The sequence below is a fragment of the Tursiops truncatus genome, chromosome 20, assembly GCF_011762595.2.
Source record: "Tursiops truncatus isolate mTurTru1 chromosome 20, mTurTru1.mat.Y, whole genome shotgun sequence".
NCBI lineage: Eukaryota > Metazoa > Chordata > Mammalia > Artiodactyla > Delphinidae > Tursiops > Tursiops truncatus.
In genome coordinates, this window is record NC_047053.1 from 13,748,511 (window position 1) to 14,178,301 (window position 429,791).

Sequence of the window (429,791 nt, forward strand, 5' to 3'; positions counted from 1 at the left end):
AGTTGTTTGCCTAGTGATGGAAATTAGCCATCTGGAAATTCTTCTCAGTTTTGAGGCCAATATTTATGTCACCATTTCCCCAGGAGACAGGATGAAAACTGAGCAGTATATGACAAGTAAAACACATTGCTTGGCTGAAAGAGAAGCCTTCAGAAGGTTGGCCAAGCTGCCCTTTGCTTTTGTGTTGCATGTGGCTGTAATGGTGATTTCTGCCACAAGGGGGCAGTCACGCCTCAACCACTCCCAACCCTGAAGGGAAGGGTGGGGATTTTTCCTGGATATAACTTGTGAAAGAGGATGGAATCAAAAGTCTCCCTCCACCACAGTGGGCCTTTTGCAAGCTGTTTGTGCTCAGAGGTGCTAAAGTTGAAGACCCAGCCACGTTGTCATTCATTCTCGGCAGCATCTGAAGTATAGAACATTGGACCAAAAACTAGGGAGGAAATGGACAGAAGTGGGAAGTAGCTGCCTCAGAAAAAACTAGCACATCTTTTCCCCTTGAATGGAGCCTCTGGGAAAGCAGCTCTGGACTAATGCTGATGTCCCCAGGCGCCTGGGACTCACACTGAGAACCACTGCCTCGCCCCGTTTAGAGTTTCAGGGCAGGGGAGTTCAGAAAGGTCCTCTTCCCTCCCCCAGCCGTGGCTACTAGCTCATGTTAGAATCTCAGTCATTAAGGCCCAGAGGATAAACAGACCTCGGGGGACTGGTTTCCACTGGGGCCTTCTACCACCTGCCCCAGGGCTATTAGCAACACCCGATGTCACCAAAAGCTGAACTGCTCCACTTCTGTTCCACCACACGAAGACTCCAGGATCAGCACCTCGCCCAGGGTTCCCCGACTGGTGCTGAAAACCACGGCTGTGCTGTGGGCCCCTCTTGGCCAAGCCGCCTCCACCCACTGTGGGAACAGAACTGACTGGCCCACCTGAAAAACGTGTTTTAAAGGACACACTCACGTAGACACCTTTAAACTCCAAGATCTCACGTCCTCTGCATCAGTGAACACGCAAAAGAAAGAAGCTAGAAGCCAGATGTGCTGCTGTGGGTGACTGACAGTCCCTGAACCAGGGTCCCGCGTTACCTTGCAGCAGCTGCAGGCGCTCATAGCCTCAGGAAGCCAGGCCGCTGCTCGAAGGCCAGGTACTGAAAATGTGTATACATCATGCATGGTAGCAGCTCTGTTCTTCACATGTTTTGTAGGGAGGAGCAAGTTTTTTCAACTAAGGTCTCATAGCTGGAGAAGACCATCACCAAAGCTGATCCTTCCTCAAAATGCAAGAAGAGAACTAAGGTTGGGGAGAGACGTGGCTGTAGCAGGGTCTGGCCTCCCAGCCGCCCTTGCACCTCTGTGACCCCAGGCCGGCAGAGTGGCTTGACTGGCTGGGGACTTCGTATCCTCTGATATCAAAGGAGATCTGTTTGGGGGGACTGGGTCCTAATCATGCCTCCTCCCATATCCCACCTGTAGCCCGCGTGGGTGACTTACTTGTGTGAGGCAAGAGCGCCCAGGAGTCAGACCTGAGACTGGCTGCCTTCCTGGGGCTGCACACTGGCCTACAGGCCTGGGGACAGAGGCTCTCATGAGGCGGCACATTATTGCATGGAAACCTTACAGCCCCTCAGAACAAGTCCTACCCAAATCTAATCACACATTTCCTGACTCGGGAAGTGTTCCAGAAGGCCAAGAGGGTGAGGCATACTTAGGCTGAAAAATGCAGCAGAGTTACTTCTCTTCGTGCTTTCACACTTCGGCATACCTAGAATGTCCTGATGTCAGATCTACCCTCGTAGAAGAAGTCCCAGCCATAGAGTAGAGCCAATATAAGATTTCCTATATCCGAGCTTTTTGTTTCCTGGAAAATATTCTACCCTTCACACATGCACCACTTGCTAATAATGAACAATCAATAATGAGGCGAGGGGCTTCCCTGGTGGCGCAGTGGTTGAGAGTCCGCCTGCCGATGCAGGGGACACGGGTTCGTGCCCCGGTCTGGGAGGATCCCACACGCCGCGGAGCGGCTGGGCCCGTGAGCCATGGCCGCTAAGCCTGCGCGTCCGGAGCCTGTGCTCTGCAACGGGAGAGGCCACAACAGTGAGAGGCCCACGTGCCGCAAAAAATAATAATAATAATAATGAGGCGAATAGACAACAGCCGTTTGTCCCCAAAGCATTTTCCCTTGAGCAGCCTGCTTGGAGGAAAGCAGTGGGCGCTCTCGTCCCTGTTGGTGTCAGCAAAGAGGGACTTAGGTTTGAGTGCTCACTGAACACAGCTGCTTCAGGGCAAATGGAAGATCCTGAGCTCTGGGCTGTCCTCAGTTCATGCCGCAGCACCGGAGAGAAGCTGCAGGGGCACTGCTGGACCTCCCACGATCCACACCGCTCGCCGATCCACACCACCACCGCCGCCGCCGCCGCCGCCGCCGCCGCCGTGCTCAGCTCCTGCTCCCAGCGGGCAAGGGGCCTGGCCAAGGGGGAGGCGACAGTGAACAGAATGCTTGCGTGACTGGAGGCGCTGGACCAGCTACTCGCTTGGGCCCCTCCCAGGGCTGCCACTCCAAGCCCGCGGGCCTCTCCACGTGTACACGCACACGCGTGTGTAGTTCTCCTCCTCCGATGACCTCATTGGGTCCAGCTGCTCCGTTCCTGGACCACATTCTACTATGTCTATCACTGCAGAATTCCGTTTGCTGCCCTGGAACAAGGCCGCAGGAGGAGAGAACAGCTTTTCAGTGGCTTTAATTAGGCAACAGGAAAAAACACAGTCTGGCTGAAAATTACCACTTGAAGCTTGGCTGATGCCAGAAAAGCAGAACAGGCTCCCTGCGCTTGGATGAGCGAGTCATTGATTGCGAGGACACACTTGGAGCGGGGGTAGCAGGCAGCCCCCTCACTTCTGGAAAAGCAGCTGATTCTCGGTCGCCCTCTGGCCTTTACACCTGCCCGCTGTACATGCCAACCCCACACACATACTTTTTTCCTTAAGCAGATCTTTATTGTTGGGGACAGGTAAAAAAAAAAAAAACTCGTCTCTGTTGTGAAAATGGGTAGAATCGGATCTGGAAGTCATTGTGGTGAACACAGATCTGGAACCCCAGGGTGGCATTTTTACAGCCACCATCCTGCCTCATCAACCTGCAGGGCACCGTCTCCCTTGCTGCTGGCGGAAGACCTTGAGTGTGTCACAGCTGGCGTTTTAACCTGCTTCCGATCAGCGACAAGAATTTTAAGATATTTTGGAGCTGCTTAGTGGGAATTAAGATGCCACCCACTTCGTCTGCATCAATAACCTTTAAGATCTCTCGCACTATAGAGACCGGGATTTTTCACTGGTGAGGTGATCCTCCCCCAGCATTTTTCCCCCAAAGTTGCCACCATATAAACCAAAAGCACCTTTTTGGCAAACCTTCCCATTGATCTTAACCTCCACACCCCCCTCCAGAAGGGGAATTCTGGTGTCAAGGGTCCAGTTGACATTAGTGGCAAGTAGTTTAGTCGGCCCTGTATGGACCGTAGAAGGATCAAAAATGACCTAATTTTTCTGCTGCAGTGACTTGCGAGGAGGACGTCTCAACTGGACTTTGTTTCTTTTGCCCCAGAAGGTTAAGTAGTTGCTAAGAGAGACCACCTTTGTTCCAAGGCCATCATGGTACAGGGCACAGACAGAAATCCCGACCATCCTCCAAGTGAGGGTGACCTCCCCTCGTCCCACACGCCCCACCCCCCAGGGAGACACCGGCAGGGCTCCCAGAGCAGCCCCCAGCCCTAGGACAGAGCTGGGTTTGAGTCTCCAACTACTGCCCCATTCTTTACAGGAGGACCCGTGCTGGACTCCTTGTGTTTCTCCAACTGGCCTTCTCAGGCTTCTGAGCACGTGTTCCCGTGAAGGGGGGGAATGAACACGTGTCCACAAGGATGTCTGTAATCTGAGACTCCACCCCCCGCAACAGCAAGTCAAACCCGGAGAGGTGGCGGCCAGAGCTCCAGCGGGGGATCTGCCTCTGACGCTCTAATCCAAACGAGAATCCCGGCTTCCAGAGGATTCGACAGATGACCACGTTAGGGCTTGGTTCTCAAAAATTCTGAAACATAGCTGCCAAACATCCGGTGAAAGTCAAGAGGATCTTGTGTGTCCCCCCCGCCCCGCCACTGCCCACCCCACGGAGCACAAGCCAAAAGAGTTTCGTTATGAAGGACAGGAATGGCCAAGTGGTTGATAACGTCCAGAGATGCCTGTTTTATTTCTTACTAGGTGACTGCATTTCAGGCTGGTAACAGTGACAGTCTAATTACCAACTAAATTTGTACCTCTGAACTACAAATCCACAATCCCACTCACCAAGGAGCAACATGTCAACAGCTAATTGGAGGGGGCTGGGTTTTCCAAATAAATGGTCTTGATTGGCTGTGAGTGGAGCCAGGGGTGAGGCCTGAGATTCTTTTAAAGGCCCTGACTTCTGACTGAGATAGGCTGAAACCCTGTGAGGCCCTAGGCAAAGCCTTCCATCCCAAATCCTAAGAGCACAGCTGTTAGCTTCCTTTCTGTGGTCAGTTCAGCCCAAACAAGGAGCTGAGCTGGGCCCGGCAGAGCGGACCCAGGGCCTACTCTTAGCTGACCTGTTTTTGGCCTGCACTCCCACCTCAGGGCACAGCCCTTTCTGTAGGTTCTTAGGAAAAAGCTAGGCTTCTGGTAATTTTTTTGTCTCTTTTAAGTTCTGCTTTGAGAAGAAAAGGGAATGCAGGGGTGACCAAGGGTGGGCAAGGGCACCTCAGCAGAGCTCCAGCGGCCCCAGGCCCAGAGCCGGGCTGAGTCAGGTCTGAGCTGGTGAGCGGTGCTCCTCCGGGAACACAGGACCACCGCGTCTTCTTGGGAAGATGTCCAAGGGGGAGAACTTAGTAACAACATTCCAAGATTGTAGGGGCTGTTCATCTGAGAAGGTAGAAACTGGGAGAAGGTCAAGATCAAGGAAGAAAGAGCTAGAAGGAAGGAATGAGCAGCTCCTTCTTATCACATGGGAGGCGCTCCATCAAAGTAAGCAATTAGTACGGGAATCATTACCGTAGCTACTCTCTTCCTCACCAGAAAAGAACACAAACTTCCTTTGAGGGCTGGAGAGCCCCTGCCCGAGAACCGGCTGACAAGCTGGTGTTTGTCCCTCAGACCAAGGCAGACCAAGTCAATTAGGAAAGGACGTCCTCGCCCGCAGCTCTGCACGGGGCCTCCGCGGCTGCCGCCCTCTCCCTGCTCCACCCGCCGCGCGTGCGCCTCTGAACCCTCGGGCTCTGCACGTACGTGCCGGCACCTAAGGCAGAGCCAGAGCACCGATGCTCTGTCCGTTGGTGCCCACTTGACAGAAGAACACCCTGGCAAATACCTCACCAAGAGCTAGGGGCCAAGAGAAGGCTGCAGTCCCAGTTCGGGCTGGGTTATGCCAGCCCCGCGAATCCCAAGCAGAGTCTCCAAACACGGAGGTTCTTCTGCTGCTGGAGAGGATGCGCACCCTAGGGTGCTAGCTGAGGAGTTAATGCAGAAAACAAGGCACCACAGAGAGGTTGGACACTTGGGTTGTGTGATTCGGGACACCCTGGGAAAGTCCAAGGGTGGAGGGAAGGGCGGGGGAGGGGGAGGAGAAGAATGCGTTTTAAATAACATCCCGGGAAGCGGGAGCCCGACTAGATGGGCTCTGGTTTGAGCTTTTCTGCTAGGAAGTCATTCACAAAGGCCTCCACAATGGCAGGGGTGATCTCCTCCACGTCCATCACGTACTTGGCCCGGGCTGACATGTCCAGAATGGTGAGCAAAGGGGCAGCCTCGGGCAGGTTGGTGTAATCTCGCAGGGAGTCGGTCATGTCATCCTGGAAGTCACCGGAGGGAAAGAAAACCAGTAAGTTTCCAAGAAAGAGGGTAGAGAGTCCCCTGGGCCCGGACTCCCCAGACGGCCTAGGGACGGAGCCACCACATCATCCTGGAGCGAGGCCGGCCTCCAGGAAAGATGGGCTCTCAGAACGGGGAGCAGGGCACCCCGCCCTGCCAGGGGGAGGGGCAGCCTGGTTCATAAAATTCTCTCTCTGCATCACCCCAAACCCCAGGCAAGCCATCTTTTCTTATTAGCATGAAAGCAGCTTTAACTTGTGAAAATGGGATGTCCTTTGATTACTTACTTTTGCAACCAACTCTCAATTATCTGCAGCCCCACTGTGGGCCCAGGCCAATCTGGACTTCAACTTCAGAATGTTTTTAAGAAAACAGCCCACTGCCCCCAGCCCCACAGCTGCAGCAGGGGCAGGAGTTACACCGCCAGTTCAGAAGCCGGGGCCCCTGAAGTGCTACTGAAGTTTACACGGGTCGCTGTATTTACCATACGTTCCCAGTGACTGCCCTGAGGAATTTCCCTAGTATCAGATGTAGCTTTAAAGTATAAAGGCAAAGAGAAATCCAAAGACAAGGAGAAAGATTTGTAAGGGAGCAACCACCTGAGATTACCTTTCACGCTGCTGATACAGGAAATGGGCTGTTTATACCCATCCCCAGGTTGTCTTACCATAAAATGTGCAAAATTCTCCACTGAATGAAAAGCCCTGAGTCGCCCTGCCGAAAAAGGACTCGGGGTATTCCTGGCCTTAAATGCGGGTGAGCAGGAGGCTCACCGGGCTCTGAGACAAGAAACATTTCTTTCTGAAAGGGCAGTTCTTTAGGAAAGATGATTAGTTACTGTCTTTCTTTCCCCCACCCTATAAAGAGCACGCACTTCCCAGCAATGCCGGGGATTCAGCATCTCTGGCAGCATTCACCCAACTCAGGGCCTCCATCTGGGTTAATAAACAATCTTCACGATAAACAGAGGGGAGACACCTGGACAAATACCATACATCCAATTCCCGTTAGGAGGCCAAGCCAGAGCCCGCTGCCTCCCCTTCACTTTCCCTGGAGCAAACGCGGGGAGATGAATTTTAACGTCTGTTAAGGCTTCAGAAGGGGCAACTTCTGCCTGCGGGAGAGGACAGGATCAAGACAAAGCTGCAGCCCGCTCAGCCCTGGGGGATCGTGAAGGGCCTAAGTCCAGGGCTCAGAGGCCCCCAGTTGGTGCCTGATGCTCCTGCGCCCTGTGCTCCTTCCTGGCTGCCTTGCTTCCGAGGTCAGACCAAGAGAGCTGCCAAGGCCAGGAGCCCAGGTGCAGAGTAGGGGAAGGCCTGGCGGTGGGTGGGAGAGCTGGAGCAGCGGATGCCCCCGGGCCTCTGCCCAACCTCCTGGTCCAGGCTGGGCGGCCCGTCTGCCAGACCCGCACGGACAGAGGGAGGGAGAGCACTGCTTCCAGAGTCACTCCTCATCTCACGTTCACTCCTCTCTCTGCCACCCACTTAATGCAGGACTTTGGCAGAAACTTCTCGGAGCCCAGCTCTCCTAAAACATGTGAAACGGATTCAATAATGGCTCACGTGGGGCTCCGCGAGCGTGAGAGCCAGCCCGCACTCACAGCCCGCCCGGGCGGGGCTCGGAGCCGGCTCACCCTCTCTGAGCCTCACCCTCCTCATCTGTGGGACGGTAAGGACGATGCTCCCTGCCCACGAGGTGAGGAGCACGTGGGTGGTCCAGGTGAGGCACCTCGCTCGGGCCTGGCCTATAGGAAACCTGCCATTGCTCCTTTTCAGCCACGTTTGTAACGCGGCCACCGGAGCCCTCCAGCCCTGCCCAGCGCTGGCTCCGCCCTTTCTCCTCTGCGCCCATCTTTTCTCTCCGAGCCGTTGGAAAGGGGTTAGAGTTTAATACATTCAGAGCGGCTTCCATTTGTGCTTTGTGTGGAGCGGGCTGGGGACCCCCAAGGCAGCGCCCTGTGAACCTGCTTTGTTCCCTCCACCCCACGGCTGGGCAGGGTGACTTCAGCTGCCTTCCAGGGGCCCGCGGAACAGGGGCGGCTACTGAGGTGATGAATGGGTGGTTCCGGGTGTCGCGCCGCCGCGGCATCCCCTGGGATCCAAACACAGCGTGAAATGAGCAGGGGCTCGGACCAACTGGAGGTACAGATGGGAGCAAGGAGGGCAGGGGGGCTTCAAAACGTGTATCCGTCAGTAACTGGCTTAGGCCGGTTCCCCGGGTGGGGGAAGGCAGCGGCACGTGTGCGGAGGGTGGCTCGGGGTGGGGACCGGGGAGACGTGGCTGCGACCATCTTGCAGATTCCACGTGTGCGGGACCCAGGCTCCCAGACCCCCGGGGAGGCGGCCCAGCTTAAGGGCCTGCCCCTCGTCCCTCCCCCTCCCCCTCTCCCGGTGGCGAGCCTTCTGCTCGGTCCAGCCCAGACGAAGGCCCTCCAGGGACAGGCCTGGGGTGGGAGAGACAGGGATGCCAGGAACGTCAGCACTCTCCCTGGGCTGGAGGGGTAATTGCAGGTCGGAGTGGTGGTCGGATCCCCGCCGGCATCCCATGATGGGAAAAGGCCCCCTTGCGGGCCGGGGGAGGGGACTAACCAAGAAGACACTCTGTAAAGCACCAAGAGCTTGGTTTGGACCCAGCCCAGAGGGAGTAAGTGTTGATCGCGATCTTTGTGGCTCCCCAGCAGCCGGGGTGGGCGTAGCCTGGGTGCAAGGGGCGGGGGGTGGGGGGCCTCTGTCGTGGGAGGGCCTCCTGCGGCCCTGAGGCTGCTGTGTGTGAGAGATGGCAAGAAGGAGGCGGCAGGGGCCAGAATTGGTTTTCCTTGACATCTTTTTATGCTACATTTGTTTGTGGAGTCTTCCGGAAGCACGGTCACCCCAGACCCCCTTCAGACATCCCCAAGGGCTGTTATCACCGGTGTTTTAAAGCGGGCCAGCTGAGCCAGCCCCGGGGCCAGGCCACAGCAGCACTCACCTCCCCCGCCACAAAGAACAGAAGCGGCGCCTCCTCCTCTTTGGCTTTGTACTTGGCGATGATCTTCTCAGCTATGGGCTGGATCAGCTGCTTGGCCGCCTCGGACTCCCCGTCATCCTCAGAATCTGTGACAGGAGAGAGAAAGACACAAAGACGCACTGGCTTGTCAATCAAGATGGAGTGGCGCCTGGGTCCAGGGCCTGACTTGCCCATCTGAGCAGCGCCTGAAGGGAAGAGAAGCCTCCCCTGGGACACCAGCCTCGCCTCCTGGGTGCAGGAGCGTGTGTCCCCAGGCATAGGCCAGCGTGCTCGCTGCTCTCACACACAGGCTGTCCTGAACCACGCCCCCAGGAAGAACCAAGTAGCGCTAATGCCCAGGCAAGTGCAGTCCTGTTCACTGAGCTCTTCACAAACCCACCTTGGAAGCTAAGCCTCCCCTAGGCCAGGACCTGAGGTCCCGGCAGTTTTTCCTCACAATCACAGAATGAGATGCCGTGACCGCGGATCTCTGACTTCCTAATGGAAATGGCAGAACTGGTGGTGGTGGGTCAGGACTGTGGTCTGATCAGCAGCTTTGGTGGCGGTTGGGAGGCACCAGGGCACTGGCAACTTCACAGCTGGCAGTGGGACTTGGCTGGGAAGGGGCAGGCTGACTGCAGGGGAGAACCTCCAGCCGGGCTCCCAGAGCCCCCTCTGGGCATCTCTTGCCTCCAGTGAAACAGCAGCATGGGAGCAGCTCACTCCTGCTGAACCCTGAAACCCAGAGCAAGCGCAGACCGGGGGTGGGTGGAAACAGGTGCCCCGGAAGTGCCACACCACCCGGGAGGCCCAGTGCGCAGGCTCGGCCCCACACACTCTAGATCCACAGTTAATTAGCTCCGTGATGCTGGGAACTCGCCTTGCCTCCCTGGGACCCTATTTCCACATCTGCAAATGGCCAGTGAGGTTCCCTACGGTCCCTCAGTTCAGAATTGCTTCCCAGGCCCCAGGATGTGGGCATGTGAGCCTGCCCAGGAAAGCCCCAAGGTGAATGGTCCCCCAAGGCCAGCCCCTCCCAGGGCCTCTGCCCTCCAAGCGCAGGGCCAGCCTGCAAGTCAGTTTGCTTCAGGATTCCCTCAAGTCCGCATGTTGGCTCCCGCCTGGGGGCCCCCAAACCAGACTCGCAGAGAATGGGGGTCGGATGCTGCCTGCATTCTCCAGCCCCCTCACCGTGGTGCGTACGGCAGCAGCTCAGCCGTGATTCCGGTACCCAGATTTACTTTAAGTTGGAACCAAGCAACGAGTCCCAAGGCAGAGGGCAAGGTGGACCTTGGCCAGCAGTTGCTCCGTTTGCAGAAGGAACCAGGGTCACCCTATGGGCCTGCAGGGAGCCCGGAGTGGGTGTTCTGTGTCCTCCTGCTGTCACCCACTGAAAGTCAGAGTGGGAGAGGCGGGGAGACTGAGGGGCTCTCAGCCCCGGAGATGCCCCCCGAGGCCGGGCCCTGCTCCAGCCACCCTGGGGCAGCTCCTCAGAGCACAGGTGAGCGGCAGCAGCAGCTGGGGACGAGCCTTGGCCTAAGGGGCCCGGCCCCCCACAGCTGCTGTGCTGCAGCCCGGCCCCCAACAATGGGTCTGTTCATCACGGGGCGGAGGGCTTCCTCCCGGGCTGACCTCTTCCTCCCAGCTGGCAGCCGGGAGCAGCTAGGAAGGAAAGCACAGCAGCAGCTCCCAGAACACCACCCCCCACAGGGGAGAACCACTGAGTAAATCACCGGGGTCAGGAGCACGGCAGCCACGGAGACAAAGGCCCAGGCCCTGCGTTGCTGGCGACAGAAAGAAGATGCGGGGACAGACTTCCCAGACCCCCACCCAGTGAGCTCTGCCCATCCCGTCCCACCCTGGGGCTCCCGCTGAGCTTCATACCTACAAAAAGGACGAGGCAGGGGCCCTCGTTGAGCTGCACGGCGTTGGAGTCGGAGAGCTCCAGCACGGGCTTGGGGTGCCACGGGAAGCCCCTGCAGTCCTCGTCGTTCAGCACCTCCACCCGCCCCTGCCGCGTGATCACCTCCCCCTGTGGGTCCAGCACAATGAGGGTGGGGATGCCTGCAAGAGAGGGCGCGAGATTGGCCACAGACCCACAGTCCATGGGACGGCCCCCTAGGACACAATTCAGCCGGAGAGCTCTGGGATGGAAGCTGGGCTCAGCCTCTGAAGAGCCAGGGAGCCCCCCTGGGTTGGCAGGTAACATCTCCACGGGAGCCTAATAAGCAAGTCACTCCCCCGCCCCCCGCCTCCTGGTGAATGCACTGAAGCTCCCACCTTATCCTACCGCCACGTAAAGATCAACAAGGCTGTGCGTTTCAGAACTCAGCACGGGGGCCTGGCACATAGAAGCAGGGAAGTCCTAGAGAGATCCCCAAGAAGCAGGAGCGGCTCCCACACCTGCAGGGAGTCTAAACCTCATGAGGTGGTGTGAACACCCACTCCCCTGCAATGCAGACCAGCACAGGTCAAGGGCAGGAGGGCCCCACCCGTGCAAGCACTGGGGGCCTGTTGCGGGGAGGAGCCTGGGACAGGGGCTGCCAGGGGCAGAAGGACAGGAGGAGGACAGCTGGCCACCATCTCCAGCCCTGCTGCTTGGGGAGGTTCCAGCATTCGCTCTGAGGGAGGCAGTCCCTGGAGGGAACATGCTGACGGCAGTGCTGTCGCCCTCATGTTAGAATCCTGGGCTGGGGTAAGAAATGCAACACAAAGCGCCCCACAAACCACAGCCCGCCTCTAACCATAAAGCCTCCAGTGGAAAATCAGAGAAGATCCCTCCCGGGTTACAGTCGCATGTGGGTTTTCCACTTCCCTGTTCTTTGTACCCCATTCCCCGCTGCTTCTCCTCCAGCCACCACCCACAGAGGCAGACTCGGCCCTGCCCTTTGGGGACACTTGTCTCTCCACTGGCAGCTGGTCCCCTCCCCCCTTGCACCAACCAGCTGCCTCCCCTCTGGAGCTGACCGGAGCTTTAATTTTATATGGGCCAGGGAAAGCCAGAGCAATTTAATATTTATAGATTCCACAGCATTCAGTCGGTAATTTGCTCCACTGACATTTTACTTCGCCACGGGGGGCGATGCTGAGGTACCAGAAATACAGCCCTGGTGTTATGACCTGCATGGTGGCTGGGGCAGCGGGCATGCAGTGGTGAGCCTGTCTGAAAAAGAAAAAACGAGTCTATTATGTTCACACCTATTAGAAGGAGTGGCTTGGCATGTTAGGGAACAGGTCCAGAGAGAAACAGACTCTGGGGACTGCCTTTCCCACAACGCACAGCACATACAAACGCACGTGGCTGCAGCCGGCACACTCGGGCTTTCAGGATGCGCCCAGAGCTGTCCGGGCCTCCTGAGTTGTCCGGGTCTCCTGAGTTGTGTGTAAGAGTACAAGAGACTTGGGGCATTTCCAGCCTCATCCTCACAATGGCATGTCATCTCCCAGAGGCCTGGGGCTCACATCAGGTGTGTCCCCAACCCGGATCGGGCTGGGCTTGAGTCAGAAACCTGAAGGGAGCCTGGGGCTGGGGCCCACAACATGACAGTCTGGCCATCTGCAGACAAATACCTCCCCAGCACCATACCTCATCTCAAAAATGCCTTGGCCAAGGTCTTTAATCGGTTTCTGAAATTGGGCAATTTCAAGTGTTGGGCTAAACCAGGGCCTGCCCACTGCTATGATTAGACACTGCAGCAGGCCTGTTTGTAGCTCAGACGTGGGATGCTGAGTTGGTCTGTGGAGGGCAAGCAGGCACAGAGGACGGACAGAGAAGGCAGGAGAAGTAAAATCCAAAGGCAAAGAAGCTCACTTCCTGGTTTGGTGCCTCGGTTTCTCCCAGTGACTACTCTAAGAGGCTTCTTTGTTACCACGGCTGCAGCCTCTCTCCAGTCATGGCTGGTGGGGACCAGGGCGGCAGGGCAGGGACACAGGCCCCCAGCTGGCTGCCATGGCGTCCTCGCCAAGTCAACAGAGGAACAGCTCCGCTGGGCCCCCGGGTCTCCCCACTCCTCCCCCACGGCTACGTGAAAGCGAAGTCCCCCTTGTATTTGGTGCTTTGAGCCCAAGATGATGAGGTGCATGTGCCTGTGGAGTGTAAACAGAAAGCGACTCGGTACAATGACCACAGACTTCAACCAAGAGAAGCCCATTTCCGGCACATGGACAGAGAAAAAGAATCAACAAGCATCGGGCCAGGCCGCCTTCCCATCACCGGATCTTGGGTTAGCTTGGCCCTGGAGCCCTAAGCGTCTATGTTCCTCCAGAGACAACCAGCAGGTGAGAAAAGGAAGCTTGCTCTCAGGGCATCTGCTCTGTGCTCCGCACAGGGCGTGGGACCTCACTCACTCCTGAAGTATGATTATCCTCCTCCTGCAGATGTTCAAGTTGCCTGCCCAAGGTCGTCTGGCCAGTAAGTGGCCACGGTGGGACAGGAAGCCTGGTCTGCCTGCTGGAAAAGCTGCTGCTCTTTCTACCAGGCCGGCCACTGGCGGGAGCGCTCACAGCCCCGGGTTGGGGACTCTCATCCCCATGGAGGAGCTGGGCAGGGCGGGCCCTGCATCCACACTCTCTGCACCACCCACCTCCCTCTTCTCTGAGGCTTTGGGGAAGGAAGCTGAGATACGATCACCTCTCCCCTTTCTCCCCCGCCCCCCGCCCCATCAGGCCTTTCCTGCTCCCCCCTCCCTTGAAGCAGGTTCCCCGAAGCAGAGACTTCTAAGGAGAAAATAGGGCAGAGCCTCTTATGGGAAACTTAAAGGGAATGGAAAATTTCTAATCAATGCCTTTGTGCAGAATAACTACCACCCCAGCAAGGGGCTCGCTTCCCTGACGGGAATGAAAAGGGAGCAGTTCGCCTCTGCTTCTCTTGAACTTGTCGTTTCCCAGCTGGGATGGCTGGAACGGTTGGAGGCAGAGTACAGTAAGAATTCTAAGGAAGACCCCGGAAAGTCACTTAACTGCTCAGAGCCTCATTTCCACACCGTCAAATGGGGGCAGTGACAGTTTCCTGTCTTACTTGGGGGCTGGAAGTAGAATGACACGTAGAAAATGCTTTCGAGCAGACCATCTGGCACCCAGTAAGTACTCCGTAAATATTAGCTCTTATTATAAATAAGTTCATCATTATTTTTTTTAATCATCCCTAAGTTGATCATTTGGCTCGCGAGAAGGGACAGAAGACTGGTGCCTTGCTCTCGTGAGATAAACAGAAACCTCCACGCTGGCTGGAGGGAGTTCGCTAAAGTAATAGAACACCGAGGCGACGTCAACACCACAGGGAGGGCTCCGGGGATGGTATAATGCTGCCACGTGTGCGGCTGGTGTTCTGTCGGTTGCACCACCCCAAGCTTAACCTCTGCGAGTAGAACACACACTCTGCGCTCCTAGAGAGGGCTTCAGCCCCAGGCCCCCACCCAGGGGAGCTTGGGTGGACCACAGCAGTGCCTCAGAATCCCCTTCAGCATCTCCCCGAAAACCTAGAGAAGAAGGAACAAGGCCTAAGAAGCCGGCTCCATACTGTTTCCTCCTGGGAGGAGCCGATTCGTGAGTATTTAAAACCATCTCAAAGCCACGTGCGGGACTTCCCTGGTGGCGCAGTGGTTAAGTATCCACCTGCCAATGAAGGGGACACGGGTTCGAGCCCTGGTCCGGGAAGATCCCACATGCCGCAGAGCAACTAAGCCCGTGCGTCACAACTACTGAGCCTGCGCTCTAGAGCCCGCGAGCCACAACTACTGAGCCCATGTGCCACAACTACTGAAGCCCGCACGCCTAGAGCCCGTGCTCTGCAACAAGAGAAGCCACTGCAATGAGAAGCCTGTCCACAGAGTAGCCCCCGCTCGCCACAACTAGAGAAAGCCCATGCACCGCAACGAAGACCCAACGCGGCCGGAAAAAAAAAAAAGCCACGTGCATGGAGACTGTCCCACAGTTGCGTTTGGTTGCTTTCCTATCACCAAGGAAAGAGGGAGTTTCAAAGGAGGTGGTGGGTCTGGGGCAGCACCTGGGGGTGGGAGAGGACCTGGTCAGGGCCGTAACCCAACTTTGTTTCTCTGCTTCTAGATGGCAGTGTGATCGCAAAGATTGCTGGCAGTGGGGAAGAGAAAGGGGAGGAAAAGCAGACCCCAAGACAGGAAGAGTGGGTTAGGGCACGTGGCAGGGCAAGTGGTTACGTGATCACGGAAATAAATGGTCATCGTGAACACTGTGGCAGTATGGAAATGTTTGTAATGCATGGATGAGTTGAAAATGCAGAATACACAGTGCTATGTGTACAATTACAACTATGTAGAAATATGCTTGAAGACAGAGACCAAAAGGACTCAGAAAAGTGAAAACAGTTGTGCTAGGAAGGCAGGAATGTGGGTGAAATAGATACATATTTGAGTTTTGTTAAATGATATTATGATGAATGCACTAACATTAAGTAAAAATCAAACAGGAACCGTAGGGCAGCAGGGGTGGGATGACAAATACAGACCACGCCTTGGCAACATCAACCCCAGTTCATCACATCCCTCTTTTCCTCCCCCTCCTTCTCCCCCAAACCTTCCCCTACTGGGAGAGTTAAGGAAAGGAAGAAGGCAGCTGGTTTGAGTGGTGAAGCTCAGAGAAACCCAAAGGAAGTCAAAGGGATGAGTCTGGGCCCACTTGAACTCGGCCAGAAGGCCCGCGTCAGGAGGCACAAAGACTTTTCTTTTTTGACCATGCCACGTGGCATGCGGGAATCTTAGTTCCTGGACCAGGGATTGAACCCGAGCCCCCTGCAGTGGAAGCTCAGAGTCTTAACCACTGGACCGCCAGGAAGTCCCAAAGAAGACATTTAAAACGGCAGCGTTCTTGTAATACAGAAAAGCCAGAAATGACCAAGTATCCACTGACAGTGGAACTGATAAACAGGCTGTGGTACAACAAAGCACTTCAAGGCACTGAAATAAACCAGATGTAAATATCAACAGGGATAAATCTCAAAAACATAATGTTTAGTGAGAAAAGCAAGCTGCATTATGATATTACAGCATGTCAGCACTTAAGTACACTTCTAGAAACACACCCAGCACGACTATACATTACTCACGGATTCAGAGACGCAGTGAACATCTGAAAACAGATGAGGAATATTCACAGTGAAGGGATGATAGTGTCACCGCTCTCCCCCACTGGGGAGAAAGAAGGGGCAAGGCTCCACGGAGGAGTAAAGGGAGCCCCACTTGGTCTGTGTTTAATGCTCCCATTCGTTGATAAATACCTCAGGCAGAGATGTCAGTTCTAGGTGGTGGCCACATGGGTGTTTGTTACATTATTCTTTGTCCTTTCCTGTTTTTCCTTTTTTTATGTTTTCAGAATGAAACAAGACAAGCAGAGAAGAGCACTGAGGCTGCTCTGTAGGCCCTAAGACAGCCCCCAGCCGCCCTCCCCAGGCCCAGGGGGCCCGCTCCACAGAGCCTGCGCCAGCCCTTTCAATACTGAGATTTGCCTACAAAAAACACCAGCGTGGGCCCCTCGCCCTCTACTCATTGAAAAACACAATGGCTGAATGTTTCGTTTCTATAGAAAATAAAGAGACTCTGCCTCAAGTCCATTTTGTGAAAGGAGCAGGGAAGAGGGCAAAGGAAGGGAAAGAGAGAGGAGAAGGGCGGGAAATGGATGAGAAAGGCAGGGAAAGGGGAAAAGGAGAAGAAAAAGCCAGAGGATAAGGCTAAGGAATAAGAGGGCAACAGAGAAACAGAAGATAAATGGATCCCGAGAGAGCGACGGGCCTCACGCAACTGCCTCCCGGTCTTCCCTGCTGCTCTCCTGGTGGCAGGGCCTCCGTCCACCCTGGGCCCTGTCGCTGGCCCCAGAGGCGGGGGCGGGGGTGGGGAGGAGAGGAACAAAGCCAGCGAGGGCCTCTAACCCAGGAGAGAAGGGGCTCGGAGCCTCCCTGCGCAGAACATGGTATTCTCCAACAGCCTGCATTAGAGAATTGCTAATGGGATCTGCCTTTTGCCAAGTGCGTCTAAACCCTTTCCTTAGAAAGGCATTTGTCAGCAGCTTATAGGGCTACAAATTCCCCAGTCTGCACAAAGCGCTGGGAGGAGGGAGGCCAACCCAGCTACTCCCCAAGGCAAAGGAAGTGGATGGAGGCCACATGCCAGGCTTTGGTGAACTCAAGCGGCCCCATGAAGACTGCTAGCTAACACGGCCCGGGCTCAGGCCAGAGCACCCGAGGGACCAGCAACCAGCCTGGGAGCAGATGCCTCCTCAAGGCCTGCAGCAGGTCCTGCCATCTCTGAAAGGGGTGACTGGAGGACACAGCCTCAAGACCCAGACTCTCCCACCACCATCTGGATGGACACCTGAACGAAGGGGCAGCATCTTATGCAAGGCCTCCTCGGGATGCTGGAAGATACTCAGAATCCGGGGGCGCTCTGAGCCCAGCTCCCAGGATGCTCAGAGGATTCCAGGTTCTTCTGCATTGCCCATTTTCACCCAAGCCTGTCCAGGTGACACAGAGCGGCTCTGCCCTCATGGGCCTCAAGATGGTCTGATGAAGTCATTTGTGCGCTATAAGGCCCAAAGACAGGCCAGGTGGAGGTGGCTCAGCTTGGGTGCGGGCAGGGGAAGGTACCTCATACTGCTCTCTGAAAGCACCCTCATCGAAACGTTCAGGAAGAGACAGAAAGTGGGGTGAGAGACCAGGACACAGAGTCAAGCAGGGAGCATGAGCTCTCCCAGATAGAGCCCTGCGGGATTTGCGGAAGACCAGAGAGCTGGTGGAACCCTCCACTGACTCTGCATATGCATGGAGTGTATGTACGTGCACATCGTGATACTGTAACATGGTGAGGCGTATGTATTTGGCCTTCATCCCCAGCTCCTGGCACAGAGCTCCTAAAACCCCTATAATTTCCTGAATGATTGGGGTGATAGGAACATCTTTTGTTATAATATTTGGTCTTAGTCCCAGATCCTGACGCAAGAGCTTCCAAGACTGTTGGAATGGAAGTGGTAAGAGTGAGTGTCTTTTTGGATGCTCGCGAGATGACGGGTCTAGGTCGCCAGAGAGACGTGGTTAGAAGGTTGGAACATTCAGCTCCACACCCTTGACCTCAAGAGCTGGGGAAGGGAGAAGGGCTGGAGGTTGAGTTAATCACCAATGGCCAATGATTTAACCACTCATGCCTACATAGTGAGACCTCCATAAAGGCCCCAAAATGATGGGGTTCAGAGAGCTTCCAGGTTGGTGAACATGTGGAGGTGCTGGGAGGGCGGTACCTGGAGAGGACATGGGAGCCCTATTTGAGCAAGAAAGAAGAAAGGGGATGGAGAGACACACAGACATTCTGAGTTACGGACCTGATGCTGTAAAAGATGCTTCGTGGTGGAGAGGAGGGAGACTGAGGGAATTCAGGAGAGCCGGCCATACGCCCACCAAAGCAGGTCTGCTGAGGAGAGAGACACTCACCCAGGGGAGGAGTCTGGGCCATGGGAGATGCCGACAGGGAGGAACGTGATGGCCCCGGGACCTCGAACCCCGCCCCTTGAACAGGCAGTGGATCTTCTCTACCTTATATTTTGGTAGTCAAACGCACTGGGATGCTGACTGGTAAGATCAATGGAAATGCTGCCAAAGAACTTACTAACGACTAATGCGCCGGGGAACCCCAAACACGCCATGAAGCTGAAGCAGCCTGTGAGGCTGGAAGGAGGCAGAGGCCGCCTGGGCCACCTGCCCTAGAGCCCAAGGGAGCAGCCTCCCTCTCTCTCCCCACAGGTAGGCCTGTCGTGAGCCACAGCCTGAGGTCTGGCTACAGTGGGAGCTCAGTGAGGCCATCAGAAATATCAGAGGATAGATAACATGCCTCTGGGATTTCTCTTCTAGTCTAGCTTACACGTCACTACTGTACTGATCTCCCCTTAATCAAATTTTTCAAAAAGCTCCAAAGCCCAAAGTTCAAGGACCACAGCCTGGTGCTCAAGGCCTTCCGTGATGTGGCATCACCAGCCTTATTACCCAGTCTGCCCTACAGTACACCACGGACATCCTACTCTGGCCTTTGCCCTGGAATAAACCCTCTACCTAAATCCCATCCATTCTGTAAGGCCCTGCTCTAGAGTCACCTCCTCCAGGAAGCCTTCTGGGCTCAAGAGCTCCAAGCCAGAGTCTCGTGTGAATTCAGACTATTCCACCGTCTGCCCTTCATTAAACGCTGCCTTGAAAAGGATCCTGTGTGGCTCTTCCACACTCTCGATTCACCGTGCTTTAGTGCATCTCTGGCTTCACAGGGCCAGAGGCAGACAGACAGATCAGGGTCAGCCGGCAATGTCTGACAGGCTGCTTGCAGGAATGACTCCTAAGGCTTAGCCAAAGGGGTCAGTGATCAAGTGAGCAGCTGGCAGAAAACACTGTGCCAGGGGGAGAACCCAAGAGTGACGCAGCAGGAGGTAGAGAGCTGGGAACGCAGGCTGGTCCAAGCTGAGGAGGGACTAGTACAGATGGCAGGGAGTGTACACCGTGGAGCCAGCAGACAAGGAGCAGCGGGACGGGCCAGGTGCAGGGCTGGGCTGCAGAGGACACTCGCCGGCCAGAGCTGGGTTCTTTTGTGTGGCTGCCCGGCCGCTGCTTGCCTGGGCACAGGGCCTCTCCAGATCAGCTTTCTGACTCTCAGCTGAGGGCTCCTTGAAGTCTGGGAACCACATATGTACTCATCCTCACACTGCCAGGCCTTAAGAGACTGAGCCAAATGAATGCATCTCTGAAAACTCTCCATTCTCTTCCTGCTCATTTGTGGTCACCCGCATCCTGGCTGTCTGGGCCACACCTAGCAACCAGGGCTCCTACTGCTGTAATATTTACATGTCGATAGCTGGAGAATCCACAAGGAGAGTTCCCTTCTCTGCTCTCTGAAGGCAGACAGAAAACAATCAGTTTAATTTTTTTTCCTTTTTTGTTTTTTTGGCCACACCATGCAGCATGCGGGATCTTAAGTTCCCCAACCAGGGATCGAACCCACACCGCCTAAAGTGCAAGTGCGGAGTCTGAACCACTGGACCGCCAGGGAAGTCCCGCGATCAATTTAATTTTTTCGTGCCCTGCCAATGTCTGACAGAAGGGTACCTTCTAGCCTCAGCCGTGTGCCCAGAACTTGTGCGGAATCTTGCAGGGTTTGTGATTTCTCCTTAGGAGATTGCTATTCTGTGCCTACCCCACCAACAAGGGCCCCAAGAAGCATCTCACAGAGCACAGGGAGGGTAGAAACCCCCACCCTCAAACTGGCTCTGCATGATATAGACTGTCCTTTGGTAATTTATTACTTTCAGGTGACCTCAGGGCCTTAGCATCGACCACTAGAATATGACCTGCACCTCACTGGCCTCCACCCCCAAGAAAGGGCAACTCCCTTCCTCAGAGAGGAAAAGGCTGTGCTTCACTGAGGACGTGTGTTTGGAAAGAAGATGCCCCCATATGGAGAGGCTGCCTGACTGAGCAGAGTGGCCAAGTGAAGCCCAGCACCCGCTCTGCTCTCGGGGACAAGTTCAGTCTTCTGAGCCCTTGTACAAAGTGACACCTATTTGACCAACGCTTTTTAGTTCTTCAGAAGATATCATCCTACTGTAGTTATTTCCCAATGTAAATCCCATCTTGCCCACTCAAGGGCAGCCCTGGGACACCCTTCTGGTTTCTTATTCCCCACCAAGCTCAGTGTACAGTATTGGTGGTTAGCTGGAGCTCAAGAAATAGAATCCTATGCATTTAAATCTACTCCAGCTTTTTTCCAAAAAGGATTTGAGGCTGCTTAAAAAGTGCATGATATAATCCAATAAAAAACTGATGAAAACATCCCACTGAAAGGAAAACAAGGAAGGAAGAGAAAACCAAGCTAGGGTCAAGGGCACGCAGAGAAATGGTCAGCTTTGTAAAACTGCTAAAGGTGGCTCCAAATTCAGCTCTGAGTTTTCTAGGGGCTAAAGCAAGGAAAGAACTGTGGTCTGTGATGAAATCCAAAGTATACGAAAGATGAAAGAAAAAACCAAAAATGCACCTCCAACTGCAAAAGAAGTTCAGTTTTTGCTGGGTGCTAGAGGGTAATTTCCTGAACATGAATTCCTACAAGTGGGATTCTGAAATTAAAGGTTTTATAGATTTTTAAGGCCTCTGGTGTACATTGCCAATTTCTCTCCTTGAAACGTTGTCCTGATTTAGATTCCCACTAGCAGTCTGCTCTCTTTCCTATACTGGGGATTATCTTTTTTTGGCAAGTAGAGTTCTTTGCAAATGTGATAGACACAAATTCAGTGTTTTAATCTGTAAATCATGAATGAAAATTATTCTGAATATTTTTCTTATCCATTCTGACAATATGCGTCAGGTGAATTGCCCACCTCGTATCTTGTACATATTTTCAACTAAATTGTTTGTCTCTCTCTCTTCTTGGACTGGTATCTGGAAAGAGCTCTTTTTCTATGAAGGATATAGATTCTTTGCCACATGTGTTATTAATACTGTTAGTTGCCTTTCTGTTAGTAAGCTTTTTGACATCGAAAAGTTTATCTTTTTTAGGTTGTAAAATCAAATATTTCCCTTTTTTCCCCTAAGTCAGTCAGTTAAATATTAAGTGCCTACTCTGTATCCAACAGTGAAACTGCCCAGTTTTACTGAAAAAAGTTAGGTTAAGTAACTTGCTCAAGGTCAGTCAGCAGTAGGGGGGTAAACCCTCAGCAAATACTTGTTGAATGAATGAATAAGTGAATTGAGAGACATGAAGTTTTACTTATCCCCACCAAGTGGCAATTCAACCCTCTGTTTAGTACGACTGGCCTAGGATCATCACTTTTCTCAAGCAATACTGCTCCTACCCCAAGGCACACATGCTTTAAGGCTCTCTGCAAGCAGAGTGCTGGAAGGAAATACTCCTGGGCCATCTCCTTTAAATTAACCAACTTGGTACCCGTCCTTCTGGACCAGTAAACCATGTCATGTCTCTCCACTTCTGCTTGGAAAGAAAACTGCTTTCATCTTTTTTATTAGTAGGAGGCGTAAGGCTCCCAAATTCTCAAAGGATGAACAGACCTAGACTTAATGCCCAAAGTGTGGTCCCTGGACCAGCGGCAGTGGCATCGCCTGGGGGCTTTTGCTAGAAATGCAGGATCTCAGCCACACCCCAGAACCACTGAATCCGAATCTGCATTTTCGCAAGATCCCCAGGGAATTCTTATGCACATTTGAAACTGAGAATCACCAATTTTAAATGAAATATTAATTTTTTGAAACTAGCTCCTAACAAAGCCAAATGCTTACTCTAAATGGTGAAGAAAAAAGGTTAAAGAACCTGATGAGTTCCCCCACAAGCTGTGGAGTTGGTGGGTAGATCTTGATTTGTCTTTTTTTTTTCCACTTCCTATAAACCAAGACACTGAGAACTCAAATATTAGCTGTTATCTGTCTAGGGTTGACCAGGATCTGGTACCACTGGTACAAAGACAATGAATTTAACTCTAAATAGGCCACCAAGAAAAAACCTGGCTGGGTGAAGGCTGGGAAGGAGGTATTCACATAATAAAGAATAAAAACACAGATTGTCTCACTAGTAATCATTATTTCTGAAAAACACCATGATTAGTACTTCAAGTCCAAGTTTTCAACACTCTCAGGAAATCAATTTTCTTGCCTAAAAGGCAATAAATACCCCCTCAGCCGTCACTGTGACACTTCAGGAATGTGCGAAGTATGGGATTTGCATTATCCTATTAACGCTCCCAGCGACTCTTTGTGGCAGATATATCATCCACAGTTTACAGATGAGGAAACCGAGGCTCAAGGAGCTTGACTAACAGAACCAAAGGTCACCCTCAGGTCTGTTTGACAGAAAGAACCTTGGGATAGGGTTTTGGCCAGCTGTTCTCCATAGCCCAACCACATTAGAACCCACTAGGCCGGGTGGTGAGAAGTAGCTGTCTCACTGGGACAAGCATTTTCAAAAAAAAAAAAAAAAATGGCTTTAATGAGGGATAATCTACATACCTTAAAATCCACCGCATCTTTTTAAGATGCTAAAGAATGTGAACATTCATGGAAATAAAGATGTTCTTTTCCCTCTAGAAGGAAAGCCAAAGAGGTGGTGAGCCCAGACAAGCGAGCAGGATTCCAAGGAACCCACGAGTCGGGCACACCTACCTTGGATTCCATACAGCCGGTTGAGGCGCGACCGCCGGGCCTCGTCGGTGTAGGGAACTGCGAGCCACGGCATCTCACTGAAGTACTGTTTGAATGAGTCCTCTGACCTACAGAGACACACACAGGGAGACAAAGCCCTATTACCCCACAAGGCACCACCACTGGGTCCTCCCCACCTTCCACCAAGTCGTGCCCAGGGCCCTACAGATGCCGGGGCTTCTAATCATCGTGCTCCTCGGACACCAGGCCGGAGGACACTGTCCTACCCATTCCAGCGCACACCCCAAAGCAAAGCTCCACACAACAGGTGGACGCCAAACTGAAATGCCAGGCCACTCCAACATCCCGCTTCTCTGCACCCTACACATTCAGCTCACGCTTAACTTCTCCTTTTTCAACATTGACAGGTCTTACCTTTATAAGGAGTCTAGATGTTCAGACACCACATTCCCCGCCATGTTTGTAATCTGTGCACATAACAGTGATGCGTACAGGACACTTAACCAAGCGTATACCTACGACTCCATGTCTAAGAAACCCTAGGAGTGATGAATCTAATCAAGTGACAGAAAGCAGATCCGGGGATCTGTGGGGCTGGGATTTGGGGGTGAGGATTAACTGAGAAGAGGCACGAGGGATTCTTTTAATTGATGGGAATGTTCTACACCTTCACTGTGATGGCGACACAGGTACATACATTAGTGAAAATACATTGAACTGGACACCCAGAATGTATGAATTTCATTGTATGAAAATTGTACTTCAATAAAGTTGACTTTTTTATTATTTACTTATTTATTTTGGCTGCGCCACGGGGCTTGCAGGATCTTGGTTCCCTGACCAGGGATCAAACCCGCACCCTCAGTAGTGAAAGCGCGGAGTCCTAACCACTGGACTGCCAGGGAATCCCCAAGTTGATGTTGTTTAAGGCTTTAACAAAGTGACTCCTCCCTGTGGCATGCCTTCAGGCTTGCCGCACTCCATGCGGGGTGGGGGGGGGCCCCCGCGGTGTAGTGGGGTGGGGCCCACGGGCCAATAAACTGAGGACAGCATCATGCAGACATCAAGGGTGCGACAGTGGACACAAGGCCCTCCGTGTGTTGCCATCTCAGAGACCCTTCTGTGAACAGAACACCTGGCGGCTCAGTCTGAACTGGGGCTGGAGTTTTGAGATGAAGGAAGGTCACTGATGAGTAAAGCCGGCAAGAGGGCAAGAAACAGAGGAGACTGAGGCTAAAAGGCCCTGACGTACTCCAGGAAGAATGTCTGTTCTTGTTTTGAGGAGATCCCCTAGAAAAACCACGTGGCCAGAGCTCAGAGAAATGACTGCAGAGCCCACTAGGATAGGTGCCACATTCCATTAGTCTCCGGCTCTTTTCTTTCCATCCTCCCCCCTCCACATCCTTTCACCACCATCCACAAAGCTGAACTAATCAGAAAAAAATGCGTGCTAATCTCAAATGCCCCAGGCCAGAATTGGGATGTCCCTTAATAATGACAGCAAGGACGGGTTTTTCTTGGCTCCCCTTCAGACAATTACGTGAGTAAATATGAAATGTATCTGTCCCTCCGATAATCATCCCAGATATGTCTTCCCTGATGCCTATCCCCCAAGCTCTAAGCTTAAAGAGGCGAGATGTGTATGGCAAGAGACATCCACCTAGAGAAAAGGGGAGATGCACCGCCACTCTCCCCAGCACGCGTTACCTGTCTGCACTAACAAAGATGATCTCGAATTTCTGGCCTGCCTCCTTGATCTTCCGGTAGGATTCCACCAGGACCCGGGTGAGGCTTCGGCAGGGTGGACACTGGAAGACATGAGTGGGATCCTGCAGCCTCACGTCGCGCCTTCGCCTTCCCAATTCCCAGCCACCTGCCCGTAGAGGCCAGGTCAGCAACACCCAAGCAGGATTCGGATCGCGTTTCCAGTTTATGGAAGAGGCAGAAACAAACGTGCCTCTCGTGATGGCGCGTATCCAGCACAGGCCCTGCCCCATCCACGTGGGTGCCAGCAGGCAGCAGTTAAAACGAGCTCCCGCGGGGCCCATGAGGAGCCTCGTCAGAATGGGTTAGGAGGACTCCTCTTTTTATTTATTTGTTTTTTAGGGGGAAGGACTACCCTTTTAGGCCAGTCCAAAGAAGTCGTTTTCTTGCTGCTAATATCGTTCATCACAATAAGCACTTGCAGCATGCCAGCAATGCATTGGGCACAGGAGAAGGCAAGAATGCCGGGAAATGACACCTGAGCAGTCACACCTCCAGAAGCCAACCCCAGCTGGGGTTGGTGGTGACATCACTGCTCCCTTCTGTCTGGACTAAAGAGGGACCAAACACTCACCCAGTGTGCAGAGAAATAGACTCCCACGTGAGACCCCTCCAGGCTGCTGCTCTCCAGGGACTGCCCATTATTTCTAAGCAAGGGCCCTGCAATGACTTCCCTGAAGGGTTTAGGCCCCCAAGGGAATTCCAAACCTGAAACAGGCAACAGATAGCGAGAATGTTAAGACTCTTCCTCCTGGCCTCTGACCCAAAAGGCCTCAGGGCTGCAGAGCATGACAACTTTATCACCAAACAGTATTTTTTAACATATCCGTAGAACCCGCAGCTAAAGCAGGAATAAAAGCAGGACTCATCCGCGGCAGAGCCCTACCTGCCTTCAAGGCAATGGTTCCTGAACCTGGATGACCACAGGACCCATCTCCTGGGGGGCTTTTGAAAAGTACAGAAGCCCAGGTCACCCCCCACCCCCAGTCTCAGGATTCAGGGGCAAGGCTGAAGATGCATGTCCAAAACAAAGCAAAACGACTCCCCGAGTAATTGTGATGATGGGACAGTTGGGAAATCACTGCCTTGGGTATTAACTGTGAGTTTCTTCGATTCCAACCCTGGACTCTCAGTGGCTCTCAACTCTGCATTTTAGAATCAGCTGGGGAACTGTAAAATTCCCCACCCCCAAAGATTCTGATTCAGCCGGTCTGGGTTGGGGCCCAGGGAACCAAGTGAGATGAGAATTTCAGTCTACTGAAAGGAAAGCGTAAAACCACTCAACCCAGATGGTCGACATTCTGGTGACACGTAAGCCCCAGGCAGGAAGAGCAAATGATATGCTCCCCCCCTCAACAGAACAGTGTTTTCTCACAGGGTGGTCCAGGGACCACTGCCTCAAAATCGCCTGGGGCGGGTGGAGGATGGGAGGGAGAAAGAAGCACAGCCTGGCTGAAAAAGCAGGTGGCCAAGCCCACCCTGAAACAAATGGATCCAAAATTCTCTGGGGGTGGAGGCGGGGAAGCTGGGTTTTTAACAAGTTTCAGAGTGGAGTGTGTGTGTGTGTGTGTGTGTGTTTACATTTCAGAAAGTAAAGACTTGGTTCTACCTGCCCTGGTTTTTACTGAGGACAATTCTTTGAAGCAGGTGAAATTTTTACTGGGAAAATTTGTGACCCGGGTTGAATCCTCCAATTGGATCAGTAAGTGAGGAACAGAAGAACTTGTAACACTTCTATGACTTTTATGACTCCAGTGCACAGGGTTGGGGGGCGGGGGTTGAGAGAAGGAGAGAAACAGGCCCTGGACAGCCTCTGAGCAGGGTGATGAGAGCCACCCAGGCACAGCCAGCCACCCGGCCAGTCAGCAAGACCAAGGCTTAGGACTTGAGCAGCCCCAAGAACTGAGGGGCCCCCACCGCCAGGCCACCAGAGCAATGCAGAGATTGCGACTTTGCTACGGTAAAATTTTAATGAGAAAAAACCCCGAAACCACACAGCCTGCCTCTGATTGTGAAGGTGAGAGCTGCCGTTGAAACAGCACTAGGAGTCGGAATCTGGGCTCAAGCCGCTTCTCAATGGCCTCCTCAGCCCTCAAAGCGAAACTTCCTTTTTCAGATTCCATCTCCGCTGGCCCATGAACTAAAGCCCCCACGAGGGACATTCTGATCTCCGTAAAAATCTTAACCACGACCTGGAGAATACTGTAATTTCATCAAGACAATATTCTCTAGCCAAATAAACCCACACTCATCTATTTCCTTTATACAGTCTCTACCAACAGGGAGGAGGGCAGGGCAGGGGGTAGAGCAGGGAGTACCGGTGGACAAAGCAAGGTCTTACCCTCTGGGTCATCGCGGATCACCAGCAGCCCATTCCTGCACACGACCTTCCCGGTGGTGGCGTCTAAGAATATTAGTGATGGAATGTTGGAAATTCGATATTTGTTCCAAAGTTTAAGCTATAAGAAGAAAAGTAAAAGAAGGTGGTTAAATCCAAACCAGATTAATTGCAGAGTTCTTCGGAGCCTCCTGGGCCTCAGGGGTAGACAGGCTGGAAAACACGAAAGTACAGATTAAATGAATTACTGATTGAAAGCAGGGTTGGCTGGGCAAAAGGGGCAAGAGAAGCTACAATCCCACTTGTCCCTGCGGCCTGAGACAGTGGAGCGGACCCCAAGTCAGAGCCACACCCAGGCTCAAGTCGCAGCAGAGGCCGACGGAGAACCACACTCGCCCTGGGTGAGCTTTTCTCTCCTACCTCCCCCATGGGCACTGTCTCTAAGAAGCATGAACATGAAGATGGATCAGGCATCTTTCAGATACAGTCAGACCTCCACCAGGTGGTTAAGGCAGGAAGGGAGGCTTTTTATTGGTGCCTCTCCACCCTATCAGCAGGCAGGTGTTCGGCCGTGTCCCCTTGGCCCCAAGGGAGAAGGGACAAGGGCATTCCACAGATGACCAAGGGTTAAAATCGGCCCCTCTCCCCACTTCACCGGGTCCATGCACCGAAATATCAGTAGTCGCTCTAAGTGTGTGCCACTCAGCCTGCAGACACTGGGGAAGCACGGTCCTCAGCCAGCCCCAGCCCTCATTTCCCTGTGCCACTTAAAACAATCCCCAGTCCTTGGCAGGTGCCTGCAGTCAGCTGTGCCAGCTGTCAGAGGGCCAGGGTCTGAGAGCCGAGGCTGAGAAAGAGTGAAGGCGACAGCCCAGCGCTAGGAGCCGAGTGTGTGCCGGCTCCTCTGTAAGCTCCTGGCCGTCTGGGTGGTGCTGGTCAGGTGGGCTGCTGAGAGCTCTGGAACTCAACTGCCACGGCCAGAAAGTGACGTAAAGAAATGAAATGTTGAACTACCAATGCACCTCCAGAAAAGAAAGAAACGAGGGGAGATTGCAGGATGGCCCACTGGTGATTCAGCTGTGAGCCTCCCTTCCGGGGGCCTGGGGCCCAGACAGGAGGGGCTGGCCCTGTGGGCACTGGCACAATAGGGTATGGAGGTGTCGAGGGAAACAGGCATCAGAAATCCAGCTGCATAAAGCAGAGGAAAAGGCATGGGTGGCTGTGACCATTGTTTTTAACTCAGTCCCAAGCAGCCAGGGAGTTGGGCAGTGTATGTGCCAAGAAATGTGAGGCCTACCCAGCCTATGGAGACCTGGGTCTTGGCAGGAAGGGTTGCGGGACCCCATCTCTAACTGGGTGGGCCCCCCTTAGTGCTGCATGTTTTTCCCAGTCTCACGTTTCCATTGGGCTCCCCAAACCGGCCAGGACCTCAGATCAAGGGTGACTCTGCCCATCAAGTTTCCGGTGACCGATTTTGCACTATTCCCAAGAAACCCGATACAGGATTCAGATTAAACATTCTTAAGAGATTCAACAACAAAACAAGACCATCCCACCACTGGGATTAGCTTTACAAGTTTGCTGGTACCAGGATCCAGCCAGGTTAAAAAAATTAAAAAAAAGTTGGGGTGGTGGGGGATTAAGTTATCAGATTTTCCTGATTTCAAAAGTAACTACTGGGGGGGAAAAGTAACTATTGGGAAAAATGGGAAACATAGCAAACCACAAAAACTGAGATAAAAATAACCCATGACTCATCACTTATGAAAGCTTAGACAATTTTATATTCCACCAATGGCAAATGAGAGCACCCGTTTCCTGGTACTCTCACCAACATTATCACTACCATTAGTTTTCCCAATTTGATAGGACAAAATGATGCTCATCTTTGTTGCTTATCATTCTTTTACTTACTGATGTTTAGGAGATACACATCTATCTCACTGTTATAAATACACTGTTTTTCCCAAGATATTTTTTTACAAGTGGTAAGTGCTGCAATTCATTGAACAGATATTAACTGAGCACCTACTATGTGCCAGCCCAAGGGACAAGAAAGAACAAGGCAGATGACGTGGCTGCCTTTGCAGAGCTTCTATTCTAGTGGGAGAGACAGACAATATAAGCAAGAATATATAGAGAAAAATAATTTCAGGCACTTGTAAGCAATAAAAAGAAGCCAGAGCAGGGTAAGAGCGAAGGCACACCGGGGGGAGTGGTACACGTTTTAGTGAGTGCTCTGGAAGGCATCTTTGAAGAAATGGCATCTGAGCACAGATAATGACATGAAACAAGTCACGTGCCCCTGGGGGGAGGCTGAATGGGAAAGGTGATAGTGGACGCAGCCAGACAGTCAGGGAGGGGAGCCACGATGAGGTCAGAAGGGCAGCCGTGGACCAGATCTTCAAGGCCCTGTAGACGTGTAAAAATAACAGAATTTTATTCTAAGCGTACAGTCAGACCTCCATATCCACAGGTCCCGCATCTGCAGATTCAACCAAGCGCAGATCAAAAATATTCGGGGGAGGGCTTCGCTAGTGGCACAGTGGTTGAGAGTCCGCCTGCCGATGCAGGGGACATGGGTTCGTGCCCCGGTCCGGGAAGATCCCACATGCCGCGGAGCGGCTGGGCCCGTGAGCCATGGCTGCTGAGCCTGCGCGTCTGGAGCCTGTGCTCCGCAACGGGAGAGGCCACAACAGTGAGAGGCCCGTGTACCACAAAAAAAATAAAAATAAAAATATTCAGGGGAAAAAAAATCAAGGAAGTTCTAAAATGCAAGGCTTGAATTTGCCAAGCGCAGGCAACTATTTACATAGCGTTTACATTGTAGGTATAACTATTTATGTTATATGTACACTGTATTAGGTATTGTAAGCACTCTAGAAAAGATCTGAAGTGTACAGGAGGATGTGTATAGGTTAGATGCAAATATCGTGCGATTTTATATAAGGGACTTGAGCATCCGCGGATTTTGGTATCTGTGAGGATCCTAGAGTCTTGGATGACCAGGTGAGGTCATCCAAGGAGAAGACACGGCTACAGAGGAAAAGGGACCCCAGGGGAGAGCCGGGTACCACCCACAGCAGGCTGAGGAGTGATGAGTGACACAGGAAAACAGGGAGACTCCAGTGTCCCAATAGGCAGGTGAGCAAAGTGTTTTGGAGAGGACAGTGTAGGCCACTGTGTCAAATGCCCTGAGATGTTGAATAAGATGAGGACAGAGAACTGACCAGTGGATGTGGCACCAATGGTCACATATGACCTTGATGGGGTCGGGGAGGAGTCAGCGCAGGGGTGAAGCTGACAGACACACTGGAATGAAGAGGGAAGGAGGGGGCACAGCTCTGTCCAGCACACATGCCTACAATGGGCCTGGGACCCAGACAAGTCCAAGTCGTCCCGACAACACGTGAAACATCAAGAGGAGAATAACACAAAGAAGAAACGTTATAAAAAGAGGAGAAAATAGCAGATAAGGGGCTGAGGTAGTGACTATAGGCAACTCTCTTTAAGAGTTTTGCTGTAAAGGAAGCAAAGAAATGGGATTGTAGCTGGAAAAATGAGGTCAGATGATGAGGTCAGAGGGAGGATATTTTAAAGATGGGAGACACTGTAATATATGCAACTGGGAATAATACAGAAGAGAAAGAAGAAAACTGATGAAAAGGAAAAGTGTAGAAGCAAAGTCCTTGAATAGGCAAAAAGGTGGGATCCAGGTCACAAATGGAAAGATGGAATTGTAAAAACAGCTAATTTTTAAATACACAGTCATTCCTCAGTATCCACAGGGGACTGGTTCCAAGACCTGCCGCAGGTACCAAAATCTTGGAATGCTCAAGGTGGCCCGCCATATTCTTGGTTCCACATCTGCAGATTCAACCAGCCACAGACAGTGCAGTACTATAGTATTTACTATGGAAAAAACACACCAAAACTGTGTATAAGTGACCCACACAGTTAAAACCCATGTTGTTCAAGGGTCAACTATACACATTTCAAAGTAGTTTTTTAGTCTGAATAAAAAATCATGCCATTTGTAAATAAAAACAACTTCATCTTATTTTTTCAATATTTATAGTACTTATTTCCTTTTCTTGTAGAACTATTCTGGCTGGAATTTCCAGAACAATATTAAGTAGCGAGCATCCTTATCTTCTACCTGACTGTAGTGGATATCTGTAATATTTTACTATCATATGTAATATTAGCCATTGCGTTGAGACAGATATCCTTTAACATGTTCAACAAAACAGTCTTGAATATTATCCAGCCTGAAAAAGGAAGGGTATGCTACAATAAGGATGAACACTGTGGACATATGCTAAGTGAAATAAGCCTGTCACTGAAAGACAAATACTGTATGATTCCACTTAAATGAGGTACTTAGAGTAGTCAAAATCATAAAGACAGAAATTGTAATGGTAGTTGTCAGGGGGTGGGGGGATGGGAGAAAGAGTTACTATTCAATGGGTGTAGAGTTTCAGTTTTACAAAGATGAAAAGAGTTATGGGGATAGATGGTGGTCATGGTTGCACAACAACATGCAGGAATGTATTTAATACCACTGCAATGTACACTTAAAAACAGTTAAGATGGTAAATTTTATGTATGTCTATCTTACCACAATTTTTAAAATATAGCCTTCCTTAACACTTTGAACAAAAGTTTTATCAGGAAAATGGCTCCCCTGGTGGCACGGTGGTTGGGAGTCCGCCTGCCCATGCAGGGGTCCCGGGTTCGAGTCCTGGTCCGGGAGGATCCTGCATGCCACAGAGCAACCAGGCACGTGCACCACGGCTTCTGAGCCTGCACTCTAGAGCCCAAGAGCCACAACTACTGAGCCCGCGTGCCACAGCTACTGAGGCCTGCACGCCTGGAGCCCGTGCTCTGCAACAAGAGTGGCCCCTGCTCACCGCGACTGGAGAGGGCCCGCGCACAGCAGCGAAGACCCAGCGCAGCCAATGGTAAATACATAAATAAAACAATGGATCTATTAAAAACAAAAAAAAAAGTTTTATCAGGAATGGATGGTTACTTTAAGGTTATTCTTTTGACTTGTTGTGGTATATTTCATTAGTAACCACTCTACGGTTAAACCATCCTTGCCTTCATAGAAGAAAACTTCCCTGGTCACGTGTATTGTTAAGGGATCACTATAATCCTATCTCCCCAGGGACTTGGGACTCCCACAAGCAAATGGCATCTTGTAACAACAAGCTTTTTGGTAGCTAGTCTTTTTCCTAAAGGAAACTGCAGCCTGTGAGCTTTAAATATAAAGATGGCAGATGTAATGTGATTGTAATAGAGGGGTTTGAATGTAGGCACCCATATTATACTTGAAACATAAGCATGTGATTGGCTCTTGGCTAGATATTTTTCGAGGAATGGTGGCTTATGGTACCTGGGCAACATAGCCCCTAAATGCTGGGCCACTTATGGTATCTGGGCAACATAGCCCCTAAATGCTGGGCCACTCAGTGTGAGTCAGGACCATCCCCCAGCTGATGTCATAAAAGGAGGACCTGAGGATGAGGCCTGCTTAGTGTAGTACCTTTTAAGATTCTAAAAATAAAGGTGCTGTCCCCTCCCCCATAACAGATAAGGAAGAATTCAATTTTTTCTGGGTCCCTCATGTAAGCAGAAGGACTATAACACCCTCCCCTTGTCCTACCTCAGATCATCACAGATATTTCTTTTTTCCCAATATCCTCCTTAGAGAGGGAAGAAACTGTAGCCCCTATGACCCTTATCTTCCTCCCTCCCTAGAGAGCCTCCCCTTTCTTTCCCCCTGGATCTCAAGGAAGACAGGAGGTCATGGCTGTGTTTTGTCCATTGTTGTTAGACCTTGTTTCCAAGTAAAGGCCCACTGGGTTAGTGGGAAAAAATTATGTTTCTAGACTCACATCTGACGCTGAAAAGTTGATCCTTCTGTAGACGAACATATCATGGCCTAATTTTATATGATAGTGATTTATTTAGGAAGTTATATCATTCATCAGTGATTTATAGATTTGCTTGGGACTATCCATCTCAGGTTTTAGCATCCCGATTACTCTGCTCTGAAACTGCAGAAGGCATAAGAATGATCATTCCAGCCATGTCAATTTATGTTAGAAAAGTCACACAAGTCCGCTTTGACGATTCTTTTATGCCAACTGGAGATGAGCTTAAAGAAATGATCACCAAGATTCACCTCTGTGCCTTTAAGTGTGGCTGACACAACCATGTCAATTTATGTTAGAAAAGTCACACAGGTCCACTTTGACGATTCTTTTATGCCAACTGGAGATGAGCTTAAAGAAATGATCACCAAGATTCACCTCTGTGCCTTTAAGTGTGGCTGACATCTCAAGTCCACTAAAGGTTTTCAAAAAGGCGTCTTAAAACATTGGTTTCATAACCATTTTGGGGTCACAGACACTTTTGATGATAAAAGCTACATATAGATCCTTTCCCCAGAGGAAAATACACATGCACAAAAAGTCTGTGTGTAATTTCATAGAGTTCGTGATTTCTTTGAAGCCAGATTATTGAACCTGTCTGACTCCAAGAGGTCTATGGACCCCAGAAAAAGATCCCCTTCTTTTAAGAGTGCACTTTAGTACATGGCTTAACCTTGATTCAACTGGGAGAACTATGATATGGCCCCATCTTTACTCTTGTCATGAAAAATCTAATAAAAATCAGCATTTACCTAAACTCGAAGATGATGCAATGGTGAAGAGTGGGAGGTTAAAATCTCACTAATGCAGCCTCCACCTTCCCAAACTTATTCAAAGCTGGGTACCGCCGGTGGTCTCCAATTCATCCCTTTGCCTTCAGGATGGTGAAGATCAGAACCACCTGGGACAGAGCACTAATGCTGCTTATTTTTTAAGGATCCCTAGGAAATGAGCTCATAGTCTTTCCTGGTATGATATTAGAGCATTTAACCAGAGTCAGGAGCATAAGTGCTTCTACATTATCTCAAAGCTTTTCTTGGGAGGAAATAATGGTGGTGGAGGAAGCAAATGGGCTTCGGAGGGCCTGGGTTTCCATCCTGGCCCTGACATCTCAGTAGATGTCAGTAGGTGACACGGTACCAGACCTTGGGCAGGTCACGCGGGCTGGCCTAGCACGGTCATACCCACATCGCAGGATGCATACGGAACTTAAACGACGTAACGTTGTGTGGAGACACTCTGAAAACTAAAGCATTACACACATGAGACACATTATTAATATCTGAATCAAATTTATGCTTACTTCCCCCTTGTCTTGTCAGCATCCTTTTCAAAAAATGTTTTCCTGTCAACTCTATTTTAAAGTTAATCAATCAACGGCCTGGGCTGCATATGAAGCTCCTCAGAAAACAGGGATTTCCTTCTGTAGCAAGTGGTCTTTTTGCCATAAGCACCTTCTACAAAACACGTACATATTCGGGGCCCAGTTTAATGTGGTCCGTTTGCCTCCCCCCCCCCCCACTTTCTTCCTCCCACCTCCCATTTTGGATTTCCAGATTTTAAAGAGGCATCTGGATTTTTTTTCTTAAACTGACCCTGGATTTTGCTTTTCTCTCTTTTTAAGAGAACTCTGACCTCACGTCTGATTCTGGCTTGGAAGTGTGAAATACCATACAGTCCGCTACCAAGGAGCGTAGGAGGGAGAGGGGCCATGCCAGGCGGTTCCCATTCCAGCACCTGAAACTGGGAGGTGGATTGAAGGCAGGAGCTCCTTCCAGGTCACCAGGACAAAAAAGGCTAACGGCTACTGAACAGGTTCATTAGAAGGGCCATGCTGACAGGCACTGCTGCAGGTGGGAGAGACCCAGTAACTTTTATTTACATCCAATGCCTGCTCTCGCTCAAGTGACCATCCTGGCACAACGTCCACCCAGAGTTTATTTTGATGCCACGTCCCACCTCCTTTCATAGCTACCCAGAGGCCAGGCAACTCCGAGAGAATGCGTCCCAGCAAACGCCCAAAGCCTAGAATACAGAAGGCAAGGCAGCAAAGATGAACTAGACAAAAAGAAAGAGGAGACAATATTAGCTAGACTCGGCCAAAAGCAAAAAGGATGACAAACCGGGCTACCGGGCTACTCAAAAGTTCCCATTCCTCAGCCTGGTGGCAGGTTCTCGTTAGCGATCCCAAGGCTGCTGTAGGAGCCGTCATCCCAGGAGTGCCGACCAGAAATGCTTTTCCAGTGACCCACCGAACAATGAAGCAAACATCCAAAGGGATGGGATTGGGGACTGGTAAACTGTAAAAACGCAGACTCTAAAGCTGAGCTAAGCGGAAACCCTGGTGGGATTAGTCAGCACCCACACATGCCACAGGGAAATTCAACCCGGCAATTTCTGAGAAGCCCCAGCTCCTGAGGGTGACACAGAATCTGCCTCTCATTCTGAGGACCGGGTCTTGCACTTGACTGGGGGTCTAAGTTTTTTAATTTCTCAACAGCTGCTGAAAATCTGTGGGATCAAGCCAAAGCTGACATAGATGTAGGATTAATCAGCCAGCTCCCTGGCAAGGTCAGCTGGAACCTTCTCAGGCAGACCTTACTCCAGCCCTTCCACCGAAGGCTGACCACGGTCAACACCATCCTTTCTGGAAGCAGCATGTGAAAACAGATCTTCAAAAGTGTCCCTACCCTTTCTAACCAAACATGACCAAAGCCCATGATATATGCAGTGTGAGAGGGAAATCCCCCCTGTCCCACTGTCCAATGTCAAGGTGGTATATACATACACTAGAGGTTACTCAGCACAGGTTCTGGAGCCCAGGTCTAACTCTGCTCAGGCCACTTGTTAGTGGTGACCTCTGGCAAGCTACCTAACTCCTCTCTTAGTTTTCTCACTTGCAAAATGGAGATAAGAGTACCTACACCTCACTGGGCTGTTGTCAAGATTAGATGTGTCATATAATGTGCTTAGAATAGGGCCTGACCCAGGTTAGGTACTATATAAGTGTTAGCTGCTATTATTATTATTGTTGTTGTTATCCCAGAACCATTCTAAATGCTCCAGCAGGCCCTTGTCCTCATATCCCCAGAGTTAAGACCAAGTCTTGCTTCTGAGGCAGGATTCCCAGTGTGTGATTTGGCCTGAGACTCCAATTTTCCAGCCTGGTACAGCGGTTGGCCAAGTACAGTGCTTGTGGCACATGTTATGTGTTCAGTAAATGATGGTGAGCAAATGGAGGAATGACAATGGAAGGAAGGAAGGGAGAGAGGAAACACGGTCGACGGGTCAGCCAGACTAGATGCCCAGCTACACAGTCAAGTTCAGCCGTTTAAAGGGCTTCTTGATGACCGAGACTCTTCCTTGTTCCTTGGCAGACTTGGGGGCCCAGAAAGCTTTTTAAACTGCAGAATAAATTACCCAAAACAAGTGCTGGTGGAATTAAAGCTCTTATCCCTTTATCTAACAGTGTCTCTGATCCCTTCCCTTCCCCAGCTCTCCTCTGTCTGGAGGCAACACAGAGAATGGGCCAGTGAGATCAAGGAAGAGGAACGAGTGGACTGGGCCGGGCTGATCGGAACCTGCACCAGCTTATGAGAAATCAAAGCCCTCCCAGGGGAGCAGCTCTGAAACTAGATTAACAATCAATTTCCCCTTCACTACAGCTGTTTTAGAAAGAGGACCTGTGCCCTAAGGGTCGTGGAGCGTGAGGTTTACAAAATAACATGTCCTAGCTGCTTCCTGCAGACAAAGGCACCAGGCCTGAAATACACCACACGCTCTCCTTCTGGGTCCCTCTCTGCTACTCCAGGCTGCGGTAAAAGAAAAAGACAAGACTAGGTAGGAGGGATGTTATAAATTTACTCTTCATTTCCCCAAATCTCAGAATAGTAAGTTTTCTAGCTGATTTACAGCTGACCTAGCCGGGCTGCGCAATCCAGCAGAGATGCAGCAGGTGTGATTCACTGACAGCAATAATCGAAGTGCCACAGGGGACATGAAGGGTGTGAGACACCAGGCCTGCCTTCAGGAGCCTTACGGTTTAGAAGTGCAAAATGGTAAACATGGTCAATGTTATATCTATTTTACCACACGCACAGAAGTGGAGCTATAACTACTTCTGTGCAGGCATAACACGCGGTAACTGCCAGGAAAACTGAGCAGAAAGGGCCAGAAGGAAGCCTGGCTCCATCTTAGTTCAATGAACGTGCCAGGAACGGCTCTGTGTGTTCAATCAAACACGCTTACTGTTTCAAACATCCTCCATAAAACCACTGTGATTCCATGCAGGGGCAGCCCCAAGAAGCAACAGCAGCTCAGGGCTGAGTGTGGTCCTTGTCGGTCACTCAAATCTTTAGTCAGTACTTCTATCAGAAGGCAGTATAGGTAAAATGGTTAAGAACATGGTTCTGGAGCAGACTGCCTGGGTTCAAATCGCAACTCTGCTACATCCCTGCTGGGTGACGTGGGGCAAGTTACTTCACTTCTCTGAGCCTCTATTTCCTCATGAGTAAAGTGAGGATAATAACAATACCTGCTCCACGTTGTTGTTGCTAGAATGAACTGGATTACTATACGTATAAGGCTTAGAACACTGCCCGGTACACAGTAAGTGTTCGATAAATGTCAGAAATGATGATGAGGCCTGAAGAGGACACTGCCATTTCTCCTTGACCCTAAGTGGAGAAATGCGCTGACCCCTCTAACCCCCATCAAGCATCCATGTCAGCTGCAGGTTACATTCTGGCGGAGGCGGGGATGTGGGAAATGACTTCTTAGGCCTTGTGCAACGTGGGACACCTGCAGACACAGGAACCAGGCCAGGAGACAAGCCTACGGAGTAAGTGCTGGGTACTCCCCGCCTGGTGCTGTGGGGACTTGTTAAGCTCTTAAGAGACTCACTTTGCTCTGCAAGGTATTCTTTTACAACAGGAGCCACTCTGCCGCTAGTATGAGGTGGAGGATCTGATACGCTGCTTCTTCCTTTTATCTCTTTATCCGAGAGACGTCTGTCCTTGTCAGCAGCCAGCCTTCCAGCACACACCTCACTGGCTGACAGCAAGCTCTGCTTCTGTCTTCACTTGTGGCTCCGAAGTACTGTCAAAGCCCTGCCGGTTCCCAGCATGAGGGGCGCGTACTATGCTTCTATTAGGTCCAACACAGAACCACCACTGCCCCTTCATCCTTCCTCCGAGCAGACTGCTGTGTTCTGGGGGCCTCCAGATCCTCACTGCATGAACGCGGGAGGGAAGCACACGTAGCCGCTGAGAGCACAGGCTCTGGGGGCAGATGGCCTGGAATCCTGGCTCCGCCCCTCAGGCAAATTAACACAGCAGCCCCCCAGCCTCACTTTCTTCAATGACAAAATGGTCCCATGGTACCTACTGGGTTGGCCAAGAAGTTCGGGTTTTTCCATAAGATGTGACGGAAAAAAGCCGAATGAACTTTTTGGCCAGCCCAATACTTCCTAAGGTTACCATGAGGATAAATAAGACATATGACGTGCTTAGTAAACACTCACATGAGAACGCTTCTAATGTGTGTCCTTCCAGAGTCTATGGGTAGAGAATACGATGAAGTCTCTCGATGAAAGGCCATCTAGGGCAATGGGCCCTGCACATAATCAAACTGCAAGGGCACTTACTAAGCAGTGTTTGAAAAATGGTGACCAGGACATCACAGGGCCACTGGCCCCTGCCAGGGCTGGGACCCAGAATAATCCACACAAATAAATACAGAAGAGATTACAAGAGGCCTCCTGCCAGAAGGTAAGCAGATGGGCTCTGATGAAGGAAGGGAGAGCAGAGGAGGATCTGCTTCCCCAGCAGTGGCTCTGGGAGGGGCAAAAGCTCCCCTTCTTCGTGGAAATGCAGATACTTTCCAGACCAGCATCCAGTCCACGGATGCTCCTTCCTGCTAACAGGGGTGCGGCAGAACAACTAAGAAATGGCCACTAATTCTAACCACGACCACCTGAGACGAAAGGGACGGATGGTGTCCATGCTAGTGGACACGAGAAGCTTGAACATTAAAAAGTGGTGTTTCATGTGGCTAGGAGGCCTGGGCCTGGCTGCCAGCACTGGCAGTGGGCTGCAGCTTTGCGACTCTGGTGACAAAGCCACAGTGGGTTCCTATGAACGCAGCTGCATCCCGTCTGCAACCAGCAGTCCAGAAGGAGCCGACATGTTCTAAGACACGGAGGCCACGGCCTCCGTCCGCTTTCCCTCCTTCCTTCCTGGGAGTCACTCACCAGGCAACTTTGCTACTAAAGGTCCTTTCAGAAAACTGCACCTTCGGACTGGCTTCAATCAACAACAAGAAAAAATTAATGAGATAAGAAATAATGCCCACAAATATAAAGACAAAAAACGTAAATGTTTTCTTCTTACCCTTTCAAAAGTGCTAAAATGCAAAATATTTCTTAATCCCTCACCTCGGGCTTGGAGAGTCCTGTTCTCCGAATATTTGGAACCTGGTCCCATTTGCAACTCCAATTAAAGAGGTTCGTTGACTGTGCCACACAACTTCCTGTCCTAATGAGTCAACAGGCCAGGAGATGAGCAGTTGCTGGGATCACAAAGGGACATATGGCTGCCAAGTTCTTTCTGGCCGTCACCAAAGACAGAGGAGAGGCTGCTCTGTTTCCCTGCGCTGCAGTTTTCACAAGCTGACAGAGGGATTTCCTAGAGGCCCATCTGGTATAAAAGCCTCTACTGGGCAGAGTGGCTTGGAACAGTAAGCGGGTGGCTAGTAATAACATATGCCATCAAGGGGGCATATGGGGGATGGCCGATTCAGGGGACGCGGGTTCGTGCCCCGGTCCGGGAAGATCCCACATGCCGCTGAGCGGCTGGGCCCGTGAGCCATGGCCGCTGAGCCTGCGCGTCCGGAGCCTGTGCTCCGCAGCGGAAGAGGCCGCAACAGTGAGAGGCCCGCGTACCGCAAAAAAAAAAAAAAAAAAAAAAAAAGAAAGAAGAACTAAAGAAAGGGTTGGGAGTTTTCAGAGGAGAGAGGACAAGGAGCCAGAACCACTCTGGAATTGGAGAGACCACGTCGCAGGTCCCAAGGCACTCACTTCTGGGGGGGATAGGGTTTCTGTGGCTTGTGCCATTGTGGATCCCTCTGCTGATATTATCGGGAAAGTTTGCCCACATTCACCCTGAGCAGTGTGTTTTCACTGGAACACTGGGATCTTGGGTCTGCCACCTCCTTTGAGAGACGTGTCACCATACAAGTTCAACCCAGAATGTTTAAGTTCATACCAAAGAGAAATAAATTCTGAGGGTCTGCACACCCGGTTTTTATAGGGCCCATAAGGTTAAAACAAAACAAAAAGGTAAGACAGGAACCCAAGGAATAAGGACTGTGGGGAAGGAAGACTGCTGTTCCTTGCAGAGTTGGGGATTCTGCTGGAGGGAGTTGCTTGTCAGAGTAGTGGTATCTCCCACGTTCCCCCCTCCCGAGCCAGAAAATGGTAGATGCCATCAATTCATACCCACTCCCCCCTGCCCGCCCCCACCCCGGCCCCAACCAATCCATCCCTCACAGTTCAATATAAAATGTAAGGCCATCAAATTTGGGAACTGGCTATAGCTGATAAAGGGACTTCTGCAAAAAAAAAAAAAAAAAAAAAAAAATGCCAGCAAGGTTTTGTTTTCATTTAAATTTAAAAAAATAAAAACCCAGGGACTTCCCTGGCGGTCCAGTGGTTAGGACTCTGCGCTTCCACTGCAGGGGGCATGGGTTTGATCCCTGGTCGGGGAACTAAGATACTGCAAACCGCGCATGGTGTGGCTAAATAAATACAATTAAAATCCATACTAAGAAAACTTCTTCATCTGAAAACAGACCTTCCCCCAGGAGACGGTGTTAGTGCAGGTTCCTGAGGGAGGAGAACAGAGCTCCCCCAGCCTCCTCAGTTCTCCATGACCTTGGAGCTCCAAGCTCTGATTTTCCACTAACTCTCAGACTCAGCACTTGAATGACATGTCCAGCATGGACTTACTGCACACGATAGAACCCCTAGGGCCAAGGAACCACAGTGAAAAGATCCAATGAGAAAGAGAGGGAGATTTCACAAACTATGGGAACAAGGGAATTTAAGGATGTGACGTGATCCAGCAAGTCAATAGCAAAAGAGAATTCCACCCTTCTAGAATCCTCCTGTGTTCATCCTTCCAGGGCTCAAAACCACCTTGTGTCTCCTCCATCTGATGAGTCCCTCCAGGAGACTAAATCTTACGCTGCTTTTGCATCTTCAGTGCTGTGCACCTGGTAGGTATTCAATACATCATGATGACGATGATGATGACAACGACGACGACGATGGTGATGTTCAGGCCAAGAAAGTATGTTTACTAGCTTCTCACATTTGACTCTACAGATGCGGCATGAAAAATAAGCAAGCTGGTATTTCGCTCTCACACATTCATCATGGTTCCTAAACAGCTACTAAATAAGTTCTTATCCAAAAAACAAATCAGGCAAATAGGCTCAAAACTTTCTGCAGCTTCCAGTAGATTAGGAATGCGATTGCGTAACACCTCCTAACCCAAATGCTGTAAATTACAAGTCAGCGGGGTGAGCATTTCCATGTCCTCTCTCCAAATGAAATTAGGGACCGGAAGTATGGTTTGTGAGAATTTCAGCGATGTTTATCATTTCAGCACCACCCATACCTGCTCCACCGTGAGGCCATCAGCAGAGTACTTCTTTCAATTTCCTACCTGACTGTTATTTCATCAAGTTTTTTTTTTTTTTTTTGCCCTGGCTTCACAGAAAGCTCTGTTTCTTGGCAGAACTTTCTGAGTGCCCAGTTAAACCCCTTGTTATCACTTTCCTGCTTCAGGAAGTCCCCACGGAGCCCCAGCCAAATGACAAGGGGAGGAAAGGAAACATTTACAATGATGTGAGAAATTCTCAGTCTGGAAAAAAAGATCAAAGAGGATAGTCATAAGGGCCCTTTCTGCACGGAGCCGGGCACATGAAGGTCAGCCATAAATTGGACTGGATTGGTCCATGATGGGAACAACATTACCTCGCTGGGAACCCAGCAAGCCAGGCTCCTCCAGAGCTCTGAAACCAGGGTCAGCCATGCTGCTACGTGCTCTGGACCAGCAGTGTCCCCAGCAAAAGGAATCACATCCTATACGAAGAAGCTATGCTCGCCATGCGCCAAGATGCCTTTATGTAGAAATGGATTGTGTGGCCTGCATTGTTCCCCTCCGCCAGCTCTTGAAATGAAAGGGTTCCACGGCACAATGAAATAAATAACAGCAGGGAGAGAGAAAGAGGGAGGTAAATTGTTTGGAAAGCAGAAGACGGGGTGGAAAAGATGAAATTCAAGACAGATGTGTGAGAGCTGCAAACATATGTCCTTGAATTTATGCATCCAAGTGATTCATGTAGAATAAGTAAGAAAGAGCTACATACCCAATATAGAAATAAATATGGGAGTCAGTGCAGAACAAAGTATTACAGCCCCCCATTCTTACAAAGAAAGATCCGTTTCCATCTCTCTTTCTGCTAAATAAAGCTGTTATAAAACAGGGCAAGTGAAGGAACTGAGATGAAATTATTAATTAAGCCCAGGGTCTCTGTCACTCTCAGCAGGATGTCAACCACTACCAATTTATTTCCAGTGACTGAATGTTGATTTCTTACCACCGAAAGGTACTGCTGCTGCTTGCTTTAACTGCAGCCGCATTTTAGAAAACAGGAGTATTTGCCAAGTTAATGTCTGACCATTAAGGAAAAAAATCAAGCAGGAAATTTAGATGGGTGTTTCCACAGAAACACAGAAGTCCAAGACATTGGCCGGAAAGACATTTTTACAATGCAGTATTAGTGTGTGTTGTTTAACTTCTAAACAGCTAACTCTAAGAGGCCACCACACAATTGGTTCCAAATGCCTCATTCTGAGAAAAAATACAGGCGGCCTGCCCCGTTGGTTAAAGGCTCTCGGTTTGAGACTTCAGAGGGTAACAAGAAAGAGGAAAACGGCATGAAGGCCCCGGCTGGTTGCGAGATGTCCTGGAGAAATGGGGTCGAAGCAGCGTCACACAATGTGACACAGGGGGTGGGGAAGTGGCTGAGTTTACAGAGATGTCAAGTGTCATGCTCGGCAGAACATTAGGCCTCCACCCCGCACGGGCCTCGGCGCTCATTCACCGATAGACATTAAGTGAGTGTCCAAAACCTACCAAGTATTTGTGCCAGATGTCGTGGGACCATAGAGATTGAGGACAAAGGTCCCCACCTTCAAGGGAGGAGAGGAGCCTGCTCGCTATTTGGATGCTCCACCTGGGATGCCAGTCCCTGCCCCCCACACACCCCCATCGTCCCCATCGTGAGGACCCTGGGGACATGTCTGCTCCCCGGGTGCCGGCCTCAGGCCACAGGTGACTGCAGCAAGCGTGGACACTTGATCTGAGACCAACCTGTGGACACTTGATCTGAGACCAATTCTACTCTCTCCTGGGAACTTAGAAATTGAATACAAAGTTCAGTTCAGTAAGGGCAGGGCAGGGCTCCCCAACCAGTGATCTATAAAGAGGTTAAAGGAGGGCGCCATACTGATCCTCTCAGCCCTTGGGGCAGCTGGGTCTCCACCCCACCCCCCAAGTCCTAGGCCTCTGGTGACAACCTGCCCTGTCCCTTTATCCCAGAAGACACACAACGATCATTTTCTAAGTGTGGCAGGGATGTGACAAAGGTGAAGTACTGATTAGGCGACAGTGGAGGTGGGGACGAAATCTCATGTAAAATGGAGACAGGAGTAGCCTTGCTGGACCAGGGACAAGAAGGAAATGACACAGTCCTACAGCCCCCTATCCTCCCAAAGAAACAGATGGGACAGCGAGGAAGACAGACACTAGAGAGTCAGGGACCGAGAAGCAAATGAGAGAAACTACACGGCAGGGAGAGACACCCGTTTCTGAAATCCCATCCTGGTCCCGCCGCATCCCAGCTGAACCCTACTTCCTGAATCTGGATGCCCGTGTGATTAACAACTGTATTCTGAGAGCCTCCCCCAACCTACTGATGCCAGCTTGAGCAAATTTCTGTTCTTTGTAAACAACTCCTAACTAAGACAGATGTGGGGATATGCGTGCTCGGAGGGCCCCTGTATACCACGGAGTCCTCACCGCTCCAAAGCCCGGAGAAAGAAAAGCAAAATTACATTATGCTCTTAACCCTTTCCAAGCTCTTTCTCATCTAAACTTCTTCTGTTGCCCCCACAGGATCCTGGGACCCTGGGGAGGAAACTCCTCCCTGTGCCAGGGATGCAGAGATGGGAGCAAGATGACTCACCTACGATGACACAGCAAATCAGTACCAGGGCCTCTGCTCTCTGCCAGCCACCAACTTAAAATACAGTACTCCTTACACACGAGCCTAAAATACTACATGCAGATGGGAGAAAAACTGGCCTGCCTCTCTGACTTGTGGGTCTAAGGGAAGGTGGCCATGGTGGTCAAACTGTCACAAACTTGCAGAGAAGAGGCCTTTTTTTGGTGGGTTTTTTTTTTTTTGTATCTTTCCAGATCTCTTTATTTTTAAAAATTTTATTTTATTATTTTTAATTGAAGTATATAAATTTATTTTTCCTTTGGGAAAAGCAACAAGTTACATACAATGAAGTATGTTTTTAATTGAAAATATTTATTTATATTTTTTTAGTTCCCAAGGAGAGGGTGGCTCTCCCGCCAGGAAGGTTCTTCATTCTCTTTGGCTCCAGGAGACACTGCCCTGAGATAAGTCAGGAGGTTGAAGGAAGTCTGAGGGTTTCCTCTACAGATAAGATGAGTGGCTACTTTTAACCCGCCCCCCCCCCCCCACACCGTGTAGTCTACATTCCGCAGGTGTAACAGCACGTGTGGCATTCAGGAGCAGACACAGCAAGTCTTTACCAACTTTCATTCTCCAAATCCAGCTCAGTGAGGGGCGGCCCTCTGTGGACACTCCCAGGCCAAGTACCTTCTTGTGGGCCAATTCCAGAAGCCACCGGTGCCGCAGAACCAAAATGGACAGAGTGTGTAAAGTTTCTGAGGTTGTGACTGGGCTGACTTTCTCCTCCAGGACGTAAATGTCCCAGTGAACCAGACCTTGAATATGCCACTAATCACTTGCTTAGGAAACGTAAACTGCTGAGGCCTTCTGAATAGAAACCACACACAAATTGATTCCCCAGGAGTGCGGACTTTCTGGGACATGCAGACCACTTTCAAGAGCACAATAATCCTGTCGACCTTTAGCAGAACCGAACTGTTAAATGTCAACAAGTTTCAGACGGGGCTCCAGACCACCCAGAGAATCATCTGCGTCCAAGAACAGGCAAATTCAGTCAAGAGACCTGGTTCCCGTGCCCTCGAGCTCTGTTCTTTGCTCGCAACAAAGAAGACCCCGTGCTCCCCGGGCTGAAGCGAAGGAGGCCAGGACAAAGGGTGAGGCCCAGCTCCTCTGAGAGCAGCTCTGGCTACAGACAGCAGGAAAAGGCCCAGAGAGCAGGGGACAGCGCAAGCAGGGGAGCTGAGGGTCACAGAAGAGTGTGTAGTTCCCCGTGTCCCCCAGTCACCACGAAGGGCAGGCTGAGAGAGCAGAGGGAAGTCGGCCAGGCCGGCCAGGTTAGCTCACTTCTCTGCCTCACAGGGTTGCTGTGAGGATTAAACGAGATGGAAAATCCAGATGGCTCCTTCCAGGCCCATACTTCCCAAATTCAGTTGTTCACATATATCATTTACAGTTTGTATCCCTAACTCTCTTATTTACTTAGTTTGCTTTAAATAAGCCTTTTATGTAAGGAAAAAAATATTTTTATTTTGAAAGGAAATTTGATATTGCTGCTGTAAACAGAAAACCAGTACCGCTTACCATAAATACAGGGTAAGAGTCAAAATAAAAAGAACGAAGGCCAAACGATTATTAAATTGGACCTGGACCCTGTTGCCTGCAAAAGGCTCTGAGGTCTGCTTTCTCTGTTGAAAAGGAGACGAGCAAGTGTTCCAGAGCTTTAAAGAAGGGGTGCACATCAAGACTTCCTCCTGATATAACCAGAGACTTGAAATAGAGAATGGAAAAAAACATGATATAGTTTAACCAACGGCTCCGATCCCAGTAAGAGCCCTGCCACCTCAAATTCCTCAGGGCCAGTGCCAGCGGAGGTAGCAGCGAGAAGGGGGATGAGAATCCGGTGGGCTCGGCTTACCCCTGCATGCCAGCCGAGGCCCCAGAGTCTCCAGAAAGCTCTTCGTCAGGAGGAAACCCTGCTGGCTCGGTCTGAGCTTTCCTGCCGTCTGGGAGCATCACGATGACTTCTTCCCACAGGCCCTAGCAGGGAGAACCCGCCTCGGCCATGGCCAGTGACGTCTCCGTCAAGGAACCTCATAAAACTCACCCTGACCAGGAAGCTGGCAAGGTTCCCCTGAACACTTGGGGTTACACTCATGCCAAACCTAGGTGCATCCACCCTTATGAAGGAGGCCTGGAGTTTAGCAAACATTGCACATTGGAGGGAAAGAGCATCCCCCAACGTTTAATACAGTATTTCCCCAGATGACCTGCATCAGAATCCCCTGGGGTGATATAGGTTTGGGGGCCCCACCTCTGAACCACTGAGTCTGACTCTCTGGGGATGAGATGCAAACATGTAACTTTTAAGGACGCTCCCAGGTAACACTTATGCCCACTGAAGTTTGAGTCCCTCTGCCTGTACTGCCCTCCAACTTCCCCGGTTATTTCTTATTCATCCTGGGGATCTTGGATCAAACATCACTTCCTCAGGGGAGCCCAGTGGCCCCTCTCACCCCCGCAACAAGTCTAGACCAGGTTCCCCATGATACGTCCAAGCCCTGGTGCACTTCCTTCATAGCCCCGATTTTCATTATCTATTTTGTGTGGCTTGTCGAATCATGTCTATCTTCCCAGCTGGCCTGCAGAGCTCCGTGAGGGCAGGGCTGACCATGGAGCCCCCAGCGTCCAGCATTGTTCCTGGCACAGAGTAGGCACACACTAAAAATATTTGTTGATTAAATGAACGAATCTGGAATCCCTGTTTCCAATTCTCATTTCCCACCCTACCTCACTCTTCTCACTAAGGTTTTTCAGATCCTTGAAAGTCATAGCAGGTCCTGGGAAGGGGGGGGCCTGTTGCTGAGATCTTTTAAATGATTCCATCTGCTCGCCCGAGTAGAGTTTTAAAAGTTAAAAATTTTTCATACACTGACATATAGTAATAGGAGCGGCTGAAAGCCTTCACACAGTGGCCCCTGCTCTTCTCAGCCCTTGCGTCTCCTGGGTCCCACCATGTCCTAATAAGACAGCTATGCCCAAGGTTACAGGCAGAGGAAGGGCATCACTTTCTATGCAATCCAAAATACCTTCCCTAAGGCTAACAAAAAATGGACTGCTCCCCTAGAATCAATTTATCCCGTAAGTTCTATTCATGAATAAGTTTGCTGAAAAGTTTTGTTTGAATTAGCACAACTCTCTCTGAAAATATGCCCCAGAAGGAAGCAACCATCTCATTCTTCAACAAGTATAGACACGGCCCCATCAGATCCACCTCCAGTTCTGGCAGCCAAATACCCACAAGTGTTTAGTTCTGCCATGGGATATATAGAATAAATTAAGTTTAGGGGGGAGAAATCATAAAACAAGCCTCTAAGTCTAAAGACGCTGTGTACCTTGGCAAGGGGAATGAATGTGCTACAACAAATCCTATCCCCTGTGCCAGAGAACTCAATCAAAACCAGCAGAAAACGATTCCTGTCATATGAGACAAGCTACTCGACAGCAGTCCCCGAGGGGAGATGGAGATAAGGGGGTCCAATCTAGCCTTGCATCTGCCAAAATTCTTTTCCATGATGGCTGAAGAAAGAAAAGGCCTAAAACCCTACATAAGAGGAGGCAGACATTTGAAAGTCAAGGCATTTGTAGGCACAAAACAAACACTAAACCCCTCAGGAAAGCTTTCTCACTGTGGTCTTTACCTCAGGGATTCTAACTGGATGTGATCCAGCAAGAGAAGAATCTTAAGTCGTTGTGGAGCATGTGCTCTAGGCTGGGATCCTACCGGGTCTTCAAGCTTGGCTCCACTGGTAGTGCGAAGCACTTGTCTTTCACTAGAAACTCCAATTTCCATGGTTGAGCCTGCCCTGCCATCTGGATGGCCAAGTTCACCTGGACCAAGGTAAACCTAAGCTAATTATTCTAGAAGGCCCAGCCATATCACCCGCAGTAAAGTGAGACTGACTCATCCCCGGCAAACGAGACAACACAGAGTACCGATTAGCTACTTTGCTTAATAAGTCAGGGTTTCTCAGGCCGATATTTTATACGAGGGGCAGGCTACCTCACACCCCTGTTATACCTTTTACCATTCTGTGGAGAAATCTACCAGAAACATCAGATTATCTGTGGCTTTGAGGGGTCTCTGCTTCTTCAGACAGGAAAAAGGTCATAGGCCAAGGGCGTGAACTCAACTCTGGGCTATGGAGGCTCACTGAGAACCTGTACTGTAATAGTTCAAGAGTCACTATCAGAAATGTTTCCTGGGGGAGCAGTTTCACCAGATTAGAACAGGTTTCCATTCATTCTGGCTTCCTTCTCTTCTTTGCAACTTGTTCTTTTTTGGCCGCACCACAGCTTGCGGGATCTTAGTTCCCTGACCAGGGATGGAACCCACGCTGTAGGCAGTGTAAGCTCAGAGTCGTAACCACTGGACCATCAGAGAATTCCCTGCAACTTGTTCTTAGTGATCTAATAAGTGATAGCACTTTCGGATGAGCCGGGTACATGCCATCTCCAGAACAAAAACCGCAGAAGCCTTCTTCTACCATCTGTAATGCCAGTTTCTCATCTCCGATGGACACATGACTTTGCTAATTCACTGTTGTCAGAACTATTCAAAAGCTAAAGTTGTTATTTTTGGAAGACACTTGCCAGCTTTTAGTTGATTTGTAAATTAAGTAACAGTCCCATGTGGCACGCAGCTTCCTTTGGGTACCATCACCAAGACTTCCCCAGGAACCAGGATCAAAGCCAGGTCGTCTGTGAGGTATCTGTGGAGAGCTGTCCTTGGCCAAGGTGATTGAACGGTTTTACACACTTTAAACTTCGTTCAGTCTCAAAACACCATATTGGGTGGAACGTGGGAATTCAATCACTCCCCCGTCTATCTGGGTCCTAGAGCAGATGCACATGAATTTCCAAGAGGAGTTCTTTCCCTACCCCACCCTCTCCAGTCATCTTCCCTCGGTGAAGCCCAGTGTGGGATGGCCTTCCAGCCTGTTCTTACTGGGCTCCTTGGCTTTCTCAGGAGGGCACCAACCTAACCTCAGCTCACCCATGGTCCAGGCTTGTCCTGGAAGTACAATATTAAACTCATCGCCATTTTCCTGAGTTCACTCTCTCCACATTCCGGGAAGAATGCTTGCAGAATACACTTGCAGATGACCTGAAGTACGTGTCTACTTCACAGCAGAGTGGCGGGGAGCTGAACTTCATACTGACTGCTCTCAGAAGCAGTTTTACTGAACTTCTCTCTGGTAGAAGACACTATCTTTTTCATTTCTTTGGCCATCAGAGTCTATCTATCAACAGTTATCTTATGAAAACTATACACTTACAATAAGGTATTGTTGAAGGCAACAGACCACACAAATTCCTCTCTATGAGGTTCCTAGAAGAAATGCTCATGTTTTTCTTAAGCAGTTGGTTTTATTTTTATCTTACAGATATTGGGGATTGTGGAATAGACACAATTTCCCTTTCCTCACTGGCCATTAGGAAGTTCATGCAAAATTTTATGTTTCTATGTGGCAGGTGTACAGGTCACCATGATACGAATTTTTAGTCTTACTGCTAATTCTATTTTGTCCTCTCCTTCCTTATTTTTCCTATTTTATTTCTACCTTATTTCCATGTTTATCTTATTTTGCTCCACCTTTATTTTATCCTGCCAAAGTTTATGTTTCCTTATAAGTCAACTTTTTTGAAACATGGATTAGAATATGCATGCATGTATTCTGTTTCTAGAGGAAACCTCAGTGCCTTGATCTGAAATAAGGGTTTTTTGTTTGTCTGTCTTTTTAAGACATATGCCAAACTACTGTGAGACGCTTAGTTTTAAAGGACATTTTTAAACGTTGAGCATACAAGCTATCTGTATCAATGGTTGCCACCTTCCCAAATACAACCAGAGCAGTCAAAATATGGCATTGGGCAATGTTTCTCTAAGTGAAATTCCTTACCTATACCTAATGGAGGTCTTTCCTTAGGTGACACAAGTATTCCCCAATAAATAATACTGAATCAAAATGTTATTCCTTTTTTCAATTTTCTTTCAGTACTGGAAATTACTTTAGGGGAAAGTCTTAGTTTGATGTCAATAAGTGATTAACATTTTTCCAGCACTGGCTCATCTCCCTTTTTAATAATGATATAAATCTAAAATTTTAAAGTGAGTATATTTAAAGAAAAATATGAAGCAAATGGTAATACAACTGGTATCCTGACATGACAAAACCACAACGGTGGTATTGGAATGACTGAGATTTGGAAAACACCAGTGAAAACCTCATTCTCCCCTTTCTATCCCATTCTAGCCAAGAACAGGCAGTGGTCACTTTTCAGAGTTTATTTACCGTACTCTGAGCACCCTGACATGATCAAAATGGGCTTCATCATCCAAGGGAGAACTGACAAAACGATTTAATGTTGGAAGGGTCTGGTTCAAAGGCCATCCCACCTCTACCGTCTCAGAGAGTTTCTTGACCAAGAACATTCACCGTTTGAGAAAAGGACCGAATCGTTCCAGGAAATGCTTTCAGATCCAGTTTCCTGTCCAGCTCTAGTTTTCAGATTAACTCTTCTAAGTCTCCCCCCAAAACCATGTTTAACGGAATCTATTAGAGTGTTTATCCACATTTACCCATAGTTCACAGTTGTCATTTGGAAGTGGGACAAAGAATCACTCCCTAAACTTACTGAGGAGCTAAGACCAGATATACTGGAAGAGATTCCTACTGAGGTCATTTGGAGTTTAGGGGAATTTTTGGTTTGGGTTTTCTCCTAGTTTTAATTGCTTATAAAAGCTCCTTAATGTCAAGTAAGGAACAACAACAACAAATGTGAAAAGTTAACTTCCCCAAAATGTTTATTCTAAAGAAAAAATGTGTTCCCAGCAACTATGATGCAGGAGGGGATTAAAACTAGATAATATTATATGAAAAGGAAAGGGAAGCCCAAATTACTCAAGTGAAAAAACAACAGCTGCACTAAAAGGCCCACCAGAGAAGCAACTTATCTGCTTAGTCAGAATCTGTTTCACGGATCCCAGATCTGCTCTGGGGATACCGAGTCAGTTCCACCCCTGTCAAAGGCGATTAAACGGACCATCAAAACCGAACTCAGACATCTTCATTCTACTTGAAAGGCCTGCACCACAGGGCCTCCCAGTCACCCGTTAATTATCCTCCCACGGAGAGCTTTGCCTTTTGCACAGATTACCAAGCAATAGACAAAACTAAGCAAATTAACAGAGCGAGGTAAGATAGGGAATGCCACACCTCACTGTTTCTAACTTGTTGTCTCTGGTTATGGCTGGCCCTGAAAACCAGCACCTCAGACCATTCCTGTGTGTGCATAAAGAACAGGTCCTAATACAGACAGGTGTTGGTTGCTTTCACAATAAGGAAGACAGAAACTAATGAAAATGGTTACTTCTGGAGGTAGAAGTGAGACTTTTCTTAGTATATTGTTTTATACAGTTTTGGCTTTTGCACCATAAAATATTTTATGTACTAAAACAATAAAATTTTAAAAATGTATGAGGGAAAAAGCAAATCCTAAAGTTGAATATGAACAGAAATACATGAGCCTAACTGTTATGATAATTATATTATCTGCACAAAAAAGTGAAGTCATGCAAGTTTTCTGCCTGTTCACCCTTATTTGGATGTAGCCAAAGGACAAAAAGAACTGAAAAGATCTACATCAGCAGCTGAACTCATTTAATAAATGGTGCTAAACTTAAAAAGAAAAAGAGGGACTTCCCTGGCAGTCCAGTGGTTAAGACTCCACGATTCCAATGCAGGGGGCGCAGGTTCGATCCGTGGTCGGGGAACTAACCCACACGCCATGCGGTGCGGGCAAAAAAAAAGAAAAAGAAATCCTGAACTTTACTTAATAGGTTTATTGTTGGCCACGATATCAGTGTTGTCAACCTGTAAACAAGGATCTCACTGTGTGACATGAGGGATGTAAATATGCAATGGGGACAGCAAGGAAGTACCCTGTGATACTGGTTCTAAATTGAACATATCACTATGAGCTCAAGATGAAAAAACAAAAAATTAAATTTCTTAGTTCTTTCTACTGAAAGTATCTGGAAGCAATGACAACCCTAGCAATAAGCACAATTTATGCCCAGAGTCTGGTTTCTAAATACCATTTCTGCACTAAATGGAAACAGGGCTTCTTAGAGAAACAGCTGATTCCAAGACTGGGCCAAGGAAAGGGCAATTTGAGCTTGAGCACTTTGCTGTGTCAGAAAAGCAAGGAGATACTCAGAGAACGTTGGGGGCATGTTAAAAGGACCCAAGAGCCATCTTGAAAAGGATCTCATTTACCGAGTTCGGCATAATTAGAGTACTAAAAACAATTATGCAGTTAATGAACTACAGCATTTTTGAAAAATCCATGAGTCTAAAGTGATACTAAAAGCGGGGGCGGGGCACAAAGGTGTCTTCTTTATAAAAGAATGAGGGGTAGGACTTCCCTGGTGGTGCAGTGGTTGAGAATCTGCTTGCCAATGCAGGGGACATGGGTTCGATCCCTGGTCCGGGAAGATCCCACATGCCGTGGAGCAACTAAGCCCGTACACCACAACTACTGAGCCTGTGCTCTAGAGCCCATGAGCCACAACTACTGAGCCCATGTGCCACAACTACTGAAGCCCACGTGCCTAGAGCCCGTGCTCTGCAACAAGAGAAGCCACGATAATGACAAGCCAGCACACCGCAACGAAGAGTAGCCCCTGCTCGCGGCAACTAGAGAAAGCCCGCGTGCAGCAACAAAGACCCAGTGCAGCCAAAAATACAATAAAGAAAGAAAGAAAGAAATTTATAAAAAAAAGAAAGAATGAGGGGTAGATGATGGGCATTCGTTGTACTATTGGGAATGGAGAGAATAAGTCTTAACCCATTTCCTTGTCAAGGAATCTAAACTACGGTTCTTCAAATTGTTGGTTCTTGAACGTGCAAAAGCGTTGGGGAGTGCTAAATTAGATAGATCCGTGTTATTGCTCCAAGTTGACAACGTACACATCCTTTGGTCTAGCAATCCCAATTCTACAAGTTTATCCTACAGATACACACGCATGAGTGTGCAAAAATGTATGTGCAAGAATGTTTATCATAGTGTTATTTGAAATATCAAAAGACTAGGGGAGAGGAGAAACATTCTTTATAGAGGCCTGGGCAAGTAAATCATGCTATAGTCATTCAATGGAATACAATGCTAGGATTTCAAAGATTGAAGCAAGTCAGCATGTGCTGAAAGGAAAAGATTGTCAAGATGCAGAATTAAGTTTTTTTTTTTTTGGTGGTACGCGGGCCTCTCACTGCTGTGGCCTCTCCCGTTGCGGAGCACAGGCTCCGGACGCACAGGCTCAGCGGCCATGGCTCACAGGCCCAGCTGCTCCGTGGCATGCAGGATCTTCATGGATCAGGGCACGAACCCGTGTCCCCTGCATCGGCAGGCAGACTCCCAACCACTGCGCCACCAGGGAAGCCTCCAGAATTAAGTTTTTTACAAATCAAGGGTTTTTTGTAAATAAGATAGACATTATGCATACATATATGTGTGTTTAGAAAAGCATTGAGAAGGATGTATTATACATATTCATATTTTAGGGGGATGTGTGGTTATCAAATTATACCTCTGTTTTATCCTTCAGTACAGCTTAGAAGGTTTAACCATGTGCATGCAGTTCTACTTCTATAATTTAAGAAAAAGGGAGGGGCTTCCCTGGTGGCGCAGTGGTTAAGAATCTGCCTGCCAACGCTGGGGACACGGGTTCGAGCCCTGGTCCGGGAAGATCCCACATGCCACAGAGCAACTAACCCCATGCGCCACTACTGAGCCTGCGCTCTACAGCCCGCGAGCCACAACTACTGAGCCCGCATGCCACAACTACTGAAGCCCACGTGCCGAGAGCCTGTGCTCTCAAGAGAAGCCACCGCAATGAGAAGCCTGCACACCGCAATGAAGAGTAGCCCCCGCTCGCCGCAACTAGAGAAAGCCCGTGCACAGCAACAAAGACCCAACGCAGCCAAAAATAAATAAATTAATTAATTAAAAAAAAAAAAAAAGAAAGAAAAAGGGAGAAGGCCTCTTCTTTTAGAAAAGTCCTGGCAGCCTCAGAGGTTACTACATCTCAGGCCAGGCCCCATCAAGTAAAGACTTTTTAACTGAATCAGCAATTAAACTGCTGGATATGAGCTAATCTAGTTTACTATCTCAAAATACATACTCTTGGTGAGACAAATGATTTGAACATGGGTCAGGGTAAGGCCAACATTCAAATACTTCTTTGCTGCAAACGCTCAGCTGGTGCCAGCCTCAGGCTGGAGTCAGAACACTTGAGTGGAAACATTTTACAGGAAAGAAAAATGATGCCAGCTTGGTCAGCAAGTTCCCTGGCTTCTCCAGGGAATTCTTTCCAGTCCCTTAAACTGTGTTCAGGGTAAGGCATGCACACCTTCAAAAATATACCCTCCCTTTGTTGAAAGAAAAATTCAGTAAAACTATGTAGCTAAAAGACACTAATGGCTTTTTCTCAAAGCCTGGGAGAACAGCAGTTTGGTTCTCTTGATACACCCAAATTTGTGATTAAGAGAAAAATAGCTGGGACTTCCCTGGTGGTCCAGTGGTAAAGAATCTGCCTTCCAATGCAGGGGACGCAGGTTCGATCCCTAGTCGGGGAAGTAAGATCCCACATGCCACAGGGCAACTAAGCCCATGCGCCACAACTACTGAGCTCACACGCCTCAACTAGAGAGCCGGCGTACCCTGGAGCCTGCGCACCACAACTACAGAGCCCACATGCCCTGGAGCCTGCGTGCCACAACTAGAGAAGAGAAAACCTGCACGCCACAACTAGAGAGAAGCCCGCGCACCGCAGCCAAAGATCCTGCATGCCTCAATGAAGATCTCGTGTGCCAGCAACTTAGCCCGACGCAGCCAAAAATAAATAAAATAAATAAATAAATCTTAAAAAAAAGAGAGAGAAAAATAGCTTAATGTGGGAGACTCAAGTTTAAACAGATGTATTAGCAGTCAATTAACTTGCAAAGGATACGCAGAATATGCCAAAATGTTAGGTGAACATCCTGGATGAGGATTCTGCCTAGCCTTGAAAGACCCTCAGAGTTCCAGGAGCCGGAGCTATTTTGAGGGGCGCCGCGGGAGACGTGCGTTTTGTCCTGGGCCAGACTGTGGGGCTTGCTGTGTACCGTCTCCTGGCTGGGCCTCTGCAGTAGCCCCAAGTCTCTGCCTCCATTTTGAGAACCCTTACCTCCATCTCCTACACTGCGGCCACCTGCAGCCCGTGTCACCTTACTAAAACACCTGTTTAAAACCATTTTCTATTTAAAACCCTTCTGACACCTTCAGGATGAAGTCTGCACTCTTTGCCATGTAAGACTTTTGCTCCCATCGCTCTTTCCAGCCGTCTACTTGGATCTTATTTTTGCAACTGTACCTTGGATATTGCAATATTTGCAACTGTACCGCGGACTTCCCTGAACTCACCCCACCCTCTGTCCTCTGCATATGCCGTTCCCTCTGTCTGAATTGCCCTTCCCTGTCCCATTTATCTGACTGCTATTCGTTCATCAGACTTGCTAAGAATCTCTGAAATCTCCCTGACCTCATCTCTCTCACACTCTCGTCCAGCCAGCAGAGCGAGGACTGAGCGCACCCTTGCTCTCACCCTCGTACTCCGTGCCACCGCATCACACACCCACTTCTCTCCTGTCCCCACTAACACCGAGACTCCCCCCGGAGCAGACACCGTGGTAGCCCCAGTGCCACACAGGCCCTGCGCCGGGTTCACCATCCAGCACGTGTTTGTGGAAGGAGTAAATGAGCAGAGAGGAATATCCAGGAAGGACGAAGAGGACAGATACTTCCCTTTCATCTCAGAAATCACTGCACGAGTGAAAGGTGCAGAGCACACAGCAGCCAGGCCGTTCGGCTCCTCATGGGGTCAGTCGGTCTTTGCAAGGCTGTCTGATCCTTCCAGAAGTGAGCAGGCAGCCAGACGGCACGCCACCCGCACGCGGGGGCCTTTATCAGGTCTGGCCCTTCTCACAGATGAACCTCAAGACTTGGATGAACGCTGTCCACCAGGCAGTCCCGTTTCTCACGTCTCTTTTTCCGTTTCATTATTTGTTAATTTCCCATCTCCAATCTGTTCCTCTTTAAAGTGCAAGCAGTCACAACACACACGGGGCTACATCAAAGGCCAGAGTGCCTTGAGGAGGCATCCAGAACAGACAGTGGTCCTGCAGCCCCTGACACTGACTCAGGAGCGTCCCAGCTTCTGACTCACCAGGCACCTGCTCAGCCTCTCTGATCAGGAAGCTCTGGGCAGGCGATTTTAGGTTCCAAGGTGCAGCCTGTCACGTCTCTATTATGATCCAACAAGGGTTTCAGATCTACACAGGTTACAAAGTGGAGGAAGGTTTCTAAAGCGCCAGAAATGGCCCTGAGCTGCAAACGGGATCATTTCCTCAAAGCATTCTGGCAAAAGTTCCTATCCCTGTTCACTTACGTGTATTTTATACTCTGAGTAATATTTCTGCAGCATGTAAACTTAATACGTTAGAAAGAGCCTATAAGAATAATTGTTGTACGTAAGTTTCAATTGAAACACAGCTCTCCAGCTCTACCCACTAGGAAAAGACTTCTCATTTCAAATACTTGGGTCTGTAAATTACCTGGAGAAGTAAGTGAAAAGGAAAGTGTAAAATCTTGATGTTTTTTATTTCCTCTACTCTTTTGTATTCTGTGGACAAAGTTAAGTGCTAAGTTCTGCCGATTCTCCCACCAAGTGTCTCGGGGAACTAGTGACCTCGGTGAAGCATTGCCCCAGTGTCAAAGGTGGCGTGCCTCTGGGAAGGCCAGCTGTCCAGGAAGAGGGGGATGGTACCAGGCAGAGTGCTTGCTTTAAGCCAGTCGTTCTCAACCAAGGGTGATTTCATTTTGGTTGTCACAGCTGGGGAGAGAGGTTGCTACTAGCATGTAGTGGGCAGAAGGCAGGGATACTGTTAAATATTCTACAATGCACAGGACACACACACACACACACACACACACACACACACACACACACAATTATCTGGCTCAAAACGTCAATAGTGCCAGGGTTGAGAAGCCCTGCTCTAAGCCTCTGCTGGAATTCTTCTGGTTTCCATCTGCTCCTGAATCACTTCCTAACTCCAATTCTCCAACACGGGTATACAGGTAACAGATTAGAGAAAGGAAGGGCAAGTTAACTCAGCAAGTGTCTGGCTCTGCCATGTGTTAGCAATAGGGAAAGCACCTTGAATTTATTGTGTAATTTGGAAGACTCACGGGCAAGCCTTAACGGTCTCATTTTTATAATCTGGTAAGAGATAGGTGGCATAAAGGAACATCATGGAATAGGAAGGGCCAGGTTGAATGGGGAATCCTAGCCCCATAGTGTTTCCTTCTGAGCAAATAGTTTGGAATCACCCACACTTTCGGAGCTTTGATATAGGCTTTGATTTTAAACACAGTGATCTTCACGGCTCTAGTTCTGGAGCCAGGTTTGCAACCAGCATTAATCAAAAGAATATACACCTCTCAGGCCCCTTCCATCAGCAACAGTGCTGAAGACTAGTCTGGCATCATCGCCTCAGTGATGAGATAAACAACAAAATCTATTACTGCTACCAGTCCAAGGCAAGTTTCTAAATCATAACTTTTGCAAATGTAAATCACAGCACATGCATTTTTTTTTTTTTAAGTTTTGTTTTGGCCACACAGTGTGGCATGTGGGATCTTAGTTCCCGGACCAGGGATCGAAACCGCGTCCCCTGCATTGGAAGCGTGAAGCCTTAACCACTGGACCACCAGGGAAGTCCCATGCATGTTTTTGATAAGCTTCCTCAAGCGGAAAAACTTCAAGTACCCTAGCTAACTGGGAATTACATGTTTTAGCCATGCCCAATCTAGCCATGCTACATTACTGATGAATTCTTAAGAGTTACTCCCAAGCTTGTAAAATGCTTTTGTGAACAACATGTCACAAGGCATCTGTGGTGATATTTACTTTATTTCTTGGGAAACCTGAGGGTGGGAGTATAGGGGAGGAATTGTCAAAATTCGGACATGCCCATGGAAGTATGTTATGCATGGAATTTCATACACCATGTGTGCTGCGGCCAAACAGTAAAAAAAAGTTGAGGGGCTGTGGTTCTAATGCAGAACAAAGAAGGCCTGAAATAATACCAGCTGTAAATGGAAGAGCCTGGGACGGCACGGAGAGCTCCAGTATCAAGTCCTGATCGTTCAGCTAAGCTGCCAAAAACTCAAGGCCAGGACACGGAACCACATCATTAAAACACAGAAAGACAGACAGAGGGGCGAGCCAGCACGTGTGAGCACTGCACCTATGATGGTAGATTTTCTGTATCAACTTGACCAGGCTACAGGGTAGCCAGATATTTGGTGAAACATTATTCTGGCTGTGTCTGTGTTTCTGGATAAGATGAACATTTGAATCAGTAGACTGAGTAAGCAGATTGCCCTCCCCAATGTGGGTGGGCCTCATCCAACCCACTGAAGGCCTGAATTGAACAAAAGGCTGCGCAAGGGAGAGTTCACTCTCTGTCTGTCTTCCAGCTGGGATATAGGTCTTGTCCTGCTTTTGCACTTGGACTCAGACTAGAACTTACATCACTGGCTGGCTCTCCTCGGTCTCCAGCTCGCCAGGTGCAGATCTTGAGACCTCTCAGCCTCCAGAACTCCATGAGCCAACTCCTCATAATAAATCTCTTCATTTAGAAACATATATATATTTTTTATATATACTAAATATTTTAAATATATTAAATATAGAGAGATAGATCCTATTGGTTCTGTTTCTCTGGAGAACCCAGAGTAATAGAAAGCCCAAATCAATGACTTTTGCAGACCACAGAGAGAGTCTGTCACCTTCAAAATTATACACCGGACAACAGCATACTCTTATTGGAAACTTCTTCCAGCTTCTGCTTATCTGAGGCCTCCTGAGCCCTTGTGCTCGACAGTTTGGGGGAAGTGAAGTTCTACAAGCTTTGTTCACGTTAATAATGATGATGATAATATCCAAATGAGTTTGTAGGAAATTGCCTCCCTCCATCAAAGAAAAAGCAAATCCTCCCACAGTTGATTAAGGAAAAATGTTTAAACCTGCACTTAAACCATTTCCCTGGGGAAAAACAGGAGGCGGTCATTTATTACATAAGACAATGAAAGGGCAGGGGTGGGGTGAGACAACGGGGGTCTCATAAGAATTAACACTTCTCAGTTTCTTTCAATTCTCCAACACTCACTCCTAACACAGAATCATATTCTTCTGCATAAGTTCTCTCCTCTCAAGCACAAGCCCTTTTTCACAGACAAAGGCAACCTGTCATCACTGCAGAGACAGTCCTGCATGAGAACCAGAATCTGCTCTAGATGAATAAATAAATAAATTAGCTGGGACAAACGACAAAAATGACAAGAGGAAAGCATAATTCTGAAGAAACACATTAACAATGCAATTAACATAATGCAATGCATTGTTAAAAAGCAAAATAACATTAGTTACCATTGGTTGAGCACTTTGTCAAGAACCATGTGCTTATTTAGAACAGTGTCTGGGGCTCTGAGTTAGTACAATGTAAGTATTAGCTATTTTTATTATTCAATCTCTTGTTACAAGTTAGAGCAAGTGAAGGGGAAAGAAGAAGAGACATCTGAGCTGCTTTTTGAAGAATGAACTGGATTTTATTAGGCAGGTTGTGAGAAGGATGGGGTAAAGCATCCAAGACAGAGAGAGAGGCAGGGTAAAGCCTAGCACGTTTTGGGGGAACTGCAAGTTTTTAGGACCGTGGAATACAAACTTTCGGAGGCTAGTAAGGAGGGTGGGGAGCAGTGGGAGACTGAGTCATACGGGCTGACAAGTGTGACTCTAATTGACGTCATCATTGAAACAAACTATTGGAAACGAGGCCAGACCTAGAAAACCTGGGCTGCACTCTGGGGACATAGTCTGAAGGGGGAGATAGACAAGAACTAACCAGAACATGGGTGACGGATGCCATAACAGAGATCTGTAGAGCAAAGTGATACACACAGCAGAGGGAAGGTTTCTTAGAGTCAGTGACGGCTGAAGGGACAATGGATACAGCTTACTTGGAGCACAACTTCACCAGACAGAGAAGAAGGGAAGGGCACCCCTGGTGGAGGAATCAGCACGCACAAAGGTGCAAAGGTGTAACAGTAGGTGGTGGTTTGAGGATCTTTGGTGCAGATCAGTGTGGTAGAGGGTAGTGGCAAGGTGAGAGGGCAAGGAAGCAAGGTGGGGCTCGGTGGTAGGAGGCATTGGAGTCCATGCCAAGTTCTGGACTTAATCCGTCAACAATGAAGGTTTGTATGTAGGGCAGTGACGTGAACAACTGATGTTGTAGAAAGGTCATCCTGGGAGTTGTGTAGAGGGGGTGAGACTGGAGGTGAGTGGACTAGTTAAGGGATTACTAAAACAATGGCACTGGGATCTAACTAGATTCAGAGAATGGGGGGAGTTGAGAAAGGTTTGTAGCTTGGGTAAATGGTCAGTATAATCTTGTTATCAGAGTTAACTAGAGCTTGAAAAAGCAGGTAGTCAGTTAAAAGCTCAACTATTTGTTGAATGAATGAATGAAAGAATGGGTGTGTAGAGAGAGAAGGAGAGAACAAAGTGTAGGAAAAACTGGTGGAGGCTGGGGAATGAGCTTGGTTTTGGACCAGGGAACCGGAGGCCTCTCCAGCAACCAGGTAAGGACGCCACTGGCTGAGTGATGAGTGGGAGATGTTGCCTTTCCCCATCCTGGGAGGCTACATCTTACATGCAGGAGAGCTAGAGGGGAAGAGCCTCTTGCAACTGCCTCTTTTTGGCCTCCAATGAGGGTGGTCAGCAAAAAGGATGATTCAGAAGAAAGAACTTGGCTAGGTATGTGTCTTTCAAGCCAAAGGGCTCTAGAAGCTTATCTCACAGGTATGGAATTCAACCACAATGCCCACTGTGGGGAAGCACTGTTTTGGTCCAAGAAGAAAATGACGAACAAAATGACATTAAGACCAATCAATTCATCTTTCAAATAGAATCTCTGAGCTGTACTTTGTTTGGTTAAGAATGGAAATTCCACTTTTATTCCAAGCAAATCTTCTGACGCACCAAACTCAAGGATGAGGTTTCATTCAAGAAAAAAAAAATTTTTTTAATTTATTTTAGGGCTTCCCTGGTGACGCAATGGTTGAGAGTCCGCCTGCCGATGCAGGGGACACGGGTTCGTGCCCCGGTCCGGGAAGATCCCACATGCCGCAGAGCGACTGGGCCCATGAGCCATGGCCGCTGAGCCTGAGCGTCCGGAGTCTGTGCTCCGCAACGGGAGAGGCCACAACAGCGAGAGGCCCGTGTACTGGAAAAAATATATATATATATTTTATTTATTTATTTTTGGCTGCATTGGGTCTTTGTTGCTGCGCGCGGGCTTTCTCTAGTTGTGGCGAGTGAGGGCTACTCTTTGTTGTGGTACGCGGGCTCTCACTGCGGTGGCTTCTCTTGTTGAGGAGCACGGGTTCTAGGCGCACGGACTTCAGTAGTTGTGGCTCATGGGCTCTAGAGCACAGGCTCAGTAGTTGTGGCACACGGGCTTAGCTGCTCCGCAGCATGTGGGATCTTCCCGACCAGGACTTGAACCCGTGTCCCCTACATTGGCAGGCAGATTCTTAACCATTGCGCCACCAGGGAAGCACTAAGAAATTTTTTAAACAATGAGCTCACAGTGATTTTTAAAAAATCATCATGGGGGGGGTGGTCTTATCATTCAGGGCATAATTCCTAATACTGGTCTCTGAAGACAACACACAGCCTTGAGCGAATCATTCTCTTTTTTTTTTGCGGGGGGGGGGGGGGCGCGGGGGGTGTTTATTTTCTCATATGTAAAATTAAAGAATTTAATTAAATAACTTTGGATTAACTACCAGGGCTGAGGTTTATGATAAGATTGTGATTAGGGGCACATAAAAGGAGAAAAATATCTTAATAACTGCTTTTTTATTGCCTGTTGGAGCCTTTCTCAGTAAACTAATAAATTGCACTTTTCCTGGAGAGAAAAATCTTGGAAATGACCCATTTCCCCAATAGGAGATCATTTCCTGTAATTCACATGTGGTAGAGTTAAAAAAGATCATTTGAACTTAGCTCAGATAGGTCAGGGAGAAAATTCAAAATAAGTATTTATTTTTCTGATTAAAACCAAACAATCAGACTCAAAATAGGGAGGCCATAGAAAAGCCACAGAATCTTCCAAGTGGCTGCGAGCTGCACACACAAAGACCTCTACTAATGGCAAGAAGAAGCAGGGAAAAGAGGGAAAGGTGCTTCCCCTGCTCCCCCAAGGGGGCAGAGCTGGGGTCTGTTGGTCAAATTCCTCACACATATTAAGAAGCAGAGCATCCTTTTGGCGAAAAGAGTAAGTTGACTGTGAGAGATAGATACTTCCAACTGGAAACTAACTAAGGCATTTGGTCTGAAACTAGGATAAGGCCATCTGAAATGTGGCCCTTCTCCAATGAGGCTGATCAGACCGGGGTCCACTGGCTCAAACACGTGGAAATTTCTCCCTCCCTTTCTGCTCCCTCTATGCCAGGTGGCATGAGCCCCACCTCTGCTCACACTCTAAAGAATCAGAAAGTGTTAGGTATTAGAGTGAGGTACAGAACAAAGGACAGAACATCAGCTGGAGTCTGAATGGTCGTGGAATGTCTTCCTGGGAAAAGTGAGACTGAAAATAGGTCTGAGAGTGAAAAAGAGTCCTAAACGTGAAAGGCAGAACAATGAAGCTTGTCCAAAACAACAGAAGGTGAAAGAAAACACTTAGGATGAAAGCCTCAGGGTGCTGAAAGATTTCTTACGACACAAAAGCACCCATCCTTAATGAAAGGTCTGACAAATGTGACTTCATTTTAAGATTAATACCTAATTCTATTTACATAAAACTCCCAAACAGCCAAAACTAAACCACAGTGCTTAGGAAAGCACGCTTAGGTCGAGAATTCTGGACAGAGGCAAGGAAATGACTGCCATTCAGGGGGGTGGCTCCCTTTGAAAGCGAGGAAGGCCTTGTGCCAGGAGAGGGGCACATGGGAGGCTTTGACAGTACGACAAAGGTCTATTTCTTGATTTAGATGCAGTCATATGGGAGTTCACCTCATAATAACGCATTAACTCGCTCATTTATGTCTTTTGCACTTTTCTGTATGCATGTTATACTGGACATAAAGGTTTTAAGAAAAAAAAAAAAGTGAAGGGGAATCAGACAGCTGAACTACAGAACATATGACCCCAAAGAGCCTCTACACAAGTTCAAGAAGAGCCAGTAAGCACAAATGAACCTACCTACAAAACAGAAACAGACTCACAGACATAGAGAACAGACTTGTGGTTGCCAAGGGGGAGGGGAGAGGGGGAAGGATGGACTGGGAGTTTGGGGTTAGTAGATGCAAACTTATTACATATAGGATGGATAAACAACAAGGTCTTACTGTATAGCACAGGGAACTATATCCAGTCTCCTGGGATAAACCATAATGGAAAAGAATACCAAAAATCAATGTATATATATGTATAACTGAGTCACTTTGCTGTATAGCAGAAATTAGCACAACATTGTAAATCAACTATACTTCAATTAAAAAAATTTTTTTTGAAAAAAAAAAAAGAAAAAGAGCCAGTAAGGATAAAAAGGAGCTAGCTTGTCTTCTGTCAGTGATGATCAAAATTCAGACAAAGGTCATTCAAACAAACCATAGAAAAAGTATTACTACGGAATTATTAATTTTTAAGGTGTGATAATGATATTTTGGTTGTGTGTGTGTGTGTGTGTGTGTGTGTATTTTGAAGAAGTCCTTATCTTTTAGAAATAGCAAAACATTCATGATGGAAATGATAGGACATCTGGGATTTGCTTTAAAATAAGCTGGGGAGGAGGTGTTAGTGCAGGTGAATGTGGAACAAGCAGTACTGGCTGTGAACAGCTGAGGCGGGGTGATGAGGGTTCCTTATAATATCCTCTCCACTGTGAAAACGTGAAGTTTGGAATTTAACATCATTTTTTAAAAAAGAAGGCAAGGGAATACTATCTTGGAAAGATTCTAATACTGGTTGTTCAATAACTGGGAAGAACTCTCCTTGGCACCACAAATAAACATATTTCTTAACATACAGAGGGGGTCATGTGCCTACGTGGGTACTGCTCAGCTCCAATCCCTGCCTAGAACAAGAGTCAGCAACAGTGCCTCTCACACACATCGTCGTATTTAATCCCCAAAATAGCCCGGAAAGGTGGGCATCATCATCATCCCCACGTTCATATATAAGAAAACTGAGGTTAAGAGAGGCTAAGTGACATTTTTTACGGAGCCAGAGCCACTGATAAAGCTAGAACAGAAAGCAAAACCTCCATTCTGTTGTTATTTCGACAACAGAAATAAGTGATTATAATAACTAAAGCCTGTTACATCTTATAACTTCCTGACGAGAATCTGAAAATGCCTCTAACGCTTAGTGCCTCCAGATGGGTAGAACCAAGTGATGTGAAAACCAAAAACTTATGCAAATGTGTATTTGACAAAGGATTCCTACCCGGACTACATAAAGAACTCTTACAAATCAACAACAGAAAGATGAACAGCCCAATGAAAAATGGGCGACAGATCTGAACAGACACTTCAAAAAAGAAATACGTGGCTGGCCAAAATAAGCATATGGAAAGGTGCTCCACATCATAGCCACCAGGGAAATGCAAATGAAACCCACTTCACACACACAAGAAGAGCGTAAGACTGGCAACACCAAAGGCTGCCGAGGAGTGGGAACAAAGGGAACTCTCACACGCTGCTGGTGGGAGTAAAGATGGTACAACCAGGGCTTCCCTGGTGGCGCAGTGGTTGGGGGTCCGCCTGCCGATGTGGGGGAGGCGGGTTCGTGCCCCGGTCCGGGAAGATCCCACATGCCGCGGGGGTGGCTGGGCCCACGGCCGCTGAGCCTGTGTGTCCAGAGCCTGTGCTCCGCGGCGGGGGAGGCCGCAGCGGTGGGAGGCCCGCGTACCGCAAAAAAAAAAAAAAAAAAAAGATGGTACAACCACTTCGGAGAATTGTTATAAACGTAAATATACATTTACTCTATAACCCTACAATACTACTCATAGGTATTCACCCAGAGAAAATGAAAAATATATCCATAAAGAGAATTATACAAGAATGTTTATAGCAGCCCTCCCCCACCCCAAACTGGAAACAATTCACACCTCCATCCACAGAAGAATGGTGAAATTGTGACATGAGTGTTCATTCAATGGAATACTTCTCAGCAATAACAAACAGCACACTATTGATACATGCAACAACATGGACTATCCTTATGAACATTAAATGCATATGAATGATTCCATTTATGACATTCTAGAACAGGAAGAACTAAATTATAGTGACAAAAGACCAAAAGTGATGGGGGGTGGGGAGGACCAGTTGACTGGAAAGGAGCATAAGAGAACTTTCTAGAGAGACAGAAATGTTCTATATCTTGTTTTGAATGATATTTACATAACAGTTGTCCAAACACATTGAACTAAATACTTAAGATCTGTGCATTTTATTGTATTAAATTACACCAAAACAAAACAAAGCAAAAAAACACATGCCAAAAAGAAAAAGAAAAACCAAACCTTTGTTCCTCCATCGAGGGGTAAATAATTGAGAATTCCAGAGTAAACACGTGGGGCCTGCCAGCTGGGCGTGTTCGCTTTGCCCTGTGCGAACACCTCCCCTCCCTATCTTTCTCTGTGATTATTCCCTATCTCGGTGAATGGCACCAGCTACCTTCCACCCAGTTTCCCAAGCCAGAAGACTGGGAGTCCAGCCATACTCATCCCTCTTCTTCACTTCTACTTGATCACATCCACTCCTGAATCTAACCGCCCCTACCCACTGCCTGCCCTCCATCCCAGCTGCCTCCTGACCATTTCCAGGCTGGCTTTCCAATCTGTCCTCATCCCAAAACAAAATCCTCTACCTAACATCCTTTTGTTGTTCCTGGTCACCCTGAGGATAAGGACCAAACTCCTCAGCAAGATAAGCAAAGGCAGTCAGTACCCTTCGTGCATCAAACAACTCTTTGCTTCAGATGTTACAGCTGCCTGGGGCACCCTCCTCCCCCTTATTGCTCCCCTATCTTCACACCTGTCCACCTGGTGAGTCCCTGTTCTTCCTTAAGACTTAGATCAAGCAACACCTATTCCCACAAGCCTCTCTCCTAAGCATCCCTCCTTGGCCCTCTGCCTCAGACATCCCCTTACACTGGCACATGGCTTATATGCTTACAAAACGGCTTACATGATGGGGCCAGGCACCGGGTGTGAGCACATTACATATGTTAGCTCATTTAACAGCAATTATCACTCTGCACAGTGATGACTGGTTTTCTTTTGTCTAAACGGACTCAACTGTAAATAGAGGTTATTCTGTTCAACTAGGACCTTTTCAAGCACTAGGAAAATATAGGTACTAGCTTAACTCTTTCCTGAATAAATGAGGGTCACACAGTGAAGGCCTGAAACGGTTTGCATGTCATTTTACTTCGACAAGCAAAGTGAACATAGAGGACATCCAGGCAAGACGCCAAGGCTGCTACCTGGCTTGCTGGGGCAAAACCCAACTGCACCCGAACGATTTTTTAGGCATAAGTCACTCGCCACACCCAACCATCTGGTGTCTCTAGGGCTCTAACAACCAAACTCCTACAACCACCTGTACAAAGTACCTACTGTATACCTTGCACTGTCCTGGTCTCTCACGTAATCTAACCCCTGCCACAGCTGCAAAGATAGGCATCACCATCATCCCCATGTTTATGTACAAGAAAACTGAGGTTCAGAGAGGTTAAGTAACTTTGTTTAAAGGATCAGAGCCACGGAATGGTAAAGTCTAGAACAAAAAGCAGTTCTAAGGCCAAAAACCTACCTTGTTCCCACTCACCACTCTGCTTCCCGGGAAGACAAAAATGGGAAACCTTGAGAAATGGTTTCTCAAGGTTTCTCAATGGCTGCCTTGAGACAATGTTTTTTTGAGTCACTGTTATATGGAAGTATATCCACTTTTTGTAGAATGGGAAACCCAAACTCACTGTGACTCTGTGACCTTGCTGAGGCCACTCGAAGAGCAGTGACAGGAGCGAGGCAGGAGTGGAGTGAGGTCTGTTCTGCACCGCCAGGCGGCTGCCAAATGGCTGAACAGCAGGTCCCTAACTCCATGCTCACCCCACGCATCACATTTCTTACCTGCTCAAACCCACCCTATAGCTGCAAGTTACAGTGACCAACTGGGCTTGTTGGGCTTAAGGTATAGAATTTCTAGAGAACTAGGGATATGATGACAATATGTTTATAGTCTCTAGTGGCTCTGGATTAGAATAGCAAAAATCTTTAAAGCCAAAAGCCTAGTAGGTAAAGACCACAGAACTAAGCAGAAAATGTTTTGCATGAGTATTGCCTTAAGGGACAGGGGATGTGCTGGAGGTCATTCTGGGAGGAGAAGCTCCTCTAGAAGGAGGATCTAGAAGACACTTGTGGGAAGCTGTTTGTTTAAGGCGAGGCTGACTCTATTGACCACAGAGGATGCGAGGAGGCCATCAGTTCGCACCCTCCCAAGAGGTGATAGGAAGCGGAGAGCTGGGCTGATGGAACTGTGATCCCATGCAGCATGGAGCCTGCAGAACCCAGAGCATGTGGGGAAAGTGAGCTGGACTCTGCTTTGCCATGAGTAACCATGAGATGCAAGCCAACGCGGGCCCCCAGAGCCAGGCCCTGGAGCACCAGGAGGAAGCTGGCAGGTGGGTGGTCCCATCTCTCCTGAGGAAGGGCGGGTGGGTGAGAGAAAGATCTCTAAGAAATCGATCCAGCCTCTTCCTCCTCCATTGTGTCTTGGACATCAATTCATAGAATATGAAATTCCCGTTTTTAAATGAAAAAAAAAAAAAAGGACTATTTGCTAACCTCTCCTTCGTCCTTCATACCAACATGTGCAGGAACTGGGCCAATGAGGACAGGAAGGTAAAGACTGAGAGTGAGAAGAGAGCTGATCTGGATAAAGAAGCCTGACCCTCTGTTACTATCCTAGTTTCTCAGACGTGGAAACACCCTGTTCACAGCTGAGGCCTCTCCTTCTCTCTCTTTTTCTCCACTTTTTTCCCTGAGCCCCCTGGGCAGAAGCTGCTCCCTGGCTGTTGTAAAAGTAGTCTTTGTTTTTGGAGTTCAACCAGCATGGGCCTTGAACTTCCATTACATCCACAGCTCCAAACTCCTCCTACAGCACCTTCCCGACCTCAGGCTAAAGAAAGAAAACAGCCGGCCAAAAGCAACCTGGGCTAAGACACTAAAACCTCCTCTCCAAAGAGATCACCTATGAGGAGACCCTCCGGAATCCTCTCCCAAAAGCAGGCACCACCGTGGGAGAACCAGAAATTCCCATACAGACAAGCATGGAAGAAAGCTCCCTTAGTAAAGAGTTCGGGGGTGACTGAACCCCAGAGGTCAAGGTACAAAAATGGGGTCAGCAAGGCCACAGGACCTCGGCCTGGTGAGTGGGATGAGTACATCTAAAGACAGACTCGGGTCTCTGTGGGTGGTGGTGTAGGGGCGTGGTCAGCAAAGAGCGGAGAAAATCAGGGTTCACAGAAGCAAGTTCTGGAAGTATGCCTGGCACTGCCTGGGGGACAGAAATTCAGTGGTCACAGGAGCTGGGGACAGGTCAGGGGAAATGCCCTCCACCTCTCCATCCACCTGCCTAAAAATCCCTCTGGTTCCTAGTTTGGTTTCTAGTCCCCTAGATAACGGGGAAATGCATGGTCCTGGGTGGGGATACAGATGTTCAGATACCAGAAAAGGGACGGATGGCCGCTTGTGAATCAATAAACTAGCCTGAGCTGATGTCTCATCACCTCTGTTTCTCATCACCTCTGGAGGTCCTGCTAAAACATGTTTCTAGAATGTGCACAAATAGTTCTCAAGCAGCTGTATCCCAAACACCAATCTAGAACCTAGGGAACCAGAAATCAAAAACATGGTTTCCATACTCTCATATCTGATTAATCCACCCCAATAAAGTCACCCAGTGAATTAAAGATCCCAGTAGAGAGGTGGCTGACCTCAGCTGGCTAACAGCCATACACTGCTTGCCCGGGCTGCCCACTGTCCTGTACACAATGAAAATGAAGTATTAAAACCTATTATTTTTTATTATTATTAACTTGTGGGGTTTCCCCCTCAGATGTATAGCTGAGGACAAGGAAGAAAGACTGAGGTATGGATGAAAGGAGTCTGGCAAGTGCCGTCTCAGTTAGGGGTGAGAGAGGCAGCTAAGATGAAGCAGTCTGCGTGAGATGAGCTGGTATAAGGGAGAATCCCAAGGAAAGGGTCTTGTCACAATGACGGGTCCCATACAGATCAGGTGAGGCTTGGATGGTGACTGTATGTGCAGGTCTGAGCAGGAGGCAGACACTAAGAAGGGTTAAGGGTTCCATAGTCTTCCATTTCTCAACCATGAATAGTCTATGGAATTAAATGGCTTTTTCCTTTTCTTTTTGCAGCTGCTCCATTCTGAAGACAGGCTCTATGCCCACCTGGGGACTACGATACATGCTTTTCATGCCCCTTAGGAAATCCTAAACAAAAGCTCAAACACAGCTCAAAACCCTGGCTGGGAACCACACAAAAGACAGAAAGAGGCTGACATGAGGTGGGGTCCACCAGAAGTTGAAGGCTCCGCATTCGACCCTTCACATTCTGATCTCAGTGCAGGATTTCTCAACCAGAGCTTTCGGGTCCCAAGCGTAAGGCAGACTGGACTGCTGCCAGGAAACTATGCAAGGCTATGTTCTTGTACAGAATCTTTCCAGCATTATTCTTGGCTCTGCTAACATTGCTTTGGCTTTAAAAAATCAATAAATAAAGCAAGCAGAAGGTCCCCTCACAACCAGGGCTGGACCAAAGATACTCCTTTCCAAGCCAAAGGAGTATCTAGTCCAAGGAGGTATGTTCTGCTGGATACCTGATACCTTCACATGATTTTTCCTTGGGAGGGCCAACAGTACCCAGGTGACTTTGCTACATGAGATCAGTGTTGCTAGGCTACCAGAAATCACTGTGGTAAGGGGACAGCCAAGGATTCCAGGGCCGGGGCGGTGGGGGCGGTGGGGGGGGATCAGCAGGAGAAAGGGATGCGAGGACAGGAAATAAAGTCCCAATGACACAATGACTTTTAAGGCTCTGAAGGGAAATTGCTGGACCCTGAAAGTTTCAGTTCTAGAAAGTGGATCAAAATCCTTTCCAGTGATCTTGAAAGATACTACATAAAGAAAGTGTACAAATAACAGCTCTTACTCCTCTGGGTGCTTTGAATCCGGACCTAAATCAAAAGGAAGAATGCCTTGATCTCATTCTAGTATTTATTCTAACATTTTTGCTTGACAGTCTGGGTACAACAAACAAACTTTTATCTAGTAGGAGCTCAGTAAATACTGGTTAGTGGACTGGCCAGGACCCTCCCAGGGAAGAGACCACAGCAGTAAAGGATCAACAGGAGAAAGAGAGGATGTGTGCAAGTTCTGCAGCAACAGGGCAGCGTGTGATTCGTGGGTGTGATGCAGGAAGCTCTTGTCACCAAGTCAACAAGGATACCTCCTCCTGCACCACGTACTTGGAGATTTTCCAACTCCCAGGCATTTTCAGTCCTTTACTCCTTCCACTAACAACCCACAGCTTACTTCTGAGTGACGAGGCCAAGAAAAGAATCTACTTTGTCAGAACCAGCCATAGGTAAACAAATACAAAGCAAGTGTGCGCTAGCCAATTATATAATAAAACAGAAATGCAGGCTCGTGGCAGCTACGTGACCCAGTGTTTCCATCCACTTGATGTAGGTGAACCTCCATTACTGCGATGGCTTCTGGCGAGGGTGAAAAGAAGAAGGTTTTCCATGTGTTTCTATGAGCCTTCTCTACCTCCTTTTTCGTAAGGAAAAGCAAAATGCCATTAAACCCAATTCACATTCAGTGGGAAGAAGTACAGTCAAGTAGAAAGACTTAGGCTGATGTCACAGAGGCCTGAGTCTGAACCCTTGTTCTGTTATACCCCACTGGCCATGAGGTCCAGAGCTAGTATACTGAACCCCTCCAAGCTTCAGTCCCCTTGTTCATAAGACAGAGATGTCTACAGCTATCACACAGGTTGCTGAGACAACTAGGGCAGATAATCCACGTTCAGAAAGCACCTAGGACATAGCATGTGCTCGGTAAGTGTTCCTTTCCCTTCAACTTGGGTTTATACCACACCTAAGGGATGTGGTGCAGGTATCATCGTAGGTGTAGAAAAGGACAGAATGGCTTCCCTGGTGGTGCAGTGGTTGAGAGTCCGTCCGCCTGCCGATGCAGAGGACACGGGTTCGTGCCCCGGTCCGGGAAGATCCCACATGCCGCGGAGCGGCTGGGCCCGTGAGCCATGGCCGCTGAGCCTGCGCGCCCGTAGCCTGTGCTCCGCAACGGGAGAGGCCACAACAGTGAGAGCCCCGCGCGTACCGCAAAAAAAAAAAAAGAAAGAAAAGGACAGAAGACTAGGCTTAAGGAGCTTGTAATGCAAAAGAAAGAGAGTGAGGGAGAGAGAATTCACATCTTAGAACAAGGCTGGAGAAAGTTCAGCAGAGAAAAAAAAAAAATAGAGTGCTCCAAGGTCTTCAGACAATTGCTATTATCAATCAAAATGAAAAACTACAGATGGGATATCAGAGGACTTTCTGATACATTGGAACATACACAAACTTTGACTGATCTACTCAAAATTCCAGACTCAAAAAAACAAAAGGGGGCTCCCCTGGTGGCACAGTGGTTAAGAATCTGCCTGCCAATGCAGGGGACATGGGTTTGAGCCCTGGTCCGGGAAGATCCCCCATGCCACGGACCAACTAAGCCCGTGCACCACAACTACTGAGCCTGTGCTCTAGAGCCCACAAGCCACAACTACTGAGCCCGTGTGCCACAACTACTGAAGCCCGCACGCCTAGAGCCCGTGCTCTGCAACGAGAAGACACTGCAATGAGGAGCCCACACACTGCAATGAACAGTAGCCCCCGCTCGCTGCAACTAGAGAAAGCCCGCGTGCAGCAATGAACACCCAGTGCAGCCAAAAATGAAAAATATTAATTAATTTAAAAAAAAAGAACAAACCAAGAACCAGAAAGTGGGGAGTTTTTCTAAGTCTTAGAGCAGCGGTCCTCAACCTTTTTTGGCACCGGGGTCGGGTTTTGTGGAAGGCAATTTTTCCAATGACGGGGAGGGGGTGGGGGTGGGGGAGAGAAGTGGTTCAGGCAGTAATGCGAGCGATGGGAGCGGCAGATGAAGCTTCGCTCCTGCTCTGCAGCCCGGTTCCTAACAGGCCTTGGACCGTCACCAGTCCACGGCCCGAGGGCTGGGGACCCCTGTCTTAGAGCACAAAGAGAAAGCATGACAGCCTAATGGCTAAAGGCTTGATTCTGGTCAGGAAACAGGTTCAAATGTCAGCTCCTCCACCCATCAGCTGTATGACCCTTAGCTTCTTGGAGAATCCAGTAATAAGGCAGAGCATTAAGCCCTGTCCCTGCATATGTTAAATGCTTAATAGGTGGTGAAGATACTGTTCTTGCAACACACTGAAAAGCTCTGAGCCCTGATACCTGGAGTGATTCAAAGAGCAGACTGTGGGAAGGTAGGGATAAATGAGAAATGCAGACAGGTTAATCCTTCAGGGCTGCAGGATGCAAAATAAGGGTGGAGCTTGGGGTTTCAAGTTTAGGGCCAGGGATACTTCTTGTACTTCAGAGTGAGGGACAAAGCACCGGAATGTTTTGTCCTTGCTCCCCCGGACTTGCCACACAAAATGTACCCTCACCCCCTCCCCACAAAGAGGGTGCACAAGCACGGCCAGTTCATGAGCCCTTGTCATTAGTCTAAAGAAAAATGTCCCAAACCCAAGGTCCAAACTTGCCAAGACATTACATTTCAAACAGCCGAAGTTGACACCTCACGTGCAAAGGATCTTAATTAAACCATATTAAAACTGCAAACACGAACTCAGTGTCTGGACCTACTTATTATGAAATAAACTTGATTAAGAACAAATCCCTTTTAAGAAGAGGAAAGAGCCCAGCAACTCTCATGCACATCAAATGCTGTTCTCAGTTAGCCCTTTTCCTCTGAACTTCACAAGGTACCAGCAGGTGGGAGATAATTAACGTTTTAATAAAACTTGTTTTACATGCCTTAGTTGAACCTTTTAGTTCTGCAAAGTTTTTCCCTCTCCAGCCCAAAGACGCACCACAAAGGAGGACTTTTTTTTCAAAAGATCATTTTTCTGGTTACATTTGGGGTTTTATGACTTCAGGAAGATGAGGGTGGAGGAGGTCATGTATGAAAAGGACTATTTCTCTTTATCCATATTTACCTTCTCTAAGGGAGTGAGTTTGGTTTTTGGATTCTCCTCCCAGCCCTATCAGGGGAATAAAGTCCTTGCTCCCACTTGACAAGACTTATGGAGCAATGAGAGGTCTGCGGGACCAATGCAAGCCACACCACCCAATTCTTGAGCACAAGCCCTCCATTTGCAAGAATAGCTGACGTTTACAAAGCCTGCGTTTTTCCCTTATAAATCTCGTCTTGAAAAGCAGTCATCTTACAGCCTACCACCCTTGCCCACAAACCTCAGCACCCACGTAAACTCTTTCCAGTATATATTTTATTTTGTTTATTTAATTTTATTTTTTGCGGTATGCGGGCCTCTCACTGTCGTGGCCTCTCGCGTTGCGGAGCACAGGCTCCGGACGCGCAGGCTCGGCGGCCATGGCTCACGGGTCCAGCCGCTCCGCGGCATGTGGGATCTTCCCGGACCGGGGCACGAACCCGCGTCCCCTGCATCGGCAGGCGGACTCTCAACCACTGCGCCACCAGGGAAACCCATCCCTTTCCAGTATAAAAATGCTATTTCGTGGGCAGTTTCTAATTAATTAGGTCTTCAACAGCATTTATTCCCTGCTGCCCATAACACAACGTTGGCATCACAAAAGCTAACGGTAGCGCGTGGCAGAGAGTTAACTCATGAAGTCGAGACAAGGAAGACAACTGTTTTCCTTAGAAAAGGAAACCGAGGCAGCGAGAAAACAATGACGTTGCTTAAATACAGGGGATCTGAACCCGAGACTTAGGATTTTAGTTCTGGATGGATCCGACTGCATTTAATTTGAGAGTGACCTAAGCTAACCCCACCATGCAAAACCCAGTAATTATAATTTTGGGCATTTTAATCGGACTCAGACCTCAGGGTTTGAATTTAAGAGGGTGAGAGTTAAAGCAATATGTGTAGGGATTACGGCTGAAATGCTGCCTGCAAGTTACAGTTCATTTTCTCCTCAGGACTTTACAAATCTTCCCGGGTGCCTCTTTGCTGCCAATGCACAGCCAGGCCTCCCACCATCTAAATGCCAGGTTCCTCTGCAGCCCTGGAGCCTCACGACCACCCCCCATACCCCCCATGCACACAACCACACCTGCGCGAGAGTGTACAGCGGGGTTTCACAATCTTGGCACTACTGACTTTTCATTAGGGCATTGGCTTCCGCACTGCAGAATATCTGGCAGCATCCCTGGCCTCTACCCATTGGATGCCAGCAACACCTGCCCAGTTGCGACGATCAAAAATGTCTCCAGAAGGCACAGGAGACTTGAGAACAGTGAAACTATTCTGTGTGACACTGTGATGATGGATACATGTCATCACGCATCGGTCAAAACCCACAGAATGTACAACACAAAGAGTGAACTTTAGTAAGCCATGGACTTTAGTTAAATAAGGTATCAGTATCGGCTCATCAGTTGTAACAAATATACCACATCAATGCAAGATGTTAGTAATAGGAGACACCGGGGTAAAAGGTGTATATGGGAACTCTCTGTACTTCTGCTCAACTTTTCTATAAACCTAAAACTGCTCTAAATAAATAAAGTTTACTCTTTTAAAAAGTCTCCAGACATTGCTGTATGTCCCTAAAGGGCAAAAATGTCCGGTTGAGAACCGTGCTGCAGAGGGCAGACCAAGTCCCTCTCACTGCTTTACTGAGTGCATCAGTCCAGTTGTATCAGGTCACACTTCCAGAGGGAGGGTGGAAAAGGTGAGTTTTCAGAGTGTACCTGGATTGTGGAGACTCCTCTAGAGGATAATCTTATTAGGGGAGAAAGCGAGGACATCTCTTAGGAAAATCCAGGCAGAGGCTGGACGGAGGGCCTCAATCCTCCGTCAGGTCAGGGAACTAGATCCCACATGCATGTCACAACTAAAAGTTCGCATGCCACAACTAAGGAGCCCACAAGCCGCAACTAAGGAGCCCTCCTGCCACAACTAAGACCCGGCACAATCAAATAAAAAAAATAAATATTTTTTAAAAAAGAAAGAAAAAGGAAGAAAAGAGACTCCCCAAAGAAGTGGAAGAGTGAAAGAAGATAACACACAAACCAGGAGAAGGGCTCTGGGGTGCGCTGCCGTGACAAAGCTTGGTGTGGGGACAAAATGGAATTAAATACCACTCGAAAGCCGATACAACAATACTTCCCAGCTCAATGAGACCTCATCTTTCCCAACATCATTCATTTTTCTCTACGTGGTTGATATCTTCCAAGGTTAAATCTTTTGGTAAAATGGGCCTCATGAATTGTTCCTACACCTTCCAGGGTTGGGAGGGGAGGATTAAGTGTGTCTCTACTACTGAACACAGTGCCTGGCATGGTAGCCATGCTCACTAGATGGTTTCACCTATTCTCTTTATATTTACTTCAACTTCATTTTTAACTGAATCTAAACATTTATTAATGAGACTTCCCTCGTGGTACAGTGGTTAAGAATCTGCCTGCCAATGCAGGGGACACGGGTTCGAGCCCTGGTCCAGGAAGATCCCACATGCCACGGAGCAACTAAGCCCGTGCGCCACAAGTACTGAGCCTGCACTCTAGAGCCTGCGAGCCACAACTACTGAGCCCGTGTGCCACAACTACTGAAGCCCACGTGCCTAGAGCCCATGCTCCGCAACAAGAGAAGCCATCGCAATGAGAAGCCTGCACACCACAACCACAATGAAGAGCAGCCCTTGCTCACCACAACTAGAGAGAGCCCGTGCGCAGCAACGATGACCCAAAGCAGCCAAAAATAAATAAATAAATAAAATAAATTTAAAAAAACAAAAAATAAACATTTATTAAACCCAGTCCCCCCACATCTCATCTCATCCACCGTAGCCCAGGGGAGTTTCTCTGGAACTGACATTTGTTTTTATAGGGAGAGCTGTTCCTGGTAGCAGGACTTTGTCATCTAGTTCAAAACTCCTAAAGGACCAAGTAGCCTCAGCCACTGAAACTGACCCAGGCTCAACCACTTGCACGTGGCCACTCGATTACAACTCACCCACTTCTCAGTTGCCAGATATCAGAGACTATTCTCTCTTTTTTCAAATCGCTCCCTTCTTATGCCTTACTGTTTAAATTATGCCTCTCAGAGAAAAATCCCTGCAGCAGATAAACACAGGATCTGGAATGGAAACTCCAGCATGCCCAACAATAGTGCCACTGTCACACACACGTGAGCTTTCGTGAAACCAAGGGATTGGCAACCCAGGGCTGCCGTGCCCAGGAAAATTACTTCCTGTGGGAGAAAGAAAACAACCTTCAGCTCCTTGCAGGTCCCGGGCAAGCCCAAGCCAGGCTCACTGTAGAACCTGAATGTTCTGTCTTTGGGAAGGGGGGGCTGGAGGTAAGGGCCGTTCCCACCCTCACTTGCCCTGGTCGAGAAAGGCAGTAGTTGGGTGAGCATCAAGGCTGCAGCATAGACACCTGGCTTTTTCCTAGGAAAGTGGAAACGAAGCCACCATGGGCGGCTCAACACTGCTAAGGGGACGATCAATTAGCAAGATGGGTCATGTGGTCCAGAGAGAAAAAAGAAACTCCATTCCTGTTTGAAAGCACCTTCCAGGGTCGGATGCATTTTTCTCCCATCAGTCAGATGCAGAAAGGCAATCACTTCAATTTAATAAGAGAAGGAAAATGCTGAGCTGCCTTATTGACATCCTGCATATTCCGTATTATTGAAAGGAAATAAAGAAATTACAGGCCGCATAAGCTATTAGCTTCATAATGCCCTGTCCCAGGGTAATCAGCAAAGACTTCTTCAATACAGGGTGCTCTGCAACTCGGTGGTAAATGAATCCTTGCTTCAGGATTATTTAAGGATGACTGGACATTGTGCATCTAGAAGTTCTCCATGTCCTGAGCAGCCGAACAAAATTCAATTCTCAAATAACTACCCGCCCACGGCTGCCCCTTTCTTTCCTCCTGCTGTTCATCTTTGTTCCCACCTCAGCACCTGTCCCTCCTCCCTGGGCCATTCTTCCTCTAACTCAGGGTTTCTCAACCTGGGCTCTAGGGGGCCAGATAGTTTCTCTGTGGTGGGGCCCGTCCAGTGCACTGCAGGATGCTCCCCCAGTCATGCCAAATTTCCCTGAGGGCAATACTCTCCGCACCCCGCCCCCTCCGGCCGCCCCTGCCCCGTTGAGAACCACTGTCCTAATCGCTTACTTTGCACTCTTTGGGGGTAAAACTTACCACTGCCTGGAATACTTTTGGTTCCATTTTGCTGTCAGGAACCAGTTTGGACATCACCTCCTCTGGAAAACTACTCTAACGCCCCTCCCCCCAAAAAGGAGCAGGGCTGGGATTCTTCCCCCGTGTGCCCTCCCCGCCCTGTACATGCTTTTCTGATAGCACCTATGTGACAGGATAATTGTCTCCTTACTTCATTTAATAATTCATCCATTCATTCATTAATTCAACCAATACTGAAGTGCTGGGTATAGGAAACAGGACCACAAATAAGACACTGGGTTCCTGCTCTCATGGGCTTATATTCTAGTGATGGAGGACAGGTAATAAACAAGGACAAGAAAATGGCAGATATTAATAAGCTACAAAAAAATATATAGCGGGTGTCTCCCCCCAAGGGAGACTTAGCTCCTTAAGAGCAAAGACCGCATTATTCGTTATTTTATCTACAGGAATTAGCAGTGAGCCTTAAAAAAAAAAAAAACAAAAAAAAAACCCTAGCCTTTTCCTCATTTCTCTCCAGGCATATGTCATTTTCTGCTCTCTGTTATAGAGATCTGGGAGGGGTTCTCTCCTGGGGGACAGTAAACTTCTTGAAGGGAGGAACTGCCCAACCTATAAATTTTACAGAGAGAAAATCACAGGGTTTTTGTTCAATTAAATGATTTTCCTCAAGCTATAGTTTTGAACACTAAAATTTTACTAAAGATATAGCTAAAAAGCTTAAGAGGAGAGACAAGCATTTAATAGATGGGGAAACAGAAGCAGCAACTTGCCCAAGGTCACACAGCCAGTAAACTGGACGAGGCATCTGCCTCAAAAAACACGCTTTCTTCGCCACCACGTATCACTGCATCTTGTAGAAACAGACAGGCACAGATTAGGTAAAAATGTCCGGAGAAAATCTCTTTCCTGACAGAAGGCTGTTGGCAAACCGTGGCTAGCATTGGGGATCCTCCCTGGGTGGGAACGGGGAGGTGGTGAGTTTATTTACAGGCAAAAGGGAGCTGCCAGTTCAAGGAGAAGAAAAATGAATGACATTAATTTTTCAGATTCTTACCACTGGGACTGAGCCTCTACTTCAGCACTTTACTAGCAGGGCCAAAAATCACTCCAAAACTAACGCCTACAAAGAAGAGGGCCAAAAATGTCTGCCTTTTTTCTTTTCAAGGAAAGAAAGGTTTGTAATATATAAAAGCTGGGATCGTTCTGCACAGATGTTAAAAATGACCCAATCTGTTGGGCTGGAAGCATCTTCTGAGAGGCAGGATGGCTCTGAGGGACAAGCATGGACTTTAGGAAGACAGGTCTGTATTCCAATCTGCATCTACTTTAGCCTCTCCAAACTCAGGGGTTTGGAGGGAGGGGGTATGATATCTAAGTTAAGGGGGATAACAGTACCTGGCACAGGAAGTGGACACTGCCTCTCCTGCCATTTACACCAGGTAAGAACTTTGGCCTGGGAAACAAGAGACCTGGTTTCACCTCGCAGCTCTGTCCTGACTCAGTGTGACTCAAATACTTCAAATGCCCTGACCTCAGTTTCCTTTCTGGTCCCTACTTCAGATCATGGTCACAGGATCAAATGACACTGCATCAGTTAAAACCAGAACAATGCCTGGCAAATTGTAGGCACCCAATAAATGTTAGCTAAATCTGACATCAACTGGATTTTGTCCTATAAATGCTCACCATGCAAGTTTCCCTCGACTTGCTGTTTACACATGGCTCCATCTGTCTGACAGCAATACCAGTCAGTCCTCCGTGGTCATCTCCCAAAAATACCCCTGCAGTGTTTGCTCCAGCTGATGAGTCAAGAATGAACCTGAAACCAAGGGCAAGTATTATTGCTATCCACCTACCTCTCACCAATGTTATCTATTATTCACTGCTCCCATACATTCAAAGAACAAATATCTATAATCCATCCCAGACATAAGTCAACATTAGCTCTATCATGCTTAGAAACTATAAAGGGAATATAAAATTTTTTTTTTTAATTTTGAGGATCGACATCTGATATCCACGACCTTCAGGCAGAAGGTATCAGAAAGTCTTTCTGAACCCTGAAAATCATGGTGAAGGTCTTAAGCATTCCTCCACAGAGACTGGTACAGACTGATTAGGGGACAACAGTGATGACAAAAGACACACAAAAACATGCTGCCTCACTGGACTCTTACCCTGCCCTGCCCCCCCAAAAGGGTGAGCAGAGAAGTCTATTTAAAGTCAACAGTCATTGGGTGGCAAGGCCACAGGCTTTCCAGGACTTCTTTTCTTTCCCTCAAAACCTGTTTACAAAGAAGTGAAGAAAGGAGAGCATAGCCTACAGTGGTGCCTGTCTCCACTTAGCATTTTAATTCTTTTGGGGGGGGGGGCCGCGCTGCACGGCTTGCAGGATCTTAGTTCCCCGACCAGGGATCGAACCCACGCCCCCTACAGTGGAAGCACAGAGTTTTAACCACTGGACCGCCAGGGAAGTCCCACCACTTAGCATTTTAACGCTGCCCCCCAGAACAGCTCACCACAATGAATGATGAGGAACAACAGTAACCAAAGAGCTAACAGCTACCAAGTTCTTACCTCCTCCATTCCGCCACGAGCTTTATGTGCATTAGCTCACTTAGTATCTAGACAAATTTCTAGGTGTTATCATCCCCATTTTCCAGACGGAACACTAAGGTTCAGAGAGGCTAAGGAACCGGCCCGAAACCACACTACCCATAAGTAGCTTGGCCGGATGTGAATCCAGGCTGTCTAACTCCACAGCCTGAGGACTGAACACCTGCCTTAATTCGAAGATCAGAATAACTCCCTTCTGGAGTGATCCCCTCAGAGCCCTCCCCCACCCTTCCAGGTTCTTACGAAAATTCACGTGGCCTTGTTGGTGGGGAAAAAAGTCACTAGGCCTGTGGACAAGGAGGAGTTAAGGCCACACTTGTGGACTTAGAACTCAGAGTAGTTTTCTCAGTTCTGTGGGCTGGAGCCAGACTTGTAGCATTAATTTTAATGTAAATTTTTTTGGAGGTGATTCATGTAGAATTCCTGCCAAGAATTTTAATAATTAGACTGAGTTAGACCAAACTCTGTCTGTACATGCCTAACAATATCTGCTGATTTAACAGTTATCCTGGAAGCCCCACAGAGCCCGGGGAAGGCCTGGCCATGCAGGCTGCAAACGGGGATGGTCAGTGGAGAAAGACACCTGTGAGCCCCCCAACTTTGGCCCCCCATCCTACAAACAACTGGCTCTACTTTCCTAATATCCCATTACCACCAGGGAGCAGAGGAAGGGATGAAACCAATCAGAAAATGCTCATAAAAGAAAACCTTTCCCAACAGTCCTTTCTACCACGAGCTGAGGGCTATAAAGTGTTCCCCTCTAATGTGTGGATTTTCAGCCTTTTCCCCTGCTGTGGCTCAGTGCATTCCCATTGGCAACGGGGACTCATCCGCAGGGAGGGATTTCTTTAAGGAGAGGAGGAGCTGGGGGAGAATCCAAATCTTTACTCCCCACCCGTCAAGAATCAGACTCTTTAAGGGTGGGGACCTGCAGAATTTGGTAGAGCCCCTGGAGAATCTGTTTCCCATCCTCCTCTCCCCCTCTCTCGTGGTCACACACATGCACATACATACACACACGTGTGTCCTCACACACAAACTCACACTCTCACACTAACAGCACCACGGATCTAACAGCTCCCAAACGAGGACGGTGCCAATGAATCAAGCCTCTCCTGGAAGGCGGTGCCGTTAAAACCACAGAAATTATATTAAAATTATAAAATAATTTACAGGCTTCTTAAAGCAGTCTTCAAAACAGAAAGGGAAATTTAGATCAACCTCTCCCCAAATAATGGGGAGAGGGGTTATATGCCAGAAGAGTAAAATATAAAGGCATATTATTTGCATAAGACACAATTTATGCTATGGAAAACCATGGAAAATGGTTCTAGCCATTGCTGTCCCATAGAAATATAATGTGAGCCACTTATATCATTTCGAATTTCCTGATAGTCACCTTTAAAAAGGTAAAAAAAAGGGCTTCCCTGGTGGCACAGCGGTTGAGAGTCCGCCTGCCGATGCAGGGGACATGGGTTCGTGTCCCGGTCCGGGAAGATCCCACATGCTGCAGAGCGGCTGGGCCTGTGAGCCATGGCCGCTAAGCCTGCGCATCCGGAGCCTGTGCTCCGCAACGGGAGAGGCCACAACAGTGAGAGGCCCTCGTATCGCAAAAAAAAAAAAAAAAAAAAGGTGAAATTAATCCTAATATATGATAACTCAGTATATCCAAAACAGTATCATTTCAACATATAATCAATGCAAACAAGTACTGATAGGGTATTTTACATTCTTTTTTTCATACTTAGTCATTGAAATCCAGTATGCATTTTAAACACTTACAGCACACTGCGATTCGGACAAGTCATGTTTCAGGTGCTTAAGATCCATGGCGGGGGTGGGGCGGGGCGGCTACCATATGGATTACTCTGCTCTAGAAATTGGTATGGTGCAACTTTTAAAAGGTCCAGAGTTCCAGCTTACTTCTAAATTGTGTATTTCTGAATGACTGGCCTGTAAGTAATGAATACATACTATGTTCTTTAAAGGTTTTTTAAAAAGAAAAAGTGTTAAGTTCATGCTTGTCCATTTACTACTAAATGGCTCTGGACAAGTAATTTCAACCTTCTTGAGCTCCAGCTTCGTCAACTGTAAATGGAGATGAAAAATATGTCAATATGATTTCCCTCACAAGGGCTGTTATAAGGATCATATGCTATATGCGTATGAAAGTGTTGTGTACTATGTGTGCTATGCAAATGCTAATGATCGTTATTATAGGTCCTGTAAGAGAACAGCTCATCCTTGCAAATCAATAGCATTCTTCTCTTCAGACTATAAACGTTTTGCCCACAGCTGTCCTTCCTTCCCAGAGGCTTCAGAACAGTAAGAAATGCATATTTCTGTTACCCTATCAGAAGCTATAAACCTACTTTACAAGAAAAATCCCATCAGAATTTCCAAGTGATATTTAAACTATTTTGTTGAATAGATATTTTGTTAAAATTGAAGACCCTGCTTTAAAAACAGGAAGGCATCCCTGGTTGGCAAATTCTAGAGGGAACCAACTAGCCTTGCCTCCAAGAGAATTAGCCAATTCAAACACACTCTAAACTAGCGAGCAAAGATGGAGAACACCCATCCCCCACCCCATCCACCCACCCACCTCACCTTGTTCCTTTTCCTCCAGCCTTCTGACTCTTTTAAGAGTTTTCCCAAATTATGTGTGAATTTGAGTGGTTAGAAACAATCAATATTTTAAGATTGAGAAGAGAGCTGCTGTCTAAATATTTCTTGATGGGTGAACAAAAGACCTTCTAGACGCCCCTCCCCACCCCAATCTGTTATGATAATGGAGGCAGTAAGGCAAGCCCTGAGGAGAGACGAAATGAATAAGTGAGTAGTACGTAATTATTTTATGAAGAGTGACTTATACAAAGAGAAACCAGAGAAAGCTTTCGTCTTTGAGAATTCGCTAAAGGCAGAGAACAAATCCTTGTTCCCAAAGGCCATCTGAGGTACCCCGCATTAGCACACTTCCCTGCAGACACAGACCCCCAACCCGGGAGACAGACGTGAAGACCATGAGTGACAGCATCCTCACTGTACAGCTCAGCCATACTTAGAGCTTCTGAGGTTTGTAAAGTCCAGATTATAACTAAGATCAGCCTTTCCCAACGTGTGCTCTGCATGATGTTTCCAGGCATTTCACATTTGGGGTTGGGTGGGTAATCCAGCAGGAGTTCCATGGCCAAATGAGTTCTGGGAAATCCTGGACCACACGAAGTGCAGCAGGTTCTTCTACTGCTCAGAGCCTCTAACATGACAGTGTCCTGCGGGAGAGAGGGATCTGACCGTGCACTGGACCTTCCTTCAGATATCAGATCTGGAGTATCCTCAGGTTGACATGATCACGTCTTCAGACACTTCCACTTTCATAAATGGTTACAGAATATACTGGGTGGCAGAAAAAAAAGAAACGTTCTCTCCTGAAACCAGCTGAATCTCTGTTTTGTTGTTTTCACACTTGTAGAACTAACTGCACGTCAAAGCTGACCCTCAGAAGCGCCAAACTCAGCACCCACTGATATAACAGCAGTAGCTTCACCCACCTACCTGTGATTTCTCTGTTCTACCTCCCGGGCTACCCCCAGGCCTCCCTCCCTATAGACACCTGTGGCCCCTAATCAAAGGCATTCCTGCTTTTGCACCTATAGGTATTGATAAAAAAGGTGTAAACATCCTGAAACAAAATATAATCATAATAACTTTTACTGTCTTAACCTCGTGTTCCACAGAGCTTGCTCAGAGTAGGAACAACAAAGAAAGAAACATTTCAGTTCTGACCTCTGATTTTTCTCCTCTAGACTCAATTGGGCTGTTTCAAAAACCATGTTCTACTTCTTTGGACTGAAGCCATCATGGTTAAATCTGAACAGTGCATGGCACTGGTTCCCAAACATGGGCCAAGGGCCCCTAGAAGAGGGTCTCAGGGTCATTTCAAAGGTCTTCCAACCACATGAGCACCAAAAATTGTCTGCAGACCAAAAAGTCGAAGTGTAACTTCTATTATATGAAGGAATCCACGAAACCTTTTGATGTTAAAAAGAGATCCTCACGGGGCTTCCCTAGTGGTGCAGTGGTTGAGAGTCCGCCTGCCGATGCAGGGGACACGGGTTCGTGCCCCGGTCCGAGAAGATCCCACATGCCGCGGAGCGGCTGGGCCCGTGAGCCATGGCCGCTGAGCCTGCGTGTCCGGAGCCTGTGCTCCACAACGGGAGAGGCCACAACAGACAGAGGCCCGCATACCGCAAAAACAAAACAAAACAAAGTAAAAACAACTGGAAACCAAAACTAGCGCTTTTAATAAATACACCCCTTGCCAGTAATCTATCCTATTAGCAAGAGAATAACACAACTCAATATCTTCTAAGTTACAGATTAATTAAATGATTTAAAAAACTCTTTGATTTTGTTTCTCAGTCTTAATCTCATAAGACATGGCAAAATTTGAAATGACAAACACTCATAAACCCAAACATCACTCAACGGTCCTCCTTGAAATTCTACAATTTTCTGTTCTTCGGCAAGGAACAGATTCGATTTTGTGTTTATTTTTCAGTGACACCAAATAGAGGGAGCTACTGGTGTGTCTTTAGAATAAAGCCTCAATATAACATTTTGACAAGACCTGCACTAATTAGAAAAACAATATAGCCACCAAAACCATGATGACCTCTGACGATTCACAAAAGACAGCATTTCTTTATTTCTGGGGAGTTTCTCAAGCAATGAAAAATGGAGGTATATAAACTTGTGTTCCAAAGGAAGCGAAAGTTAAAGAACTACTGTGAGTGATGCTTATAAACTAGACTAATGGGAAATGGTACACAATAGATAACATATCTTAAGAAATGTTAGCAAGTAAGATCTCCTTTAATATCTATTTCTATCCCCTATGGACATTATAGAATCATCATGAAATACTCTCAACATAAAGGCAATTTATTTGCCAGGAGAAAAATCTTAAAAGTCATTTCACCTATTCACAGTGAAGATTTCATGAAGACCTACAAAAGCAATCATTTTTCTACTAGAAGTTCTATCCAGTTCTCAGTTGGAGCAACATGTCACATCTTCTATATCAATCTGTGGCTTAAATTCTAATCCTTATAACTGGCATAGAGAGATAATAAAATGTTTTCCAAATGCTGTGGGAATTTTTTAAAGCTCCCAATGCATAATAGTGTGGGGTTTTTTTTTTTAAGAATTTATCATCAGTTCCAAGTTAAGAGTTCAGTTGCAACAAATACTCAGAACTGAGGACTTAAAAAAAAAACCCCATATTTTCTCTATATAGCATTATTGCTTCGATGAATTAATGCCAACAAATGTGGTCAGTATTGTTTCCAGATTCTTCAAGCAATTGTACTCCTTGTATGGTCGACCCAATCCCGGCTGTACTTGATTACTTAATTTTCAGTCATTTGCAAACTCAAAAGTGAAAATGTAGAGGCATTTGGGCCACTTTACTCAGCAGTAGAACGCGAAATGTGGGCACAGTTCATAGACTTTCTCACATAGGTCTTCTCAACACAAAATATCCTGTAGGAAGAACTCCCTCCCTACATTGAAAAGCCTTTGGGAGGGCAGTTTCCATTTTTTGAGAGAATATGGACTTTAAGAAAGATTCCTTCTTGTTATATAGTTTATCATTTGTTAGCTTTTTTTTTTTAAGTATCCTTTGCTGATTAACTCCATTCTGTCTATTCTCTCAAAGGACTCCAAGTTCCCACAATACATATGTATTCAATTTTATTGCTTTTCACTTGATATATTGCATTGTAACTGTTCAAGGCATTTTTTTGTGAACATTATGTTTCTGTCTCCCAAACTATACTCTAAGCTTCTTAACAATAAAAACCATGCCCTGCCTCCACCTTGGGAATTTTTTTCTTTACCGTGACTGCATTTAACCTATAAATTTATTCTGATTAAACGACATCTTTACAATATTTTGTATTTCCAGCTAGTCTGTTTCTCCATTAATGCGAGTTTCTTTTCCTTTAACATCTAACCAAAGTTTTTTCATTTTCTCTACAAAAACAAAACATGCACATGGTAAAAACAAACAAACAAACAAAAAAAACTTCCAGTGAGTCTCTCTCTCTCCTCCCAGATTCCACTGTCACCCTGAGAGGTAACCCCCTCATGCAGCTTCCAGAACATGTTCACGCATATGCATATTTATATAAGCATAAATATCTTTTCCCCACCCCTTGTTTTTAAAAAGCTGGGCCAGTTATCAATATACTACCTCTTAGCTGCCAAAAAAAATTATTTAAAAGGATCAGAACCATTTTCATAGATTAGGCAAGAAGAGTGAATTTGGAGCCAAGAGACAATAAACTGATATTGGGCACAGAAACTAAATATAAGCACACTCCATGTGACACCAAGTACAAATCTTTTATTTTTTTAAATAAATTTATTTATTTATATATTTATTTTTGGCTGCATTGGGTCTTCGTTGCTGCACCTGGGCTTTCTCTAGTTATGGCGAGCGGGGGCTACTCTTTGTTGCGGTGCGCAGGCTTCTCACTGCAGTAGTTTCTCTTGTTGTGGACCACGGGCTCTAGGCACGTGGGCTTCAGTAGTTGCAGCACATGGACTCAGCAGTTGTGGCTTGCAGGCTCTAGAGCACAGGCTCAGTAGTTGCGGCACATGGGCTTGGTTGCTCCACGGCATGTGGGATCTTCCCGGACCAGGGATCGAACCTGTGTCCCCTGCATTGGCAGGCAGATTCTTAACCACTGCACCACCAGGGAAGTCCCTACAAATCTTTTCAATGGCTGAACAGTATTATGTTGTAGAGATACATCATGATTCACTTAACCAGTCTTTTATTCACAGGCACTTACACTGTTTCACATTTTAGCTAATATTGCTACAATGAAGATATCTTTGTTTATATTTGTAAATTCTATTGGATAAATTCCTAGAAATTGAATCCGGAGGTCAAAGGTTACATACATTTTGAGTGACCAGTGCCAAAGAAACAGCATCAGTTTACACGTGTGCCTGCTTCTCCATAACTTTCCAACACCCTGTCATCAAATGTTCTTTTTGCCAATCTAATAGTGACGTATCGCATTCTATCAGTTGCACTTCTTGCATTATAAGTGGAACCGGGCATCTTTTCATATTTACAAACATGTTTATATTTCTTTCTCTGTTTAAACTCTTAACTCAAATTGATTTTAAGAGCTCATTATGCATTAAGGAAAAAAATGGCCCTTTTCTCAGTTGTATGTGTTGGAAATACTCTTTCCCAATCTATGGTTTGTCATTTGATCTCGTTTCTGGTATTTTGAATCAAACAGAAGTTTTACATGAGATTCATCTCTTTTATACTCACCAACAAAATCTAGCTTAATTTTCTGAACACAAGTATATGTTAACTTCCTTCCAAGAGACGAGAAGTCAGACAGAAAAATTAACAGTCACCAAAAATCCTTCCCCTGGATTTGTGAGAATTTGGAGGAGCAAATAACTGTTAACTAAACCACTGCCAGCACCCAATGACGTAATTCATGGAAAGGGGATCCGCAGATCCCTGGAAAGGCACATTTTCTCCTTTTGTTTGCAAAGTCCATATGCTTGTCAGCTTCCCAGAGGCCAGCAACCCTCTTTGCCTCCAGTAAAAGATGCCTTGGCTTAGCCATTTCAGAACAGAAGTGGTTACAGATGAAGATTTTGGCCCTTGCCCTGCCCCAGCAGAGACTCTTCCACACAACACCCAGGTCAATAAGCAAAGAAAGGAGATTTGCTCAATTTCCCAGAGAGACTATGGCCCAACACAAGACCAAAGGAAAAAAATGATAATGAGTCAGGTTCTTCAACTCACGAAGTCCCCAGGCAATGAACAGATGACAGATGTGCTCAGACAGCTATTTCTCTCCTGCCACTTTCTTCTTCTTTCCAGTAAAAGAACAGAGGAAAATGAAGTAGAAAAAAATACTAAAAATGATTTCTCTCTTCACCTACACTGCCTTAAAGTCACTTATGTTACAGCAAGGACATTAACCCTAATAAGAATGGTGTGTCCCCCCAAATTCAGGGAAGATTTTAACTTCATTCAATGTGTTCTTGGTATTTGAACATGATGGTACCACATTAATGCCCATACAAGTGGGACAGTTCAAAAATAATTAATGATTATTGATGATAAGTTCATGGCATCAAGAGTAGAGATAGAGGAAAGAAAGAAAACAGGATGAGTAAAAATACTAAAGGGGGGGTGAGGTGGCAGAAAGGAACTTGTTTTGAAAAAATGGGATGTTATCGTTGAGAATAAATAAGTGGGATTATGATTAGAACCTTCAGAGTATAAAAAAGTAAAATTCTGATGACCTCTAGGAATTGCTTCTAAGAAAGGAATAAAAGTGAGAATTAATTAGTACCTAGTATAATGCTCACCAGCTTTGGTACAGGAACAAAGAAAGTACCTGACCAACAAGGATACGGTGGTGCTGGAAACTCGGCAGGGTGGCAGACCCAACAAAGCAAGGGTGACAGTTCTCAGAGACTAGGACACACAATACTAAAATGGGCAACCACATACAGGGGGCAGAACTGGAACTTTCAGGGTTTCCCCCCTAGGCCTCTTCCCCTCCCTAGAGTTTTGGTCTCCAAGCAATCAGTCCTATGCTTTTGTTTCTATGCTCAGTTTTAAACCATATTTTGAAAAGGTACTTCTTGAAAGGCAAAGATTGGGAGAAAAATACTGAAGCTCTTAAGAGCTCCTGTCTAGCTGCCAAAGCATTGTTTTAGTCAAATGTCAAATGAAAAGGGAGAAACAAGGATGATTTTATTTGAATTGCTTCCAAGGAAAAGTAACCTCCAGCAGAACACTGGGCCCACTTTGCTAGAAATCCTGGCACGTCGACAACAGAGATGGAAGAAGAAAACTGCATCTTCCAGAAAGCACGGTATCAAACAGGAAAAACCACAAGGAGTGATGCAGGTTCCTGTGGCTCAGGATCCCTTTTATTCTTTTCTATTTCTTTCTGTTGTAAATAAAATTATTTTTAATTTTCCCTAGAAGGGGGCTTTAAAAATGCTTAAAGGTCAAATGTCTTATTTTAAGTAAAATTAATATATTCCAAATTTACTGACCTAAATAAGGAGAGAGTGAAAATCAATATAAATATATTCCAAATCTTTAAAATTAAGATTTCAGAACATGGTTAAATGATGGTCCCTCCTGGTAGAATGTGAAAATACATCCCACTAGATTAGCTACTGTAAATATCCGAGGAATCAAGGTTCTTAAGTGTTCATGGGTTCCAGGGCTCCCTGTGGTCCAGAAGTGAATGTTACGAGCCAATGAGGGAAGGAAAAGAAGAAAAGATGGGGCAGTGATCTTGGAGAGGTGAAACTATTGCAAAGTACCTAGAGCCTTTATGTATTACACTCAGTTCATTTGTAAGTTACAGCAGCCAACAGGCCTCTAGGTTAATCGCCATCTTAACCTCTTCCTTAGAAATGTCCTTTCTTCTTTTTTTTTTTTGGTGTTTCACTGTTCTTTTCTTTCTCCAACTTCACTCAGGTATAACTGACAAATTAAAGCTGTATATACTTAAGGTATATAATGTAACGATTTTATCCACATATATATTGTGAACTGATTACCACAATCAAGCTAATTAACACATCCATCACCCCACATGGTTACCACTTTTTATGCATGTATCCTGAGAATACTTACTATCTACTCTCTTACTAAATTTCAAGCATGCAGCCCACTATTATTAACTATAGTCACCAGGCTGTACATTAGATCCCCTCCTTAGAAATTTTCCAAGGAAGGCAGATATTTTCTGGAGGTCCTCATCTTCATTCATGACTCAAATTTATTTGACACTGTGTCCTGTTCCATTACACATACTGGAGATACAAATCAAAGAGACTTGGCCTCCGGTGAGATGGCTTATTCTTACATGAACAAAAGAATGAAGTGTTCTGGGTCTGTGACTCTCTTACTCATGAAACGAAAGCCAAGCCACAGGTGCCACCTTGTCGTTTGTGGCCACTGTCCCAGATGCTCCTTGTTCTTTCTCAACCTGCTCCCACTCCCCGGTCATGCCGCCACCTCCTTCCTGATCCTTGTCTTCATGCCCCATTTTTCAACTTCTCGTCTACTCCTTGAACTTAGCACCAGCACCTCCGGGCGCCTTGGCTTGGCGGTCAGGACTCCCTCAAGGACACGGCTCAGACCCACTGCACCATCTCAGCCCAATTCCAACTACCCACCCCGACATTCCTACCAGGCTCAATCTCCCGGAGGTAAACCCTGGTTCCCAGCTTGACAGGAGGCAGGTACAAAGTACATCATGGGAGCAATGGGAAGGCGCAGCTAACTCTTTCCAGCAAAGCTTTGCAGAGGAGGTGATGGCTAAACGGAGTCTTAGAGGACGAGCAGAGTGGAAAAGGGTGGGAAGAGCATCCCAAACAAAGCAGAGAGTATGTTAGTGAAGAAAAATAAAGTGTTTTGCAGTCAGTTTTGTGGACAAGAACCCCTGATGGATAATAAAATGTTTACTGAGCTCCTACATCATGGAAGGCACATGGCCCAGGACAGGGCACAAAACAGAAACTCATTAAGTACATGGACTACATGAAATAACAGTTTCATTTAAAAAGTAATCTCATGTGTCTAAGTCAGAAAATAACCTATAACATTATCTGACTAGAAGTACCCAAAACAAAAACAACCCAGAAAATTCAATATCGCCTCTCCCAAGACAACAGAGCCTTTTTTTCCTTCTGTAATCAAGCACACAATGACAAATGAGGCTGTACAAGGCCTGTCCTTTGTGCCAGAAACAGAGCCACAGAACCCTGGGCCCAAAGGGATCTGGTCTTGATTAAGGTTAGTTTCCTTTGTAACGTTCGTATTGGAGAGGAAAGGAAGGAGGATCGAAAAGGAAACTGGAGGAGCCCAAGATGCATCAGTGAGTTTCATCACAGCATTTTATTTCCTCTGTGAACTCGACTCAGAGAGCTCATAATGCCCATCTTCATTTGGCTACTGAGTCAATAATTCACTTCAGTTCTAACAGCCTACGGTCTTAGTTTCTTGCCTTTAAAAGGGTCTGGTTGAACCCTTGGTGAATTTAAGGACTCAGAAAACAAAATAAATTAAATCCAGTTTGCACAGCCCCTTATGAAAAATGTTTCTGGGGTAATTATTCCAACTAAACAGCCTTTGCTACAGGATTCTGTCAATGTAGTGTGATTAACTCCTTAATTCCATGATGCTGTCAAATGTGACTATTGTTGTAACAACAGTGAGAAACCTCTACAATTTCAGCATGACTGGAAGTTAAATTACTGCTGCCAGTTTTGTGAAGACTGAGTCAAATCCCTTTCCATACACCTACTGGTACTGTGCGTTACGGAATCTATATCCCCCAGGCCTCACTCACTGAACCCCCTGCATTCATCTCATTTAGTCCTCCGATGGGAGAGAGAATAGCACCAATCAACATTTATCAGGTAGTGAGTGCATAGCTCTGGAGGCAAGCAACAATTGGGAAAAGAATGTTGGAAAAGAATTCAGAAAATCCAACTAGATGCAAAGTGGTCTTCAGAGGAAACAGCGGGACATACCTGCCCTTCAATCTTAGCAGACTGTAGTGGCGTGCGAGCTCACCTGTCTATACCTCCCTCTGCTCACCCTACAAACTGATATTCACTGACCTCCAGGCTTCAACTCCTATGGGCATCCTATGTTTCTCCATCACCCATCTAGACTGCCCACCCAGTTCCACCACGTCCTCCAAGCTAAGGACATTCACCTCCACTCACTTTAGGATAGCAACAACCTGAATTTTTAACACCCAAATACTCCCAAATCCAAAATTGCAAACTTAGAAATCCTGCTTCCCATTCTTTCATCTATCCCACTACCTCTTTGGCCTTGGGGAATGTGACGACATCTTCTGATTGTTCAGATTCAGCCTAATGAGCCAACATGCCCAGGCGGCTGCCCTCTCAGTCAGGGGTAGCTGAGGACACCTAGGCCCCACTGGAGTTTGACTTCACAACCCAGCGGTGCGCCTGCACAGATCCCTTGGCCTTGGTGCACACCAGGCCTGCCCGGGCTTGGCACAGTCTCTTACCCCATCCTTCCAACATTCTCAGCCCCAGGGTCCAGCTCCCCACACCTCTGCCCACAGGTGACCGGCCCTCACCAGCTCCCTCCGGAACTGCAGTGCTCTCCCAGGCTCTCCACTCTTACCCAGATTGACTAGCCTATTCCCCGGGGTCAGTCTCATCAGTCACATTCTCACTGGCAGCATCTACTCCATTCTCGACTAGCTCTTGATTTACACATTGCTAATCCATCCTCCAGTTCCTCCTCTTCCGCGGTACCAGGAGGATTCTACATCCCGGAAGTGCTTTCGGTGATTCTCCTCTAGCTCCTTTGCTGGGGCCCACAGCAGTTGTTCACAAGTTTACCAGGTCTTCTGCTCGCAACAATCTTGTCTCATCTTCACCATGAAAGCAGAGGGCATCCAGTAAAGACTCTTCCAGCCTCTCCTCAGCTCCTTCCCCCAGTCTCGGACGATGGTACCCCACTTCCCACGGCCAGCTCTTCCACCCGTGCTCTTGTTTTGTTATCCCAAACCTGCCACTCTAATGCTATGTGACCTTTAAAAGTTACCTCACCTCTTTGTGACTCAGTTTTCCCATCTGTAAGATACAGAGAAGAGCACCTACCATAGATGTGTCGTGAAGACTGAGCAGGACACACGTGTAAAGCACTGAGAACAATGACTGGCACGCACATGGGAGTCATTCCTTTACTGCTCCCTCTTCTTCTCCTCAAGCTACCAATAGAGTCAGGGCTTTGTCACCCAAAAAACTAGCTGTTTATCCTCAAGCAACCGCTTTCTCTTGCTCAGCACCAAGCTTCTTGACTTGACTCACCACTGCCTCTTTCTCACCCCGGCTCACTCCTTGGCTCCTTGTAGGTGCCCTGGGAACTCTACAGGATTGGCTCTCAGGGAGGTCACTGATGACTTCTAATGGCAAATGCACTGTCAGGTTTTCAGTCCCCTCTGCCATCTGAAACCACTGCTCTCCAACTCCTCCTTGAAACTCTTCACTTGCCTCTTGTGGCCGTTTTGACGGGATGTCTTTCTTGGTCTCCTACACCAGCCCCTCTGCCTGCCCCTAAATGCCAGGGCTGTTGTTTCCACCCTTGGCTTCCTCCTGCCCTCGCCTCCGTGCCCCCGCCTGCCCCAAAGATGAGCTCATCTGCTTGCACAAGGCAGACCATGCCTGGAGTGCCAGCGACTGCTCATTCGTTCCTCACCTGGCCTCCCTTCGGGTTCTACCTGCCTGCTGCCTCCATCTGGTTATCCCAAGTGAGCCTCAAACTCAACAGGTCTAAACTGAGGTCACTGCTTTCCCCAAACCTGCTTCTTCCTCTGTATTTCTTTTTTTTTTTTTTAAATAAATTTATTTATTTATTTTTGGCTGCGTTGGGCCTTCGTTGCTGTGCGCGGTCTTTCTCTAGTTGCAAGCGGGAGCTACTCTTCATTGCGGTGCGCGGGCTTCTCATCGCAGTGGCTTCTCTTGTCGCGGAGCATGGGCTCTAGGCGTGTGGGCTTCAGTAGTTGAGGCTCGCGGACTCTAGAGAGCAGGCTCAGTAGTTGTGGCGCCCGGGCTTAGTTGCTCCGTGGCATGTGGGATCTTCCCGGACCAGGGCTCGAACTGGTGTCCCCTGCATTGGCAAGCAGATTCTTAACCGCTGGCCACCAGGGAAGCCCTCCTCTGTATTTCTTATATAGGCTGATGACATCATTATCAACTCAGCTCCTGCTTCAAACCTGTGGTAGTGTGCTGGGCAAAGGACTTAATTCTCATAAACCCACTTTAACGGGTCCCTGCGACCATGTTGGTAAAGAGAAACGGGTTAACCCTGTATTCATGGATGTAGATTCCAAGTGTAAGAATCATTAGTCAGAAATGGGATAGGGCAACAAATAAAATCAAAGGGGTACATTCCCAAAGCAAGAGCTTAACATAAGACCTAGTTAGCTCAAGGGATGGGGAGGGGGTTAATTTGGGGGCTAAGAGCAAGAGAGATGGAAGAAGTCTCAGTTCTTACAAGGCGCTGTGTGTGACTTCCCACGGCCTGAGCTATGCTCACCTCCTCCCTACTCCTCTCTGCAACTGTGATATCCGGGACTTCCCTGGCAGTCTACTGGTTAGGACTCCATACTCTCACTGCCAAAGGCCTGGGTTCGATGCCTGGTCGGGGAACGAAAAACCCCACAAGCTGTGCGGCGTGGCCAAAGAAACAAACAAAAACCCTGATATCCACTCCGTTCCCAAATTCCTCCAGATTTCTCCTGTTTTACCTTCCTTACCACACTATCCCACCAGCTCAGCTCTTCTCTGTTTCTCACCTTACAAACCACGACCACCTACTAAGGTGGTCCAAGAGAGAGACCCAGCCTTGAGTCTCTCTCTTGTGGTCAATCTTTCTAAGCCATAACTGTGGTCATACCATGTCTCTGCTTGAAAACTCTCAATGGCTCCCAATTGCTATTAGGAACAAGCACAAGCTCTTTGGCCTTCACAATCCAGCCCTGACCTGCCTTTCCTGCTCCCATCTGGCATCACTATAACTGCCACAAATGGCGTACCCTTTGCCGCCACGGAACACACCACGCTGAGCCCTTCGCCCACCACTCAGGCACTTCTGCCGTCTGGAATGCCCCTCCTACAGCCACCTGCTATCACTTCTCTTTAACCTGCAGTTAGCTGCAAACATCTCATATTAGTAAGCACTAACCCTTTTACAGGCACCATCTCATTTAATCCTCACAAGAACTAGGTAAGCACTAATTATCATCACTTCCAGATGAGTGAGTGAGGCTGGCCAGTAGCTCGATAATGTTCCTGAAGGACAAACTGACTTTACCTGGTGAATGGTTACAGCTATTCAGTCTTAAAGAGACCCTCAATCAGGCCAGGGTCATTAAGGAGACAAAGCTCCTGGCCATTCCTGCACACAACAGAAAATTTTGAAACACTGTCTGGCAACTCATTCCAAGAGATTCTCAGCTTCCTGTATAGAGTGTGCTTAATACATCTCTGCCCTTTGCTGCCCCTCTCCCAGAAATGGGGTTTCTTCATCACTGGAGTCCTTTGTTTTACCTGATGACTGCAATGCTAGTTATTTCTTCCCAGATTGGTACGGGTGAGAACTTTGCTTACAAAATATCTCCTCAGGGGACTTCCCTGGTGGTCCGCTGGGTAAGACTCCGTGCTCCCAGTGCAAGGGGCCCGGGTTCGATCCCTGGTCAGGGAACTAGATCCCACATGTATGCTGTAATTAAGAAGCCCGCATACCGCAACTAAACATGCGGCAGTGAAGAGCCCGCATGCCGCAACTAAGACAGGAACGCCAAAATAAATAAATAAATATTTAAAAACAAACAAACAAACAAAATATCTCCTCAGAATTCCACCAATTAAAAGCTCATTTGGGGAGACTGGGACCAACATATATACATTAATATGCATAAAATGGATAACGAATAAGAATCTGCTGTATAAAAAAATAAATAAAATTCAAAAATTCAATTTTTTTTTAATGAGAACTTACATCTATATTCTGGATATAGAGCTATTAGTTTTTGAAATTTTTTTGAATTTTTATTTATTTTTTTATACAGCAGGTTTTTATTAGTTATCCATTTTATACATATTAGTGTATATATGTCAGTCCCAATCTCCCAATTCATCCCACCAAAAAAAAGAAAGCTCATTTGGATGAAATACTCTGGGAGGAAAACATAAAAGACCAAAACTCACTAAAGAAGTAAAAAACTTGAATATAGTAATAATCACAGAATATCTACACACTCTTGTCAAATTACCACCTGGCCAAAACGGCACTGGGCTCAGACAGGTTCACAGGCAATTCCAAACCTGTTAGGAACAGACAATGATCATGCTACTTAAACAATTCCAGAGCCCAGAAAAAGGACTGTGGTGAGCTTTATTTTTTTTCTATTCTTTTCTATGTTTTCTGAAACTCCACACAGAGCATATATTACTATATTAGAAACACTTAACCTATTCAAATTATAGGAATTTTTCATAAGGAAATAATTATGGATTTGTTCAAAGTTTTATCTGTAAGTGAAGGAATTATACTTTTATGTATAATCCATGAGCAAAAATCATAAAATGAAAAGTCCAACAATGTATTCACTTTTAGTTTGCAGACCTACTACAAGCCAGGCACTGGGGATAAAATGGTCAGTTGAATAAGAGTTTATACTCTTGTAAGGAGACAGACATCAAATAATCTCCAAAACATATATTATAAACTCTGAAAAGCGATACAAAGTAAATACCTAGGTTACAGTGAGAGTGCATACTGTTAGGGAACCGGTGACCGAAATCGCCCACCTTGGCCGGGCACTTGCACAGGTTATCTTGCAACAAGAGGTCCCAGTAAGGAACACGGTGCTGCCACCGAAAACTAAATTCGCGAGGAAAATCCTGGAGGGGCCAAAAGGAGGGAGGAAATGCCAGCCTATAATATGCCCTAACAACCTCCCAGAACCCTCCTCACTGGAATCCAACTTGGCTGAGAGATGCGCACGCCACCAGGAAGGATGCTGAGTCAGACCAGATATGGGCCAAGCAAGATGACTGGCCAGAGACAATCTGGAAACTAATCCCATCACCATAAAACCTGAGACTGCGAGCCACATGGCAGAGCAGCTCTCCTGGGTTCCCTTATCCTACTGCTCTCTGCCCAGTTGCCCCTTCCCAACAAGATTTTTGCTTTGTCAGCATGTGTGTCTCCTCAGACAATTCATTTCCGAGTGTTAGACAAGAGCCCACGCTCAGGCTCTGGAAGGGGTCCCCCTTCCTGCAACAATATGATACTGGGAAGGGGGCCTTATCTGGGGATCAGGAATGATGGAATATCAAGCAACTGTTCAAACTGATGATATGCTGATGAATATTTGATGACATGGCATATTCATGACATAGTAAGTGAAAACTACAAAGCAATATGTACAGTTTTGTTTCACTTCTGTATAAAAATTATATTTACACAGAAAAAAGGTTGGAAAGATATACAAATCCAGTAAAAGGCAAAAATGTTAGCCATAGAGAGATTTATGGTTCCTGTTTTCTTGTGCTTCTCTGTACTTTCCGAATTTTCTTAAAGATCTCCTATTACTAAAAAAAAAAAAAAAATCTCCTATTACTTACATAATAGTCTTTGTGAAAGCCTCATTTGATTTTTTAAATTCTTTTTCTTATCCTGGTGAGGTATACATACCATCAAATTCACCATTTTACCGTGTACAATTCTGTGGCATCAAGTACTTCCACATTGCTCTGCAACCGTCACCACCATCCATCTCCACAACTTTTTCACCTTCCCAAACTGAAACTCTGTGCCCATTAAACACCAGCACACCCATCCCACCATACCCAGACCGCCCCCACCCCCCGCTCCCCCAGCAACCACCTCCCAGCAACCATAAAGCATCATTTAATTTTAAAATTTAAACATTTAGAGACCAAGCCTCATTCACCCTTGAAATGTCAATTACCTTCAATCTGCTAAACTCCCATCACTAGAAAAGACAGCCCATAAGGCAGGAGCTAGAGTTTTATAGAGCTGGGAGACAGGTCTAGGTGGCAATTTGGGACAATCAGAGGATGGGAGGTGAGGGGTGTGGTAGTGGGAGGAGATTCTAAAGCGGAGCTGGGAAGGCAGAGGAACTGCAGGCTTTGAAGTTTGCCCCAGGGCTCTGGGAGCAGCCAGCTCTTCAGGAGCAAGGACTAACCAACCATAAACCTGTTTCTTTCAGTTTTCAGCTCAACACTGATTGCCTCTGGCTACTAAGACACACACACACACACATACACACACATGCACGCGCACGCGGAAAAATGGAGAAGAAAAGAGACGGAAACTTAAACGTCAAAGAATCAAGCCTCCCAGGAACCAAATGCAGGAATTTCCTTCACAATGCCCTTGACAGCTGTCCTTGTAGCACCTGCCGGAACACATCCAAGGAGAGGGGTCCAACAGAGCCCTGACATTCCAGAGAACATCCAGACAGCTTCATAAATCCCCAAACCCATAAATACAGAAAAGGTTGTAGAGGCTTCTGGCTTTTCCTTGCCTTTTTTTTTTTCTTCCAAATGTCTCACCTCCCACTGCAAGTTAACCCCCTTTTCAACCTTCACCAAAACGATCTCACCAGAAAAAATGTTGTCTTGGCTCAGGCCCCTGAGAAAATCTTCCTTATTTCTCTATGAAGTACAGTAGGCAGTGGACCTAGTCCCAGTACAGCACAATTTATCATTCTAGTTTTTCATTTATCCAAAACTCCTTTTTTTTCCTGGCTAAGACCTATCCCTTCTTTGGACATCTTTGCTTTTTCTTTCCTAACATCATCCGTATGAGCAGCTGATATTCTTTTCAAAGAGCCATTTTTCACAAAGTTTTAATTAGTTAAGAGTTACAAGTCAAATCTGTATCTCAGCAAAATTACAAATTACTACCTGTCAGGAACCTCTGGGATCGCTTAAAGCTCTCGAAAAACCAGGGCAGTGTTAGATCTTCAAATTCTAAATCTACATTGAATAGTATTACTGTCTGTGTGGTCACCCCACCCCACCCTCCTCTCTTTATTAACAACAGCATCCCACATTTCTCAGGATTTGTAGAACATGGTTCTAGGTAACAAAAGCATCTGCTGTTAAATACATTTATCCGTCTTCCCACCCAGTGCAGCCAGGAAAACTGTTTATAATAGCCTCACCCCGCCTCCGCCGTCCTGCCGAAGATGAATGGGTGATATGATGGAGAGCCAGAAGGGGTTACAGGAACAGGACGTAAAAGTAACAAAAGGAAGCCGGAGAGTTTGGGCTGATCTGGCGGAAGGGCAGGGGCAGGGCTACTTATGTGGGAAGTTTTGCACACCAGTCAGAGGGCACTGGGCTCCTGGGGGCAGAGAACAGAGGGAGGTACTTTTTGGAGACAGGCTGGAAGTTAGAGGGGTGAAGCTAATTTCAAAATATCGCCTAGAGATAGCCCTGCCCACCTCCTCATCAGCTGTCCTTCGATTACTCAAGTCTGCACTTAATGTTCCTTCTACCTAGAATCTCACCAGCTGGCGAGGCTTGTGTTAACAAAGGCAACTCCTCTGAGAAGCTGAGCTGGTGGTAATTAAAAAAGAGAGGAGAGGATACTCAGAGATAAAGGAAAACCACAGCCTGTAAGCTTGAAGCAGACCGTGGCCAAAAATCTGGACGCATTATTTATTTCACAGGATTGTTGTAAGGAACTAACGAGGACGCAGATGAAGACGTCCTGCAAATAAAGTGCTATCCAAAGGTACAGAGTGCAGAAGTGGGGATCTTAATGGCTCAGCGCCACTTTAAAAAGTGACATCTAACTTCCTATTTTACTTCAAAAGTAAAAGTGGCAATATGGGAAAAGGTGGGTATGCCTGGCATATCTGACTTCATAAGGAAAGCATTCGATGAGATTTTCTCCATGGAATCCTGTGGACAAGATAGAGACCTGAAGGCTGGATGAGGTGAACTGGTAAGTGGTCAAACCAAGACGCCCCCAAAGTGCAGATTATTAGATGAATATTAACCTAGAGGGAAGTTTCCCACTGGGTTCTAAACGACTCCTTTCTGACCATGTCCAGCTCTACGTTATTCTTTTTAATTTTATTTATTTTTGGCTATGTTGGGTCTTCGCTGCTGTGCAGGGGCTTTCTCTAGTTGTGGTGAGCAGGGGCTACTCTCTTCATTGCCGTGCGTGGGCTTCTCATTGCATGGCTTCTCTTGTTTGCAGAGCACGGGCTCTAGGCGCACAGGCTTCAGTAGTTGTGGCTCGCAGGCTCTAGAGCACAGGCTCAGTAGTTGTGGCGCACGGGCTTAGTTACTCCACGGCATGTGGGATCTTCCCGGACCAGGGCTCGAACCCATGTCCCCTGCATTGGCAGACAGATTCTTAACCACTGTCCCACCAGGGAAGCCCTCTACATTATTCTTAATTCCCTTGAAAAAAGGTATCGGGGAATATTGTAAACTCATACAGATATCACGAAACTAGCAGAAGACAAACACTACAATCAGCTGTCTAAATGCGGTATTCCGAATACTTGTTATGCCTGCAATTTACATTTAATCCCCATGCAGTAAAGCAGAGGCCTTAAATTGATGAACTGCATATGTGCTTTGTTTAGCTTGCCCAATGTTAAGAAAAAATTTAAACTGGCTAATAGCATGTAAAACTTAGCTGGTTTCACGTAAAAATCCAGACTTTAAGCTTGGAAAAACAGAAGACCTCATTCCTGCAGGGCAACATCAGCTGGAGGTGTTGCCATCTGAACCCTTGGATGAGCTGTGCCCCACCCATTTTGGGTACCTAACATGGCCCAATTCATCCCATTTCACCTGCCAGGCCCCTACTGGCATTTGACTTGGTGACTCCTGCAGTAAACATTGGTTCATATTATTAAATGTATCTAATTTGATTGTGCATTAAACTCTAATTCAATCTTCTCTCACTTTCAGCCTTTGCAGGGTTTCGCTCCTGCACCAAGATCCAACATCTAATCACAACTTCATGGCGAAAACCTGTGCATACAGAACATCTCAGTTTTCTGGTGTGCTTTCCTATCCTTCAGTTTATTTAACCTCCCCAATATTCCAGGAAGTCTGAGCTTATTGTCTATATTATAAGGGAGATCAACTAGCTAACAGGGGCCAAAGGCAAGATTTCAGCTGAGGGCTTGGGTCAAATCTTAATCTACTATCTCCCACCATACCATGCACCCCTCAACCCCTGGAGACAGCCCTGATTCCAGGCTGACCCAACCAGAGGAGATTTAAGTCAGGATTGCAAAACTGCCGGGCTGCTCTGAAAGGGGCCAGTATGTGGAATCCTTGTTTTACTTCCGTTTTTAATCTTCTTTTAAAAAAACTGTAGTGTTTAATCCAAAGACAGCTGATTCTCATTTACACTTAACCTGTGTTGAACTCACACTAAATTTTAAAGCTCTGCTCTCAAAAATGCATTTTGCGCTTTAAGATCTCCTTGGTAACACTCGTAATTGGTATCTGGGCTACAAAGGAAAAAAGAAGCTTGGACCCAATCAGTGACTGGGGTTAAAATAAAATCCAACTGGAAATCCAACTAAGTAAAGTTCCAGAATGACAGCTGTACAGCAGACTCAGAGAATAACCTGTCCAAATTGGAGGAGGACTGCAAAATCCCAGGAAAGGCGGACTCTCCGAGATAAAAGGGGAAATTCAAGGGAATTCCCTGGCGGTCCAGTGGTTAGGACTCACCGCTTTCACTGCCAACGGCCTGGCTTCAATTCCTGGTCGGGGAACTAAGAGTAGGACGATACCAACATTCTCAAATCATAAAAAGTTAATTTAGAGGTATGGATATAATTACCAGAATTTAAAGAAAGAAAAAACCACAACACTTAAAAGTGGTAACTCTTGGGAAGAAACAGAGAAAGATCGCTTTTTATTATAAGCCTATGTATACTGTTTGATTTATTTTGGACCATAAGCATATAGTGCATAATTTAAAAAATATTTTTACCTATTTAGAAACCCAGGAAAAAGAAGGTAAGGCAAAGATCATCTAAAAAGTCTGCCTCGGGACTTCCCTGGTGGTCCAGTGGTTAAGAATCTGCCTTCCGGGGCCTTCCCTGGAGGCGCAGAGGTTGAAAGTCCGTCTGCCGATGTGGGGGACACGGGTTCGTGCCCCGGTCCGGGAAGATCCCACATGCCGCGGAGCGGCTGGGCCCGTGGGTCATGGCTGCTGAGCCCGCGCGTCTGGGGCCTGTGCTCCGCAGCGCGAGAGGCCGCAGCGGTGAGAGGTCCGCGTACCGCCAAAAAAAAAAAAAAAAGAATCTGCCTTCTAATGCAGGTGGACGCCAGTTCAATCCCTGGTCAGGGAACTAAGATCCCACATGCCGCGGGGCTACTGAGCCCGTGCGCCCCAACTAATGACCCTGCGCGCTCTGGAGCCCGTGTGCCACAACTAGAGAGAAGTCCACGTACCACAACGAAGAGCCCGCATGCCACAACTAAGACCAGACGCAGTCAAAAATAAATAAACAATTAATTAATTTTAAAAAAAAGTCTGCCTCCCTATCTAGCTACCAGTGTTGCAAAGTTTTACCTTGAGTAGCGGTTCTTAAAGTGTGATCCCTGGGCCAGCAGCATCGGCAGTATCACCTGAGAACTATGAAGCAGTGCAGATTGGGGGGCCCTACCCTAGACCTAACTAGTCAGAAACTCTGGGATCGGGCCCAGCAACCTGTAGTTTAACAAGCCCTCCAGGTGATTCTGACGCAGGCTCCGGTTTGAAAATCATAGGCCTTGAGCAAAACAAAACTCTGCGGCAGTTTTTGGTACTAACAGCTCCTCAGCTGAAGTGTTAACTATCCAATCAGGCCGCCGCAGGTCAAGGCCTGAGCCCCTTCTAAAAAAATATGCATTTTAAAGGTATCTCTAGAGTTAGTTTCCCCAGGGCCAGGGCCACAAAGAGGTGACCTCTGCCCTCTGTGAGTTCTGGTGGGAGCCGGCAGCAAGGACCCATCTAGGAAGAGGCTTCTGAGAGGTCCCCATTTGCCACACCATCACTGGGCAATACGTGGGCTGGCTGACCCCCCGGCTGAGCGGCTGAGTGAGTTGGAAGTGCTCTGTGGCTGGCTTTGCATAAGTCACCTGCTGTTATAAGGAAGTAAGAGGCACTTCACTTCTGACTCCTGACATTCTGAACAGAGCTCTCGGATATCCTCTAGCTATTTCTGACTTAAAATAGACCAAAGTGGGAGGGGGAAGCAAGATCTTGCATCCTATATACACTCTGATGAGGGGCTCCAGGGTATATGCTTTGCCAGCTCCTTTCTTCTGTTTCTATTTGGAAGGAGTCAGAGTTCCGGGAAGGTAGAGAGCATTTCATGACTCTGCAGAGCCCTTGACAGACAGAGCAATCAGACAAAGCCTCAGAATCCTTCTTAACACTCAGTTCACAAAGCTACAGCTAGTCAATGTTGGCAGGCAAGATGAAATTTATCATATACCTGGTTCAGTACACTCAAGAATTCTATAATCAAAGAAGTCCCAAAGAATGACAGTTACCCTAGCGTCTCTTAGTAGAAACAGGTGACTGTCATTAATGATTTATAATTTTCCACATATTTTCCTTCTTAGGGTAATGAATTTCATGAGTTTATTACCGGCTACGTGAAACGGGGCTCATCTTCCTTTCCCCTAAACAGCTTTGCTAGAACTTAGGTCTGGAGGTTGATGGGCTGATTTGTGGGCCTACCTATCCTTAATAAGGGAAATTGAAAGTTCCAGAAACCAATTTAGAACTGGTTGGAGTCCCACATGAATATAAACAGACCAATCTACATTTTCAGTCCTGTTTCCTTCCTTCCAAGTGCTTCTAGTACAGTTTGGAAAGCAAAACGAAAATTACAAATTAACATAAGTAAGTGCCCAACTGCTGATGAGAAAATAACACCAAGGTTCTAAGAAGGGACTATCCGAGAGTTGGAAAAGGCTTTGTGGAGGGCATAATTGGGTTTGGACAGGCAGAGTGTAGAAGGGAAGACATTCCAGGCAGGAGGAACAACCAGCGCAAAGAGAGGGGATGGGGAATGAGCAGGGGTGTGGGGTCTGTGAGGAGACAGGCTTGCTTGCGGGGGGATGCTCTGGTGCTTAGTGAAGATTAAAACTGAACTTGGGCAGGGGAGGAACAGCGCCTGGCGCTAAGGGATGGGCCCAGCAGGCAACTGGGAACTACTGCTCAAGTGAGTCACTGAGTGAAAGTGGCATTTGAGAAAGATTAGTGCCTCAGCATAAGGGATGAACTGAAGCTTGGGAAGGTACAACAGAAGATATGGATCTATGGTCTACTTTCTTAGGTCTCTTCTGGGTACCACACTGAGTGGTCTGTTGTCTCTCCCTGCCTGCCATCCATCCATAAGACAAGGAATTCAGAACAACCTCCTGCCATGTCCTCCCACTGCCATGGAAGAGGCCCCAAAGCTCCTGGAAGTTACCTGAGGGCTGGTAAATCTCTCCGGGGGTCTTATGGACACAGTCATAATGAATGAATTACAGTGGCAGCAGGGTATAATGGTGAAGAGCTTGGGTTTGGAGTCAGCCTGTCTGAGCCTGTTTGGATTTGAATCCCAGCTGCATCACTTACCAATTTGTGATCTTTTCTTTTTTTAATTTTTGGCCAGGCCGCGCGGCTTGTGGGATCTTAGTTGCCCAAACAGGGTGAACCCAGGCCCTCTGCACTGAAAGCGCCTAGTCCTAACCACTGGACCACCAGGGAACTCCCACCAGTTTGTGAGCTTATGAAAGTTACCTAACTCCTTGCATCTCAGTTTCTGCATCGATAAAATGGGTCTAATAATAGTACTTCCCTCATATGGTTGTTAGGTAGATTAAATGTATAAATACATGTAAAAATTAAACCAATGTCTTGCACATAGTAAGTGTTCATTAAATGTGGCTATTATCAGTAGTAGTAGTATCCAACACATTAACTATCCTTGTTCTACGATTCTTTTTATGGATTAGTTATTTTGAGTCAACCAGTACATTGGTTTTTCTCTTTTTTTTTTTTTTTTTTTTGCAGTACGCGGGCCTCTCACCGTTGTGGCCTCTCCCGTTGTGGAGCACAGGCTCCGGAAGTGCAGGCTCAGCAGCCATGGCTCACGGGCCCAGCCGTGGATCTTCCCGGACCGGGGCACGAACCCGTGTCCCCTGCATCGGCAGGAGAACTCAACCACTGCGCCACCAGGGAAGCCCAGTACATTGGTTTTTCTTAGGAAGTCTACACATCCCTCAACTGCATCTGAATCCACATAACCACTTGATATTCACATACAATTTTAGAACTGGAGAGAACTTAGAATTATTCAGTCCAACTAACTCCCTCTTTCAAAGATAAGGAAACTAAGACACAGAAATGCTGTGTCAGTGCTTAGTAAAAATATTCTTTCCATTGATTTTAATTGTCCAAGATCACAAAGGAAATTAGAGATGAAGCAGCCAAGCCCCCTCTTTAAACTGCTCAGTCTCAATCTTCACGACCATTTGTAAGAGCCCCTTCCCACCAACTTCAATATTTGCAACTTGACTCTCCCAGGAGGACTTAAAATTCACTTGTTTCCAAATCCTCAAAAGTTCCAAAAGGCAAGATAACTTAGTATCTCATTCCGGGTGCTGCTGGGCCCAAGACACAATGTAGTCACAATCATGTAAAAGGTATTCGGTTTTCCTGTTACGATTTTGTCCTCCAGATTGAGGTTACTACTGGTGAAGCCAACATCTGCATCTAAAACACAGAACGAGGAATTCCCTGGTGGTGCAGTGGTTAGGACTCTGCGCTCTCACTGCTGAGGGGCCCGAGTTCAGTCCCTGGTCAGGGAACTAAGACCAGGGAACTAAGACCGCAAGCTGCACAGCGTGGCCCAAAAAAACAAAACAGAACCATTCTAACTGGCGAGTGTGCATCACAAGACCAAGGCAAGGCCTTTGGTTGAAGAGCTTGGCCAAGGGAGAAAATCTGATTAACAAAAAGAAAACCAGGGCTTCCCTGGTGGCGCAGTGGTTGAGAGTCCGCCTGCCAATGCAGGGGACACGGGTTCGTGCCCCAGTCCGGGAAGATCCCACATGCTGCGGAGCGTGCCGTGAGCCATGCGCGTCCGGAGCCTGTGCTCCGCAACGGGAGAGGCCACGACAGTGAGAGGCCCGCGTACCGCAAAAAAAAAAAAAAGATAAGCAGCCAAAAAATAAATTAAACGACTGCTCACAGAGAAAGCACGAGAGAAAGGAGGTGTGGAGACGTGGTGCACACAAAGAGGGACAGAAGAGCTTGACGGATAGGGATGGGGGAAGGGTAAGAACGGGTTTTCTAATATTAGACTCGCCACATGCTTAATTCCCAAATCCGAGCCAAAACGGGGTCCCCTGTCCTGCCGATGAGTTCCAGGCAGCTTTCTGTTCCGGGATACTGTCTGCAGCAGGACTGGGCATGAATGCCAAAGCAAATCCCCTCCATCTCAACCCCTCACTGCAACACGAAATTACTCACAGGGCTTATCTTGAAATGTCCTTTCATCTTTGCCTCCCCCTGACTTAAAACAATGCCTGTAAAAACTACTCAAGACCCCTACAGTAAATCCATATCCCTATTATGCACTTACTATAAAGCTGTTTATCCTGAACAATACGTGGTCAGTTTGAGAAATATGCCTTCATTTAAGCTGCTTGTTATAAAGTAAATAAATAAAAGTCTTCAGGAATACCAGAACACTATCAATTTGGACTAAATTCACGGATACCAGTGCAAGCAGCCAAGGTCCTCGAGCCTCGAGCACAAACAGCCCTAACCCTGTATTAATTGAAAAATAAAGAGATGGGGGAAGACGTGGGTACGTGCCATGTTATGTGACTTAAATGACGTGATGTTCTCGCTTCCATCTAAGTGGCATTTTATTTTTAACTTTATGATTATAAAAGTAATAAATGCTGACTACAGGAAACTCAGGCAGTACAATAAGAAGAAAACCAGCAGATCACTTCTGAAAAAGTTCTTGCATTGATAACTGATGTTCAATAAAATCCCAAGTCTGGCCAAATTCCAACCCAAGGAAGAACACTGTCCTAACCCATTTCCAAGCTAACTTCCTAGCTGGGCAGAGTATTCATTTGCCGCCACTCACGACAGCATCATTTTGCTGTGCTCTTTAAAGGAACCGCAGGTCTCCACCCCAGTTGCTAAGTTTCATCTCTGGCAAGAAGTCACCACCTCTCCTATATTATGTGGTCTATCTGACAGCCAAAAACCCCCTCGGCTTAACAACATTGAGAAGTGGGGGGCTACCACTGGATGAGGGTGCTAGCAAAACAAGGAGAAACCAGAGGCAATTTTGTGGGTAGCCGAGCAGGCAATGAGATTTGGGAAAGGGCAATTCTTGGGAACTGAGAGCTATGAAAACGAGCGGGGTCAGGGTGTGGCTGGGGGAAAGCTCCGAAAGCCCTTGAACCTTCTCGTCAAGGCAGAATAAAGAGGAACCTAGGTGACAATGTTGGGAGAAGATCTGGTAAGGTCGTGTGAAAGGAACCAGACGCCAGCTTTGGGGTCCATGGAGGGCTGCAGTAAACAAGCATTCTGATCAATAAGCTATATGCACATACGTTCAATGTGTATATACCGGGCACCTACTGTGTATAAGGCCCTGAGCTGTGCAGAACATGACCAGGAATAACAGAAGGTGCTGACTCTGACAGATAGAGCCCTGGGAGAGAAGGCTATTAATGTGGGTGTTGACGGTTGTGGTCCTTCAGAGAACACACCTTTCCTACCACTCCAACCACATGAGGGTCTGCTTAGCATCCTTCAAACATCCCCCAATAAAACCTGCATCCCTGCTGCCATGAGGTTACGCTGTCCTCAGACCCCCTCGCCCTTACATCAGTTGTCCTCCCAAAGATGGGCGCGCTCACATAATCAGGCTTCAACACAGAGAGCATGGCTAAAGCACTCTTCTCTCATTAGCCCCAAAATGTTCTCGTGACAAAGCCTTCCGGTTCTGTTTTACCTTTTTCCTCCCATTAGAGTGGGAGAGACGCCCTTTAAGCACGGCAGCGGCGCGTGCTCAGAGTGGCGGTGGGGCAGGTGCAGCCCTCACACTCTGCTGGCTACTGTGCACCGTGCGAGGCCACGGCCAGCAGTCGCCCCCAGGAAAGCCCTTTCTGTGAATGAACACGCTCAGCCAATGAGTCTTTCCTTCTGTGCCTTCCAGTCCCCCAAGGTGACCTGAAGACTGGACGCTGCTGTGGAAAAGAACAGACCTGGATGGAAAGCGCTAAGCTGGAGAGAAGCAGGGAGAGAACAACAAGGTATGTTGGCTTTGCCTCCTTTCTGGGATGCCAAATCCTGGCCTCACGTGCAACCAGTGAGGAAAGAAGGATGCTGCTGACATATGACTTAAGAGGCGTAGGCAATGTCGGTCAGGTGTCAGAGCTGTCAGCTGAACCAATTTTCAGAATGTGTGGCCTTATGATAATAGAGTTTCTTCCTAACATGCAGGTACATATGGAATATTTTATAACGGCATTACAGTTCACACTTACACATATAAACTCACCTTTTTCTGAAAAAGTTAAAATGATATAAAACTGAGAGCGTCCCAGAAAATGCAGGACATGTGTATCACCTACTGACATAAAAGAAACAGATAATCACCCTTTCCCTCTGGCCCGTATAAGCTAATCTTTAGGGTTATTATGAGAATTAGAGAGCTAATATGCATAAGCGCTTAGAATAGCGTTAGGTACAGTGAGTGCTATGCAAGTCTGTTAAATAACAAAAAGGAATAACATTTTAAAATACTATAGTTTGGTACTAAAATCTGAAGTGACCCCAGAGACTCAAAGTTTATGAGGAAACTGTCTATACCCTCCAGGGGCTCCAAGACCAAAGGGGAGAAAGAGCCCAGGGCTCCAGTCACAGGGCCTGTCTGGCTAGGAAGGTCTGAAGCACGGGGCACCCCCCTTCTGGTTAAGTGCCTTTCACTGAATTTCCCTTTCTAGCTTGGGGTGGGAGGGAGTTTAACTGGAGCACCTTAGGCTTTGGCTGGGTAAACACTTAAGTGAAAGAAAACTTGAGACTGAATCAAGATACACAGGTAATTTTAAAAGCTGACATATATCAATATATGATATTTTGATATATGAAATATTTGAACCCTGATTAGACACTTGATGTTATTTAGGAATTATTAATTTGGACGGTACAGTCATAGTATTGGTTATTTTTCAAACCCTTACCTTCTAGCGGTCACATTTCAATATTTATGGCTGAAATGATAAAATGCCTGAGATTTTTTCCTCAAAATAATAGGGTGAGAAAGGGTAGAGATGAAACAAGATTAGCTATGAATTGATTATTGCTGCTGCTGGATGATGGGTATATGGGCTTCATGAGATTATTCTAATTCTGTATAATTTTAAATTCTCTGTAATAAGAAATAATTTCTGGTTGTGCTTTTGTTTTTTAAGAAAAAAAAAAAAAAAGGGAGAGGCATGTCTAAAAAGAAGATCCCAAGCCTTGGCCAGAGGAGAGAGGCGGCTGCTTTAGAGAATTCGGGAAACAACAAATACCTCAAGAAAACCACCAGGCGATGGATAATTACTGCACCATGAATACCGAAGTAGTGGTTGAAGGGAAAACTTGGGGCTGGGGTGGTGAAAAGGAAAGAAAAACTGAATATTCTCCATAATCGAGAAGGACATATGTTCTTCCAGGGTTATTGCCAGCTAAACCTCATTTCCTTCCGAACACGTACACGAAGTTGCTGGGGCTTCTCCCTACCTCCCCACTCAACACACTCGGACTAGACAATTTCACTCTTCTCTGCGCAGATTCCAGGGAGGTATCCTGGAGACAGACATCAAAGGAATTAGAGCTGGCAGCCCAGAACAGGTCATGCTGTCAGAAGGAGGCTAGGAACCACATGAAAAGCAGAGAATTCACAGGGTGTTTTATTATTATTATTATTATTTTTTAAAGAGCTCAGAAATGTCTTTCGTTTGAGTTTTAGTTTAAGGACAGCTACCTCTGGGGGGATGGCTTTGAAGTCATATAACCCAGAGCAGCACTCAGCAGCAGGCCGGCAAGGGAAGGAAAATGCTGTACCCAGCGGAAAAAAACAGAGGGATCCATGCCGGCTGAGGGGTTAGTCTCGCTTCCCTAAATAATAACCTGGAAGATTTATGCTTGGTATAAGGACAGGGAGGGAGGGAGGGAGGGAGGAAAAGGAATCACTGCTACATAGAAACAGTGTAGCTGGGACCAGATTTGAAAAGGCAACCAAGGCTAGACTTGCAATTGCCCTTCTAAGCATCAGCAGCAGGATATAGAGATTAAGTGAAAGAGACCCTGGTGAAACCCAGCTGAATACAGGGGCCAGCACTGGGGGATCAGAGTGGCCTGGGAGCTAGGATACAGCTCTTGAAACAGTCACTTGGACTGTTTCAAGGCTCTAGAAAGCAGTATCTGAAAAGCACGAGATAGGAGTCCAAGGGCAGAGGTGTGGTATCTACATCAGGACAGCAAGAGCTTACCCGGATGTGACTAACCGGTGGGCTGGCCACAGTCAGAACTTACAGCTATGGGGAAAAAAAAAGAAAAAAGCCCCGAGCATAAAGTTGACCCCATCTCAGCAGCTCCAACAAACACAGAAGAAAGAGAAAAGAGAGGTTCCCTACTAGCACTGCCCATGGGTGCCACATCTTCACCACACCCACTGGGGGACTGGAGAGCCGAAATAGCGAGATAAATTTATACTAACAAACTCAAGATCCGAAAAGAGGTTCTGTCGGCAACAAGGCAGTCAGAGGGGAGCCAAGTTGAAATGACATGCCCTGTCTGTGGGGAAATACAGTACCCGACAAAACTTTCTTCATTCCAGAACAGGCAAACAAACAATACAAACTGCGAAGCTTCCAGAAATATTCTGTAACACAACAGCAGTATGTAAAATGTTGCACTGAAGATACATAGAGTAGACCAGTGGAAACAGAAGAAAAATGTGGAAAATGTATGCTTGTTTTCAGACCAAAATGTTTTTTTTTTTTTTAAAGCTGAATAAAATGAGAAAATACTGTAAGGAAACCAAAAATGCAATTGCATTTTTAAAATTTCCATTTAAAATGGGCTTCCCTGGTGGCGCAGTGGTTGAGAGTCCGCCTGCCAATGCAGGGGACACGGGTTCGTGCCCTGGTCCAGGAAGATCCCACATGCCGCGGAGCGGCTGGTCCCGTGAGCCATGGCTGCTGAGCCTGCGCGTCCGGAGCCTGTGCTCCGCAACGGGAGAGGCCACAACAGTGAGAAGCCCGCGTACTGCAAAAAAAAAAAAAAAAAATTTCCATTTAAAGACAACTTTAAAAACCCAACAGAACCAATCCTACAGAATTAAGAATAATAATAAAAAAAAAAAGCAGGGAAAGAGAACAGGAAAAGAAATTAAATTAATGAAAAAAAAGACGAAATTGAGGCTAGAACAAATGAAACGGAAATAATCACTAAAATATAACAGAATCTTTGACCCTTAGGTTATTCTTCTTATTTATCCTACGCAAACGACCAAAGACATGCACAAAGATGTATATAAAAGCAAGTTTAGGGACTTCCCTGGTGGTCCAGCAGTTAAGACTCTGCGCTCCCAATGCAGGGGGCCTAGTTCGATCCCTGGTCAGGGAACTAGATCTCGCATGCCACAACTAAGAGACTGCAGGCCGCAGCTAAGACCAGCACAGCCAAATAAATATTTTTAAAAAATAGAAAAAAAAAAAAAAGCAAGTTTATAACAGCACTGATGATTACAGCAAAATTTGGAACTGGCCTAAGTTTGCCATAACTGGACATTGTTAAATGTTAAATTATAAATTGTTATTTATAAATTATAAATGGTTCATTTATATAGTGGAATATCATGTAGCTGTCAGAGATCCCCTTTTAGAAGAATTTATTCTGGACTTCCCTGGTGGTGCAGTGGTTAAGATTCCGCCTGCCAATGCAAGGGACACGGGTTCGATCCCTGGTCCAGGAAGATCCCACATGCCGCAGAGCAACTAAGCCCACGAGCCACAACTACTGAGCCTGCGCTCTAGAGCCCACGACCCACAACTACTGAGCCCATGTGCCACAACTACTGAAGCCCATGTGCCTAGAGCCCATGCTTGGCAACAAGAGAAGCCACCGCAATGAGAAGCCTATGCATCGCAACGAAGAGTAGCCCCTGCTCGCCCACGCGTAGCAATGAAGACCCAACACGACCAAAAATAAATCAATCAACAAATAAATTTAAAAAAAAAAAGAATTTATTCTTAGATGGAAATATGCACACATAGAGAAAGATAAGGCTAACCTGTGACACAGGAACATCAGTTACTTCCGGTAGGAGGCCTATAGGTGATTTTTCCCTCTATACACTTTTCTGTATTTTCCAATTTTCTCCAATGATCCTGTATTACTTCTCAAAGAGAAAAAAATCCCAATAGATGTTTTGGTTAAAAGAAGAAAAAAAAGCCTTGAGCAACTTTAAAATGCAACAATACGGCTACCAAAAATCAATTCCTCTGAAGTCAAAGGCAGCTTCCCTCATGAAGCTATCGCCTGGACAAGTCTCCCCACGAGTACTCAGGATTGGCACCTCACCACCTGCCTTATTTTACAACAAAAACCCAGTGAGCTTTCCAGAACACTTAAAAACAGGATTCCACTGGGCAGCCATAAATTCACTACATGTGTTTGCCTCCTTGAATTTACTATGGGGTAGGCAGGCACTAGACTCCATCCTCCCTTCCCTGTGCCAACATACTTCACTGTTTTTAAATAAGCTGTCAATTGCTAAAGGTAAATATTAGGGTTAGCTCCTTCCCAGGCGTCATAATTCTCTCTCAACTCAAATGTTTGTGAATTTTAAATCTCTCAGCGGAGGTACTTGTCCTGCACGAGGTTACCCTGTGAGCAACGCTCCATATTAGTTGTTCCAGTGCACGGACCTCCAGAGAAAAGTCACAGACAGGGAAATGGAAGCTCCAAGGAGATCTACTGCCCGAAGGGTTCTGAGATCACAATGGAAAGGCAGGGATTCCCTGGCCAGATCCCATGCTCTCACCCTCAGGTAGGTCTACTCTCTACAACTTACACACTTTGACCACATCACTTCTCCCAGCCTTCAGTTGTTGAACGTAAGTAACACCTTGTCATTAAATCATATATTTTTCTTTATTTTTTAAAATATTATTTTATTTATTTATTTGGTTGTGCCGGGTCTTCGTTGTGGCAGGCGGGCTCCTTAGTTGCAGCTCCAGGGCTCCTTAGTTGCGGCATGTGGGCTCCTTAGTTGTGGCATGTGAACTCTTAGTTGCGGTATGCACGTGGGATCTAGTTCCCTGACCAGGGATCGAACCCGGGCCCCCTGCATTGGGAGCACAGAATGTTATCCACTGCACCGCCATGGAAGTCCCCACATATCTTTCTTTAAAAGAACATTACTAACAAATTTGAAATTAATCCTCTCCCAAAGACTCCATAATTGCCAGTCCTGTCTTATGAACAGAAAAAAAAATGAGGTTACAAAAGGAAAATCAGACATTCATAAAATCAGAACACTGGAAAAGACCTTAAAATTTAGTTCAATGACTCCTGACAGATGAATGGATAAGCGAAATGTGGTATATTCAAAAAGACAACAGAATATTAGTCAGACTTAAAAACAAAGGAAATCCTGACACAGGCTACACGACGGATGAACTGACTGACAACGCTAAGTGAAATTAGCCAGACACAAAAGGACAAATACCACAAAAGGACAAATACTCCACTTAGATGAGGCTAAGAGACAGAAGGTAGTCAAATTCAGAGACAGGAAGTAGAATGCTGATTCTTAGGGGCTGGAAGGAGAGGGCATGAGGAGTTATTGTTTAACAGGTACAGAGTTTTAGGTACAGAGTTTCAGTTGGGGAAGATGAGAAAGTTCTGGAGATGGACGGTGGTGATGGTTGCACAGCAATGTGAAAGGACCTAATGCCACTGCACGACACACTTAAAAGTATCTAAAATGGTAAATTGTTGCGCACCTTCTACCACAACAGGAAATAGAACCTCTTTTTAAAAAGTCATTTAGCTCAACAACTCTTCCACTAAAAAAATTACCTGCTGGACTTCCCTGGTGACTCAGTGGTTAAGAATCTGCCTGCCAATGCAGGGGACACAGGTTCGAGCCCTGGTCTGGGAAGATCCCACATGCCGCGGAGCAACTAAGCCCGTGCGCCACAACTGCTGAGCCTGCCCTCTAGAGCCCGCGAGCCACAACTACTGAAGCCCGCGTGCGTAGAGCCCGCGCTCCGCAACAAGAGAAGCTACCGCAATGAGAAGCCCGCGCACCGCAACAAAGACCCAACGCAGCCAAAATTAAATAAATAAGTAATAAATAAAAGATATAATGAAATAAAATGTTAAAAAAAATTACCTGCTACATAACTTGCTTGGAATCTAGGTGACTCTTGTTCCAATCTTGCCCATATTAGACCCAAACTCCAAGGAGATCAAATATACTTCTGACTTTGAGGTTTAATGTTTATACCGACCCTCCCTATAAAAGGACTGCCTCCTGAAGAAGTGATTTTTCTGGGAATTCCCTGGTGGTCCAGAGGTTAGGACTCGGTGCTTTCACTGCCAAGGGCCTGGGTTCAAGCGTAAGTAAGTAAGTAAATAAGTAAATAAATAAATAAAGGAGCGATTTTCCCGTCAGCTGCAAAGGCCATGCTTGGTGCTCCTGTGAGGTGAGGTGCCTTCTCTAACCTGTTCAACTCGCTTCAGCCAGCAGTTACGCTGTGAGCTGTGGGAGGGCTTTTCCAGTTGAACAGATGGCAAACGGCCAAGTTTGGTGGTTCTTTGCGTATTTATTTGTTTCAAGTTGCTAAAAGAGACCCGTGCTTTCTTCTTTTATCTAAAAAGTCGCTCTGCGAGTCTGCCAGTTGTTGGGGTGAAGGTGGTGAGAGATGTAGAGACAGAAGGAAACCCTCTCCCTTGTTCCCACCTCGAAAACATCACCCTTTGTTTTGGGCTTCCCAGCGAGTTTGTACTCCTCCCTCTTAGAAACTAAACAAATAGAAAAATCCAGAAATGCTTGGGCAGAGGTCAAAACGTTTTAAATTGTGGCCAGCGGGGTCAGTGTTTTCTTCCAGACGAGGGCCGCACAGGGGAAACTTTAAAAACCTAATAACAAACCTCCTACCAACTGTGAAACACAGTAAGAAGAGAAAATTGGGTGCAAAATAGAAATGGATTTTTCTAAAATGGAGGCAGATGCCCCCAGGGCTCACCAGAAAGCTCTAGGAATGGTTGCCTCGGTAATCAACAACATACTATCTTGTAACAGCATTTGTCTCTAAAGTACTCGTGGAATTGCCAAAAGTAGCTGAAAACCGTTTTCTCCAGGCTTTGGGCCTGTCCTTGTGACAAGCCACGCTCTCTGTCACCACAGTGGCCTGTGTCCTCTCGTTAGCCTCCCAGGCCAGTGTTTCCCCTCTAGTTCCTCCAACAAAACTGTACCGTAATAATTCTGCTCACACACCACAATCATCTTATGCCTCTCCTCAAAACCCCTCAATAGGGCTTCCCTGGTGGCGTCGGGGTTGAGAGTCCGCTTGCCGATGCAAGGGACACGGGTTCATGCCCCGGTCTGGGAAGATCCCACGTGCCGCGGAGCAGCTGGGACCGTGAGCCATGGCCACTGAGCCTGAGTGTCCAGAGCCTGTGCTCCGCAACAGGAGAGGCCACAGCAGTGAGAGGCCCACGTACCGCAAAAAAAAAAAAAAAACCACACAAATGAACATACCTACGAAACAGAAACAGATGCACAGACATAGAGAACAGACTTGTGGTTGCGAAGGTCAGGGTGTTGACGGAGAGGGATGGATTGGAAGTTTGGGACTAGAAGATGCAAACTATTATGTATAGAATGGATAAACGACAAGGTCCTACTGTATAGCACAGGGAACTATACTCAATATCCTGTGATAAACCATAATGGAAAAGAATATATATATGTGTGTACATAACTGAAAATCACTCTGCTATACAGAAGAAATTAACACAACATTGTAAATCAACTGTGCTTCAATAAAATTTTTTTAAAAGTCAAGTGCTATGTGGAGAGTATGTGTTACGACCACTTTTGAGCCACACTGGGAAATCTCCCTAAATACTCCTTCTCCCTGCCCTTCCAGGCCAAGGCAAGTCCTGCCCTTCTTGGGGGAGCTTCTCTGACCACTCCAAGGGGTCCCGGGCTTGCCTTCTGACTCCTATACTGTTCCATACGGCTGAACGCCGTCTTCTCTTGTTTACTGCTTCTCTGACCCAAGTAGGGCTTTTTCACTGTAAGAAGGCTATAAACTCCCTGGAAACCACACATCCATACTCCTGAGTGCTCCTGGGGCCTCCCCGTGCAAAACTCCCCGCAGGTGCCCCACAGATTGCCACGTGCATACAGAGTACAGTGTTGGGAGTTGCTGCCCCAGTGGTAGCCCCTAAAGCCAAGATCACCAAGAGGCCACCAAGGGCCAAACCGAGCCTTTAGATGTGTTGTTTGACACACACACGGTGTTTTAAATTTTAATTAGTTAACAATACTTAGAAATCAGAAGAGTCCACAGTTTGTAAACATTTTGCTAGATGTGACCATCCAGGTCTGCGTTCCAGCAAGCCTGCTCCTTTGAGATGAGGATGCTCTCCCCCACTGGCCCCAGGCTTGCCACTCTCCCTATCACCTCCTGACTCACACTTACCAGTTTACTCAGGATGGAGCTGAGAACAAAAGGAAATTACTTTTCCCTCCTAAGTCTCTATCAAAGGTTAGAAAATAGAAGATACACTAAAAAGGATCTACGTTTCCAGAAAAACAGGCAAGAAGCATATTTCTTTGTAGAGAAGAAAATTATTCCTATGTTTCCTGCACACAGAAAGTCTATGTGGAAATTCCCCACGTGCTTCATGCAATCAGGTGGCACTTAGTATCTGAGTTTGCTGCCCAATGGCATGTCCTAGAATGCCAAGTGGGTCTTCAAGAAACCTCGGGGAATAGACGAGCATTTCCCAGATTAGAGAGTTAGAAGACAGACCCTGAAAAGTCAGTGGCTACTAAGATCACAGAGTTTGAAGTTAGATACTGAAAAGCCAGTGGCTACTAAGGGTTTGGATGTTTCTCCCAAGATAACGAGTAGAGTGGTCCAGTGAAAGTACCTAAAAGCAGATCACGGGGGCCACGGGGCACACAAGTGACCCAACACCACTTCCCACTTTCAGGATGTCTGGGGCAGCCCTCTCCCATGTGCTATCTGCTTATCTCTTGGATTATTTTTTACCTTCTCTCTCTAGAATGTGTCAATTCTGCCCTTGCACAGAAATGCTAATCTTTCAGAAATGACCAACCAATCAGGAGGTCCTTTGGGTTAGGTCAGCAAATCACAGGCTGGAAATGTCCCTGGGGTCCTGGGACCTTGGCTGTTCTCACCCTGTTGGCTACTCAAAGGGCTCTTTCTTTGCTGCCACAGACATTCTTCCCTGGGGTAGGAGAGACTCGTGTGTGTGTGTGTGTGTGTGTGTGTGTGTGTGTGTGTGTGTGTGTGTGTGTGTGTGTGTGTCTCTGTGTGTGTGTGTGTGTGTGTGTGTGTGTGAACCTCAGAAGGCCATTTCTGAGAAATGAAGGTTTGCAATCACTCCTGAATTCTCTCTTTTCCAATTCTCTGTGTTTGGGGTGCTCAAGACCTTAGCCTGCCTTATCTCCAGCAACACCTTGGCTGAGAAATTCCTGTCAAAAGGCAGAGGCCATATTTGCTTCCCAAATGTGCTGTACACCATGTTCCCCATAAGACACGGTAGGGCACAGAGAAAAAGAATAGGCTTTGGAGGGAAAGCCAACTGACCAGGTGATTCTGCCACTTACTAACTCGGTGGGCACATCTCGTATCTCTCTGGGCCTCAGTTTCCTCATCTATACAATGGGAGTAATGATGCCTACCTCACAGAGTTCTTGTGAAAATTAAATAAGGCAGCACATGGGAAGTCCTTTCCAACTCCATGCTTGACACCTGGAAGACACCTCCTTAAGTGACAGCCTGGGCCTGTTATTAGGCAGTTCAGCACATCTCCAGGGGCAGGTGGTAGAGGCAGAGTTCAGATACTGGCTCCACCATTATGAAAACTACTCAGTCCAATAGTGCCTCACTCAAAGGGTCGTGTGAGGATTAAATAAATAATACAAAGCATTTAGGGACTTCCCTGCAGTCCAGTGGTTAAGACTCTGCGCTTCCAAGGCAGGAGGTGAGGGTTTGATCCCTGGTCGTGGAACTAAGATCTCACATGTGGCACGGTGTGGCCAAAAAAAAAAAAAATTAAAATAAATAAAAATTAAAAAAAACAGCCTTGTCTTAAATAATAATACAAAGCATTTAGATGGGGCCTGGCAAAGTCGGCACACGCAATATGTAAATGAAATCTGTAATTTTTATTCTTGTTATGATTGTTTATTCCCTCTTTATGTGTCTCATCCCAGATCATGAAGCACTAGATACCTGAGTAGAGTACTAACCTAAAAGCACATTAACCCTAATAATCATCGGGACATTATCTGAGATGGACCAGAGCTGCATGACTGCTGGGGACTTGATATAGGAAGGAAGGACACAGCTTCCAGCTGACTCTTGACTCTGTGTGTATGGATGACGGGCTGAGAGACGGTACCTACTCACTTTCCTAGGCATCATGGGCAGACAGAATGGGTTTCCCATGCGTTTAACTCATTTTACATAGTGCACATCCTATGTACCAGGCATGTGCTCTACGCTGGGGGACATAACAGTGAACAAGCCCTGGGAATCTGTATTTTTTTTGGCCTCACCATGCGGTTTGTGGGATCTTAGTTCCCCAACCAGGGATCGAGCCCTCGCCCTCGGCAATGAAAGCGTGGAGTCTTAACCACTGGACTGCCGGGGAATTCCCGGAAATCTGTACTTTTAAAAGCTCCCCAGGTGACTCTGAATAATCAGCCAGGGTTGAAAATCACCACCCGATGTTTCACTTGGAACAAGCACTTGAGGGAAACCTAACAGAACTGGGATCCCAACACCATTCCCTGTCTCTCCCCGCTGCACATTGAGATTGAGACCTGTATTCCCTACAATAATGTGGAATCCACACATCAGAACAGGAAGAGCAGAGACGGAGCCTCCTCTTCCCTCCATTGGCCCCCTTTGCTATAGCCCCACCTCCCTTGTGGAAAGAGCAGCAAAGTGAGGTCCCTCTATGCCCCGGGAGGCTCGAGACTCATCCTGAGCTCCAGCCTGGGAGAAGCAGCTGGGGCTGGTGCAGGCAGACATTATCCATCCTTCCGCTCTGTTTGTAGGTCCGACACCCTGTGATAACAGCCATTTGGTCAGCAGCTTCTGGGAGGGTAATGATGAGGCCAAACAACTCTACAGCCAGAAGTAATTTGCCCCAAGTACTGGTCCTGCCTGGAGGCAAAACAATTAGTGGGTTGATGACAGCATGATGCTTGAGAAATCATTTTTTTTAACAGAAGGGGGGGTGGGAAACGTTGCTAAAGAAGCCCTTTAACTCAGAAGGCAGTCCCATCCACCTTACAAATTCAATGCCCTCTGAATACACATCCATCAGTCACAGCAGGGAATCTTTCAACTCGAAAAAGAGCAAGAGAAGGAATTCAGATAAACATCACGGACTGTAGCAATAAAGCGGGTGCCGATTCACCCCTTCCCCTCAAGGCAGGAGAGAATCAAGGAAGAATTTCGAAATCTTTTTATACAATTAAAGAAAGGGATCCGGTGGGGGAAGGGAGTGAGGACAGAGATCAAGAAGCTCAAGGTTTGCTATTTTAAGCTCAAAATAAATCATAAGAAAGAACTGGAAGGTTTTTTTTATTTTTAAGATCTTATCTAAGGCCGGAACAGCATCTAGTGTTTGGCCGGAGGGTGGGGTGAGCAAGCCGTCAGGCCAGGATCAGTGTTTTCACTCCCTCGTCTAGTCCCCCAAAACAAAAGCAGAGTCTGTCACGTGCTCCCAGAATTTTACAATCTTGAATTACAGCTTTCAAATAATTCAGATTCCACTATAACAAATCTCAGAAAAGGGGAGGCAGACTACAAAGGAAGTCCAGCAAAATATACCCAAAGAACTGTACCCCAAATGGTAACAGGGCAAAGAACCAGATGATAACGGTAAATCTGGCCACCAGAGGACCAGCAAATAACACGACAAACCAGTAAAGACAGCTCCGTAAGAAATGCACATTCATTATTTCCCCAAACTACTTTAGGATCCACTGTTGTCAACTATTACTTTCTAGAAGTCTAACTTTTACATGGTCCAGTCTTTGATCATTTACAAAACAAAAGCAAACCATGCAGGACCCTAGCATCGTGCATATAAATAGCACTTCCTTTAAGAACCAAAGTTCTTGAAAATTGATAGACATCAGTTAGCTGCTGGGCCACGTCAAGGTCTACCCCTGTTAGGATCGACAGCTCAGGTTTAGGTTGTTTTTGCCACTTCGTTTCATCACAGCACTACTCCGTTTTGGTTTGGTCCCCTCAGATTTTCTTTCTTTTTCCTCAAATCGGTGAGAAAAGTGTATGTACGCTCATATGTTAACAAATACACGCATATCTATGTTTATAAAATGGATCTCTTCTCCCCCACCTCCAAAAGCTTCTTTACCTATTTGAAGATTTAAAAGCTTATCACTCCCATCCTTAGAATGTTCTAACCATCACAGGGTTGGAGATAAGTGTTGTAAGCACAGCACTCAGGAACTAGACTGCAATTTCTACTGCTTATTCTCTCTGTGGAGATGCCCAAGTTCTCTTTTGGCAGACACGTATGGTTAAATGCAGGGTCTTTTTCAATAAATACATTTTTTACATGTGAGCCAGGGGGCTGTCAGCTGTGAAGAAGCAAACCTCCTGCTACGGGCGTGCTCCCAGCAGAGGCTGGCAACCCTGCTTCCATGTATGGAAGTGAACGAAAGTAGTAAAACCTCAGGCATGAGTCTGGGCAGGGCTGGGGGTGGGGGCAGCATTCCTCACCATGAAGCAAATCCTGGCCCAGAGGGATGGACTCTGCCCAGGGCCTGGGGTCCCGTGGATTCTTCAGTGGATTCTTTAGTGGAACAGCCATAGCACAGAAATGATGGGAAGCAGGAAAGCAACGGGGCACCCGTTAAGTGGAGGATCGTTCGCTCAGAGAGCGTGGACAGAAGGGCCCAGGCTGTCCCGGGAGCAAAGCCCGAGCCCTGGAAATCAGTGCCACTGGGAGCCCACATGCGCTGACCTCAGCACACTGGAATGCAGAATTCTCCCCCACTAGCCGACCACAGCCATCGTCCCCACAAGGCCAGCACCAAAGGAAGGGGAAAGCTTATGTGTGGCCTAAGACACTCATGACTGAGGCAGAAGGCACAGTTACCCACTTCTTGGGCAGGGCAAGTCTGGGAGTTGCAAAACTGTTTAGGTGACATCGTGGGGGAAGAGTCAGATCAAGGCTGGAGCCCTGCGGGCACCGTTGACCATATATGCCTCTGTGCCTCAGTATCTCCATCTGTAAAATGGAGAGAATAACTTAGGTGCCCCACAGGGCTGTGGTATGAAGCCTGCAGTGCTGTGTGCTGTGCCTGGCACAAAGTAAATGCTGTCAAATGTGAAGTATTGTCACTAACAATAATAAACAATAGAAACGGCTTAATGAAGACTTATGGTACCCTTCCTAGATTGATAAATTGAAGCGGTGCTTTTCAAACTTTTCTGACATTTCATGTTCCCACCGTTGCTCACGCTCTCTCTGATACACCTTCCTTCGGCCTCTGTGACCGCCCCCCCGATTTGTGTCCCTCTATGTGTTCCTTTGTTGTCCTGTCCCCAGGTCTCAGCTGTGTCTCCCCAGCACCTCCTCTCAGGCCACCTCCTTCTCTCCCCACACGCTCTCTGGGACCCTCAATTCTTCTCACAGCTCTCTATGTGTTGCTGACTCACAGATCTTTCCCAGGCAGAGACCTACCTCTCCACAGAGCTGGAATCAAGCAGTCAGACAGTTGAACATCTCGACTGCTTTTACTCGCCCAGCCTCCACTTTCCCTACCTCAGCTGGTGACATTAACTCCTTCCTGTCTCACCCCCTGTCTTAGCTCAGGCTGCTGTAACAAAACCCAGAGACTGGACAGCTTAGATAACAGACATTCATTTCTCACAGTTTGGGAGGCTAGAAGTCCAAAATTAAGGGGCTGGCAGATTCAGTGTCTGATGAGGGCTCTCTTTCTGGTTTGCAGACAGATGCCTTCTTGCTGTGTCCTCACATTGGGGGGTTAGGGAGCGAGCTCTGAACCCCCCCTCTTATCAGGGCACTAATTCCATGATGGGGGCTCCATCCTCATGACTCCATCTAAACCTAATTACCTCTCAAAGGTCCCACCTCCAAATACCATCCCTTTGGGGGTTAGGGCTTCAACACACGAAATCGGGAGAGACATAAATACTCAGTCCATAGCATCCTCCAAAGGCAAGACACAACCATCGATTATATTTCCTAACGCTTCTCAAACCCACTCCCTCCTTCCCATCTCCGTCACCATGACCCCAGGGCTAGGCCCTCATCATCTTTCCCCCTCCAGTCCAGTGCTGTCCAATACAAATAAACACAATTTAAAAAATTTTAGTAGCCACATTAAAAAGTAGGAAAAAAAAGTGAAATTAGGGAATTGCCTGGCAGTCCAGTGGTTAGGACTCAGCGCTTTCACTGCCGAGGGCCTGGGTTCACGCCCTGGTTGGGGAACTAAGATCCCGCAAGCTGTGTGGCGTGGCCAAAAAAAAGAACCAAGTGAAATTAGTTTGTTCTTTCTTTTTTTAACTAATTAATTTATTTTATTTTTGGCTGCGTTGGGTCTTCATTACTGCATGTGGGCTCTCCCTAGTTGTAGCGAGTGGGGGCTACTCTTCATTGTGGTGTGTGGGCTTCTCATTGCGGTGGCTCCTCTTGTTGCAGAGCATGGGCTCTAGGCGCGCAGGCTTCAGTATTTGTGGCATGCAGCCTCAGTAGGTGTGGCTCGCAGGCTCTAGAGAGCAGGCTCAGTAGTTGTGGCGCACGGGCTCAGTTGCTCTGCGGCATGTGGGATCTTACAGGAACAGGGCTCGAACCCATGTCCCCCGCATTGGCAGGCGGATTCTTTTTTTTCTTTTGCGGTACGTGGACCTCTCACTGTTGTGGCCTCTCCCGTTGCGGAGCACAGGCTCCGGACGCGCAGGCTCAGCGGCCATGGCTCATGGGCCCAGCCGCTCCGCAGCATGTGGGATCTTCCTGGACCAGGGCACGAACCCGTGTCCCCTGCATCGGCAGGTGGACTCTCAACCACTGTGCCACCAGGGAAGTCCCTGAAATTAGTTTTAATTGTATAATTTATTTAAGCCAATATATCCAAAAGATGATCATTTCAACATGTCATTGGCATAAAAAATTATTGAGATATTTTACATTCTTCTTTTCTGGTACCACATTTTTTATATCCAGTGTATATTTAACACAGCCCATCTCAACTAGCCCACCCACATTCAAAGTGCTAACAGCCACACATGGCTAGTAGCTACCATACCGGACAGCATGGGTCTCATTTCTGTCCCTCAAGTCTACTGTCTACACAGCTACCGTGGTTATATATCTAATCTGATTATGAAATGTCCCTGCTTAGAACCCAGCAGTGGTCCCCATCAGAACACAGTCCACACCCTGACGACCCTTCATTTTCTGCCCCACTTACCCATCTAGCTTTGTCCCTCACCCTCCACTCTGCCTCTCATTTTAGACCTTTTTTAAAATATTTATTTATTTATTTGGTTGTATCGTGTCTTAGTTGTGGCAGACGGGCTCCTTAGTTGCAGCTCAATGGCTCCTTAGTGCAGCATGCATGTGGAATCTAGTTCCCTGACCAGGGATCGAACCCGGCCCCCCTGCATTGGGAGCACATAGTCTTAACCACTGTGCCACCAGGGAAGTCCCTGCCTCTCATTTTAGACTCCAGCAACGAGGAACTGTAAAATGCAGATTATATAACAATAAGCACTGTTTGATACTAACTTTGTTTTAAACATACACATTTATGTGTGTGTGTGTGTGTGTGTATATATATACATACACACACACACACACACATAAATATATATATATTGGGTTGGCCACAACATTCGTTTGGATTTTTCCATAAGATGTTCAATGAGCGAGAGTACCGATGATGGGTAAATAGTTGCAAAGAAAAAAATGCTGGAAAGACATGCACTGAAGTGTAAACAATGGTGATCTCTGGTTGGTGGAATTTAGATGATCTTAAGTATCTTTCCTTTTGCAAGTTTGTATTTTCTAATTTTTTAAAATAACACAAAATTTAAAAGGTGGGGGGGATAAAGTAACTTGCTGGAGGAGTGAACCCTGAAGCCAAGCAGTATTAAGTAGAAGCCATTCTGCACATTTAGCATAATATTTGGGAAAAATGGGTACATTCAATCCTCATGATTCACGAATTCCGTATTTGTGAATTTGCCCATTTGCTAAAATCTCTTTGTAACCCCCAAATCAGTCTGGTGACACCTTCGTGGTCATTCTCAGACGTGCACAGGGTGGTGAAAAATCAGTCACCCACCACATGAGTTCCCAGCTGAGGTCAAGGAAGGCCATGCTCTGCTTCTTGATTCAACTCATACTATAAACAAGTGTCCTTTTCGCAGTCTGTTTAGTGCTACATTTTTTGCATTTTTGTGCTTCTTTTGGCGATTTCACTGTTTGAAATGGCCCCCAAGCATCGTGCTAAAGTGCTGTCTAATGCTCCCAAGCACAAGAAGGCTATGGTGTGTCTTAAGGGGAAAATGTGTGTTAGATAAGCTTCATTCAGACAAGAGCCATAGGGCGGTAAATTCAGCATCACTGAACCAACAACATATATTGAATAAGATGTCTTCAAACAGAGACACACATAAAACCAGCTCTGCACACAGTCACCGTGGAGGGCGTGACCACGTGCACAGGTTCACCACAGCCCCAATGCCTCATCTCCTCCCTGTACACAGCACACTGCAAACCACAGCTTCAGGGGGACCTGTCCTGGGTTTCCAACAGTATTTTAACATTTTTTTTTCTTTTTGGCCATGCCACGCAGCATGCAGGATCTTAGTTCTCCAACCAGAGATCGAACCCACACCCCCTTCATTGGAAGCTCAGAGTCTTTAACCACTGGACTGCCAGGGAAGTCCCTCCGACAGTATTTTAAAGCACACCAAGATGAAGCATCAGTAAGAATTGACTTGGGCTTCCCTGGTGGCACAGTGGTTAAGAACCCACCTGCCAATGCAGGGGACACGGGTTCGAGCCCTAGTCAGGGAAGATCTCACATGCCGCGGAGCAACTAAGCCCGTGTGCCACAACTACTGAGCCTGCGCTCTACAGTCCGCGAGCCACAACTACAGAGCCCGCATGCTGCAACTACTGAAGCCCGCACGCCTAGAGCCCATGCTCCGCAACAAGAGAAGCCACTGCAATGAGAAGCCCGCACACCACAACTAGAGAAAGCCCGCGCACAGCAACAAAGACCCAATGCAACCAAAAATAATTAATTAATTAATTGATTGATTAATTTAAAAAAAGAACTGACTTGAGAAACAATTCCCACTCCTAATTTTCTGAACATCTCAATTCTCCCTCTAGGAAAATAGTCAAATAGCTGGTCTGACCCAGCAGCCTCCCTTCCAATCACTCAAGGCCGAAGCCAAGTATGTGTCCAGGGCTGTGCCTGTCTCCACTGTGGCTTCCATCTTCCTGCTCAGGTTGGAATGACCTCCTGGGAGCACAGTATGAATTCCCGTGACCCGGTCCCCAGGCCGGGTGCCAAGGGTTCAGATCCCGGCTATCCCTCAACACGGGAAGGGCCCTAACTGCCCGGACAGGCCCCAGGGAACTGCCTCCCCTCCCTTCCCTACTGGCCCAGCAGGAACAAATACTGTGGCGGCCAAGTCATCCGAATGGAATTTCTCTTTAACACTTTTGAGGCTCATCAGCCCAGACACAGGACTTGAAGCACCTGGCTCTTTTTAAATCCTTTCTTTACATTTTACATTTCAGCCCTGGTAATCCCCTCGTTAAGTGCTGTTGTTCAGTGGGGTAACATGCTTGTTTTTTCAGCCACTTGAGGCTTTCCACAAAGGAGGTCTGGCCGGCACCCCGGGCCTGACCCCAGCCCTCCCACAGGAAAACAGCTCTGCTCTCAGAAACAAGCTCTTGGGACCCGGAAAATCATCCCGTGTCCTAGAGGCCAAGATACACAAAATTACTCAGGAAAAATAGGACTGTGGCATTTCCCTCTTTTCAGGATGCTTATCTCTCTGTTCTCTGAGCAAAGTTTGGCAACGGCATACAGGCACGGGTTGGCCTTTTTTTTTAGGGCCACCAGGAAGAATGCCAAGGAACACCACCGACCAGCAATGAGGACCTTAGAGGCTGGAGCCTAAGAGGCTGGTCAGCCACGTGGCTGCCTCCTTTCTGGGCCTCAGTTTCCTCATCTGTAAAGGAAGGGGGTTGCTACCCAATCCCCAACATCATTTCCTGTTTCACATTCAATGATCACGTCGGCCAATGTTATGTAACAAGAGCTTTTGTTTCATTGCGATTGCAGTACAAATATATGAAAGAATGTATGCCTTTGTTTAACTTTGAGACTCACCTTTATGCTCGAATTTCATTCCTCTTTCTACTGGAATTCTGCCAACCGTTCATTCATTCATTCTTTCTTTCAATAAATGTTTGTGCCAAATATGTATTAATCAGATCTATCAAATGTACTAAGTATGAACGACACAGTGATGAAGAGCACAAGAAACTGCCCTCAGAAATGTTCTGGTCTGCCAGAACAGAACAGTCACCCCCTCCTGACCGATGACCGTGTGCCTCGCGCTAGGCTGAGGGCATTTTACTGCGCGGGCCAAAAGGTTCATTCAGTTTTTTCCGTAAGATGGCTCTAGTAGCACTTAGTTGTCTTTAACTTCATGCGAAACAATTTTGTTAGATTGTATGTGACAGCTGTTATATCAGTGTTCATTTTTATAAAAAGTTATCAAAATTGGTGAATTTCTGGACTTCCCTGGTGGCGCAGTGGTTAAAACTCAGTGCTTTCTCTGCCGTGGGCCCGGGTTCAATCCCTAGTCGGGGAACTAAGATCCTACAAGCCACGTGGTGTGGCCAAAAAAAATTAAAATTAAAATTAAAAAAAAAAAAAAACATGTGACTGACCGAGACTGTGCAGTGCCAATACAAAGCAATGAAAAGTGCAAACCTGATTTTTGTAATATAAGCATATATGAAGAGGGAAATCCAGTTTGAGAACGTCTTAGTCCCTGTCATCGCTCCCTGTCTCAACACTGTACAGGAGTGGAAAATCACCAGAGGACTTTCCTTCCAGTTATTTAACAAACAGAAGCCCTTAACCCAGAGTTTCTTCTTTATGATCTAAGGAAGCGTATACAAAATGCATTTCTGCAACCTGGCCCAGGATGAGGTTCTTTAGTTCGACGTTGGCCTCTTTGGTGCAAAAAGCATCTGTTTCTTACTATATGGCACGTCTGGAATCCAGACCTTCTTTCTCATCCCAAGCCCAAGCCCCTGAGAGAGGCCACCATCACCTTGCAAACAGGCCACTTCAGGCGGTTTCTCAGAGTCTTCACACACAAAATTGCAACTCCAAATCAGCATCACCTACGGTGTATTTTCCTGACCATCTGCCTATGGAACTTTTGTTTTCCTTAGAAAAGGTTAAACTGTTCCCCACTGAGCACGGGAAGCCTCTGTCACTCATCAGTTTTCCAACATGCATCATCTCTCTCCATCCCATACTCACTTCCGAGCTGGATCAAATGAACTTTCTCCTTCTCAGCTTTCCCCCTTCATTCCCACGTGGTTATTTATATCCAGAATATCTTTCTTTCTTAATCCACTGGACTATCCTCCCCCTCATTTGAAAAGGTCACTTTCAAGTTATTCTTTCCAGAAAGCTTTCTTGAAGTAGGTGGCTGCAAGGTGATTCTTCCCCCGCCACCCCACGTTTATTTGCTAGATAAGCAAACGATGCTTATCTAGCAAAACGATGAGCAAGTTACCCATCCTTCTAAAGATGCCTCTAACTGCTAACTAGATCCAAAGGAGGGGAAGAAAAACCTTGCACTAAAACGAAGCATTCGGGTTTCCCTGGGGGCGCAGTGGTTGAGAGTCCGCCTGCCAATGCAGGGGACACGGGTTCGTGCCCCAGTCTGGGAAGATCCCACATGCCGTGGAGCGGCTGGGCCCGTGAGCCATGGCCGCTGAGCCTGGGCGTCCGGAGCCTGTGCTCCGCAACGGGAGAGGCCACAACAGTGAGAGGCCCGCATACCACAAAACAAAACAAAACAAAAAACGAAGCATTCAAAAACTGGATGCACACTCTTTCAGGCAAGAGTTCCATTATTTTCTTCACATATACTTAAGTTTTCATTACAGAAGTGATTACATCACTTGGAAATCAGTGACCCACCACCCATAGGCGCCACCATCCCAACATAACAATAAGCAACTTGGGGTATACTCTGATGGGCTCTGATTTCGATCCTTCTTCTTATATAACTGTTTAAACAGTGCTGCAGTCATGGTGTCTGTGTAATCCGGGATCTTGCTTTTTTGCATACAATATCTGAAGTATAGCTCTGCATGCCAGCAAAGGCATTAAATCATGTTCAACAAGATTCTGAGCGCTGTAATTTACTTAACCACCCTGTGATGAACATTTAGGACATTTCCAAAGTCTTACTATTATATACAGCTTTAAAGAATACCTTCATGAAGGTAAGTAAGATGAGGCAAGATCATTGGTTTTGTTGACACATTCAGTCTGCATTTATGATGAACTGTTCAGAAAATATTCTAAATTGACACTAATTCCCTTTCCATTCTTAAATCAAGCCCCCTTTAAAGGTTCACCAGATCTTTGTAAAGTTTTCTTTTCATAAGTTCTATTATCTATTTAATAGATCTATTTAATTCCCATAGCAACCCTTTGGTTTTCCATAAGCAACTTGCCTACATGAATCTACCATCGGATGAGTAATAAGTATTCTCAGCTGCCTCATACAGAAAAGAATAAGGAATATTCAGGGGAAAGGGAAAGTGTGTGCGTGATCTGGGTAATCACAGACTTCTGGTGTAATATTTGTATGTTTTTCTCAAAGCAACAGATGCATTCCTATGATGCTGTAGACGAGTTTTTCTAAGTGGGAGAAATCACATTTCAAACACCTCTTAGGAGCTCGCAACCTAAAACAATCCAGCCTAATAAAATGGAGATCCTTCCATAATGAAAATAGTAGTCACAGCCCCTTACTTTTTCTATTTTATAACTTTGGATTCTGGAAGTGATGGATTTTCTGAAAGTGCAGCATGTTTCAGTAAACAAAAACTTACACTAAATACAAGTTGCCTAATACTAGTCACTACAAAAGGCACAGCATAATACAAATGGCTGGCCTGGGGAAGCCTTTTGTCCCCATATAAATCTGAATACTCTTAGAAGGGGAGACTGACAGCCTCAGAGAATAACCTCTTAATTTATCCAAACGGCAGGGCACAGAAGTGGTAATTTCACAGACGCTGTCTTCTTGTTGCTTTATGTTAGTCCTAGAGGAGGCCCCTCTCAGAGGACAGAGAAAATGCTCTCAAGGTCTCCTTAGCCCACCATACTCTGAGTGTGTCAGGCTAAGTCACTTTTCTTCTGGAGACAGCAGTAGTTTGGGGGGATCCTGTTTCTTGTCTCCATCTTTGTTGGGCTCATTACCAAGGGAGACATGACACCAAGTTAACACAGGGCTATGAAACTACATTTCTAGTCTTTGCCCACCTGAGACAGAAAAACTAGCACCTGTCCAGGAGCCAATGAGCAAGATATGCAAAAGGCTTGGTGAAAAAAAAAAAAAAAGTATGTCTGTCAGGGCCACACACACACATACATGTTTATACACATACAAAATACCTTTTTTCTTTTATTGAAGTATAGTTGCTGTATAATATTATATAAGTTATAGGTATATAACAGTGATTCACAATTTTTAAAGGTTATACTCCATTTATAGTTACTATAAAATATTGGCTATATTCCCCATGTTGTGCAATATACCCTTGTAGCTTATTTTATACCTAATAGTTTGTACCTCTTAATCCCCTACCCCTAAATTGCCCCTCCCCCCTCCCCTTTCTCCACTGGTAACCACTAGTTTGTTCTCTGTATCTGTGAGTCTGCTTCTTTTGTTATATTTACTAGTTCGTTGTATTTTTTTAGATTCCACATATAAATGTGGAGTCTAAATGTATGTATAAATATCATACAGTATTTGTCTTTCTCTGTCTGACTTATTTCACTTCGCAGAATGCACTCCAAGTCTATCCATGTTGCTGCAAATGGCAAAATTTCGTTCTTCTTTATGGCTGAGTAGTATTTTGTTGTGTGTGTGTGGGTGGGTGTGTGGGGGGTGTGTGTGTGTGTGTCACACCTTCTTTATCCATTTATCTGTTGATGGAAACTTAGGATGCTTCCATATCTTGGCTATTGTGAACAATGCTGCTATGAACCCTGGGGTGCATGTATCTTTTTGAATTCGTGTTTTTGTTTTTTTGCGGATATATACCCAGGAGAGAATTGCTGGGTCATAAGGGAGTTCCATTTTTAGCTTCTTGAGCAACCTCAATACTGTTTTCCCAAAATACCTCTGAAGAGACACACAAGAAACTGATAATGGTGGCTGCTTCGGGAAAGGCAAACTATGGCCCACAATGAAAGTGACACTTACTTTTCCCTGCATGCCTTTCGTTTTGTTTGAAATTTCTTTTAACATGTGAAGGCACTATCTTTTCAGAAATTAGAAATTAATTTCAAATACTAAAATTTGTTTGTGTAAAACAATATTTAAGCATCTACGTTTATATATACAGTATATACTTATTTTTTTGGAAGAATATACAAGACACTATTAACAGTGGTTATCTTTGGAAAGAGAATTATTTTTACAAGTAACCAGTGAAACGCTGGCTTTCTCTTGGAAATGGGAAAAGTTAATAAGTGGAAAAACAGTGCTTAAGTATATGCTGAACGAAGGAATACAAATGGCTTTTTAATGTAAATAGCAGTAAAGCCATAGTCTGCGCTGTGTATGCACACAGGCAAACAAATCCCACTCTCCTCGTGAAGGAGCACCATGTCTTGTTCCAAAGGTCTGGATTTACCCTGTAACTACTGCCTCTGTGGCCCTGTCAACTGAAGAACAGACTCAGACGATCTCAGGGAAAATGTCACTACTTGAGCCTTCACAGGAAAGCAGTGCTTCAAAAAGTGCTTCAAAACCAGAGTGTTCCACACCACAGCCCCTGCAAGTTAATACTTTCCACAAATCCAAATGAAAGAGAATACGTTCAAGTGGTATTAAGTAGTATTTTACTCTTAAGAACGTGTGTAAAAGCTTAAAACAATGCATCCAAGGGCTGAAGCCAGCGATCTTCTGCAAATTTAGGCAAGTGATTTCCACCAGGAAAGGGTTTTAGGCATTTAATTCCAATTCATCTTTGTGCCTAACATTTGAAATGTCAGAATTCTTAGGTGCCAAGTTGTAAAGCACATCACAGATTCATGTGTAATCGTAAATGGGCAAATACACTTCGGCAAGAAAGCAAATGCCTTTTAAAACAAGGTAAATTGTTCAAAATAAATGGTTAATTCATCCTAAAAAGCCAAATATTAAGAAAAATCTATCTGCACAAGGACGCTGGGTTGCTTTGTCACTAGTTACTGTCTCCTGCTCATTTTGAAACAAAATGCCACACATAATTAATTAGCCAGCAGAGTCTCATCCTGCCTGCGCCTGATGGGGAGAAGTGGCATTACAGAAAAGACTCCCTCAGGCTCTATTAGTGCCTTAATGAGATGGTGGGGGGTGGAGGGTGTCGGGATAGGGACAAGGCAGCCACTATTGCCAGGCAGCCCTCAGAAAGCGCAGGATCTGGGCCTCCTGGACAAATCAAGTGCTCTCAACTACACACCAGCTGTTGGAGGTGTCTGGCCACAGCTATTCCTATAGGATCTACCACAGGAAACAAATGTACCATCGCTCCACGGATACCCCGATGATCTAGCAACTCTTCCTATAAGGTATGAATTACATCAGAGGGGGAGAAAATGTGCACATTATATCAGCTAACTGCAACCAACAGATGGAATATCCATTTTCTAGAGGGCAAAAAGAGGTAGATTCTGCAAACTACAGGTTGGTGAAGTTGACATCGGCCCTTAAGTAAAACCTTGCAGGTTATCACCGTTACTAAACACTTCGGAAAAGAAGTGATCAATTTAGAAGCAAGCATGGGCTCACCAAACACAAAGCATTGCAGACTATCTTCCCTCGAAAGGGAAACAGCAAATATCTAAGTCATAGCAAGCTACCTGTTAAGGTCTCCTAGGATAAACATGTTAACCAGATGGAGAAATGTGGGCTGGAATAATGATACAGTTAGGCAGATTCAGAACTGGCTGGATTTGAAGTTGGTTGAACAACTAACCAACAGACCACTTTTAGCCCAGAAGAAGCCCCTAGCCATGTGCCCTGGGGCTCCATCACCAGACATAGAAAAGGTCTGGAAGGGATCACATAGTTCAAGGTCCAGAAGGGGCTATGATCATAGTGGATGACCACACAGGCATAAAAAAATATTTCAACAGACTGCAAAAACTCATCAAATCTCAATAAACTGATTCTTAAAGGTGACAGACACAATATTTGGGACTCTGTTCTCATTTGTTCAGGTATTAAGATTGGTGAAAAGACTTTGGAGTTTTGTTGACCAAAAGGTCTGTGAATCAACACCGTGCAATGTGACTGTCAGCCTCAGAGCCACCTGTGCCCACAAGGGCCACCCCCCCCCCCCGCCCCATCTGGACGTCTCAGATACAGGAGGCTAGGACCCTTTTGAACCTAGGACTCGATATTCCAGACCTAGATAAAGAGGGAAATACAGCGAAGAAAAGGTTGGGAATGTGGCAAGTAGACAGACCCAGAGACAAAGACAATTTAAATGAAAGTGAACAACAAATAAATGGTCAGGAGAGGGGGGAAAGATTTGAGATATAGGTACCAAATGCAAAGTGGAGAGCTTATTTGGATTCAAACAAACGAACTGTAACAACAACAACAAAAAAATCATGAGACAATCAAGGAAATTGAAATACTGGCTGGATATATGCTGATATTAAGGAATTATTAGATTTTTAAGGTATGATATGATGTTGTGGTTATTTTTCTTTAAAGAGTTACTTAGTGAAATGTTTAAGAAGGAAGTGATATGATGTCTGGGAGTGACTTCAAAGTAATCCAGTGAGGGGTGGGGGCAGTGGGTGTCCCTGAGTTGATTGTTGTATCTGGGCGCTGGGTGCATGGGGGTTCCCTATACTATTTTCCCCACCTGTGTGGTGTTTGAAGTTTTCCATAATAAAAAGGTAAAAAAAAAAAATAAATGGCAGGAGGAATAGGCACAGACCAGTATCTCTCCCCTCTCCTCTCCCAGCTCAAAAGTGAAAATAGAAGCCACTTAGTAAAAGTGAGTATTCAATTAGTCAAAGAGATAGTCTAGAATCATACCCACATTCAAAGACATGGATATGTCATCACGTCAACAACTGACAAAGAATGATTATAGTCCTAGTAAGAAACTGAAGAGACACCAGATTACATGATAGGCCATTAGAAGCAAAGAGCCAGGTGTTGAAAGTAAAGGGGATACAGAGAAAGAAAAAAGCTGAGAATTCTTTTCTCCTGTAATCTGAATAACCATTTAAAAAAATGGAATGGGGACTTCCCTGGTGGTCCAGCAGTTAAGACTCCACGCTGACACTGCAGGGAAAACCCTGTGTTCCATCCCTGGTCAGGGAACTAGATCCTGCATGCCGCAACTAAAGATCCCGCACACAGCAACGAAGATCCCACGTGCCGCAACTAAAACCCGGTGCAGCCAAATAAATTAAATTAAATAAATCTTTTTTTTTTTTAATGGAGGGACTTCCCTAGTGGTGCAATGGATAAGAATCCGCCTGCCAATGCAGGGGACACAGGTTTGATCTCTGGGCCAGGAAGATCCCACATGCCGCATAGCAACTAAGCCCGTGCACAACTACTGAAGCCCATGTACCTAGAGCCCGTGCTCCGAAACAAGAGAAGCCACCGCAATGAGAAGCCCGCGCACCGCAACGAAGAGTGGCCCCCACTCGCCGCAACTAGAGAAAGCCCGCGCACAGCAACGAAGACCCAACGCAGCCAAAAATAAATAAAAATTAAATCTTAAAAAAAAAATGGAATGGCATAACCAAGCACCTGGGTACACATTCCAGTGACACTATGTACCAGGCACTGTTCTAAACAATTTTCAAATATTAATTCATTTAATCCTTAACAATACAACCCTATAAGATAGATACTATTATCTCCATTTTACTGACCAGAAACTTAAGAGACACACAAGTTAGGTAATTTGCGTCACTGTCACACTGCTAGAGAGTGACAGAGACAGGATTCAAATCCAGGAAACTTGATCCAGAGTCCACACTCTTATGCACTGTGCAACGGATTTTAAATACCACTTATAATGGGGTATTTTTGAAGGTCTGTGGCTTTAAACACTTTTCTAAGTTGCAGTCAAGCACGTGCCCAAAGGTGAAAAAAGGCTGCTCTCAGACCCACATCCACTGCCATTCAGAGCTCAGAGGGCAGCACTGTGATTCTGCCTATTGCACGTTGTTCTGCCCAGTCTTTATATTTCACATCAAACCCTAAAAAATGAGTAACAGATGAGGCAGCTGTGCTGTGAGCCACCACGATCAAAAGGAAACTGTCTTGACCTGATCACGTACAAGGGGGAAAAAAGGCAGCATCTTCTGATTTTAAGCACACTCAATCCATTCAGATTTTCATCCCAGGAATATTGACCAAAAAAGACAAACAAAAAACTGCAAAAAACCGATGCATGTGGATAAAATTCTCCTAGGAAAACAAAGAGGGAAATTCTATCCCTGGAACAGCAAAACTTACCACACCCTATTTTAGGACTACTCAACAATGATCCAAGATAAAAGCATTATTAACTGTAGAAAATATTACTTGAATTTACCTGTAACTGGGGTTTCAAGATAATCTGAAGGGGAGTGGGTGATAGATGTACTAGAAAGGAATGCTAAACTTTAAGCTTAAATTGTTTTTTAAAAAGGGTTTTCTGAGGTGTAGTTCACACAAAAATCCATTGTATATCTGGTCCAAGAGTTATATGACCAGCAAGCAGCAGAAAATTTATGTTTGCATTTAATCACAGATGCCACAGAACAAAAGTTTCCATTACAGGGTTTCACTACAGAATAACAGCACTCAAGCAACTTTCAATTACTATACTTCTTACTTGTCATAAAGCAGAAAGCACATGTTTGAGATTTCACTGGAAGTTAGAACAGCAGTTTCTGAAAACCTCATAAAAGGGAGGACTGATTTAGTCCTAGGATCTCAGCAGGATACCTGAAGTTCAATTTCGTCTCTGAACAAAAGCACGAAAGCAGCCCCAAGGCTTTGCATAGGATGAAGGGGCGTTGGGGACACTTCACTGGCTGATCTAAAAAAAGCCAAATGATTAAAAGGCCCTTAGAAACCACCACCACGGAAAGGCAGCAACAGAAGACGTTCTGGCTCTCCTGTCTTCCCAGCAACAGCAAATGTTTCAAGTGGTTAAACTATCTCTATCTTATTTCAGAGTCTATCTAGAGTGAATCCACTCAGAAAGTGATTTGTTGAAAAGAGAAGTTTCGGCTCCCTCCTCTTCCCTGGAGAATGTTTGATGTGCACATTTTTTAAGATCCAATTTCTTGAACAGAAAGGACTGAGTTGAATTTAAGAGAGTTCAGCTGAGCCCTTTCTTCCAACACTGAGACCCTGATCTGATAATTGGTTCTCTTTGAATCAATTCTCCAACTCAAATATACTTTGAAAAACTAAAATGCTTAATAGCTACTGATGACTAGTTGCTAGAAGATATAATATGCATGCAGTTTGAGTTCACTGGAAGAAAGATGCTAGAGAAACACAAACTATTTAGGAAATATAAAAGCATGGAATGATAGGCCTGCAGTTTTTAACTAAGATTTTTGACATTTCAAAACTGGAGAGGCGAGTCTTTTTCTATTTTTGAGCACAGAATTACAGGGCAACGGAGTTACACATTCACTTGCTCATGGAAGTACTCTTGAAAGCACTCATTAAGAAACAAAACCAGCCAACTGTGGGTATATACAATTATACAGTTCAATTAGGGCCCAACTCTAATATTAAATGTTAAAATCGAGCTAAGTACCAGTGAAAGTGCACATTCCAACTCACACAATGTGGAAACTACCGTGCTTTCAAGTTACAAATCTAAAAGTCACACGCCTGCTTTCTGTGACCATATTATCCGATTGTCAGCACCGAAACACTGAGCATCTTCCCCTCCCTTTGGCTGGTTTCTGTCCTCAAGGAGCTTAAAGTCAAATGAAAAAGACCAAAAAAAAAAAAAAAAATCACACAAGGCTAAGTGCTAAGACATCTATGTACTCCATCTATGGACATTCACAAAAGCATCCCACCTAGAGAGGAAAGAGACAGGAAAGCTTCTTAGAGCAGGGAAACCAGAACTGATTTTAGAAAGACCCAAACAAGCCAGGTAGGAGGAGAGAGGACACTGCCCAGGTGGGAGAAGAGGCAGGAGAAGAGTCAGGGACCACGCTTTAGAGTCTGGACTTGACCCCAGAGGCTATGAAGAAGTACTGAAAAATTCTTAAGCAGGAGAATGACAAGATCAAAGTTGTGTTTTTGAACTTGTCATTCCATTCCGGAAACAGCCCAGAGCAGTACTGCTCAAGGTGGGTCTGTAGCCCAGTAGTTATCCATCAGTTCTTTGTTACTGGTCCATGACAGGGCAGGTACAGAAATGGAGAGTGAGCACCTAGAACTGCTTACAGCAGCTCAACATTCCAGCAACATCCAAGCTTGTGACCAATGGTCTCATCTTGTTGTACAGGACAGAGACCAGTCTGTGTGTTGTCAACCCAGCGGGGAGTTGTATGTGGTTCAAGCTGTACAGTAGTCCTGTATAATAGGGCCACGTATGGGTGTGTGACTGATTGCAAATTAACACAACAAAAGCAAACTGATCCTTGATTATAGACAGTTTGAGAAGCTCTAGTCTTGAGAATTAGGGGTCAGCACTGGAAGCAAAGAACCCATGGAGGAGGCTGCTGTGGTCCAGATGAAATATGAACTCAAGCAGTGATGGTAGGAATGGAGAGAAGGGCTCAGAGTTGAGAACTGTTAAGGAGATCAACAGGGTTCGGTGACTTTTATTTTTTTATTTTTTAATTTATTTAATTTATTTATTTTTGGCTGCATTGGGTCTTCATTGCTGCACATGGGCTTTCTCTAGTTGGGGCGAGCGGGGGCTACTCTTCGTTGCGGTGTGCTGGCTTCTCATTGCAGTGGCTTCTCTTGTTGCGGAGCACGGGCTCTAGGCGCACAGGCTTCAGGAGTTGTGGCGCGCGGGCTCCAGAGCACAGGCTCAGTAGTTGTGGCGCATGGGCTTCGTGGCTCCGCGGCATGTCAGATCTTCCCAGACCAGGGCTCGAACCTGTGTCCCCTGCGTTGGCAGGCGGATTCTTAACCACTGCGTGACCAGGGAAGTCCCTCAGTGCCTTTTAGATGTGAGGGGTGGGAGAGAATCAAGGATGACTCCTGAGACTCAAGAACTCTTAGTCACTTTTTAAATAATGACAAGATGTAAAGCAATAGTATGCAAAAGCTTCGTAAAAGTCAGGATCAGCAAAAAGATTCTAAATTCATAGCCATTTTCTTTGAGTGCCTTTTGAATACGTATAATGATAAATTAATGAAATACAGAAACCCAAGCACCCTGGTGGTTAACACTGAGCACCACTGGGGATTCAGAACATGAAAAAAGAACACATCCTATGCCAAGCTTACACGCTCCCCCTGAAACAAAATCGTGCAGTAAGAAGCCCAGACTAGTTCAGAATGGGGCAAGCTGGAACCCTGGGGTCCCAGGTCCTAACAGTAAATAAAGAAGAACCCCCGCCCCCGGCCATCCCCACAACTGAGGGACTTGTTCACCCCCCACCCCAGCTGTATACAACACAAAGCCTTCTTTCTCCAATTTGCGCAGATATTAAAACAAGGCCTCAAACCACAAGGAACGGTGATAAAAAGGGGGTAGGGGCGGAGGAAACGGGTAAATGAAATCAATGACCCTAACCTCAAAACCCACTGCTTTCCTCTGTGCTCTAGTTCATATCCCAACCCACATCAGGAGACAAATGGATCAGCAAAAGCTGTGGACAGCTGGTCCGTCAGACCCGAGCCACTAACTAGAAGACAAGTATTAAATCCGCAAATGGCAACAGGTCTGAACAAACCTATCCTACAACATTCCAGAGCTGGGAAGGGAGGCGGCTCCGTCTTAGGGGGATGAGGCTTCTACAGCTCCAGAGACCAGAGCAGGCACCGTCCACTTCCCACGTGAAAGAGCGGCAACCCTGCAACCCCCAAGCCGCCCAGGTCTGAGCAGCTAGGATCAGCAGAAGACATGCCTGATGGCTTTGGCAAACCACAAAAACGATCACCCAAGTACGTAATTAATCTCTCTCAAGAAGAGCGCCCCATCACCTGAAAGCTGTTCTCCTTTATCATGCCTGGCTTCCCTGATTTGCTGTCTCAAGTTTCACTGGCAAATATAAGTACGAAGCTCAGTAAATATCGGTACTATCAGTACTTTAAGGAACGATGTTTGTTATATCCATTTGCTTTTGTTTCATTTTTCTAGATCTTTCTCCTCGATTGTAAGCTCTTCTAGGGCAATTCTTTCAACTCCTTGCTCATATCCCCTTGTATGGTTATAAAGGTCATTTGTTCGAAAAGTTAAAAATATGCCTCATGACAGTTTTGCAATTCTGTAATGTGATATATTCCAAAGGCTCACACTATAAAACGAATTACTGAAGTTCATGGTCATTTATTAACAAATAATAATTGCTAGCACTTATTGAGCACGTACTATATGCCAGGCACGTGTCTATTATCTTGTGTAGTCTTTACAACAATGCTGTAAGGCAGGTGCTGTTGCCATCTCCATTTTATAGGTTAGGAACCTGAGACACAGAGAGGTAGGATAACTTGCACAAGGTCACACAGCTAATAAATGGCAGAGGCAGGATCTAAAGGACAAGAGTCTGTATTTTCAGCCACTACACTAGACAGCTTCATTATGCAGAGAAGAAAAATGAGATTAAGAAATACATTACAAATAATGGAATGAGGAAAAAGCCTCTCAAGGAAAATTGCTCTTATTACTTTAATCAGACTGTTGTCTTTTATTAGATGGATCCAAGTCCTGGAAACACAGTCAACAGAGGGAACCTGTCCTGGCTGGTCCTTATGTGGAAGGCAGAAAACGCCAATATTCACAGCGGTGCCTTTTTGCCATCTTTTACCACCTCGCAAGTCATTTGTCAGTGTTGTAGAAATCATTCTCTTAGTGGCTAGGGTATTTGCATTGAGGGAGAAAGCACTGGGAGAGATAGAGCTGTAAGACTGCCGGGGTTGGTACCAAATCTCACCCCATCCAAAGAGCCCAAGTGATTCAGGTGAATTCTAGGCCAAGCCTCTGATTTAGTCTGAACCAGAATCACCGAGCGCAAACAACCCTGGTGGGGAACAGGAAGATACCACTTCCCCTGGCCGAAGCAGGTGGACCAGAGACACTAGACCAGAGCCCCTAACTCTGCCGCTCTCCTGCTCTGACTTTCTCGTCCCCTTTCTGTGGGGCAGGAAGTTCTGGGACCAAGCCAGAGCCCACCAAACCTGTCCAGATCAACACCAGCAATACTGGACTTCCCTGGTGGTGCAGTGGTTAAGAATCCACCTGCCAGTGCAGGGGACACGGGTTTGATCCTTGGTCCCGGAAGATCCCACATGCCGCAGAGCAACTAAGCCCATGCGCCACAACTACTGAGCCTGTGCTCTAGAGCCCGCGAGCCACAACTACTGAAGCCCTCACGCCAAGAACCCGTGCTCTGCAACAAGAGAAGCCACTGCAATGAGAAGCCCACGCACCGCAACGAAGAGCAGCCTCCGCTCACCGCAACTAGAGAAAGCCCACACGCAGCAACGAAGACCCAACGCAGCCAAAAATAAATAAACAAATTTATATATATAGATATATAAAAAAAGACCAGTGGTACTGCATCCTTTGATGTCAGGGCACGCACACTGACCAAATGTTTTTCATCAGGCATCCAGCCCAGGCAAAGCTGAGCCCTGTGTCTCTAAGACCAAAACCAGTGCTTTCCTCTGTGATGCTGAAGCAGATCCCAAAGATCTACTCTCTAGTTTTGACAGCTAAGTAACCCATATTAGTCTAAAGGGATAGATCAAATCCCAAAAGTCCGAATCTTCACCACTTCCCAACTATTCATCACATTTTCTCTCCAGAAATCTGAAAAATGTCTATCAACAAAACAAAAAACAAACCTACTTATTAAAACAAATCTAACTGCCTTAACTTCAGGATTATATGTTTCCTGACAACACGGCTCTTATAAAAGCGCTCAAAGTTCTGTTATCATCTAATTACAATTTCTATACAGCTCTTTATACGTGTGTGCTTAGAAGCCAAAAAGTGAAGCTTCAATTACTTTTGCCCCAACCACTAAAGCAAGTAGAAACAGGACAACCTTCCACAAAGAATTTTTTTAAAAAAGATGCTGGAATCCTGTTATTTGGTGTTCTCTCACAGTTCCAAGCAAGGTGAGAGGAGCCACGCAAAACGCAGTTTTGAAGTCTCGGCCATCCCGAGACTTTCTTACTATATAAAAGGGAAATTAATAAAAGAAGAAAAAGAGAAATAATACACTGCATTTTCTTTCCCTACCATAATTTTTCAATTTTCTTTAGAGAAATGCCAGCCAATAACTAATTAGAACCATATCCTTTGTTATCCCAGTGGGAAGTATACCAATGGATTTAAGAACAAATGTTAATGAGAACTTAAAAAAATTAGTAATCTGGAACTTTGGTTTCCCTTCAGTGTAAAAACAAAATTCTCTCCTTTAATGCTATTTTTATAGTTGGTGAAACAACATGGACAGAATCCATCAACAAGAAGCTAAGCTGTCTAGCCAGTGAGCACCCTGAATCGCGGGTGCCCTGGGTTTTTCACTGTTGTTATCACAGAATTGGCATCCCAAGATCACAGATTTCTAAGCACACCAATTTCAAATAAGAGAGACAAAAACTCAAAGTTACAGAAAAGGAATTTGTTTTACATCTCTTTGGTTTCAAGGGGGAAAATAATTTCTTCCAAAGTGAGTACATAGCTGTTGTAATTTCCAAGAGTATATTTTCCATAAGAAACACAGCTGGAGTCCTTTTACCTGGTATATCACCACAAATAAGAATATTTCTAGGATCCAGTCTTGAGTTGCCTATTCATGAACATCAAGGAGCAGAAACTACCTCCTTGAAAACTGGACTTGTTTTATTTTTTTAATAAACTTATTTACTTTATTTATTTTTGGCTGCATTGGGTCTTCCTTGCTGTGTGTGGCTGGGCTTTCTCTAGTTGTGGCGAGCGGGGGCTACTCTTCTTTGAGGTACGTGGGCTTCTCACTGCGGTGGCTTTTCTTGTAGAGCACGGACTCTAGGCACGCGGGCTTCAGTAGTTGTGGCTCTAGGGCTCTAGAGCGCAGGCTCAGTAGTTGTGGCACATGGGCTCCTCAGCATGTGGGATCTTCCCCCACCAGGGCTTGAACCTGGGTTCCCTGAATTGGCAGGCGGATTCTTAACCACTGCGCCACCAGGGAAGCCCTGGACTTGTTTTAGACAACAAAGTGAACTACAGAATGTGAGTCAGAAAAGCTCTGAGCAAAAATAAATTTTTAATATGCTAACGCACCATGGTTTGGGCACGGGCCAGCAATCTGAACTGTATTTTCAAATGAGGTTCTGCCCTGTGTCATCCAGACTCTCATCCTGGTGGAAGTAGCAAGTCCAGGCTGGAGCCACAGACCACTTTTTTTTCATGTAAAAGGACTGCCCAGAGCGCACTGAACTAGGCACGGCCCATGTCATATCAGATATTCTCCTTTTTGGAAAAAAAGCTTTAAGCATTTGCAAAACATCTCAATTTGCCCCATATTTTTTACTATCCAGCAAATTTATTTCCCCCACTTGTTGCGGAGGAAAACACAACAATAGGCCTTAGGTCTGTAACATTTTACCATCACTGTGTATTTGCAAAAGCTAGAATTCATTTGTATTGCCCAATAAGGACATTATTTTACATGGCCTTTGGTCTACAACAGAAAATGGACATAACAATGAAAATATTTCTTGATAGAGCACTTTCTGGACATTACTCCTCCCCAAAACGATCATAAAAACCACCACCAAGGAAAACAAAGGAGTCCCATGTTTTAAAGCAAAAGCTATTCATATTCAGGCACCATATACATCAAATATGGGCAAGATCACCTAAAAAGTGTTTAAAACGCCAAGCTTTGCCTCTGTGAGGTTAGTGAGCCCATGTTTCTCCAATGTTAAATTTACAAACTGTATTTGTTAAACTGTATTTCATATTTTAAATACCAAGTCTGTACCTTACACTGCTTCCATGGATGATTTACTCGAGACATATGGGGTCACAGTCTAAGCCTTTTACTCGACTAAGTTTAAATCATGCTTCTCAACAAGATTCTGTACACATTAAAGCAGCACATGGCAGCCCTAAACGCCCCCAGAAGAGCCCTTCTCCTGTCCACTCCATAAAATGAGAGTTTCCTCCGGAAAGGAAAGGGCTGGATTCACACGTTGCATCAGGCATGCTAATTAAGCAAAAGTGCTCCAAAACTTTTTCTGTTTCGATTCATGGCAAAATTTCCTGAATTTGTTTTATTAAAACAGATATCTTCATCCAACAGACACACTCAAAAATCAAAGCTAATTTCAGCAGCAAACCGGGGCGGGGGGCGGGGGGCGGCGGGAGATGAGAAGTTGACAGCAAGGTATAAATTTCCCCCAATCCTCGTTCTTCCGGTCAATCTGCACCTATGGGATCGGTTCAGCATTTAATTCGATGTCAAGGCAACACTGGCCCACCAACCAAGCAACTAAGAGCTGCACGGACGGGTCTGGTCCGGTGCCCGAGAGGCATCTGGTGAGGATGGCTGGACAGCCAGACAATGAAAGGCTCCCCGGGGGCCACTAGTTCAGCCCGGGGTAGGGGTTGGGGGCGGAGGGAAGGCGAAGGCAGACGAGCGAGCTCCTTCTCGCCCGAAGCCACGGTCAGCGGCCGGCACCCCCCCCCCAAAGGGCGCCTGGCGGCCTAGCCTCGGCCTTCGGGTCCCCGGCCACAGCCGGAGAGAGCCCCAGGAAAGCCGATTTCTCTCGGAAAGAGAGGAAACTTCCTGGTTCAGGCATTATGGGTAGGGGGCTAGCGCCCTCCCCCACCACCACAGGTATCCGCGGGGAGTCTAGCGCTGAGGGAAAGGAAGCGGCCCCTCCCTGCGCCTCTGCCTGGGGGTGGGGGTCACCGAGTCGCGACCCCCGAGCGCAGCCACCCCCTAACTCGAGGCTTCCCACCATGGGGGAACCGGGCTCTCGACTCCCCAGGACGCGAGTCGGGGTCCCAGGGGTTTCAAACTTCCCCAGCGGGCGCGGCCTGGCATCGGCACAGAGGAGTTGCCGCGGGAGCCGCTAGCCGGCGAGGTTCCGCGACGGGGAGGCGGGCAGAGGCAGGGGACGCTGAGGAGCAGGAGGGGAAGCTCGTGCACGAAGGAGAAGGGGGCGGAGGGGGCGCCGGGGGGTGGGGGCGGCGGCGAGGACCCGGCTCCCGGGAACTCGCGGGCTGCGCACCCAGGCCGGGGACGCCGACGAGGCCGGAGCCGCCGACAGGCCGGCGCAGCTCACCTTCCTGTGCTTCTCCTTGTAGGGCAGCGCCAACCACGGCATGTCCCGCACGAAGTCCTGCCACTGACGCTGGTCCTGGTCCGAGGACACGAAGACAATCTCCAGGCGGCGCCGCGACTCGGGTTCCGCCGCCGCCCCGGCCCCCGGCCCCGGGCCGGCCCCAGCCCCTGGCCCGGCCGCCGCGTCCCCCCGCAGGCGGCCGTAGAAGGCGGCCAGGCTGGCGCTGAGCTGCGCGCAGGGGGCGCTCAGGCTACAGCCGAAGTAGAGCCCGAGCAGCGAGATGCCGCGGGCAGCCAACGAGTGCACGTCCACCTCCTCGCCGCCGCCCGTCACCAGCTTCTCTCCCAACAGCTCCTCCAGGAAACCCGACATCCTGGCCCACCGCTGCCCGGGCACGCGGGCACCCGGGCAGGCAGGCGGCGGCGACCGCGCTCCCTCGGTCCGCGCGGCGGGCAGAGGCGGCAGCAGCAGCGGCGGCGGCGGCGGCGGCGGGCACTGGGGAAAAGAAAGCCCCGCCCGTGGGGCCCGCCCACGCCACGCCCCCTTTGTAGCAGTGCTAGCCGCCTAGGCACTGGCTGCTGCAGAGGGCGTAGGGGGCGCGGGCTCCCGCCGCGTGGCCGAAGTGCTCGGGAGACAACCCTGGCGGAGGACTTCCCATCTTCACACAATGTTACCTTCATCACGCTAGGTCTTGCTCGGCACTTACTTCTCTGTGTGTATGTTTCATGTTCTCTACTATAAGAGGACTGGAGGACGCCACCTCTTTTATTTCTTGTGTAGCTTCTGATCTAGTGCTAGGCACATGGGAGGGAATCCATAAGTACTTGTGGGTTGATCGCAGGTCTCACTGTGGGATTTCAGTCCCCAGGTCGCCGCGGCCATTTCCTCACCAGCGATTGGCTCTCTTCCATCTCCACAATATAGGGACCAGATGCCACGGCATCTCTAAATCGAAGCTGGCTGCTTTCCTGAACCGGTTCCGTGGCTTCTATTAAGTCTGTTGATAGTTGAGAAAAATTCTAGGGATTATTTTTTTCCCCCAGCTGGCAAGACGCTACCCTATGGTTAGAACCTGGATTAAACAGGTGGTCTGTGGCAAGTCTTCCGGCCTCGCCACCCCGACACACACACAGTCGAAAAAATAAAATGTACACCATGCCCACCCGCAACAGAGGAACAACAGTGTGTCCGCTCAGCTACCAACAGCCCAGTGAAAGGATGGGACGCCCCTCTCACAGCCCTCCACAAGGCTTTTGCAAGTTATTTCTTGGACATCTACCGCCATCTAGTGGAAACGTTGAAAAAGAAAACGAGATACTGGCAGCCAAGCAGAATGTCTATATTTTATAGCGGCTTTCCACACATGCAAACACACACACACAAATCATAGCCTGCTTTACAAGAGTTCATTTAAACCTCAGAATATAACTGCAAGCTTTGGGCACAAACACAAATCTTCACGCTTAAGGTTCCCAATTTTCTGGGATAGAACATGGAATTGTACTCGTTTTCGGTTCAGTGAAATGTTACCACATAAAGCAGTGAAAGAGGTGGAGGTGGAGGCGGGCGCCACGAGTGGACTGGCAATCTCTTGAAACGATATCTACTTTCTCAGCATCCACCTAACACTGCTGCTCATTTCACAAGTAGGATCTTTGGACTGAGGATTGCCTTTAGGCAGGCAAGAGACCTATGATAAAGGCGAATTCCAAGCTCATTTTTAGTGTCATGCCAAAATTCTGTGCGACTGCAGGGACAGTATTATTATCCAACACATGGAAAGCATCGCTTTTTAGTGAAAACATGTAAAAGCTATTAACATAGCAGACATTAAGTTGTTAGATATCTTTTAAAATACTGAAAGTGGGTTAAAGTGTTTTATTTTCTCATCCAAATCATATTTGAAACACCCGTGGGTGGGTTACATCAGGCCCCATCCAAAGCATGTGAGACAGATAGATTCCTACACCCTGACGTTTTCAAGTGAACACTGAAGATATGGAAGGGGACCATAAACATCCTATGGGAGACGAGGGACAAAGTATTTGGTGTGGAGGGAGGTGAGGAGGGAATTAGGGGGGATTGCAAATTGGGGAAATAGTGAAGTCATTATTAGAGTACTTAACTTTGGTATACTATACGCAAGTCTGTATAAAGAGGTGGTATGTTCAGCATTTTCCTTTTATTATTTGACAGGAAAGCACTTTCTACTGGAGTGTGTCCAAACCAGCATCTGGCACCTGGGAAAGTGAGAGTTTGAACATACTGCACATGAAATATAAATAAAATTTAGAGAATTGTTGGTGCAGCAGGCCTTGGTTAGATGCCAAATACTGCAGCTGCCTTTTAAAGGGGTGTGGAAAGAGGGGATTTGCAATGGAAATGATTCCAAAATCATAGTTCTAGTGGGTGTTTGTTACAAGAAGAAGCCTGAGGAGACTCACTGGGTTTCCTGTAAAGAATAGCCAACATCCTTTGGCTTATGGAAAGCACTCTCTCTGAGTACACGGTTCAAGAGACCCACTTAAAGAAAATGTCCCAACTGGTATTTAGCTAGTTAGGTTACATGAATTGACCTGCTATTCTGCAAATTATTATTGTTTTAAAATATGTGTTAGGGAGCCACAACATACCTGACATTTATAGCACTTACACATTAGAGTTTTTCTTTGGGGAAACTGCATTCTAAGGCACATGATGTCATACAAAACATGCACAGAACAAATACATATTTGTCACCTTTAAGAGTCATAAATCACATTCCTTGGTCTTCAGTTATAGTAGCATAAGGGCACAAAGATGTATGTGTACAGATAGTTATTGATACACTGGTGAAATCAGAAAAAGACTGGAAAACTGGAAAGAGCCTAACTATGTATCAATGAGGAGGATTAAAGGATGGCACATTCATCATTTGGGATACAATCTAGTCATTGAAAGGAATTAAGGAGATGTACACTGTATCAGCACAGAGCTCTGTGTCTGTGCTCTCCAGAGAAAGAGAACCAATACAGAGAGAGATTTGCTATAAGGAATTAGTTCACATGATTATGGAGACTGAGAAGTCCCAAGGTCTGCAGTCAGCAAGCTGGAGACTCAGATAACTGATGGTATAGTTAGTTCCAGTCTGAGTCCAAAGACTGGAAAATCAGGGGAGCTGATGGTGTAAGTTCTAGTCTGTATTGAGTCCAAAGGCAGGGGAAGACCTATGTCCCAGCTCTAAGACAGGCAGAGAGAGTGAATTCTCCCTTACTTTTTATTCTATCCAGGCCTTCAACTGATTGGATGAGGCCCACCCACATTGGGAAGGCAACCTGCTTTACTCTGTCTACTGTTTTACATGTTAATCTCATCCAGAAACACCCTCACAGACACACCCAGAATAATGTTTAACCAAATATCTGGATACTCGGGACTTCCCTGGTGGCACAGTGGTTAAGACTCCATGTTCCCAATGCAGGGGGCATGGGTTCGATCCCTGGTCAGGGAACTAGATCCTGCCTGCATGCCATAACTAAGAGTTCACGTGCCGCAACTAAGAGTTCGCAGGCCACAACGAAGGAGCCCGTATGTCACAACTAAGGAGCCAGGTGAGCCGCAACTAAGGACCCTGAAAGCCACAACTAAGGAGCCTGCCTGCCGCAACTAAGAGCTGGCACAACCAAATAAATAAATAAATAAATATTTTAAAAAGTATCTGGGTACTCTGCACCCCAGTCAATTTGACACACAAAATTAAACATCACATGTCTACCCCTTGTCAATTTGGCACCCATATGCATCTCCTTAAACCACACTTACTCTCCAAATAAAGACAATAACAAGATCATAATCCTGCCTAAAATGATACAAGTATCATGTATACAAGCAAAAATGCACTGACTCCATCCCCATAAGAGACGGTAAAGTCGTTGAGGATGTTCACTCACTTTGATATCCCGTAACTTAAGTACGATGATGTAAAATTAACAATACTTAAATACTACAATATAAAGTCAATACATTTTATGTTACATTATAAGGAAATAAGAGATAAAAGGAACAAAGATGTTTGCCAAATACAAACACACACACATATATTCATAACAAGGAAGAAATACTCATGACAATATAGCCCTCATTTCTATAACTGATCATGTGATCATAGCTGGTATTTATAACCACCTTCTTCTACTATCTTTTTTTTATGCCTTTTGACTTCAGCAAGCACCTCAGCTGGTCATCGTTCTTTACCTGGTGGAGTGACTCAAACCCTCATTCCTGAAGGGTCTAGGTCATTAGTAGTCCTGCCAGGACTAGGTTATTGTAGTATTCCTTTGACCTTAATCACAGGGTATGATAACTAAGAGATGCCCTAAGGGGTCTCCCATATTGCAGATACGCTCTTCCTTATCTTCACTGTTGACCAGTGGTCCAATTTCCCCTTGGTGGTCAGGATCAATCATTCCACCCAACAGAGTAACTCCCTTCTTTGCCTGTTAACTCAGAGGCATGAGATGTCCAAAGTGGCCAGGTGGCAGTCTTAACTTCCTGTGCAATGGAATCACTGTTGTTTCTCCTGGTGGAGGCACTCCTCCATTTGGAACTAAGACCTGTAGGCCAGCAGAGCATGACGTTGTGGGAACAAGAAGCAAACATTTTGCTAGTGGGTCACTAGGGGTAATAGTGATCGGTGCCCCTCCCATTTCCACCTCCCGATTCCTGGCTCCGTGACCCTAGCTATGGGAGAAACAGCACCTTATACTGGATGCTAATTCAGAGCACACAGTCTTCTGGAGAACCTTGCCCTGGCCCTGCAAAGTGCTGCCACCTAACTAGTGCTGTAAACCGAATGTTCAAAAGGCCATTCTACTGTTCCACCAAACCAGCTGCTTCAGAGTGGTGAGGAACATGGTAACCTGTGAATTCCATGAGCCTGTAACTTACTTGTGCCTTCAGGGCCTGCTTGGGCCCAATGGCATATATTCCACATCCATCTGATGATGAAGTGTCCCTGTGCACACCCAACCTTATGGCTTGGTGGGGCAGATAACACCCAGTTCATGACGGACAGCTCAGGTAGCGTGGTAACTGATGCGTGGTGGCCCAAGTGTTCAGCCTCTATGAAGATCCAGTAGCAGGCCACGTACTGTTTCTCCAAAGGTGAGTAGTTATCCACAGAGAATGGCAGGCCTCACCTACACGGGCTGCCAAAGTCTCCAAATAGCATCCCTATCTGCCTGTGACCTACCTCAAGCACCATCAGATCTGATGGGTCATATGGCCCAAGGGACAGGGCAGTTTGTACAGCAGCCTGGAACTTCTGCAGAGTCTTCTCATGTTCGGGGACCCCCTCAAAACCAACAACTTTTGTGGTCACTCAGTAAACAGGCCAGAGTAACACACCCAAATGAGGAATATACTGGGCACACTGTGGCCTAGTCAAGTTGACACATAAAATTAACCATCTCTTGCACTGATATGAAATATCTCTAAGATGTAACACAAGAGAAAGTAAGGTGCAGAATAGGTAGGAAAGACTAAGCTACCACTTGTAAATTTTATTTATTTATTTATTTATTTTTTTTGCGGTACTTGGGCCTCTCACTGTTGTGGCCTCTCCTGTTGCAGAGCACAGGCTCCGGACGCGCAGGCTCAGCGGCCATGGCTCACGGGCCCAGCCGCTCCGCAGCATGTGGGATCTTCCCAGACCGGGGCACGAACCCGTGTCCCCTGCATCGGCAGGCGTACTCTCAACCACTGCACCACCAGGGAAGCCCCAGTGTGAATTTTTAAGTGGAGAAAAAAACATATATATGTATACACAAATATAATGCTTATGTATGGAGGAAACATATCTGGAAAGACACTTAAGAAATAGTAACAGGGGACTTCCCTGGCGGTCCGGTGGTTCAGACTCTGCGCTTCCAATGCCGGGGGCACGGGTTCGATCCCTGGTGGCATACTAAGATCCCACATACCGCGCAGTGCAGCCCCGAAAAAAAAAAAAAATAGGAAAAAGAAAAAGAAATAGTAACAGGTTGCTTAGGGAAGGGAATTGAAGAACTGGGAATAAATGTGAGAAAAATATGGAAGGTATTATCTAGTCCAAAAAGAAAGTACTTTTTGCATTTTCAAATAAGAACTTATTCAAGGATAAGATGCTATAAATGGAGAAAGAAATATTTAAAGTACATCAGGACGTCTCAGAATAAAAGAGACAGAATGTCTCACATACACAAATTCAAATGCCATTAAAACAAAGCTGTTTAAAAAAAACAAAAAAACAAAACAAAGCTGTTAGCACAAAATGAACACTTTGATTATAAAAGTTTTCCAAGTCCACTTAGTTCAAGAAATAATTGAGTCAACAAAATGTGAATCAAAATTGATTCAAACAAAAAATGTATTCCATTTAATTGGGAGTTCCCTGTAAAAGGATTTTACCTGTAGATTAATGCCCTAGTACAGTTTTTGCATCTGTTTTATCGTTTCCTTTTTTAAAAGCTGGGCTTTGGTGGCAGATCCACTGATAAGGGAAATTGCTGGATAGAGAGGTAAGTGAAACAAAATATGGAGTGAGATTTGACAAACATCAAGATGAGGGAAGGGAGAGAGGGGCATTGCCCTCACTGGTTACAGCAGAAGTGTGCTGCTTCTCTTTCTGGGACCAACTTGATATGTAACCTCGGGAATTCACCATCATAGTTCTTTCTATATTTCATTTTATCCCTCAGCAAAGCAGGAGTCCGGTCTCTAGTTTTTGAAGCCTCTTAACTCTTTTCTGAGTCAGAAGTGTGAGGTGCTAGAAAACATGATTCATATTCCTACTTGCCTCCAATACTTTTCAGAGCAGATCTCAGGATCACAACTTGTCATCAATGTGACCCTCCTGCAGATCTAGCCCGAGTGTATGATTCATTGCCTGAGTCTGAAATAGGTCCTAAACATCCACCGACTGCCAGACTATAGGTCAAATCTCCAATATAGCTTTTCATAAGCAAAGTCAAAGCAACAGCAGAAGAGATAGTAAGCAAATCTGGATTGCTGGGTCTGGGTGAGTAAATAAAACCTCCAAACAGTTATGCTGTGGAAGAAATCTGCTCTAGAACGTGAAGACCACCCATCAGAATCAGAGTCTAAGCATCTGTCACTGGGAACAGTACAGGATACCTCTGTTGTCACCATGGCTATCATAGGTCAAAGGTAAAAAGAATTAAGAAGTAATAATAATAAATATTTTGTAACAATTTACACTTGACTGAGGACAAGGCACAGATCAAAGAAATGACACTGAGTCCAAAAGTCCAAACTCACCTCCCAAACACTAAAGACCACACATTATTGCGAATGATTCTGAGCCACCACTTTCAGATCCAAAAGAGATTATCAAAAGCAGAGATCTGAGAGACTTCGCTGGCGGTCCAGTGGTTAAGACTCCATGTTTCCACTGCAGGGGCACGGGTTCGATCGCTGGTTGGGGAAATAAGATCCCGCATGCCGCATGGCGCGGCATGGCATGGCCAAAAATTTTTTTAAAAGAAAAACATGTTTAAATGGTTAAAATAGCACATTAAAAAAAAGAAAGCAGACAACCAGGAATGGAAATATTCGAGGAAGCACTAAACTTGGGCGGAAGCATATGTGTCTTCCTGGGCACAAGTTGTAGAAGCAACACACCAAGTTTAGGCTTTATCCTGGCACAGAGAAGAATTCTGAGCAGGGCACATGATCACGCTTCAGTGCTGAAAGACCATTCTGTGGATGGTTTGAAGAAGAGCAAGATAGGAGGCATGCAGACCAATTAAGAGTCTATTAAGTGAGGGCTTTCCCGGTGGTGCAGTGGTTAAGAATCTGCCTGCCAATGCAGAGGACACAAGTTCAAGCCCTGGTCCGGGAAGATCCCACATGCCGTGGAGCAACTAAGCCCGTGCACCACAACTACTGAGCCTGCACTCTAAAGCCCGTGAGCCACAACTACTGAGCCCACGTGCCACAACTACTGAAGCCCGTGCGCCTAGAGCCCGTGCTCTGCAACAGGAGAAGCCACCGCAATGAGAAGCCCACTCACCGCAACTAGAGAAAGCCCGCGCATAGCAACAAAGACCCGACACAGCCAAAAATAAATAAAATAAGTAAATTTTTAAAAAAAAGCTTTAAATACAAAGTCACTTGTCCAGTACCCACCACACATGGTGACTCAGTTGGCTACCCAGAGTACCTATGTGGCCAGACCTCCTGCCAGCGATGGGACTATTCAGACTACTCACTGTTACCAAATTCACAGCCAACTCAGATCCACGTAGGACACACTGCACTTCTCAACTTGGACCTCCTCATTCTATCCCACTCCTGCTATTTCTTTTATTTCTGCACTCCTGACATGCTGAGAGAACTAGAGGCCAGCCAGGCTCTCCCAGACACCTGGGGCGAGAGACGATCAGGCTCTCCTCCAGTTCAGCACCTCCCCATCTGTGCCCTGACCTGGAGTCCTTCAAGTGATGGGTCATCAACTCAGAGTGTTCTGACTTCCTACGACCCTGCCTGTGAATCTCATTCATCCTGAAGTGTCTCCTTTCTGACCCACTGAGATATCGCCCCACCTCTGTATCCTTGCGGCCAGAACAGACAACCTGTAACGTGAGAGCAGCTGGACTTTTAGTGAAGCTGTGGCCAGATAAAGTCCCTAGGGTGCTGGCAAAGATTCAGGCCAGGGAAACAGACATGAGAAACCACTTCTCTCTTTCGGAATATGCTTGAAGAGGTTCAAGTTTTCCATCAGGTGAAACGCATTCCACCTATGGAAGGAGATGGGTGGGGGAAGAGAGATACCAGATCAGGGTATCTGTGTCTCCATCTGTGATTCGGGCCATTATGTTCCATAAAAGGCTCCCTCCCTCACTCACCATGGTTACAGTGGATCTCACCACATGCTGACTTGGCTCATACCTGAAATCTGAGGCAGACCCTTCATTTAGGGATTAATTATTGCTCTCTAACTAGTCCCAGGGATTAATTGTTTAGATCATTCCTTGCTTTCCAAGGCCACCTTGCCTGGGACTTGCCTAGGGCCCTGTCCCAACTTCTCTCAGATCCAGCTTCAGCTCTTAAGACCTCAGCATGAATCAGAGCCCTGGGCCCCTCACTCATCTGGAAGGAATGGGTGGTTGGCAGGGTGTGTTGAGTTAGAGGTGCCTACAGGAAATGTCTGGTTCTTGTGTTGATGAGAAGGGTCGAAGCTGGAGATGAAGATTTGGGAGTCATTCCTGCATTAGAGGTGGTAGTAGAAGCTACGAGTGCGGATGAGTTGCTCAGGTAGAGTGAGCTGCATGAGAAAATAAAGGATGAAGCCCTGAGAGGACCAAGAGGAAAAGTTCAGGCAGCGGTGCCTGCGCCGAAGACGGAGAAACTGGAGAGGCTGTAGCACAACGAGGGGAGAGGGGCTTTGAAGTTTCTTCACAGAAGGAGGAGTCAATAGCGTGAAACGCAGCTGAGCAGTAAAGTGAAATGAGGTCTGAATTAGACTTAACAACTGAGGCGTCACCAGGGACCTTAGGACAAGCTGGTTTAGTGGTCTCGTGGGAGCAGAAGCAGAGTGAACCACAGGCTCTGCTCTGCGGCACAGAGAACTCTGGCTACCAAAGAGGTATCTCTGCCTCTGTTGACTGGCTACCTCACTACCTTCTGCTTCCATTTATGTTTCTCTTAGCTGATACACCCAGATACACTGCTAGTCTGGATCAATACAACAGTTGGGGATCTATTTTAGTACCACAGAAACTACTGCAAAAGATTTTCTGGGTTCATACACGGTGCTCTCACAGTTAACCTTCAAGTCCTCAGTTTGCAAGCTAGTAAGCACTTTAATTGATTCAGCATAATATAAATTTGGCTTTTCATGGCAATGCTAGTCCCACATCATTAATTCCATTGACAACAGCTGGCTGGCGTGAGTAGCAGCCTCAGCTTCCCTTGCTCTCTGTCAGGCCAAAGCCACCTCCACTTCCTATCATTGTCTCATATTAAGCTTGGTTAGCATCACTATTTTTGTTTGTTTGTTTGTTTTTTGGCCACGCTGCGAGGCTTGCGGAGGCTTAGTTTCTCAACCAGGGATCGAACCGGGGCCCTCAGCAGTGAAAGTGTGGAGTCCTAACCACTGGACAGCCAGGGAATTCCTTTTTCTTTTTTTTTTTAAATAGCTTCACTCATTTTTTGGCTCCTTCTCTCTCCCCTCAACGGTTTAATTATTGAATAAAACATTTATTCCATACATTTATACCATACATTTATACCACGCTTTGATTTACAAAGCACCTTCCCCTATTGACATCTCACAACACACGCTAGGAATTAGTAGGCTGGAAGGGCAGTGGCGGGGCGCGCGTACCTCCTGCTGGCGTCCCGGCGCGCTGCAGCCTCCCTTCCCTCCCGCCCGTCAGGAGCTCGAGAGAAGGCTGAGACGCTAGTGCCCGCGCAAAGCTTCCTGGGAAATGTCTGGGGTGTACGTGTTAAACTACAAATCCCGATACTCACCGCGCTGCAGCCCCGAAGAGGGTGTTTTCTGGTGACTCTGAATCTTTGTCAGTGTCGTTGGGACTGCTGCACAAGCCTGATTCAGTATTCACAGGAGGTTTTGGGAGAACGTGATAGCTCTTCCGCCGGGTGTGCACGAACGGACTTGGCTTCCGCTGCTTCCTCGGGCTCGCTCGGTGTGGCGAATCTGCCGTTGCGACACAATGGCTGGGAGCGCAAGGCCCCACGGGAGGCTTGTGGAATCTGCTGTGGGAAGAAGAGAGCCAGGTTTCTTGGGCAGCCACAGTCATGGGGGAGACGGCCCGCAGTGCCGCGGGCTCCGCGCCTGGGGCGGCGGCTTCCGCCGAAGCCCCGCTGCAGTACAGCCTTCTTCTGCAGTACCTGGTGGGTGACAAGCGTCAGCCCCGGCTCCTGGAGCCTGGGAGCCTGGGCGGGATCCCGAGTCCGGCCAAGAGTGAGGAGCAGAAGATGGTCGAGAGGGCGATGGAAAGCTGCGCCTTCAAGGCGGCGCTGGCCTGCTTGGGAGGTGAGGCGAGGAGGGGGGCCTTTGGGAGGCTTAGGGCTTGGGCGGCATAGGGGTCCCCTGCCAATAAGACCACGCGCCTGGGAGGCGAGGAGTCCATGGGCTTCGACCTTGACCCACCCCCGCCTGGTTCAGTGAGCTCGAGCAGCGCCTCCCTAGATCCCGAGGGTGGCTTTCGCCTCTGGAAATTGGATCAGAGAATCGATCCTGGGTCGGGACCTGGGGGTTCTAAGATGGTTGACTTCATTCATTCATTCGCTTTTAAATAATCATTTTCCAACAGCTTGTTACTTTGCAGCTATCACGTGTCAGGCGGTGGAAAGACAGGGTGAGAACAAGATCCTTGTTCTCATGAAGCTAACATTTTAATATACATAGAAAATTGTTGAGAAGGAGCCTGGAGGAGAGCTCTGCAGACATAGGGCCCAGCACCTGCAAAGGTCTGGCCGGAAGTGGCTTGAGGTTAGAAAAACAGAAAGGCCAGTGAGGCCAGTGTGACTAGACAGCAGGGAAAGAGGGGGAAAGAAGTCTGGACTTGGCTTTTTTTTTTTTTTTTTTTTAACGTTTTGAGGATTTGAGAATGTATGTGTCCCTCCTGTATGCAGAGTAAAGAGGGTGGCCACATTTGCAGGTGATTTGAAGTCTCATTGAGAATGAAAGGCAATTAAGAAAGGAATGTAGGTGAGAGTGCACATGTGAAGTAGAGCAGAAAGAAAAAAAGATCTTTTTTGGTTGGGGGAAGGCCACAAGAAGAGGTGAGACTAGAGCGTGTCTTGGAGGATTGAGAGAATGGGGTTAGACAAAGAGGAGGAGAAACAGCATTTCAAGTTGGGGGTGGGGTGAGGGATTTGGGCTTTTTGCCTGCAGGCATTAGGGCAGTCATTGATGGTTTTTAAATTATTTTTTTAATGTTTATGTATGTATTTATTTTGGCTGCGCTGGGTCTTAGGTGCGGCACGCGGGATCTTTAGTTGCGGCATGCGAACTCTTAGTTGCAGCATGCATGTGGGATCTAGTTCCCCGACCAGAAATCGAACCCAGCCCCCTGCATTGGGAGCGTGGAGTCTTACCCACTGGACCACCAGGGAAGTCCCCGTTGATGGTTTTTTAGAGGGTAACAAGTGGTAATGAGCATGATGACTCAAGGTGGAGTGTGATGAAGGAAAGGAAAGTCTGTGGATAGGGAGACCATATAGGGAACTTGCTAGACTGAAGCTCCGTGAGACATGGACTGGGTCTTTGTTCATCATTGTGCCTGACCCTAATAAATACATATCTGTTGAAATGATGAATGAGTCTTTGTAGTGCACCAGGGGCGAAGTGATAAAGGCCTTAGACTAGGATGATAATTGTGGACATAGGGTTACAGGGGGAGGCAAAGAAACAGTCAGAAATGCCCCTGAAGTTTGGAGTAGGAGTGACTGGAAAGAAGGAGCCATAAGCAAGAAAGTCTGGAGGGGAGGTGCCCATGATTTCATTGAACGTATACCGACCTTGAGGTGGCAAGAGGACATCCATGTTGACATGTCCAGCAGGCTCAGGAAGGTCAGCTGTGGACAGCAGTGTGGGGTTTGCTATTTGGTAGCTTTGTGACCTTAGGGAAATTAGTTAACCTCTCTGAGCCTCAGTTTCTTCACCTACAGAAAGGAGAGGATAATAATATCTATCTCACAGGACTATTGTGAAGAATAAATGAGGCTGGGACTATAAAGCGTCAGAGTGATTGGCACATGGTATTTACCAAATGAGTATTATGGATGTCACCGTCGTCAAGGGAGTGATTTGCAAAGTTGATACCTGAACTTGAGGGTGACTGGTTTACATGTGAGAGTGTAGAGAGAGAAAGAGGGTTAAAGACTGAATTTTGAGGAATGTTAGAAAATGAAAGGAGGAAGAAATCCCAGAAGAGTCAGAGAAGAAGCTGCCAACAAGATAGATTCTGGATTTTGTAACGTGGAAACCAGACAAGTAGAGAGTTTTCCAGGCAAGAAGGGGCGTCCTCTTCGCTGGTGGCCATCCAAAAGGTGCTATTTGAGTATGACCCCATTACAGTAATCCAGAGAACATACCAAAGAAATCTTCTCTCTGTGTTTGTTTTTAGGATTTGTCTTGGGAGGTGCATTTGGGGTGTTCACTGCTGGCATTGATACCAATGTGGGCTTTGACCCTAAGGATCCTTACCGCACACCTACAGCAAAAGAAGTTCTTAAAGACATGGGGCAGAGAGGAATGTCCTACGCCAAAAATTTTGCCATCGTGGGCGCCATGTTTTCTTGCACTGAGTGTTTGGTAGAATCTGTAAGTGTCCCCGCCTTCTGAGAAAGCCTTGCCTGTTTCCATCTTGGGACTTCTCAAGAGAAATACTCTTAATGCTACTAGAAAGCAGGTCAGAAATGTCCAATACTTGCTAGATTAAATTTCCATGAAGTAGTCCCTAATGTAAACTTTTTGTGCGTTTATGATTTGGGCTTGCATTATTCTTTACTTGTGTTTGGAGGCTAGAAGTTGGTTAATGAGTTTATTTTATTTATTTTTTGGCTGCACTGCGCTGCTTGCAGGATCTTGGTTCCCCAACCAGGGATTGAACCCGGGCTCCCTGCAGTGGAAGCACGGAGTCCTCACCACTGGACTGCCAGGGAATTCCCAGTGAATGATTTTAAACAGAATACTTACTGGGGAACTGAGACGAGATTTTGATTACTTCTCAAATGTTACACTTGGTCTCAGCACTCTGGTACCACCTGCAGGAAGCATTTATGAACACATTCAAATTTTAGGAACTATACTTTTGAAAGAGAAAAAGATAGGTTTCCTTTGGGGAGGGCCTAAATTCGCCAGCCAGAAACCCCGTCTTTTTTTTTCCTTAATCATCTTGTCTGGCTTGTTTCTTTGGCTCTGAACTGCTCTTCTCCACCCACAGTACCGGGGAAAGTCAGATTGGAAGAACAGTGTCATCAGTGGCTGCATCACTGGAGGAGCCATTGGTTTCAGAGGTTAGTAAACAGTTCTCAGATGGTTTTCTTTGTGGCCTTGGACAACATGCTGAAGTTGACATTTCTAAACATATGAGCATTCCAAGGACAGCCCAAGGCATATGTGGACACTTGATATTCTTCCCTTCTGACAAGTAAATCACGTTTGCTTCTGTGTTAACTCGGTTTTGGAAACTTCTAGTATCTAGATCAGGGTTTCTGATCCTTGGTATTGTTGACATTTTAGACCAGATACATGTTTGCTAGGGGGAGGGGGGCGCTGTCCTGTGCATGGTAGGATGTATAGCATCCCTGGCCTCTACCCCCTAGATGCTAGTAGCATCCTTTAGTGGGACAAGTAAAAGTGTCTCCAGACATTGCCAAATGTCCCCTGGGGAACAAAGTCACCCCCAGGTGAGAACCACAGAGAGATCTAGATCTATCTTAGAAAAAAGAACTGCCCCCATCTTGAACGTACGGGAAGAACTTCCTCATGATATGCAGGTGTGTGTTGCTATGCGGGAAAGTACAGAAGCATAGCTGGGCCCCATTTGGCCAAATAGCAGGCTCTGCTGAAATTTCAGTTCCACGCATTGCAAACAGACATCTTTCTTCGTACTATACAACTGTCATTTTAATTTGTGTATAAGTTATCACGGTAATAGGGTTCTTAGCTTTCTACCCCTTGAAAGCCAAATATAGGTATTCTAGAAATGTTGGATTATCATCTATAAACAACAAAGAAAAAAACCGGTTCCCTGCCACTTCTCCGTGTTGGTGTGTCTGTCAAGAGTGTGGTGCAGCGCGTCAGTGACAGGGTGTTCTTAACAGTGTACATTGCTGGGCTGCTCTCCATCTGCTGTGCCCGGACTTATCCAAAGCAAAAAGCCTTTTTTCTCATTTTCTGAGAGGCAGGATAATTTGCTATCATTAAAACCTGATTTTCCTCCTCAAACAGCCATTTGTGATTTATGGAGTAACTTCCCCTTTGGTCTTCCCATGTCTCAGCTTTGTCAGGGCCTTTGAGAGGCTCAGCTCCTCTAGGATTGCTTTGATCACCTTCCCAGGAATTTATTCCATAAACAAATCAGGGTACAGGCCATATGCTTTCACTTGATTCCAAGGGCTGGTTCTCTTAACCAGTTTCCTGCCTGTGAGGGGCTATTTTCATGAGGCTGGAAATAGTAATTCTTTAGAACGAGAGAAGTTAAATGAACGTACAGTTAGATAAAAGCACACTGGATCAGATCGTGTGCACAGCTTCACTGAAGTCTTCCAGCTCTCTGCTAGGTTGAATGATTTGGAACGCGTACACCAGTTTCTTTGCGTCTGCGGGTACCCAGGCTCTTCCTGAGTGCAGCCTGGCCGGCATCTGTCACCACAGGTGATGTCCTTTGTGTTTGCTTTGCAGCTGGCGTAAAGGCTGGGGTCATTGGTTGTGGAGGTTTTGCTGCTTTCTCTGCTGCGATCGATTATTACCTACGGTGAGAGCAGTTGCCTCCAGGGAAGGATGATGCCAGCCCAGGATCAGAGCTGTTCTGTGTAGGGCAGTGTCTGCACCATGCCGGGGCACTTGCTTCAGAGACTGAAGACATTTGTTTTCCCTCACATAGTTGGTGTCGTGAGGGAGCTGCCTGGCTGCAATCTGCCACCTCTGAGCAGCCACGCTCTCTGCTCCTGGACTCCAGCCAGGCTGTGGGGGGCTGTGCCACGCCAGCCGCTCTCTTTCGGGCTGATCAGGAGTCAGCATGTTGACCTGTAGGAGTTGAGTCCCGCAGACGTTCAGTCCTGACCACAACTGGCCCTCTGGTGGTTTGGTGCCGTGGGAATGGAGGGGACTTCACATATAGCCGGGAAGCTGTTCTGCCTTGGACCTCCATGCCGTCATCCACCTCACACACTGGGGCAGGGCAAAGTGAATTTATGCCATCCGACCAATGATGTCATTTTGTCTAGTGTTCTGCCTTGTTAAAAAACATATATATATGTGTATTTATATTACAGTTTAAAAGGTTGGCTTATTTTTATTTTCAAATTCCACAATTCCCAAAAATGGTTCCAGGTGCCCAAAGATTGAACATACATAGGGAAAGCGTGAGCAAACTCCTGAGAAGTTTGGGAATGTTAGGTTCCCAGGATCTGCAGAGTAGCGTTATCCTCACTGAGATCGTTACATTGGCCAGGGCCTTCCCCTAAAGCCCAGCCTAGCCATGTCCTAGGATGCGTTGAAACTCCACGCATAACCCCTGCTGGCCTCTTCTAAGAAATCCCTCCTGTGGGCTGGCCAGTGGGAATGCCTGTGGTCTAAACCACACACTGGTGTTCTGCTCTGACCACCAGACCAGGCCCGGCTCAAGGACACAGTGTGTGAAGGGTCCTGCTCTGGTCCTCCTGGTGACTAAGTCACAGCAGCCACTGGTTACGATGAGACCGAGTTGAGGAGCTGTTCACCGCTACCATTTTTCTCTGATGTCAGTGTTTTTCTTTCTTCCTTAAACATATTAGTGTTTTTGACTTGACCTGGTAGCCTTTTTTCTGACAGTAGCAGCTCAGCCTAATTCTGTGCCATATGCAAAGAAATAGCCTTTTACAATTGGGATCTGCCACAGATGCTGCTTTACTCGGGTGCTCTGGTGGTGGGGTGAAGATGAACTCGGGACAGGCAGGTAGCTTGGTGGGGGCCATGCAATTCCAGCCACCTTAAGCCAGTGGTAACGTCTCCTTTATTCTACCTTTGCCTTTTTGCCTCTTTTTGGCTTTCTGCCCCCTTGTCGGCTGTCTTCCAGCTCACCCACCCTTAACCAGAACTCAGACTCAGCTGAACCATCCAGACATCCTGAGTGAGTGTGTGTGTGAGATAATGTCAAACCCAGCTGGTAACACCTTCCTCTGGCCATGTCTGCTGTTGCCTTTGGAATGAGTGAGCTAGTACACAAGACTCATGTCCTTCTATGGGGAATTCTATAGAATGCCTGTCCCAGTCTCAGTCACGAGGCTTCACTGCGGCTAGGCTGGCTGGAGTATCCTCACAGGTCAGAGAACAAATGTAGGAGTGTTTCCTCTACCGTCTGTAAATAAGTCGCCTATAAGCACTTAGAGCAAGAGTAGATACTCCTACCCTGGCACCTGCTACAGTGCTAGAAGCCCAGCATCTTCTACCATCCAGTCTAGTGCGTGGGGTCAAATACATTGACTGACTGAGTACAGGAAACTGTCCTCACGACTGCCTTGAAAAAGATGAGCCCCGGGCTGTCAGTAGCCATCAGTTCAATAAGCCAAGCATTGTCCACGTTGACTATTCAATCAAGAGAGGAGATGAATAGCTTCCTGTTTTAGATGGCTAAGGAGGCAGTATGAGCTCATAAACCAAACACCAATTTTCAGAGACATCTGTTCCTGATCTCCAGAATAAACACAGTGTCCAATGGCTTAGGCTGGTGGAAGCCTACATTAACCCCACTAGCTCTTACAGGGAGGATGGGCCTCTAGGGGATCCAGACTCCAACAAGCAGATGAGGACACAAGGCTGCCCCAAGGACCTGCTACTTCCAAGGAAAATGGAGAGAAAATTCACATAAGATAAGCCTCCACTTGAATGGACAACTTCCTGCCATCTCTCTGAGGCACACTGATGGCCACGTCCCTGGTGGGGCAGTTGTATTTCATGAAAAGAACCGGCTGGTGACTGAGGTGGAGGCGTTGGTGAAAGAGCAAGGACGGGGCGTGGGCTCATCGCCCCCCAAAACCGCCACAGTCTCCACAGGCCGAAGGGACGCTCAAGGGTGAGTTCACTAGGTAAACAGATTCTTGGAAGCACATCTGGATGCAGCTGGAAGAGTTAAATATTTAGATTGGTGGTCTTCCCTGGACTCCTGAGAACACAAACGTCCACACCACAGGGCTGAGTTGTGTGCAAATGTTGGGGCTTTGCATTTTTTTTATTAACATTTTCCTCTCACGTGGTTTACATCAATTTATAATCTACGTAAGTTGAAACAGAACATAGACCAAAGAAAAATATATCCTTACCAACTTATTAAAGTCAAATATTAATGAAGTGTCCCATCCTACCTGTATCAGCAAACACCGGCGGCCCACAGCCGTTGCCAGCAAGGACAGGCATGCAGGATTCCTGTAGCCTGTCTTGACGGGCCTCTGTTGGCACAGACTGCCCTGCTGGGCACAGTGGCTGGGGCTTCTGGGCTGCACAGTCCCTGTCTCGTAGGAGAACCCACGGGCTATTTCCTCAGTGCAGCTCAGTCCAGGTCTGGTACCCCGCCCCTCCCTGCTCTTGGGGGTGGAATTTATAAATATTCTGAGCCTTTTGCATTTCTCAGCCCTTCCGGCCTTCCTCCCATTCTCATTGCCTAAGTGAGGTTGGGGGGGCTGCAGTATACCTGATGCTGAGAAGCAAACCTCCCTTGTTTTGGGGAGGTGGGAGGCACCCATTTGGGGCTGTAAATAGCTCTAGCTGGCCCTCCAGTTCATTCCAGTCAATGGCTGTGGAAGCAAGAGCCTTCCATGCCACATACCAGCTCCTGAGTGCCGAGCAGACTCCAGGGGTGATCAGACACTGGGGATCTTCAGACTCAAGCGGCCTTCTTTCTCTACCCCCTGTCTCAGAGAGCGGGGCTCCTTGCTGAGCTGCTAGCAGGCAGCTAGGGGGTCAGTACTGCCCTCCTCTTAGGCATCTCTTTCCTCCGATGTGCACAGAATGTGTACCGTTCTGCCCATGATTGGGCAACAGGTGTAAACAAGATGAGAAAGGGCCCTTCCTCTCACTGAGCAAGTGCTACGGCTTTAGGGCCCTAAACCCTTCTTTAAAACAGCTCTGAGCTCAAGCTAGGGGAGCTCTTCTCTCCAATCCTGAGGGCCTAGAATCTAGTCTCTGCCACATAGGAGAGCCAGGGAGCTGTGTACTGCAGCTCCAATCTCTGCAGCCCGGGAGTGTCTGCCCTCCCAGGCTAACTGCCAGAGGCCAGCGGCCCCTGCTCAGGTGGGGAGAAATTGCACTTTGAGGGTACTTCTCCTTTCCAGTGCTGAGCAGCGGGCCTCGGTGTTGGGATCGGAACCTGCTGATCCCCTACTCTGGAGCAGAGCGTCCACAACGAGGGTCCCCTGCAAAACCCAGTCCCGAGAGAGGCAGGTACCTGTGACTCCTCATTCTTCCCCAGCTCCTGGAGTTTCCCCGAGTTCACCCACAAGGCTGCATCTAGAAGCCGAGGGTGGAAGGCAGCACCAGGACGGCTGGCTAGCTGGACCGTGCCTGCCTTTCCCAGGGCCTGGAGCACACGTGGCCGTGGGGGCTGCCCCTGGCAGTGCTTGGCTGTGGAGAAAGTGTAAACCCTAAGGCAAAGGTGCCACGAGGTACGGGAGGCACCGGGAAGGACTAGCCCTCCTGGACAGAACCTGCCTGTTTCTGGACACCTGCTTCAGCCGTAGTAGCTGCCCTCCCAGAAGCCCAGCTCCACGAGAAAAGCCACCACAACTGCTTGCTGCCGAGAGCCTCTTTCCCCCCAGCCTAGGACACCCAGCGCTCCCTGGTGCTCCTCTCAACGTCCCACCTGTCCCTTTTCCTCGGCGGCCTGACCCTCCCACCTCCCCCGATTCTTTCCTGACCCTCTGGCTACCTTGGTAGCAGGTCACTTGTGAGTCTTGTATACTCAAAGGAAACAGAACACCAAGGGAAAAGGAACTGAAAAGCAGAAGAAACAGTCAAAGATGCCTCACTGGTACTGGAGACAGAACAGATAAACCCAGAAATGGAGAGTCTCAGGTGGAAAAATCCCAGAAATCCGCCCTCCAGCCTGTGCTAAGCTGAGGATTAGTGTGAGTCTGTCTCCTTGTCCAACATTTGCACAGGCGGCAAGGCAAGCAGGTGCGCTTCCGCAGGCAGAGGGCAAGGAGAGGCAGGGGGCGGCAGGCGGCGGTGCGGCACGGGCCACCACTGCCACCGCCGCCCAGGGCCTCCTCAGAGCTTTCGAGGCGCTGGATCAAAAACCAAGGCTGCACATGCATGCAGGCAGGCTGGGAGGGAGGAGAGGGCGGAGGAAGACCGAGGGGAGGCTGCCAGGAGACTGCGATCTGGGGGCAGGGCCAAGAGAGGAGAAGCTGGCAGCAGTCACAGAGCGCAAAATAAAAGCCCTTGGACCGGACTCAGGAGGAAAAAAAGTGTTGGAGGAAATGAAAGAACAAAGCAGGCTGTCTGTGTGCCCACACCGGGTCGGTCACTACCTTTCCTGCATGACAAGTAGACGTAAAACAATTCCCAAACAGCACGGAGCATTAGACAAAACTAGAGGAACAGAGGGCAGAGCCCGGGGTGCGCAGCAAGGCTGGGGCCGGGTCAGCTGGCTTTGTACAAGGTGGCACAAAAGATGCACGTCTTCCAGTTCTTGGAAATCTGTGTCCCTTGGAGTCTGGAGCGCTGGGTTTGGGAGTTCTCTATTGTAGTCCTTCAAGTCTGGGTTGGGTCCCCAGCTGGAGAGGCTGGCTCGGGCCACCCCCCCAGACGCTCCCACCTCGGGCTACACATCGGTGGAGAAGTACAGTGTGTTCCGCTTCAGTTCTGCGAAGGAGATGGGGGGGTGCTGCAGGTAGTAGAGAAGGACCTGGACCTGCGGGAAGACAGGGGAGACTGAGGCTGGGGTCCTCGCCCTGGAGGCCCTCTGACCCGCTGAGAAGCCCTGGTCTCCAGGCTGGGCCCCTGTGGCTCCCCGCTTCCCCTTCCTCTGAAGCCCAGGTGTGGCTGCCCATTTTCAGCAGTAGAGGGCGCTGCAGGGCAGCGGGTGGGGAGCCTGGGGCCACTTCGCCAACCTCAGTCATAAACTTCCAACCTGCTCCAGAGCTGGGCTTTGGCTTGGCAGCCCTGCTTCAGACCAGACCCCGCCCTGGGTCTTGTAGGGCTCCTAGGGAAGCTTCCTGACCCTGGAAGCGATGCTAGAGCTTCCGTGCGTGGGGACAAGGCCCCAGATTTTTCTGATACCCCTAGGCTTGCTTTCTGAGGCCCAGGCGCTCCCAGGATTGCAGCCAGCACTTGAGACAGACAACCTCTGGGCCCCTGGTCTAGGTTCCTACTTTTCAGCAGGACTGTCCAGAGCCCTGCCTCCCTGGTGACATCCTACAGACCATCGTCCCCGCTGTCAGGAGGGGAGGGGGTTAGGAGTCCTAGCTGTTCTCTCTCCACCCCTCAAGGAGGCTTGTCCTTCCCCTCCAGCAGCCGCAGGCCTGGGCAGTGCGTAGGTACCTGTGCCATGACATCGTGGGACCAGATGTCGGCAGCCGACGTGAGGTGTGCTTTGCTCTCCACTTCTGAGGGTCTCAGTAGCGTGGGGCCAAACACAGTAGCCAGGTTGTGAAGGGACATCTTGTTGACGGGCTCCTTCTCAGCAACCCTGGGAGGGAGGGGAGGGGAGGGGAGGGGAGAAAAAAGTCATTCCTGGCAGCCGCGTGGGGCTCCAGACCCTGGGCTGTTACCACTCCTGGAAGGATTCCCACAGGTGGTCACTAGCCTCCCTCTCCTGAGGGTAGAGACCGCTTGGTAGGGAGGGGACTCAGCCAAGGGACCAAGTTCCAAGCTATGTTCCAGTACGTTCCAGTAACAGATTCCCAGCTCCTGGGCCGCCCCTTGAACTGATGGTAAACTGTCAGAGCCAGAAGGACCCACTCCAACTCCCTTGCCTTAGAGATACTATTACTGGTTCAAGAACTTTCCCTATAGTAATTCATGCTCATCACAAACCTTTGCGTAGGTAATATTATCATCTCCACTGTACAGATGAAGAAACCAGAGTACAGAGAGGTTAAGTGACTTGCCCGAGGTTACACAGCTAGCAAGTGGCAGAGCTGGGGTCTGAACCCAGGCAGTTTGCCTCCAGAGCCCAGGCTCTTCCCCACAATCGGCCCAGCCGTGGAGGGGGGCCCTGAGGAAGAGTCCGAGCAGGCGGGGCTGGGCAGGGGACAAAGGCCTGAGGTCTGCCTGCTGCACTGTGGCAGGAACAACCCTCAACCCAGATGGAGTCCAGGGGCTGTTCTCCCAAGCTTTTCCAGAAGGGTCTGCCTCATGGGGCTCCAGAGCTGCCTCCCTTTGGATCTTCCTCTGCTTCTCTTGCATAATAAGCCAGATGCTCTGTAGATATTTCCCGAGTGACAGCAGGGGCTGCCATCTGTGGCTGGTGTCCAGCAGGCTCAGTACCAGCCAGCTCATCAGAGAGGCCCTGTGCCTCCCCCAGTCCCAAGCAATGTTTCTGGGGCTGAGACCCAGCCGCCCTGAACAGCGCCCCTCGCCGCACTCCCACTCCACCGTCACTCCACCCTCCAGGCCGGAGCCATCGATGCGCCTGCTGACTGCTTTGGAAACAGGCAGAAAAACACTGCCATGCCAGGAGGCAGCTGTGCAGCTGGCCCAGCCCCTCACCACACACACGCGCGCGCGCACACACACACACACACAAACACACACCAACACACACCCCGGCCAGGGCCCAGATGTGGGAACAGAGTGTGCCCGGTTCCCAGGGTGGAAAACCTAATGAATTTTCCTTCCCATTCCTCCTCTGTGTGTCCTCCCCACAGTGCTCGCCAAACTATTCGGGAATTGGTTGGGACTTCGGTCCTGGCCAAACCAGAGGGAAAATGTCTCATAATGGGAAAAACAAGACAGCAGCCCAGGCGTTCCCAGGTCTCTGGCCCTCCAGAGCCTGGCCTGGCCTGGTGGCCGAGCTGCCACTGGGAGCCTGGGCCTGAGGGCTCACGGCCCCTCACCAGGGGCTCCCTGGTCCCGGGTGGCAAATGGACTTAAGGGACGCCTGGGGACTTTTTCTCCCCACTCACACCTGGGACCAGTCCTGGACTCAAAAGTGAGTGCAAGGTCACCGTCAGGGCTAGCTTCCAGTATGAACTTTGCTGCAGGCATAACTTGAGCAGCTGTTGGTTTGACCTGACTGTGGAGGGGGCAGAGGAGAAGGTCGGAAGGGCTGTAGTTGAGGATCTGGGGGATGTGGCTTCTAAGGGCAGAGCTGCTGCTGACCCCAGGCAGTCCCTGCTGGGCTGGGGACTCAGATTCCCTATCTGTTCGATGAGCTGTGGGTCAAGACCAGCGGGCTTCAGATTTTTTTGACTGTGACCCACAAGCACACGCACGCACACACACACACACACACACACACACACACACACACACACACACACGTCTGACCTGAGCATCCAGCACACGCAACGTGCGTAACTGAACAGAACAATAGGCACCCCAAGGCTGTCCCTCCTACTCCGTTTAAAAAATGCTAAGTGGACCGAATGACCTACTGACTGTAAATCCACCTACAGTCCTTGGCTCTAGCCCTGCCTTTCTAAGCATTCTCTAGCCAGTATTCGAGGTTGCCATTAGGACCCAAATATTTCTCAAAAGAGAAGAATGTGAACACAAGAATGTGAAGAGCAAACTCTCACCCTGCTATGGTGTCCCAGCAGACACCAGCACCCACTTGGAGGCACGGAGGATGTGGGTTCCTCAGCGGATGTGCCCTCCCCCCAGCTGCCCCCTCCCCTGGACCGGGCCCCTCCCCATTACCTTTTCAAGTGTTCCAGCAGGAAGAGGAAGGTGATGAGGTTGGGGTCTGGCAGGGAGCGGAGCAGGTGCATCATGCAGTTTTCCTTGGCAGCAGGGTCTGACAGGGCTGTGGGGAGAGAAGGGGCTGGGGTGGGGCTTGGCTCTGGGCAGGGAGGCCTTAGCCAGCGCCCTGTGGTCAGGAGGCTACGGGACACTGCGGGAAAGCCCAGGCTGCAGGGGGTCAGGGGAGCAGACCCTGCAGGGAAGGGCCTGGTATTTCCCCAACAGTGGGCTATTGGAGGTTCCTACAGGAGGCCCCACCACAACCTGTAACTCAGCCAGGAGGCAGGCTGGTGGTTCAGCAGACACTGTCCTTCCCCTCCCTGCAGAAGCCTTTGGGGCTGGAGCCATTCCCCATACCTGGACTGTAAGGCTGAGTTTAAGACAGTGATGTCATGGCATGAATGTTCTCTCTCTCTTTTTTTGGCCGCACCACGCGGCTCGTGGAATCTTAGTTCCCTGACCAGGGATCGAAACCAGGCCCTCTGCAGTGAGAGCACAGAGTCCTAACCACTGGACCACCAGGGAATTCCCTGAATGTTCTTCTTCAAGTACCTCCGCTGCCGGAGCCCAGCAGTGAGCTGCCTTCCATGGGCTCCTCATTCCTGTGATCCAGCCCAGGAGAAGACAAGGCAGGAGGGATGCACCCAGGCCAGGATTTGGCCCAGGTGGGTAGAGGCCGGGAGCCCTGCCAGCCAGGGCTCCCAGCTTCCTCCTCACCCTGGGCATAGGTCAGAGATGAGACAGTGCTCCTTTTGGAAGGCTCGGTACAGGCCATGTCAAGTGTACGCCTGCTCACTTCTTCTTGGCCCCAGGGCACCAGCGCCTGACCACCCACCTCAGGGCAGATTTCCCTGGGTGCCTGGGTTTCTAGGCAAGGAGGTCAGTGTCCAAAGAGGAAGCACAGAGGGCAGCCCAGAGGGATGAGACGGGAAAGGGGCAGGGGAGAGAGGGTCCAGCCTCCAGATGAGGCCCCAGCAGGCCACACCTTGCCCTCCAGGCCACTCAGCCACACGGCCCTATGCAGTGGGCAGATCAACAAGCAAGGGAAGCCACAGATCTCCTCTCTCGCTCTTTTTTTTTTGCGGTACGCGGGCCTCTCACTGTTGTGGCCTCTCCCATTGCGGAGCACAGGCTCCGGACACGCAGGCTCAGCGGCCATGGCTCACGGGCACAGCCGCTCCGCGGCATGTGGGATCTTCCCGGACCGGGGCACGAACCCGTGTCTCCTGCATCGGCAGGCGGACTCTCAACCACCGCACCACCAGGGAAGCCCTCCTCTCTCACTCTTTACTGGTCAGGGAGGCCTGGCTCAGCCCAGCCCTCAGGCCCCCACTGGAGGCTCACCGATGCCCTCCATGAAGGCTGGGTAAAGTCGGTCTGTGAGGAGGGGCTCGGGCAGCTCCCGGAAGTATAGCTTGAGGGTGCCAGCGATGGCGTTGATGTCCATGTCACTCAGCATCAGCAGGATGTCCTTGTTGTCTGTAGGGGAGACGGGAGGTCAGGGGCTGTGCTGGCTGAGCCACCTCCGCCCCCACGCAGCCCTCAGCTGGGCAGGTAGCCCTGTTCCGTCCCTCTATCCATCCTGAGACAGCTTGCCCGGGACACCCCCACGCTGTCTCTGGTCTGCTCTCCCCAGGAATGGCAGGATGTAGGTAGTGTCCACAGGTGGCCTGTGACTCAGCTCTGTGGGGGGAGGGGAGCATAGATCGTCGTCCAGAGTCCTGGAGCCACACTCACGCCACGTGTCACGCGCCCTCCTTCCAGCTGGAATCGCCCCACTGCTAAGCCCCCCTCTGGAAGGCGCTGTGCATTTTTTTATACCTAAAATCATGTTCCGACAAAGCCTCAGCTTCCAGGTGGCACAGAGGAGCTGTGTGCCAGCACGTCCCCAGCTCCCCACCCCAGGCTCCCCGAACACGTCTGCCGGGCAGCTGCCCAGGGACACCCACCAGGCCCCCTCTCAGCTCCCATGGAATCAGCACTGCCCGGCCAGTTCAGGTGTCCTGACTACTGGGTGTGCTGTTGCTGCAGCCTGAACGGCGAGATAGGGGAAAGAACCAGAAAGGTCAGGCACCACCACCAAGGAGCCCACAGTCAAAGCGAGAGGCAGCAATGCCCCTCCCAGAGGGCACTGGGGGCCTGGGAGAAGGTGGAGGTGCCCGTGTCAGCCAACCCAGGCTCAAAGCCCTTTAGTTTCCCTGCAGCCCACTGGGCACCAGGAAGCCAGGAACACAGACTCTGGAACCCGAAAGATCTGAGTTTAAATCAGGCTCAAAGCCTATATACTGAGTAATCCTGGGCAAGTGACTTGGCCTCTCTGAGGCTCAGCTTCCTAATCTGTAGCAATGGAGAAGAGATTGGGGGGCAGGGGGTCACCCCATGCCATGCTGGGCTGTAGTTCACAGACCGAGGCTCCTCTGCCATTGGCTCGTGGAGGCCTCTCCGTGGAGAAGCCTCCCGCTTCTGCTGCGCTCTCCTCCCAGCCCCACGAGCCTGCCAGAGCGCCCCCTCCCCGTTGCTGCCCAGCTGGGCCTCCCAGACTCACTGGCGTCAAAGACGGCCTTCAGCGCCTGGATGTCTGTGGCCACCCCTGATATCCGGTAGATGCCAACCTCCTCGATGCCCCTCTTCTCCACCTCCTCCACGCACTGCCGGACGATGTAGGGCACCTTGGAGCGCTCCCGCCTGGTAGGGAGGGGATGTGAGGGGACGGAGGATGGAGGGAGCCCCCCAGTGATAGCTATATGTACCCCTTCTCTGCAAACCTTGGCCTTAGAGAGCTCTGGCTTCTGGGATCAGGAGGTGGGGGGGCAAGGAGAGGGCTGAGAAAGAGGCCACGCCACCCCACCCCCCAACAGCCTGCCTGCAGCTGAGGGACAGCAGGGGACAAAGGTGGGAGGGAGGAAGTTTTAGGAGATCAACCCAAAGACTAAAGAAAGAGTGTTCCTCAGAACAGAGGGCTCAGATTCAAATGCTTTGGGGACACCCAGCAGGTTACCTACAGAGGGGGGTGGGCCAGGTCCTGGAGACAAGGGGAGGGCAGGGGGGCTGAAGGGTGCACTCTCCCAAGGAGCAGCCACCCCTGGATTCCAGCCTGCCACCGTCACACCAAGACACGGGCCTACGGGTGTCAGACCTTCCCACCTATTACAAGAAGCTGACCATCCGGGATCTTCATGTGCAGTCTCCCAGTGCTTAAGTGCTAGCTCATTTATTTCTAAAGCATCGTGTGAGGCAGAGAACACACCTCTGCAGGCCACTTTTGCCCTCCAAACTGGCCGTGGTGACTGTCGAACTGGAAAGTGATTGTCGAGGGGCCAGACAAGGGCGGGGGGCCTGGAGGGCAGGGCTGGCAGGGACCCCGGGCGCAGCACCTACTTGGTCACCACGCTGATCTTCACACCGAAGACGCCGGTCTGCTTTTTGGACGGGGTCCTCTTCAGGCTCATGTCTCGGCTGGTGAATTTCATGGAGAATTCCACTTTGATCTGGTTGGGGGCAAGGCAGGTACAATCCCCCAGGGCATGAGTGCCCAAGGAGTGCCCCCCAGGACTGCAAACAAGGGCTACCTCTCCCACCCAGGGCTCCCTGAAACACCTACAGGGTAGGAGCGAGAGGGGTGGAGGCAGAGGAGAGGGGGGAGGGGCTGGGCTAAGGAGGCGGGGGTCCGACAGCCCCCCCAGGGCACCAGCAGAGGCCAGGCTGCCCACCCACTGTGCAGACACTTCCTATCTCTCTGGGCTCACCCCATTCATCTCAATCACATCTGTGTGCCAGTTCTTCGTTTCTACAGTTTGTGGATCCAGCTGCAAAGAAAGAAAGAAAGAGAACGTGAGAGAGAGAGAGAGAGAGAGAGAGAGAGAGAGATGACAGCTGAGACCAAGCCAGAGCTCTCCCTGCTGCTCAGCCACAGCTCAGAAGTTGGCTAAAAGGTCAGGAAGATGGAACTGGGGGCTGATGCTTCTCTTGACATCAGTCCTTCAGGGGGCTCCAGCCCCCAAGCCCCTCCTGCCCTGGCTAGTGCAGGACTGCCCCCACTCTGGGAGGGAGGTGGGGTGCGCTCTTAGGCACATTCACCCATCACCTCTCATTCACTCCTGACCCCACCCTGCGAGACGGGTATTATCACCCCATTTCACAGATGCAGAAACCGAGGCTCACAAACCATCAGCAACTTGCTCAACTTCCTGAACTGGAGTTGACAGCAGGGGACGTAGCCCGTGTACCTGGAGGTGGCGAACGGGAGGCGGTGCCACATAGAGGTGAAGAGCCCTGGGTCTGAATCCCAGCTCTGCCACTGCCGACTGTGTGACATTGGGAAGTTTTCACCTTGCTAAACCTCATTTGTTTCATCTGTTCACTGCAGCCAGTAAAGAACCTGCCTTGCTGGACTGTCGTGAAGACTCAGTAAGATAACGGGTAAATGGCTGGTCTCCCAGAAAGCAAACACTCTGTAGAGGAGGCCCCCAAACTGGGCAGGAGCCCCAGGGAAGTGGAGATGGCAGGGGGAAGCGCAGAGACATCCACAGGTGATCAAACGGGACTCTGTTTCTCTGGTTCAGTGGCCTTCAAACTGTTTTCCCTGTGCATCCGTAAAGTAATCTGGAAAAACAGTGCACACCCTGGCACATTCTTAAGTCAACATGTGAATATTTCCAGAGCAAGTTTAAATAGCTGCAAAGAATATAATTTCCAGAATAATGTAAATATTTACATCTTAAAATAAAACTGTTACATCATTCTTTTAAATGTATTCAGTGGAATCCAAATTCCATAGTGATTTGATATCCACCATCATCCATTTAAAAAACACATAAACAAGTTCTTCTTTCCCTTGTAGAAACCCTGCAACGTTCCTTTTTCTTTTTGATTTTGTGTTTCTAGTCTATTTCTCCCAAAGAATTATGCCCTAGTTTGCATTTTTCTTTTTTAAAGTCTTTTATTCCTCACCCTATTATATTTTGCTTCAACAAAAATGTCTGTATAAATGGAAATGAAAGATCTCCTGAGACCACTAGGCTCCAAATGTTCGAAACATGTTCTGGGTTAGTTATTACAACGATTAGCAGGACATAATAAAAAATTTGACCAACACAGTACAAATTTTAATAAATATTCAGCAGCAAAGTACCATCCTGGTGGAATTGCATCACTTAATGAGATGGGTAGAGCATTTTTTCTGTTTTAGTTCAATGTATGTATACAAATATTTGCTAGGGTGAAATGGGGTTTTAGCATCAATACTGTTTTAATTTTTATTTCATTTTTTTAATTAAAGTTTTATTCTAATGAGACTCCACCAAGATTTTTACCCAGGGAGTGACATGATTTAATTAGCATTTAGTATTGCTTAAAGATCTTGGTTTTTTTTTTTTTTTTTTTTACCCTGGCCGCACAGTACAGCTTGTGGGATTTTATTTCCCCAACCAGGGATAGAACCCATGCCCCCTGCAGAGGAAGCGTGGAGTCTTAACCACTGGACCACCAGGGAGGTCCCTTGGTTTGGTGTTTAAAGATGTAAAGGATGAAACATCTTGTTCACATACAGTAGATGGGGCTGAACCTCTTTCCTCTGTATTTGCTTTAAATTGCATAGATACCTATTAGCAATATTTATCTTAAATGATCTCAGCTGACCATTTCCATCACTTTTGTGGAAAGAAAGAACTGGAAACCACGTGACTTGTGAAAGGGTCGGAAACCCAGCTTTTAGAGTCTTTTACTTTCTCAGCTCCTACATCAGCACTTCAAGTGGCCCCTCTGTTGCCACCCAGGAGGCCTGGGAGCCCTGAGCCGAGTCCCCCAGGAAGCCTCGGGCTCCGCTGCAGAGCGAGGTGGTGGTGCAAGGCCCTTCTCTGGCGGGTCGCTTTTTGGCAATAGCTCTGGCGGGAGCTGAGGATCTGCAAGCTGAATGCTTTAAAACTCTTCTGCCCTCATACCCCTGGACCGTCTCTGCAGCCCCAGGGCATGTGCACCATAGTCTGAACACTGCTGCTCTAACAGGCCCCTCGCCACAAAGGAAAGCTGGACCCGAGTCAGTCCAGGGTGGGCTGGGCCCCGGTGCTTCTTACAGCTCAAGGTAAGACCCCCGCACCTTCTATCACCCACACACCCGCTGGGGACAGGGGGCACCCAAGCCTCCGACAGGGTCTGGGCCCTCCATCTGGGCCCAGGCCCAGCCTGGAGAACAGGACAGAGGGAGAGTGGTGTGGAGAGGACTGAACACCTCCTCAAACATGCTAGGGAAGCGTGTGGGACTCACAGCCCGGCTGCTGCCCTGACTCTCTATTCTACAAGGCTCAGGGCCAAGTCCTACTGGGTCCCTGAAACCTTCCTCCCCTAAACTTTTTGTCCCAACCCTCACCAGGCCTGTGGCACAGGCTGCTCCTTCCACTTCCTTCATCCCCTCCTGATTCCTGGGTCTTGGACACAGGGCCTTGGTCTGTCCCCAGCCCTGACCTCGAGCAGTGGCCACCTGGAGTAGAGAGATCTCCACTGCTCTTCGTCAACTGGGGCAGATGCTACCTTGGGACACACATTCTGGAATGACCACCTGCTTCTAATGCAGCTCTCTCCAGTCATCAGCATAAGCCTCAGGCCAATTCTGTGGTCCTGGCCCCTAGTGCCCCTCCCCTGCCCCAGCCTCCCATGACCTGGCACCTCCTGTGGACTGAGCCAGTGGTCCCTCCCTGGGCCCTTGAGTGCTATGTGGACATAGCCCAAGTGGGGAAAGTGCAGGGAATGAGAGTCAGACCGACCTGGGTCCAAATGTTCACTCTTCCACTCAACTGTGTGAATGTGGGTAAGTCACTTAACCTCCTGGCACCTCAATTTCCCTACAGGGGTGTCCATACCTGCCTCAGAGTGTTGCTATGGAAAATAGTAACAGCGACTGATGTGTGGTGAGCTATTTCCTGTAAGTCTGGCTCTATGACAAACCCCTGACATACAGCATCTCAATCAATCATCGTAACAAGCCCATGAGGTGTAAGCCTTTCTAGCTGCTCCCCTTCTACAGATGAGACACCAAGGCTTAAAGAGAATGAGGAGTTTGCCCAGTGCTCCACATCTAGGCAGTGAGAGCTGGGGTACAAAATCAAGTATCCCTGACTCGCCCCAGCTAAGCCTGCAAGATCCTACCCAGCCCAGCTGGGTGTACTGCACCTAGCCTGGCATCCTTGCCTCTTGCAAGGCAGCTGCTGTGATCATTATTTATCTAGAAAGGAGACATCGGCCCTCCACGGCCTGGCCCCACAGGCTGACCTGGGTGCTGGCAGGCCAACCCCAGTACGATTCTTTCATTCCTTCCCTCCCCATCACTTCTATTCCAGCTGCCAAGTAGCAACCCTACATTTTCCTGGGAACATCTGAGACAGGGCCTTAGCAAGCCCTGATGCTAAGGCCTAATCCCAGCCCTGCTTCTTCCAGAAAGCCTTCCCAGATAACTCCAGGCCTCAGGAACCTTCAGTTCCCCTCTGCCTCCCTGCCACGCTAGGACCCCGTCCCCTGCACAGTTTGCTCTTGTTTCAGCCTGTCTGAGGCCAGGTCTGGGTAAGGTGGCACTGTCGTGTTTTACTGTGAGTCCTGCCACCACCCTATGCCAAATCCCGTCTGCAGGTGCGGCCCTGCCACCCGCGTGGGGAGGCCTGCCCAGCCTCTCGGTGCCCTGACAATGAAGCCCTGTCTCCCAGGAGGCCAGCAGCCTCCAGAAACCAAGTCTATTTCAGGATGTCATTTAAATACAGAGAAAGGAGGGTGCAGAGTAGAGAGGGACATGGCACATTTTCCAGAGGAATAATGCTGTCTGAATTGCTGTGGTTATTTATAACCCCTGGGAAATGTGGACTTTGCTATTTCCTGATTAGATTAGCGCTGGGGGTGGAGGAACCAGCTCCCTGGATGTCAGTGGACAGGAACACCTGACCGCTCACCCTCCAGTCCCAGCCGATAGGTGCTGTGCCCCCCCGCCTGGGGACCAGGTACCAGCGGGATACCAGATCACCTGAGGTAGTGACACAGATGGGGCTGCGAAGGGCCAGGCTGGGGAAAACCCCCAAGAGGGGCCCCTCCTTCACCACACAGGTAACAAAAACGCAGTGGGGCTCCCCCCAAGGAGCACAGGCAGGAGACAGAAGCAGGCCATAGAACATCCCGGAGAAAGTTACAAACGAGTGGTTGAACGCAGCCTCTGGGGGCAGCTCGATTCCGTCCTTCTTGCCTTTGCATTTAGACCTGGTCAGGTCACGGCTGCACATCCAGACCTCTCCTGTGGAGAAGCCGCTGCCCTCCGGGACTGATGTCCCCGAGAGAACCCCCAGGTCCCCTGCAACAACATCCTGGGCCCCCGCTGGGAATCCTGCAACCCAGGCAAGGAGTCCACAGCGTCTGAGAGAGAATCTGGCAGGTGGCTGGGAGGCTGCCTCACGTTCCTGGGCCTCGGCAGCCTCACATCTAGGACAGGAAATGGGCTCCCCAGCCTTGCAGGGGGCTGAGAGGATTCGAGGCCCTGAGGCCAGGGGAGGATGCTCTATGTGCACCCAAACACCCCCCAGGTGGTGGGTGCGGCCTCTGCTTCAGGAATGTCCTCAGGGGTCTCTTCTGAGGGGTCTAAGCCCTTCCTCCCACCCGTTTCTCCCCAGCCTGGGGCAGGAGACCCTAATGTTCTCCTCTCTGGCTCCAGAGCTGTTCACGGCTACTTCCTAGTGCTTGGGATTTCGGAGGCACCAGCGAGTTTGGGGGCCCCCTTCCTGCTCCCCCTAGTAGGTGACAAGAGTCCTTTGGACGGTGGGCACGGTCCTCCCACCATCCCACACTCCCTCCGCCACGCAGCTCGCCCCTCCCTGCGGGCCCTCACGGGGGCTCAATCCACAAGGAGGGGTCAGTGTGGGATAACCTGTCACAACCGGCAGCTATGGTCCCAGCACAGAACACAGAGCAGCGGCACAGTTACTTTGGGAGGTAACACGGGGGCTTGCGGGTGACAGGGACCCGTGAAAACAGTATTCACCTGGGCTCCCAAGGGCTCCCAGACCCCACTTTCCCACCCTGTGGCCCCTTGGCGCTGAGCCTCTTCCCTCAAAACCTCACACTGTCATTTCCACAGCACAGGCCCTGAGGAAGCCCACCTCCTTGTGCACGACCCCTGACCTCCTGTCCCTCTTGGGCCTGGTCCCACTCTTTCTTTCGTTGAGCACTGCTCTACCCTCTGCCCTCTGGGCCTGGGGCCTGGCATCCTGGGCCTGTCCTGGGTTGGTGGCATGGACTTCACTCGAAGCCCAGAGTTGTTTTGGGGGCTGATAAAAACTAAGTGCAGTAAACCATAGTATAGCTGAAGTTGTCACCCTCACAGGTGAACAGGACACCGAATAGAAGGCAGAGGTGTGGCTGTGTTTTGGGGACCCGGCCGGAGGCTGAGCGCTGGGCCGTGGAGACCAGGCCCTGAGCCGGGTGTTTTGTCTGACGGGGGGACATTTCCTGTGGCTCCCAGGTCAGTGGCCACGGTGGCGGCCCCGGCTGGCCTTCTCCTGCCCTCCCCCAAGTGCATGCACATGCTCTGGGCTGGTCCCCTTGGGACACCAAAGCCAGCCTGTCATTGGGGCAGACCACAGGCGTGAGAGGCACGGTAGGGCTGGCAACTGGGGGAACAAACAGGGCACTGCCAAGAGCCTGCCCCCCTCCCCCCCGCCCCGGGAAGGGTACTGGAGGGTTCCGTCAACGTGGCCGCTTGAGAGAAACTCAAGAGAGGCAGGGCGGAGTGGGAGGGGGCGCTGGGGCCTGTATCCTGGCTTCTAGCTCAGCAGCTGGTTTAGGGGAGACCAAGGTCAGCCTCAGTAAACTGAGCCCATTTTCCCAGGGGCCGGGCCCCCCCACCATAAGGTCAAGCAAGCTCTGTCCCTGCAGCCCTGGCCCTGCAGGGTCGGGCACCCTCTCCAGGACAGCCACACGGAAGGCCTGTGCACACTGTCCTTCCAGGCACCGGGATGAGGCCACTTCGCCTCCGCTTGCCTCCCCTGCCCCCCGGAACTGTGCAGTTCCCTGAGGCCCACGTATGGGAAGGGTTTAGCAGCTCTGAATGAGGCGTTTACTGAAGCCAGGTTAGCCCTGTAGAACCCACTGTGACCTGCCCCCGCAGCGCCCTGCATTCTAGGGCTCAGCCTCCTCTGTGCCGCCGCGCTTTTAGCCCTCGGGCCGGCACAGCTGCAGACAGAACTGGGAGAGGGCCCGTCTTGCCCCGAGCCCCGGGGACCCGTCTTCCCCAGAGTTGGCCTGCCCTCCACGGCCTGCCCGGCCTGGAGACTTCACCCCAGAGCCAGGCCTCAAACCAACAGCCAGCAAGCTGTCCCACCCAGCTCAGGGCCACCAGCTGACGAGCACAGGGTCACTCTCGGGAAAGGGACTGGTCAGGGCTAAAGCAACACAGGGGCAGCCCCCAGCAGCCCTGTCCCCAAAGGGAAGGGGCCACCTTAGAGGTCAAAGTCCCAAGCGAGGGGCTCCCCCAGGTATGACCGGGAAGTCTCATGCAGCTGCCACGGAAAGAAAGGCCAAGGGCCTTTAGGACTGCCATGGGCTCAGTGGCCTCCCTCCAGACTTAGCGTGGTTTGGTAAGAATTATGAAAGTCCTTCTCTGAAGCTGAATTCATGCTCCCTGCCCAGGCCAGGAACACCGTCTGGGCGCAGAGCCTGCTGGTGAGAATGCGGCTCGGCAAACCCACTGCCCGTACCCGCTCTGAGGGGCCTCTTGGTGGGCTCTTCCCAGGCCCCACGTGCGGGCCCATTTCTGTGCACAGCTTGCTAGGCTGGGTTCTACACCCCCGGAAGCTCCCCATCGAGGGCACGCAGCCTTGACCCCAGTGGGGCCCCATGACCACCCAGACAACCAAGAGATAGCCGCAAACCCGAGCGGGCCCTGGGCCTCCTCCTCGGCGGGGGGCATGATGGCTAAAAGCACTTCCTGCACTAAGCCGCTCAGTGGGACCTCATCGTGTCACCCTCTGAGCCTAACAGCACCTCGTGGGTTATCACCTAACTCACATCATGAGCTAAGAATGATGCCTGGTACTCAGCACCGGATCAAAACATGTCAGCATCACTAAAACTGGGCTTAAACTCCCCAGTGGCTTCCCGCTGCACTCAGATTAAGGCTGCTGCCCCCTCTGTCCGAGGTCACTTCCTATGCTCCACACAGCCTCTGCCTGCCTCTGAACACACCATGGTCCCCCCAGGCTGCGGGGTTTTCACCTCTGCCTGGAAGGCATTGTCCCCGGATCTTTCAAGAATCCTTTTTGTCATTGAAATCTTAGTTCAGAATTATCTCTTCAAGCAAGGCCTCTCCCCTCTGCTTTATTATCTGATCTGCTACCCAATTTTATCTTCCTGCAGTACTTGTGCAGCATAAGATGATCTCATTTATTGCCTGACTCTCCTATGGACAGCAAGTTCCCTGAGAGCACGGCCTCTGCCTGGGCTGCCTCTGGAGAGCCCAGCACATGAAGATGCGCCATCAACATATTCAGAGACCAAATGAACAAAGTGGGTTATGCAGGCTGGAGAAAGCCAATGCCCTTTGTTCGGGACAGGGGTCGAGAAGCCCCACATGCCTGCTCGCCTCTCTCCTCCCGTGCTCAGTGAATGGCTGGCCGTGGCCCAGGGGCAGCCCTGTGACCTCTTCCACCCAGACTTTCCCAGCATGTTGAGAGTTTAAGGCTTAGGCGTAGGAATCTTGAGACGTGGCCAAAATCATCATATGAACTGGATCTAGGAGATCATCCTGTTCAGCTCCTTCATTATACTGATGCCAGAGAACCAGAGAGGTGAAGCGATCTGCCCAAGGTCACACAGCAAGTTAAGACCGTAGACTCAGGATTAGAAAAACGAGGCCTCTTGACTCCTACCAGCCCAGTGCCCTTCCTTCTCTGGCCTCCTAGGCTACACCAGCCTGAGAGGAGGTGGGGCGCTCCAAGGAGGAGGCCAGAGCACACAGGGGGGCATTCAGGTGTCTGATGGGAAGGGGAGCTGTGGCTGTCGCTGCTCTGGCTGTGCCCATCTGAGGCACCCACCCTGGCTGGGGTCACTGTCCAGGAGAAAGACGGTTCCACCTTCTGGCTCAGGCATGAGTTCCACTCTCTCTCAACCAAAGCAGAATTGGTGAAATCACCGTGGGGCTACAGGGCCCTCCCAGCCTCTCTGCAGCAGACTCCCACCAGCAGCTCCCACGGTCACTTCCCTCTCTAGGCCCACCTTGGGGGACCAAGGACAATGGGGCCTTAGTCTAAGCCTTACTGGGATCCAGGACGGACTCTGGCTTTCTCCCGGGGACTGGGCAGGCAAGTTCCAGGCACGGGGACGTGTGTTCCTTTGGGTGCAAGGGAGCTGTCAGAACACGAACATCTTTCCAACTCCCAGCACGATTTGATGGGGAAAAGGAAGCCAAAATAACACCTGCGGACCGGCTCCTGACAACCTGGGCATCCAGCAAGGCCACTCAGCAGAGGGCTGGGCCTTTCAGACTTGGGCGCCCTGACCAGCGCCTGGTAACTCCGCCACACCGGCACCTGCAGAAGTTGCTGGGCTCTTTCCAAAACGTCTGCCCTCCTGGGCCTTCACGGCCTCTGGAGAGTCCTGCACCACTGGCCTTGGGCAGAACTGGCAGGCTCAGCTCTCCCTGGTCCAAGGCCAACCAAAAGCTGGGGCACCAAGCCCAGCATGGCTGCCTGGCCAAGCCACCTGTGGACCACAGAGATGCTGGAGAGGGCCGATGCCCCTTCTAACCTCCCCAGGCGCCAAGAAACAGCAGCTTGCCAAGTGCACTCAGAGCACGGGTTCCTACCTGGGTATCCGTGACCCCCCCGAAACAGCATACAGTTTGTGCATATGCGTGGCTCTGGGTCTGGGTGGAGCTCCATAACTGGCATCACATTCTCAGAGTCGAGGACTCCTGCTCTGTGGAATCAAACAGGCCTCTTGGGAGCCAGCGTAGTGGAGAAGTAGGGAACGGGGGGGGCAGGAGGCCACCCGTGTGGCTCCAGGAGTAAGATCCTCTCCCTCTAGGGAGTACCTATGCTGGCTGCAGGGATGCAGGGAGGTCTCACTACTCCCCCTTCCAAGCCCCCAGCCAGCCAGCCTGGTCACAGTCCTGGCCCACACAGAGGCCAGGGAGGAAATGGCTGGCCGCAGGGGTCTCCAGCCCCGCGGGGAGGCACTACTGTCCGCTTCCGACAGCTGAGGGATCGCTATAGGGGTGTGAATGGGCATGTGAATGGTGAAGACAGGATGCAGGTCCCTTCCCTCTGGTAAATAAGGTGATGGGGGGCAGGGTGGGAGAAAGGGGGTAGGGAAGAGAGGTGGGCAGCCGGGGCAGGAGAGGTATCTATTGGCGTCTAATAAGGTTTCAAGATCTTTCTGGATGCCCAGAGCCAGATGATGAAGTGAAAGTAAATGAGCCCAAGACATCCCTCTATACCCCGGCACCCTTCTACCCTCAATGCCTGGAACAGCCAGTGAATGGCCGACTGAGCCCTGGGGACAGGCACATGGTTTGCATACCTGATGCTACCTGTTAGGAAACTGTCAGGTTATATTACACACTCTGGGAGGGGTCTGGAGCTGTCCTGCAGTTGCGATCAAGATGACAAAGAAAGGGACCCTCCTGAACCCTAGGCTCCCCAGACTAGTGGCCCAAAGAGGGCTCCCCATCCTGTCTTTCTTTGGGTTGCACCTCTGACCTTCCCTAGAAGTAGAGGGGAGCAAAGCCCACCTCAGAGCAGGTGGACTCGTCCTGGAGCTCAGCAGGAAACATCTCAATTCACCCTGCTGGCCTCTGGTTTCCTGAGAGAAGCTCTTGGGTGGTGGGGAATTCCCAGACCCATGTGGCAACCCCTCGAAGCAGAGGCAAGGTCATCAGGAACCATCCTCAACTCTCCCCCACTCCCCTGGACCCTGCCAGTTCAGCCTGAGTCCCTACCTCCAGCCAGTATCTGGCCTGTACTGGGTCTGGACGTCTTCACCTTGGCTGCAGGGCAACAGTAGGGGCATGGATTCCTGTCCCTCCCCATCCCCGCTGCCCAGAGACAAAAACTTCTGGCCTGGCCGCTGCTTCCCTGGGGCACTCCTAGCCTCTCTGGCTCCCACGTGACCCCATTAAAACCTTTGGACACTTTGTGGGGTAGGGATGGGATTCCTCGTTCAGTCCTTCTCCCTCCCAAGTGCAACCTAAGGATCTAGAAACAGGCAGGATGGGAGGAAGACCAGGCACTGAGCCTGGTCTTGAGTGTGATTTAAAGCCAAAAAAAAAGGAAAAGGAAAGCAGAAATGTGAAGTTAAACGCTGAGAGCACTGGCAGAACCCACAAACTCAAATGCCACGTGTCTCCTCTGCTCAATGCTTGCACAACAAGCCAACTGCCAAGTCAGAGTCTGGAGTGAGGCTTCAGCCCCAGGACTCTCCTCGGGGACAAGCACAACCCCAAACAGAGCCCCCCACTGAGGACACAAAGGAGAGCCTGTGAGTGGTCGCTACTGCCCCTCTTCCAGCAAGCGCAGACTCCTGGGGCCAGAGGCTCCACAGGCTAACACTGGGCTTTCTCCATTCAAACAGACTCTTCGGCCCCAGCACGGGGTCCCCAGATGACTCACATACGCCCCCCTCCAGGCTTCACGAATCTTTAGTTAAGTGGCAGCAGGAGGGCCACAGGTGTCTCAGGCATCCACAGCATCACATCCTTGTGGCAAAGTTAAATGAGGAGTTAATGAGGTGACCCCTCCTGTCAGGCTGGGCAGTACCTGGCACCCTTCCCCCACCCACCTAAGCTGCTGCCTGATCCCAGCCCCCTCGTCTGGCAGTGAGTCTGCTGCACTGAAAAAAAATAGGTTAATGCAGCTGGGGAAAGAAGGGAGGTGGGCAGCGGGTCTGGCTCCACAAGCCTGCCTGCTCCCCCACCAACCCCGGGCACAGCAAGGCGGGCACAGCAGGGTGAATGAATGTCCCTCTGTCACCCACGGTACAGACCCTTGTGTCTGTGACACCAACATACTTTGTCACACAGCAGGAGCTAGAGGACTGAATCACCCGCCGCACAGAGCATCCCAGCGCCACAGCCACCCTGCAGTCGCATTGATGCCAATCAGCTCAGCAGCCCAGAGCCTGGCTGGCCTGCCACTCTTGCCCAGAGGGCACCGTCAGACACAGAAGTGTCAGACGCCACCAGAGGTGAAGCTGGCTAAAGGATTCCTGAAGCGGCTTCTTGGTTTTGCTAGTCACTAATGCCCAGGGAAAAGAACTGAAAGTCTGGAGTTTCAAGGTTTAGAAACTGCCCCCTACCTGCCACCCCCCAACCCCAGCAAAGGGGCAGGTAAACCGGAAGGACTCTGTTTGGCTGGGACTGGGCCAGGAACCTGCTGGGTCACTTTCTCGCCAACCTCTAGGTCTGGAAATGGACAATGAGCTTTGGGCTGGTGTCTGCTGGCCTCAGCAGGGGTTGGGAAGGGGGTACAGGCAGGGGATGGCTCCGGGCTGCCGGGCACAGACAGCTGCCTCAGCACAGAGGGGCTCTGGTAGCAGCTGAGGCCAGCAGGGCTCTGCTAGCCTCGTCCCTAGAGAGGCTGAAGGTGACACAGGGGCCAATGCAGGACAGCTCAAGTTGCTGCCCTGCCCAGCACTTTCCAGGACTGATGTCCCCGCTGGGAGGTCACGTATGCCCCGTTGGAAGAGGATGAAAGTAGATAAGGAGACAACGGGCCCCAGATCACATCCTCTTGCAGGTGCCAGGAGCCTCTATGCTGGCTGGCAGTGAGGACCTGTGCAGAGGGACCCCCCTCGGGCCCCCACGGGAGGGCTTTGAAATCCCCCCCAGCAGCACAGACTAGCCAAGCCTCTGTCATCACTACCTGGAAGGACAGGCATGGCCCTGGCCAGCCGGGACAGGCACCCTGCGACATGTGCTTAGGTGGTTAATCTGGTCTACGGTTACCAAGCGCTCACTGTGTGCTAGGCGATGGCCTGGCTCCTCCTCAGACGCCCAATGCCAGGGCCCAAAGCCAGCCCTGCGGCAGCCTGCCCAGCTGCAGGACAGTCAGCTTCTATCTCAGACTTTCATCCCCGCCCAGGTCTGGGGCGGCAGGCAGGACGGGCAGTCTGCCCTGGCTCAGCTTGGTCTGAGCTGCCTGCTGGGTCAGGAAACCCCTGGCACACTGACTGAGTTGCCTGGTGCCTGACTAGCACTGGGCCAGCAGGCCTCTGGGTGGTCCCTGAAGAGGTAGCCTATAGCCCCCAGACCCGGCAGCACCGCCAGCTCCCCACAACCCCAAAGAAACCTCACACGGCCGGTGGTACTGAGGTGCTTCCGCCGGTGCCCCTCTGCAGAAGGGGCGGCCACTGGACGCAGGGGGTCGGGCCTGGGCTGGGCGCTGTAGGGGAAACTGAGACCCAGGAGCCCCTCGCCCCATCTGTTCATATTTCTACCCGCAGAGGCGCAGAAAGCAGGCAGGCAGTCCTCTCCCACAGGAGACAGCCCCCCTCTTCCTGAGACAGGGACAGAGGCAGAGAGAGCGGGGCTCGGAGGCTGGGGTAGCAACAGCGTTAATCATCACGTTAAGGCCACTGAGAGCCAACCCCAGCTTACCCCAGCCTCTGTCCCAGGGTCCCTCAGTCAGGTAGGAGGCGCAGTGAGCTCCGAGAAGGGGCGGCCCAGAGCCCCAGCAGGCCCCCCGCCCCCCTCAGTCCCTCTCGCCCACCCTCGCCGACCCCTCGAGCCCCTCGGGCACCTTCTGGCGGAGGAGCTTGCTGCGCACGCGGCCCCAGAGCCGCGCGCCGGTGTTGGGGGGCCGCTTGCTCCCCGGCTCCTCCAGCGGGTCCAGGCAGCAGCGCTCCAGGGGCTCGCACACCGCCTTCAAGCTGCAGTCGGGCTGAGGCAGGACGTCTGTCATGCCGGCGGCAGCGGCAAAGCCCGACCCGACGGCGAGCCTGCCCGCGGGGCCAGCTCAGCTCCGGGGACGGGGAGGCGGGGAGGCGGGGAGGCGCGGGCCGCCGGGGCTCCGGAGCCGCTGGAGGGAGGGTGGGAGCGGGCGCAGCCTCAGCCAGCCGCCGGGACTGTTACTCGAGCCGGGCAGGGAAGCGCATGGTGCGGGGCTCCGCTTTCTCCTCCCTCTGCGTCCTCCCTCCCCGGAGACACCGCTGGAGCAGCAGCGGCTCGCTGGTCCCGGCCAGGCTAGCGGGAGGCCAGCCCCGAGCGCGCGGCACAGCGCCCGAGGCTGCCGGGGAGCCCCCGCCCCCAGCCCCCCCCCCAGTGGAGGAAGTGACTCAAAAGAGGCGCGGGAGGCTGCCCCCTCCAAAACACCCAACCTCCCGGTTTTAACTCTTGGCAGGCTGGGCCTCCTCCACACCCATCCTTCGGCCCTCCCTCCAGCCCCTCCTAAAGTAAGGTTGACAAGCAGCACAACCAGCCAGGCCCTCCCCCTCTAGAGCCCTGGTTAACCCCTTCCCCACCAGGCGGCGCCTCGCTGCTGGGGTGTCTGCGGGAGGCTGGGGGAAGCCAGAGGGGGTCTGCAGAGCCCAGGGCTCAGGGCCAGGAGCCATCAACAGCTGCCCCTGTCCCGGGCAGAGGACCAGTCCTGCCCCGGGGTTCTACTCCTGCCCCAGATGCCTCCCTCAATGCCAACTCAGTGACAGGGCCCGACCCGCGTGGACTCCTGTGGAAAGGATAAAGAAGATCCCTAGCTGGGCAACCTCCTGGGCTTTCGCAGCCGCAGAGGGAATCAGCTACTATGGACCTTCTCTGGGGACATGAGCAAAAAAATCCAAGGACGACACGGGTTACAGATGCCCAGCAAGAGGTGCTCCTCTCACGGGCCACTTCTAACCATCACTGGTGCCCTTCACCAGAAAAGCCAAAAAAAGGGCTGTGCTGCTGGGGGCAGAGGACGTCCACTGACAGAATGGCAACAAAAGCCACTCTGTGCTGGGTGCCTTGGGATAGAGAACTAAGAACTTGTTCTTGACTCTCAGGTTGATGAATGTTCATTTCACAAGGTAACAAGTCAGTGTCCGGTGTTTGGAGAACAGAGAAAGGCCTGAACCCCAGATGATTAGGGTCCACACACCCCAGAGGCGCCCAGGCATCACACCCTGTAGAGTTTGGCATGGGGGGAGGAAGGAAACCAGTATTTTCGCAGTGCCAACCGTGAGCCGGGTCCCATGCAAAGGGTGTTCAAGTATCTGCTGGTGTTGAAGCCTTGCGACTTCTGTGCCGTTGGTGGTATTGTTTAGAGTTGTGAGGACTGGGGCTCAGGGAGATGAAGTTCTCGCCTGAGGTCACAGAACTGCAGCTGGCTAGTGACAGGCCTTCTCCAAAGGCCCTGGTGCTCACAACCACTGAAGTGTGGCTGGTTCTCTGGATTCGGGGAAAAGAGGTGGGTCAGGCCACCAGGGCAGGGGGGTCGGGGCCCAGAAGCAGCCCCTGGCGTCTGGAATGCACCTGCTGAATCTCAACCAGCGCACACGTCTTGGGGTTTATCATCAGAGCCCGCGGTGCTTTTGCAGAAAGGGGCGGCTTCACCACAGAGGGAGCCAAGCCTTGATCATGACAAGAGACGCCCTTCACCGAGCTTACTATGCGACAGGCACCACGCTAACCCTCCGCTTGGAGTACCTCACTCACTGCTCCCCCAACCTGAGGAAGTATGTCCTCACATCCCCATTTTTCCATCTGAGGAAACTAAGGGTATAGAGAAGCTAAGCCACTTGCCCAGACCAGCCTGGGCCAGGCCACGCACAGAGGTCTGGCTAGGCCCTCACCACTGTGATATCCCAGTGTGGCAGGGTCTGGTCCTGTGCTGCCTTCTGCCTGGAGGTGAACGTGGAGTCCTGGAACTCTGCTGGACGCTGGTGGTCCCTGCAGGGTGGCTGGGCCAGCCCCATCTCTTCTAGGGCTTCATGCTCCACACCTGCTTCTGCACAGTGCAGACAGGGCTGGGCGCCGCCAAGGCTGCACAGAGCCTCCTGCTACCTGAGCTAAAGTTGCCCAAAGCCAGTGCAGCTAAGTGGGGCAGAGCCACAACCGTTTTCCCAGTAACCCCTGAGTGGGAGGGGGAGACCCACCAAGGCAGGGACATGCCTGTGTCCCCTGCCCGGCCGGGGCCTGAGCCACCCTTCTTGACCCACCCCTGACCTGTTCTCCCAGGGCACCTGGGGGCCACCTCTGAAGAGAATCTCCCTCCAGCCCCATGAGTGGCCAGCAGCTGCCCCCACCAGCTGCACAAAATCCACCTCCTCCAAGGGTTCACCCATTCCTGTGGTCTTCACCTCTTCATCCCAGTGATTTCATTCAAGAGGTACTGACTGAGGGCCTGGCTATGTGCCCAACCCTGGATAGGGGCTGGGGAATCACAAAGATGAATCAAAAGGCTGTGCTTGACAAAGCTGACAACCCAAAAGAGGAGAGGAGACAAAGGCTTAAACACCTCTTAACAGGAGGCAGAAAGGCATTCACGCATCTGGCATTTACCAATCGTGCACCTACCACACGTCACACCCAGATGGACAAAGCATCATTTTTGCCCTCAAGAAACCCAGTCTTATGCCGCAAGAACAGCACAGATCAAGTGCCACGAAAGCTGAGAGAAAGGAGAGGAAAATTCTAGCCAGAGAGAATCAGGGAAGGCTTCCTGGAGGAGGGGTTGGCATGGGCCAAAAGAGAAAAAAGGATCACCCTCCCTGGCTTTGCTCTGCATCCCTCAGCTAATGGGCAAGTGCTGGTTGTGTAACTGGCCGGTAAGGTGCCATTATAGTTGCTAACCACGTTCACCTGCTGCAGACACATGGTGCGTGCTGGGCACTGCCAACTGTTAACTTCAGAACTGGCCCCTCACTGGCTTTCTAAGGTTCTCTGTCCTCTATCTGGGTCACATGCCACAGGATGCAGTTTGGGGGATGTCGAGTAAGGTGCGTCCCCCGCCAGGTGTGCGGGAGAAGGGGGGCAGTGCAGATCCTCTTCCCAAAGCTTTATACTTGTCTGTCTTAGGAACCCCGGGCTCAACACTTGTCTGGGTAAAGCAAGCTCTGATTGGATGAAAGATGGCCAACTGGTCTCCATGGTGACATAAGCGCCTTAGCAGATGGATAGCTGTTGGGAGGCTCTTCCCTTGAGATGCTCATCTTTCCTTCCTCCCTGTGGGCTGGGGGTTCTCTCTAGGGACAGTACAGATTTGCCTTCTCTTCCCCAAGCCTGACTCACTGCTTCCTGGAAGCAATGGTCTAGGAGCAGGCTGCAGCGGGGGGGTTGGGCAAGACAAATGATCCTAGGGAGTTCCTCAAAAGCAGCCGTCTGAGTTCTGCTCCCTCCAGCCCACCACAGACCCTTCCTCAGCTTCACTGGGTGGGCTAGGCTCAGGCTGTCCCGGCCACCCTGGAAGTGACGGCACCCCTTTCCCCTCTGTCCATCCTGGCAGAACCGGCCTCTGAGGATGAGCAAGGGCCCCCTGTCTGGATAAACAGAGCCTGGGTGGGAAGGCCCATATGAACAGATGTCGCTGCCTTTGGAATTAAAAACATTCCTAGTAGACCGTCCCATCTTCCCTCACCCCCTCCCCAGGCTCTCTGCCAAAGGAATGAGAGGGGCCGTCGCCAGGGAGGTGCAGGGCAGGACCCTAGGTTACACCGAGGGAGGGGTATACACCTGGGGTGGCTGGGACCGGCCACCCAGCACAGCTATGATTGAGGCAAAATAGGCTAAAGTGATCAGCAGAGGCATCACTGAAGAAAAAAAAGGTCAACAGGGAATGTATGCAGCCTGAGCTGTGTGGGCAGGAGAGGCAGGGACTGCCACCAGTGCGGCACGGTGACAGCTGGGGATGGACGGCTTCCAGGCAAATCCTCCAGCCTGTGAACACGAGGAGGAAGTTTCTTTCTCAGAACCCTGGGATGCTGCTGCTACTTCTCTGGAGTGACCTCCTTTTCCCCACTGCAACGACTTTCATCTTCCCTTCAGTCCAGACTGGGACCCCGATTCCCTGCCCCTATCCTCCAGCCAAGTGACTTGGAGGCAGGAAAGGGGGTTTCTGAGCAGCCAGCTAGACCAAGGCCACAGGCACCCCAGCGAGGACAGCCTGGGAGTGAGGGGGAGGGGAGAGCCCCAAAGGGCCACCCGGAGAGGCTGGGTGCAGGAGCGGGAGCTGGAGAGGAGCCTGGGATGGCGCTGAGGAGGGCCGAGAGGGGTGTGGTCCGGGGTCAGCCAGGTGCGCTCCCTTCAGCCCCAGGGGAGCAGAGCTGGGAGGCAGGGTGTGGGTGGAGAGCAGGTGGCGTGTGAGGCTGGGAGGGCTGCAGAAAGGAAGCCCATGGTGGTTCCTGCCCAGAGACAGGCACCGGAGTCCAGCCCGAGAGAGAACCAGCAGGGCGGGCAGTGCACGGGAGCCCGGGGCCCACGCAGAGGGTGTGTGAGTTGGCAGGGAGGGTGGCACACCGCAGGGAAACTGTGAGAAAGGGGGGCGGGAGAGTCCCTTTAAAATGAATGGCCCTGGGGTCTCTGCATTCCTAACGTGTGTTCTCACCTTGTTCTGTACCGATCCTAACCCAAACTGTGGATCGGAAGGGCAGAGATCTTCAGACGATGAGAAAGTGAGACCCGTTTATGTTTTTCCATCCACACTTTTTGAGCATCTGCTATGTTCCAGGCCTGCATTAGGCCTGGGGACAGGAACGCTTTGCTCAAAGTCACTGAGTAGCCAATGGCAGAGCTGAGGCTAGAAGCTACTTTTTCGCTCATTTACCCATTCATTCATCACTGACTAGATAGCCACCACATGCCAGGTGGGGAGGACCCTGAACAGGTCACAGCTCACTTGGAGCTGTGAAACTCCAAACCGAGCCCTAGCCAACCCACCGCTGACCCGCCACCCAAGGAGATAAGTGCTAGCAACTGGGGACTCTTCCAGGCATCCAGGCCAGGACTCCGGGGTCTGGGCCCTGCCTGCTAACAGCTGTGCATGGGGTTACAGGTCTCTAAGGCCTGGAGCCTCAACTCTGTAGATTAGTGGTTACCGGTAGCTTTAGATGGCCACCTGAGAGGGAGCTGGGGAGCGGCTTCCAGGATGTTGGGACAGGCGGCAGCCAGGACTCAAAGGTAGTCGCTCTGCAGCCCAACCTCAAGGTGTACCATGACCCTCCCGTCTCCCAAGGCCTGGCCTTGGAGTCAGAGGACAGTGCAAAGCACGGGCTGTTCTGCACACAGCCTCACCCTCCACTCTGCCTGGCCAGCCCAGGCTGGTGTCTCGAGGGTGCCTGGTGGCTCTAGGAGAGGCTGAGACAGCCGCAGGGCTTGCCTGCTTCAGGACTGTCCTAATGTCCTAATGGGCCCTGGCAACTCCTAGTAATTCTCACAGCATATTTGGTCACGGAAAAAGGGTGGAAAATCCACTTGAGCCTTTGGGAACATCTTGTATACCTAAAACAAAACCCACCAGGGATGGAGTGGGTAGAGCACACCCACCACACATCCATCCATTCCTTCCCACACAACTCATGGATGGAACTCACAGCCAGACTGACACCCAGACCCCCTTGGCCGCTTGCCTGCTCCCAGGACGGAGGCAGTATGGCCGGGGTCTCCCAGCACAGCCAGGGGCCTGAGCACCCCAGGGGGCCTCCCAGGCTGCAGACTGAAAACACAACAGCCTCAGGCAGGGGGGTTTGAAAGTAGGTCAGGGTCCGCTGAGCCTCCATGCTTTTTTTCTCTTTTGCTAATATTAAGCAACTCTTTTCCACCCACTCTGAGCTCCAAATGAACAGAAGACAGCTCCCGGGAGCCACGGAACCAGGGTGTGGGTCCTGCCTGGTCACTGTGGCAGCCACTCCCTCTCTCTGGGCTTAGTTTCCACACCTGTCAAACAGGATCTTGGACGAGACAAGTGGTCTGCAGTGAACTTTTTTTAAGCAGAGGATACAGCCCGCTTTCTTTCTAAATGAAACCTTAGGCCAAAGTCTCCCTGCCCCCAATCAGCTAACGGCAGAAGCAGGGAGCAGAGGCCCCTGGCTGAAGTGGGGTTTCAGGGCCCTACCCACTCACACTGCCGTTGTCCACCACTCCCTGCCTTGGGAGCACCTCCTCGGTTGCCCCAGTAATCCCCAAGCCCCGCAGACTCTGAAGCCTCTGGTCCTCCTTTAAGGACAGAGGCTTTAAAGGAGGACAGTTCCCATGAGAACTGCTATTCCTCTACCACGGCCATTGGCCCTCGCTCCCCTCCAGGGTGGGCAGATGTGGAAGTCGGGAGATTAGGGGCTTTTTAAGGAAACTTTTGGGTCAGAGTCCTGGATCCGAAGCTCATGTTTTATCTCTACTTTTCTCCCTGCTTTGGGAAAACTCTGGGCCTCTGCTTTGCTGGTGTGGGTTCCCTTCGGTGGCCTTACAATAGGATAACGCTTATCTCATGGAGTCAGTCTGGTTGGTGTTTTCTGGGTCACCTCCGGCCTGAAGCCAGTGCAGCTCAGCTCTTGCCTCCAAGGGTGTGAGCAGGCTATGCCTCGCTTCCCCTGTGCCAGCCCATGGGGAGCGGGTGGCACCTGGCGGTCAGACCCTCACCAAGAGCCCCCACTGCCCCCACGGCTCGTGCCACGGCCAGGCGGGGCTGGGTGAGGCGCTGAGGTGGGCTGTGCAGCGCCCACAGCGAGGGAGAGCCACACGAGGCGCCCCCGGATCGGCATTCACGTACAGCCTCAGCCCTCACTCAGGGAGTCCCTGGCAATTCCCCTACTAAGTCCTTTTCTCAAAGGTTTTGAATAAAATCAAAGACAGGACCATCCCAGGAGGCTGAACCTGCAGCCTCCGCCAGCAGGGAGGTGAGCGGTTACCGGGAGCGAGCAGTAAGCCAGGTACTGTTACCTCCCAGGACTCATCTGGTCCTTGCACAGGTTTGAGAGGGAACACACAGAGAGGTCACCTCGCTGTTAGATGGTGGAGCTGCGATCAAACCTGGGTCTTCTGCTTCTGAGTCTAGGAGCCCCCGGGGCCCAGAGCTGGGAGAGCACCCTCTTTTGGTTTGTTGACAGGCGGGATTGTTCTAAGGGCCTGAAGGAATCAGTTCCCAAGGTCCTCTCCAGATCAGCTTCTCTGTGCCTCTCACCTCTCCCAGGTAAGCAGGGGGCATTCCCACGCAGGGCAGGAGGCAGAGGAGACCCGTGCCTCCGTCTGCTTCCTGCCCAATGCTTCCTGTCTCCAGAACCCCCTGGGCGGAGCCCAGGCTCCCGAGATCAGGAACACCCGGAGACGGAGGTAGCTAAGCGGGGGCCGGAAGAGAGAGGTTGTCCTACAAGTGTCGGGAGGTCTTTGGACAGCCGGGGGCAGGATTCTACGAGATCCCCTCTCGTAGGATCCTGCCCCTGGCTCTCCCGCATCCCGCTGCCCACTCTGCTCTCCAAGTACAACCGAGCCATCCAGACCTGCCTTGAAGAGGGACAGCAGGTGAGGCACTGGACAGTGAACGGGTCTGAAACAGCTCTAGTCACCTGGGCCCTGGGAGGAGGTGGTGTCAGAGGCAGGGAGAGGAACAGTCCCGGTGCCCCCGTCCCTCCCCGTCCGTGTGCTCCTGGGCCGGCACAGTGGTGATGATGGCAGCGAAGGGAAGAGCCCCCCATGGACCTGCTGAGAGCACGAGGCAGCACGGATATAAAACACGGCCTCTCGAGGCAGACGCTTCCCCTGGACGTGCACACCCAGCCCAGGCTGAAGGCAGGGGAGGGGTCCATCTTCCAGGGAGAGGCTGGAAAGCCACACCCTGCATGGCCACTGCGGTGTCCCAGGGTGGGGAGCTGCCTAGCTGCCTCCCTGCTGGCAAGTTTTCTCCCAGCTGCCCTTCCCCCCAATCCGAGTCACAACCGGCCACTCTCAGGGGACAGGGCCTGGCTGTGGTCAGTGTGGCCTGAAGGATGCATGGGAGAAGGTGTTAAGGACACCCGGTAATGTCCCCTGTCTTTCCACACAGGGAGGGACCCAGGCACCCAGCTGTGAGGAACCCGAGTGGAAGGGGTTCTGGGTCACCCAGGCCAATGCCCCAGAGCCCAGCTCCAGGGCAGTAAAGCTGGGATGCTTGACGCTTGGGCAGAGTCAAACGGGGACAACAGACACCTCGGGGGCCAGAGGGAGGGACGTGGGGTGGGGGAGCCCTCGACTCCTGCCCTAGCAGCCTCCCGACCTGCACTCACTCCGAATTTCCTCATGCCCTGCAGAGTAATTGAAACCAGAAGTAGTTCCCGCTGACAATGACCCCTTGTTCCCAGCTCATCACTCACTCTGGGCCTGACCGCACCACGCCGCCGAGCTGAACGCGGCTCTGAGGGGGATGAGCCCAGAGCTGCTCAGCCCGGGGCGGGGGCACAGCAGGAAACCTCAGGCTGGCAGGTCGTGAGGCCCCAACCTTGACCTCCTGCCCACTCCGAGGTCGGTTCATCAAAGCTGGTCTGACTCCAACAGCATAAGAAAACAGATGTGGCCTCAGCCAGCCTAAGGCCCAAACACAGGGGCCACTTGCAGGTGACAGCCTTTGGGAAGGGGGTTTGCTTGACAAGCTACACCCAGAATCCCTGCAGGAAGGCGGAGGACAGTGGACCTGGACCTGCCGGCTTGGGCAAAGGGCTGTCATCACTAGACAAGGACAGGCTTTGTGCCAGGTCCTGTGCCAAGGGCCTCACGGACTTTCCCCTTCTGTTCTCTTTACCACCCATTTTACAGATGAGAAAACTGAGGCTCAGAGAGGTAAAGTAACCTGTTCTCCCAACTCATGAATGGAGAAAGCTAGACTGAAGCCCAGATCTGTCTGGCCTCAAAGCCCCTTCAACACTGACTGAATGGTCACAATTCTCCTCTGTTCTCTTCACTACATGGGGAGGGAGGTCCTGTTCATTCTTTGCATCCACCACACAGTGCCTGCCCCTTAGAGGGAGTTCAACAAACAGAAATGCGGGAATAAACTAGTGAAAGCGTGGATGTGCACGGACCAGCTCTTTCAGGGACATTCCATCCTTTGAGCCTCGCAACAAGCCTCTGATAGAGGCACAGTGGGGATAATTGTCCCCATTTAATAGATGAAGAAACTGAGGCCTCCGAAGGTCAAGGGACCTGGATGCATTTTCCCACCCCCAGCCCAGTGTTCTTCCTACCCTGTCAGGGTACCTGCACTCCACACTCCATCTATCTAAACCACTGACCGAGGGGAAGACAAACAAGTTAGGAAAGGAGGGGCAAGGAGACAGGGATGCCTAACCTGGGGGAGAGAAAGCCAGCGGGCGGCAGCTGTTTTCTTCAACTAGAAGAGGCTAATGGTGACAGATGTAAGCTTTTATATGTAGAATGGATAAACAACAAGGTCCTACTCTATAACATGGAGAACTATACTCAGTATCCTGTGATAAACCACAATGGAAAAGAATATTAAAAAAAGGATGTGTATATATGTATAACTGAATCAATTTGCTGTATAGCAGGAATTAACACAACATTGTAAATTAACTATACTTCAATAAAAAAATATTGATTGAAAAAAAAAGAGGCTAGGGCTTCCCTGGTGGCGCAGTGGTTGAGAGTCCACCTGCCGATGCAGGGGACACGGGTTCGTGCCCCGGTCCGGGAAGATCCCACCCACATGCCATGGAGCGGCTGGGCCCGTGAGCCATGGCCGCTGAGCCTGCGCGACCCGAGCCTGTGCTCCGTAACGGGAGAGGCCACAACAGTGAGAGGCCCGCGTACCACAAAAAAAAAAAAAAAAAAAAAAAAAAAAGAGGCTAGAGCTTCCCTGGTGGCGCAGTGGTTAAGAATCCACCTGCCACTGCAGGGGACACAGGTTCGAGCCCTGGTCCGGGAAGATCCCACATGCCATGAAACAACTAAGCCTGTGCGCTACAGCTACTGAGCCTGTGCTCTGGAGCCCATGAGCCACAACTGCTGAAGCCCGTGCGCCTAGAGCCCGTGCTCTGCAACAAGAGAAGCCACCGCAATGAGAAGCCCACGCACCTCAACGGAGAGTAGGCCCCGCTTGCCACAACTAGAGAAAGCCCGCGCACAGCAACAAAGACCCAACGCAGCCAAAAATAAATAAATAAATAAATAAAACAAAATCTTAAAAAGAGGCTAATGGTGACCAGTTGTGTCCTGGGGGGTTGGGGGGCCTGATCTCCTGTGACAGCTGGAGAGAGATGAGCAACCAGGGGTGGGGGAGGGGACGTGGTAACCCTGGGTCTGGAGTGAAGAAGGCTAAGAAATCTGCATCCTCAGAGACCACGCTCTTCTCCACACTTAAAAGTAAGAAACTCTAAGGCGGAAACAACCCAAATGTCCATTGGTGGATGCATGGATAAACAAAATGTGATCTATACGTATAATGTTATGCAGCCTTAAAGAGGAAGGAAATTCTGACACACGCTGCCATACGACATAGATGAACCTTAACGACACTGTGCTAAGTGAAGTAAGCTAATCACAGAAGGATAAGTATTGCAGGATTCCGCTTACACGAGGTACCCAGAAATCGTCAAAGTCATAGAAAGTAGAATGCTGGTTGCCAGGGGCTGGGGGAGGAGGAATGGAAAAGTTACTGCTTAACGGGTATGGAGGTTCCGTTCGGGAAGATGAAAGGTTCTGGAGATGGATGGTGGTGACGGCTGCACAACAGTGTGAATGTCCTTAATGAATGCCTCTGAATTGTAAACCTAAAAATCATGAAAATGGTACATTTCATGGTATATGTATCTTACCACAGTTGAACAAAAAAATAAGGTCGTCTAGATATTGTCAGATGTACCAATCTGGGCTCTGAGAACACACCCAACTCCTGAAGGCAGGGGACTGGCCTTCATGACCTCCTCTGAGTGTCATTTCTAATAGCTCCGACCTCTCACTTCCAAGCTTCCAAGTGGTCAGGTCAAGAATGTCAAAGAAATCACCCTCCTTTCCCCTTCAGACACAGGCTCCAGGCTCCAGATGGGAAGAGGACAGAGGGCGAGGCTCCCAACGGGCCTAAATGTTGCAATGAGGGGGATGGGGTGGAGGGAGTGAGAGGGAGTTACCACTCCAGGCATCAGGACAGCTAGAGCTTCCTTCTTGGCCCGGAACCCTGTCCCAGCTCACCCCAGGGTCTTGAGCTCTCCTATGGCCCAGGGGACCACCCCTAGCAGGCTCACAGGAAAGTGTAGCTGTGTCCCACCAGAGGGAACAGGGCCGAAGGTTGGGGGCCCGTCCCCAGGCTTGTGGCTGAGCTGGGAAGCGGGGGAGCAGGGGCATGAAGGGGATCCCAGGTCTCAGACCCCTCTCTAGTCTGAAGTCAGTGGCAGGAACTGAGCTGTGAAGTCCTCAGGGAGAACTCTCCCCTCTGGCCCAGCCAGTCAACGAGGGCTGGATCCTGGGAATATGCTAATCAGCCTGGGAGCAGGTCCCAGTAGGGGACAGCACATCTGGAGCCTGGAGCAGCATGGTTGGAAATAGACTGGGACAAACATACAGGAGTCCCCTAGGGCCAGGGAGCCAAGGCAGAAGAAGGGGGGGCCTCCTGGCTGAGGGGTTCCTGGGCTGGGCTGGGCCGGGCAGCAAGGAGGAAGCAGACCGTGGGGGTGGCCTGGATGGAGAAGTTGGAGGTCTGGGGAGGGAAGGGAGGGCTCAGAAATGCACCAAGCTGGTGGGATCTTCTACTAAATTTGCAGTGACGAAGGGCTGACCCCTAAGAGTCACAGGCTGACATCCAGGTCTCCCCCTGCCCCGTTCACTCATTTGCCCAGCAGCTGAACAAGCACCACCAAACTGGGATCAAGATCCCGAATCTGGAGCCTTTGCTCAACCACTAATGAGCTGTGTGACTGTGGCTATGTCACTCACCCTTTCTGGTCTCAGTTTCCTTCTCCCCTCAAAACAGGATTGGATGAAATGCCCTCCAGGATTCCTTCTGGCTATAACCCTACCAATCCCCCTTTTTTCGTTCATTCCTTCAACCTCCCTCTTACTTGCACAGCTCACAACCCCTCCAGCCCAGGGCAGGCGGGCTCCTTAATTTCCTGGGACACTCCCTGTGCATTCCTGCCTCCCTCCCGGCTCTGGGCCACGTGGGCCCTCCCCCCAGAATGCCCACCCCGCTGCTCTCTGCTGATGCAGAGCCTGCCCACCTCGCTAGAATAGCAGAGCCTTAAAATGGTAATTAATGTGCTGGCCATTATGTAAATGATTTTTATAAAGTACTTTGGACAATGTAACAAGAAAGGTAATTATAATTTTCTAGGTTCAGACCTAGAAAAAAGGGGGTTTATGGTAATGCTACTTGAAAATAGAAAAAAAAATACGCACCATCATTAAAACCATATAAAAATCTGTATACCCGAGGAAGGGAAAAGGCACAAAATAAGATGGCTGTTTCAGAGGAGTGGCAGTAGGGACGGTCAGTGATTACGTTTCAAGTCTCATTATTATTATTGCAATTCTCTTTCTAATATAAACACTGGTTTTGGAATTTGAAAAACCCAGTGCTCTCAAATCCCTCACTCCACCTCCTCCTGGAAGCCTCCCTAACTCCAGCCCACAATGATCTCTCCTTGTTTGAATTCCTGCAGCACAAGTTTCCATCTCATTATGCAGGGAACGGTGGGAGGCTTGCCCTGGAGAGGGCAGGGCAGGGGCTCTGGAGACTCCAGGCTCTCCTACCCTCTGGCTGCCTGGGCTTGGGCAGGTTCCTTAACCCTTCCGTGCCTCAGCTTTCTCATCTTTAAAACTGTGATAACTTTCCTACCCCACAGGGTACTGTGAAGATCCCCCGGGGTAACAGCTGTGAGCATTAGCCCAGTGCGGGCTCACGCAAAGCTCTCTGATGTGACCACCCCCACCCCCACCGTCAGCAGCCCAGCATCACCACCATCTCCAGCATCGTTATTGCCACCTTGCCTTGTTCCCTAGTGGCGTGGCATATATCGATACTCTCGTCTTTCCAATCTGGCAGGCGATTCCCTGAGGCCAGGCCCCTGCACCTCAGAGCAGCCAGTCCGTGAGGGGCACACTGCAGAAGCAGAGGAAGTCCCCCTTCCCTGGCTCTTTTCCACGCACACTCATTCTGCTTCCTTCCAGGTACACCAGGCAGACACGTCCCCTGAGGGGAGCTAAGAGGACTCCAGACAAAGGCTGGAGAGGGATGCGGGGCTGGGAAATCACCCCAGCTCCTTCTCCAGGCCACTAGCCATGCAGTGCCCTTCACCCAGGCTGGGGCGTCCCCTGATGAAGGCCTGGGCCATGGAGACACAGCACAGAGGAGGGAGCAGGGCCTTCCCTGCTCACCGTCAGCGGAGGCACCAGGGCCTCAGTGTCCTCATCTATAACATGGGGTGGATACGACCATCCTTTCCCTCACAGAGCTGTCGCAAGGATCACACGAGAACATTTGGGAACGGGCCTCCAAGAGCACAAGTGCTGGACACACATGTTGCTGATTAGCACTGCCATTTGTCTGTCACTAACTGCTGCCCCTTCCTCACCCCCCAGCCTGCCGCTGCAGGGTCCCTGCCCCCATTGCCACATGAGGCCAACCCAGAGAGGGAGACTCATTTTGGAGCAAATGCCCGGAGCTTAGGAGACGGGATCCCTCGCTGTTCTCTAGATGAGCTGAGGGAGGACAGGCTTAGAAAGAAGTGGGAGCAACAGGAGTGGGCCTTCTTCCCCTGCCTTTCTTTCAGGCCACCTGAACATCCCCTGAACACGGCCCCTACTGTGAGGCCACCTTTCGCTCCATCCTCGGCGCCCGCTGAAGGGGAAGAGGACCGAGGGCCAGAGGCTGGTTCCAATTCTCTTCCTTGGACACGAGGTGGGAGGGGAGGTGGGAGTGAGCTGTGGGAACAGACACCGTTCTGTGGCTCCGTGGGGTTCAGTGCAGTCTCTCCAACCCAGCCCGGTCATCCTGGGTGGCTCCGAGGGTAGTCCCAGGGTGAGAGGACTTTACAAGGCATGGCACACCCCTGGTGGGGACAGCCCGCCCTCTGATCCACAGGAGGGAGGGCAAGACAGCTCCACATCTGAGGACAAGGCCTGGGCCTTGGGGAGTTGAGGGCTGGGAAACTTCACAGCCCTCCAGAGGACGCTGTCTCTGAACCGGAGGCTCACAGGCCCAGGTCAGCTGGCAGCAGGAAGGTTTGTGTTTCTTTTAATATCAACTCCCAGGCATTTAACATTCCTCGAAGCTTAAACACAGAAACATTTTCCTTACCAGACTGTGCTTTCTGCTTTGCCAAACATAACCTGGCTTCCTCCCCTTCCCCCACTGCCTCCATCTGCTCCTGTCTCCAAGATGTAATGATTTATGGTGTGTTTCCCCTGGGGCCCGTGCAGCTGACAGCGGTGAGAAGGAGGGAAGCAACAGGGCTGCAAGTCCAGGTGGGGACAATGCCTTCGAGCCCTGGAATCCGGGTGCTGGGGGGTTGGCGCCCACGGTGCTTACTGAGCTGGCTGCCCAGGACACCCTTTTAAACTCTTCCATCCTGCAGCCACTAAATGACCCGGGGGCGTGGCCACCGGTCACGCTTCTTGGCTGGGTATCTCCCGGGGCTGGACGGGCCGGGGATGTGCAGATGGGGCCCCCATCCTCATCCCTGCAGGAAGTAGCTTCCCGGGACTGAATCTAGAGCTCACTCTCATCAGCTCCCATTTCCTAAATAATGAAGGACCGGCTCATGGTTGCCTGGCAGCACTATCTCCCTGGCAACGGTGCTGAAGAGTGAGGTGCAGGTCCCCAGCATTAAGAAGGGATGTGCTCAGGAACATGGGGTGACATGAGGCAGATGGCTGGGCCCCCGCTGAATGATGCCATCTCCCTTGTTCAAACACAGGAGCCTGAGACAGGGGCGGGGCGGGGGGGGGGGCGCACGCAAGTCCCCAAGGGGACACTGCCACCAAGGACACCCAGTCAAGAGTCAGGTACCAAACTCTGCGGCCTCAACAGTGCATCAGAGAACAAATGCTTCCTGTGAGAAAGCATCATTGTGCTCCCCGCACCCAGATCACATCTGGGGCAACCGTTAAGAAGCCTGTATGTATACGTATAGCTGGTTCACTTTGTTATAAGGCAGAAACTAACACACCATTGTGAAGCAATTATACTCCAAGAAAGACGTTTTAAAAAAATAATTAATTAAAAAGAAACCTAGAGTACCCAAGGCCCACGGCTCAACGGCAGGGTGTCAGTTAGCATTTCCTTTGCACGGTCAGAGAATCCACACCCAAAGCAGGCTACTTGTGTCAAAAGCACGAGGCCATACAAGGTGCCAGATGGAATGTGGATAGCTCCACACTCAGTGGCACCCCTCCAAGCCTGCATCCCCTTGACAGGTAAGTGCATAGCAGCCATCTTCAAAACTGGCAGAACTTCCAAAGACACAGGCTGCAAACAAAGCCCTTTTCCCTCTGTACATTTGTAAGGCACCGAAAAACGTAGCTGAGGCATATATACTCTCACCCTGCCCCTGCTCGTACCACAGGACCCACCCTAAGCCAATGAACTCCTGGCACAGGTGAGTCAGCCCAGCAACCCTAGCAACAGGTCAGAGACCAGCCCCCAGCAACTCAGCTGGATCCTAAGCCCTTCCGGTCCAGTGGCCAATGCTTGGGGGGGGGGGGGGGTCTCACTCCTCCCATGGGAGACAGGGCTAATCCAACACAGCTCTCACGGATACAGCCTCAGAATCCTTCTTAACACAGTGTTCCTGGAAAAAGCCACTAGTAGGCTAAAGATGGGATGTGAAAACAAAGGTAGCTGTCATCCTTATTGTCCGTCCTGCAGGAGTGTGGACGATCCACTGGCACCAGATGTGGAAGCCCAAGGAACCAGGCACATGTGGGCTTCTGGGGCTAGAATAAGACACCATCTCCAGCAGGGGAGAATAACCACCTCGGGGAACGCTTCTCAGAACAGCTTTGAACCCAAGTCACAAAAGGCCAATCACCCTGACCAAGAAGGTGGAGAAGAAGGACGCCTTCCCCACTGGCACCACCTCCTGACAGCTCCCCGAGCCTTGCCCTGGTGCCCTCTCACCTGGATCTGGCCTTTGCCCATGATCTTGTCCACGATCTCGTTGTTGTCCTTGTTGACCTTAGTCTTGTCATAGCACTTCTCGTAGCACAGGATCCTCAGGGACTGAGACCCCTCCAGCTCAATCTCGAACTCCTGGGGAAAGAAGGGACAGGGTCCTGAACCTCCAAAGCTGACGTGGCTTCCCAGTGGCTTCCCGCCCCACCATTGCAAGGGTGAGAGGGGGTGAGGTGGGCCTGTGAGGACCACGTCGTGAGGCCTGGCGCAGCGTCCTCATTCTCTGGAGATCCAGAGGCCTCCGAATCGCTGAGGAAGTGGAGTTTAGGGCTTGAGCTGTAACGCCGTAAATACAAACCCGAGATCAGAGCCAGAGAAGCAGGGAGGTGGGGGCAGAGGGGGCAGAGGGACAGAGCTGGCCCAACAGCAGGCTTGGCTGTCCTGGACCAGCCAATAGCACATGAGCACCAGGAGTGGGATGGGCACGGTGGGGGACAAGCCCAGGGGTCCCCATGGGGACACCAGCCCCTCCACTCACCTCGTCCCACTTGGGCTCTGTTGTGTCCCGGAACACCCTGGTTTTGGCTTTGCTGACAAAGTAGCCAAAGGAATCCACCTCCAGGGTACAGTACAGGTCTGCGGGGGGACAAGCAGAGACACACCGAGTGAGGCCCGAGGCTCAGGAACCCGGGAGGGAAAGGGGGATCACTCATCGGTCCCCCCAGCATCCCCATGGGCGGTCTGCAAATCCACACACTCCCTCCCGGGCTCAGGCCCTGGCAGTCTTCCCCTCCATGGGTGGTGCCAAGGCTGTTTCCCAGGGTAATGGTGTGTGCTGGAGGGTGGCTTTGGGGCACTACAGCCAATCCTCTGCAGTGTGAATCATGAGGCCAGGGGCAGAGGTCAGAGGATGGACATAAGTGCCCCTCCCAGGCCCCAGGAGCTGCCCAGCTGGGCCATCCTCCATCAGAAGGGCTTTCCTACAGAGGGGAGAGCGGGTACAGCCATCCCTGAGTTGCCTCTAACTGGGTATGACAGAGACTAGATGTAACCGGGTATCCGAGCCCAACAGGCTGTGAGCGCAGGTAAACAGGGGAATGATGCGGAAGGCCTGACGCACCCTGGCCTCCATCAGAGCAGAGACGCGTCTGGGTGGCTGAGAGATGGAGGGGCGTGAAGGGCCCCTTAACTGATTCTGCTACGAGCGAACCCTTTGTCAGGGGCCAGGGGACAGTTCCTGGGATAAAAGGAAGGGCTTTGCAGTCAGACTGTCCAGGTCAAACCCCAGCTCTGCACAGACCCCCTACCTCTGTGCCTTCCTGCCCTCATCTGTAAGTCAGGAATGACGACGGTGCCTGCACCCCAGGCCTAATGTAACGAGTTTACTATGACAAGAAGCCGTGGCTGAAGATTCCCAAGGCTTAACTCCCTGAGTCAGAATGAATGCCTGAGTGGGTCAGGGGGCCGGGGGAAGGAGAAGGCGAGGACGGTCTGGAGGTGAGGGGAGACCCTGTAGCAGCACCTCACCCCATGTCTGAGCACCCTGACCCAGTTTGAGAGGTAAAACCCCTGCTCTGGGGCAGTGGGATGCCCCACCCCTATGGGCCTGCTCCCTGAGGCCCATCCCAGCCAAAAGGACGCAGAGAGACAGTAAGCAGGAGATATCTGGGCACCTGGTCCAGCTCAGTGGGCAGCAGACTTGGGTGTGTGTCACAGCCCCGAGGAGCTGACTGACCAGGAATATTCCTGGGCCACCCCCTCGCCAGGGGATTCTGTGGGTGTGGGGAGGGTCCTGGAAGCTGTCGCATGTACCACCAGCACAGCCTGGAGTGATGAGAGGGGTGGTCCTGGCCACATCGAGAGAAGGGCTGCTCTAGAGGCAAAAACGTGGGCTTCAGCGTCAGAGACACGGATTTGATGCCACCACCTGTGTGCCCTACTGGGCCACCTGGGAAAGTCCCTGGAGCCTGCTGGGCCTCAGCCTCTTTGTGTGCCAAGTGGGAATGGCATCAGTGACCTCAGAGGGATGCCAGGAGAATCAGAGCAGATAACGCACCTGAAAGTGCTTTGAACGTGTCAAGCACTATCCACTTGCTGGCCACGTGTGCGTTTTCTCCAGCATCTAGTAAGGGACCGAGGCACACAGTAGGTGTCTGGAAATAAACTACTTTGTTCAGCATTTCTGAGCTCCTGTTCATCCAAGGATTAAGGAGATGTGGTTTCTGTTCTCTACGAACTCATAGCAGAAGAGGCAATTTATTTTAATTTAATTTAATTCTTTTTTTGCGGTACGCGGGCCTCTCACTGCTGTGGCCTCTCCTGTTGCGGAGCACAGGCTCCGGACACGCAAGCTCCGTGGCCATGGCTCACGGGCCCAGCCGCTCCGCGGCATGTGGGATCTTCCCGGACCAGGGCACGAACCCGTGTCCCCTGCATCGGCAGGTGGACTCTCAACCACTGCACCACCAGGAAAGCCCGAAGAGGCAAATTTTAAGTGACAAAACAGTATGACAGGTGCTGCCTTGGGGTGATAGGAACACAGAGAGGGGAGGCAGATTTACTGCAGGAATTCAGGCTTCACAGTGAATGTTTATTAAATGACTGTTTGCGAGCCAATGGCATAACCTCTCCGTGGTGCTCTGCAGGGAGAGAGGCAAAGGGCAGATCTCATCCGCCAGAGGGGAAAAGAGGGAGTGAGAGGAGTCAGGAGCCCTGGGTTTCTGATCCTACGTGATGTTAAGTCCTTTTATCTCTCTGTGACTCAGTTTTCTCATCTGGCAAATGGGGAGAAACTATTAGCTGTCTAACTGACTCACAAATTCCTACAGGGAGAAAAATTAGATAAAAATGGAACTGTATTTTGTGAAATACTAAGAACTGCACTGATGTAGTAGATGGTGATTTAGAAGGAAAAAGAAAGTGTGTGTGGCAGTGTGCTGGCACTACACGTACAGGTCATATTTAAGCCTGCTCTTAGGTCTGTATTAACAAGCATGATTGCCTTTTATGGAGAAAGAAGCTGAGGCTCAGAGAGGTTAAGTGACTTGCCCAAGGTCACACAGCTTGTAATCGGCAGATGTGGGATTGGAGCCCCGTATTTCTGATACCTGGGGGTGGGGAAGGGCTTGGGGAAGAGCAGACCTTGGAGACAAAGGGCAGGGATGATCCCCCGCCAAGAGGAGCTGGTTTCTGGCCTTTGGGGGAATGCCCCACATCTCAGAGGAGCTGGCAGGGTCCCAGCCTGGGCAGACAAGAGCAGAGCAGGTGAGCAGTGGGAGGCCCTATGCAATGGGTCCACAGGGACTTTCTGTGAAAGGATGAACAATGGCTCACCCAGCCTCTTCCTGGGGCTGGTGGCCAGGGGTACTTACTGGCTGACTGTTTAAACCCCTTGGCAGAGTGGACGATGACATGGAGGAAGCCATAGAGTCCTGGAGACTCGTCGTCTGCAAGAGAGAAAAGCCCCCAGGGAAGGGGGTGATGAGAGGTCTGCTTCTTCCCCTCCTGACCCCAGGCTGGTTGGATGCAGAAAGGGCGGGAGACAGTCTGTGCCTTGGTCCGACAGCACCACCTGGTGGCCAGATGAAGAAGCTTCCACAGTCCACTGCTTCCGGGAACGTGGGCCGATGCTCCTTTCTCCCTCCACTCAGCCTGGGTGGCCAGTTCACACCTTCCTCCTGGGCCAGGGACTTCGTCCCATTTCCCGCGGGGCACTTTCCCTCCCCCATGAATCCTGCCTAACCCCTGACTGCCCGACTCAGCTTAGCCTTCCGAATTGAAATTAACCAATATTAAGTCACTCTGTGCCAAGCAAAGAGAAGGTCCAGCTCTGCCTCCTCTTTGGGACATGCGGGGCAGATGACCCCCACTGTGGAGGAGAGCTTGCTTTCAAACCCCTCCCTTACTCCAGAACCTCCCACAGGCTCCTCAGCTTGAACAACATACTCCCTTGTTTGGCATTCAAGGCCTTCTAAGATCTGATCCCTGCAAACTTTTAGCCGTATTTCTCATACACTACTCTCATCCACCTACCCTTCCCCTCCGCCACCACCCTGCTCCATGAACTGGCTTCCATGAACTGACGACCTCAGGAACATATTAACAACACAATCCCAGTGCACCAGGGCGCCAGATCTTCTCTCCAGCCAGAGGTGGCCAGGGAGTAGCGGGGGCTGTCTGGAGACTCAGCAGAGAACAACCCCTATTCAAACTCTCTGTGTACCTGGCAACTGAGTCTTCCCAGCCCAGCAGAGCAGAGATCAGCTATTTGTAGCTGAGTGTCTAGCTAGGTCTTTGTGCAAGGCCCCAGCAATGCCCTGGGGGCTTGGACCTGCTGATTTGAGTAACCTTGGGTTCCAGATCTTACCGTCTTTATTGCTGGTGACAGGAATGTTGTGTACAGTCCTAAGTTTGAAACAGGATCCCGTGAGCACCTGGAGCTCCACTGAGCTCAGGACAAAGGCCTGGAGATCTGCAGGAGGAGACAAGAGAGAGGGGAATGTCACCACAGGTCCACTAGGACCTACTGCTCTTCCTTGGGGGCCACTGCAGGAAAAAAGCTGAGCTCTAGGGGCAGAGTGGGTCACTGGCAGGGAGGGAGAGTAGACATTCAGCTGGGAATAGTCACGGGTGCTGCTGGAGGGGTAAGAATTGGAGGGTCTAACTAGAGGGGTTCACGAATGTGTGTACGAGACAACAAGAGCAAGAGACAGAGAGCTGGACAGCCCTGGGCTTTGGGTCAGTCCTATTGCTAATTCATCGTATGCCTTAAGCAAATCACCATCAGGGTAGCGTAGTTGGGGCAGGGTTTTACCTTTCTTCTGTAGTTTCTGAATTGCTTCTCTCCACTCTGACCTCTCATAGTCTGAGGACAGTAGGAACAGGTAGCTCTGTAGAAAGGAGAAGAGAATTCAGTAGGATGACCAGAGTCAGGCCAAGGACATTTCTGGATCCTGGGGCCCACGGTGAAGCTCCTTTACCCAGGTACCCCTACGCTTGGAGAAGGGCAGCTAGGAGGAAGGCCTTCCTCTTAGGAAGCCTGGTGACAGGAGTGGCAGTGCCAGTGATGGCCAGCAGAGGGCACTGGCTCCCCACCAGCGGGGAGGGGGAGTCCAGGGCTGGAGCCATGGCAGCCTCCTTGGGAATTGGGGGCCTGAGTCCCTGATTCCCACGGGTCAGGGCCAGGAGCTATAGAGAGTGGGCAGCCCTGGACCGAGGAAGGGAACTGTCTCTGTTCCGTCCCCACCCTTCTGACCTTTCCATTCCGATTGTGGATCCGAAATGGGATTGTGGGGGAATTGAGCAGCAGCAAGAACTCATTCTCAAACATCTTCTTTTTCAGGCGCTCGATGGCCCGGCTCTGTCCTTTGTTGGCTTTCTGCGGGGGACAGAGGGCACAGATGGTTCTCTTCACACTCAGACTCCACTTCTCACCCAGTAGCTCTATGTACAACATTCCCCTGTGTATTCATCATTTTTTTCCCTTTTCTATATTTTATGATGATTTGATGTCTTGGGGGGCCTAGCCAGCCACAGAGAAAACTGCTCCTCCCAGGACATGCTAAATCCTAAGCTAGTAAATGACTCCTCTGTGAGTGCGTCTCTCGTGTGCAGACCAATCGATCTTGAGTCCACACCTCCAACCATCTCCTTTAACGAACTCACACACAATCCAGTATTTCCTCTGCCCTAGATAACCCAGGGCAACTAGACACCACTACTCTAGCCCAGAGCCTGCTGCCTTATTCAAACTAGCCAGTCCTAAGTTGTTTCCTGTGGAAAACACAATCCAGGCTCTGGGCCACGTACTCCCCACGCTCCTTCTGCCTCTTGACCGAACCTGGTGCTCTCCCATGTGGCACGCCCCCTTCTCTTGGAAACTATAAGTAATAAAATAAATATAAGTAATAAAAATCTTCCAGTGGCATCAGCATCTCTGAGTTGTCACTCATTCATCTCCATAAATTAGATCCCGGGTACCACTGAGACACCCTGCTTAAAAACTGCAGACACCTTTCAGCATAAAGACCCCACCTCTGGCCTCCCACACGGGGCCTCCCCTGGCTGGGTTCCAGCTTCCACGCCCAGCCGATGTCCCGTCACTCGCCCCCTGCACCCTCCACCCCAGCATCACGCTATTATTATCCCTGTTCTCTAACAAGCTGTCCCCCCTCTCAGCCAGTGTTCCCTTCTCCAGTTTTTCAAGTTTATATTTTATAAAGGATCCCTTTCCTTTTATTAACTGCTATCATGTTTCATATCTCTGTTCCAACGCCGTCCTCAAGCTCCACGGTTAGAATGCACCTCTGAAGCACTTTTTTTTACCCACTAGACTGGCAAAATTGTGACAATTGCTCACAGCTGGTGCTGTGACAGTGTGGGGGAACAGTGACTGTGACACAATGCTGGGGAGAACATGATCGGATGCAAACTTTTCAGAGGTAAATCTGGTAATGAAATGCACAAGCCCTCTGCCCCAGACATCCCACTTGTAGGGAATCTACCGGAGGGAAATATGAGTGCAGACTAAAGAACGAGAAACAAGCTGAAGACTCAAATACGTTGTCATGTAGTCGAGCAACAGAAGAGGATGCAGCTGTTACAAAGGATCTGATAGGGCTTCCCTGGTGGCGCAGTGGTTGAGAGTCCGCCTGCCAATGCAGGGGACATGGGTTCGTGCCCCGGTCCGAGAAGATCCCACATGCCGCGGAGCGGCTGGGACCGTGAGCCATGGCCGCTGAGCCTGCGCATCCGGAGCCTGTGCTCCGCAACGGGAGAGGCCACAGCAGTGAGAGGCCCTCGTACCGCAAAAAAAAAAAAGGATCTGATAGATTAAATTGCAAAACAGCACGTGTAGTCTAATCTCATTAAAAAATACATACACACAAACACACACACACACGTATAAGCATAGAAGAGTCTAGAAGAATACACCTCAAACTGGTGATAATGGTGGGGTGATGATAATCAGTTCTACTCTATACACTTTGATATTGTGAGCATTTCTTGTTATAATAAGCTAGTGTTACATTGGTAATTAGAAAAAAAATTGTGTTTAAAAAATACTATTGGGCTTCCCTGGTGGCGCAGTGGTTGAGAGTCCGCCTGCCGATGCAGGGGACGCGGGTTTGTGCCCCGGTCCGGGAGGATCCCACGTGCCACGGAGTGGCTGGGCCTGTGAGCCATGGCTGCTGAGCCTGCGCGTCCGGAGCCTGTGCTCCGCAACGGGAGAGGCCTGCGTACCGCAAAAAAAAAAAAAAAAAAATACTATTAAAGAATAAATTGCTGCTTCTTTTGTGACTCAGAGAACAACACTGTGCCTCTCCAGTGACTCTTATCACGTTGTGTCACATGCTGTGGTCACACACAGGGATGTCTTCATTCTCCACTGGATACGGAGGTCTGTGAGGCATCTGGCACACCCCTGCAGCCAGCAGCCAGTAGAGGTGTGTAAGCATGGATTCAACTAAGCAGAAGGCCATGTCTGCACACCCGGGGAAGGACAGAGGGCACAAAGCCTGCTGCTCCCAGGACCAGGTGAGAAACATGCATGCAGGATGCCCCTGAAGTGGGGATGCTGGACAGAGCCTGATGGGGAAACAGGCTCCACCGAGGCAGGGTAAGCCTGGCTGTTCAGGAGGAGGACACCTGTGCTTGTCAGGGGGCTCCCTCTGGGCAGATGCACCCGCAGTCTGACCCTCAGCCCTAGGACATTCCCCTGAACCAAACCTCCCTGGGGTTACTACTATGGTCTTCCTCTCCGCTGTTCAAAGAGAGATGCCTGGGTTTAAAGACTCCTTAGAGGCCATTTGGTCACGTATTTCTCAACAACTGTTCCCAAAGCACCTATTTATTACGTGCTGAGTACTAGGGCATAGGACTGGAGCAAACAGCCCCCTCACTAGAGCTGAAATTCTAGTGGGGAAAAGAGAAAGCAGAGCGTGCAACTTTCATTCAGTACCAACAAAGCAAAGCAAAGAGGTAAACGTCTGGAACCAGGAAGCTGGGCACCCAACCTAGACTGTAGCGGGCAGACATCAGGGAAGGGTCATCAGGTGAGGTTAGGCCTAAGGCCAAGCCTGGATGGGTGAAGAGGAGAGACCAGGCCAACCAACCAAGCCCCTCCACGCTCTTCCTTCCATTCATGCATAAGGCTCTGCCTGTAAGGTGCTTTCCTCTAGCCACTGTTTTCAAATACGTGAATTTAAGGCTATCCATTGTCCTCTAAAGAGCACTTTGGCTACATCCCATGGGTTTTGACATGGAGTGCTCTCATTTTCAAGCAGGTCTAAACAGTTTGCAGTTTCCATTTTGATTTCCTCTTTATCTTGAAAGTTTTAACTTCCCAGGCATATATTTAACTATATTCTAGCTGTTAATTTCTAATTTTACTGCACTGTAGTTTGTGAACATGACCAGTACACTATCATTTTTTCTTTTCAATTTGAGATTTCCTATGCAGCCTAATACATGATAAATGTCTGTGAATGTTCCATGTGTGTTTGACAGAATCTCAGTTCTCTGTCAGGACACAAGCTTCTGTGCATTTTTAGATCAAGTGATATTCAAGGCTCCCTCTGTTATTTATTTGCCAACTTGATCTGTCCGTTTCTGAGGGGCCTCCCAGGCCCTTTCTCTTGCATACATCTTGCTTTTCCTTAAGAAGGACTTTTTCTTCTCTTGCTTTCCTATTCTGCAGTGTTTGGCATACACTGTTCCCCAGGAAACGTCCCATAATTAACCCCACTGCATTCTGAGCACTGACTCCTCCTTGGCCCGCCCTCCATATGCTCTGTGCTAATGGTTAGAGTCTTTCCCTGGGCACATAAATGTATCTTGAAGACTATAAAGAAAGACCTCCCACTCTTACATCCTGCCTCCCTTGTCAGACTCCCAAACCTTACCACTTCCCCTCCCTCCACCTCCCTGGCACACCCAGTTCAAAGGGCCCCAATAAAAATGGCCTACTTCCCTGCCCCAGCTGAGGCCAGGCTCTGCTTACCTCCTTCTGGATTTCACTCTTAAGGGCAGAGATCTTCATTTTCATGTCCTCCAGCTCGTGGTCTGGGAAGGGGTGCACCTGGGGACTGGCCTCAGACTCCTCAGGGGATGGAAACACTAGGTCAGCCAGGGGGATGTACCATTTGCAGTCATATTGCTGGTGCTTCCTGCAAACAAGTCAGAGGGAGATGTGAGCCAGAGAGGAATTTGGATCTTCAGGCCTGAATTGCTGGAACCAAACACCACCTGAAAGGGATTTACTAAGAACTCATCACAGGCAAGAACGATCCCCCTCCTTGAGGAGCCTAATCAGGAAACACTCGTGGAATTATGAGAGTTGGGTTCTAGGGTCAGGCAGCAGTAAGGGCTCTGGACCTTGGGCCTGTCATTCTTCTGGTGATGTTCTTAAACAGCCCAAACCTCTAGGGTATGAGCAAGAGTGGTCTCATGCCTTCCTGTTCCCCATCCCACACTCTTCCTTCCCTTCTAGCCTGTCTATACTTAGCTTATATTCATTATCTTCTAGGCTAGAGATAGAATACAGACGCTATTTTGAATGCCAACTTTTATCAATAGAGGTCACATGGGATACTGAGTTGAGGATTATAAAGCCACATCCAAGGGACTTCCCTGGTGGCGCAGTGGTTAAGAATCCCCTGCCAATGCAGGGGACACGGGTTCGAGCCCTGATCCGGGAAGGTCCCACATGCCGTGGAACAACTAAGCCTGTGCGCCACAACTACTGAGCCTGCTCTCTAGAGCCCGTGAGCCACAGCTACTGAAGCCCGTGTGCCTAGAGCCCGTGCCCTGCAACAATAGAAGCCACCGCAATGGGAAGCCCACGCACCACAACAAAGAGTAGTCCCCACTCGCCGCAACTAGAGAGAGCCCGCACACAGCAATGAAGACCCAACGCAGCCAAAAATAAATTAATTAATTAATTTTTTAAAAAGGGAGTAAAAAAGAAGTAATCTCTGAGAATGTACCTTAAAAAAAAAAAAGCCACATCCAAGTCTAACGAGAAACGGTGCCATGGTCCACTAGTAACGTCTGCCTTGGGCAAAGGACTTAAGGCAGAGGTACGTATACTTACGACTGTCACCTCCGCTTTAGAATCATCTCAAATGTCATCTAGTTCCAGGGAGTCATCCCTTCTTTTGAAACTCATAATAACCTCTCCTTCTCTCACTTCCCCCAGGACTTGGGTTTGCACCTCCCTGCAACACTGAGCGTATGGCTTGTCTCCCCTGGCACACCGTAGATGATAAGGAAATACAGGTGGAAGGATGTGGGAGTGAATACTGAATAAGCTTTTCTGCTCATGACACAGGGACACCCATATCACTGGGTATAGTGACGGAGCTGGAAAGAAGCTTTCAAGTCAGATTAAGGTTCAAATCCCATCTCCTCCACTTCAGTTGTGCGACCTCGGGCAACTTATTTAACTTTATTCTAAGCCTTTTCTCTCATCTGTGAGATGGGGATAATAATACCTACTTTGTGGAGTCACTGGGGAGATTAGAAATAATATATTCAAAGCATTTGTCGTGGCACCTGGCATGGCATAACCACTCAATAAACGATACCGGCAGATTTAATGAATATTCACTGAATTGCAGTTAGCAAAAATTTAGAGATGTCTAATAAAAGGAGAATGCTTAAGTAAATTATGGCATATCCATTCGTAACATCACGCAGGAAAGTAAAATGATGATTATGAAGATTAGGCAGCAACAGGGAAAATGCTTATGACGTGAAATGGAAAAAGCAGAGCCCCAAATTGGGTATTCACTCTGATTACAAGTATACGAAGAAACATAAGAACATTTTAAAAAACTGGAAGGAAATACAGCAGCAGGAGACCGATGCTTATGTTCAGGTGGGTGACGGGGTTTTTTTTTTTTCTTCTGTAATCTGGCTGCGTTATCTTTACAATTAAAACCATGATTTATTTTTAGAAAAAGGCTATGAAGTAAAATAAAATTAATTAATATGTTTTTAAAAAGGGGAAAAAAAATGCAGACTGCCCCCGGTTGCTGAGGGGCTCCACAGCGGGCAGGGTCTAGCTGCACTCCAGCCCCCCATCCTGCACACTCACCCCGCCGATGTCTTCTTTAGCTTGGCGCACAGTAGGACGTCTGTGAAGAGGAAGACATGCCGCAGCTTCCGGGAGCCCTCCGACACTTCCACCAGGAAGCCGTCCTTCACCAGCTGCCGCGTCTGAGGGAGATGGTACACCCGCCCCCCCCTGGGAGTCAGCCCAGGGCCCAGCCTGCACCCATCCAGCTGTGGGGGTGAGGGTGGAGCTCCAGGGAGGGACCGTAGTGTCTGGTGGTTAAGAGCACTGGCTTTGGGGTCAGGGACATGGGCTTAAATCCAGACTCTGCCACTTCCTGGCTGTGATCTTGAGGGCAATTTCCCCGATTTCTCTAAGCCTCAGTCTTAGAAACTGTAAAATGGGGATAACGATATTTGCCCCGCAAGGTAGGAGTCATGGTGTATGTAGAACAGTTAGCACAGTGGCCGGCATGTAAGATGTGATCAACAAGCGGTAGCTTTCCACTTCCCTGCAGCTCTCAACAGCTCACACCTGGATGGACCCACCCTGGGTGATGAACACTCCCTCCCACCCCCACCATAAAACCCCCCTAACCCTGCCTAAGATGTTGATCTAGTTTCGGCTAAACCTCGACCCGCAGAACCACTCAGGCCCATTTACACCGTCTCTGACCCTGGACTTCCTTCCGTGGGGCCATCACAGTGTCCTGCGGAACCTGCAGCCGTCTCTAACCTGGGCTCTGGCTGGCCCAGAGCATTCTGCTCCAGGCATAACTTCCAGAGCCTCCTCCCTGCCGCCCTCAGAGCCAGCAGGCTGCTGTGGGGCTGCCACTACCTGTCCCAGCCTTCCCCGTATTACGTGCCGCGTGACCTATATACGTTGCCATATGTAGGTGAGTACCTAGAAAGTACACAACTAAAATGATCTGAAACTGGTCATGTTCCAGGGCCTCTGGAGCTCTTTCAGACATCCGCAGAGTCCAACAAACTGGGGACATTCCAGGGTTTGCAAACCAGGGCTGGGAGCTGCACCAGGAACAGCTCTCTGTACCCTATTAGTCACTCTCCAGAACGTGTCCCTCATTACTTCCCTCCCCAGGAGACACTGAAGGCTCGTAAATGTCACAAAAGGAGCATAAACCCAGCCAGCCTTCACTCCTACACGCCACTTAATTACCTCTCTTGGACAGGAAACCCCGTACGTGGGCCAGGCTGCTGACCCATGCAGGTAACTGTCCCTTTGATTCTTCACATTGCTTCCCCTCACTGAGGTGTCCCCACCCTTCCACCAAAAAGGGCCCCCAGGGAACTGGAGCTGCTAGCCACACCTAGGCGCCCACCTGGGACAGTCCAGCCACCTGGCAGCCTCAGTCATCTCTCCCTGACTCCACAAGCTCCCTCAGCCCGAGCCATTATCTTCCAGGGGACTCTGAGGACATCCTACTGCCCAGAGGGGGCTGTCTGCATTCAAGAACGAGATAGCCAGAGCCCTGGTCTGGGGGTCAGCACATGAGGCTCGCAGACAGATAACCCCAGCTAAAGAATCCAGTTCCGACACTTATAGTCGAGAGACCTCATGCAGGAGACCTGGAGAGACTCTCCGGGGCCCCGTTTCCTCTTCTGCTCCTGTGGACTATTGTGAAGGTTCATGAGATGCTGGACTTTAAGCTGTCAGTCCAGGACCTGAAGGCCTCTCCTTGGCTGGGAATGAGAGATCAGGGTTGGAGAGCCACAGAGCATTGGGCAGGGGTGCCCGAGCGGGGCAGGAGAGCAGGGACGGGCAACCTGGGTGCTGGGCTATGCTGGGTCCTGAGCTCACCTCCCCCTTGGGGGTTGTGACTGCAGTCCGGCGGGGGTCAATGTCCTCATTGATGCTGGACAGGAAGTTCTGGGAGATGCGGAGGGCATCCTGTAGCAGCGGGTAGTCTGGGTGGTCCACAGGTGTGTGCTTCAGCAGGTCCTGGGAAGGATGGGGTGGTGAGTTGCGGGGAGCGGTTCTGGGGCTTAGTGAGAAGACAGTGGGGAGAACTCTACCCTCACTGAAAGAATTCCGAGGGAGACACTAGGGACCCACACTCTAACCTGGTCATGCCTGCAAAATCTGAAATAAAAATTAGGGTCGGAGCAGCAGGGGTGAGGGCAGTGGTGCCGCTTTATTCCTGCTGCAGTCATTACTCTTTCCCCGGGCAGCACAGGCCAGGTGGAGTCTCGTGTCACCAAGCAGCTGGGAGAGACACCCCGCTACTCACCCCACAGCTGCTCCAAGGACACTCGAGACCATCAGTCAAGGGATCGGGAGGCCGGAAGTGCCTGCCTCCTGGGGAGCATCTGGCCCAAAATCAAGCTTAGTAGCCAAGCTACTTTTAGGCCCTGGACCCATCGGCATGGTCACCACAGGCCAGGCAGGTGCAGTCAGGGCCCAGCGACCCTCTGCCCAACTCCCCAGATGGGCTGTTCTCAGCGACTCCAGTGCCCGCCCACCCTGAGTTCAGTCTCCCATCCAACTCTTAAGCCCTCTCAGGCCATTCAGCGGGGTATACACTCACGTGTAGGACAAGGGTGCTCCTGGTTACTCGGTCAATGGGCTTGTAGAGTAGAGCTGTTGGGGGCAGGGAGAAAGGAGACAGGTCAGATGAAATACAGGGAGCAGCCTGAGACCTTAGGGGGCAGCCTCATGCCCCCGCCCGCCTCCCTCCCTTGCATGGACACCCACTTACAGAAGGCCAAAGTGGGTTCCATGGTAACCCACACCTCCATTTTCACCCCAGGCAGGCCAGATAACACCAAAAGGGGGACACACAGCTCTGGTGGCCCGGGTCCCCTCCCACCTGACTCCTCATCTCCTCTCCCACCAGATGTGACTTCTTCGAGGGCTGTGCATCCCCCAGGCCCGTCCTGGCTTGACCAGGCTCAATGCAGACACAGATGCTCCTCTGTACCCTCCATGATGAATCACACAGCCTTACCCCCTAGAGCTCCAGGACTCTGGGGGTCACACCCGGGACCCCAGAATGCAGGAAGGAGACACTGTTTTTCCAGGGAGGGCGGTGTCCCTGTGCCCCATCATTCTCATATCCCTCTGGTCCAAGGCCTGGCACCGCCAGCTGGGAACAGCATGCATCGTTCTGACCCACACGGTTGACCTCATCTCCATGAGGAAGACCCCTCTCCATGCCCTCAACCCCCTCCTGGCTGAGGGCCAAGGAGGCATGCCCAACCTCCACAGAAAGGCTCTGCTCTCAAGCTAGTGGCAGCTGGGGGGCAAAGATTTCCTAAAGGAATTCAGGTGGGGCTTCGAGTATGAGAGCCCCTGAAGAGGCTGGGAAAATGCAAGCTCATCGGGGCCCCCACTGGCCACACCCCTCGGTGACCAGGACACCAAATGAGGATTGCTGGGATTCAGCAGGGACAGGTGGCGGCGGCAGCTGGCCCACTGACACTTCCAAACAAGGCTCCTGCAAGCAGCTGTGCCCGGCCCCTCCCAGCCTGGGGGGTTCAGCTCCGGTCCTGCACCTGGACACCTCTGTCCATGAGGTCATGACCTTTGTCCTCCTGCCGTGGGAGCAGTAAGAGGCAGGATGCTGGTCTGGGGAGGAGGACCCCAGAGTGGGTGTCCCATGGGACCAGGCCGTGACAGGTCCCAGAGCTGACATTCATGGCCCAGCCAGCCCCCAAACCAGAGAGTTCCCCAAAGCCCTAGATATAAATACCCTGCGCGTTGCTAAATGGACACTTTGGGGAATAATGTGCTGGCTACGGAGAAGATGCAGTCTCAGTGGTGTGCCCCGAGCCTCATCTGTTGGCTTTGCCTGGCTGCCCGTTAGAATCACTAGGGAACTCTTAAAAGATTCAGATGCCTGTTTCCCCCTCTCCCATCAACTAAACAGCAGGCTCTGATGGGCAGAACCCAGGCATCACCATTTTAAAAAATCTCCTGTGCCGATTCTGATATGTCAGAATGGTTGAAAACCACTGCTTTGTGCAAACACATCTCCCGTGATTTATTTGCAGCCCTTTCTTAATTAAGCAATTTCTAGAGCCCCTCCCCGTGGGCTATGGGAGCTAGAATGGACAGGACCAGGCTTGGGGTATCTTGGGACAGTGAGGGTACAGCCCAGTTACCAGCCCAGGAGGGGACCAGTTCTGAGGCTGTCTAGGATACCCACCTGTGGCTCAGCCCATCTGCAGGGGGGAAAAAAATCACTCCCTGAGAACCCCAGAGACCCAGAGAAAGTGCAAGCTCAGCAAACACCTGCCAGGGTGGGCCCTCGAGTTCCCGTCCAGGGAAAGCTGATACTACAGTGTCAGCTCCCTCTGCCCCGCTGTCAGGTCCCAGGAGGAAGAGGTTTCTGACTAAGCTCAGAGGTCTGCACAAATGGTGGATTGGGTTTCAGACGGGTTATTAATATGCCTAGAGTCACCTCAAGAGTCCACTTGATTGTGGCCGTGGAATGAGTCCTAATGCATCAGCCCCAGGTGGTGGAGGGGCAGGTGGGAGGAAGGGTGGGGAGAGGCAAGTGCAGGGAGAGGGCCCTGGGGCCACGGTCAGATATGGAAGGAACCAGTGCGGCCCTGACGTTCATGCTCTCCACGGCACCTGCACACCTGCTTCCCCTGAGAATGCAGGGTGAAGAGCCCACCTTTCCCACCTCACCTGCTCCACGGCTCCAGCAGGCTGGCCTGCTTCCTGCCTCTGCTTCACCCACTCTTGCCCCTCCTCACCATGGGGTTCCTGTCTCTGGGACAGACACCATTCACCAAGTTGCAATGCCTGTCTCTCCCCCTCCTCCAGAAAGCCTCCCCTAACCAGGATTTTCACAAGCAACACTCACAGCGCCTAAAAGTCCAACCATGACATGTGCGAGCTGGCCTCTCTCTAGCTTGCTGAGTACTTACTCTGTGTCCAATGGCACTGTTTTACGTGCGTTATTTCCTTTAATTAAAAAGGGAAGCAATTATCACTAGCCCCATTTTACAGATGCAGAAACTTCTCGAAAGCACAGAGAAATTATGTAACTTGCTCACAGTCACAAAGCTGTAAGGGACAGCTGGGTTTTGAATCTACGCATGGTCTACCCGTGCTCCTATCTTTGAGATGTCCCCTTCCGTAGGGGAGGCAGCACCTGCCAAAGCTCGGTGGCCCTCGGGAGGATTCTGGGAAAGATTCACCGGGAAGGAGTGGATGAGCGGGCCTCTCTTGTTGCCAAGGTGAGCCCCCTTCTTAGGAGCCTGGGTCACACGCGGCTTTCCTTGCACCTCCACTGCGTGTGGCCCTGGAGCCCTGCAGACTGGGCGCTCGGCACACAACCGCTAAGGCAGACACCTGCAGAGTGAGCCCCAAGTGGCACAGCCTCCCTGATACCGCACAACCAGCACCCCTTGGAGGGGCTGAGAAGAGTCAAACAGCGTGGTCAGCAAGGGCTCCTTCACTCCTGACCCCTCACTTGAAAGCTGACTTTGCTGCAGGGACCAAAGAAACCCTGAACTCCAGGTCCCAGGCCTGTTTCACTAAAACTAAGCTTCTTTCGGGGGAAGAAAGAGGAAGCAAAGGGCCGACCGTTTCCTCTTTAGGGAGACTGATTGGAGACTTGACCAACTCCTAGGCCTGACCAAAAAGGGCATTTTCCCCTCAGATCTAGGACCACGCCAGTTTCAAGCCTGTCAGAATCTCAGCCGAGGGGCGGGGACCCAGGTCAGCTTCTGCCTGTGACTACAGCTGTCCTGCTGGGACAGCTGGAGAGGGGCGACCTCAGGGGCTATCTCCATCACGAGCAGTCTTCAATGCAGGACAGCCCGAGAAGGTGAGGGGACAGCTGATCGTGCACAGCGGCCTCCGGGAAGAGCCCGAGAAACCTCAGCGTCGCTCCTCCAGCATGCTGCCACCCCCCTCTGTTCAGCCTTCAACAAGGAGCTCCGGGTTACCACGGAGATATGAGAGCAAAGTGACTGAGAGGGGTGCAGAGACACAACGCCTGGTGGGAGAGAAGAAGGTCCTGAAACCAGCTGCCTGCCACAGGAGCCCAGAGCAGCTGGCCTGGGGCAACATTTGAGCCTTATGCCCCTGCCAGAGGCAGCGGGGCTCATCCCTAAGGTACCTCTGGCCTCGGAAGGCGGGGCCCACTAGCTTCCGGACACTTCCTTGCCTAGATCTGTGCCAGCCTCCTCTGAGCAAGAGCCTGGCTGACTGCACACACCTGTCCCAGGACCTCCTCCCTGAGGGAGCTGCGAAGATGATGCTCTGTCCGTCCCCGCTATTGTATGGTGGGTGTGTGACCTTCACAAAGCAGCAGCCGGCCACGCCCCCCTCTCCCACCAGCATTCACGGCCAAGACCTCAGCTCAAGGGTCTCCAGTGGCTAGAAACGAACCCCCTGGGAGCAATCCAATTCCTTCCTGCTCCCCTGCCATTCAGAGAGGAGAGAGCTAAGGCGGTGTGTGCACTCCAGGCACACAATACCCTGGCCTCTCACGAAACAAAGAGACTCCCAACTTCTCCCTCCAGCCGGGGCTGGCGCCCTCCCGCTCCAAGGCACTGCCATCCAGACCATCTGTCACCCTCTGATTGCCCCTGCTGACCCCTCTCCAACCCCAGGGTGGCCACCCCTGCAGGCCCAGCCTTGTCACTTTCTCTCTGCAACAGCCTCTCCAGGAAGTTGCCCCCAGCCTCTGAAGCTGAGGCTCCCCACAGATCCTCGGGGTACCTGGACCCCTCTAGCCTGGTCCTCCCATTTCCAAGCCACCCTGCCCCGAGCGGCCCCCAGGCTCCAACTCCAGGCTGGAAGCTGGCTGGCGCGGGGTTAACACAGGTCCAGCCACTTGTCCCCCCTCCCTGCCCTGCTGCCCCCCAAACCTTGATGGCCACATTTCAGCCCACTCCAGCCAGCCCCCAGAGGTGGGAAGACACACCACCTCTCGGGAGAGGGGGCCTGGGTTACCATAGGTGCAGTTACAGCAGAAGCGAATGATGAGGAGAATTTCCATGGCAGCCTCCGTCCCCGCGGCAGGAGCGGGCGGCCATCGCTCCCGGCTCCCCAGCTCCCATCAGCGGCCCGGCCACTCAGCCACCTTCCCGGCTGCTGCTGCACAGCCTCCAGAATCAAGCAGCCGCTTCTGAGTGCTCTTCTAGCAAGGGGGAGGGGAGGGGAGGGGAGGGCTGCGTGCGTGGAGGGGGGAGGAGGGGGGGAGTGAGCCGCCTGCTGGCATCCTAGGGAGGAGCACGTTTGTAGCTGGCCAGCTGCCTGGGGACGGAGGCTGGATGCCTCGCGTGCACACGCTCACACACACACACACACGCATGCTCCCACACACACGCGCATGCACGCGCACGCACACACACAAGCCGGGCACCATAGTCCACAAAGCCAGACAAAGGAAGGTGACTGTTATCCAAGCCATTCCCCAAAGTACCTTCCATAGTGACTGACGTGTGGCTGTCCTTGGAGTCCTTGGGACCTTTCACTTTCAGTTCCTGCCAAACAGAGGAGAGGAATCACTACCTGGCCTGTCCCCTGAGCCTCCCCATCCCCCATCGTGAGCAACGCAGGAAGCAGGGCTCTGAAACCCAGGGGTGCAAATAGGAGAAGAGACACAAAGACTAACACGTGCAGGCCTCCCTCTGCCTCTCCGCTTATGAGCCCCTGGGCCACACCCATCATCTCCTGGAGCCTCGGGGGTCCCCTGAAGCCCCTCCCCAGCAGCTCAGAGGGCCTTCCAGAGGAGGCCCACACCCTCCTCCGCCCCGCAGCAGCGGCCACTACTTGGAGGTCTGTACACGCCAGCCCAGGGCCAACAGGCTTTTAGTGGACAAGCTACCAGGGCACCAGCTGCTCCTTGGGCGTGAGCAGCCCTTGAGGTAGGAGTGGAGGGCCCCACACACCTGCACAGGGGGAAGCACGGAGGGGCAGGCAGTCCGAGCGTATTGAAAGGGACTCACCCAGCCACCGGCCCCACCCGCACTCCCCACCCACCATGTCTGGGCTGGGCGTCAGAGAGGAAACTTCAAGGAAGGAAGAGGCAACACCCCTCCTGGATCCCGTGCAAAGTGACAGGGAGTGAGTGCCGGAAACAGACCCCAGGGATAGCTTATCTGATCCTAACCTCTTTCACCTGCCTTTAGAGTCAGAGGTTCCAGCTCTAGCCCTTGCCACTGGACCAGCGTGGCCTGTAATTGGAGCTGTAATGCAATCCTCACTTGGAAGACTGAGTGCATGGTTGGCGGGGGGCGGGGGGCGGGGGGGGGTGTTCACAGGGGACGTGTCAGCAGGAAGGTGGGGACGAGGTGAGGCCAAGGTCAGGTACCAGGTGATGTTGCCTGCTCTGCCTGGGAGGCAATGCCCAGGCAGCGGGGGCTCCACACTTCCTACTCCTGCCTCAAGCTGTTTCTAGACAGAGAAAACCCCCAGGGACTGAGCCTGGGGTGTGGGGCTGGGGAAAAGGGAGGTTACTCAGCTTCTCAAGGATGTGTCTGGATTCCCAGGTTTAGGGAATTTTTCTCCATGTCCCCTTCCAGGGCAGCCTAGAGGTATGAAATCGCTCTGCTGCAGAGGAGGAGGGCCTAATTGCAGTAATTAAGCGGCAGCAGCAGTGGGAAGTGACAGCGTCTGCGCATGAGTCAGGGTGAGAAGCCACTGGCAGCAGGCCACGGGCCTCGCTCTGCCCTTGGGGCCAGCTGGCTATGAGAGGGGCTTGGGGAAGAGCGCAGGGGTTTCTGCCAACCATGGAGAACAGGCAGTCAGCCCAGGCTAAGAGGAGAACCCCCTGACCACTCTCTGGACCACACATGACCAGGGCACCCGGGCAGCCTCGGCAGGGTCACTCTGAACACAGATGGGAAACCCAGTTTGTTCCCAGGGAGGGCGGGGAGCCGTGAGAGGAACACCCTTTCTCCAGCCTCATTGCTCCACTTAGAGGGACCTTCCCACCCCTCACTCCACTCCGTCCTCCCAGGCAGAGGGTGACTCACCCGACCCCTGGGTTTGGGAGAAGAAACAGAGCTCAGCCCTCCTCTCTCTGCCCCCAGTAGATGTGTCTGAACGTGGAGGGGAAGTGTTAGCAAATCTAGTGTGGCTACAGGTCCGTGTCCACGTTTTTCCAATCCAGCTTTGACTAGTAATCAAGCTGACATTTCCATCTCCATCTGCCCTACTCTTGTACTGCCTCCCAGCTGATTCCAAACTTGGGTATGACCCTTATAACCCCAGTAGTTTCTCGAAAACTACCCTGCACCTCACCAACTTTTCCAGCAACAGAGCTGAGAGAGAAAGCAAAGGATTCAGAGGGGGCCAATAAGGCAGGACTTCCAAAACTGCAGAAGGAGCTCCCTTTCTTTGGAACCAGAGGTTCTCCTGCCCCAAGCTTGGAGCTGGGTGTTGTGATTGTAAAGCCACTGGCCTGGTTGGGAGGGGTGGGGGGTGGGGGGTATCCCTGAGATCTTTTTGGCTCAAGGGGTGAGCTGGGCTGTGCTCCTGAGGAATCCTAGAGCCCTTCCCTGCCACTTCCTGGATAGAAGTGTCGGCGGCAGACAATGCCACATCTTTGCCCTGCGGAGGAGGGTGGTGGGAGGGCTGGGCTGCAGCCGCAGGGACAGGCATACTCCCAGCCAGAAGGTCTAGGGCTTCTTACCCACGTGGCCTTTGTCCGCTCTCTGTGGGACTGCAAGGATCTTAAAAGATCACCTAGTCCAGACTCCCTCAAATCTTCCCGATTATAAAAATCACCTGGGGAAGTTTGTTAACAATACAGACTCCTGGGCCCCACCCCAAACCTTCTGAATTGAAGCTCCAGGGAAGGTGCCTGAAGATCTGCATTTTAAACAGTGGCCCCTGGTGGTTCTTGTCCAGCAGGCTTGGGATAAGCTGGATCAATCCAGACACCTCATTCTACAGCAGAGGAAATAAGCCCAAGAGAAGGGAAGTGACTTGCTTAAGGTCACCACAGTGTGGGAGAATGCTGCCTTTTTAATTTCCTTTTTTGCTTCCCCTGTTCTAATGCAGAATAACCTAAAAGAGAATAACAAAATCATACATAAAGCGATATTCTTATGTTAAGAGGGAAAGTGTCGCGGGCAAGAAAGCAAATCAGGCTCAGTGTTACTCATCCGGGGAACCATCTTCCTCACTGGCAAGCAGGGGAGGAGAGGCCCTAAGGCTAGAAGGCTCTGAGCAGCCCCCCAAACCCCGAGTCGTAGGGGTGGCTGTGCAGGGAGCTGCCCACCTCGGAGATCTTCTGGAATTGGTTGTTGGACTGGCTGCACTTCTCAGCTGTCTCCAGAGCGACTTTATAGTTATCCACAAACGCTTTGTACACGCCAAGCTGGCTGGCCTGCAGGGAGAAGAGAGAGAAGGGCAGGAGAGGGGTGGGGAGAGAGGATTAATGAATGGATGAAAGCATAACCAGAGCACCTGGAGCTCCCTTAGCACTCAGAACCTCTAACTCAGTCCGAGCGGCTAGCTGGGAGCAGAAGGAAAAGGCAGGGTGAACATACTACAGTACCCCTTTGAACTTGGTAGTTTCCATGGAAACTGGCTCAGCCAATAAGGTTAACAAGGGGGTATTGGGGGTTGGGGGGAGCAGGGTACGGCCTTTGTTGGCATGCCAAAGCTCAGTTCATTGCAGCATTTGGCTTTATTTAGCATCATCAAAGTCTCGCACGGTTTGAAGCCCCTTAATGCCTCACGCATCTTTCACATCCTGGAATTAGCTGAAGCAGGGGGAGACAGGGAGAGGGGTGGGCACATGTGGCCTGCTCAGTGCCCCACTCCCCATGCTCAGTGTGGGGAACTGTATTTAAAGGCACAGTCCCCACTTCCCTTGGCCTCCCTCGAGGTCCTTGTCCCCACCTCCTCAGCCTTCAAGGAGCCAGAGGTCCTTCCTCTCTACACATTGCATGTCGCTTTGAACCTAACACAAAGCTTTCCACAGCTTCGGACCACACAGAGCCTCGTCGCCTCCTTGGGGAGGCAGAACAGATGCCATCAGCCCTTTCTGCAAAAGGGGAAACCAAGGCTCGTTAATTCAATTCCGCAAATATTTATGGAAAGCCTTCTCTGTGCTCTGCACGTACATCTCCTCTTACCAGAGCAAAGGGTGGAAATTCTAATTAAACCACAATGAGATACTACTTCATACCCATCAACCTGGTCAAAATTTAAGAGTCTAATGATATTAAGGGTTGGAAAGAATGTAGGAAAATAGGAACTTTCCCAGATTGCTTGCGGGGGGTGTAAGTTAGTATAATTATTTGGACAGTAATTTGTCAATAATTAATAAAGTTCAAAATATGCACAGCTTAGCCTACTACTTAGCAAATCCTCTTCTACAAACAGACCCCAGGGCTATGCTGTCCCGTACAGGAGCTACTTGCTACACGGGGATACTGAGCGCCTAAAATGGGACTAGTCCAAACTGAGATGTGCTGAGTGTAGAGTACACCCTGGGTTTCAAAGGCTTAGTATGAGAAAGAGAATGTAAATGATCTCATTAATTTCTTAATCTTGTTTACATGTTGAAATGATAATATTTTGACTCTGTTGGGCGAAATAAAATATATTCTTCACATTAATTTCACCTGTTTATTTTTACTCACTGTGACCACTAGAAAAGTTTAAGTTATATACGTGGCTCGCACTCTATTTCTACTGGAAAGCACTGCTCTAGAGAAACTTGAATATGTGTGTGCACAAGGAAATGTGAACAAGGGTATTTACCTGCCTCACTCTTTCTTTTGTGAAAAGACTGGAAACAAATGCCCACAAGGGGAACCCATACACACAGTGCAGTTAAAATAGATGAACTAGATCTTTGTGTAGCAACGTTGACAAGTTTCAAAATGAATGCTGATTGAATTGCAAAATATATGATACATACAGACACACTTATATACACTTTAAAAGTACATGCAATGCCATAAAAAGATATATATGCATAGCGAAAACATGAACTGCAGCCTAGAAGGCTACACACCAAATTCATGTCAGTAGCTGCTTCTAGGTTGAGAGGAAGGGCAAGAGGAAAGGGAGAGAGAGAGACTTCATTCTCATCTGTAACGCTTTATTTTCTTGATTGAAACGTCTTTCCATATATCTTCAGAGCTTAACATCTGTTATTTCTGGGAGGTGACTGCACCATTGTTTGCTACATTATTCTCTAGATTTTCTGGTTAAAATTTTTTCCAATGAAGTAGGAAGGACGTTCTACCCACCAAGGTACGAGGCGGGAAGTGGGCTGCCCCTGAGCCCTGCCCCGGATCGACTCTGCTTTCTGCAGAATCCCTGTGCTCCTCAAAGATCCGAAGAGGTCGGTGGGGGACCTGTAGCCACCCAGGGCAGAGACAGAACTCGAGGAAGCTGGCAGGTGGGGCGCAGGAAAGCCAGAGGGGAAAGTGAGAGCTGGGATGCTTGTGAAGAAGCCAGGGCCAGAGCCATGCAGGTCTCAGCCCCAGATGGGCCAGACTTTTCAGAAAGGAAAATCCCAGATGGGGAGGGGCGGGAAGGGATGGAGTTCGTTTCCTCTTCCAGAGGGAGCCCTGGCCCACTGGTGTCCCGCGCTACAGGGGATGTGCTAGCCAGTCACTTCCTAAACCAAAGTATCATTGCTATTCTTCTAAGTATGCACATTCCTTGTCCCCCTTCCCACAGAAGGATAAAGGCTGGGTGCTCAGGGTGGAACGCTACCCTCCTATCCCACTACAGAAGGGAGTAGCCGGAGGTGAGCCAGAAGCAGGAGCCACCTGGGCAGAAGGCCTGTGTGCAGGGGTCACCGGCCATCCCAGGCACTGCCATCTCCATGGAGCACCTTAGTCTGCAGGGCCCAAGGCCTGGCCTGCCAGGGCCATTAACTGGGAAGTGGAGGTTGCTTGGAAACAGCAGCTTGGCACTGGGGTGATCCCATAAAACAAATAACGGAGATGCTAATTCCCTTCTCGGTCGGTAATGGATAATCAAATACCCGGAGACCAGCTGAAAATAAACTGTCTCCAGATGCCTGGCCTGCCCGGCCTCCTCCCAAACCTGTAGCCCCAGGGGCTTCAGACATCAGTTCATGATGCAGGGGGAGGGAAGAGGGGGGTAGCAAATTCATAGCCAGGCCAGTGAAGCTCAGACCAGAATGGGGAAGCCTGGTGACAGCAGGGTCCAAGTGACAAAGATAAACTGGGACAGCCTTTCCACTATGCTCCAGGCTACTCACTCCTACCACCGCCCCCCCCCCCCCGCCCCCGCCACCGGGGTTTGCTCTCTTCTGCCCTCCTGAGGGCTGAGGAGAGGCTGCCCACCAAGCCAATCAGCTCAGGCTCCTGGACCAGGCGGGCAGTGATGACTGGGCGCTCATCATCCCTGAACTGGGGCCAGCACTCTGGGGCTGACAGAACCAGAAGTGTGGAGTTCCCTGGCAACAACGCCTTTCAGGGGTGCTTCTTCCTAATACTACTAATAATAGCGGTAATAATAGTAATAACAGTAATGATAATGGCTAACTACGGAGTATTTACTCATTTACTATATTCCAAGTCCTGTTCCAAGAACTTTTCAGGTATTAACTCACTCAGTCCTCACAACAACCCAGTAAAGTAAACACCATCATTATCCCCGTTTTTACAGATGAGGAAGCTGAGTCAGGAGAAGTTGGGTAAGTTGCCCAGTGTCACAAGTTTAACCTGTGGCAGAACCCAGATTCAAACCCAGCTGCGACCTAGCTCTAGAAACTGTGCTCATCTCTGTAACACTGCTGTCCCTCAGGACACAGACCTCAGGTCCTGTGATGTCTCCTCAATGCCTTTCCAACTTCTCCCTGGTCCCAGGGGTCAAGGACACGGTGCGCTCATTCACCCATTCATTCACTCACTCACTCGCTCATTCATGTATTGATCACTGGGCTGGTTCTGGGGGTCCAAACTGAAGAAAATACAGTCTGTCCTCCTGGAGCTTATGGTTCTGGGGAGTCAGGCAGTTTAGTGTTCACGGAGTGGGTAAGCATAGGGGCTGCATTTCAGAGGCTGTGGAAGGCTTCTCCACGGAGGTCATTTCTAAATTGGAAACTGACCAGAGAAGCCAGATAAGACAGAGAAGGACATTTCAGGCTAGAGCGCAAGTACAGAGAGGTCAAGCGCACCTGCAGCGTGAACTGAGACCAGAAGGTTCAGCGTCGGGGGCGCAGAGGGGGTTGCTGAGGCCAGCAGCAGAGGGTCTCATAAGCCACTCCTCGGAGCCTGGCCTTTATCCAAATCCCTGAGCAGGGGGGACTTGAGGTCCGGTCAGGAGTTTAGAAAACGCTCTCCTGCTTTTAGGTAGAGGCCAGAGGCTGCCTGGGAGGCAGGTCTGGGGCAGAAGCCACTCATGAGGCCACAGCAGTGGTCCAGGTGAGGGCGCCAGAGTGCTGGAGAGAAGCAGGTGGCTGTGAGCTTTAATGAAGTGGACTCCATGGGATGCAGGGAGGTGTTAGGGGGTGGGGGAGGGGAGGTGCCAAGGATGAGCCCCCGGGAGTCATGGATGGACGGTGGTTGGGACATGGCCGCACCCACTGAGACAGAGGCAGGGAAAAGAGCAAAGAACTTCAGAGCCAACGAGTTCAGTTTTGAGCATGCTGAGCTTGTGGCCTAGGAGCATCCAAGCAAGAGTCTTCTCCATGTGAGAAAAGCAGAGCCCTGCCCATTCAACAGGTCCCACCACTGCAGGGGAGGAAACGGAGAAGCACGGCTCCCTGCCCCCCCCCCCCCCATACCCAGAGGATAGGGCCACAGACTCCTGAGCTCTATCCCGCCAGCTGGACTGGCAGAAGTTATGTGGCGGAGAGCCGGTGGGGGCCCTGTGGGTGTGACTGGGGGTCCTCAGGGGACGCGGCCAGAGACGGACGCCGAGCTAGAGGAGAGGGTCGTTCCTGACCAAGGCCGCACGCTACTTCCACCTCCTCTGTCCCTCTCCCTGCCCTGCGGGTGGGCTGGGCTCTTAGTGCTTCCTGCTCCAGGGTCCTCAGGAGAGGATCGTTGGCTGACATGGTCTCCCTCCCGACTCTTCACTTCAGAGGCAGTGCGGAAGCGAGGCGAGCGTCTGAAGTCTCAGGTGAGCAGTCCCTGCCTGTCCACCTGGCACTTGGCCCTCTGCCGGCTGAGGCACAGGGCCCTGCAGCCCAGCAGGGGAGCCTTCGGTCCAGCCCTGGAGCCCCCAGGTGAGAGAAACAGTGCCCTGCCAAGGGCACCTACCCACGTGGCCTGTCCCTGGCAGCCCTAGAGGCAGTCTAGGGCTTCACTGGGGGAGGCCGGGAGTCGGGGCAGCAGGCCCAGGTTCCCCATAAGGCAGAAGCCTAGGCTTTCCTCCAGGACTCAGAAATGACTCAGGCCTTCAAGGAGGCCAGGAGGTCTGGGGCTGACCAGTCCTCTCTCAACACCGGCAACTCCACTGAGGTCCCGGGTAAGGGCCCTCCATCGACGGGAGACTCACCAGCTTCTGGAAGAGGTGGCCCATGGTGACCTGGCTGTCCCACTGCTGCACCTTGGGGCAGAGGTTGTCATAGAACTCCTTGTGGATCTCGTAAATGTCCTGGATCTTGTAGAAGATGGTCTCGATCTGTTGGATGGTGAGCACGGGCTGGGAGGTGGTGGCAGTGGCCTTCAGGGGTTTCATGGGCTGGGCAAGAAGAGGAAGAAAGAGCAGAGGTGAGAGGGAAATCAACCGGAGGGTCAGCAGGCCCAGGGCCCAGATTAGGCCCTCCTGCTGCTCGAGTTCTGCCCAGATAAGGCCACTGAGGCCAGGGGACCTGAACGTGGTTTGAATGGAGCAGCTGCTGTCACAGGCCCCAGCAAGCCACCCATTACTGTAAGAAGAGGGAGCCTGGTCCAGCAGTCCCATCAGGTCCGAGGGGTGGCGCCAGGACACACTTCTCCCACCCTGTGTCCCCTGAGGGACCTCTGGTTCTCAGCCAGTACTGGGTTTGCCTGATGGTTTAACAGGGTCCCTAGCTTTCTTCCACAATGGCCTCATGCTCTGAGTCACAAACTCCCTTGTCACGCTTCAGTGGGAAGGAGGGTTGACGGGGAACTCAACCCCTTAGCTATTTCCTTCCAAGAAACAGAACATGATTCTAGGACTTGGGGAATAGAGTTTCTAAGGGACCCAAACCAATCTCAGCTGCACTGATATCTTAAGTTCCCATCACTTAGTACAGAGAGAGCGAGCGTGGCACGCATGCCACCGTGCTACGTCCTGTACCCACGGCAGACATTGCTAAGCAAGCACAATGACCTTCCTCACTGAGCCTTGTCGTAGCCTCAGACTCTTTCTCAATGCCGAGGCTGACATGCAAGATGACATGCAATATCCCTATCTGTCATCTCTGCTTATCTACACCAAGGTGCTCCAAGGCTTGCTGCTGGAGAGGGTGAGGTGACAGACGGAAGCTCAGGACCATCCCCAACACTTGCTGGCTGAAATTATCACCGTAAAGCCCAACATGAAGGGAAAATGAGCCTTGGATACATCTTCTTCAGTGGGATTTCTGTATTTTCTAAATCACCTCCAGTGAGTAAATATTAATTTTATAATCAGGAAAAAAAGCTATTAAAATTAATCATTGAAACAAACAATCAATGATACTGAAGGATAAAGAGCTCCTCCATGGTTGACCTTCCTTCAGCCCTAAAGCCCCCAAAGATGCCCAGACTGCACACCAAAGGCCCTGCAGGGGAGAGGGTCTGGGAACCTGCCCCATAGAGAAGGCATGGGGGTGGGGAGGTGCGGGGGAGGGGTACGCGTACTTGAGAGAGAGAAGCCTGAGTCAGACACGGTTGGTGTTCTTCATCTACTGTGAAGATAAAGGGCTGTGTGGAAAGAGGTCTTTGACTTAGTCTGGGTCCTTCTGGAGACCCAAAGGGCAGAAAGGAGAAGTTGCAGGCGCAGGTATGGGCTCACTAGAGCTGCCCCCCACTACCTCACAGGATTAGGTAGCGAGCTTCCGACAAGGCAAGCATTCTAGCAGAGAACGGGTGACTCAGTGCTGGACTGCAGGGAACACCTCCACCGAGGGAGGCCGCAGTTATCGCTGGCTCACCCTGAGAGAAGACCCCCAAGCTCGAGCCAGCCACGGCTGCCGGATGTCCAGCCAGGCTTCACTCTATCCTCCCATCTGTCTGTCCACAAGGGGAAGTCCCCTCTACTTAAAGACCCAGACAGTGCTCTGACTTCTAGCTCCCCTGTCCTCCCAGCTCTAAAAAATCCAGACGTGATGATGAAAGCAGGAAAAAGCAGAAGTCCTCCTCTGACCCTCTCAGTGCCGGAACCAATGAGGCCTAACGTCCAGCCCTTTGCTAGGAAAGCAGGCTGGGGTTCGACCTGGTGCAGGCCAGGCAGTGTGGGCCAGAGTCCCAATTCTGCCGCTTAATAGCTGTGGGCAAGTCACTTAGCATCTCTGGGCCTCAGCAGCCTTGTTTGTGAAACCAGGGTAATATTACCTTCTCAAGAACACTGATGGGAAGATCAAAAGCCATCATTTATCTAAAATATTGAGTATGTGCCTGGCACATAGAAGGCAATCAGTAAGTGTTAGCTGCTACTGTTATTACTATTTACCCCACAAATAATGGACCAAGTGCTCATGTAAGGCCAGACCAGGGGGTGTAGCGGGCAGTCAGTGATTCACTAATCACTGCCCCCGTGGAGCCTCCCATCTAGTAGGGGAGACAAACAAAACACGAGGAAACAAACACAAAATCACACATAAGTGCAATGAAGGAAATAAGAAGGGGATGTCCTGCTGAAGGACAAGAAGGAGACACTGACCTGAAATGGAAGCGTGGGGGCAAAGGGGACAGTATTTCAGGCAGAGCTCCTCAACGCCTGGTCCCAAGGTGGGAAGAGCTTGGGCAGAGAGAGGAGCTAGAAGCAAACAGTGAGCCTGTGTGCTGCGAGCAAGGGGGCTGGCGAGCAGGGCCCTAAAGGAGGGCTGGAGGGGTGAGCAGAGGCCAGATCACACAGGGGGAAGGAATGCGGCTTTTAAGCCCATGTAATGACCTGGCTTTCCCCGGAGGGATTGAAACAGGGGAGTGACGGGGTCCAATTTTCCCTTCAGGAGATTATTTTTATGACTCATGCTCCTTGCTCCGGACAACGTTACAATCTATTTGGGTAAACTGGACCAACACAAATGAAACGTTTTTGTGGACAAAGCAAGATACACTTATTACTCGACTTGGACTGTAAATACCAACCAACTGGCACAGCTCGGAGAGGGCTTCACAGAGGAGGTGATGGGAAAGGGCCTCAGAGGGAATATCAGAGTAAGTGGAGGGTTGGGGCCTGGGGAAGCATGGCAGGCAGGGACACAGAGGGAACGGGGCCAGGAGCAAGGAAGAATGTTTTCCCCACCCCAGGTGGGCAGCGACATTGAGCTCACGGCTCCCGACGTTCCGTGAAGGATACAGAGCTGGCCCTTGGGATCCATCAGAGTTTATCCTTTTTACCTCTATCTACCCAAGTCCAGAGGAGGGTCCAAGTCATCGCGGAGTCCCTGTCCCAGCCGGGGTGCAATCCCCACCCAGGGGGAATAAAGGACATAGGAGAGAACAGTCCTGGGGAAGGAGCCGGGGGGCGGTCAGGATTTCTCAGAAGCTGCTGGGGAAGCACCCAGGCCTATGCAGGGACAAGACACAAGTGCTCTGCTTCCTCCTGAAGTCCCACTGTCTGCAAAAGGGGAAGCGCCGGTGCTCACCAGGGGCAGGTCACACAGACAGGGACTGCGCTTGGGGCATCAGGCCGTTGGTTCTCAGGACAAGGTTGGGGGGGCCTTTGGGGGAAGGGAAAGTGCTGGATGCGTGCCCCCAGCTGGCCTGAGACCCTGGGAGGTGAAGGCCTGAAAATAGGCCTCGGGCAGGGAGGGCAGCAGAAAGGCACAGGCAGCCCTGCTCTCCTGACAAAGCACACCAGCTCCCCCTCCCTCTTCCCAGAATCCTGCAGCAGAGGACGGGGCGCCAGTTCCCCATTTTATTAGAGTTAACTCTGGCTCTGGGTGTCCCATGAAGTGCTCCTCGGGAAGACGGGCCAGGCGGGTTCGAACTTGTTTCATGACTTCACACTGTCATTTGTCTCTTCTGTCCCCCAGCAAGTTGCCTTTTGACTTTCGAAACCAGGGAAAGAAATCGGCCCACTTCCTCCACCTCCTATCCCAAGAGGCCTGGAGGCTGCCACATGTACTTTTGTTAACTATCACCACAGGCTGGGGGCGGGGGTGGAGGAGTCGGGGGGAGCGTCCTGAACCTATCTTACAGATAAGGAGCAAAGCAAACTCCAGAAGGAGAGTCGAAGAGAGGAGGGCCAGGTGGGACCCAGGGCTGGAAGGTACTAAGGCAAAGGCAGGCCAGAGGGAGCACCCAGCTCACCTGCAGCCTGCAGGGACTTGCAGAATTACATGCATTTGGTCTGCCCCCTTCTTCCACTCCCCACCTCAGCCCCAGCTCCCAGACCCTCTTCCCTTGTCATCTGAGCCCATCAGGAACCTGGAGGGCTCTAGAAGGTTACCAAACCTTGCCCAGCCAGCAACCCAGGCGGCGGGAACAGAGCCTCCTGTGTGGCCTCCCCGTCTGCGTCTGTGTGTCCACAGTCCAGGCTACACACGACCAGCTGTTTGCGTATCAGGAAGTGTGAAACTGAGAACAAACACTCAGGAGAAGAGCTGCGGGAATGGGGGTAGGGTGGCAAGGAGAGCTGGGCGTGGGAGGCGGAGGGAGCTGGGGAAGACAGGTTTTCTTCTCTGAACGCCTTTGTCAGATCACCCCAAAGAGCAAAGGGCTTAGTTCCTGGGTAGCTGGGAAGGGCCCCCAGCTCCAGGAGAGAGAGGAGGGCTTGATTCCTCATCTCTGAGGCTTATCATCTGAGACTGTGGCCGTGGAGGGTCCTGCCCCCTCTTCTGGAGGGGCCTCCAGGTGCAGACCAGGCCTCCTGGCCCGTCCCTCCCTAGCTCTTGCCTCTGCTCCAGAAAGAACCAAGCCAGGATGAACAAGCTGGGGGGAAGAGGAGGGACCTACCCTGGGTCACACCCCAGGACTGGCAGCCTCAGCCTCCCAGTTTTTACCTTGAGAGCGTGAGCTGTTAGAAAGGCAGGCAGGTAGGGAGTGTTTGGGCCCCTAAATCTGTTATCTTTACCCAGACAAATGGGACTCAAATTAGGCCCAGTGACAGATTAGAACGAGCTGTAATCTAAGAGGGTCATGCTTCTGATGGGAACATGTACCTCCCCTTCCTTCAGGGAACTGCTGGGTTGATAGAAACAAACAAGCTCTAACCTGCGCTCTTTCCCAGAACAGGAGGAAAAATTAGAACCCACTCACACTCAGGCTCTAAGAGCTTCCCCTGCAAACTCACCTACCCGTCACAACGGCCCCATGAAGAGAGTACTAATATTAGCATACCCGGTTTGCTGGTGGACAAAATGAGGCACAAAGGTTCATTAATCTGCTGAAGGTCTGTAGCTAGTAAGCAGTTGAGCAGGGATTCAAAGCCAGGCAGTCTGGTTCCTCTGAACTTCTTTCAAATATGCATCCTTTAAGTAATGACAACTACGCCCCTGTGTCTGGGCACAGCAATTCATAGTTTGTAAGGTGTATTTCGTCTGTCTGTCCTCCTTCCTTCGGATAATATTTCGGTGTCTAAGTACCTGGCACTGTACTAGGTCCCCAAAAGGATCACCTGATTTTCTCAACCCCATGAAGGAGAGAGAGAAGGTAATGGCCTTGTTTTCATCTTCAGATGAGGAAACTGAGGCTCAAGAAGGTTACCCATGGCTTGCCCAAAGCCGGTTTTTTTTTTTTTTTTAAATTACTTACTTACGTATTTATTTATTTACTTATTTATTTATTTATTGGCTGTGCCGCGCAGCATGTGGGATCATAGTTTCCCAACCAGGGATTGAACCCTTGTTCCTTGCATTGGAAGTGCGAAGTCTTGGCCGCTGGACCGCCTGGAAAGTCCCACCAGTGGTTTTTAAAACCGACAACGCATGTAAGAAAGCATGTGGCCCAGTACGTACATACACATATCCACACAAGCCAAAAGTTGCATGAAATAGTACTTATTCTTACTACATGGGATGCAGGCCAACATTTTCTTTCTCGTTTGTTTTAAAATGCTGGTTCACCCCACTACACTGATTACATTACCCACTAATGGTTAAGATGCACAGTTTGAAAGATGGGGGCAATAAGTCTACGATTAATGGCAGCGTCAAGTCTTGCCCTAGCTCTGGCCCCAGACCCGAGTCCTTATGGACCTGCCAAACTGTTCCTCCCTTGAAAGAATGACTGTGCAGACCAACAAACTCCCAGTGAGATCGACCACCGACTCATCCCAGCATGTTACAAAGCAGCTACTCATCTCAATAGTTACTCCTGGGGTAATAAATGCCAAGTCCCCTGGGACACCGGGTGACAGTACCTCACATCGCAGCAAGTACATAAACGCGTATCTTACAATTCTTGTAAGAATGACTACCTACTGATTTACATCTACCTTTCTGATCCCTCCTTTTTCTGATACCAGCTGATGTCTCAGACTGCGCAACACCCAAGGAAGAGGACTTCACATGCCACAATCACTCTGCACAGTAAGTATCCAGACGCATCTAATATGCACTTTCTTCAGAGGCAAAAACATCTTATATCTGTGTGGTTACTTTTACCTTTTGAAAACATTGTATTATTCCCCTCTCAGTCCGATTCTCACAACAACACCTCCGTCTTGGAGACGAAACTAAGGCACATTCACAGAGGGCGGCAGCCTGTCTAATGCCTCAGAGCTTCTCAGAACCACACAGACAGCCCTTCAACACATTTCCGGCCAGAGGGCCTCAGGATGGGGCGAACGGTTAACTACTCCAGGGAGAAGGAAGGAACGGGACTAGGGATGACAAAGAGGTCTCCACGTGACTGACTTGTTGAGATTTGCCCAGGGTACCAGCCGGAGTCGGAGGCTAAGACCCCACCTGGACAGAGAACTGTGATCCATTAGTAATGCCTGCACTGTAGTCAGGGATGATGGAGTGTCTGCCACCCCCAACCAGGTGGTGCTTCTTCTTCTACCTTTCCCAGGGCAGGTAATGGAGAACCGGGGCTGAGAGGCCTTTTCAGTGACCTTGGCTGCCAAGCCATAGGCAGAGTAGTACCACAGACCCCGCCCCTGGGAAGGACTGGTCCAGGTCCCCCTCCCTCTCCAACTCCAAAAGCAGTTTTAGAGCACAAAGGCCCCAGAGTATATACTCACCAGCAACAGAGCTTCCAGCTGGTTAATATAGATCTCCTCGCTGGCCAGGAACCCTGAGAGAACCAGCTTCCTCATCTCCAGGCCTTTCCCTGCTTCCACCTGTAAAAGCAGGTCAAAAGCCAACAGCTCATGAGCAAGGAGACCAAAACCCTGAGCTGCCTGTTTTCTTGCCTGTTTTCTCTTCTTTCACACTTTTGCAGGGGATAAAAGCCAAATACTTATTATAGAAAATTTGTAAAATACAGAAATATAAAAGGAAAAACAATCACCCTTACTCCTACTGCTAATGTCTTGCTTTAATTCTCTCCCATCCTTTTTTTCCCCCACATTTCCTTATTTGTATCCATCCACCTATTCAACCTTATAATAGTGAGCAAGATAAAAAAGAACCTGACCCCATGTGTGGGAGCAGTTTAATGGGGGTGGGGGTGGTGGGATACAGACAGTTAAGAAGGGAAATCAGAGTCATGACTGAGGCAGGGCATGGTCACGTGGAGGGCACAGCAGGGGCCAGAGGAGGTGCTCCGGGGAAGTGATGTGTAAACAGAGAGGAGTAGGGATAGAGAGGATGGGATGGAAGCGGGCATGGGAACCCCGGCCGAGCGGCCTTCCAGCTACACCTCTGACTATATCTTCCTGTCCCTGGGGGTTCAATCCCACAATGGAAGGTGCTGGCTGTGGGCCATCAACTTTACCCCTTGTACCCCCCGAGCCCCGCCAGCATTTCCTGACTGTGTAAGGCACAGACGCCAACAGGCCGCCTCCTTCCTCCAGAATTCCTTCTCCTCTACGGTGGAGATCATACCCCATTTAGCCTTGAGTGGCCACCAACTAGCACAGTGCCCCGCACACAGAAAGTGCTTGAAAACTTTCCCTGAGTGAAAAGACGTAAAATTCTTCTTGTCACCTAAGATCCCCAAGTCATTCCTGGCCCCCTCTTCCTCCTCTCTCCCCCTCCTCTGCCACACTGAGTCCCCAAGCTCTTCAAAGTGTCCTTGCTCATCTCTTGCAAGGATTCTTCCCTCTGCGCCACCCTCTCCTCTGCTGTGGTAGAGACCCACAGCATCCCACTCCCCACTGGATTCCAAGTGCCGCTCTCTCCTGCCTCCGCTCCACTCACCAGAGCCAGATGAACCTTCCCAGAACGCCACCCTACACCTGAGGCTTGTCAAAGACTCAATGCTGCAAAATGTGATTACTGGGGGACTCAAGTAGGTTCTTCACTCATTTATTTATTCATTCAACAAATGCCCACCAGACCCTGTAGATACAACGGGAAACAAGCATTCAATAGCCCCTGTGCTCATGTGGCTTATAATCTAGTGGGAAAGAAAGACGTTAAAAAACAAAAGCGGAAGCCACATAGCACAGGGAGATCAGCTTGGTGCTTTGTGACCACCTAGAGGGGTGGGATAGGGAGTGTGGGAGGGAGACGTGAGAGGGAGGAGATATGGGGATTTACGTATATGTATAGCTGATTCACTTTGTTATACAGCAGAAACTAACACACCATTGTAAAGCAATTATACTCCAATAAAGATGTTAAAAAACAAACAAAAAAACACAAAAGCCGAGTGAATATAAATATATGACTACAAAGTGTGATGCGGGTTCAGCATATCCTCTCCTTAAACACCTGCAATGGCTCCTAGTGCCTCTCCCTACTTGTCCAATCTCCCCAACAGCCAACAGATCTCTGCCTTTCCAACATGCCAGGAATGTTCCAGCCTCTGAACTCTGGTTCTCGCCATCCCTGCTGCCTAAAATGCCTTCTCCCACATGGGGTCTTCTCTCCTGAAGACACAGCTGAAGCCTCTGGCCTGCAGGGTCAGCCCTCGTGTCAGAATCTGTGGCACCGCCGCAGCACCTGACGCGCGCCCTGTCTTGTTACCTGCCCGGTGATTCTGTAGGGTCTTTGAAGCACTTGCGTCACACTCCTCTGGACACCCCTAAAGCCCAGCACCACGTGATGCCCCGAACATGTGGGCACCTGCGCCTTGTAAGTCCTTTCCACTCTCTCATTTAGCTTCATTCCTCTCTCAAATACCTCCCTGAGGGAGGTACTATATTTTTCCATTATAAGAATGGAAACAAGCAAATAAGATTTCAAAGAGGGAGGAGACTAGCCCAGAACCACACAGCCAGAAAGTGGCAGAGCTGGGATTCCCCTGAAGGTCTTCGAACACCAAATTCTCGTCTCATCCACTGCTCTGATGATTTCCTCACTCTCCTGTTCCTTTCTCAAGCTTTGGATGCTTAACTGGAATCTCAAACAGATCCCTCTCTGGGCATCAAATGCACACCCTTAGCATAAGCTGGGAGAGTGTCTGAAGCTACCAGAAATCTCCTACGTCCGAAGGAGAGCTGCTTTCCCCCTGCTGCATGGCCACCCCAGCGTGTTCTCACAGGCTTTCCTGCCCTTTCCCCAGGTGAAGGACTTAACCCTTGACCTTCCATCAGCAAACTAGTTAGCAATTTGTGCTGGAGGCTGCCTCTCCCAGTCTCTGAAATGTAATCTGATCCTGTGATAGAAGAACAAGGTCCTGCCAAAGATGTCCACCTCCTAATCCACAAAACCTGCGACTATGTCACCTTATGCGGCAAAAGGGACTTTGCAAATTGATTAAGTTAAGGATTTTTAGGTGGGGAGATTATCCTGGGAATGAATGATCAGGTGGACCCTATGTAATCACAAAGGTCCTGTGAGAGGCAGGCAAGAGAAAAGGCTATGAGCCCGCAGAAGGAGAGGGAGAGGCGGAAGGGGACGGGGAGAGATTGAGTGCAAGACTGAAAGATGCTACACTGCTGGCTTTGAAGACAAAGGATGCGGCCAGGAGCCAAGGAATGCAGGGGGCCTCTAGAAGCTGGAAAAGGCAAGGAAACAGGGTCTCTCCCCTAGAGCTTCCAGAAGGAATGCAGCCCTGTTGACCCTTGAGACTTGTAAGAGAATAAATCTGTGTTGTTTTAAGCCACTAAATGTGTGGTAATTTGCTTCCGGCAGCATTAGGAGACCAGTGTGGATGCCAAGCTTTAGGGAGAGACAATGGTTATTTATTGATGGTTTCACAAGTACCAGGCACTGTTCTAAGCACTTTCCGTGGATTAACTCACTGGAATCCCACAGTCTAGAAGGTGTTATCATTATCCCTCTGAGGCACAGAGAGTGGAAAATGCCAGCTGCCCAGAGCTGTGGGCATCGCAGGCAGGCAGCACCCCCTCCAAGGAACGAGACCGGAGCTTGGAGCAGGGCTCGCAGCCCTGGAGGTGGGAGTGGAGGTCGAGGTCAGACCTGCTGCTTCCCCAGCCTGACAAATGGGAACTCGCCCTCCACGTTGGGGGCCCGCGCTCCCCTCCTGTGCCCCATTCCCTTCCCGTTCCCTGCCAGCTGGGGATTTGCCTGAGGGCCTGGCAAACACCCTCTCAAGGAAGTCACTTAAGCACAACGTGAGCTTAAATGTAGAGCTGGCTGGACCAGGACCAGGGTGAAGACGCGGTGACTCACAGCCCCACCAAGCCTTCACCCGCCCTGGCATGAGCACAGACCCTTGTGTCAGGCCCCGTGACGGCCCACTGCAGCAGGACCCGCTCCTCGTGAGACTCCAACCTCAGAGTCCAATCTTGAAAGAACCCCCCAGAAGGCAGTAAGTAGTCACCCCCAAGAGTCCCCACTCCGGGCCACATTCGCCCTGACATTTTGGCTGGCGTGGGGGTGGAGGTGATGGGAAAGGATGTGAAATTAAATTCTGTGCATTTTACCAACAGGTGGCCTGCTGTCAGTCACCACCCAAAACCTCGTCCATCTTCACTTTCCTCAGACCCCACCTGTCCCTGGCTTGGAATATCTGGAAATTCACAATTGTTTCTTCAATCCTCCTGAAGCTATTATCATCCCATAAAACACCAGGGCTCGACATCCATTCACTCATTCCCCACCATGTGCCCGGCACTGGGAAGACAAGTGAAGGAGACAGCCTCTGCCCCCAAAGAGCCCTGCAGAGGTGTCCACACACCCAGAATCTCCCGGGAGGGGTTTTCTGGAGTTCAGGGCCCCCAGAGCCCGTGCCACGCTGCTTGCCAGTCCTGCAGCACAAGGAAGCTGCCATCTGAGTGACACTGTCCCCACTTCCTCCCCAAGTGGAGCTTACGAAATGCAGCAGCCACGGGGGGCTCGTTCATGCCCAGTATTTTACATAATCTGCTGGGCTGAAAGTGTCAGCCTGAGGCCCCAAATCCAAGAGGTCAAGTCACTCTGGTAGGGACAGTATCTGCAAGTAAGGCTTAGCTGGCTCTGGCCCGGCCTGGTCATCTACAGTCGGGGCTAAATAAAGTCTCCAAAGGTTTGGTTCCAGGCCAAGTCAAGACTCTCTCCAGGAGCCTTGACCTCCTCCAGGACAACAACGTGGGCTGAACAAGCAGGGCCACTTGCAATTCAGAGCCTTAGGCCAAGCAGTTCCACAGACAGTAGAATTCAGTCCATGGGCCACACCAGTTTGCGAGGAGCACCCCGTGGATGGGGGGGGTCTGGTCAGAGCAGATGCCACTGGGTCTAGGCGCTACGTCCATGCCAAGTATCAGCCTCAGCTTCAGGACAGCTGGCCCCTCCCTGAGTTGAGTCGATGCAGGGACTCAACTCCAGCCATTCTCTCCTCTCCCCAGCCCTAGGCACCAGGGAGGTCTCTTTCAGCTAATTCCTCAGCAGAATAGAGAGTGGGGGGGGGGTAGGGTAGTGGGGTGGGCACTGCTGGGGGACCCTCCTAAAGGGCAGATCTCCATATTCTGGGCTCCCTGCTGTCTGAAGCTGCAGGCAGGTCCCATGGGGTCCAGCAGTGTTTTCAGAGTTCAGCTATTCACATCCCACACCTTTGCAGTTCTGTCATACGTACCACCGGCACTATTATTTACTTAATACTGTTCTTCACAACAACTGGCTTCTTAAAAGCACAGCCTTATCCCAAGCATTATATTTGAAATCACAGGAAAGACGTGCAAGTCACTTTTCTATTTTTATTTTTGGTTGCATCACGCGGCATGTGGGATCTTAGCTCCCTGACCAGGGATGGAACCCGTGCCCCCTGCAGCGGAAGCGCGGAGTCTTAACCACTGGACCACCAGTGAAGTCCCTATTTTTTTCTAAGATACATTAAAATTTACGCCTATCTATTAAAGTGCAAAATATATATCCAGGTGCCACCTAAAATCATCCCTCAAATCATCTCATATGTGGCCCACACTTCGGGAAAAAAACCTAAGTGGGGGACACAGGCATGGCCATCACTGCACATGGAGGGAGCGGAGACCTGGCCAAGTGAAAAAGAAACACAGGTTGTTCAGATAATCCATTAAAAATCGGCACAGAATTAACCTGAAGGGTTAATCTGCATTACAAAAGGATTTCAAAATTCCTGACAAATGAGTTCTTTATATAGCAAGGCCCCTATCAGCCCTAGGTACCTTTAAATAGAATCCTATGAAAGATGTGGGGGACGTACACAACGTTTTACAGAGGGGAGGTGATGCTGCTATCAGTATTCACGTTATTATCAGTTTATAGACCATTAACTCCTCAAAGGGGAGTGTGGGCTGAAACACACAGCAAGCTCCAGCTCCAGCTCTGGAGAAAAGCGCTGCCATCTTCGCATCTGTCCCCCAGGAAGACGAAGCATCTCGGAAATCACACTGAAAACAGGATTGATTTATAGGACTGGCCTTTGGACATGTGCTCAGGAACACGACTGCTGTGTAAGGTAAGTACTCCTGAAGTAATAGCAAAGAGAGAACTGCCTTGGATTTCTACCAGCCACCAAGAAGAGTCTACCATGCAGGAGTATGCCCAGTCCACAGCCCAGGACAGGAGCACACCCTCCAGAAATGAGCCCTGACCTCTCACATGTACATGTGCACATGCCCACGCACACGTGCACACACACGCGCCCAGTCCAGCCCTGACTCAACGAGAAGTGGTCCCTCCTCCTCTGAATTTAGTACCCTTTTATCAGAACCCTTCTCATGGCCCTGCCTACTTTCTCATTATGTTCCTATTATCTGGGAACTTGCCCCCTTACCCTGAACTGTGAACTCTTTGAGAAAGGACCAAGCCTTGTTCACCTGTCTCCTCCCCCAGGCAGCCTGCTTTGAATAGAACACAACCTGACAGTGTTTGTTGAATGAATCAATGAGCTTTCTGTTCGTCTTCTCCCTCTATAGATGGCCAAGCCTGGTAGAGGAGAAGGGCATCCTAGACGTGTTCAGGCTGGGACAGGGGGCTTGGAATCCCCCAACACTCAGGAAAGGGGCCCTCCCCCCAGTGCTGGAGACAGGTCCGGGAACACTGAGGTGGCGAGGCAGAGAGGAAGACTCCATCTTGGCGCTCACAGGGCTCTGGGAGGAACAGCATTTTTAGGTGTGATGTACACCCAAGCCCCTTTGGTATCCGTGTGCTTCCTCCTTAGAAAACCTCTGAGATGGAATAAGGCCAGGGACATGGTACGCGCTGTGTGGGCCCCATGGAGCCTCACTCATTCCACCAATCCACTGGACACCAGCCACACACCAAGCACCGTGCAGTGTTCACAATGAAAACAAGAGGGCCCTGCCCTGGAGGAGAGAGGCACACGTCTAGAGTTCCAAACAGAATGAAACAGGGGCTAGCCCGGTATAAGCCAGACTAGAGGTCCAGAGTAAGGGAGGACCCATAAGGCAGCATATGAGTGGAACCCCATCTGTGCTGGGGAGGGTGTCTCGGAGAAGGGCCGTGAGGAACCCACAGAGATCCCACCCTACACACTACTACTACTAAGCTCCCAGCAGGTGCTCTTGCCTCATAAACAGACTTTTCCCCATCCTGTTCCTGGGATGGCTGGGCAGACCCTAAGGGCAAGGCCCTGGGGGCCCAGAGAGAGGTGTGACTTACCCCAGTGTGCAGAGCTAGCACCAGATGAGAAAACCAGGGCTGGGGCGCCAGCCACTGCCAGCCTCCCGTTACGGCTCCTCTCTGCCCCACACCCAGGCCTACAGCGACTGCTCCGCCCCTTCCACACATCAGCCATCTACCCGTGGGTCTACAGTCTATTTTTACCTCCATTAGCTCCTCCTCTGATCCACACTGTAGCACGGGTGGAGCAGGGCAGTGATCCCCATCTTACAGGAGGGACAAAGAGGCCCAGAGAGGCTCAGCGACAGCCTCCTGCCCAGAGCAATGCTCCGTGCACCATGCCCTCTGGGGTGCAGTGCTGCCAGGGCAGACAGGCTCGGGCCCCACAAGATGGGCGCTCTCTGTTAGGCAGCCTGGCTTGCAGTCTGTGAACTCCCTGCCATACGTTCTCACTGGCCCTCCCTTCAAGCCACAGAACAGAGAGGAGGTGAGCAAAACACTGAGGTTAGAGGTGAAAGAAAGGAAGGACGGTGTGGTGCGCATGCCTTAGGCAGCACTGGTGCACTTTCAAGTGGAATCCCGGCCCCTGGGGCGGGGTGGGGGGGCGTGAAGAGAAGGGGATTGAGGCAACCACTCCCCTCCTGCTCTACCTTTGAGGCAACTTCTCTGATTAAACAGAGGCATTGCTGCCGAGACAGCCCCAGAGTCGGTGGGCTGGGGTCCAGCAGATGCTTCCTGCCTATGCCCACCTTGGGTAAAGTGCCTGCCACCTGGCTCCTGCCTCCAAGCCAGCTGTTACCGCCCCTCTTCGGCTGATCCAATTCTTTCCCTTCAAGGAAGTTCAGGGACCTCTGGCTCTCGATCTCTCCAAATGCTCTCATGCCCTAGCCCAGATTCACCAGATTCCACTTGCTTGGAAGAGAGTGGCTCCCTTGGCCTGAACTTCACAAGTGCACTTATCCCACTGCTGCCATGGAAACAAGGAATTACGGCCTCCTAGTTTCACGTCGACCAGCTCCTCTGGGGCAGCAGGCTGACACCACTGGCGTGCCCACCAGGGGACTCATGTCACTGCCAGAGAAAGCCCTCTGCACAACTGGCCTGGGGAAAGCCAGCAGCCACTCCCCCTGAGGACAACTGGTCCAGGGGGAGGCGGCGGGCACTGCGCCTCTCCCCCAGGAACAGCTGTGCCCAGAGCACAGCCCCTTGCATCCCTTGGCAGGCAGGCGCCAGCCCCTCTCAGGCTGAGGTGCTTCCACTCGGCCACAAGGTTTGTGCACAAATCAGCCATTTCTGCCGCACAGACTTCGGCAGTCAGAGCTGCGAGCCCTGCCCCCTCCCCCGACAAGCATCCAGGGCGTGTCACATTCCCACCTTCACAGCCACCAAGAATGGGGACCCTGAGCCGGGGCTGGTCGGGGTTCCCAGCTCGCACTCCTCCAGGAGAAACACATCTTCATCCTCCAGGACCTTGTCCAAAAAGCCTATCGCCTCCTCTTCCTCTTCCATGGCAGCGGGAGCCGCGGAGGGCAAACAGGAAGCAGGGTCCCAGCAGCAGCGGCAGCGGCAGCCGTGGCCGCCGGCGCCCAGGAGCGAGGCCGGCAGGCGGGGACGGGAAGAGCGTGCAGGGCAGGCCTAAACCAGCACGCGGGCCTCCCCGGAGTCCGTCCTGGCGCCCGGCCACCGGCTGCCGATGAAAGGCTCCATTATGAGCCTTCTCCCGCCCGCCGGCTCCGGGTCCTCCCGGAGAAAGGGGAAGCGGGGCGTCCGTGCGGCCCCGGCCGCCTCTCGCGGGGAGCTCCGCCGCCGCTGCCGCCGCCGCGATTCCAGGGCTGTCACCGGAGCCCGCGCGCCCCTGCCGGCCGCCGCGGCCCTTCCTGCCGTGCGCGCCGGCTCTCCAGGCAGGCGGGGCCCCGCTCCCTGCCGCCGCTCCCAGCCCGGCCGGGCGCCCCGCCGCCGCCGCCGCCGCCGCCGCCGGCCCCACAGATCCCGCCCTCCTGGACGCGGAGGTTCGCGTTCGCTCTCAAGACACAGGAAATGCACGACTCGACGGGTGAGGTGGAGCCGTTCCCTCTCTGCGGTCGCCGGGCCAGCCGGCTGGCGGAGGCTTCGGGAGCGCGGAGGAGGGGCGACGAGGCCGCAGCCGGGCCGGGCGCAGGGGGAGGTCCGCTTCCCAGAGACAGGCTTTATTTACAGCCCCTCACCGGCCCCGCGGGCAGGCGGGGGCGGAGCGGACGAGCAGCTGCCCGCACAGCCTCGCGGGCCCCCGGGCCAACCTCGGTGTCACCTTGGGATGCCTACGAGCCCCTTCTCATTTCCGCCTCAGGCTCTGACACCTTTGAGGAAGGGAGGCCAAGCCCTGGTGAGAAACCATAGTTTCTTTCCATCGCCACCGTGGCTGAGGGAACAAGGCTTTGTGCAAAGGAGGCCTGACCTGCCTCGCCACGAAAGCACAAGTGCCAGCCAGGGGCTGCAGCTGGGCCGCCTTGGGCAGCCGGAGGTGCCACACCTCCTACTCACAGATGCTGCCGATTAGCAACACCACACCTCCTCAGAGCTCTTTTCCCTCAAGAGGGGCCTGGGCCCGGTAGAACCAGCCCCACAGGGGAGGGTACACTTAACCCAGGACCAGGAGCACGCCAGCCCTGCCCACCCCCAGCCTGCTTCCCCTGGCTTCTTCCATGGTTACAGAAGCTAAACTCTGGTCCCCTAGCCCCATCCAGAGATGTAATCCATCTACTCTCATGGGGGTGGAGTTTAAGGGCAGCAGCTGGAAAAAGCTCTTTCACAACACCTAGGGCAAAGGTTGCCAACTCCAGCACCCAAGAGGGTGCAGGTAAGATTAGTTAGTGAAATGAGCCAGGTAGGGACCAGGTGAACTGAAGAAACTGTCACTCAGCTCCAGCTGCTGGCTGCCAGGAGCAGTGCAGGCTCAAGGTTGCCCCATCTTGGATCGTTCAAGAGAAGCTGGAATCCGGATGTTAGGTGATAGCTCTCAACTTAAAAATGATGGCAGATAAATTATATTTAAAAAACAAAACATGATGCAGCCTCAATGAAACACATCCGTGCACTGAATCAGGCCCACAGACAAGGTTGCTGCCTTCTTGCAGTTGGTTGTGTTTCTTTGAGGGAAGGTTGGGAGGTGTGTGTGTGTGGGGGGGGGGTTGTTCCTTGAATATCACCTCTGTCCCATTTTATCACTGGACCTGGCATCTTGGAATCAAATTCAGCTTCACACACGACCAGCCCACTACTTATCTTTATAAACCTGTATAATACGTGCCACCAGCCGGACAGGTCAAGTGAAAACTCCGGATTCTGAGTAATGAGCCCTGAAGCTCCAGCCCCACTCACGCCAATCCCCTCAATCTCCCACCAGCCCCCAAACCATGTCTCTAGTCAGGGATTTCCTCAAAATCTTCCTGATGCTTCTAGCTCACAAGTGTCTCTCCCAGTACACAGTTGCCAGACCAGCCAGTGTGGTTCTTAATGATACAGTGTCTGAGTTGTCCATTAATGCCTCGTGTGTCTACCACCAGCCTCCTTATGCACACGCCACATCCCCTGTCAGGTGGCAACTGTATGGCCACAGGGGGAAGAGCCCAACTCTTTGGAGCTCGTTTGGAAATGCATTCCAAAGGGGGGGTTAACGGCGCGCCATCCTAGGCCCACCTGGGGTCATCACCTCTCCTTCCCACTGGGCACCTCAGCTGAGAACAGGGCCGTTGGCTGAGCCTCCAAGCTGGGTGGAGGGTTGAGGAAGAGCGAGGAGGGAAAAAGGAGAGGAATGGACGTGGTTCCTTATCCCAACTCCCCAGAAAAGTCTGTGGAGGTTCTGAGCTCTAGGTGGGGCTCCTGCCATTCTATTAGAGCTGTCCTCACCAGTAAAAGGTTTCTCCCTGTCACCATAGCTGAAATGCAGACCGAGGGATTTGGGGTAGGTTCTCTGGGGCCTCAGGGCTGACGGGGCTCCCCAGAGGCACAGCCCACCCCACACCCGCCCTCTCCCTCATCCCTGGCTCTTCCCTGTCCCCGCCTGGGCTGGGTTATAAATAGCTGGCGTAGATCTGAAGGGCCCTCTCAGCCACAATTCCTCATTTGGTTTGGGCGGGTGAGGCTGTTCCCAGCGCTTGGGAAAAACCAGGCCTGGCATTCCCCAGGGCACAAGCGTGCCAGCCCGGGGCTCTGTGCCAGTCTGTCTCCCATCCTGCAGGCTCCGAGTGCACAGCATGGGCTGCCCGCTCCGGTCGGACAAGCAGGTGTAATGGGAGAAGGGCCTGACAGCCCAAGGGACCCCCCCCCCCCGGCACAGTGTCCCTTCCCCCACCCAAAGGAACATGAGGGGCCCTCAGGAGTCTCCGAGAGTACCCCTGTCTCCACTCCCCATGCCCCTACCTAGCACAGCAGTGTTGACACCCACTTCTTCCAAACTCTGAAAGCTCTCAGAAGCTGCTCCCTGAACATCCAAGGCATCTCCACTCCACCCAACCCGGGTTGGCTGGAAATTCCAGTGAGTAATTTGAATGCCCTTCCATCTCCACTGGGCACACAGACTCCACTCAGTTCTGCCCCTGGAGGGAAGTGACTCACAAGTCCCAATGGTGCTTCCTCCCTTTCCCCTACCAATGCCCTGGACACGAGCTTCCTCCCTGTGTCCTCTACAACTCTGCCTGCTTTGGCCTGGCTCCGGACCCTCCTCTCCAGAGAAGCAGCTGCTCCAAAGGCCTCTAAACTGCCTTATTCCAAAGTCAGAGGCCGCCTTCTCTGCTCCTCAGCCTCTGCAGTCTGGCTGCTCTTAAATCCCTCAGCTTCTGTGTCCGTGCTGATGCTGCCTCTGATCGCTCTGGTTCCGGCTGGCCCTTCTTCTTCCTGCCTCCTGTAAGTGTGGAATCATCCCTTCGGACCAGGCCGCAGCCCTCTGCTGTCTATCCTTGGAGAACTCATCCCTTCTCACTGCTAGGCCAACGGCAGCCCGTCACCATCTGCAGCTCCAACATCTTGCTCTGCTGCAGTGTGACATCTGTGCTGTCAGCTGGTTCTCCTCACTTGGAAGTCCCATGAGCAGCCCCTCAGCTCCACATCTCCAGACCAAACGACCCTTCCCCCTCCCTAAACCGGCCTCCCCTTCTGGCTTCTCCACTTCTGTTGGCGGGGCCGCCATCTTGTGACTCTTCCTTCCCTCGGGCCCCACATCCCTTTCACCAAGTCCCCTTGGTTCTTCCTTCTCTTCCTTTTCCAAAGCCGCCACCCCAACCAAGGTTTGTAGAATCTCACACCTACATAACCGCAATAATATTCCACTTTGACTCCTGATCTTGCCTGTCCATCTATCTGTTCATTCAACCCAGAGAAGGCCTGGCATTACAAATACACAGACCTGGGAGACACAGGCCCTGCCATTAGAATGCTCTCAACCCACAGGGGGTGAAGGACATATAAACAAATGAGGCAGTGTTCTCACTGGTCAACACAGTGGGGACACAGGACAAAGGCACTAACCCTGCCTGCGAGGTAAAGCTCCACAGAGGCGTGGCTTCTGAGCAGCATCTTAAAAAGGGGAAGCATTTCCAGGCAAAGGGAGGAAAATGTTTTGTAAGGAACCCCAGGAAGCACAGCTGGAGGACAGAAAAGGGGCAGGTGGTGAACCTGGAGAAGTGGGCGGGAACCACTCCCCCACGAACAAGGGGCACGGACTGAGATTTCAGACACCCACCAAATCCACGCTTTCGAAGCCACCAACAGTTTACTCTCCCCAAACCCAACAGCCTTCTCTCACACTCATTCTCCAACCCCTCATTCCCTTACCCACTCAATCAACAAGTATCTATCTATTCATTGCCCACCATGCACCAGGTGCTGTGCTAGCATCCAGGACACAGCCACAAGTGGGACGCTTTGTCTCTACCTCCGTGGGGGCTGATGGTCTCGGGGACAGACTGACCACCGTGAGCCAAGGCAGGGCCAGGGGAAGGGCACGATCTCAGAACTCGGGGGCTAAGGTACAACTCTTCCAGAAAGAATAACGTGGAAAAAGCTATTGTGATTTCATATGTTCTCACCCTCTGACTCAGCACCTCCATGTTAAGGAATTTTTCTGCAAAAACATTTCTACAAGGACTCAAAGATCTTTGTACAAAGACGTTCACTGCAATGATGGTTACGCCAGTGAAAGACTGGAAACAGCCCAAATGTCTAACAGAAGAGGACTGGCTAAGTGAATTATGGTACAACCATTAAAAGAAACACTGCATACAGTCATGAAGGAGAATGAGTTGGTCTTTAATTACTGATATGCAAGATGTCCAAGACTTATTAAATAACCAGAGAAAATTGCATAACAGTATTAATAGTATGATCCCACTTTTTAAAAAAGTGTATATATATAATATATACACAGAGAAAAATGTACTTTTTACATATGTGTGTATATATATATATATGTACTATCTCACATGGAAAAAGAAGATGTCTCTTAACAGACATTCTCTCTGTAGGATGAGACTTAAGGAGACTTTCTCTTTCCATATTATATGTTTCTGTAAAGTTAGAATTTTCAGTGATGTAATCAGGAAAAATAAAGAAATTAAAAAAAGAAGTGTGGTAAGTGCTATAATTGGGCAAGTAGAGAGTCACAGAAGGTTCTCCAGAGGAGGTGACATTAAAACTCCTACCTGGGGCTTCCCTGGTGGCGCAGTGGTTGAGAGTCCGCCTGCCGATGCAGGGGACACGGGTTCGTGCCCCGGTCCGGGAAGATCCCACATGCCGCAGAGCGGCTAGGCCCGTGAGCCATGGCCGCTGAGCCTGCGCGTCTGGAGCCTGTGCTCCGCAACGGGAGAGGCCACAACAGTGAGAGGCCCGCGTACCGCAAAAAACAAAACAAAACAAAAAAAACTTCTACCTGAAAATGAACAGGGATTAGCCATGCCAGGGGGACTCAGGGGCAGACAGGATAGCATGAGGCATAATGAAATGAGTTCAGTCTGGGTGGCAAGTCTTCATCCATTCAACCAATACTTACTAGGCATCTCTTATGTGCCAGGCACAGTTCTAGGCACTACAGTTTGCAGTGAGCAAACGTTTTGGTACAAAAGTGACAAAGCTCCGTGGCAGAGCTCACAGTCTAGCTGGGGAGTTGTAATGAGCCTGCAGAGGTAGGCAGAGGTCGAGTGGTCAGGTCAGGCACGGCCTTGACAGCATCGCTACAGGCAGGCATTGAAGAATTTTACAGGGAGTGACCAGACAGTGTTTCAGTGCATCCCTCCTGCTGACATCAGATTACTGTTTCTAAAACACTGCTCACTCTGTACCCAGCAGGAAGCCACCAAGTCAGCCCTAACAAGGGCAGTGGGGCCCTTGCTGATGACTCAACTGATCAAACCGTTGACAACAACTTCTGCTGTTTGCTGTCCCATGAGAGGGCCAGGTGCGTTCTCACCTCCAGGCCTTGACCTGGCTTGGAGCCCCCTCTCCCTCCTCTCTGCCTATCCCTGGCCCTTCCAACTTCCTTGGTAGGAGCTCAAGTCCCACCTTTCTGGAGCTCAGCAGACCCTGGGCCAATGAGAACTGACCCCAGGGGCCAGTGCCAGGGGCACTGTGTCACTCGGTCCTCCCAGCAGCCCTTCCAGATAGGAGGTATTTATCCTTATTTACAGCTGAGGGGACCAAGACTCTACAGGTTATCCAAAATCACAGAACCAGAAAGACATAAGGCAAGGGCACTGAGGTTCCTGTTTTGGAGAGGTGGCAGAGAACAGCGGTGGTGAGCACCCACCACTGACCAGCTGTGGGACCTCAGGTGGGTTATGTCACCTCTTTGCACCTTAGTTTTCACATCTGTAAAATGGGGCAGTAACGGTGCCTACTTCCCAAGGTGTGGTGAGGACTAAATGAGTTAGTATTTATAAAGTGCTACAACAGTGCCTGGCATTTAGTAAGTGCTATGGAAGCGTTCCTCTTCTTTCTCTTCTTTCTGCCACATAGGCAGGAGGGGGGCTGTGTGGCTTTTCAGACAGAAGCAACCAGCCCATAACCCTGTGGGAGGAAGGTCCACAAGGGCATCATCAGAGCATCATCGTGGGAAGAAAGTGCTAGCACCCACTAGCGGAGGAACTAGGTGAGGAGGATGGAAAAGAGAGTCTGTGGGTAAGAGCCAGCCTGCTGCTGGGATGCTCCCTGCCCTTCTGCACCCTGGCAGAACCCAGAGCCCAGGGGGACATCCAGCCTCTGCCCCCTGGCGGCTCACCTGTGTGGCCAAACATCTCAAACTGAAGGCGTTCTCAGGGGCAATTTCACACCTCTTGGTGCGATTAGGCGGGTCGGTTGGCCTCCCTGCCCCACCCCCAAAGACTCCCGAACCTCAAGGACAGAGAATGGGTCTGGCTCACTCTCCTATCCACTGTCCCTGGGACCTGCAGGAGATGAGCAAACCTTCACCGAATACATGTTGCTTTGGAAGTCGCCTTACTGGCTGATGGGAAACACACAGCACAGTAGCAGGGAGAGGGAGATCCCAGGCAGGCTGTGAGCACTACGGGATGCTCCAGGTCGGCTGCGTGTGGTCAGTCAGGGAAGCCCAGATCCCAGCCATGTGTGAAAGGGGGGGCGATGAGCCAGAAATGCCAGGGAGCACCAGCCATGGAGGGGCTGAGGACCACAACCAGGGCACTGTCTCCCTACTTCCTATTCACATCCCCCTCAACTCACACAAGCCAAGGAACCCCCTGAGCCATAGCTCCTTCATCTACAAAATGGGGGGCTCTCCCAGTGGTTGCAGGGATAGGTGGCGATGAAGCACCTGGCACGTAGTGGGAGCCAGGCAAGCTCCTCCTCTTTGGAGTGGGGACCAAGATCCAGAAAGGGGGCAATGGGGAGCAAGGCTGCTGAGGCAGGAGGTCGGCAACCTGAGGAGAGATGTCTCTGGTTTTACCTGCATCTGGAAACTCCTGGGAGGCGTAAAGATAAAGGGCAGCCGCCAACCCACCCGGCCCAGGCCTCGAACGCCGTCCAAAGAGAGCAGACCGGGACACCATCTCAGATGTTCCCGGCTTGCCACGTGGCTTTTCCTTTCACCTAGAAGCGACCTCCTTGTCCTGCAACCTCAGATCCCAAACCCCAAGGCTTCAGAAGGGACCAGGAAGGGAAGAGGGGGCAGCAGTTCGTCCTAGCTTCATCCCCTGAGACTGTATCTGCCCTGCCTCTCTGCTCCCTGGCCAACCCAGTGCTACTTGATTCAATTCCATAAACGCCGGGTGAATACTCCTAGGTGCCCAGGAGCTGCTGATGCGGGTCCCGGAGATGATCGGGGATCAGGGCTCCGGATCTCGCAGGGCAGACATGCCCCACAAGTAACTGTCCCCACGGTCCCCAGACAGTGGAGGGCTCAGCCATGGGCTGGAAAACCTTCACAAGGGAGGTGGTATCTGAGGGGACCTGGGAGCACCACACAGACTCCAGCGTCAGAAAGACCCAAGTTTAAGGATTTCCTGACAGTCCAGTGGTTAAGACTCTGCTCTTCCAATGCAACGGGCACGGGTTCAATCCCCGGTCAGGGAACTAAGATCCCACATGCAGGCACGGCCAAAAAAAAAGAATAAAAGAAAGACCAAATTTAAGTACATCTCTGGCTCCCCATGTAAAAGGCTCAAGGTGAGTCTAAGTAGCTGTGAGGAAGGGGGGGTTGTGCGGGGGAGGGGGGAAGATGAGGATGACAGCGGTGATCATCTCAACTCTCCCCCACCTATCTTTAAATTATCCTGCCGTCTGGAGTCTAAACTCCTCAATTCAGCAGTTAGTGCAGTACTAACATGTACAGACTTTACTGGCAGCATCTCACAGAAGCCTCCCGAGAGCTGTGTGAGGTCAGGAGGGAGGAAATTCTCAGTATCTTCACTTTACAGATGAGCGAACTGGAGCTCAGATGAGTGAAATCCCTCAGGTCACACAGCTAGGAAGTGGTGGCACTGAGACAACAACCAGATCTTCTCTGCCTTGTGGCCCCTTTTCACGGTGCCTCCCGAGAGGGGAGTCAGAGGAGTCCATGGCTTGTGGGGCACACGCTTTTCTGAATGACCACGGTCCTGGCAGGGGAACATGTGCCCCGCTTGTCAGTGAGATGGCGAGTCCCGCCCGTCCTTCCCAGGGTGAAAGCAGGCCCTCTCTGCTGAACTGAGCCACCGGAGGGAGCTGTACTCAGCCTGGGCTTGGGGAGAGTGAGGGTCTGCAGGGCGGGCCTTCAGATTTCACCCTGGTACCTCGCTGGGCTGCACACTGGGGCACATCTAAGGTGAGGGCAGAGTGAGGCTGCAGGGCGTTCTGGGGAGTGAAGAGCATTTGTCCTGCAACACCGGAGACCCGGTTTCATCTGGGCTACCACACCTGGGAGGACAGATCTGACCCCAGAAAGGAGGTTGCAAAAGCAGATTCAGTTGCTGTCCAGCAAATATTTCATTAGACCAGGTCCTCGCAGTGCTCTGGGCTCCCCGCCCCTCTAATGGCTGGTGAGAAGAGTCTCGTGGGCCCTGGGTGCCAAGGACTGAGGACCCACAGTGAGCCAGGCCCAGCGCTGCAGGCCTCACCTGAGCTATCCCAGTCCGTCCTCTCAACAACCCTTCAGGTGATTAGTCCTGTTTAGAGATGAGGAAACTGAGGCTCAGAGGGGTTATGACACTGATCCAGAGTCCCACAGCTAGAGAGCAGAACATGTTCATCTATGCAAAGCTCACGTCCCTTCCATTCTCTGAGCTGCTGGGAGAGTAAGACCGTGAGGGCTAGTTTTAGGCATCAACCTGACGGGGCCACAGATACCTAGCCGTTTGGCCACACATTATTCTGGGTGTGTCTGTGAGGGTGTTTCTGGATGAGATTAACACTTGAATCAGTTGACTGAGTAAAGCAGGTTGCCTTCCCAATGTGGGTGGGCCTCTTCTAATCAGTTGAAGGTCTGGATAGAACAAAAAGGCTAAATAAGGGAGAATTCGCTCTCTCTGCCTGTCTTTGAGCTGGGACATAGGTCTTCTCCTGCCTTTGGACTCAATACGGACTAGAGCTTACACCATCAACTCTCCTGATTCTCCAGCCTTTGGACTCAGACTGGAACTAACTATACTGTCAGTTCTCCCGGGTCTCTAGCTTGCTGACTGCAGATCTTGGGACCTTTCAGCCTCCATAATCTAGTGAGACAATTCCTTATAATAAATCAATCCTTCTCTCGCTGTATCCTAATGGTTCTGTTTCTCTGGAGAACCCTAATATAAAGACCAAACCTTGGGCTTCCAGGAACAAGTTGGATGCACATTTGGGTGTGGAATGTCCGGCTGCCAGAGGGTAGATATCTGAATATCTAGAACAATCATCTGATTTGGTCCAAAAGTCCCCTTGGTTCCCAACGCCCCAACAGGAAGCCTGGCAGGGAGGGGACCTGCCTGGTCAAATGAGCAGAGCCAAGTAGCAGAAACCTTGGCTTTCTTTTTCTTTCGTTTTTTTTTAAAAACTGAAACAGCCCTCAAGTACTCCGGAAGAGGTGTGTCAACTCTCTCCAGCACCCCAACGTACACAGCAATACTTGCTGAGTCCACTAGATGGGGCCAGTGACACAGCAGAGAGGGCAGAAATGCAACTCAGGAGGGAAGGTAGGCAGGCAGCGGGTACACTGGGCTGGAATCTTTGCTAGGATCCCCAAGTTGGATTAATGCTCCCCACCCCTACCTTGTATAATTTCTAGCCAATGGTGCAAAAATTAATCCTGGGCTTCGCAAGCACTCTGGCCAGTTGTCACCGTAGCATCTCTTGGATTTCAAAGTCCTCAAACCAAGCTCTTCCCTTGGGAGTCACCAAGCAAAATGGGCAGCATCGTAGTAAAGGAAGTCCCTGCCCCGAAGCCTCAGAGCTCCAGGTGGGGGCATCTCCCTGCTATGCCTGTGACCCGTTTCACTAGAGAAAGCACCTGAGTACCTTTCACCGGGGAACCTAAAAGTCGATGGACAAAAAGCACTCCAGCAAGGTGGTCATGTGATGAGGGAAGGAGACAGGACAGGAAGCAAGGAGGAAGGCAGAGGAGAAAGGGAAATAAATGGCTTTTCTCTTCAGCAAGTGGCTCTAATCTGGCCACACGTTCTCAACTCTCAGCCAGGATTCCTGGTGCTGTGTTGAGTCCTACAGTGACTCTTTCTGCACCAGCTCACAGGGGTAATAGCTGAGTCTCCGGGATGGGAGGGGGATGTCTCTAAGCCCTGTTGTGGTCAGAGACCTAAAGACAGAGACAGGAAGCAAGAGCTGTCACTTTGCTTCCCCTGGTTAGAGTCAGTTCAGGTCCCAGAGCACCCTCTCCTCCATCAGTAGCAAGAATCCTGCCCCGCAGGTCCAAGATGGCTGTCTCTCACCTGCCACCCTTCCTTAGGACGACAGGACAATACCCCAGAACGTCAGCTGTGGGGGGCCTGAACCTGATCGATGCCCTTGCCCATCACTTCCACCTCCCACCTGCCCCCACCATCCCTTCCCAAACTTGCACTGCCTGGCAGCTGGTAAGCTCTGCCTAGGCTTCTGTTGCCATGGCAACAATGTGGCTTCCCCCAAGTGGGAAGCTGGTTGCCAAGGCCCTTGTTGCCAAAGGCTATAACAGCCACCCGGCTGTGTAAAGAGGGGGTGAGAGCTCTACGCAGGGGTGGAGGGTGGCCGAGGAGGCTGGGAGGGAAGGAAGCAGGGGGTTCGCAAGAAATGGTAGGGTCCAGGCAGTCCCCTGGCTGGAGTGGGTGTGTGCTGGGCCCTGCAGGAGAGAAACAAGTATCTCGCAGCAACTCAGTGACTGCTCCTCGAGGGTATTAGAGGGAAGAAAGGGGACTCCCCCCTACAAAACACACCTGGACAAGCCCCCTACCAAGCAGGACCAAGCAATCCAAGCCACCCCCCACCCCCCGCCCAAGAAGAAATTTGATTCTTCCCAATTTCTGAAAAATAGCCCCCAGGAATCCCTCTGTCTCACTTGCTCTTGTGTCTCAGACACACTCGCACAAGCTGAGCATGGACAGAGCTGGTCTCTGGGCCCAGGAACAGCATTAATTACAAGGATTGCAAACCTCCTCGCATCTCTATCCCTCCGCCTGTCTCAGAGCACATCCTCAATATTGCTTGTAAAATGCTTCTCTTTGGAGCAGAGCTCTCATCGGTGGACAAGAGGAGAGGTGGACACCATTACGGCTCATTCCCTTCCAGAGTCAACAGAGGAGGGCTGGACGGGGCCCTGGGTCCTCAGGGAATGCTACAGGAGCTGCTCACTCCCCCCACTGCCGCGCCCAGGCCAGCCTTGGTTTGCTGAGCTGGGACCTGTGCGTTTATAGCCCACAACTCACATATGCAGCCACTGCCCAGCCCGGGCCCAGAGCGGAGAGCCTGTTCCCTCCCACAAGGTCCCATCCTGCTAGAGAAGAACTGAGAGAGAAAGCTGAAAGAGCAAGTGAGGTGTCCAGGAGGCAGGGGGAGCAGATGGCTGGTAGAAGAGGCAGGGGTAGGTGCAGCAGTGGCAGAGAGACCAGCAGGCGGGGGGCGGGGGCTAATCTGAGAGGCCCAGGACCGGAATGTGATGATGAGGGTACCAAGAGCAAGCCCAAATTTCCCGAGTCCTGCACCCCAGTAGCGCTCCAAGCAGAGCCTGGCCCACGACACCCATGCCTGCCTACCCCCCTCCCCCAAAGCCCCCTCTTCCCAAACCCAGAAGGAAAAGCAGGTGTACCTACCCCAGGTGCCAGCCCCTCAGGTGGGGTGGGGGAGATGCTGTCCCCGCCACCCTGGTTCCGGGCACTGAGCTGGGGCGACATGGTGGGCGACTCATCGATGTACGGCATGGTCTCCGAGCCCTCCGGGGGCCCCTTCTGCTCTTCATTCCCCTCTCCGTCGTAGTCGTCTGCCCCGTAGCTGAAGTCTGAGACAAGGAACAAGAAAGGCCACTGAGAGTCCTCCACGAGGGCTGCCAGGGACTGGTAGCGCAGTGGGCGCCGGCGGCGGTCCCCAGCTGCCATGCCCCGGGCCGCACCATCCACGCCCAGCCCGGGCAGGGCTGCGCGGCCCGGAGCGCCAGCAGGCACCAGGCGCTGCGGTTCAGGGGCCGCTGGGAGTCGACGGGGAGCGCCTCCGCTATTGCCACCGGCTTAATAGCATGTCAGTCGCGTATTTCGAGCTGCTGTTTCCTTTGCCTCCTGCCTAATTCCAAGTCTAAAAATTAACAGTGGTAGCAGGCAGCAGGACGCTTCCAACTCTCCTCTCTGAGTCACCATTTTGCTTTTTATAGGGAATAAGGAGGTGCGGGCGGGCCGAGCGATGTCACTTCCTGAGCCCCTCCTCTTTGGGTACCATTTGTACACTGAGCCCCATCCCTGGATCGGGGGGCAGAGCAGGGTTCGGGGTGGGGGCTGAGGAACGGCACCCGAGGGAGCCCTCACCCCTCGAACAAGGCTCCGCAAAGGTCAGAGCCCAAGGCTGGCAGAGCATGGGCGAGAAGGCGGCCGGGCCTGGCAGGCATGCGGTTGCACAGCAGACTTCTCGAAAGCCGGCACTTATTTCTGTAATTTCAATGTAGGATTCCTTGGGAAAAGGAGGGAAGAAACAGCCACAGGGAAGTCAAGCTGCCGTCAACCCCATCGGCTCTGCCAGCACCACTCAGGGGCCAGAGCCCCCACCCAGACACCCCCTTCCTGGACAGCAGGCCGGGTCCATGGGGGCGCAAGGCAGCATCTCAGAAAGGCCCTCATCACACCCCACCAGTGCGGGTCTCTCCTACAGCTGTGTGAGGGACCCTCCCCCACCTCCACCCCTGGCTGGGTCTGTCCCATCATCTGCTCAGATATCACCTCCTCCACAGTGTCCCCCCCCACCCCGCCCCCAGCGTCCCAGCTCAGAACTCCTACAGTGCATGGCCCTCTAGTGCCCCCAGTGATCCTGTCCATTCGTCCCTGAGCACCTGGCGCGGGAACTGGGTGACAGCCATCGCTGTGTGCCCAGCAGCTACAGCCCACGTGGGTCAGGTTCTTGGGAACGTGTGTGGAGTGAGTGAATGGGCAGAGGAATGCACCGTCCCTCTCAGGTCTGAGGCCTGAGCCAAGTTCTCAGCGGGGGCCCTGGCTCCTCCTCCTGTCACAACACACCAGCCCCTGGGGCCGCCGGCAGCCTGAGAATGGTGTCAACGGGTCACCAGGGCGCCCGGCCACAGCCACACTCAGTCCAATCTGCCCCTTTGGCAGCCGAGAGCGTCCCCCAGCCTCGCTGCACCTGTTCCTGCCGACTTCCTCTCCAGTCCTGTGCTGACGGCCCATTAAGCTGTCAGGGACGTGAGCTATTATTTTTTTCCCCAGGACAGGCGTGCACGTGAAGAACCACAGGACCTAGCCATCCAGACACTGGGACGTGTGTGTGCCAGGCACCCGGGAAACAAGACCCACTGCCGGGAGGACACAGGGCTTCTGTCTCAGGAGCAGGTGGGGGTAAGCCGACTCTGCTATTTCCACCCCCCCAGTGGGGGTCTCTCCTACAGCTGTGTGAGGGACCCTCCCCCACCTCCACCCCTGGCTGGGTCTGTCCCATCATCTGCTCAGATATCACTTCCTCCACAGTGTCCCCCCTGGCGTCCCAGCTCAGAACTCCTACAGTGCGTGGCCCTCTAGTGCCCCCAGTGATCCTGGGAGGGAGGAAGAGGAACCACAGCATCCGGGCTGCCCGAGTCTGGCACTGCGAGGGAGCCCGGCTGTTCGGTGAGACCTACTCACTTTGGAGAAGCACGAGGAGGGAACGAAACACCACGTTAACCTGCGGTCTTTCCTCCAGGAGGCTCCAGGCTGCCCTGTTGGTGCCTAGAGTCAAGCGGGGGATGTGAACTCTGATGAATACTGGCCTGGCCATCCGTTCAGATTCCAGCAGGCCCCGCTGATTCTCCTGGACACTGACCAATTCCCAGGGGTCACAGGACCAGAGCCTTCACTCTCAGGATATTTCCCAAGGGCAAGGGGAGAAGGGACCACAGGGAAAGTGGTGAGGCTTGACTCCACCACAGTCTGCAGCTGCCTGGGTCACAGCAGGGTGGGAAGGTCTCTGCCAGCCTTCCGCCATGTGTGCCCAATTCATCCTTATCAGAGTGGTGCCCCTGGACCCCACATCTCAACCTAGCCACATCGGAGAGGCTGCTCTCACGATCCCCAGTTCACAGGCAGAGTCACTGAGTCTCAGAGAGATTTGCACAGAAAGGATCTGAATGCAAGTCTGTCTCCAAATGCCATCTTTCCCCCTCTGAATCTCACTAATCTTCTAGGGAAATCTTCTACAGCCCTCGTCAGGGGAGGCTGACCAAGGAGGGGAGAGAGGGCTGCCAGCCACAACAGCGGGGTGCCCGGGCGTGGAGGAGAGTGCCCGCAGAGCTCTCTGCAAATGTTCCTGGATACTGTCCCTTTCATTCCAACCTCCAGGAGACCCTGACAGCCCAGGAAGCCAGCCAGAGACCCCGGAGAATCCTACCAGGAAAAGGGATACAGAAGACAGGGAAACCAACTCTTTGAGAAAGCAGGAGCCCTGGGGACTCAGGAGGGTGGAAATCTGCCAAGCACAGCCTTCAGTCTGTGCAGGTCCACAAACAGGAAGGCTGAGTGGACCATGGCTTGGCCAGCAGGTGTCAAAAGAGAAAAGGCAGAGGAGGCTGCTGACAGCCAATATCCATTTCCCCTCCTAGTAACAGAAATCTCACTATCTTTGGAGTGGCAGTGTGCTCCGTGGCTAGCTAAAAGGCTGCTTTTCCTAGTGGTGTGGGCCATGTGATGAAGTTCTGGCCAATGAGATGTTGAGTGGATATGTGTGGAACTTTGAAGAAAGTTGCTGAGATTGTTTTCACTGGAAGGTATTTTTCCCCTCTCTCCATGCTTCCTCCTTCTGTTGCCAGTTTGGAAAGCAGGTAGGAGAGCTGGAGCTCCAGCAGCCATACTGAGCCATGAGGGGACCTTGAGGATAGAAGCCAGTGCTGAATATAGCTGAGCACAAAGCTAGGAGCTTGGGCCCGTGACGGCACAGTGAGCCAACATACCACCCCAGGAATGTCTACCTCTGGACTTCTTTTACATGACAGAAGAAAAATGCCTATGTTATTTAAGTCACTGTTATTTAGTTTTTACGTTATATGCAGTCAAACCTAATTATAACTGATCCAGATGGTTTTCCTTGACATTCTATCTGGGTGCTTTTCCTACGGTCTTCACTGTTCCTTCTAGTCTCCTTGGTGGAATCCTCTTTCCCCGCCCACCCCTTAAAAATTGGTATTCCCTATACATCCTTACAATAGAATACTGCTCAGCAGTAAGAGGGACAAAATACTGAGACACACAGAAATGACTCTTACAGGCATTATGCTAAGTGAAAGAAGCCAGACAAAAGAACACATCCTGTATGGCCCACTTATGTGAAGTTCTAGAACAGACAAATTTAATTTACGCTTGGAAAAAAAAAGAAAATTGTGGTTGCTTCTGGGGGTCAGGTAGGGACAGGAATTGACTGTAAGGGGCACAGGGAGTTTTCTAGGGTGATGGAAATGTTCTGTATCTTGACAGGGATTTGGAGTACACAGGCGGATGTGTTCACTGACTTCGTCAGATAGTCCACCGCATCAAAGATTTGTGCATTTCACTAAATATTTAACTCTAGTTAGTGACATGAATGTTTAAGTGTCGAAGTGAAATGTATTGATGTCTGCAACTTACTCTGACGTACATAAAAAACAAGATGGGTTGATGATGTCCAGAGGGATGGCCAGATGTGTGATAAAGCAAGTGGAGAAAAATGATAATTATAGACTCCAGATGGTGGGTACATGGGTGTTCACTATACAATTCTTTAAACTTTTAGGTATGTTTGAAATTTTTCATAATAAAATGATGGGGAAAAATTGGTGTTCTCCAGGCTTCTGTCACCTCTACTTTACTCCCTCTCCCAAATTTTATTTATATTCTAGGGAGAGGTCTGGGCTGCAGACCCATCTCTTTGATTGTTTCCTGGACATCTCCACCCCCAGGAACTTCAAACCCAAGTTTTTCCTGAAGTTAGTCGGCCAGATCACTCAAGTTGGAAACCTAGGAGTCGGGCCAGATTCCTCCCTCTTCCTCCTTACCTCCTATACCCTGAAATATCCCCACTCCCTATCCACCTTCCCACCCTCACCAACTCTTACAAGGACAATTCCAACACTCTCTCCCCATGACTGCCAGACTGCAAATCTGATCGTGTTTCCCCACTGTTCAAAATTCAACAGTTCCCCATTCACTTCAAACTCCCGGGCTCAAGGCCTTTCCTAGTCAGCACCTGACTCTTCCTTTACAGAGTCGTATTCTGCTGCCCTGTAATATCAGACATCTTCTAGGTAGGTCCCTGAAAGGGTCTGGATAGTAGCCCCCAAATACATATGTCCAAATCCTAACCTTGGTACCCATAAATGTGACCTTATTTAGGAAAAAGGTCCTTGTAGATGTAATTGAGGATCTCTAGATGAGATGATCCTACTTTAATTGAGTGGGACCCAAATCTGATGACATGTCTTTATAGGAAACAGAAGGGGAGAAGACACAGACACAGAGAAGAAGTCCATGTGAAGATGGAGGCAGAGACCCGAGTTATCTGGCCAAAAGCCAAGGGATGCCTGGAACCACCAGAAGTTGGAAGAGGCAAGCAAGGATTCTCCCCCTAGTGCCTTGGCAGGGAGCATGGCCCTGCCAGCACCTTGATTTTGGACTGTGGCCTCCAGACTGTGAGAAAATAAATTTTGGGGGTTTTTTTTGGCCACACAGGTTCTCAGATCTTAGCTCCCTGACCAGGGATCGAACCCATGCCCTCTGCAGTGGAAGCACGGAGTCTTAACCACTGGACCACCAGAGAAGTCCCTGTGATGACTTTTTATTTTTACTTTAATTTTTTAAAATATCAAGGGGCTTCCCTGGTGGTGCAGTGGTTGAGAATCTGCCTGCTAATGCAGGGGACATGGGTTCGAGCCCTGGTCTGGGAGGATCCCACATGCCGCGGAGCAACTAGGCCCGTGAGCTACAACTGCTGAGCCTGTGCGTCTGGAGCCTGTGCTCCGCAACAAGAGAGCCCGCGGTAGTGAGAGGCCCGCGCACTGCGATGAAGAGTGGCCCCCGCTTGCCACAACTAGAGAAAGTCCTCGCACAGAAACGAAGACCCAACACAGCAAAAATAAATTAATTAATTAATAAACTCCTACCCCCAACATAAAAAAAAATATATATATATATCTCTTTATTGGAGTATATAATTGCTTTACAATGTTGTGTTAGTTTCTGCTGTACAACAAAGTGAATCAGCTATATGTATACATATATCCCCATATCCCCTCCCTCTTGAGCCTCCTGTGATGATTTTTTTTAATGGCAGCCCTATGAAATTAACACAGTCCCCAAACACACAGTTTCCCACCTCTGGACCTTTGCACATGCTGTTCCTATACCTAGAACACCCTCCTCACCCTCTGACGGCCCAGCGAAGTCCTATTTAGCCTTCAAATCCAGCTCAGTTCCACCCGTCTCCTATGAACCTCCTTGCCTCCTGAATATATAAAGCGCTTTTGCAATCCAATAAGAAAAAGACGAATACCTCAACTTTCTAAATGAGTTAGAGAAATGAATGGAAAATTAAAAAGAGAATTACAAATGCCCAATGTGTGTGTGTGTATATATATATACATATAATATATATATATAAAACATATATATGTTAAATGTTAACCTCACCTGTAATCAAAGAAAATGCAAACCTCTATTTTTTGCAATTTTCCTATCAAATCAGCAAGGAAAATACTCAAGCTTGTAAGAGAACAGGCACTCTCAAAATCTCTTGGAGGATGTGTAGAACTGGCACAACTTTTCTGGAGTCAACTTGGTATCAAAAGCTTTAACAGTTGGTATAGCTTTTAACCCAGCATAATCTAAGACTGTGTCCTAAGAAATTAATTATAAATGTACATAAAATTAAAGTTACAAGGTTATTAATCACAGGGCTGTTTATGATTGTGAAATATTAAAAATAAGCTGAATGATTAATTATAGGGACTTGGGTAAATTATGGGATTTCTCCAAGATGGACTACTATGTAGTCATTAAAAATTATCTGGATGACTTACATCATCTTATTAAGTGAAAAAGAAATTAATAATAGTATGTACAGTATACTGTGTTTGAAAAAAACTTCTGTATGTGCATATGTCTGTACGTTGCCTGCAAGGCAACAATACAAAATAATTATAAAGCATTCAGATTCTGAGAATCTGGGAGCAATTAATGCATGGTCTCTGCTCTCTAGGTTACTAGCAGACACTGCTTGTCTCCTACTCAATATCTATCTTCTCTCCTTCCCTGCTTACCTTATGCTGGTTTCATATGAGGTGGCAATGAACCCAGTCCCTGGCAAAATACCCACTTTCTCTGCCTCTCTTACGACTAGGAGTGGCCATTTGACATAGTTTTTGGTCAATGAGATGCAAGTGTAGGCCTCTGACAAGGCCTTTGCTTTGATAATTAAAAAGGGACTTTATACCTTGAACTCAGATGTGATGACCAGAGCTACAGTGGCCATGCTGCTGCCATGAGGAAATGATCATGAAAGAATGCAGACATTTCCCGGATGCTACTGAGCTAGTGAACCACACTAGAAACAGCCTACCTCACCTCTTGCTAAATGGGAACTATAAGCCCCTATATGTTGGATTTTCTGCCACATAAAATGAACACATTCCTAACTGAAATCCTTACAGCCCAGTAGAGGGAGGCAGTCCAACAAGCATGAAAACATCCTAGATGCTATGACAGAAGTACCTCACGGGCAAGGCAAAGAGGAGGGAGCAGGAAACAGTGTGGGTGAGAGGATGGCTGGATGGGCTTGGGTGATACTCCAAGGAAGGTGGTTTATCACTGTGGCTAAGAGCAAGGACCCTGGGGTCCCACAGTTTAGGTTCCAATCCAGGCTGAATCACATCCCACTCCTCTGTGCTCAGAAGAGTGGCTGGCACAAGGCAGCCACTTATAAATGGATACTGGTTAAACCAATGGCCGTGAAAGAGGATGACAAAGAGATGGAGTACACAGGGCTACTGCAAGGATTAAGCTGGATAACGCCCGCAAGGCACTCAGCACGTCGTAGCACCCAATAAATCTTAGCTGCTATTAGTAATATAATTAATCGAGTCTTGAGAGATGTGTGGGTGCTTGCCAGGCAGATGGGGGACAGGAGCCGAGTTCCAGGCAATGAGAAGAGGCTTGGCAAAGGCACAAAGTGCTTTAGGGAACTGTGAATAGCCCAGCCTGGCTGGAACACTGAGCGAGCAGGGGGATGACAGGCAGGTTGCACCGGAGAAGTGGGCACAGACCAGCACACCCAGGGCCTTGTGAGCTGAGCTAAGAGTTAGGTAGGACCCAGGGAAGACGGTTGATCTGCACCACTTCCTACCGTGGGGTCTTGCCAGCCACACGGTTGCCGGGCATCTCTAACTTTAGATAATTTCTCCCAATGGACGCGCATGTTCCTCTGCTGAGTTACAATGCAGGCAGAATCCTGTGACCTCCAGATCACCTAGGAACAGCCCAGATTGGGACCACATGTGAATGTAGGGTTACCTATGCTAAGCCTGTGATGGAGTCTGTGCCAGATGAAAGGATATGAACCAACCAGTGACAGACCGTGGAGACCTCAAACATGCTCTTTCGGGGCAAGGTGGAGAGTTGGCCAGTGGGGGTAAGTTCAAACCCAAATGACCAGCTCTCGTTTCTACCACCTTCAGCTCTGGGAGGCGCAAGGCGGGGGGGAAGGGGCGCCCCGGTGGCTGGAGGCACACAGGTGTCAAGCTGTTTACAACGCTCCCCTGAGACTGCCCATCGCCAACGACTGATGGACACAGCCAAGAATCCATCCTGGTATCCCAAGCCCCGAAAACAGATGCTGAGGGAAGTTCGTGGGTTCTTTCCAACCTCCTCTTAGACACTCTAAGAACCTGTGGGTACAGGATAAAGATAAGTTCCAGGTGTGGAAAGGTCCTGCCCTCCCAGCAGGGGAGGTACAAAGGCTGATATTAGGTGATTAAACCCACTTTCTGCCCTAGAACTGACAATGGGAGTGCGGGTGGAGGGAACCTTAGGAGAACAGCGGAGGGAAGCTCAGGCCTGCCCATCCTTCCCACCAAAGCAGCATCAAACTTCCTCAGAGAGCATCAGAAGCCTCTGTATGCCACACGCTGTGTCAGGTGGGGACAGGGCCACAGGGCACAGGCTCCGTCCTCCCCTCCAGGACCTCACAGTGTGGTCCTAGCATGCTCACTGTCATCCGTGACTGGGCCGGGCCGTGGGCTGTACGCTACCTCATTTCACCATCAGAGCAACCCTATGATGGATGAATCTTACCATGTGTTGAGCAAAAGAAACCAGACCCAAAGGAGCACGTGCAGTAGGATTCCATCTCTATGAAGTTCAAGAACAGGCAAAACTAAGAGACAGCGATGGAAGTTCACAGTAGTGGCTACCTGGGGGTGGGCTGCAGGAGGCAGTGGGTATTGACTGGGAAGGGGCTTGAGGGAACTTTCTGGGTTACTGGAAACGTGCTACATCTCGATCTGGGTGGGTACATGAGCAGACATACGTAAGAGTTCGTTAAGCTGTATGTTTAACATTGGTGCACTCAAATTTTTTTTTAAATTTGAAAACCAAGTTTAAGTACCACCATTGTGATTCTCATTTACAGCTGAGGAAGTGAAGGTATAGGGGATTAAGTCACTTGCCCAAGGTTTAAAGGCTGCTAAGTGCACTTAACAGACTAGCCAGCTCGTCTGACTCCGGGACCTGTGTTTCAACTATTATAATGTGTAGGACCTGTACAAGTAGAAGAAACCACCTGGGCAGGCTGCTCTCAGGGCCCACGAGTGGAAGAAACAACCTGAATCGAAGTCTGGAGGAGGAGAGGGCCGTTTGGCGAAGGGTCTGAGTGTGCCTTGACACAAGTGAGAGAAGAGGGGCAGGAAGAGGCCATTCCCACTGAGGGGGACACAGCTGCAAAGACCCCGGGCAGGACCACGCCCTTCTTTTCAGGGCACAGCTGAACAGACTGGTGTCGCTGAAGCTGAGGTCCCTCCTGCACGGGTACAGTCCTTCCAACTTGCCACTCCTGTCACTAGCTCCCAGCAAATGATTCTGTCCCCTGCTCAGACCTCCCCTGGATGCCGGGCACTGGATTGAGGCCTGCACTGATCCTGCTGTGAAACCGTGCACATGTGTTTTCCCAATGTCGGCCCCTCCCCTGGGAGGTGCACAGAGCTGCCCATTTCCCCCCAGATCCTCGAACTCCCCCACACATTCCCAGCAGGCCAGGACACTGGCTGTTCTCAACAGGTGGGTCCGTTCTGAGGCTGATAAGCGCACACAGTGACCCTCATCTCCTTCCCACAGCTCGAGGCACACAGGGCTCCAGAAGTTGGCCTCTTCTCCCCCAACAACCTGGGGGAAGCCAAGATCCCCAAGGCAGACTCAGAGTCCAGAGCCTCGGAGCCACTGAACCGGGAGGACTGCTCTGCGGATCGTCAGCTGGTTGGCTCTGGCCGCCCCAAACTTCAGTTTCTCATCTTCGAAACAGAATAACAATGCCCGTGTCACAGGCTGGGTGTGAGACATTAAACATTATGGGGGTTAAAGAACTTGGACAGCATCTGGGCAGAACAGTCCTCAGGAGAGGTTGCTGAAGGAAGAGGAGAAAGGGCTGGACACTTTCAGGACCCCGTGACCCCAGCTGACCCCGGAGATCCCCTTGGGAGCCCCTCAGTGGTGGCATGGCACCAAGGTGAGGCATCCTGGGACCAGCATCTTTCCCATGGGACAAGCCGCCTCCTTCTCAGCACCTCCTGCCCTACAACTGATGGAAGAGGGAGCTGGGAGCCGGGACAGAGCAGTGGTCAAGGGCACGGGCTTTGAGTTAGACTCAGGTTCCAATCCCAGTATCATCACTTAAGAGCCATGGGACCTTGGGCAAGCTATTTAACCTTCCAGAGCCTCAGTTTCCTCATCTGTAAGATGGGGATAATACACAATGCCTATACCTCATGAGGTTTTTGTGGGGTCCCCATCAAAAAATAAATGCAATGAAAGGCACCTGGTCCAGGGCAGGTGCTAAATAAACAAGTAGCTATTATCATTACCACCCCAGTCCTCTTCCTGAGCAGTAAGTGCCCTCAGAGATCTCCTAGTCCTTGAAAAACAAAACAACAACAACCAAAACAAACCAGAGCTTTGGAAACATACAGCCGGGCTAGGCTCTAGCAGGCTTTCCTTCATCAGTGGACCCAACTGTTCATCGCTCAGCCTACGTTCAGTACGCTTAGCATCAAGCAAGGCACCACAGGCCACGGGAGTGTTTAAAATTTGAAGTTGGGACTTCCCTGGCGGTCCAGTGGTTAGGACTCGGAGCTTTCACTGCCGTGGGCCCAGGTTCAATCTCTGGTCCGGGAACTAAGATCCCATAAGCCCCACGGTGCAGCCCAAACAAAAACAAACAAACAAACAAATAAATAAATAAAAAATTGAACTTCAAGACACCAGTTCCAACCGTCCCTGCACACTGGAATCCCCTGGGGAGACTGGTGTCTGGCTCCCAACCCAGAGATCCGTATTGAGTTGGTGTGGTTAGCTGGGGCAGCAGGGCTGATAAAAGCTCCCCAGGTGATTCTAATGTATTGTAAGGCCGAGAACCACCAGTTTCAGACAAGGACCCTGAGGTCACAGCCCCTAAAGTCAAATGAAACTGAACTCTGAAAGAGCCCCAGGAAGCCATCTGCCAGGCTCTGTGAGAAGCACAGGAAAGGTTACTTTAAGAGGCAGGGTTTGACTTAAGCCTTGAAGGACTGGGAGGTTTGCTGGTGACGAGGTGAAGGAGGCGCACAGACAGGGCTTTACCGTGGGCAGGCAGGGAGGGTAGCCCCTGTCCCATTCACACAGAGCCCTCAGACTCGGCCTGCAGCAGTCGCCTGGACCGCAGGATGGCTTACCCCTCACCCCCAGCTCTTCCGGCAGGCCTGGAGCAGGGGCACTAGCCCCGCAAAGGAGCAACTGAAAGACCCGGCAAAGGCGACCCTGTAGCTGGTTCCCGGAGGTGCTACCGCGTAGCTGGAACGCTCAGTTCTGGCTCCGCCCCCGCTGCTTGGAACAGACTCTGGCCCCCCGCGGGGGTGCGGCTCGGACTCTCTGGTTGCCATGGAGACGCGATCCGATCCTCCACCTCCAGGCTCCCGGGGGAAGGAGGCAGAGGCCGTGGACGCCAGGAAAAGCCAGGACTCCAAAGCCTGAAGCAAAGGAGTCGTAGGTTTTGGGCATCAGTAGCTGGGGCAGACGAGGCAGGCGAGGGATGGGGGACCTGCCAACTGGCCCTGGGCAGAGAAGGGAGAGAGGCTTCACTGTGTCCAGGCTCAGAAAGATGGATGAGAAACGCTATTATCTGCACCGTATTTTGCAGTGTACAAATCAAGGCCACAGCCAGGATCTCATTTCATTCTCAAAACCCGGGGAGGTTGTCAGAGTAGATATTACTCCCCCATTTTACACAGGGGAAAACTGAGGCTCAGAGAGGTTCTGGGTCTCATCCACAGCCACCTGGCTAATAAACAAATAAGCCACAACTTAAAGCCTGTTCTTTGGATCAAGTCTATTGCTTGTTGTACTTTGACATAATTCCCCACCTGGGCAGAGGGGCCTAAAATTCCTAATTGATCTTAGGAAATGCAGTTATATGTCCACCAAACATATGGGAATAATGGTGCAGAATGACCAGATGACCTTACCATAATGGAGGAAAACTTACTTCATGTGTAAATGAGCAATAGTCATTCAACAAACATCTCCTAAGTTATTACGTACCAGACAGTGACAGGAACAGACCCTAAGCAGCAGTCAGCACTCCCACCTCTGCTAGCCAAAGATCGGCAGCCCGGGCTAGAAGTCAGATAGAACTGGGTTCTGGTCCCAGCTCTACACAGCCTCTCCTTCCTCACTGGAAAATGGGATGATGCAGCTGCCATGCCCAGTCCACGGGGCTGCTCTGAAGACCAATGAGAGACACCAGACAAGAAGAGTATATCACAAACAGTACAGTGGTCAATCAATCAGACCAAAAAAATAAAAAATAAAATAAAATAAAAATCCTCTACAAAGAAAGTCAAGTGCATATTCATTTGGCCTTCGGTATATCCTGGCTTCCCCACTAGGTGGCAGGAGTCTGGAAGGCAAGGATGGCCCTCCTTTTTTTTTTTTTTTTTTGGGTTCCACCAGGTCTTAGTTGTGGCAGGCAGGCTCCTTAGTTGTGGCATGCACGTGGGATCTAGTTCCCTGACCAGGGATCGAACCCGGTCCCCCTGCATTGGGAGCACAAAGTCCAATCCACGGCGCCACAAGGGAAGTCCCAGGCTGGCCCACTTCTATTTTCTTCATATTATTCGTGGCACTCGGCACAGTGTCCACACACAGTGGATGCTGGATAACTGCCGACTGGCTGATACAATCGCTTAAAAATCCTCTAATCTCTTCCCATAATAGTCAATTCAATTACTTAGGGTCTGGGGCCAGGAGGTCACTGACAAATCCTATAGGAGTTCTAACCTTTGATAGAGTTAACAGCTTTAACTTGCCTCCTGCTTCCCCTCCAAACTGTCATGAATTGATAACAAGTAATGATCCTGGACTGATCTGATTTAAGGCTCTGTTCTTCCTCCCCTCTCCCGGCTTGCTGGTGGGAAATGCAGCTGGGCCCCCAAGGGGGGAGAAGTGGGAGCAGCCAGGAGGCAATGGAGGAGGAGGAATCAAAGGACCATTATGACAATGACCTTTGGATCCAATCCCACTTATCACCGGCCTCAGAGCCCCTCTCCCATATATGGTTTCATGAGTCCTTGGGGTATTTGTGAAAAATTAAATGACTCTCAATCTAGTGCTGAGAAAAGGCAGGGGCAGTTCATAGAACAACCATGTAATACAAGGTCCAGAGAGGCCAGTAAGACTCTCAAAGGGCCTTGCACGTTTGTGGCAGCCAGGATCAGCATCTATGACCCCCCCCCGTTACATCAGGGGCTCCCTTCAATCCCAGAGCCTGGTGGCTCCAGGTTCCCCACCCCCACCTGCAGAATCAGCCAACACATTCCCAACCTGAACATGCTTATACACCCTCACCCATACACCCACAGAAACACCCTGCACCTCTGTCCGTTGCTGCCAGGAGGCCAGGCTCGCTGGCATTCAGCTCAAGCTGCTGGCCATCCACTCAGAGTCTCCCTAGACCTTAAAAAATTTCTACGATTGTCCAGGGCCATAAGAGGATGCCTCCAAAACTCACGTCCTTCTCCCTTCCCCTCAGCTCCAGAGTGCCAGTGGTGTTGCCTGTTCCAGCTTGGTCAACCACTGAGGGGAGATGAGAGGAACTCCCCAAGTCAATGGCCTCTTCCTTAAACACCAAAGTCACCTTTCTTCTGTGTGGTGCAAAGCCAGGTGAGGGCCAAGCTGGGGAAGGGCAATGGGGTTCCCCCCGCCAGCTCGTTTCTTCTCTTTGCCGACACGCGTGCGTGCGCGCGCACACACACACACACAGAGGAGCACACACACATGCACACATACACACACACATATACAGACACACTCACCTCCTTAAGGCCCTGACGCCCCTGACTCCCACTGTTCTGGTCAGCCCTCATGCACAATTCTCCCTCTCCTTCTTCCCCTGCGGCAGTGACCTTGAAGGCCTTGGGTTCCAGATGGTGCAGCCTCCATTAGGTTGGGTCCCTGAGTGACCACGTGGAGCAGAGGCCCCACCTCACTTGCCATGGACCAGGTGAGCAAGTAGCAAACCCTGCTTGTGCTCAGTCATGGGGATTTCAGCACTAAGCTTCTTCCCCGGCATTACCAGCCTGCTCTCCAGCTCCTTCATGTGGGGTCACCTGGCCACCCCACTCTCACAGAGGCTCCATGTGCCCTTCCCAACACCTGACAGTCACTTTCTCCTAACGCCACCCATGCTGGGCTCATGGCAAACCACCGCTGCCCTCCTCCTGTCCATGAGAGAACCAGGAATCCAGCACCCTCTTCTGAAGGCAGAGGAGACGGAAATCCGGAATGTCCTCAAGCAAGTAGGTTGGTGCCAGGAGCACTGACATCTTACTGTTTGGTAGAAGCAGACACCAGAGGGCCGAGCCTTCCGTCAACTTGGTGAGCCACCCACTCTCCTGGGGCCAAGTCAGTGGGCCCATCCCTGACCAAGCCCCAAGGATGGCCCATTGCTGATGTGTGAAGTAAGCCCAAAAGTAGACAGGGAACACCCATGTTCATTGCAGCATTATGCACAAGAGCCAAAAGGTGGAAGCAACCCCAGTGTCCACTGATAGATGAATGGATAAACAAAACGTGGCATAGACATACTATGGAATATCATTCACTCTAAAAACAAAGGAAATTCTAGCATGTGCTACAATGTAGATGAACCTTGAGGACATTACACTAAGTGAGGTAAGCAGTCACAAAAAGACTGTATGACTCCACTTACATGACGTTCTTAGAGTAGTCAAACTCACAGAAACAGGAAGTAGAATGATGGCTGCCAGGGGGCCGGGGGTAGGGAGAGAAGGGGGAGTTAGTGTTTAATGGGTGCAGAGTTTCATTTTTCAAGATGAAAAGAGTTCTGGTGGTAGATGGTGGTGATGGCTGCCCCAAAATGCGAACGTACTCAACGCCACCGAACTGCATACTTGAAAATGATTACGATGGTAAGTTTTATGTTATATGTATTTTACCGCAACTTTAAAAATAGAATAAAATATAACTTCAAAAAAAGCACATAGGGAAGGAGAAATACTAGAGAAACTCTTTCATGGGAATTAGCAGGGGGGGACAGGGACTAGACTAGGCCTGGAACCCATCAGTTTCCAAAGACAGCTTTCAAGTCACCTTCTAAGTAACAAAGCCAGGCTCCACCTCCATAGCTCATTTCTGTTTTGCTGCCAACTTCCTGGCACAAGACAAGCCTGGCTCTGCCCTAGGCTAGGGGCTGCCAGGCATCTGTCAGCTTCAATTCCAATACTCCTTCCCCCATCAGGCAGCACCTGGGCACCCCAAGTCCAACCTTCCAGTGGCAAAGGCAATGTCTTGGGGAGCATGCAGAACCCCCAGGGGTCATGGCTGGATATGAAACTTCCCCCAGGTCACCCCTTTTCCCTGGCTCTGCCCCTATCCTTCTGTCACCTCCCAAGTCCTCTACTCAGATCCACACAGCTCCCACCTGGCAGCAAGAGATGCCAGTCTTCTCCCACAGGAAGTCAGCCTCCTCCAAGAATCAAGCTCGGGACCAGACATGGCCCAGGGACTGACAGGAGACGGGGGAGGGGGTTGGGGGCCACAAGTAGTGGAAAGGAAAAAGAGATGTTTCAACTCGGCTCTCATAACAAGGGCGGCTGTAGACCACAGGTCAGAGAGGACAGGAGAGAAACAGGCAGCAGGGCCTCCAGGGCTGGCAGGACCTGCCCTGCCCCAGGTGTTCACACTGAACCACCTGTGTGCAGGCAGACTGGCGGGATGAGGCCAGAGCAGCAATGGCCAAAGTTAATTACCTCTGCTCCCAGGAGAGCTCCTGGAAACGTCACTTCCATGCCTGAGCACCTGAGCGTGAGAGGAGAGAAGGGGCACAATTCCCACAAAAACTGAATGATGTCAGAGGCCACATCTCATACACAGGACCTGTGGGCAGGGAAGTGAGTACAACCCAGTCTCTCAGGAAAATAAAAACAAGATTCTAAACTGGGGGCAGAAAAGGGTTACAAGGTCTGGACGCTTCCCCTAGGAGGCATGAAAGGACACAGTCGTGTACTGTGCTTTCATATGCTCTGCAGCCTGGCTACCAGAATTCAAATTCCAGTTTTAGCTGTGTGACCTTGGGCAACTTGCTTAACCTCTCTGTGCCTTAGTGTCCTCCTTCATAAAATGAAGCTACTGATAATAAAACTATTTCATAGAGCTTTTGTGACAGTTAAATGAGTTAGTTCAAGTAGAGGCACTAAGAACAGTGCCTGCCATGTAGTAAACAAGGTTAGTTGCTGTTATTGTTAATTTCATTATTTTTATTATTATCTTAATTATTTCTCCCTACAATCCTGGCCCTGGGGAAGACAGGAGGAAGCCCATTTTGTCTGGAAGCAGCTGCATGTTGTGTGGGTAGCAGACAGGTGACCCAAGCACCAAAAGAGGCACAAGAGAATGCTCCCCCACACACGGCAACTGTGCTCCCACTTTCCCTGCCTGCTCTTCCTGGCGCCCCTGTCCACTCTCAGCGCTAGATCTGAGCTCCTTCCTGAGAGCCCGGGGCCCTTCAACACAGTTAGGCAAGCAATCCAGGCACAAGGTCTGCAGCAATATCCTCCACAGCTCTACACCAGAGAGGGCAGAGCACCCAGCCTCCGGGGAAACACAAAGGGAGGGAGGGAGGGAAGAAGGGAGGAGCATCACACGCACGTACAGGTCTCCCTGGGCCCCCGCAAATGCACAGGGCACAGCCATCAATACACAGAAGCTCACAAGTGCAGCCACGAGCCTTCCTTCCCACCGCCAGTATATTAGGGTGTATGTGTGTGTGTACACACACACACACACTCCTCAGCGTGGGTCATACAAGCTAACTCCCTATCATCTTTCCAGAAGGTACGAGCAGAGACAGTAGAACATTTGGTCAAGAGCTCATGCCCTGGAGTCAGACTGCCTGGGCTTGAATCCCCAGCTCTACCTCTTACCAGCTGTGTTACCTTGAGCAAGTCACTCAACCTCTCTGTGCCTCTGTTTCATCTTCAAAACGGAATAATAGCAACCAAACTCCCAGGGATTCTGTGAAAATGAAATGAGTAATTATATCTAAAGTGCACCTCAAAGAGTGACGGCACCACCTGAGAACTGACTGCCGTTACTATTCCTCGTAAGCTCAGCAAGTCAGATCTGATGACTGCCAGGCTCTCGCTGAGGCCCTAGTTCTCTTCCGGTTCTACATCTTACCCTGGACCAGTTCACCAGACACCTCTTTGTTGAGAACTCATCTGACAATTGATCCGCACCCGTAGAGGGCCCCAGGCAGAAATCCCAGGCTGTTTCTGTACCAAGTCTGGGCTTTGTCAGTGCCCTGCCCTGACCTCACCAACTGCTTCCCAGGTTTTCCTCTGTCTGCAGGCAACGCCCACATCTCTCATTCTTCCCGTTCAGAAATCAGAAATAGCTCCAGTCAACCATTCGTCACATAGAAACTGTGTTTTTTCTGGGGAGAGACACTGCCAAGATTTTTCCACTAGAAGATGTACAGTGTGTCTCTTTACTGGACATCCTAAGAATTCCTGTTTCTAAGGGCATCTGGAATCCAAAAAAACACCAGTCATAAAGCCCAAAGATTTAGGTTTAAGTCTTTGGGCAAGTCACTTAAACCCTCCAGGTCCCAGGGCTTGCTCCCCTTCAGAACCGGGGCAGCATCACCTGCTCCCGAGTGCAGAGGTAAGGAGATGATAAAACGATGAGGCAGTGTCTAGTGCAGTGCCCAGCACACAGAAAGTGCTCAATGTGGCTGGAATGTAAACTTTTTTATCTCCTTTCCCACTGCAGGCAAAATGTGAGAGGAGAGATCTGAACTAATAAGTACGGTGCTGGCTTGGCCAAGCAGCCGTTATCTTTAGCAAGATGATGAGCTCTGTCAGGTGGTTTTGAAAAAAAATCATGATGAAGCCTGGGCAGGTTTCATTGGCTGGGATTCAGAGCAGCCTTCCGTTCTGGGTGACAGGTTGCACCCTGGTCCCCTCCCTTCCCCCAGAATCTGGTTTACTTGGTCAAATCACCCACTGCCGCCAGAATGAGGCAGAAGGGAGCCAATTGTGTCCTCTGTCACACGTCACCAATCTGGTCAATGCCCACATAGTTTCTGGAGCAGCTGTCCATCATGCCCACCTGAGCAGATGACACATCTCCCCATGCAAGGGCTGAGAACACAGACCCTGTGTGCCTATTACAAGACATCATCACAAGACAAGAAAACCACACCCTGCGACTAACTAACTCATCCTTCTCACTGGTTTGAAGCCTAGTGGTCACCATAGCAACAGGCTCCCGCTCCAGCCTGCCAGGCGGGGCTGATGCAATTCTAAGGCAGTGAGCAGCTCCAACCCAGCTCACACCGCTCTGCTCCCACTCAGGGGCGGGCGAGCGGGGAGAACAGCTGAAGAGGGAGGAGATGGGCACAAACTCTACAGAAATCTCTGCTCTCCCTCAGTTCTGCTTCTAGGGATCTAAGGAAGGAAGAAGTGGATTCCCCTCCTGGGTCCCTAACAAATATAATGTCACTGCAGTGGCTGCCACTTGAGGAAGATTCATCTCCAAAGCCTTAGGGGATCTGGAGGGGCAGGGGACACCCTGTACCATGGGCCTCTCTACTATAATGTGGCCCCTTCCTCCTTCTGAGCCAGCACCCTACCAGCTAAGCACCCCAACTTCTCTCAGCTCACAGGCAGCCCTGCCCTGTAGAATTCAACAAGTTGTATAATGCAACTTTACAATTCTCTGCTCAATTGTGTTCTCTGCCTGAGCTGCACTAAAGCACCCATAAATTCGGAACTCCCTGCAAGCTAGAATGTCCCCGTGGTATCACAGAGCGCCATCCTCCCAGCTCTCCATCCCACTCCGCAAGGGGCTCTGGCTGCCCTGGGGAGTCTTCTTCACTGGCTAGAGTCAATGTGAGACCACAGTCCTGCACCAGGGACATACCGGCCAAGAGCCACTCGACCTCTTAAAGCACACACGTCCCCCAACCAGAAGGAACAAGCCCTCGGAAAGGAGGGGGATCAAGCCACACAGACACACACACACACACAAAGGAAACAGGGACAGAAGCCACCTTAGGAAGAGAGCCTGGCTATGCTAATGGCCCTCTCTAGCCTCCTAGTGCCTACCCATTGATGCAGGCTCTCCCTCCCAACGCCGCTGTTCTGGTGAAGATGCCTCTAGTGCCAGGAGAGGTTAGGTAACTACCTGGTCCGCATCAAGGGCATCCACCCAATTCGGAGCTGGGCCTCAGCACAAACAGGACCTGCTCTGGGAGGAGATGTGCCGGCGTGCAGGTGAAGGGAGAGAAAGCACGTCTCCACGGCATCCTCCCCCACATGCCCTCAAGGGCGGGTCACACTGGGTCCTCCCAGTGGTCCCCCTGACAGATGCGGAAAGTGATTAACTCCAGGGGGGCCATTCGGGAGATGGCGCTCGGCTGTGGGATGTCCCATCAACGCTTCTTGTGGGAGTTTCCAGGACTGCTGAGAGCAGATGGGCAGAGACGGTAAACTGTTAGAGATGGAGGTGGCTCTCCAGATATATAGATCAATGCAGTAGACTCGAGAGTCCAGAAGTAAACACATCTACGTATGGTCGACTGATTTTTTTTTTTTTTTTCATCACGCGGGCCTCTCACTGCTGTGGCCTCTCCCGCTGCAGAGCACAGGCTCCGGACGCGCAGGCCCAGCGGCCACGGCCCACAGGCCCAGCCGCTCCGAGGCACGCAGGACCCTCCCGGACCGGGGCACGAACTCGCGTCCCCTGCACTGGCAGGCAGACTCCCAACCACTGCGCCACCAGGGAAGCCCTGGTCGACTGATTTTTGACAAGGGCGCCAAGACCATGCAATAGTTTTTTCAACAAATAGTGCTGAGACAACTGGATACCCACCTACAAAAGAATGAAGTTGGGCCCTTACTTCACACCACATACAAAAATTAACTGAAGATGGATCGAAGATCTGTAAAACTCTTAGAGGAAAACAGGGATAAAGCTCATGACCTTGGATTTGGCTAAGGATTCTGAGATATGACATCAAAAGCACAAACAGCAAAAGAAAACATAGATAAACTAGACGTCATCAAAATTAAAAACTTCTGTGCTTCAAAGGACACCATCAAGAAAGTGAAAAGAGGGGCTTCCCCGGTGGCACAGTGGTTAAGAATCCGCCTGCCAACACAGGGGACACGGGTTTGAGTCCTGGTCCGGGGAGATCCCACATGCCGTGGAGCAACTAAGCCTGTGCACCACAACTACTGAGCCTGCGCTCTAGAGCCCCGAGCCACCGCTACTGAGCCAGCGAGCCACAACTACTGAAGCCCACACGCCTAGAGCCTGTGCTCCGCAACAAGGGAAGCCACCACAATGAGAAGCCCACGCACCGCAACGAAGAGGAACCCCCACTCGCCACAACTAGAGAAAGTCCGCGCGCAGCAACGAAGACCCAACGCAGCCAAAAATAAATAAAATAAATAAATAAAGTTATAAAAAAAAAAGAAAAGACAACCCATAGAATGGGGGAAATCTGCACATCATATATCTGATAAGGGACTTGTAGCTAGACTATATAAAGAAATCTTACGACTCAACAATAAAATGACACATGACCCAACTTAACCAAAAAATAGACAAAGGATCTGAATGGACTTTTCTCCAAGGAAGGTAAACACGGCTTCCCTTCATTCGATTGACAGATATCTGATGTGCACCTACTATGTGCCAGGCACTGTGCCAGGCAATAGGGACAAAACTTGGAGGCACAGCAGATTCAGCCTCGGCCCTCAGGAGACTTACACCCAGTGGAGAGATAGTACACATTTACCACGTGCCTGGTACATGTAGTAACACACTCAAGCCCCACAGTGAAGTAGGTACTCTGAGAGCCCCCAATTTATGGATGAGAAAATTTAGGCACAGAGAGGTTAGGTAACTAGCTCAAGATCACACAGCCAGTAAATGGTGTGGCTGAGATTCATACCCAGGGTAGTTTTCTCCAGGGTCCATGTTCTCAACAACGACATGCTATTGAGTATTATTAGAAGTGTTTCATTCTATTGGGAGTGAGAGACGGCTGCTTGAGGGAGGTGACATGAACTGGGTTTGAAGGTCTTCATCAGGCAAGCAAATGGGGAAGAAGTTTGAGTTTGGGAAACACTCGGGTGGGGGAGGGCCGGCAGTACTAAAGTAGAAGGTTCAAGTGCAAGGTGAGGGGTGGGGAGAGTGATGCGGCTGGAGAAGCCAGCGGCCTGCCACACAGGCCCAGGGGCTATGCTGGGCAGCGGGACCCCTCCCTCCCACAGGGCAATTGGGGGCCACGGAAGGGTTTTCAGCAGGAGGGGGACCTGATCTGATTTTAGTTTGGGGACACCCTAAGGTGGCTGGGAGGCGGTTCCAAGGGAAGGCAGGTGGTCTGGCTGACCAGCTGTGGAGGGCTGGGGAGAAAGGATGACTCGGGTGCGTGTGGTAGACAGCAGTGCCCTGGGAACGTCCCACACCATCCTCCACCTCACTGCATCCACGTCTATAACAAGAATACGGGGTGACGGGTAGGGGGGCATCTGCTGGCTATCAAGGGACAGAAGGAAAAGTGCTCATTGGGGGGCATTACATGCCTATGCACAGATGACCCCCAGACTGGACTCCAACGTGATCCTCATTGAAAACAACGGGAGTCCTGGGGGGACCCGAATGAAGACACCCAACCCAGAGCCCACACCAGAGGGAAGGTGAATATTCCACACCCACCCCACCAGACCACACCAGAGGGAAGGTGAGTATTCTAAGGAGCACACACTTTGTGGGGGGCGGGGGGGTGGGGTGGGCAGGCCTCTGGCTGCAGTGGGCTTGTGAGTGGAGCAGTGCCAAAAAATGAACCTTTGCTGAGAGGGAACCTGGGGCCAGGTGGCCGCTCCTTCCACATGGGGTCACAGTGAGAAAGTAAACCTCTTTTCATGTTAAAAAAAGAAAAAAAAGAAAGAAAGAAAAGGGATTTCCCTGACAGTCCAGAGGTTGAGATTCCGCGCTTCCACTGCAGGGGGCATGGGTTCGATCCCTGGTCAGGGAACTAAGATCCCACATGTCACATGGCGCAGGAAACAAAACAAAACAAAACAAAACCCCCGCCCCGAAAACCCCAGCTGTCTCTGGAGTATCAGGCTGGAAACCAGGTAGAAGGCGAAGCCAGATGCTGTACTGAAAGCTTTATGAACATTATCTCATTCAATCCTATTAACAAGCATGTGGTGAGTTCTATTATTGCCCCCATTTTGTAGATGGGTAAGAGGAGGCACAGGAAGGTCAAATAACAATAATAATGGAGCTGAGATCTGAACGCAGGCAGCCTGAGCGCAGAACCAGCTCTTTTTTTTTTTTTTTTTTTATGCAGGATCTTACTTCCCCGCCCCTGCACCCCTGCAGTGGAAGCACAGAGTCTTAACCACTGGACCGCCAGGGAAGTCCTAGAACCAGCTCTTCTAGCCACCTCCAGCTTCCTTTTAACTGGGTGTTTTGACCTCTTCCTAGTATAGCCACTGTGCCCAGAGATATTAACAAAGAATTAGACAGATTTCAGCCCTGAGGCACAGGTGGGCTCAGTAGCACCCCAACTGAGCCCAACACACAGCTACTGAGTGGCTAAGCTTGGAATCCAGACAGTGATTCCAGACACTAGCCTCTCTCTTGCTACCTGACTAAATCAGGAACGCTACATCGCACACATTTCTAACATGCCCCAGGGTCTGGTCCCTCAGGTCACAGCCCATGAGATGCAGCCACTACAAGGGCAAGGCCAGAGCTAGAACGTGCCCAGCAGGAGCAGGGAGAAGACAACAGCCAAGACAGATGGAAGGACAAGAACCAGCAGGCGCCGTGGTCTGGTGCCAAGGGGTGTGTGCAGGCAGACAGACCTGTGGGGAGCAGCAAGGCCATGCCTGCCTGCTGGGCACGGAACCACAGGGCCACCACGCCGGACACATGAGGGGGAGCAGCCAGCCACTGCAGGTTGACCCGTTAGTGGATCACGCAGTCAGTTTGGCAGGTCACCTTTGAAATGGATTGAAAAGCAGCAACTCACATACTAAGGGAGGATAGTTTTATGAAGCTAATTCAGATACACACACACACACACACACACACACACACACACACACAAAGGTGTGTGAGCTGTGTTGCAGTATAAAATGAAATCCCTACTAAGGATTTTGTCCAAAAATGTAGGAGTACCATTGTTACCACTAAATAAGCTGTAGTTTATTCCTATAATAGAATTCTATGCCGCTTTGACAATGAATAATCTAGAACTATAGGCAAAAACAAAGACAAATCCCAAAACACATAATTCTAAGCAGAAAAAGGCAAGTCACAGAAAAATACTTCTACTATTAGTCTATTTATATAAATTGCGGGCAAAACTACATTTATATTATTTAGGGACACATACCTATGTAATAAACCTCTAAAGAAAAGGAGGGAATGATTAACACAAAATTCAGGACGGCGAGGGGGGCAGTGAGGTTGATAGGTTGAATTGTGTTCCCCCCAAAATTTGTTGGAGTCTTAACCCCCAGCACCTCAGAATGTGACTTTTTTGGAAACATGGTCTTTATAGAGCTAATCAAGGCAGAGATCGGGTGATGCATCTATAGATCAACCAAGGAGCGCGAAAGCTTGCGAGCAATCCACCAGAAGCCAGGAGAGAGGCATGGCCCTCAGAGCCTCAGAGGAACCCACTCTGCTGACACCTTGATTTCAGACTTCTGGTCTCCAGAACTGTGAGACGATCAACCACTGCGGTTTAAGTGCCCCTACTCTGAGGTGCTTTGTATTAGCAAATAAATACAGTGGGGCACACAGCAGTTTCTCAGGACTGGCAGCGGTCTCTTGAAGTTTAGTGGAGGGCAAATGGATGTCTGTCTTATAAGTCTTTATGAAACCAAACCCAGACATTGTATATGCTCTTTCGTATATATGATACATTTCCTATATAAAATAGAAATAAAAACCAGGTAGGGGTAGTCCAACCATTACATTTTGCAGTGGAAGGCACAGAGGACCTGCCTAAGGTCACCAGGGAGTAGCTGAGCTAGGGGAAGATCCCCGGTCTCCTGCCTCCCAGTTCAGTAAAGGCCACCATCACAGCCATGGCCCAGAGGTACCCAGAAAAGGCTGAATTCAGTTCAGACTACAGGGAACCTGGAACTCACAGTCCCCTGGGAGTGAGCAGGGACCCTTCACTCTTTCATGCCTTGATCTATCCATGGTAGTCTGGTGAAGCCAATGGTCCCTTTTCCTAAGAATGTTTTGAAATGCATTAAATACATAGGATTGTAAAGGAAATCAATTATATTAAAATGCTATTCTAGCCATGGGGACTCTAGTGAGTCCAAGAGAATGAACTGATCAGTGCCTGTATACAGTAAGCAATCAGTAACATCAGTGGTGGTTATTACCGTTAACATTAGGAGCTGCTTCCACGTCCTTGGGCCTGGGTCAGTGATACTGAGAAGAGAGACCCAGGGATCCACAGCCCAGAGCCTGGGCACCACTGCAGGGCCTGGACTCAGCTGAGGGATGAGGGACGCTGCTAGGTCCTCCGAGCACCCCCTACGCGGCTGGCTAAAAGTAACGACGGCATCCACTCTCCTCTGAACGCCAATGAGGTACATTTCACCGCAGGGAGGCTCATTAAATGACTTGCTTGATGCCCTATGAACATTAAGCAGGGGCTCTGGGATTCAAACCCAGGCTTTTGCAATTCTGCAATTTCTTGTTCCTTTACCCATATGTCCTTTGGAGATGAGAGGCTCCCCAGCAGAAGTGAGAACGTGTAAGACTCATTCTGTCGGGGGTACCTGGTGAGTGTTTATCAATAATAACAATTATCCCCTACTCTGGTGTTAAATGATGAACACACACCGTCACCATTCATCATCTTAGTTGATTTTTACAAACCCCAGGACATACACAGGGCAGGTATTTCCAACCCTCCCTTTGCAAATGGGGAAAGATGCAGAGAGAATGATTATACCTGGAGTGCACCCCTCCAGGTCCATTCTCCCTGCCCCTCCACCCTGTTTTCTGCCCCAGCAGGAGATCACAGGAAGGGAGGGGTGCGAGGGAAGCTGGAATATTTCTCCCCGCAGCTCCTCCCTGTGGGCCACCCAGGCTGTGTCGTAGCTCCTGCCAGGAAGCCGCCCCCATGGCCTCTGTGTCTCCAGGTATGGGAACCAGACCCTCCCCTCACCCTGCCCACACTTTGGTCGTAGTCTTGTTACAAGCTCTCCCCAAACCCCCCAAGCTGGGTGTGTCATCTGTTTCCTGCTGGACCCTGACAGATGAGGCATTTAAGTTGGGGACTCTGGTTGGGGACTCTGGTCTCCTGACGAATGAACCAGGGCCTCTCTGAACCTGCCAACAAGCATCTACTGAATAGTCCCTTGGGGACACGTGGGGAAGGGACAGGGAGAAAAGGAAGATGGCAGAGACACGGAAGGAGGTAGGAGCAGAGGCAACAGGCCAAGCTCTTAGTCTCAGATTTCTCTTTGAATTAATTGGAGTTAACCTTCAGAATATGGGGAAAGACCACAACACTGAGAAGCTGGGCCTGGGGGAGGCCTGTGGTGGGAAAAGAGGTGGCAAGACTTGGAATCTGGGCTTGGGGCCAGCAGAGCCTTTAGTGCTACCTACAAAGTGTTCGGGAAACCCATCTCTGGTCATAAGCTGAGACAGGACGGGGCAGCCCCTTCCAACAACGGGCACTTCTGCACTGCTACTCATGGCGTGGGTGGGGGTGAGGACAGGTGGGCACGTGAAGCCCCTGAGAGAAGGGAGCTGCGGGCACCTGATCCTCACCTTGTCTCAAAGAGCCAGCCAGGACTCTAGAGAAGGCGAGATGGTGCCTACTGGTTTCCAGACCCTGTTTCCAACTCATCCCCTTTGGCACAAGCAGCCAGGGGTGGTGCTGGGACATGGGGCCATTTGAGTTTTCTATCGTGCTCTGGCCTGTAGCCTGGCCTCTGCCGAGAGCGCACAGTGGGGCTGCATGACCAGACCCCGGGCCACAGACAAGAGCAAGGAGGAAGACTCACCTCAGGGGGTGGGTCAGTGGCACATGGATTTCCTTCCTTCTACTTTTAGGTATTTTTCTAGTCCTTAATAACTACATGCATTCATTTTACAAAAGGAAAAACATTGTATCCTGGAAAACCGTGAAGGATCTCAAGAAGAGGACATCACACGGTGGCACAGTTATCTGTGAATTAATAAGATTGAAAAGGACCTGGATTAGGGTTTGCAGGGCCTCAGGGATGAGCTGGAGACTTTCACCTGGTGACAGGCTGGCACATGGCCAGTACCTCTGTGACCTTCAGGGGTGGTGGGCAGGAAGAGATAAACCATAGTGTGAGCTCCTCAGGCCTGGCTGAACCCTCTCTCCATGCAAGGATCTCGGCGGGGGAACCCGGGAAGTCACACCTCCCTCTGGGAACGTGCTGTGTTATCACCTGCTTTGTGAAACCATCCCTGTAGGTTTCCATGTCCTTGACCTTAAAGAAACTTTACATCTTTAACTGTGGCAGTTGGTAGGCAAGATGCAGCAATACGTCCTTTTAACACCAAGAACACAGGGGCCAGATTGCTTGGGTTCGTATCCAGCTCATCACTTACTAGCTATGTGTCCTTGAGCAACTTATTTACCTAACCTGTGCCTCTGCGTTCTCATCTGTAAAGTGGAGATAAGCATCTTCTTCATAGGATTATTGTGAAGGGTAAGGGGATTAATATACAGAAGGTGCTTGGAACAGCGTGGGACACAGCCAGTGCTAGGTAAGTGACAGCTATTATTATTGGCACTTGTCCATTAATCACTCATTTTTGTGTTAATTTTATAAAAACAATCTCAATATTTCTGTGACTGCTCCACAGAAATGTCTCATCAGCTTGGCCTCCAGGGGTCAGAGGGTGGCACAGAGGAGAGAAGAGAGTAATGAAACGAGCAAGGAACATTTAGATGGGGCCCTTGCTAAGTGTTACATACGATACACACCATTTAATCCAGCAACAGGGACACCATATAAAATGCAAGACGCCCAGTACAATTTGAACTTTGGACGAGTAATAAGTTTTTGGTATAAGTATATCCCAAATATTGCATAGGATATACTTATGCTTAAACAAGGATTCATTGTTTAACTAAACCTCAAATTTAACCGGGCATCCTGTATTTTTATTTGCTAAAAAATCTGGCCACCCTATTTGGTGGGGTTGGTAAGCTTCTTCCCATTTTACAGGTGAGGAAAATGAAGCTCAAAGAGGTGAATCCCAGCAAGTATTCAAAGGCTCTGGTTCCCCCTCAGCAGCAGGCGCTTCCCTCCAGCTGCTCTGCTCTCAGAAGGGGGGCAGGCCTATAGCCAGAGACACAGCCCTCAATCACCTGCCCACAGCCCCCAGGCGGGAGCCTGAATGCAGGAAGAGATACTTCTTTTTCCCAGAGAGGGGGGGCTACTGCTCCCCAAAACCAGTGCACGGGGAGGCTTCCTGCAGGGGAGGGAGGTTGGGAGGCAACAGGGAGGAGGTCCTGTGAGGGCTGCAGTCAGCCAGGGCAGCACCCGCAGCTCTTCCGGGAGCTGCCCCCTGCCTGGGGCTGAAATCTGGAGGCAAAAAAATCACAGGAGAAAACTCAGGAAGCACCAAAGGAAACTTCTCCGGAAGTCCTGAAATATTTCCACAGCTAGGAGAGAAAAGTTTAAAGTGAAAGCAGCTATGGGCTGGCCTCTCAGAGCCCAGGGTATGACCACAGCATCCTGGTAGCCCCGGCCCAGGTCACAGGGCCCCCTCCCCAGAGCTCCCGCAGATGGCCTGGCCTCCCGGGCTCCACAGAATGTCCTACATGCTCCACTCTGCTCTCCAGATTCCAAGCTGGGGCTTCGCTTGAGTCACTCTCAGCTCTATTTTTACTCGAAGGTGCCAAGAAACAACGAATGTTCAAAGCAGGACAATTAAGTCGCCTGATTCCACGCCTCTCCAGGGCCAGGGACCATGGCTGGCCTTTGCTGGGAGCAGGGACAGGGAAGGGAGTCCAAGAACCTCTGGAGGGCTTCTCTCCAGACCCAGGAGTCTAGAGCCCATTCCCCAGTCTGTAACTTCCCAGGAAGGCGACATTCAGCTTCCTTCTCACCTGGCCAAGAAAGGCCAAAGCACATTCCTCCAGGCAAAGTAATGGCTTGTGCAAAAAGCAACAAACTCTGGCTGGGGATGGTGTGTCTGGGGAACAGCGAAGGATTCAGTGCAGCTGCAGGGTGGGGAGTGTGGTTAAGAGAGCCAGGAGGTGAGGCTGGAGATGGTGTCTGAAAAGGCTCCCGTGCTGTGCTAGGAGTTTAGATTTGTTCCTCTAGGAAGGAGGGAGGCGGGAAGGTGCTAGACTAGTGAGGGAAGGAATCAGATCCTCCAGGAGGGCTTGAGGACCCCAGGGCCTTCCTACTGAATGGGCATCACCTGGGGGCTTGTTAGAAACGCCAAACAGGAGACCCTGCCCCAGACCTGCTGGACCAGAATCTGCATCCTCACAAGATGCCCCAGCTGATTCGTATGTCTAGGTGAGGCCGAGTTACGGCTGCGGTGGAGAGAGGGTCACTGGTTTGACCTCTCCAATAGCCTTTTCTGACTGCCCTTCTGCCTTCCTCATGCTCAGCTCTACTGTCTCCTTGCATCCTCCCTGCTCCGTGATTCTCTTAGGTGGCCCTAAGTGCTAGAACGCAGCCCCCTAGCACATCCTTCTCTTCATACCCCCTCACCAACCACAAAGCATTTCCAAGCTCCCACGTGCTCGGGGCAAAGGGAGATAGATGCACGCAGTGGTTAAGAGTCAGGGTGTTCAGAAGAGCTTTGCAAACACACAGATGCTGGGCCCAACCTCAGGTTCTCATGCCAAGGGCCCCTGCACTTGAGCACCTCTGGCGAGAAGCACAACCTCCGGCATCACACAGACCTGGATTTAGAGCCCAGCTCAGCTTTTCCTAGGCTGTGTGACCTTAGGAAAACTGTTTACCCTCTCTGGGATCATAAACAAAAAAAAAGTCTCCTCATCCTTAGAAGTGGATAAAAATAGTTGAGCCCTCTGCAGCGGGGGCTGAAGATTAAACGGGACATTGTTTGTCAAGTGCTTAAGGACAGTGTCTGGCCCCCTATAAACGGCAGCCTTTGTTATTCTTCTTTGTGCCTCTAAGGAGTGTAGAGTCTGGCTGAGAAGAAATGACAACAGGGCACAAAGCCTACATAGGTAAACACTACAAAACAATAAATAAGAAAGAACTCAATGTTGTGGCCCAGCAAGAAGTGCTGGGTTCTGAACTGGGGTGCTCACCAAGGCCAGTGCTATAATCACGCAGGGCTTCCTGGAGGTGGTGGTAGCTTGAGCTGAGGCTTGAGCACAGAGGTTGGCTTGGAACGGTGAGGGTCTCACTGGCTAGAGCAGGGGGCACGTGCTGGGATGCTGGCAGATCTTAATGGATGGGTAGTGCGAGGTGTGCCCCAGCGTGGGGGATCTTGAAGGCAGTTTGGATTGGATGTGGAAAGAAAATGCCTCACTGAAGGTTTCTGGGCAAAGGAGAGGCGGATGGAAGCAGGTTTAGTGTAGTCACAGGCAACTGGATGGGGAGTGGTGTCTCAGGTCAGGGAGGGGGCCTGAGGATGCTCAGGTGTCCGTAGCAAGGGCCTGGCTGTGGTGGCAGCCACCGTGGGTCCCCAGGCAAGAAATAGCTCTTCATCCAATTTGCATCCCATCCTTCCTTTCCAGGGAGCAGGAGACAGAACAAGGTCCTACTTCGGGTGTCTAAAGTTTCTGCACCCAAAGACGGCACACGATGCCCACTGACCCATCCAGGTCAGGAGCTGCCACAGGGTCTGCAAAATGTCTGCAGACCAAATGCAAAGGAAAAGGGCCCTTCCACATGGCTGGGTGGCACACCAGCTGGTCTCTCATTAACCCTCTCAATGATGCACTAGAAAATTAACAACTAAGGCTTTCTGCTCCATTAACACCGAAGTTGGCCCTTGGCGGGGTGGGGTGGGGGTGGGGGGCATGGGGTGTGGGGGGTGGGGGGGTGGAGCGGGACAGGTTTTGTCTAGACAGAGGAACTCATAAAGGCCAGATGCCTGGGCTTCTGCCACTCAGGAAGGGGGTGGGCAGAGGAAACCTGGTATGTCTCCCATGGTGGGTGCCTCCCGTGGAGAAGTCCCCAGCAGAGACCAATCACAATGGCCGCTCCCTCTTCTCATCCTTAAGATGAGGTTAACAACCTTTCACAGCTTTACTCTGAGAATTAAATGAGATTGCGAACATGAGAACACTAGCTCAGGTGTGGTACCCACTAGGTGTCCCATCAATTGCTTTGTTATTTTTATTTTTACTGGGAAACAGAAGGGTCTGACTTGGTTCAGGGTCCACAGTCAGTCCCCTAGGAGAGGGTATAAAGGACCCTGGAGCCCTGCTACCCAAATCGTGGTCCCTAGACCGTCAACAGTAGCATTGGCATCACCTGGGAGCTTGCTAGAATACAGAACCTCAGGCCTCAGTCCAGTCCTACTGAATGAGAATCTGCATCTTAACAAGATCCCCAGGCCATTAAAATGCACAGTAGAGCTTGAGACTCTGCTCTAGTGTATTTGGTCCTAGGAAAAAACCATCTTCTCCCCTCTCCTCTCCCATCTCAGGAAATACGGGGCCCAGGACTCCGGGTGGACAGAAGTAGAGGATGCTGATGCCGCAGGGCCCTTTGATTAGCACCTGCTTGCTTGCCATGCTGCATTAAAGCACACGAGAGCACATGTTGAGAAAATTACTCCCTTCTTGATGCCTTTCAACCTTTCCCACTACTGTTTGGTAGTAGATGTCTTTAACATCGATTCTGTTTCTTTCCCTTAAACAGAGACGTAGGAGGCTCAGACCTAGAGCTTTCCAAGGGCAACAGTGTGTAACTAGAATTAATAACACTGTTGAGTGTTTAGTGCATTTATTTGTAAGGAAACTTTTTATTTATTGCAAGAGATACAGATCTTCCATTCGTTTCCTTTCTAAGTAACTGATATTTAAAACAATGAGTCAAATTGAAGAAAAACAGTTAGGTCCATAATAACGGAAGGGTGTGAATCTGGCAAAAATCACAACACGGATATAAATCACGGCAGTTTGGTAAATTACTATTCCTTACAGTTCATCAGAGCCCGCTGAGATCAGCTCATCCACTTTTTTCATATTACAGGTCATGAAATCATTGTAGTAGGTCATGACCAGCACTTCTTGGGTTTGTTTTTAATGGAGTGGAATGGAATGGAATAGAATAGAAGAGCATCAAATTATGAGAACATTGCAAATGTGATAAAACAGTAAGTACTATCCCACAAACTTCTGTTTCAGTTTGTGTGTGTCCTGGCTTACAATGTAAAATGTCTGTATTCTGTATGGGCTGTGGTCCAAAGAGTTAGCAAGCCACTCATGTAGTCCACTCTCCCTTTGGTAGGTGCCCCTGGCCTCTGCTAACTTAATTCCAATGGGAAGGAGTTGACTCCTTTGGCCAGACCACCCATGAGCATGTGTCGACGTCCCACCACAGCTCTCTGGCTCCTCTCTCATGACAGAACTGACAATAGTAGCCCCGCCACAAGTTATTAAACGGATGCTTCCCAGCCCCGCTGAGGTGAGGAAAGACTCAGGCACCTGCACAGAAAGAAGTGTGGAGGTGCACTAGCATGAAGACATGTCATTTTTGGAGGGACAGGATCCCCATCACCAGGATCTGCTCTCCTGGCCCTCTGAACCCTCCCAGGCTTGGGCAGCTCTGTTTCATTGGTCTTCCCTGAAAGATGTCTCTTCCCTTGAAGAGCAGCGATGGAGAGGGGGAAGGAGGCTGGGGGAAGGGCAGGAAGAACAGGAGAAAGCTCTGGGTGGGGGAGGGGATAGAGTTCAGCACAGGGTGGCACTTGAAGGATGGACTTGTCAAGGCTGAGCCTCTGGCCGGCTGCATCCTGGACCCACAGGGAGGGCAGGAGCACGCCGCCAGGGCAGCAGGAGGAAGAAGACTGGGGCAGCAGGTTCAAGGTCGGGGGAGGAAGGCGTCCGGAGCGCGTAAGGCCCCAGCGCCAGCTGAAATTTCACACTAGCCCCCCTACAAACGGACGAGTGAGCCAAGGGGAAGGTTCATGGGTCCCTACACCCTACCAAGCAGGAATTCCTAAAAATGCCCGCAGCCTCAGAGAAGGAAGTAAGCTGCCAGTGACATCTTGAGCAGCAAAGGGAAAGGACAAGAACGGAGTTGTGGGACCCTTTCCCCTCCCCCACGTCCCCACTTTTACCTTCCTGCTTCGCTTGTCAGCTCAAGGCAGTCTTTCACCCCCTTTATCATACCCCAAAAACTCTCCACACGCAAACCCTTTGTGCGACAAGCCCTCCTATCTTGTTTTAGCCTTTCTGGCTCCAGCCAAAGAGGGGTCTGCTAAGGAGGAAGGCCCCAGGCACAGGCTTCCTCCAGAGGCCTGAACTCTCGGCGGGGGACTCTGGGTCTGCACTGGAGCCGCCCCATCATTAGCATGCTTTGTGTGGGTGAGTTCAAATGCAGAAGCTGGTTCTGTAGCCCAACTGGCCCTGGGCCTCAGCAAAGGACCTTGGTGCGCAGTGGCCTGATTTATGGCCGAGAGCTCTCTTTATTTTCCTTTGGAAACTATGGGGGTGAATTTTAAAAGGCCTGAGATCAGAGCCAGCGTACCAGCTCTGCCAAGTCCTCTCTTCCTCTAGTCCCCACTTACTTGTCCCTTGCCCTGCTCTGCTCTGGAAACTGGGCCTTCGCTGTACCCCATCCCTACCCCCAGAGTCTATTTTCTCTACTTCCTCTTTATCTTGGGGTTAACAAACAGTCCCTCTTGCCAATAATCCAGGGACGAGGTAACTCTGGGATATGGGTTCCAAGTACCCATGGGAGAGCTCCTTGGGAATCACCTTTAGGAAGAGGCAGCCCAGCTGGTGGGCACTTACAGGGAACCCAGAGGCTGAGAGCTGCCCGAATACCACGGGGGCAGCCAAGACAGTCTCCACAGTTGTCATTCTAGCTAGAGAGGTGAACGGATCAATCAATCTCCACGAAATACCAGCTCCCATGAAAGGCGAGGGAGTGTGGGAGGAAGCGTGGTTTCGAGTCAGGCCAACCCTGTGCTCCATTCCTGGCTTGTACTCTAGCGCAAGGACCTTGAATTAATTACTTAACTTCCCTGAGTCCCAGTTTCCTCCCTATAAAATAGAGATAATTCCTTCCTACCTCATAAGGTAGGGGCTGTTGAAGATTAGTGATAACACACGGGCACTGCCCGGGACCGTGCTGACACACAGTAGGTCCTCATCGATGTTGGCTAAGATCATTATTGCTGTGGGCAGCTGAGTGGGCTCTATACAGAGTTGGAGCCATCTGAGATCCTACGCAGCTCAAACTGGGAGACCTTCGGCAATAAGTTAACCTCTCAGGGCTTCAGATTCCTCATCCATAGACCAGGGGGATGATAAAAGGTACCTCGGTGGGTTGTTAGGATAAGGTAAGGAAGTACCTACCACAGCATCTGGCGCATAGTACGACTGGTTAAACTTTATGTTTTCTGCCATTCTTCCTCGACCAAATGGAAAAATCGAATTTCCTTGAACTTGGTTGGACTAACGGGCTTTCTTTTCCTTGGGTCCAGTGGTTGTGAGAGCCCCAAGGATGAGGTTTCAAAGGTTTCTCCTTTGCAGAGCTCAGACACATTTCCCTAAAAGGTCCCCATTGCACAACTCCAGGGGTACCATCTCATAGAGCACACAGCCACCCAGACCCCAAACCTCTCAGAAAGGGATCTTTCTCATAAAGCCGTACCTTCAAGGGAGAAACTCACTCAGAAAGATGGACTATATGCTTAGGCCCAGGGCAACCTGCACCTGAATAGTGACCACAAGTGAGGAAACCAATTGCCGTTGTCCGTGGTAGCTATCCCCCAGCTAGGGAAATAACTAGGCTTAATTGTATAACATCTTCAGTCTCCATAATCTTGATCCATTAAACCCTTGCTGTTGGCCAGGAGGCAATGCCCAGGAGGAAGGGGTTAGCCCAACACACTAATAGGATCAGCCCTTCAATCCCATGAAGGTAATTATGGCCACATCCTTCCCCAACAGCCCTGAGTAAACCCGCAGATCCCTAGCCAATTTGGGGCTTTTCTAGGTAGTACCAGCTCCACTGACACCACAGGAAGGCCAAGAGCTATGCTGCCTGGAGTGACGAGGACTCTGAGCTCCATCGACATTGGCCCACCTGAGTCCTCCCAGCTGCCCAACTCCTGGAGACGTTGCTCACCTTTGACAAAATGCCTGACCACGATCTGCTACGTCTATCTGTGGTCTAGAGAGGGACACGGAAGCCTCAGAGGTGAAGGTGGAGGAAAGAGGGGAAGGGCACCTGACCAATTAGTTCACCACAGAGCCCGCCCTGTCTCCCGAAGACCACACTGACCCTGTCAGTTTCTATATGGCCAGTAAATCCACATTCGTCTTTCGTCCCGCAGTATGGTAGGGAAGGAAGGGCAGGAAGAGAAGACAGAAATAAAGCACAGGGGGCAGAAAACGGAGTGAGAGGCCCAAATGAGGTCTGAACCTGGGGGAAGAGAACTGGCTGTCCCATCTGCAGTGGGTCACGGTTGCAGCCGGCCCCACCTCAAAGGGCTCTTTGTCAAATGCCTTGGGCAGGGAGTAGGCTTGGGCGTCTATCCCCAACCCTCTTATGGGGGTGCATCCTCTAGTTTGCCTGTTGCCCTGATTTCCTTCTTCTTCCCCATTTACAGGATCAGGTTCTCCCCAAGCTTCAGAGACAAGCAGAACGCTCCCACTGCCAATCAGGGCCATCCATGGCTCCATCAGACCATATCTTGCCCAAAGGAATGCAAGCTAGGGCAGACCAAGGCCACAAGTCAAAACAATCAGCCTCTCCTATCCAGCCCCGGAGACAGGTAAGCCTGCAGGCCTCTCTCCCTGGTACTCAGTGGAAAGCGCCAAGCCCCTGCAGGTAGAATGTGGTGGGAACTCCAAGCCCCATGGATTCCCCTCAGCCTACCAGAGCCAGGGGCCCGGCTGAGGCAGACGTCGTGGAGATGACGTGCAGGTGTCCTGAAGCTGCCTACCTCCTGGTTTGGCCCAAAGGGCTCCAGCTGAGCCAAACAGCTGCAGCACCAACACTGGTGTGGGGAAGGCTTCCAATCACATAATCACAAGCCCTAGCAATGCGTGGGACTCCCTTGGGGGGTCTACAATTACCAGATCCACACAGCCAGAAACTTGTGAATGGACCAGCTAATGGGTTTCTGGGGTTTGCTGGTGGAGTGAGGAGTTAAAGGAACCAAGAACCCAGAAGTTTTCTCTTCCCTCTCATACTCACACACACAACTGGAAATTACTGTGGGCTGATTATAGCACAAGGCACTGGGCTAGGCACCAGCTGAGAACCTGGTCCAACATTCTTGCCCCTGCCTGTCCCCTCACACACTTCCCAGCCCCTTCCAAACTCCTCTGCAAGCCTTTCGTGGATCCCTGTTCAGTGACAAAGGCTGTGAGGAGCTGGACAGTTGATCAGTTCAATAGCACTCCTCATCTTCAAAGCACTTGAGAAACATTAACCGGTTAATCCCCGTGGCACCCACGGGAGACATCGTAGCCTCACTTTACAGAGAAGTGTGAGTAAGGAAGGTACCAGAATCGCCCCTGGACCCAGAGAACAGCCCAAGCCGTCCATCCTACCGGCTCTCCCCGCTTCTTCTACCCACCTAGCTATTTCTTCACCAATGTTCCTGTCATTCCTTCCTTTTCCCAAAGAACGATAACAGCAGCGATCACAACAGCAACAAAAAGATCACATTTCTCTCAGTAGGAGACTTAATTCTTCTGCCAGGCCCACCTCTGGGACTCCAGCAGCCACGTCAAATATGGGCTGGTGTTGACAAGCAGGCATACGTGACGGAGGCTTTGTCACAGGACAAGAAAGCATCCATTGGCAGGTGTTCACTGGCACCTCAGAGTGGTCTGATGCCACCTGGGTAGGAGAGTTGCCCTGATCAAATCCACACCGACTGTCAGGCCAGTGGCCTGGTCCTTGGTGCAGCTAATATAGGAATAAGGTGGGAAACGGAGGCAGGTTCCTGATCATCTGGAGATGGGTTTGTATCCCCACAGCCCCAGATGCTTTCCTGGCCATGGGACAGGGCACTGAGTCTGTAAGGGGCATAAAAATATCACCAGAGATTTCCCTTGGAAATGTCGCTTGGGGTCACAGAAGTGAGCTCCAAAGGCAGGTTCTAATAACTACAGATGATCATGTTCTGTCTTCTATGAGGCCCAAATATCTAGAGGTTTTGCTTGGCTCCACAGTCGGCATGTTTGAGGCCAGAGCTAAATTGCCTGGGACAAAAAAGAGGCTGGAATGGCCAAGGAAGAGACCTTAAATGTAGCCCTCAGTTCTCTTTTACACAGATCCTGAAAGATTTCGTCTCTACTCGGAGGAACAGAGAAAGTTTCAGAGCACCTCCCATTTTTGTTATTCCACAGAACTTAGTATGATCCAACCTGATCCCGTGGTACAGAAGAAAACCAAGAGAAAGTGGTGTCTAGTGGAAACAGTGGTGAGAGAAAGACAGAGAGAAGATAAGATGAAGAACACAGGCAGAAAAGACGTGTGGAGAGAAACACACCAGCTCCAGGGAAAGAATCTAGGCAAGGCACTGAGGGGGCAAAGCTGACACTATTACATTCATGTAGGAAAATGAATGGTCCAGAGACAGGAGGTGGGGTGGCTGGAACTAGTTTACCGGGGGCAAAGGCCGTGCTCCAATCAGTCCCAGGTCACACGGGCAGCTGGGAGCCAGCCCATCTCCTTGAGTCAGACAGATCTCCATCACTACAGACCTTCAGGACTTCTACTGTAGGGGAAAGAGGGGGTCTGAGGTTCACCCCTTGTCAAGTGACCATGAGCCTGCAGCGGAAGTGTGCACAGATGCTAAAGCCAGAAGATTGAGCCGACAACTCCAAAGGTAAGACGTGTGAGGGGAGGGGCTGGCTGTCAGCCTGGCATCTTAGGTGTAGAGAATCACCAGCCTCAGTGAAATTAGACAGAGCCTCAGCCACCCCTGCCCTGGCTCCAGGGCCAGCCCTCAGTTCCTCCAAGACACACAGAGGCAAGTTAGGCTCAGTCATTCAGACCATTTACCCCGCTGGACCATTTTGGGGAGAACTCTGACAGAGGTCCCCCATTCCATGACATTCCAAGACCTTGAATAAGTTCAGGCATATCTAGGTGACACTCAGGGTCTTCCTCACCAGCCTAGGGTATGATCTAAATCCGAGCCTTGTCACTTACCAGTCATGTGACCTTGGGTAATGATTTTAGCCTATTCAGCCTCTCTTCCTGTAAAAGGGAGATAAGACTACCTATCTTGCAGAGTTGTGCGGTATGGAGAGCCCGGATGGAGTGCCTAGCGCAGTGCCGGCATATGGTAGGTCCTCAGGAGACGCTACTATCACTGTCACCTGGAGCAGCGCTTAGAAGGAGCCTCCGTCACTGGGTCATTCACATCCCTAAGAAGTACACGGGCTACCCTGTGCCCTGGGTACATCCCCTTTACAATTCCTGATGGACTTGGCTTTTGTGGGGACTTGCCACCCTGTGAACCTTGTGAGCAGAGAGCTTCCTGAGAGGCAGAGGAACTTCCTCTGGGAGGCACAAAAACCATGCTGCCAGGCAAATGACAGCTTGGGTATTTGTTTTAATTTAGGCTCTTGTCAAGAGGAAAATTTATGGCTAACAGCCCAAACATGACTGCACAGCACCTCCCCAGGAAGCCTCATTCTACGGCTCTCCAATCAGCTGTTTGGAAGAAGGAGGCAAGGACTCCTCCTCACATGGCTGCCAAGTTGGTGTGCCCCCTCCCCTCCATCCAGGCTGCCCCAGGAGCCCAGAGGCTAGGGCAGCAGCATAAGGGTAGACAGCTCAGATGCCAGCCTGCCTGAGTCAGGGCTGATAAACAGGCACCCCTCAAAGAAGGCCTCCGTCTAATTCCCTTTTCCAATCCCACCTTCCTCCAGTCGGAAATTTTCAAAGCACCCTCAGGCAATTTTGCTCCTTTGCTCCAGGTTGTGTTTGTGTGTGGGGTTAGGTGTTGGGGTGGGTTGGGGGTGGTAGGAAAACTTGGAAATGATCAGATGATCAGGTGGGGGAGTCTTCTTTAAGGCAATGAAGAGAAAGCCAGAGACAGGTTTCCATAGGATTCTATGCTCTGGGAAATAGGGAAAGCAGTACTGGGTTTTGCAAAGAGTCAGAAATATTCAGGAACATAAGCTGCATGTGAATATGAGGCATTGTTATGACTGTTATTTGCAAGAGCACAGCTAAGAGAAGGTCACTAATCCTTCCTTCGGGTCAGGAGCTGATCTGCAGCAGGGCTCTGAACAGATGTGTGCCCCATTCAGGCAAACACACGTGCACACACACCACACAGCAACCGTGGGCCCTGACCTTCACCCAACGATGCTGGCCTCTGCAGGGGAAGGAGCAGATGGAGTGGCTGGGCTTGGCGGGGGACCGACACCCAGGGGATCCAGCTTTGTCCCTTTGATGTTGAAAAACCAAAGCAGAATGAACCATCACAAGGAGAGCTGGGGCGGGGGGGGGGGGGGGGGGGGGAGGCGGAGGAAAGGAAAGGGAAAAGGATGGGGATGGGGTGGGGAGGAGGAAAGGAAAGGAAAAAGGATGAAGGGAGAAGAGGGAGAAGAAAAAGGTATGGGGAATGGTGGGGACCCAAGGGGATACAGAGGTCAGAGGTTGGGTACTGAGTACTGAGGAGCCTCCAGGGCAAGCCTTTGGGGTTCAAGGCATCACCTTGTCCACTCCGCCCACCGTAAGACTGTTACCAAGGAATTCGAGCCAGGTTGACCCTTAAAAATGTCCTTGTCCCATGGCATCCAGGGTCCAGAACCAGAACCTGGCTCCACCTATCTCCCCCAACCCCTGCCCCTGCCTCAGGACTCTGGGCTAGGAAACCTAGCAAGAGAGAGTGGGAGGGTCCCACTGAACCGATCAGGGAGGGTGAAATCCACTTACTATCTTCTTCAGGGGTTATCAAGACCCTCTTCCTGTACCACTGAAAGCTAGGGGAAGGTGTCTCAAGGGAGGGGTGGGAGAAATGCAGTGCTTTAGCCACCTAAGCAAGTCGGAGTCGGAGTCGGAGTCGGAGTCAGGGTCGGGGTCGGGGTCGGGTTCCGGGCGCTGAAGGCTGGGCGCAAGCCCCCGGAAGGTACGAGTGGTCAGTTACACATCCCCAGTGGCAGTGCAAGGGCAATCACGTGATCGTGGCAGATTTGGGAGCGAGGGGGTGGAGACGCCGCCGAGGTTAGTGTTTTTCTTTTTTGAGGGGTGTGGAAGGAGGGGAGAGGGGGAGGGAGGGGGAAAGTGCGGGTGATGCTGAGCCCGGCAGGAAGTACTGCTGAGCTGGGGGTTTTCAGGTCCTGAATCCAAATGGCCCCCACAGAGATGTGCACCTACAGTCTCCCTTACCACACGACCCCACCCCCACCCCGAAACACACTGGCCTCAGGATGTCCCTGAGGTGGCAAACTCAGGCGCCAAGGACTTTACCAAAAATGGCCTTTCTGCTTCAACGTGGGCAGAAGGACAAGCCAGTCGAGGAGCGGAGGCAGCACCCTACAAGAGCTCTCCCCTCTTCCCCAGGGTTGGGGAGTGCTCGGTTACACAACAGGTGGGAGAGGGGTGACACAGCTCTCCTGGCCCCGTCGGTCCACTGCGCACCCCCTCCGGGTTGAAGTCCACTCTGGTGACCCCATTCGCGGCCGATCGCGGGACCCTACGCCGCTCGCCCGCCTGCCGGCCCGCCGGGCACCTGGGCGGCCGTGCCCGCAGCCCCTAGTCCGCGCGGGGCTCCCCAGAGAAGCCCGGCATCGCGGGCCTCGGGGCCGTCCAGGCGCAGCGCGGGGTGCCGGGGCCCCTTCCCGCCTGGCCTCCCCTGCCCGAGCGCACACGTACTGCTGTAGAGGGTGTCGATCCAGGAGAGGCGCGGCAGGCCCCGGTGGCTGAGCGGCTCCATGCCCGCGGCTCCGCGCGGCGGCGGCGGCGGCGGCGGCGGCGGCGGCTCCGTCAGATCGGAAACCCGACCCTCATCGCACAACAAAGGAGGGAGGGCGCGGGCGGCGGGCGGGCGGCCAGCCCCAGAGGCCGAAGTTGCCGAGCGCGGGGTGGAAGCCGGGGGAGGCGGGGAAACAGGTAGCAGGGAGGACCGAGCCGGAGCTGCCCGGGAGGAGGGGAGGGCGGGCGAGGGCCGGCGAGCGCCCCCGGGAGCCCTTCCGGCCCCTGCGACCGCCGCGAGCCCCGCTGCGGATCCCGGAGCGGCGGCCCCGCAGCCCGCCCGCCAACTAGCAACTTCTCCGGGGCTGCACGGCGCCCAGGGGCGGGGGGGGCGGGGGCCGCGACCAATCGGCGCGAGGCTCCCGCGCCCCCTCCCCGCAGCACGCCTCCAGAGCCGGGTAGGGGTGTGGGGAGCAGCCGGGGTCCCCACGCGAGAGGCGCTCCAGCCGGTGACGGAGGAGTGGCCCGCGGGGGGTCTCCGGGCTGCGGCGCAGGCCCAGGCTCCTCTTCCTCCCCTCGCTGGGCTCGGCCAAATTCTGGCAACCCGCTGACTAGGTGCCGCGGGGAGACCTACGAGCCCGCAGGGGTGACATCACCTGCCACCCCAGGATCTCTAAGCGCAGTTTCAGGGGCCAGTGAGGCTCCCAGGCCCCTCCCCTAGGCAAGCCTGGGGAGCGGCGCTGACGGGGTTAACGTCCTGCCCGCCCGCGGGAATTCTTGGCTGCCCTAGGACTCTTTCCTTCCAAACCTTAACAGTGCCTCATCTATTTAAACACCCTTGACCCAAAGGCCGGGCGGTTCCTGCCCTACACACCAGCGGGCGGCGGCTGGAGAAAGGCGGGAGGCCGGGGTTCGTCGAGGGGCTGTGGAGGATAAACTGGGTTACAGGAGAGACCCCAGGGTCTCCGCTGGGTTCCCTCCAGGAGCCTTCTCTGGGGATCCCAGCCACAGCCCCTGTAAGGAGAGACACCATGCATGCCTAATCACAAGCTGAGGGAAGGCTGGGGTCAAGATGCCTTTGAGAACAGACCTTTAGAAACAAAATTCCTTCTAAGACCCGCCCCCCCCGCCCCCCAAAAGCTGTGAAGAGGTTGGAGTGGGGGAGTTTTATACCTGTGCCCTGGGTGCACGTTCTAAGTGACCCAAGGCAACTTGGCTGCAGGTTTGGTCCTACAGGCCTCCTTGGAACAAAGGACCCTGGAGAAGGGACTGGAGAGGAGGGAGGGTCAGGCTAGGGTGGTCCAGGGCAGTGGGGCTAAATCTCCTTTCCTGAACCCAAGGGAAGGGAGGCAGCGGGCTCACAAGGGAACCCTGCCCTGGACCATTTACCCTGCTTTTACCTCAGATAGTGAGGTTTCTGATAATGGACCAGACCCTCCCACCCCTCATGTCCAAGCAGCTTTAAGGGCAAAGACTTCATGGGACCCAGGTCAATGGACAGGGTTACAAGGCAAAGCTCACCCTGGCCTCTATAGGGGGCAGTGTTGTCAGCATCTCCAGAGCATTTGGGCGGGGGGGGGGCTCATCATCTCAAACAACCACAGATCTAGTTCTTCTTAAAAAAGAAAAAATTTAATCGAAGTATAGTTGACATGCAATATTATATTAGTTTCAGACCTTGTTCTTAAGCGGAGAAGCAGACCCTCACCCATGATGCTGACAGGAAGCCTGCACCCAGCCCCTGCAGCTGCTTAGGGAGCGGCCTCCAGAACTGCCCAAGGGGAGGTGGTGGCCACTAGGCTCACAGCAGGCTGGGTAAGCCCCTGGGAGTTGCAGGGGAAGATGCTCTGGGGAGTGAAAAGCCTCCATAGGTGGCTGCGTGGGTGTTTTTCAACCTAGAGGTGACACTGTCCCCTCACTGCATCCACTTGGCTCTCTAGCACCCCAGGCCTCCTGGCTCAGGCTCTGGATCTTGTGGGTCTCCCTGCTCAGCTGTCACCCTCCCACCGTCTCTGACTTGCACACAAGACTGGGAGGACCAAGCAAGCAGGCACCTGGAGCTTGGCAGAGAGGGGGGCGTGCATCTCCAATGAGATGCTCCAGAAATAGAGCCAGGATGGGAGAGGAAGCAAACGGGCTCCTGGAGGAACCAGAGGGAGGACAGTGAGATGGAGGAGCAGAGAGGGGCCCAGGGCCTCTCTTCTTGCCACACGGGAGGCACAGAACCCAGAAGAAAGGTGCAAGCAGGAGCCCCGCCCGGGGAAGCAGCAGCACTGCCCCCTCCCCAAGGACCCCCATCTCCACCAAGGCAGCCTGGGCCCTCTCTGCACGCTGCCTGATGGCCACATCTGGGCACTGACTGCGAGGAGGCCATGGATGTATGTTTCTGCGTGAGTCACATACATTTGCATACATTTTACATTTTTATCTACAAAGGCTGGAACAAGCTATTTTCAGACTAAAATGTTAACAGTTGCTCTCCTTAACACTGCCATAGTTTGCTTTTTTCTACCTTCTGTCCAAGCCTGTCCTGGACCTCCCAATCCAGAACAAAATAGAGGGGAGAGGGGAGAGGGATCTTGGAGGAAAATAAGGAGGAACACTTCTAATACTTAACAGAGAACGCCTGCAGTGGACCTGGCTTGGATCTTAAGGCTTTGTTTACATGACAACCTCACTGTTAGCTCAGCTCCTTCCATTTTCCAGATGAGCAAACTGGGGCACTGGTCAGCTAAGTAACCTGTCCAGACAGTAAGTGGAGGGCTGAGACTTGAACCCTGGCAGTCTACTCGTGTAGCTAAAATGCCACGCATGCTGCCTCCACTGTCAGGGTTGAAAGCAGGCGAAGGTCCCTGGAAATCTTCGCGGGTCCGTGGGTTAGAGACCACCTTCTAGAAAACTCTCCCAATCCTCTTCCATCTCCATACAACTGTCTCACACATATGTCCCAGGAAAGGGCAGTTACTTCAAGATCCCTTGATGCCTATATTGGATGGCTTCCAATAGACACTAACATCACAAACGTTAGACATTAACATCTAACCTTGGCTACAGAGACAAGTGTGTGGAAGCACCAGGGTGATATGAGACCAGGACAGAAACCTCCAGATTCCTGGCACTGAGTGTGGAGAGGAGGTGGGGGGAGACCCAATACCACATCCTAGGAAGGAAGGAGTTGCAAGAGTCATTCTCATTCGCCTTGTGCCAAAGGTGAAGTGCTCTGCCAGCAACCTGCATCTGTCAGAGCAGCAGGGGGACGTTCCGTGGACAGGCCACCCTGATTCAGCTAAGTGTGGACCTGCCCGTGCACCCCAAGGCACTGAATCAGCACCCATCACACCTCATCCTCCAAGTCTGCGCTAACCATTTGCTGTCTAGCCCTTTGGGTGAACACGTTCCTCCTTCCCCTCCGGCCTGTGCACTCAGTCTGTCCTGGCTCCCTGCTGCCCATAGCAACGGGCCTGCTCCTGCCTCACCACCAGATTTAAGGGGGATTTAAGGGTAGGTTGCTGGGAGCACTGGGCTGATGATGAGGGGCCGAGTGGGAAGAAGATATATCCCATCCTGAAGGTCAGCGGCCTTGCCCTTAATCCCCAGGGCTGTGCTACTCACTCCCTCTCCAATGGGAAAAGGGTGACCATGCTTAGAAACAAAACTGGGTATCTCCACTGTTCTTCCCTCCTTGCTGTTAGCAGCTCAGCTCCACTGTGCACAACAGGAAGGCCCCTGGGAGTCCCTGCAGGGGTCACTGTTGATGAAGAAGATGTCCATTCACCTCTTCCCACTCTGAGTCCCACAGAGAGCACCAGCGTGAGCAGGCTGGAGGTACAGGTGGTCAGGGGTGGGGTGGCGGTGGGCTCCGCATTCAAATTCACAAAAACAAGGGACTTCCCTGGCGGTCCAGTGGTTAGGACTCCTCGCTTCCACTGCAGGGGGCACGGGTTCCATCCCTGGTCAGGGAACTAAGATCCTGCATGCCGTACGGTGCAGCCAAAAAAACAAAAACAAAAACAAAATCAGACTGTGATCGTCAAAAACCCGTTGGCACCCTTTCTGGCAGATCAGCTCTTTAAAAGCTGGGACTGCATCTTTTTTCACTGCACTCAGCCCCGTGGATGAATGAAGCAGGTAGACCTCCAAGGCAGCCGTTACTACACTGCGCCCCCAGACCAGCATTCTGCCAAAAGCCCCATAGATCGGCCTTCAATAATACATGCTGAATAAATAAAACTAATGACGGCTAACTTTGATGGAGTGCTTCCTGAGTGCCAGGCCCTGCTTCACATAGACCACCTTTCTTAGTCCTCATAATGAACCAATGAGATAGGCACTACTAGTCTCTCCATTCCGTCCTGCAGAAGCAGGAAGGCTATGCTATTGGCCAGCTAGCAGGTGGTGATACTTGGAAATGAACCGAGATTCTGAATCCGGAGTCCACATGTGTAATCTCTGTACGGGGCTGCAATGAGGGAATAAATGAATAAACAGAATGAAGTTATAGACTCAGGGAGGATGAAATTGGAGCTACAGGAGGAAGGCAATTCCAGAACCCCCCAGAGCCACCAATGATTAAGCAGAAAGAGAACTGGTTCCCAAAGAAAACCGCATCTACTACAACAGGGCACAGGACCCTGGAGACAAGCTAGCTGCAATCGATCCGATGACGATTTCCTGAACTCTAGTCCCCGCCAAACCCCACTTTCCAGCCTCAGTTTTCACATCTCTAGGTGGGCACCCAGGTGGAGCAGGGAGATGACCTCCAGGCTTCCTATCTGCCCTGGCAGACCCCGGATTGGCCTGTTTCTGGCTCCTTGCTTCATTTCCTTTAACCTCTGTACAGTAAATCAGCATCTACTCTTCTAAGATTCACCCTCACCCCTTGGGCCTGGAAAGAAGAGAATTCCCCAGGCCTCTCCTGGGTCACCTCTAAGTGGGAAGTTCTGGCCTAACAGTCTGTCCTTTGCCCTCTTCCTTCCCGTCTCTTCCGAGGCTCCTCACTTTTCCAGCAGACAGCGAGATCTACAGGCAGCACAGGCTTACTGGAAGCCCTCCTCGCTGTTCATTTCTCTTCCAAAGTTTTGCGTCAGCTTGAGTCACGGGAGAGATCTAAGAGTCATGGCAAGATGTAAACCAAAGGATTACATTCACCTCCTTGTTGCCTCCCTCGGCACCCTGGTCGGGAGAAGCACGGTGACATCCAGGTCCCTGTAGCTGTGAAGCTCCCCACAGACACCCACATATTTCTCGGGGGCTGTGCTGAAGCCCCACTCCCATGGCTAGTGCCACAGTGAGTCCAGCATCCCCGGAAGAGTAGCTGCTTTAGAGTACACTAAGCAAGCTGCAATTTCAGGAGGGCCTCGGGCCACGCCCCAGCTAAAGTGGCCCTCACCCGACAGGGCTCGGATCGTTCCACCGAGAGGTCAACATGCGAGGTTTCCGAGAGCAGATTAGAGGGCTCGACAGTAGGGTCTGGAGCCCCCTGCCTGATTTACTTACCACAGCATCCCCATCAGCATTTGGAAAGAGGCAAGCAGAAGAGACAGAAGGATTCTACAAGTCCCCAGAACCCAGAGACAAAGTTCAATGGCTCCAACCTTATCAGCTCCAAGTGAAGCAAAGGCATGACTCTCTGGGGCCAGAGCTCACAGGCTGGCCCTCTGCCCTCCCGTGGTCACCATTCCCCTGAAGCTGGCTGTGCTTCTTGCTCTCTCAGCCAGAGTTCTGCAGGTGCCTCCCAGCCCTGCGCTGCTCTGCCACGAGCTCTGACGCCACCCGCCAGGCTGGCCCTGTCCCTGTCCCTGTCAGGCCCAGGAGTGGCTGCAGGGGCTGAGGGCTGGCTGTCAAGGAGACCAGCTCCAAGAGGTGGTGGCTCAGCATTCAAGAAGGGGAGGACAAAGGAGCATCGGAGCCTAGCCAGTGGTGCTTGTCATCAGTGGAGTCTCGCTCTGGGGTTACCGTTCAAGTTCATGGTGTGTGGCCCTGTCTCTTTAAGGACCAGGCCTCTTTAAGAGGAGTTCCCTCTGCAGTCACTCCAGCCACCAGTGGTCCTGCGGCAGACAACGGGGACTCCCAAGCGCCATCTGGTGGTCCAACAGAGCAGCATCTCAGCCACCCTGGACACAGTCCTGCCACCCTGGACACAGTCCAGCCAAGAGGCCTGGAAATACCTGCACCAAAATCTCAGCTTCGTCCACCGGATCTTGCTCTGGGCTTTTGGGTTACCACTGTGAGCAATGAGGCTACAGAAGTCAGGAGGAACTCCCTTTGGGGTCAGGAGACAGCAGGAGCCCCCATGAGTGGCCTGGGAAGAATAACCATCCCACTGGACCAAAGCTTCTCTAAGATATTCTGAAATTAGAGGACTTATCAAGTCTTCCTGCTGGCCATCTGCAGGACATAAGGCCTGTATGTATCCTGTTCCCATAAACACTGGAACAGTAGTTCTCAATTAGGAGAGGGCTAGTTTGTATTGCCCCACCAGGAAGTATATTTGAAAATGTGTCGGAGCATTTTAAAGCCAGAGATGTTGAAATGTCCTGCAGTATGCAGAAGTATCCCAAAGAAGGTCTGTCCCCAAATGCCAACAGTGTTAAGAACACTACTTGGTTAGGAGGAACAGCGGCTTGTTCCTTAGCAACCACACACACACACACACACACACACACACACACACACACACACACCACCGTTCTTCTTTCCCCCATCATTCTGCCTTTGGCGTCCTCCTTAAATTTTACCTTTATAACCTTAGAGGTGGAGAGAGGGAGTGATCTGGCCAAGGCACCCTTCACAAGGAACGCCAGTGCCCCTGGCTGCCCCTCCCCCAAAGCCAGGCACACACTTGCACCCAGTGTGCGTTGGGCTGTTATGACCCTTAGATGGGAAAGGCAGACAGGCTGGCAGCCTGACTCAGACCGTTAGGAAGCAGCAGATGGTCTCTGAGAAGAAATCACAGAAAACTGGCCCCTCCTTCCCCCAAGGGGCCACCCTGCCTTCCTTCCCACATGGATGACTCAACCTAGCTTTGCTCTCTGTCTCCAAACTGTCCCGTGACACCCATCTTTCACATAAGGCACTTTCAAGTACTGATCGTGAAACCCGGTGAGTCCTAATTTCTCCTTCCCCAAGCTCACCGCATCCTGATCTGGGCTGGTCAGCTCAGTTTCATGAACACTGTCTGGTGCCACTGGCTGACATGAGAAACCGACACACGTGACATATGTTCTAATGAAGGAAGAGTGGAAAAAAATGAAACACCGTCTGCAGTGGTCAGTGGAAGCCACACAGTGGTCACATCTGAGCTGGGCCTGTTGGTCTGAGAAGTCGCAGGCTCATGAGGCTGACATCATAGCTAGAACGATCAGTTGGGGGAAGAAGTTTTCCAGCATCAAACGGCAACTAGAGAACACGTCCCATTGCTGTCAGAATAAAGACCACACCCTTTCAGTGGCACACAAGGCCCTGTGGCCTGGCCCCTCCCCTCCTCTCATCTTCATCTGGCACATTCTTCTCCCGGTTCTCTCTTGCTTTTTCGGAACTTTTGAACAGGACGACATCTCTGGCTAAAATGCTCTATCCAACTCTGCCCAGATACCTCCTATCTTCCCTCTAATCGTAAATATCACTTCTGCTAGGAAGCTGTCCCTAACCACCAGACCGGGGAGGCCTGCATTTCAGATGACTCAGTGCTCTAGTAAATCACCTAATGCCTGTCTCCTCTGCTAGACTGAGAGCTCCGAGAAGGTATGAACCTCATCTCTCTTGTTCACCACTGTACCCCTGGCACCTTGAAATAGTGGTTTCAATGAACGAATAAGTAAATGAATGAATGAATGACCAAAGATGCTCCTGGTCACTAAGACCTTAGAATGCGGGAGTACAGAAGTTTCAGCCGACCCAGCTCCAACTGGAAAGAACTGTTGGGGGGAATTCCCTGGTGGTCCAGCGGTTAGGACTCTGCGCTCTCACTGCTGAGGGCCGGGGTTCAATCCCTGGCTGGGGAACTAACATCCCACAAGCTGAGCAGTGCAGAAAAAAAAAAAAAAAAGACAACAGTCAAGGCCAGTTGGAATGTCATGTCGAGAATGGTCTCACTCTCCGAAAGACGCAGAAAAACAACAGGATCCTAGAGTCGGATCTGGAGGAGAAGAATCGCTGTTCCAATTAATTCTCTAACTGCTCACACGAAATCCCAACTAAAAACTCCCCAGTGCCCAGGGCTCCCTTGCTAAGCAGCCAGCATTTGATGCTGCACTCTTTTTCACCCAATCAGACACCAACATGGAAATGGAATAGAAACTGAGAAATGGTTCAGCCCATTAAGGGAACTTTGGTCTCAATTTTCAGAGTCCTTCTCCTAGGCCTGTCCCAAATTTGCAATTAATTTTGATTTGGGTACGTTCCTGTCCTGTCTCTCCTCCTGGTAGGGTGCGGACACTGGGAGTCCAGGAGAGAAGATGCCAGTGGCCTGTAGCTATGCTGAACTCCCATGTCCCAGGGGGCTGTAGGCTGCAGCTGTCACTCACCAGCTTCCAGTGATAACTTTGATGCCCCTTCAACCGGACAGATGGGAAATCTTGCTTTCAGCTCCGTGATGGGAGAAGGAGGTGGAAACTGATTCTGGGCACCCTGTCCTCCTGAGGACCCAGCTTGAGACGTTCTACAGACTGCCTGACAGTTGGACAGACAGACGGACAGGGCTTGGGCAGACCCTCTGTGGCTGCTGCTTGCACTGAGCTATGGTGACCACTGGGCAGACCTGAGAGCCCTGGAGGGCACTACACCAGACTTACCCGGTCTGCTGGGCACCTGCGAAAAGGGAAGCAGGTTCCTTTTCATCTTCCCCTTCACCAAAACAGAGACAAATACAATGTCCAATTATTCGTCCAGGTCTGATTTGTTGGGCCTTGGGTCTCGATGGTCCAGGACATCACCCTAGGCCACTGGGGTCAGTAACCCGGATGGTTAGTCCTCTACGCTACCTGCCAACTTCTCACCTACTGCTTAGTAAAGAAGTTCTGGCGTAGTTAATACCCTCTGTGTACTTCTCTTCCCTGAAATGAAGGGACCTGCCGGGAGGAGGCAGTGGTTGACAACAAAGGGCAGAGGAAGGGTAATAAAGGCAACAGCAACAAACACATGGTGCTTCCCGTGCCAGGGCTGATCTAGGGACTGCATGCATTAAATCGCTGAATTATCACAGTAACCCCCAACTACCCCAGAATCCAAATTTTTGCCCTTCAACACTCTACTTCCTCTCCCCAAAGAAACACACTAAACTGAGCACACCCTGAATCCAGGTCCTGGCTCTGCCCCTAACCTGCTGTGTGACCTTGAGGAACTCTCTTTCCATCTCTGGGCCTCTGTTTCCTCACCATGACAGGCATGGATGAAGGCTGCCCAGACTATCATTCCTTGAGAGATGACCAGGAAACAGCTGATGAGGGAGAGGAAAACTTTCTTTTTTCCTACGCCTCAGTTGCCCAAGATTTCAGGAAGTTCCATGGGTTATGAGGGCTAGAAAAGTTACGCATTACCTCATCGAATAGTCCCTGAACCCTATATAAATAAGACTGTGTTCCTTTGCTCAGGATGCTTATGACAGTGGATTTGAGACGTGCCCAGAAGTCACCAAGAGGCAAGGCAGCCCCTGCTGTGCCCAAAGAGTGGTCTAGACAGTACGGTATGGAGGGCGTGGGGAGGGTCACCACTTGGAACTGAGTTGCTGACTAAACTTGCTTCTTGGAGGAAATGCCATTTGAACCAGGGCCTGGAAGGACATCTCATATTTCATTGGCAAAAATGGTGGGGTGGGGAGGCAGGCATTCTGGCAGGGGGTGGGGGGGGAAGCATAAGCAATTACACAGAGGCAAAAAGTGGATGAGGAGGGGGACCAGAATGGATGACTGGGGAGAAGGTTCTTTTGGGAACTGGGGGAGAATACAGACTTGCTAATCTGATGTGCAACCTCAGCATGAATCAGGGACACAACAGAATCTGCAGCTTTTCTTAGGCCTGTCTTTGTAAAGAAGCCTTTCTGGGGCACCTCTTCCCCCTGCAACGCCCACAAAGGTTCAGGACCACCTCCCCTCCCTGTGAGTTTGTGGGCAGAGGCACTCATTCCCGAAAGCCCTTCCATCAATGTGTCCCCGGCTTCACCAATATTTACGTTCTGGGCACTGTGCTAAGCGCATGACTTTCACTCTCACTTTTTTTCCCCAGCTTTATTGAGATATAATTGACAAAAAACATTTTGTAAGTTTAGGGTATACAGTGTGATAACTTGACATAAGAATGTATTGTGAAATGATTACCACAATAAGGTTAGTTAACTCATTTATTATCTCACTTAGTTACTTTGTGTGTATGTGTGTGGTGAGAACATCTAAGATCTACTCTCTGAGAACCTTTCAAGTACTCGATACGGTATCGCTAACTAGAGTCACCGTGTTATACATTAGAACCCCAGAACTCATTCATCTTATAACTGAAAAGTTCGTACCCTTTGACCAACATCTCCCCATTTCTGCCGTCCTCTAGCTCCTGCTCACCACCATTCTACTTTTTGTTTTTATGTAACTCTAACCTTTAATACATGACACTTCTACGTGGAAGACACAATCATTATCCGTACTTTATAGAACAGACTTAAAGTCACACCTCCAGTAAGTGGTAGAGCCAACTTCAGTCAGATCTGACTGGGTCCAGAGCCCAAGCTCTCAACAGCTTTTTTTTTTTTCCAGTTGACTTTTTTTTTAACATCTTTATTGGAGTATAATTGCTTTACAGGGGTGAGTTAGGTCCTCAACAGCTTTTACGGACTGAATGTTTGTGTCCCCCCGTCCCCCCCATTCATAGGTTGAAGCCCTAATCCTCAATGTGAAGGTATTTGAAGGTGAGGTCTTTGAGAGCAATTAGGTTTCAATGAGGTCACGAGGGTGGGGTCTCCATGATGGGACTGGTGCCCTTATAAGAAGAAACCAGAGCTCTCTCTCTGCCGTGTGGACACACAGCAAGAAGGCAATGACCACAAGCCAGGAAGAGAGCCTCACCAAGAACTCGATCACGCTGGCACCTTGATCTTGGACTTCCCAGCCTCCAGAACTGTGAGAAAGTAACACCTGTTGTTTAAGCCACTCAGTCTATGGTATTTTGTTATAGCAGCCTGAGCTGATCAAGATACCCACCATGGACTGTGCCTGTCCACCAGTCATGACGCCGCATGAGGCATCCTAGCTTTTGACACCCCAAGATTCTTCACTGGCAAGGGAGCCAAGTTCCCGGGCATTCCAGGCAGCTTTGGCATCTAACGCTAACGTGCATTTATCGGCAGAGCTCTTAAAGCTATTCTCCAGACACAAAAGGACACAGAGGGAATTCCCTGGCAGTCCAGTGGTTAGGACTCTATGCTTCCACTGCAGGGGGCACGGGTTCCACCCCTGGTTGGGGAAATAAGGTCCTGCAAGCCGCTGGTGCGGCCAAAACCAAAAAAAACCCCAAAGAAGACACAAAGGTACGTTTCCATCCTTTCTCCTCAACTGAAGTCTGACAAGCTCTGGGATCTTTCGACTACTCCTTGGGCACGAGGCCTGTAGCTGGAGTGTTCCTGGTGGTGAAGGTGTTTTGCAATGCAATAGGAAGTCTCTGGGGTACGTCTCTCACAAAAGCAGCCCCCAGCCTTGCCTGGGCTCAGGTTCATCCAAGTATTGTAAGGAGCATTTTAAGGAAAATCATCCCTTCGCGAACCTGTCAGGGGAATGCAGGAGAAAACTGGGGTATCAGCTCTACATCCTGCCTTATCCAAATGTTCATGCCTCCACTGCCCTGGCCCTAAAAAAGAAGACCAGTACACTCAGAACTTTCTCGAAAATTCTTTGTTCTCTGAACAGAGCTAGAGGCCTTGGGGGAAGGTAACACCTCATGGTAAGGTATAAGAGATTCACTCTCCTAAAGAAGGACACTGTGCTTCTGAGAAAGCTTCCCACAGAATCTCAAAAGGCAAAGGCTCTGAGGAATTTCAGTCCCCCCCCCTGCTCCGGCCCCTGCAGTGCCACCTGGGCGGAAGCACTTTTCAGTGCTGCAGGGGTTGGCTCATCTCTGAGGCATCTCTCCCACAAAGGCAGCCCCCAGCCCTGCCTGGCCCAGGCTCAGCTGAGAATTATTAAGGAGCACTTAGAGAGAATCCTTCCTATTCCAGAGCCAACTGGGAAACAGGGCCTGGTCTCAAGCTCTGCGTGGAGAGGGTGAGGGCTGGGAAGTGGGAGCTGCAGCAGCCTCAGTTTCCTCTGAATGATTTCAAACACCTGCCCCTGCACATCCCTTCCAGCATGGGCCCCATATCCAATGTCCAGTCTGACAGGTGGCAAACAGGAAGACCCTGTCCCTCTGCCCCCTGCCCCCTCCAAAGTCTCAAGCTCTGGAGACTTCCTTAGATCTTAGCCATGACTCGGATGAAACATGGTGCCTCACCCTAATCCCCCTCTCACAGCCCAAGGTCTTCTAGACAACTCATTGCCCAATCTCTTACGTGCCGCACTGAGTTATTTTCCAGGTTCCGGTTCCTATTTCTATCTGATTAATCAAGTTTCTTTCCTCCAGGAAGCCACGTGTTCGTTACGTGGGGGTAGCCATAGGTCACCGGTGGCGAGGAGAGGGTGCTGGGAAGACCCCAGAGCCTTGGGTAGTGGCTCCCCACTCCGAGCAGCCAGCATCCCAGGGAGCCCGGGGCCACCCGGGGGAGACAGTGCAGCCCCAAATGAGATCTTGACTTGGTCTCCAGTTTCCCCGGAGAACAGTCTCTTTTGCAGGAGGCCCCTGACATGGGCTCTGTGTCAGGCAGCCCAAGGCAGAAGGCAGTAGCAACCACTCCAGACAGGCCAGGAAGGACATGGTGCCTCCTCTTAGCACCAGCTGGCCCTGGCTCCGGGCCCGCTCTGCCCCTCAGATCCCTGGCTCTTGGGGCAAATGCAGTGTTGGAGCAAAGCTGCTGAGACAGGAGGTTAGTTCTCTGGGGGCCCTCAGGGACGCTGGGCTGGTTTTTTTCTGGAGGTAAGCGGGCCGCTTTTGTAAAAAGAGACTCTGTGTGCCTCCCATCACAGCGGACCACAGACGAGGAAGGAGCCACAGAGGAGCTCTGGCGGGGCTCCTTGTTCCCGAGGCCACACGTGGAACTGCACACGCAGGCAGGCCACGTTTCTTTCCAGGCCCAGCCACAAGGAGCTCTGACTTCCTACAAGACCACGAACCCCAACAGCAGGACACGTGGGCGGCACTTCTGCTGATTTCTAACGTGGCTTGAGGACCCAAAACGAAGAGGTTCTGCCTTGTCCAGGAGAACATGGCCCGAGCCACTAACAGCAGCTGACTTTCCACCTGGCCTGCCTGATCCTGCTGGCAAAGGTGCTTGGTTCCAAGGACAAGACACTCTCTCCCATGCAGCTGGTGAAGGTGTAGAAGCTTCTGTCGGGAGTGGTCAGGGTCACAGACACCTCGTGTTGGAAAACAAGTTCTCTCTCGCTCTGCAGGTGGCAGGGAAGAATAGGGAAACGTCCTGCTGTGAAGAACACCTAAGCTGTCCGCTCAGAAGCCACACTGCAATTAGCACCCTGCCATTTGCTCATTTGTATGCATTTCACATGTCACCAGAGGCCTCAAAGAAGGTGTGAGGCATATAGGCTGTTGGGTTTTTTTAACTATAAGTTTATGCAATTTGTTTTTCCTGTTGTGAAAGGAAAGCCACAATTAAAAAAAATTTAGACAGTAAAAGAGTGAAATGCGACCTGCTAATGCACCACCGCATTAGCATTTTTCAGCCCTTTCTGGTATGTGCACCAGGGCTCTCCGGAGTGTGCTCAGGAGCTTCTCGGCTACGGATCCTCAGCTGGTCCAGCCTTCCTTCGTTCTCCGCCCCTGTCCTGTTACGTCCAGCAGGGCAAGCGCTACCCAGACAAGCTATGACCTCACTCTGCTCAGGGTCTCCTTGGCGCCAGACACAAAGATCAGCCCCTGTGTGGAAACTCTAGTTCGCCATCCAAGATTGTTCACAGTGCAAGTGAGATGTCTCTGGTTCCTTGGGGGAGGGAGGAACATCACCACCCGCTTGTCAGCGCCACCAGGGACACCAGAGATAAAGTCTCATCTGCAGAGTCCTTGGTAGGAAGCGAGAGCTGCTCCTGATGGGGCCCCAGGCCTCTTACTTCCTGGGGGCTGGGTGTCAGCTTGGAGATGGGAAGGGAGTCTGGGGGTTGGCCAGGGCTACCCACCTGCCTCAGAGGGGCTGTCCTAGTGATGTCAGCCCTTCAGCAAAGGAAACTGAGGAGGAGGGGAGAGAGGAACAGGGAGAATGGTAAAGACAAAGTTCTGCGGAAGTTCACTGCCTAAACCCTAACCCCCAGACAGGAACGGAACGAGTGGAGGGCTGGGTTTGCCGTTCCCATCTCAGGAGAGCAGGACAGAGAAGCGCTGGCCAAACTTTTTCAGCCGGTGGCGTCTGCAGGAAATGCCAGTGTTTGCACAGCATGCTGCCATGAGCAGACAAAGCTGCCGGCTGTCAGAGGTGAGGGGGGGCCGTTCCGCTGCCCCATGACTTGCCCTGAAGCTGAGATGTCAGTATTTCCCCACACCTTCAGCCTGTTCTAGGCACACGGATCGGGGAGAGGGAGTGGGGAGAGATGGTCTTCTGCTTGCAACAAACCCTCCCAGGTGGCCGCAGGCTTCGTAAGCATTTCAGAGTTTAGAAGCCCCCACAATGCCAAGAAAAAGCCAGTGAAACTCCCTCTAAGGCAGCAATGCCAGCCCCCATAGCAGGTGAAACGAGGCAATGTCCGGGTGAATTCACCCTCACACCCAGACAACGGGGCTGAGGGCACACTTCCCAGGAGGACATCCTATCTGCTGGGCATGGCTGCTGATAAGGCAGAATTGACAGCCTGGAGGAGAATGCCGTGGCTTGGGTCAGACAGTGGTTGTGCCGATCTTGTCAAAAAGTTCCTGTTTCCTGGCCAAGGTGGAGACTGATACTTACTTTTACAAAAGCAGAACTGCCAACACGGTAGCAGCTCTTCTCTGATGCTCCGGGCCTGGGTTAGCCCATCCTCCCATTCCAGGTGCCTGGGGGTAGGGACACCGGCTAATTCCCTTGGGCACTGCTACCAGGAGCTTTGGTCCCCTGCAGGCAGCTCACATCAGCAACAGCTACAAGAGGCCAGCTTCTGGGCTTCTGCAGAGCTGAGTGTGTAGAGAGTTCCAGAGTTCCGGATGCAGAGCTTAATGGTATAGGTCAGGATGTGGGTTCTGGAGATAGAACGGACCTGGGTTCAAGAACTGGTGTCCTTAAGCCATTCAACCTCTCTGAGCCTCAGTTTCTTTCATGGTAATATGATAGTATGGTAGCTGCCTCAACTCCATGGTTGAAAGTATCAAATGAGATCAACAGATGTTAGACCCCTCAGGGCAGTGCCTGCCCCATTACATCCACCCAAGCAAAGTTAGCTATTATCATTATGGTGGTTGAACTCTGCATGCGCACACACACAGACACACACACACATTTCACAGCTCTCTCCTGAGGGCCAAACAAGGCAAAAAGTGAAACCTGGCTGAAAAGGTTACCGCAAACCTAAATTAGAGACACTGCGACTTACACTGAGTCCACCAAAGCCAAACCACACACTTCGTTTCCTGTAGCTGTCTCATTGTCACTGCAGAGTTAATTTTTTAGCATTTTTAAGAGACAAAGCAACCCTATTCTTCTTAAGTGTGCCCCCCCCATACTTTGCTATTCAATAGCAGCTGGAATAAGAAAAAGAAGATCCCATCTAGAAAAACAATCTCCTTGCCTTCAAGTCAGGGCTGTCATATTGGAGAGAGGCAGGAACTTCTACATGGCTAAAGATCACTGTCCTTGAAAGATTTCAAGGACAATGGAAACTGAAAAGTTGAGTACAGTATGTAAGCTCTCCTGACAAACAGAATTTTCTCCAGGGCACCTAGGTAGAGTACCCTCTTTGAGTAAAAGGGAAACTGAGGTCTGAAGTGTTTAAATGTGTTCAAAGAAAAAAAAAAAAGATATATGAGTAATTTCATGTTAAAATTATAAACCTTGGTTTACCCAAAGTAAACACTCAATCAAAATCCTGGACCAAAAAAAAATTTTTCTTAAAATCAGAAATTAGTGTACCCCCTCCCCACTACACACAATTCTACACAAATAAATTATAAATTTTAGGGCACGTCACTATTATTATAGGGACACGGGATCCGGAAGGACCTCTTATAATAACAGATTCAGCTATGCTAGAGCCCCACAGCTCACATTAAAGAGAAAATCTCTAGTCTACGTCTATTACTCATCTGGAACTTCAGTGTGATGGCTCACTCTAAATTGCAAATTGAAAGGGTATCCTTCCTGCCTTTTCATATACTCTTCAGCAAACAGTCTCCAAACACAGATGTGCCAGGAAACACAAACACACACACACACACACACACACACACACACACACCTTTACGGGCATACATTTAAGGGCATTTAAGGGTATTTCCCCTGTGGACAAGAGGCACAACTTCCCAACTCTCTTCTGAAGGTATCATAGCCCCCTCCCCCATGGTGTGCCCACCAGAGTGGAATATCGCCTTCTCATGCTTCCATGTATTAGCCCTTGGTAAATGTTGCATGAAATTTGATGATCCTGTTAGGGAAGGGAAGATGATTCATAATCATCTATTCCTAATCCGCAGACGCCTGATGAAAGCCTGCCTAGGTTTAGGGCTTGTTTAGAAACACTGCGGCTGGAAACAGCTGGCTTGAAGACAAACGGCTCTCTCATTTGAACGAGGAGCCCCCAAACGCCTGCAGCAACGGTAAATGCAACTCTCCCCGCCCCCTGCTAGCTTCTCCATTAGTTCACGTGAGCATCGGATCGATGGGGCTTCGCAGCCGGGCTCCTGGCCAGCTCCCCGCCAGCTCCCACGGGGTGGGGCCGCAGGCTCGCAGTCACGTGACGGGGGCTACGGCATTTAAATGTGAAATCTAGCACCGGCAGCTAAACCTCGCGGGCCACCGGCGCTGCCGCCGTCTGCACGCATGATTAATCCGACATCAAATGAGAAACCCCGTGGTGGCCTGCAGCTCACGGAGCCGGGTAGGCGAGGCAGCCTGGGTTTGTGAGGTTTACGCAGTTATTGCAATGCACGTGAATTCCGGGTCTTGGGCCTGCTTTCTGTGACTCTCCCAGGAAGGCAGATGCCACAACGCTCTGGGGGCCTCTCTACACACTCGGCACTTGGGGGTGGTGGTGAAGGGAGGCCCAGGCTCTCCCTAATACGTGGGTGTGGCATTTATGTGGGAGCTGACACGCCTCGGCCAACACCAGCAGGAAGCGGCAGACGTTCAGGGAGGTGCTGCCTGATGCGGGATGTGAAACCACCTCCAACGTTTATTGTCTAAAAATAAACAGATCAAACAGCTTTCATTTTCTGGCCTAGGTACTGGGTCCACTGAGGAAGTCCCTGGAGCAGAGCCGGAATGAGGGAGAAAGCACAGGCCCACGTGCCCAAGGCGCTGGGCCGGCCCATTTCCTCTTGGCTTCAACTCCAGCTCTTCCCAGGTGAAGCCACTGCCGGGGTCTCCTGGATTTCCCCCAGAGCACTTGGGGGAAGAACTGTTAGGGCCCCAGCACCTGAAAACCTTTCCTGGAGGCACTTCAAGGATGTCTTTTCAACACGCCCTAGGAAAAGGGAAGATCTGAAATCCAGATGAGCGTCGCCTGAAATTCAAATTATAAATCAAGGGCTTGCCCACTCAGGTCTCCCAAAGGACAGCTGCTAGAGGAGAGTATAGCTGAGCTGAAAGACCCCAGTGTCCCTTGGGACTCCCTCAGACCGGTTTGGGTTTGTTAGAAATACACCACTGAACAAGACTCATTCCTTTTTTTTTTTTGCCCCCCAAGAGTAGTGCCTCCATCTCCTGAAAAAAAGGCATTGGCTCTTTTCAAAATGAGAAACATGGGTTCAAACTAACTAGCTGTGTGCTCCTTGGCACATTACCCAATCTTCTTAGGCCTCAGTTTTCTTATCCATAAAATGAGGTTAATACTAACCTCTTATGGTTGTTGTGAGAATAAATGAAGCAATGCAAAGATTAGAAAAATACTTGTACATGTGCCAAAAAAGGACTAGAAGGATATAAAATCTACAACAGACTGTTAACTGCAGGTTCCTTCTGGAGAGAGGATTGAAAGTGGTGGGGAAGAAATGACAAGACTTTCATGTTCTACTCCAAAGACTTCAGTACTGTTTGCATCTTTTATATTGCAAATACATTTATGTTTCATGCAGGGACTGCTTCATGGTAGATACTCAGTTGTTAATTTTTAAAACTGAGATCTTAGTTCTAACTTAATTTCCTTTTAGAACTTCTGGTTCAAGGTGGAAGACTGAATGCATGTAGTTTTTTTTGTTTGTTTTATACCATTATGATAAATTTGTCATATGCCTCTCCCTCTTAACCCAAATCTCTAGACATGCTTTGTCATATAGTAACCCCAAACCTATAACAGCCCAGGAAAGTAACACAGGGTACTCGCAAGGATGAGGAATTCTAAGTAATCCCTGAAAGGAGAGGATGTGGGTATTAGATTGAAAGAGGAAGCCACAGGTCACAGCATGCCTAGGACAGGACTGCTGCCAACACGTGGGGTGGGGTAGGGTGCAGGGAAGAAGCAGATCCTGGAGCAGGAAAGCTTCCAGGGCCAGCTATCTGGGAGACAAGTGGAGAGGAAGCAGGAGGGGCCCAACAGGCTCTGGCTCTAGCTCTTTTTCACACTTGGCTTTTATTCCATTTCTGGTTCATGGAGATATATATCTTATGTTTTAGTCCACCTATACCTTTTAAATGTTAAAAACATGTTTTATTTATCATGGCTTTGTTTAGAGCAGAGGGATTAACTTAAAGTATGAATTCACAGCATGAACTTGATCAAAAGTTTGAGATGATCAGTTTTCCAGGAAAATATACAGGTAATGGTTTGAGAGGAAAATCCTGCAAGAGCTTCCAAACCTTTACCGACAGAAAATGCCCATGTTATAAAAACTGTTTCAGGACATAGAAACAGCTGGGAGCTACCTAACTAACCACTATGCAGGGTTGTGCAGGTTGTGCACTGCACAACTGGATGCCCTGTGAGTGAGTTGTATAGTGTACAACTGAGCCGCCCCAATCCCTGTATATCAGATCAAATAGGGTTTATGCCAGGAATATAAGCCTAGTTCAACATTAGAAATCTATGTGTGTAATTCACCACATTCATAGATTAAGGAAGAAAAAACATATTTCTCTTATCTTAACATATTTGATAAAAACATTGTTAAACGTTGACACCTATTTCTGCTTAAAAAGAACAGAAAAAAAATACCCCTGGAAACTAGAAGTAAAAATTACAACAAATTTCCTTAACTTAGGGAAATCTAGAATTAGCATACTATTCAAGGTGAAATGTTAAATGTATTCACATTAAACCTAAAAAGTGGGCAAAGAATATCACAAAGAAGAGGAAATACGAATAGCCAAAGAATATAAGAAAAGATACTGTACCTTGTTAGTAATCAGGGTCATATGTACATTGAGATGCCATTTTTTTTGTCTATTAGATTGGCACGAGTGAAATATGATAGCAAATATTGGTGAGGGACTAAACTGGTTCTCTCAAAAAGTATGGCCAGAGTATCAACTGGAACAACATGTTCAGAGGACGATTTGACAATATCTATTAATATTTTAAATGCACATTTTTTTCAGCTTTGCAATTCTATGTCTAGATATTCTCTAGAGAAATAGTCACGCGGGTGCACACATGGGTTGTGTACCATACATGGTTTTTCACTGTGGCGTTGTTTGGAATAGCAGAAATGGGGATACCCTGCTAAGGATTAGATTTGTCCCCGTTGCCTTTTCTCTAACAAGAGAAGTGCTGGGAAAAAAGTACTCTTGGAATCACAGACCTTATAACCTCATAATTCCTTGGAGAGCTTCTCTTAGAAGATCAACCGCTTTGGAGCCACTGACATGAAAGAGGGTTTAAGAGGCCCCCTGTGTTCTGAGGGTTTGAAAAGTAGTCTGACCTCCCCCCAGATGGGTCCCCAGCGATGGAAAGGATATAGTGGTGGATTCTAGAACTTGTCCTGCCTGGCCTTCCTGGGCAGATGGACACATGGGAAGCAGCTCTGCCTGTGACCTGAAGGATGTGAGTGTAAGGAGTAGGTGTCCCCAGCTGAGCTCAGCACTGAGGAATGGACATTGTCTTCTCTCCAAGGATAGCAGCAGCCTGTGCTAGGTCTCAATCAGTGCATTCCCACTGCTCTGTGTACCAGGGACATCTGTTGGCCTGTGAAATGAGAGGCCCCTCCTGTTAAGGAGACTCGGGTATGGTAGCCCCAAGCACTGCTCCTTCTTTGACTCTGTGAGGGAGAGCTTCAGGAACTGCTGGACTTTCTGCTGGAAGGCACGTGGGCACTGGAGCTGAAGAAATAAGGAAAAGTGCCAAATGGTATGCCCTCAAGATTGTGGAGCCGGTGCTATCACTTTCATAACTACTGGTCATCCAGCAAAGGTGTGGTTGGTATTTGAACAGCAGTGGCTGCCAACAGTTTATAAAGACCTACCTTGGGTCTTATGAGACAGTTGAAGATGGCAAGCCCTTAGCCTGGGTCTCTATTGTCTATACACTTAGGTGGTGAAAACCTGCTTACCAGCCTAGTCCCACAGTGAGACTGTGAGATCTTGAAGCAGAGATTTGAACCCTTTCCCCTGGCTCACTGCTTGGCACAATTCCGGTGTCAATAAAGGTTGCTTTAATGGTGCCTGCATCCCTTTTTCACAGATAGAAGGAGTTTATGGTAGCCCAGAACTGGTCTCTCGTGGCCATAAAATCAGACATGCAATGCTTTACTCTCGGGAACCTGCTTTGAAGTAGGTGATTTTTATTGTCCAAATCCTTCTCTTTTAACCCTCTAATACTTGGTGATTTAGATACCCCATAAACATTGAGAATTAAAGGTGTTTTGTTGACCTTTTTATTGGTGGGTGTGGAGGTTATAAGTACTCCATGCTCTCACAGTAACTTTTAAAAATTACCAGAAAAAGTTCCATTTATCAAAGTCCGCCAGGTTTGCCTGTTTTTAAACTCAGCAAATTTACAAATTGCAGCAAAACTGTCATCTTAATATCACATTGATCTCTCCTGCCAAAGAAAACACCACACACACACACACACACACACACACACACACACACGTATTTCATGCCACCTAAATCTGTTGATAAATCAGTGAAGGCTGATCTCTTTGAGAGAGGCAGAAAGTAATGGAATTCGGAGAGGCAGAAACTCAGCCTGCCTATTGGGACTTAGGGGCTGTCACTTGTCACCTGGTTGGAACGAAGTGACCCTACCCCAGTGACCTCCTTCCCCAGAGCTCAGCAGGGAGAATGAATGTGGGTGAGCCTTCACACCTGGAACCTGACACCTTCAAACACCATGATCACTATCTAGGGGCAGCAAGAGGGTCACCTACATAATTCAAATCACAGCTGGCCAGGTGGTTTGAAATAGCAGATCTCAATGGATTTCTCTGTTCCACCATCCAAATGTCACTCAGCTTTCTGCTGCTGTGTTTGCTCTCGGGCCAAAGGTCACCTCGGGCTGCTTCCTCCCTCTAACCGCTCGCTGGCTCCTAACACAAATGGATTATTTAATCGACTGTCTGGCAACTCCTTATCTAATCACACAAACTCAAAAGGGCTTTTCCTTCCACATTTTGCTTAGAAGCATCTAAAGTTCTTAAGTAAACTGGAGATTTCTTTTTTTTTTTTTTTGGCGGTACGCGGGCCTCTCACTGTTGTGGCCTCTCCCGTTGCAGAGCACAGGCTCCGGACACGCAGGCTCAGTGGCCATAGCTCACGGGCCTAGCCGCTCCGCGGCATGTGGGATCTTCCCGGACCGGGGCACGAACCCGTGTCCACTGCATCGGCAGGCAGACGCTCAACCATTGCACCACCAGGGAAGCCCTGGCTTCCTTTTTAATGTCAACCTTTAGGCTGTATGGACAGAAAGGGCCTCACCAGACATAAACCAGCAATTCTACTTCCGAGTATACATACAAAAGAATTGAAAGCAGGGTCTCAAAAAGATATTTGTACACCAATTTCATAGCAGCATTATTCACAATAGATAAAACATGGAAGCAACCCAAGTGTCCATGGATAGATGAATGGATAAGCAAAATGTGGCGTATACATACAATGGAATATTATTCAGCCATAAAAAGGAAGGAAATCCTGACATCTGCTACAGCATGGATGAACCCTAGGACATTATGCTAAGTGAAATAAGCCAGTCATAAAAAGACAAATACTGTATGATTCCACTTACATGAGGTACTCACAGAATAGACAAATTTCTAGAGACAGAAAGTAGAATAGTGGCTGCTAGAGCCAGTGGGAAGTGGAGGGTGGGGTATAATGGGTATAGAGTTCATTTTACAAGATGAAAAGAATTATGGAGATGGAAGTGGTCATGGTTACAAAATATTCTGAGTGTATTTAATGCCATTGAGCTGTACACTTAAAATGGTTAAAAATGATACATTTTATATTATGTGTATTTTAACACAATAACATTTTTTGAAAAAAAACAAAACCAGAGAGATAACGTACATAGCCTAACTCTGTTTTCCACATTTGGTGGTAATTGTAATACAATTTCTTTTTCAATGAAACAAACTATAAAAGTGCACATCAAAAACAACAAGAAATACACCAGACACTGACCACCACCTCATACCAAGCACTTAGCAAAGCCTGCCGAACTCTGGGGAGCTGGGCTGGCTGCTGAGAATCCCCTTGGACCTGTTAAAATACAGATTCCAGGTTTTGCCCAGATCCACTGGGATTCCACTTCAGTGGGCTCTGGTAACAGGAATCTGTCTTTTTTTTTTTTTTTTTTTTTTTTTTTTTTGCGGTCTGCGGGCCTCTCACTGCTGTGGCCTCTCCCGTTGCGGAGCACAGGCTCCGGACGCGCAGGCCCAGCGGCCATGGCTCACGGGCCCAGCCGCTCCGCGGCATGTGGGATCCTCCTGGACCGGGGCACGAACCCGCGTGCCCTGCATCGGCAGGCGGACTCTCAACCACTGCGCCACCAGGGAAGCCCAGGAATCTGTCTTTTTACAGTGTCCCTAAAGAGAATTCTGACTTGCAGTCAGTACTTCATCTCGATTATTCCAAAAGTAGAAGAATGATAGTTTAGTAAGTTCCTCAATTATTCTTTCAGGTTAACCAGCAAACATTTGTCAAGTAGGCAAGACACAAAAGATACTGTGGCAGATGCTAGGAAAAGAGAGGGTAAATAATAATGAGTCATGACTTACTGAGTGCTCACTAGGTACAGAGAGGCGAAATAACTTTTAAAAATCCTCACAACTAGTAAATCTGATGCCAGAGCCTGCACTGTTTACCGCCATAAGCCAGTTCCTACCTTCAGCAGGCCTTGTGAGGTGGGGGAGTCCCTGAAATGACCATCATAAGGGGCAGAATGATATAAGTGTTAAATTGAGATGCGAAGACAAGTCCTAGGGGAGGAGCCATGTTTGGGATCACAGTTTGGACGCCAGAGATTTTTCACCTTTTCATCAAACAGCGAAAGGACTGTGAAATTCCCTAGCAAATTCTGGAATGGAGTCACAGAGAATCAACCCATCTGTCCATGAGACAGATCCACAGAGGTTTTTTTTTTCCTAACAGAGATCTTTCTTCAAGACGTGGCAGCAAACAAGCTGCGGCCTGGGACCAAGGGAGAAACCTGGCTCTTTCCACTTCTCACTTTCTAAAACCTCTTGATTTTGTAATGTGCTTGGGGTGGGAGTCGGGTCAGGTTGGGAAGTGGTCAGACGTGAAACTGAAGATTCTGGATTTTCCTTCCATGTGGTGCCAGTGATTGACCCGAAGCCTGTGATTCCGGGTACAGGGAGAGGTGTCAGGCAGTTTGGGACCCAAATAGCAAATTCAGGGGCATCTAAAATCAGGAAGATGACCCTGTTTTAGGTGACTAAGCAGATATTATTTCGTCTGAATTAAGGCCACAGAGGTTGAAGGTCATTCCTAACTCAGAAGAAGTTCTTCTGCGCTGGCTTCTCAGGGATTGTGTGTGTACTGCAGCAGAGACACTGTCTTAACCCCACAGTGATCGCATGTCTTCAAAGATGACAGGATCTGTGGTTCCAAAGAAACAAACTGGTTAAAAAAAGGCAGTGCAAGACTTTTTATTTTGAGGAGACGTGAAATGCTCTTTTTGTGTGTGTGTGTGTGTGTCTCAATCCTAAAGATTAGCTATTAGAGAGCTCCTCCAACCTAAAATTTTATTTTGGCTTTCATCAATATTTAGAATTTATCTAGTATATTTTATTGTTCTCTCTCTCTCTCTCTTCCTATTTCCCCATGAGTGACTGCCTTAATTTTTAAATTACCTATCTTAACAAGGCCAAATGCTAAATGTCTACAATGAACCCAATATAAAGGAAGAAAGTCGGAGAGATTTAAGATTTGAATATAAACATTCTGATTGTAAATGTCATTTTTCCATTAATTTGGCAGTTATTTTAATGTACATGTCAGCACCACGGCTAAGTTGTATTTCCCTCCAAGTAAGTAACCCAGACAAAACACTATGCTCAAGTCTAATTCTGATATCCTAAATCAATGCTTTTATGGTACATATGAATTTGAAGCATGAGATGAAAAAATAAAATGGTTGTTTCTCTCCTTCTTCCCCCCCAAAACCAAACAAAAACAAGGCAGTCACCCTTGGAGACATTTCATAGGCGAAAAGGAACAAGAAAATAGGTCCAGGGAGATGCTGATTCGGAGCTTATTTAATATGACCGTGGTGGCAAAGACAGTTGAGGGTTCACCAAATATTCCTGCCCCAGAGTAGGGCTGTTGCTGGGAACCAGCTGTTCAGTCAGGGGCTACATTTGCCAAGACCCCCACCTCTAAGAGGGGACATGTGCCTTGTGTTTGCCAATGGGATATGAGCAGAAGAAATGGATATCAGTTCTGGGCTAAGAGAGTTAAGAAGCAACTGTGGGGCTTCCCTGGTGGCGCAGTGGTTGAGAGTCCGCCTGCCGATGCGGGGGACGCGGGTTCGTGCCCCGGTCCGGGAGGATCCCACGTGCCGTGGAGAGGCTGGGTCCGTGGGCCATGGCCGCTGAGCCTGCGCATCCGGAGCCTGTGCTCCGCAGCAGGAGGGGCCACTGCAGTGAGAGGCCCACGTACCGCAAAAAAAAAAAAAAAAAAAAAGAAGCAGCAGCAAGTGTGTCTTCACTCTCTGGTTCTCCAGTGCTCCCTGATAACTGAGAACCACAGAGATCTAGAGGAGGGCAGATCCACAAGAGTGCAGGAGCCTGGTTTCTGAGCAACCATGGGAAGCAAACCTGCCCATCAGGAACATGTACATATACTACACTTAGCCTGTTAAGCCACTGACACTTTGTTACGGTGGGTAGCACTACTCTGTTACATTCCAAGGTGCTGAGCTTAGGAGCTGGAGGAGGGAGTAAACACTTATTAGTGAGTTAAGACACACACTAGGAAATAAATACATTTTTTTTCCTTCTATGGGAAACTGTGTAACACAAGGATTATCATCTCAAATGCCTAAAACACTAGGCAGGTACGTAGCGTTAATACTACTATATATTAACACCTAAGCAGTACTTATTATGTGACAGGCGCACTATTCTAAGCACTTATTCTAACTCATTTAGTTCTCACAGATTTGTGAGGTAAACGGTTATAATCCCCATTTAGCAGATGCAGAAACTGAGGCCCACAGAGGTTAAGTAATTTGCCTAAGGTCACATAACTAGTAAGTGGCAGAGGCAGGATGCAAGGCCAGGCAGCCCTGTTCACCACAATACACACACACCTCTCACAATGTGAGTGAATAAAGGGGCCAGAGGAAGCTGAAGCAGTCAGCGAAATCATGTCCAATCTCAAGGGGTCAGCTACTCGGCGCTACCCGTAATCTCCACATGTATTGTAGACCTTCCCATCTTTCAAGAAAACTCAGATATCCAGATTTTATGTAAAAATCTCCCAATTTTAAATTGTTTCAATTTTGGTTTAACCCCCTGAAGCCCAGACAAAGCATGTAGCATGTAGCCCGGGGCCAGACACTTGCCATCCCTGCTTTCAGAGCAGCTGTCTCCAAGGATCACACCACCTTCTGCTTGTCCAGAGGCCCTGGGGAATTCTGGGTCTGGTAGCCAGGAGAAGACTCAACTCTGCAAACAACAGCTCTTCAGGCCCACTGATATGAATAATTAATTTCTGTTTTCTCACTGCCAGCCCACAAAGGTTACCAACAAGCCCGGCATTCAGGAAGAATGCCATGTCCTCCTGAGACAATGAGGACAGGCATGGGAGATCCTGGGGGCGCACAGGGAGCCCCATAATGAAGTTCAGCGTGGTGGCCTGTGCTCAAAGGGAGCCTGTGGATGTAGGCACAGGCCTGTGTTGCACGCTCCCTGCCTGGCTGCTTCAGTGGGGCCATCAGAGTGTCCACAAGGCTCATTAGAGATGTGACACTCAGTGGCTTTCTCTGCTGACTGTCAGCGGGAGAGGACTCTGAATTCCTCAAGATGCTTTAAAATAAAACAAAAAGGCGCAATTATGCAGCCAAACCGAAGGCAAGGCAGCTGCATACAAAGCAGGGCTTTCTTCCTAAAAGGACCACAACCTCAGCTAGACAATGGTGAGACCTCACCTCCTCCCCAGGGTTCCAGCCGTGAGGCATCCGTAATTGGACGCTCCACTGCTTCAGCTCTTGGATTATTCAAACTGCAGGATTTCCAGAAGCCTCGGGTTTCAATTAAGGATATGACCAGGCAACAAGATGAGCAAGATACCGTTTTTTTCACCCTTATTGTCTATTTCAGCGATGCAAATGGCCAACAACAGTAATGTTTGTGATAATAATAAAATTAGTCAACACGCTCTGTTTACTAAGTGTCAGGTGCTGAGTGCTTTATATATCAAGTTATTGAATCTTCACACACACTTAATTAGGTATTGATATCATATTATTATCACTCAGTCTAAGATAAGGAAACTGAGGCACAAAAAATTTAAGCTAGCTTAAAGTCACATAGCAGTTAAGTGGCAGAGCGGGGATTCAAACCCAAGCAATGTGGTCCTAGACGGTATGCTCTTGAGCACCATACCGGCGGCTGTCTGCATTTATACAGAGCTTATCGTATGCCAGGCCCTGTGCTACATATTTTCTGTCTATTATTTCATTTAGTCTTTACAACATCAGGTGAGATATAATCATCTCCGTTGTACAGAAAAGGAAATAGGTTTATAGAAAAGTGAAGTAACTTGGTTAAGGGCACAAAGTAACAAGCAGCCTGCAGCCTGGATCCAAACCAGGTTCCTCTGATTCAAAGCCAAGCTCTTAACCATTACTTGGTACAGAGTCCCAGCTCATCCAATTTACTGGTATTCATAAAAGTAGGCCTGGAAAATCATCTAGTCCAATCACCTTATTTTAGAGACGAGGAGCCGTAGCCTGGAGAAATTAAGAGTTAGTGGTGAGATGGAGTAGAGTAACTCTGGCCCCAGAAAGAGCTGGGCTCTATTCCTAGCCCTGCCTTTTTTTTTTTTTTTTTTTTTTTTTTTGCGGTACGCGGGCCTCTCACTGTTGTGGCCTCTCCCGTTGCGGAGCACAGGCTCCGGACGCGCGGGCCCAGCGGCCATGGCTCATGGGCCCAGCCGCTCCGCGGCATGTGGGATCTTCCTGGACCGGGGCACGAACCCGTGTCCCCTGCATCGGCAGGCGGACTCTCAACCACTGCGCCACCAGGGAAGCCTCCTGTTCTTTATTAGCTAAGTGACTCGTTTCTAGACTTATTATTACTATAGAATAAGAATAATAATACTTGGTCTTATGGGATTATACTGATTAAAGTATGTGTGTAATATATACTTGTACTAAACACTCGGCATGGCAAAACCATATCATTATAGTCAGGTATCCCCAAATCACAGATTGATAGTTTCAAACTTTTGTTTACAAGTGTGTTCTTTATGATTTGAAATAACAGTGTAAGTGGTGAGTAGGTTGTGAGGAAGCCCCTCCACCCCCGATCTAATCAACAGACAAAGACCTTGGAAAATTGCATTGTACTTCTGCAACTTTTCTAAGTGTCATGTTCATTCCAAGTGTGCAAAATCCCTGAGGAAATCACATTTCTCAGAGATCTGGGCAATCAGACATTTAGGCATTCCATCATCATAAATGAAGTTAATATCCTACCATCATAAATGGATGTTGAATTTTGTCAAAAGCTTTTTCTGCATCTACTGAGACGATACATATAATTTTTATTTTTTAATTTGTTAATGTGGTGCATCATATTGACTGATTTGCAGGGATTAAACCATCCTTGTATCCCTGGGATAAATCCCACTTGATCATGGTGTATGATTCTTTTAATATACTGTTGAATTCAGTTTGTTAATATTTTGTTGAGGATTTTTGCATCTATGTTCATCAGTGATACTGGCCTGTAATTTTCTTTTTCTTGTGGTATCTTTGTCTGGTTTCAGTATCAGGGTGATGCTGGCCTTGTAGAATGCGTTCAGAAGTGTTACTTCCTCTTCAATGTTTTTGAATAGTTTGATAAGGATAGATGTCAATTCTTTAAATGTTTGGTAGAATTCAGCTGTGAAATCTTCTGGTTCTGGACTTTTGTTTGTTGCGAGTTGTTGTTGTTTTTACTGATTCAATTTCTTTACAGGTAATGGTCTGTTCATATTTTGTATTTCTTCCTGATTCAGTCATGGGAGATTGTACATTTCTAGGAATTCATCCATTTCTTCTAGGTTTTCCACTTTATTGGCACATAATTGTTCACAGTAATCTCTTATGATCCTTTGTATTCCTGTGGTGCTGGTTGTAACTTCTCTTTCTTCATTTCTGATTTTATTTATTTGGGTCCTCTCTCTTTTTTCTTTGATGAGTCTGGCAACAGGTTTATTAATTTTGTTTATCTCTTCAAAGAATCAGCTCTTAGTTTCATTGATCTTTCCTATTTTTTTAAATTCTCGATTTCATTTATTTCTGTTCTGATCTTTATTATTTCTTTCCTTCTACTAACTTTGCGTTTTGTTTGTTCTTCTTTTCCTAGTTCCTTTAGGTATAAGGTTAGGTTGTTTATTTGCATAAATACTAGGATAAAATATTATCCTAAGGCGTGTGTTGTTGGTTTTTTTTTAGTTAATTAATTAATTAATTTTTTGGCTGTGTTGGGTCTTCGTTTCTGTGCGAGGGCTTTCTCTAGTTGTGGCAAGTGGGGGCCACTCTTCATCGCGGTGCACGGGCTTCTCACTATCGCAGCCTCTCTTGTTGTGGAGCACAGGCTCCAGACGCACAGGCTCAGTAGTTGTGGCTCACGGGCCTAGTTGCTCCGTGGCATGTGGGATCTTCCCAGACCAGGGCTCGAACCCACGTCCCCTACATTGGCAGGCAGATTCTCAACCACTGCGCCACCAGGGAAGCCCCTAAAGTGTGTTTTATTCTGTCAATCAAATAAACAAAGTTGCATAGGTATAATCTATTCTTTATGGTAAAAAACAGTCTCAAACCTTGAGACTGAAACAGACTTCATTAGGGGAAGATATTCCATATATGTTTTCGTGTTTGCTGTTAGAGAGAGAGCATTCCAATATGGCCTAAGACAAGGAAGGACATCAAAAGCCTGTGCTGGACCTCTCTGGAGTCTGTTGATACATATATTTTTTCTTGCTTTTGCTCTGTATCCTCTGTAAAAAAAAAACTTAGCCATGCGTACAATCTGCTATTGGGTCTTATAAATCCCTCCAGCAAATCACTGAATGAAACAATGGTGAAACCGTTTAGCCATTTCTAACATTGTTTTTCACATTTTTGAGACCTACCCTCTCATATACACATACAAACAGCTATGGTTACCACTTGGCCTTAGTGAGAAGGGAACTTAGAGGTTTTCAGGAAATTACTTTGAGTTTTGAGGCTCAGAGAGCCATTCTTCTGTATGAAAATAAGTCAGGTGTTTGTGTCAGTCAAGATAAATGAGGTAATGCTGCAGTAACTAACAGCACCAAACATTTCAGTGGCTTCAAATAACAATGGTTTATTTCTCACTCTAGGACATGTCCACTGAAGGTTGAATAGGAGCTCTGCTCTGTATTGCCCTCCCCCTAGGACCCAGGCTGACAAAATTGCCACCATTTGGAACAGTATACGTTGCAATAGCAAAGGGAAAAAAGTGCTCTGAAGGGTCTCATACCAGCATGAAATGCTCTGGTCTGGAAGTTGCACAATCACTTCCATTCAAATTCATTGGTTAGAACTAGGCAAATAGTCCTACTCAATTTCAAGGGAACCAGGAATATAATCCTACCTACCATGTTCCTGGACAGCAAAGGGGAACCAAAATGCTTAGTTTATGGTCCTAATGACTAGCACAGTTCTTCATGAGTTGGGGAGGGCCTAGTTGGGCAGGTTTGAATATTGGCCTTTCTGTGCATTGACCACCTTCCGGAAACAGCACACTCCTCTCAGGAAGAGGGGCACAAAATGGCAAATTCTCAACTGGTGGGCAGGTGGATTGTGGTAGTAAGCCAGAAGGGCAGACATCAAAATCTCCTTGGGGCATGTAATGTTTGAAAATAGCTTCAGGAAGAAGAAGCCAGCACATCCCTTGAGAATCACAGCTCTAGAATACATCTTATCCTACTGGTCCAAAAATAAAGAGGAGAAGGGAGAAGAAGAGATGAAGAGAAAGGTAAAGAATAAGAAGAGGAAGGGGAAGAGAAAATGAAAAAGGTTTTAAATGCTTAAAGACCCCAAGAGTCTGCCCAGATAGTCCCAATCCCACAAAATTCTTACTTGAAAATGTACAATCTTTCTTTTATTGTTCAATAAACACCGTATGCCAGCATGGTGTTAGGGGCAGGGATACTAGAATTTTTAAAAATGGTCATCCTCTAACACACACAATTTAGGGGCTTGGAATCCAGCGGGGAAAACAGAGAGGCAAACCATTTTAAATCATTTTATAATTGCTCAAATGAATGCGCAAGTTCAGGGGAGGATTGTGGAGCCAACACTGGGCTGGTTTTCCAAAAGCCATTCACAGTCCCCTTCTCCCTTAACACTCTTTACTATAGAGGCTGAAGAGTGTAAATTCTTGATTGCCCAGCCCTCTTTGCAGCTAAGGGCAATATGACCCAGTGTTGGCCAATAGCATGGAAGTAGCAGTTGCTAGGTAGGACTTGGGGGAAAGTCTTTTAAAGGGACAGTCAACCAGTATGATCACTGCAGTCTAATCTCATTAGATTTAGGGGCTAGAGCAATCGCTTTGTCTTTAATGTGGAAGATAACTGGGGCTGGAGGAGAAAGGCTAAGGGCAGAACAATAAGTTATAGCAGTGATTTACATTAGAGGTAATGGAATAAACCTCTGGGTATTCATCAACACTTATTGAGCATCTCCCATTATGTCAGGCACTACGACATTCTGGGGCTACAGAGACAAATAAGATACAGGTCAGAATAAGGGTGCCTCTCACCATATCAATCACAACCCCAGGGCAGGAATGAGGGGTGCTCATGGAACCTCAAGTTTGGGATATTCTGCCCCCTGCCCCAAGTTCAGGAAACACAAATGGGGTAGGATGGGGCCCAGAGAAATTAAAGCCAGCCCCATTCTGCAGCAATTCAAGGGGCACCAGGACTGTTGCAGTAATGGGAAGAAAGCGACTTAAGAGGCGATGCTCTTTTTACGTATATATCTCACCCAAACAAGCCCTGATGTTCCTCCAAATCCAGTCTAGTTATTTTAAATCACTGCATGTGGCAAATTAGAAAAGGAAATGTCAAAGTTGTAGGAGAAGCCTAGGCTCGAAACAGTCCTACTTGACCTGATGAAAATGGTCTGGAATTGGAGAGTGACAATGACTGCACAACTTTGTGAATATAGTAAAAACCATGCCTATCCATTTTAAACAGGTGAATTTTATGGTATGTGAATTATCTCTCAATAAAATTAATTAATTATTTTAATGGGAGAAAAAATAATTCCACCACTTAGCCCTAAGCAAACTTGGGCGTGTTAGTTAACAGGTCAGAGCCTCAGTTTCCTCATCTGCAAAATGAGAATAGTATTACTTTCTTTACAGTAAGAACAGAACAGTAGACTGTTCTGAATATTAAATGTGACCATGTAGGTTAAGCATGTAACACAGTGCCTTGCAGGTTGTAGAAGCAAAATATCTTCTAGTTCCTTTCTTCCTAAGTGCCAATAAAAATTTTAAAACAATCATTTTCTCAGCCACAAGATGTGACATACGCTCTAGGCAACCTCCCTTCAGACAGTCTTATCTCAGGCAGACAAGAGCAGGGAACGAATGGGAAGACAGGAACACGGACAGAAGCTGATGCTCACTGCGGAAAGACTGAAGATTTACTCTGCAGCTATGCAGTGCAGAAATAACGGGAGCGATTCATGCAGTGTGAAAACAGCTACACAGACAGAGCAGTGTTAAGGAAAGTCAGGCGGGTGCAGACATTTCTGCTTATCATTCTAGTTTAGTATCCAAACAGAATCCAGTTTTGCAAAATAGCCAAATCCACCCCAACACCTGGACAAGTCCGTGTGGCCACAACACAGCCCTGATGTTTAGAGATGACCCAGGCCCCACTCTCCTTGCTATGGTTCCTCAAAACCAGACTGAACCCAAAACAAACCTTACACAACCAGAATTGTTGGGCACAGTACCACATTAGGGAATTTAAGTCTTCTCTGAGCTTCTCTTTTGCGACTATTAGAAAATCAACCAGGTACTTTTCAAGTACCTGCTGTGTGCCCAGCCTTGTGAAAGATACTGTTGTGAGGGAGAAAAAGAAGCATAAGCCCTGATCCCTGCTTTCAAGGAGCCAGCTAACCTCTTAGGTTTGAGAGCAACACTTAACAGTAAACGTATAAAAGGCATCGTGCCTTGCACAGAGCAGTGGTTCAGTTGTTATTTGTTCATTGGGTCAATGAATTAATGGACGGCACAATAATAAAACAATTGTGTACATGTGGGGCTCACTCTAAGAACCACAAGATGGGTTGGAGTACTTGGAAAAAGCTTGTGCCAGAGGCTGCTAGTTGCCTACTCAATATCAATTCTTCCATTTTTCCTTGTAACAGAGCCCCTATTTTATTGGAGGTGGCCATATGCCCAGATAAAATACTACATTTCCCAGCCACCCTTGTAGCTAGAGATGGCTAATGAGATCTAAACAGGAATTGTCATGAGAGCCTTCTAGGAAAGTGCCTTAAAAGGCAGACCAACAGCTGCTACTCACTCTTATGTCCTTTCTCCCTTTCTTCTAATTCTTGTCTGAAACCTGAATGTGATGGCTGGATTTCCAGCAGCTATTTTGGACCATGAGGCAACCTTGAGACAGAAAAGCAAAAAGAAGCCTGAAGTTTTAGCCACAGCAATCAGAGAAGAAAAAGAAATAAAAGGAATCCAAATTGGAAAAGAAGAAGTAAAGCTGTCACTGTTTGCAGATGACATGATACTATACATAGAGAATCCTAAAGATGCTACCAGAAAACTACTAGAGCTAATCAATGAATTTGGTAAAGTAGCAGGATACAAAATTAATGCACAGAAATCTCTTGCATTCCTATACACTAATAATGAAAAATCTGAAAGTGAAATTAAGAAAACACTCCCATTTACCATTGCAACAAAAAGAATAAAATATCTAGGATTAAACCTACCTAAGGAGACAAAAGACCTGTATGCAGAAAATTATAAGACACTGATGAAAGAAATTAAAGATGATACAAATAGATAGAGAGATATACCGTGTTCTTGGATTGGAAGAATCAACATTGTGAAAATGACTCTACAACCCAAAGCAATCTACAGATTCAATGCAAACCCTATCAAACTACCACTGACATTTTTCACAGAACTAGAACAAAAAATTTCACAATTTGTATGGAAACACAAAAGACCCCGAATAGCCAAAGCAATCTTGAGAACGAAAAATGGAGCTGGAGGAATCAGGCTCCCTGACTTCAGACTATACTACAAAGCTACAGTAATCAAGACAGTATGGTACTGGCACAAAAACAGAAATATAGATCAATGGAACAGGATAGAAAGCCCAGAGATAAACCCACGCACATATGGTCACCTTATCTTTGATAAAGGAGGCAAGAATATACAGTGGAGAAAAGACAGCCTCTTCAATAAGTGGTGCTGGGAAAACTGGACAGCTACATGTGAAAGAATGAAATTAGAACACTCCCTAACACCATACACAAAAATAAACTCAAAATGGATTAAAGATCTAAATGTAAAGCCAGACACCATCAAACTCTCAGAGGAAAACACAGGCAGAGCAATCTATGACATAAATCACAGCAAGATCCTTTTTGACCCACCTCCTAGAGAAATGGAAATAAAAACAAAAGTAAACAAATGGGACCTAATGAAACTTAAAAGCTTTTGCACAGCAAAGGAAACCGTAAACAAGACGAAAAGACAACCCTCAGAATGGGAGAAAATATTTGCAAATGAAGCAACTGACAAAGGATTAATCTCCAAAACATACAAGCAACTCATGCAGCTCAATATCAAAAAAACAAACAACTCAATTCAAAAATGGGCAGAAGACCTAAAAAAGACATTTCTCCAAAGAAGATATACAGATGGCCAACAAACACATGAAAGAATGCTCAACATCATTAATCATTAGAGAAATGCAAATCACAATTACAATAAGATATCATCTCACACCGGTCAGAATGGCCATCATCAAAAAATCTACAAACAATAAATGCTGGAGAGGGTGTGGAGAAAAGGGAACCCTCTTGCACTGTTGGTGGGAATGTAAATTGATACAGCCACTATGGAGAACAGTATGCAGGTTCCTTAAAAAACTGAAAACAGAACTACCATACGACCCAGCAATCCCACTACTGGGCATATACCCTGAGAAAACCATAATTCAAAAAGAGTCATGTACCAAAATGTTCATTGCAGCTCTATTTACAATAGCCAGGATATGGAAGCAACCTAAGTGTCCATCAACAGATGAATGGATAAAGAAGATGTGGCACATAAATACAATGGAATATTACTCAGCCATAAAAAGGAACAAAACTGAGTTATTTGTAGTGAGGTGGATGGACCTAGAGACTGTCATACAGAGTGAAGTAAGTCAGAAAGAGAAAAACAAATACCATATGCTAACACATATATATGGAATCTAAAAAAAGAAAAAAGACCAGAAGAACCTAGGGGCAAGACAGGAATAAAGATGCAGACCTACTAGAGAATGGACTTGAGGATACGAGGAGGGGGAAGGGTAAGTGAGACAAAGTGAGAGAGTGGCATGGACATATATACACTACCAAACGTAAAATAGCTAGTGGGAAGCAGCCACATAGCACAGGGAGATCAGCTCGGTGCTTTGTGACCACCTAGAGGGGTGGGACAGGGAGGGTGGCAGGGAGGGAGATGCAAGAGGGAAGAGATATGGGAACATATGTATATGTATAACTGATTCACTTTGTTATAAAGCAGAAACTAACACACCATTGTAAAGCAATTATACTCCAATAAAGATGTTAAAAAAAAAAGAAAAAAAAAAGAAGCCTAAATTCCTGATGATCATAGAGTCACCATCCTCTCCCTGGACTGCTTATCTCTAGTATTCTTTTACATGAGAGATAAGTAAACCTCTATCTTGCTTTTTGGGTTTTGTCGAATGCAGCAAACCCATATCTTAACCAATACAAGGTTCCACAGAAAAGCCAGGCCTTAAAGGAAGGGTTGGCTTTCCAACTGGGGAAGTGAAGGGGGGAGGGCATCTCAAATGCCAGAAAGAGCACTGGAAAGGACACTGGCAAGAAGGAGCACTGGCCGAAGCCAAGTGGGTAGAGAGTAGGAAATAAGGAGAAGTCAGATGATGGTTTTGCAGGGGAGACAGGGCTTGACTGGGGAAGGACCAGGGACCACGGAGGGCTAAGAAAGCTTGTTTCCCTCTGAAGGAGCGAAACATCTCTGGAGCTGGAGCAGGGTAAGAAAGGAAACAAAGAGGCAGATGAAGAGGCTTGGGGACTTTATTCCATGAAGAAATGTGAGTATGAGCTGTGGCCTGGTTCAGCCAGCTGAACGTTCCTGGACTGAAGATAGTAACTCTTAGATAGTAACACCATCTAAGATTTATTAAACACTTATGTGCTCTGCTGTGTGCTACATACCCTGTACACATTATCTCAGTGAAGCTTCACGACACATCTATGACACAGTCCTATCATTATCACCCCTATTTGGCAGACACAGAACTGGGGCTTAGAGCGAGTCAGTAACTTGTCCAAGGTAAGCCTCACAACCCTGCAAGCTGGGTAACATCCAGCCCGTTTTTCAGATGCAGAAAGTGTTTGTACCATTCTTTCAAAGCTAAGAAAAGGTCTGGGGGACCTCCCTGGTGGTGCAGTGGGTAAGAATCCACCTGCCAATGCAGGGGACATGGGCTCGATCCCTGGTCCAGGAAGATACCACATGAGGCAAAGCAACTAAGCCCGTGCATCACAACTGCTGAGCCTGTACTCTAGAGCCCGCGAGCCACAACTACTGAGCCCGCGTGCTGCAACTACTGAAGCCCGTGCGCCTAGAGCCCGTGCTCCGCAGCAAGAGCAGCCACCGCAATGAGAAGGCTGCGCGCTGCCACGAAGAGTAGCCCCGGCTTGCTGCAACTAGAGAAAACCTGCGCACAGCAATGAAGACCCAACACAGCCCAAAAAAAAGAAAAAAAAGAAAAGGTATGAAGATCCTGACTTAAAACACAAAGAGGGCTTCCCTGGTGGCGCAGTGGTTAAGAATCTGCCTGCCAATGCAGGGGACACGGGTTGGAGCCCTGGTCTGGGAAGATCCCACATGCCACAGAGCAACTAAGCCCACGCGCCATAACTACTGAGTCTGCACTCTAGAGCCCGCGAGCCACAACTACTGAAGCCCGTGTGCCACAACTGCTGAAGCCTGCACGCCTAGATCCTGTGCTCCGCAACAAGAGAAGCCACCGCAATGAGAAGCCTGCGCACCACAACGAAGAGCAGCCTCCACTCGCCGCAACTAGAGAAAGCCCGCGCGCAGCAACGATGACCCAACACAGCCAAAAATAAATAAATAAACAAAATCTATAAAAAAGAAAACACACAAAGATTCAGAATCAGACACAGGGCCAATTGCTTTGTGAATAGTCTCTTCACCAGAAGAAAAACAGATGAGAGGAATAGAAAAGTTTTCAGGCTTGGTTACATTTACCTCTTGTAGAGGAGGAACACATTGTTAACAAACCCACCCACACCCCCTGGCCGAATGATGTTCACGAGGTGTAGATGTTGCTAAGGTGGGTGGGGGGAGGAGTGGGGGGTACCACGCATTAAAGAACCAAGCAAACAGTGAGGCCATGTCAGCTCTGGCTACAGATGAATCGTGGCCAACCACCAGCTCACGCGTCTCAAGTAGTTTTTTAATCTCTCTCCACAACAGGGAATGGGAAAAAAATTACTCCCTCACAGCTAAGGCTGAAAATTCCATACTTTGACTTAAGATATTCAGACACATCCAACGAACACAAGGAATTCTTCCTGGAGCAAAAATCTCATTAGTCACTAATGGGAAGGGGAAAAAAAACCATCAGGTTCCAAATGAACTAGGTAACATGAGTGCCTAGTAGGAAATGCATTTCCCATGAAGATTAAAAAGTCTCCATTGGCAGCCTGGGAGAATCTGATGCCAGGGTCTCCTGAGTAGTAGAGAAATCTGGAATTCTACAGCTGGTCCAGGACAGCCTTACATACTGGAAGTTAAAGAGTGTCAGTTTTGTAAGCCTGACCCAAGTTCCAATGCTGACTCCACCGCGAGCTGTTTGATGCTGGGTAAACGTCCTCACCTCTCCCAGCCTCGGCATATTCACCTATAGAGTGGGACAAATAACTTCCACCCACTAAATGAGGCTAAATGAGACAGTCTGCTGCTCCTGTTACTATGATTTTGACAGCAGGGGTCCCCAACCCCCGGGATCTAATGCCTGATGATCTGAGGTAGAGCTGATGTAATAATGATAGAAATAAAGTGCATGATAAAGGTAATGCGCTTGAATCATCCCGAAACCATCTCCCCGCCCTGGTCCTTGGAAAAATTGTCTTCCATGAAAACAGTCCCTGGTGCCAAGAAGGTTGGGGACTGCTGTTTGATAGGACTCACATCTTAAGTTTTCTCTGCTTAAAATTCCAAGAAAGAAAAGGTCATAGGATGCAATGGAAAGAGCCTGGATCTGGCTCCTAGACCCTGCCTTGAGGGTCATAAGCATGTGACCCTGAGGTTACTTTTAGGGCTCCAGGGTCCTCATCTGTCTGGAGAGGGCCAGGAAGATCCTAGATTTGGAAGACCAAATCGAAGATCCTTTCTTCTTCTGTCACTGAGGTTCTAAATGGCAGTCCTTACTTAGTCACTCATTTCAGGATTTAACAAGTTACCTGCTGGAAAGCTGTTTATCTAAAAACCTTTGGTTTCTACCCTGGAAGCAAAAAAGCCAGTGAGGACCTTGAGGGCAGGTCACCGACTTTTGCCATCTTGACCCTTAACACAGACTTGGCACAAAGTAAGACCTGCATAAATCCTTGTCGAGTGGAATGGACAAGTGAATGAATGAAGGATTTCCAAGGGCTGGCAAAAATGACTGTTCATCTTCCACTAAGCAAAGTTTAATGCAAGGAGAAAACGTTACCAATTTAAAATATTAATGATATTGATTTTGTCATCTGAACTACATCAGAATACCAGATGAATAGCTGCTGCCAGTCAAAAGGATGCCTGACTTGGGCTTTAGCTGGACGAGCGCGCTTTGGTCCACGTGTGGCAAAGGGGATGCCACAGGCTACAGGAGGGATAGGTAAACTCCTGGAAGGACATGTTACCCAACCTCTTTGGCAGGGTTGGCACAGAAGCATGCCAACATGAAAGCAAAAATACCAAGACCTCCACATGTGGGTGTGCAGTTGTGTCTGCCCAAGAGCTCCCAGCTGAGGAGGGGAGATCTAAAATCCAGCAGGTGGTCTGCTCACCTGTGAGGCCAAGTCCACGCAGGAGCCCCATGGGCAGGTGGCAGCCCTCACGGTTCACCTCAACAGCAGATGAACTGGGGTCTTCTGGGGACTTTAGTGATAAAGAAAATAATACTAATGCATACACATCACACAAATGCACTTAATGGTCACTGTGTGAAGAAAGTAAACTCTTTAAGTATTTTATTTTAGGTAATTTTCATAACTACCCTGGGAAGTAGGTGCTATTGTTTGAGGCAGTATAGTTTGCTATTTAAAAGCACGGACTTGGGAGTCAGACTGCCTAGATTCAAATCCCAAGTGCCACTTACAAGCTGGGTAACCTTGGGCAGGGTTATTTAAGCTCTCTGAGTCTCATGCTTATCATATGTAAAATGGAAATAATAATAGTGCCTGTCTTATGAAGTTGTTGTGTGGTATAAATGAGTTAATATGTGTAAAATGTTTAGAACAGGAGGGGGCACAAAGTAAGCCCCCAGGAAGATTAGCTACTTTTGTTATTTCCGTTAATAGAGACTGAGGTGCAGAAAGGCCAGTGGCTTGTCCATGGCCTCACACCTGCTGCGGGGCAGAGCCTGGGCACACACACAAGTCTGTCTTCAAAGCACACATGACCCAACACGGCTAATTCTAGCTCTGCGACCCCCACCCCACCCCATTCACATTACCACCCGCATCCATGCCAACGTGGCCTAGTCTTTCTTGGTACCAACCAAGGCTGCAAGGTGCTAAAGGGAAGATACTAAAAGAACTGGCATTCTAACTGACTTAAACCCTGATTTGCCTACTACATGTAGAACAAACCCAAGTGTGTCCTGGTATGGGGATCTGTCCTGGTATGGGGATCTAAGAGAAAACAGGCCTTTTCCAAGGAGGGGAGAACCTCTGCCTTTGGGCCTTTTTATGTAAGGCCTCACATGCTCTCCTCCAAACGCTGAGAGGAAGGCAAAGCCTGAATTGTGCAATGAAACCCCATCAGGTGAGGTTCTCTGAGTAGAGATAATGGGCCTGATTGCTGGTGGAGAGGGAGAAACAATTTGAGGGCCAATCCGGCAAGAGAGCCTCATGAGCCAAGATTACCACTCTGCCCTGGGTCCTGCCCTGCTCCTGGAAGGTTCTAGAAAGAGCCAGAGCCTTGCTAGAAAAAACACGTGCATCATAGAAAACCAAACCATCTGTTGTGGTACATGTATACAATGGAATCTTAGCCCTAAAAGGGAACGAAATGGGGTCATTTGCAGAGATGTGGATGGACCTAGAGACTGTCATACAGAGGGAAGTAAGTCATAAAGAGAAAAACACATATCATATATTAACTCACATATGTGGAATCTAGAAAATGGTACAGATGAACTTGTTTGCAAGGCAGAAATAGAGACACAGACATAGAGAACAAACATATGGACACCAAGGGGGGAAAGGGGGGGTGGGATGAATTGGGAGATTGGATTTAACATACATACACTAATATGTATAAAATAGATAACTAATGAGAACTCCACTTCGCTGTACAGTAGAAACTAACACAACATTGTAAAACAACTATACCCCAATAAAAAAAGCAAAGAAAAGAAAACTGAACCATCTGTGATCCAGAATGATCTGGGAGTGGGAAGCTTTGAAGTATTAACTCAAAGAAAATGACCCACAGGTGTAGTTAGTTAATACTATGGGTGCATACTGTGTGCCAGGGCCTGTTCAAAGTCCTTTAGAAATAATATCCCATTTACTCTTCATATCAATGGTATGATGTAACCTGTATTTATTAGTCCCATTTTGCAGATGAGAAAACTGAAACACAGAAAATTCAAATAACTTCTCCCAAGGTCACACAAGCAGTCTGGCTTCAGAGCCCACGGTCTTTATCAGCATTTTCCAACCTTTTGGCCCAACCCACGGCATGAAACACATTCTACATCAGGACCCAGTATACACTCACACAGTTATATAGAACTGAAACAAAGTTTTAAAACAGAATATTACTCACCATTACCATGTGCAATGCACTCTGGTGTTTTCTATTCTATTCCATTAAAAAATATATATCATTCAACAAATATTTATGGAACACCTATTACGTGTTAGACACCGTTCTAGGCTTTGGGGCTAAGTCAGTGGATGAAAGAGATAAAAATCCTTGCCCTCTTGGAGCTTGCATTTGACCAGAGAGAGAGAGTGAATAAGATCCACGTGCAAAATCGTAGCATCTGAGGTGGTAATTTGGTGAGTGCTATGGAGAAAAGTAAAGCAGGGAAGGCCAAGGTGGCCAGAGAAGGCCTCATGATGTGTTCACTCCCCACTATGCTGATTTCAGTGGGCTGTCACTCACAGCGGGAAAACCCTGGCCCCTAATCTCTCCACTCCAGTGCGTCCTATATGTCTGGAGGCTCTTCCTCCTAGACTGTGCACACGTGCACGCTTGTATGTGACTACGTGCACATGTGTACACATGGATAGGCATGCATGGATGTGCTACATGCATGTATGCATACACATGTCCACCCCATTCGCTTCCTCACTGGGGACGTTTGGGAGACAGGAGGCAGGGCTCCCACATGCAGCTTTCCGGGGGCTCCCTACACAAGCCTGCCCTGCAGAGGGGGTCCTGGAATGGGGCCTAAAAAACAGCCCAGGCACTGTCAGCCAATGCCACAAGCGCCAGACATACGCCCCGGCTGGAGTCGTAAGTCAGAGGAAGGAAAATCTTTTTATCACTGGTCCACCCAGAGGGAGCACCTCTTGTAAACTGTTAGGCCAGAGGGAATGCTAGTTCCTAATCTGAATCAAGGTGCTCTATGTGCTAGAGTGCCCTTAAGGATAGAGGAGACAGAGCACAGAAATAAAAATCACTCCCTGGGGAAAATCCAGTGCATCAAGCACACCTGGCAGGGTGATTGAAGTGGGTCTCGGGGGGAGACGGGATTGGGGCCAGCTCTAAAGCAACTCTGGGGGACTTCCCTGGTGGCACAGTGGTAAGAATCCGCCTGCCAATGCAGGGGACACAGGTTCGAGCCCTGGTCCAGGAAGATCCCACATGCTGCGGAGCAACTAAGCCCGTGTGCCACAACTACTGAGCCTGCGCTCTAGAGCCCGCGAGCCACAACGGCTGAAGCCTGCACACCTAGAGCCGTTCTCCGCAACAAGAGAAGCCACTGCAATGAGAAGCCCACACACTGCGAGGAAGAGTAGCCCCCGCTCGCCACAACTAGAGAAAGCCCACGTACAGCAACAAAGACCCAATGCGACCAAAAATAAATAAATAAATTTAAAAAATAATAAAGCAGCTCTGGGCCACTTGGGTAACCTCCACTGAGCGCATTTGGAACTTGGCACTAGAGTGAAATCTTCAGACTCCAAGTTAAAGGGGCACATAAAAATGTTACTAGCATGGGCAGCAAAAGCATTACCTATGGGAAAAGCAGTCAGTCTCTGCTAATGAGTAAGTGTAATTGATCACAACAGATGACTTGATGGCCATTCCAAATGCGCTTTTAGCAAAGTGGACAGTTTTTTTCATTCAAATGCAAGCTCACCTAGATAAGATCTAATAATGGAGATTTTGGAAGAATCCCAGCATCAGTGATTTCTTTTTTTTCCTCTTTCACCGAGCAGGAAGGCATCTTAAGTTCCTGGTCACAGCTTGACTCAATCAGATGACAATTTATGCTTTCCCTATGGCTGAGGAGACCGTGACAGTCCCTGGGGGCAGCAAAGCATCAGTCACAGGACAGCCCACATCCTTATCTGTCCTTTCCTCCTTAGCCCTTTTCCCACTCCCAACCTATGGGGAGCTGGGGAGCTGGAAGACACATTCAATTCAATGCAATCGGGCTTCCCTGGTGGTACAGTGGTTAAGAATCTGCTTGCCAATGCAGGGGACACGGGTTCGAGCCCTGGTCCGGGAAGATCCCACATGCTGCGGAGCAACTAAGCCCATGCGCCACAACTACTGAAGCTTGCGCGTCTAGAGCCTGTGCTCCCCAACAAGAGAAGCCACTGCAATGAGAAGCCAGCACACCACAACGAAGAGTAGCCCCCGCTCGCCACAACTAAAAAGAAAGCCTGCGTGCAGCAATGAAGACGCAACACAGCCAAAAATAAATCAATTGAATAAAATTAAAATTCAATGTAATCATCCACTTAGTCAATAAGTATTTATTGAGCACTTACTGTATGCAAGGCACTGTGCTGACCACCGAAAGGGGATTCCACCACAACATGGCTAAGACCGGGTCCTGTCCTCAGAAGAGAGGGCAGATGTGAGGAGAAGCAAGAAAATGACAGGAGTGCCGAGTGGAGGTCCCAGCTCACTCCAACAAGCACTTAATCCTTCTGGGCTTCAGTTTCCTCCTTTATCAAATGAAGGCACTGCTCTAGACATGATCTCTGGGCACTAGGCCAGCTCAAAAACTCTATGATTCCAAGCCCTCCCCTTCCCACTCAGGCTCCTAGGCGCCTAGGAAGCTGACAGATCAGGTGGTGCCTCTTAGAAAGGGGACAGTCAGCAAAGGAAGCGGGTGGTGAGGATTATTATGTACCTTTCCCACAGTGAGGGGTTCTTTCATTTTGGCCAGAACACAAGGTACAGGCTGGAGAAGATGAGCGATAAGTTCAGAACATTAAGTGGAAGATTTAGACTTCCACATCAAGGAATCTGGAGGAAATGGGAACCACTGAAGTTACTGCAGAGAAGCATACTATCAGTGTGGGTGGTGCAAGGGAATCTCACCGACTTGTAGAGGATGAGTTGGGGTGGGGGGGCGGGGAGGGCGGTGATGTTGCAATACAGAAGAAAGGCTGAGGTCTGAAGTGAAAGATTCCTCCCTCCCTTGGTCTGGTCGAGCGCATGCATCATCCCCTCATCCCCTACCATCGCCATAATGCTTATTTTCTTAAACTTGCCCAAGCCGAAATCACTTTGCACCCTCTTTCTTTTTTTTAAGTTCCACGAGTGCCTTCAAGGTAAACAGGTGAATTTTATCTCCCTTCTGCCCAGGCGCCTGAGGTTAAACAGAACCAGCGAGGTGTGCCAGGGAGGGGTGGGGAAGCGGCCAGCAGGCGAGGCCCAGCATATAAGAGACGGGGATCTAGAGGGGTGCGCCTACCTGCAAAGGAGCCATCCTCGTGGTCGGAGCTGTTGTGGCTGCAGTCACTGCCCCTGTCGGGCGAGCTGTGACTGGGCGAGTCCCGCTCGGGCAGCCCCAGGAACCTCTTGCGCCGCCACGGGGGGAGGGGCTCGCGAGCCCTACGCTGAAGGAGCTCCTCTGCCGCCGGGGGCGAGCCCCGCCCGTCCTTGACCTCTGCCTCTAACTGCTCCAAGTCGCGGCTCCCGCGCGGCTGCCGCCGGCTCCCGAGGATCAGGTGCATCCAGCGATGGGAACTGTACACCCGCGCTGGCTTTTCCGCCTCATCGCAGGTCCCGGGCCGGCAAGGGGTCACGAGCAACTGGGTGGGGGTGAGTTTCTCGTTCAAATCCACCATCTCGAAGTCGTGGTCACTGCTGTCGCCCCCATCGTCCGCGCCCGAGGCGTCCGGCTCGTCATCCTCCGAGCCCCGCCCCGCGCGGGTCCGGGCGGACCGCTCCTCTCCCGGGGCGCTGGGAACTGTGCCATCGTGGCCGGGGGGCGCGCAGTCCTCCCGCGGCCTTAAGAGGAGGCGAGGCTGCAGTAGCTGCTGGTGGATGGCGGCGGTCAAGCTGCGAACAGCGCCCCCAGCCCCCGCCGCCCTGGGCCAGGTGGGAAGGTCCTGGCACAGGTAGGGGGGACTCTCGGCCTTCGCGGCCACCTCCGTGGAGGGGAGCGACGGGCCCGGGGGGTCTCCGCCGCCGCCCGCTGCGCCCTCCTCCTCGAGCGGCGCCGGCTCCCCCTCCGGCCTGGCCGGCTCCTCAGCCGAGGCCCCCCTGCTGTCCCCGTCTCCGCCCTCCAGGCGCCCGCAGCCGAGGTCCCGCTTCTCCAGGGCCGCCTGCAGGTAGCCGACTTTGAACTTTTCCTCAGCCAGCACCTGTTGCAGCCACTTCAGGTTGAGTTTGCTGCGCTCCAGCTCGCGCTCCATGTCCGGCACCGAGTCCAGCCGCATGACAGGCGCCTCCTCCCCAGGGAACTCGGCCTGCCAGTGGCGCTCAAAGTCCTGGGGGTCCCACATACCGGGAGCCCCTTCGGGCCTCCGGGGCCCAGCTCCTCCGCGCGCAGCGGGTTGGTGTCGCGCTCGGCTTTCTCCGCGCTGGCGCAGTGGCCTGCCCTTCCCTTCAGCCCCAGAAGAGAGTAAGAAAAAAATAATAAAGTTTTTCCCCTTCCGCCCTCGTGCCTTTTTTCTTCTTCTTCTTCTTCTTCTGGGTTTCGCCTCCCTGACGTCAGCGGCCACCGGCGGCGGCGGAGGCGGGGGCCTGGGCCGGCGATCTGCAGTCCCCGCGCCTTGCCCTGCGCCCCGCGGGCTCCGGTGTCTGGAGAGCCGCGGCGGGGGCGGAGCCTCGCGGGCGAGCTCTGGGTTGCGCCGGCGGCCGAGAGGCTGCGAGAGGGCCTGGCACGGCGGGCCTGCGGTGCTGCCCACTCCACAGGCGCCGGCGATACTTGAAGCTGGCCGCCGCCGTAGGCCCGGCTCGCATCTTCCTGGCCTGTCGGGCTGCGCCGCTCCCGTCGCCGCCGGCGCAGTGAGCGCCGGCTCCCTGCAGCCGAGCGCGGGGCCGCGCGGCCGGGGAGGCGGGAGCGGCGGGGAGGGAGCGCGCAGGGTCGCCCTGGGCCGCAGCCAACCTCCGCTCGCCCGGCCCTCCACAGCCTCGCCTGTCCAGGGTCCGGGCGGCGCCTGGGGCCGAGAAGGAAAAGGTGGGGGAAAGGCGATGTGGCGCGGCGGCGAGGGCAGGTGCTGAAGGGCTGACCGACGGGGTTGTCCTCCTCTGGGATTTATGGAGCGCCTTGAACTAACTTGTCCAAAATCACGGAGCTGCTTAATCCAAAGCTGGGGATAAACCTGTTTTGTTTTGTTTGTTTTTTTGGTTTGTTTGTTTTTTTTTTTGAGACCCTTTAAAGCTTTCTCTCCACTGCTCACTAGAGCTTTTCAGGTGAGAAATAGGCAAGGGTGACAGCTCCAAGTGGCTCTGCTTAGAGGCCCCTGTGACTTCAAAGCTGAGGATCCTCCCATGTGACTTGTTGTGATGGAATCAAACCATGACTGGCAGGGGCCTTAAACACCTGGGCGTCTAAGAGGACCCTCCACTCTGCTTCCTCTTTGTGGCCTCAACAGTTCCCCTGGGGAGGAGCTGGTACCGGCGCCTGGCCTGACACTCCGGGTGGGGCGGATGGAGGGCTCCCGCCTCGCCTCCTCTTCACACCTGGCTGCACCACTTTTCTAGGGTCTTCGGTGAGGTCCTACTGTCTGCAGAGAGAGGGCCTGATAAACTGTCTCGCGCTGTCCTCAAGGGGGGACCTTGTCGGTGATTCACATTTTCTTCGTTTTAAGGATGTTGGAAATTGATCCTGTAAGAGACTAAGTGACTTGGCAGCTGGAAATTCTTCCTGGCCACAATGCCCTTTGGGGACTGGAGCTAAACTCAGCGACCTCTTCTCTCCAGATCCCTGCCACTAGCCGCTCACTTGAACCATGTGAACAGGCCATCCCTCTCCCACCTTCCAATCCCTTTCAGCCTATCCCTCAAGGCTGGATATTGGAAAGATACCAGAAAGTATTTCTTAACCACAAATGAGATAGTGTCATGCTTCTGTTCAAAACCCTCCGGTGGCAGGGACTTCCCTGGCGGTCCAGTGTTTGGGGCTTCGCCTTCCGATGCAGGGGGTGCGGGTTCGATCCCTGGTGGGGGTGCTGGGATCCCACGTGCCTCACGGCCAAAAAAAAAAAAACAAAACCAAAAACATAGAGCAGAAGCAGTATTGTGGCAAGTTCAATGGAGACGTTAAAGATGGTCCACATCAAAAAAACAAAACAAAATCTTCAAACAAACAAAACCCTGCAGCGGCTCCTCATAACGCACACCTCCAGGATGGAGTCCAGACTCCACTGACAAAGGAGGTCCTCGCACATTTGGTCCCCGCCCACCTCTCTGCCTTTCTCCTAGGCTTTAGCCTTACCAACTCCCTGCTGCCTGGGGGACTCCAACCCTCCTTTAAGACCCAGCTCCACCTATGAGAAAACTTTTCCGGCCCCTCTCCCTCCTCTTTGTGTCACACTCCATCGTGTATGTGTCTTTATATTTGCCCTTGTTCCACTTTATGGCAATAATTAGTGACATCTTTTGTTTCCCTTTCTCATAGCTGCTCTCAAGGTCAGGGATTGTGTCTTTTCCAGTTTTGTATTCTTGCTACTTCTTGGAGAGTGTGACTGACAGACAGCTGATAATTGTTGAATGAAATGAATGAATGAATGAACAGGCAGATGACTGAATCCTCACCTTGCAGTTCCTGCTTCGCTGCTCCAGTTGTGAATCACTCTGGGCTGGGAGCAGATGTGCTTCCCACAGACACTTCTCAACTCTGGAATTTCCTTCCTTGACAAAGTCTGTGTTTACTCACTTTCCCAATATCCCTTCTTCCTTTTTCTTTCTCTTTTCTTTTTCTTCCTTCCTTCCTTCCTTCCCTCCTCCCTCCCTTCTTTCCTTCCTTCCTTCCTTCCTTCCTCCCTCCCTTCTTTCCTTCCTTCCTTCCTGCTTTTCTTTTTAAATTTGCTGTGCCACTGGTATGACTCATCTCTGTGTTTGTCTTTGTGCTCGATTGCTATGGAGAAATGGATATGTTTTAAAAAACATTAGTTGCATATTCCCCAGCTTGTGTGATTTCTCAGTCCTTCACCTAGTCCCTTAAGCTGCTCTCTCTTCCACCTTTGCTTCATATTTTGAAGAGACTCTCCCTACCTCCCTAGAGGGCACCACCATCTTTGTCTACTGGGAGGGATTGAGGTGCTCCCAATGCCTACAGCCAGCCAGTGCAGGGGTGTTCCATCAAGCGGAGTCCACAAGCATCTTGGCCTCTGTGAAGATTTCAGAATGGGGGAGAAATGCAGCACAGCAGACATGGATAACCCCAGTCAACAGCGTATTGATTGGAAGATGTTTCCATATGTATATTTAAATGCACAAAGGAAAAAACCCTGTAAGTTACTATGAGCATCCGTTTCTGAATTTGTAATTTCCCTGGGAGGATAGTTTCAACTCTGTCCTTTAATTAAAGCAGCAGTATGATTCCCTTTCTGTCCAAGGAAGCTGTTACCAATACCACTAATTTTTTCCACGAGGACCAATATAGCCAGAAATGCCAGCATTCATCATCTGTAAACAGATCCCAGGAGCAACCTTCATTGTCTCTAGCTGGTCGATAGTTCAGCTTTATTACTTGGCTTTGGGTCATCATGGGGGCAGGGATAGAGTGGCTGACATTTATTGAGTCCACACTTCTAGTGGCCATGCATCTTTGATCTCACCTAATTTCGACAACAACCCGGTAAAGAAGGTATTATTGTCAAGATAGTGAGAGAGAGAGAGAAATGGAAGATCAAAGAGGTTAGAGGTCGCACAGCTAATTTTCTGGAGTCTAAAGCTCAGTAGCTTTGCAAGGGCTTGGCCCAGGTGCATCTGGTCATCAGCATTTATTCATTCAATAAATATTTGTTGAGCACCTATTAAGCTCCAGAGCCTGGCACATAAAGTTTAAACTTTGTAACCTGGCATATCAGACGCTTCACAATGGATCCTCTGACCCCAGCCTACTTGTCCGACCCCATTTCTTGAATTTCTTCTGCTTGCTGCACCCATTCAGGCCCCCAATCTGAGTCACCCACAGAGAAGATGCCTTTTCTGTTCTGTGCCACCTCCCTTTGGCCCATCTTGGGTTTCTGCGGCAGCTGCAGTGGACAGTTCCCAAGGGCTGCTGGGGTCTCACCTCAAACACCCACCCCTACTACTCTCCACTCTTCTGTCCTAGGGGTTTTCTCAAGCATCCCAGATGAAAGCTTCTTTGGGGGGAAGTTATTCCGGGGCATCCCATGGCCAGTGGAAATGGGAGTTGGTTAATAAATGCCGCAGGCTCCTGTCTTTGGAGGGCCTGAGGTATATTCTGCATGGCTGCTCAGTGGTCTCCGAGAGGAATGAGCCCCCACTGTTCACAGTGGTAATCAATCTATGATGAGCTCTCTGTTGGCTTTCCCTTCTTGTCTGTCTCCCTCTCCCTCACTCCTCCTTCCTGGAATAATCTCCTGACTAAAATACTTGTACCGGGTCCTTGTGTCAGTCCCTGCTTTGCCCCTCTGGTCCCCCCACTAAGACACCCTCCAGCCTCCCCACACCCTCTCTGATAGCCACACAAGGCGCTTCACCGTTCCCCCAATTACTCCCCCATCTCTCTTGTCTTCCTTTGCCATGTTGCTTCCTCCAGTGTGAAAGGATGAGATCCCTTTTCACCTGCCCAAGCCCAGCTCACCTGTGACATTCTATCTGAAGCCTTCCCTTCCCCAGGTCCAGTTAGGCGTGCTCGTCTACAGAGGGATTTAACTTAGTCACGCCACATTGTAATTAGTTCCATGGCTCCTTGAGGAAATCCTGGCTCCAGCCAGCTGGTACCTCTTATTCCTCCTACTGCCACAGCCCCTGACACGGTGCCAGAGTCAGTGCCTAGTACATGTCTGCTAAGGGAATAAATGAATGATGAATGAGTGAGTGGACTCTTTACACCAAAAACTCACGCTATCTTAAATCAGGACCACCCTCACCCGAAAGAAAAGTGGGAAGACACCTCTGAGCTCATGCTGTCAGGAACTCTGCGTTTTACAAAATTCCTTTAGATGAACAAGCAGCCTCTATGGAAATATAAAATGTGACTATCAGTCATTCACACTTCAGTGTGAACTGCTTCTCCCTTGCTTTTTCCAGAGTTATCTGAGGTTCGTATTAGAGGGCTGGGAGTTTGGACTAGGAAGGAGAATGGAAGCAGAGTGCAGCCGGAAGGAGAAGGGTAACCTGGGGAGGACTGGGCTAGGATGAGGCCTGCATCTTTGAGTGCTAAAGGTGTGAACACAGAAAAAAGGCCCCTCTTTTGGGGGACCGTCTCTACCAGGCTTGCTTCCTCTAATGCAGGAGTTCTCCTGAGTACAAATTAGAATAACCTGGGGGAGCAATTAAGACTATTCAGCCTTGGACTTGCTTCAACGCCAATTCATCCAGAATCTCAGGAATGGGACCCCACATCGGTATTTTCTTTTCTTTTCTTTACCTTTATTGAGGTATAATACAATAGATTCATTTTTTTAAGTATGCAGTTTGATGAATTTTGGTAATTGCAAACCATGATGTGTGTAATCTCCGCATTAAACAACATACAGAATAGCTCCATCACCCTCAAGCGTTCCCTCCTGCTTTTTTGCAGTCAACCCCTTTTCCTGACTCCCAGTACCAAGCAATAATTGGTTTCTATAATTTCTGTCACTATAGTTTTGCCTTTTCTAGATTTCTGTATGAACGAATGCATCTTTGGTGTTTGAGTGCTGAAGTTCAGTGTCCTATTTTTGAGTTTCATCTGTTATGTGTTTTTATATTTCATCCCTTCCCTCCCTCTCCCCCCAGGGTCAAGTGAATAGGCATTTTAATGTACTTTGTCACGTTCAACCCCCATCATAGTGCTGTGACAGAAGTATTATCACCACCTTGCAGATAAATTATGGTTTGATGAGATTGAGAGAGTTGGTATAAATTACCTCCTTTTTATTGTTGAGCAGTATTCCATACTATGAATATATACCCCTATTTGTTTATCCATTCTCCAGTTGCTGGCCATTTGGCTGTCTTTTTGTGGACATAGTTTTCATTTCTGTTAAAAAATACTAATACATAGGAATGGGATTATTGGGTCGATGACAAATATATGTTTAACTTTATAACATCCTGCTAGGGACGTCCCTGGTAGTCCAGTGGTTAAGACTCTGCCCTTCCAATGCAGGTGGCACCAGTTTGGGGAACTAAGATCCCGCATACGGCTCAGCCAAAAAAAAAAAAAAAAAAAAAAGAAGATACTGCTATGTAATGTTTTCCAAAGTGGCTGTACCAGTACCATTTTCCATTACCATCGGCAATGTCTGAGAGTTGCATTGCTCTACATCCTTGTCAACACTTAGTGATGTCAGTCTTTTCATTTTAGCCATTTTAGACAGTGTGTAATGGTATCTCATCATGGTTTTAATTTGTATTTCCCTGATGACTGGTGATGTATAGCATCTTTTCATGTGCTTTATGGCCATATGTATATCTTCTTTGTGAAGAATCTATACAAATCTTTTGTTAATTTTTAATTGGATGTTTGTCTTCTTATATTTGGGTGGTAATAGTTCACATATTCTTTATTCAGACCTTTTGTCATATGTGTTTTGCATTTCTCTAATGATTAGTGATGTTGAGAATCTTTTCATATGCTTGTTGACCATTTGTAATATCTACTCTGGAGAAATGTCTCTTCTGGTCCTTTGTCCATTTTTGTTTTGTTTTGTTGTTTTTTGCGTTACGCGGGCCTCTCACTGTTGTGGCCTCTCCCGTTGCAGAGCACAGGCTCCGGACGCGCAGGGTCAGCGTCCGGGCTCACGGGCCCAGCTGCTCCGCGGCCTATGGGATCTTCCCGGACCAGGGCACGAACCCGTGTCCCATGCATTGGCAGGCGGACTCTCAACCACTGCGCCACCAGGGAAGCCCTCCATTTTTTTCATTGGGTTATTTTTGTTGTTGTTGTTGAGTTGTAGGAGTTCTTCATATATTCTTGATATTAGGTCCTTATCAGATATATGACTTGCAATTATTTTCTCCCATTCCATGTTACCTTTTCACTCTGTTGACTATTTCTTTTGATGCACAAAAGTTTTTAAGTTTGATGTAGTCCCATCTGTCTGTTTTTGCTTTTGTTGCTTTTGGTGTCATACCCAAGAAATCATTGCCAAGTCCAGTGTCATGAAGATTTCCCTTTATGTTTACTTCTAGGAGTTTTGTAGTTTCATGTCTTACATTTAGGTCTGGTTTTTGTTTTTGTTTTTTTGTGGGTTTTTTTTTTTTTGAGTTAGTTTTTTGCATATGGTATAAGGTAAGAGTCCAACTTCATTTTTTTTGCATATGTATATCTAGTTTTCCCAGCACCATTTGTTGAAAAGACTGTTCTTTCCCCCATGGTGTGGTCTTAGAACTCTTGTGAAAGATCATTTGACCATAATATGAAGGTTTATTTCTGGGCCCTCTATTCTGTTCCATTGGACTATGTGTCTGTCTTTATGCCAGCACCACAGTTTGTATTACTGTGGCTTTGTAAATGTTTTGTTTTACAATAAGAGAATTTGCACTCTTCCCAATGAACCAAAAATTGCTATTAAAATTAACCTCAAATAGGTCTTGGAGATCCTTCTATGACAATACATGTTGTGTGATTTTTTTCTTTCTGACACCAATCAGTCCTACAATTCTCTGACACTAACAATTTAATTCAATTCTGACACCAACTTCCTGAAGTAAGTCAGATCCCACAGGTTAAGGGCTCAGTCCCACAAGACTGCCCCTACTTCAGATGCCAGCCACAAATGGGGGCCCAGGCTACCCACACTTCTGCCCAGTGAACTACAAATTTGAGGATTCCCATACCCTACCCTCAGGTTTGATAATTTGCTAGAACAACCCACAGAACTCAAGAAAACATTATATGTACTACTACAGCTTATTATAAAGGCTACAAATGAACAGCCAGGTGAAGAGGTACACAGGGAGAGGTCTGGAAGGTCCTCAGTGTAGCAGGGGTTGGGTTTCACCACCCTCCCAGGACACGGATGTGTTCACCAACTCAGAAGCTCTCTGAATTGTGCTGTTTAGGGGTTTTTATGGAAGTTTCATTATGTAGGCATGATTGTTTAGATTATTGGCCACTGGTGATTGAACTCAACTTCCAGGTCCCCTCTCCTCCCTAGAGGGGGAGGCAGTTCTAAGCCTCTAATCTTGTGGTTGGTTTGTCTGGCCACCAGCCCCCATCCTGAAGCTATCTAGCCCCCTATCATGAGTCATCTCATTAACTTACAATAGACAGTAAATTCCAAGGGTTTAGGAGCTCTGAGCCAGGAACTAGGGACAAAGATTAATGGTTTATTTTTTATTTCACCGCAGGTGTGGATCTTCCTCATTATTTTTAATAGATTCATGGCAGTCCACTGTATAGATGTACCATAATTTATTTAAACATCTGCTATTGACAGACATTGCAGGCGTTTGCCTACTCCTGCTATTGCTAACAGTGGTTTATTGCAATATCCACTATTGATAGATGTTGTCAGTATTTGCAGTTTTCTTGCAAACACTAACAAAGTTGCAGGAAACATCCTTGTTGAGTATTCCTTTAGGTTAGATTCCCAGAAGTGGAATTCCTGGGTCAGAGTATATGTACCCTTGACATATGGATAGACACTGTTAAATTACCCTTAAAAATCCTGTACCTGGGCTTCCTTGGTGGCACAGTGGTTGAGAGTCTGCCTGCTGATGCAGGGGACACAGGTTCGTGCCCCGGTCTGGGAAGATCACACGTGCCGCGGAGCGGCTGGACCCGTGAGCCATGGCTGCTGAGCCTGCGCGTCTGGAGCCTGTGCTCCGCAACGGGAGAGGCCACAACAGTGAGAGGCCGTGTATTGCAAAACAAAACAAAACAAAACAAAACAAAACAACCACAATCCCCTGATGACAACTCAATAAATTAACAATAGTCCCTTAACAACCTAAATGCCCATCGACAGATGAATGGATAAAGAAGACGTGGTACATACATACAATGCAATACTACTTAGCCATAAAAACGAATGAAATAATGCCAACTGCAGCAACATGGATGGACCTAGAGATTATCATACTAAGTGAAGTAAGTCAGGAGGAGAAAGACAAATACCATATGATATCACTTATATGTGGAATCTAAAATATGACACAAATGAACCTATCTGTGAAACAGAACCAGACTCACAGACATAGAGCACAGACTTGTAGTTGCCAAGGGGGAGGGGGGTGGGGAAGGGATGGACTGGGAGCTTGTGATTGGCAGACTCAGACTATTATATATAGGATGGATAAACAACAAGGTCCTACTCTACAGCACAGGGAATATATTCGATATCCTGTGATAGACCAGAATGGAAAAGAATATGCAAAAAAATGTATATACGTGTATAACTGAATCACGTTGCTATACAGCAGAAATTAACACAACATTGTAAATCAACTATACTTCAATAAAATAAATAGTTCCTTAGTATCATCAAATATCAGTCTTCAATTTCCCTATTGTCTCATAATTTTATTGGTAGTTTGTTTGAATCAGGATTCAAAACATCCCATAGATTACAGTCTATAAGTCTCTTTTAACTTATAGGTTCTCCTTCCATGTCCCCTCAACCCCTACCTTCATCTGTCCTTGTAACTTATTTGTTAAAGACATTAGATAGTTTATCCTGTAGAGTTTCCCACAGTCTGTATTTTGCTGATGGGAACCTCATGGAATCCTTTAACATGTCCCTTCTGTGAATTGGTAGTTAGATCTAGAGCCTTGATCAGATTTAATATGGGGGAGAGGGTAGGACTGCTTTGCAGGTGGAGTTGTGTTCTTCCCTCGGATGGTAATCATGTCATCATGTCTCTTCTTCATGATGAGTGCAAAAGGTGTTATGCCATCATTCCTTCTCCATGTAGCAGCAGGAAAATGCCTATACAGAGAAACTTTGGGCTTCCCTGGTGGCGCAGTGGCTAAGAATCCGCCTGCCAATGCAGGGGACAGGGGTTTGAGGCCTGGTCTGGGAAGATCCCATATGTCGTGGAGCAAATAAGCCCATGCGCCACAACTACTGAAGCCCGCATGCTACAACTACCGAAGCCTGTGCGCCTAGAGCCTGTGCTCTGCAACTAAGAGTTCTCTGCAACTAGAGAAAGCCTGTGTGCAGCAACAAAGATCCAATGCAGCCAAAATTAAATAAATAAAAAAATCTTTAAAAAGAGCAAAAAAACCCAAGAAACAAAAAGGAAACTTCCCCTCATCAACTATTTGTTGACCCAGAGGTATAGTTCATATATGCAATACAGGATGATTACTTGACTCTTTACCGTTATTTCCAATTTTTAAAATTGAGGTGGTTCACTGGTATCCTTGAAAAGGAACCAGTGAGGTTTTCTTTTGTTTTGACTTGTTTTTAGTATAATGATAAATTCAGGGATTTAAGTGTATTTATGCATTTTGTTCTAGTATAGTTATTAACCTTCTTGACATTCAAAGTGTCCCATCTTTGGCCAGCGGGAGCTTCTTCAAGGTAACTTCTGAGGCCTTTTGACATCACTCTAGTAGTCTTTGATAGTTTTGTTGCTTTCTTGTTTGACAAGATATTTCAGGCTTATCTTATATATTTCCTGTCCTAGACATAAAATCAGTTGTTCTCCAAAGAGCTCTGGTTCTTTTTAGTGGGAAATGGCATTAGGAGACCTCAGTCAAGGTATTAGTGGCGTTTATTGCTACTGGATTGGTCATTGTTTATAGGTCTTTTCAGGGGAAAAAGCTAAGAAATACACACATTTAAACCATGTCATGAGTGTATAGTGAATTTTGCCATTAATATTCAGGATGACAGAATTTTCACTTACTCTCAAAGATCTCACTTTCTCCTTCTTCCTCCTCAGAAAAGAGCCCCTGTTCTCAATAATACTAATTCGATTACTCACATAACAGCCTCACGGGATTGGTCATCACTTTGCATGTCATCTGTGCCCAGGGACCCTGCCAAGGCTCTCTGTGTCATTCTACATCTAGTATCTGTGCCGCTGAAGTGAGAACAAACTATATAATCCTGACCAAACTGAAAGGTGGAAAATTGTATCTCATTCTACTTTCATTCTGCATTTGTCTGGTGATTAATGAGGCTGAGGGGGTGTTTCTTCATCACTGGCAAGTCAGTGGTTTAAGTCTCTTCCCCCAAATCGTTGGTATCCTCCACACCGCATTTCCTGAACTTCAGTCATCTGCTTAGTATGTCTTTTCCCAATTAACAAATCACGCATGCTATTATTGACTGAATATATTTTTAGTTAATGAGCACCACCCCCTCCTAAGTCGTCATATACAAGCACAATAAACATGAATAGATTTGGTGTCCACTTATATACCTCCCTAGTGCACATTAACATAAATACACATTAAATAAATGTTAAGAGGTTACCTGGTTAGGGTTAGGGTTAACACTTAATAAGTGGGTACCACCTGAAATCATCTCATGTACAACCCACCTGTGGTATGAGCACCACGCTCTGGGAATCACTACCCTACAGGCTTTGGCATTTTGTGATGAAAACGGGAGGAGAGACGTCGGTCATTGCCCCGTGCCCACCTGTCTCTCATGAGAAGGACCACGTTCTGAGAAAAGCCAGACCAAATGCCTGCCTTCACTTGGTGCTGGACGCAGCTGCACAACGGCAATAATGCGCTTTACCATTTGATGTGACAAAGAGGACCTGGGACTTGATTTGCAGAGCTGCCAAGAGCCAGCTGGGTGTCTTGGGGAAACCACATCACCCCTCAAGCCCTCAGTTTCCCCATCCATAAAATGGGGAAGTTGGAGGAAATGATTTGAAATCCCTTCCAGGTTCGAAGGCAAGGTTTGTAACCCCTTCCATCTCCATGCACTGAGAGTTCCTAGTTTAGAAACATTTTCTCCCTTCAGAGTTCCTGGCTCAGGACTGGTGGGGGGTGGTTCCAGTCCACACCAGCAAGCCTCTCTCTGGTGTCACTGGCAGAACATCTAAGCAGCTGACCAGCTCCTAAGCACAGGAAGCGCCAAAGGGCAGCTGAAGCATTAAAGCAGCCCCGTCCAGATCCTGGAGGGGCTGCGGTCGGGGCAATGCAGGCTGTGTCATCATCACAAGAGGGTGAGACGTGCCATGAGGTAAGCACACAGTTTATGTTTTTCTAAGAGAGACAGGGAGAAAGGAAGAAAGACAGAGCAAGTTAATCAGAACTACTTCTCCAGGAAGTGGGGGTGATGGGGTCGGGGAATGGTCTCCAGCCCCGAGTACCCAGAAATACACAGAGGTGGGGGCTTCTCTCACAGAGCAAAGGCTAAAAGCAAACAAACAAATAAACAAAAACCACCCAAAACAAACAAACAAAAGTGCCTTGAGGTATTTTGTTACTCAAGCAGGGCCCGGCGCCCCTGGCCTCACCCACTAAGGTGTGTCTTGCTAAGAAAAACACCACCACCTGAAACTAACATAATGTTGTATGTCAGCTATATTTCAATTTAAAAAGGGGAAAAAAACACACATTTTTCAGTGGCATGTGTGCCTCGTGTTATCTGTTTAAGGAAGAAGCTGAGTTACCAGTGATAGTATCTTCTATGGAGATGGCTGTGCAGCTCAGAGGGGTGTAAATTGCACTCATTCTGCAGGGAAAGTCATGGTGAATTACCGTGGGTCAGTACCACCTAGAAGGGCAACAGCTAGATCTGTGGGGCGGGCCATTTTCTCATACAGTTACAGGTACAGAGGAAACCATACATTGCTCTGGACGGTGGGTCAGGTAATCTGTTTGGGGCATTAAGCTCAGCTCCAGTCGGTGCTGGGGCCACCCAAGCATCCCGTGATCAACGAATGCTCGTGACCCTGACATAATCTCTTCCAGATGCCACACCCACAGAAAATGGTGCCCCAAAGGAAGTTGTTTCTTCTCACCAGAACAGCATCCCAGACCTATTGCAACATTTACTATTTTTGTGTAAGTACTTAAAAAAAAAAGTCTGGTCACGTCCTTGTAGCTGTGTGCGTGTGTGTGTGTGTGTGTGTGTGTGTGTGTGATATCTAGAGAGACAACCTTCCTTTCGGCCCCTTTCCTCAAGTGCTGGGGAAGGTTTGAATCCTGAACCATGTTTGACTATTTCCCCGGGATTTTTTCCTGCCGTGGGTTATTCTCCTTTGAGACTGGCCGCCAGAGTCAGCATGAAAGATTCAAGAGGCATCAAGAAGTTTCTTTATACCTTCCCAACACTTCCCCTCCTTGCTGGCAAAATGACTCAGGTTCCTTAATCTAGATCAGGCCTTATGTTCTACATCAGGAAGCTTATTCTGTAAAGAGCCAGACAGTAAATATTTTAGGTGTTGTGGGCCATACAGTCTCTGTCCTGGCTACTCAACACTCTGCTTAGAGCTAGAAAGCAGCCATAGGCAATGTGTAAATGAATGAGCACAGTTGTGTTCCAATAAAGCTTTATTTACAAAAGCAGGAGCCAGACTTGGCCCCGTCAGCAAGAGGTTGCCCACTCTTTGTTCTATACTTACAGAGATGGCAGTGGGGTGGGGGAGGGAGAGCTGATATTTATAGGATATTTACCATATGCCAGGCACTGTGCTAGCACCTTCATTCGTGGTATTTCATTAGGTCGTCACAAAAATCACTGTGTGGAAGGTATAATCGATACCCATATTTTGTAGCTGAGGAAACTGAGGCTCAGAGAGGTTAAGTAACTTGACTGAGGTTGTTCAGCTGATGTTAGGATCCGATCTCAGGTATGTGAGGTTCGGAAGCCTGTGCTCTTTCAGAATGCTGGAGCTCACCAAATCCAACATCCTCATTTTATAGAGGAAATGAGAATAGTAGGGGGAGATCAGACCAAGACAAACTTGTCTTCTTTCTTCAATTTATACAAGAATGGTTCTCATGCCATCACCTGGGGCATAGCAACTCCCCTCCTGAATAAGTAGTCTTCAGTCGGGACTCTCACTTCCTTGGGCCAGACACCAAACTTCCTCTTCACATGCTTTCCATCCTCCTGCCCTTATCCTCTGCTGAACTTCCAGTAACACATCACGGAAACAACTAACAATTTTCTCTCACTGGAAGATCTATATTTCTTGTAGCATTGATTATGAAGCCTTGAATTAGCTGGACAACTTTATGCTGCAAGTAATAGAAACTCCAACTCAAATTGGCTTAAAAAAATAAAGGTCATTTATTGGCTCACATAACTGAATGGTTCAGAGACGGGGTTAACTTCAGGTGGGGCTTGATACAGGTTCAAACGGTGTGCCCAGTTTCTCTCTGTTGGTTTCTCAACGTCCTCAGTTTTAATCTCAGGCATGCTCTCCCTCATGGTAGCAGAATGGCTGCCAGGCACTCCTGAGGTTACATCCTTCCTTATTTGCATACTTCTGCCCCCAAAGGGGGCTTCTCCTTCCCAGAAACACCAGCAAACATTTCCTTGCATCTGACTGGCTTGGGTTAACTACTCATTTTAAACTAATCACTGCATCCAAGGGTGGGGACACTCTGTCTTAAGCAAATCAGGATCCATCCCTGGAACTGTGGGGCAGGGTTAGGTATATCTAAACCACGTGGCTGAGGGAATTCCCTGGTGGTCCAGTGGTTAGGACTCCGTGCTTCCACTGCGGGGGGCATGGGTTTGATTCCTGCTTGGGGATCTCCCGCGAGCCACGTGGCACGGCTATAAAAAACCAAAAAACAAAAAGTACCACATGGCTGCGAACGAGGGAAGGGTTAATTCCCCCATGAGAAGTTAGGGTGGTGTGGACAGAAGAGGGGGTGGCAAACAAAAATATCTGCTCTGTGTTGAACTAAGGGTACTCAAAAAAGAGCTCCCCCGATTCCAAGGGTTCATTGTGTCATTCTTTCAACTCCTCAAGGCAGAGGAAGCTGTTTTTGCGTACATGATCCCTCCCTTATCTTCTTGGAGTTAAGGGTGAGCCTCTTCTGCCATCTGCCTGGCAGCAAGCCACAGTGAGAACTGCACACAGGGTGAATGTGGGGCGACTATGTACCTAACAGGCGCTTCTCCGTGGCCAACTGTGGGACTTCACAAGTGACCCACTGTAGGAGGGTTTTGAGAAGTTTTACATAGAGGAAGCAGCCTTGCCAATAGCCACTCACCCACTGTTCAGGATGAGTAAAAACGGATGCCAGAGAAGGGTAGGGTGCTTATTTCACAAATTTGGTGATACCTTGGCTCAGGGTTAATGCCGTTTAGGATGCCCCTGCCCAGAAGCCCTCTCAGAGGAGGTCAGAACGCTACCAGCAAATTATTAAGCTTTTAGCTTAATAATTTAAAAGCAGCAGCTTTTTTCAGAGTTCAAAAAGCAAATGATACATTAGTGCCACCACAGGGCAGCTTTGCTGAGTGCCAGAACTCCCATGAGGCACAGCTCAGGTTCCAATTTACCTGTGAGTAGGTAGAAACTGCAGATCCATCTGTGCTTCCTATAGGGGGAGTGCCAGGCATCCTTTGAAATCCTTCCGGCCCTGGGATGAAGACAAACCTGAGATACCAACACAGCTGTGGATCACCTGTGGGAAAAAGTCGAGGACATCAAAGCCCGTGGCATTCAGTTGCCTCACGTTCATTTTGGTTGTGATGCGTTTATGTGTAGACGGTGCTTGGCTGTTTTACATTGTTTAATTGTTTGTATTTTAACTTTCTTCCTGATTTTCCTTGCAGTCAAGAGTCTTCACAATCTTTGAGGAGTGTTGCTCTGGTTAGCTCATTTGGTTAAAAGCCAAAATAAGGGCAGTTTCACTCCCAGGTATATGTTCCCCAAAGAGCTGAAAGCAAGGACTCAAACAGACCCTTGGACACCAACGTTCGTAGCAGCATTATCCACAATGGCCGCAAAGTGGAAAGAAATCCAATATCCATCAACTGATGAATGAAGAACTAAAATGTGGTATATTTATACAATGGAATATTACTCAGTCATAAAAAAGGAATGAAATTCTGGTGCATGCTACAACATGGATGAACCTTCAAAATATTATGCTAAATGGGGCTTCCCTGGTGGCGCAGTTGTTAAGAATCCGCCTGCCAATTCAGGGGACACGGGTTCAAGCCCTGGTCCGGGAAGATCCCACGTGCCGCGGAGCAACTAAGCCCATGCGCCACAACTACTGAGCCTGCGCTCTGGAGCCCGCGAGCCACAACTACTGAAGCCCGCCAACCACAGCTACTGAAGCCCAAGCACCTAGAGCCCGTGTTCTGCAACAAGAGAATCCACCACAATGAGAAGCCCATGTATCGCAACAGAGAGTAGCCCCCACTCTCCGCAACTAGAGAAAACCCGCGTGCAGCAGCGAAGACCCAATGCAGCCAAAAATTAAAATAAATGAATAAATAAATTTATAAAAAATATATTATGCTAAATGAAATAAGCCAGGCACAAAAGAACAAATATTGTATGATTCCACTTATATGAGAATAGGTAAATTCATAGAGACAAAAAGTAGAACAGTAGTTACCAAGGGCTGGGGAGAAGGAGGGATGGGGAATTGTTGTTTAATGGGTACAGACTTTCTATCTGGGATGATGAAAATTTTCTGGAGATGGATGGTGGAGATGGCTGCACAACATGGTGAATGTATTTAATGCCACTGAATTGTACACTTAAAAGTGGTTAAAATGCTGACAAAACTATAATTCAAAAAAGGTACATACACCCCTATGTTCATAGCAGCACTATTCACAATAGCCAAGACATGGAAACAACCTAAATGCCCATTGACAGATGAATGGATAAAGAAGGTGTGGTACCTACATAAAATGGAATACTACTCAGCCATAAAAAAGAATGAAATAATGCCATTTGCAGCAACATGGTTGCAACTAGAGATTATTATACTAAGTGAAGTAAGTCAAAAAGAGAAAGACAAATACCATATGATATCACTTATATGTGGAATCTAAAATATGACACAGGGGACTTCCCTGGTGGTGGTGCAGTGGTTAAGAATCCACCTGCCAATGCAGGGGACATAGGTTCAATCCCTGGTCTGGGAAGATCCCACATGCCATGGAACAATTAAGCCTGTGTGCCACAACTACTGTGCCCATGTGCCACAACTACTGAAGCCCACACGCCTAGAGCCTGTGCTCCGCAACAAGAGGAGCCCGCGCACCACAATGAAGAGTAGCCCCCACTCGCCACAACTAGAGAAAGCCCACGCACAGCAGTGGAGACCCAATGCAGCCAAAAATAAATAAATAAATTTTAAAAAAAATTTTAATAAAAGAAAATAAAATAGGACACAAACGAACCTATCTGTGAAACAGGAACAGACTCACAGACATAGAGAACAGTCTGGTGGTTGCCAAGGGGGAGGGGTTAAGGGAGGGCTGGTGTGGGAGGTTGGGATTAGCAGATGTAAGCTTTTATATATAGAATGGATAAACAGCAAGGTCCTACTGTATAGCACAGAGAATTATATTCAATATCCTATGATAAACCATAATGGAAAAGACTATTTTAAAAAAGAATGTATATATATGTATAACTGAATCACTTTGCTGTACAGCAGTAATTAACACAACATTGTAAATCAATTATACTTCAATAAAAAATGGTTAAAATGGTTACTTCTATATTATGTATATTTTACCACGATTAAAAAATTGTTTCTTACGTCAAAGTTAGAGGTAAAATTGAAGTAGGGGCCTGTTAGCTCCATTCTGTCTCATAAACCACGTCAGCTGCATTCCAAGCCCAGCTGGTGATTAGAAATCAGTGCCTTTGGCCAGAAGAGAGTTCATCTCAGGGCAATCTCTTCTGGTTTCTGGGAAATAGAGTCCATCTGCTACTTTAATAGTGGGTTAGGAGGTTGGCCATGACACTGAACGTTACACCTCAGAGGTGTAAATAAATAAGGCATCCACATTGTTCAAACATCCAATAAAACAAAACACAGGTAGTAAAAAGTCTCCCTCCTACCCTTTTCCCATCCACTCAGTGCCCATGTCCCTTAATAGGTGACTCTTGATTTTAGTTTTTTGTTTATCCTTCTAGAAAAATTATGTGTATACCAACTACTATGGGTATACGTTATTTTTCTCTCTTTCTTTTTTTACCCAAATGGTAGCACTCTGCTCCGGACTTTGCCTTTTTTTGTTAGAACGTACCTTGCTGAACTTTCCATAAAATACATAAGGAATTTCCTTACTCTCTTTTTACAGCTGTATAATATTCCAACATATGGAGGGACCATAATTTATTTAACCAATCCTTTATTGTTGAACATTTAGCTGTTTCCATTCTTTTGCCATTACGTAATTATGAATATCATTTTGCACATGTGTAAGGATATCTGCAGGAAAAAATTCTGGGACTGCTAGATCAGAGTATAAACATTTGTAATTTTGATAAATACTGACAAATTGCCCTTGATAGGGGGTGTCAATTTACCTTCTTTCTGGTAACGTGTGAGAATGCTTGTTTTCTGACCCATTCAGTCTGATTTCAAATTTTTGGATTTTACCAGTATAATGGGTGAAAAATGATACCTCAATGTGGTTTTAATTTGCATTTCTCATATGACTAGGGTTGAGCATCTTTTTATAATAAGAGTCATTTCTCTTTTCTTTTTTGTGAACCATCTGTGGACCATCTTTTGCCCACTTTTCTCTTGGGCTAGTAATCTTTTCCTCTGTAAATATTATAATTAACTCTTTGCCTGTGATTTGAGTTGAACATATTTTTCCAAGTTTATCATTTGTCTTTGTTTGTATTTTGCATTGCAACATTTTTTATGTAGCCAAATGTATCGATTTATTTTTAGTGGCTTTTGGATTTTGTGATATAATGAGAAAGGCCTTGCTCCCTTTGGAGTTAGAATCCTCTCATATTTTCTTCTATTATTTTCATGATTTCATTTTTCTTCCATTTCGAACTTTGATTCAATTGGAATTTATCCTCATATGTAGTGTGAAGTCTGAATCCAACTTTGTTTTTCAAGTGGCTACCCAGTTGTTCCAATACTACATACTGAGAAATCAATCTATTCCCCCACTGCTTCTAGATTCTATCTGAATTAAATACTATGGGATGGAACCACAGTCCCTACTCTAGGTGGATTCCATCTTTTGTCCCCCATCCCTATGGGACTGCACAAAGTACATCTTAGACTCTCAGCACATTTTCTGGAAAAAGTGACCCCAAGTGCTCTGCTCACCAACCCACTTTCCCAACCTCTCCCAGAACCTCATTCGGTAATTGATCCCTATCTTATTAACTCTTACTAAAATATTTTTGTTATACTTTGTCTAACTTAAAGATTTTTCTTTGTGGAAAGTATTCTTCTAAATTATCTAGTCCACTACTACCAGAAGAGGATGTTCTGGGTTTTGGTAGTAGAGGTCTATATGTTGAACCACCCTTGAATTCCCGGAACAAACTCCATATGATATATTAATTTTACTATGCTATATTCCTTTTATTAATATTGTAATTGAACTTTTTGCATTAATAGTAATTAATGACCTGCACCTATGTTTTTATATTTAATGAAGTCTTCACTGGATTGGTGTCAGTCTTGTGCTCATATTTCTAAAAGATTTTGGAAAAGTTCCTCTTTTTTCTATACAGCATGTTTAAACAGCCCTGGGATTATCTTCTCTTTAAAGGTTTGTTAGAATTCCCTTGCGAAACCATGTAGTGCAGTGGTTTTAATTGTAGTCATTGGGACCCTTGCTGGGGGGCTATGGAGGGGAGAAATGTAATCTAAATGACAGACAGTATTTGATTCACACCAGCGCACACAGCTGGAGCTGGAGCAATTGTGTGATTTAAAACAATTTAATTCTAGTAAAATTTCAATACCATGAAATTATAAAGGTTAATTTTTTGTGGGTTTTTTTTTTTTTTTTTTTTGCTCCAAGAGTCAAAAAGCGTTAAAGTCTTTTCGTTTACTTATTTCATGCTCTAGCCTTTTTCAGAGATCAAAATATTAAAACACTTCCCAAACATTTATTCCACCTTTCTTGGCCATCAGAACTCTAGAGATAACGTATAGTTGCTTCAGGCCATAATGATGACCCTCCCTCCAATACTCAAAGCTAATCTCCTATAAAATTGGACATTTTCTCATCAGAAAACAGTTCCTATTTCTGGGCTTCTTATCTGTGCTGTTCTCCCCACAGGCAGAGGGTTTTACCTCTTTGATTACTCCTATAAGTGGAATAAAATGTGATCATTAAGAATAAAGATGAAAGCAAGATGGGGAGGTGGAACATCAAATCTATACTCTAAAGCAAAATCAAAACAAACAAAACATCAATAACAGCATACGTCCAAAAGTCCTTTAGGACAAAGTGTTATTTATTAATGGGCTATTTTCACATCTCCCCTCCTGAGGGAAAAATCACTCACAGAGACCCTGACGCACAGCCAAAGGGCTTTGGGTCAAAAGTGACCTCGGCAAGGTGGCCTGGTTCCACAGGAGATATGGGACGTAGAGCGTAATCTGGAGCTTCAGAGTAATAGGAGACTAAGGGCATCTGAACTGGAACCAACCCTGGGAAAGAGGGTGGGAGTCAAGTTCACTGCCAAGGTAAGAGGTGGTTGAATTTCAGAAGGATGTTGTCATGTCCAGCCAGTATGTATCCTTACTATGTGACTGGTGTGATTTTGCTGGCTAAATGAAGTTAGTTAACCACTAACTAGGGGAAGCTGGAAATTCTAGTTGCCCAGATTCATGTCTGTCTCTGTCTCCAGGCTATAATCTCCTTGAAGACTGGGATTATATTTTAATCTCTGATTCCTCAGTGTCTGGCACAGAGTGCTTGCTCAGTACATGAAAGAATGAAATAATTAAAGAAAGGTTTATATGAATTCATTCATTCATTCATTATGTATCATGTATCCGTGATACATGTGTCGGTAATAGATCAGAGGACAACCCTGATCTTTGCTCTAATGGCATTTGTGGCCCAATGGTACAAGATGCCCGAGCACCACAGGAGACCGGATGAGGGATGATGGATGCGGGCTCACCCCGCGCTCTAGAGACGCTTCCCACCTGCTGTCGGTGGGACCTGCAGAGCACAAAGCAAAGGAGTCTTGAGGGAAATGGCTCAGACACCGGGGGTCCTCTCTCTGCCTTAGCCCCCATGGGGTGGGCGGCGATGCTCTCTTTGGGTGTGAAAAGATGAAGAAAACCAAGGCGCTTGCCTTGACAGCCGCTCCCAGCCCGAGGCCCAACGTGCAGAGATTGTAATCTACATCCTTGCTGTTACCAGAGAAGGAAAACCAACACAGAGACGGGAAGAAAAGCACACTTTCTGTGCAGATGGTGGGGGTGTGGTTTCGCAAGGGAGGGAGGCTCGAGCTCTAAATCAGGCAGTGGCGCGCCCCCTGCTGGATCTAAGATTGTTCTGCAACTAGCGGAACAAGGGCTAAACCAGGTGGGATGATGGCCGCAAAGTTGGGGCAAGGAATAAGGAATGTTCCTCGTTCCTCCCAAATGCAGAAACCAAATTGCCAAGGGGAAGAAATCTACCAAGGCTGATCAAGGGCCCCCCATCTTCCCAACCTTCTGGGGGAATCAGGAGTGGGTAAGCGGTGAACAAAACTCCATCTGTAACCAGGGCCTTGGCTAACCACTCTTCTGGCAAATTCACTACCCCTTAATGCCTCAGTTCCCATCTTGGGCTCAACCTGGGGGAAAATGTATGAATTATTATAAAACATCTGTCCCCCCTCTTTTTCTGCAAATATAAGAACACTGGGCATGGGTAATAATACAGATAGCATTCGTGTAAGGTCTTTGTATCTAGCTTACTGGCATCCCCCATCACTCCCTCCCCAACAGCATATAATTTGAGGATTTTCTTTAAAACAAACAAACAAACAAACTTTAACGCCCCCAGCTAATCTTTTCCAAATAGCAACAATTATAAATTCCAAACAAAAACGTAGAGGCATGTGAGCCTCTCTTAGGCTTTTCATTTTAATCGAGCTGCTAATTAAAAGCTATAATTTAACAAATAATGACCTAACCATCTCACTTTGAAATCAAACAAAAACCTACCACTAAAATGTTGGACTAGATAATGAATCCAGGCACAATTCAGACTCTTGCTGGGCCCGTGCTTGGCCCCCTTCCAGCAAAGGGCCTGACGCCTTTGATTAGCGGCAATAGTTTTCCAAACCATTTGGAGCAAACTCACTATGGGGAGGATAAGTGAGCAATTTGTGAGGCTAAGTGTTTTTTTGGACCCACTCCCACTGCTGATGGAGCCGGATGAATATTTATCCCTTCTTTGCCGTCATTCATTGTCACTTGGTCAATTTCATTTTCTCCCTGGCCCCTCTTTGGCCCCTGGGGAAGAATGTTGTTCTTGAGGTAAAAAGCAGGAAGGAATCGCAAACAGGAAAACTAGAGATGAAACCAGGTGATGCTCACTGCATACAGTCTCCTAAGTGGTTAATAAAATAATAAACGATGGAAGCACGATTGCTTCCCATCTACCACGCCCCCTCCCTTAGCTGGGAACTGGGCATCTGTGCCAGGCTATAAATAGTCTCCTGTTCTGGAACCTCCCCCGCAGCCCAAGCTCACACCAGTTGCCAGTACGTGCCATCCAGTGGCTCTGCAGGCAGGAGGACCTCAAACACTGGCCCCTTTCTGAAGTCCTAGGAGGGGAGAGAATTGGGTACCTCTGAAAAGGCACCAGGTAGTGGCAGAGCACTCCCCATGGATCCGAGGCAGGAGGAGTGGGCACTGCGTGAGACCCTAGGAGAATACAGATCTTGGACACTCAGTCTATCTGTAGGTGCAGGGAGGACGGAGCTGCCAGGTGTATGCATGTCACACTGCCACTCTTAGGACCTCGGCTTGGGCTGTTACATCCCCAGGAGCTACTCCTGCTTTGAAACCTTAAACCCTAATGGCCTTTCTCTTGAGTACAATCCGTCCTTTATCTCCCTCTCCCCATCATTCTACCTGTACCTGTTCTTCAGCCTCAAATAGACCTGATAACAGTCATAATCGTCATCACCACCATCATCACTGCCATCCTCAAGGCTACCATATATTGAGTGCTTACAGTTCACCCAGCACTTCGAGAAATACTGTATGTGGATTGATTCCATTAATCCTCCCAGCAACCCTAAACCAATAATAATAGAGTTTTTAATCCCTTGTTCCCTCATTAAAAAAAAAATTATTTATTTATTTGGCTGTGCTGGGTCTTAGTTGCGGCGCGCGGGATCTTTAGTTGTGGCATGTGGGACCTAGTTCCCTGACCAGGGATCGAACCCCGGGCCCCCTGCACTGGGAGCACATAGTCTTAGCCACTGGACCGCCAGGGAAGTCCCCCCTCATTTTCTTCCAGGCTCTTTCTGGATTCTTTTCCTTTCCTAACCAACTGTACTGCACAAGCCAAAGAGTTCTGAGTGCCTGCTACCCCCAGAGCCCTCCTCTGAGGAAATTGGTTACATCGGTGGGGGGCAGTTCTTGTTCTGTCTTGTGTCATATCACTGGACTATGCTTCTGGTGCCAGTGGTTTAGTCTGGGGGGTGGGCCCAAGCCCGAAGTGGCTATGGGTAGGCTGGACATCAAAATGACCAACCACCCATGATATGGGTCTGTAAGAGTCTGTCTAACAGAGATGCTCCATATTGGATAACGACAACGTCACCCAATCAGATTTTCTCTGGAGGGATGAATGTGAGATGCACACTGGGACGATGAAAGGCAGCCTCCACAGAGATGACAAGATGACAGATGATAACCATGGTATGTACCTGGATTTGTGTTTACTAAGTGCCAGGTGCCCGGCTGAATGCTTCTCAAATTTTAGATTATCTTTCAGCAGTCTTACAACATAGATACTATTAGCATCTCCACTTTACAGATAAGAAAACAGAGGCTTAAGCAAGTTAATCCATGTGCCACGGGTTACACAGCCATGGTAGGGAAGAGATCCAAACCCAGGCAGCAGGACTGAAGATATTAGTCTATTTCTTTGAATAATAAACATTTTTAAGTTTTAAAAAGATTAACAGGGCTTCCCTGGTGGCGCAGTGGTTGAGAGTCTGCCTGCCGATGCAGGGGACGCGCGTTCGTGCCCCGGTCCGGGAAGATCCCACATGCTGCGGAGCGGCTGGGCCCGTGAGCCATGGCCGCTGAGCCTGCGTGTCCGGAGCCTGTGCTCCGCAACGGGAGAGGCCACAACAGTGAGAGGCCCGCCTACCGCAAAAAAAAAAAAAAGATTAACACTTAGTTGCCAGGGGAAGGGGGTGGGGGGAGGAGGGATGAACAGGCAGAGCACAGAGGGTTTTAGGGCAGTGAAGCTACTCTGTATGATACTATAATGGTGGGTACATGTCATCGTGCATTTAACCAAACCCACAGGATATACAAAGCCAAGGATGAAGCCTAATGTAAACTGTGGACTTTGGGTGGTAATGATGTGTCAGTGTTGGTCCATCGACTGTAACAAATGCACCCCTGTGATGGGGGATGTGGATAATGGGGAGGCGGTGCATGTGCTGGGGCAGGGGGCATATGGGAAATCTCTGTATCTTCTGCTCAGTGTTGCTGTGCATCTAAAACTGTTCTAAACAATAAAGTCTATTTTAAAAAGATAATAGAGTCACATGGTCCAAATGCTTTTTAAAAAAAGCATAAAAGAGTATTCAGTAAAATGTTCATCTCCCACCTCTGTTCTCCATCCTTCCAGTCCTACCCCACCCCGGTCTCTGAAACCACTATTATTTCTCATTTATCCTTCAAGAATTTTTTCATGCAAAAAAAAAAAAAAAAAGAATTTCTTTAATTGCAAGTATGTACATATATTTATATATAAACATTTATATTCTTATTTTACACAAAAGTAGGATTGCTGGGTCAAAGGGAATATACAAGTGCTACGTTGATAGCTGTTGCCAAATTGCCCTTCGTAAGGGTGATGCCCTCTCAGGTATGGCTGCCGGGAGGGAAACTGGCCTCACTCTGTGCAGAGGGGGCCTGTCTTCTCAACCCTCTGTTAGACCAGAACCTCCTCCATGACTGGAATTCCAACGAGCCAGTGTCCTAGTTCTCCCTGTGTCCCTGGGTCACTGTGTGGCTGCCATGAAGGCGTCCCTGCTACCTCACTTCCCTGAGGATGGTAACGCTGAAGGCGGTAGTTCTCACAGTGTGGTCCTGAGATGGCAGCATGAGGACCACCTGGGAACTTGTTAGAAATGCACATTTTCAGGCCCTGCCCCAGACCTACTGAATCAGAAATTCTGGAAGGCAGGCATGTTCTAAACAAGCCCTCTGGGGGATTCTGATGCACGCTAAGGTTTGAGAACCACTGTCCTAAGGTAAATTAAGTCCCTTCCTTGTATCTTGAAACCACCTCAGAATCCAGCCGGTACCCGACGGTTAATCATCTTACTTGACTTCTCCAGAGCCTCTAGCTCACGACCGTGGCTACCTTCTTGAAATGTGCTACTCACTGGTTTCCATGAATCTTCTCTCGTGGTTTCCTCTCCACCTCTCTGACCTCCGTCTTCAGCTTCCTTTGAGGGTCCTCTTTACCACCTACTACTTTAACGTTCTTAATGACTCACCGCTGTTCTCACTCTACACGTTTCCCCTGGGCAATTTCATCCACTCACCTGGTGTTAAGGGCCACCAGCATGTGCTGATGACTCTCCAGTCTATATCCCCACACTCACCTCTCCCTCGGGCTTCGCGCTTCTTTAACCCTCTGCCTGTTGTGAATATCTCCACTTGGATGTCCCACAATCACCCCAACGTCAACGTTTCCAAAACTAAGCTCATTTTCTTCTCAAGACTCGTTCCTCCTCCAAAGTTGCCTATTTCAGGCAATTCCTTGACAACTTAAGTTGCTTGAGCCAGAAACCTTGGAGTCATTCTAGACTTTCCCCTTTTTTCACTCCTTTCATCCAATCGAGCACCAAGTCTTGTCTATTTAAAAATCTACTCCCTCTTCCCCATCCACCCTACTGCTCCACCTCTAATTCAGGCCTCCATTATCCATTATCTTTTGCCTGAACTGGTGCAGTATCTTTTGCCTTTGCTGGTCCTTTTGTCTCCAGTCAACCTGACCCAGCTTCCTCCATACCCAACACAGTTTTCTGCACCAGAAACTCCAATTCTGCACCCAGTTTTGACATGTGGCCTTTTCCCACACACCAAAAAATTCTCTGACACTAGCTGAATTCTGATACTATTTACTTGGAGGTAGCATCAGCTCCCACAGGTTAAGGGCTCAGTCCTATAAGGCTGTACCCCCCGCCCCGCCACTTCAGATGCCAATCAAAAGTCTAGGTTGTCACCTGTGCTTCTGACTGACTGGCTATAGACTGGAGGTTCCAATGACCCTCCTAAGGTTCAATTAATTTGCTAAAGCTGTTCACAGAACTCTGAAACATTTTACTTACTATAGTACTGGCTTATTGCCTAGAACTCAGGAACAGCCAGGAAGAAGAGATGCATAGGGAAAGGTATGGGCAAAGGGCACGGTGTGCCACTCTCTCCAAATCTCCATGTGTTCACCATCCTGGAAGCTCTCTGAACCCAACCATTTGGGGTTTGACGGAGGCTTCCTTACAGAGTTATGATTGATTAAATCACTGGCCATTGGCAATGCGTTCAACTTCCAGCCCCTCTCCCCTCCCCAGAGGAACTGGGGACTGAAAGTTCCAATACTCTAATCACATGGTTGGTTCTCCTGGCAACCAGCCCCCATCCTAAGATACAGTCTAATAGTCACCTCATTAATACAACAGTAGACATGTTTATAACTCTCATCACTTAGGAAATTCCAAGGGTTTTAGGGGCTTTGTGCCAGGAATGGGGATGAACACCAACTACATACTTCTTATTATAAATCACAATATCACAATTTCCTATTGGTTCTGTTTCTCTGGGGTGCCTGACCACAAGGCACCTCACTGGGTCTGGCCTCTTTTCCTGTTCAGGTTCTTATTTGATCCCAGATAACAGGCTGCCTTAAAGAAAGAAAATTTAAAAAAAAAAAAGCAAAATATTCATTTTTCACTGCTGTGAATTCACCAGAAACAGGAGGAGAACCTTGTAATGCTTAGGGATTCCAGCAACTACTTTACACTATTTTGTGTCTTCCAGTGAGAGGAAGGTTATCTTGATAGCATTTTGTTTGGTTGTTTGTTTGGTCGTTTTTATGGTGATGACTCTTTTCTTTCTCTCTTTATAAATTTTATTCAATAAATAAAAACTGTATATATTTAAGGGGTCCAACATGGTGATTTGATATACATAGTGAAATGACTACAGTCAAGGTAATTAACATACATCTCCTCACACAGTCACTGTTTTGTGTGTGTGATGAGTGTACCTGAAAAATACGAGATGCTTCAGGAATTTGGGTCTCATCCTTGCACAGGGGCCCTGTTCATCTCCTCTGTATTTTTCTAATTTTAGCAGATGTGCCGCCAAAGGGAGCATTTGATAGCATTCGTTTTGTGTCGTATCTCTTCATTCTTTAGGATGTTTCTAGGATACAGAAACATCTGGGCTTGCAGAGCTGGAATTTTTCTTGAAAACTTTGTTTTTTTTTTTTTTTTTTTTTTTTTTTTTTGCGGTACGCGCAGGCCTCTCACTGTTGTGGCCTCTCCCGTTGCGGAGCACAGGCTCCGGACACGCAGGCTCCGAGGCCATGGCTCACGGGCCCAGCCACTCTGCGGCATGTGGGATCTTCCCGGACCGGGGCACGAACCCGTGTCCCCTGCACTGGCAGGCAGACTCTCAACCACTGCGCCACCAGGGAAGCCCGAAAACTTTGATTTTTTAAAAACATCAAGCCTGAGGACTTCCCTGGTGGTCCAGTGGTTAAGACCGCGCTTCCAATGCAGGGGATGCGCGTTCGATCCCCGGTCGGGGAATTAAGATCCCACATGGCCCATGGCACGGCCAAAAAAATTAAAAGACCAAGCTGGGTTCATCTGTAATGACAGTTTGTCTTGTAACCTAACTGCCTTTATTTTATCAGTTGTGTAAGGATGCTCTTCATTTTGCTGTTTAGCAAGGTCAGATCGGGCAGCTTTCAGGTGCAAAATTGGCGCCTCGTTCTTGAAAATCGAAAGTAAAGCCTTGCTGACCACATTGAACGATGTGGGATTTGGGTTTTCCTCGGCTGCTATTTCCCTGATGGACACATTGACTTACTCAATCCCAAATCCTTAGAGCAAAACTATCAGATGTTAATTCTCTCCAGCAGCGTCTCCAGCAATATCCAGAGATGGGCTTTCATAGCTGGGCTGCTTAGGGTGAGTCTATTAATTGATTATAGGAGCTGTGTGAACTCCTCGGAGGAATATTTGCATTTCAGAGGCAGGGTTCAAGTTCAAGCCATCCTTCTCTTCCCTCGTCCTCTTCTCCAGACTGAAAAGGGGCTCTTTAAGGACAGGACCCCCTCTTGTTTATCTTTGCATTTCCCCAGCCCCTCAGGAAAAGCCTGATGATCAAGAAATACCCATTAAATAGAATCAATGGAATCTGACCACCTGTATTCATTAGGACTCTTTACATTACAAACAACAATTCCATCTAAAGGCACTACTTAAATAATAAAGAGACTATTTTGGCTCACGTAACTGAACAGTGTGGGTAGATTTTTAAATCTGGCTTGATCTAGTCTTCAAATAACGTGACCAGGAACCTGGGTTTTCTCTTACCAACCTTCCTGGCTCTCCTTCCTTGATGCTAGCTCCATTCTCAGGCCTGCTCTCCCCCATGGTTTGCCAGATGGAAATAACCATCCCCCAGAGCTGGAGCCAGGCTCTTGCCTATCCAGCAGGTGAGTCTACTCAGGCAATTTCCACACAGGACGATGGAGGCTTGAGATTCCTGGAAGCTCCAGCAAACGTCTCTGGCTATCTGATTGCCTTTGGCTGGCAACTGCCCACACCTGAACCATGTACTACGGCCAAGAGGATGAGACCTCCTGACGGGATCCCACCCAGTGTGCTGAGAATGAAAGAGCAGTGAACCTCTAACAGAAAATTAAGATCATTTTGGTGGGAGAAGAGGGAATGGGTGTCAGGAAAACAACCAGAAACCCCCACCAGCTCCTCTGTGGGTGAAGGTGGCGGTCTGGAGCAGCAATTCCTTTGTGGATGCAGTTCACGCCTCTCTCGAAGGCTCTTTGGCCCCTTGACGCCGGAACAGCTTCAGGCAAGAGAGTCAGAGACCACATAGCCTTGGAGGGGATGAGGAAAGGCTTGACTTTCCACCTCTCACAGGTGCCCCCAATGCTTGCCAGGTTTCAGCAGCCTGTGAAGACTTCTCTTTGCCTTTCCCTCAACCACTAGACCCCTAATTCTGAGGCAGTTTGCATACCTCTGATAATATCTGCTGGCCTCAACTTCATGCACAGGGGGGAGTTTTTCTGTTCTTAGGAAAAGACCCATCAGTCTGAGTCTTGTAGACCTGGGACTCAATTTTATTTGCATAAGTGAGATAGTCATTGCTTTGAAAACTTCTGTAGCACTTCCCGAATAAACAAAGGTGCCATGCCTGCTCTGCTAAGCTTCACCCCTGTGACATGGGGATTGAGAGTGAGGCCTCTGACAGGGAAAGGCTGCCCCCAGTTAAAGGAGGCTAAAAAGACATGACAACCAAACGCAATGCACGGACCAGGGGGGAAAAATACAGAGCTCAAAAGGACATTCATGAGGCAATTGACAAATCTGCATATGGACTGTAGATTAGATAATAGTATTGATTATTTTGACAATCGTACTCAGGTTATGTAAGAGAACGTCTTTGTTCGTAGGAAATACACATGGAAGTCTTTAGGGGTAAAAGGAGCAGGATAGGATGTCTGTAACTTTTGAATTGTTCAGGAGGAAAAAACCATAAATATATACATATATAAAGAGCAAATGAATAATAATGCAAATGAGACAACATGCTAAAAATTGGGGAATCTAGGTAAAGGATTATGGAAGGTCTAACTGCCTGGGTTTGAATCCTGGCTCCACTGCTTGCTAGCTAGCTCTAAACCTCTCTAGGCCTCACTTTCCCCATCTGTGAAATGGAGGTAATAGAAGCAACTACTGCATAGGCTTTTTGGGAGAAATAAATGAAAGAATCCATAAAATGAGCTTAGCACAGGGTCTGGCTCATGGCAAGAGCCAAGAGTAATAAATGTTAGCTATTTTTATTACTATTACTGTCCCACAGTTCTCCCAGTTGCTGGGATAAAGAGATATAAATAGAAACTATTCCCTCTAGGAGCATACATGGCAGGAGATGCCGGCCAGAGGGAGACTTTTCCCCCTCATATGGAATAGACTTGATCCAGTGTCACATTTTATATGCATATGGTGTTACCTATTATTATGTAATGAATACGTATACCATATGGTAATATGCTTTAAGTATTTTTCTTCAACTTGCCCCTTTTACTCAACACAATGTCTTGGAGATCTTTCCATAATAATACCAATAATAATGAACATTTATTGAAGCTTACCATGTGCCAGGCATAGTTCTGGGCACTTTCCATGTATTATTTAATTCTCACAACAATCCCACAAAATAGATTCTCTTGTCATTACCTTTTTTTTTTGTAATCACCATTTTATGGATTAAAAAAGTTGATGCTCAGAGAGGTTAAGTAACTTGCCCAAGGCCATAGTACCAAAATTTGAACTCAGCCTGTCTCCAGAGCCCGTGGCCTTAATCACTATATTTTTCCATGCAGGTGTATACAAAGATCTATTTCACTGAAAGAAAGTGACAGGGAGTTGGGGGGAGCTACCTAGTATTTCATAAAATGGTTATACCCAAAACTCATTTAATCATTCTAACCCAACTGATAGACATTTAGGTTATTTCCCATATTTGCTATTTGAAATAGTGCTGCGATAAATATCATGGAACAAGCCTTCATAATATCCCTATGTGTCTGACACCAGAGAAGGAAGAAGTTAAAAATATTTGAGAGAGAAACAAAATAAAGCAACAAAATAAATAAGCAACAAAATAAAGTAGTATTAAACCAAAGTTATATTAAATTTTACAAGATAAATATTGATGAGCCCACAATGAAATGAATGAATGAATAGGAGAGAAGAGACAAACCTCCGGTGCAGAAGAATTCCAAATAATTTGAAATTCCACCAAATAAATGTGATGTGGTATCCAGGATGGGATCCTGGAACAGATAAGGAACATTAGGAAATTAAGGAAATATGAATAAACTATGGACTTTAGTTAATAATAATAATAATAATAATATCAATATGGGTTCATTAATTGTAACAAATGTACCTGGTAAGAGGTTAATAATAAAGAAAACTGGGTGCAGAGCATATGGAAATTCTCTGTACTATCCTCTCAATTTTTCTGTAAATCTAGAATTATTTTTAAAAGATAGTCTATTTCAAAAAAAAATTTTTTAAAATACAGGAGAGCGAGGGACAAAGTGTAGGTTTTGTAAGAGATGGGAGGGGAGGGGCTTCCCAGTCCAGCAGGGAATTATTTTATTTTTTACTTTTTAATTAATTTTTATTGAGGTATAGCTGCTTTACAATGCTGTGTTAGTTTCCACTAGTACAGAAAAGTGAGTCAGCTATACATATGCATATAACCCCTCTCTTTTTGAATTTCCTTCCCATTTAGGTCACCACAGAGCACTGAGTAAAGTTCCCTGAGCTATACAGTAGGTGCTCATCAGTTATCTATTTTATCTATTCCCCAGGAGGGGAATTAGCTTCAGACGGCAGGAGGAAAGGAGGCGCAGGTGGGTGCAGACAGACATTTTTTTTTTTTTTTTTTTTTTTTAGACAGATATTTTTGTAGGCCTTCGGCAGGAAGTTGAGGGTTTCCACCTGATGGCCTCAGTTTTTCCTTTACGACACAAGAGGTGAGGGTGGGCTATCTGCTGAGAGAGGGCCTGTGGAAAAACTGTGGGTTGCAAGTGGCAAAAGTTTGGAGAGTCCGTGAGAGGAGTGCAAGAGGAAGCTGACCAGAGGCAGAAAAGAGCAATTTCCTCTCACGTCACAGATTTGTGTTGCCCCAAAAGGCAGAACCTTGGGCCGCAGGCCTAGAGGCCTAGCTGGACCGTCTCCTTGGAGTTCCACTACTTGACCAGCAGAGGGCGCCAAGACACCGCCCAACTTTTTCACACCCGGTCCTAGATCTCCCAATTTTCTCTCTGATTCCAAGAGTAAAACGTTCTTTTTGAGCCAGCCATATTTGAAGGACGATAAACTCTTTGAACTAGCCCAAAGGAACACCTTTGAAGAGCAAGAATTTAGCTATGTGTCTCAGAGCTAATGTCTTTTACTTGCCTCCTCCCTCCAGGAAGCGCCAGCAAAGCAGAGGACACGACCACCATTACTGAGGACCTACTGTATGTGTCGTGTGATGTTCCAAGCGTGTCTCATTTAATCCTCACAAATCACCTCTGAGGTAGTGGTTATTATTATCCCATCTACAGAGGAATAAATGGAGTCTGAGAGAGGTAAAGGAGGTTATCTGAAGATCCTTCCTATCGAGTGTAGCCCTACTCCTGCTTCGTTTCAGTTAACAATCAACCAATTAACAATTTTTCAACAGGTGTGTGTGCTGGAAAGCTTGCCCTGGGAGATGCTCTGTGAGAAAAGGATCCTGCGTCAATAAATTTGGCAAAGCTGCAAACTCCTTCCATTTCTGTGAACTGGGCATAAAAATGGTCACAGCAAAGAGCTGTCCTGAAGCTAAGCTAGGCCTCTGCAGTGCCTGGAGAATGTCTGCTCCCTCTCCCCACTTCCCTGACCCACCCCAAGCAGGTGGCTCTTTCCTTTATGGGGGAATGATACAGCTAAATTGTAGGAAAATTTTCATATCGACCCCCAAGAAGTAATTGAGGATGGAACAATAGACAGAACTGAAGCTTTGGAGTCAGGGCAAAGGAAGTCTCTGAGATTTCGTTTTCTCATCTGAAAAACAGGGCAACAGATACCAGAACCTGCAGGATGTCGTCAAGAATCAGTAAGCACGTGGAACCCCCAGCTCAGAGCCTGGCCCTGGGAGACCCTGGTGAGGGAGGCGCCAGGACCTGGGGACCATGAATTGTGGCAGGACGCGCACGGCCACCCTGCAGGATTTAGGCGGGTGGACCACCTGCCTCCTCGCCTAGCCCCTGGGTCCCCCCGTCGCCGCCCCCTCCACCCCTTCCTCACAGTACCTGCTCCGGGTCTCGTAGCTCGTAAATCTCCTTCACACAGAGGGCGATAAATTAGAGGGGTGTGAGAGACCCCCACACACACCTTCCTGCGCCCTCCCTCCCCCTTCTGGGGAGGACTGCGGGAGCAGGAAGCCCCTGGGACGGGGTGGGCGGGGTCACCCAGACCCGCCCACTTCGGCTTGTTAATTACAGACCCAGGGTCTGCAGGGCCTGATTTATGGCGGGGCGGGCTGAGTCCTGTGTCTGGGCAAGTCTAGGGGAGCCTGGAAGGGCGGGGGTGACAGGGGTGGGAGGGGTGGGAGGACAGGAGACCAGAGAGGATCCCGAATTCTGAGGGCCTTGTTGAAATGACAACGGTACTAAACTAATACATTTACATATAAATAAAATTTAAGCATAATAGCAATAGCTAATCAAATTAAACTGAAGCTTATGGAAATGGCTTTAAAAAGTATCTGTAGACTAAAGCAAAAGTGAGAATAGATGTGAAGGAGACGGTGAGAAAGTCTATCCTATGTGATTGAAGAACCATAAGAAAAGAAAAAAGAACATGCAACAGAAGCAGTATTTGAAAAGACAAAGTGTGAGGAAATTTACCCATCTGAGAAGTATCAAACCACAAATTCAAGAAGCCCAACAAATCCTAGAAGATACATATTTTTTAAACCCACACACTTAAATGTGTCATAGTGAAATATCAGGAACCAAAAACAATGAAAAGATTTCAAAACCAATCTGGAAAAAAAATTACCGTCAAAGGAGCAACAGTTACTCTGAAGCTGACATCTCATCCATAGTAATGAAAGTAAGAAGACAACATCATAGTTTCAAAGTGACTTTAAAAAGCAGAAACGACAAGACTTGTATAGGAGAAATAAAGGCAAGTCATCACCAGTGGGCTTTCACTGGAGGAAATTCTGAAGGACATAATTCAGGCAGGGAAAAAAAAAAGATTCCACATGGAATGTCTGAGATGCAGGAAGTAATGAAGAGCAAAGAAATTAGTAAATATATGAGCACATTTAAATGAACATTGATTGTATTAAAAAAAGATCTGTAAAATGCTATATGAAAAGTATATTAATTAAGATGATATTAGGGGGACTTCCCTCGTGGTGCAGTGGTTAAGAATCCACCTGCCAACGCAGGGGACATGGGTTCGATCCCTAATCCGGGAAGATCCCACATGCCATAGAGCACCTAAGCCCATGCGCCACAACTACTGAGCCTGTGCTCTAGAGCCCGCAAGCCACAACTACTGAAGCCCGCATGCCTAGAGCCGGCACTCCGCAACAAGAGAAGCCACCGCAATGAGAAGCCCGCGCACCGCAATGAAGAGTAGCCTCCGCTCACCACAACTAGAGAAAGCCCACACACAGCAACAAAGACCCTACGCAGCCAAAAACAAAAAAATTTTTTTAAAAAGAAGGTATTAGGGACTTCCCTGGTGGTCCAGTGGTTAAGACTTCGCCTTCCAATGCAGGGGGTGCGGGTCTGATGCCTGGTTGGGGAGCTAAGATCCCACATGCCTCATGGCCAAAAAACCAAAACATAAAACAGAAGCAATAGTGTAACAAATTCAATAAAGACTTTAAAAATGGTCCACATCAAAAAAAAAAAAAAACCTTAAAAAAATGATGATATTAAATGCTGTAGGAGATAAATCCCCAAATCTCAAAGGCTTTAACATAAAAGTTTATTTCTCACTTGTGTAATCATTCACTGTGGGTGTTCCCGGTCAGGCAGTTTTCCTGGGCAGCTCTCCTCCAGGCGATGAAGGGCCTGGCTCCTTCTACCCTTTGGCTCTATCATCTTTAGCTTGCGGCTCCCATGGCTGCCCTGGGTCTTTGATCCAGGAGGAAGGGGAAGGAGTGTGGAGGCTGCACATGGGAAGTTATCATGGACAGGCCTGGCAGTGACACACATCACTCAAGCTCATATTAAGAGGAGAACTCAGTCAACTGCAGGAAAGGCTGGGAAATGGTATAACTGCTGTATTCATTATCTATTGCTATGTAACAAATTACCTCAAAACATATTGGCTTAAAACAACAATGAGCATTTATTACTTCACAGTTTCTATGGGTCAGGGTTTGAGAAGCGGCCTACCTGGGTGAGTCTCTTCCCCTTTTGTGCATGATGGAGTATGTATGTGATTCCTAGAACTCCTGCAGCCATTTTGCCACCATGAGGGAAGCCACCTTGAGAAACCAATATACATAGAAGAGATATGAAAAGAATCACAGAAGAATAATCATATGGATGATTAAATTAAACAGAGGGGTTCTAAAATTCCCACGGAAGTGTAAAGAGCCAAGAATACTCAAGAAAATTATGAAAATGAGCAATGAGGCCAAGGGATTGCCAGATCAGACAGGCATTAAACAGAGATGGCATTATAGAGATGTGGCATTATGAATCATTGGAGACAGAATAAACTATTCACCAAATGGAGGTGGAAAAATTGGCATTTGGTTTCCAATAAAAATTAAAATAAAAATCCAACAATAATGAAAGCAATCACAACGATAATGGCTACCATTTGTTGACAACTACAAAGTTTTAGAAACGTACATTTGATTTATTTATGTCTATTTTCACACCAACCCCACGAGGTCGGTATTATCATTTATTATTCCCACTTGACAGATGAGAAAATTGCATCTCAGGAAAGCAGACCACACAAGGCTCTCAGTCTGCTGGGCACTGAGTAGGAGCCCAGTTTCTCCTCCCCACAATAGCAGGACCCTGTCCCGAGAATTCCAGTTCAGGCCAGTGGTTGCCTCTCCCAGGAGACAGGAAGACAGAGCCCTCCCTCAACGCCAAGCCAGGCCCCAGGAACCAGAATTCCTCCTTCACCCCTGACTGACCCTGGGGCAGATCTATGGCTGATTAGACCCCAGCTAAAAGCACAGAGGCCTCTTTGTCATTGCTTTAATGAGAAGCCAATCACCAGGTCATTAGTGGGTGGAGGTGATGAGGAGTTTGGTACTGGGGTGGGAGGGAGGAGGGTGCTCTTGGCTTCTGGATGATTTATAGCTGCAGTGCCAGGCTGCCTGGGGAAGGGAGCAGAGCCACAGGAGGATGAGAAAGTTAGAGCACCTCAGAGGAGCCAGGACCTCTTATGAGAGCATAGCATGCTCTTTTATTTAATCCTTGCAACTAATCTGATGAAGCAGTATTATTGCATATCCCCATTTCACAGATAAGGAAACTGAGGCTCAGAGAGGTTAATTAAGCATTTTACCCAAGGTTATACAGTTAATAAATGATGGTCTTATTCCAGAGCCCAAACATCCACTCTGTTGTTCACTGTTATAGGCACAGCAGAGGTGAGTGTAGGGGAAGGTCCAAGAAATATTCTAGCTTTAGACCAAGAAGGAGCAAGCAGTCAGGAGATGCCTGACTGAGCGATGTTACTTTGTGGGCCGGGAGTAGGGGCAGGGGAAAGGGATATTACATAAGCTTGGAAGAAAGTACCCCTGGGATGCTGAGTAAGTCTGCCAGAAACAGGATAAAAATAACACAATAACTAAATATTATGAAGTTTGCCAGGCGTTGCACCAAGGGCCTTCCGATTGTGAGGCAGTTACCAATCCATTTTAGAGCTGAGGAAACTGAGGCTCAGAGAGGTTAAGTTACCTGCCCCAGGTCTCAAAGCTGGTAAATGGTAGGGTAGGTACAGGGACTGATTTGGGAGTAAGAGAGCAGCAACAGGGCAGTTACTTCCTCTCTGCTCTAGAGTGTCAGGATTTGGGTCATAAATAACAAAACCCAACTTGGTTCACTTAAGAGGAAGAGGAAGTTGCTGAGATAGCTCACAGGATCGGTAGAAAATTGAATGGGATTAAGCTTGGGAAACTCGTTAGAATTATAGGAAACTGGGTGGCTGGAACCACAGCCCAGCCAGGAAGCTCCTGAGGATGCCCCCACAGGACACTGGAAGCTACTGGCCCAGTACAGGCAATTTCTCCCCAAGAGCCTGTTTCTCTGGGACACCTGCTCCGTATTCAAGTCAAGGAGTCAAGTACCTAGACTCCTGTCTGTCCTAGCTGCCAGGAGTCTTTCCCACCCAGAGCCCCACCATGGAGGCGTCCCTCCCCTAGACAGACAGACTATTAAAATGCTGCAGAGCAAACAACAATGACAACAAAAAAACATTCACTGCAAGCCCCACGTGCCCCAGGTCTCCCAGCCCCTGGGAAGAAGTGACCAGAAGGCCATCAACTCTCTGTCCTTCCTGAGCCTCCTCCCACAACCAGAGTAGGACTCTGCATTTCAGAGAGCCCATCACTAGGGGCTGCCCAGAAATCTCAGGCCTCAGATTCTTGAAGGAGGATATGGAGATGGTAACACTTTCCTTTTCATCATCTGCTACCTCCAGCTGGCCACCCCCATGTGCCAGTTCTACTTTCCACACAGGTGTGGACTCCAGCCCACCTCTCTCACAACCACCTGCATAACTCAGGGCACTCCGCTCTCACCTGGATCTTTACAGTATCTTAACTGGAGTCTGCCTTAGATCCCTTCTCCACACTGTTTGAAGGAGCTCTAGCTACCATCCAAACATGACTGTGTCGTTCCTTAACTTAATATCCTTCTGTGGTACCCAGTTATCTACAGGATGAAATCCAAGCTTTTGGGCATGATGCCTAGTAAACCCCCAGCTTCATCTCCCATCACCCCCTGCTTTCTCATATCATGGTTTGGCCAATTTACTGTATTTTCCTCATCATACTATGATGGCTTATGGAATACTCATCCAGCAGTCAGAGAAAGAGAAAGCTAATGGGTTTTCTTTTGTATTTAAGACTCATGAAGTGAGGGGATGGAATTATTTAATGGCTTCCCATCTCTTGCCAAGTAAAAGTGCAAGATATTGCAGTAGACTGTGCAACCATGTCACCAGCTGGAGCTCACCTCTTGCTCCGCCCCAGCCCCACTGGCCACCTTGCTGCCCCTGGAACTTTTAGACAAGCTCCTGCCTCAGGGCCTTTGCACATGCTGTTCCTGCTGCCTGGAAGCTCTTCCTCAAGATAGCCACAAAAATACCTTGTCTCATTCAAGTCCTTACTCAGATGTCACCTTCTCAGGTGGGCTTTCCCTGACCCCTCGCACCCCCACATTCTCCACTTTCTATCTTTTCTGATTTTATCTTTTCTGTACCATTTATCACTTTCTAATATATTCTAATAGTACTTATTTACTACATAAATTACTTATTTTCCTTATTATTTGCTTGAATATGACTTCCGTGAGGCCAGCTTTTTGCCTGTTTAATTCACTACTCTGCACCAGTAACTAGAACAGGAAGCAGTCATCACATTTTTGTTGAATGAAGGCACAGAGCCTGAAACTGAGCCCAGAACTGCCAGATTCCACATTTCCCCCACGCCAAGTTTCTCTCTAAGTTGAACGCTGAGGATCCCGGTCTGGGAGAGAAGGGAGGCTGTGGGCCTTTCTGGAGGCCAGCTCTCCGGAGATGACGGGGTTCTCAGGACGCCCTGGACTCGGTTTCTCCGGAAGGCCCGTCCCTGGATCCCAGCTTTCTCTCCAAGGTGGGAGTTCTGTCTTCCCTCGGGGGAGCGACGCCGGAACTTCCCGGGGAAGAGCAGGAATTTCTGAAATCCAAGCCCCGCCGAGAGGTAATAGGTACCTTCGCGGCCGTCAGCGGAATCTCCCGGCCCTAAATCACGAGCGCGGCCCCTCCTCCCCGCGCCCGCCTCCTGGCGGCCCGGCCGGGAGAAGGGGCGCTCCCCGCGGGGGCGGATTCCAGCCGCGCGGCGGGAGGGACGGGCCGCCGCTGCAGATGCCGCGGAAATGCCTGCCCCGCCGCCGGCCTTTGAAGTCGGCCCAACCCCGCTCGAGGCCCCCGCGAGCTGCACGCCCCGGGGGTCGCAGCCGGGGATCACACGGGTCCCCTCGGATTCCAGGGATTCGTGGGAAGGGGGCCGAGTGGGGCGGGGGCGCTTCTCTCTGGGAGCCCCGGCCATTTGTCAGGAGTGTGTGGCCTCAGAATTATTAACTTGGAGCCGAGGGTCATTTCCTGACGTGTGCGGGGAAGGGCGGAGGAGCCGGCCTGGAGAAGTAGGACACACGGGAAGGAAAAGCCAAAATTGTTTTAGGGAAGGGATGGGACGGCAGGCCTGCTCCCAGCATCGGGGAACTTGTGCCCTTGGGACATTGTTTTTACTTTCACTGACCTCCTTTTCATATCGATTTGAGGGTTCATGGTCGGGGGCCAGCAGAGAAATCTGTGGTTCAACCTCGTTTTCTTTCCTTGCTGCTATTCTACGACTATATTGTTACATTTGAGCCCCAGAGGTGTCTATTGCCATGAGTATTTTTTCCTCCATCCAAGTATAGGTGGGGACGTTCTCAAGTTAATGTGCAAGAAGAAAATTGTGTGTACTCAAAATTATCTTTGAATAAGACTTAAATTAACCTTAAATAAGTCATTATGTGTACAATCCTGAACATTCTTAAGCAAGGTAAAATTTAGATTGGGCTAGATTATGGAAGAACAAATATATACATATATTTCTGAACATCTGAACCACTTTGCTCTTAACTCAGAAGTTTGAATTCAATAGATCTGGGGTGGGGTCTGAGAAGTTATAATGTACTGCTGCTGCCACCACAACCACATGGGTGAATACAGCTTTGGCAATTATCAAATTCCCCCCAGGTGACTGGGGGGGGGAATTCTATGGCATTTCTTTTTGGCTGCAAGGTTTACTTCCTTCTATTTTAATATGGAGCTATATACTTTTTTTTTTTTTTTGCCACACCGCATGGCATGTGGGATCTTAGTTCCCTGACCAGGGATTGAACCCATGCCCCCTGCAGTGGAAGCGCGGAGTCCTAACCACTGGACTGCCAGGGAAGTCCCATGGAGCTTCTATATACTTAATATACGTGTTCATGGCTGTCAACACACGTGACAGCCTATAGCACTGGGCCTGGTATTTAGTACACGTTCAATAACTGTTTACCAGATTTGAATATAGAGCTTGTTTGATCAGACCAGTGTGGAGTTTCCAGAGTTTCGTGAATGTCTTTTTTTCTTTTTTTTTTTTTGGCTGCGTTGGGTCTTTGTTGCTGCACGCGGGCTTTCTCTAGCAGTGGCAAACAGGGGCTACTCTTCATTGCGGTGCGCAGGCTTCTCATTGTGGTGGCTTCTCTTGTTGCAGAGCACAGACTCTAGGAGGGTGGGCTTCAGTAGCTGTGGCGCACGGGCTCAGTAGTTGTGACACACGGGCTTAGTTGCTCCGTGGCATGTGGGATCTTCCCAGACCAGGGCTCGAACCCATGTCCCCTGCATTGGCAGGCGGATTCTTAACCACTGAGCCACCGGGGAAGCCCTTGTGAATATCTTAATATCAGGGATGGCACTATTTATTCAATATTCAGCAAATATCTCCTTGCATCCACTATGTACCAGGCACTGTGCTAGGTACTGGGAATATAGAAGCGACCTGGATGTGGATCCAGCATGAACATAGAAGTATTGAATACGATATGTAGATAACCAACAAGGACCTACTGTATAGCACAGGGAACTATACTCAATATTTTGTAATAACCTATAAAAGAATCGGAAAAGAATATATATATATTCTTATATATATATATATATATTCATACATGTACATACATATATATATCTGAATCACTGTGCTGTACACCTAACACAACACTGTCAATCAACTACACTTCAATTTTTAAAAAAGACATATAAATACATGGGAAAAGAAGCATAATATGATCTGCTACATGCTAAGGTGGGGTAAAGCACAGAAGGGGAGGGTTCGGGGCTGGCTTCACAGATGAAATGTTGGCAAGCAGCCGGGGCTGGTGACCCACTGCAGGCCACTGAACTCAATCCACATCTCCAGCAGGCAGAGGCCTAAGGCCTTTCCAACACGTGCATGCAGGTGGCTGCAGGCTGATCCCGAGTCCCCTCAGGCTACTCCTGGCTTACAGGGCCCCCTGGCTTACCTGCAGTGGAGGGTCAGGTTGGCAAGTGGGCACTGGCCTGTCACTTCTGCTCTCTGAGGCTCCCCCTGGGGTCCAGCAGCCGTCAGTTCAGCTGGGGACAGAGTTAGAATTAGCCAAGGAAATCCCAGGTAGCGAATCTCCGTCCCAGGAGGCAGGCAGTTGGGCTGCTTCGGACTGCTCCTAGCTTCCAGCGCAGATTCTCTATATTTTTCCTGCTTGTCTGTCTCCATTTGGAGGACCCTCCTTCCCCCCGCTCCCCACCTTCCCAGTCTTCTCTACAGCAGCCAAGCTTTTTATTTTCACACGCAGTTGAAACTATTTGACTATCTCGATGACTGTTGTTTCAAAGGGCAGATGCAAGGCCTCTATTACCTACAGGTGGTCGGTGGAGGCTGTCCGCACTGGGGGTGGAGAAGTGCTCACTGAGCCCAGAACGCAGGCCCAGCACAGAGGGGTTAGGAGCTCTGTGCTGTGTTAGGGGTTAGGTCTTCAAATAGGAGCCACGCTACCTGATTTGAAATCCTGGCTCAGCAACAGCTCAGCCCTCTGACTTGGGGCAGATTACTTAACTCTCTCAGTCTCAAGTTTCCAGTCTGTAAAATGGGTATTATAAAAATAGAGCCTTCCCTATAGGATTGCTGTGAGGCTCAGGCTCAGGGTAGAATCCTGCTTGAGGCCTGCATTTCTGTATGATTGTGTGTCTGTGGTTTCTAGGGACGGTGGGAAACGGCTTGAGAGGTGAAAACATCCAGCTGTAGCTGCTTCCATTCACTTTTAAATTTCACAGACATTGCAGATTTGGGGACTAGGGCCCTAGAAATACAGTGTCCTTAGGGTGCTTACAGTCTAGTAGGCAAGGCAGAAAATAAAACCAAAGAACAGCCCTATTCTTTTTCTCCATAGAGCAATTCATAGTTTGAAGTAATGGGGTTGTTAGTCTGCTGTTGGGCGAGATGGGTGTGAACTCCATATCCATCCCAGCTGATCACACAGTCTTGGCATTTTGGAGGCATTTGGATTGTGGCTGGGAATGATATTGACCTTGGTGCTCCATACAACTTACTTGTGGATGCTGGAAATTCCATTGCGGGGGGAGTCTTTCTCTAGGACTAAGCATTATTCTTTTTCTGATACCCTGTGTAAAATTAAAAAATCCCTGGGGTGGGGCGTGGTGAGTGAGTTCACTGAGTTCATAACATGGCAGTGCTGTGTCTTTTTTTGTTTGTTTTTAACATCTTTATCGGAGTGTAACTACTTTACAATGGTGTGTTAGTTTCTGCTTTGTAATAAAGTGAATCAGTTATACATATACATATGTCCCCATATCTCTTCCCTCTTGCATCTCCCTCCCACCCTCCCTATCCCACCCCTCTAGGTGGTCACAAAGCACCGAGCTGATCTCCCTGTGCTATGCGGCTGCTTCCCACTAGCTATCTGTTTTACGTTTGGTAGTGTATATATGTCCATGCCACTCTCTCACTTCGTCCCAGCTTACCCTTCCACCTCCGCACAGTGCTGTGTCTTGAGCTGCTCAAGGACTCTGGACTCCAAAAGATGCCCTGATGGGTACCACAAGGGGAGCCAGGGGCCCACCAGACAATCACCATCACCCTCTGAGTCAGCACTCAGCCCAGCTCTGCCTGCGGAAGAGGGAGGTAAAGAGAGGTAGGAGGTGAGTTAAGGCCCAAGCAAAATCCAAACTCAGAATCACAGCCAGCCTCACTCTGGGAGCTGAGAAAGCCAGAAGTTCCCGGTCCATCTCATCTGCAGGCCCTGCTCTAGCTGATCTGCCCCTCCCTTATCGGTCCCGCTGGAACAGTCATGCTTTCCTCTGTGACAGCCCCGTGGTTGCCCACAGGACTTGACAAAACTTTCAAGGTTCTTTAAACACACTCAACTACAAAACTGGGGCCCTTCTGTGCACCTATCACTCTCCTGCCCGGAGGCCAAATGTGGCACTCTTTTTGGGGTCGGGAGGAAGAAGGTGGAACCCAACCACCGCAGAGAGGCCCTGGAGTGAAGCAGGGCAACCTCTCCCCGCGGCTGGAGCACTGCCCTGGGCGTGGCCCGGCTGCCCATCTGATCCCTTCCTACAAGAATCTGCATGCGTCCTCCCTTCCTTGCTTCCTTCTCTGGGTTCCTCCCTCACCAACCTACCTGGAGGCAGGTAATAAAGCAGGAGGAGGGAGATGGATGGATGGGGAGGGCGGAGAGCCACGTGGTGCCATAAAGCCCAGCCAGAGGGCCTGTCCCGGGAGTGTCCAGACTGCAGGAGTCAACGCTCGGAAGGTGGACTGTCAGGCTTGTGACCCGGGAGGCGGCCATGCACCGAGGCGCGCCGGGACCAGGCCTCAGGGGCCTGAAGGGGGACGAAGGCTCTGCCCAGGACTTGGGGAGCTCTTGCCTGGAGGCCGGGAGGGATTTTGGGGTGCTGAGAGAGAACAGCAGTCCCCGCGACGTGGGCGAGGCAGAGGAGGTGATGGGCAGCAGAAAGCGCAGCCGGCCGGTGCGGTCGAAAGCGCGGCGCATGGCGGCCAACGTGCGAGAGCGCAAGCGCATCCTGGACTACAACGAGGCCTTCAACGCGCTGCGCCGCGCGCTGCGGCACGACCTGGGCGGCAAGAGGCTCTCCAAGATCGCCACGCTGCGCAGGGCCATCCACCGCATCTCGGCGCTCTCCCTCGTGCTGCGCGCCAGCCCCGCGCCCCGCTGGCCCTGCGGGCACCTGGAGTGCTACGGCCAGGCCGCGCGCGCTGGGGACGCGGCGGACGCGGGCTCCAGCCCGCCGCAGCCTGCGCCGCTGCCCGCCGGGCCCTTCGCGCCGCGCTGCGCCTCGTGCTTCCTGCACACGCCCCTGGGACAGGCCAGGGCGGTGGCCGAGGCGCGGGGCGTGGCCCAGGCCTCCGCGGGAAGCTGGCGCCGAAGTCTCGGGGCTCCCTCTGCCTGGCCGCGGGGCCACCTGCGGGCGGGCCCCGGGCTGGGCTACCAGCACTCCTGACCCGGCGCCGAGAGCACCCGCGGGCCTGGAGGAAGGCCGGCCTGGGAGGAGCCAATGACCTGATGACTACAGAAGGGAAGATTATAAAATCATCCTGGGCATAGCTGAATGGGCTGAGGCCAGAGCGGGGAAGGAGGCGCTTTGCCAGTGGGAAAGAACTCTGGAGCCTGGGGCTGCACCCCTTAACCCCACCCCCAATCCCAGCCAGGGTTGGCAGCTCCAAAAGGAGCAGGATCCTGCTGGGTTCTTACCTTTGGACTCGATGAACTCTTCTTGGAAAGTGACTTTTGCATCCCTGTGCCTCTAAGTCCTGCTGTTTGTTAGGAGAATGGGGACTTTTGGACAGGGGGGTGATGGTATGTGGGAGTGTGGGTGGCAGCTGGTGTGGTCTGAAGGCACAGTGTGGGGTCCCTTCCCCCTGCCTGTGCTGATGCCCCGAGTCTGTGATCCGGGAGAGGCCATCAGGAGCAGCTCAATAAAAAGGAGAAGCTATGGTCTCTGTCTGCTACCAGGACTCTATTGGGCCCAGTAGCCCAGGGTGGCAAGAAGGCCTGAGGGGCTTGAGGCCTGGAGGCTCACCCTGGAATGTTGGGCCCTGGCCTGAGTGAGGCCCACAGGTAGGTACTTGAAGACACTGGTTTCTGGTGAGACCCCAGGTGTGACGGAGCATTGTGAGGGGCACTGTGGGAGAAGACATTATCTGGAGACGGGAGGCGGGACTGGGAGGCTAAGGATGTGGTCAGCCTCCTCTCTGGCCCCCCGGCAGAGCTGCTGTCTGCAGTGAGCCACAGAGATGGTGGCAATGAGGGTGGAGTCTGGGCCAGTCTCAGGGAAGGAAGCTGAGGCCAGGGCCAAGGATTGGGGGGTAAGTCCTGCCTGTACCCCAAGCTATGGGCGGATGGAGCTCCCAGGGAAGAGTGGGCCAGTGCAGCCAGGGCCTCTGTGATGAGGCGCAGACTTGGAATCCAGGAAGGTGGGCCTCGGGCCAAGGCTGCTGAGGAAGTGGGCAGGACAGCCAGCCCCCCAGAGAAGTCTGGTGAGCTGCTCTGCATCTAAGGTGAGCGCTCCGGGCTCGCGTCCGGTCTCACTTGGGCTGACCCGGCTGCTCTGCATCTAAGGTGAGCGCTCCAGGCTCGTGTCCGGTCTCACTTGGGCTGACCCGGCTGATGTTGCAGGTGCTTCTTGCTGGGGTGAGGACCCAGGTGTGCCAGGGGAGGCCTGAGGGCTTTCTGGTCTCCTTGGAGAGCTGGGCTCTTGCCAGCTTGGGGTGGGGGGAGTTATGCAGCTCAGAATGGGGGACCCCACAGAAGCTGGAGAGATGCCTATAGTCACCCAGGGAGGAGTGAAGTGTCCCCAGAACAGCTGAGATGAGGCTCACCGTCCTGATTACAGGTGTCTTTGCTTTCTGCAAGTGAGACACTGGCTGGCACACTTGGCATCAGGTCCACAGGCCTCAGGGCTCCAAATTTCACAGGGCAGGTAGACACAGATCACGGGAAGGCTTTGACTCTGGGGCAGAGGGGTCTTGGGGCCTAGCTAGGAGCAAAATGTGGGACTCTGGCCCCAGGCCTGCCCGCTGAGCCTGCCCTATAAGGGAGAGGCAGTGTCACAGTCTAAGAGCGGAAAGGAAAGAGCCAGACCGGCCTGGGAGCCAATCTCTGCTCTGCCACTTACTACATGTGTGGCCACTTAACCTCTCTAAGCCTCTAGTGCCTCACCTCTGACACAGATGATTCCACCTCAGGGTGGCGGTGAGCATTCACATTCGTTCTGAGGTACAGTTTCTGGCAATGAGAAGGTGTTCCACAACTTAGTGCTGTTTGCATATTATAATTTTATGACAGACCAGCCTGGACAATGCTTCCACCTTGCTTCCGCCTCAGGTTTCTATTCTCTGGAAACATAATAAAATGACCATCAAGTCCCGCTTTCCAAAGTTCCAGGATGGAAAGAAACGACGTTCTTCCCCGCTGAGGGCGCCCCCAGGGCTTTGAGCCTAGGTACTTCCATCCGTACAATGGGCTGAAATAAGTACTCACATCATAGACTGTTGTGCAGACTAAAGGAGGGAATGCATTTAAGGCACTTAGCACAGTGCCTGGCCCACAAAGCACTCACTGCATGGAAGCTATTAAGACAAGTTCTATTCACAGGGTTGTTATGAGGAGAGAATGCATGGGAAGGTGTTTTATAAACTAAAGCCCCCAGCACGTTAGTTAGTAACATTGTTTCATCAGGGCTATTTGTTTGAGTGCACACATCTGCATATTTCCAAGATGGTAAGTATTTGCCTGGCATTCTCAGGTTTTTTAACGTGTACACACTTTGTGCATGCTGACAGAGATGTGTAGATCTGTGAATGTGTGTGTGTGCATATGTGTATGTATTGACCTAACAGGTACCCCCTCCTCTCCCTGATTCTTTAGGGGACGCTAGGCCAGAATACCTTTAATTATGTGCCTTCCAGGTTTTCTGGAACTCTTGCTTGAGTTTTTTAATCTGCTTCCTAAGACCATATCCGTTCTCCAAGATAACTGATTTGCTGTGTAAAGAAGATAAATCTGTGATTGTTAAAGAAATGGAAGTTATCAACCAAGGCCACATAGGTTTATTCAAATATTGAGAAAAATAATACAAGGAGAGGCACTGAATGAATATAAAAAGGAAAGTTCTGGAAAGAGAAAACACATATAAGAGAGAGCTGCTAAAAGTTATGGCCAAAAGATACGAACGACTGATACCTAAAGACAGAAATTATGTATCTATAAGGTTAATCCCAACAGATCCCTCAAACAGTGTTCAAAGCAGAGAGAGGGTTCACTTTGAAAGGGCAGAAAATAATAACAACTTACAGCACTTTTAGCAGCTTTACAGCATAATGAATGAGACATGCCAGCAAAGTAAATAATTGTAAGACCCAGTGTTGTCAGGGATATGGAGAAAAGGGCACATTTACAGATTTCTACTTGTACTGTGTGTCTGTTCCCTTTTTGGTAGAGAACAATTTGGCAAAATCGCAGTAAAAATACCCCAAGGGAGTAATCCAAAAGCAAAAACAAATTTGCAAAAAGGCAGTCCCATCGGCACTGTACCTATCGATGAAAGATTTTGAAACAACACAGATGCCCAACCATAGAGGCACGGGCAAAGCATTCTCTAGTGTTGTGACAGGATGCTAGTTATGGGGAGTTCGGGGAGCGGATCACAAACTGGTCTGTACCTGCTGATTATAAGCGTGGACAAGCAGGTAGGTGCAGGAACAGACCTTGAGAGAATTTGGGAGGATGTAACAGGGTTAGTATCCATTAGGGTTTTTTTTTTTTTTTTGTAAAGATTTTTTTTGATGTGAACCATTTTTAAAGTCTTTATTGAATTTGTTACAATATTGCTTCTGTTTTATGTTTTGGTTTTTTTGGCCAGCAGGCATGTGGGATCTTAGCTCCCCATCCAGGGATCGAACCCTCACCTGCATTGGAAGGCAAGGTCTTTTTTTTTTTTTTAATCTTTATTTTGTTTGTAATTTTTTAATACATTAGGTTCTTATTAGTTATCCATTTTATACATATTAGTGTATATATGTCAATCCCAATCTCCCAATCCATCCCACCACCACCACACACACCTTCCCCTCTTGGCGTCCATACGTTTGTTCTCTACATCTGTGTCTCTATTTCTGGGAAGGCAAAGTCTTAACCACTGGACTGCCTGGGAAGTCCCTCCATTAGGTTCTTGATAATTGTTTTTAAAAGGTGAAAGTTTTGTTTCCTTAGGGCACCTTCCAAAGAGGAGTAGGGAAATGTTTTGAGCACAGACAGCAAGGATTCCTTTGGAGGGACCCCACCTCACTGGATGTGAAACTGGGGTGCTTGCTGACGGGTGCATGACCACATCAAGTTTTGCTCACACTTTGCACGTATGTGTGTATGTGTGTGCAGACGCCAGAAGGCTGCCTGGAGCAGTGGAGCTGGGCCCAGGCAGGCCTCAGTGAGAAGTGGAGTTTTCTTAATTACTCCTGCCTTGTCAGCCCCATATGGTTTCCTGACACCCAAGGCGATGCTGGGGATAAAAAGGGCCTTGGGGGGAATTCCCTGGCAGTCCAGTGGTTAGGACTCCACGCTTCCACTGCAGGGGGCACGGGTTCGATCCGTGGTCGGGGAATTAAGCTCCGCACGGCTGAACAAAAAAGGCCATGGGTACAGGTATAGGGGGGCTTTTTACCTCTTCTCCTTGGATTAAGCTCGAACTTACCTACCCTTCTGAGGTTTGCTTCCCTGTCCACCCTGTCCACTTTCCACTCCACTGTTTACACCTCAGCATCCTTCACACCCGGGGTGTACCAAGGGTGGGACAGGCAGAGGTGGACTTAGCGTCGGTGTGGACACACCCTGGGCATTTTATTGGCGTCTTCATCTTCCTCTGGTTCATCCAGCCAGCCATCACTGCAAGTCAGGCCCTGGGCGAGGGAGCTGGGGTCACACCTGCCCGCTCCAAGACGTCACAGCCCATCAGGGAGGGGGCACAGAGAGGGGAGTGACTTTCTTCAGTTCCCTGCATCCACACTAGAGAACAGCGAGGCCAGCCTGCAGCAGAACAGAAAGGCCGATACACCTGTGTAGCTGCAGGCGCTCACAGCGCAGGCCACCACCTGAGGCCCGCGGGCGGTGTGAGGGCGGAGTCGGAGTCGGAGCTCAGCGCCCTCCCTTCTGAAGGCTGCAGCGGGCCCAGCTGCTTGCTGCTCTGCAGAAAATGGGCCCAGGGTTCCCAGATCCTCATGTTAAAAGTCTGTGAAATGGATTTTTTAAAAACACTGTTGAGCCAACACTGTGCAGGCCAAACCCACTTTGCATGATGAACGTGGCCCGTGGGCCTCCATCGAAGACCTCAATTGGGGCGGAGTGGGGAGGCCGCACCTGCAGGCGGGGGCAGGACCGGGCCGGAGGAGGCGCAGCTGGCTGGGTTGGGCTCACCAGCCCCGGAGCCCAATCCCGGGGCTCCTGGTCCTCGCCTCTGCCCCTCCCCCTGGTTTCCGCTCCCACTTCTGGTCCTTTCCCTCACCACCACTCGGCCACTAGGTGGCACCACAAGCCAAGGATCTCACAGCAGACAGAGCAAACGCGGCTCCCAAGTCCCTGAACCCCAGCATACCTGGTAACCTCGCTGCCGTGGGCCACCCTGAGGACTTCTTGGCTTTTTCTTTTCTCTTCGAGTTTTTATTAAGTCAAAAAATCCCTTTATGTCAGGTTCCTTCCGTCCTCCAGGCCAGTGCTGCCCAATAGAAATATAATGCAAGCCACGTTTTCAATTCTCTAGCAGCCATATTAAAGAAAGGACACAGGTGACATTAATTTTAAGAATGATTTATGTAGCCCAATATATCCAAAATATTATCATTTCAATATGCGATCTATATACAGTGTATTAATGAGATATTTTACATTCTTTTTCTCGTACTAAATGTTTGAAATCCAGTATATGTTTTATACTTACAGCACGTCTCAGTGCGGATGAGCCACATTTCAGGCGATTGGTAGTCACATTGGGCTGGAGGCTATGGAATTGGGCTGCGCAGCGGTAGGTCCACAGGGCCTGAGTTCTTCACCCCAAGAATCAGCTCCCAGGTTGTAACACGGAATCCTGTCTAAGCTGGACACGGACTTAGAGTCCAGGGGTCTCAGGCACCCAACCCGCCACCCTCTGCAGGAGGTCTCTTATTTAAAATGACATTAGCCACTCTCTCGAAGTGAGAGAGTAGCATGGACATATATACACTACCAAATGTAAAATAGATAGCTAGTGGGAAGCAGCTGCATAGCACAGGGAGATCGGCTCGGTGCTTTGTGACCACCTAGAGAGGTGGGATAGGGAGGGTGGGAGGGAGACGCAAGAGGGAGGGGATATGGGGATATATGTATATGTATAGCTGATTCACTTTGTTATAAAGCAGAAACTAACACACCATTGTAAAGCAATTATACTCCAATAAAGATGTTAAAAAATAAATAAATAAAATTGGAAGTTCCTGGGCACAAGAGCCCAGCTCACTCCCTCTGCCCCAACCCTGGCCTGGGGGAGCCCTCCTCCCATCCCTTTGTGGCCAGCTCTCCACTCCCTGCCCGTCACACTCTCTCACACTCTCTGCCTCCTTTGCCTTGTCACGGCCCTTGTTGGAAGCAGCATTTCTGAAGCCAGCTTGATACACAACCCAAAGATAATTCTCTCCACTAAAATGGCTCATCTTGCTCCAAACCAGCCCCTGGACTTGGACCAGGGATTGATATCTGATTGGGATACAGCTTGAGATGACTCTGGGCCTTGCTTTTCTAATCTGTGATATCAAAGGATTTGAACGCCACAACCTCTGAGACCCCTTCTCACCTCTAACTTCCCACCCCCAACCCCCATGACCTATGCCCTCCCCCAAACCACACACAGACACACACACACACACCCTGGTGGTTCTAGGTCACCTTATAAAACAATGTAAGGAGAGAGATCGGGGACATAGAAAGAGATGCAGACAATAGAGAAGGTGGCAGAAACGGAGGGAGGAGACATGAGAGAACAAAGAGACAGAGGACAGGCAGCCAGAACCCGGGCCCTTCAAGTCGGCATCTGCGCTAAGGAGCTCCTGAAACGGGATCTTTGCTGGCTTTTTTTTTTTTTTTTTTTTTTTTTTTTTTTTTGCGGTACGCAGGCCTCTCACTGCTGTGGCCTCTCACGCTGCGGAGCACAGGCTCTGGACGTGCAGGCCCAGCCGCTCCGCGGCACGTGGGATCCTCCCGGACCGGGGCACGAACCTGTGTCCCCCACATCAGCAGGTGGACTCCCAACCACTGCGCCACCAGGGAAGCCCCTTTGCTGGCTTTTTAAAAGCACCTTAGAAAAGCTCTAATGGCCATGAGATGGGGCCAACACTCCTCCCTAATAGCCCCTCTGCCCCACTCCTTGGTGAGCTGCTCATACACCCATTCAGAGGGTCCAGGCAGAATCCAGGGGCCACACTAGTAGTAGCCCCCCCGGAGCTAGGAGCCAGGCTCTGGCCTGGATGCCTCTGGGCGTTGGAGGTCAGGGTCGAGGTGGGATGCAGTAGGTCCAGGGGCCAGCGTTTCCCAACAGATAGCAGAAGCGGGAGCCTGCCCCAGTAGAGGAGCAGCAGAGGGCTCAGTCTCCCGTGACAGTTGAAGACACACCCATTTGGACCCACTCTGTCTTTCTTCCCCATCCAGAGCCCCCACTCAGAAGAGCAGGTCCTGGGTCAGTAGTGGAAGCCAGAGGCTGGCCCAAGTCCCCCTGGGCTGGGCTGGGCTGGGCTGGGCTGGGGCAGAGGCAGAATGCTGCTGGGTGGTTCTCTGGGGAGAGAGGAATTGAAAAGCATCTCTGAGGAGGGCAGGGAGGGAGGGAGGGAGGCTGGGTGATGCACACACACACACACACACCCTCCCCGACTTAGTCTAAGCCTCACTCCGGAGAACAGCAATCTTCTCTCTGCTCTTCGAGCTGCTTTCTGTTGCTTCCCCGCCCATCTGTGCTGTCAGCAGCATCGGCAAAGTTGGCCTCAAACTTGAATGGAGCTGAAGGCTCCAGCTTCCCGGAGCTCCATGGGGCAGTAGGCCGGCCTGAGACTCTGAACTCAGCTGGCCCGGAGAGGCTGACCCTCCCAGCCCCCAGCTGGCCCTTGCTCTCCTGGGTGACACGTCTGCCCCTGACCTGTAGGCCCTGAGTCTGGGCTGAGGAATGGTGTGTTGAGGTCCCTCTGGAGCCCCTCGTCCCGGCCTGGAGCTGGAGCAGCCCAAGGCCCAGGCCAGCATGGCCCACCCCGGGCAGCCTCAGTTTTCCCCGGCGCAGGAGCCAGGCACCGTCTCACCCCTGGACCTGCCGGAGATGGAGAAACTCCTCACCAAGGTCGGGGGCCAGGATGACAAGCCCCTGAAGCTGTCCAAGTCCCCCTCGGGGGCGCTGGACCTGGAGCAGGGCTGCCACAGCCTGCCCTTCAAGGTGGTATCCGAGGGGCACCGGGAGGCCTCGCTCCCCCAGGCATCCTCCCGGGCCAGCTCGAGGCGGGCATCCTCCATTGCCACCACCTCCTATACCCGGGACAGAGAAGTTCCCAAAGATTACCTCGTCCTTGCCATCACCTCCTGCTTCTGCCCCATCTGGCCCCTCAACCTCATCCCCCTCATCTTTTCCATTATGGTAAGTGCTACTCTTTGTTCCAGGGCAGGGGCTGGGCCTGGGGTCAGCAGCCACGCTTCCCTGCAGGCACCAGTCTCCCTGCCTGGGAGGTAGAGAAAAGAGCTGGGTGCCGGGGGCTTGGAGGAAGATTCCCCTTCTCAGCTGGTCTATTACTCCCCCTTGGAGAGGGGTCCAGGGGCCTGGAGATCTTCTGTTTGCTGTCCTTCATCTCTGCTCCTGGACATCACAGCTTGACTTTGCACACATCCCTGCTGGGAAGGGGATTCCAGAGAGCCACCTGGAGCTAAATTCTGCACAGAAATACAGCCAAGTTGGGGGTCTTGCCTTTGCAGGGGTCGGGGGCGTTGTCCCAAGGAGTCATTCCTGAGTGGGGCTGTGAATCAGCAGAGGTTGCACCTGGCATGGGGTCCCAGGGCCCCATGTTCTCAGGAGGGGAGCCAGGCACCCTCCCCCCCCCGGAGTTCTGTCAGCCTCTGGTAGTTCTGGTTTCCAAGATCAGGCAGTGGCTTCCCTGCCATGGACTGAGGGCTCCGGGGCCCGGCTGCCCCAGGGCTGCTCCTCTGGGGGTAACTTCTCGCTGGGGCCCTCTGGGCCTCGCCTTTGCACCGATTTCAGCATGTCTTCAGGGTGGGGGGGCCTGGGCCAAGGGTGGGAACACACGTGTGTCAGAGGGCATGGCTGGCCTGGCCAGGGAGGGGCATGGGGGCTAGTCCTTGCTTCCCACGCACTCATGCTCTAGGGTTTTGAGTAAATTACCTTAGATCAGCTCCAATCCAAGTCATCTGGATAGAGCTACTTACAGAGGAGCCACAGAAAATGTTGGTACGTGTTGGCAAGTGACTTCTGCGGTCCAGGAGATTGTGAGAGAGAGACACGGAGAGAGGCTGGCAGGGAATGACTTTCAGAATGAGGTTAGCAGCAGGGGACAGTACACTGAGAGGGGAGACACTGTCTGCTTCCCCTCTGGAGTGACTCCCCTGCTGAGTCATCATCATCGAGCCCCCAGGAGCTGTGGTCATTCCTGCTGCCCACTCTCCTCTGAGAAACCCCCTATTTCCTCATACGTCTCTATCCACTTCACCGAGGCCCAGTCTCCAGCCAGGGGGGCCTTCCCCAACCCCCACCAAATCCAGCACCACCTGCCAGGGCTTTAGGGGACACCGGTAGGGACTTGGTGTGGGCAGAAGAGCCAGGGCTGGGCCAGGCCTTTGAGGAACTTCCTGTGCTGCCTGTTGCTCTTGGAGGCAGCTGGGGGCAGAGCCGGGCCACAGGGGTGCACCCGGTGGCTGTGGGCAGGGCCAACCTCTTGGTTACAGGGAGAAGCCCCAGGAGGAGAGACAGGCTTTGCAGAGGGAATCCACACAAGGACCCAGGAGAAAACGTTCGCTAGAATCCATCTCCTGCTGGGGGTGGCAGGGTGTGAGCTGGGTAGGAGCTGCCTTTGTCAAGGGAAACCTGGGCCCAAGGCTGTGAGACCACCGAACCCACCCCCAGTGCATTTCTACATCCTTCTCAGGTTCTTGAGTCAGGTCTGATGGTCACCGGGCCTGGGGCAGGGAATACAGTGCTAAACCAGATGCCATCACCAATCCCCACGAGCCTCCCGATCAGTGGGGAGAAACTTGTAAACAGACCCTTACAACACATTGCAAGAAGCACCCACGCTAGACAAAACCACAGGGTATTCTGTGGCCTTGGGCAAGTCGCTCAAACATCTTTTGTCCTCAGTATTCCCATCTGCAAAATGGGTGTCAGCATAACACCTAAATTATAGAGTTGTGTGAGGGTGAAATGAGATGAGCCATACAAAGTGCTAAGGCACCCAGCACATAGTAAGAGCTATCACGTGATGGTAGTAATTAGGTGAGTGTCTCCCTGGCGGGGATGGGAAGCCATCACATTTGTTGGTTTTTTTTTGGCCGCGCCACACAACATATGGGATCTTAGTTCCCTGACCAGGGATCGAACTTGTGCCCCCTGCATTGGAAGCATGGCGTCTTAACCACTGGACCACCAGGGAAGTCCTGTTTGTTGTTTTTCTTAGAGCTTTGAAATATAATTCACATATCATACAATTCACCCATCTAAAGTGTACAATTCAATGATTTTTAGTATATTCACAGACAAGCGCAACTATAACCACAGTCAACTTTAGAACATTTTCCTCACCTCCAAAACATTTTCCTCACCTCCAGGGCCTTTTTTCTTCCCCATCCCTCCCAAACCTGAGCAATCACCCATCTTCTTTCTGTCTCCATGGTTTTGCCTCTTCTGGACATTTTATAAGCAGACATACCTCGTTTTATTGTGCTTTGCCGCTATTGCATTTTTTGCAAATTGAAGGTTTGTGGCAACCCTGCATCGAGCAAGTCTATCGCCGCCTTTTTTTTTTTCCAACAGCATTTGCTCACTTTGTGTCTCTGGGTCACATTTTGTTAATTCTCGAAATATGTCAAACGTTTTCATTATTATTTGTCATGGTGACCTGTGATCAGTGATCTTTGATGTTACTAATGCAAAGAGATCACAACTTGCTGAGCAATGATGATTAGTATTTTTTAGCAATAAAGTGTTTAAAAATTAAGGTATGTACATTGCTTTTTTAGATACAGTGTTACTGCACACTTACTAGACTACAGGAAGGTATAAACGTAACTTTTATATACACAGGGAATCCAAAACATTTGTGTGAGTCACTTTTTTGTGATATTCACTTTTCTAGTTCATAGGACACCCCCATGCCCTGGGGAGGGAGGGGTCAGTTATTTATCTAGAGCTGAAATACTTAGTGCCACTCAAACAGTAGCAGGGGTGAAGGAGAGACAGAGAGTATGGAAAGAGAGTTAAGTCTCCATGCTGGTGTCTCCAGGTCCTGGCAACAGACTTCAGAGCTCCTCATCTGAAGTCTTCCCACTGGTTACCAAGTGAAGGATCAAGCCCTTGACCCCAGGGGAGAAGGAGACCCACAGCCCTGACAGCCTGGCTAGAGCTCACTGTCTGCAGAGCATGCCCTAATATGAGGCTGACAGAGTCTAGCTAATTGTTCCCATTTACCAGATGAGGCAACTGAGGCATGTAAAACAGTGCCTTGCCCATGGTCACACAATTGGCAAGAGGCACATCACCTGGATACTGAATCCAGTGTTCTCTTCATGGCCCCACCCTGTATCTACCTCTGGGACAAGGATGGTGTGTCCCTCCCAGGAAAGGCAAACCTTTTAGGCATTTATGCAGGGAGAGAATAATTCTACTTCCTTCCCTCTTTTTCTCCCCCACCTCCCAGTAGCCTCCTCTCCACCACCCACTCACTCCATCAGTGGAAGACTAATGGACCAGCAGTGTCCTTCCCACTGTAGCTCTGACAGGGGCCTGCTGGAACCAGGGCTGGGATCAGGGGCTCTACCTCAGGAGCTGTGATCACAGATGTCCAGGCCCAGGCCTGCTCAGCACCGCAGCTTCCTGTGAGCTTCCTGGGGTGGCCAGGGCAAGGTTGGCTTCATCCATTTTACCCCTGGGTCAGGATGAGAAATGGCCATGCTCCCCGATCCAGCAAGATCTCCTGTCAGTGAGGGATGCTGGGCCCCAGGCAGTGGGCCTTCAGTTGTTGATAAAAGAAGCATCAGATAGACTTGGGTGTGTATCCCATCTCTAGCCCTTTTAAGTCACATGACCATGTCCAAATCATTCAACCTCCTTCCTTAGCTCCAGTCTCCTCATCTATAAGATGTGTAATAAAACCACCTACCTCACAGGGCTGTTGGGAGGATTAAATGAACTAACGTGTGTGCCAAAGCCTGGAACATAGTAAATGCTTAATAAATGGAAGTGGTTGCTATTATTATTAATACTAAACGAAACTGCAATGTCAGCGGACAGGACAAACCCCCAGTGAACAGGCATTTCTGGCTTTTAGCAATTTGGATCTAATGGAGTCTCACCCCTCATTACAGCCTTGGGAAAGGGAGGCGGCCCTGTCTGTGGTTTGGGTTGCAGCCTCTGAGCAGTCCCTTCTCTGTAGGTTGTTCCTACAGCATGTGGGAGCGACGCAGAGACCCAGAGTGGCTTCAACGCTTCCTTACTCAGGCATTTTCAACAACTTAATTATTTAACTGATGTGTTGCAGGCTCATTCTCATTCATTTATGATTTATCCATTCACTCAACAAGAGTGCTAAGCCCTGACCAGGGCTGACGGTCAGCTGGTATGTAGGCATATGGCTTAAGATATTGACATCTTTTTTTCTCTTTTTTTTGGCCATACCTCGTGGCTTGTGGGATCTTAGTTCCCCAATCAGGGATCGAACCTGGGCCCTTGCAGTGAGAGCACGGAGTCCTAACCACCAGACCACCAGGGAAGCCTCTTGACATGCTCCTGAATAAGCTGGTAAACAGCTGCGGTCTCAAGCCCCTATGTCTTGCCAATCCGTCCCATCCACCACTGCAGCTGCCCTGACTCCTTCCCCAGGATCCTCCACCACCCATCCCCTCTCTCCAGCAACAGGGGGGTTAAACTGTAGTCAGGGCATTTCAGAAACAATTGTGTCTATGCAGAGACAGTGCTGGGAAGCACATGGAGAAGCACATCCTTTTGCCTTGACCTACTGGGAGATGCTTGATCTCTGTGGAAGGGCCAATAACTGATCAGCCCTGGCACATCTTGTCAGTTCTCCTGAGACCTGCTAGGCCTTGGCCTGAGCCTCATGGGTGGAGAAAGCTCGTTCCTGAGAAGCTCTGTTGCCACCCTCCTCTGGCTGGTTTCAGCCTCTAGCAGCTCCCATCAGCATCCTTCTCACCCTATCCTCTCCCCAACCCCGCCTTGTCCTTTCCCCACACTCAAACTTTTTTCAATATCTTTCCTCACTGATCTATTAACCTGAATTCATTTTCTCACTCACCATTCCCACAGTCATTGCAATCACAAATGATCTATTAATTCAGTCATTACAACCATTACTGCAATTATTATTAGTTGCCTTCAACTTGAGCCATTTGGTGTAAGAGGAAGTTGATGTCACTAACGGGGACGCAGAGCAGCTGGTAATTTACTCATAAAAAGAAATGAAGGGTTTTCCTCCATCCCTGGAAACAAGGGATGGATCTTTCATTTGGAAACTAATTGGGGAGGGGGGTACTTCAGAAATGAGTGCCAGCTAGCAGTGGACAACTTCTCATGTAAGATTAGGGCTCTATTCTTAGAGGCAGTTACTATCCCTCCTTTCTACAGATTGGAAAACTAAAATTTACAGAATAGTTGTGAGGTTTACATTGCATAGAGTGTATAAAGTGTCTGACACAACAAAGAAGCCACAACCAGGTCTGCCCTGTCCCATGCAGCCATTCCCACTGTGTCTCCTTCAGTGGCGTCCCTCAGGCTTGAAGGAACAAGCACGACCTTCCATCAATCCAAGGATGCGTGGATTGATGGCTCTGCGGATAAATAAGTGAGACTGGGCTCAGTATAACTGAAAAAAATTCTCTCTCCCTCTCACCTTTCTTCCTCACCTCTCATACCCAAGAAACTACCTGTGTGCCTCTCTCCATGGCCCTGAATCATTACTGCACAGACATTTTCTGGAAAATGGGGGGCAGGACTCATCTTAAACCCTCTGCCCCTCCCCCTGATGCTATATTTACAGCTGAGAATGAGTCCTGGATAATGATTCAAGGTAACCCCAGGATTTCTGAAGCTGAAATTCCTGGAAATCCCAGCAGTCTTTCTGTATGTTGCTCCCTCTTCCTCCCAATGTTGCCTCGGTGTTGATGTCCTGAGTTTGGTGACCTGAGCTTGCCGTCCATTAGAGCATTTTATCCTCTACCACTCCTACGAGGCAGGGATTGTTATTAGGCCATTTTACAGATGAGGAGATGCAGCTGGAATACAGAACACCAGGCAGGTGTGGTGAGAGAAGCAACTGGAGAAATGGAGAAAGGCCAGATCAAGAAGGGCCCCAACTGTCACGAAACGGAATCTGGATTTTGTCCTGTAGGCACTGGGGAGCCTACAACTGGGTGAGACAAATAGAGGATTTCTTCAAGACAGGAGAGAAAAAGATCTAGTCAAGAAGGAGAGGGTGAAAAAAAAAAAAAAAGGAGAGTGTGAAAAGACCAAGGAGTGATTGGTGCCCCAATGTCCCTGGGCAGCAGAGAGAGGCTGAGGTCTAGACTTGAGCTTGCATAGTTCCTGGCACAAGGTAAATGTTCAAATAATGCTAGGGATTATGACCATTCCAGTGGGGGTGGAGGAATCTCAGTGGGCTTCACAGAGGAGGTGGCATTGGAGCCAGCTGTTGAAGAATAGAGAGGATTTGGACTTGAGGTGTTATGGGGGAGCAGGAATGTGGGCGGGAGAAATAGCACGAGCAAAGGCAAGTGGAAGTCGGTGCTCATACCCTGAGCAGTTCAGATCGGCTAGACCCAGAGGTTGTGGAAGAGAATGGCAGAGGGTAAAACCAGGAAATGCAAAGCGAACCTGAGTTTGGACTCTGTTCTGCAGACAGTGGGGGGCCGTGGAGGATGCTGGACAAGAGTGATTGCCTCAGCCATCATCATCTCTCTGAGACTTTGCCTCAGCTCCTGGCTCTCCTGTGATCCCCCACTACAGTCAGGGGGGTCTTTGGGAAACCTGCATCCAATCATACCATCCTCTGCCCCATCCTTCCATCTTCACTGGCTCTCACTGTTCTGGGATAAGGACCGACCTCCTTGCTGTATGGGCAGAGCCTTACCTGGCCTGGCCCTGCCCGCCTCTGCAGCCTCCTCTTCCTCACTGTCTCAGCCCCGGCTGCACTGGCCTTTGTCAAGTTCCCGCCTGCTTCCTTCAGTCAATAACGATTTATTGAACATCTACGTATTTGCCACGTAGGGACTCCCTCTGGGCCTTTGCACATGCTGTTCTCTCTGCGCAGAACACTTCTTCCATTTGAAAAGAAAGCTATTTAATTCTTACTCATCTCTCCTATCTCAGTCCAGATGTCCTCCCTTCAGGATGTGTTCCCTGACTCTCTCCTTTTATAAACTCTCATAGTACCAGGTACCTCTCCTTCGGAACGCTACCCACACTTGCAATTTTGCTTTTATTTGTGTGGTCACAATGGAGGCCAGCCTCCCCCCAAGGCTGTAAGCTCCATGAGCATAAGAACCGGGGCTCTCTTGTACACCGCTGCACCCCAGGGTCTTAGCACCATGCCTGGCATGAATATCTATAGGGTGAAATGGTGGTGTGGGGAGTAGAATGGAGAGGAAAAGAGCTTGGAGCCAGGGGGACCTTCAGGAGGCTCTTGTCATGGCTTGAGTGAGAAGTGGCCCCTGGAACTAGGCCAAGTGCAGCGAAGCTAGAGAGGAGAGTTGCAATGGAATTGACTAGGAGAGGAAACTAATTAGTAGAGTAGGATGGGAGGGGAGTTATGACCCAGTGGGAGGACACTCCAGGCTGTTGCCAATAATTGGGGCTTGAGCACGTGGAAGGCGGAGTGCAAGGCAAGGAGCAGATCTGGGAAGTAGGAAGCTGTGGTTTGGGGCAAAGTGAGTGAGGTCACACTGGGGCAGGCAGCTGGCACTGGCCTGGAAGGAGCTTGGCACAGGGAACCACGGGGTGGAGGTGGGGAATCAGAATTCTGAGAGATGAAGACAGGACCCAGGAGACGGGGGGTGCCCCAATGAAGAGAACAGGGGGGAGGTGTCACTTCTGTGAACTTCAGCGTCTTTAAAAATGGGCAACACTGCCAACCTCATAGAATGATTCTGAGGCTAAATGAGACCACTTAGGCATAGTCGTCAGTAAGCTGCCCGGCACAAAGTAAGGGCTCAATACATCTTTGTCATCATCGTCACCATCATCGTCAAGGTACTTGATGGTTCCATGCTGAACTCAGGAGCCTCCAATAACCAGAACATAAATAACCAAATAAATGGCCTGAGGTCTTGTAAGTCGTCACACCTAGTAGACTCCTGCCTGTGCCTGTTCTATCAATAGAAGTCCAAGTTCTAGAGCTGGAGGAATCTGGAGGTCCCAGGCCAGCCTGGGCAGTGGTGAGGGGGGAGAAGCTTGGGACACACCTCCTACTGCTTCCCCCCAGACCCCTCATGATCCTATCTGTCCCTATGTCCTCTGTCCATCCCCATACTAACCCACCTGATTTCACCCAATTCAATAGGGCCAAGAGAAGCCGAGCTCACTGAGAAGGAGTGAAATATCAGATAGGGGCCCCTGTGAAGCCATACATGGCTCCGCCCCAGCCCCAGCCTTCCTGGTTCAAACCCCAAATGCCTCGCCTTTCTGGTGTGATCTGGGAAGTGGACTTGGTTGAACAAGGATGTGGTTCCTGGGTGGGATATAGGGAGAGGGAGGGCCAGTGATTTCTTTCCTTTTATGGCAAGAGGGGGCTCACAGAGCAAAAGAGGCAGGTATGGCAGGCCATAGAAAAAGCCACAGGGGCTGCCTTAGTGCAGCTGTAGGAATGAGCCTTGGGCTGGGGTCCGCGGGGGCCTGGCTTATCTCTCCTGCCAGCTCAGCATGGCCTGGACCTGGTCCACCCTCCCAGGCCCTCGGTCTCCACTATACCACCCTGCCCGTCACTGTCCTGAGATAACACCCTGCATTGCTTGGTCATGCTTCCAGCTGTCCCCTGCCAGCGAGGGGCAGGCTTAGTTACGGGTCTCCTCAAGAGGTCTGGCCACTGGAGTCCTGAAGGAGCCCCCTGCCGCTCCCCTATGGAGGCTGCTGGAGTGTGGGCCGCAGTGGGGACCGGGTGTGTTCCAGGGGCTCAGTAAGGGGCCCCCTCCAAGGCTGCCAAGGACAGCCTTCCTGAGGTCTCTGCCACCTTCTCTCTGCAGTCTCGAAGTAGCATGCAACAGGGAGACCTGGACGGGGCCCGGAGGCTGGGCCGCCTGGCCGGCATGCTCAGCGTCACCTTCATCATCCTGGGGGTCGTCATCATCATCGTGGCCGTGGCTGTCAACTTTGCAGGTGAGGCCCAGCCGCACTCCAGCTTCCTCAGTGAGGACTGTGGAAGGCTGTGGCCCAGCGCCCTGGGACAGGGGTGCTGGTGGGGAGAAGGGTAAGAGCACGTGTGGGCCACAGCCTTTCCCTCTCACTCAAGGAAAGCAACCCAGTCCCCTGCAGGGACTGGCTGAGTGGGGTTGGCTTTCTGACTTTCTAATGCCTGGAGAATAGATCACTAGGAAAGGGCGTGGGAAGAGCACGTGCCCAGGAGTCAGAGGCCACGAGCTCTAGTCTCAGCTCTGATGGTCCTGGGTCCCGCACCAGGGTCTGCCTGGGTTGAGTCTCGGGGTTTTCACGTCAAAAGCGGTAGGAAGAAGCCTCCAGCACAGAGGCTTTTGTGAGCATCACCTGAGATGATGCATGTGACTCTGCTTTGTAAACTGGGGGCCTGCCAGACAGCATCCCTGATGAGACAGCCAGGACCTACTGGAAGTCAACCATGCACGTGCTGGAAGTCAGGAAGCAACACTTCTGTGAGTGCCCAAAGGTGGCCCAGGGAAGTTATCCAAGCAGGATGACCATTTTCAAAGGTGACACTCAGCTGCTCACAGAGCCCAGGCAGCTTTGAGAATTTCTGGGCTATGCAGGTCAGTGTTGTCCATTTCCCTCTCGTCACACACTCACATTGGGAGCCTCCAAGCATCTCTGCCCCTTTGGTGATCAACGTAAGCTGTTCCCCTAAAGACCTTGCCCCTCAATGTGTGCTCCATGGGCCAGCAGCCGTGGCTGCTGACACCAGGAAAGGGTTGGAAATACAGAATCTCAGGCTCCACCCAGACCCACTGAATCAGAATCTGCATTTTAATAAGATTCCCAGCCCAATCGTTAGAGTTTGGGAGGCACTGATCTGGAATACAGAGTTTTCAACTTGGGGTAGAAAGCCTGGGATTCAGCCGTGGGGTCATGGGGAACCTTGGCCTCGTAGGAGAGGGAAGAGTTAAGGTCTGTAATCAGTCTGCCTGGGCTCAAAAGGCAGGTCCTCCATTTCATCTGTCTGAGCGGAAGCATGTTCCATAATCTCTGAGTTGGACAGGTGTGCAGGTGCCTGAGAAGCAGGAACCCACTAGCCCAGGGTATGAACCTCAGTATCACCTTCCGACGTCTCAGTCTCTTTGTTCTGCTGCTGCTTGTCGCCTTAGCCATGACTCTTTCAATGGCAAGTGACAACCACTGGACTCAAATTGGCAAAGGGGACTGTTTGGTTTTCACTAAAATATTCAAGCAGCGATGGTTCTAGCCTCAGGGGTCCACGCGCCTACCTCCGAACCAACCACCAAGGCCCCGGTCCTGTCCTTGGCAGGAGCTCACTTCCACTGGGAGCCCCCAGCCAACTCACCCCGGTACCATTTCCCGCTAGGAAACAAAGACTCAAATCCTCAAAAAAGGGACCGGAAGACCCTATGTTCTGAGCTCTGTTCTACCATACCTGTTCTTTTCTTTACAGTTCAGAAGAAATAAACCTAACTAGGGGGCTGTGCTAGCAGAAGCAGGCCCCCACCCGCTGGAAAGCTCCACACCCACATGCCCCATGTACCTCGGAGGACAGGATGGTGACTGCCAAGTGCCCACCTGTCCCCCAGCTCCAAAAGTACAAACTTGGAGGGAAACCCCCAAGTCACCCCATTGCCAGCCCACATCAAATGGGAAAGCAAGAGGAAGAAAGGAAGGGAGGAAATGAAATTGACTGTGAAACCAGTGAATACTGTGGTTTAATCTCAGATGCACGTCCCGGCAGTTTAACCCCAGGGTTCTGGCTGGTTTCTCACCCCCACGATTTCCTGGGACCTGCCAAGCAGCACATACAGCCAGAGTGAGAAGAAACCAGCCCCACAAGCAAGACTACAGCGGGGAGAGAGGTAGCACAGTCCCTGCGTGTCTGACGACCGGGAGAAAAGACGCGGGCCTTTATTATCTTTTGTATTTTTCTTGAGGCAGGATAAAAAAGACTGTTTGCATGCCTTGTGCCACGTGCCTGCTGCGATCCCAGCCAGTACCCTGAGCTCAGAGGCCAAGCTTCTGCTCAGCACATGCCCTGGAACCCCTCGGACACACAGGATGTGCAGCTGCTCTGGAAAGAGGCAACAGCCATACTTCAATCCTACATCCATCACAGGGTGCAGGCACCGAGCGGAATGTTGGTGGAGACAGAAACGGGGACAGCATGACCCATAGACCTCTTCCCAGACCTTTCAGCCTCACGAGCATCTCGGCTGAGAAGTCTGGTGTCAGAGCATCTGCCAGGCTGACGCAGTCTGCCTCTAGTCCCTACCTGGGCCACCAACCAAGAACTCCCGGGGCCTGACCTTGCCTCCAGGACAGCCAGTGAAAAGGAACCCAGGCCTGAGCTCTCATCCTGACAGGCCCTCCCTGGCTGTCTGGGGCACAAACTCAGAGTTTCATGCAGAGGGGCTCAGGGTCCCCATGCAGAGGGGCTCAGGTGGGGCCTGGGCTCCCAGCTCCCAGCCCAGCTGCATCTGATGCTCTGTGCCTCACCCTGTGCCCCTGGCCAACCACAAACAGCGAAGGCTTTCCCTGGAGCAGGCTTTGGGACCACCCCTGGGGGAAATTCCCATGGGCTCCCAGGCCATTAGGGGTGTTTGTGCCTTCTGCAGGGGCGTGGGCCAGAGTTTTTAATGAAGGTTTGTTGTTCATGGGGTCTAGAGAGTTTCAAGATAGAGGGAAGAGCTTGGCTGAAGGGTCCCATCTTTGGGGACCTGGGCTTAGGAACACATCCACATGCCCAGAATCAGGGGCCCGGACACCATGGCCTTTGTCTCAGGACTTAATGGGACACCTGGAAGGAGTTAAGCAGGGCCCCTCAGATTTCTCCCGGGTCTTTCTTGCTCCCACTTCCCCCGTTGGCTTCAGCCCCCAAACCCTTGGAGAAGGATGCTACAGGCCTTCCCACCCTGTGAGGCCCTGCCTAGCAGCTAGGGTTCCAGGAGGTTGGGAGGGCAGGTTCTCAGGGCCCCAAGTTGGCCAAGAATGTTTCCTCTGTGCCTGTTCAGGACCCTCATGCCTCCTTTCAGGGTCCCTGCCCGTCTCTCCCACCCTCCTCAGAGGCTCCTGAGGAGGGAGCATGTCAGCACAGAGGCTCTGTCTGCCGGGAGGGGCTCTGGGTCCTGGGTGCAGCCCCAAGCCTTCTAGGAGGGCCTGTATGAACGAGGGGAGGGTTCAGGGCCCAGGGGCATGGGCAGATCCCTCTAGGGCTGGCGTTCCTGTGTCAGTCACCCACCCAGGGAATAAACTCCAACCTCTCCTGACCCTAAAGGAGGGACCAGCTGGATTTGCTTTATGGGACCTTTGAGGCCAAAATAGAAATGCCCGTGTTTGTCGGGGGGGAGGAAGGGGATAAGCCCAGAGTATCTGTGTCACTTTCAAGGTCAGGTCAGGCCAGGGGAGTCATGATGAGGTCTATGAATCTGACATTCACCGGCCCCCACCCTGGAAGGAGGGGTCATGAGTCAGCTGTCTTCCGGCAGGTCCCAGGGGTCCCCAGCTTCAGCACCCCTGGGAGAAGAGAGCAGTGAACCAGACTGTTTAGGCGTGGTCTTGTGGGAAAATGATGGCAGAGGTGGGACCGCGGCCTCTGTGTGCCCTGGGACCGTCACGCACACCTAGACCTGCCCCCCCATCTACAGTCTCACCCACAAAAACAGGCCCTGCCACGTACGCACTCCCACAGATACACACACTGGCTCCTACTCCAAACCCAGGATGGTGGAGAAGGAGAGAAGCCACAGCAGATCACTGCAGACGCAGGCACGGCAGGAGCATCCTTCCTTCAGGCGAGAACGACTTGAGTCTCCTAGTCATACTAAGGATGTAGCTCAGAGGCCTCCAAGGTGTGCGGGAGGGGCAGAGGCCTCGGGAGACCGGCCCTTCCGGCAGAGAGGAGCCCAGGGCCAGAGGATGGGAAACCCTCAGAGGTAAGGCTGGGACGGAGGGACCCTGCTGCCTCCCACCCACAGGTCTCCTGACACCCCCAGGCCTCGTTGAATACGAAGGGACAGTGGCCCTGCCATCCTAGCGCCTTCGTGGGTCCAGTACTGGCTGCATGAACACAGTGGTCCCCTGGCTTGGGGCACTGACCCAGCCCCTCCCCAGGTCCCCTAGGGAACAGCAAGCACCACCCCCTGACCGCCACCGGCCCCCACTCACCAGTTCTCTCTGTATTTCTTGGCATGGAAAGAAATAAAGCTGACCGTCCAAGCCCACCGAGGGTCTTGTTTGTGCCGCTGGGTTCAAAGGGTTCCAAACAACTTGGGGGGCACTGGGGAGCCTGGCCATCCGGGGGCTCCATGGCCACCATGAAGCATTCCCCTGGGCAAGCCATCTGTTCTCACCCAGCCTCAGTTTCTCTGGTGAGCGATGCTGGTCTTCCCTTGGTCGTTCCTTCTGCCTCTGAACAAAGGCCTCAGGCATTGAAGAGGGCAGGAGGCTGTGCTGGCGTCTTACAAACCTTGGTAAATCCACACGGCCATCCGAGGGGGTCGCTAGTGTTATCCCGGGGTTCCGATTAGTAAACCGAGGTTCAGAGAGGTTCAGACACTGGGCCCGGGTCACACCACGCCTGGCATGCAGAAGGTACTGAAGAAATGTTGGTGAACTGACCATATCCCTAGGTCTGACCCCAAAGTTGGCTTCTTGCCGCCATGCTTTGCTGCCTGGAGAGCAAAGGCTGTAGGGGGCAAAGGGCGTAGGGGGACACGTGTCTGAGATTCAGCAAGGGAAAAGCTGCAGCTTCCACAATGCAGAAAGCCTGAAATCACAGATGGTTGCACCCTCTCTCGACCTGGACTCCCCACCTGTGAACGGTGCGGTGATCCTCTCTGCACACCCACAGGGCTGGCGGAGACCCAGTGGCGTGTCCTGGTGAACCGTGAGGGCTGGATACACGTGGGGAATGCCAATAACAATTTCCCAAGGCACAGCCAGGAGAGCACCCCAGAACCTGGGAGGTGCTGGGCATCCCAGGCTGGCCCTTGAGACTCTGCTCCCCTCCATCCCCAGCCCTACCTGCCTCTCCCTGACCCATGACAGGAGACCACCCCGCGTGCCCAGGAGAGGTCTCTGGCCCAGGCCTCAAACCTTCACTCCTTGGCTGTGTCAACTTGAGCAGCCCTGGCCGCTCTCTGGGCCTCAGTTTCCAGGTAAAGGAGTGAACTGTGCGGGTCTAGAGCAGGCTTCTCAATCCCTCCCGGCGGCACGCTGGAATCACCTGGGAGCGTGGGCCACGCTGGTGCCTGGCCGCCACTCCTAGTGAATCAGGCTTAAGTGGTCTGAGGTGTGGCCTAAGCTTCCAGAGCCTTTAAAGATTTCCAGGTGATCCCAATGGTCATTTGAAGTTGGGAGCTATGGGGCTGGGCCCTCGAGACTTACTACTCAGCATTAATGGGTGTCGCCAGGAGCGGTCAGAAATGCAGAAGCTCAGGCCACACCCCGATCCAGAATCTCTGCCCTTTCACAAGATCACCAGTGGTTCCTGTGCACTGAAGTTGGGGACGCTCTGGGCTAGACGCCTGAAGCTGAGTCTCGTGGGCCAACTTGCTGCAGTCTCCCCTTAGGCCGTACCTTCTGTGGGGGCAGGTCTTTTATCTCCCCTCTAAAAATAATAATTGTTTTCCTTTCTTTTTCGGCCACTCCGTGCGGCTTGTGGGATCTTAGTTCCCCAAACAGGGACTGGACCCAGGCCCTCAGCAGTGAGAGCACAGAGTCCTAACCACTGGACCGCCAGGGAAGTCCCATTCTCCTTTCTTTCTTACAAGGGTCTACCGAAACAAATGGAGAAAATCTAGGCAATACTGAGAAGCAAACAGAAGGACATTAAGAGAAACCCCAAGTAAGTTGGGGGGGGTCTCATAGCAGAAAAATTCTTCACCCTGTTTCCCAGAGTGTTTGTGAAACTGAGTTCCCCTTTAACGGAGTTCCCTTAACGAGTTTATGATTGATCTCTCTCTCCAAAACTTTATTCCCTTTCTTGTTCCCTCTGACCCCAACCCTGAACGAACTGAACATTAATCAACCAGAATCAGATGACTCAGACTGCTGTTGTGAATATCAACACCAAGGTACTAGAACTGCTGTTATAGATCTCGTCATTAACCTGCAAATTCAGATCATTTCTCTAGGGCAAGATGAGCTAACAGACCACCTGGCCTGGGAATCCAGAGACATCCTGACTCATGAAACTATGATTAAGAAATGTCGCAAGACAATGATTAATCCCAGCCAGTTTGTTATTCCCTTTAAAAGAAACAAACCAACTGCTAACTCAAAGACCAAGTTGGAGTGGGTCTGAGGCCTGTCTCCCACTCCCTTGCTGGGTGCTCTGTAATAAACCTTTACTTTGCGGCAAACTCCTGCTGTCAGAGTCCGGCTTTCTGTGCTGTGGGCACACTAGCCCTTTGCTCCGTTACATTTGCCTGTGAGGCTGCAGCGCGCAGAAGGTGGCCTGTGTGGGTATGGGTACGTGTGGGTGGTGAGTGTGCCCCCAAAGCACAAATCCCTAGGAAGCCAGGACCTTCTCCCCTCTCCCAGCCTGTCACCCCTCACCCCCGCCCCATGCACCGGCTAGAACCTGCATGGGGCTGGCGGAGGCAAGCAGGTGTTTTAAAGCTGCTTGGATGGAAAGTTCTACTCGCAGTCAAAATTAACACCCTGGTTCTCTTGGGTCTCCATCCCCCAGCCCCTAGGCCCTGGAGGAAGCGTGAAGAAGGGACCTCGAGAAACTGTGATGCCTCTTGCACCCCTGTCCTCTGGCAGAAATTCCTATTCCCAGGGTTGGCCCAGGTACACATGGTTCCCCTGTACTGATGGCCCAACAGGCCCACTGCAGGCAGAGGAAGTACGGAAATTGTAAAAGGCCTCCCCTTCCTGGCTGTGTTTGTAGCCCACTCCCAGCCTGGAGCCCTGAGGACAGCTGGATTGCAGAGGCCCGGGCACAGCTGACTTCCCCCACTGGCCTGCCCACAGCGCCCCACTGCGACAGGGCTGCCGAGGGTCCCTCCCCGGAGCCGGGGGACAGAGCTGGTCAGCTAGAAGCTGGGCCCTGCCAGGGTTTCTGCCTCCTGCATTATTGATCTGCTGCCTGGCCGTGGACGTGAATAATTCATCAGAGCAGGAAGCCTGAGGATCGCAAACTCTAGGCATCTGGGCCCCTCCCCACCTCGAGCTCTGGGTTTACTCTGCATTGCCTAATGCGCTTCTAGGAAGGCCCCTGCTGATTCTCCAGTTTCTCCTCCTGCCAACAGGGCAGGCTTAGAAAGACCTCGAAGGTTTGGGGTTGCAGCGAACCCAGCTGCCCACAGCTCCGGGAGCAGAGCGTCTATCCCCACCATGATCTGGTCACCGGGGACTCGAGGCACACGGTCTGAGCCCTTTAGCCCCTCTGATTAGGAGGATGAGTCGGGTGTGAGAAGGCCTAACACCATCTGACCCGCAGCACCTGCTTAGTAAACGAGTCATTATTGCTGTTGAGGCCACTTGTCATAAATGGGGGGTTCTTTGCTGCCGAGGTCTTGGTGAAAGGCTGAGGGCCCCAGCTGGGAAGGAGGTGAGCATTGGATGATGGGTGAGCATGCTTGGGGTGGGGGGCGCTCAGCGCACAGGGGTGTGGGACCCCCGGATGTGGGTGCCCGGGAGCGGGGCTGGCCGTGTGGGACAGGGGGTGGTGGTAGTGGGCAGTATTGAAAGAATGACTCAGAATCCCTCCAGTGATTTTCCCTCTGACCGAATTTTTCCAAACCACAGTGTCGGGGGCTTCAAATCCCCCAGGGAGAGGCAGGGGGTACTGCACGTGTTGGAATCTGCCCGTTCCCTGATGCTGGGGCTTTTGCGCTGAGTTCTGTTTTGATGGTTCCACTTAACACGTATTTAGTAAGGGTGATGTCAGTGTACAGTCTCAGGCCAAACTCAGGTGTGCAAGAAATGTTTGCTTTTTTTCTTTATAATTCAGTTTAATCTCTCTTTTGTCTCCATTCTGCCTAGTTGCAGAAAACATAAGCCCAGTCATTTCAGAGTTCCTTCCCCTTTCCCTGGGGATGACAGCAGGCCGGGGTGTCCAGGACACAGGTGGCAACAATCTGGTCCTCGGTGTCGTCTAGAGGCATCCCCGTTCTGTCACCCTCAGTCCCTGCAGATGGCTGCTGAGTCAACCTTCAATGTGCCGAAAATATTTACTATCCGGCCTCTTACAGAAAAAGTTTGCCTATCTCTGATTCAGAAGGATTTCTCCAAATGTTCTATTTATGATTTCTCCACCCTGGGCTATAAGGAAAAGTGTCAAGTCTGACAGTAGATGGCAAATCCTCTTTCAAAGCAAGAAAAAAGCAATTGCGTACTCTTCAGCAATTGCTACTAAAAACGAACTGCAAACAGTAAGCATGATAATAATAATGCTGGTTTCCATGTTGGTCATGCCAGCTCTTTGCAGGCCACGTGGTCTCTGTCGCAACTCCTCAACTCTGCTGTTGTGGCACAAAGGAGCCATAGACAATATACAAAGGAGTATGGCTGTGCTCCAATAAACCTTTGTTTATAAAAACATGGGGTGCACGGGAATTGGCCCATCGGTCGTAGTTTGCTAACCCTGCTCTAAACCCACTCAATATATTAGTTTCTGTGGCAAGAACAGGCTAGCTTTTCACTAAACCCATTTTCCTTTGAATCTTGGGCACCTAGCTACATTTCCCAGCTTCCCTTGCTGTTAGATGTGGCCATGGGACTAGGTTTTGGCCAAGTGAATGTGAATGGATGTGATGTGTTTCATTTCCAAGCCTGGCCCTTAAAAACTTCCCCCAGAATCCTCCATCTCTCCCATCTGCCAGCTGATATCAACTCCCAGGGAAGCCTTGGAAGCCGCTCATTGAAGACAGCACAGATGCTGTCACCCTGGGTCCCTGGATGACTACATGGAACAGAGCCCCCCTCCTCAATCCCAAGCTACTCATTGGACTTATACATGTTATGCCACCTAAGATTTCAGGGTTTATCTGTACCTAATTCAATTTCCTTCCTTTTTTCTACCCATTTTACGGATGGGAAAGTAAGGTGAGCTAATTTAAGATGTGAAATATCAAGGTATTGGCTAAGTAATTTAAGTAAAGTAATGTCAAGTTATAGTTCATTCGCTGAACAAATATTTGTTGGCCTACTATGTGCCAGACACTGTGCTGAGTGTTGGGTATACTATGCTGAACAAAACCCAAGTGGGTGCCTACGCTCAAGGATTTTATGGCCTAGTGTCTGGAGAGATTAAACAAATGAATACATAATCACAATCTGTGATGGGTGGTAGAAAGTGTCTATGAAAGTACGTGATGGAGGGAACTAACACAGATGATGGAATCGGGGAAGCACTCCCTAATGAAATGACATTTACACCGAGTCCCGAAGGAGTTGCCCAGGTGTGGAAGTGGGGAGGGCATTGAGACAGAGCCAGGCCAACGGCTGGCACGGGCCAAGGTCCAGGTGGGAAAGTGCTGGGCTTATCACATGGCAATATTAGGAAGGCCAGTTAGTGCACCTGCCTCCTGGCCCATCGGTGATTAATCCCTTATTGTAGGTAGATTAATGACAGTGCTGGGGCTGACTGATTGTTCATTTCCCAAGATAAACACCATTTAAAGAAGAACAAACGAAAAGTCAGATCATCAGTATCTAAACTGGAAGCAAACATGGACTGTAATTCAGTCCAATCCAAAAGCTCTTACTGCAAACTCCCAAGTGCCAGGCCATGGGTGGGAATCAGGGGCAGGGAGAGGAGATAGGAAATGCAGTTCCCATGTCCAGGAGATCTGGGGGCCTCCGAGGAGGTGTGGGAAGCCCGCCAGGTGCCGGAGACACAGTGACCACCCAACAGGGAGACAGGGAGGCTGAGGGCAACATGCCTCGGCCCTGTGGTCGAGAAGGGGTCTCCACAGATAAGGGCTCTGTCGTCAAATAGATCCGGAAAACACTGAGTTAAATAAAGCTAAATACAGTTGCTTGACTGTGACACTCCTCAGAGCCTTGAACACATCGACGTGCAACATGAATCTGTGAGAGAGGGTAGGGACATGGTATTTCCTAAATTTAATGCACCTCCAAGCCCTTTCTTTGAGGTGCATTTTCTTGCAAACCTACTGTAGATTTGCTAAGCCAAGCATTTCCCTATGTTATTAAAGACTCTTTGTAAACATCTTTTTTAGTGGCTGTATAATAGGTATAAACCATCACTCATGTATTTACCTATCTTTTCTCCCATTGCGGGGCATGTAGGTATTCAGTTTTTCTCTCTCCATTTTTTTTTCCTGCCTATAATTTAAAAACAGAGCTTAAGCACTAGGGGAGGAAATTCTGAAAGCGCTCCAGGAGCATCTCTTGCTACTCGGGCCTCACTGGGTTCTGTTGCTCTCAGGAACCAGGGAGAAGAGCAATGCCTGGGGCTGACTCGTCGCCATGGCAACCACAGAGTCAGGAAGAGGGAAGATGCTGGCAGGTGGGACTACACAAGGAAGCTCCCAGGGTCTGGTGGCTGGGACCCTGAGCCCTGAGGCTGACCAGGTCTGACTGTTGGGGGACCCCCCTGGGAATGATGGATGGGCCTCTAAACTGCTTTTACTTTCTTCATGGCTACTGGCAGTGCCAGGCTACCAGCCAGAAGCCTCCTTCTCCACATGAATTTGCCTGCTGGGGCAAAGTGGGAGGCAGGGGTCAGGAGCTGGGAAAGAAGGGTGGCTGGGAGTAGATTAGCCCACATTCCTGCCTTCTCACTGGATGAAGAATTTTCCTGTACACATTTCTTAACCGGGTTTGAATTCTAGGATCCTCAAGGAAGTTTTAACAAGGATCCCCTTGTGCACAGTTGCCTGTCAGGGGAAGAGGTTTCTGGGTGAGAGGAGACTTGGTCTCCTTGGGACTGTCCCAGTAATGCAGTGGGCAGGAGGGCAGTGGTGCAAGCACCAGTGTCCCAGACACCTCTGTCTGCTGCTGCAATGCTCGCCTGACTCTCAGGCCCCTCAGACGTGGTCAACAACCCTCCTCCATGAGAACTTTCTGTGCTCCCAGGCCCATGCAATATGCATTCTTTAAACTTTTTTTTAAACATAAAAACTATACAAGTAATAGACACCACACTGATATCAGCAGTCACACATGGGGTGGGGGAGTGGCACTGGGGCAGTGATCAAGTTTTTATTCCATATACCTCGTATCCATGGAATCTTACAGCAAGCATTTATATCTGTATTACTTGGACAATTTATAATTTAATTTAAAAAATCTTCCCCATAATCCATTAGCTGAAGCAATCAATGTGAATATCTGAGTATATTTCTTTTAGGCTTTTAAAAAGGAATTTGTTTTTAATATGCAGCGAGTTGCCTTATAATAAAAGGGCTCATCTAAGTGCTCTTAGCATTGTAGCTGGACTTTGCAGCACTTTTAATTAACAGGCCCCTTACATTCCCTCAAGCCCGCCTCCTTACATGTGCCAGTCTCAGCACTACAACACGGGCGCCACGGGGGCAGGATGGAGTGGGTGCTGTCAGAGGGGCTGGAAGCCCCCAGAAGCTCTTCCCCTCCTTGGACTGACCGACTGGCCAGATGGGTCTCCAGAAAAGCTCTGTCCATCATCCGTCAGCATGGCCTCCAGGACCTCCCCAGGGCTCACTTCTGACCTTTGCTTTGGAGTCAGTGCTTGCCCTTGGTCCTTGCCCTAGAACTGGATGCTTCTGTCTGGCTCTTGTCTGGAGTTTCCTCTCAGCCCCAGCCCCAGGCCTCCTGGCTGGAACCCTGCCCTCCCATGACCCCAGCTGGAGGCAGATGCCCCTGGTACCTCCTTCCCCTCCTGAAGTCGGAGCTCCTTTCTCTTTGCTCACCTTTCTGAGGGGCTGTAGTTGTAGTACTCCGTCCATTTAAGGGACAACTCGGATGCTGGGAAGTCTACTGTAGTGGGATTAAACCTGGATGGAAAAATGGGCCTGTGTGATTTTTCTCTTTTACCCCTCAAACCAGACCTCACAGGCCTCCCCAAACCCATCCATCTGTTGGGAAGCTGAGGGAGGTCCCAGGTCTGGCGTCCTCTGGCTGGTTGGCCGGGAGAGACACTCTGGAGCCTCAGGACATTCCCCAGAGAGGGGGACCCACAGTTCCAGGCAGGGCCAGGCTGCCCTCCCAGGGGAACCAAGCGCAGTGAACTCATGTTTTGATCGCGGCCCGTGGGAGCTGCTCTGGCGCTGGTTGAACAGGCAGGAGGAAAACAGGCACCGAGGAGACCGGCGCCTGCTCCCTGTGCAGCGGGTCGCATTGCAAACGCAACATAACGATGACAGGGTAGAAAGTGGGGGACACAGAGGGAAAATCTCTCACCAGCCACCTCCCCCCACTTTTCCACTGTCTGGTATGTACACTCTCCCTCCTGGGTGACTTCCACCAGAGTGTGGAGTGGTTTTTTCCTTCCTTAATTTCATTCTGATTACAAAATTAATACAACTTCATTGTGGCAAACTTGGAAAATGCGAAAAGCGTAACAAACAAAACAAAAATGTCTCCAGATTGTGTCCGTCAGCTCCTCTCACACTAAGCAGCCTTACTTTTAGCATCTCACTTGCCACCATCACCTGAATTCATCTTATTGACTTCTTTGTTTGCTTGTTTACTATTTCTCTCCCACCACAACCTTAATTTTATCCTTTTTAGTGGCCACGCCATGCAGCTTGCGGGATCTTAGCTCCCCAACCAGGGACTGAACCCAGGCCCTTGGCAGTGAAAGCGCCGAGTCCTAACCACTGGACAACCAGGGAATCCCCAGTGCCTTTTTTTTTTTTTTAATAAACTTACTTTATTTAGTTTTATTTTTGGCTGTGTTGGGTCTTCGTTGCTGTGCGTGGGCTTTCTCTAGTTGCGGCGAGCAGGGGCTACTCTTTGTTGCGGGGCACGGGGTTCTCATCGCGGTGGCTTCTCTTGTTGCAGAGCATGGGCTCTAGGTGCGCGGGCTTCAGTAGTTGTGGCACACGGGCTGTAGAGCTCAGGCTCAGTAGTTGTGGCGCACGGGCTTAGTCGCTCTGTGGCATGTGGGATCTTCCCTGACCAGGGCTCGAACCCGTGTCCCCTGCATTGGTAGGCGGATTCTTAACCACTGCACCACCAGGGAAGCCCCCCTATTTTTTTTTAAAGTGTCTGCTGTTGGGTTTTCTCTTGGTTGGTTGCGTGTACACAGTGTATACAAGTTGAGTTATACAGAAGCCCAAGAGTCTGTCTTAAGTCTGCCTTGTACACAGCTAATGCCCAGGAAAGGGCCAGGCACATAGTAGGTGCTTTATTGCATGTTTGATGAATGAATGAATTCAGAGTGATGTGTATATTTTCACTCAGTTGTGATGACCCAGTTCATGCTATTTTGTATACTGATCTCTTCATGTTCTTCATGCCAGTTGGGGTGGCATTGGGGAGGGAGGGCTGGTGGCTCTGGGCCCAGGCTTAGGCACAGGCAGGACAGGGAAAGGCACAGAGAAGGTGGTCTAATGACGTTGATGTCAGAGTCCCACGTCTGCCCCGTGTGGGGACTATATCTCATAACTCTTTGGGGTTGTTTGTTCAGAAATCTGAGAACTTAACTGAACTTGCCCAAGGCTTCAGAGCTGGTCGGCAGTGGAGTTAGACTTGGAACTCCAGATACAATAATAAAAGCTTCATCTTTTAGAAAAAAAAAATCAAATCAGAAATATGGGTTACATATAAAAGTGGCTTTTAATTAAAAGGAAGCTCTGAAGCCCATCTCAGGGACCCAGATGACCTTTTCATCTGGACACTGTTATATCAAAAACCTTAGTCTCTGCTGATAAGAAAATGTGTTTCACAAGATTGAATTCAACAAAGAGGTTTGATTAACTGATTAATTAACCGAGGCAAAGTTCTCACAGGAATTTAAATTGGGCGACCCTGGTCTTGTTCAACACAGGAAGATAAAGATTCTCTTGCTGTCAGATTGGTTTAATGTATGAGTTTGCCTTTATCCATCTGAAATGTAAAGCTCTATGTTTGTAAAATATATTTTAGATAATTGTGAAAAAATTGTGGTTCAGTCAGGAGATGGTAATAGTTCAACTGTTATATATTCATATATATTTACAGTTGAATATATACCAACTGTATATACTCATCACTTCAAATGAAATACATCAACTGCACTTGCTAATTAAAAATAAATTGGGGGGACTTCCCTGGTGGCACAGTGGTTAAGAATCCGCCTGCCAATGCAGGGGACATGGGTTTGATCCCTCCTCTGGGAAGATCCCACATGCCACAGAGCAACTAAGCCCATGAGTCACAATTACTGAAGCCCATGCACTCTAGGGCCTGCCTGCTGCAACTACTGAGACCGTGTGCTGCAAGTACTGAAGCCCATGCGCCTAGAGCTCATGCTCCGCAACAAGAGAAGCCACTGCAATGAGAGGCCCGCATACCCCAACGAAGAGTAGCCCCCGCTCGCCGCAACTAGAGAAAGCCCGCACACAACGAAGACCCAACACAACCAAAAAAAAAAAAAAATCACCCCACTTTTCTGGGTCTTTGTTCTTTCAAAATCAAAAAGTATGTCAGAGAGGCTTTTGAGAAGACTGTTGCAATTTGCTGTCTCCCACCAGCAACAGTTTACAAGTGTGATCCAACAAAAGAGCTTCTGACAGTTTCTAGTTTAAAATCAAGCACAGGTCTATCTGTCCCCCAAATCCAGTCCCTTTCCCAGCTGCCTCCTCCGATGCTGTCAGTCTTCTTTCTGGTCACCTCCAGCCATCAACACTTACCCAGCCAGAACTATATCTGGTATGGATTGAACTTCATAGACCAAATCATTTTAACAAGAGGTCTTCGGGTTCTCATCTCTGGATAACCACTCATGTTTCTGGGAAGTCTGTTCCTGAAATTTTCCTGCAACTCAGTCCCGGCCCCAACAGTAGCCCTGCAGGGTCCAACCACACCAAAGGCAAAGTCCTGCCTGCCCAAGGAGCCTCCTTGAGAAACCCACGGCCCATTAGGCTGGAGTCCCCAGAGAGCCCTGTGCCCCAGGACACCTCCCTAGCTCAGAGGCATCTCCCCAGGGCAGATCAGGGGTGCGGGGAGGGGGGGATTTGGTGGTGGGGGGCTGAGCCCTGGAGGCTCATTCTCAGGAGGACACTGGGTCCTGCAGAGAAGGAAAACCACCTCCCTTGAGACTTCTCCCTGCTTAAGGAGGGATTCACTGATGCAGAAATTAAGAAAATCTTCCCTCTGGGGACAAGGGCATGTGACTGGAGAGCAAAGAGACATGAAAAAGTCACCCCTTTTAGAGATGGCTAATAGTGGGCAGCTAGATGGAGCGCAGGTGAATTAAATCCATAGTAAATTGCAGATTTTCATTTTCACCAAAAACTTCAGTCTCATTCTTAATGCTAATTACCTGGGGAAAAATCATGAGATACTCCATTCCACTCTCAGAAGCTCTATTTTAGACTAACAAATTCACATTCAATTAACATTTATTAAACATCTACTATGTGCCACTTACTTTCACATACACTATCTCATTAGATCCTCATGACAACCTATTTTAAACAGGGATTAGTCTTCCTATTTTTTTTTTTTTTTTTTTCCTGCGGTACGCGGGCCTCTCACTGTTGTGGCCTCTCCCGTTGCAGAGTACAGGCTCCAGACGCGCAGGCTCAGCGGCCATGGCTCACGGGCCCAGCCGCTCCGCGGCATGTGGGGTCTTCCCGGATCGGGGCACGAACCCATGTCCCCTGCATCGGCAGGCGGACTCTCAACCACTGCGCCACCAGGGAGGCCCTAGTCTTCCTATTTTACAGATGAGAAAACAAAGGTTTATAAATATTTTAGTTATTATGCAAGGACACGCAGTCAACTGGAGAACAAAAATTAACATCTTTGCCTTCTACCCTTGACAGCGAAGAATCTCTCCTAAATCAGTTTTAAGCCCACAATTTTTTTTCTTTTTTTTTGCGGTACGCGGGCCTCTCACTGCTGTGGCGTCTCCCGTTGCGGAGCACAGGCTCCGGACGCGCAGGCTCAGCGGCCATGGCTCACAGGCCCAGCCGCTCCGGGGCATGTGGGATTTTCCCGGACCGGGGCACGAACCCGTGTCCCCTGCATCGGCAGGTGGACTCTCAACCACTGCGCCACCAGGGAAGCCCCATCTTACTCATTTTTAAGCGTATGATTCAGTAATGTCAAGTGCATTCATATTGTTATGTAACCATCACCACCATCCATCTGCAGAACTCTTTTCGTCTTGCAAACCTCAAACTTTATACCCATTAGACACTAACTTCCTATTTCCTCTTTCCCCGTGTCCCTGGCTACCACCATTCTACTTTGTCTCTAAGAGTCTGACTGTTCTAGGTATCTCACGTAAGTTGAATTATACAGTATTTGTCATTTTGTGACTGGCTTATTTCACTTAACACAATGTCCTCAAGGTTCATCCATGTAGTAGCGTATGTCAGAATTTCCTTACTTTAGGGCCGAATAATGTTCCATTGTACATACATACCACATTTTGTTGATCCATTCATCCATCAATAGATACCTGGGTTGCTTCCACCTTTCAGCTATTGTGAATGCTGCTGCAATAAACCTGGGTGTACAAATATATCTTAGACACTCTGATTTCAATTCTTTTGGGTATATACCCAGAAATGGACTTGCTGGATCCTATGATAATTCTATTTTTAATTTTTTGAGGAACTGCCATTCTGTTTTCCATAGCAGCTCCACCATTTTACATTCCTACTAACAGTGCACAAGGGATCCAGTTTCTCCAAATCCTCACTGATACTTTTTTCTTTTCTTTTTTTTTGGTAGAACCATCCTAATGGGTGTGAGAGGTAAGCCCACAGTTTTATATCCTGCACATTGTCCCTAATAACAGGGAAGATGTAAAATGAAAAGGGCTCTGTTCATAGGGACAGTGATCAGAGAGACATCAGAATCTGCCAGTAAAAGGCACTGAAATAGGGCTTCCCTGGTGGCGCAGTGGTTGAGAGTCCACCTGCCGATGCAGGGGACGCGGGTTCGTGCCCCGGTCCGGGAAGGATCCCACATGCCGCGGAGCACCTGGGCCCGTGAGCCATGGCCACTGAGCTTGCACGTCCGGAGCCTGTGCTCTGCAACGGGAGAGGCCACAACAGTGAGAGGCCCACGTACAGCAAAAAAAAAAGGCACTGAAATATTAAAAAGGCCTAAATAAATGGAGGAAAACACCATGTGCTTGGATAGGAAGTTTCAATATTATAAAGATGTTAATTCTCTTCCAACTGATCTATGTATTCAGTGTAGTCTCAAAGTCCAGCAGACATTTTGTGGAAGCTGACAACGTGATTCTGAAATTTATATAAATTACAAAGGACCAAGAATAGCCAAAATGATCTTCAGGAAAAGAACAAGTCTGCAGGATTTTTACTATCAGACATAACATCGAGTGGTTGGTATTGACTCAGGATAGAAAAACAGGCCAGTGGAAAAGAATGAAGGATCCACACATACACGGTTTCTTGATTTATGACAAAGCTGACAAACCAGTGCAGTGAGGAAAGGATGGCCTTTTCCAATTAATGATGCTGGATCAACTGCATATCTGTAAGGAATAATGAATCTTGACCTCTACCTCATATTGCACACAGAAATCAACTGCAGAGCAATTATTACATTAAATACAAAAAGTAAAACAACACAGCTTCAAGAAGAAAGTACTGGAGAGTGTATTCCTGGCCTTAGGAGTAGGTAAAGATTTCTCAACAGGATATAAAAAATACCAGCCATAAATGAAAAAAAATGATAAATTGAGTTATATTAAAATGAAGAACTTCTATTCATCAAAACCATCATTAAGAAAGTGAAAAGAGGGTTTCCCTGGTGGTGCAGTGGTTAAGAATCTGCCTGCTAAGACAGGGTACATGGGTTCGAGCCCTGGTCCAGGAAGATCCTACATGCTGTGGAGCAACTAAGCCCGTGCACCACAACTACTGAGCCTGCGCTCTAGATCCCACGAGCCACAAATACTGAGTCCACGTGCCACAACTACTGAAGCCCATGTGCCACAACTACTGAAGCCCACGTGCCACAATTACTGAAGCCCACGTGCCTAGAGCCCATGCTCTACACAAGAGAAGCCACCGCAATGAGAAGCCCGCACACCACAACGAAGAGTAGCCCCCACTCGCCACAACTAGAGAAAAGCCCGTGCACAGCAACGAAGACCCAACACAGCCAAAAATAAATAAATAAAATAAATTTATATAAAAAAAAAAGTGAAAAGACAAGCCACAGAATGGGAGGGTATGTTTGCAATATATTTATCCAATAATGGCAAATTTAATTGGAAAAAGATAATTCAATGAATACATGTGCAAAAACTTGACGGACACTATACAAAGGATATCTCCTCAATAGTGACAGCATATAAAAATGCTCAACCTCATCAGGCATCAGGGAATGCAAGTTCAGACTGGCAGCACCAAGGTGAGGATGTAGAGGAACTGGAATATTCATACGTTGCTGGTGGGAATGGAAACTGGCACATTCACCTTGGAACACTGTTTGACGGTGTATCATAAAACTGAGTGTATGCACAACCTAGAATCCAACACTACTACTCCTAGGGATATAGAAACAACAAAAAAGTGCACATATGTGGCCCCAAACCCACATTCAAGAATGTTCAGAGCAGCACAATTTGTGACAGTTCCAAACTTAAAATAAAAATTATCCACCTACAATAGAACAGCTAAATAGAATGTAGATATTCATACAATGGAATACTCTAGAGCAGTGGTAGACATTTGTGTGCATCAGAATCGCCCGGAGGGCTTGTTAAACTACTGGTTGCTGGGCTCCACCTGCCCGTCCTCTGGCACCACAGAGAACGCAGCTCACATTTCTTCTTCCCCTTAGCTGTTCTTATCAGAGTTGAAGATGGCTCCCAGCCCCACCTTGAATGTTCTCTCTTCCCTGTATCTGCAAAAGAGGGGACTCAGGAGGCATAAGTGGCCTGGTTTCTGACCACTGGTGCATACACAAAAATCTCTCTTGTGTCAGGTCAGCTCTGAACCCCTGCCTTTGTTGATATACTTATGAGCATTTCCTCACGTAATCCTGACAACATACTTAGAGCATAATTTTGACATAATTATGGCAGCCATCTTTATCTCCATTTTATAGAGAAGGAATTGATCATTAGCTGGATTAACTGCAAGATCATGCTGCTAGGCAAAAGTAGAGATGAGATTCAAACCCGTATCCTCTGACTCTGGATTAATGCTCCCTCCTCCATAGCTGGCTGCATCCCCAGAATCCCAGGCACGTTTCTCCCTCTTCTCCATCCATCTGGGTACCATCACGTTCCAGGTCTAAGGCGAGGCCCTCTTTCTCCAGGAAACAAGTACTGTGACTCAAAGCAAGATGTTTTTGCCTGATATGAATATAGTATTGTTTAGCTACATAATGTGCTTCTGGGCATTAAAAGTTCATCCCCGAAAGAGCTCGTTTAGGCAGTGTCTGCTGAGTCTGTGGCTAATTGGCTGTCTGGGGAGGTGGATGCAGCTGCAGCGAAATGCTGATCTTCCAGCCTAATCGCTTGGAGTGAGCTGGGAGACCATTTCCTCCATGCATCAGCATTTTTCAAACAGCTGCTTATGACTTTGGCAGAGCCCAATGGGAAGTAGGAACTCCTCAAGAGCAGCCTGTGACCTGAAGAGATTCAGCACCCAGGCCAGTGATTCCAGCCCCACTGGAAGACAAGAAGCCATAAAGCAGAGGTTCTCGGCCCTGGCTGCAAGTTGAAATCACCTAGAGAGCTTATAAAAAATTCCGATGTCTGGGCTCCACCCAGTGCAATTGGATTGAAACTTCTTGGGGGTAGAACTGGAATATATATATATTTAAACCGCTCTTTCCCAGGTGATTCTAATATGCAGCAAGGATTGAGAATGATCATAGTAATGAATCAACAAATAGGAGGTGGAGTGTTCCAAAGCATGGACCATGAGACAGGGTTTTAAAAGGAACCTTTCAGGGAAATCCCTGGCTGTCCAGTGATTAAGACTTCGCCTTCCAATGCAGAGGGTGCAGGTTCGACCCCTGGTTGGGGAGATAAAATCCCACATGCCTCGTGGCCAAAAGAACAAAACATAAAACAGAAGCAATATTGCAACAAATTCAATAAAGACTTTAAAAACGGTCCACATCAAAAAAAAAAATCTAAAAAAAAAAAAGGAACCTTTCAGGGGAGGTCATTTAGTACCCCTCCCTCACCAACCCTGCTTCCATAAAACCATTCCTGGTCCACTCTAAGTGGATGAGTGCTACTCTCTCTACTCTGGCACTGTCCTCCTTGGACTCCCTTCTTCTTATATCGACAATAGCCTAGAGCTTTCTTCACGGCAAACTGGAGAGCTCAACTGGGTCCAATTAAAAAAAAAAAAAAAAAAAAAGCAAGCGGGCTTCCCTGGTGGCGCAGTGGTTGAGAGTCTGCCTGCCGATGCAGGGGACACGGGTTTGTGCCCCGGTCCAGGAGGATCCCACATGCCGTGGAGCAGCTGGGCCCGTGAGCCATGGCCACTGAGCCTGTGCGTCCGGAGCCTGTGCTCCGCAACGGGAGAGGCCACAACAGTGAGAGGCCCGCGTACCACCAAAAAAAAAAAAAAAAAAAAAAGCAAACAAATACATACATACACACACCCAGAAGGAAACGATGAGGCTGCAGACATAACAGCAGTCTGGGAGTTGGCAGAATGTATCCTGCTTGTAAGATTTTTAAAAAGAAAAACCAAGTGTTGCTCAGTTATTTACAATGGGATAAAAATGGGAAACCACTTTATATTTAAAAAAAATAGTGTTATAGCCATACAATGAAACAATCAGAAGTTGGGCATCTGCATAATGAAATTCAGTGCAGCCATTGCAAAGAATGCTGCATATGAAAATTTAATGACACGGGAGGCTGTGTATGCTGTATTACATGAAAAAAACCTGTTCGCAAGATAATATGTACCAGAGGATCCCAATTTAAAAATATATGCATGTTTAAGTGTTTAGATATTTGAAAAATGAAAAACATTCCAAGGGTTAACAGCCATTATCACAGAATGTTGGGGAAATAGGTAGTTTTTATTTCTATTTTTCTATTTGATCCTTATTTCTATACTAAACACATCAATTTTGTCAGAAAAAAAGTAATAAAAAAGCTTAGATGCTGAGCCAGTGAATTGATCCATAAAATTCTGCTGTTTTCAACAGAGGGATGCACAGAGTTTTAGGCTGAAACAGAGTTTCACAGCATAATCAATGACATTCAAATAATGACAACAATATAGATCCTTCCCTGGAATAAAGAACTTCTTTAAGGCAAATGTCCACATTTCCTTGGAGTCAAATGTTAATCTGATAGAATGCAGCCCCGACTAGGAGACAGAATTTAATTTATGTGAGATTTTTATGAACTAATTAGTGGGTTGGATCAAAGAGCAGGACCAGAATAGTCACAAAGAGGTCTTAGAAAAAAAAGCATTTCTTGTCAATTCACTACTGCTTTCTTAAAAGGACATGAACTTGGATGAGGCACTTACTTACCCAGGGTCTGCAAAACAACACCTACAAGCCTAAGTCACGTCCCAAGGTGGGAAGCAGGGCTGGAAGCAGAAAGCAGGCTGTGAAAAGGAAAACTTTACCAAATCATTTACCACAGACAGGCTGGGAAAGCCACTCTTGGCTTCTCTTTTCATAGGTCACCTTTTGCAGGGAAGGGGGAGGAAATTAAAAAGCTGGAAGAGTATTCACTTAAATATAAATACTAAGTCGGCTTGATGGGGTCTTAGAGGAGCCATAGCCCAGACATCACCACCGTAAATGATTAAATACAAAACACTGTAAAATGCTCAATGTCTCATTAATAGTTCAGAGCTCCAGTTTCCTACCAGTGTGGAGTTTCTGAAGTGCTCTTGGCTAAACAGAACAGTCTCCATCCATCCATTAAAAAACATGCTTTCAATACTGCCCTTTTTCAGAGCAACCTACTTCTCTTTTTAAAATATAATTTAGGGACTTCTCTGGTGGCGCAGTGGTTAAGAATCCACGTGCCAATGCAGGGGACACAGATTCGATCCCTGGTCCGGGAAGATCCCACAGGCCACAGAGCAACTAAGCCCGTGCGCCACAACTACTGAGCCTACGCTCTAGAGCCCGCGAGCCACAACTACTGAGCCTGAGCCACAACTACTGAAGCCCACACGCCTAGAGCCTGTGCTCTGCAACAGGAGAAGCCACTGCAATGAGAAGCCCATGCACCGCAATGAAGAGTAGTCCCTGCTCGCCACAACTAGAGAGAAAGCCTGTGCACAGCAATGAAGACGCAACACAGCCAAACAAACAAATAAATAAATAAAATATAATTTAAACAAAAAATGCGGTATATGGAGGGTGAGACATTGAGTCCTCCTCATCTGTGCCTTCCAGTCTGCTCATTCTGTTTCCCAGAGGCAACTGCTCATACCATCTTCTTGAATATCTTCCCTCAAATTCTGCACATAAAATAAACAACCCATAAAAACAGGGAAAAATTTGAACAGACATTTCACCAAAAAAGATACACAGGTGACAGATAAAGACCTGAAAGATGCTCAACATCATTAGTTATTAGGGAAATGCAAGTTAAAACCACAATGAGACATCACTACACACCTATGAGAACGGCTAAAACATAAAGGCGTTGTACCAAGTGTTGGTGAAGATGTGGATGAACTGGAACTCTCAGACTGAATTGTAAAATGGTATACTTTGGAAAATCATTTGACAGTTAATTAAAAAAAGAATGATCTATTGGTACACTCACCAACATGGATAAATCTCAAAATAATTATGGTAAGTGAAAGACGCCAGACCCATACCAAAAGAGTACATATTGTATGATGCCACTTACATAAAACTTTAGAAAGTGCAAACTAATTGATAGTGACAGAAAGCAGAGCAGTGGTTGCTTGGGGAACCAGCCAGGGAAGGGGTCGGAGGAAGAGATTTACAAAGGGGCACAGGAAACTATTGGGGATGATGGATACATTCATTGTCTTGATTAGGGTGATCAAATTGTTTAAACATATGGAGTTTATTATATGCCAGTTATACCCAATAAATCTGTTTAAAAAAAACCCATATGTATGTGTCTTTGACACATGCATATCATTTCCCCACTTAACATATCCTGGAGATCATTCCATGTCAGTACATAGCAAGTTACCTTTTCTTTTTAACAGCTGAAGAGTATTCCGTGGTATAGATTTACAGAATTTATTTAGCCATCCTTCTTCTGATGGACATTTAGGTTACTTACTATGTTTCTTTTACAGTCAACGCTGCCATGAACATCTTTATATATACATCTTTTTGCCCCTGTAAGATAAATTCTTAGAAGTGGACTTTCTTATTAGTCAAAGGTTTAATGTACGATTTTGAAAGACAGTATGAAATGGCCCCATTTCTCTCACAGGCTCAAGTCCTGCCTTGTTCTGAAATGGAAGGGATGGTCCTCACACGGATTAAAGAAACTGCCATGCAGCTTTCTGAGATCCACAAAGTGGGATTTCCTTGGCAATTACGCTCCTGTGAGCTGATAGTGCAGTCCTGATTTGCAGTCACTCTTTGATTCCAAGCTTTCTTTGGCAACAGGATTGTCTTGGAACAGTTGTGGGAAATCAGGTGCCCTGTGCCAAGGTGCCTAATTTATCTGACTGAACCCAGGGAAAGGAACCTGAAGGGCTGGGCTGCTGTAAAGCAGTGAGGCGGCAGTTAGTGGGGAAGCCACAGCATCTCATGACATTCATTTCCAGCGTTACAGCCACTACTTTAATGCAGGGCAACCAGATCCTTCCATTTATCTTTCTTTCTCTCTTTCTCTTTCTCAATAATTACTGAGCACCTACTATGTTGATCGATAGGGACTGTGGGATCACAGAGGAAAACAGGAGGCACAGAGGAGGGGAAGGTCAGAAAGTCTTCCCAGAGGAAAGACCATTTAAGTGGAAAATCGAGGTGAAATTCACACAACATAAAATTAATCATTTTAAAGTGTACAGTTCAGTGGCATTTAGTACATTCGCATCATTGTGCAGACATTACCTCTGTGAAGTTTCCATTTTGTCCCCCCAAAAGGAAACGCCATACCCATTAAGCAGTTACTCCCCATAAACAGGGTTTAGAAACAAGGAGGAAGCATTGCACAGGCAGGCTTGGAAAGGAGGCCATTCCAAGAGAGGAACTTTACAAAGGCCTTGGGACATCAAGTCACTTGGGATGGTGCAAATGTGTGTGTTGCGGGGGTGAAGAAGTGATGAGATGAGGCAGGAAGGAAAGGCTAGAGGGTCAGGGAAGATCACACGTGCCACCTTTGTCCCGGAAGCAGCTCACAGGAGGAATCGGTGGTTCCGGAACCCATGTGAGTAATCTTCATGCCTGGGGGGATACTGTCAACTTTAATACGAATTCAGTTTGAGCCAGGGTTTCTCAACTTTGGCACCACTGACGTTTTGGGGCTTGATAATTCTTTGCTGTCCTTTGCACTGTAAATTTTTTTAGCAGCACCTCTGGCCTCTATGCACTACCAGTAGCATCTGCCCTACTCCACCCCAGCCCAGTTAAGACAACCAAAGACGTCTCCAGACATTGCTAAATGCCCCCTGGGGGGGGCATTATCATTTCCCCACTTAACATATCCTGGATATCATTCCGTATCAGTACATAGCAAGTTACCTTTCTTTTTAACAGCTAATAAGTATTCCAGGGTATAGATTTACACAATTTATTTAGCCATCCTTCTTCGGATGGACATTTAGGTTACTTACCATCTTTCTTTTACAGTCAATGCTGCCATGAACATCTTTATATATACATCTCCCAAATATATATACGTATTTATATATAAAGAAAAAATGTTTTTTCTTTATGTGTAAATCTCTCCAAGTTGAGACCACTGGAAGAACTCTGACCCCATACTTCACCATTCTAAGGAGTGGGCAAACCACATGGTGCTGTGAGAGGCACCCCTTCCAGCTGTATGGAGAGCAGGACACAACACAGAGCAGGACCATCTCTGGGAACTGGTCAAACACAAGCAAATCAGCATTAAAACTTTGTGGCATTTTAAAAATTCCTTCCTCCATTTATTCAACAACTTAATGCCTACTTTGTGCCAGGGAGGCTGAACCTCCTGGCCCAGGAGCTCCTTGGCAAAGATCCCTGTGTCCAAGGGTGACACAGAAGCAGAGCAGCTGGTGGCTTCAAGGAGGACTACACGGACTCAGATGGCAAGCGTTATCAGTGGGGTCCGGAGCGGATTAGAGTACCTGCCCCAAGTGTTCCGGACTGGGAAAGACTCTTGGGAGCTTTGCATAGCCCAAGAGGCAAAGGGAAGGAGATTCAATTATGAGCAGGATTATTATTTTTTTTTGCTAAGCCCAATAGGATGGGGCCTCTGAGTCAGATTTAATTGAACTTAGTTCTGTGACAGTTTCTGCATAAGGTTCATAAACATGACATTAAGATGAACAGACCACTGCCCTGGCTCTCCAGGGATTTGCAGTCTCATGGAAAACTCTCTGCCTCCACATTAGTTCTTGAGAACATTCTGAGGAATTTTGTCCCATTGTTATCCTTGATCTCTACAACTGCATCAAGTTACTGGAGTCCATTCTGCAGATAAGAAAACTGAACTTAGAGTGGTTTAGTGACTTGCCCTTGGCCTAAAAGGATCAGACCCAGTGCCAGGATATAGTCAGAAACTCCAAGCCTCGTTCTTTCCATTGCACCAGGCGGCTCTGCTCATTCACGAGAGATGAGGAAACTCTGGTTAGGCAAAGGGCAGCAGATGGCTATCAGGAGTACTCTAATCTCTTGGGCTTGTTTCTTTATCTGTAAAAGGAGAATACTGCCTCACTAAGTGAACAGGATTTTTTATGTGTGATGTATGTAGGCACGCAGGTATGTACGTACAAAGCAAAGTGCTGCTATAACACACTGGCAGAGATAGAAGGAAGCTGCCAAATATTTTTTTCTTTTAATTAATTAATTAGGCTGTGTTGTGTTGTAGTTGCAGCATGAGGGATCTTTGTGGCGGCATGCGGGTTCTTTTTGTTGCAGCGTACGGCTGTTCATTGCGGTGTGCGGGCTCCTCTCTGGTTGTGGTGCACGGGCTCCAGGGCGCACGGGCTCCAGAGTGCGCGGGCTCACTAGTTGCGGCATGTGGGCTTAGTTGCCCCGCTGCATGTGGGATCTTAGTTCCCAACCAGGGATCGAACCTCCGTCCCCTGCACTGGAAGGTGGATTCTTTACCACTGGACCACCAGGGAAGGCCATGCCAAATATTCTTGAACAGAGTGATGACAGATTAGAAGTTGTTTAGGAACATAAACTAGGCAGCTAAGTGCAGAGCGGGTAGAGGGGTTAGATGGGAGACAGCGCAGTCAGCCCAGAGGGCTGTTTGCCACAGGGAGAACTGATTGAGAACCGATTCCAGGGCGAAAATCCCCCAAATGCCATATTCTCGGCATGTTATCCTTAATGAGAGGGAGAACTGTAAAAAAAAAAAAAAAGCAAATGCCACATTCGTTTAGGGATAACTTGTCACTTTGGGGGAAATAATTATGGTTAAACCATACTTTTTTGGCACTGAGTTAAAAGTAGTTACCAACCATATTTGCCTGCTCTCTCAAGCTGTAAGCAATTTCATCAGTAAAAGACTAATTGAATGTTTGAGAGTATCTAAAAGAAATGTACCAATTAAGACAAAGTGACTGTTTCCTAAGAGCTTTATACCTCAAAGGAGAGAAAATGAATACCACAGATCGGGATAACAAATTAGAAGGCAATTTTACAAGGGTGAGGAGAACATTGTCAATGATCTCTGGGATTCCTCTAAGCAAAAAGTTACAACAGACTTTCAGCTTCCTATCTTCCTAGCTTTTAAGTGTCTTCCGAGAGTTAGTAATAAAGAGCTTTGCAAGCTGATCATCTCTGCCAAGGTGAGAAATCTTAGTTGAGTAGAGCTGAAGGCATCAGGCTGAAGTGCATTCCTCTTTGGTCCAACTCGGCCGGCAAATCTTTATCTTAGGAAGGAGGAATACACTTGTTTTTCTCATGGCTCTTGCTTTATAGAAACAAGAGAAAATGTCCTGATAGAAAACACCTTCAGTGAGATTCCCCAGCCGCCTTTGTTTTTTTTTTTTTTTTTTTTACTTCTAGGCACCTCTGGTAGCAGACAAGGCATGTTGGGGCAGAGCCTCGGATCCTAAGGAAAGGCCAGGTTAGGTAGGAGCTGGCAGCTCTTCAAAGCCATGCCACCTGAAGGGAAATGTACCACGACACGGTCTGGGTGGCACTGACTGAGGATCTGTGCTGAGGTGCTTTGTCAGGCTTGGCCTCAGCCATCTCTAGGAAGACCTCCAAGGTTCTAAACTAGAAGAAATGGGCAGGAAGTTTGGTCCAAATTAAACCCATTAAAAAAAAAATTTCCTACAACTTCAATGCATTATTTCTTGTAAAGAAATAGTGATTTACAAATGAGAACTCTTTATTAAGCCCTTGGCTAGTAGCTAGCATTCCTTGAAAATAATCAAGCCACAGGGCTTTAAATATTCTAAATGTATTGCCTCTAAAATCAGGCGAAATTGGTGGTTCTTCTATAGCTTCTTTCCTAATCATGCAGCATGAGTTACAATATATTTTGTGGAACTAGGACAAGGTTTGGCACCAAAGAGCCCTCAAGATTCAAATCTTTCAACTGTTCACTCTGATTTTGAGCAAATTAGTCCTCGGCACTAGTTTGTTAATCTGTAAAAAGGTCAAGATCCCGAGGAATAGATGGCTTTAGAGGCCATGTGAGTGGATGGGAGGGAAAAGCTGGGGGTGGCCCACAAAGAAAGAACAGCGTGGTCAGATAAAAAGGATGAACGGGGGGTGGGGAATCATTACCAATGGGGACAGGGTTTCCTTTTGGGATGACAAAAATGTTCTAAAGTTAGACAGTGGTGCTGGTTGCACAACTAACATACTAAAATCCA

General features: G+C 49.5%; 5 protein-coding genes, 2 long non-coding RNA genes and 1 other non-coding gene across 18 annotated transcripts; 4 read left to right on the forward strand and 4 right to left on the reverse strand.

The window, feature by feature from the left end:
- Nucleotides 1–4,210: 4,210 nt before the first annotated feature.
- NXN (nucleoredoxin) lies at nt 4,211–145,000 on the reverse strand. Of its 3 annotated transcripts, XM_033848372.2 has the most exons (9): nt 144,520–144,641; nt 79,795–79,927; nt 27,124–27,241; nt 25,357–25,490; nt 24,726–24,826; nt 23,019–23,125; nt 10,745–10,924; nt 8,843–8,967; nt 4,211–5,856 (listed from the first exon to the last, which is right to left on the reverse strand). In XM_033848372.2, the coding sequence occupies exons 2-9, from the start codon at nt 79,834–79,836 to the stop codon at nt 5,674–5,676; spliced, it is 990 nt and encodes a 329-aa protein (XP_033704263.1). In that variant the 5' UTR covers nt 79,837–79,927; nt 144,520–144,641; the 3' UTR covers nt 4,211–5,673. The 3 variants fall into 3 exon arrangements, with proteins under 3 accessions (XP_033704263.1, XP_033704261.1, XP_033704262.1); XM_033848370.2 differs by lacking the exon at nt 79,795–79,927 and having other exon boundaries at nt 144,520–144,997; XM_033848371.2 differs by lacking the exons at nt 10,745–10,924; nt 79,795–79,927 and having other exon boundaries at nt 144,520–145,000.
- On the reverse strand, nt 106,908–130,679 carry LOC141277371 (uncharacterized). The gene is made up of 2 exons (XR_012328683.1): nt 114,843–130,679; nt 106,908–113,789 (listed from the first exon to the last, which is right to left on the reverse strand). It is a non-coding gene; the product is annotated as an uncharacterized lncRNA (long non-coding RNA).
- Nucleotides 145,001–155,277: 10,277 nt separating the features above from the next.
- On the forward strand, nt 155,278–160,529 carry TIMM22 (translocase of inner mitochondrial membrane 22). Of its 2 annotated transcripts, none has more exons than XM_073797888.1 (4): nt 155,278–155,557; nt 157,656–157,852; nt 158,475–158,547; nt 160,140–160,529. In XM_073797888.1, exons 1-4 carry the CDS (start codon nt 155,320–155,322, stop codon nt 160,286–160,288), a joined length of 657 nt encoding a protein of 218 aa, XP_073653989.1. In that variant the 5' UTR covers nt 155,278–155,319; the 3' UTR covers nt 160,289–160,529. The 2 variants fall into 2 exon arrangements, with proteins under 2 accessions (XP_073653989.1, XP_004315764.1); XM_004315716.4 differs by having other exon boundaries at nt 155,284–155,557; nt 159,938–160,529.
- Nucleotides 160,530–162,428: 1,899 nt separating this feature from the next.
- ABR (ABR activator of RhoGEF and GTPase) lies at nt 162,429–340,868 on the reverse strand. 5 transcript variants are annotated; one of them, XM_033848366.2, is made up of 23 exons: nt 339,656–340,866; nt 255,050–255,234; nt 234,446–234,544; nt 227,642–227,827; nt 222,423–222,530; nt 219,618–219,678; nt 214,758–214,810; nt 214,031–214,171; nt 212,252–212,373; nt 210,155–210,320; nt 206,408–206,530; nt 205,967–206,042; nt 205,520–205,624; nt 204,525–204,599; nt 201,692–201,789; nt 201,160–201,291; nt 171,883–171,942; nt 171,515–171,624; nt 170,682–170,821; nt 169,481–169,615; nt 168,095–168,200; nt 165,773–165,920; nt 162,429–165,143 (listed from the first exon to the last, which is right to left on the reverse strand). In XM_033848366.2, exons 1-23 carry the CDS (start codon nt 340,689–340,691, stop codon nt 165,054–165,056), a joined length of 3,555 nt encoding a protein of 1,184 aa, XP_033704257.1. In that variant the 5' UTR covers nt 340,692–340,866; the 3' UTR covers nt 162,429–165,053. The 5 variants fall into 5 exon arrangements, with proteins under 5 accessions (XP_033704257.1, XP_033704258.1, XP_073653983.1 ...); XM_033848367.2 differs by lacking the exon at nt 339,656–340,866 and adding an exon at nt 295,279–295,893; XM_073797882.1 differs by lacking the exon at nt 234,446–234,544 and having other exon boundaries at nt 339,656–340,868.
- Nucleotides 340,869–352,359: 11,491 nt separating this feature from the next.
- LOC141277398 (uncharacterized) lies at nt 352,360–357,924 on the forward strand. 2 transcript variants are annotated; one of them, XR_012328748.1, is made up of 3 exons: nt 352,360–352,466; nt 353,201–353,293; nt 355,793–357,924. It is a non-coding gene; the product is annotated as an uncharacterized lncRNA (long non-coding RNA). The 2 variants fall into 2 exon arrangements; XR_012328747.1 differs by having other exon boundaries at nt 356,025–357,924.
- A 9,761-nt stretch (nt 357,925–367,685) lies between these two features.
- On the reverse strand, nt 367,686–367,790 carry LOC117309827 (U6 spliceosomal RNA). The gene has a single exon (XR_004524118.1). It is a non-coding gene; the product is annotated as a U6 spliceosomal RNA (small nuclear RNA).
- Nucleotides 367,791–378,938: 11,148 nt separating this feature from the next.
- BHLHA9 (basic helix-loop-helix family member a9) lies at nt 378,939–385,707 on the forward strand. Its single transcript, XM_073798183.1, has one exon. It carries the CDS (start codon nt 383,848–383,850, stop codon nt 384,520–384,522), a length of 675 nt encoding a protein of 224 aa, XP_073654284.1. The 5' UTR covers nt 378,939–383,847; the 3' UTR covers nt 384,523–385,707.
- A 6,621-nt stretch (nt 385,708–392,328) lies between these two features.
- TRARG1 (trafficking regulator of GLUT4 (SLC2A4) 1) lies at nt 392,329–403,670 on the forward strand. 3 transcript variants are annotated; one of them, XM_073798180.1, is made up of 4 exons: nt 392,329–392,715; nt 401,547–401,679; nt 402,111–402,302; nt 403,160–403,670. In XM_073798180.1, the coding sequence occupies exons 1-3, from the start codon at nt 392,329–392,331 to the stop codon at nt 402,281–402,283; spliced, it is 693 nt and encodes a 230-aa protein (XP_073654281.1). In that variant the 3' UTR covers nt 402,284–402,302; nt 403,160–403,670. The 3 variants fall into 3 exon arrangements, with proteins under 3 accessions (XP_073654281.1, XP_073654282.1, XP_073654283.1); XM_073798181.1 differs by having other exon boundaries at nt 402,111–402,188; XM_073798182.1 differs by lacking the exon at nt 402,111–402,302.
- The last annotated feature ends 26,121 nt before the right edge of the window (nt 403,671–429,791 follow it).

Coding starts and splice junctions, on each gene's coding strand:
- NXN (XM_033848370.2), bottom strand. CDS start 144,891: ATGTCGGGTTTCCTGGAGGAGCTGTTGGGAGAGAAGCTGGTGACGGGC. Junction 25,491..27,123: donor GATCCGCGATGACCCAGAGG/GTAAGACCTTGC, acceptor TGCCTGTTTCAG/GTTTGGAATTCCCTTGGGGG. Junction 5,857..8,842: donor TGTTCTTTGTGGCGGGGGAG/GTGAGTGCTGCT, acceptor GGTGACTTCCAG/GATGACATGACCGACTCCCT.
- TIMM22 (XM_073797888.1), top strand. CDS start 155,320: ATGGGGGAGACGGCCCGCAGTGCCGCGGGCTCCGCGCCTGGGGCGGCG. Junction 155,558..157,655: donor GGCGCTGGCCTGCTTGGGAG/GTGAGGCGAGGA, acceptor GTTTGTTTTTAG/GATTTGTCTTGGGAGGTGCA. Junction 158,548..160,139: donor AGGAGCCATTGGTTTCAGAG/GTTAGTAAACAG, acceptor TCCCTCACATAG/TTGGTGTCGTGAGGGAGCTG.
- ABR (XM_033848366.2), bottom strand. CDS start 340,691: ATGTGGGACCCCCAGGACTTTGAGCGCCACTGGCAGGCCGAGTTCCCT. Junction 171,943..201,159: donor TGGGCAAAGGCCAGATCCAG/GTGAGAGGGCAC, acceptor CTTTCTTTGCAG/CTGGATCCACAAACTGTAGA. Junction 168,201..169,480: donor AGCCTTCATGGAGGGCATCG/GTGAGCCTCCAG, acceptor CTCTCCCCACAG/CCCTGTCAGACCCTGCTGCC.
- BHLHA9 (XM_073798183.1), top strand. CDS start 383,848: ATGCACCGAGGCGCGCCGGGACCAGGCCTCAGGGGCCTGAAGGGGGAC.
- TRARG1 (XM_073798180.1), top strand. CDS start 392,329: ATGGCCCACCCCGGGCAGCCTCAGTTTTCCCCGGCGCAGGAGCCAGGC. Junction 392,716..401,546: donor CCCTCATCTTTTCCATTATG/GTAAGTGCTACT, acceptor TTCTCTCTGCAG/TCTCGAAGTAGCATGCAACA. Junction 401,680..402,110: donor CGTGGCTGTCAACTTTGCAG/GTGAGGCCCAGC, acceptor GGGGCCTGCCAG/ACAGCATCCCTGATGAGACA.